Source organism: Mauremys reevesii, linkage group 2 (assembly GCF_016161935.1).
Source record: "Mauremys reevesii isolate NIE-2019 linkage group 2, ASM1616193v1, whole genome shotgun sequence".
Lineage (NCBI taxonomy): Eukaryota > Metazoa > Chordata > Testudines > Geoemydidae > Mauremys > Mauremys reevesii.
Genome location: NC_052624.1, coordinates 157,489,052 through 158,065,767, shown reverse-complemented (window position 1 = coordinate 158,065,767; position 576,716 = coordinate 157,489,052). Strand labels below are relative to the sequence as shown.

The 576,716-nt window shown below is 42.1% G+C and overlaps 1 protein-coding gene across 8 annotated transcripts; it reads right to left on the bottom strand.

Annotated features, from left to right (window-relative positions):
• Positions 1 to 97,211: 97,211 nt before the first annotated feature.
• On the bottom strand, positions 97,212 to 526,087 carry UNC5D (unc-5 netrin receptor D). 8 transcript variants are annotated; one of them, XM_039525941.1, is made up of 18 exons: positions 526,068 to 526,087; positions 433,693 to 433,874; positions 252,288 to 252,506; positions 238,455 to 238,598; positions 231,121 to 231,224; positions 176,891 to 177,071; positions 175,609 to 175,776; positions 173,462 to 173,626; positions 162,784 to 162,816; positions 151,270 to 151,455; positions 143,577 to 143,954; positions 138,486 to 138,570; positions 121,656 to 121,824; positions 117,883 to 118,110; positions 114,711 to 114,860; positions 107,732 to 107,896; positions 102,620 to 102,798; positions 97,213 to 98,163 (listed from the first exon to the last, which is right to left on the bottom strand). In XM_039525941.1, the coding sequence occupies exons 3-18, from the start codon at positions 252,439 to 252,441 to the stop codon at positions 97,959 to 97,961; spliced, it is 2,694 nt and encodes an 897-aa protein (XP_039381875.1). In that variant the 5' UTR covers positions 252,442 to 252,506; positions 433,693 to 433,874; positions 526,068 to 526,087; the 3' UTR covers positions 97,213 to 97,958. The 8 variants fall into 8 exon arrangements, with proteins under 8 accessions (XP_039381871.1, XP_039381877.1, XP_039381872.1 ...); XM_039525940.1 differs by lacking the exon at positions 526,068 to 526,087 and adding an exon at positions 519,559 to 519,575; XM_039525939.1 differs by lacking the exon at positions 526,068 to 526,087 and adding an exon at positions 440,864 to 440,977.
• Between the last annotated feature and the right edge of the window lie 50,629 nt (positions 526,088 to 576,716).

Sequence of the window (576,716 nt, the reverse complement as noted above, 5' to 3'; positions counted from 1 at the left end):
CTGCCAAGGGCTGAAACTTTGGCACTACAGTTGGTATGAACAGGTGAGGACTGACACAGACATGTTCTGTCTCTGTAGAGACATGTCTGACATCTTTGCCTCCCATTTGTTAGAATGCAGTAAAGTATACTGCTCTTTGAACGTCTTTACGCAGAGACACAGGGCAAGTCTACACTCAGCGCTACATCAGCTGTTGTAGCGCATCTGGTGAAGACATGCTATGCCAATAGGAGAGCACTCTCCCGTCGGCATAATTACTCCAGCTCTGCAAAAGATGGAAGTTATGTCAGCAGGAGACGCTCTCCCGCCAACATAGTGCCAGTGTGGATAGTGCTTAGGTCGGTGTAACTTACATCACTCGAGGAGTGTCTTTTTCACACCCCTGAACAACGTGTAAGTTACATCAACTTACGTGGTAGTGTAGACCAGCCCATAGGCTCTTAGGAGGAAAGGAAATGGCAATAAAGCAATTTTCTCTCATTGTTTCTTTAAAACCTTCTAGACAGAGTCCAAAGTTAAATACACTTATTAGCATGGGGAAAAGATGAATCTATTAGCATGGGGTAAAAATATAAGGGGGATGGGGTGGGAACCAGTGAGTAATCTGCCTAGACTTTTATATTAGAAAATAATTTTTGCTTCCCACCTATATGTGGCAGTTTAATTATAAAACATATTGTATAAATCATAGACAATAATGGAGTTTTGTTTTGTTTTTTAATAAATGCTGGAGTGGTTTAAATATTCACTATGCAGGTTTGATACTCAGAAGAATTAATCAAACTGTCAGGCCTGAGACCAGACTCTGCAGAAAACACAGTGGTGTGTCATGGTTACTTAGCAACCATAGCTGAAGAGGTTAAGGTGGAAACGGCTGTCATTTTCTTATATTGGAGATTGTTTTTTTTCTCTCCACCCTCTGTGTATATTTCTTTTTCCAGCAGATGAAGTCTTTTGTATGTTTTAATGATTCTGTGTTATAGCTTCCAAAATAACTTACTATTCTGGAGACTAATTTGAAATAAATGCAGAATGCTGAGGCTTTGAGCATGACATATAACACAAGCAGGAGCTGTTAACCTGTAATGTGTTTGTAGAGTAGCAAGGTGCTTAATTTTACTGTAATTTATTTCTGCTGGGCAAATGTGGTCAACCAGGGCAGGCACAGTTCCCTCTAAGTCAGTACTGAACCAATGCTCCAACATAGTGTGGAGGGATGGGGATGTGCACTGCCCTGCTGGAGATGCTGCCTTTCACTTAAAAGTGAGGTCTTCCCCACTTATAGGCATTAATGATTCCCTTGTGCTTTTGATAAAAGTAGGGATGGTTAGCACTGATGCACTGGCCAAATCCCTGTTTGGGTAGTACTTTCTACATCCTTTGATTTCCCATGTCATTTTACAGGTTGTTTCTTCACATTCACATCTGAAAACCAGAGACAGAATTGGAGATAAAAATAGTGGCATTCTCCCCAGTTCCACCCAGTTCAGACACCAAAATGAGACACCAAATGTACCTCTCAAAATAGACTGCAGAATTTCATGTGTGATTGTCACTTTTATTTCTTCTGTGCTTTGATTAGCAGTAAATAGGGGGAAATGTGGATGTTTAACATTAGCCTCCAGCATTATTAAGATAAACAGGAGCAGCTCACACATCTCAAACCCATTGTTTCAGGATGTCTGCAGACTCAGATACACGATGCTGTGTCAGCTACACTCTGTTCACATTCTGAAGGTTTATTTCACAAGCATAAAGGCTAAAAGTTTAATTTTTTTTCATGAATGCTCAAAATCTGGAACACAAGATGACTTCCTCAGTAACCCCCCTCTGTCTACATGTAGCTGCTCTTCAGCAGTGAGTGAACTGATTCTTCTCTACTTCTACTGACTCCTTGACTAGAGTAGCACTGGAGATGGTTTGAAGGGGTTTCTCACTGGCTTGTAACAACCCCTTATATTTTCACAACTTCACTGTTGTTTGCCCACAAGGCAAACATCTGCCAGATTGACTACTGCTGCTGCTCATTTAATGAACACTCTGATCTCTTCCCACGTCAAAGCTATCCCTTGGAATCTGCATCATGAATCCAGGTTGACTTGGAAGGAAGCACTGGGAGATATTGTCTCTTTCAAGTAAGCTGGCTGACACGCAGTCTATGAAACATTTATGGAAACCACAAGGTTTGCAAGCTATGGATCACCTAGGAATATTCTATTAGGAGTGAGGACTCTGCAGGATGCAAAGGAGGATTATAGCTTCCATTTCTTAAACAAAATGAAATAAAACATGAGGGAGGAATTTGATAGTGAGAAGCAGGGGGTCGCAAAGGAAATGAGGGACTGGGATTTCCACCCCCATAAGAACTCTTTGAGCTAGTTGCTATATTCTTGAAACCGCCAACATAGGCCAAATACTTTGAGTATTTTGGAAATACGCTGTTTCCAGCCACAATTTGGAGACTATTGTTTGAGAAATATTCATAGGAGTGTAGGACCTGTTGTACCATTGGCCCATCCAGTCAGAGATTTACCATATTGCAACTAGAAAACTGTACAATGCTGCACATGGTGTGTGTGTGTGTGTGTGTGTGTGTGGAGAGGGGGGATGGTTCCTTCTTCTGCCCTTATGGTGATCATTTTATGCCTTAACAATTACTCTTGTTTCAGTTAGCATCACTATCCGGTACTAATTTTGCTTATAAATTATCCGGTAATAGAATTTGACTTGATGACATCTACCTTGATGACCTCCACCTCAGGATTTGACTATAGACACTATATGAAGCAAGTTATTTCCTTTTATTTATTCTGAATGTACTGGACATTAATTTAATCACCTTGACCCCTTGTTCTTGGACTAACATATTTAGGGATCTAAAGGCGGAAGACGCCTGGGATTATTTCAGGTTGAAGTTGCAGGAGCTGTCAGAGGCCTGTATCCCGAGAAAGGGAAAATGGTCCTTAGGTAGCAGTTTTAGACCGAGCTGGATGAGCAAGCGTCACAGAGGGGTGATTAAGAAAAAACAGAAAGCGTACAAGGAGTGAAAGATGGGAGGGATCAGCAAAGAAACCTACCTTATTGAGGTCAGAGGGTGTAGGGATGCAGTGAGAAAGGCCAAAAGCCGGGAAGAGATGGACCTTGTGAAGGGAATTAAAACCAATAGTAAAAGGTTTTTTAGCCATATAAATAGGAAGAAAACCAAGAAAGAAGAAGTGGGACCGCTTAAAACTGTAAACGGAGTGGAGATTAAGGATAAGCTAGGCATGGCACAATATCTAAACGAATATTTTGCCTCGGTCTTTAATGAGGCTAATGAAGGGTTTAGGAATAGTGACAGAGTGACTGATGGGAATGAAGGTGCGGGGTTGGAAATTACAGTATCCGAGGTAGAAGCCAAACTTGAACAGCTTAACGGTAGTAAATCAGGCGGCCCGGATAATCTTCATCCTAGAATATTAAAGGAATTGGCGAGTGAAATTGCAAGCCCGTTAGCGATAATTTTTAACGAATCTCTAAACTCGGGGGTTGTACCGTTTGACTGGAGATTAGCTAATATAGTTCCTATTTTCAAGAAGGGGAAAAAAAGTGACCCGGGTAACTACAGGCCTGTTAGTTTAACATCTGTAGTATGTAAAGTCATGGAAAAAATATTAAAGGACAGAGTAGTTACGGACCTTGAGGTCAATGGCAATTGGGACAAATTACAACATGGTTTTACGAAAGGTAGATCGTGCCAAACCAACCTGATCTCCTTCTTTGAGAAAGTAACAGATTTTTTAGACAAGGGAAATGCGGTGGATCTAATATATCTTGATTTCAGTAAGGCGTTTGATACGGTACCGCATGAAGAATTACTGGTTAAATTGGAAAAGATGGGGATTGAAATGAAAATCCAGAGGTGGATAAGGAACTGGTTAAAGGGGAGACTGCAGCGGGTCGTATTGAAAGGTGAGCTGTCGGGTTGGAGGGAGGTTACCAGTGGAGTTCCTCAAGGTTCGGTTTTGGGTCCTGTAGCAGGGTGCTGGTGCACAAGCACCTAATTAGCCCCTGCTCAGCCAGCCTCAATCAGGGGAAATAGATTGGGGCTGGGGAGAAGGCTGGTGCCTGGCCTCAGGAACTGGCTGCACCTGTGGGCCTGCTCAGAGAAGAGCTATAAAGGCTGTCTGGCTGGCAGCCAGTGCAAAGGGGGGATTGGCCAGGGAAGGGGTAGTCTCCAGAGAGAAGGGAGAACTCCTGTAAAGAGGAGATCAAAGCCTTGTAAACTTTGTATATAGTGTTGCTGGTGGTGGGTACTAGATATAAATAAAAACCACGGGTGCTGCAAAAGATAAGCCTGAAGGTGCTTTATTAAAGGAGCCCAGAGCAGCGGGAAGGCAGGCCAGGAAAGGACCCGGTTACACGTGGGGGCTTGCCCGGGATCTTTTATCCGCGCCATAGACACAGAGTGGCAGCCTGAGCATGGAAGGCACCCTGCAATGGCTCGCAGAGCAGCAGACCGAACTAGGGAAGACACTACAGTCTTTCAAGGAGTCCCACCAGGTGGAGTGGCAGGCCCTCCTCGCCTGGCAAACTGAGCAACAGAAAGCCCTCCAGGATTTCATCAAGGAGCAGTCGGCGGTACAGCAGCAGCTCCTCCAGCGTTTGGTGAGTCCTGCTGTGGTGGGGGATGGTGCCTGGACTCCAGGACTTAGCCTGTGTAAGATGGCCCCCGCCGATGACCCCGATGCCTTTTTGGGCACCTTTGAGCGGGTGGCCCTGGGAGCCGGATGGGATCGGACCACCTGGGCCCTACGGCTCGGCCCTTATCTCACCGGGGAGGCACAGGCCGCGTACATGGCCCTGACAGAGACCCAAGCCAGGGATTATGAGGCTGTAAAAGCGGCCATCTTAGATCGCCTCGGGTTGTCGGCCGAGAAGTACCAGCAGAAGCTTCGGGCAGCCCGATGGACAGGGCGTGTATGACCCCGGGCCTTTGCACAAAGACTAATGGACTGGGCAACCCGGTGGTTGAGGCCCGATGCCCAAACTGTGGGCCAGATAGTGGACCAAGTGGTCCTGGAACAGTTCCTTCAGGGCCTCCCTGACAGCATGCGAGTGTGGGTGCGGCGACATCAGCTGGCCACGCTGGAAGCGGCCGTGCAAAGGACCGAAGAGTACGCAGAGGCGGACTTCCTGGTGGGGGAGCACCGAGTCCTGCGAGGCCCAGAAGGGAGCAGGAAACCCCGGGAGCACAGCGGGGGGAAACCGCCGGACCGGCGACGGGAGGAGCCCAAGGGGACCCCTAGCCGCCCGGGGCAGTTCGTGTGCTGGCGATGTGGTCAGCCGGGACACAAAAGTCGGGACTGCCCGGTGATGGAGTGCGGAGCGGCGGACTTTTGTGGATGGACTAGGACTGTGGCAGGGGAAAGGAGGCATGGGTTGGCCACCATCCCGGTGCGGGTAGGGAGAAGGGCCCAGAGGGGTCTGGTGGACACGGCCTCCACCCGCTCCTTTGTACAGCGGTGAGTAGTAAAGCCGCACTGGCTTATCCCTGGGGGACGGATGTGGGTTGACTGCATCCATGGGGATAGAAAATGTTGTCCCGTGGCCCAGGTACCGCTAGAAGTAGATGGGCGGTTTACCTGGAAACGGGTGGGGGTAATTGAAGGGTTAGCGTACCCCGTGGTCCTAGGGCAGGACTGGCGCTTTCCCCTAAAGGGAAAGGCGGCCGGGGGGAAGCAACCCAGGAGGAGGAGAAAAAGAACCCTAGAAAGGGAGAGCAAGGCCCCGGCAGAGGTGAATCAGGAGCAAGGGAAGGCCCCACAACCTCTGGGGGGAAGCGTAGGACAGCCTAGATGACAAAGCCAGGAGAATAAGCAAGAGGGTATGTCTGAAGAGCCCAGGGAGCTCCCCGGGCAGGACCACCTGGGGAAGGGAGCCCTCGGGAATGTAGAGTGCATTCTGCAGGGGGAGGCCCAGCAACAAAGGGACAGAGAGCCTGGACCAGAGGAAGGGGGCCGACTCGGGGCAGTGGGCTCTGAGCTATCCCCCCGCTGGAAAGGGAAGGGCAGCCTCTGGCGTGGCCAGCCCAACCCTGTGAATGGTGTGAGGACCTCTGGGTAAGCGTAGACTGGTGGGGTGCCTCACCCCCGACCGAATGTGCTTTTTGCGGCTGGGGAGTGCAAACACCCCAAGGGATTGTTACAGGGGACCCCTCGGCTGGGAAGGGGGCGCAACAACTGAATAAGATCCTGGGCCCTGGAAGACGAGGCCGAGGGAGGCCGGGCCTGGCACCAGCTTAAGGGGGGAGGTATGTAGCAGGGTGCTGGTGCACAAGCACCTAATTAGCCCCTGCTCAGCCAGCCTCAATCAGGGGAAATAGATTGGGGCTGGGGAGAAGGCTGGTGCCTGGCCTCAGGAACTGGCTGCACCTGTGGGCCTGCTCAGAGGAGAGCTATAACGGCTGGCTGGCAGCCAGTGCAAAGGGGGGATTGGCCAGGGAAGGGGTAGTCTCCAGAGAGAAGGGAGAACTCCTGTAAAGAGGAGACCAAAGCCTTGTAAACTTTGTATATAGTGTTGCTGGTGGCGGGTACTAGATATAAATAAAAACCACGGGTGCTGCAAAAGATAAGCCTGAAGGTGCTTTATTAAAGGAGCCCAGAGCAGTGGGAAGGCAGGCCAGGAAAGGACCTGGTTACAGATCCGATCTTATTCAATCTATTTATCACTGACCTTGGAACCAAAAGTAGGAGTGGGCTGATAAAGTTTGCGGATGACACAAAGTTGGGAGGTATTGCCAATTCGGAGAAGGATCGGGATATCCTCCAGGGAGATTTGGATGACCTCGTAAACTGGAGTATTAGTAATAGGATGAAATTCAATAACGAGAAGTGTAAGGTTATGCATTTAGGGATGACTAACAGGAATTTTAGTTATAAGCTGGGGACGCACCAGTTGGAAGTAACGGAAGAGGAGAAGGACCTCGGAGTCCTAGTTGATCGCAGGATGACTATGAGTCGGCAATGTGATGTGGCCGTTAAAAAAGCTAATGCGGTCTTGGGATGCATTAGGCGAGGTATTTCTAGTAGAGATAAGGAGGTGCTAGTCCCGTTATACAAGGCGTTGGTGAGACCTCATTTGGAGTATTGTGTGCAGTTTTGGCTCCCAAGTTTAAGAAGGATGAATTCAAACTGGAACGGGTACAAAGAAGGGCCACTAGAATGATCCGAGGAATGGAAAGCCTGTCGTATGAAAGGAGACTTGAGGAGCTCGGTTTGTTTTCCTTAACCAAAAGAAGGATGAGAGGAGATATGATTACACTCTTTAAATATATCAGAGGGATAAATACCAGGGAAGGAGAAGAATTATTTCAGCTCAGTGCTAATGTGGACACGAGGACAAACGGATATAAACTGTCAGTCAGGAAATTCAGGCTTGAAATTAGACGAAGGTTTCTAACCATCAGGGGAGTGAAATTCTGGAACAGCCTACCGAGGGAAACAGTGGGGGTGAAGGACCTCTCTGGCTTTAAGATTAAGCTTGATAAGTTTATGGAGGGAATGGTTTGATAGGATAACGTGATTTAGTCAATAGGTCAATAACGTGCGACCACTGGTAATTAGTACTGAGGGTCAATGTTGGGATATTGAAAGTCTTTTTCCTGAGTGTCTGGCTGGAGAGTCTTGCCTGCATGATCGGGGTTCAGCTGATCGCCATATTTGGGGTTGGGAAGGAATTTTCCTCCAGGGTAGATTGGCAGTGGCCCTGGAAGTTTTTCGCCTTCCTCCGCAGCATGGGGCAGAGGTCGCTTGCTGGAGGATTATCTGCTACTTGAAGTCTTTAAATCAGGATTTGGGGACTTCAACAGCTGAGTCAAGGGAGAGAATTATTTCAGGAGTGGGTGGGTCAGCTTTTGTGGCCTGCATCTTGCAGGAGGTCAGACTAGATGATCATAATGGTCCCTTCTGATCTTAAGTTCTATGATTCTATGATTCTTGTATCATGGGACTTGGTAAAAAATAAATTGCCTATTCAGCTTCCATTGTAACCCTTTTAATCTGAAATAGCTTAGTTCAATCCTCTCTCACTGGTCTCTAATACAAGCTCTCCAGTGCTCTCCTGACACCATTATGGAAAGAGGGACCATTTTGCTGAGTGAACCGTCCTGGAGACTGATTACCTCTATTCCTCAACAGGAGTGGGCAAGGTCAGTTTCCATCACGCTGCTCTACCACCGGGCCTCACCCTGAAATGGAGGGTGCTGCATGAGGAAGGGTTCATTCAGTGGGTCATTCAATCCTTGGGCCTTCTGTTCAGAATCCCTGAAGGGGGAGCCCGTTTCACGGAGGATGTCATGATGTAATCATGATGTGAAGAGCTTTTTCTTTAAGGACTGGTAGAGACCCTTCCATCACAGGTCTATAGAATGGAAATGACTTGATCACTACACCAATCAGAGCTGGTATTGAATTGATGACCTGATTATAAAAAGGTCTGGGTCCTACTCCCAGTCCTCAGTCATCCTTTTACCTGGCTCCCTTGTTCATCTCAGACTTGGCTTATACCAGTCTCAGATAAGATTTCCCTCTTTGCCAAGAATTTGTATCTGCCATCAGTCCCATTGAAATCACATTGTCATACAGCCAGTTAGGCACTCCCAAGGCACCCCAAAGTTAGAGGGACTTGTCTTTTTATTAGTATTATTTAATTTAGTCTAGAAAATACATAAAGTTTGCTTGCTTAAGAGGGAATTTCTGGCCTCTCTCAACGCCATTTGCAACATCATCTGCTGGAAGATTTGCCTTTGGCAACGGGTTAAAAATAATAGTGGTTCTGCAAAATTGATGAAAGCTTCAGGGTAAATGTTCCTTTAACATTGGCAGCTATCACACAAACAAGACGTAAACCCTGCAACTTATGAAAAGATAATGAGAAAAGAATTCAAAACTTCCATTGTCTTTATAGTTTTAAAAAAGGCACTTTGGAACCAGGCAAACAAACAAAAGATGCAGAAAACCTTTGACAGGAGCAAACCCTCTAAGCCGAGCCAATATTGAAAGGCTGATATGATTTCCAGAATCCAATTCTTGTGGAAGTTTAATAATAATAATAATATTAATGCTTAGGTCTCCTATTGCTCCATATTGTTATCCATGTTTACTACAGTGGTGCCAAGGTTGGGACCCCGTTTTGCAAGGCGCTGTACAAACATAGTAGACAGTCCATAGAACTCAAGCAATTTACTCAAAGTGGATTGGTATCATTATCACCCCTATAGAGAAGGGGAAAACGAGGCACAAAGTGCCTCAGCCATGTTTCACACAGCATGTTAGTAGTGGAGCCAGGAGTAGAATCCAGGAGTCCTGACTGTCCATTATCTACCACGGGATAAGCAGTAGTGGGGCAAAATGTATTCGTTGCAATGCCATAATGTCACAGTGATGTGTTGTATAAATACCTAGGTAGATTTATTATTTTTGAATTAGTAATGCACTAGGCAATATTTTGGCTAAGTTATATTTAGTTTATCCTAATTTGGAGGAAAGTGCTTCTAGACTAATATAGCTTCTTGGTTACTAGAATGGAACCGGGGTATCCTACTTCTGCTTTGAGAACACAGAGTATATATACATTTATATCCTTCCAGAAGAGAGAGCCCTCTCCCTAGTAGAAGTACACATGAGATTTCATTGACAGATGATATCTGAGATTAGAGGATGGGACTGAGAATTCAGCATTAAAGTCCCAGCTTTGCCAGTGACCTGTCCTGTCATTTTGGACAGGTTGTCTATCTCTGAGCTTCAGCTTGCTCATCTGTAAAATGGGCCTAGTAATATGTCCCCTACCTCACAGGGATGTAAATCACGATATAGACAATATACATGTTAAGCAGGAATTGCTTCCCAGGGGATGTCATGAAGAAGTATTTGGCTGTATGAAGCTTTGAAAATGTAAAGCTCTAAAAGTTCTAGTATCTTTCATTCTTAAGGATTCCCAAAGTACTCTGCAGACTGAAGAGTTTAAATTATAATGCAGGTAAAAACATCGTCATATACACCATGCAATATATTCCATCACTGTCAGGTTACCTGCGTGCAGATTTGAAAATGGGAGAGGTTGGTGGGAGAAGCGTTGATGTAAATATTAATGATGTAAAAGGCATTAGTAATTTAATAGTGAACGTAGCTAACTGGGCAGGCAAAACCATTGAGGCAGTTGTGCAAGTGAACCACCCATTATTGTGGCAAACAGAACGGATTATCACCTTCTAGATGGCATTTATTAAAGCCTGCTCATTTCCCCGCTATTTAGCTAGATGTTGTTAATCATTTTCTGGGCCTCTATTTTTGCTGCAATAACGTGCATGGGGTTTGAGAAAAGTGACTCTGCCACATTTTCTTATGAGTAAATGCAGAGTCCCAAGCATGTTAAATCCAAGTCTCCGAGGACAAGAAGTTGAGGAGAAGCGATAACATCTGCAGTGAAAAGACTTAAATGCTGTCATCCACTTTTCTGCTTGTTTAGAGACCAGAGACAGAGCAGAGAGTGAAAACACCTCAGTAACCTTTAAAAGGAGTCCCAGTCCATTTTGATGCATCCTCCAGTGCTCACCATGTTTTCTCACAGTGATTGCACATCATCATCCAGATGACATTCATGTCACCTCATTACCCCTTGTGAATGTGTATTCTTTCATTGTATTTAGATCCTGCCTATTGCCAATATCAAAAACAGCTAGTGTAAAAAATAAAAAATACTTGTGTGTAAAACAGATTACCCTTGGGATAAAATGTACTGCAGACATAGAACCAGTCACGTGCTTCTATAGCACACATCCACCTGTTCAGGAGATGTGGATCTGTATTGCTTTAATGGCAGTGCACATGGGCTGCAGCATGAGAGAGGCTGAGGTCTCTCCAAAGGTACCGTGGTTGAATCTGCATCCTTATGGGAGTTTTCCCTTTTCATGTAGCAGTATAATTGCATCTTCCCTGCCCTGTGTTAAGAGCTGCAAAAAGGAAGCCCTTTGTAGTGCACAACAAGAAGTTTTATAGGTTCTATAATATCTGTTCTTGAGCCCAATTTACTGGCACTTTATTAACAAGCTATTTACATATCTATGGACAAAGAGCACTCTCGTAATACCCTGTCTCATTTAGGAAGGATGATTTGGTGGGTTAGGAACTGGACAGGGAATATGTCTACCTGGCTGTGTCTGAGATTCCCTTTGAGACCTTACGCAATTTACTTAACCTCTCTGAACTTAATTTTTCTGATCTGTAACTTGGGGATAATACTTATAGTATTGTCGAGTCCAAACATCTAAAAATAATGAGTCAGGCACCTCAAAACCATGAGATCTTGGGGGAAAAAAGTATATTAAATTGTGAATGTTTTTAATTTGTCTTCTGCCCTCTGACCCTTAAGGGAGCACTTGTGTTGAGTTTTCAAGCTATTCTCCACATCCATGTGGGCTATAAACATTTTTTTAAAATGAAAGCTGAAACTCATATTTTCACATGACTCCAGGAGCTGGGGGTTTAAGAAAAAACACAAACTATCATCAGACTGTCAAAAAAATTGTGAGAGTTGGCAAATTTGTACTTACAACAACCCTGGGAGGTAGGTGAGAATAAATTTAATTAAAGAATAACTTCATTTAGTTCCATTGAAGTCAATGGGACTATCGATGTGCTTACAGTTAAACACATAAGAACATAAGAATGGCCATGCTGGATCAGACCAATGGTCCATCTAGCATAGTATCCAGTTTTCTGACAGTGTCCAGTGCAAGATGCTTCAGAAGGAACAAGCACAAGAGGATAATCATTCAGTCCCAGTTTCTGGCTGTCAGAAGTTTAGGACACCCACAACATGAGGTTGCGTCCCTGACCATCTTGGCTAATGCAGTGTTGATGTAGCGATGTTGGTCCCAGAATATTAGTGAGATAAGGTGGGTGAAGTAATATCTTTTATTGGACCAGCTTTTGTTGGTGAGAGATACAAGTCTTTGAGTTACACAGAGCAATGGCATAGCCAGGTGGAGGGAACAGGGAGAGCAATTAAAAAAAAAGGCGCCACCCACCACGGTGCTTTTACTCACCCGGCAGCGCTCCAAGTCTTTGGCGGTGGGCCCTTCACTCGCTCCGGGTGTCTTCAGCGGCACTGATGGACCTGTCGCCAAAATGCCGCCAAAGACCCACGGAGCAACTGAAGGTCCCACCGCTGAAGTACTGACAAAGACCCAGAGTGCCACCAGGTGAGTAAAATAAAAGCGCCGCAGCAGATGGTGCCTTTTTTTTAAAATCCCTCCCCCGGGTGAGTAAAAAGGCGCCAAGGAATTGACAAGGCTCAGTGGGGGAACGGCCGCTGCCCCGCTCCCCTCCCCCAGCTGTGCTACTGACACAAAGCTCTTCAGAAGAAGAAGAGATCTGTGTAAGCTTGAAAGCTTGTCTGTCTTACCAACAGAAGTTGGTCCAATAAAAGATATTATGTCACCCTCCTTATCTCATCTTGGCTAATCGCCAATATCCCTCCAAGAACTTTTCTAATTCTTTTTTTGAACCCTGTTACACTTTTGGCCTTCACAACATCCCCTGGCAACAAGTTCCCCAGGTTGACTGTGAGTTGGGTGAAGTATAGTACTTCTTTACAATTATTTTAAACCTGCTGCCTATTAATTTCATTGGGTGATCCTTGGTTCCCTGGTGTTATGTGAAGGAGTAAATAACGCTTCCTTATTCACTTTCTCTACACCATCCATGATTTTATAGCCCTGAATCGTATCCCCTTTCAGTCATTTCTTTTGTAAAATGAACAGTCCCAGTCTTTTTAATCTCTCCTCATATGGAAGCTGTTCCAGCCCTCTAATCATTTTTGTTGGCCTCCTCTGTACTTTTCCAGTTCTAAAATATCTTTTTTGAGATGGGGCAACCAGAACTGTACACAGTACTCAAAATGTGTGTGTGTGGGGGGGGGGGCATACCATGCATTTATATAGTGGCATAATGACATTTTTCTGGTTTGTTAGTTTTTTGACTGCTACTGCACGTTGAGCAGATGTTGTCAGTGAACTATCCATGATGACCCCAAGACCTTTCTTGAGTGGTAACTGCTAATTTAGAACCCATTATTTTGAATGTGTTGTTGGGATTATTTTTTCCCAGTGTGCATTACTTTGTACTTATCAATGCTTAAATGCTTTGCTAGGGCCACAGTGACTTGGGAGATCGTGATAACCAAAGAAATAAATTGTTACAAATGAATGGGAATGATATAAAGCCAGTGACATATGATGTGATTTCTTTTTCAAGAAACTGTGTGACCAAACAGCATAAATAATGCATTCTGTAAATATAATAAACATTAATTTTACTGCAGTTGGGTTGTTTATGGTGCAGGTCTTGTCTTCCCTCTCCCTTTTTCCTGAAAAACCAATCAGCTACGAAAAGAGGACACAATTTTAAATATAAATGCTGGAGCATTGAGCTTCCCATGTCAGATGTTAGGACTGAGGAGATAGGTCCTTAGCATCAGAGGACCTTACTGCTAGGCATATGCAGTTGGATCAAATCTTAGTCCCAATGGAAACCAATGATAGTTTTGGTAAAATGGTCCTTCCAAGAGAGAGGACGACAACAAGTGAGCTCTGGACAGTTGTATTTCTGACTATTATTTTTGTACAGTCATTCTTTATTTGGTAATGTGCCAGCAATGTGCCTGAGCACTGCACAGGACACGGATCAAGGCAATCCTTAAATATGGTTCTGCTTTATTTATTATTTGCAGGGTTTTGAACATCTTAGTGTTATATCTTAGGGTTCCATTGATTTTTATGGGTTGTATAATTTAGCTACCCATTGATTCATTTGCTTTCTAGAAGTCTACATCTGTTCCTGTAATTTCCCTGCTTTGGGGGAGGGGGGAGGAATGAATATGAAATATATGTTCTGCTTCACCCATTGCTTTTTCACCCATTGATTGCGTCGTTAAGTTCTTTTTTTTTTTTTAGTTATCGATGATCATTCTCACCCCATGAGTTGTTCGTTCGTTACACCAGTCTGAGTGAAATTGATCCAGGGTTCCGGATGTTAGTTACTAAGGAGCTACAGGCATGAGGTTAATTTTGCATCTCTTGTTCAAACCTTGGGTAAAATGTTCTTTGTGCAGGGGACACATGTGCGAGTAGGAATCCACCCCCTGCCTAAAGGCTGGGTGCACAAAGCTGTACATCTGGGCTTCTTGATTCTATTGGGTAGCCCATGTGGGCCATGACTGAACCACTGCACAGCCCACTAAGGGGGTGGGGGTCAGGGTGGGGGGAAGTATTGTACCCAGTGGATCATCCTCTCATTTCCTGGTCCTATTGGCCAGTGCTCCAATCAAGAACTACCCAGGCTCACCCACTGTCCTTCTCGGCATCCCTGTTGCACAGCTAGCCATGGGAGTCACCTGGGCACTGGGAAAAGAGACTCCCAAGGCATAGCCCAATCCTGTAGACCTACTTCATGCTTGTGGCATTGTCGGAATGTGGGGGAAGGGAGAGGGTCTTTTGCTACCAATATTTTTGTCATCCATCCCTAATAGCACAAAGCATTCAAGGAACTTCGGGGATTTTTTATTTAATGTTTTTTTGGGGGGCGGGGGGTTGGATATTAATAATTGCACAGCTCCTTTGCTATATTATAATTCCATAGCACCTCTTCAATGCTTTTTCCTTGTATAACAGATCCAATTAGAGCACATTATATTGTCATAGGCATCAGAGGAAAAGAGAGTTAGTATTAAACCTCCAAACACAGACAGACACAGACACACACACACACACACACACACACACACACACATATACAAGGAAACAAAACAACACTACTTAAAACCCTTCCACCTCTAAAGCTTGGGGCTTCATTCCAACTCTAGTAACTATTGAAAAGTCAGATGCAGAACAGCCTACAGATGCTGAGAAGGAAAAAAAAAAGATGCTCTCAGGGTCAGAGCAGCACCCTCACAAAACACTTGGTGAAGTGATAATTTTATATGCTTCCTTGCTTATACAGATAGAGAGCATGTAGGAAGGGTACGTTTGATAGATGAGACAGCCAATTTGAGCTTGCAGACAATAGCAGGTGATGGAGTTGAATAACAATGACCACGGAGTAGCTTTCATTACTTACAAAGCAGTATTTCTGTGATTGCAACTTAAAACTCCTAGAAATAGTTCATCAAGACTCATGGAGGACCAATAACCAGTGTTCCTTTGGTCTCTTGGAGTGGTTTCCAAAGGGTCACCCGATGCCAATCACCTTCTCCAATAAATGCTCCCACTTCTATATTCATTCAGTGCAAACTTCAAAACCACATTATTATATTACAATATCTCCAAACTCTCCCCTTTGAAGATGTCCTATGTTCTTTGGATAATATACAATTCAATTTAAAGCGATGTTCCTCCATGCTGCATTAGACAAGCAGGTAGAGATTGGAATAACAATGCCTGCTGCAGACTTTATCAGAGGGAAGTTGTTAAAAAGTCATCAGATATTTTCTCCAGAGAGTGAATGCTGAAGGAAATAAAAACCAGTTTTTGTATTTCAAACTTTTCTTACAGCTTAAACATTAAAATAAGAGTAAATGAAGTTACTGTACAATCTGTCTACTGAATCTCCCACTGTAGCTTCCACATGAATGAGTCATTCTTCATATCCTGTCTGATGAACCCTGTGTAGCCTTGCTGGTGAGGAATGGTCCATCCCAGACACAGAAATAGTTGAGTGATAGGCCATGTGACTCTGACCCTTTTATGCACCCATAAAGCATTGTTCAGATGTGTAAATTGGATGCCTTAACTTAATCTTGTTGTCTGTAATGTCTGAGTGGAACTTGATACATCATTGTAAGATATGGTGATGATTCTTCATATTCTGACATGGGGCAACAGCTATGGGACATTAAAATAATCAAATTTAAAACCAACTCTAGACCAATGATGGGTTAATTTATAGTTTTAGTGGATCAGTTCTGACCAGATAGGCAATGATGTTTTTGGGGGCTTATCCAAAATCTCATTGGATTTGAAATCAGTCTGTATATCTAACACTTACTCCTTGGATTTTCAATACTACCAGTTTGGCAGAATCAGAAATTACTCCAGAATAGTCTGTTTCACGGTATTTCCACTTCTTTTCCTAGCATAAGACAGGAAGTGAAAACATCCAAGAAAGGCTTGTGGGTTTTTGTTTGATTTTTGTGTAAAATGATTTTTAAAACAGTGAGGGACACAAGATGGGTGAGGTAATATTTGGACCAACTTCCATTGGTAGAAGGGACAAACTTTCAAGCAACCAGAACTCTCCCTCAGGTCCACTTCAAAAACAGTGTTGTACATTGTAGTGTTATTGACATTATAGTAGCACTCATGACCTCAATCATGATTTGAGACCCCATTATTCTAAGCCAGGATTTCTTATTTCATGTGACCCCCCAGGAATGTCCAAAAAGACAATCAAGGGAGTTGCAAAGTGTTGAAAATTTTCAATACTTCTAAAGCAAAGAAAATCTCACTCCCTGCACACCCTTTCCCTTCAAGACCAAGTATTCAGTGTCAACCTCTCAAAACACACACATTACAGGCTTATCATGAATACATTTTTTACTTTTACGCTAAATGTAAATGGGATTGTGAACATTTTTGACGTTGAGTAAGGGATCACCAGCCTAAAAAGGCTGAGAAACATTGGGCTAAGTAATCTAGGACCCAAAACAAATTCCCAGATCTTGAACACACTTAAACTTCAGGGAAGGCTGGTTGTAAATTGTCTTCTCTGCTAGCCTCACTAATGGCAAAATTGCCTTCTGGAGGCAGAAGTAATACACAAATCTCATATAAGCAGAATCTGGGAAGAACATGACAAACACACCCCTTGCGGGTTTTATACTGTTTGTGTATAGCATTATATAGGCATTTATTTCAGAAGATAAGTGAGAGAGGATTCTAAATCTAGACAGCAGATTAGCATCAGAAGTGAGCCCCGCTGCACATAGATTTAGAACAATGATACAGAACTTTGTCGTTCTTGTTTCTTCTACTCTTGGTTACTCAGCTCATATGCATGACACAATATAACAAAGGACTAGGTGATTCCAACTGGTAGGCACATGGGCAACTGGCAAGAAATATCTGAGGGCATGAGGAGGAAGCTTATACAGGAGGGAAGCAAATAGAAGAAAAAGATGATGTAGAAACAGATTAAATACAAATGTGTAAGGTTAGATATCAGTCTTGGGGAAAGTAGGAGATTCTCTGTCCTCTTCATCATTGTGCAGTAGTCACTCACACATACTTGGTGTGAACTATATCCCTGATTCTATAAAGGATTCCATGCTTGCTTATATATATATATTGACTGCACTATCAGTGTTTAGCTTATTATAGTAAAGCATTCTGGGATACCTTCACTATAAAGGTACCATATAAAAATTAATTCTTTGCATTCCACAGTATCTACAGTCTTCCTTATTTGGGTCCAGAAAGGGGCTTATTGGACTCAAACTGCAGTTTATCAGTGTGTAGGACTGAAACCATTACCTGTTAAATAGCATAAAGTAGAAAAAATAGTTTATATGAATGTGGATAATTTAATGTTTTGACTTTGTCCTTGCAGTTCAATATTAAAGCCAAAAAGGTTAATTTTATGAAAGTGTTAAGTGTATTAGACTAAATTACAAGCAGTACTTCAGGAGACAGTTCAAGATTTGTCAAGCATGCAGTTTAAAGTGTGAAGCAATTCCAGATATAGTCTTGTCTATGTCTTTGATTCATTATTTACTGAATCTAACTATAGCTGGACCACAGATTGATTTTCTGTGGTCAGGTTTCACTCTTGCCTGTCATGGCTTATGCTTCTGGGTGGAGAAGGGGAGAGAATGCTGGATTCTAAAGTGAGGAATGATTTATTGAGTAGGATCCATGCGGATAACTAACCAGCTCTGAAAAGTGAACCCGGGGCTTACCCAGAAACCACCATTGTGCAAGCTATTCACAGGGGGAGAGAACCAAACTGTTGTTTTAGTAGGGGGTAGATCTTACAGCACATTCAAACACAAGTAAACCAAGAGATCCATCATGATCCCCCTTTCAAAAGCTAGCACATAAACCTCAATGGTTCAGTATCCGGCTCCTGTTTGGATGAACTTAATTGAAGTGTCTGAAACGTCTTTGCTCTGATGATTGGAGTGCAGTGGTTCTATATTGACATAACTCCACTGGTTATAGTGGAATTGTTCTTGATTCACACCAGTATACAAGAGAAGAATTGGGCCTCTTGGGTCTAAAATCTGGGTATGAAAACAAATCCCAGAAGAAATGGGCATTTTTCCCCCCCAAGCAGTTCGTGCCAGTTGTGACCTGAAAAAATCTGTGTTTAGTTACTAATTTTTTCATGATCAGTAAACAGAATTGACAATACCAATTATTTTCGTACATAAATGAATAATATAGGGGGTGGCAGATGGAAAATGCATACAAAGTATACTTGTAATACATCTTAATGGAAAAGGAAAAAAAAAAGTCTAATGTCTCCTTTTCGATCCTACTTGCAATTTTCCTGAACTACCTTCCCTCCCATTTACCAATTGCATATCTGTCCCTGTGGCAGCTTACAATATTTTCTGACAAGGAAAGTAATAGTAGGAAAGTATTTAATACAATTTTAACCATCTTTTAACACAATATAGCAGGTGGAAACAAGAAAAGTCAGCTCTTCCCAGGCAATCACATTTTGAACACCACTGGTTTGAAGTATATTCCTTTTTGCTCGGGAATTTCTGGATTTTAGAGGATCTCTCAGCAGTCTGGTGCCCATTCTCTCTCCTAACTGCAGCATAAAATACATGTTGCTTGGCCTAGTTCTATGAACTGCATGCACAAAATTTAACCCCAGTTGTCACTGCATCTTTACAGTCACTGGGAAAAGCATCGGCAAAGCAATGAATGCAAACAGAGATGTAATGAATGAACAAAGCAGTCCATTTAGAACTTGTTCATCCAGATAATCATTTGACAATCTATTTGGAGTAGAAATAGAAAATGGCTTGAAATCTCCTTTTAACAAGAATAAATAAATATGACTTACTGAATAGCTTCCACAAACAAATGACAATACAGACAACAGTGCTTATTAGTTATTGGTAAGGGACTATATATCGGCTTTGACATTCTAAATCACCACCTCAAATCTGATCCTAGAGAGGTAGAGGTTGGGAGTTTTTATCACCTGGTGACTGTTTAAATGGACTTAACATGGGCTCAAGCCATTTGCTAGAAAACCGGTGATAATCCTAGAAAAAATTACAATTGGAACCTTAGTCCCAACCTAGATCCCAGTGGCTTGAATGGACAGGGAGAGCTGAAGCACCTTCGCTTGTCTGTATTGTGACGGACTTAGGCCAGAAGGATATAAGAGGGTAGTCCTTTTGAGTACCGGTACGTGGGCGAGCGCTAGCTCACCCACTGCTGAAAGCCCCTCCTCCAGCCTAGGGAGGGGCCACGAAACCCGGAACCCAACTGAGTTTGGGGGGCAACAAAGGCAACAATAGGAACAGGCGTGTGGGGGTCAAAGGGCCAAAACTAAGGAACTGGAAGGGGACACCGAGCACAGAACCCTGGACAGTGCCCACTGCTCCTCGAAGGACATCGAGAGAGCCGGCGGACGCTGCCCAGAGGAACTCTGCCTGGATATGTGAAAGGATGAAAACGAAAAATGACCCCACAGTTGCAGGGCCCCCCCCCCTCTGCCAACCTCCCCTCCCTGGTGTTACGAATGGCCACCTTGGCCATAACTAGGAGGAGGTTGACGAGGTGGTCCCGCGACTTCGTGAGGCCTCGGATTGGGTGTGCATAGAGAAATAAATGTGGGGAAAAGTGCAGCCAGAACCTCAATAAGAAGTTCTGGGGGAGCCGGAAAAGGGGCTGCAGCCTGGTGCACTGAAGGTACACGTGCACCAGGGTCTCCCTCATACCACAGAAGGGACAGGCGTCAGGGGACAGTGGTAAACCGTGCCAAGTACACGCCCATGCTCACAGCCCCATGCAGGAGCCGCCAGCTGATATCCCCGGCGGGCCGCGGGACTAAGGTGGAATAGAAATTGGCCCACCGGGGTTCCCCACCCACCGCTGCTGGTAGAAGGTCCTGCCGCTTGGTGTCTGGGTGGGACACGAGGGTGGGGTAATGAAGCATGTGTAGCATGAGCGCGTACAGATGGTCCCTTGGCGCAGTTTGGAAACGAACTGGCTGCATGACATGCAGCCGGCTAAAGGTATGCAGGGGTGGGGGAGGCTGGGAAGGCTCACAGGGCAGGGGGCCAATGGAAAGCTCCGGAGGGCCTGGAGTGAGGGGTGGTGGGGCTCACCCTCTCGCAGGAGGAACCGAGCCGTGGGAGGCAGGGCTGCCTCCACCTCCTGGAGTATGCGCCGGGGGTCGTAAGGGTGGAAAGCCCCATGCGCCAACTGAGCGCCTGGGGATCCACCCAGCTCCCAAGGTCGTAGTCCAGGAGATCTCCGATCTTTGTGACTCCCGCCAGGCCCAACCTCTGGCACACCGAAGAGGACTCCGCCACCTGCACACAAAGATGGAGATTGTGTAACAGGGGCTCTGCGAGGAGATCTACCCCTTCGGTGGCCACAAAGAACCTGGTTGCTGAAACCAGCCTCCAGGTCCGGAGGATGTCCTGGTAGAAGACCAGCAGCTCGGAGAGGTCTTGCGGAAGACCTCTTGGATGGAGAAAAAAGAGCTGCCGGTCGTATCGGAGCCCTCGCAGGCGGCGGAGGAAGGCGTGCGCCAATATGCTTCATGCCGAGCCAGCTGCACTATAAAGGAGTCTCTGCAGAGCATGGAGGCAGAAGACATGGACCTGCGTGCGCATGCACGTCAGGCCCTGTCCGCCCTCCTCCAAGGGGAGATGGAGAACCCCTGCAGAGACCCAGTGCAGTCCCGGCCAAAGAAAAACCCAGAACCAACCTCTAGAGATTGGCCAGGAACACCAGGGGTGGGCACAGGGTGTTGAGTCAGTGCCAGAGCATGGACAGGACCAGCTGGTTAAGCACCAGTGTTCTCCCCCGGAGGGAGAGGCACCGGAGCAGTCCCGTCCAGCTCCGCAACTGCCCAGTCACCCTGCTCTCTAAACCGTGCCAGTTCTCCAGCAGAGATAGATGTGTGGCAGAGAAATAAGCACCAAGATAGAGCAGTGGACCCACGCTCCACCAAATGGCTTGAAGCGCGGGTGGGAGGGGGCTCGCCCGCCACCCAGCTCCAACCACCAGGCTAGAGCTCCTGACCCAGTTGACCCAGGTGGAGGAGGCCGCTGAATAAACAGCTTGACAAGCCTCCACCTTCACCAGGTCGTCCGGGTCCTGAACCACAAGGAGCACGTCGTCGGCGTATGCTGCCAGAACCAGCCGCACCTCCGGCTCATGGAGCACCAACCTCATCAACCTCTTGCGAAGGAGACAAAGGAAGGGCTCAATGGCCAGAGTGTACAGCTGACCCGACAGCGGGAAGCCTTGACGCATCCCTCACCCGAAGCTGACAGGTACGGTCAGGGTCCAATTGAGCTTGACCAAACACTCTGCGGAGGCATACAGCACCTGGAGAAACCCCACAAACTGTGGTCCAAAGCCAAAAGCCCGCAGAGTGTCCGGGAGATACCTGTGGTCCATCCGGTCGAAGGCCTTCTCCTGATCCAGGGACAGGAGGGCGAATGACAGACCATCCCTACACCCAAGCTCCAAGAGATCCCGGACTAGATAAAGATTGTCAAAGATGGTACGGCCCAGGATGGTGTAGGTCTGGTCTGGATGGACCACATCTGCCAGCACGGACCGCAGCCACAGCGAGATGGCCTTCACCATGACCTTATAGTCCGTGCTGAGGAGCGAGATGGGATGCCAATTCCAGAGATCGCGGAGGTCCCCCTTCTTCGGCAATAAGGCGAGCACCGCTCTCCAAGGACTCGGCCCAGACGATGGCAAGGTCCGGGCCGAGGACGTCTCAGAACACGTGGTAGAACTCCATGGTCAGCCCGTCCACGCTCAGAGATTTATTAGTGGGCATGAGACAGAGGGCTTCCGAGAACTCGGCCAGAGTGAGAGGCAGTTCCAGCCAGTCTCAGTCGCCCGTGCTGACCGTTGGGAGTTTGTCCCAAAGCGCTCAGCAGGCTTTGTTGGATCCGGGGAGAAAAGGCCAGCGTAGAAGGCCCTGGCCCTCTCGCGCATCTCCACTGGATCCATGAGGGGGGCGCCATCCTCTGCCAAGAGGCAGAGGACGTGCTTTTTTGCCCCCCTCTTCTTCTCCAGGGTGTAGAAGAAGCGGGAGCCATGATCCATCTCCTGCAGGAGATGGATGCAGGATCGTACAAAGGCACCCTGGGCCCGAAGATTGTCAAGGGCCCAGAGCTCCTCCCACTTCTCCCAGTACGCTCCGCAGACGGGTAGATCTCCAGGGCTGGCGGCCAGACACCTCTCCAGCTCCAATACCTCCCGCTCCAGCTGCTCTATCACCACATCCCTCCGCCGGCTGGCACCCCGGGTCTGGCTACGGCAGAAGAGCCAGGTGCGCACCTTCCCCACATCCCACCACTGCCGCGCTGAGGGAAAGGCATGCCTCTGTTCCCGCCAGGCCAGCCAAAACTCCTGGAAGGATGCCACAAATCCCACATCCTCCAGCTGGCTGTTATTGAAATGCCAATAGGCCAGCCCCGGCCTCTCCAAAGAAAGAGAGGCCATCACGGCCACCAAATGGTGGTCCGAGAACGGAGCCGGCCGAACGCTGGAGGAATGGGCCTGCGAGAGATGACACTGGGAGAAATAAATGCGATCCAACCGGGAGTGGCTCGACCATTGTTCCTCCACTCAGACAAAAGTGAACATACAGTCATCGTCCAGGTGGTGGTCACGCCAGACGTCCACTAGGGAGTGATGGACTACAATCTCTGTGAGGACGTCTGCAGCGGCCGGGCTTGGCTTGATCCCCATGTGGTCCCGCTCCTCAAGGGTGCATGTGAAGTCTCCACCCAGGACCAGGCACTCGCAAGGATCCAAAGTACCAAGGAAGGCGGACGCCTGCCGAAAAAAGCATGCTCTCACCGGGCCGGATGCTGGGGCATAGACACTGACAAGATTCAACGTTAGCCCCTCCATCTGAACCTGGAGGTGCAGCAGGCGACCCAGCACGACCTCGGTAAACCCCAGCACCTCAGGCTGTAGGTGCGGGGAGAACAGGGTCGCCACCCCGCCCTGACGGGCTGAAAGGTGGCTAAAGTAGACCCCTTCCCCCCCCACTCCAGCCGCCAGCTCGCTTCAGCAGCTGGGTCTGTGTGGGTCTCCTGCAGGAAAATAACCAAGTACCCCCGCCCCCGAAGGAAGGAGAGCACCTGTGGAGACCCGACCCACAGCCACGAGTGTTCAAAGTAGCAAAGATGGATGGCAACATAAAGAGGGCTGGGGATGATCCTCCTGGTCTGGGGCACTAGCGATGCCCATTGGACCCCGCAGCAAACCATGACCAACCCCGAAAGCCAGCAGGGCATCACGGAAGCCGCAGGCCCGCTGGTAAGCCGCAGCATCTCACTTCCTGGTCCCTTTGCCCTCCCCTATAATGGCCCTGACGGTCTGGAGAACAAGATGGAAATCGCCCCAGCACTGAAGAGTGAGATGCACTCTGTTTGTGGAGCCATGAGTGTCCTCCAAGAAAGAGCGCATCTCGCTCCTCTGCACGACGGGGACCGGGGTCGCGGACCCCGGGGCGTCTCCCGATTGGACCCCCCTGCCAGCCCCATGGCCTATAGAAACGGGCACGCAGGGATTAAAGCCCCGCCAAGGCACCTATCCGTCCGGCACCGCGCCACCTGACACAACACTCAGCCCTAAGGACAATGGCAGAAGGAGAACTGCAGCCCCAGATGAGCCAGAAGAAGGAAAAACAAAAACCGCCTCCCGGTGTCCTTTATAAAAAGAAAAAAAGGCAACCTTGGGGGCGGCAGCAACAGAAGGAGGGAGGGAAGAGAGGTTAAGGACAGGAACAAGGACTGGAACAGGGTCAGGGACAGGGACAAGACACAGATCTAGGATGGGAGCAGGGTCAGGGCAGAGAACAGGGACAAAATCTAGGGCCCGAGCGGCAAAGTCACTGGAGCACGGTGCCTCTTGACGCAACACGGCAATTAAAGGGACAGCAAGGGAATAGGGTGCCTCCACAGCGCTAGGCTCAGGTGCCTCACTAAACAAGGCACCCACAATTACAGTGCTGAGGGGAGGCGAAAACTGCGGTCCCATCTCATGGGGTAGGGCACCCATGGGCTCAGAGCCTGGCCGCTCAGCATCTGCCGCCACCACAATGGGCATGGCGGCATCAGCCAGATTACCATTCGCGGCCAGGCAGGTGGTCAGGGCCTGGGGTATTGCAGAGGCCAAAACAGGGGCAACCACCTGAGACGGAGGGAAGGGAAGAAGTGGGGGCACCAGATAGCAATCACTCATACCGAGGCCCTCCAACAGGGGGGCATCCACTCCCTCGGTGGTTGGGGTCAAGCCCAGGGCCTCGATCTCAGCAAAAATAGAAGCAAAGTCTCCACCCGCCGCTACAGATTCCCCCTTGACAGCAGCCGGGGCAGTAGCCATTGCAGCACCTACAGGGGACACAGATGGCAACAGGGCAGTGGGGGCACCCTCGGGGAGGTATGGGAGGTGGGAAGGTGGAATACTCACAGTCTCTGTTGCTCCTTAGAGCTCCATAGATACTGTTTGGTCTCCTGCCTGGACCAACATCTGTTTTCCCTCTCAAAGGGATCTCTGTAGATCATGCGGGGAGGAAGGGGAGAACCCAGGCCCACCCTCTACTCCGGGTTCCAGCCCAGGGACCCTAATGATAGCAGCTATTAGCAGCTTCCCTCCTCCACTGATGCTGCTTTGATTCTCTGGGCCACTTCCCCATGCTCCCCTTTTCCAAGCTTCACCCTTACCTCAGGGCTCAGTAATGCTTCCTCTCCTCCAGCTTCTTTCACCTGGGCTCCTCTCAAGAAAACTGGCAGAGAGAGCTTTTAAAGCAGTATAACTGGGACCTTAATTGGTTCCAGCTGTCTTCATTAGCCTAACAACCTTAACTGACCCTTTGTCAGTTAATTGAGGTCAGGTGCCGGTATTAGCCTAACGACCTTAACTGGTTAAATTGGCCTCAGGTGTCTTGATTGGCCTGGAGTAGCCCTTGTTTGGCGATCCAGGGAACAGGGACCTGCTCATTCTGAAGCTGATATACCTGCCTTCCACTACCCTCTTATCCTTCTGGCCTGAGTCCGTCACAGTATATATAAGGGAGGAGGGGACAGTGCATGGATTTTGCATTGCTGCTGCATTTGCTTTGTCTAAACAGCGGACTTCGGTCTCCAGGACAATCTGAAATTTTTCAGCCAAACAAAATCCACTTCATCTGATCACTGCAGATTTCTGCTTGATGTTCCTTAGCTGCTAGTGGTAGTGCACAAGTGTAAAAACCAAACAAAAAAAACCTTTGTAACCCGGTGAGGCTTGCTTTGCATGACACCATCAAGCTTTAATTCACCTCTTTGAGTCATTATTTATGCTTTGAGACTAACGTGGTCTTGAAGTATAGAAATTTAATAGCAAAAGTAGGTTAAGTACACTTCTTCAGCACCATAGTAACACAGGCTAAAATCTCATCAGATCTCACATGCCCAATAAGGTCAAGCCTAGCCAGTAACTTGAATAGGAAAACTTCAAAGCAATCCTAGGTTACAGAAGAACGTTGTGTCGATGATTCAGCAGGTGGTACTCTTTCCCCATGGCATCATATTGAATTGTTATCCCAGCCTGGTGCTAGGAAATCATGCATGTGGAGATGCCTAAACAAGCCACGGTCCTTTTTAATAAAGACTAGAAATATTAACTCTATCACTTGAATAATTAAAACCTATACAAATCCCACTTTTAAAGTACTTAATTATATACGGTATTCATTCCCCCCCAACCTCCCTCCCATCCACGCACACACACTTGTTGTGTAGGATAGTGCTACTGAGCACTATAAAATAGTATTTGACACTGGTGCAACCACTGCTGGAACACTGTGTCCAGTTCTGGTTACCACAATCCAAGAAAGATGTTGATAAATTGGAGCGGGTTCAGAGAAGAGCCACGAGAATGATTAAAGGATTTGAAGGCATGCCTTATAGTGATAGATTGAACTTTTTGAGTCTATTTAGTTTAATAAAGGGAAAGTTAAGGGGTGACATGATCAGTCTATAAGTACCTACACGGGCAATCTAGCAGTGGAGCAGAGTAAGGCATAACCTGATCCAAGAACTGGAAGTTGAAGCTAGAGAAATTCAGACTGGAAATAAGATGTAAATTTTTAACATTTAGGATAATTAACTGCTGAGACAATTTGCCAAATTTGTGGTGGATTCTCCATCACTGGCAATTTTTAAATTGACTGGATTTTTTTCTGAAAGATATGGTCAAGAAATTATTTTGCGGAAACTCTATGGCTTGTGTTATATAGGAGGTCAGACCACAGTGATCCCTTCCGGCCTGGGAATCTCTGAATCTAGGATCAGCTGTTATGCATTACCCTACATTTGGGTACATTACAGTGTTTGGTGATATGTTGTAAATACTATGTAGAAATGCTCTGTACTTCTGTAAAGTACTATGAAGCCTGGATGATTACTATGTCTTAATCAATACTTAGAAACACAGGCACCAATTCAGGAAAGGATTGATTTCAATGACACTTAAATATGTGCTTAAAATTAAGCATGTTTAAGTTGTTTTCTAAATCGGGACCTTAGATTCTAAATTCTCTGGGACAGCGGCTGTCTCTTACTATATATTTATACAGCACCTAACACAACGGGTCGCCTATTTCAGTAATATAAACAGTAATACATCATGATTCCACTGGAAGATCTTGTAAAAATAATGAAATGAACACTGGAATATCACTTTATATAGATTTGCCTAACTAGTTTTTTTTTTTAAAACTATTAAGTTACATTAGTGTTCCCATCACCTTCCTTTAAGTAAGATTCACAACAGACCTGTAATGCGATATCATCTGTCATGAACAGTCATTAAGTTAAAATTTTCTCCAGTGGAATAATTAAGAAATATAAGGACATTATGTTCTAAATCTAAAGAAGAAATCATATTAAATCATATAGCTCTTTTCCTTTATTTGAATGTAGTAAATGCACTGTATTTAAAAATATAATTAGGGAATGTTTATATCTCAAGTTTTTCTGACAAGAGAAGGATAAGAATATTAATGGTTAAGGATTTCCTGGTTGTTAAATGGTTTGGAGGTGTTATTATTGATGTGATTTTTATTGGAGCTATTTTCCCAAACAAGTTCTCAGTGGCAGTCCACTAGAGTGCAGTTAATTCATGAGAACAAGAAGAACTTGAGTTAAATGCATTATAGATGAACTGTTCATATGTAATAAGGTCAACTCATGCCCAGCAATTCCTTGCCCAGTTATTCAGCAGTTACTGTAGGTTCCTAGCAACAAATTCCTTTGTTTCTCCTATGCTTGAGACGATTCCTGTACAATTATTTACTAGCTTTGCTTAAATCCCCTTTGCTGCTTACGCAGAGCAATATTTTTAAGTCTAAACATATGATTCTCTACTAAATAAAAATTCAGGGTCCAGCATTGGGTTCAAAGAGTGGGATTCACACCCAAAGTTTGATATTGCAATGCAACACTGTTGGTATAGATGAGATGATGAAATTCTACTTTATCATCCACCACCAGGGGGTTGATTCCATGGATTTTTTTAATAAAACAGAGAATAAAGAAAAAAGAACAGATAGTGTCCTGACTAATATACCTTTGTGAAGGTTGTGATGTCCCAAGATCCAGGATAATATTTGAGTAGCAGTCACTGCATTCCCAGGAATCTGCATCTTTGTTTTTCCAAGCCATGTAGTAGAATATAAAATACATGAAAACTTGATTTTGTACTTGTCTTAATCATCTTGTATATATTCTTAGAAAGATGCATTTGAACTTCAATGGAGATACACTGATTTAGAGGATCTGCCCTATAAAATGTACTGTACAAGTTGCAATTAGGAAGAAGAGTCACATCTCCAGTAACAGGAATATTACCTTTGCTACTGCATCAGCGAGATGCTAGGCTTAATTAGCTGTTTGTAAAGGAGCTGGAAGAAGTAAAGTGTTATATCAATGCTAAAGGTTAGCTGGGTGTATTCTGAGTCTGATCTTTGTGAGAGGACAGGGAGAGGAAAAAATTGGAGTCAAAATATTCTGTGCTGGATACAAGAGGAGAAATTTACTCTTATCAAAGAAGCATGACAGAAACAGCTGTGTATGTGCCTTTCATTGTTCTGTTATTTCACAGTGGAGAAGTCTTTAGCTGGAGCACTGAATAGTAAGGGTCAGCCCCAGCCCAGATATTCATGGTGTTTTCAGTTCCAAATCCAAACTGTTCTTTTTTTTCTCCCCTCCCCCATCAAGCAGAGTGGTATAACTAACTTTGTGAGGCTCTTGCATCTCTTTCCCTCAGTTTTGACACACTAGTATGGACCTCTGCCAGCTGTTGAAATTATCAGCTTTCATGGGAAGACAAGTGAAGGGGAAGGGGAAGGTAGTTTCTTCCCTGACTGAGACTTATTGCCAGCCAGTTTCTCAGAATAGGGTATAAATTCATAACTCCTCCTTTACTTTGGTTCAGGGAACTATTTCTGAAAACACATGGAATTGCTACTTATGACATCATTGGCTATCTCATCAAGTAATCTGTGCCAAGGAATTCCCAGCGCCAGATATTTCATGGGAAGGTGCAATTATGAAAAAGACCTGCTCACCAGGAAAATATCTTCAAATTCTTAGAAGCTGTTTTATGCCTTGAAGCAAGCTTTTAAAAAATGCCCTTTGCTCTTATTGTTGTGGGTGTTCCCATTGTCTATATAAATGTCCAAGGTGTAAAAACTGAGCTGTGATTGGATTATCCAATGGTCCCTTCTGGCATTAAATTCTATGAAACTATTAAAAACTTGTCTGAATCCTGATAAATTCTTGGTATCCCAATGATATATTGCTTGTGGCAATGAGTTCCACAGGTCAGTTGTCCATGGGGTGAGAGAATATTTCCTTTGTTCAGTTTCAAATTTGCTGCCTTTCAGTTCCATTGACTATCCTTTGTCCATGCAAAGTGGGAATGGAAGTGACTGATCTACCTTCACTTATGCCATTAATTTATATACCTCTATCATGTTTCTTCAGTTAAAGCAAACAGTCCCGAGTCTCTTCAACTTTCCTTCCTAGAGATGATCCTAATGTTGTAGATGAATTCACCAACAGGGAGGAGGAAAAATTATAAAGTGGTAGTCATCCCTGAACTTGCAAAAATAAACTGACACCATGGCTTATCCCTACAACAGATTAGCTTTGTCATTTTAAATTGCTTAAGCCATAATGTGATGAAGAACACAAATGCCATTCTCTCAATGTGTCTTCCAGCAGGATGTCTTTGGAATTCCTCAGCAGCACTTTGTGTGTCTTCAGAGACGTCCAGTCATGTATAATGTGCTGTAATCGAGCTATCTGCTAAACGAATCCTGATAAATCCAGGCCCTCAGAGACTGCTTCTGTGCTCATAAGGCATGGACTAACTCCCTATCAGATATGGCTTCCACAAATGCTGTTGAGGTAAAAATCATGCCCAATTACCAGTGTTGTCTAAAGAGTGCAAAATTAGAACAACAACAAACAACAACATAAAAATGATTCTTTTAATTAAAGATAGTTTAGAAAAGATCCAGATGTGTCTAAAGTTTAGGGAGTTTACTTGGTTGAAAGGGTATTTTCCATCAAAAAAGGAGTTTAGATAGAAACATTTTTTTACCAAGCTCTCTCTAAATGCTTAGATGGTATAGCCATTATGGGGAAGGCAACTCAGCACTTGCAAATTCTAGGATTGTTAATCCAGACCTTTTCACCAGATCTAAATTCATTTAATGTTCAGAAAGGGAAGATTCATCCATTATATAGAGAGGCGTTTTTTTAATTCATTAGCTTTAGGGATATTTAAGCTAGTAAACTGTATTTATCTAAAAGACATAAAAGGGACAAAATGAGCCAGGGGCAATGAGGAAACAGTCACGACAATGCTAGTTACTGACCTTGAGTTAAAGTGAACATGGCATTGTGAAAGCTATTGTGTGCATTGTAGACTGCAGACTCTTTAAAGTTTAGCTAGGTACTGTTCCTATGCTAAGTTCATTTCAATGGAAGTTTTAATTAATAGTGGAGTTAGACAGATCCAGGTTTACATCCATTGTTAGTGAAAGGGGCTGGTGAAGGGTACCAAATTATCTCTCCTGGAGCCTTAAACCCTCAACCCTCCACAACAAAAACATGTGCAGAATGATGCAGTGTTGGCACAAGATTTTTGCACATATTATCCCCTATAATGTCTGGCCATATAGACACCACTACAGGAGGGTTTGATCCCTGGTATGATTCAGAGCTTTGCTAAGACTTGCATTTAAAAAATATAACAAAACACGAGTTCATTTTTGTGTATGAAGTAGTGATCATGGGATGCTATCCCCCGGTTTACATGTCCACATGGATTGCATATTTCAGAACTACAATTTTAGGGTACCATGGTTTACAGAGCAATAGATTTCTGCTTTCTCCATAAGTAATATAGGGCAAACTAGGTTTAACGTTACACACATTTAGTATCCCACATCAAAAATCTTTGTGAAGGTGATGTTAAGATGACAGGCATCTATGATTTGGTTTGAATGTGTATTACCTTTCAAAAATGTTAGTTTATAAACTCAAGATATTCAGATTCAAGGTCAAACCTACAAAAAATCTAGCTCATGAAATTATGGAAATTCATAGTTAAAATTAAATTTCTTTTTGGGGAGAGGAAGAGAACTAGAACTAACACATGAGACACATGCTAGACATGTCACTCAATGCACTTCTGGAAGGTGCTCAGAAATTGGTGATGAGAGCCATAAAAATAGACTAAGTAGGCAAACTACCTCTACTGTACTCATTGCTATGGGGTAGGATGCTCTATTAGATAAAAGCACCAACAGATTGTATTTTTCAGTCTTGTTAACTTGACTGGCTTGGAACTAGAGAGCTAGAGGCAAAATGCTTTATCCTATTTTTAATCTCCTGAGTAATGAGAGGTTGGGAGGGTGGCTTATGTTCTACCTAGCATCAGGTCACCATGACACAGTACTGCTCCAGTTGGAATCCCAACATACCTGACTTCTTCACAATTGATGTACATCTAAGAACTTTTCGAATCATGCTCTCTTCCCCTCCACCCCCCGGGACAATTCATTCTGATTCCTTGTTAGTGAAAGATGTTTTGCTAGTTGCCTTTCAACTTTTGACTGTCAGCAGCATACATCAACTAGTTCAAAAGGTAGCATCATGCTGTTTCAGATCAATGCAGACCCCACATTTCTGTCTTACTGTGTGCTGCTCTTTTTTGACCAAAAAAAAAAGAGTTTGAATACTTAAAAACATCTTGTAAATACTTGCTGTAACTTTGTTTCTCTTCTTGGACTGAAATAACCTAGACTACAAGACATTAGAGAAAGTAGGTCGTGGAAGGAAAATTCATAAAAGCATTCTTGTGCTTTGAAGTCCCCTGCCCCTATAAATTCTGGAGGTGGGGGTTCCTTGTTGTTTTTCTTTCTTTTAAGAAATTAGTTTAAGCTCTGAAAAAAAGTCTTGAACTCTGAGAATCCAAAGTGAAGCTGTGGTTCTACAAGTAATTTCTGGTCACAAGATCAAATCTGTAAATTTTTTGCTCTGAGAACATTGTGTCAAAATTCCAAAGCAACTTTAACTCATCCTCTACTGTTAATTGAACTTGTCATTTCTGCACATAGAAAAATATCAAGGAGTCAGATGCAGATGCAGAAATGAGGTTTTTTACCCATGAAAGCTTATGCCCAAATATATCTGATAATCTTTAAGGTGCCACCGGACTCTTTGTTGTTTTTGTGGATACAAACTAACACGGCTACCCCTTGATAATAGAAAAATATGTCTCTCTCTCCCTGTGTCACCCTGCTACAGCCCCTGTAACTTGCTTCCTTCCTGGGTCTGAAATAGTCCGAATTTTGTGACTTTCCAAGTATGCTGCCAAATACCTCTATTTAGAGCGCTTTGGGAGTAATGATAACATTTCTAACATAGCACTTTTTACTTAATAGATCTCAAAGTGTTTTAAAAAAGAGGTTAGTATGATTATCCCCATTTTATAGATGGGGAAACTAAGGCAGAGAGAAAGTGACTTGCCAAGGTCATCCAGCAGGCCAGTTTGAAGAGCCTTATAGAACCCTCCCAATCTAGTGCTGTTCCATTCAGTCACACTGTTTGCTTTCCAGAGCAATGAAATGGGGGAAGGCTGAGTTCCATGAAGTAGTTACTGTAATGCTGCTGGGATTTTTATTGTGGTGTTGATTATGCTAGAGCACCTACATCCTTTGATATGTCTCTTTTCATACTTTTAAAATCTAAATAAATAAATATGCACTTGCAAATACTAATTTGTGTATACAAATGGCAATTAATATATTTGCATGCACAGACTCTGGGTTTAAGGGGGGGTGCTTATTCATTTGCGTGCATAACTGCCAGTAAAACATTCAAGTGCATGAGTATTCAGAGATGATAGCAGGCAACTATGTGCAAGAAAGCTATTCCCCTCATGGATGCCAGTAGCTCCTGTTAGCATAAATGGGAATTCATATGCTTGCACCAAGATGTACCGTACACAATCCCTTTAGTCTAGAGCAATTTTGCATTTGTTCTACATATTTAAAGGATTTTACTACAATGTGGAAAATTTACCTATGTAAATAATGCCCTATACATTTCCCCATAGTAAAAGTAATTAATTACCCACAGTTTATCTATTGTGCACTCCATTCTTTTATGAAAAAAAACTTCTTTAAATATAGTTGCTTTAATTAGCACTTTTTAGATGTGTGTTTCCATGTTCCCAATAGATTAGTTGGTCTTTACATTATTTTAAAGGGGTGGGGGGAAGCTTGTGTATCTATACAATCTGAATTGGTGGTGTTTTTCCATTTGTCCCTATAACATAACCACTACATAATGATCTGCCTACAAACCAGAGGTCCAAAAGTAAAAGAGAAAAGTTTGCTGCAGATCAGAAGAGCAGGAATGCATTTGAAGAGCTCTGGATGAGGAGCTCCAGGACTGGAATAGCTCAGGGATTGTAGACCAGGTTTGAAGAGCAACAGTAGAGTTGTACAGGGAGCCCAGGACTGGAGTAGCAGAAAGTTTTGCAGGTCAAGTAAAGATGGATGAGGAAAGTTTGCACATTACCCATTTGCACTCTGTGTACCAGTTCTTTACTTTCTTTGAAATCACACTGACATCTAAGAAAAGAAAAAATAAATTAAAAAAAAATAGAATGTAATTAGCTTCCATGAATCAATAACTCATGTTATTTAACATGGTTAAATTCTTTGTTGGGCCTCATGTGCATTTGCCCGATTCCTCCTGATGCTGCTTGTATTTCATTGTAAAGGACTGGGGTGGAGCTGTATGGAACATTCTATGAGGACCTCAATGGTTAAAGAATGGGCACAGAAAGTCAAAGCTTTTCAGTTCTATTCCTGGCTATTCTTGTTCTATCCCACTTAGTGGCAGTGGAAAATCATTTTACTATGTTTCCTTGTTTACTCATTTAAAAAAATGTCTTACATTGACCTATTTTTGGAATTGTACAGCACTTTGAGATCTTTGAGTGAGAATTGATAAAGAAAAAGAATTATTGATGCTCTAATTGTACTCGGGAATCCATACTTTGGAACTCTCTAGTTTGAGATCCAAATTTCCTTCCAAGTGTTCGATGGGTGTGAACAGGAAGGATGGACTGTATATTGTAATTATTGATAGGATCAGAGTTCAAGGCCAGCAGGGACCATTAGATCAGCTTGTCTGACCTCTTGTATATCATAGGCCATTAAATTGCACCCATTTACCCCTGTAATAAGCCCAGTAATTTATGTAATCTGAAGGTTTAGGGCTAGGAATAATGGGATGAAAATATTGGTTGAATATTAGAAAACATTTTTCTAAAGGTTGAGATCAATATTTCAGTAGAAAGTTAAATAGGAGCTTATTATTTTAAAGTGCCTCTTTAACAGTATAGCATAATATGTTCAACTCCTGTAATACTATGCGTCTCTCTAAGTATCCATATGGCTGCTGGTCTGGAAAATGCCAGTGTCCTAAGAGTTAACATTGCACATCTTTCAGGGAGTACGCTCACAGTGGGCTCAGGAGCTGTGCTGAAATGGAAAGCCCCCCAGCATCTTCCTTCTCTGCAGGCTATAATGTTCACTAGAGCAGGGTAGGCTAAAAATGGATGTAAAGGGAGCAGAGTGTTTGCAAAGAAGATAAAGTGTAGCTCTTGTGACAGTGGGCTGGTATTTTCTGCCCTGCTTTTTCAACTGCCAGTTTATCATTCATATTCACCACCCCTCATGTAACAATGTTGTATTCTCTGAAGGTTTTGATTTTTGTTATGCTTAAAGCTTCTCCAAAGTTCATGCTGCTCTTCTGGAACTCCCACTTAACCTTTAAGAAACAAGCTGAAGGCTCGGTCTATGACCTTGAAGAATGGGGGCAGAGGAGGTATGAAATATCACTGAATTTTGCTAAAGACACCTTTAGAAATATCTAACAAGGCGTTTAATCTAAACTGGGAGAAAAGGATACTTACTGTAAGTGATACCATCTTTTTTGGGGGAAGAGGGGGCATGCAACAGTGACTAAAAACAGCACCTGACATGAATGGTGCCACAGAAATTAAGTACTGGGATTTTAGTCTGGTGAAGTTGTTGTTTCAGCAAAGGATGCCAAAGAATTGAGGCTAGGAACAACACATACACAGGAGAGAATGAAAGCCAGCTTCTGTGGCAAGATTTTTTTTTTTATGACAGATGTAAGGTTACCAATCCTCATGTTTCCAGGCAATAAAGTAGTTGCAGGCTGTGGCCAGGAAGAAATATTGCTCCTTTCTTTCTCCCCTCCTCCTCTCCCCTGCAACATGGTACTGCACAGTAAGTTCACACCTTCCTTTGAAACATCTGGTATTGAGCATTGCTGGAGCCAGAATACTGAACTGCACGGCTAATGGATCAGTCTGCTATAGCAAATTCATATGGCCTTTATGAGACTTCTGAATTTTTTGCTTTAGTGGTTGATCCTCAGCTGGTGAAGTTATAATACGCAAGGAGAGAAATGAGAGAGTCATAAATCATCAGTCTTCAGCACCATTAGACTGAACAGTGACTTTAAAATAGCTCTCAACACTGCAGCAGCTGGGCACCTACCAGTCATTGGGTTTTTGTTTTTTTGTTTGTTTGTTTTTAATGCTCAAAACAGCTCTCTGAGGTGGGGAAGTACAATCCTCAATTTGCTGATGGGGAACTAAGGCACAAGTGATTTGCTCAAGGTCACACAAAATATGTGGCAGAGCTAGAAACTGAACCCAGTCTGTTATGTCTAAGTCCAGAGACCTATCCAGCTGGCCACACTGCCTATCCTTTCTGTGTCTCCAAAGTTCTCTACTGAGCTAATGAGGTCGTAGTTACAGGCCCACACTTCCTGTGAAGGGTATGGTGCCCCTCTCCAATGCAATTTTTCCCTCTACTAGTTGCATCATCATCCCACCCAGCCATCATTGGCCCAGGAGGGAGTCAACTGAAATCAGCTTTTTTTTTACTCTGTTGGCTTGGCACAAATCTATTGATGATGCCACCCCCCACACACACGCCATTGCATCCTCCCTCAGGAGACTGCAGAGTGGGAGGAATCAGTCAACACTAAACAAAAATCCATGTTATATAGCTGCTAATAATGACCATCAAAATGTTTTAAATTCCTCAGTGTCTGCTCTCCACTTTAGTTTCAGTGCAAGAACTACCTGCTTCACAATCATAAATACACTGCACCTCCTTGTAGATCTATAATTGAGTTAGGAGGGTTTCCATAGCAACTGCTCCGATTAATTAAAATACTTGGGCATGGTAAGTTTTATAGATGCAGAAAATATTTTCATGTTTAAATAGTGCAATCTGTTTATACTCAAAGGATTTCTCTCCCCCTTTCTCACTCCCAGTCTCTGCTGAGAAATTGGGCTATTTTTCCTTTTTGGTGTTGATAAATCATTGTGTTATTCCCCACAAAGTCTATAAATAATTCCCAATGATTAGTGTCCACTGAAGGCCTGGGGATAAATATGGTGAAATACAGAAATCTGTGTGGGGCTTAAAACATTCAACTATTTGCATGAGGAAAGAGTGCAGAATGGGTTTAGTGGACTGGGGCAGCTGCCTACCTATACGTGCACATGTGCCTGCCATGGGCATGCTTCCATATGCCCTTCCTTGGGTGTCCCATCTGCTCCACAACTCTCCTGTTGTTGAAGTAGGCAACATTGTCCAGTGGTTAGGGCACTAGACAGAGTTCGAGTCTATCCCTCACTCTGCCACTGACTCACTGTGTGACCTTGAGCAAGTCAATTAAGGTCAGACTGTGATCCACTCATTTATAGTAGTAAGAAGTTACTTTGAATCATGGCCCAATATCTTTGTTGCCGTTAACCTAGCTGAACTTCTCATCACTGTGGAATGAACAACAACAGAACAGTGAGTCCATCAGTAACCGAATGATTTTCTCCAAAGAAAAAGAGCTGGGTTTTATTTGTTTTGTGTCCTTTATCGGCCTGCTGGCAACAACCTTAATCTCCATTCTCTGAGATTAAAAAAAAAAAAAAAAAGGAAGGAGAAATACTGACGGACAAGGCCTGATTGACAGTCATCTCCTCTAATCTCTGGGGGTGGGTGAATGTTTTCCTCTTGTTTGTTTTTTCCACTGGAAATGATGACCTGTTGTCAGCTGTCAACATCAGACAGAATGCAATTGGTGGACAATATCATGAGTTAGTACAGCAAGAAATATGGGCAAGGTGAAGGTGAGACTTCCAAACAGAGTGACCAGTCAGACATTAGGAGCTAGCGGGTTTCATGTGTGATAAGGAAAGGAAATTGAAAGGTTATAAAATATAAGGCTCTTTTTTTTTCTGGTGCCTGTCAGATTGCTTCCTCTTGTACAAACCTCATTCTCTATTCCTGCTTCCAAGTATATTAACAGGCACTGCTGGCTGGCCTGCTTCACTGGGTGATGTTAATAATGATATTCTGTTACTTCTAGGCTAGGTTAAAAAAGCAACCACCCCCAAAATCTCAGCTGCATACAGAATTGCCATCCTAACGTGGGGCCTCCACTGCCTCACATCTTGTCCAGTCATTGACATCTCTGCAATTTGGATGTATAACTCCATCAAATCAGACCAGGGTGTAGCCTTTCACACTCACTTGGCACAGGTGTCAAGATTGCACAAAGGACAGGGCACTGGAGAATCAACCCCAGTTACTGCAATTTTTAATGCAAATGACCAGTTAATGTCTATTTGCATATGCAAATAATCAAACTTCCCTGCATAATTTTATGCAGCCCTGGGCTTCTGATTAATCTAAAAATCTGGCCAGCAGGCTTTCATCTAGGGATCTCTAAGTGGTTAAATAAACATGGTTTATTTAAACCTCACAAACAACTGCCTGTAACCTTGTTTACGTATTTCTATTGTATCATCTCCACTTTGCAGGTGAGGAAACTGAGACACAGAAATGGGAAGCTGTCACAGTTCTTGAGTTAACTGCACTTCTAACCTACTCCTGGTTTCCTTAGGAGTACCCCACTTGGGTCTTAGGCCTCTAACTGGCACCTTTCTCAAGGGCAGTAACTTACCATTCACTCCCTCCAGAGGGGACTTGCTGGCTGCTGATTCCTGTTATTCACTGTGATCACCACTTAGCAGATCTAACTTCAGTTCAGCACCTAAAGGGCAGGGCAAAGCAATTTCGGGGGCCCCTTCCATAAAAAAGTTGCAATACTATAGAATACCATATTCTCGTGGGGGCCTCTGTGGAGCCCGGGACCTGGGGCAAATTGCCCCAATTCTTCCCCCCCTCCCCCCCGGGGGCAGCCCTGCTCAAGGGCTATGACAGGGTTAGTGACCAGCCAGATCTCATAAAGCAATGTGCTATTTATTCAGAAGAAAAGCATTTCAGAGAAAACATACTTTAAACTCTCCTCCAAAAAGCTCAGATGTATCCCTAGCTTCCCAGGTCATCACTCATCTTCCAAGTAGAGACCCTGGAAGCTCCAAAGTATTTCAGGTCCTCAATAGGGCCATGTTTCTTGGTCATGGTCTCATACCTGTCAGAGTTCTAGGATAGAGTCTGAGTGACCCTCCCTTCTAGTCAGGGCTGATATTTTGAACAGTTTCAAGCTCTTTGTTTTTTGAGGCTTTTTGATCCAGGTCAAACAAGTCTATGCTATTCCCTTGGGGAGGAGAGAGGAGAACTTCAAAAGACTTGTTACCTGCATTGCTTCAGCATTGGAGATTTGCACTAATTAATCCCCATTGACTTCCATGCCCTGCCCATAGGAAACATCCTTCATCTTACCAATTGAACTAGGGATACAATCCCTAGCAAGCCCATAAAGACACATGTCACATTTATAACATTAATACAATAGCCTTTTGAATAGTCCATGTTTTCACAGCACTACATTTATCACAGAAGTGACTTGCTCCATAGTCAGTCAGTGAAAGAGCTGGAAACAGAATCCAGGAGTCCTGGCTCCCAGTCCCCAGCTTGAACCAATAGATCAGACTTTCTCTTTGTTTGCTTTACCTTCAGGATCTGCTAATGTAAGATATACTGTCCTCCTTTACTGGATGGGGCTGGGAAAATACTTTTCACATGAGCATGATACTCTGTTATGGCCGTGTTTGCATAAGCGCTGGACCCTTACAACTCCACCTGTAATCTGGCCCCATTATGGACATTGGGTGCATGGTGGGTGCTCAACTTTTTTCAAGATCTGGCTCCATTTGGGTTTTACCTCTTTGTGGCACCAGCCATTATGAGAGACCTGACACCAGACAAGATGGGACCAATGGTTTGATCCATACTGGTAATTCCCAGCTATGTTCCCATGTGACATGATTGATATAGGGAGCCCCTTAAGGGAGGGTCAATGTAACTGAAAACCCTGAAACTGGATATACTGCATATTAATCAAATCTGCTTATCTGGTAGAAAGGTCTCTACCAACTGTCTGCTAAATCAGAGGGATAACAGCAGAGGGGTATTGAAAAGACTGAGCTTTATGCATTAGGTGCTAACAATATTTTGTTCAAATGAACACACAAAAAGCCCTCCATCAGCTTCCATTTGCTTGCCCTGCTCCTGGAAGTTTATTCAAAAGAGTTATCAAAGCACAGAGCATAAACAAACTACTTAGTAAAATACTTTCAGCATCTAATGCAACAAATTGTTCAATACTGTGTGAACAGATGTCCATGTGCAGGCTGAAAGTTTCCTCAATGAGGATGAGAGGCGAGGCTGCTGCAAGTGGAGATGAAAGGGTGCTAGGAATCCCACGTTGAGTAGCAATCACTGGGTAATCGGGTCACCCACAGCCACCTGGCACATGGAAATTGTGCAGGGTGTATAGTCTCAAAGCCAGGCCCTACAGCAGTGGTTAGATGAAAATGATGATTAGCTGCCATCATACCTGGTAATGAGACATCAGCATTCAGTGCTGCTGCAAGAGACAGAAGCACATGTTAACACACAGCCCTATGGCTGCCCACAAATGCATACAGAATGGACCTGATTCATCTTTACCATGGTGCCCCTTGGTGTGAAAATAGCTCATGCTACAAAACATCTGTTAGTCTATAAGGTGCCACAGGATTCTTTGCTGCTTCTACAGAACCAGACTAACACGGCTACCCCTCTGGTGTGAAAATAGGTCATCAAGGCCCCACCAGGATCTCTATGCTTGGCACAGTTGGGTGTGCTTCCACAGCAGCCTCAGGAGGCATTTCAGGGTCTGGGGGCAGGGAAAGGAGGCTGGTCAGGATATCAGATGAGCTGGATACAGAACTCCTCATCCTTTACCCTCTTCTTAATCCTTCTCCGAAATGTAGGAAAGCTCTAATCTCTACCTGTAGCCAAATCATGCAGCTTAAGGCCTTACTTGACAATGGGCTTGGATCTGAACATCCTTGATCTTGGGGAAAAAAAAGTGTCTATCCAAAGGTTAATGTTGGGCCTTGTGCTTGTCTCAAATCCTGTAATCAAGAAGAACGCAGGGAAGGAGATAACAGATAAGCAGAGAAATAGGAGGAAGGTCTCTTTTGTGATCCACTCTCCTGGAACATTGCTGCCTGGAGGGCTAAGGGATCCAGCATCCTGCTGCCCTGAGGGCTGCTGGACCTTGTCATAAAGTATATCATTCCCCCAAGCATAGAGAGAGATTCTGTCTCCTTCTCTTATGAATACTTTGACCCCAGTATATACCATTCAGAGCCACTGGTGAAGGGTGTTACTGGGGCACATGAATGGACAGGAAAGAGGCAAGAAATCTGCATGTTAAAACACTATTTCGTGAGTGGGTCACTTGTACACCCGGCACCACGCTTCCCATCGGCTCTGAAGATCTGTGAGGACATGGGAAATAGAAATGCCATAGCCAAGCATGACCATCTTCTATTAACAGGCTAAGAAAGGGAAGTTTTCTTTCTGTTACACTTCCCCTTCATGATTCTTAATGGCATTATGTGAGTGTTTCTACAAGTTTCTGTAGCTGTTAAATAATATCTGAGTATGAATTGAACACAGTTCTTGACATTCATTAGCAGACATGGCTCCATCTATCTCTGTCGCTATTCTGCTCTGGGAGCCATCCTTGCATTGCAAAGAAATGTACGCAGAGACTATAAAGACCTGATGATAGAGTGATAGATCTTCTTTAAACACTGGGGCATTACACGGTTTTATGATGCAGTAAAATCTTCTCCAGGCATGACAAGTGCGGACTGACAGAGACCATTTTATCTATAAAGCATTAAAGTATAAGTGCCACATTGGACAAGCATAATAGAGGGGAAAAATAATCTCCAAGAAGACAAGAGCTCCTGCAGCAACAAAACAAATGGACAGGGATGTCACTTAGTGATGGAGCAGGCAACTCAGAGCTGGCTAAATTTCTAAGGACATGGCTGACAGTGAGAGAGGGGCATTTTCTAAGAGTTCCTTCAAATTATTGTATATATTGCTCTTATTTCTTGCTTAGGATTTGATAAAGAAAGAGGAAGTCAACTGTGTCATGAGGGAGTGTATCTCGGTTTACCTCTTCTATATAGGGTTTTTCCAAATCAGATGGGCTTGAGTTGATGAAGATGCTCTTGACTGGAGTTCGAGAGAGACAGACATGTGATGTGATGCATTTTTCTCTGCAGAATCTTCAGATGTGTGTGTCTATACTTTGGGGAAAGTGAAGTTTTATTTTTCTAAGCTCTTCTCCAGTTCTCTCTATCATTTAGCCATTTTATTTATCAGCTTGTAGTCAAATGCACTGGGGATTCCTAAATGGTGTGTAAAGTGAACATCTGTCCACTGGCGAGACGAGCACATCTGGACCCACTAATTTTTCATCATTTCCCAATATTAGAGGTCAGCTGTTCACAATGTAGTAATGTCCTGGAGTCTTTCACTGGTGGTTTTAATGTGTCTGAAGCAGATAATTCTAATTACAAGATGGTGTTAAAAATATTGGAAGCATCAAATACAGTCGTATATCTCATTCATTATAATGCTTCTTATCTGAGGATGTTGGAACACTTAGCCAAATATCCAGTATCAGAGGGGTAGCCATGTTAGTCTGCATCCACAAAAACAATGAGGAGTCCGGTGGCACCTTAAAGACTAACAGATTTATTTGGGCATAAGCTTTTGTGGGTAAAAAAAACCCACTTCAAAAGTGGGGGGTTTACCCACAAAAAAGTGAGGGTTTTACCCATAAAAGCTTATGCCCAAATAAATCTGTTAGTCTTTAAGGTGCCACCAGACTCCTAGCCAAATATCAAATTAACCAAGCTACGCAACCCAAACTATTGCATTTGCTTGCTTTATCTGCCCTCTCTTTAAACAAAGGATTATCAGCTTTCTTATTAATGCAAGCAATTATGTCTAATGTTCCTAAGCACTGCCTGTACCATAGATACGGCTCCTTGCTGTTCCATTCCCAAAGTTAATAACTTTTTTCTCTTTCTTCTGTGATGTCTGCTAAAGAGCCATTAGCTATATTATTATTACCCCTTTCTCTCTTTTCTTCTCTTCCACAGTAGAACTGCAGCACAGGTTCCTACTAGCTGGCTCGCAAACCCTCTCTTCATAAGGAGCTGCTCTGCTTTGCTTCCTTTCAAATGGCCATATTATGTGGTGCACATCTCTCAGAAAGACAGCTGCAGGTGATGAGTTATAAATGTACTAATAAATGTTTACTGTAGGCAGTGGTGGTATTTAAAAGTGGGGGGGGAGAGAATCCCCACCCTAAATATTGCCCTTGTATACTCAGCATAGTAACAATCCTTTCATAGGAACCATGTCATGTTAATTACAAATCTCATGGTGTATTAAATATCTAAAAACAACTATTGATTATTCTTCTACATGGAGAGCAATAAAAGCCCCAGGCTGGGAGAGAATGGAAGCTACTGTACTTAAAAAATAAATAAATAAATAAAAATTTTAAAAAATCAAGACTTGGACATGGTCCCAGCTTTTCACTTTTCAGGAGGGCAAAGGGGGATTAACAGATTTCACAGACAGTAGTGAAGTAAAGAGGGCTTTTTATTTTGCTATGCTTCACAAACCTGTGCTGTCTTTGCAGGATCTGCTCAGGCTCTTCCTCCTGGCTTTGCATCATGCACTGCGAAGAAGAATCTCTTATGTGCTGAGAAGGTACTAAAAGTCTTATTTGCTAATGCTTGACCTCTGTGGGCAAAGTCAAAGTCAACTGGCCCTAACTTTTACTCACATAGGCTCCTCTTTTCCTCCTCCTTTTTTTCTTAGATATGTCTGAAAAATCTCAGACCTACTTCGATAATCTCTAACTCTTTCTTGTTTGGGCTTTGGGGGGGTGGAAATGGGGGGAATGCTTCTGGCACTCTTTATAAATACATTTTTTAAAAGCAGCACTTGCGAGCAGCCGTACAATAACAAACTGGTGTGGATGTGCAGAGTGAATGGAAATTCATTTGGAGATGCAGCTTTTCATTTTGGCCTTGGAGAAAGTTAATAATTAAAAATTAAAACAGTAAGAAAAATGATTTTATAAGTCAGGAAAAAATGACAACCGTGACCTTTGAATGACAGTGCTCTCTCCCTCCTCCATCTGTTCATGAGGCTCTGTGTATGTAACAGGAGCCCAGATTTAGCACAGCTCTTGAGCACATGATCTATCTTTATACGTGTTCTTCAGTCCCAGGGAACCCCAAAGGTGGAGTTTGGGTGGCTGTTGCTTTAGTCTGCTCTGGGACAAGTACAGTGTCCTGGAGACCCCTGCCCCCTCCAGATTGTTCACCAGGTCTTTGAGAGAACAGAAGAGCAGGGACTGTACTCCTGAGAATCTTGCTCAAGTTTGATACTGAACCCAAAGTACGCTGAAGACAGGACTTTAGATTTAGATCTCAGGGCAGGGATGGTTCTTTAGTATATGTATGTACAGCTCCTAACACTAAGGGGGCCCTGATTTCAGCTGAGCTACAATAATCTAAATAACAGTGGGAGTTTAGTCAGTGCTTTGCTGATGCTCCTAAAATGCAGAGACTATACATAAAGCTTGTAGTTATGAATCTCACTAGTGACTCCCAGTGCCTTTATTTAAGGAACCTCCCAAAAATATAACAACTAGCACTTACCTGCGCACTCCCATTTTTTCCCTGCCGCAGAATGTATGTTTTACTATGTAGTAATTAAGGGGTGGAACAGTTTCTCTTGGTGCACGTAGGCAGATAAAATATCGCAAAGGTCACCCAGCAACAAATGTATGTTGAATTTCAACTGTGTACTTGTCTAAAAAAAAAAAAGAAGAAAAAAATAACCCCACACTAATTTACTACTTGTTCAGAATGTTGCCTCAAGGTAGCCCCAGTGCCTGGAGCATGAGTTGGAAGACAAACTCTGGAAAGTTGAACGCCTTCCTGGATTGTTTATTCAGCCAGTAAAAAAAAAAAAGTATCCAGGAAGGGAAAGAATGAAAATAGAAGGGACCAACCTATACTTAGACTTCTGCAAGATATTTGACTCCATATCATGCTACATTTTTATTAAAACACTAGAAAGAAAGAAAGAAAATGAACATTGCACATAGTTAGCTAGCTTTTAATCCATTTAATGATAGGTCTCAAAATCTAATTGTAAATGGTAAATCATTATTGCATGGGTGCATTTCTAGTGGAGTCCGACAGGGACCAGGTCTTGGCCCTATGCTATTTAATACTTTTATTAATGATCTGGAAGAAAATATAAAATCACCACTGATATGGTTTTGCAGTAGTAAAAAATTGGGGGAGAGGTAAATAATGAAAACCAGTAAATAAACTGGTACAGAGTAATCTGGATTGCTTGATAAACTGGGTTCAAGCAAACGGGGTGTTTTTAACATGACTAAATGTAAATGTGAACACATAGGAACAAATAATGTAGGCCATACTTCCAGGATGGAGGACTCTATCCTGGAAAGCAGTGACTCAGAAAATGATTTGGGGATCATGGTGGATAATCAGATGAACTTGAGTTCCCAGAGCAACTCTGTGGCCAAAAGGGTTCCTGAACTCCTTGGAGGCATAAACAGAGGAATCAAGTAGGTGTAGAGAGGTTATTTTATCTCTGTATTTGGCACTGGTGCGACTGCTGCTGGAACGCTGCATCCAGTTCTGGTGCCCACAATTCAAGAAGGATGTTGATAATTGGAGAGGGTTCAGAGACGAGCCATGAGAATGATTACAGGATTTGAACTCCTACCTTATAGTGAGAAGGCGCTCAATCTCTTTAGCTTAATAAAGACAAGGTTAAGGGGTGACTTGATTAGTTATTAAGTACTTACTTGGGGAACAGCATTTAATATCGGGCTCTTTAATCTAGCTGAGAAAGGTATAACACAATCAAATGGCAGGACATAGGGTGTAAATTTTTAACAGTGAGAGTAATTAACGTTTGGAAGCACTTACCACAGTTTGTGGTGAATTATCCTTTACAGGCAATTTTTAAAATCATGATGGCATGTTTTTCTAAAAGATCTGCGCTGGGAATTATTTTGGGGAAGTTCTCTGGCCTGGGTTATGCAGGAGGTCAGACAAGATTGTCATAATGATCCTTTCTGGTCTTGGAATCCTTGAATCTGCTCCTACTAAAGTTGGTGGCAAAATTTTCATCTACTTCAACAAGAGCAGGCTTGGCCCTAGACAAATGCACTCAAATCATGCACACATCCTTCACTCAGATTGTAAGATCTTTGGGAAAGGGGCTGTCTTTGCGTGTATTGAATACTGTATTAAAATTACATGCTATTACTTTAAATGTAAGGTATTTCCTGGTCCTGCTTGCAGGCTGAGGGACTCTATAGGGAAGCATGGGATATGGTTCTTGAGCATCAGTTTTTAATGAATCAGCCTAGAACAAACTGGGCTGAGTTGCACATCTTTGCCTTAGGGAGCAGCCTGCTTTATCCCTCTCTGCTTTTGGTTGTTATGTGTTAAGGTTCTGGATTCTAAGAAACAAAGCAATGTTACATTGCAACCTTCCAGAAAAAGTATGTTGTTTTTTATCCAACGTCTCTGTTTGCATATTGTGAACATAGGTCTTGTTCAGTATCTGTACAGATCCTAGCACAGTGGGGTCCTGGTTCATGAGTGAGGCTCTTGGGTGCTACTGAAATACAAATGAATAATAATAATGAGAGGGGATAGATTTTTCTTGTGGTTACGATATTGAACTTGGCTTCAGAAAATGTGGTTCTGCTATAGGCACAGCTGTGTGACCTTGGAAATGTCACTTAGCCTTCCTGTAAACTGAGGCTAATAATGACCTTCCAAACTTGACAGGGGTGCTATGAAGGTGAATTAAAGTTTTTGAGGCTCAGGCACTAGAATAAGGGTATGTTTGAGAGACATCCTTTCTGTGCCATCACTGAATCTCACCCTGGTTGGAAAGAGAGTTTTCTCTGCATTTCCTGTCATTTGGAGTAGCCTTTATATATCAGTTTTGCCTCATCCGCTCCCTCTCTCCATTGCATTTCAAACGTGAGCTTGAAGGTACCTTTCCTGTACCTGCTACTAGTGATCTCCCTTTCCCTTTGCTATTATCTCCATGAACTCTGGAAAGTACTTTGAGTTACAGTGTATATGAGAGAAGCTTCACAAAATAAGTGTGTGTTTGTGCATACCACACAGTCGTGTTGGTGTCTCAGGATCCAATTAAACAATCTAGGATCACCTTGTAGTTAAGTTAGTGCCTATTGATTTTGGGATTCTTTCGTTTATCATTTTTAAGTATAAAAGGTTGGTCCTGGCAAAATCAGTGGGTTTTGGTTTTGCAGACATTTCAGATCCAGGTCAGGAATGTTTCAGAATCCAGGCCCTATTTTATCCAAAACCTCAAAGTCTACAGGTTGGACCACACAGCTCTAGCTTGTCTCTATCAAAATGCAAACCAATATCTCTCCCTCCATTATCTACAAGCTGTTTTAGGTAACAACAGTGCACAGCTACCTAAGAGTCTAGCCATCAGGCCTGACTCTGATTGAGGGGGCATTTCTGCACTGCCATTTCAAAAGAGAAAATAAAACAGTTTCACCATATTGTGCTAAGAGCCTAGAGGTTAAAACAGGAATTCAGTCCCTTAGTTTCTCTACATCTGTTAATCTAGCACTTGACATTTAATGACACGCTTGGTCCCATGTCAGAGAAATGAATTATCACATCTTCTTGGCAACCTCTCACAAGGCTCTTCTCTGCTCCCTCTTTATCCCAACCTCTCTGCCAGATGTCAGCCTAATGTAGGAATAACAATCCCTGCTGGTGAGACTTGAGGTGATAAATATTTCAAAGCAGAGAAATAGTTCCATCTCATTTTCATTTTCTTTCCTATAATTGTGTGTAAAGAGCAACGTCTTTTCATTTAGCAGGGTCCCAGTGATGTTTTTTCTTGATATTTGGAACATTTAAATAAAGAAGAGCTCCTCCCCCCAGACCTACCCCTCAAAACCACATGTGTTGCTCATCTTAAAGTTATGGGAGTTCTGTATCATGTTTAGGGGTACCTTTCAGAAGGCAGATGCAAAGAAATGAGTGGGGAGGGAGTGCTAGAGTATGAAGCTTCTGATCTTTCTGTAAAGACAAGAAAATGACAGGCACTTGAGGAAAAAAAATGAGGCGGCTTCTCGTTGCTGTCTGTGTCAGGTTTCAGTTCATGAACAGCAGGACGAAGTTTGCTTATCGCAAATGTTCAGTTCACACCAGACTCTGGTGTTATTTCTGCTGGGAAATCTAAGAGGTGAACTGAGCCAGAGTCTCCACAATGTAGCAACGTGATGAGCCTAAATGACAAAACACTTGCACTGCTGAATATTTAAAAGGGTGTCAACTACTCGTTACTTTGGGAAAGGGAAGGCGGGGGGGAAAACAAGCCCAACATGTTTTGTGTTGTGTTTTAGCTGTGAAACAAAATGAGCAATGGGGCCAAAGTGTAAAAATTTACAGAGGGGATGGAACGTGGTTAAGAATGGGATGTGAATCTTTTTGTTTCTGGATCCTCAGCGCCATTCAATGATGTGTGACCCCCTCCGTGACAGTTGATTGGTGGCCTGTGTTAATAAGCTTGTGAGAAGAGAGTCTCAGGCCAAATGCTATTGGACCAGGTGTCCAGATCAGATCTGTCCACTTTGTTGACAACAAGGGAAAAAGCTGAATGAGCCCTTGAAACTGAAATGACCTGGACGCAGTACTCCAGATGTGGCCTCACCAGTGACGAATAGAGGGGAATAATCACTTCCCGTGATCTGCTGGCAATGCTCCTACTAATGTCCTTGTTGAACCTCATCAGATTTCTTTTGGCCCAATCCTCCAATTTATCTAGGTCACTCTGGATGCTATCCCTGCCTTCCAGCATATCTGCCTCTCCCCCCATTAGTGTCATCCGCAAACTTGCCTCAGGAGGAAGCTTACATTTGTAAGTACAGTTCTCCCTTTGGGGACTGGGCAATCTCTCTTGTGTGTGTGTGTGTGAGTCTGTGTGTGTCGCTGCGCTAGAAGAGGATGGGAGCACTACCAAGTTTCACCTCTGCTCACAATCAGTAGAGGTGGACCAAGCCCCTCCGCTTCTCCACACACCTCTGAACTCTGAGGAAGTTCAGATTTGGATGGGAGTCTGAATGCTGCAGTTTGGGCTGTGTTGCTAATCAGCAGCTGCTTGATTAAAGCAGATCAGGAGGAGTAGTCTGTGATCAGCAGGCCCTTCATCACACACATTGAAAACTTCATTCTCAAGTGCTTTTTCTTAATGGGTTATTATTATTTTCATTTGTATTATCCTTCTCGGAAGCTTCAAGAAATACATTTAACTGGAAGAAAGTAGGAGCTCATTCCCTGGCATGTGGGTCTGGCAAAGGCTTCCAGCATGGCAGAGACCCCCTTAGAGATATGGGCACATCAGGACACACTTAAGTCCAACCCCTTATGGCCAACACAGAAACAGCTTTAATAGGCAGAGAACAGAGGATTGCTCTGCTTTGCTCTCCTCTGACAGAAGAGTAGGTTGACCTGCTGTAGGATCTTTCCTAGTGGAGTCAATGAATGGGAAAATCAAGGAGATCCCAAATGGATTCCCTTTATTTTTGCAAAGTAAAATACAGTTTCCTTCTCTTTCCATTTAGAAAACAATAATGTAGCTTTTGGGGTCCTGGTCGATGACTGGGGATCTTCACAAATAATAACCGGAACAGTAGCAGGAACTAAACCACAGGACCTCTGGTTGCAAAGTACAGATTCCTACCACATAAGCTGATGAATTAATGCCATTGGAAAGTAGCTACCCCCTCTGTAGTTGAGCCCCAGAGTTGGGGACACACATGAACGTAGACAGCGTGGTATAATGATTTCTTCCAGCCCCCTTCTGCTCCAGAAGGAAATGAAGCCAATGCAACAGCTCTTGGCCATGTCCTGTCTTGCTTGTATAATCAGAATCATCAGAGCTCAGCAGGAACATTTCATAGCTCTGGGAATGATTTTAATTATTTGTTACTGAACTGTCCTACACACACAGTACATATAGCTAAAATTCTCAGAAACAGACAAAGGAAAATGGAGAGGACTTCAGTTTCCACTATCTGCCTCTGTCTTCACCAGCACTGACTACAGAGAGGGGCTTGAACTGAGCCTGCTTGTGCTTCCCACACCCAGATTTGAAATTAAGTGTGCAGCTCAAAATCCCCTCTGTGGTGGGTCAAACCCAATACCCCAAACTGACAGTCTCCAATTGGAGGCACCTTAAAGGGGCCCTGATTTTCAGAAGATGGGTGCTCAGTAAAATCTCAGGTCAGGCCAGGGGTGAAAGTAAGGCCATACAGGCGGGTATGGCATAACGGTAAAAAGTGGCCACCGGTACTGGCCCGTGCTGAAGGACCCTGCTTCAAGTGTTGCTGTGGCGGGTGATTTAAAAGGGGCCGGGGCTCTGGCCACTGCTGCTGTTACCGCGGCAGCGGCTGGAGCAACAGCAGCAGCAGCTGGAGCCTCGGACCCTTAAAATCAACGCTGGAGCCCCGGGCGGCGCGGGCCAGGCAGCGCAGATGGGCTGGCTGGGGGATACTGACTCCCAGCCCCGCCCCTTCTGCCCAAGGCCCTATCCCTTCCAGGCAGGGGTGGCTCTAGACATTTCGCCACCCCAAGCATGGCGGCATGCCGCAGGGGGTGCTCTGCCGGTCACAGGGAGGGTGGCAGGTGACTCCGGTGGACATCCCACAGGCGTGCCTGCGGAGGGTCCACTGGTTCCGCGGTCTGCTGGTCCCGCGGCTTTGGTGGACCTCCCGCAGGCATGCGTGCGGGAGGTCCACCGGAGCCACCTACCGCCCTCCCGGCGACCAGCAGAGCGCCCCCCGCGGCATGCCGCCCCAAGCTCGCGCTTGGCGGGCTGGGGCCTGGAGCCACCCCTGCTTCCAGGGGAGGTGCGGAGCCAGCCCCCCTACCGGTAAGAGCTCAATTTTACTTTCACCCTGGGTCAGGCATCTACACTTTGGGAAATTTAGGCCACATCCACAATCAAGCACAGACTGACCACATGTCAAGCCCACTTCCTCATGTCATTCTGGGCACATGCAAGCTAGTCTCGCTCATCTTTGAGAATCTACTGTCCTAAAATCTGTTATGGAACCTGTGATCTCACATGACCTTAATTTCTCCAAAGTGGAAGGTTCATTTTCAATATGATGGCCTCACTTAGAGAATTAATTTAATTTTTGTAAATCATTAGACTAAGGACCTTTAGGTGAACTATCAGACATATTTAATTTCATTTTTTTTCTGTAATCAACAGTCCATAATGAATGAGTGACCAAATTTCAGGCTTTGAATGGTTGAAATTAGTTGATAAAGATTTGGTGACCTTTTGGGAGACCTCTGGTGAAAAGGTCAAAGGTTTTAAAAAAAAGGGGTCCCTTCCCTGCTCACCTCCTTGTACCAAGCAGCCTGTACTTGTAACATGAACTGATACAATATGTAATTAAAATGTCAATATATGAATGAGTTGTACCAAATCTCAAGATGCCTCTCTGGCAACATGGAAATGAATTGTCAGTCATTTCCCCATGATGACACTTTGAATAGTAACAGAGAAATTCCACATCCTAGATCAGACAAGAGCTCCATCTAGTCCAGAGGGTCTCTCAACAAAATTTTGGCGGGGCTCAGAGTGCAGCCACCAACTCTTTCTGACAAATTTTCCTAAAATACTTAATTAACTTTAGGAAAAACAAATAAATATGCACATATACATGTCTAAATCTTTGTCATTTATTTATGTAGGTTGTTTGTTTTTTTTGCAGTCTCAATAATAAAAATAATGTACAGTTGTATTAAGGTGCCTTTGGCCCCTGCTGCCTCCCCTGCCCCCCCTCCCCCGGGCTCCACTGCTTCCTCCTCCCCCCATTGCTCCGAGCTCCCTTCTGCAGCCTCGCACCCCAGGCACACCCTGCTCCTTGCCTCTTGACCATGGTGTCCAGTAAGGTGGTCCTGGCTGTAGTCACCACCACCCTGGGGTGAAGCCCAGAGTCAGAGCCAGGGGAGGGGGCTGGAGTCTGGAGCCCTTCAGCTGAAGGGGCGGGGGAAGTATAGAGCCTGCTGCCAGAGCCCCAAGGCTGAAGGGGGGAGGGGGATTAAGCCCACCCCCTTTTCCCCACTGTTTAGCCGGGTGGGAGGAGTACGCTAGAGCCTGCCACTAGTCTCTCCAGCTGAAGCTGGGGGGAGTAGGAGGGTGAAGCCTGCTGCTGGAGCCTCTGGCTGAACCAGCGAAGGGGGGGGATGAAGTGCCCCCCTCCCCCCCAGAGTCCTGCATATGAAGATGGGGGGCCTGAAGCATTTCCCTGGAGCCCCTGGGCACTGCAGGGAGGGGGCCCAGCTTTTCCCCCTTCCCCATCTCTGCCCATGAGGCTGTAGTGGTGGCAGGAAAAAACCCTGGTGGCTGCATTTGATAAACACTGTTCTACTCTCCTATCCTTCCTCTGATCATAGCCAATACCAGATTCTTCACAGGAAGATGCAAGAAAGCCTGCAATAGGCAATTATGAAATAACCTGCCCACAGGGAAAGTTTCTTCCTAACCTCTATTAGTTAGAGGTCAGTGTATGCCCTGAAGCATGACATTGAGTGATTTTTTCCAGTGTTGGGTTTTCAACGAAGTGTGTGTGAGAGAGAAGTGTTTGCGTTCGGCAGAAAACTTGCATTTTTCATTAAAAAAACTGAACATTTGATAACTGATTTTTTTTTTCTTTTTGGTATGTGAATTTCAACTGAAAAATCAACATGTTTTCATTGCAGCTTTCTGCAGCGGGGAAAAAATACTTGTTGACTAGCTGTAGTCTGGATCCAGATTTTTCCTGGATTTGGCCTATCTGAGAGGAAAATTTGAGCTGCACACTTGGTTTCAGATCTGGGTGTATAACCCACACAGGTCCTAAGGGGGTTAACATGAGCCTCAGAGGCCAATTATGGGACCTGGCTGCACCTGGAGGGTAGCCAGGCTTAATTGAACATGAAGCCCAGCTGAGCAGGAGCAGACTGGTTAGTGTGCTGCAGGGAGATAGTGTACAATCGCTCCCTAGAGGGAAACAGAGTTGGCTACTGGTTAGGGGAAGAGTAAGTCCTGGGGTCTTGCCCTGGACTGGGACAGGAGGCTGAGAAGGGTGAAGTAACCACAGGGAGCAGAGGAATTTCTGTATATCCACAGATAGTCAAGAAGATAGAAAGGTGGGGTAGGCAGGAGCCCAGAGAACCAGCAACAGGATCTGAGACTGAGCAGATCTGGACTGCTAGTCATAAGATTCCTGGGCTGGAACCTGGAATAGTGGGTGAGCTGGTTTACCCTACCCGCCCCAGCAAAGGACCAGATGTGGGAACAGAAGACTACCTGAGATGGCATACAGACCGCTTGTCTGGGATTTTGTTATCCTGGAAGGGGGACTCTAAAGTGACCTGGCTGGAGGACCAAGTCATGGAGAGGAACTGCCCTGAGTCATGGAAAGGGAGGGGCCGTAGCATGACCAACCGATGGCAGGGGCACCAGACAGAGCGAGAGCTGATTCCCAGATCTAGCCACAAGCAGGCGCATGTGCGGTGAGTGGAATCCCCTTTACAGGGGAGCACAAGGGGTTTGCTTCAGGGGATTGTATGTAATTAGTGCTAGTGAAGACAGAGGCGGATAAATTATGGTGGAAACTGAAGTCCTTTCCATTTCAAGGGTCTGAAGAAACAAAAAAACCCCAAAAAACTTTTTGCTACCAGTTGTTAACAAGACAAACGAGGAGGGAGACTGGAATAGATCATGCTCTCCATTATGAAATGGAATTACCTGTGATTGCTTGTTTTCTTTTCCTCACCCTGCCCCCACCTCATCTTCTTCCCCCTCCCACTCCCCCCAACCAGAATCTTGGTAGAGTATATTTCAGTTCCTCCAAATTCATCTGCCTCTTCTAATCCTTAGTTGTCAGTTCTGTGCTTTTCTCAGGAAGTAACCTCCTGCTCAGTGACAGATTAACAGTGTATCTTCTTGTCTATCCGTCCGTCCTTCCCTTGTAAGTTGTAGCCTATGAGGGTCCAACTGCAACTCATGTGTTTGAGTGAAGTCAAGTCATTTTACAGTATCTGCCACTCTGGGTGGCAGAAGGGCAGGGTAGCAGACAAATAAATAATCACTGAATCAATTAAAATAAATGAGAAACTTTTAAGACCTGAAGTTACAAACTCAACAAGAAACACATTCAAACCATAAAATCTGCCTGGCATTCCATAGCTTTCTCTATAGGCAACTGGAGGGGCTCCAACTTGATCTATCGTGACATCCATAATACATTTTTATAAAGCCCAAGGTCCTCACAATTACAGCCCCAATCTCAAAGTGTGTGTGTGTGTGTACGTGCACGTGTGTGCATCAGGGAGGAAAGGATTTCAGTTTAAATGGTATCTACTATCGCCTTGGAGACAATAGCAGAAATAAGCAGATGCAATTTGTTACACTTGCACTGCTGACAAGATTACCATGGAATGCTATGGGCAAAGACAACAGTAAAGAGCTTACTACTTCTGCCAACCATTCTGTGTCTTAGGGGAATGTGTTGATTCACTGAGTTGACTGAGCGAAGCTATTTTGCAGAATATATGAATCTTGCCTTAGATCCAGGCTCTTCATAACGAAGTTGGGGGTTGTGTTCTTGGTGTCGCACATGGCCTGTAACCTCGTAACAGCACTTTCTTACACAGGGAAATAACTTTCTGTCTCCAGCCACAGCAATGCCTAAGCACTTGTTTGCTCCTTAGGCTCAGACACCATGTAGTACAGAGATGGAAAAGAGCTCTGAGCAGCAGTTGCATTCTGGGTATGGCTGACAGGCAAATGAGAGAGGTTGGAGCTCTGAAGGATTATATAATTCAAATACAGTTGTTAATTCTTAGGAAATTGTCACACTTGAAGGGAAGGAGCCCTGTTTCTTGGGTTTTAGGGGAGTGCTAATAGGGCACTCAGATGCCAAAGTGGTGAGCACAATCTATACATAGACAGCTAGAGAATACAGATAGCGGATGCTGGTCCAGAGGAGGGATTATAATCTGAAACCTTCCCCTCTGTCCCTTGTTTCCCTTCTGCTGGAATGCCTCTCTGTGCCCTTGTTGCCAAGAAGGCTAACAGCATTTTGGGCTGTATAAGTAGGGGCATTGCCAGCAGATCGAGGGATGTGATCATTGCCCTCTATTTGACATTGGTGAGGCCTCATCTGGAGTACTGTGTCCAGTTTTGGGCCCCACACTACAAGAAGGATGTGGAAAAATTGGAAAGAGTCCAGCGGAGGTCAACAAAAATGATTAGGGGGCTGGAGCACATGAATTATGAGGAGAGGCTGAGGGAACTGGGATTGTTTAGTCTGCAGAAGAGAAGAATGAGGGGGGGATTTGATAGCTGCTTTCAACTACCTGAAAGGGGGTTCCAAAGAGGATGTATCTAGACTGTTCACAGTGGTACCAGATGACGGACCAAGGAGTAATGGGATCAAGTTGCAGCGGGGGAGGTTTAGGTTGGATATTAGGAAAAACTTTTTCACTAGGAGGGTGGTGAAGCACTGGAATGGGTTACCTAGGGAGCTGGTGGAATCTTCTTCCTTAGAGATTTTTAAGGTCAGGCTTTACAAAGCCCTGGCTGGGATGATTTAGTTGTGAATGGGTCCTGCTTTGAGCAGGGGTTGGACTAGATGACCTCCTGAGGTCCCTTCCAACCCTGAGATTCTCTGATTCTTTCCTCCCAGTGTGGCCTGCTCCTCTTGCTGATAGAATGTGCAATAGCCCAGGAAGAGGCATATTCCACCATAGTGAATGGTCCGCATAAGAGGATAGGAATCTACTACTACTGATACTAGTAATGAGAGTTTATTCCTTTAACTCAAGTCTGTGCTTTTGGTGCTGGAGTTCAAACCCTGCTGATGACCCAGTGTAAACAGCAGGAGCAGATACATTGCTAAGCAACAACCTTGTTACTATTGGAGTGTCCCTACCATCATCACTCACAAGTGGTTTGTTTGTTTTTTGTTTTAAAGTGCGCATATACACATACAGATTATATTATCAGAACATTGTCTGTATAAAATGTTCACCTAATTCCCTCATTGCTCTTTTAGAGAGGATATATATGTATAGTATGGTTTTAACAGCCCATTTCATGAAGGTCAGATTCCTTTTTGCTCCTCTATAAAGGGGGGGATAGAATAGTGTATACATGACAGAAGCTATGTTATGTTTGTGTGTGCGCGCGCACGCATGTTTCTGGCTTCCAACCACTGATATGTCTAAGGGTTGCACTATTGATTCTCAGTCAAGAGAATTTTCCGTGTGTCTAGCATGCTATTAAATAATATGTACACTAATTATGGTAGATGTAATAGTGAGAACACACTGACATTGTTAAAGTTAATGATCTGAGACATTACCACTTAACACACCTTTTGAAGTTCACTCAATTGAATTAATTGCATTATTGAAGAATGCTGAGTGCATTGGTTCCAGATGTCCTGTAGCACCATCTTAACCAGGACTTAAATGATAAAGCAGCATCTACTGCTACCTTTTGAAGTTGCTGAGGGGGATTTTACTTTTTTCTGTCTCTTGTAGTTTGCTAGCACTCTTAAGAATAAAAATTAAGAAAGAGACTGTAAAGAATGGTGATGATTTAGTGTGAGGCAGTGCACTGGTTTCCCGGCCCATGAAACAAAAAGAGTCAGGCAGTCCTCAGTTACTTGGGATCCCTTCTTCTCAGGGACACCTTTATGAGAACTTAATAAGGAGTCCAAACAGAGCAAAACCAGCAGGAACAAAACACAAACTTCAACCAGCAGTTTCCGTATATAGATCTCTGAGTGGGGCTCCGCTGTTCCCCCTGTAACTCCCAGGCAGTCTCTAGATTTCCCCTGCTCTCTAGTAGGTCAGGGATAACTGGCTGTTGCTTTAACTCTTTAGGGTCTGGGCTAGGGAATGCCTTGCAATCTGTCACACTTAACTTTTTTTTATTTTTTATTTTTTTTATAAAGATGCTTGACTGGTACTCACAAGACCTGGGTTCAATTCCTAGCCATGACACATACTTCCTGTGTGACCCTGGGCAAATCATCTAATATCTCTCTGGCTCAACTCCCTGAATATAAAATGGGCATTGTACATTCTACATGGCCCCCACTGTCTTAGTATCCAAGTACCTCAAAATCTTTAATTTATCCTTACATGATCCCTGTGAGTTAGGGAAGTGTTGTGGTCTCCATTTCACAGGTGAAGTATTGAGGCAACAAGAGGCTAAGTAAAATTGCTCGAGGTCATATAGGAAGCCTATGGTAGAGCCAGGACTAGAATCTGGGTTTCCTGAGTCCTATGCCAGCATCCTAACCCCTGGACCATCCAGCCTGTGTTTCTTACCTCACCGATAAATGCGGTTGTTAGCTACTACTTATGATGTGCTCAGTTGTTATATTGAGAGCTATAGATGAACAAAAATATAAAAAATGTCTACAACATGGCAGCAACCCAGCAAATGTGCGCAAACCTATGATAATATGGTGTGCCCAGCATACACAAGAGACCCTACAACAATGAACTAATCCATGCATTCAAGCCCTAACGAAGAGCGTGGTACACCAGGCATACACAGATCATTGCAGGCCTGTCTCAGCCTACCAAGATTTAGCCAGAGCAATTAACAATGTTAACATAACTTGGGTCTCATTTTTCTTGTTTGCCTGTTCTAAATTATTTCCCCCTCAATACCTGATGCTCCATGCTCAGGCTCAGAGTGCCAGCTCCCCCACAGCCTCAAGATGTGGAGAGACTCAGATTTATCTTTCTGGCACAATCTTTTCCCCTCAAATGAGATACATGTTAAATTATGTAGGGCTGTGCAATTTATTTATATTCTCTCCATGACATCAGAACTTCACTATAATCAAGACTTTCAAGCGTCAATTTGCTTCTCATTGTAAAAGCTCAGGGCCTCACAACTCCTCTAGAAATGAAATCTTACGCATGAGTAATCAGGAGGTAGAAAGTGCTCCTGGTTGTTTTTTTTTCCTGCCTGAAAAGAAATGTTCTGGTCCAGGGTGAAAAGTTACACTTTGTTTTTTTTTTTTTTAAATAGCAGATTGTAAGGGGAAAAAAAATGAGTTTGTTTGTATTCTGCTCGGTTTCTGCACGTCAGAAATGACAAGCCCTGTGCAATATCTAGCTTAACCCCCTTCTCAGAACAGCGGGCTTCTATTGATGAAATTAGTACACAGCAATCAATCTGTTGAATATAAATTGATTTTTTTTTTAAACTCAAAGTTCAGTAGCAGTATTCCTAGTAAAGCCAGAGCATTATGGGTTCTACATATCATCCGCATTCTTGGTTAATTGCTGGGGGCTTTTTTTCCCCATATTGATTGATCTATTACTTGTATTCCTGCATTTATGACAAACTTTTTTTCCTTTCAAATAAAATAATGTATTGAGCTGTGCAAAACTTGCCCAGTGAAAGTTCTTTTCCACATGTCCCTTAGCTAGATGAGCAGCAGACATGGGAGGAGGAAGGCATAGTCTGTGGTTAAGGCACTCAGAAGATTAAGGTTCAGATTCTGGTTAGGCTAGATTCCCCTGTGTGACCTTGGGCAGATCATTTCATTTCTCTCTGCCTCAGTTCACCATCTGTTAAAAGAGGTGGTTAATTCTGTTGTTTTTTGTAATCCCACTCTTTGTGTCTTCTGTTTAGGCCCAATGAGTCCACATTGGTGGCTTCCCATTGAAATAAAAATTAGGAAAGCAGTGGTCTGCAAGCTTTGGAGCCTGGGATGGGAAGCTATTTGGGGCACGCGTGTGTGTGGCATATAGGACACTGTGATATCTAGAACCTCAAATTACAGTCTCAAAATACCAGTATACGTAATTTTCAACTTGATTGACCTGATCTTTAAAAAAATGACCTGAAATAGGTGAAAAAAGGTGCTATAAATATAACTGAGAGCAAGCCTGAATTTCGACAATGCAAGGACTTTGTGCCTTCCATAGTTCAATTGCTGATAGGAAAACATATGCAATGCTTTGGAAACTTTCCTCCTCTCCCTAACTCCTTGGCCTCCTGTCTTGAGTTGTGTTTGCTACTCAAATGTCTTCAAAGGTGAAAGCAGAAAAAAACATCTCAGTGCTGTTGTCTGTAGCTAGTGCAGGTAAGCACACCAGCATGCAGTGCTTCCCAAATGGCTCTCAAGCCATCTGGCGTATCCTGAGTAGAGAAGACCGAAAACTAGGACAGGTCTGGATTCCTGACAGAACTGCATTAAAAATGTATTCTGCTTTAAGAGAGACATTTAAGAAGGTATTTTCCTCCCCACTTAAACTAGGAGTTGCAGTAACAGGTCGTTGTGTAGAAAGTCCCACTAATAAAACTCTGTATATTAGCAATGGCTCCTATAGAGGTTGAGTATGATGTTTAGAAATTGACCCAGGTCAAGTTAGCTTGAAGTTTACAGCTGCTGCTTTTCTGTTACACTCAGATCATAAATATGACCCCAAATGCTCTTAGTTACCCTTAAGGTGACCAGACAGCAAGTGTGAAAAATCAGGATGGGGTGGGGGATAATAAGTACCTATAGAAGAAAGTGCCCCAAATATCAGGACTGTCCCTATAAAATAGGGATATCTAGTCACCCTAGTTACCTTATTGGGACTGCCAGTATATTTTCTGTGGTGTAAAATAAAAGCTGATAATCATAAATACACAAAAGGGGGAGGATGAGTTCTGATGCTGACAAATGCAACTCCAGTACACCTTTAATTCAGGCCACCTCTGAAGCTTCTTTAGTGGTGTTTACATAGTTCCCGAGGGGCTGGAAGGGATCCTCAGGAAAAGGGAAAATGCACTGGAGAAATGGAATCAAGATACTCTTAAGTGTGAAATACTTTGGCTGTCCTGCTTTTCTTCAGTTAAAGAGGCAACTCCTAACTCTCGGGGTGCTTTCAATCAATGCAATGATGTATTATTTACACAGCATCTCTGGTGCATTAGATGCACACAAAAACAAGGTCTCTGCCCTGAGAACCTTCGACTCCATAGAGTCCATAACCCACCCCCACCCCCAGCAGTAGATTTGCTTCTGCAAATAATTACACCTATACTTCTGGGCAAAAATACAACACTTGAATGCAGGAGACTACAAAAGTGGAAGATGCTTTTGAAAATCAGGCCTTAAAATTATCTACCTCAGCTGTTTCCATCTCACCATTTCCAATTATTGATCAGTTTTCTGTGGCTGAATTGATGGCAAAAATACATTATCCTAGCAGTGCCATTAACCAAGGTACCCAGATAATGTAGCTGGCAGCAGCCAATGATTCAGCCACGTTTCCCAGCTGCCCAAACATCTAATTGGTTGCTGCTCAGCATTCCAGAACCAAATTTTGACAAGAAGCCTCCAAAGCGCTCAACCTGCCTGATTTAATTTGAAGACATCAGTTAGGTTCTGAGTTTGAAAATTAACATATTTAATCTGTGTGGATCGCCTTTAATTTTTACAGTGATGTATCACTTTAAGACAGTGATGCTATTCCTCTCTTTTTTGAGGACACTGTTTCATTCAGCCTATAAGATTAACAATTAATGGTCAGATTTCTAGGATGGGGTTTACTTTAATTTTAATAAAAGGCCTCGAAGGAAGGGTCAGTGAACTGTAAGGAATCAATCATTTATAAGCAGTCTTTGGTTCTCGTTGAAATATTTATGAATGATAAAGCTATCTTGACAAGGCAAAGTTCAGCACAGAGGCCACTTGTGACAACATGACAAGGTTTCATAACAGACAATGTGTATAATTAAAGCAAGAATGTAGAATGAAGGCAGAAGGAGATGTGTCCATTTCATTACATAAATCTTCAAGGAGCAATAATCCAATGCGACTGTGTATAGCAAGAAGCTGTTCTCCAGTTAAATCCAATAAAGGTTCCCCAAAGAACATAACTGGGAACAAGTGAAGAAACCCACCCCCTATCCATTTATACTTGTCTCTAATGCTTTTTAATGATGGCTGAGCAAAGAGGTTTTTAAAACTGCAAATGTGTTTAACCCAATTGAGGTTTTTCATGAAAACGGGAAGGGGGACGGTATTTATTTTTTCTCTTCTATCTTTGGATGGTGTAAAACTATTGGGTGGCCTTAAAAAAAAAAAAAAAACCTCTGAGATAGCACGGTGTTCCCTATTCTAGAATAAAATTGAGTTACCCTAGGTCACTCGATAAGTCTGTGGCAGAGCTGAAATTAGAACACAGATCTCCTGAGTCCCTGGCCTTGTGCCGGTAACTGCAAGACTCTGGTGAACCTGTCAGCTGTGCAAAGGTCTATATATGATAGGACAGGTCACCATTTCGTCCTGTCCCCATTACAGTCACTTAAGCCCTGAAGTATGAAGCTCAATTTCCTTGTCTTGTAAAAAGAATGAAAATAGAGTTAGTGGTTATAAAATATCCCCAACCCTTTAAAAATGTTGTGGCAGTATTTGATTTTGCAAAGTCCTGTGACACTCTGTTCCACAAGCTAAATATAAACCGCATGAAGTATTTTCCTTAAATGCTGGGAAATCGGTGTTAGAAACGTAAATAAGTAAGTCAGCTACTCTAACCCCCCTACGAGCAAAAACATTATTGCCCTGTAGCATGATTATTGTACTAACACCTTTGTGAACATCCCTCTTCATGTTTTAAATTTTGTACAGGACTCTGTGCAAGTCTGTTCAATTGAGAGTCTAATGCTGAGATTCAAAGTAGCCATCTCTCAGCCCTAGAATCTCACCAGCTGGTACCAGTGGCAGGCTTCAAAGTGCCTGTAATTGGCGTGTCACACTGGGCAGCACTAAAGTCAATGGGAAAGAATGAAAGGACGGAGAAAAGGTCTAAATATTTATAGCTACACAATAACCACCTTAAGAGTGTTTACCTGCTGACAAATGCTCAGACTGTGCATCTACTTTTGGTGCATTAACCTTAATTCTCTGTGGGATGAGAGTCTGAATTCACATTTGATTACATTTTTAAGATCCTGGGGTAATTCTTGCATTAAAAGACACATGTCTGAGTAGACAGGTGTGTGCACACAACTGGGCATCCTACTGCTGATGGCCTTTCTTTTTCCTGGATCAGGCTCTCACCTCTGCTACTGCTGCATAATATTTGTATAACTTAAGGTTTTCTATTTCTCTTACAAAAGGAGGAAAAAGTTTTGTGTCAGGATAGAGCAGAAGGTTAAAGGAATTTTGGAAGAACGAGGTAACTGAAGGGACAGATGATATTGAGAGTCTGGCCAAGACTCATTTCATGCTCCCAGGGTCACACCTGTCCCACTTAGCATGGAGTTTCCTTACTCCTTTCCTTTGTGGCATGCTGCAGGAGCCCCCTGTCATTCCACTGAGCTCTGCTTTCCCAGATCGGCTCTACCCTGTCCCACCACACAAGCTTCTCTTCCTGCTTCACCATCTCCCCCTACTCTCGCCTACCCCAGCTCAAACCTACCTTACGATGCTACTGATCTTCTAGGCTTTTCTTCCCCTTCTGAGTGCTACACTCAAACTAACAGATTGCATCTCCCTTAACAGGTATTGTGGGAAGCATGGCTCTGATCCAGTTTTAAATTGTAGTCCTATTGATTAGTGGAATTGTCTAGGCAGCTAAGCAGCCTGTCTACAGTGGGCTGGTTGCCGTTCTGGTGCTTTCATTTCAGTGTTTTGGAAACTGGAATTAAGCAGAGAAACTTCTTTTAAACTAAGTTTGCGTAAGCACACTACCCAGAGCTACTTTCACATTAAGAAATAGTGAGTATGTCTACACAGGGATAAAAACCCCACAGCTGGCCTGGGTCAGCTGGCTTGGGCTCTGGGACTGAAAAATATTGGTGTCAATATTTGGACTCTGACTAGGGCCTGAGCTCTGGGACTCTGCAAGAGGAGATGGTCCCTGGCTTGGGCTGCAGCCCAAGAATGAATGTCTACACAGTGATTTTTAGCCCAGCAGCCTGAGCCCTGCAAGTCTGAGTCAGCTGACCCAGGCCCATCACAGGTGTGCTGCGGGTCTCTTATCTCTTTGTAGACGTACCCAATGAGGTCTAACTAGATTCTGGTTTCATTAACCTTTAAATATGGAGAAAAAGGAGGTGTAAAAGTAATTTGCTGCCAGGGCCAGAAAATATCCATTCTTAGACTGTCCTGTTCATTTTGTGAGGTTTCACCTGTCACTTTGCAAAATACTCACAAAATAAAATGTATGTCTAAAAGCCTGCACAGTTGACATTAAGCATGATATATGGACTGAACAGAGAGGAAATACTTTGAAATCTTTTTTGACATTATAAAAAGTATTTAACATGTACAAAGTTTTCAAATACAATTAACAGATAAGGAGCCTGAGGCTTGATTTCAACTGAAGTTAGGTTGTCATAGCTACTTCAGTTACTGCGGAAGGAGAGGGGGGAAGGGGACCACACCCCTGACCAACATAGATATGCAGCTCTAACCCACAGTATAGAATCAGTTGTGCCAATAGAAGAATGCTTCAGTGGATGAAGATAACACCATCTCCCCAAACAAAGTTACTATACTGATGGGAACCCCCACCCCCCTTCCATTGGTGTGGCTGCATCCCTGCTCTGGGGTTATGACAGATAAGTATGCGGGCTAAGTGATGCTGCTGTAGTGTAGCCACAGCCCACTTTGTTATAGCTGTCATTCCCACTTGTGCACAAGTGGAAGTAAAACACTAGCAAACCAGAATGGTCCCAGTTTACAACCACTGTGCACTGGAGGTAATGACTGCAGAAGAGAAGGATTTGGTGAGAATCAAGCCCACTATTTTGCTTAAGTAACCAAAATGGCAAAGCAAAGAGGGGAGACATGATGACAAATGTTAGTCAGTAGGTAAAAGTGCATGTCTTCATTTGAAAGTTGATTACTCACCTGAATGACATTAGGAACAAAGGATGTTGAAATCAATGCACAAAGGAGGATAGGAGAAAGCCAGCTAAATTACATTATAAAACGCAATCTACATCACAACAGGAATACATTAATTTAGAAGAAAATTAGCAACCTTCCACTAACCGAATAATGAATACTTACAAAGGTTTATCATATTAAATTAAAAAAAGGCCTAATTGTGTTCATTAATTCACAGCCTTACCACTATTGTGGGGGGAAACGAAATGTGAACAAAGCAATAATCTGCCTCATATTCTTGGAAACCAACACTAATTCTGGTTATCCATTACCATTATTTCAGCACATCCCATTTTAATTACAATGAAAAACACAGGGAATGAAAGAGCCATTTCATTTTAGACAAAGCTATTGCCTGCCTGAGCTACAGCTTCTCAAATTCCGTTGTTGCCTCCTTCGTATCAAGACCAATATACTGGCACAGAGAACAAATGGCTGGTTAATTAACAGTACCCAAAGTTTGACCTGCTTTCATATCGTTATAATCTAGTGGGGAATTTTCTCCAGAATTTAAATAGATTTTTCTCTAAACTGCTCTCTATCACCCACATTTTATTTGTATCAAGAATATGCAATTAAAGGGAGTAAGTGGAAAAACATTTTAATTTGTTTTTCAATGAAATTATCACCATTTTCTGACTAGTTCTAATCTGTCTCCCTGATACTGTAATCTAATATTGGCACCCATTGTGTAGCATCTGAGTGCTACCCATATAGTAAGAATAACAACGATATGGTTCTCCACTTCTTGCCAGAGTGGAAGGATAACTTTTAGGGCTTGTAGTTTGCAATCTAGCTTATAACAAAGGTTAGGATTTTGTTGAGGTGTTACAAGGAGAAAGTATGCAGTCTGTCTTTGCGCTTAAAATTTAAACTGACATAGCTGTAGTGCTCAGTGATGCAAAAAAATCCACATCCCTGAGAGAAGTATCTTTGCCAACCTAACTCCTGGTGCAGAGACAGTTAAGGCAAGGGAAGAATCCTCCTGTGGCCCTAGCTACCATCACCCAGGGACATGGTAGTCCCACATCTACTGAAAAACCCTTCCATCAGTGTACGCTGCGCCTACACTACAGTGTTTTGCCAGTTTAATTATGGCATTGTAGCAATGCCAGTATAGTCCCTGTAATGTAGACACACCCTGATGTTTGATTCATTAATTGCTTTTTTGTCGCCCCAAGCAACAAAGCGGGGGGGGGGGGGAAGCTGCAATCGGCGGCACTTCAGCGGCAGCTCAACCGCGCCACTTCATTCTTTGGTGGCAATTCGGTGGTGGGTCCTTCGCTCTGAGAGGGACTGGGGGACCTGCCACCGAATTGCCTCTGAAGACCCAGACATGCCAACCCTTTCCATTGGCCGCCCCAAGCACCTGCTTCCTTCGCTGGAGCCGGCCCTGTTTTGGACCAAAGTCTTTCAACTGGCAATGGAAGCAGATTGTGAGGGCGTGGAGCACAGGCTTTTGGGCCCAGGGTTCTTTAGCATTTTTGTTCTCTTGGTGATTTTTAGGTCTGTTGTGCAAATAATTTTTTTAAAAAAAATTTCTCTCTGCTTGGTGCCCTTCCTTGGCAGCGTGGGGCAGAGGTCACTTGCTGGTTTAAACTAGGGTAATGGTGGATTCTCTGTAACTTGAAGTCTTTAAATGATGATTTGAGGACTTCCGTAACTCAGCCAGAGGTTATGGGTCTCTTACAGGACGGGGTAGGTGAGGTTCTGTGGCCTGCAACGTGCAGGAAGTCAGACTAGAGACAATCATGATGGTTCCTTCTGGCCTTAAAGTCTATGACCAATGATGGGCCATACTGGTTGCAGTTTATATTTCCTGATGCACTGGCATAACTATGCCCCTAGGCACATTGAGGGAGGGGTAGAGTCAGAAGTTTGCCCCCATCCACTAACCTGCATGGGGCAAGTGGGGAAAAAGCAGCTGTATGGAGCCTTCTCTTCCCCTTCTCCTGTCCCATGCTGAAGGGAATAGTATAGCACACAGGTGCAAGGGAGTGGTGATGTCATCGCTACACCCTTGTGCTGATCCATGGGGTGGACCATGATCTGGCCCTTAAGTTTTGTTTCTAATTATTACTGAATGTAGACGAGTGGGATCATTTAGATGAGTGAAGGTACAATTGCAGAAAGGTTTGGGCAGAGTGGTAGGTTTTGTATTTAGCTCTGAACATGGTGAGTTTAATCATTTTCCATCCCTCTGTGGCAGCGAGCTCTGTGGTCTTAATGTGGCTCTTGTGAAAATTCTGTGCCTTGCAGTGTCACTAGATTCACTTCAATTCTGAATCCATCCACTTCTAAAGATCAAAGTCTGACATCAAGCAATGCCAATGTTACCATACCGGATTGTCTAAATAGCTCCTATTTGTCCTAAAAACACAGAGAGAGAGAGAGACGTTCATACTATTTTTTCCTTTTAGTTCTGTTTTCATGGAGACTTCTAGGCCAAACCTCCAGGAAGCACATACACAAAGGATAATAAAGCAGATAATGGATCCATTAGCTGTCCTTGGAAAAGTCTGAACTGATAGCTCTTAAGGTTCTGAAACAATTATATATCCTGTAGAGCTACTAATATATCTATTATTTTGTTTGAAAGCATGTTGCCATGCTTTATAATAAAAATCTTTCTGTGCAGGTCATGAAATTCCCTTGATCCTGACTTAGGTGCAATTTTTATCTCATTCAAATGGCTTGGAAATAGGACATCTAGTCGGCATAACTCAGGCATAGAGCACGCTATGTGACATAAATGGGAGGCTGTGATGAAAGGATGGGGGTGGGGAGGAAGGGGAGAGAGCAAGGACAGCCATTTGGTAGAAATAGTACCAGTAATTTTTAGTCAGACTAGAAAAAATCCTGAATAAGTATACTGAGCCCAATTCTGCTTGTGGTGGGTACTCATTTACATCAGAGCAGTTACTCCTGATTCACACCAGTGTAACTGAGAGTTGAATTTTGTCCACTGGTTCTCATGAGGGCTCTGTGAGAAGAAGCATATGCAGAATACACCAAGAAAGCACCCTGGGCAATTTTGTATGTAGAATTAAAGTTCCCTCACTGACACACACATAGCTTTATTCTGCTTTCACAGTGTTGTGAATCAGGAGATGGTGCAAAATTGGTGTAACAGATAAGAATCAGGCCCACAATACAGAAAACTGGCCCAGTGACTATATAAACGGCACACGTGCAGAGCAGTCTCATTGACCACCTGCTCCAAAATCACATGCCTCTGTCACTCTGTCTAAAGGAAAACTCTCATAATGGTTGGTGGTATTAGCACTTCCCATATTCTCTGTGGGACAGCCCAACTGCTGAAGCACATGCATGCAAAGATGGTACATTGCCACAAGAAAATTCTTACAAGCCAAGAACCAGGAAGAACAGCCACAAAAGTTCCTGTAGCAACATTTGCCAAAAATACCACTTCACAAGTTGGACTTGCTCAATTAGCAGCTCTGACTTAGATGCTACCCATCACAGAAAGATGGTGTTTCTTTGCTCACTGTACCCAATATATCAGAGAGGCACAACCCTAATCTCCACATCACTGGGATGAATGTCAGTAACTTTTTTAAGGAAATGCATTTCTGCTGGCTTGTAAGCACATCACTCTTATAACTTGGTTACTTTTAACCGCTGGGCCAGAAACACCCGTTCAAGCTGTAACTGTTTAAAGGCATCACTCAGGAAAATATAGCCACAAATCATCCCCCAAAATAAGGTCAACCAGTATTAATTTAACTCATTTACAGAACTCATTGGAATTAGCAATGTGTTCTTAAATTGCTTCTTGATTGAGGACATTTGTTTCATTAATCCTAAATAACCTGTGAACACCATTAAAGTCTAATAGAATAATGAGTGAGATTAGAGAGTGCACACACATACTGTACTACAGAAAGGAACAGGCTACTCGGTAGTCTACAAAAATTCTTCTTTACAGAGCCTCCCTTGTTGTGAGCGCAAGAGCTAGACGTGACCTGCTGCTTTGGATGGCCATGCACAGTCAAACATTGGCATGGTGGTTACTTGGGGCAAGTTGTTAAAAATGACTTTTTAACATGAGTTGTCTGCGGCCAATATAGTTATTGGCCCCAGATGATTTGTGTAAAAAAAACCACAGACCTGTAACTTGAGCATGCTGGGACCCACTTTAAAAATCTGGTCCTTTGCCAGACTGAAAGTAGGGGTAAGCAAGAGGCAAAGTTAGGAGAAGAATGTGGTACCATGATGCCACTTCTCTTCACTTACTGAGTCTGATTCGCTATTTTACTGCACCTTGTCTAGCTATTTACATCAGGTGATGTTGCATATAAAGTGCTGCTATTCTGATTTGGTACCATTTTACTCTGACTTTGCACTGGTGTAAATGAATCCAGTCCCCTAAAGCAGAAGCACGCTAGTCTAATATCAGAGAAGGGCTGATCCTATATTTCCAACCTGGTGGGTTCTGACCAGTACAGAAACCTAGGCTGATAATGTTCTTACATACAACTCTGTTCATGCAGAAGGCTCTACAAGCATTTAAAAAGCATGGCTATGCTTCCCTGGTCACTGGAAAGCAGCCACCTCGGAAGCAGAATGCTGGCATCTGTCCAACAGTGCACCTCAATTTTTTAAGAGAAGGAAAATGCCATGCTCTCACCAGACTTTCCTGGGTCATCTTTGTCTCTCTCTCACCACCTCTCCCTTGAACTTGACTGGATAGAAAAGGCATGTACTGGCCCACCAAAAAGATTTTGGAATTAAGGATATCTTCCTCAGTAATTTGCAATAGCAGCCAAACATCCCACTAGCTTATATATATTTAATTCTCATTTATTTCCACCCCCATTCTGAATCGTGGTGTTTTTTCCCCTTGTCTTCCATCTTCAAGCCCTGTACTCCGATTGCCAGCAAATCTGTCCAGGTTTGATAGCACGGAGACTGAGGGGGTTGTGTAAGCAGTGCAGATATCTGCTAGTGTTGGCCATTTCAGAAGCAGTGCCAGCTTAATGGTGCAGTATCATTTAATTTCCTCGTGCCATTTATATATTTATTGCTTCTTTCTTTGGAAGAAATGAGAGAGAGAGAGAGAGAGGTCTTGCAGTTTCTCTGATATCTGATGCTCATGCCAGTTTAGTCAGGCACTCCGTCCAGATGTGCACATACCAACAGTGAATTAACCGCATGTTGTTATGACTCTAACCTTTGTCCTTCCTCACCTCATTTCCCTGACACATTGTGTGTCGCTCTGACCCCATCACCACATCTAAATTAGACTATAATTCTTCAGCACAAGGAGCCAGTCTTTTTAATCTGTTCTCTAAAGCACCTAGGACACTTTTGGGTGCAGTAAGAATAATAATGATGAGAAGGTGCTTCCCTTTCTGTGTGCTACAAAGATGCTGTAAAGGAAGCAATAGGAAGAAATGCTACCTGAGGGGTTGCCACTTTAATTGACCCATGATCAACAAGAGATTTCACTCAGCTTGTCTAACAGCTCAGGAGAGGCAACATCCTTCCACTTTCACTCTCCCACCTCCCACGCCTCTGCAAAATTGACATATTTGAGTTGATTGCCATTTTTTTTAAAGGACCCTACCTGTGGAGGAATATGCAGAGGCAAAAGACATGTTTTCAACCCTGCAGGGGACAGACAGCATTACCATCTGGCCTCATGTTGAGTTATTAATTTAACCAAAAATTTCAATTTCAGATAGCCCGAGGTTAGTCTTCTGCATTGGTAGCACTCTCATCATTCCAAAAGTGTCCCCAGTAATAACCTTTGCCTGCCTCATTACCTTTTTGCATGCATAATAGCACCATGTACTGTAGGATTAAAATAAGCCTGGGTATAAAATGGTGCACAATTGCGCATAATATTTTACTGCGGTTCCCTCACCTGCTTAGAAAATTGTTCAGCACAAATACTTGTTGCTCAAAGATTATCAGTAAAACACACAGTATTGTTTGTTTTTATGGCCACATCCTCTTGCACATCCAAAATCTCTGTAAGACACTATTGTATTTATTTTAATGAGGCTGCTATTTGCAAAGCCTTAGTTCTAGCATATAAGTCTGCAGCAGCATTTGGAAGAAGAGTCATTAGTGAAAGAATAAATCCAAGGAGAAAATCTCAGCACAGTCTTCTTTGTTAATATTTTAATTTTTTTATGCAGCACAAATTTAAGAAGTTTCCATTTTTATTCTTAACTTTGAGATCTAGAAAATATAAGTACAGGAGATTGCATGACTCTGTATTACAACTCCATACTTTGATCAGAGCAGATCCTTTAAAGACCCATGTGGCTTCATGGAAAGCTTTGTAAATCAAGCCATTTATTTTGGTTTCTATACTCCTGTATTTAACACATTTATCTTTCCTGGACTATTAGTATTATTGGCTTTTCCATAAAGACAGGATATTTGTTGCATATTTCCCACCATCTCAATTCCTTGCGTTTTTTAAATAGGTGGCTAGTAGAAGACCGTGGGGATGAAAAATCGTTAGAAACACACAAGCTTCTCAGCAATAAAGAAGGGGGGGGGTATTTAAAAAAATGCAGGGAACGATGCAGGGAATTGAGGGACACTTTCAAAAGAGCTCAGCACCCACAACGGGGGTCAGATTTTTCAAAAGAGCTCAGCTCCTAATTAGGCCCTAAATGAAGGACCAGATTTCCAAAGGTGTCTGGCAACCCTGCAGCTCCCACTGTCCACAAAAACTGTAATAACAGCATTGTTTTCTAAAAACTCTGATGTATGGGTTGGAATCTGGGTGCTGTGCTGCTTGGACTTGGCGGGCACCTCTTGGGATGCTAGTGAGTGCTGTTCTTCCATACGGGTCGGGGGGAATGGAGTCAAATGAAAGATTTTTGTTTTGATTTTTTTTAACCATTGTTAATATTTTGAATTATTCTGAAATAAAATTGAGGGAAACTTTGAAACAAAAATGTGCTTTGAACCGCAGCATCAAAATGTTATGTTTAGAAAAAACATTGAAATGTTTCCTGATTCCCAGACCAGAGCTTTAAACACAAAAACATCCATCCTCCTCCTTCCACTGTAGCTATATATAAAGTGTGTGTGTATTGTGTATTTTGATATATAAACACATGCTTAATTTTTCCATTTATTTATATTATAAACATTTAGGATCCTTTTCTTTTTTCTTTTATATTTGTATCATGTACAGCTAGAATAATCTATTTTTTCCTTTCAGTAATGACTTTTCCAAGTGCTGGCTTTTCCTAAACAACAAAGATCCCATTTTCATGCAAATGTCTCTTAGTAATAACAAAACGGGGTGTCTGTGTGTGGGGGTGGGGGGAGGAATCAACAACTGTGAAATATGCAAAGAAGCAGAAATGTTTTTACACAGAATGGTTTGGTTTTCTTTCAGACCTTTCCATGAGGCACCTGCCGCTCACTTTAAGCATCAGGGGAAGCAAAGGCCTTAGAGGTTAAATCTTCAACATCCACACACTATCAGAGTCAAGCAGTGTAGTGTCATCTCTGTCCATCTATATTGCCAGTCTCTAGAAGCTTGATCTGCTTCTGCAGTGGTGTTGGATCTCTTCCATTGCCTTGGAGAAGAGCAATTCCTCCCCATAGAGTACAGAGAGCGAGAGAGGGTCCTATCCTTTCCAAATCCTTTAAAATCGTAGGTTTAATCTTCAGAGAGCCATATGATTACAGCCCAAAAATGTAAGGGTAAAACAGCAAATCATAGCACAGAGATAATGCCGGCACCATAGTCAGCCTTAGGCTATGTCTACACTATGGACCTTACAACGGCACAGCTGTGTTGCTGCAAGATGTCCTCTGTAGCCACTCTATGAGGGCGGGAGAGCTCATAATTAAACCACACCCAACAAGCAGCAGTAGCTATGTTGGCGGGAGACACTCTTTGTGTAGACAAAGCCTTAGTAGCGTAATGTCTCAATATGATGATTTGCTTGGTGTCCAGGGCAAACCACTATACTACGAGGATAGGAAGCATTGTCAAGCACTGTGGAGCCATGTAAATGGAACTCTCCCATAGTGGCGCACCCTCACCGCTGGCTCTTCTCTTATTTCTTGTGCAAGTAAACTGAACAGTGCCCTTACTGAACCACTCGGTGAGGACCAAAGTGCAAGGGTCAAAAATAGGAGTAACAATAATCTCAAGCAGCAAAGTTCCTCAGTCAAGACCTGAAGGGACTAAAAGGGGGAATGCAGTCTCCATACCTTATTCAGATCTTGGCTTTTTCTCCATAATGACACCACCACTATGTGGGGTCAGTGGGCGATATGTGGATGCTTTCCCACTTGGAAAAGGGCACCAACCGTTCATCAGATTTAAAACTTTGTCATTTACACAGTGGAAGAAAGGACAGGTTGAACTGATGTCCTGGAGGTGAAAGGGTTCTGTAGCTCATTCTTGATTGTCTTGAATAAACATCTACTTCAATTCACATTAACTGAACAACTACATAAAACATACACTATGCTTCCATGTGCCACTCTGGATTACTAATTGATCAGCTAATCACGTTGTTTTACAATCATTCACATCCTTAAGTCACTGCTACAAAAATGGCACTTTTTTATCTCTCTTCAAAGGTTGACAAACTGGCCAGGTCTGCTTTGGCTTAGACATGTCAGACTCGTTCTGGTCGTCAGTGTTCTCAATGACTTTGGCTCCAGATCCAAACTCTGTTGGTGTCATGAGAGCAGATAATCTCAAAATTGTTGTAAAATGATGTATCCCCAGAGAGGTTTTTGCCTTAGGTTTAATAATACTAATAAATGAACCAGAGGCAAGAGGCTTCTATGGATCATGTTTGCAAGAAATAAAAAGATAATATTTCTTTTCAACTGTAATAATAGTTTAATATCTCAGTTATTGTAGCTTTCATCTCCTTAATCCCCAAATGTTTTACATTCCTTGTAATAGATAGTACTTGCCTATGACTGAAATATAGCCATCTCTGCTGCATGGATTCCAGCTGGGATTTTCAAAAGCCTCTAAGGAGGTTAGACACTAAAATTCAATGGGATTTTAGGCATTGTGAGTTCCTTAGGGTGAGCGCTTCAAAGGGGTGTTAACAGCCTGCACAATGGTTTAAGATAGGAAGTGAAGGAAAATACCGTCTAGCTTAAATACTACACTGTTTACTTGCACATTAAATTATTTCTTCAGATCTGCATATTAATCTTCATTGTCCATGATTCTAAAACACTTATTTCCCCATGTTTTCAAAATCTCAATGTGCTTAATTTAATTATTGTAATGTTTAGCTACATGATTCACATCCAATGTCCCAAGCTGCCCAATGCATTATTTCCTTAAATTGTTTGCATCATTTTCATTGCCAGTGTTAATCTGATGCATTAGTCAGGTTTTAAATTTTGTACCTTAGCGATTTGCAAAACCATTCTATTTTGGGGTCTCACTCCACTACCAGAAATAGCAATGAAGCTTCACAGCATCACTCTGAGATGATTGATACAATAATGGCCCATGACTATATTTTCTCCATTCTACAGATTGGTAAACTGACAGGGAAATGTTGAGTGACTTGCCTGAAGTGTCACAACAAGTTGGTGAAAGACACAAGACTGGGAACCCTAGATCTCCATCCCCAGCTGGAAACACTTGTTCACATCCCTTTCCAGACTCTGAACATTAGTTTGTATTAATTGCAGCTAAATTGAGAGAGGCATTGAGGAGACAGCTCAGTTCCAGTGTTTGTGCCTCTGTGTTCCTCATATTCACTTACCAACACATCCTGCTGAAAGAGAATTGAATATCATTTGTAGTATACAGTGAGAGGATACTCGGTTACGGTCACTAAGCAATAAAAGGAAGGTAGGCAGGCAGGCAGCTCTAAGGACCCAGGCTTAATGGAGTGCCAAGTCTGTCTGAATCAAGGGAAAAGTAACTCGAATTATAAAAGTTTTAAGCTGGATATGAATCTACTCTTTGTTAGAATATACCTTGTTATCTTTCCTTCTAGTCTCTTCAGCCTAGCTGCCAAGGCCAGGCTTTTTGTAAGGGGACTTCCAGAAGATTCTACAAGCTTTGTTTATCTGTTAAACCTTCCATGGACGGAGGACCGTGGATCTGAAAGAGATTCTAGTTTTTATATTTTTGTATTTGCTGGTTTTCGTCGATGCCCGCTAGGGAACCAGACCTAGGAAGAAAATTGGCACTTGAGCTTGACAGGATATTGGGAAGATGTTTGTTCAGTTTTTTTAAAAGAGAATCTCTGGGCTGAACTAGGTTTTTGTTTGTTTTTTGTCTCTCTCTCCCTCCCCCCCCCCCCACCTTCTTTAAAGAAATCAAACTGGAAAAAGAAAACTGTGATGCTAACAGGGGAAAAGTAAACATCATTAGTTTGGAAGATAGTAGCAGCCATTGCCAAAAGAAATGAATGGTCCATCTAGTCAATGATCCTTCCTTAAACAGTGGCTTATATAAGATGTTTCAAATAAAGGCCAATACACAATGCACCTCTGCTGACTGTGAAATCCTATATGGTGTAGAAGGGGAGAAACACACTCAAAACACCCACATAGGAACCAGTGTGAATGAAATTCCCCCTTTTAAGGAGAGTCAGCACAAGGTCTAAGCACCACTTAATGTGTTTTTTTTTCCAGAGGTTAAGGGGTGGGTGGGGTGAATATAATCCTTTATGCCCACAAATACATGGATGTGACAACCCATAACTTTTTTTTATCTTTAGTTTCTTTTAAATGTGTATATAAAATACTGCAGTGATAGTGTTTTCACACACAAAAGTTTTTATAATAATCAGTGCAAATATTAGCAAAACGAATTAATTTTACTCAGTCGTAACACTGCTTTCTTTCTTTCCTCTTTCTTCCATATTAAATAGTGCATTTTAACATAAAACTGGAGGAGTCTCTACATTCAGTCAGTGTGTTCCACGTTGCCTTGCTATCTATACATTACCCTCTCATATAAAACTGTTTCAATTAATGTGATCCATTCTTCTGTGCTCACTTTTGGCTGTTGTAATTTTTGTCCTAGCTATCATAGTATAATTGTGTGGATGCTATTCTTATTCACTGTATACATGCATGTTTGTAAAATGCATGCTATCTGCTGTGCAGAATCAATTTAACAATTTCACTCCCTTAACAATTGCTGTGTGTTTGCTGCCTTTTATTATGCCTCTTTTTAAGTAGTTACCTTGTTTTGTACAAGATGTTTTCCTATGGAGTCCCTCATGCTGTGCAACAGACATGGGACTTTGTGGCTATATTTATGTGGCAGTCGCTGATATCTTTCCTAGCTGGTAATCAGCGACACTTCACTTCACTTCACCCCAACATAGCATCTTGACTTTTTTTCCCTTTGCATTGGGCCACTTCTGTAGAGGTGTCTCTGGTTTACTTTTCTTGCCAACCACACAGGCTGTTCAGTGGAGCCTGCAGCACTGTAAGGACATGGACTTATGGTTCTGACCAAGCCTGCGAGGCTATCCATATGTTGCTTTGCTGCTACACCATTTCTGATTGATGAGGGAAGATTGCTGGGGCATTGGGCAAGTGTTTTCATGTGCTTCTATTGGGGGATAATTCAGAAGAGTTGCCTAATGAAGTCAAAAAGTTAATTTGTCACTGCTAGCTGTTGAAAAAGAAGTTATAAAGCACTGGCAGAGTACCAAGCAGAGCAAACACACTGAGGACTTTTTCGTAAGCACAATCAATGTGGCCAGCTGAGAAACTCAGACAGTTGCCAGGTGGCCTCTTGGAAAAGAGATAATGGACATAATAGCTATAGGCAACTCTGGTTTCAGGATGGTTTTCAACTCAGGGGAATACAGGGCTGTTTGTTTTTTCTTCTCTGGCAAAAAGTGTGTAACTCCAGTCTTACAGCCTCCAGAACTGGCTTGTGCCAGGCTTGATCAGCTTCTGTTACTGCACAGGAAACCGATAAAAGTGACAACATGATTCATTTTCATTGGAGTTGGGTTTTGTTGTTCTTGTCTGCCTTGCTGGTGATTTTAGGCCTTGCCCTGCAATGGAGATTTGCCCCAATTTCAGCTACCAGCAACATCCATCAGTACTTTAAACCTGGGCTGCACCAGTGCACCTCATGGCGTACAGGAATTCATCCTCTCCACAGTGAGTGTGTGCACTAGAGCAGAGACATTGGAGATTTGCCTAGATTTCTGCTAGCAGAGGCCAGATACCAGTATAGCCAAGGCCTTAGTCCTTTTATCCATCAACTGGACAACCCTTCACTAGCATTTTCACTTTCTTTTGCATTGGGGGATAGAAGGGCATAGAGAGTAGCAGATGACTATGTATATTCCACAAGAGAATAATCTCAACCAGCCAAAATGCAGAAAAATCAAATACTATTCCACCTTGTAAACCACATTCAGTCTTTGTGGACACTCTGATTACACAGGCTTCATGGACAGTTATTGGTCATCACAACACACCATGGAGTTAGCTAAATTATTGTACACAAGCCCAAGGTCACCAGTAACTGAAACTGCCTTAGAAAACAGCAGTTCCTGATTCCCAGCCCTATGTATGCACCACACACACAAACCTCCTCTCAAAGAGGGAGACACTGTGGTCTAGTGGACTAACTACTGGATTGAGACTCAGGAGACAGGGAATATCCAGTGAAAGGGAGTAAGACTTGAGACCTGGGTTCAATTACCTGCTCTGCCACAGGCTTTCTGGATGACTGTGGGCAAGTCACTTAGCCTCTCTGTGCCTCAGTTCTCCATCTGTAAAATGGGGATAGTAGCGCTGACCTCACTCATCAAAGATTGTGAGGTACTCGGATACTATGGTGATGAGGACCATAAAAGTACCTAAGATAGAGACATGGGTTCCTGTTCTCCAGCTTGGCCACTGACTTGCTTTGTGACCCTAGACAAATCATTTCCCCATTCTGTGACATATACATACATTCATCTGACCCTCCCTTTTTCCCTCGTCTGCCTTACCTGTTTAGGCTGTGAGCTCTTCAAGATAGGGGTTCTCTCTTACAGTGTCTTTGTACAGTGCCTGGCACAATGTCCTCTATCTTGGTTGCAGCCTTTAGGTGCTCCTGACATACACGTGCCCTTCAAACCCTGACAGGGAAAAAAGGCCAAGTATTTAGGCTAGGATTGCATTACAGTAGAACTTTATTCTCCTTGCACAGAAAAAATTATGTCAATGGCTTTGAGACCTGGGCTTCAAGTTGGCATTTAATCATCCACAAACACCATTTATTGCCTCGTATAATCCTCCACCAGGAGCATTATTCCTTAAGGGTACAGTAAATAATTTGGTTTATATTTTCTCACCTGCCTGCATTCTGCTTCTTTGCTGTGTCTTAGATCCTACACTACTCCAGTGTAGCCAAAAAAGTGTGTCCTTGTGATGGGAACATTAGAAATCTTTATTCTGAATAGATCAAAGTCAGATGTCCCATATTCTTATCCTCTTCTTTTCAAAACTTTCTGTAGGTCCAGTCTTTATTTCATACTTGATTGGCACGCAACTGAGCTTCACAGTCTCTGACCAGGTGGGTGATTAGCTATTTTCTTTATGGACCCAATGGCCAATGAAGCACCTTTATGGGCAATGATTCATGTAGGGTTTTAGTCACCTCCATGCAAAAAGACCAGTGCAAGATCTATGAACCACTTATGTCTCCAAAATTACAAGAATGTCCAGAGTTCTAAAATGGTTTTTATTTTTTAGTATTTACTATAAGAAAAGATATAAACTCAATTGTTTTAGGTCTTAAGACATTCTCTAATAGGGATTAGGAGGAAGCAGATTATGGCATAAATGTCTATTGCAAGATTCCTTGCACCGTTCTCTATAGCAGCTGATGATGACCATGGCTGAGACAGGATACTGGGCTAGAGAGACCCAGCCTATTCCAGTAAGGAAAGTCCTATGGTCCTAAAATAGGACTTACATGGTGTATAGGCCTTGTGCTGACCCTCAAGGGGGGATTTCACTTTCAAATCCTAAACCCAATTATATGGACTTGCATTTGTAGAGAGGGTTTTGAGCACTGCTATGACACTGTAAATAATCCAGGACTAGCTGGTGGCATTAGGGAAACCTCTAATTGCCCTGCACTCAGCTCTCTGTTCATACTGTGGGGATGCAAAGGTGCTTGCAGCCCAGCGGCTCATACTGGGATGTTGAAAAATGTTGAATAATCAAATAGGCCATTTCTGCTCAATTGCTCTAATTTATTATCCCACCGAAGCCAGGTATTGTGAATGCTAATGAAAAAATACCTATCACTCCAGCCCATGTCATTCTGTTTTATGACCTTATTAAATTGTACACTTTCTTAGCACACAGTGACAATTACTGGAGTCTAGGACAGGACTCCTTCACTGCACCAAGCATGGTGCGTACACTTTTCCTTGTCACCGCTACAGGCGGAATGATTTAGGCCAAATGAGCAGCTCCGAGTGATATTTTTATACCTTTTGACAGGATTATATAACTGGAGAAAGGCCATTAACAAATACAAAGGAATAAGCAGAAGGGAGAAGGCAGGTGAAAAATGGGAAAGTAAATCTTTAGAACTGTCACTTCATAATAAAATACCTTCATGTTAAGATTTAATGAGCTGGTTATCCCACTAAAGAGAGAGGGAAAATACTGTCGTCCTGCATTTCCCAGGGATTTTCTGCACAATATGCATCCACTTACCAAATAAGATTAGGATATACACACACACACCAGGTGAACAGACTTACTCCCCTTATTAGGGTGGCGTCTGTGTCACAAAAAGAAGCCCCATACCGAAACCTCACTATCTGCAGACAAACAATTAGAACAAAACGTGGGTGCTCTCTATAATGGCACAGCAAGAATAAAAGATTTATGAGCAAATGACCTCATTTTATTTTTCTATATTTCCAGAAAGCTGTTGCTTCCTTTTCCGCATGCGAGTTTGTTTTTTAACTGTTGCACTCATTTCAGTAGCTACGCCTCAGCTTCCCCTCTCATTAATTCTTTGGGAGAAGTGGGCCTAGTGGCGTGTGGGACTGGGAGCTAAAAGTCTTCATTTGCATGTGGCCTATGCACAAGATTTCAGTGAGTTTTCACTAGTAGCAAGTTTTAAGGCATCTGTGATATTCCATTGTTCAGGCCAAAAATCTAAAAAGGTCTGACAGGAGGAGGTAAAAAAAAAAAAATTAAAGGACCTATTTTTTAAAATTGATTTTTTTAAGTTGACTAATTATTACTCTTTGAATACAGAAATGAATTTTAAACACTGCAATTTTGGAGCGCATATGCTGTTTTATTCCACACATAACAAACATGTTGCTTTAAGTGCAAAACTCGGCTTACCTTAAAATATGGAGCAATGACCAAACCTTCATGATATTATTACTTGTAATACAGATAGTGAGGAGGTCCCATTGTGATAGGTGCTTCACAAATAGGACAGTCCATGCGCTCAAGAGTTTTTACAGTCTGAAAGACATATGGTGATAGATTAGAAGGATTACTACCCCCATTTTACAAACACATTAAATGACTTGGCCAAGACCACACAGGAAATGTGTGGCAGAGCTGGGAATTGAACACAGATTCCCTGAGTCACAGTTCATCTAAACCACATGAGAATTCCTTCTGTCTCCTAGTCTAGTTTTGTCAATGGCTTGAGATGTCGTGGGCAGGTCACTTCTCTTCCCTTCCTTTTCCCCACACTATGAAATGTGGATAACATTCTTGGAGGGATTAGCCGTGTTAGTCTGGATCTGTAAAAGCAACAGAGTCCTGTGGCACCTTATAGACTAACATATGTTTTGGAGCATGAGCTTTCGTGGGTGAATACAACGAAGTGGGTATTCACCCACGAAAGCTCATGCTCCAAAACATATGTTAATCTATAAGGTGTCACAGGACTCTTTGTTGCTTTTGGAGGGATTAGGCTTTTTTAGTGTTTGCAACTGCTTTGCGCTTCTTGGATGGAGGATCATGTAGGGATGTTTTACGTGAATTTTTATCTCGGAAAGCACTAAAATGGCTGCATTCTCTGCCACTCCTTTAACAGATCTGGAACTTGACTCATCCTTTGAACTTCCCACATGGTTTCCCCTCTTTTGATATCTGGGACTCTACACAGTGTGCTTTGGTGGTAGAAAGACAATTCCTTTCTTTCAAACAATCAACAGTGTATATCTTGAAGTCAAGAATATGGATTAAATATATGCCCGCAGCCGGAGGATTAGCCTGGTTCACTTCATGTTGAATCCTTACCCTGTCAGGGAAAAGCCTCTCTTCAGCCAAATACTGGCCAGCATTGTGACTAACTTCCAGGAACATGGGTCTGGCTCTTAGGTTTGGTCTACACTAAGAAGGGGGGTCAAACTAGGGTACGCAAATTCAGCTACGTGAATAGTGTAGCTGAATTCGAAGTACCCTAGTTCGACCTACTCACCCGTCCAGACACGGCAGGGTCGAACTCCGCGGCTCCCCCGTCGACTCCGCCATCGCCGTTTGCAGTGGTGGAGTACCGGAGTCGACCGCAGCGCTTCCGGAGTTCGAACTATCGCGTCTAGATCAGACGCAATAGTTCGAACTCCGAGAAGTCGAACTCACCGCGTCGACCCGGAAGGTAAGTGTAAACCTACCCTTAGAGGAGGGATTGAGGAATGGGGGTGGGGCATGGTAGGACTGCTTACATTCTTAAGAGATCTCTTTGCTTGGCTGCCTCTCAGAAAATTTCCCTGCACTGGAACATTAGCTCCCTGGCCAAGTTATCTCAGGGCAGTGTTTTAATAGCATCATTTTAGCCTGTCCTTGTGGATTAGGTGATTGACTTCTTTTTTGCCACTTCCATAATTGGGGTTGTCAACTTTTATAGCCTTTTTCCAAAACTCATGATCACACCCCAGGCTGTCATGCAGATCAGTCTTTCTAAGGTCGTCTGAGATTTGGTCAATTTACTGAGTCTTTGGTCTCACCCTTGGTCATCTTCTGTGTACAATAAGTGCAAGGAGCACCCTAACTTGGTCTTGCCGCAGTTGCCTACTGTCCACAATAATTGCAAGGGCAGTCCTACCAATATAGTTCTCGGGTCTTTGCTGGATATGCCTGTGCCAAAGAAGCTTAGCCTCCCTGAATTTGTCTGCAATTGGACCATCCTGCATTAGGCACCTCACAACCTCATTTCATTTCCTATCATGGAGCGTCCAACCATTTGACCATCTCAACATCATCTTTTCCATGGTGGAGAGCAACTGATTTCCTTTCTTGTGGAAGGCCAATTCTCTGTTGTATCCATTAGGATGGACTGAATTAGTTTTCTACACTGTGCCTTTTCTTTTCTTGACCTCTTTTTGTCAGAGAACTGGGGTCAGCTCCCACCATTCAGGCCAAGTGGTTTTGGTACATCACTCAGGTTGACCCACAGAGCTAGCTTAGCCTTTTATTTTTCTGTGCAGTAATGCAAAGAACTTACTGGCTGGTATCCTATAACACATTGGCTTAAGCAGGTTTGCATAACTGAAGCATAGGCCTATGACCCTTATCATAGATAAAATGGCCCAACACTTAACCTAGATTTTGGGGAACTGGGAATAGTTGGCTTAAAAGGAGAGTTGGTACTATAATCTGACTAGGCAACTGCAAGAACGTTGAAATGATGCTAGGCTTGGATATTTTAGGATAAAAACATTGGCAGATGTTTAACCACAAACTTGCTTTAGCAATAGTTGACATATATGGTCATGTGCTAAAAGGCGTTAATATGTTAATCTATAGGATAAAACCATCCCAATATTATGAGTGTGAGGAAGTTAGATATGGACAAGGGAGACTGGGCATCTGAATGAATATTGATGATCGTCCCCAGGCCCTATAATAGGCCAGACCACCATGTAGCTGGAGCGAGCTTTCCATCATTGACCCTTCAGCTCTTCATTGTCATCATCTACCTTTGGGGATTGGCGTCTGGACCATTGGACTCATTTGGCATGCCAAGTACAGGGCGTGTCCTTTGCCTCTTACCACCGGATCCCCAAGGAAGGGTGTGAATACACAAGTAAAGGAGCCTATGTGAGGAAAGATGTCAAAGATATCTCCAATATTACATTATTGCTATTTTTGTGGTTAGGAGCTTTCTTGTCTTTCCTGATGGTGTTAATAAAAGTAGCTTAGGCTTTACTTTGTCCTCAGTGTGAGCGTCACTGCCCTATACCCAGGCTGCCCTACAAGATACTGAACTTGTTAGTTTTAATTCTAGTGTGTCTGATTCTGGGAGTAAAATCCCATTTCCCCCCAGTTCATTAATTTAGTATCAATTGGCAGCCAATACAATTATTAATCATTAAAGAATCAGGCTAGAGCACCACTGTCATCACCAACTGATGGTATTTCAGTTTTTCACTCTTCTAAGCTCTCTGCCTGTGAGATCCTTTATAGTGAGTCCTGCTCCCTCAGTTATCTAAGGATACATCTAAACTGCAAAAATAACCCCATGCAAGTGAGCTTCAGACCCCAGATCAGCTAACTCAGGCTTGTGGAGCTCATGCTGCAGGTCTAAAAATAGCAGCGTAGACATTCCTGGTCGGGCTAGAGCCTGAGCACTCTGGAACCCGTTGAGTGGGGAGGGTCTCAGAGCCCGGGCTCCAGCCCAAGTGGGGATGTCTACACTGCTATTTTTGGCCCTGTAGTGAGCTCAAGTGGGTTGGGGGACCCTCCCTGAGAAGAGAGCTCTATGGAAAGGTCACACAGCTGCAGGCAGTATTTAAATTTGAGGGATAAGTTCCAAAGTGCTGGGGAGAGTGTAGTGTGCATCATTCCATCCACCAGCTCTGCCCCTCACCTACTTCCCAACACTGGGACCAGAAGAGAAGAGGCCTCCCTGGGTTGGGGAGCAGTGCCATGGAGTCAGTTGAGCCCCTTTCCACACAGGAGCAGGGAATCTGGCTCACAGAGAGGCCCCTGGAATACCCAGGCCTTTAGTAAGAATTCCCACCTTCCAACCCTACACCACCAAATATTACAACAATGCTCATTTGGCTCTAGGTGAATGATTAAGGTTCTACTTTCCTTGGAGGCTACATGCATTGGCCACTACTAGAGGTGTGGACCTAGGCATCACACATGCCATACTGCAATATGTTGTTTAAGCCACCAAAGTAAAAATAAATCTAAACCCAAATAAAGGCGACATGGCCCTGAAACTGAGCACATCCTAGATTCAGCATTAAATAAATAAAAACAAACTAATATTTCCCATTTAAATGAGAAACAAACAAACAAAAATGCACAAAACTTCTTAGCAGAGGACAGACTGGGATTTATTCAGTTTAGCTGAAATTAGTCTGTGGTGTTTGTAACCAAGAGTAGCTCTCTACAGAGCTGCCTCCTGTCACAACAGAAGGGATCGAGGATTTGAGTAAGCAACCAAATGGCCTTAAAACAAACAGACTCATTCTTTCCCTAGTGTCCCCCTTCTCCAACCAAAGCTGCCCCTCTCACCAAACATTCTGCGATAGCTTCGTAAACAGCTGCTTGGAACATATTCTAACAGAGGCTTTGGCTCTCCACCATGGGAACTTGTAGAAATTTTATGTCAATCATGAATCACAGGGGATTCATTCAGTGAACTATGCAAGTGACCATACATGCTATAGTTGTGAAAGCAGCTCATTTTTCCCCATTCATTATTTCACTCAGGCTCCGTGGGGAAGGATGGAAAGACTGAAAACTGCAGATTCTCACATCATTATATGTTTGGTTAAAACTGAGTCTCTGCCTAGCTGTTCCTTACATCAGCTATTCCTCTTCAAATTAACATTCTTTCTGTGTCGTATGCTCAACATTATATTTCCTTTGTAGGGGGACAGAGGAGTTAATATTATCTACATCAAATACAGTATTTCAAAGTTTAGAGTAGTAGCAGAAATCCAGCATAATTTTTACTGGACATAGGCAGTAATCTTCAGACCTGGTTTACTGCCATTATAAAATATTTCACTCAGTGCAGATTTAATTACATAGAGATCTTTCCATATTTATGGGCAAATATTTCAGACTGGACATTTTTTTTATCAGTTTAATTTCAGGACCTGATTTAAAGGACATCTGATACAATACTTAAACATAAAAAAACAACAATATGGTTCAGACTGGATCTTTTAAAGCTTTAAAAAAATTAACAAGATAAAAAAAACTACTGGTTTTTGAAATTTTGACAATATAATTTGAAAATTGGAGGATGTTAAAAAGAGATGGTTGAAAATTTTCATTCAGCTTGAAAATAACCAGATCATTTTTAGTCCTTTCCTAATGTAGCAAATATTAGTTTAGTTTGCTGCATTTTCAGTAGAGCACAAACTAACATGGCTTCTCTTCTGTTAACTTCCTTCATTACTTGTCAACAGAGCACATCTGAGCATAGACTTGGTAAATTAACTGGTGTTCCCCCTAGTGTGTGGCTTTTATCTGCTGTGAATTTTACAGTCACATACTGATGACATTAGTTGAAGATATTCCTGAAATGGATTGTGTCATGTAGTATGTTTTATGGCAACAAAAAGGCAATGAATACAGAAAAGGGACATCTCTTATGAGGCTGCTGATTACAGACCAACCCAATTGTTCCCTTTGGCTCCCAAACTCCTTAGTGTCATCTTTAGTCTTGGACGCTACTATGTGGCCTTAAAAAGGGGACTTATCACTGCATCTGTTTAGGCTCCTCAAAACTTTCCCTTCGCTCCCCACACTGATCTCTACGGAGAGCTACATATCTTCAACACAGTGTCCTAAGAAAGTAATTAACAGAGCACATCTCACTGCAGTGCATCAGTACATCTCCACGTCTCCTACTCCAGCTGTGTCATAAGCTTAGCTTTTAGAGACTGAAATGGATTTGCTAGTCAGTATCGATGAGCCCCTCAACGTATTAAACAAAGGTTATTAGTTCGCATTCCAGTTTATGGCCTCCTACAGTTGTAGGGTACTTATCTACCTCTGGTAGTGCCCAAGGGTCACCCTGTCTCCACTCTTTTCTTAGATGGACCAGTGTTGTATCATACTTGAGCCTGTGCATTAACATTCCATGAGTGCTGGAAACAGGTATCTACTAACATATATTTTAATCAGCCTTAATACTCTAACAATTCCTAAGTACGTACAACGTGGGGGATGAGAATAATTGTGTTTTTAATTGCATCAGTAAAGATTACCTCCTTACTCTGGTGGGGAAAGATACCTATCTAATATTGGGTTACATAAAAGGCTGTTCAAAAGAAAAGAATTTAGCCTTCAAAATGGTAACAGATTTAACCTGTTATGCTGTGATTTTTCTCTCCTGAGTGATGCTGGATATTAAGGGCCTGATTCACTCTTGCCCAGTGGTCATTTGCATCAAATGAGAATGGTATTATTATTTATATATAGCAGATCGGTGCCCTGTTAAGCTAAATGAGGTACAGATACATGGTAAGAGCCAATCCGTTTTTTTAAAGAGTTTACAGATTCAATAAACATGACAGGCAAAGGGAGGGAGGAGAGACAGGGATGCAGAGAAGTGAGGTGACTTGCCCAAGGTCACACAGCAGGTCAGCGGTGGAGCTGGGAATAGAACCCAAGTCAGCATCCCAGTCTGTTATCCTATCCACTGAACCAGGCTGCCTCTCAATGGTATTGTTTTAAACTCACTTCACACTAGTGTAAATGATGACAAGGTGCAGGCCAACACTGCTCTGGACCTTAAGTCTACAGGTATATAGTAGGTTTCTCCTTTGGGATACGGATGGGGATAAAAGTTTGACACGGCTTGTAAATGTTTCAGTGGTCAATGAACTGCCAAGATAAATGGCATAGCCATTATGGTGTCACCTTCAAATATTAAGACATGTACATGGATGAGATGTGAACCTCTAAAGGTCTGGACTTGGATTTGGCCAAACACCTCAAGAGTGACAGAATTGGCGCATTGTAAGTCGCACAAATTGGGGCTGGGATTTTAGGTGATTTTTTTTTCTCCCCAAGATTCCACTGCGTTTGGTTGGGTTAGAAATACTGGGAGAAAATACTGTTGGACTAGGACCCATTGGTTACATTAAACTTGCTGACCAATGTCATCCCCATCCACTTGCCCCGCAGCCTTTAGCATTAATAAACTTTAGTCACTGAAGAAAGAATCTATTTGGAATTGGGTGTGATAACCCTAAAGTTTTACTGTGAGAAATGCCGGGTAAAACTTTCTAATAAATTGTTTTTTTTTATATGGCAACTTTTAATATACTGTAATCTATTGCATGGGTAATACTAAAAGGGAAAATAGGACTAGATATATATTTTTTTAACACTGTGATTGATAATCTGGTTCCCAAACAGTCAGACTTTATGAGGGAAAGAAAAGCCGGTTAATTTATCCCAGAAAGGGCATTGAATTACGACCAGGAGAAAGGAGCCATCTCTTATTACAATGATTTTATAAGCCAAGTGTAAAAAGGCAAGTTAATTTTACTAACACAAAATAACTCTGTATTCTGCCACTGCTCTTTGAGGCTCAGGAGAACTGGGATCAATTTCTGGCTTTGCTGTTGGCCTGCTGAGTGACCTGGGACAAGTTACTGCGCTGTGCCTCAGTTTCTCTATCTGTCAAGGGGGGGATACTGATACTGACCTTTGAGATCTATAGATAAAAACAGCTATATAACAGCTGGGTATGTCTACATAGCAATGTAAGCCCATGGTTCAAACTTGGGCCCAAACCTACCTCCCCCACCCCCAATACACAGAAATTATGCTAACCCAGGGCTCAGACCCAGTATCTCAGGACCCTGCAGGGGCAAGTTTGCAGTATAGAAGCAGCCCTACTGGACTCCAACTCTGGGAGTTGGCCAAAGGTATTCCATAATCCCAATTTTCTTTGTCCGCTGGATAGTCAAGATTTCCCACACTGCAGCATGAAAATAGGGCTAGAGTGGCCACATTTTGGGAGGGCACTAGAAAGTCTGGGTTGGACACAGGCCTGAGTAATGCAGTGTAGATTGGTGGAGCTCCAGGTTGGGACCCAAGCTGTAAGAATTCCTAACCTGGGTTCACAAATGAGTTAGCAGATGCTGGGCATGAGAGTCTACACTCAAGTTCCACTAACTCTGGTCTCACATTGCAACGTGGACATGGTCCCCCACCTGGCTTTCAAGGAGAATCCCCCAATCCTCTTTCTGCGTCCAGTTAGAGTACCTCATTCTTCTATTCCTTTTGAGATGTGACACCTACCTAAACCTACTGCCTCCATTTAAACCCCTCCCACTTAGTATTAGGATGGTAACTAGCTTGAGTCTTTAACAGCTATTTTATGAAAATGTTAATAAGAAATTACTACTACTTTTGCTCCGTTGTTTGACTCATCTGTCTGCTGTTGCACTGTGCAGCTCGGATATTGACCTCTTGAGTGTTAATATACTAAAGTATCAGGGCTAATTAAAGTGGCTAAGTAGTGGAAATTTTTCGCCTATGCCATGATAGGCATTGGAAGCCATACTCTAAAAAGTGCTCATCTCCGAGAGTGTAGGGGGCGGGATCTCCTGAAGCACAGTGAAGGCTCCCTGGTTCTCTTGAAAATCTGGCCATGTATGTCGGTGCTTGAATGGGAGTTCTTTTGAATATCTGACTTTGGTGGATTAAATATGGGCTAATGAGCTGTGTGCACGCACGGAAGGGATGTGGCATGTAAATAATGAGACTGCCACCCCAGTTCTTTGTTCAGCAGAGCCCATCATTCTATTGAGGAATAACCTGACAGCAACCTCCACTTGCAGTATAATTTCTAAGTGGCTGTTCATTAAACCACAATACAATGGTCTTCTTACAATATTAGACATTACCTCCATATAAACATAATTAATCATGATTAATACTACAATGAATATCAAAGGCATTTACAATGATGGCCCCATTTATTATAAAGTGTGGCCATTACATTATATGGCATATGATAGCATGGTTGATAACTTAAATGCATGTAATAAAATATTTGAAGAATATGTCTTGATTTATAGCAGCTTGTTCTAGCATCCTCTGGTAAGTATGCATTAATGATGCATTTTATAATCGCTTACTTAAGCATTGCTGCATCCAGCTATTCATAAATTTGCTGTGCTTATCTATTAAATGAATGACATTTAATTTTACATGTTAATGAAAACATTGGCGATACTTTGGTACAATACTCCTGGAGAAAAGCTTGGTTCTATTAATTTGCTGATAAACAGAGCTGCTGCTCTATGGTGCAGGTCACAGGATAGTAATGGTCTGGTGGGATGCAGCACTGGTTCTGTATTAAAGATATGGAAGTCAGCAATAACAAAACAGTACTTCACTTTCTACTCCAATGTCTCAAGAGGAAAAGGGTGAGATTTCCTTAACTATCAGGCATGATAAAAGACTTTCCATCACAAAGCAGACACACAAAACTGTGCCTGACCCTGAGAGAAAGGAAAGAAGTTTCATTGCACTGTGTGGCAACCAGTCTCCAAATCAGTACTGGACAGCACTGGCAAATTGACCCAGGGGTTCAAACACTGTGTAGCCCTCTCCTGGGTTGGTTTTACCTACCTCTGACTGATAACTGGAGGGATTTGTCCCTTCTTTTTACACTTTGTATATGCTTGTATAGCTCGTTGTGCCAATAAAAATCTTATCAAATCCTGCAGCAGGCACAGCAGTGAGTTAGCATTGCCATGCACAAATGTATCTGTGCTGTTAGGACACTAACAGCCAGGAGAAATATGATGGGAATTTGTGGGAAGAAGAAGTTTGCTTATCATAATGATACAGATTTAGTGTGTAATAGAAAGGGCTATTTCTATAATGGTACTACAATGTGCATCACAGTCACCCAAGGCTTTCTTACCAGGGGGTGTTGTGTGTTGGAAGGGTTTACTGTTTGCTATGGGTTTATTATGGGCTAGATTCTGCCACCCTGACATAAAGCAGTATTGTGCCTTTGAAAACAATAGGGGACTATTAAAATTGAGGGAAACAGGACTGGACCTTATATTTGCTCAGAGGATATTTATCGGTTCTCGGAAGTGGGATAAATGATAACTTAATTTTGTGACTATTAATCTGTGTAATGGGTGGCCATTTCATGGCATGGGCAACTGCTGACAATTTCATAAATGAAAAGGTGTGTGCGTGCAGCAGAGGGGAAAGAATTCATTGCTTTGGCTCCAGCAGTACAGAATTTAAGGTGCAACCACTAACTGCTCAGGAAGTAGAGGAGCACGTTGAACCACCAGAAGGAATCTTCAGTATACACACAGGCAGATATTGCATATTCCAGCTAGCGTAAGACTGACAACAGTGCAGGTGTTTTGTACAGTGCCTAGCACAATCAGATCCTGGTCCATGACAAAGATTCGTAGGTGCTATGAGAATATAAATAATACAAGCAAGTTCATCACACAATGTCTTCAGTTATGCATTCATGTTATGACAGAACCCACTTACTGTGATCTTTTGAGACAGGAACAAAGTCAAAGTCATCAAAGTCTGATGACTTAAGTGGACTTTGGATCAAGCCCACAATGAATCCAGTAGTGAAAAGTAGAACGACACAATCCAAGAATATCAATGTACTTACTATTATGCTGTGTGAACTTCAGTTCCAGTTATGTAAACAGCATGTATCTGAGGGGGAAAATGACTTCTTCATAAGAAGACTCCCACTGTCCTCCATTATCCTGTCTAAACTCTATCAGATTGTCTGAGGCTCACTGTAAAACCACAGAAGCATTAGAGCTCTCATATTGGAACATCTTTCCTTATCTCACAAAATTAATGTGCCACTCGTAAAGTAATCTAAGATGTCAATAAAAGACTCTTTATTCATAAATAACTGATATGCAGTAATTTAGGTCTGTACATTTATCTCAAAAGGCTATAGCCATACAATTTTTGCAAACTCTACATAAAACATCCAAACTGTCCATTATTTTGTTTTTTCAATACAATATAACACAGCTGTTTGGCATTACCAAATATATATATGTATGTATATATATATTTATATTTATGTACATTGATTGAAAAAAGAAGCCAGTGCAGCCTTTTCCAAGGAGTCTTTCCCAAGTATTGACTGTACAACATTCAGAATTTATATTGATAGTACAAGGCACAGAAAGTGTGGTATGAAGCCAAGGCCATGCATTTGTTTGTGGATCTTCTGGCTCATTTCCTTACTCCTTCAGTTTCATATTAAAGAAAGCATTCAAACTTGGGCTCTTTTTTCAGTACCAAACACACTTGAAAAGGTGGGAGCAGAAAGAGAGGGAGGAGACATAACCAGTCGCTAATTTGCAGACCCTGTTCAATGCAGAAACGAAGGGAGTAAGAGAGGAGTACCTTTTAGAATAGCGCTGGTTGAAATTTTTTGAATTTTGATAGCTTATCAAAATTTCAATAAAATTTGGGGAAATATTTAATTACATTTTCATGAAATTCCTCTTTCCCCTCTCCACCCCCTTTTTTGTTAGCTAAAGGACTGGTCAAAGATTTGGAATTTTTTGATAAAATTTCATTGTTCATTCAAGTGGACAGAAGGGAGGGGTGATTTCATGGACTTTTTTTTTTTGCAAATTCCCCCCCCCCCCCAACACTAATTTTTCAGCTTGCTCTACTTTGCACAATACTTCTGATTTAAGTCCATATATGACTGAGTGATATCCAATTTTGGGGATGTAAAGTTTATTAAATGTGTATATTTCACACTTGTGTATTTAGATGTAAACTGAGATGAATTTAACTCAGCAGTTTTTTGCCTTCTCTATCTCCCAAGTGATCAGCCTTTCCCCATCCCAAAATATCTTCTAGGAGCATGCCATCTCCCCAATGTGGCATCCATGCAATTTGGGACAGAGTTAAATTCATCTTCCAGACAAGAACCGGGGTTAGTGGTTAGTGATGCATCAAAGAATTTCATTGTAACACTTGGTTTTGTTTTGATTTGTTTTTTTGAAAGTGGGATAAGTGTGTGTGTGCGCGTGCGTCAGGAAGGGGGGGGGGATAAATCTTGGATGTTTTTCAAATTGCAAAATTTAGACAAATTGAAATTTGGAAGTTCAGTGTACCATTGGTGAAGTCTTGGAAGAAATAGTCATTTTTTTTAAACCACTGTACAGCTAAAATTTCAAACTTTAATGGAGGGAAATAGGAGGGAAAACATTTAAAAAAAAGTTTTCAGTGAAGGTGAGAATTTGTCAGAATAGGTTTTTCTTCTTTGGGGCAGATTTATTTGCATCTGCATCCAAACCCCCCTCCAAATCAAAAACCTAACACCAGCCTTGGTGCACAGCCCCCTAAACTTCAGTTTGTGCTGTACATTTCCCTTTGGGATCAGGTGGTGGGATACACACACTCACTCACTCACTAGGTGAGTGTACAGTCTTGTTTGATTACAGTACACTACGTGACAATTTGGGGGTGGTTTTCTAACCCACCCTATCTATCCCTTAGCTAAATTTTCACAAGTGACATTAGCTCTAATTATCCTGTGACAGCAAGGCATGGAGGCTGCTAACCCTCAGATCCTGGCTCCCATAGACTCCCTTGTAAAGCACAAACCAGCTATTCAATACAACTGAACAGCTTATTTAAAAGCAGCTTTTGCAATAGCTTGAAAAGTACAATACAACGCTACCAACCCCCTACACACAAGAAACACAATCAGAATCTGTAGTATTTACCTCTAATACAAAAAATATACTGTCAAATGTCTAGAATTTATTTTAAAGAACGGTAAATACGGAGACCACATTTTTTTCTTTCCATTGTGGCTCTTGACTACAACATCAGCTATGCTATTATTAATAATATCAAAGGACTCTTGGAGAGTTTGCCATAATCTTAAAAGTAGCATTTTTTTCCTCTTGTTGGAAAGCAGATGTCACTCCTGTTCATATCCGTTTGGATAAGGTGAGAGTAGAGCTGGATTGTATATTAAAAAATAATTCCTGAATAGTTCTGCAAATAGGAGGGTTGAGTCTGGTTTGCCACTACACGTATTAGAGTTGTTATATACCAGCTGGGTTAGGATTACAGTATTTGTTGGGGAATCCCTAAAGATTTTCACAAATTTTAGCATAATCTATGAATATCCATCCAAAAATGTGTGCGTGCACTGTCAGGTTGCTACTTCTCTATAATGAAAAGTTTTTCTCACTCCCTGAGCAATTATGTCACATGACCAAGTCTGCCCAATTACATACCACAAATGCTCTAAGTGAACAACCTACATGGGGAAAATTTTTCAGCAAAAACTAAAACAGGAAAAAAGAGCGAAAATTGTCAATGAATAATGTGATTAGCTCTACTACTGTGGAAAAAGCAGAGAGTAAATTCCTTACAGCTGTGTATATAAAGAGAAATCCATTCAGATTAGTGACATAATGGACTAGAAAGATGTGTTCAGATCTTTCATGGTGGTTGTGGACTTTGAGAGGACTTCCTATTTATATTCAGCTAATTACCATTCACGCCATAACACGGCCCTTTGTTTCTGCACAGGGAGCACAAACAGAAAAGAAAATGGTCAAATTGGCAGCAAAAGCTCATACTTCCCTCTCCCACCCCCATGTTTCAACTCCATTTTATATTGAGGCTATACTTTTAGCAGTGGGAAAGCATTATTTGGAATTAAACAATTACTATGTATTTTAAAATGTTTCCTGTGGCATTGTCTTTCAAAGAGAAAAAGAAAGGAAGGGACTTCATACATCATATAATAAAGCTTTTAATCCCAAGACGGGAACCTCTGCTTTAGTGATCAAGGCTTACTATCGTCTCTCAGAATCTGCTGAAAGAAAACCATGTACAGGCCACATAGAAGGATAACAGCTGTTGTCAGAGAGAAAAATAGTTCCCTGCCTTTAAAGAAAACTGTGTCAATTCCTTTTCATCCCTTAGAAAAAAGTGTGTGTGTGTGTGTGAGACCCTCCTAGTTTTATGGGACTTCTTGCACTGGTAAATGAAGTTTGCATTTAAATCTAGAGGCCTTCCTTTCCTTATGGTTTAAAGGATTTTAATGTAAACTAGTAGGACTGCAAAAGCAATGTTGTAAAAATTGTAAATTAACTTTATGATGCTGCAGTCTGGTGAAGCTGTGAAGTGAACCATTTTGGTCACATAATTGTAAATCATTTTAAAAGCACAACTATTAGTCTTAAATGAGCCACAGTACTGAAAGATCTGGGGGAAAAAGTGTTTAAGGGGAGGAAAACACATAAGGGCAGATACTGTACTCAAGTGGTGTAAATCAGACTTGACTTTTTCACTAGATCAAAATCTAGCCCACTAGAGAGAACTTTAAAGTGCAATACAGGATTATGTCTCCATTTTTTGCTCTGCATAGTTAATTCTTTTCAGAGAAGCCTGAATTTGGGACTCTTGGGTTCTAATCCTGGCTCAGACACTGACTTATATGATTGGTGTCCTTGGTCAAGTCATGAATGGCTAGATTTTCAAAAAGGCTTAGTACCAATCTTGGCATCTAAATAAAGTGCCCAGAATTTAAAAAGTGCTCAGCACCGGAAACTCCCATTGGTCTCAACACATGCTATTTAGATGGTATTTGCGTATGAATTATCTAGATGATGGTTCTATAGGAATACTGTACTTCAATATGTCCTATAGTCTTTCCATAAAAACAAACCAACCTCTAACAAGATCCAACTACTTTATGCTACAGCAAATAGGAGGCTAACATGAATTATTTATGCTATGTAAGTAAACATGCTGTTAATGAGAGCTGCTGGGTACTTCATTTCTGTATCCAAATGAGAGCTGAGCTTTATTATTTTAAAAATCTGCTCCTTAACTTCAGTTTCTCTGTCTGTAAAATGGGGGTAATACATACAAGAAGAGAGGAAACTTGAGGAAATTAGCATGTGTCAGGGCTGCCCAGGGTTTCCCCAGGCCTCTACAAGAATATAGTATTCTATAGTATTGCAACTTTCTTTTTATGGAAGGAACCCCGAATTGCTTTTCCCCAGGCCCCCTGAATCCTCTGGGCAGCCCTGGCATATGTCAGTAAAGCACTTTAAAGATGAAAAGTGTTAAGTATTTGCTTATAGATTCCAAGGTCAGAAGGGATTATTGTGGTGATCTCATCTGACCTCCTGTATCGCTCATACTGTTGAACTTCCCCAAAATAATTCCTGTAGCAGATCTTTCAGAAGAATCCAATCTTCATTTTAAATATTGTTCCACTGGTTAATTACTTATTTTTTAAAAACAAAAACCCATGCCTCATGTCCAGTCTGAATGTGTCTAGCTTCAGCTTCCTGCCATTGTACCTCTCTCTGCCAGATTGAAGAGCCCGTTATTAAATATTTGTTCCCCATGTAGGTACATGTAGATAGTTAAGAGGTGGCTTGATTACATTCTCTTTATTAAGTTAAGTAGATTGAGCTCCTTGAGTCTATATCAATCACCATTAGACATGTTTTCTAATCCTCAATCATTCTCATGGCTCTTTTCTGAGCCATCACCAGTCTATCAACATTTTTCTTGAATTGTGGGCACCAGAACTGGACACGCTATCCCAAAGTGTGTTTACCTCTGTATTTGGCAGTGGTGCAATAACTTCTCTACTCCTCTTGTAATCCTTGGATACATAAACGGGACTTTCATTTGCTCTCTTGGCCACGGTGTCACCCTGGGAGCTCATGTTCGTCTGATTATTCACCATTATCCTCCCCTACTTCAGAAAACTATCTGGTAACATTACCTTACTGTGATTTTTTCTTTGTGATCATTTGTGTTATCAGAAAGTATGTCTTCACTGCAGGGTTATCTGGGGTGATTTGCACACACATCTGAGCGACTGGGTTTAGCCTAGTACAGGTAAGAGCAGGCACACTGCAAAAGTAACACACTATTTACTGTTCCCTCACTGCTGCTGCAAACACCTGTGCTTCTTGCTATGACTCCTGGGGACACATCCCTTGGTGCTGTAGTGCGCTGAGCTGCTTAGATTTTCTTTCCCCATAGTGAATTGTGGAGGAACTAGTGAAACCTGGGCATGTGATAGAATTGTGGGAAGGCACTGGAGGACTCTCAGCACTCTAGGAAGTTAGCCTGAGTCCTTAATGCAAAGTGGGTTACTAGCCCAAGCAAAATCGGCACCTAAGATCTAGTCTATACCCCTAGCTAGGCCAGCTAGCTCGTGTTTAAAGCATCACTAAACTCAAGTGAGAAATGGTTTAGTGTGTGGACATGGAGGGGAAATAGAACAACCAGGTAACAGACTGGCCTAACTCGTCAGAGATGACATGCCTGGACTGTTTTCTGGGGCTGTTCTTGGTTGTGTTCCAGTATTACTGGGTAAACATCAAATGGTTTTAAATTTCAGTCTAGATGAGAGGATTACTGGGACTCTTCTCTAAAACTCTTTGGTCTGGAAATGCTGAGATTTCTGGCACCTTCCTGCTTTTGCGTGATTAAGAAAAATACTGTCAGTGATGGCATATCTATTCCTTGTAATGGACAAAACTAGGAAGCGGAGAGGGGCACAAAAATAAGTGACTATATTTTGCAAATATCAAAAATTGTTTGTTTTTTTGGAGTGGGGTGGGTGAGCTTGTGTATGGAGAAAGGGGGCAGGAGTTATCTTATTTCATCATCCTGCTATGACTCTGACATGCTGCTGGATAGGGTCACATTGGAGGTAAGCTGGCCAGGAATCTGGTTACCACTTTAACCTCAACTCTGAGATCAGCAGTCAACTCCTTTTTGTTCTAATTAAGGTCTCATTCTCTGGCATTTCCAGTTCCAGCTTGCTTGCATGTTACAAGGGTGTCAGAACCACCATGCATTTAGAAAAGGTTGGCATTCTTAATTGTTTGTCTTTGAGTCATTTCAAGGAAATTTGGCAAAAATGAGCAAATAGGGTCAAAACCCAAAGGAAACAGAAAAACAACACTACTGAGCAACACAAGAGAGTCTTTTCACTCGGGCTAGAGCCTGAAGTCTGAGTTTCATGCATCTAAAAGATTGCAAGAAACTAACTTTCAGAGCTGGTCCTCTTTAGGTGCATAATCCAAAGCCCACTGAAATCAATGGTGGTAAAACGATCTTTGACCTCAATGGTCATTGGATCAGGCTGTAGCTTTTGGTTTACAACCCAGCTCCCTTTAGTATGAAGACCTTCTCCAGAGTGCTTGTGAACAACTCAAACAGTGCATGTTCTCTGACTCCTAATAAGGGACCAACTTTTGCTAAACAGACTTCACAGGGCATTCAGTAAGCAGGGTTCAGCTGCTCTGAGTGGCAATTCTTTTAGAAACAGCTACAGTTCTATACAGTAAACACCAATTTTTTCTGAGAAAAGCTTTACACTCCAGATTCCCTGGAGCAGTTCCCTCAACCTCTTATATGCTTTGTGTGCATCAGACATATTTGGAAATCACTAAGGAAACACATTCAGAATGTTTGGAATGACAAACACATTACTGTATATATAGAGAGACTTTAGGAATCTTTAGTTTGATAACTTTTTCAGCACTTTGCTTTTTCAAATGAGCTTGGCTTAGTTACCAAAATAAACTTGTGTATGGGTAGAAGCTGAGAGAAATCTACCTTAGTATGTTTTCAAGAAAACTGCAGCACATTTTAACTACTATTCTTTTCTCTTGGTGTCATGGCCAAAACTTTTTATCCCTGACTTGTTGAATTTTGTGTCTAGTAACTTCAGTTCCTCCTCTTCTGTATTAGACAAAAGGAGAGAGCGCCATGTGCTATGACAACAGTGATAGGTTTGCTACTTTTTTGAGGAATAGGCTCTTAAGCACATTTAAGATTAACAAAATTAAGGTTAACAGCCATCACTGTTTCCCATTGCCAAAAGGAAGGTACTTTTCAAAAACCCCAACAACAAAAAAACCACCTCTCACAATATGTTGCTTGAAATGAAATGCAAGAAATATTCCAAGCCCATGTTTCTCAATGGGGTTGTCTAAATATTTATTCTAGACTGGTGAGCAGGTGAAGCAAGGAAGGTTTATATTGGAGATCAGTGAAAATGAACAGCTACTTGCTAAATCACTGCATGGAAGGGGGTTGTTAATTGTACAACCACGGCTGCAACTTTATTTGAAGAAATAGCTTCAGATAATCATTAGGGTGCATGTTCTGTAAACTACTTTTTGGTTTGTCAGGCTGCTCCCAGCCCTGTTTGTAAAATCTGCCAGAGAAAATTAAAAAATATATATATTTAATTATCTTGAATCTTCTTGACATGGTTACAATAAAATGGGCTCTAATGACAGATGCTCCTGCACTACGCTGACTTGTGCCCACACCACCAATACTGATGATCTGTTTTAAATCAGCCCAAGTGCCAGTTATGGAAAACAGATTTCATGGACAGAAATACTGTTTAGATCTTCTAATGGACATGGTGCAGAACACCACACATGAGACAGCATTTTTTTAAAACTTATTGTAGCTTCTTTTTAAAAGATACTGAGTGGGAGGGGGAAGAGAATGGTGGAAAGCCTATCTCAACTGTTTCGTTGTTGGTGTCAACATCACTAAACCAGATGGAAACATTGCTGGGCTCAGATTAAGATTGTGAAACTCTGCCACAGAGCACAAAACCTTTAGGATGAAAGTGGGCCAATTTCTGGGTGTGCCCTTTTGGTTTGGTTTCTATCAATCAGGAACAATAAATCCAACATTGTAATTTTGATTATTTCCACTTGAAACCAGGCCAAAGTTACACTGCCTTGATTTGACTTTTTAGACTTAGTCCTGAAATTAGGAGCAATGCAAAAAAGTACCAATTTGCTAAAACAGGTGTGGCTATTCCCAGTACTGCAGTTGGTTGTTACAAAAATGCTGCTTTTTACTGCATGAAACTTGGAACAACTTCACATAAGAGTTTGGGGGACTTTTTGCTATTAGAAGGGCCAGGAAAATTCTGCAGCAAATGTGTATGTTAATTACATGATCAAATTTTGAAGCGATTGGCTATATAAATGAAACAGTACAGGTTCTAATTCCCTGGATGGCTGAATACCCTGGGTCTGATTTTCTGTAGCCCTGCAATATATGGAGTTCACTTACGCCAGTATAAAGTGAATGCACAGTGCTACCAAATCATCATGGTCATATTTTGTACCTTCTTAATTGTAAATTGACAAAGTGCAAGGCAATGGAGAATGAAGCCATGTGGTCAAATCTTGAAACCCAGAGAGTCTAATGGCTCTAAATGTTCAATAACTTCTTGATCATAGAGCATCATCACTGCCTTCTTTATTTTTCTCTGGGTTGCATTACTGTTTGTTTAATACAGTGTCACAACATCTACTGTTATCATCTATAGCTTCCCCACCCTCTCACCCCCTGGGAATCATAGAAAAGTAGACTATTTTCATTACTCTCACATGAGTTTTAATTCTGGGAGGATTGTGGAGTCACAGAGATGATTGCATTTTCCTTGTTACTGTGGTGATTTACTCTGGGGTTTCTTCTGCTCCTCCAAATAAAAAACAGGTGGTAAAAATGAAGGTCTGATTCCCTGTATGCAATGTGCATAAAACACTTATTTCCTCCCTGCTTGTAGAAATTCGCTAATGTCAAAGTCAAAGCTGGCCATCAGTTCTTGAATGGAAAAGAGATGACTAAAGTCCATTTTGCCTGCTGTAGCTGAAGTCGGTCTCCTCGATCTGAGTTTCTGTAATATTTGAGATTTTAGAATGTGTCCGTCCTATCTCTTCCAGGGCACAGGCTAGAGAGTCAAGGTCACCATCATGCTGATGTTGGGCTTCCCACAGGTCCAAAATGACAGCAGATGGGCTGCTTTGTGTAGCAAAGTAAGAGAGATTCCTAAAAAAAAACAAGGTAAAATAAAAGGGTTAGAAAGGAATTTATGCTGTTACCTCTGAATGTGAAACTGACCTTCTGTCTGGCTGCAGATACATTTTTAGACAATGAAGTGAACTTCATGGACATTAAAGAATCTGGCAGCTGTCCCTCAGAATGCCAATTTTCTTTACAATATAGCTTTGTTTCTCTAAAATAATTTGAGACACCCTTCCCCTCTCTTCTCCCCCCCCCCCCGAAAGCTTCATAAATACAGGACTTGAATGAGTGGGAGGAAGTAGCAGTGCATGGAAATGCCTAACCTTCAGTTGTCATGGGTTCAGTTTTTCAGAGGAAGCATAAGTGTGTATGTTAAGAATTTGCCATGGCCACTCATGCTACATAATTTAGGCAGCAAAGCAACTCTACAAGATAGTATAGGTAAACTTTATATATGTAATTATGTGTATGCAATTGAGTGTCAAGAAATTGATGTCTTACTGATATCTGTAGTGATGAGTTATGGGTATCATTTGTTTTGCTGGGACTCTTCACTTGTATATTTTGATTTTCTTAAAAGATACATGCTCATGATTTATGGAACTTTTGTTCTGCCAAGTTCCTTGCAAATAATGCTCTGCAAACTGGTTTTTAAGTGCATATTATACTAAGTCTCTGCCATGATACCTCAGTTTGACTCATTCACTTGTATATTTGCTTTTCAGACAATCATCCACATATCTATAGTGCTGACATACATATATGTGTGCCTAATCTTTTTATATTGTGTGTGTGTGTATGTGTAATATACACACACGAGCAAGGAGAGTGATTAAATCACAGAATAGAAAAGAAATGTTAAGGTTTGATAGACCTATTTATTTCTATAATGAAATGTCAAAACTGTAACTGAAATGCTTATTCCAAGTACTACTGGATCATTTCACTAGACTGCAATTTTGTATGCTGCCTTTCCCACTGGATTTTTTCTACTGCAGAATCCATTCAGATGATGAAACCGTCACACATCTCCCTAAAATTTAAAAGGCCCACATCTCAGTTATTACATACCACTGAACTCCCCTCAGCCATTGCGGACAACAAAGGAGCTTTGCCACCAGGAGTCGACCCTCTTAGGTAATTACCCATAGATCTTAATCACATAATTCCTGCCAAAATGTTATGACTAAATCTTCCGGTATTGGAGTGTAAATCAATATTTACTGATGAAAGCCTGCTGAAAAAAATCTAACCTGATAATGAATCAACACACACATCAGGTCATCTTTGCTCAGTACCACCTATGCATGTGAGAAAAGCCCCCTGCTGTGATGATTTCAATGTAAGTAACAGAACAGTTTATCCCAAGGACCCAACCACTTGCAAACTAGAGTGGAGTTAATTTAAACTAGCAAAGTACATCTCCATTTTTTATTTCTCTTCCATTATTACTTTTGAATGTAACTTCCTATAAACCCCCCCCCATCTCCAAACAAAGCATAGTATAGCTGAGCAATTTATTATTTAGGCACAGCTAGAAAAAACGTTGCTTAAATGTTTGCCACCAAACATCTTCTACCTGCTGTTACTCGATGGTAGAAAAAGAACAGATGAAACCCCCTTCTTTTCACAGGTTTTTTTTTCTGAAGTGTGTACAACAGTTAAATGGCAGAATGTTATACAGGAATAGTGAACTGTGTGTTTACATAGCTATGACTCTACTTCACTATAGGGATTTTCAATATTAATCTACACCTGACAACGCACAGAAATCAAGCCGGGTATTACTCTACATGAGTAGTTCCAATGAAATCAATATGCTACTTGCTGAGTAAGATGGTACTCAATGTAGTAAAGTCAGAATCTGACATTATATATATATATATATAAATAAAAATATGAAATTATTTTGTGAGGATTTAAAAAAACACCCTTACCATAATTGGGGTGTGAGAGTGAGTCAGTTTCTCCTGTTCTCTTCTCTGAATGTATTGGTAGCAGTATGGTAGAGACTGTCTCTTACAATGTGTCTGTACAGTGCCTAGCACAATAAGAGATCTCGCTTGGAGCCTCTGGGTGCTAGCCTAATACAATTTGCCTTAGAAACCGGGATCAGGGAAGAAGTCACATGAGCCAGCCACATCAATGTCTTTGGCAGGTATTTCTAAGGAAACTTTTTTTAGAGTTAGAGTGGAGAGTTAACTAGTCTTCTTTTAACTCTACTCTTAAGTTAAAGAAAGAAAGAGTTACCTCCTCTCTGAAGAGAAGAGTTAAGTGAAGTGAAGTGAAAAGTCTTCTATTTACTCTTTTCCACTTCACTTGAGTTAAGGGTTGAGAAGAGTAGACTTAAGAGAAGAAAAGTGGAAGAGAGAAGTCTAACTTCTTTCTTTTCTTCTCTTAAGAAGACTTGAGAAAAGTTAAGTGAAATGAAGAAAAATTAACACAACTCTTCTTCACTCTCCTGTTAAGAGGAAAAGACTTGTGAAGAGAAAGTTTATTCTTCTCTTTTAAGACTTAAGTGAAGGCAAGAAGAGGGTAAAGAGAAGACAGTCTTACTTTCTTCTCTTCACCTCTATTAAGAAGAGAAGACTTAAGTCTACTCTTCAGCGACAAAAAGAACACTTAACTGAAGAAACGAAAATGAGAGTTAAGTGAAGAAAAGTAAAAAGACTCTCTGAAGTAGAGTTTCCTCTTGTCCTCTCAAGTCACTTTGATCGTTTACTCTGATCTTTTCTCTTCACTTAAGTGAAGAAACTTAATTCTTTTCTCTTTGTCTCTTCTTCATTTCAGAGAGGAAACGAGCTAAGTGAAGAGAAGAAGAGGGGAAAAGAGTTAAATGAAGAGAGAAAAGACAAGACAGGAAAAGAGTTAACTTTTTTCACTTAAGTCTCACTCTGCTTCTCTTAACTGTTTTATTCTCGTGAAGAGAAGAAAACATGAGTTAAAACTTAACTCAAGTTGAGTTAACTTTTCTCTTCACTTAACTCTCAATACCATGTACACTCTCTAAATCATCCCTTCGTCACAAAAAGAGGAGCTTATTCCTTATGAGCTTTTACTGAGTACCAACTCTTGCTCTGTAACAAAGGAATATGAGGAACAACCAACAGTTAGAGCAAGGGAAACATCTAAAATGTTAAAAAAACCAATGCACTTCAACTGGAAGCTAAAGACCAGTGGACTGTTAAGAACTATGGAAGTATTTTCAGAGTAAATGAAAACCAGCTCTACACTCTAAGTATTGAAAATGGGAATATGAAAGCACATTTGGAATGTAAACTTCAACTAGACTAAGTGGGAATTATTAGCACAAGGGAGCAAAGGGATTACCCTGAACGCCTAACTTTGCAGCAAAGATTTAGGCTTTATAAAAACAAATTCTGCAAAGACTCTCCACAAAAAAGTCAAAATTTACCAAGAGTTACCATACATTGTGTCAGACTTTATACAGTTATTTCACGTTCCTAACTACAGGGAGGGGATATTTGGGTAGCTGACAGAAAGTAGGTACTGCATTGCAGGGGGACTCAGACAAATACTGATTCCTCACATAGATATAGTGAAGCAAAGAAAATACTCTAAATAAATCAATAATAATATTATCCTCCCATTTTACAAATGAGGACTTGAGGCAGAGAGAGTATTAAGTGACTTACCCAAGAGCATATGTGGCAGAACTAGTAACTGTTCCCACTCCAGTATCTTAACCACTAAACTATCCTGCTTCTCACTAGCTGCCTTAAATTTTGCCTTTATTAGACCACTGTAACATTGAGATGGTCTCATGAAGTTCACCCAACCAATGAAAAAACAATTATTTGGACATATTTAAATATTATTCTGTACTATTTTCATGAGAAGCAGAAAGTCAGACTGTGACTAGTCCTTTTTCATCAAAAGGAAAAAACAAGCAGCATAAATTTGATTTCCCGCTCCCAAGTTCTCTCACGTTTAATAATGCTGTACTATTGGTAGCACAGATGGAAAAAAATTTTAAACATACTTTTTTAACCTGACAAAAATATCAGTTGTATATCATACGTCCCTTAGGGTTTGACACACACTGAAAAAATTATTTGGCCTGTTCTCTCCACAGACTAATGTAATTTTTTCCTCACATTCCAACTATCTGTCTCATACAGCAATGTAGAAATCACCCTGCATTCTGCAATTGCCTATTTTGCTAAGACAGCATGTGTATGTATTGGAGAAGATGTTCCAGAACACAGATAAAGAAGTCTGAACTTTCAAGTTAATACCATGCAGGATTGGCCCAAAACACACATTATCAGGGTAAACTGCAGTTCATACATCTGTTTTTGTGATTAACAATTGAAAACAGCAACCTCTCTCTCCTCCAGATAAAGTATAGTAATTCTTATTCAAATATCTTTTACACAAGCAAACAAAAAAAATCATAGCAGCAGATTATTCCCATTGTGTATGTAAATGTTCACCTTTCAAACTTGCCTTCCATTACCTGTTGATGCTGTTTTTCTGTGCTAACATCTGCCAGTCTTTGCCTTTAGCATTGGGTGTGTCAAATGTCGCACATATTCTCTGTCTAATGGAGTATGGGATTTTGAAGGCTTTTGGACCAGTTTGTGCAGGGAAGTTGCTGTCCTCACGTGCAAACAATGTGATGATTTCTCTCTCATTCTACACATGAGATGAAAAACAAAACGGTTAATACGTCAGCAGGTATCTAAGGTCCTTTCATAGTATATGAATGCTGTACAGCACTCCTCTGAGGTAGGGCACTGCTATTATCCCATTTTATAGATTGGAAACTGAGGCACAGAAAGATTAAGTGAGTTCCCTGAAATTCACTGGAAGTCTGTAATGTGGCTGGGACTTAAGTACAGGTCTCCCGAGTTAGTGTCTTAACTACTGGACCGTTCTCTTTGTCAACACTGATTTATGGTCTGATTAGTAGTAACTTTCCTTTTAGCATTAAGACAGCTGTAATGCCATGAACTGATTGTGACATAGTCAGAAAAGAAACAGTGCATTCAATGTGCCAAATTTGAAAGACTTTAGTTGAAACAGTTAAATAGGTCATCTAGTCAAGTCCTATATTTCTATGATTCTATCAAGGTCCCTTCCACTCCCACTGAGTGTTTAAACCTGTTTACAGAAAATTTGCTGAATTACTTGCATTTCAATTTGTCCTTTAAGTTCATGAGCAGAGAATAAACATTCACACACACTAGGCTGCACTGAGAACAGAGATTTTCAGACCTGTAGTCCCCTCAACCTACCCATTTGTTTGTTTTAGACAACTATCTTCTGCATTTAGGAATTTATATAATCCCCAAAGTAGTTAAGATTCTCTTAATTAAGAAATTAATTTAGTTTCCTGATGCAATGAAATATAACCTTTTATGAAGTACTTCTGGCTGAAAAAAAGTTCATCCAAGGAAGCAGAAATAATAGCTCATGACTGGTGACCAATAATCAAATGAATGCTCATGACAAGTACTTTGCAAATAACCCATCAAATAAAACGTTTACCAAACTGCTTTTATGACCAAATTCATAAAATTGTGCTATGTTTGAGGCCCATTATTCAACCAATTTAGACTTTTTTCCTGTTAATTTGTTTGTCAGGACTATTTTGACCCAGGTATGTGTATTACTTAGGCAAACACCCAAAGAGGTAGTGAATGTAGAAGAAAATAGATACAAAGGGCTGGTCCACACTAAGAAGCGGGGTCGAACTAGGGTACGCAAATTCAGCTACGTGAATAGCGTAGCTGAATTCGAAGTACCCTAGTTCGAACTACTCACCTGTCCAGACGCCGCGGAATCGAAGTCCGCGGCTCCAAGGTCGACTCCGCCACCGCCGTTTGCAGTGGTGGAGTACCGGAGTCGACCGCGGCGCTTCCGGAGTTCGAACTATCGCGTCCAGATTAGACGCGATAGTTCGAACTCCGAGAAGTCGAACTCACCGCGTCGACCCGGCTGGTAAGTGTAGACTAGCCCAAAGTGATGGTGCTGAGTTATATTTGTTTGAGTGTACTGTTTTCACTCATGTTAAACTTTCAAGAGGCAACACAGCTATGGGAGAATGGATAATGATGCCAAAGGTAGAACAGAATCCCACTCAATTTGTTTTGATTTCAGGTTGCCTTATCACTAGTGGTGATATTGGTTTGGAGGCAGACAGAGCCCAGCTTGAATTGGAGAGCCCTGATGCAGGTTTTGCATCTGTTGCACTTTGTAGTGCTGACAACCAGGAGACATCAACTCAATGACGAACCCCTGCCCCCCCATACACCTGCCTATCACAACATGTAATATACCTCATCCAGTGCAGTAATTTCCCTGACACCAATTATGTGGGTGAAATCAGACAATCACTATGCTCTTGAATGAACTTGCACAAGAAAATAAGACAAAACCATCCTATCAGTGAACACTTTTCATAAAGCGATCACTCTCTATATGACCTCATTCTCAAAGGAAACCTGCACCACACTTTCAAAAGATGAACCTGAGGACTTAAATTCATTACTGTGCTAGACACTAAAAATGATAGATTGAGCAGACACTAGATTTATGGCAATTACAACAATCTGTAACCCACTAATCTCCTCTATGCCCTATGACCACAGAGGTGTTAACAGGCCACTCTACCTTGAATAGTCTCTTACAATATAAGCTAACTATTTATGCTACACAATCTGTTCCAACTTGCATTTTCTTGTGATGCTGGGAGTTTCTTTCCCAGAACTAAAGAAGAGCTCTGCGTGGCTCAGAAGTCAGTTCAATAAAAGATATTACCTCACCCACCTTGTCTCTCTAATATCCTGGGACTGACAACTATAAAGTCAATATTTCCACTTGTAAAACAGAGGAAATATGATCTGGAAATAAACACGGATACAGCTATACAAGCTTTTCTGACTTGGACACCATGTTGAAATGTGAATTTTTTCCCCATCTTCATCTCTTTTCAGTTCATGAGACTTTAAGCTATACAGGGCAGGGACTGTCTCTGTGTGTAGATGTGAATTAATAGTGCCTCATTCTGAATTGAGGCCCCCCTGGATGCTACTGAAGTATAAATATTAAATTACAGTGATGTTACCAGTTTCTTCATATAACATTTATGATACATCCTAAAAAGCATGCATGCAAAGTAATAGGAATGCTGTAGATACATCACCTTTTCTGATTGTTTAAATTAAATATGCAGAAGAACAGTAGATTTTCATACCCTGCACTTCTGAGATAAGCCATTGCTATCTGGTTAGCTGTGGGAATTGAAAAGCAATGAGAAGTTCAAGTATTCAGTCCCCCCTTCCTCCCCCCCTTTTTTTGGCAGTCAAATTATCCTCCTCCTTCCATCACCTTTGGAGATAGAATAAGAAAACTTGCCACATTGGTGAATCTGTTTGAAGAGAGCATTCTAACATGCACCTGGGGTTTATGGACAGCTAGTTGTCCTCAAAAAAACACAACCACAACATTTAACTGAGGAAAAATAGATGACAGAAATCTGCAAGAAGTTATGGCAAATAGGTGGGGGACTTGAGCTGGCCATATTCTGAGGGGTTTTTAAATAATTGATATAATTCTCCCTTTTCATGATTTCATAATCGTTGATTATTAAACTGAATGGCCTTCACTACTATTGGACTGAGTCATGCAGAGGGAAACAAAGACAACAAAAACCCCCAATGGCATACAAGAGAGATATGAAAAATCAACAGAGCTAATTGAAAACATTACTCCTATGTATTATCTGTATTACAGTATCAATTTCTTAGGTGCTATACAAATGCAGTGACAGACAGTCCAGTGGCCTGAAGAGCTTACAATGTAAATTGACATGACAGAAAATGCCTCCACTATCCCTATTTTATATGTGGGAAACTGAGGGTACAAAGAGATTAAGTGACTTTCCCATGCAAGGAGTCTGTGCTTGGCAGAGCTAGGAACTGAACTCCAGTCTTTGGCGTCCCAATCCAATGCATTAACCCACAAGGGCCTCATATAATGAACACCACATTTTACACTGTTTTTTTGCAGGGGTGGCTCCAGGCCCCAGCATGCCAAGCGCGTGCTTGGGGCGGCAAGCAGGCAGGTTGCCGCTGGTCCCGCAGCTTCGGCGGACCTCCCGCAGGCAAGCCGCCGAAGGCAGCCTGCCTGCCATGCTTGGGGCAGCAAAATGCCTAGAGCCACCCCTGATTTTTTGAAAGGGCTTCACCACATTGTAAATTGTTGCTCTGTCACCTTTGTATTTGTAAGAAACCGCTGGGACAAAATAAGTGCCGTGTAAAGTTTGTTCTCATATCCTTGGAAAGTTTCAACATTCTCTAATACTGATAACCTCTTCCACAATTCATATTCTTTCTCTGAAATCCAGCACTGAGATAATGTATTATATGTACCACGAGGCTTCATAGGAGAAGCCTGTTTTCACAGATTATTCAGAAGAGGTCCCTTTTTCATGCTGATCACAAACAAACTCTTATTGAATATTAAGGTAACAAATGCAAATTGAGTCATGGCATCTAAGTACTATGCTGCTGTCAGATGTTTTAAAAAACTGTTAGTCCTAAACATGATGATCTGCAAGGTGTTGGATGCCCAAAATAAAAATCCAGCACTGAAACCAGAAATGGAGTTAACATGATAAGGCCACAATCCTGCAATGACCTCTGCAGGGATAGAGGAGTCTGTTTGCAAGGACCTACTGCACAATCAGGATATATCTGAGCGTACCTGCCTACAGATAACCATATTCTAGAGTTGGAGTTAAGGAGGGGGAGGAAAGGATAGCCTTGTGGCTAAAATCTGTCCATGCCTCATTGCACTCATCTGCACGATTCAATGTGCCCTACCTCTTCTCCTTTGTACTTGTGAATACCTACTTGCTTCAGGCCAGTCTGTCATTGCCACAGTAAATTATCTTTGTATGGTATTATTACTTATGGTCCTATCTAGTCCCCCTTCCTCTGCATAATGCCTTTAGTTATGTATCTTTGCACATGCATATTGTGCCTTTTGCCCAGAAATCTCACAATGCTTTTCTCACATTAATAAAGGAGGCCCTAAAGGCATAGATGAGATACCTATTGTTATGACAATCATCGCCAGGTGGTCATGCTATGCACAGCCTTCCAAGTCCTTCTACATGTGAGCGAATGTTCAGGTTTGGTAATACATGCTGAGTGGTGGTGGTAGTTTGGGAGTTGTGTGAGCAGCAGGAGATTTTGTCCTTTCCCTTGTTTTCTGACTAAAGTCAATTCATGAGGCAAAGTTTGCTCATTAGGAATTGAGATTCTTGAATGGCAGGATTTGTCTGCATGTTTTTTGACCACCTCAGTTCAATGACTGGTGTGGGTGTGTAAATAAACCAAGTTACTGTTCTAATATACCCAGACTCTACATCAATTACCTCTCCTCCACTGGGAAGCTGAGCTGAAAAGCTACAGCTCTCCAGTGGAGAAATGCTGGCTACAGCTATAAAGGCAACACTATTTTACATAGGGTAAACTGAGGCAGGGTTGTCAGGTTGTCTCCAATGTTATGCAGCAACTTAGTGACAGAATAGGGAACAGAACCAGATGAAAAAATTTACCTCTAGAATAGATGTCTGGATCTGTAGGATCTGCTCATGGCCCTTGACTTGCCGAACACAGATCTTGCAGGACAGTTGTGTGGTTGCGGGAGTGTAACGCTCCAGTGAAAAGGCACAGTGCAGTGGCTGCTGGTTACTGCACCACACACGAGAGAAAGGAACTTCCTGTGAAAGAAATGCATCCCAGAAAAACAGAAAGGAGAAGGAAGAGAGAAGCTGTGACAACTGTAAAGCAGGAGATAAATAATTATTACAAAAGCAATTCCAGCAAAATCATGTATATAATGTCCCTTTGAATGTTGAGTAGCACAAAACTAATTAATGTCAATTCCAATTGAAAACTGCAATGTTAAAATTACTGCAAACTTTAATTCTCTCTCGTCATCCATGTTACGGAATGAAATTTAAGTTTTAACAAAATAAGAAATGTATTTCACTCAGAGGAGTTTGTTTATTACTCCATCAGACTCCAGAATTCCAAATTCTTGCCCCACTGTGGGGCCCCTCTAGCTTTCACAATAAGCATTACAGAATCCTTGAAACTGGAGATGGAAGAGACCCCTCCCTGAGGTCAACCAGTCTTCCATGAGCCAGTGCAGGATCAATCCATACAACACATTTTCCAGTGCTGCCTTTAGTCCAATTTTAAATCGGAGTGATGGGGCTTCAGCCACTTCTCTTGAGATACTTATATACAGCACACTGCACCTCACAGTTAGGCTAAAGTTAAAAGGAAAACAGGCTGAATACAAGTCACATTTCCCTATCTTTTTCTTTTTTGCTTTTTGGACCATTTCACACTGCTCCTTTTCTGAATTCATACCATCTATGCACAACACAACCCACACTGTAATGTTTCAGTATAAAACTTCAGGCATTCCTGGCTACCCTGATTTCCTATGATGATGAGGGTCTGGAAGTGCACAAGAAAGCATACGCCTAATATGGGCAATTAGTTTTCTTAGAATTTTAATGTTGTGAAAGGGATCCTATTAGCCCTCTCACCCCACTCTGCAAATGTTGAGGGAAAGTCCTGTATCCTTGCCTTGCAATCATCTAAACAGGGAAAGGAATTTAAATATTTTTAATTTAATGGACTTGGTTTGAAGTCACAACCAGGGGTGGCTCTAGGCACCAGCAAAACAAGCTGGTGCCTAGGGCGGCAAAATCTAGGGGGCGGCAAAAGGCTGGGGCCCCAGCTCATCCTGCCGCTGCGAGCCGAGGAGTGGCCCGTCCCCTGCAGCCGGGGGTGGGGGGTGGCAGGCTGGGCCGGCGGACCTGCCGCAGTCATGACTGTGGAGGGGGCGCTCGTCCCGCAGCTCGGCTGCACCTCCTGCAGGCATGACTGCGGCAGCTCAAGCGGAGCCGCCGGACCTGCGAACCGTCTGCAGCTGCGGGAGGTCCAGCCGAGCCGCGCGACCAGCGGACCTTCTGCAGTCATGCCTGCGGGAGGTCCGCTGCTCCCGCGGCTCTGGGGCGCCTCCCGCGCATGACTGCTTGGGGCGGCCAAAAAGGTAGAGCCGCCCCTGGTCACAACAAATTAGAAAGCGTGTTTGGGGGAATAAGCATTAAATGGCTCAGATGAGCCATTATCTTAACATAAAGGAAGAGAATTGGGTTTCAAATGCACATTCAAATATTTTGCACCCATGTTGGTTTCCCTGCTTGTGTTCTCTTTAAATTTTAGTTCTGTAAATATTGAAAGAAAGATGTTATTTGAGAAGTGTTCGGAGCTGGCCACTGAAAGAAAACAGAAATCAGATTTAATCTGGTCATACTTAATTTATTAACCCTTTACAAATGGAACCATAATATTAATTGATGCTAAAGCATATTATAGACATAAGTGTGTTTTAAGTGGCTATACTCACATCAGTAGAAGATGTTATAGCTGACTATAAGCAACCATTTAACTGCTGGACTCTAATCAAGTGTTATAAGAGGGTTAATTATAATTTAATCCTCATTAAATCATGTAAGTTAATTAGAAATTGAACCTTAACATAAAGTGTGACCTTTAATACATTATTTCAGTGGAAAATACATGAGCTCCTCTTCCTTACCTCCCTTCTCTACACCATTTCTATCCAAGGGGAGCCCCTTTTTTTGATTATCTGTATACAAGACTCGGTGCACTCACAGCAATCTATATCCCCTATGAAACTAATTATATGATGATATGATACTTTGTATCTCTACCGCCCGCTTCCATTGGAGACATCAATGCACTTTCCAAACAAAAATATCATTGCACCTTTGTGAAGGCAGGTATGGCTGATACATATTAGAGATCATTTTACTCACCCCTGAAATGCAGCTAACTCTGCATCTTTTCAAGACTGTCAGGGTTTACACAAAATGATGCACTAAGTAGTAATTAGAAGAGCTATATTTAGCTCCTGAGTCCATAGCAGTAGCAAGATACCAATGGTGATAAAGAAAACATTAAAAAAATATTAAAAATGGAGCAACTGTAATTAGATTTTTCCAGAGTAATCATCTTTGCTTTCGTTCGGAGTGGGGAGGGACTCATGTGGGAACTCGCTGAGCTGAGAAGAATTATGTGTAAAGTAATACAAGAGGACAAAGTACTGTGAAGTTCTGAGTGTTTAAAGAATTGTGGAAATGCTTTTAGTTCGATTCCCCATTATAATTAGGCTCCTACCAGATGGAGAGAATGTAAATCATCTCCTATCAGGAGACAGGCTCTGGATCCTCCAAGACACACAAGGTGCTGGGAAAAACAGCTGCTTTTTACTTAAGGAAGGTGGCTGTCTGGCTTCAGACCTTGTTTGTCTGAGCTTTATCCTGATCTGACGCACACCCTCTAGAGGGGTTCCCCTATCATTTGTGAAAGTGGTGGGAGGGAGCCCAAGCTTCAAGTGTCTGCTCCTGTGGGATTCCCAACATGACCAAATGCAGCTGGTATATTACAGGGAAACTCTCCCCCGATACAGTTGGATCTTTTGTGGGATTAACCTCCACCGCTTCTCCTTTTGATTCACAACTTGTAAAAAGCATCTTACCACAGGCTTTGCACCTCCTGCCATTGCAAAGACAAAAAGCAGCACAATCGGCTCACCTCCTTCTCCCTAATCCACAGAGAGGGATCTAACATCAGTGTGCTTGCTGGGCACGACTCTGGGAGTGCACCATAGGGTGACACTTTATTATGACATGTTGCCATGGCATTCGGTTACTTCATAGAAAGTTTTTTCTAAACTGGAAACTCAGATACAGGTTCCTCCTTCCTCTGAATTTCAAGTGGGCAGACCTGAGTGCCCATATCCATACTGCCCTTGCCTCTATATTATCTGCTTCAGGTTCAACATCCTGTTTTCCAGGCAGTTGTGCAGGTGACTGTTGCAAAACAAAAGTCAAAGCTGCCACAGTCTAGGCAAACCTGGTGGTCCTTAGGGCATCACAAAAGCTACCATAAGGGAGACTGGGCACAGCTTTCAGCACTCCCAGACCATGCTGCATTGGGATCTTAGCACCCAGACAGAGCAGCACACAGCTCCTGTCAGGCAAAAAGGGCACCCGATTACTGCCTAATGCTAAGGAGGGCATGGACATGCTCCTTACCTCACTCCCACTTCCATGTCTCTTGCATACTGCCCACTCTGCAAGGAACAAATCCCTGTCTACTTATGAAGCCACCACTGGGTCATCATTCAAATCCCTTCCAACTTTGCCACATGCTCTCCAAGAACTGAATTACTTCTCTCTCACACACACAAAAAATTGAATGGAACAATCAAGATGCACACACCAAACCCAATTATCTGCAAGCTAGGAACATGGGAATTGCTAATCTGGATCTGCCCTAGGTCTGTCTATCCATTGCTACATTTAGCTCCTGAGTCGGTAGCAAGATACCAGTGGTGATAAAGACAACATTAAAAAATTATTAAAAATGGAGCCACTGTAATGAGATTTTTCCAGAGTAATCATCTTTGCTTTCATTTGGAGCGCTAAATGTAGCACTTATAGACTTACTTGTGCGTAAGAACCCACAGGAGGTTATGGGTTAGTCTGCTTCCCACAGTATGTCTCATTCTGGTCTCTGATGTAAGAGATTGGTTTACGGCCTGAAGTATGAGATTTTATAATCTGTATCTGTGTTATCAATAGCACTTATCTTCCCCTTCCACAAAGTCCGTTACAACCTTTGTAAACGTGAGCCAACAAGTGAGAGTAAGTTCTTTGGGACAGGGCCTTTTAATAGCTCTGTAAAATGTCAAGCACACTGAGTGCTGTCAACATGAGCTTCTTTCAGCCCTCCTTGGTTTTGGGGGCAAATGTTGAGGGTGGGACATGAAATAAAAAGGGAGTCAAAATTGGAGAGAAATTTGCAGAGTCCTGGAGAAAGGGACCTTAGGGCTCAGGGTTGGGCTTCTAGAGGACAGAAATTTGTGACATTTATTTGTTCATGCAGGGCCCAAATCTAAGCTGTCAGCTGATCTAAAGATTCATCACAGACCACTGAGCAGAGAATATGACATTAGTGCAAATTGTGCTGCAATTCCTATTAAAAAACAATAATTATTTCTCAGCCATCCAAGTCATTCAAATTACATACAATTATAAAATGCAAATATTTATTCAGCTTCAATATCATCCTGTCAAATCCATTTAGATGACAGAAGTTTTGCAGACACTTTTGTTTGCCGCCAATGCTGCAAGAGTGGGTAATCTGAGCACTGCATGTAAAACTCACGCAGGTTCCTGATCCCATCCATCCCATCCTGCACTCTTCTTAGAGCAGACATAGCACTTATTACTTAAATGCTGCTATTTGGGATATGGCTCCCTCATCTGATATTTTTATCTCTCAGCAATACATTTAATAGTTATTTTGGAGGGTGCCACTTGCATTAGATCCAGCGAAGTGAGGCCCTTACAACCCATAAAGATAAATATGGAGAAATTTGCATGGCTATCAGGACTTGTTTTAACAGCACCCTGCAGCTCAATTTGGCCTGGAAGCGCCAGAATATTGCTTGCCAGCAGAGTACACAGATACCTAGGTTTAACACACCATAAACAATATATTTATTCATAGAAATTGTATGTGGCATTAGAGAAAGTGCTGTACCACACACAAAATGCTTTGAGGTCTCCAAGTAACTCTCACCACTTTGCACATACTGAGGACTCACATCCAGCAAGGAGATAATGCCCTAAAGACATCATTCTGCAGAAATAAACAGCCAGAAATAACTCACTGAAATCTTTAAATACACAGAAACATGGGGAAGAGAGTTGGAAAGATCCCAGTGGATCATCTAGATTATCCTTCCCTGGCAAGACTTTGTCATCCAGTCTAATTTTAAATGGCTGATTCCTACTCTCTTATGTAACTGCAGCCCCCCACTGCAGATGTCCATGCAATAAGCCATGTCAGGCTAAAATGTAGAATTCTAGGAGCACCGAAACTACAAGCATTTCTGCTCACTGGTCAATATAGGAGTCTGAGAACATACATCCTTCTGAACAGTAGCATTATCTACCGGTAAGGTTGTTGAAATTAGTTTTTTGCTGCACTAGTTGTGGCAGAGGGGACTGAATTCTCTCCATTGTAATGTGTTGGCTTTGCTGTAGGCGCCAGGGCATGCAAATTCATTTAAGCCCCACCAGTGTCGCTATGAGATCTGCTCTTGTATATACTGGACATTTAAATGATACTAATTCTTTATAGTGGAACCTGTGAAAGATACTCCACCCTCTCTTACTAAGTCAGTCTGATGAGATCAGCACAAAGTACCCCAAAAGTAATGAGTGCAACTGCATTCCACCTTTATTAGAAGAGTCTTCTGTAAGCAATCTATTTCTAATGGTGCCTTGAATCATTCTTGATTGTACTGCAAGATTTTTACTCTCTGGGATGGGTTAATTAGGAGGTGATGTAGATTTGATATTAACTGAACTCTGTAGTGCCTTTATCTATGGGTAAGCAAACCCTACCTTGTGATTAGTAGAAAAGCTTAGTAATGCACATATAACTACAGATTTTAATATGTGTTTAACACAAGTGGGAGGTGTGCCTATAGATTATGATTGTTTCTTTTATAGTTTACAAAACAAACCTAACATAATAGAACAAGATACTCTGATACTTCTTCAGAGCAGGTTGTGGGAATGACATTCTCTTTCCTCTTCTACTTAAGTTACGTGGCATAAATTAACTTCATGCTCTATGATCTGTATTTCTAGCATAGGGCTTGCATTCTGGCTCAGTGTCACTGATATTTAGGACAATCTGCCTATACATTTAGGGCAAATTTTGCCCAGAGATTACAAGAGACCCTGCTTTCCTCTTCTCTGTCTACTTGCTTGCAGGATATGTGAAATGACATATTAATTAAGCTCTTCTCTTTTATTTTAACACACTTTGTGCCAATGTATTGCTTACAATTTTCAGGGACCAATGCATCTGACAGGCTCTTTCCCTCACTTTGATTTATTCTTCCCATCTTAGACAGCCTCTTTAATTAATGCACTATAGGCGGGAGAACATGCTGTTCTATCATTTCTAAGCCTAAATGTATACATGCCATGGTTTGAACCCACGACATTCAAATGCAAGCAGACATGCACTCCATTTCAGCTGATCATTCACTGTTTGCATTAAGTCCAGGAATGGCAACTCAATTACTGATATTGAAAAACTGCTCTTAACAGGAATGATGATGTTGAGCCCAAATGTAGGGAGTTAGTTGGAGTCGAATGCAATGTGGGGGAAAATAAAAGTATGTTTCTGTAAACAGAGAGATTTACAACCACTGTGCTTTACAGGACATGTTTCATTCCTCATTTCTCACAATCATCGTTGCATTTTTGTTGGCTGCTCAGAGATTAAATCCACGCTTTTCTTAGGAAAACAAAATAAAAGAGGCAGCTACCTTGTCTGCACTCTACCTTTACTGGTAAAAACTCATACTGCCTCTGAATTAAAAAGTATAATATTGACAAGTACCTGACATGCAGTAAATGGTTTAATTCTCCAGAGGAAAGGAGGGATATCAAGAACAGAGATCTGAAGACTAAAGGTATTCCCTTTGAAATGCAGCAACTTAGGTTCCTCCAGCAACTGTCCTCCTTGGTGTCTTTCACCTGAAACTACTTCCTACAGGAGCCGGGAAGAAAAAACAAAACAAAGATGAGGCTTACTGGGTCTTTAATATTGATATTTTCAATAGTAACACACGTGCATGCTCGTTAAAGGTGCCAGACAGCCCTGGAAAATGAATCCATAGTGCTACTACAACAGAACAGGCAGCAGCAATGCAGTCTGTGCTGCATAGCCCTGATAAGGTGAATTGGCACCGATATGTGGGGACCACACAGAGGCACAGGGACCGAACTCCCGCTTCTCCGCCGTCAATCAGTCCTTTCCTCCCTGCTTGGATGGTGGCTCTTGTGCTCAATCCAAATCCTGGGGGACTGGCATCCAGGTCACAGCAACCTATCTCACAGAAATCAATGGAATTCAGGAACACAGTGGCATTTTCAAAAGTACCTAGGTACCTATCTGCATCTTTAGGCACCTAAATACCTTTATAAATCAGGCCCTGGGAGTTTTGCCATTCAGTTGAGTGGGACAAGGATTGCACCCCATGTGTTAAATGCCACATGCATCCATGTTCTACAGAAAAAAATAAGACATGTCAAAGAATAGCAGAGGGGAAAAATCTGATGATTCCTTTGGTTTGGGGCCTGTCAAAGCTGCAGCTTCACACATCTGGACTGGGCTGGCTTGGACCTTTTCCTATACGTCAGTAGCAGTGTACAGGACTATTATTTGTATAGGGCTAAGTTGTGACCCAAGGAGAAGAGTAGGGTGCACCTGTGGAGACTGCCCAGATCACAGATATTGTAGGGCTGCCACTCCTCATCCTGTGGGGGGAGTATTAACGTGTCCCCCACATCCTGGCTAGAGCAGCTGAGGCAGAGTGTAGGGGGAAGTAAGGTGTACATGGAAAAGTGCTGGCACAGTTTACTTCCCTGCTAGAGGAAGGGGGAAATCAGAGATTCAGTCTCGACACAGTCACAGTTTGGTCCCCAGAGTAGTGCAACCTTACTCAGGGCGTGTGGTTACTCCATGATGTCACCTTTAGTGTTGATGATACTCTTGGCACCATCTGAGGTACAAAGAGAGACTACTCCTGCCCCAAGGAGGTATACCTCCCTACTTATACCTCCCCACTGTATGTTCCACTCCATGCATCTAATGAAGTGGGTTTTAGCCCACAAAAGCTTATGCCCAAATAAATGTGTTAGTCTGTAAGGTGCCCCAAGGACTTCTCATTGTTTTTTGCTAACACCTATATTAAGAGCAGAAATATCCCCGTTTCACAAATGGACAAATTGAGGCATGTAAGCTTGTACTGCAAATGAGCAACAGAACCCAGTCCTGACTCAGACTAGTGCTGCTATTTATTTATTGCTGAAAATTTTTTTCTGATAATTACTCAATGTCTATATTTAAAAACAAGCTGGCACTGAACTGACAGGATATTTATAGAGAAAATAGAATTTCATAAATATATAATAGTCTTATATACAGACAACATGTACTGGTTTCTATAAGTGGGAAAAATGGTAATTCTTCTTAAAACAACTTAAAAAAACAAGATCTAAATTATAAATAGACATGTCTTATTTATTTATTATCATTAACATTAAGGGGGAAAAACCCTCTAGTCTCCTTCATTGTTTTTTTCTGAATGCAGCAGCAATTTTTGAACCAAAATGGTCGTATTAAATCAAGCTTTTTTGTTTGTTTTGTTTGTTTTCTTTCAATAAAGTTCAGGCTGGATGAATCATTCAGCAAGAGAATCGCATGCTAAAAGAACGAGTCTGAAAAAAATGATAGTGGATTGCTCTTGCTCTGTATAAGACAAGCTTGTTTCTGGTTTTCCCATATGTGCCATTTTCACAGTTCTTCTATTGCAGAATACTGGTTTCTAGAATTTCTGCTTGCTAAAGTGCTTTGAAGCCCTGTAGTATTACTGTTTTGAACATTCATTATTATGGCATACATGCACACAACAATGGGACAGACTCCGTAGCTGATTAAAATTCTTGTCGCTTCACTGAAGTCAATGGACTACACAGATTTATACCAGCTGAGTTTCTGACCCAGTGCAAGTTAGGGGTGTGTATATGTGCCTTTGTATGCAAGGTCAGAATTGGGGCCTTGGTAAATCTGAATGAAATTCTAAGACAAATATTACCAGACATTAGCTGTACATACCATCCATCTTTTGGCAGTGAGTGCAGAGCTACCATACTTCTCTAGCTACCACTAGCTTTTCTTTGGTGGCTTTTCTTTTATTAAAAACATAGTGATATTAGAGTGTGCTTTGTTAAGAGAACCATGTTTCTGTGATGTAAAATACAGAAATCGGGGGGAAAAAATCAGCTGTCACAATTTTCTTCATCTCTATTCCTGAAAGACAAGTGTTTTATTACAGCTGCAGCCATGGCAAACTCCAGATAATGCATTTTTTACAGAAACACCATGTGAAAAAAAATTATATTAAATTTGATTAACTACCACAGGGTTCCATTTGAGGTTTTTAAAAGATATTATGCACAATTATTGTGCAACTCTTATGGAAAGGGTCAAAAAAACCCTACCAATTCTTGCTGCAATTCAAAAAAAGGGAGAAATGATTAATGAGAATGTAAAGGTTAACGACCCTGGTAAATATTACACATCACGGGGTAAGCGACAAATATTTTAGTATCTGTATCACAGTAACACCCCATTGTACTTGGTGCAGTGAAAATGAATATTGAGAGAGTCTCTCTGGGCAAATCACTTCATGTCTCTGTGCCTCGGCTTCCTCTCCCACATTTTAAGTGGTTTGGAGCAAAGACACACTGCAGGTCAGTGGATGGGCCAGGAGTAGTATCCTGGTCTCCTGAGTTCCAGTCCAGTGACCCCAACAGTGAATTAAATCACATACGACGAGTGGCAGCATAAAGCTACATGGGGCAGGGACCGTCTTTTTGTTCTATGTTAGTACAGGGCCGAGCACAATGGGGTCCTCAGCCATGACAAGGGCTTTAAGGTGCTACAGTAATAGAAATAATACATGGTAACAATTCTGTAGAAAAATTCATGAGTTGAAATAATGTACCTGAAATGCACAAGGGGTGTTGTCCATACAGTACACTCTCAGATTGTAATCCAGCGAATTGCAAGACATGCAGCCAAACACTGCCACTTTCAGCTGTTTAACTGCACAGTCAGAGATGGGCTCCCCAGCGAGAGCGTAAGTTCCAAAGCTGTCTAAGAGAATGTGACAGGCGTAAGGATCCAATAGGCAGTAGCAGGAAGTAGTTTCCTCTTCCATGGACATCACTTCCTATATAATGAAAACCATATTTCAAAATCAGAAGGCTTTTTAGAACAGGTGCCGTGACATTTCTGTTAGTTTCTTTTCATTTTTTCTAATTTGTCTGAAACATAAAATACTTTACGGCCAAGATTGTGAACACTTGAATGAGTAAAGTCTATGCAATCTAGCACCGAGTCAGCAGCAGCGCTTATGGCTATATATTGTGCAGAATCCATTGTGCGCAGAATGTAATAATCATCATGCATAAGCAATTTTAGCATCTTCCTAAGTGGTGTTGGATTCTAGCTAGCTAATTTTTCCTAATGTCAGGTTAAGAAATTACCTTGAAGATGGAAGTCAATAAGCAAACCTTGAACAACAGTCTGCAGCTAACATCCTCTTATAGCATCTATCAAGATAATGTTTATTTTGGTCCAAAAAAATACAACATTTTGTCTTCACATACCCTTTTGCCATGTTGTATTGTCATTAGATAAATGGTTTGGGGAATCTGCACTGCAATATTTCATTCTTCCTCAGTAGTCCTTGAATACTGGCAACCAGTGTGGATGGAACTGACTGCGTACTAATGCAACAGCATCAAGTATAGAAGAACTATCTGAACTTGAAATGAGGCAGAGAAGTGAAACAAATAGGATAAAATCCTTGGGGAGGGGCAGGCAGAGAAGGTTAAGAAAGTCATGCATAGTTTTACTATTGGGCTTTTCCTACCACTTGAGGAAAAATGGGAAAACTCAATTGAGTCGACTGATACTTTGAAAGCTTGAACTGAAAATGGGAACTACTTTATGGAGTATATAATAAACCTGTACACATTTCTGACACAGGGTAATCCATTGAGGTAGTGAATTAAATGGAATACACAATGGCATGAAATATGTAGGTCCAAGAAGAATCTACTCTAGAAATGTTGGGTAAAAATATTAAACTTTATGCTTCAATTCTTAAGGAATTCCTTACCTCTCTTTCCATCATGGTAAAATTTTGCCCAACTGGTCAGGTTTAGCTAAGGGTGGGTATCCAAGGAGAGTTTAGACCAACTTGAATTTCTTAATGGCTTAGGCCTGGTCTACACTACGCGTTTAAACCGATTTTAGGAGCGTTAAACCGATTTAACGCTGCACCCGTCCACACTATGAGGCCCTTTATATCGATATAAAGGGCTCTTTAAACCAGTTTCTGTACTTCTCCCCAACGAGAGGAGTAGCGCTAATATCGGTATTACCGTATTGGATTAGGGTTAGTGTGGCCGCAAATCGACGGTATTGGCCTCCAGGCGGTATCCCACAGTGCAGCACTGTGACCACTCTGGACAGCAATCTGAACTTGGATGCAGTGGCCAGGTAGACAGGAAAAGCCCCGCAAACTTTTGAGTATCATTTCCTGTTTGCCCAGTGTGGCGTTCCGAACAGCACGGGTGGCGATGCAGTCCCAAATCCAAAAAGAGCTCCAGCATGGACCGTACGGATGTGATCGCTGTATGGGCAGACAAATCTGTTCTATGAGAGCTCCGTTACAGAAGACGAAATGCCAAAGCATTTTAAAAAAATCTCCAGACAGAGGCCACAGCAGGGACTCAACACACTGCTGTGTGACAAGCGTAACGGAAAGCCAAAGAATCAAATGGACGCTCATGGAGGGAGGGAGGGGGGGGACTGAGGACTCAAGCTATCCCACAGTCTCCGAAAAGCATTTGCATTCTTGGCTGAGCTCCCAATGCCTGTAGGGTCAAACACATTGTCCGGGGTGGTTCAGGGCATAGCTCGTCAATTTACTCCCCCCACCCACCCCCAGAAGGAAAAGGGAAAAAAATCGTCTCTTGACTTTTTTAAATGTCACCCTATGTCTATTGAATGCTGCTGGTAGACACGATGCTGCGGCAGTGAACTGCAGCATCCTCTCCCCCCCTCCCTGGTGGCAGATGGTACAATATGACTGCTATCCCCATCGTCATCATCAGCCCATGAGTGCTCTTGGCTGGCCTCAGGTGAGGTCAGCCGGGGGCGCCTGGTGGCAGACGGTACAGTGCAGTAGGACTGGTATCCGTCCTCGTCAACAGCCCGTGAGTGCTCCTGGCTGGCCTCAGGTGAGGTCGGCCGGGGGCGCCTGGGTAAAAATAGGAATGACTCCTGGTCATTCCCAGTAGATAGTACAGAATGGCTGGTAACCGTCTTCATCAGAGCAACTGGGGGCTGAGCTCCATCAGCCCCTGCCCTTCATGTGTAAAGAAAAGATTCTGTACTGCCTGGACTATCATAGCAGCGGGATGCTGGGCTCCTCTCCCCCACACTGCTTAATGTCCTGCCTGGACTATCATAGCAGCTGGAGGCTGCCTTCCCCTCATTTTATCTCACTAACAAGTCACTGTTTCTTATTCCTGCATTCTTTATTACTTCATCACACAAATGGGGGGACACTGCAACGGTAGCCCAGGAAGGCTGGGGGAGGAGGGAAACAACAGGTGGGGTTATTGCAGGGGCACCCCCTGTGAATTGCATGCAGCTCATCATTTCTGCAGGATCTGACACGGAGCGGCTGTGCTCTCTGGTTCTCTGATACACTGGTTCTCTAGTACACTAGCCCCATATTCTAGGCAGGACTGATTCTATTTTTAGATGCCATAAAGGAGGGATTGACTCGGGGAGTCATTCCCATTTTTGTCTTTGCGCCCCCGGCCGACCTCAGCCAGGGGCACCCATGACAGCAGCAGACAGTACAGAACGACTGATAACCGTCATCTCATTGCCAATTTACAATGGCAGCAGACGGTACAGAATGACTGATAACTGTCTCTGCTATCATGCAAAAGCAAATGAATGCTCCTGTGTAGCGCTGCAGTATTGCCTCTGTCAGCGGCATCCAGTACACATACGGTGACAGTGACAAAAGGCAAAACAGGCTCCATGGTTGCCATGCTATGGCGTCTGCCAGGGCAATCCAGGGGAAAAGGGCGCAAAATGATTGTCTGACGTTGCTTTCCCAGAGGAAGGAATGACTGACGACATTTACCCAGAACCACCCGCGACAATGATTTTTCCCCCATCAGGCACTGGGATCTCAACCCAGAATTCCAAGGGGCGGGGGAGACTGCGGGAACTATGGAATAGCTACCCACAGTGCAACGCTCCAGAAATCGATGCTAGCCTCGGACCGTGGACGCACACCACCGAATTAATGTGCTTAGTGTGGCCGCGTGCACTCGACTTTATACAATCTGTTTTACTAAACCAGTTTATGTAAAATCGGAATAATCCCATAGTGTAGACGTACCAATTAGAAACAGCAGACACAACAGTCTGCTCCCTGATACTGATCCCTGTCATGTGACCTTTGGGAGGCTAAACCTAAATCACATGACAGGAACAATATCATAAAATGCAGTGAAAATTTTCATCAGTTTTGAATTGCAGTGGGAGGAAAGGATTTTAAAAACATCTGGATTTGTCTCTTCCCACCATCCCCATTTGACTAGCTCTAAGTTCAGCCTGGCTGGTTGTATCTTATATTTTCATCATCAGTAGGGCCTTTGGAGAAGGGCAGTTTAAACCTACCTCCCATTTCCCTTGTTGTGTTCTTCTTTTCAAGTGAATATTCCAATGTTCAGAATTTACTTCTGCGCAATGCGGTATAGTCAAGGCAAAAGGAGTGGTGACAGTCACATCTGGAGGGCCACATGTGACTTCAGGACCAAGAAGAACTTCTGTGCCTTCTGGCTGTAGACTTCATGTGTAAATAAATATGAGAAGAAGAAAAAAATCTCAGTGTTTTTTAAAAGGAGTGAAAACTTTTCTAGCATTTTTTATCAAAATGGAATTAATTTATGTTAACTTTAATACACAAATATCTAAAATATTTGTAGCCAAAATCTGAGTGTCTCGGCCATCTGCTACACAGACAAAACGAAAAACCAAGTACTGTGCTAATTTCAGTATAGTATCTGAAGCTGGATATGAAAAACACTTATTAGGCCACGTATAAGCCATCCTCCACTGGTCAGTTCAGGATTTTGTTTCTTTAAGTACTTTTATATTTGAATAAATCAAATACAATGTTAATATTACTCTATGTAAGTAAGGCCTATTTTATGCACCAGCTGGCAATATCACCATCTAATTCTTTTCTTGTCATCAACAATATTTTCATAGTAGTAAAGATAAAACAAATTATGGTATAAAAATACAGCCTCTCATAAATTTTCCCAGATTGAGTATGATTTCCTGGTTTGAGAACATATTTATATTCTGCCGATAGAACAAAATAGGTAATCGAGAGATAGCAGACATTAAGTTATAAATATACAGTATCTGATATGAATCTCTTTCCCTGCTCATGCATTCAGAACTAAATTTAACTCCATCCCACACAAATCAATTTTCCACTTTCTGTATTGTAAACACATATGCAAAACTATGAAATGGAAGTGATAGAAAGGGTCTGATTCAACTTTTAGACAAAAGTGGCATCATTTAAAATGTTACACCCTGTCTTTATTTAATCTGAGGACTGTATTTTGGGTCCATGTCTCAACCTTGTGGCTTGGGTTTTTATTACTAATGTTATCATAATTGCTGGCCAAAATCTGCCCATAGAATTGAAGACAGTGACGTTGCACAGACATAAGACAGGAAAGAATTGGCATCATGTGCATAACCTTACTCATGATTTTTATTATTTATATCATTGTAGCAGACAGGAGCCCTGGTCATTGACCAGGGCACTGTACAAACACAGAACAAAAATATGGTCCCTGCCCCCCAAGAGTTGACAGGCTAAGTAATGTCAATTAGACTACTCACATGAATAAACTTAGATATGTGCTCAAGTGTTTGAAGGATCGAGGCTTAAATGAAAAAAACTAGGCATACTAATATATTCACAAATAAATAGACTGAATCTGCTATGCTGTTACAGGAGTCAAAATATTAACTGGGGGATTCATGAACGAGTTGAGAAATCGTTACATTTGTTTATCTAAAAACTCAAGTAAGAAGTGCATAATTTGGTATGTCTGCCATTCTCCTCTGTATAAAGTCTGTCATCCAATCAGGGAACATAAACTCACCACCACCACATGGCTTTGATAACCAATAACACAACACAAATAGGCCCAGCTTCAGTAAAGCATTTAAGCACAAGCTTAATGTTCCATATATCGGTAGTCTCACTGAATTTAAAAATAAGCATATGCTTAAGGGTTTTGCTGGATTAAGGTCATAACTAGTATTCCAAATGGATGGTTCAGAAACAACCCAGAGTCTCAAAATGTATTCATCCAAAGTACTTTAATTATGCTTGTCACTACCACATTTTTTCAAGAGTCATGAATGGTTCATAAATAATTCACTACTAGAAAAATAAATGAAATCAACCAGCAAGGAATGCTACCCTTTACCAATCACATCTGATTTAATTTTTCAAATGCTTTCTTTATTGCTTTGAAATATTTGAAAGAAAATAGTTATTTACTTTCAAATATTTCAATTTATTTTAACAGAGATAAATAAATAAACCTAAGAGTACTATGAAGAAACCTCTCTCTACAGCACAAAACGTCATTCTTAAACAACTTTCATAAAAGATGCACTGAGTTTCTTACATATTCATAGAAATAGTCTTGGAATTATTAGAAACCTTCAAGAAAAACTGCTATTTATTTATTTTGGGTAAGTTGTTCAATTATTACTCCCTTCTCTACTGTATCTCAGGAATGACAGGTGCATTTTATCTCCTTATCTCCATTTTGATGCTGCTGCTGGAAGTGATAACAATAGCATATTTCCAGAGAATGAGTTAAACCCTAGTTATTTAACTTGGTAGGTGCATCTCTATCCTATCTCACTCACAACAGGCACACATCCTTCAACTCTTGCCTCCTATGCCAAATGGATGCTGCAGACAAATGCACAAAATACAGGTGGGGGGGGGGAGAGAAAAGAGGGAGTTTGCCAAAGTTACCTCCAGCACAAAGTTGGATAATTCGTCTCCCATAGTGGGAACAAAATATAGGTTAAGCTGCAAATAACACTACATTTACCCTCGGGGCGGTGGATCGAGAGTTTTAGTCATGCTACTGGTGATGATTCCCAATAAGTCAAGTTTTTGAAGTGTCAAGAAGAAAACAAAACACTCTCACAAAAAGAAAGGAAGACGTCTGTCCGGCTGGCTGGAGGATGATGTGAAATGGACTGGGACAATACACCTGTGGCCTAAAACTTCCCACGAAGAAGTAAACTGTGAGCTACAATCACTGAAATAGAATAGCCTCAATAATGGTCACTGGCAGCCTTCCATGGTCACTGTGGCTCAGTGTAAATGCTGACTGAGTAATAGTAGGGATGTGTGTGAATGACCAATGACAAGCTCTTCTGCAACAAGCAATTTAATTGCTTTCAGAGAATCATTCCCCCTGTTGCACATATTGTACAAACATATGGGAATTCTGGGAATTATTTAATGCCAAATGAACTGAAATCAACTAATTAGATGAACTTTCACACTTACTGCAAATAGAAGGAGTCTTTTCTATAACAACTAACAAAGTATTAGGAACCTGATGCAGTTCAGGGCTATTTATTAAGCAAGGCAGGGAAGAGAAACATTATAAGATGCAGGTATTTAAAATACCCTTGGGTACATAATAAACAAATCAGTAACCAGATCTAATCCTGCCAAATCCATCAAAATCAAGAGCTTCACAGGTTTCTAGTAAATAAAAGAAAAATAGGCAATGGAGCTGTGCAGAAATAGGAAATTATTCTCTGTGAAACTACATAAAAAAATGGCTATTTTATTCTACAATATTCTGCCTTTTGCACAGTTCAGAGGAAATGGTGGATTTTTGGTTGTGGGGTTTATTGGGTGTGTGTGTGTGGAAATCTCAATTACATATTTGGAATTTCCATGTTTTAAGATCAATTTGATCATCAAACAAAAATTTCAATATTTGAAAAACATCATTTTCTTTCTAAAATAAAGGAATATTTTTTGCTGAAAATGGAACCATTTTTTAATTTTACAAATCCCCACAAAATAAACCAAGGCTTGCCTCAATTCTGTGAAACTCCAAAAAAAAAATAAAAAATAAAAAAATGCAAGTTTATTTCTTTGCCCTAGTAGTTCCTTTTTAAAATCTATTTCATATTAATATGATGTAATCTTCATATGATAGGTGTCATAAGAAATCAAATACCTTGTGAACATTGAATGACGCTTCACAAAGTCCTTATGAGGCAAATGTTATTCCTTCCCATTTTACAGAAGGCACAGAGAGGTTAAAACTCAAATTGAAACAGGTGGCCTCAGATTTTGGGTGGTTCAGTTTTTGATTTCCCAATATTGACACTTTGGACCTGATTTTCCAGGGGCACTGTGCACCCAGAACTCCAAATAAAGTCATTCAGAGCTCAGCGCCTCTGGAAAACAAGCAAAAAAGTGTTTCAAATTGGGCATCAAAAACAGAGGCATTGGTGTAAATGATGACACTGGATTCCAGGCAATGATTAAAAGTTAGTTCACTGTACTACTATTCTCACCTGGTAGCATCTTACCACCTAATTTGCACAACTATGCATGGTGGAGACAAATGATGAATTGTGGCTTAATTGTCTTGCCCAAAGTCACAGCGCAAGTCTGTGGTAGAGCAAGAGAGAACTTTGGAGTCCACATTCACAATGCCTGGCTCCAACCATTACACTGTACAACATTTCCTGAGTCTTCAAACATTGCACAGTGTGTTTCATTGCTCATATTAATTCATAAACAAAGAAATCTATGGTTCTCTTTCTATGCTGTGGTACATAACTGCAGCATAATATTTTTCTCTTATTCTAACATAGTGGTAGGATAGATTAGTGCTGGCATGATCACCTTTCTAGCCCATCTTTTGGAACACCATGCCTATCAGCAGTATAGAGGTAATTTTAATATGCTACATACTGTCTTGATATGGAACACCATGTTCTAATGGAACAGACACACAAGCAGGTAGATCAGAAGTGAGGCAGAAGTTGTCTCTAAGACATACAGTTGAAGGAAAAGATGACTCCTAGGAGAAGATGGATTCCTAGATTCCACCTACAGAGGAAGCAACCATAGATATCCCAGAGAGAAATTTAACAGTAATTTTTCCCACTGCTTTTCCAGGCCCTGCAATAACTCTACATAAATAAGCCAATGGTGTGTGATTATCACATTCTTAACAACCTGAAAAAGACATTAAGCACAGCTGAGGATCTGGCCTTTAATTTTATTTTACCAGCATGCCTTCCTCAGTGGCTACATTTGGACTTGGCAGACATTCACTTCTATTTTTTTAATCATTTCAATGGGTGTTTATTTTAAGTATATTTTCATTTTTATTGATGTAATTTTCACAGTGGCACCAAATTATATTTTTTTTATCTCTTTAAATTTTCACAATTGCGAGAAATTATGGGGTGGTCAGACAATGTTTTAATAGTAATTGACATTGCATATTTTGGCATGTGATGTTGGCAGTTTGTTTGAACTGTTATAAGGAGATCTACTTTGCGATATGAAAAGTTACTTCTATATCAAACACTATTACAAATTAAAATAACTTGTTTTATTTTGCCTATCTGTACATTTTGATTATTATTGAGGGAAATATTTTTTCGTCAGTGTGTGTGTGATGAAATCAACGTTAACTGACATTTATTGAAAAATCTAATCCTTTCAAGCCTACCTACATTGTACTCACTGGTGTGAATGCTGGGACAATCAGCCAAATCATTCATAGTACTTCTGCCTGCTTGTTTGCGGCCCATCCCTTGTGACTGACACCCTAGTGCTCTCACTGAACCTGATGCTGCCGTGTTTTGAATTATTACCCACAGAGTGGGGGGAACAGTTTTAAGATTTCCTATTACAAAAACTAATACAGTCTGTATTTCAATCTCCAAGCTACAGAGCTGGGAGATCTAGATCCTGACATGGACTTTGGCTTCTAGGCCTGAAGTCAGTGTGAGAACATTATGGAGAGGATCTAGCTTCCAAGAGAAGAATAGGTGCCGATTAAAAGCATTATTTATGTTGGCTGTAGAAGTGGCTCCTCACGTATCTTCTAGAGGGAAGGCAGATCATCATCAGCAGGGGCTACAGGCCAGATGTTCTTCTCCCCTTACATATTGCAAAGGCACTGAAACCAGAAAGATGGGAGTGGTGCTAAAGATGTGCACACACTCAAGCCCTAGCAGGCTCTTTGCTTTAACTCAGTGTGGTTGAATACAAGGTATGTTAGCGGAGGCGGGGAGGAGAGGGATTACGCTTGACGACTACTGTTTTGCTATTTTATTGTTACTGGCTAAAAACAGACCACCAATCAATGTGACATATAAAGGTAACAGAGCTAACAGCATCTTGTCTCTGAATGAACTATAGTGCCTAGAGAAAGGAAGCCAAAGAGCTCTAGCTCTGTACATGGAGGCCCAATATCTGTGCCTTGAATCTGGATTTCCCATGGTAATTCAGTCTCTGGGTGACAGAAATAACTAACTTTCATGTTACTTCAGACTCATAAATGTGCTTTTTTTTTTGGCCTCAAGCTGTTTATATTTAACACCAGAACTGATTTGAGGGAAAAAGGAAGTAAATAAATTATTTTAAAAAATCCATTTAAAAATGAATATTTTGACATTTGCAACAAACAGCAAAATATATGCAATTTGCAGTCATGCACCATCCCCTTTACAACAGAAATGTTATGATTTATTGTTTTGGGGGCAATAAATGTGGTGGGGGTGAGGAATTTTGCCCAATTTTTAGTATCAAGTTCTACATTAACACAAAAGTCAACAGAAATATTGCATAAGTTACATATTATATGTAAACCTGAATTAATCTGTCTTCTCACACATTTGTGAAGAATTGATTGATTTAACAAATTAGACTCTTACAAACTACGTGCAAATCAACTTTTAAATGACCAGTTCACATACACAGTGTAAATCAGTGTCCATACCTAATATGGAGATTAGGAAGTAACAATTCAATGAATATCTGAAATACATTCAGTTTTTCATGCAGTGTGGGTTACTGCATTTGATTATCATGGAATCAACACACTTCTGTTGGAATGCAATCAAATCAGAATGTCAGAGAGAGAAATAGGCAAATAGAACCTTGAATCCTGGAATTTTCCCTCCTCCACTTTTCTTCTTCTAATCTTTTCAATCAGCTCCTTTCCGCCTCTACCTCCATATACTCTGACCTCATTTTAATTCATTCTACTCCAACCTGTGACAGTCTGGGATATCTATAAACATGTATATGGCTGGTGTTTCTAGAAACAGTGCCGCTTTAGCACCAATAGTTAAATACATTTTATGTGTTGGAAAAAGTGTAAATTAAACATTACTACTACTTACGGTAGCACCCACAACTTGCTAATAATCTACCAAACATTTAAGAAACAGTGGCCCCTGCTCTGAGTTCACAAGCTAAGGAGCTGACCTGACCTGTACAGGATATTTTATTTTAAGTGATACAGGCCAGATATACTCAGATAATATGGTAATGGAAACTATACCAGAACCTAACACAGACAGATGCACTTACGTTGGGATATCGAGACCTTACATACATTTTTTTCTCCAAATGTCTTTAGAGTCAGACTGAGCATTGTTCGAGAGAGGCGAGCAATTCAGGTATGGGCCACTAGACTTGTGTACAGACAGCCCTGTGCCTTAGAATTCTATTACTCCTGCCAAACTTTTCCTGCTTTGTTGGGAGAATTCTATGAACACTTAAAACACAATTCCACTGCCCTGCTAGGAAAGGAATGTCTCAAAACTCTAGTACTGTGCAGTGAGTGATCCTATTTCCTCCTTATATTTGTATGTGATACATCCATCTCTAATCTGAGCACACACAATGGTATTCATTTATGTGCCCCGTTTTCAGTGTGCAACCAGTCACCTCATTTGGGGAAATGAGCACCATTTTATATTTGCTACACCTAAGATAATGCAGTAGTTACTGGGTTCCATGTCACTCAGCAGTCTTTTGAAACACAGAGTTCTGGTTCAACAGGTGATAAGTTCTTACATTTACTACTTTAACTATGCTGCAATTAACTGGAGTGGAAATGATGTTTATGATAAATCACCTTAATAGGACTTGCTATTTCTTCCAGAAGAACTGGCAATAAAAGAAAGGACACACACAAATAAGGCATAATTACACTATGTGGAGCCCCTTTTCAAAATGCAATTGGATGCGTGAACCAGTGGTTTCCCCTTAGTGAAGGAAGGTTCATGTTATTCAAACCTCTTAGCGAACACAAGCCATTGTTATCTTTTCAGCTGCATCTTTAATTAAGACTCATTTGGGCTATTCTAATCACTTTCATATTACAAGCAGTGTGGTATTAAAATACACTGTTAAAATTATAGCAATTTGTACTGTGGAGTGTCAGAGGGACAAAAAAAAAAGAGATCTAAGAAAATTGTGACCAGACAAGATTTGAACACTTGAGGGCAGATTCTGCCCATAATAATTGGGTTAGCCCTATTGTTTGTATTTGGCCTATATTCTGTGTTGAATAACTTTCTATTACTCTAATCTGGGTAACTGTAAGCTAACAATATTTTGCATTTTGATAGAACCTTCCCTCTGAGCATCTCATAATACTTTACATGCATTCATTAAGTCATAGAAATGGGGAGGTATAGCAATTTTTCCCCCATGCATGTCAGGTATTGGCCACTTCTGGAGGTAGGATGTTCGTGTTGGTGAATGAGTGGATTGATTTGGCATGGCACGTCACACTCAGTCCCTCAACAGAGCTGAATAGCTGTATTCATTACTTTCAGTTTTTATTCTCTTTCTCCCCACTCCCTTTTAATTGTTTTTACTCACAGCATTGTGGTTCTTCCCCAAGAAACAAAAGCTTGAATGCCAAATTGTCAAGGCTACGCAAAAACCATGAGCGCTTTGAGTGTTTTTATTACAGTAGTCATCCTATTCTTTCTGAACCCCAATAATACATGGTATTGACTATTGAATGTGCAGTGTTGGAGGAGACAGCTGGCAAACTTCTCTCTCCTCCCCTCCCCAACAAACTAATTGAATTCCAACATGCAATTTTTATTTATTTTTCTTTTAAATCTCTCCGGGCTTGCTGTTGGCAGCAGGTTGTTTTGGAGCATTAGTATATGAGAGACAAGAGGACCACACAAAGTCTCCTCTCCCTCCAGCCCCTCTGCATGAACAGCTGTGAAGAGTGTGTGGGGTTCAGGAATCAGCTGCTGTGAATGCGAGCACAATTTCTAGTCAAAATCTTATAGCTGATTAGGGGTTCTTAAATCATTTCTGTGCTCTGATGTGTAGAGCTGCTGTCACTACTAATGAAGTACTGTTTAGCATTTTGTGACCTAACATGCTCATCTTGCTTTTTTTTTTTTTTTTTAAAGAGAGAGAGAGAGAGAGAGAGAGAGAGGGGCCTAACAGTTGTTGTGTAAACCCTTCAGTAAGAGTGAACCTATCACATAAAGTGGTCAAAAAACACTTTGAAATCCTATTCCCCATTGAACACCCCCGCCCTCCAAAAATAAAAACCTGGGTCCTAGATTTCCATCAGTCTCTTGCCAAAATACTCACAGCACTGCCAAATTTCATTGTCTGCTTAGAAATCCTGTTATTCCTTATGCTCCAGACAACCCCACTACATCTGGCTTTCCAGTCTTACAGATTCACTTCCAGTCCTGAAACATCACTGCTGATGAGGACTCTGGCACATCACTGGCTATTCCCAAAAGTAATAGTAAAGGAAATGTATGCTGCTCCTAATAGATCTATTATTTCTCCTTTAAGTGAGTGCAAACCCTTTGTATGGAAAAACAAGCAGCCTATATTGATCAGTCTTTTGCTTCTGAATGCAGTTAATTTATTCTTTGTATTGCAGTAGTACCAAGAGGTGCCACCCGAGACTGGACCTACGGTTGCCAACCCTCCAGGGTTGGCCTGGAGTCTCCCGGAATCAGCATTGATCTCCTGGTGAATATTGAAAGCACTCCAGGAGATTTTAATAGGATATTTTAAGAAAATGATATTACATCATGTTGGAGAAAAAAATATCTCCTAGAATAGCTTCAGTCACAGTTGGCAACCCTAACTGGACTCCTATTCTGTTAGAAGCCCATTAGGAGGCAGTCCCTGCCCCAAAGAGCTTAAAGTCTAAATGGACAAGACAGACAAAGAATAGGAGAAAGGATTAATTATTTCCAAGGGTATGTCTACACAGCACAGTTAAACTGGGCTCTTACCTAGGTTTTAATCATAACTCCCCCTCCTCCCTGCCATCTACACAGCAAAACCTCTGAGCGAGGTTTGGAGGTCCCTTAAGCCCAGGGCGAGGTTTTTTTTTAAAGCCCAGGCTCCACTGTAACTTAGGCTGGAACCCACCTGCAATGTAGTGAAGATGCAGGGAAAAATCACTCAGGTGCTAATAGTCCTCCAGTGCCTTTCCCACAATTGACTGAGAAAGAATCCTAAAGTCTCAGCACAAAATCTCTTTGTCTCAGCACAAAGAACCATTGGCTGTGTCTCAGCCATACTCAGGCGAGAAGCAGTGAGGACATACTTATATGCAGATATGGCTTTGCAATGAGGATGCTCCCCCCCCCCCCCCGCATGCCAGTCACCTAGGTGTAACTGTAGATGTAGCCTATATTACAAATGAGAAACAGAGGCACGGGACAACTAAATGACTTGTCCAAGGCCGTAAAAAAGAATTGGTGACAGAGCTGGAATTGAATCCAGATTTTCTGTGTCATCCCTGTCTCTATGTGCCTATGAATTTATTTCACTAGGGGCTGGTGGAGGCTTTCCAGCGCTGCAATTACACCCTGTCCACACTTGCAGGGCACAACCAGCGCTGCAACTCCCTGGCTGCAGCGCTGGCCGTACACCCAGGTCTGCTTGGGGTATAAGGGTTGCAGCGCTGGTTCTGCAGCACTGGTCATCAAGTGTGGACACTCACCAGCGCTGTTATTGGCCTCCAGGGTATAAGGAGTATCCCAGAATGCTTTTAACTAAATTATTCCCTTTGTTTTGTTATGCAGCCTCTCTTTGTTTTGTTGTCAATTCGGAGCTCTGGGCTCCGTGCATGGCACCGGGAGCTGCTTCAAACATAGCTCCTGTTTGCTGTCATTAATCTGTAACTACTGTCAACAATGAAATGAGATAACCCCTGCAGGGGTTGTTTGCTTTGCTTGAGAGAAACGGGGGGAGGGGGCAGAGGGGGGAAAGAGAGTATGTTGGATGCAGGTTGTTTGCAGTTAACAGTAAGGGGGTGGGAAAATTTTCTGATTTTGCACAGTGTCGGTTCCAAAAATCCACTCTCTCTCTCCCCCCCCCCCGGTCCCTGTCACACTGCCCCACACCCCCCTCTTTTGAAAAGCACGTTGCTGCCACTTGAATGCTGGGATAGCTGCCCATAATTCATCACTCCCAACAGCGCTGCAAATGCTACAAATGTGGCCACACACCAGCGCTGGCCCTGCACAGCTGGACGACCAGCGCTGCAACTACCAGCGCTGCAGATTTGTAAGTGTAGCCATACCCTAGAAGACAACAGTAGTGGGAAGAATCCCCAGCACTGTCAGGCAAATAACATGTTCCTAGCTGCACTAATTCCAACCAGCCACAGTTCCCGGCTGTGTGTGGGTAACTCCAGTGATGTTCAGGGAGCAAGCCACCAGATTGCTGGCTTTTTTTTTTTTTTTTTTTAAAACACAGTATGGCTCCTGCTCAGTGCTAGCAGCTTAAGCAGGTTTAGAGAGAGAATTAAGCAAGGAGGCAAGAGATGTTTCACTCTAATTCTTGTTAGGGTCTGAAACAACAGGATTTTTGTTACTTTCTGAGAAATCAATATCCAATGTATTTTGCCAGCATCAAAGGAAGTATGGTGTTTTGAGAGCAAGCTTGCCTATTTCTTTCCTCTCAGGGAGCCTTTCAATGCATCCGTTATAAAGCCCCAGCAGCCAGCCCCATCCTTGAGGCTCTACGTGACAGACAACATAGTTATGATCATGAGACCTTTTTCTTGGACTCCTCTTAGAGAGATCACTGGTTCCATGGCTGATTTGGCCAGGAGCGCTGTGCTTCAAGACTCTGGAACATTTTAAGACATGGATTTCTTCTTCTTCTAGATTTAGCACAAGACCCACATTCCAGATGATTGGAGGACACCAATTCACAGCCAACACAGATGATTTGTGGTAGGAACTGGTATATTGCACAGATGATGGGACAAAAATTATGCTTTGGTTTTTGAAATGATAGCAATGCAAACAGAGCAGGGGGAAAGACCTGGGCTTAATTCAGAATGTCTTTTGATGTCTGCCTTCTCCTCACAGGGGTTGAAAGAAGGAGGTGATAGTAATGACTAGTCCAATATACTGAACAATCTCCGCCTTAACCAATGCATAAGATGACATGATCCCTGCCCCCGATGGCTTCCTGGAACCATACATTCTAGGCAGGGGCGGCTCTACCTTTTTGGCCGCCCCAAGCAGTCATGCGCGGGAGGTGCCCCAGAGCCGCGGGAGCAGCGGACCTCCTGCAGGTATGACTGCAGCTGCGGACGGTTCGCAGGTCCGGCGGCTCAGCTTGAGCTGCCGCAGTCATGCCTGCGGGAGGTGCAGCCGAGCCGCGGGACGAGCGCCCCCTCCGCAGTCATGACTGCGGCAGGTCCGCCGTCCCAGCCTGTCGCCCCCCCCCCCCCCGGCTGCAGGGGACGGGCCGCTCCTCGGCTCGCAGCGGCAGGATGAGCTGGGGCCCCAGCCTTTTGCCGCCCCCTAGATTTTGCCGCCCTAGGCACCCAGCTTGTTTTGCTGGTGCCTAGAGCCGCCCCTGATTCTAGGGTCAATGCAGCCCTTCATTCTTAAGACATAGGTACATCTGTTCTGGGGGCCATTTAGGAAACTGGGGTAAAAAAATCTGTCTGGGGATTGGTCCTGCTTTGAGCAGGGAGTTGGACTAGATGACCTCCTGAAGTCCCTTCCAACCCTGATATTCTATGATTCTATCCACCTAACGTAGACAACAAATTAGACTGTGATATCTTAAAACCATGGAGGGTGGACATTCTTTTGGATGAAACTTTACTAGAACTGCTATTGAATCATAAATGATTACACAGAGCAGAACTTTTGTAAGGAAAAGGGAACAAACATTCTTCACTTGAACCCTTAATTTAACCTTTCATCCACTGCTGTACAGTGAGCTGTCCACATGGCTGATGCCCTTCACTCGAGAGGTGGCTGCTTAATGAATATGGTCAGTAAAGTGATATAGAACTGTAACTCGGTATCAGCCTGCAGAGATTGCAGCTTCTTCTGCCATGGGAAAAAGAAACCCAGGAGCAACAAAAGGCAACCATGTTTCCTGCATATCAGTACAGGATGCTGCTGCTGCTAAACAAGTCTGTTTTATTCCAGCAAAGCTAAGATGGCTGTATCAATGCTGTCTCCGTTATCTGAAAAGGAAACATTGCCTGTATTATAATGGAAAAATAAATCAGTGTTTGCATTTGTTTCATTTTATAGGATTGCATTAAAAAAAAAAACCTCCCTATAGTAATTTTCTGGTCTGGTTCTCACCACCCCTGTTTCTGCCCACAAAAATAAAACAGCAGGCAAAATTTGCTACTTGTATTTAATTAACCCATTTTAATTCACTTCTGCATAATCCTTGCAGATGAAACAGCTGCTTTTTTTCCTCCTTTCCTTCACATATCTTAATCTTTCATTGAAAATGATCAAAATACTACGGCAGCAGATGGGGATGGAATATAAAAGTTCTCACAAAGGAGTTCAGAAAAAAGCAGAAAAGGGTTTCACAATAAGTTTTGGAAAATATCCCTGGACTTTAAAATCCACAGACTGCTCTTTCTCTTGGTTTTTAAAGAAAAAAACACCTGCAATTATTTAGTTATCTAAGCTACTGTAACCAAATATTTATATGCAATAGTTTTCTTTCTTTACATCGCTTCTTTTTTGAAATATTGTCCACTTTTCCTGTACCTGTATTCAATATAAACTGTCTATCACCGCACACAAAGAGAAGAATGACTTTGTTTAGGAATCTAGGACTAAGTGCTCCTTTCCTTGGACACAAGAGCATCTCCCCCCCTCAATCCACCCTCCCCCCCCAAAAAAAGCTTGAAATTCACCACCAAAATTATTAATGCAACTTGTCTGTTCAGCTCAGTTTGGAATGTAAATTATGAAAGCACAATTGAAGGAAGCTAAAGAAACATGCAATAAGTGGGAGCCTATTTAATTACACTGTAAGAATGTTGTTTGGAATGTCCCACTGCATCTTGTAGCCAGTGGTAGTGATGGAAAGACTAATAAATCCAATCCTCACACCTACTGAGCGAAAGCAGGGACATTTGTTGGAGGCCTCAGGCAAAGATCGAAGGGGAGTTGGGTTTCAGAACAGTTCTTGGTAACAGACTGAAAAAACAGAATTTTTAAGATGCAGAATTTGCACTTAATGGTAATGGAACAGGTGATAAAATATGAAAACAAGTCAGAAAATTACATGATGAAGTATAAACAGCATCAAGCTACTGTATGGAATTAACTGTATGGAATTAACCATATGAAATTAACCAGTTGTGCTCTAGCAACATATCAGGGCGTTGTTTCGACACTAATTCAGAGAGCAAAGTGATGCCTGGGTGACTTGAGCAGGTATAAAAACCTAAACTGCCAACAGTACCTTAGAGATCTCACAGCCGAGTACTAGGCTGACACTGCTTAGCCAGAGATTTGTCAGGATCACAAGATAAAGAATCTCAGTGTAAACAGTAAAAAAAAACAGGCAAGTTGTTCTCAGCAGAAGGGCAAACAAACCTTTAAATGATGCATACTGTGGCTTAGTAGTAGGAACAAAAGGCAAATTTCAGATTTTAAGTGTCCTGGGCTTACTGATTTTTATCTTTAAGCAATCTTGATTTTATCATTAATTAATGTTAAGATTAATTGAAAAAAATACACCTCTAGTATATATTAACCAGAATTCTTGTGACAAACTCTCTTGAGTAAATACATCACTGGGGAAACTAAGTGACAGAGTTGCTCTAGCTTCTTGGGTCAAACTTAAGTCAATATGTACAGTAAAAGGGGAAGAAAACAACCCACTAACATGCCAGTTTCTCATGTGCATATCAAATACACTCAAATGGGAATACGTGGAAAGGAAAATAATTCAGGTGCAATGGTGGTGGCACTAAAGGCAAGAAGTGGCTAGCAGTTAGATAACACTTAGCACTGTTAAAAGTCCAGAAGGCCCTGAGTATTGTCTAATGATTGGAGAGTAACTTAGAGTCAGGGATGGGTGTGGATGTTTTTTAGCTCCGTCTCTCTTCCACCATTATGATTTCAGGCAAGATATTTCGGAACAAGTTTTCAAAAAAGTGCTTTCATTCTGGGTACCCAATCTAAAACACCTCCATCCTGATATTTACAGGTTCTGAGCACCCACATATCCTACATTTCTCAAGTTGGGCACCTCAAATTAGTAGACACACTTGGAAATTTTTGGTCTCATCTTTCCATCATAATTTGCCCATCTGCTGAATGCATGTAAACTCGTCTGCCTTACTAAGAAGCTTTAACTAATTAATGTTTGCATGGTTCATCTCAGGTTCTCAAAGCACCGTGAGACTAGTGCAGTTCCTAAGGGCTGCCAAGCCCCTTCAAGTCACAGATATCCCCACAAGAACTACCCTGATGAGACTCAGCTGAGGGACAAGGACCCAAAAGGAACCACGCAAGAAAAACAATGCAGTAGTAAGATTATTTGACTTAGAATAAATCAGGTCTGTGTCAGGAACTCAGTTTACAGTATTGAGTTTCTAGGTGATGTTTATTCCGTTTCACAATTTTGCATTTGAGGTAAAAGAAATTTGGGCTCTATTGTCACTAATTACAGGACAATCCTTCATTTTTAGAATCTAGTAACTGAAGTGAGCACACTTAGGTCACAAATGTAGCATATTGTCACAATGCTAGTACAAGGATGTGAGAGGAGGCAGGTGTGAAGCGGGTAGGGTGCTAGCCCTACTTCTCAATTAAGTAAAATTTTACTTTGTTCTCAAACACCAGGAGACAGTAGAGTTACAACATTTTCAGACAGAACTTAGCAGAACCTAGAAAATAACTTGTGCCAAACTTAGCATTGCACATCAGCAAAATCCATTGGGCTCTGAAAAACAACTGACTGGTAGAGCACTTTGATTCTTTATAACCCATGTTGTGTGAAAAGTTAAAACCACTGGGAAACAGAAAATCCTTTTATGGGAACAGCTATCAAAAATCTGTTAAAACCATCTGTTTCTCTGGCTGTTTTCCTTCATAACAAAAAGGGGGGAAAAACTAATCTGAGGTAAGAGACTCTTGGTCAAATTCTACTTTCACACTGATGTAGATCTGGAGTAACTCCACTGGTTACAATATAGTTACTCCTGACATAAGTGATAGCAGAATTCAGACCTCCCACCCATGACTAATGGCCACCTCGTTTATGAAAAGGTCCAAAAGAGTAGCTAGGTACATTTTATATGGCAGAGATAATGGCAGCACAAAAAACAGCTGCCTGAACTTACCAAAAGCTTAATAACAACTTTCCTTTTACTTCTGTTTCTAACTCTTTGAAGTGCCTTTGCCCTGCATTATTTCTGTTTTGTGGATAAATAAAGGAGTTCATTCTCCCAGGCTTTCAATCCAGCACCATTGCAATCACTTTAAACACCCTCTTCACCACCCTGCCAAATGCAACGCACAAGGACCACACTTCTAATGGTCAAAGGGCAGTTAAGTTTCCATGGTCCACTCAGTTCTTGCTGGGGCAATGTGACAGTCTGTCATCACAGACAGCCAACAAGAGAACAGACTCTGATAGTGACTTCAGAACAGAGTTATCTATAAGTTAGGAACTAGACTATCTATGCACTAAGAACTTGACTGAGAACCCATTTATTCATTTACCATAGGTCAACTGAATGTCCATAGGATGGTGATAATTATTCACCAGCAATGGGAAGAGTCAGACTGATAACCTAGAAGTGCAAGATTCCTTACTAGAGACCCAGTTCCCCTGAGTTATCCAGTCCTTCAACAGAGTTCTCATATCTGAATGTGTTTTCAGAGTGGCAGCAAACAAAGTGCCTGACTGTGCTATTGCTTACCCTGGTAATTCCTGTGAAGTCAATAGTTATACCAGGGTAAAAGAGGGTGGAATGAGGCCCACATAATCCAATAATTGGTATGATGTCTATCAGAAAAAGTATTTTCTGGGATTATGCTTTTCTGTGGGGTGGTATTGCCATGTGATTTTTATTGGTTTCTCACCTGGACTCCCCTTGACTGATGGTAAGGTAGATTTCCCATGAGCTCTCTTCAGGGATAGCTCCATGTGGTATCAGCAAACTGACTCCTACAACAGAACAAGTTTAGAGGTTATTGTTGGACCTCCCAAATCCAAAGCTTCTGGAAATACTTAGGACGTAAAGGAAAACCTTCTGAATTATAACCCCTTGAAATGTATAATACCCTAGCAAAAAGCCTGTTTGAAAATGGAAGTACAGTGTGGGCCATTATCAAATTAAGGAAATAAACAAACCATTTTAATAAGATGTGTCAGTATGTACTACAGTATTTCCCAAAGGCCCTTATCAGTATCAGATCCTCACTGGGCTGGGCTTTATACAAAAGTGGGGCAGGCATCCTGCCATCATATGAGTTTTTGAGAACCTCTGACCTACATCATTCACTGGTGCAAAAATACCTCAAAGTCTGCTCTTTCAAACTGTGGTCCATGGACCACCAGTGGTCCACGAGCTCCATTCAGGTGGTCCAGGGGTTGTTCCCTCTAAGGTGCGTGCTTGGGCAGCTGCACAAGAGAGAATGAAGGGCCACCTACCTAATTAGTGGAGCCGGGTAGGAGTGGCTCCACTAATTAGGTGCCTGGACTCTGGAGAAGATGCCCATGTAAGATGAGGTGGTGGCCTCGAGGGGAATAGGGATAGGTGGGAGAGGGCAGTGCGGTGAGAAGTGGGGGGTGGATTTGGGACGTGCAGGGCTGTGGTGGCCAGAGAAAGAGGCTCAGGGGCTGCTGCACCAGGGGAGAGAGGGCACATCCCTCGCATTAGAAAGGTATGATTACTGATATTAAAATATTAGTTGTGCGCTTTTATTTGTAGAACAAAAAATGTTTATTATTAAGGTGTTTTTTTTAAATATAGCACTTTTGCCCAAAGAGCTTTACAATAGTTAGTTAACGGTACAAACAACATTTGGATAGATCATTAAGTGGTCCGCCAAGACCCTCAGCAATTTTCAAGTGGTCCATGGGAAAAAAAAAAAGTTTGAGAACCACTGATGTAGGATGTGTAACCTTGATGACTGAACTCTTCTCTTCATCCCTAGGTATAGAAAGACTTCTCACCCACTCTGCCATCGATGCCACCTGCACAGGAGGGACTCCTTTACGGAAACGAGAGGACTGCAGTCTGATGGGCTCATTCAGTCCTTAGCCCCTTTGCTGAGACTGCCAGCAAAGGTTCTGTTTAGTTCCAGTTGTGAGGGTGGTCTCAAACCCATTTCCGAGTGGGGACATAATAAAACCACTAACTTATTTAACGCAGCCATCAGATTCAAACAACTTTCAGTCACTTCTGAACTAGGTCTGAATGCAACTCCAGCCACACAAAGGTGAAAGACTCTGTATCCCATTAAAAGTTCTCAGAGTCATCTAGTCCCCTAGGGAATGTACTTCTGGCATTGACTTTATTCTTATTCTGTATGGTCAGATGATATAGCTATTTAGCTTAAAAAGAAAGAATCCAAATTTAAAATCCTCAGTAGCTTTTTCCTAGGTGTATACAGTCTACCGCAAAGCCAAGGACGTTCAGCCCAACCCAGCCCCACAGTTCATGTGGAGTTCCTGAGCTTTCTTTTCTCTGTAGCAATTGCTTTGAAGTAAATCTTTTACATCAGCTAACAGATAAGAGCCCACAGAGCACAGTTCTTCTCTTTAATGCATCTTCTTGTTTATGATAAGAAATGAACTGGCTACGCATGACAAAAAAGTCCTTTGCAAAAATAAAACCTCAGGGTTTCTTCCTCCCTCTCAAATAATGAAGCTCTCACCCTCTCTTTCATCAGAAGAACCAATGCTAGAGTAGAAAAGCATACAACTTGGTGATTATAATTTCAATGGAGAGATGGCATCCTTCTAATAACATTACCGATGCAGCATGAGCTGTGCTCCTGTAAGCCTGAGAGCTGCTGTACAGTCATGCAGCCCAAGACTCATTATAAAATAAGTTATTTGTGCTTCCAATTTATGAACATTATTCAGTAACATGCTGGTTATCATTAGTCTCTTTCACTTGTGCTAAGAATGAGGCACATTAAAAAACCCTGCTTGGAGCCTCCTGACAATAGATTCATTATTAACTAGGTTTTAATATCAATACTAGAGAGGCATGGCCATCATTACACTGGTTAGACACCGTATTTATGATAATTCCCTAGGTACTGCTCTCCCTGTATTGTTATAGGCACACGCTTTGATAGTTAGGGCTAACTTCAGGGCAACCATTTTCCTCCATTAGAATAGGATAGAGAGAAGTTAGCTCTTTTGAGATGCTGAGAAAATCCACAAATGTTTAAGGGGGTGGATTTTCAAAGGAACAAAAGTACAGTTAAGGCAGCTAATTCCCAGTGAAAGTAGATAGTGGTTAGGTGCCTTCTGGGCTTTGAAATTTCCCAGTTATGAAGCATTTAAAAATGCCTGCCTCTTTTCAGGGTGAACCCCTTTGGACAACAGTGAGTTCTGGTGAAAAACAAACAAGAACACACAAACACACACACACACACACCCTTCCTACAGGATAGGAAGAAATTGAAAGGGCAGGACCGCATTGTTGGATGTGCACAATAGTAGTTTGACATTCACAAACTTGAAGTCAAGCGTCACTCAGACAGAGCTGGAAATTGAGTCTGAGCTTACTCACAGAGCTCAGAGGTGGCCTGAAATTATCACAGCTTCACCTCAGTCAAAGATCCACTACTATCTTTCAAGCCAGAAGAAAAAGCACAGGAATCAGAACACAGTGATTGAATGCAGCTGAATATCTGTGCCATCAAAAAGGGAGCTCCAAGTTATGAAGTAAAAAAAGGTAGATTGTCTAATATCTTGACGCTCTAGCACCTAGAAAAAGTTGCTATTTTTGACATGACTCCAGCAATTGGCATTGATTTGGGGGGGGGGGGGGGAAGAGGGGAACACCTGCTACCTGACAGCCTTTTATTTGATCTGACAACAGAACAACCTGTTCTGAGTTCTCTATTTAGTATTTTTTTGCACAACAAATGCATGCACGACTTTCTTAACCTTTAAAATTAGCTTTGTTAGATCTCAAAAAGCTGTTGGAGTAAACCAATTATTTAAAAATTACATTATCTGTGCATTCTTCTTTGCCCCCATGTTATCCATCTAAATATCTATTAATATTATGAATCTTGTCATCTGTAAAGCTCCTTATAGTTTGCAAAGCTCAATTATTGTTTAAGGTTTCCGTAAGGATCTTTACTCAATGCTACATTGGCAAACGTTTGTCTTTAAATTGAATCTGCTGGTGCTTTTGATCAGGAGAAACTCATAATGGAGAGATCACTTACAAAAACGAACTGGATTTATAAAGATTTTCATTTCTTTTAGTTCATATGCACAACAGCCATTGCAGCGTAGGGTTTGATGCTCCTCTTACAATGGTGTACATTGGAACTTACTCCATTGTGGCCATAATGGAGTTACACTGTTGTAAAGCCAACATAAATGAGGGAGGAAAGAATAGATTCCAGATTCTTTCAATATGTCACCCTTGCATACCTTCAGATAAATCCTGAAATGTCGAGATGTTACTGTGATTTGCAGTTGTCTGCAAGATTTTATTTCAGACTAGTAGCAGAAGGGGAAAAAGTAAATTGCATGGACCAAATACACCTGGAATTTATTTGCTTTGTGGGATGAGCATTATTTAAAGTAATTTGATGCATAAGAATTCCTTTGCCCATCATCACTTTTGATAGCTACACTGCCTTGATAGATTTGTAATGTTCATTCCTGAACATTACAAATCGTCCACGGAGAAACAATTGCCTTGAATACATCATGCATTTCTGTGTGCTAAATATTATCACTTTTAATTACGTATTACTATCAATCTATTCTAAATACAAACTATGTTTTTGATGCTTTTTTTTTTAAAGCGGCAATGAAATATGAAGAGGAAGGCTGGAAATGGCATTTCATTCAAACAAACAGCAAGAGACAGGCCTGGATGCACAGAACAAAAGTTGTCAAGCGAAATCAAACTCTAGTAGAAAGTGTATCTCAACTCTAGGATCACTAGAATTCAAAAGGTGCCCAATTAGCTGGAAATAGTGGCATCAGGCCAGTTCTGACACACATTCCATTTCACAACTCCAAAAGGTGCAGTCAGCACCACATAAATGCACTGGCACAGTGTAATATGCTGCAGCGATGCAATCTTAATATCCTTTATTTGATTCTAATTTGGTTTCACACAGTGGCTGCAAGTTTTAAAAACTCCATTTCCTTTTAGCAATTAGCAAGCAGAGCTATGACGAGAATCTCACGCTAAGTTACAAAGCTCAAAAGGCACAAAGCAAACATCATCCATTAGTGATGCAAATTTAGCTCCTCCAATTCAAGCAAAGTTCTGATGCTCAACCCAGTACTGAGCTGGCAATTATCTCACAAGTGATGCAGTATGGAGATGTCCTTTCAGAACAGAACTAAGTTAGAAGGAAAAAAACAACAACCCTGGAAAATCCCAAACCAACAAACTAATTAGACCAACAGCTGTAGCCACAAACAGTAGTTTTCATTCAGAACAGTGACTCGCCTCAATGGTCTCTCATCATTATGATATCCCACAGATTTTTCTGTAGCATTGTCCTGATATCCAGCAATGTTCATTGGGTCAGTCATTGATATAATTAGACTGTGAGGGACAAATTGGAAAGGGGAGTCTAAGACCCTGATTCACCAATGAACTCCTGAGAGGAGCTCTATGGTGGGATTGAGAACCCGGTAAGAAAAAGGGAGTCTTCTACACTGGCATAAGTTTCATGCTGAGGAGTCAGGAGAAGGTGTTCGATTATAACAGCTCAGACACAATGCCGATTTATCAACATGTAATAAACCCTCATCTCTGAATTTGGCCCTGGTTGTAATCTTACTAAATGATCTGATAGTAACAACTGTCTTCTGGGTGAACAAGATTCCTGTCATTTTCATATTTCCCAATAAGTGAGCTCCTCTCTTCTTTATATCACAAAATGATATCAAACATAAGGGTTTAGGTCACAGCTTTCTTGTGTGCTTTCAGAAGAAAATGATTGACCCACCTGTGTTTGGCATCACTAATCGGCCACCCAGGTGGCCAAAAATGCCAGTCGTTCTCAGCTCACTTCTTGTTGAAAGAGATGACAGATTCTGAATGTATGTAGTTTTGTTCCTGGCATGTATTGTCGTGAAGCCTCTGTTGTTCCCATGGGGAAATGTTCCAGAATGTGCCTTTCCGTGATACTCGGCCCGCTCCGTCACCCCCAGGGAAACCATGAATGAACTCTGAACTTTGACCTTGATGTCTGACAAGGGATTAAAGAGCGAAGATTCTGTCATGAGCTCCTTGTCCATAGGGTCCTGCAGGCAGATGGGTCCGCTGTACGTTCTGCTCACTGTCAAGTCAGGCTGCATGGATGAGTTCAGAAGCAGGGAGTTACCTGATGAAAGGAAATTGATTGAGTACTCAGGTACCATTTTACAAGCAAGGGAAACTGTTATGTGCATAGTGGTTCCTAGAAAAATGTCTACATACCAGAATTTAATCTGAGCAATGGAAAAACAGGGGAAGAATGTGGAGTTCCACACCCACACAGGGAAAAGTCTGTTTACCCACCTTTCCATTTTATGTTGTATCTTACAATTTCAGAGTGTGGCCCAGTGATTAAAGTAGAGGGCTGGGTGTTAGGAGTCCTATATTCTATTCTTGATTTTGCTACTAATTCACTGTATGACCTTGGGCAAGTCACTTTAACTGGAATTTTCAAAAGCACCTTAGTAACTTACAGTTGGGCTTGTGCTCATATGTCAGTGAGGTGCTTTCGAAAATCCCCCTTTTTACTTTTCCATGCCATGGTTTCCCTATCTATAAAAATGGATAGCATTTTCCTACAGAAAGAGGAGACTTGTGAGGCTTAATTAATGTTCGTAGAGTGCTCGGAGATCCTCAGATAAAAGTCGCTGTACTAGAAATGCACAATATACTTTTTGCAAAGTAATTCTTTTGTTATTCACTTTAGCTCAAATTATAGGGTCCTTTAGGGTACTAATTCAGTGGCCAGTCTGGAAATCAATGGTGTCAGTTCTATATTAACTACAAAATTTTGGGCGCCTGACTCTTACGTGGTGTAACTCCTTTGGCTTTAACGGAGCAAAGCTGAGGATCTGGCCCTTGATTTCCATGGGCAACTAATGATCCTTTGTTGCAACATATCCACCTCACATATTGACAATAAAAAAACTGCACTTAGAAGATAATGTGTCTCCCTCTTCTGTTTGCAGTTAAACTTTTAAAAGCAATCCAGGCAATATAACAAATAATAAAATCAGAACAGATGCTGGAAAATTATTCTGTTGGGCTTCACCAATGTTAAAGCAGAATATTTTCTGATCTAGTTCCTGATCTTGCAATGAGCTCCATATAGGTAGATATAGGTAAAAAAAATCCCAAGCCCACATGGAACCTTAGTCAAGTGGATATATGCAGGTGCCTAGGATCTGCTGGTACAAAGTGCATTGAAGGATTTGTGCTTCTTGCCAGATCAAGTTAAAACTTTAAAACAAGCCAGCCTCAGAGGCTAAGAGATGTCTATAAAATGTACCGTTCTCAGAACACTTAGACTCTGAGATGCAAGGTTTTATCCTTGTTTTGATAATTCCTAGAGAAATGTGCATGAATTCATCACACTGGCATCCTTCAGACCTCTTCACTATCACCCATCCAGCTTTCCTCTCATTTTCCAATGCTCTCAGAAATCAGAATCACATGTGGCAATGTCCCAAAGGAGATGAAACAATGCAATAGATCTAAAGGATACTTGAACACTATGTTTTCTATGCTCCAGGCTGTGTCAAGACACATGTAACCAAGGAATCAAGTGTAAACCAAATAAAAACATGTCTGAACACCAACTCTTTTAGTGAGCCTATAGGAAGGTATGGATTCAGGCTTGAAGGAAACTATGTTGACTAGAAATGTGGGACCACAATTATGCAGAAAAGGTTCGCTCCAAATCTAATTCTGGGTGCAAACTGACTCAGAGAACACCAGGTGAAAGAGGAGGAGAATCAATAAATTTAAGGCCTAAATTTTCAAGCAGGACTTGTGATTTTTAGGTTCTCAACTTGAGACATTTAAAAAGCATCTGATTTTTCACAAAGTGCTGAGCCTACCCACCCTTTGAAAATTAGGCCCTTTTAATAGGTCTCAAGTTGGACTGCTAACATCACTTATTCTCAAAAAGTGTAGAATCTGGATCCCTCAAAAGCTCCATTATCACACTCTTGCAGATCCTTTCATTTCAGCTCGGGTCAAAAGATCCATGTCTAATCTGCTACAAAAACTTGAATTGCAGACAAAATGTCCTCTGCAGTTCTAGCATCCACTAAATATTTTCCTTAGCACCACTGATAAATAAGGCAATAGACACTTTAGCTGCTTACTCATTGTGGGTAATGACTGCTCTAATGCATATTTCTAACCAGATGTTGCTGCCTTTGGTATGATTTCTCTTTAGATGAAAATAGGCACAATTTTTAAGCCTTTCTTTGCAGCTTTCAGCATCACAGGTGGGGGGGTGGGAGTCATTCCAAAGACCTGCCTTTTTTGGTTTTTCTTTTTTAAATGATGTTGCTGTCAATATAACACAGCAGCAGAGATTCTTACTATATTTTCTCCAACTCAGATGGTATTAAAGAAACTGAGTGTATTGGATGTTTGCGTACAGCTGATTAGCTTAGAATGTAAAAAGAATTCCCAGCTACACCAACTCTTTCCTACCCAGAAGGCAGCAATTAAGCAAGTTGCACCATTCCTCAATTAAACATGATAGACAGATTAGATAAAAACTTCTAGGCTTCTCTAAGCATAATGTACTTAAAACCCTCCTACTGCTAACCTACTGCTAATGTCAGAAGAACTAGTCTCTTCATCTAAATGGATTAGGGATTACTACAAAAGAGATTATTCTAAACTAGGAAGGTTAAGATTTGGGGATATCACATGAAGCTGTCAACTGAAGAAATCAAATCATGAATAATATTGGATGGATTCTCCTCTGCCCTATTTGGGTCAAAATTATTCTCTGGGCCAATCTGCAACTACCTCAACGTAAAACAGAGTTGCCCAAGAGCTGCTCTAGTTTATGACATTTGGCCATTGTTCCCAAAGACTGTTCAACAGCTAAAAATTGCAGATTAGAGCTGCTCTTTCCCCTCACCTCACATACCTCTGACATGTTCCTTACATCTTGGTATGAGAGCTGAGTAAACTGGCTTTACTCTAGTTAAAGGTCACCTTTCCATACAGACTGATGCCAGGTTATGGCTTCTTTGAGCTACCTGTATCATTCCACAGAGCCAGACTGAGGAGACAGAATCTGGCTCTATATATTTAGGGTTTCCAGTTTTAAAATTTATGCCAATAAACTCCCACCAAAACAATTTGCAAGTGATACACTGGGGTGGGTGGGGGGGACAACAAGCCAGATGTTTTCTGTTTTTTCCGATGTTTGAGAGAGGGTTCTACAGTCCCTAGAGGTCTCATCTGTCTAGATTTTTATATCATGCTCATCACCATGTTATCTGAGTATCTGAATCTCATTCCTAGCTGTGTGGCATTCTGAAGAAACTAAAGCTGTAATTGGCCTAAGAACAAAAAACACAAATCAGAAAATCACATATGTATCTAAGTTCTAAGAGCCAGATCCCAAAGCCAAAGTTAATGCAAAGACTCCCACTAAGATCAATGGAATTTGGATCCAAACCTTAAAACCTGGATCCACCAAAGCATTTAAGCTTGTGGCTAAAATATTTTAAATAGTGACTTATGGGTATGGCTGAGGGGTGGGGGTTAGAATACAAGTGAAATCTCAGACTGTTTGGGGGCTTTTTGTTTGTTTGCAAGTATTCATTTTAAAAATTCCAAAAACATCCAAAGTAGCTTCAACTGAACTAATGCATCCTCAAATATAAGAAACTGTCTGTGTGGACATTTCTATGGTGCCTCTGACTGAGGAGTCTGTGCAACATTAAAACCAAACCAAAATCTCCCACACAAAACCCAAAACAAGATTTTTATAACAAATTAGCTTCTTATTTAATTTGGAAGCTCAATCTCAGATAATGTGGAAAAGATAAAATTGCAAATTATATACCACTCTTCACAGGAAATTTATACTTCCAAATAAATGACTAAAATTCCTCTGCATCCCAAGTTGTTTTTATTTATGCTCTGTGGAGTATGTCTCTCTTGGAAAGCAGAATGTGTGTGTGTGTGCGTGCACGCATGCTCACGCACACACGTGCACCAATTGCAACATTTCACTTTCCTAAAGAGAGAGAGAGAGAGAAAAAAAAAGGGCCACTTTCACACCCACCCACCCACAATAAGGCCAGCATCTAGTTTAGAATAGTGGTACCAAATCAAGAAACACAAGATTTTATAATGATCACCACTTTAGTTCAAAATCTCATTTTTTTGTCCAAGGAAATATTCCAGGAAACCGACTGCTTTTTAGCATGGAGCTTTATTTATGTCTTGGTGGCTCTATCCTGGCTTCCCTGTCTACCTTCCAGCAGATGTGGATCACGAAACAGGAATATGATGAAGCTGGCCCATCCATTGTCCACCGTAAATGCTTCTAAGCATGTTTACATGATCACTATGCTAACCACTCTCAGGATGACACTGTTGTAAGTTGTAGGTTGTTGAATACCTGCAACAGCCATGTAACTTTCTATTTTGTAACAATTTCTGTTACTGTTGCTGCAAACTCCACGTGACACAGAGTGTATGTAAAGTGTACATAAATTAAAAAAAAAAAAAAAAAAAAAAAATCTATCAGTAACTTTCTAAAGTCCTTTAACAAAAAAAAAAGAGCAAATAAATATATTTTCACAACTGTGCATCTTCGACTATTCCATATATATCTTAGGATATAGAAATTTGCATGCAAACAATGTAACATAAAATGCTTGAAAATGAGTTGTTTAAATTAGGACTATAACAAATGAAAATTTAACCACTTTCAGTTGGGAACCAAAAATAGAAGAAATAGGAACTGAGTAGGAATTTACTAAATGCTAATGATTTCTGCATTTTTTAGTTGTCAATGCAGTAGGAGAAGCTAATAATATACTCAACTTCTAACACACATACAGAGGGATAAACTGAGGCAAGCAGAGATTAGTCACTTGTCTGAGTTCACACAGAAATTGGCGGCAGAGACAGGAAAAGACCCCAGAATTCCAACCGCCAGGCCCAACCCTTGCCACTAGACCACACACCTTGCTCTGCACAAGCCAGTTCCACCCTCCTGTGGACAGGGCCGCCCAGAGGGGGGGGGGCAAGTGGGGCAATTTGCCCCAAGCCCCGGGCTCTGCAGGGGCCCCCAAGAGAACGGCTGAAGCTCCTGCCCCAGCCCGACCCAACCCCATCTCCGCCCCTCTCCTGGAGCCTCAGCGCACCCAGGGCTGTCCCTGAACAGCTGCAGCCTGACTCCGGTGGGGCCTGAGCTCCGCCCCGCTCAGAACCGTGTGGTGAGGGGGCAGGGCTGCGAGCTCCGGGCTGAGTGGAGGAAGCTCACAGCCCCGTCTCCTTTACCCTGGGGCTCTGAGCGGGGAGTAGCTCGCAGCCCCGCCCCCTTACTACGCGGCTCTGAGCGGGGCAGAGCTCAGGCCCCGCCAGAGCCACGCTGCACAGCTGTTCAGGGATGGCCATGGATGCGACGCGCTGAGGCTCCGGGTGAGGGGGGAGCCGGGCGTAAGAGGCTGGGGCCGGGGGGGGGTGTTACTAGGGGACAGGGAGTCTCGGAGACACTCAGGGCACAGGGAGGGGGCAGAGGTTGGGGGGGCGGTCAGGGGACAGGGAATGGGGGGTTTGGATTGTGGGTGTTCTGGGGGTCTGTCAGGACTCAGCAGAGGGGGTGGATAGGGGTCGGGGCAGTCAGGGGACAGGGAGCAGGGGTGGGGTCCCGGGGTGGTGGTGGTGGTGTCGTCGTCTCTGGGAGATGATGAGGGGACAAGGAGCAGGATGGGTCGGGGATTCTGAAGGGGGGCAGTCGGGGGGCAGGAAGTGGGTGGGGGTTGGATAGGGGGCACAGCCTTCCCTACGCTGAAGCTCATTCAGCAGTTTGAGGCTTGCAGAAGAGCCAAGCTGTTAGCTTTTCCATTCGGGCTACCATCCCTTTCACTTCTCAAATGCCATGTTATAGTCTATATTTAATTTCAGTGCCATAGGGAGATTCATGTCAGGGGAGGGTAGCTTCATTTAAAATTAGCCACTGGGGGAGGGATTACATGAGATGAGCAATATCCTTCCCAACCCTACAAAGGGAACTGCCCCCCCTACATTCCCTGAGGCTTCAGAGGGGTTAATTCAGTGGTTCTCAAACTTTTGTCCTGCTGACCCCTTTCACATAGCAAACATCTGAGTGCAACCCCCCACCCTTATAAACTGAAAACACTTTTTTATATATTTAACACTATTATAAATGCTGGAGGCAAAGCGGGGTTTGAGGTGGAGGCTAACAGCTCGCGACCTGCAGTAATAACCTCGTGACCCCCTGAGGGGTCCTGACCCCCAGTTTGAGAACCCCTGGGTTAATTTAATTTTAGCACCCTGTGTCCATTCACATGCATGTGCTATTTTGAGCATTTCAGTTTTCACAACATAGGCTCATCCCAGATTCTGGACCAAGCTCAAATGCTCAGTTTGTGGACTGTGTACATAAGCTATACTAAAGACAAACCCAGAGTAACTGTCTCCAGTTTGTTAAGGACCCCATGGAGCCAGTCTCTAGGAAACAGATAAATGCATGGAGGTTAAGTCCATTAATGGCTATTAGCCAGGATGGGTAAGGAACGGTGTCCCTAGCCTCTGTTTGTCAGAGAGTGGAGATGGATGGCAGGAGAGAGATCACTTGACCATTACTCGTTAGGTTCACTCCCTCTGGGGCACTTGGCATTGGCCATTGTCGGTAGACAGGATACTGGGCTGGATGGACCTTTGGTTTGACCCAGTATGGCTGTACTTATGTTCTAACCTAAATGAACCCAAAGTTATGGAGACAGATATGAGTCAAGGAAGCCAGCAGAGTATCAGAAACCTGGAAATATCTCTGACTGGATGGGCTCAGGCGATTAGTCAAGCTGAGGTGGTTCAAAAGTCTTGGATTTTTTTAAGCAGAATTTTTTTATTGTTTCTTTAAACAATCAAACACAGCAAGCAGCAGATATTTGGCCACACACTTCTGAAACCCCAAACCATATTCAGGTTTTGGCAGACTAATTTCAGCTTTTCAATTAAAAAAAAAACACAACAAATTCTGAAGGAAAGCAGACATTGTCCGTGATTTTTTTCTGCTTTTTAAAAACCCCTAGTTTTCAAACCAAAAAAAGTTTTTATGGAAAATATTTGTCCAATCCTTTTAATGAGCTTTAGTGCTTTTTAGCACTAGCTGATGCTGAGAACCAGTGATACCTTGTAAAGAAGTTCTCTCAAAACTAGGTTTGTGCTGAGATGCAGAAGGTTTATTTTTCTCAGGGCCGCCCATAGGGGGGAGCAAGTGGGGCAGTTTGCCCTGGGCCCCTGAAATTGCAATTTTTTTTTTATGGAAGGGGCCCCTGAAATTGCTTTGCCCCAGGCCCCCTGAATCCTCTGGGCAGCCCTGCCTGTGGAGGTCTCATGCTGCCAGAGGCTGCATGCTCTCTCTCAACAGAAGCTGCAAGGGAAGATGATGAAATCACAACACTAACCTTGCCGGACTGTTTTAAAATTAAATGTCTGGAAGCCTCCTGTCAGCGCAGATGAATCAATCACATCCACGCCGTACTCGCTCTGGCTCCGTCTATAGAGTGTAATGCCGACTACCAGCACAGCTACAGCAATGACTGCAGCACCCAGGCCTGAGTACAAGGCAATGTCACTGGCGTTCTCGATATCTGAAAGGAGAAAATGTAGGCACCAGATTAGCGACACACACTCATACTGCCTCTCCCTCTCCCCCAAAACTGCCCACCACAGCAGTGTATTCCACAGGTCTGGGGAGCAGGGTGGGTACAGTGAGATTCCAGCCTAGTGAGATTAAGGGCTGAGTTACATTGTCTTAGTTAGGGTTAGAAGAGACCTCAGGAGGTCATCAAGTCCAACCCCCTACTCAAAGCAGGACCAGTCCAACACCAACTCTTGTCTCTCACTGGTCTCCAGGGACATGTAGGGTTTGGGGTTGAGCTCTGCTGCTCATCCAGGAGAAAGCAAACTTGATGGAATGATTGGTGAAGTAAAGATTTCATATTTCACCCTCTACTGTGGGTTTTACTTTACCACCTCTCAAACACACAAGAAAGCTAAGGAGTCAGCCTACAGGGTTTGATAGTGTCCTACTGAGCTGATGGAATCTGAGCCATCAACAGGAATTCGTGCAAGTGCTCTTCGGTTTCATATCTGTTTTTAATGGCAAACGGTCATAAGCTGCCCAATACATAAGCACTAAGTTTTTTACATTTTAAAACTTTGGTAGCAAACGAGGGAAGCCCAGATGAGACCTGCAATAACAGAGCTGTCTAGGTCCAACTATGCATGATCGGGTGGGAGTTGGGACCAAGAACCGTGAAATTAAATTACTAGGCAAGATACTTTGTGGGCCCTTAGATAATTCCCCTTATGCTGAACTTTGCTTTAGAGAAAGAAATGGTCATGTATTCACTCTGTAAAGCTTTTACTGTCTCACAAATATGGTTGTTGCATTATCAAATGCATATTGGAAGAAAGTGTATTATTTTAAACAAACAAATCATAGTGAAAATAAGGCCTTGTCTACACTACAAGACTATTTCGAATCAACTTAGTTCGAATTTGTGGATTCGACCTTATGAAGTCGAATTTGTGTATCCATACTAAATACACTAATTCGAATTTCTGAGTCCACATTCACGGGGCCAGCGTCGACTTTGGAAGCGGTGCACTGTGGGAAGCTATCCCACAGTTCCCGCTGCCCATTGGAATGCTGGGTAGAGCCCCCAATGCCTGCTGGGGGGAGAAATGTGTCGAGGGTGGTTTTGGGTAAGTGTCATCATTGAACCGTCAATCACAACCTCCCTCCCTCCCTCCTTGAAAGCGCCTGCGGGCAATCTGTTCGTGCACTTTTCTGGTTAGTGACAGCGCGGACGCCACAGCACTGCAAGCATGGAGCCCGCTGCGATCATCGCCGTTTTCTCCTCCTCGCACTTTATCGTCCACCTCTTCCACAGTCAGCTGCTGAGAAATTGGGCTACTTTTCAATGGTGCTGCAAGCACTGGGGGACCATAGGGGACGTTTTACAAACATCAACGTCGGGTGGCCGGGCAAGGTTCATGATGCGTGTGTTTTCAGGAACTGTGGGCTGCTCAGACGCCTGCAGGAAGGTAGTTTCTTCCCGGACCACGAAATAACTGTTGTGGATGTGCAGATGCCTATAGTCATCCTCAGGGACCCAGCCTGCCCGCTAATGCACTTGCTCATGAAGCCCTATACAGGCGCCTGGGACAGCGACAAGGAACTCTTCAAATACCAGCGAGCAGCGTGACCTGTGACTGTTCAGTTTCTTTACAGAGAAGCTGAACCTGCCCCTGTTTCTTTACCCAGTTACTGCTGACTCTCCTCTTCGGTTACATACCCCGTTCACCCCGTTACCCCCACTTCCAGCACATGTGTAAAAATAAAATACATGTCCCATTATTACTTAAAGGTTTCTTTATTCATGACTTTTTGTGAAAGGGTTGAAACTGGGACGCAGGCTGTGCTGGGTAGGGTGTGCGGTGATGTAAAGACCGCCTCTAAACTCAAGGAATGACAGGCTCCTGCTCCTAGAGCGGTCCGCAGTGCCGGAAGGCTTCTTTCAATGGAGCCTGCCATCCCTCTTTATGGAATTCTGTGTGCGGGCGGATATGTGACCTTGTGGTGGAGGAGGACGGATACAGATTCCTCAGCTGCGTGACTCAGCGGTCCAGGACAAGGACCGCTGTATGAGATCTGTAACCGCCCTCCCCCGCTGCAAAGTCACATCTCCCCCGCCCACACAGATCCTGGAAACCACCTCCAAAAACCGACCAGGGTGCCTACTGACTGCACCGTGTGTGTGACCCGCTGCTGATCCTGCCCCCGTGTCTGTACCCTGGGAAAGGTGACTGTCCTATGCAATTAACCACCCCCTTCCCCACGCCCCCCATTCAAACACAGTCTTCTTTGACAAAACATAATGGAAACAGTAATTAACAGCAAAGCATTTTTATTAATTAAGTAGACATGTAGGGGATGGGACTGGGATTGGGACTACTGTGAGTCTGGAAGTGAAGGACTTCAGCAAATGTAGGGTATGAGATCTTTTGGGTACTTGAGCACTGTGCTGTGGTGCAGTGACAGTATTCACGTCCCCGGCCGCCCCTCCTCCTGATTATTTTCGGTGAGGGGGGTATGGGACTTTGTGGCAGGGGAGTGCGGTTGCAGATACATTGCAGGGTGTCTCTGTCCTCCTGCGGTCCTGCAGAACATCCACAAGGCGCCTGAGCGTGTCCGTTTGCTCCCTCACTAGTCCAAGCAGCGTTTCAGTCGCCTGCTTGTCTTCCTCACACCACCTCTCCTCCCGTTCGCTGTGTGAGCGCTGGCACAGAGAGACGGTCTCCCTCCACTGGCTCTGCTGGTCCGCCTCTGCTAGATAGCAGCCCATACGTTCCTCGAACATCTTGTCCCTTGTCTTTTTCTTTTGCCGCCTAATCTTTGCCAGCCTCTGCGAGGGGGATGCTGTGGCAGGTCTGGAGACAGTGGAAGCTGTGAGATGGGAAACAGGGAGTGAATTCCTTGCAAAGATACATTTTGGCGAACAATTAACTGAGTCTAGGCTGTCTCTGTGAATTCTGGGTTGAGACCCCTGTGCCTGCTGGGGCACAAATCATTTTCGTGGTGGATTCTGGGTAAATGTCGCCAGTCATTCCTTCCTCCGGAAAAGCAACGGCAGACAATCATTTCAAGCCCGTTTTCCCAGAATTGCCGTCTGTCCGTAGATTTTTTAAAAATACTTTGGACCAGGCGTAAAATTACAGTAATTACCCTAATTAGATGCAGGAGTCTCCGAGCGAGATCACCCTGAGGAGGGTCACTGAAGGAGATAGAGAGCGCATGCTGCGTGAAAGCTAGCACGAACCAGGGCCCGATGCAGCCGTGCTCGGGGAGGCAGTGCTCCCTGAGTACCTCATGAAAGCCTTGCGCGGAAAACTGTGCTACCACGGAGCACCCAATAAGGCAGCTCTCCCCAGGAACCTCCTGCTGATGCTTTTCGATTAACGCAAGGAGAGCTTCGTGGAGATCTCCAAGGATGATTTCTGTTCTATCCCCATATCTAGAGAGACCTCCTTTTCACACAGTTAAGATTCCTGTTATATTAAGAATAAAAGTTAACATGGTTAAAGCACTTACCGACTGCTCCTTCCCCTGATTCAGGGTCCGGGTTAATGGCCGGGGAGGGTTGTTGGGGGATCTCCGTGACGGTGATGAATAGATCCTGGCTGTCGGGTAAACCAGCGTTGTAAGCGCTCTCGCCTGCCTCGTCCTCCACAAACCCTTCCTCATCTTCCCCGTCCACGAACATCGCCGAGGAACTGGCCGTCGACACTGTCCCATCGTCAGAGTCCACGGTCACTGGTGGGGCCGTGGTGGCAGGCTCCGTAGCGTCCGTTTGCCGCTTTGATTTTTTGGTAGCCTGGTCTGGGGTCCTTGATTTTCACGCGGCGCTGCGTTGCATCCCGCCTGTATCCTCTGTCTCTCATGGCTTTGGAGACCTTCTCGTAGGTCTTTGCATTCCCTGTTTTGGAACGCAGCTCCGAAAGCACAGACTCCTCGCCCCATACACCGATCAGATCGAAGAGTTCCCAGTCAGTCTATGCTGGGTCCCTCTTTCTATTCACAGATAACATGAACTCCTCTGCTGGAGAGCTCTGCATCGTTGCAGGTGCTGCGGAGCTCGCCCCGATGTCCAGCCAGGACGTCAGATTCAAAGTGCCCAGACAGGAAAATGAATTCAAATTTTCCCGGGTCATTTCCTGTGTGGCTGGTCAGAGAATCCAAGCTCGGACTGCTGTCCAGAGCGTCAACAGAGTGGTGCACTGTGGGATAGCTCCTGGAGCTACTAAGTTCGATTTGCATCCACACCTAGCCTAATTCGAGCTAGCCATGTCGAATTTAGCGTTACTCCACCTGCCGGGGTGGAGTACCAAATTCGAACTAAAGAGCCCTCTAGTTTGAATTAAATGGCTTCCTGGTGTGGACGGTTGAGCGGTTAGTTCGAATTAACGCTGCTAAATTCGAATTAAAGTCCTAGTGTAGACCAGGCCTAAGTAGGAATTGGAAATTCAGACCAAACTATTCAATAACTGAGCAGTAAACAGAGAATGCATTGTGAAGCATTGCAACACACAGAGGAAGAATGCAGTATTGTATAGAAGGCCAGTAGATGGCCTTGCACCACTTAATTCTTAGTCTGAGGGTTTATGTAGTGCATTATCTTGTGCCGAGCTCTGCACAGGTGGGAATTTCACCCTCAAACCCTATACTGTATGTAAGAACTAGATGGTCAGACAATTTAAAGAGAAATAGGACAGAAGAATGCTGACGATGTGTGTTGAGAAATTGTGAGCAGGGACCTAATTTGTAAAAGTTGCTTTTTCTGGTTTACCACTTAGTTATGTAAACTAAATGTTGGACACTTAACTTGCCAGGAACGCACATCAGCTATTCTGCCAAATGCATCGGTGGAATACTGACAGCCCCCTAATTTCAAGGGAGCTGTACAATAGGAGCAACCAGCAGCAAAAAAAAAATAAAAAATTAAGATACACTCTGCTTTAAGTAGGCTGAGGCAATGGGCTATTGGTTATCAAGCTGTCCTCTACAGAATCCAAGCCAAGTACTCAGAGATATAAAGCAAACTCTGCTCACAGAATCTCCATTTACCTTAAACCAGTTCTCCTTGGATTGTATTACTTAGTAAAGAGACAGAGACTCTCAGGGCAAATCAGAGTGGCTGTCAGGCTCTTCCCTGGAAAAAAGCCTTATATTTACAGTGGCCATTCCAGAATCAGTGGCAGAAAAATCTCCATAGAGTACATACTCATGTACCCGAGTTTAAAGGGGATATGCCCGTAAAGATTTCTAGCTTGTGGTCCAGGAACATCTGTGAAGAGTTCAGATCTGTTGTATGAAGGGATTTCCCCTACTCTGGCTGGCTAATAGTTTCTGGGACTTTCAACATCCAGCTCCACAAGGGATATTGTAGATGCAAAGTGATGTATTGAGGAAACTTAAACACTATAACACAAATAAAAAAAATAAAATAAAAAAAATCAAGGTCTTTGTAGAATTTAATGTCCTGACATGATCATTAATTTATTGTATTTCTATCAGATGCCACCTTTGTTTGACTTTCATAAACTTAATGCCCCTTGCACAAAACAATTTTCTTTTGGGTCAGAGTGTCCATACGCAAAAGAAGGCAGATTGTGGTGGCAGGGGAGATGTAGGCTAGGACGTAACCTTGAATATATATGAAGTACACTCAGTTATTCATGAAGATAACCATCAACAATCTTACTTGTAGATTATCATTTCTAGCTAATTAAATTGCCTCTGCAGCACAAGTTTGTGGAGGGTGGGTTTTTTCAGTACCTAGTTTCTGTTGGGATAAGGTTTGGGGCAGTATCTTCTTGACTGAGGCTCTTCTGCTGTGGAGGGAGTTCTTCCAGGAAGGGAGTTGCTCCAAAGCCCATTGCTGGTTGCCGTGAGGGGAAGGAACAGTGTGTCTCTTCTGAGTTGAATTCAGAGTTCTAGCTCCTGGAGAGGGCCAGGACACATTGAAGGAACTTAAAGTGAGTGACTTCTGGGTAGGGTTCATTCTCTAGTTCTTTGCCAAAGCCCTTGGAGTTTAGTGTCTCTCGGCTTGGACTGATCTTTTATGCTGGTCATGCCTCTCTCATTAAGCATTAGATTGGATTTTTCAGTGCTGTTTCGAAATTGGCTATATGGTGATGGTGTAAGAATCTGAGCTGCCAATCAGAGCAGCCTCAGGGTACAATATGACCATGTTTAGCCTGTGCTGTCAATGGTTTGACAATATGCCACAAATGGGACTTTTTAAAAAGAACATTTAGAAACAAGACATGGTCAAATTATTCTCGTCTACACTTTTCTTTATTTTGTGTGTGTGTGTGGCGGGGGAGAGGGTGTTAAAATCAGAACTAGATTTTTTTTTTTGCAAAAATTTCTATTTAGTTGAAATCCCATTTTTATTTGTAAAAATACAAATTATATTTATTTTTAAAATTTTAATATTTTTGAGGGGGGAAATAATCCTTTTCCAAGTAGCTCTATTAGAAATAAAGCTCATGTGTTACTGTATACATCATTAGTGCTGGTTGAAGTTTTTAGAATTTCACAATTTTGATACATTTGTATGAGGATTTCAAGTTTCAGTGAAACAATGGCCAGAAAGAGAGAGAGATTTCTAATACCTTTTTTGTCATTTTTTAGCCAGATATAGCTACTGAAAATGTTTCAAGTTTCAAAATTTTGTCATACAAATTTTCATCCCTTTCAAATTTTGCCAACAAAACAGCAAAAACATTTTTGTGAAGGTTTATGATCCCCACCAATTTTTTTTTTTGGACCAACAGTAGAAAGGGAAAGAGACAGATCATATATGTTTTCATATTTAGATGGTGGCAAAGGGGAAAAAGGGATATTTCAAGAGGTCCTGGGTTCTTAAAAAAATGAATGAAGAAAAATATTTCTGGAACTACAGCTCCAGATTGTTAGCAATCTTTGGTCAGCTTCTTCCCTGAGCAATATTTTACTGATGCAGATGGAGAAGAATAGCTCTATGACTAAGAACAGATCAGCTATAGAGATGCTAAAGAACAGATGTGGAAAGGAATATGAAATGATGCAAAACAAGGATGACTTTAGTCATCCTTAAGGTCATGATGTTTAAAAAAATAAAGTTTAAAGAAAAAAAGAGTCAAGTGTCAATTCGGTGATTTGCTTTGTTTTTAATCTTGGGTGAAATCAAACCCAAGCGCACATAAGGTTTTAAAATAGCTCAAAATAATGTTATAATGAGCATATGGTATCTTTATGACATTTCATTCTTTTCTTTCTACTACATTTTTCCTTCCACACAGAAATTGTTGCTCTCTCTCATTATGTTAGGAAATGGATTGGCTTTCTTTCCTAGCATGACTGGAGAAGTTAGCATTTATTGGCAGCTGTCAGACAGAACAGGAAATGGAGGGAAGATTTAATCTGCTATTCAATAGTCAATATTTGCAAGCCACCACTGTAATTATGGCATATTTTCTTAGGCAAGTACCCAGTTTTGACCCATGGTGTGCCCAAACTTTTGCCATAACTACAATGAAAATGTTTCAAAGTCTGCTCAGACCATTTTTTGGAAAGTTTGTCATGCTAGAAAATTTACAGTGGAGTTTTGAGCCCATTTTATTATGAATTATGTTAGTGCTGAGAGACTCCGGTCATTATCAGCACCCTCTCCCCCTCCCCAGTATGGTAGGTGACATACATAGACAGCGTAAAAGACATTTCCTGCCCCAAAAAATCTGACAATCCAAATAGACAAGACCAACAAAGGTGGTATCATTATCCCGTTTTTACAGATGGCACAGAAAGCTCATGAGACTTGCCCAATATCACACAGAGGTAGAACCTAGAATTGTACCCAGATCTCCTGAGTCCCTGCCATTAACCATAAAAGTAACCTTCTTTCCTCAGTTTCAATCTCTAATACCAGGGTACAAGAAAGGAAGTCTACAAATAAACTACATTTCAATTTCTTCTCACTTATGTGTCCCCAAGCAATCTTTTTGTTAGATAATTAACTCCGATACTTTATTCCTGAATTAACTTTTGTGGAAAATTGGTACTTTGGGTAAGCCAGGAGATGTGTTGTTTATTATGAACATCCTGGAGTGGTATATATCCCATGGGGTAGAAGTAATCAGTTAACAAGTGTATGAGCTCCCCACCTCTACATTCCCGTCCTTTTGAGAGCTACATTGACCTATCCAGTAGTTGTCTTAAACATAACCTTTAAAAAGTATCCTTTTCTACAGAAAAAATTGGAAAATCTTAATTTGTTCCCTCCTCCTTTAACTAGGTTAAATTCTGATCTAAAATATGCATACCCCTGCTAATAATAAAAATCCGCTGCTGCCAGAGGTGTAGAGCATAGGTGGCAACAGATGTATAGAACAGGAGTTCAGAAGTTATTCTTCACTGTCAAAACAGGATATGTAAAACTGAGAATATTTTAAAGAGCTGTCACATTTTAAACATTGTTAGGGTAAAAATCATTAAGAAAATCCCTCAGCTATCTTACTAATAGAAATGTATAATTCTTAATTCTTACATTATTCAAACATATTTACTTAGATAATCTATATTCTCGTTTTCACTCATTTTAGACAACAAAATAGATCAGTCAGTTTCATTTTTGGTTTCAGCACAAGATTGCCATGTTTGGATTACAAGTGCTGAGGAGAATATTCAAATACTAATCAAAAAGATTTGGAGAAAATACTAACAGCATTAGAACAACAAAACAATTTACTTTAATGAAAAATATGTGTTTTTAAAAACACAACTGGGACCTAAATTTGATGGTTCTCTTCTTGGTATAAGTTTTTTGTTTTCTAGGATTCCTTATCTTTAACAAGATGTTTTTCGGGGTTTTTTTTGTATTAGATGTGACCTGAAAGTGATACTCAGGTATTCACACAACTACTTCTTAGTCAGGGATGAAAAGACACAACAGCAAAACTACAAACAGTTAAGAATCAGAAGGAAAAAAATAATTCACTAAGTATGACAATTTAAAGAAGCAAAATGGTACTAATTTTGTTCCAAGGGACAATGCTGCTTATAAAAGAAGTGTTTATTCTTTCATTTCTATTCAGAGCACTATTATTTGTTTCCAAACAACAAATGAAAATGAAAAAAGCCCAACACTTTAATCTCTTTTTCCATTCTCGCCTTTTATGCAGAATTTCTTTCCCTTGGGAAAATGGAGATTCAAGAAAAGGAACCGTGGAATTTGTTTTTACTTTGATACTTTGTGTTTTTTTCCAGATGGGATTCAACTGAAAATAACACTTGAAGTCAACCAATTATTATTTAATGAACTGCATTTTCCTGACCCAGAGGAAGCAGTGACTTTCTTAAAGCAATAAGTTTCTATGATTTTGTTACAGGGTATGTGTTTGTGGTAATCATAACCAATATTTCACTCCATCTCCTGACACTGTTACACAACATTTATTGAAAGCATATTTGATGGTAATGAAGTTTCTATTAACTATGATTAAGTTTCATAAAGCACCTGAAGATAATTTAAGATGTGCAGGAGCAGAAAATGAAACATTTGGTTTAGTACATTAGGAAATGTAATTGATTAAATTATCTCATTTACAATAAGTGCTTTCCATGAGCCATGGAGGGCACACATTTCCTCTGGTTTGCCATTACAGTTTGTTAGGAGATATCAAAGATTTCTCTAGCTTTCATTCTCCCTCTTCCTTCATTTTACTCTCTTTTTGTCCTCTCCAGCCTCTGGAAACCTGTCTCTCCATACAATCATTTGTTGAGCATGTTAAAGTCTTAACAGATATGAAACAAGTCAAAGCCAGAGAACCATGTATAAGGCTATTTAGCAGAACAGGTTGTTTCTTAATTATCTTCATAATTGATTGATTTCACATCAATGATGATTCATGTAGTCTTAAACTAAGCCCCTATTTTCACTGAACAGCAACAAGCTGTATTTATATAATGTACTTCTAGCCTCACAGCTTAAAGAAACACCATTTAATTCCACTAGGAGCCTCATGCATTAAAATTGACTCCCATTAAGGTTTTATTTTTAATAAATCTGAAATTAAAGCAGTTTGATGGATTCTCTTAGGATCCAATAATTAAGAAGGAGGTGCACAGATAAAAATGCAGCAATTGCTCAAGATAACTTACAAAATAGATCAATAGTACAGGGCAGAACGAGGATGGTCCCATTAAGCCAAATTTAGAAGGGCATGAAAATGCAAGCCAACCATGGAATGTTTTACAGTTTGCTTTTGATTTTGAATAGCCATAGAAATATTTCATAATTGGAAAATGCTCTTATTCAAGGACTCTGTGCAATACAAGCAATAAAACGTAATAAGGATGGTTATGTAGGACACCACAGAACTCCAATATGTTACAAGATGAGAAACTGAAGGCCAAGTTCCTTCAGCCTGCCAAGAGGTGCAGCTATCTAGGAGGATAATTATTCTTCTTTATTATTACTTTTATTGCATCACATTTGCAACTAAGTTATATATCCTCAATCTGTGTGGATATGAATATCAGTGGATGAGATGCATTATGAAAGAATCATTTTGGTTAGAAATCCCTGTTTTTTAACACAGAAGAATACTCTGAACTGTGTTTACTGAACTTCCCTTTATGAAGCCCCATGGAAATTAACTGTCAATTTGACGTCTAAAGCTTACTTTATGTATTCCTAAGAATATATACCTTGGGCTGGGATTGCCAAAGGTTTGCCAAATAGATGACCAAACCTCAGTAAATTTTAAATGGGATTTAAGTACCTAATTCACTTAGACCCATTATAAAATGTGGCCTTTATATCTGGGAGTTTCAAATAAATAATATGCACTTATAGGGAATCTTTCACCAGAAGAATTAAAAGAAATTTTCACACATTCAGACTCCAAACTAGTGCTTCTCAGAAAACAGATTTTTCCCCACAACATAATTAGGTCAAAAATATAATCAAAATGTCTTCACTGAAATTCTAGACATTTGGGGGTGTTTTGGTAAAAAGGGAAACCTGAAAACTCAAAAATTTCAGCTGGTTGGGCAAAACCTTTTGTTTATATAGACATTTTTTATTTGGTCTAGTTTTAACCATAAAACCACAACAGACCTCAAGAGAGCAATTCTAAGATAAGCATTACTGCAGAAAGGGCCCATGATTTGATTCATAACTGCTGAAGAATAGTCACTTTTTTATATTTAATCTAAAATCTATGATTACTAAGAGGTTTTTGTTAATCCATTTGCCTTTCATACAACTTTGTTTTATTTAGCTTCTAAACAAATAAAGCAGAATGAAAGAGAAAATGAAAAATATAAATATATATATATATTTACAAGACAAAAAACAACTTACTTTGGGGTTTTATTTCATGAAGAGGTTTTTTATCTAAAAGAGAGAGAGAGAAAGTTGCACTTAATAAATTTACATGGAGTGTATCTTTTTCCCATATCACTTTCTGTCTCGCTCTATAAATGAAATGTTTTCTCCTTGTTTGCTGACAATATGAATTTTTTATGTTGTCCATATATTTTCCTTCATCGTTTAAAAGAAGTGTCTTCCAAGTTATTTCTTTCCAGTCATTTCAGTTCGTTGTTTTAGTTTCTTTGTTACCTCTCTTGGTTATTTCACACACACACACACACACACACACACACACCCCCCTGCATTTTAGGACCCACTCCTACTGCCCATATCTCATAGAATTCAGAGAGACTATCTGTGTGAGTAACTTTCATTAAAGTATTTTTTTTACAAGCAGCACATAACTAAATTGTGCAATTCATGGCTGCAAGATATAATTGAGGCCAAGGGCTTAGTAGGATTCTAAAAAGACATACATGACTTGGATGAAATAATAGAGGTATGGATATAAATCTATCTCTAGCTTCCTGGCATTGGGAAAACTCTCTCAATAAGTGAGCTACTCCATAATTTTCCATTGTAGGGTTTCTTCCTCTGAAGCAACTGGTATTAGCCATTGTCAGAGTCAGGTTAACAGTCTAGATCAGTGGTTCTTAACCTGGGGTGCGAGATGCCCTTTCCGGGGGTGCGAGACATGCCAGATTTTTTTTTAGAAGATAAATCATCAAAAACACAAATTAAGCACAGGCATGTAAGTACAACTATTGTGTTTCATGAAACCTATGTATTTATTAACATTATGCTTTTTAATTATTACTGTAATATACAAACAAAATATGTTCTCACACCCCTTAAACCTAGATATATTTTTGAGAACCAAAGGGGTGCAGGCTGCAGTAAAAGTTAAGAATTACTGGTCTAGAAGGACCATTTGAACGCATGACAAAGAAAGGAAATTGGTTGTGAGGTGGTTTCTGTTACTTTTATTGACAATAAAAAGGGTCAGTGCTACAGTGCTAAACAAAACTAGTAAGGGAAGTCCACCATTATTCGTTTTGAAAGTCTCATTTTTATGCCCTGTAATTAAATGCTGACCCCCTATGGTACAGTTTTCCTTTAAAAAGTCTTATGATGGGAAATTGGGTGCATAGATAGTGAATGAACCACAAATCACTGAATTTGAGATGGAAACAAACATTCCCCTCCTGCAAACAAAGATTACAATCTACAGTAGATCCTATTAGAAATGAAATGGAGTTCGGTGTTCTCCTCCTGCTAAATGGCAGAACCAGAAGCCATTTGGCCAAATTTAACATGGCTGGCTGGCTGAGGTATGGAAAAGCAGAATGTTTTGGTGTTTATGATGCACTGGCAAAGGATGCTTGTAGTGCATCTGTTTGTAACCCGGCAAAGTTTTGTGGGCATTGGGGAAAAAAATCAATGTTTTTTTCCCCATGATAAAACATGTAACTTTAAAGCAAATAGATAAAAATAAAACACACACACACACACACACACACACACACACAAAATCAATCCTTCTTGATGGATTCTACATATAAACCCACCAAGGAAACTATACAACCGAGAATAATAGTATGGAATGACCACTGAAATAAGCAACACATGCACAAGAAACTGACAAAAACTTAGGACTGGCTCTAATGAAAGTGATGTCATTTTTGCTTTCACAAGTCAAGCTCTGTTTTTCTCAAGATTAGCGATGCCATGGAAACCTTTTCTAATAAAAACACACACACTCACACACACACACACACACACACAAAAACAAAACAAAACTCCACCCTCATTCTGTTCATGAGGGGAAGGCAATCTGCTATCTAATTTTTAGAGACTGAAAGAAAATGGATTAGTGCAGAACTTCTGCACTTGTAATGCCAGCCAGACATTCCCCACCATGTTGTATCTTTACTAAAAAACGGGTGTCCTTTTAGACAAGAAGATTAGGCACAAATGGAGAAATGAACCTTCATTTAGCTGACACATATTTCATTGATTTGCTGCTCTTGGTCTGAAAGCTTGTTTTAGAGTCACATCCTCACTGGACATTTTTGTACCCCAGACAATTAATTTTTGAACTACAACTGTTCTGGTCTCTCCTAACTACCCTATGAAGTTCTTCACTGTAAACTTCTCCTCCTGACCTATCGTGTATGAATTTTGCATTAATATAGGTCTTCATGTCATGTTCCATGCCAGAGAACAGATGAAATTTTTGCACTTTGGCTATGACTGACTGGTCTGTGAATATTTCCAAAACACACACAAGTATATTACCACACATACTATGGGGCAACTTGATATGGGTACTTGATGAGACTCCCAACACTAAGTATTTAAGAGGAGACTGGACAAAAACTTATGGGTTTAGTATACAGAAAAATTCGGTGCTATTGAAGTAAACAGAATAAATGACCAAGAAATTATTTTCCAACTTTGTCTTCTATAATACTTATTTATGCAAACATTTAACACAAGGTAATTTTAACTTTCCAGATGGCTGAAATGGTTAAGCACAATCTGCAATTCATGTGAATTTGAAAAGCAGAAAAAAATACTGTATTGCTGAAGGCAGGTTGATCAATCATTTGCCAGACATACTGTAGACTCCAGCAAAGACAGAAGGTGTGTATCAAAATGACACCAAGAATTAGGACTTGATAAGTTCATATGCACTTATATTTAGAATTCCTATTAATATGCCAGCCATGCTCATTCTATACTACCCTTTCAATTATCAACATTCATACCAGTCAGCATTGTGTAAACCTAGTATTGTACTTCTAATGGAAAGGGAAAAATGAATTCTGGAATAACATTTACGTCAAGATCCAAAAAATGGGTTTAGTTTGGTAAATGTCAAGGGAATTTGAGGAAAAGGGTTAGTTTTGCTCCCCATTTCCAGCACCTGCATTTCTATTAGGCTGTCTCCCTGACAAAACAACACAAGCAAGCTTCCAAACTTCCTCTGGGAGACCTTTTCTAGTGGTGAGATGGAACAGTGGAATAGTTTCCTGCTAATTCAGCCCCATTTTAACCCTACCCGTTTACTGTAATCATTCAGTCTCCTTCCAGGGTTTTTAGACCCCTTAAATAGCTAATATTTAGCCTTGCTGCTCTTACTTATTTTAAATGAGAGCTGTGTAAGCAACAAGTATAGACATCTTCAGAAAACCATATTCACTACTGTTTGTCCCAAGTTTGTGTGTTAACATGGTTTGGATTCATTTTTGTGGAGGGAAGGTCCTTAGTCTGTTATTTTATTCCTTGTTCTATCTCAAAGATTGCACTTCCTGGAGAACTATTGTTTCAGCTGAGAACTGGACTCTCATGAAATCTACCTAAAGCCAACTGAGAATCAGATGAGGCTGGGGAAGGAGGATGTATTTAAGGATTGAAAGATGCTTCCTCTATATCAGTCCCAGCACCTGCTGTCTGGGACTGATCCAAGAACCTGAGAGTTGACCCCGAACTGGTCACTGAAATTTTCATTTAATGAATGAAAGTTTGAGAATTCTTTCTAAGGATTAGAACTTTTCCTACCTGGAAAGAACTGCTAGGGGCTACATACTATCTGCAATTTAGGTTTCCAACCTTGCCTTTGTAAGAGTCCATACCTGTTAACCACAGAAATGTTTCATTTCTATTTTTGCCTCATGAAAGGAACAAAGTTAACAAGTTGTGCCTGAGATAAATAACCTCCAAGAGATTAGTTTTCTGAAGCACTGCACTGCATTTCCTTCACAATTCCCTGTGGGATGTAAAGCAGAGCTGGAAAGACACATATTGGAACACGAAGGAAAATAAAAACCAGACGGGATAATTGCATCAATTCCTATTAGCTGAGAAAGCAATTATGGCCCTAAAAATAATTTGACATAACTATATACATACAGCATGACCCATAAAGGAGTAATGATATCTCACTCCAAGATGAAAGAAACAAGAGACACTTAATATTTCAGTCTAATTGAACTAACACTTATGAAGATTCAAGTTTGGGAGCAAACACATGCTCCCCGCCACCTGCCATTCGATCAAAACCAGGAGAGCAACCTATTTAAAAAATAAAACACATAATGGGCCAGAGCTGATCTCAGCTCCACTGGTATAAACCTGGAGTAAATTTCTTTTAAAATCAGTGGCCTTCAGTCTCCTCTCTCTTACAACAACTTGGCATCATCAACTTTCAGTACAGTTACTCCTTATATAGGATGATAATACCGAGAACAGACTTTAGCCCAAATTGTTCAATCTCCGATTCAACACCTAGGGACCCGTTTCTGACCCTAATGTTGGGTTAGCAATCACCACCAGTGTGTGCAACAAAAAGAAATGAGCAATTACAGTTTCCTCAGCTCCCTTTTCTCCTTGCAAAAGGAGTAGAAACCATAATCTATACAATGAGAGATTTGCATGTAAATCAACCAACTATAGATATTTTTTCAGGTTAGGCATTAATCAGTGCCAGCCGAGAGTTTAATTCTGATCATTTAAATAATATCACTTTGATTTCAATACATGTGTTCCTAATACTCTTACTTTAAACTCCTTTTAATTTCAGTAATCTAGTTTGCTTTTCACAATTCGTCCCATATATCCTTTTCAAATAGCTAGTTCATTTTCACTGTCCAAGCTGCACCGAACACTATGCTAAATTTCATTTACTTGTGCTCATTCAAATACATGAAATAGAAACAACTCTTATTGTGATTTGCTCCCATCAATGATTTAACAACTCCTCCCCCCAAGCATACCAACAAAGAAACCTCCACTCATTCACATATTTTAAAATGATAAAAAATTACTCACATAAGGTTTTTAACCTTATTCTCCCATCACCACCCAATTTTTCTTTTTAAATAAAGCTTGCATTGAGATCCAAAATTATTTCACAATGCCCCTTTAAGGTTTCTCATTCAAATTCTGTGTATATACTATTTTACAGACATTATAACTCATAGAATCATAGAACCATAAGGCTAAAAAGGGACCACAAGGGTCATCTAGTCAAACCCCCTGCCAAGACGCAGGATTTGTTGCGTCTAAACCATCCAAGGCAGATGGCTATCTAGCCTTTTTTTGAAAACTTCCAGCGAAGGAGGTTTCACTACTTCCCTAGGCAGTTTGTCATTATTCTACTGTTCTTACAGTTAGGAAGTTTTTTCTGAGATTTAATCTCAATCGGCTATATCGTAGTTTGAACCTATTGCGCCTCTGGTCCTGCCATCTTTTTCATGAAAGCCTTTCAAGTATTTGAAAACCACTATCATATCTCCCCTTAATTTCCGCTTTTCCAAACTGAACATACCCCAGTTCCTTCAGCCTTTGCTCCTATGACTTCCATTCCATCCCTTTGATCACCTTTGTTGCTCACCTCTGGATCCTTTCCAGGTTCTCTACATCCTTTCTATATACCGGTGACCAAAATTGGACACAGTAGTCTAGAGGTCTAACCAGTGTCAAGTAGAGTGGTACTATCACCTCCCATGACTTGCAGGCTATGCTGCTGCTAATGCAACCCAAAATTACATTTGCTTTCTTTTTGCAACAGCGTCACACTCTTAATTCATGCAAAGTCCTCTCTGCAAAAAAACCGATCTGCTTCAGAGGGAGAAGATTTTTGCTATGCTACAAATGATTTATTCTCAGGCCCACTCTATTTAGTTAATTACTTGGTAGAAGAGTTTGTGGTGGTGTTTTCAAGTAAAATAATTATACAAACAATTGAGTGTATAGAGTCAATGTCTCTTTAAATGTTAAGCCACATGGAAGTACTAAAATTCTGTGGGAAAAGGCAAGACAGCCTGAAAATAATTACAGTAAAGTTTGGCAATGCATTTTTTTCTGTTTACTGTGATGTAATTAGCCAGATGAGGTAGACATTCTAAAATTATTATTTGTATTGCAGTAGCACCAATGGGGCGCAGGCATGGGCCATGATCCCATTACGTTAGGCACCCTACAAACACAGAACAAGAGGATGGTCCCTGCCCCAGAGAATTTACAAACCAAGTAAAATCAATTAACCAAACACCACACTAAATAAACCAGGTCATTACTGAACAAAGGTTGTTGCCATGTGTCAGCTATTTGGCAACCCATGTGAAAGAGCTGCTGGGTTCCTTTCCAGTTTTTAGTTAAAACCACCATCAATAACATTAACTGATCCTTTTGCCTGGGGACTGAATGGGCCTGGGATATGAACCTCCTTTTATCTCTGAGAATTAGAGTTCCTTCTGGTAAGCACTGGGGGCACATTAACAGGGTAGCAGAGTGAATAAGGCAAAACCAGCTAAAGCTGTACTATATCCATTCTGTGGATAAATAGAGGACTTGTGTCTTGCCCAGGGTTGTCAATATGACACCTTTCACTTGAATGTAATAAGAGAAAAAGTAAATACAGTGGCTGTGCTGTACTCTACCAACATCTGTAATCAGTGGACTTATTTGTGTCTTGGAGCATAAGTCACTTTTTAAAAAATATTATTGTGTCTTTGTTTCCTGACAAGGAAGATGGATTGGTAACAAGTTCTTTACAGTCTGAAGTTTCTTTGCTTTCAATCACAATTGTGCAATTTCTTCAACTCAGATCTCTGTAAAACCAAAGGTGCTGATCCCTTCTAAAGGAAATCTGCTTTATCTTCAGGACCCAAAGCTACTGTGTTTGTAGCTGCTGGAACAAGTGGAAACAGTCAAACTCTCTTTTCTATGAGATTAGGTAAAATGTACCACTCCAAACTGCCCACATCCTAAGAACCTTCTGTTCCTGCTAACAGGACTTACAATCAAGCTCTTCTCTGAAGGTACAGTCCATACAGATTCCAGTATGAATGTCATATTACAGGGTGCAGCAGCAGATGCATATATTACAGCTAAAGGTAGGTCATTAAGTGAAACTGAACTCACAGAGCACGTTTTCAGTCAATTAACTGAGGTGCCTAAGTGTGTGAGATTCACTCTGCAGAATCTTACAGACTTTTGTTCTTTGATATGGAAAATATTCCCACTTGAAGTGTGTCTGGTTTTCAGCTGTTCCTAAATTTGAGAACTGGGACAGTACAGAAGCTAAGCAACAAGTCCAAGTTTATAAGGTGTATCACTGCTAGGTCCAGGATAGAATTCAAATATAATATGAGACAGAGTCCCCCTCCCCTAACCATAGAAATGTGTCTGCGGAAAGTCTCTTGTAGCTGAGATCACTGCTTCTACACAAAGTTCCACCCAGCTGTACCGGTGCATTTTTTGAAGACATATTTTTAAAAACTCATGGCGTCAATATCAAGTATCAGGTGTCATCCTCAGGAGACACTTGGCTGGCACAGACCTAAGTTTCTGTGTTTCTGCAACAGCTAAGAGGCACTTGCACCAATATTAAAGTGATAATTCACTCTAGACAGTCATGATAGGGTTCATCCTAATAAAATCTCTTCTGGCAGGGGCATTCAGAGACAAGGCTACGGATTGCAGCTAGATGGGCTGCTCAGAAAGAACTGGAATGTCTAAGAAGGGGGAAATTAACCCTTTGGAAATGGTTGGAAAAGCCAAACAATAGAGACCTGTCAGATAACACACACTATTAATGATACAACAATCCTCAGATGCCCCGGTCAGGATCTGTGCCCCATTGTGCTCAGCCCTGTACAAACCACAAGGAGATTGTATTCTTGCCCCGTGATTATGAAACTACCACAAAAAATACAGATACATTTATCAAGCACTGGTATCTGTGATATGCTCTTCGGAAAAAATTAACCTCCCCTCCGGCAATTTGCTCCTTTCCACACTGTTAAAATAACTCTAGGAAGCATCTCTGTCCCTCCATCTTTAATGCATACGTATGTCCTGGGACACTTTGGGCAAGGTATTGGTATTATACTGCAGAGTGTAAGTAGAGGGAATTATCATATGCAGCTTCCTGAAGCGAGAGCGGTTCCCTTTACCTTTCTAGTAAAACTTCAGTAAAAACAGCAGCCACTGGGGACACTTTCTGTGAGAAACATCCCGATACTACTACAGTGAGGAGGACCATAGATTAGCTAGCAAGTCACCTTCATGACTGCCATAAACACGGGTACGTGCTGCAGTGCACAGCTACAGCCTTGTGTGCCCCCTTCAGCACATACTCCTGACAGGTCACACCATGTTAACAGCTTGTGATTGATTTTCAATAGATACACTAATATGCATGTTGTAGAAATAAAGAGGAAGGGATGTGGGACATAGCAAGCATCTGTGGGGAAGGGCGTTCATCTCACGCATAGCAGGGGAAAGAACTATGAGCATCTTATATTCACCACAGGTTGATCCTCAAAAGCTGAATGAATTCTGTATCCCACAGATTCTCACTAACTATTCTGCTTATACCCAGGAAAACAAATACATTTTAAATCCTGCCTATGCCATCTTAACCAATTAATGATTGTTAACTTAACGCCCCAGAAGCTGGAGGGACTGTGCTGTAACATTGGAAATCTCAGCTAATGAATGAGAGATAAGATGACTATGTATTTTTTTTTAAAAGCCAGGGCTGGGATCTTTAAAGTCTAGGGGGTCTAGGTGTTAAAATAGAAACTCTTTTGAAAATCCTAGCTTAGATAATTTTGTATCTTAAGCTTAGGGTGACCAGATCGTAACTGTGAAAAAACGGGACAGGGGGTGGGGGGTAATAGGTGCCTATATAAGAAAAAGTCCCCAAAAACGGGACTGTCCCTTTAAAAATGGGACATCTGGTCACCCTACTTAAGCTTCGCTATCTACAGAGGTTACTAATGGCCATAAAATAAAGGATAAACAAATCTCATGCTGAAAAGTGAGCTGTTTCCCAGATGGGATCTATAAAGGTACCACTTTCTTCCCATCCAATGTACACCTTCGTGCAACTGGCTAGGCACAATGTATTTTTTTCTTTAATTCTTACTTTGAATTTCTAAGTAGGGTAGTAAGCATTGCTGGAGGAAAGACACCAGTAGAAGCCATACGGGATCAGAGTATTACTCTCATTCAGCTAGCAGATGTTGGGCCTATATACAGAGGATCCCCTACTAGTTAGAGGCATTTTAGGCATGGTGGTGAGAAGGGGAAGCAGTGCAAGCTAGAGACTTCAGGCCAAACACCACATACGAACTGTGATGTAAATGCCATTGAATTCAACAGAGCTGCACTAGGGAGGGATTTGGCTGCTGAGTGATGAAGCAGCACTGCAAACTTAGAGCGGTCTGCAAGTGCTCAGTGCCACAGGTAGCCACAACAGCTAGTGCCAGTTCTGTGCAAGGCACGTTGACCTACAGGGGATGGAACTACAGGGGAGAAGTTCCCTTTACCATCCAATAAAACCACAGTAAACTACTTATAAACTATAGTGAATAAAAAGTGAGTTCAAACACTGAGTGACTAACACAGGTGTCAGAAACCCTTTAATTTAAAAAAAAAAGCCATAGATCCATAGCTCTCAAAATGCTTTACATAAGGAAGGTCATTATCCCCACTTTACAGATGGGTTACCCAGCAGGTCAGCGGCAGAGCTAGGAATAGACTCTCCTGACTCCCAAACTAGTGCTTTATCCACTACTACACACTGCCACACTAACTGGATTAGACTGGAGCCTGAGCTCTCCACTTGTCTTGCTGTGGCTAAGGGGGGAGGGGAAGACACTGCCCTGGAAACAGAAACAAAGGAAACAATTTAAAAATAAAATTAATTTGGGTTGTTTTTTTTTCCAACTCACTTATTTCAGTCCTGCAGTCCCTGATTGTTTCCAAAGCTGCCATTTTATTGCTATAACGGGAAGAGGTGACAATACTGCTTCATGGATATGGAACCGAATGTAACAGAGGAATAAACTCATTAATTTCTCATTTATTTCAAGAATATGCAGCTGTCCCGGATGTTCTGCACCTCTAGGCTGATATTTCAGCTGCAGCACTGATTTTTCTTGGATCCTTAGTTGTTATTGTATCAATCACAATGTGCTAAATGCTTTCCAAACATTCAAAAAGCATCAGGGTCTTGTTGCAAGGAGTTCACAGTTAACATGCAGAGCCTAAATCAGCCCTTAATTAAGCCTATGAAATCTTACTGGGTTGCAAAGGTGCAAATGAGAACTGAATCTGACCCAAAGTATCTAAGACACCAACAAGACACATGTTGGTGCTTCACCCATTTAATCCCATTGGAAAGCTAAAGGACGTGTTCCAATACTGCAAGATACATTTTCGCTGGGTGACTCACTGGGGCAAAATTTTACACATATGAAGAACTTTTACACCGCTCACCAGAATCACCTGGTGCTGTACAGATGAAGTGAACTTGGCCTGTACAGGCTACACTTCCTAAATCCTGATAAATTATTCACTATGGGCCTAACCCACAGGCCCTTGAAGCCAAAGCGAGCCTTATAATTGACTTCAGGGGGCTTTGCCTCAGGCCATAACAAAGAGCCAACAGCCAAGTGAATTTCAAATTGGCAGATACACAACTCTCTGAAAATGTATTCCAGTGTCTGTAAGGATTTCAGTCATGAGCCTCCTACAGAGTCGACTGAGTTATGATGTGTTGCATTCTACAGCCCCACACTCCAGCATTTCTTTCAGAAGGAAATACCTTCAGATAGCTGCTAATGCGAGGGGTCATTGTCATGTCACCTACCTTGAATGCAAAGCCCTTCAGTGCAATTCTCAGATTCTTGACTAAAGCCCTCACAGAATTTTCCTCCGTTTCTTGGAGGTGGAGCTGTACATTCCCGAATTCTCAGATGCTCACATTCCGGGCTGCAGACTGACCATTCGCTCCACACCTCCCAACTACCGTCCACTAAACAGGAAGAAAAATACACATGATCAGTATGTGTTATCTGACCAACTGGTGTGATCAGACTGTACTGAACTCTGCTTTCTCCACTGGTTATTCAGGGTTACTATTAAAGAAACCTAAGGGCTTGTCTACACTACTCGCCAAATCGGCGGGCAGTGATCAATCCAGCGGGGGTCAATTTATTGCATCTAGTTTAGACGCGATAAATTGACCACTGAGTGCTCTCCCATTGACTCTGGTACTCCACCAGAATGAGAAGTGCAAGCGGAGTCGATGGAAGAGCACTCTATTTACGTAGCTGAAGTTGCATATCTTAGATCGACCCCATGCAGTAGTGTAGACAAGCCCTTAGTCCCCTACTCAGGGGGACTTAGCAACTGGAGCACACACTATCAAACTCAAGAGATGTGAGTACAGATGATAAGCTTTATTTCTGGACAAGACCTATATAATACTGATTTTTAAGATGCAGGCCATGTCTGATGACACATATCTAGCACCTATTATCTAGAAAGCTCCTAAAGGTCTTTAGGATTCTAATTTTCTTCTCTCCCATATTATACACACAGATATCCACCACTGAAACACAGTCACGTCTGGGGTGGAACACAGCATCTTTCTAAGGCTATGTCTACACTAGCACATCTGTCGGTAAAATTTATGTTGCTCAGGGGAGGGAAAAAACCTCCCCTTGACCGACATAAGTTACACCAACAGAAGCATCGGTGTGGACAGCACTACATCGGTGGGAGACGCTCTCCTGCCGAGATAGCTACCACCATTCATCGAGGATGGTTTAATTATGCCTACAGGAGAGCTCTCTCCCATCAGCATAGTGTGGCTACACAAGATCTACAGTGGCATAGCTGTGCCACTGTAAGGTCTCCAGTGTAGACATAGCCTAAACAGAGCACAGCAGCAATATCTAACAGTTTAGGGCAAAAAGTAAAGACCATCACCTACAGCCAATAAAAAAACTGCAAGAGGGAATCTGATAGATATTTCTTTGTAATGCAGCTAGTAGCTCTTAGTGTTCATCCAAAATTCAGCTCTAAGGAGGCTGGCGTGTGGAGGCTTGACACAGCTCTAGAGCAGGAACAGTGCTGACATTTACCAAAAGAGCATAGATGACTTTGGTGGCCTCTCTTTAATGCCCTGAGTGAGATCTAGGATCAGGATGCCTCTGACTTATCTGTAGTTCTCTCCGTCCAGACTCACACTTAAAAGCATTCCACAGTCCCCTGTCTACACTTCTCACACACAAGTCAGGTGAACACAGCACTTAAGATTCTTTTAAATCCCAAATCAGTAAATACTGGGTCCAAAGCCCATAAAAGTTAATGGAGAGACTTGCACCAATTTAAATGAGGCCCAACAAAAATATTCAATCTTAAAATTATACACACACACCAGTTTTGTTTACCCATGTGTTGGACATCCCTCTCTTCCCCCAAATCAGACAAATTGTGTTTCAGGTGAACAAGACAGGCAATACACTGTCTCAAGGGACATAACTATGCTTCAGTTATAACCTGAGCTTGGTATAAAAAGGGAAAATGCATTTTAAAGCACAGCATTTGAAAACCAAATCATCCTTTATTTACTCATTATGTCCTGAGCTCAGGGTTCTGTGTTTCTCCTGCTAAAGTTACCAACATCACTAAGCCCTACATTCAGGAGATAAGGAATGGAGTGCTGTGCCCAGTTTTAAGGGGGACCAATCCTTGAATATATGGAGACCTCTCTTTAAATAACAACAATCACTGTTTAGTGCCTAAGCACCCAGGTGAATTCACTTTTGCTGTTGCACAAAAAGATAAAAAAGCACAGACTACGAACTTCAGTTTAAAGAAATAAACAAATGCCTTCCTAGTTCCCCTTTGATCCCAGTAGCTCTGCATAGCACAGGTAGCCACCGAGCACTTCAGATGGAGAGAATGCTCTCTTGGTGTGACATTTAAAGTTAGACTTGGATATCTCACCAGGGCAAAGTGAAGTGCAGGTAATTTTCTGCACTGACATTCCCTCACAAAATGCACCCCCGTTGAGCGGAGCAGGGTTGGTACAGGTCCGGGATCGCTTCTGCCAGCCTCGGCCACACCGCACATTGCAGTTAGACCACTCAGTCCATGACGACCAGCCTCCATTCACTGCAACACACACGCATGGCATTATGGATGGCATGGTAAGACTTAAGCATCAAGTCTTCATTTCTGACCCTCTTGTTCTCAGATTTTTCTTTTTTTAAATATTCTGCAAGGTAAATTCCAACCCCAAATAGGGGTACCACCACCTAAATAGCACCAGGATGCAATTACATAAAGGACGCGGTGTCAAAGAATTGCTGTGTTTGCCTTCGGTGGGTTTATATGCCAGAAGGTGTAATGACTGACAGTGAGACTCTGAAGGGAGGGAACGTGGAGGCAGGCACCTCAGTACTCTTCAGATATGCTTCACTTAAAGGATAAACAAAATCGTTCTTTAAAAAAGTGATGGTTTAGGCATGCCTTCATCTGACTGACTGACTGACTTCATCAGTAAAATGTCACTCTCCAGTTTAATGAACACTGTAAGCAACAGGGAGTGGTGAAAATAAATATTTCTGCTTCTTCTACCAGTGCCACACAACATTTAAGAGCTTGTCTTCACTCCCGGGGTAAGTCAACCTAAGTTACACTACTCCAGCTACATGAACAAAATAGCTGGAGTCAACGTAGCTTAGGTTGCCTTACCCCAGTGTCTTCACTGCTCTCCGGTAGACTTCCCCCTTACTCTTCTCGGAGAGGTGGAGTACCGGGGTCGACCGGAAAGCGCTCTGCAATTGATCTAGCGGGTCTTCACTAGACCCTCTAAATTGGCCCCTGGTGCATTGATTGCAGCAGCGTCGATCTCCCCGTAGTGAAGACCAGCCCTTATATTCATTAACTAGTGTTTGTATAATGCTACATAGGTCCAATTAAGGTAAGCACTTGAGCATATCGCTATTCAGAATGTATTTAGACATGTGCTTAAGCCTTACACATGGTGATCTTAAGCCCTGATTCAGGAAAGCAATTATTCTTTGGCCAGGCTTATAAGTGGACCTTATTAATAACTGGAAAAAGGATTATTTATACTCTTGGAGTGCCTGGAAGCCCTCATCACAGACAAGGACCCCATTGTGCTAGGCACTGTACAAACAAATATGATCTTTATTTGCAACCCACTGGTTATTACTGATGTAAAGAATCCAGGCAGTAAATATTATTCCACATTTCCACTGACCATACACCACGACTGTTGCAGACATGCTCTTTCTCTTGGCCACTATGTTGGCAGCCATGCAAGTGTAGTTCCCAGAATCAGACAGACGGGCCTGGCGGATGATCAGGTTGTGATCTGCCCTTGTGTCGATGTTCTCATCCTGGTTGGAATCGATGGGCTCCTCATTCTTAAGCCATTCCACCTGGTGGGTAGGGAGACGAGAAGAGAATGAAGCAGGACAGCTGGAGAGAAAGATGCACAGTGAAAATAACCACAACCCAGGGATAGTTATTGTTACTGTAGAAGCTATCTGCAAGGCACTTCTCCACTTGGAATGTTTGACTGACATTAATTTCAGGCATGGTGAATTGGTGTTTTACAGAACTGAGAAGCTAAAAACAGAAGCGGAATCTTTAGACCCTGTTAAGAGGCTGAACAAATGTGTCTCATTTTTATAGACAGGTTTTTCAGACTTAAAGGAGGTAGGGTTGTATCCTGAAGTCAAATACCCTTCCAAGTCTCAGTTCAGATGGATAACCTCAGTTGGGAACTTGTGGAAGGACTTGCAACTTTGAGGTAATGAGCTTATGGATTTGCAGGCTACAGGCATTCATTAGCACACTGTTCTGTGCAGATGGTCTGCAATTTGTAGATTTTCCAGTTTATAAACAAATCTGCAAAAGCAGACCATCAAAGCCAATTAGATTTCATGCCAGACAGCAGGTTCCTCTTCCAGTACCATTAGTCATTTTGGTTAGCTGGGGACAGAAGGTGTGCAACTGACATACTCATAGTTCGTAACATCTCTGCAACATGGCACAGTCAGATGGAAGCCAGCCTTTGAAGGGAGACAGGGTTTATGGCAATGTTTTTCTTATACGATACCCATGGATAGAAGAAATATACTGACTAGTATACAGGTCTGCTAAGCAAGGCACTGGATGCACATTTGAGTCATGTCACATATTTTATAAACACAATATCTGAAAAATTCAAGCTTGGGGTACATTTCCTCCTCTATTTTTAACATATGCTATTAAGCAAAAAAGAAATCACAGTAAGATGAGTTAAAGATACAGCATCATTGTTAAGTTTAGCATTAAGCATTCTAAACACTTCTTTGTATTTAGGTACTCATAATGCTCCCATCACCATAACATTAGTTATGTATTTTGTGTTTCAAATCTTACCATTATTAAGCATTTTTCCTTAACACTCTTTTTCATGGAAACTTAAGGACAGTTTCTGGGACATATACTTGCATGCTGCATGTGAGACCAGACTGAATGTTTAGAGAGAAACTACACAATGGTGGATGAACATCTAAGGTATGTTCTGTCACATCCTAGAAGCCACCTCCTCTATTGCTCAGTCTGGAGAGCAATCACGTAGTTATAGACACCTTAATTCATCAGTCCCACTCCTTGCATTTATTCTCACTGGTGTTTCAGCTGACATCTACCCCTGAACAGAATCACTTCCCTTTTACCAGGCCTAATCAATAAGGACTTGTGTACACGTACCGGGGGATTGACAAGTGGCGATTGATGCATCAGCAGTCAATTTAGCAGGTCTAATGAAGTCCCACTAAATCGACCGCAGATCGCTCTCCCATTGACTCCTGTACTCCACCAGTTCGAGACGAGTAGGGGGAGTCGACGGGAGACACTGTGTAGCGTGGACCCCGTGGTAAGTAGATCAAAGCTATGTCAATTTGAGTTACGCTATTCAGGTAACTCAAATTGCATAGCTTAGATTGAATTTCCCCTGTAGTGTAGACAAGGCCTCAGGCTCAAGTTCTGGCCTATTCATTTTACTGGGATTACATAGGATGTGTAAACAGTATTTGAATGTACCTTTTAAGGTGTCTTCCTCATTTTTAGCTTTAGGGGCTATCCTTTTTTTACCACCTAGAGATTATTTGATTATACTCTTCCTCCGTCAATGATAATTCTTTAGATGTATTTACACAGGCTTATTACAGTTCCCTTTAGTCTGAGTGAGGTAGGAAACTATCCAGTGAATTGAAATTCACATACTATTTCATTTTCCTCCATCCAATTAACTTTAACACTTGCAAGCAGATGACTCCTCATCAAAGAAACTAGGGATCCAAGTTAAACTGTAGACCTACTGCACCAGAACAAGTCAAGTGGCAGAATACCAATGGTCAGAGTCAGAATTACATTCATTTTACGTGCAAGGAAATGACAAACATGTCTAGTAATATTTAAATGAAATGACAAATGTGAATAGTGCTAGTGCAGACTGGAGTTCATGATTTTACAACTATATATATATTACATTACATTATGACTCTCTCATCAGATCAATTTTTTTAGTTCCTGGTTTCTGTTACAGCAGCACATTTGGACCTCATGCTATTTTTCCTCTAGACAACTCAATATTTTCCAGGAGAGAGAGAGAGAGAGAGAGAGAGAGAGCACTGTGATCCATTGTTTACTGAGCCTGAGATTGCGAATGAAAAACGTTTACATTAATGCAAAGCATTTAAAAGAATGATGATCAGTGTGAAGGGAGAACATTAAACAGACGGAACATAAACATGAAAGCATTGAGAGATGTGCAATCAAAAGATGATTTGTAAGTGAGGGCATGCAGTGCCTTTTGCTTTTTATCTGCATGTTTGACAGCACTGTGAATTCTCCTCACTAATCCCAGCCACCACTGCAAGACCCCCTTCTCCTAGAAAACTACTTTCTTTAAACCAGAAAGGTGCCTCTACCACATCTGATTAATACTTCTAAAGCAGCAGGAGTTTAGAAAGCAATTTTTTAAAAGGATGAACTGCTAACTCGGCTTTTTTTTATTTTACCATTTCCAGTGATCTAGGTTCCCTTTAGATAATTTCTCCACAATGGACACAAAAAGCAAAGGTGTGAGATAATTCACCACATTTCCATATCCAAATGAAACACTAACTCTGAATTTTTAACTTGGGATCTCTGAAGAGTTGACTTAAATATTATTAGCATTTAACTTCCCTTGCTTTATCATCAGTGGATGTCATGCAATTGCTTATAATGTGCTGAAAATAGCTGCCTTTTTAAGGATTAGACTGTCTGAAGATCTTTAATGCTTGACTCATAAACTACATTTCAGAATTACTGTCTATAATGCAACTTAAGTTTATATATACAAATGTTTTTTCACCCAGAAATCATGCTTGCTCAGAATTAAAATGTTCCCATAAATTTCCACCAAAGGCTAATCATGTAATGATCTACAAAAGAAATGCAGGGGCAGATATGGATTAACTCAGCTTCTCTACATTGGGTGGCAGAGGATGAATTAGCATAATCATAAATTTGTTCCAATTACAGAAGGCAATTATCAGAAACCAGCTTACAGCACTATCAAAATGAAATCAGTTAAGCACAGCATATCACAGGTAGATTGTAGTGGGAGTTAGTTATATTTAAGACAAAGAGAACACTAACTAAAAAGCTCATCCATTTTTCTGTCTATTGAAAATATACCATAAAAATATTTCAGTGCCAACTTCATAGGCACAAAACAACCATGTGAGATGCTTTAAGTGATGAAGTCTAATAATACCTCGCCTGTGCAAAAAATGTTATCAAATTAATGTATGTATATGATCATATTTAAATATGTACTCGTATAAATATTACGGACACGCATCTTCCAATTTCTCGATTACAAATTCAAAGTGCCTTGGGGACTTGTAAATGTCCATCAGAATATTGATGAAGGCAGCAATACAGATTAGGCAGATATGGTGGAGAAGAGTGAGGAAAGGTAGCATGACTCTTTTTAAACCCTGTCCTTTTCAAAGTTGCTTCTCATGAGTGAGATGGCAAAAAAAACAAACAAAAAAACTTACAGGCCAAAATCCTCAGTGGGTTTTAGAGCCTGATTCAAAAGATCACTGAAGTAATTGGGAGGCGTTCTGCTGGCTTCAAAGGGTGCTGGATTGGGCCCTTAAACAGGCATAAAACTGTTCACTTCAATGAGCTATGCCAATTTACACCTGGTGGGCTCTCTATTCTCTTTAGAGGAATATTTCAAGAGGGTGATACAGACAAAAGTTTTTTGCATACAGCCCTGGGTGGAGACTGAATATTTTTTTTGTCAGTTTAAGTCGCTATGTCATATTGGACGGGTCTTTGTCTGAATAGGATACAGGTTTGGGAAGTGTTACATTCAGAAATCCTATTGAACTATATTATTTAATTCAATACATTGTAAGGTCTTTGGGATAGGGCAGTCTCTCTTACATGCTTGATGGTTAGCACAGTTGGGTCTGGTTCATGATTATGTGCCACTACAGTACACAAATACTACTACTTCCCGTTGAGCTACCTTGTAATTTCAGAAATACTTCAAGCAACTGTCTAATATAAAAATCACAGCCTCAAGATTATTAAAACAAAATTACTAAGTACCTAATTTACATCACATTTTTTTTTTACATTTTATTCAGCTTGGACAATGAAGAATAGAATAATCAGTTTCCCCTTGTTCTTGTTATTTGCACACACTGGTTCCTAAGCACTGTCCCCACCTTGTCATATTCCAGTTTCACAGGATTTCAGGGGACACCATTTTTAAAATTGCCATAGGAAGAAATAATGAAAACATTTTTATTTTAATAGATTTTCTATGTCATGCACCACTGTTGTCTCCCCAAGTTTTAAATTTTAAGCCAAATCTCCATTTTGAATCGTAAATCAGTTAGTGAAGTATCCCTTCCACAGCAATTAGAACAGCTTATTCACCTGCAGGACCGACTAATATGCTTGGATTTTCTGTTCTCTCTCGTGTATCTTTTTTGAGACTATATAGACATTTAATAATCCACAGGAACAATGCAGACTTGAGGTCCTTTGGGCACAAATGATAATTTTATAGGTCAGAATACAAAAGACCTTAGTACCTCTGCATTTAGATTAAACTATCCTGCCCTTTACCTACAGCATCTGACTCTCTCATTTGGTCAATAACCAGAGTACACATATATCAGAGATAATATAGTTAGAATGTCAGCTCCCCTTGAAGAGAGAATCAATTGCCTTCTGGATCCAAGATAAATGCTGTGCGATCTTAAGATGGGAAAGGTCAACATCTGGCTAATAGCTGCAACCATATTTCCTATTACCTTGTTACTTTACAGGTTTTTAAACACTCTCCCTTCTAAGTTGGGAAAATTAGTAAATATTCCCTTAACCTCCTCTTATCAATTAAGCCAACACCATTGCGTTCTCAAGTCCTTATGCAACAAGCCATCATTTGCATCTTCAGAAGTGTATTCAGATTTTTGGATCAGTTTCATGCTTCAAAGAGAAATACATTCTATCAGTGCTTGGACACTATGGTGGATGGCACTTTAGAAAAACACTTAGATATATTGCTGCTTGTGAGGTGACTGCTGCTAATTACACTAATCACAACTCTCTCTCAGTTACCAGGTAGACACAATGGATAAGGCAAGCAAAAGGTATCATTTGTTTTATACTTAGATTGTAAGCTATGTGACATTGCACTCCATATGTTTATGGAAATATGCTTATGAATGTAAATATGTATTATGGAATATGCTTTATGCAGAAGGTCTCTTATAAGGTATCATTACAAAGCTTATAATCTACTGAGTGTGTTCAGCCTATTTGTATGAATGCATCATTCTTGAATCTAAAACTAGAAATATGAAGTATTACTCTGAGGTCCTATTGTAATTATGCAAAGTGTGGGCCATTAATGGTGGCTTGGAATCTTGATGGCTCCCATTAGCTAGGACAACTAGTTGTAAATGGCTCTGTTTACTTGTAAGCCTTCCTGTATACCTGGGTGCCAGCCAGTGAGTAATGAAGTCTCACAGGACATATGAACATGTCACATAATACTGGAATCCATCTTAAACCTGGTCTTTTCCATTTAGAAGGAAGGGTGGGAACCCAAAGAAAGACAAAGGATTCCTGCCTTGTGCCAAAGATATAAAAGGGGGTGGAACAGAACAAGGGGCTGCAGTCTTGAGAAACCCCCTAGTTACCACCTGAGCTGGAACTGACAAGAACTGTACCAGCGGAAAGGATTGGGCCCAGACAAAGGAGGAGTCTAGTCTGTGAAAGAAGCTTATTGGAACATCTCTGAGGGTGAGATTTACCTGTATTCAGTTTCTTAAATGTATTAGCTTTAGACTTCCATGTTTTGTTTTATTTTGTTTGGTAACTTACTTTGTTCTGTCTGTTATTACTTGAAACCACTTAAATCCTACTTTTTTATACTTAATAAAATCACTTTTGTTTATTATTAAACCCAGAGTAAGTGATTAATACCTGAGGGAGCAAACAGCTATGCATCTCTCTCTATCAGTGTTATAGAGGGTGGACAGTTTATGAGTTTACCCTGTATAAGCTTTATACAGAGTAAAAAGGATTTATTTGGGGGTTGGATCCCATTGGGAGATGGGTTTCTGGGTGCTGGAGATAGGAAACCTGCTGAGCAGTTTTGGTTAAAGTCTGCAGCTTTGGGGGGCATGGTTCAGACCCTGGGTCTGTGTTGCAGCAGGCTCGCGTGTCTAGCTCAACAAGACAGGGTTCTGGAGTCCCAAGCTGGCAGTGGAAAACGGGCTCAGAGGTAGTTTTAGCACATCAGGTGAGAGTCCCAAGGGGGTCTCTGTGACCCAACCCGTCACAAGCTCATTGGAGCAGGGTCTGCCTTTTCATTATGTGTGTGTAAACCTAGATAGCACAACTGGCACTAAGACCACACAACAGTTTCACAGAAGACATTGATCAGTGAAAATCCTGCAAATAACATTTGGCCACTCCGGACTAGAGACTAATTTAAAATCACTGACCTATGGATGAAAGGCTCCATACCTCACATCACCTCTCCCCCAGTTCATCTACTCCTCATGCTTTGTTTTGTCCTGATTTACAACTCCCCCTCACCCCAATTTTTGTTTTCACATTACACACACACACTATCAGATGGAATTATAGTTAGAAAGCAACTTTATGTAACTGTGACATTGCCTCTAACTTGGTATTCACTGTAGGAATCAAAACTAAATGTCGGGGAATAAGTGGCACCAAAACACATCAACTTTTCTGTAGGAGAAATTATCTTTAATGCGTCCACTTTAAAAAATCTGCACATGGTAAAAGCTAAATACCACGAATCCTCTGATATTTACTGCATTTTTTGTTGCAATATGATTCAAAATGGGGGAGAGAGGGATAGAAAGACAAAATGCAAAGGCAGAGACCATACAGAGAACAAAACTACAAGAAATAATCATGTATAGCAGGTGTACTTCACACCCATGTTCTTTGTCAATAACAGCTGTTCTATCTACCAATCATCCATTTTTTAAATAACATCCCCACACCAATAACTTTCAAATCGCTGGTATAAAGTTGGCCGATATAATTTTGAGCTAGCACCATAAAACTAGCAGAAGGCTATATAAAAATCAGTAACCAAGGGTCTTGGGAGGCCTGTCTCCTTCAGTTCTTCATTCTACTCACCTTCCTGTAACAACAACCATCATGAAGCGGTTTCAAGTGACACTTTCTCTGCATGGGTATCATGATATAAATAATACAAGAGATATTTAGACCAGAGCTCCATGCATTGCCCCCATCCTTCTTATAATGAAGGGAGATCTGGCTCTAGAGTCCCTGATGACTGCACAGTTACAATGGGTGAGCATAGGCACATCAGGTACTCTAATTACTGAAACCTTTAAGGAGATCCCTCATGCCAGATCCAACCCATTCACATCTACTTTTATGATCACATTGGTATTTCATCAATACAATCCAAAGGCATTAACCTTCATTGCAAATCCCTAGTATAAGATTGAGTCAACTATACCTACTGCATTATCTAAACTATTTCATGAAGGGAATGCTGTTACTAAATCAGTTAATCATGGTGCCATCATACTGTTCTGGTAAGCATATGTTTCTGTCATTAGACTGAATGTATAATCTCATTACAAAAATCTGATGTGCCACCTACTCATAAATCAAACTTGGCTTTTATGTAAACTGCAGGGAGGTGGTGTGGGAACCTAGTTTCTGGAAAGATATTATGTATGGTTTGGTGTAATAGTGAGAATTCTAAAAGGCAAGTGCCTGTGTAGGTATTTTCCTACACTGTCAATTTTCTTTATATTTCCCTTTATCTGGCCCCATCTATTGAATTTTCTAAGAAAAGACAGAGAATGGTGATGCTCAGGCACAACACATGCCATTGCTGCCCACAGCTCCCTATCTCAGATACTGTGTTACACCGGCTTCATAATGACATATTTACCATTACACAGCCAAGGCTCTGAAATCCACCACCAAAAAATGAATTCATTCACAGAATATTCCAGATAAACTGGAATTAGGGAGTTGGGTGGGGGAAATCACAAAAGATAGCCATAAATAATTTCAAACACTGTGACCTATTAGCTCATCTTTAGTTGCAATGTTCAGGGTATGGAGGCTTTCAGTGTTGACTAAATCATAGCATTTAGGACATTGTTCTGTAGGTTCTCAAGATGATCAAATCTGAAAGCAAAGAATCACTTCATAGGCACCTCTCCTTCTGCAGGAGAAAGAATCACATTTGAATTGGAATTCCATGCCTTTCCTTCATGGAAATATGGCACAATGACACAGCACTAATAAAACCAAAAATTATTATGTGGGTTTATATGGTACCTTTTCCAGTAAAGCAATGCTCATGGATCATTTGACTTTAATTATTTTCTGGTGAGCAAGAAATAAATGACCTGGCGGAAGCTGAAACCCCAAGTCCCCTGACTGTAGCTCAGGTGAATAGAGGAGCAAATTAGATGAGGCTCTTTTGGTGCATTTCTTTAGCTAGATAGCCTGCAAACAAAAGATATATAGCAATTCACAGACCTTATTTTAAAAGTGTACAATGTGTACTGAAAGTGTATTTCTTGATACTGTGGATCAGGATTGTTTGAAAGATAGACAAATAACTCAAGGCTCCAGAGATGCTGTCCATGGTGCTACTACTAGTTGGACTTCATCTGATTTTCAATGCACAGGCATTTACAAGGTAATTATAAATGTAGCTGATACAATAACATTTTTAGATAAGAATATTGGGGGGGTGTTCTTTGAAATGTTTTGCAGATGTCATCCCAATATGCAACATCTCATTTTTACCAAGCTCGTGGGGCTAAGAAAATCATCACAGAACACGTACAGTAAGTGAAACCAAAAGCTATAAACAAAGAGATTGCAGTGTCCTTTTGTTTTATATGCTTGCAATCAAACATTAGGATGTGGCATTAAGGAAAACAAAAACAAAAGAATGCAATTCCTCCACCAATTTATTTCTTTCAAGAAGATAAAGACTAAAGGCCCAATCCTTTGAACAATTGCTATCAAGTGTAGTGCTCAAATACTACAGTGATGAGTATGGTGAAAAGAATAGACTTTTGTGTATTCATATTGTTTTTAATAGGAATTCTCATGGTAGTAATTGTCACAGCTCTGGACTAGCTGCACTTTTGACCACTTTCTGGTCTCGCGGAGAACATTCCCTCAGGTGTCAGATCTCACGCCCTTTCCTCTCCTGAGGTGAAATTCCCCAAGTCTCCCACTCTTAGTCTGTACCCTGGGCTATCGCCCAATGTATCAACTGTGCTTACCCAGCAGGCCCAACTGGGTTTGACACCTGCAGTTCTGCCCTTTGGGAGTCTGTGAACAGTGCTATATATAGTGACCAAACAGACTTCTTTAAACCACAGTATTGTTTATTTTGCAGTTGAAACCAAGCATTTAGATTAAAAGGATTTTAAAACAACAATCCACATGCAAGGGGAAGCCTTCTTCAAACATCCCAGTGGGTTCTGTATATCAGGCTGGTTCCCTCAAAGAACTTCCCTCATCTTCAGAGAGTTTTCCTTTTTAAACTATTACTGCCCTTTTGATCTTCTGGTTCCCAGAACCTGTCCATGCTTATCAAATCCAGTTTTGCAAGTTGGCTGGAGCCAGGAGGTCAAATCTTCAAAGGTAATAGTTTAGACATGTCTCTTAACAACTTCTAAGTGTTTGCCAAAGGGTAGATAGTTTTTAGCCAATGTTTGCCTTCCTGTTTGTTTTTTCCTGACAATTATCCCTCTATTAAACTAAACCAACATATCACACTGTAAACAAGCCAGGAACCAGGTCAACATACAGTATTCATAAATTATTACAGAGCAGCTCCGGTATCTACTGAAGCAACCACTATGCATGCCTGTGTTTTCAGGATCACATGCTAATATAATCAGTCTGATACATTTAGGTCCATACGTACTATTCAAGCAGAACAAGGATAATATCACTATTCAATCTATAGTTAGGATATAAAAATGCATCATGAATAGGAACCATTGACCCTATTAAACTTAAGAGGAAGAGGAAACAAAAATCATTAAATGAAGACAGGAGTCTTGTCAACTCAAAATTTTTATCAGAATCATCAACTTGATCATAGGTCATGAACTTTGAATGATTTAGATAGCATGCAGGTTTTCAGCGTCAACACAAAATAAGTACATTTTTCATTTAATTTTTTGTAATTTTGCCAGAAGAGAGAGAGATTAGGTGATAAAGTTTCTATTTTAAAATTCATCCCTTCAGCAGCATAAATACCTGTTGCTTGCGTATCCTAAGCAATATGAAGAAGCATTAAGATAGAAAACAATTGGCATGTATTAAAAAATAAAAGGGTTATGTCATAGTTTCCATTTTGTGGGGGATAGTATTAGATTTGTACAAAGTTCTACTTTTGATTCCCCCTGTCTTGCAGCTAGTGTCATTGTTAGACTTCTGCAAAGAGAGTGTAAGACACTCTAATTAGCATTACACACCCATTTTTCACAAATTTTAAATAGCTACCAAAGGTGCAAGGCAGTGAAGAAGCAAGCCCATTATCAGGATCATCCAATATTGTTAAGAACTGGATGGACTGGGACACAAAACATCTTTTCAGCAATAAGAGGTGGATCAAAATTAACATTTAAAATGTACTCTAACAAAGCAGGGTAAGTAGTGACTGTCTTTACCCTGACATTAAACATAATAGTCATAGGTTTAAGTCTTGAAATTGGGACTTGTTGCTGCACCACAGAAGTCAATTGGCGTTTTAACAATACTACTATTACCTACACAGAGCACTCTGCAAAGCAGGTGAATGACATTATCCCCATGTTGCAGGTGGGGAAACTGAGGCATAGAGCAGTTAAGTGACTTGCCTGGCAGACTAGTGGTAGAGCCCAGAGTAGAACTCAAGTCTCCGGAGTCCAAGTCCTAACCCTTGGGTAACACTGCCTCATTTTGCTATTGTTCTCAGTGGAAGCAGGCTTGCACTCTTGTCAACATTTGTATTTCAATGTATTTGGTTTTCTCAAAGCAAGAGTATGAGAATCTTAAACTATTTAAGTCACATGTTCATTTGATTCTGCTGTTTTTTAAAATCCTAGCAATCTTTCTGAAGTTTTCTTATGAAGCCCACAAGTTCATTAACAAGGAATATTTATTCAGCTGGTTGACCTACATATACCTGCAGTTCAGAAACAGGATTGTTAACTCTAGCACTCTGTAGCATCATGATAAATGTACTGGGACCATAGGCGATAAATTACTTCCTTTTGGTTGTTTGTGTGGGCCCCTATTCTTGATTACAGCAGCAACTTCAATACTTCTGCAGTGAGTAGAACAGCACAAGGGACTATATATGTGTTATTCTCAGAGTTATGGCTTAACTGTTACAATGCCTGATACAATACTTCTTTGGAAAACGGTAATCTTCAAACATTGCCATTTTTGTTTATAGAATACTGCAGGTAAGATATTACTAATGGAAACATCATTAAGAACAACTAACGAATCTTTCTCCTATGCACGCTGGAAATAAGTATTTGAACTCAGGCACTATATATACAGCTGAAGAAATACAATTATTGGTTAACAAATGAGTTACATTTAGGATATGTGTCCAGATGCATACTAAGTGCAACTGAGCATCACATTTGCTGCTAGAATAATGTAGTATTTTCTCCTGCAAAGTTCCCTTTGTAATTTAAATAGGCAGAGATTTATGTTTGGAGGGGGAAAAACCTCTAAACCTGTAATGCTACAATGTTTTAGTTTTGCCTTTATTTTTATTAAGCTTGCTCCCAATTGTTTACTAGCCAAATACAACCATATTACATCTGCAGAAGGAGACCACAGGAAACCCTTCCTATACTGGAGACAAGCATAAGGTGTGTAGTTTAAAAAAAAATGCAGCTAGACCTCACATGACAAATATGTCTGCAGAAGAAAGCAGCTGAGCCCATTAAGGGGAAAGTTTCAATGCACAGAGTTATCTGCCACACTGTCCTTGTTTTGCTTTCCCACACTGGAGAGTTTGAATTATTTTTCAAAGTTTAACAGAAATCCTCCAAACCACTATAATTGTAAAGGGACATCTGTTGAAAGGAGAGAGGTTTCTTCCCTTACAAACCAAGTTATTTATTATTATTACTATTCTCCATCTCTCTGCAGTGAGGCAGAAAATGATGATGGTTCCCACTTCAGAAGTGAGAGACACAAATAGAAAGATGATTTTTGTAAGTTAGGCTGCCTCTTAACCAGTTTTCTGCAGCAGTCTCTCAGCCACAAATGCTACAAAAGTGACACTGCATTTCTGATGAATTTGAAAGTTATGGGTTTCTATACTTGGGACCATTTGGTTGTATTATTATAACACACTTTGTTTTATGGCCAACACTGAGTGAACACACTTAGATTGTTATTACTGAAGGATATGAAAGCCTGTCTGCTCAAAGACCTTCAGAAAACAAGACTCATTGATGATCAGACCATGCTAACTGCCCAATGTCCTGCTGATGTGCTTCAAGTTTTTAGTATTAACATTTACAGACATTAATTACCAGCCCATCCAAGGGACCATCTGGATGCTTTTCCCAAAAGACGGTAAACAGTTCTGTCCTTCCTGATCTCAGTTGCCACTCTCTTTGAAAACCTGTGACTCTGGTGTCTTCTCATCCGTAGCACACACCAAAGCAAACCTAGGACATCCTGTTAGGTGAAGCTCAAGACCGGTTTCCTCCTTTGTTTTGTGCATGGTTTGTTAATGTTGGTTTCTATTGCAATTTAGGAATGTGTTGGACCACGCTGCTTTAACATGCTCACATATGATTTTTGTTATATTTTGTTGAGTGTCTTTCACTCTCCCTTTGTAGAAGATTAGATATCATGGAATATCATTTTATATTGGAAATCCGATGTAGTAATGCAGAACAAAAGCATCAGATTTCCCCTCTGTTGTAGATTCACTAGCTATGACAGAGTGACTGTGGACTGATGGTGTAACTGAAAGCAGAATTTGGCTCAATATCCCTAGTTGTTTCAATGCATTGAAATGTAGAAAATGGGATTCCATTTACAGCAAGAGCTCATTGCATAGTGACAATGTTCATTTTAGAAAGGATTGTATTTTGATTTTCCCTTCAGGATGTTAATATGGGTCAGGATGTTCCTAGTATTCCTTAACTGAACACAATGAATTAAATGATAGATTGATCACCTTGTATAGAGATACGGCTGCTTTAGTTTACTAAAATACATCACATTAATTCTGCTCCTTAAGAGGAAGGTAAATTCCACAGTCTGAACCCATACAAACCTTGATTTTATCAGAAGCAGGGCCGGCTCCAGGCACCAGCGAAGGAAGCAGGTGCTTGGGGCAGCCAATGGAAAGGGGAGGCACGTCCGGGTCTTCGGCAGCAATTCGGCGGCGCATCCCTCAGTCCCTCTCTTCCTCTTTGAGCTGCCACCGAAATGCCGCCAAAAAGGAAGAGAGGGAGCGAAGGACCCACCGCCAAATTGGCGCAGAAGAATGAAGCGGAGCGATTGAACTGCCACCAAAGTGCCACCGATTGGCCTTCCCCCCCCCCCTCCACTTCATCGCTTGGGGCGGCAAAAAAGCTGGAGCTGGCCCTGATCAGAAGCAGGGTTCCCTTTAGAAAAGAGAAGTTCCAGGTCCAATCCAGCAAAGTGCTGAGCACTTTCAAATCCATTTGAATTCAATGGAGGGAGAAAATGCTTGACACATTTTAGGATCAGGCTCTGCAGATGAAATCCTAACTCCATTGAATGGGAGTTTTGCCATTGATCGCAATGGAGCCAAGATTAAACCATAAATAAATAAATTTAAATCCAATGAGTGTTCAAATGACCTACCCAGCTTTAAAATCCTGATCCAAACCAAATGGAACATCTCTGCATTAGTAATGAAGAGCTCTCTAAACAATACACAAGCAATATCCTGAGTTACCCATCTCCTGAGAGGCTACCTGTGAATGCTACGTTTCTATTGTTCAATCTGTCCAGAGCCTTGGAGAAATGCATTACATTACATTACAGTCTGAGTCCCCAACAGGTGATCATTCCTGTGCTCCCACTTCCTGGTAGAGACATCTGCTGACCTCTTGCAACCTCACTGAGTAATGGCAGAGTGCCCCTAATGGAGGAAAAAGTTGCCCTGAATACTTAAAACATCTTTCTTGGAGCTGACAGAAAGTGCTAGAGCAGAAACAAGATTCCACAGAGAAAGACTTGTGTTATTCTTTAAAATTACCTCTTTGTCCTTATCAAATTTTGACCCTACATTTAAAATTTATTGGACTAAATGGGAAAAAAAATAATCACTATTTTCCACTCAGAAACACTGATCAGAATTAAAGCTCTCAGACAGGTAGGAAAGGCCATAATATTTCTGATACAAATAAGTGGATATTTACTGGCAGTATTTGCCAATTCACACCCTTATTGCTCAGTATTCTAATTTGTCCTGTATGGTTCTGACCCATTGGCACACATGCAAAATCAGTGATTCTGTAAAGAGACAGCAGTGTAGAGTACTACATATAAACTAAAAATTATTTTCACCATTAGCTTTGACAGCAAAGGAATGTTCCACTGAGGAGAAGTACTACAGAATTGGCAAGTACTGTTATTATTACATAAACCGATGATGTATTAAGCTCAATACCTCTGGAGGTAAGTATTACAATCCCCATTTTACAGATGGAGAAACTGAAACATACAGAGCAGTTGAGTGACATGTCCAAGACCACAAAGCATATCTATGATGGAGATGGGAACAGAACCCAGGACATTCCAAGCGTTCTTTAAATACTACATAATGTTTCCTGTGTGCATGTTCTCTAGTAAGCCTGATCTGTACTAAGCAGCGGTTTTGTAGCAGACACAAAAATTCCAGCAATTTCCCCTGTACTAGCCCAACAGGAAATTGCAGTATATGCTTGGTTGCTGTGAGATAGTGTTAGGTGCTGGCACAATAAGAATCCTATGCTTTTTCTGCAAAGGAAATTCATGTACAAAAGTGTGTGATGCTATCCCCCCCAAGATAAGCCTGTATCTTAAAAGCCCAATTTTGCAGCTACTCCAGATGGAACACCCAGGGTGTGTCTACACTGCAATTAAAAACCCGCAGCTGGCTTGTGCCAGCTGGCGTGGGCTTAGGCTAAAGAGCTGTTCAATTGCAGTGTAGAAATTCAGGCTGGAGCCTGGGCTCTAGAATCCTGCAAGGTGGGAGGTTCCCAGAGCTCAGGCTGCAGCCCAAGCCCAAACATCTACACCACAATTAAACAGCCCCTTAATCCAAGACCCATGAGCACAAGTCAGTTGGCACAGGCTAGCTGTGGGATTTTAACTGCAGTGTAGACATGCCCTCAGTGACCTCAACAAAAACACAGCTTCAGAAATCTTTAGAGTGCACAGATTTATTTAAGTTCCATTGTGACATGCACATCGGTTATCCCAACTGTATCAGAACCGTAGAGTACTAGGTACACTTGCAGCCCATTGCGTTTGGAATGGTGACAAGAGATTCAGGCAGTGATGTCAGACGCTCTTGGAAATGGGTCATTAAAAGAGAGGTGAACGGATACTAGCAGTAGTAGTTGAAACAAGGGAATGTGATACGGTCACCTAAAGAAAGTGTGTTAAAGGGAGAAGGGGGCGGGAGAATGGGCCACACATTTGTAGCACTGTCAATGAGTATAGGGAGAAAGGGATGGAAGAGACGTTGAAAAAGATTAAGCTGTAAGAGAGCAGCCTCAAGGTAGCACAAGGACCAAGCAGCACAGGAATCACAGAAATCAAGAGACGAAAGGAAGGTAAAGAGCAAACAACAGCAGAGGCATCTAACAGACCAAGAAGCACAAGTGACTAGGAATGTGCAGGTTACACTTTATCAGGGAATCTGCCAGCATCTGACCTTCAAACCTGCAGTAAAATGCCGTGGATATGGAAATGCCCTTCTCCAAGGGCATCTTGCATCTTCACACTCATTCCCCTCCTTCCGAATGACAGGACTAGTCACAACTGTAAGTAAACCAGCTGTTCCTGTTACCACCGTGTGATTTAGCAAAATGGGCAGTAATGGGAGAGGATCAAAAACTGCTAATGTAGCCTGACTTAGTGCATGAAATGTGCGCTCAAATTATGGTATCAGTCCTCTGCCAGAGCCTGCCCTAAGCCTAGAACAGATTCAAAGGAGTTTGTTGCCTTTCTCACTGTCCTTCAGTTATCCATGGACCTCCTTTCTTCCATTGTTCTGACTGAGACAGTATAGTATATTCCTGACACTGAACAAGGAATCTCCAAGTTCTAAGCCCTGCTTGGAGACAGACTCCCTCTGTAGCTTTATCCTCTGACTCAGTTTCCCTAGCCATAAAATAGGAATGTGTGAAATATTATGCGGATGTAAAGCACTATTTGCATGTAAGCAACAGTCCTCCACCTGAACCTCACCCCCATTTGCAACCTTGTTTCTTTCACACAAGGCTTATCTTCCCTGGCTGACATGACACAGGCAAATATTCCCCCAGTCAATGCAACTTCTCTTCTGGTTAATTGGTGACGCTGAAAGAACAGCTGCCCCTCCCAAAAATCATCTCAATAACATTGCTGAACTCCAGCAGCAAGAGAAGCAATCTTGCAGTATTGGCTCCTGAATCCAAGTTGCTCATGTGGCAGTACAACATGTTTGTGCAGGGGGTGTCCCCCTTCAGTGGATGCTCAGAGGATAATAGCCTGCTGCTTCTACCAGCTAATGGATTTAATCCTTTAACTCAAGTGGCAGGGGTCTGTTTATGCTTTCAGTACTGAAGTGCGGGTGTTCAAAGCACACTGAAAAGCCATCCAAAGGGATATTAACATAGTTCCACAGGCAAGAGGGCTAGATGCTCTTCGCAAATTCAGAAACACAGTTAAAGTGTTAAATTTCAGAAGGAAATGTAAAGTTGCCACATGTCCTGAAGCTCTAAACCTCAGGCTTCAGAGATGGAGCCACAGGCATACTGGGGCGGAGGCCTCTAGGTGCTACCACAATATTAATTAACAACTCCCCTGCCTCTACATGTCCCTGAACAGAAGAACAGCTCCAGATAATGTCCTCACCAGTGTTTCCTTGTCAAATGCGCACACAGAAATCTTTCATAAATCCTTATAGGATTACTTCACACAATTTCCTATAGCTTCTTTTTATTTATAACCTTTCATGACTAAATGACATTTTCTTATGCTTAAGTACTCAGAATTTAGAACACTTTATGAAAAGAACAACATCAAACACATACATATAGGCCAATGCAGGACTGGAAAAAATTGAATCCATACAACCATAAAAGGAACTATCTAGGCAGACTGGAACTACAAGGTTCTCTCTCTCTCATTTCAGCAAACCCATTAAGCAGGAATGTGTTTTGCTTCAGCATTTCTATTTTGTGACCTTTACGGCTCCTTTGTGTACTGACTTGCTTAGTGTGAATCAAAACTCAGAAGTAGAAATGTGTTCTCTACTGCAAGGAACCATAGGTGTAATGTTCATTTGCTTGCACGGAATCCAGAATCTATCTAGCTATATCTCAGGAGGGAACATACAAAAATGTTTCAAATGAAGGACATGTTTGTAGAGACTAAGATGTATCCAGTAGCTGCAGTAGTAATATACAAAAGCAGCAAAACAGCCAGTAGGAAATAGCACTGAGGACCCAAGCATAGAAGGGCTGATAAATACCATTGTACCAGATATCTGTGGTGAGGACAGATACCACAATCCCCTGAATTTGACAGAGTAGGGGAACAAAGTGCCATGAATAATCTAGTTCACCCTAGTAGTCTAGTGGCAGCCACAGAAGTGATTCTGAGTTATGGTCTCAGATTCTTCCCACTTCAGGTTGGCAGGGGGCCATAATTACAACATGCTTGTAAAGTAGTTGCTTCCCTCTCTATTGGCCGGCTGACTAAAAAACGGGATCAGTCTTGGCTAACCATTACCACCGATTTGAAGTTGCATCTACTACCACAAACTTGTGCAAAAAGACAGAGCCAAATCAAGTAGTGTAGACAAAAGCTTCTCAGAAAGATCTTGGCAAGGTAAAGACAATCCTGTCAGGCAAGCCTGTTCTGGCTAGTCTGGATTTTGACAAAAACGTTTGAACTGTGTACTGTTGCATCAGACAGGTTTAGGTGTGGTGCTGATGCAAAACAGGGAAAAGTAACCAAAAAGCATCCCATCACTTTAACTAGAACACTGACACCCACCAAACAGAGTTCTGTCAGAGAAAAAGAATGTTATGCTATTGTGTGGGCAATCAAGCTGTTAAGACCCTAACTATTTAACATAAAATTTTGGGTCCTGACAGACCATTTTTCCATTGGTATGGCTGCACCAAATCAAAAGGTACCAACTCCAAACTGCTACACTGGAGCATCCTCCTCCAGGAATATGACTTGGAAATTGTGCATCTTAAAGGAAGAGGTAATATCATGGGACATGCCTTGTCCAGGCAAGAGGGTTGTGACCCAATGCTACGGATCATCTAGTAGCTGACCCTGCTGCATCATTGTACGAGGGGAGGTGTGGCCCAAAACTTCTTGAAGTCGACTGGCAAGGGATTTAAAAGAATCTCCTGATTTTGGTATGTATATTCTGATTTACCAAAGAATGTTGTTTGAGGTCTTAAGTGAAATCCAAGGTCACACTGGTCGTTGATATCATTGCGAAATGTATGTACAGATAGTATGCAAGGAGTTATGTATATAGACTGAAAATATATTCTTAGATTCTGTATCACAGCAGACAAGGAGAAACAGGTTGTCAGATAAAAGATGTTTATTCACCTGTGCCATAAACAGATAGTTAAGGGTTAATGCCTCTTTTACCTGTAAAGGGTTAAGAAGTTCACCTAGCCTAGCTGACATCTGACCAGAGGAACCAATGGGGGATGTTTCAAAAGGAAGGAGGGAAGTTTTCCTTTGTTTAGAGTCTCAGTTTCAGCCGGAGTGAAAAAGATCAAGGAACCAGCCTCTTATCAGAGTAAGAAGTTTTAGAAAGGAATAAATAGGTTTATGTTTATTTCTTTGTAACCTGTCTTGTGCAATTAGAGGTAGAATCAAATTGGGTATTGGGGTATTTTCATTGATGTACTAAGTTTTTGCCCAGGGGAACATCCTCTGTGTTTTGAATCTGTTGTCTGTGAGAGTAGCTGGTATGCTAATCTCTCCCAGAGGTTTTTCTTTTACCTTTCTTTTCTTTAATTAAAAGCCTTTTTTCTTAATACCCGATTGATTTTTTCCTTGTTTTTAGATCTAAGGGGGTTGGATCTGGATCCACCAGGAGTTGGTGGGAGAAAGGAAGGGGGGATGGTTAATTTCTCCTTCTTTTAAGATCCAAGGGGTTTGGATCTGTGTTCACCGGGAAATTGGTGAAGTTTCTCAAGGCTACCCAAAGAAGGGAGTGCTTGTGAATGGTGGCAGCGATACCAGATCTAAGCTGGTAATTGAGCTTAGAGCTTCTCATGCAGGTCCCCCACATCTGTACCCTAAAGCTCAGAGTGGGGAAGAAACCTTGACACCTGTCTCTCTGTTGGATGTAAATCAGGCTTTGTAAGGTAACAACAGATGCCCATGTACATATGAAGTTATAGAAGATATGTGAAAGCAACAGGGAAAAGCAGACAGGAAAACCAAGCAACTAGGGGGTGTTCTGCTGCCTCTGAGTAAAAACAATGAACTCTGGGGGTATAAGTAGAAGACAAAGACAACACCCTCTTATCTTGCACCTAGGAAGTGTTTACATTAATTGAAATGGGATCTCTGTTACCTTGGCTGAAGTCACCTGCAAAAGAATTTGGGTGAGAAACTTCATTAGACAAGAGGTAAACCTAATAGTTTAGAGTCTAGAAAGTACGTTATTATTTTGATTTATATTTAACCTTTTGTTTCAAATGTTTTTACTCACTATCACGTGAATATTGAACCTTTGGTAATAAACATATTCTTGTTTTCACTATAAATATATCTAAATGCTAAGTTGAATCATACAAGCTGTGTACACTGTTCCCTTGGGGACAGTGGACTTGGTAATTCTGAGTAGCCAATGTCAGGGGCTGGATTTCACATGGAATGCTTCAAAGGGAATTGGGGATTGGGGTTCATCTATCCATCCAAGGCAAAGTAAGGGCTGGCATAGCCCAGAGGAGAGTGCTTGGCTGGCTAACAGGCTGATGATATTAGGGAGATGACACCCACTTAAACACAAGCAAGTCTCCCTCATGCTGGAGGTGGGGTGAGAGGAAAAAGGTGAATCACTGTCCTGGGTACCCCAAGAACCATCACACTGGTTCAAATGACAGGTAATAGCCTGCTACTGCTACCAGCTAAACAAGTTACTCCTTCTGCAAAAGTGGCAGAGTTCTGTGCTGCAATGAAGGCTGTCCCCCAACCCTGTAGTGACAGACTTTAGTTGATGTAAAGAGTAGTACCACTAACTCAAAAGACAGGCACACCCATTACTTTCTGCTAGGGGGTAGGTGTCGCACACAGTAGGCCTTTTGATGCAGTGAAGAGAAAGATCTCTCCCAAGACAGAACTTCACTTGCACTCTTGTAGCTTCCATATCCTGAACTGGCCGCTCTCATCATGGCATTTTCTGAAAACGTGGTGCACTGCCAAATGACAGGCAGGTTGGCCAAGTCCCTCCACCTCCCACCAAAAAGAACAGGAGTTTCCACTGGAGCATGATATGCAATAGCCAGGTTCAAGATAGCTTGATTCCCAAGATGGAACATGGAACAACATGCTTTCCTAGAACTTAATTATCTTTATACTAGACTAACAACTTTGCTACATAAGAAGCACATTTCAGAAAAAGAAAGTGCCTCCAAGATATCAGTGCACTTCACATTTCCCCTGACTAGCAAATATGACCAGGATGCTTGATTGGGCCTGCCAGATACTGGAAGGGTTGGGTTCAGCCATAAAAAAAGAATTCAGGTCAGGTGACAAGAGCATTACAGATTCACAACTGGACTTGGTCTAACACAAGCAGATCTCAGAATAAATAGCTTGGATATAGGCTGTTCTTTGTCTTAAGTGCTACGACTCTGATTACATTCCTGGAATGCAACAGATTTTGTGTATGAGGCTGTGGGGAGTGGAAAGACGTTTATGATGAGCTGGAAGGCTGGAGAGCAATGCTGAATGCATGTAAAGTGCAAGGGCCTTCACGAGGCGCCAGTTAGAAATCCATCTTCTGACTCAGATACTCAAAACATGTTTTATCTGGGTAAATCTATTTTCTAGTATTCTTCCAGATTAAATATGATAAACCTGATGTCAAAATGCTATTAACAGGCTGGCTAAAATCCATCAAAAGCAGGGCCGCTTCTAGAGCTGACTAAAAGATGACAATTCCATTTTGCTGCAACTTTTGAGGATTAAAATTGTTTTGTTCCACATGGGAATAAAACCAAAACCTTTCAAATATTTTCACAAAAAGAAAAATGCGTACGTGTCTGTGTTCAGTTTGGGCACATCCCAGGCCTATCACCAAACTACAGAGTGTTTCTCGCTCATGAAAACTTCATCCGTACTTATATGTCTTCACGAAATGTTTTAGGTTGACAAACCACCATATTACAGCCAAATTCCATTAAGCAAAAAATGTTCCAATCAGCTCTTGAAGCTCTCTATAAGGTTACAAATCAACAATACAGGGAAAAAAATACATTTGCCAACATTTTACTACACATGATCATATCTTCCATTCACAGAGAACCTTGAAATGGATTCCTAGAATCAGCACTCCTGTAACGTGAAACGTCCAAAAAGGAGAGAAGAAAATAACTGGAAACTTAGTGAGCCAATTATTCTCCCAATTAAACTGGTGGACACTGCAGTTCAGTGCATAGGGTGCAGAATGTACAGTCAGGAGTCTTGAGTTCTATTATTGGCTTTATCAATGACCTGCTGTTTGACCTTAGACAAGTGCCTTCACCTCTCTGTGTCTAAGTTTCTCATGCTGTACAGCAAGAATAATGATACTTCCTATTTTTTTGGAAAGTGCTTTGAGATTTATGAGTGAAAAAACACTATATAAAAGCTCAATATCATAATGATTATCACAAATTTAAATGTACTATGGATTTATACCAGTGGGTGACTGAGAGCAGAATTTGGCTTAGTGTCTCTTTAAAAGTAAAGAGTTGACATCATCAAACTCAAGCAACCCTACACATGAGTAAATTTGCATATAAACAATAAGTATATTCAGAGCTTTACACACAGAGAAGGAAGGATATGCCCTTGAGCCTAATAAAACAAAACTAGATAGGGAGCCACAAGAAATGGCACAATTATAGGTATACCTGCGAGGGCTGTGGTGTAGATATGGATTAGCTTGTTGTAGTCTGACTCCATGGACATCAATAGAACCACACTAGAAATGAATATAGCTAAGACAGTTTGAATTGTTCTGTACCACAGACTAAATTAGTCATAGAAACAGGTATGAAAGCCAGGAGTTCTTGGCTCCCCATCCCTTTCTTATTAGCCCTATTGCACAGATGGGGAAACTATCTTATTAAAAATAACAGTATGTGGTTGGTGAAGAGTTAAATTGTGAGTAGTTGCTTTTGAGCTTAAATGAAATGCCTCAAAAACAGCACTGGTCTGAAGGCTCCAACCATCATGTGAAGGGAAGATTTTTTTTAAATAACTTATTATGTTGGGGGTGGGGCATGGTATAAAGAGAGAGGAAAAAAAACCATCACTTCTACTGACATCCTATTTGCAAGTCAAGTCATTCAAACTCATCACACAAACCAGACCATTGGAAAAGACTTAGAACCATTCCAAGAGCCGATGCTTCTCTGCTCCAGGAAGAGATCCAAACATTATGCTATTGATTAAAAACCCTACCAGAAAAATCATACCCACAGCCACAACACCTAATAGGGATGCATGGCATTAACCCTTTGTTTAACCCCCTTTTCTGCCCTCTGTATCTTTGGCTCACTATTATTTGAAACAGACACTCACACTAGAGTAGACTACTAGGATTTTAGCCAGATTAAAATTTTGTCTGCCTCAACTGAGAATATCAACAAGAACTGTTACAATGCCAAGCCAACACCATTCAAAACAACAGGGATTTGTGCCTCCAGCGATATACTGAAGATGGAGGCAGAGCATTCATTGGACTTGATGGGATGCTAAAGAACCAATATTCTCCTGGCGTAAAGAGGCATAGCCCCACTGATTTTAATGGAGTTTTAATCTCATTAATATTTTACTACAACCAACAGAAAAAAAAATCAAGAGCCCTACAATCGCTTCCATGTATGAAGAGTTCCTTGCTGACGTGTGTGGGGGATCAAACTCTTGCAGCATATTTGGCTGTGGGGTTATGTTTTACCGAGAACATTTCACTGCAGTTAAATGATTAACAGTCACAACAAAATAATTATAGCATTTTTTGTTTTAATGTTTGTTCTTTTAAATGCTGAGCCCAAAGGATGAGCTTTGTGCCATTTCACAACTGCTGCTGCTCAGTGTGATGGGAACCAGCTCCTCAATAAAACCCTGGAAAACATGGATGAGTCAGGACATCATAACAGAAAAACCATCTGACCATTAACTAAAGCTGCACCATCAGGTGCCAAATAATCTATATCACAGCCAGTAGTGCCCTGACTTATGTATTGCTTAAACAAAACCAAAACCCCAACAAAATGCTCCTTGTAACATTTTAAGAACAAATATCAGTGCTATGCAAAAACCTGTCCTTGCTTCAATCAGTCTCCAATTATACTACATCACTATGAAATCTAACCCTTTTTTATTTTGCGATACTGAGAAATAGTATTAAAAAAGCTTCTACAAGCACTGATGATCCGAGGACTTTTGCCTTTGAAACTTAGCTCTTTGTTTGAACTTCTACAGAGTATTACTCCAGGCTCTTTGCTGTGTCTGCTGTTGTAATACCTAATCCATGATTGAGGTTGACTAAAATATGCTCAGGGTATTAAAGATGAACAGTTTTAGCAAGAAAAAAAAAGAGAAAGAAAGATAGCACTGAAGCAGACATCTCTTTCAAAGGATACAGGTGATGAAGTGCAAGGAATGTAGGTCAGATTTGACTGAAGATGAAACAATATATAAAATAAATAAAAACTCAGTGTTTTATTTTGCCTTGGCCGTCTTCCTGTGAATGCAGCCATCTCTCATTTATAAGGCTTAACCCAATAGTTTTAGTTTAGCAAATGTCTTACAGGTAAAGAGGAGGCCGCGTGTTGGTAAATGAAGACTGCTGTACCCTTAAGTCAACCAGCCCATGACCAATACACTATAAATTATGCACAATGGCTATAAATTGCACACTCTCCACTGTATGTGTAGCCAACTGTAAAAAAATATGACGAAGTAGTTCTTAAAAGTAGCTGAGGATATGCAGTGGCCTCTGTGCGTGGTGAATCAACCAAAATTAGAGCAAGAATTACTAGAATAATTAAATTGAGTGATTACGCTGCTGTACTGATTTGGTAGAGTAGAATCCATTCTTAAAGGTCACTGGGTCTCTTTCAACAGGGTGTATAGAATGTGGATAAAAGGATGTGTGGCTAGAACAAGAGCTAATTTGATGTTTCTAAATACAGTGAGGACTCAAATAGATCTTTGAGTCCTAGATGGTTTCAAAACTGCTTTGGCCATACTTGCAGTCTGTCAGTTTTATTAGTCTAGTAACTTCTGCTGTGATCTACGTGCAGCCTTTACTGCTGTACATATAGTGGTAGGTGGGCTAATAATTTGAATTTCTTAGGATTCTTGGGTGGAAGTACAGTAATTCTTTAAGTGGCAAAGAATTAACTGAATTAATAGTGTCTATTCCTTACAGAAAACCCCTCCCTGACTAAATCAATAGCTGCCACTCAGATTCAAAGCGGTACTCTACTGAAACCGAGACTTCTTTTCGCAATATGATGTTATTTTGTGAGCTATCAAATGGAAAAATAAATAAATAAACCAGCCACCGGCTACTGACAACTCAATCTAGAAAGAATCAGGGGTTCATGTGATACAGATTTACCCACTGGACATGCACCTTGGACACAAGCATGTATGTGTATTTACAAAGCTACATACACATTGTATAACTGTTTATTTCTTTAGATAAAAAATAATCACATCTGGAGTCCTACATGACAACATCCATCCAGTAGATATTTATTTGGCATCAGCTTGCATTTATATAAATAATCACTGAGAGATATTGCACACCCTGAGTTCATACCTGAAAGTACAATGTCTTGGGTGAAAAATGAAACACACTTATTGTATTTTAACTAATGTACCTTAAAAGTAAAACAAATATTGATATTCCAGACACATGAGACCCAAGATCTATAACTAAGTGTATAAAATGCATGCTGTTCACATTTAGTAATCACACTCTGTTTTCTATAACTGGAAACAAAGTTCAATGAAGGCGATAATTCACAATCTTTTTTTCAAGCACCACATTGTTTTATTACAATATGGTTATCCTGCCATAATACATTTTACAGTATGTCTACAGGTCCCATAAATACAGCACTCGGTCTAAAATATGCAGCAAGGACTCTCACTACTTTGGGGATACTTGCAGCTTTTTCATTTTATGTAGATTTCATGTTTTGTTGATGTGTTCGCAATGGAATATGTACTGCCCAGAAGAGAAAATATTTTACATTTCCATTAAAAGCAACAGCAGTAAATAAACCATCAGAGTTTATGCAGACATTCTCTAGAACATCTACAACAGTCCATTAAAATGTCAAAACCTATGTTAAACATTTGAAAAAGTAGCACTTGTAAGGCACATTTAAAACTTTAAAAAAATTAAATGACAAAGATATTTTACAGTACTGTACAAACCACTGCACAGTATTCAAATCAACACAAGTTTATGTTCATCAGTAATACAGCTATACAGCTGAGCACAGCAGATGCCATTTTATAACATCACAACTCAGACCGAGAAGGTGAGGAAAGATTTGCAAGTTATCACTGACGCTCATGGACTATTGTGGGTTTTTCAAAAATTTGTATGCAAGAGATTGGTTATCTATAATAAATGGGATTTAGAATCACATTTAATACATGACAGCCAATTTCTGCCCTGATTTATATCTTGTGCAACCCAAACAACTTCAGTGGTATTACACAAGATGCAATTCAAGTTGGAATTTGACCCCCTGGACTTAATCTTGCAGTCCTTCCTCACATCAATAAGTCTTATACTGGGCTGGGAAACCACAGCAGCACTGCACTAGTAGAGATGTGCAAATTCCATCCAGTCATTTTATACCCAACATGTAGGACTGGCAAGTAAAATATGACTATGAAGTTTGCGAAAGTTAATCACCAAATCTTCATGTTTAATTTGGAGTTTCAACATAAAGAGCCCATAAATCAGGGATGTCTATTGAAGTTAGTGGAGTTAAACCAGTGTTAAATCAGTGCAGGAGTAACTCCACTGATTTCAATGGGAGATAAAATAATAGAAGATGGAAGAGACCTCAGGAGGTCATCTCAGCCAACCTCCTGCTCAAAGCAGGACCAACCCCAACTAAATCATCCCAGCCAGGGCTTTGTCAGGCTGGGCCTTCAAAACCTCTATGGATGGAGATTCCACTTGAGATACAACAGTTATTTCTGTTTCACATAGGTATCAGGCCCAAACTGTTCTTAAATTTAAAGATTCTCCTAGGTTGATATTTTTAACCCAAGGCCTGATTCAACTCCCAAAGAAGTCAATGCAAAGGATTTTGTGGCAGCTAATTTGTGCATAGAAAGTCTGATCCAAAGCCCCCTGATGTCAATGGGAGCTTTCAATTGATTCCAATGGGCTTTGTGATGAGCTCTTTAAACATCAACACCATATGATAGGCTGAGCATTTCAAAGCTACGCTGGGCTTTGAGCCACATAACTTCCACTAAAATTAATGGAAGATGTGTAGCTAAAACACCCTGAACTGCTCTGAAATCTTAATTATTAGACATATGGAGGGAACCAGAAAATGATAACTTGAAACTGAGGGAAATGTGTAGTTTTGGCATTTAAATCATCTTGGAGGAAAAATAAATGATGGAAAGTACATTATATTTATAAATCTTGTTATTTTACATCGATGGTGTTATTAACATACAGGATTGTTCTGTCTTTGGCACCAGGGTTAATCTAGCCTAGGTGTGAGCTTATCCACTGCAAAGTCCTACCTGTGTTACTGTGTCCTGACTGTTTCTACATTCATTTGTGTTTGTCTGGGGGCTTATCCCCTCGTTCTTTATACTGAGATGCTCTCAGACTTCTTCCCAGTAAATTGCAGGATAACCTATCTGTCCTTTAAGGGGCATTTTGGGAAGGTACTGGAGGATTATCAGCTCTCAGTTTATTTAGCCTGCATGATCACTGTAAAGTAAAGTAGACAGGTACCTGCCTGAGTTAAAAATGGTTCTAATCCACACCCTGAGCCGGGTATGATAGCTCAGGTTAAAGCACCTCCACACCCACTTCAGAATTTTCTGAGTGGGCAATAAGGGAGAATTAAGGCTAAAACCTGGTAAGAGGTTGACTGTGCAGTGTAGACATACCCTAAGAATATGAGGAAACCACATGGACACAATTAAGTTCCAAATAACCGTGTTTACAAGCTATATATAAATTTACAAGAATCTAGCTACATATACACACTGTAATAGAAGACTGGGAGGCTTGCTAGGGGGTTCCCAAACTATTTACGTGGATTCTACCCAATTCCTATACATTACAACAAAATAATTTTAAGGCTTAAAATATTTAAAAACATATTAAAAACAGTGGATTACTACAAAAACATGAAACAGGTGTAGCTAATTAAGTATCTATGACAGATAAATAGTGACCAAATGAGTATACTGTCTGCTTACTTGAATGGCCAGACCCGTGTATTGCAGATTTAATATTTATATACATTCTCTGTCACATGCAAAAAAAAATCACTTTGGTCTTGATTAAGTGGTGGTCTAAATATACCTCAATAATACACACAATGCCACCCTGATGAGATTAGCTGAAATAACAGTTGATTATGCATCACAACAGTAAGTCCAAACAATAAAGGGATCCTTCAGGTCAATAAAACTAATGGAACAATACACACTACAATGTTAAACACATTCTTTGCTCCTATGGTCAAAGAAATAAAGATTTTGCTCAATGAAAAAGTAATAAGATGAAACAAACAAACATGAAGATGACCCAAAACTTGATAAACTGGATATTGACCAGGTGTTTTCTAGCTCATGGCTCAATATTGGTTTGACAGCAGCCACAAAACGGAACATCATGGCTATCACAGATCAGACAGTCAGAAGGAATTACCATCAATGAACCAGAAAGGATGTGATAATTTATCCTGTTTGCTGACTCTATCACTAGGAGCCAGAATCCATTAGTCATATTGATTCCGGATGTTCCACCTTAGCTGATACAGAGCTGCAAACAATGACAGAATCAAGCTGTCCACATACTTCATCGTTTTACTTTGAAAGTAAATGAGTTTGTCACTGAAACACAGTTGCTCCAACACTCACTATATCCTTCAGAACCAGAGAGATAAAAGATCCTTTGGCAAAAATATACCAACACAGACTGAGTACTCTGTACAATATTCCCAGTACTGAGGATATTGAAGCCTCACCAAATTGCTTTATGTAGTGAAAATAATAAATATGAACATTATATCATTTAAGGGCAAGACTGCAATGCATTGAGCATTGCAATACACTATGCATTTTGCAAGAAGTTGGGTTGGATATGCATTTAGAAACTAAGGGCCCAGTTCACCATTACTTGTACCTTGAATAGTCATTGAGGCTGAGATTTTCAAAGAAGCCTAAGGTAGTCTGACACCCAGGTGTGCCAAAATCCTAGCTTCATACACTGTTGCAGAGTGGGGGTGAAATATTTCGATATTGATCTGGAAGTATCTAAAACTCACTTTGCACTTGGTGCAAATTAAAAAAAAAAAAAAAGGATGCAGGGGAACAGCAAATCCCAAACTAAGGCCCTAATCCTGAAGTCTGTCCCATGCAGATACTCTCTTGCACCCATAAAGGCTTCTACTGAAGCCAATGGGGCTTTCACAAGCACCTGGATCCAATTGAAGGAATAAGGCTCAAAAGAGCACAATATTCTAAGTGAACGTTATTTATACTTAAGGGGGAAATGTCAAAGAGAACATAGGAGAGATACAAAATGCAAATATTCAGCACACACAAGAGTGAGAGTTGCCAAGTGCAACAGCAACTGAAACAATACAAGGTTTTTGTTTTGTTTTTCTTTTTAAAGAAGAGGTGTTTCAAGAAATGCAACAGCAGAGAGTATGAAGTACATAGAACATCTAGAGAAGGAGCTAAAGTAAAGGGCAACTGAGGAGACTGACTATATCAAGGAAATTCACTTGAGTAGATGTGTGGGAAAGGAAACAAAGGGTTTTATTATATGTTTTACTCTACAGAAACATGACACTTCAGCAAGAATATATGAATTACATGAATTAATAGAAAGATGGATGCAGTGAAAGAGGGTAGATCTCTACTACTTGTCATCTGAACCATATGGCAATTCTGGCTTCAGTGTAATACAATTTAAGAAATATGAACATAAGGTTTTTTTAAATTATTTTTTACACACAGCTACAATACAGATCCTTTAATGAGCTGAAAGTCACTGCATCTCAGCAGAGTTCAAGTTCAGGGGAAAATAAAAATTGCCATGCTGGCAGAAGGGTGTCTACAGACATTCCTTTGCAATGACTCTGGTTACAGTCTTCATGATACTGCATATATTGGAATGTCTGAGCATCAGATAAGTACAGGTTACTAAGAGAGTAGGTGCTACACATAATCACTTTTAAAACAAGTACACTGCAAAAACCTCTGTTGATAGACCATTTCTACCACAAGCGCAATGATTGGGGGGGGGGGGGAAATCCTAGAATTTGGGAAAAGACAAGCAGAAGATTCCAATGAAATACACTGAGAAGCACACCATCTGTTGGACTGGTGCCAAAGTATGATGAATTGCGGTGACTGATATGAATAATTGTGGTAACCATGAGTTTGGTATGGCTTGGTATGCCTGAACTTGCTAGAGAATTCTGGGAGCAGGATTCTCTTAGCGTTGTATAAATGGTGTGGTCTGTGGAAAATTACTAGAAGTGTTAAAACTTCACCTGGATGATTAATCAAGGCTTGATCTGTGTGTATGTTTCAACATCAAACTTTGGAATATATCAGCCAGGGGGATCAGTTCACAAAATAAAGGAAATGTAAAAATATGCGATAAGTGGGCTTGGTACAGGCTGACCTGGGTCAAAATGACCACACTGTGGATGGCATCATGCTACGAGCTTAAGTGAATGATTGGTGAAAGGGTAAATGGTGACTGAGCTTTGGTATGTCTGCTTTGCAGTCCTCCTAAAATATTAGCGAGAACCAGTAATGAGCACCCACAGGCACAGGGCATATTTCTGGGACATGTGACTCCTTTGAGAACAAAAGATAAAATGCTAAGCAAAGTAAATTAGCCAAGTTAGTTCCCCAATTAACATCTGAAGATGCTGGGAGACAGAGGGCTCGGGGTAATCTAGGACCTGCTTCAAGGGACCTTTGCGGGATTCTAGAACCAGAAAGGCTCAGGGTGACCTAGACCCTGCTTTGGGGGGACCCTTGATAGACCAAGTATCTGAGAGGGGAAGAAGAGAAGAGAAGAAGTTTCCATCTAGGATTGGTAGCTATACCTGCTTTGTTTGCCAATCAGGATACTGCGTAAAGCCAACATAGTTACTGAGGGTTTATGCTTGAGGAGCAGGGCTTATTGGAAAAGATGTGTGCTGTGTAACCTTAACTGCTTGCGTGATTCCTTCTCAAATAAATGATTATGCATTAAGCATACTGTACCCGAGTTTTTCACTGGTACTGGTAACAATCCGCCCCACTGTGGGCCATTGAAGATCCATTTTAACACCATCCAGATCTAATGTACCTGTGCAGTGCTAGATACTATGGTTGTAAAGTGTTATGTAAAACCCTAAGATAGATATATGTGGGAACACGCCATTTGTCTACTCATCATGTCTGAAATATTCTCCAGAGCCACTTAGCTGAATATCAGCAAAATCAACTCAGCCCTTTCTCCTTCTGTGATAAATAAAATAATTCTAATATCCATGTTGAGCTGACCAGCTACTGATAAAGATTCTTCTCAAAGCTCTTCAAGAGTAGGCATTTGCTCATGCAATCCTGGCTAAAACATGCTCTTCTCTATACCCTATGCTGTTGTGCAGTGGGCTGTGTTTTCACAGGTACCCAATGTCATTATGTACAATTCTTTTTCTTGAAATTAGCAGGATTTTATTTACAAAAGTATTATTAAATCTTGTGCTCAGATACAGAACATGGATGGAATTCTGGAGACTTGAGTAGACATTTTAGAGTCTCAAAAATGACACTTACAAATAAAATACCTTCTAAATAAAGCCTAGCTATAGCTATACAGTAGAACCTTAGGGTTATGAACACCTCGGGAATGGAGGTTGTTCGTAATTCCAAAATGTTCGTAACGCTGAACAAAACGTTATGGTTGTTCTTTCAAAAGTTTACAACTGAACAATGACTTAATACAGCTTTGGAATTTTATGATGTAGAAGAAAAATGCTGTTTTAACCATCTTTATTAAATGAAACAAGCACAAAAACAGTTTACTTATCTTAAATCTTTTTTTATTAAACTTTCCATTTTTTTTAGTAGTTTACATTTAACACAGTACTGTACTGTACTCCCCCCCCCCGCCCTTCTTCCCCCTTCTTGGTCTGCTGCTGCTGCCTGATTGTGTACTTCTGGTTCCAAATCAGATGTGTGGTTGACTGGTCAGTTTGAAACTCTGGTGTTTGCAACTCTGAGGTTCTGCTGTAATGTCATCTGGAGCATTAATAACATAGTGCCCCTCTGTTTGGGTTGTCAGTGGGGATGGAACCCAGAACTCTCTCAAAGCACAGATCTTTACAACATCCATTAGCTGCGAGCAGTAGCAAGCAAGTAGTCTCTATGAGTCAACTACAGAATGGGAATACAACATTTTGTCTGTCTGTCTGTCTCTCTCTCTCTCTCCTTTAGGCAACTGAATTTGGGTGCATATACTTGAACATGTGAATATACATATTATAGGCATAGTACAGCAAGTGAAGAAAGATGCAACTGATCTGTAAAATGGCACATGCTTATTTATGCCTACAATGATGTTGAATTGTTCAAATACAGGATGGGGGAATAACTGGCTTGGCAGCAGCACTGCTGAGAAGGATCTGGGAGTTGTGGTAGTCACAACTTCAACATGAGTCATCAATGTGATGCTGTTTCAAGAAAAGCAAATGCAATTTTAGGGTGCATTAAGAGAGGCATAGCATGCAAGTCATATGAAGTGATAGTACCACTCTACTCAGCACTGGTTAGGCTTGAGCTACAATACTATGTTCAGTTTTGGTTACTACCATATAGAAAGGATGTAGAGAAACTGAAAAGGATCCAGAGGTGAACGATAAAGATGATCAAAGTGATGGAATACAAATCATAGGAGCAAAGGCTGAAGGAAATGGATATGTTTAATTTGGAAAAGAGGAGACTGAGGGGGGATATGATAGTGGTCTTCAAATACTTGAAAGGCTGCCATTAAAAAGATGCAGAAAAGTTGTTCTCTTTTGCCACAGAGGGCAGGACAAGATGCGATGAGTTCAATCTACAGCACAGCAGATTTAGATTAAATTTCAGGAAAAACTTCGTAACTGTAAGAACAGTAGGACAATGGAACAGACTGACTAGAGAGGTTGTGGAATCTGTTTCACTGGAGGTTTTCAAAAGGAGTTGGATAGCCATTTGTTTTGGATGGTTTAGGCACAACAAACCCTGCATCTTGGCAGAGGATGAGACTAGATGTCAGTTGCTGTCCCTTCTAACCCAGAGTCTCTGATTCTATGAATACATTAAACCTGGATTTTTTTTCCTTCTCACTCTTAATAGTCTACGAGCAAGATTTTAAAAAGGTATCTTATTAATGGAGTTAGGGTAACCAATCAGCAAGAAAAAAAATCTTTGCTTCCATTCATTAGGCATATATCTGGTAGTCATCACCAGCATGAATGTACATGCTTGTAGTGGTGCACTTTTTCTATATCATGTAATGGATAAACATTGTCAGGCATCCAATTTGAAAAAAAAATCATAAAAAAGTCACAAGAAGGGACATAACCCAAAGACAGTCTAATTTTGACCAAAATTGGCAGAAAGTTTCTATATACAATTGATAATGCAACTATGTAATCAAAATGTTTTGGAAAGTTTGAGAAAAATATTTAACCTCAGGTATAATATATTATGCATTCTCCTGTCCATTTTTTAGCTTTGGTTAAAGCAAAAGTTTGTAGTCACATGGCAGTATGAGCTTGTTTGTACCATATATGGTACATCAAAATATTTGTCATTATTTGTAAAATGGACTGATTTGAGAAATGTGTGTCTGCTATTCTATGAACACTGGCTATTGTCCTGCACCAACAACTGACAAATACAGTGTGCACCATGATTAAATATTAAGGATATATTAGACTCTGAGCCAAGACTGGACCTATGTCAGATATGATAAGAATAATCTACTGCAAAGCTGAGTTGATTAAATGGAAGAATCAAAATGAATTGGACAATGACCACTCAGATGGGAGGCATGCATCGGGCAATAAATTTCATGGGTGATATAGGCACTTTGATGCAAGAAAGTGGGCTTCCACAAGGATGTCTTCAAACCAACATCTACATTGCTTCAGTCATCAGCCATGCTATAAGAGGGAAAGCATGAGACTGGGATGTTAGAATCCACAAACTTGTGAATGAGGTAAGTAATGAATTCCTTGAAATGGATGGCACTTGGTGATTCCATGAACAATTATGTTCTCCCAGAAGAAACATCCTGGTGAAAGCTCCAATGTGCACAGAAGCATTTGAAGACATGGAGAAAGTACACAGAGAAAAAGAGTAGAAGCACAGATTGATCTGGTAGACTTAATGAACAGTACCTAATTGCTCTGCCAGCTCAGGGACACTTACATTACCTAAGGGGGAAAAAAACAACTATTCATATACATTTGTGTTCTGAGAAAACTATATAACGATTTCTCCCAACTACTGATGGATTTCAAAGCAGCAAAGAGAGACAACAAGTCGTCCATGGAGCTTTTAACATTTGCAGAGATGATGCCACTTACCTTCTAGTGTCGTCATGTGAATTATACTAGATGGGGTTGTGTAACTATAATAGAATCCAGACTTCTCGAGAAGTCAAATATAGATCACACCCTACTTGATAATTAGGGAGCAGCATATCAGACTGCCAGACCCTTTAAGTGGTGTATGGCATGACCTGACCATTGAGCAATCTCTCATCAAGGACTGCATCAGGATCTGTACATGGGCAGTCTGACCTAATGGGCAAAGCCCAGAGAACAGTCTAGCTGTGACCATGGGTGTGAATCCTGCATGAGTCAGTCAGAGATAGAAACCATGCAAGGGCCACAGCCAGAGTCACAACCAGAAGCTGTGCCAAAGGTCACAGCCAGAGTGAGACGGAGAAGCCATGCCAGGGTCAACCCAGAGTCGGAGCCAGAAGTCATGCCAAGGGTCAAAGCCAGCGTCAATACCTGGATCAGGCTGAAGGAGCAGGAACAAGGCAAGGTAATGGAAACAAGGAGTGGGAACCAGACAAGGAGGTATGAGCTTGATTTTGGGAGTCTAGCCAGAAGCAGACCTCGCAACTAGTTGCTCAGACAAGGGGTGTGGCAGGAAGAGGAAGCTTTATGTTAAAAGGTGACCAATCAGCAGCTGACAGCTAACCCAGCTGAGTCAGAGGGTGTAGCCTCTTTTTGTTGAGTATCCTCTGCAGTCACGGCTGGCTCCAGACCCCAGCGCGCCAAGCGCACGCTTGGGGCGGCATTTTGCCAGCAGGGTGGCAGGCGGCTCCGGTGGACCTCCCGCAGGCATGACTGCGGAAGGTCCGCCGGAGCCGCCTGCCGCCCTCCCAGCACACCCTCCGCAGGCGCGTCTGCAAGAGGTCCCCCGCAGCCGCGGGACCGGCAGCGCGCCCCCTGCGGCATGCCGCCCTGCTTGGGGCAGCCAAATTCTTAGAGCTGCCCCTATCTGCAGTTTCCCTCTCTGGCCTTGTAGCATGGTGGTCCAAGAGTAAAATTTCTGTTCAGCAACTCTGGGATTAAGAGCTCTGGTGCCTGACAGACTGGGAAGCATCCGAATCTTTGCACACAGATAAGGCTGTGACCAAGTACTACATTTTAAGGCAGCTGTAACAGCTCTGACAAATATAATGTCAGCAACAGATCTCCACAAAGAAGCTAACACCAAGCACATGGCTGAAGACAAAACTTCTGTCCAAGATATTATAAAAGTTGTGACTGGGGGAAAAAAAAGCCAAATCCTTTTAGCATTAAACCTGGAACAAGCCCAGACAACAGAGAGCCACTTGTGAACACTGCAACATCAAATCCCGTCTCTGCTCTTGATGAAGGACCTTGAACAGGCATCTCCTGCAGCCAGGGTGTGTGCTCTAGTCTGTGGTGTATAATAAGGGAGGATCTGTGATGTAGGGGATCCTGAAACTGGAGTAAGTTTGTGCATGATAAGACAGAATGGCACACAAGAAATGAAGCAGCTTATAACCAGTAAGCTTCAAAGGGGTGAGGTAGATTCCATAGAAGGCATAATCTCAAATCATTTAGTAATTTTAACAATACTATCGAACAAACAAACAAAAAGAAGCAGACAGCACAAGTAATAACTATTAATTGTCAGATCGTCAGCAAGCTGACAGTTATTACCCAGTCCAGAGACGTTGCTATCCAGAGTTTGATGAAGGATGTGCTGGCACCAGTCCCACTTTCCCTCTTCAACTTGGATGACTCTCTAAGAAAGACCCAAAAGAGCAACACACTGTCTTGGCTGGAGAAAAATCTGTCAATGATTGAGCTACCAGCATCCGATGAGCCAACATTAGCTATTATTGACCTCATGATGCGTCTGCAGATGGCGTGCACTGACATTGCCAAGTGGAAAACTTTTGGGGAGCTGTATGATCAGCTGCTGAACATTATACTTGGACTACAATGTCAATATACTGCTTTTGTTGGTGACAATTATGCAAATGACAAATCAATCAAATCAGTGAGAGAGCTCTCCTGGAAAATGTCCAAATGCAAGAAGTTTGGAACCCCACTGTGTTAACACTATTATCAAAGCAATGTTTGAAGATGATACCAGTTTCCAAAGTTAGATTTAGTCTTTGAATTTTTCTCCTCACTGATTGGATCATAAAGGGTGAACAGAGATTGTCACCTGGTTGAAGTGCACCTTTCATGACATTGCCCTAGCAGTGAAACAAGTGCCTGGCAACTATTCTGCAATACCAGATCACAAGGAAACTGATTTGCACATGTTCTTGTAAGTCGCTCATGCAAAGCAAACACTCAGAGTAAACAGGATGCTAATATGGAACTTGGGCACAAAGATACTACATCTAAGACCAAGATATTGCTCTGTTCTTGGGGTAGATGAATTCTATTTCAAAACTGGAGTTGGCCAAAAGAAGAGATTGATTCCCAGGCATAGAGTGGCTGAGGAGCTGGGAACAGATATGTGCCTTATACTGCCAAACATTCATGCTGTCAATGGACGTGATTGTACTTCAGACATTTCTTTTTTCTCCATGCCACTGAAAGCTGAAGACAGCAGCTAGTGCCCACAGAAATGAGTGGAAAAGGAGTTTAGAGCTCTTCTCCCCACCCCCAAGAAGCAAGAGTGGGGGGAAATGGGAGCTCCAGAATGCTTCTCTCACACACTCATTTAGACCCCCGCCCCCTCCCAAGCCCCCAGTGTCAGACACTGAGACTGCTTGTTCTCAATTTCCCACACTGGTGCTGGGTGCAAGGCTGTGACCGGCACTGAGAGTGTCTGTTCCACATTCCCCACCTGGATCTCAGTGCTTGCGGCATTCACAAAGCATGCCCATTCTCAGCTCCATCGTTTAAGAGACTGCTCACCTAGGTTATGGCAGCTGCGGATTCAAATCCTGCCTCTGCTTTTGATGAAGGACCTTGAAGAGGCATCTCCTGCAGCCAGATGTGTGTGCTCTAGTCTGTGATGTATAATAAGGGAGGGTCTGTGATGTAGGGGACCCTGCTTCAATTTCCCCCTCTGCCTGAGGCAAAGGAATTTGAAGAGGGATCTATCACCCAGTGAGTACCCTAATGATTGGAATATGAGTGATAGCAAGGAGGGGGGCTCCCTCAATCTTGACTGTTAAAGCTGTTCCATTTGAATTAAATATTATTTGGGCCACATCCCAACTGAATACCCTAATCCTGTTATGAAGGAGACCTGCTTCTTCTCTCAGGACACCCATCTGAGAAGTGGCAGAGCCCTGTTCAAATCTCTTTTCCTCAAGAGACAGAGAGGAAACTGACCCATGCGGTCCCATATCCTGGCTGAGTACCCTAACCCTTGAGCTGAACATTATTTCCTCCCTGACTGCTTTGATTGGAGTTAGATGCCCTCTGAGCCTGCCTATCAAATTGAGCCCCACAGGGAAGATGGGCAGAGCAATGCCTCTTTGTCCTCAATTGGAGAATCATGCAGAGGCTTAAGCCATGAGTTCGGCCTCTGGTGCCTAGAATGAGGTCACAGGATGCATGTTCAAGGCAGAAAGAGGAGGTTACTCACCTGTGCAGTAATTGAGGTTCTTCGAGATGAGTGTCCCTTTGGGTGCTCCACTCCAGCTGTTGGTGCATCCCTGCACCTTCAGTGGAGATTTTTACAGCAGTACTCGCACGGGCCACGCATGTGTGGTGCCCACCTCACACACCTCAATAATGCGCACGCATGGCCCGGGCTCCTCAGTTCCTTCTCTACAACAGAGACCGCTCCAAACTCCAAAGTAGAAGGGAGGAAAGTGGGTAGTGGAGCACCCACAGGGACACTCATCTCAAAGAACATCAGTTACTGCACAGGTGAGTAACCTCCTCCTCCCTCTTCTTCTTCGAGAGATGTCCCTGTAGATGCTTCACTCCAGGTGACTGAAAAGAAGTATATCCTTAGAAGGCAGGGACTTCGGTTCTGGTAAGAAAGCTGTAAACAGCATAGCTCAGTCAATTTGAATGTCTGTCAAGGGTCCCTGAGTAAGGGCATAATGTTTAGCAAATGTATGTGCCGAAGCCCAGGTGGCAGCTTTGCAAATATCTGTGAGGGGAATGTTACGTAAGAATGCCACAGACATTGACACAGATCTGGTGGAGTGTGCTCTGACAGAAGTTGGAGGATTCATCTTCTTTAGTTGGGAGCACAGGTGGATGCATTCTGCTATCCAATTGGATATTCTCTGGATAGAGATGGATTTGCCTCTGGATCGTTCTGCGATTGAAATGAAAAGTTTAGGGGAAGCCCTAAAGGGCTTAGTCCTATTCAAATAAAAGGACAACGCTCTGTGCACGTCGAGTGTGTGCACTGCTACTTCGAAAGTGTTCGCATGTGGTTTAGGAAAGAAGGTTTGTAGATGGATAGGTGCATCTCTTAAAACCTGGAGAGCCAGGCATAGTATAAACTGTCTAGCTGACAGAGAAAAACTGGAAAGGATTTTTTTTTCTTTAAAGAGAAGAAGGGGAAATGAAACTTATCTGACTAAAAAAAACTAGATAAACTGTATAAAACAACTAACTAAAGCGAGAAATAATTGAGCAAGACTCCTGAGCTCCGTCTCAGGCCGGGGACAGTAGAGAAGGAACTGAGGAGAACGGGCCACGTGCATGTGTTATTTAGGCGTGTGAGGCAGGCACCACGTGCATGCGGCCTGTGCGAGTACTGCAGGAAAAATCTCCAAGTGAAGGCGCAGGGGCACACCAACAGGGACATCTCTTGAAGAACAACATAAGCAGGTAGGGAACGTTTAGAGCAAAAACGTAGGTGCCAAGTGAGCTTAGGGGGCTAAAGAGGTGGGTGGCAGCTGAGCAGGAGGTTTGCGGATCCCAGTGTTGACTAAATCTGCGACTTAAGCATCTAGGGCCCTTTGTGTGCCTATGCTGTGGACTGAATGTACCTATTCTCAGCTCCCCTGAATTCTGCATTGTGGGCCTGTGGCCCACAGGGAGCACATTCGTTCTCAGCTCAGTGCTGCAGCTCTGCTGTCCGTGCCTCCAACTAAAAATCTGCTGGATTTCCCTGGGTAGTTTGTCCCATTATGAAAACAGGCTAGAGGACAGGGGAGGATCTATTCATCAAATGCCCCTCCCCCCCATTGTACCTCAGCTGGTGTTCTGGGGCTTCAGCTGGCATACCAGTTCTCAAACCATCCTGGCTCTGCCTTTAATTTTTAAGTGCTCTAAAAAGCAAAACACATGTTATTTGCCAGGAGGGGAAGGGAGCGGTATCTCAGGAGCTGCGTGACCATGACCCCAGATTTGCACCACAAATAGTACCCAAGACCTTTGCGCCTCACATACAAATTTCTAAGCCAGTCTGACTCTGTCTAGTGCAGCCTTTGTGTGTCTTTTGTACCTGTGGGCATCCCATGTCTTGCTCCCAACGGCCCCACATTGTAGAACCAAAGTGAAAGTCTTAATCATATTTTGATTGTGGGGTTTTGGAATTGTGGGGTGGTCAGATCAGCTAGTCATACATGTGTGTGCAGACTGCTCATTTCCCCCCCCCAGCTTTGTGCAAAAGAAAAGTGATTTCTTTGTATCCCAAAAGCAAGCGTGAAAGATCAGCTGTGGTGCGTCAGTAACCTAAGTGCATGTTGACATTTATAAGACTGCTCCCATTACCTGCACTGTGAGCAGTATTAGAATCATAGAATATCAGGGTTGGGAGGGACCTCAGGAGGTCATCCAGTCCAACCACCTGCTCAAAGCAGGACCAATCCCCAACTAAATCATCCCAGCCAGGGCTTTGTCAAGCCTGACCTTAAAAACCTTTAAGGAAGGAGATTCCACCAACTCCCTAGGAAACCCATTTCAGTGCTTCACCGCCCTCCTCGTGAGAAAGTTTTTCCTAATATCTGGGGCAAAGAGCAGAAACACTCAGACATGGTCACACATCAAAGATGATCCAACAGTCCAAGAGGTACCTACATCTCTGGCTGTTGATAGCTTTATAAATTAGGACCTTTATTTTGAACTCATGGCACGGACAGACCTGATCTAACCAGAACGTTAATGAAGGACCAAGCAGTAGCTGAATCAAGTTGTCCTTGCTCCGTACCAGTAGCAAGATTTGAAGGTAGGTAACTGCGGTCCAACCCAACTGCAGCTTTTTCTGAGTTAGCAGCCTATTAATATAATTATTTTACTGTGGTAAGAAGCAAGGATCTCTGGATAATGTGTGCTACAATTTGGTTGCTAAGAAGAACAAAACAAGTGAGAAACTGCCACCAACAATAGCCTCCTTCAAGGCAGTCCCTGAAATCTGTAAATGATCTAATTATGCACATGGAATCATGCAACAGTTCAGTATCTTCATGTGTCTTCTTCCTAAATGATCGTGCTAGTACCTGCTCCAGACGCCTTCCCGCCCTGTTTAGTGCAGCTGTGAGAGCACTTGTGCAACAAGGAGATGCAAATGCCACACAGAAGATTTGGTGTGTGCGCTGATGCATGCAACTGTGACAGTGATTAGCCTAGCAACAGAGCATTGAACACATCAGACAGATTCTGAGGGGGAGTAGAAATGTTTCAACAACCTGCAAATGATTATTTTTATGAGTAAATACAGCTTGAAGGGGCATTGCATTAAACTTTTAGTAGCTGATAGTTACATGTAGGAGCAACAAAGAATCCTGTGGCACCTTGCATCCGAAGAAGTGGGTATTCACCCACGAAAGCTCATGCTGCAAAACTTCTGTTAGTCTATAAGGTGCCACAGGATTCTTTGTTGCTTTTACAGATCCAGACTAACACGGCTACCCCTCTGATACTTACATGTAGGAGTTACTCACATAATACAGTCATACAAGACAGTATACAGCCCTTCTACTACTAACTATTATTACTGATATACAAGTAGTTTACAAGTATTGTCATTTTATTCAGAGATAGTAAGATGATAATCACAGTTGAACCATATGTGCATTAGACTTGTGTCACCAGCCAAGGAGAAAACATCAAAAAATATATTTTATAATTTAGGGGTAGGAATCTTATCTGCATAACTTAATAAAAATAGCAGACTGACATCTGTTCTCACATCAGTCCACTCTACAAGTAATGACAAATATCTTGATGTATTCCATAGTACAAACAAGTTCCTACTGCCATGTGACTACATACTTTAGCTTTAACTGCAGGCAAAAAAAGTACAGGAAAATGCATAAAATAGATCACCAGGGCTAAATATTTCTCAAACTTTCCAAAACAGTACTTTTTTGAGCTCATGGCTTCATTTTATCAATTATATTTAGAAGCTTTCTTCCAATTTTTGTCAAAATTAGACTATATTTCAACTAGTTCTGGCTCTTTTTTGTGATTTTATGATTTTTTCAGATTGGATGCCTGATAACGTTTAAACATGATGTTGTATAGAAAAACTACTCCACCTCCAGCATCTACATCCACAATGATGATGACCACCAGATATATTCCTAACGTGTAGTAGCAATGACATTTTTCTAGAGGATGGGTTACCCCTTAGTGCCCAAAATGGGCCTGGGCTGGTAGACTACAAACATGTAAGGTTTCGTGCCTGCATGATGGATGTTTTCAGCTGCAGGGCACCCTTCTATTCCCCCCACTTTTTTTTTCTAGCTGTCCAAATTAGTTATAGATGCTGTCTGACTAATAATAAATGGTCACCTTATTTTGAAGGGTTTTTTTTTTTCTGGGTCCTACTGGCTGTTTATTACTAGCATGGTGGTCTATGTGTCTTCACAGAGGTCTTGGACTTTTCTGTATGGTGCAGTCTTTGGAATACTTTATATCTGCCATCATTGCCTAGCCTCTATAATTTTTCTATATCTTGAATTAGCTGAAAGGATATGGCATGCCAGCTCTGTCCTTACTGAATGCCGGGATATATTTCGCACAACATTTTACAACTGACCTAGAAGTAGCAGGCTCAGCATGAGGGATGCAGCATAAGCTGGCATGGTGCTTCTCAGATAAAGAGTATTGTCAAAAAAAAGAATTCAGAAATAGTCAGTGAGCAGTCAAACTAGATTACAGCCAGAAGACCTGTTTCCAAACAGACATGCACATAATAAACCTGCTTCCCTGTGCATGGGTAGCACAGCATCACTCCAGTAAACTGTTCTTCTGAAAAGAGTGGAAAACTGACAGGGAAATACATTAGGATAGTTATTGCTGACTTCTGTTTTCCAGACAGTGAGCACCTATTTTAGCCTGAACTGTTTCACGTGCCAGAGACAAGTATGAACCCATGGCCACATTTCCCATCTCATGGACTCAGGGCCTTGGCTAATATTGAAAACAGCGGGTGTTTCATGCAAGGTTGTACATTTTTTTTTTAGCTTGCCCCCAATAAATGATGGAAAACATAGCTCAGCCTAGGCAAGGGGCATAATCTAAAGGTCAGCTCAAGTTAAATCAATACAGAATGCAAACGGCGCATAGTGTGTGAACAGTGCATGGACTTGTCCACCAATAATGCAAGAAAGTAATAATTAATAAGCAGCTTATAAAGTGCAACACACACAGCCAAGCACATGCACAATAATACAATACAGTTAAAACCTCTTTAAAAACAAAAAAAGGTATAAAAACATGAATAAGCTCATGACACTGTTTAAACAGACACCAAGGACATTCTTATGCAGGGGCTGGCAGACATGAACACAAGCATATCTGTTACTTTTTAGGGACGGGCTGATAAGGTATCCAGGGGGCGAGTGAGAGAGGTGCACTTCCACTCTCAAGGTGCAACCAGGGTAGAGCTCCTGGATGGGCAACTAGTGTGACTGCAAAGATCTCTCTGCAAGGAAGGACTCAAGCAGGATTCCTTGAATATAGCCAGGGCCTATGCCATTCAGGGCTTCCAAAGCCGAACAGAGCCGGATTAAAATCAATCTGCCACTTCGCTGGCGAGCCCTGTTTTCTTTACACTGATTGACTGTAAATGAAGAAGCGATCCAACTTTGCCTACAGGGTGCTTCAATCTGCTACTTCTGCTCATCCCTTTGAAGCTATCCTTTAAGTTTACTCCATGGCAGGCTCCATTTCAGAAATCACAGGGGCTTCTAGACAAAAAGGGACTGAATTTGTGTTTTAACAATCCATTTGGTGCCTCACAGGATCTCTTAGCAACCTTCTGTGTTAGCAGATCAGGGATGCTTATTTTCACCTTCACCGGGCTCAGGATGCTCATGGTATTGGTTCTAATGCACATCTTGCTATCAGGAAGGTGTCACATGCACACGCTCTCTCTACACCTGAATGTGTGTTCATGCACTGGCGCTGGGGAAGCTTCCCTACTGGTTCGCATAATACATCAGGCCAATAGTAGCAAGGTCAGCTGCGGCAGCAGGACAGAGACTGGTCAGACCATTGGGTAAGACAACTCCATGTCATTTTACTTCTCATGGAGCAGACCAGTGTGCATCACTGTCACAGGGGGTGTTTGAAATGTCACTGGAGCAGAGAGAAGTTCTTCCCCTCTCTGGGTAGCCACAGCCTGCATCGCAAAGACACAGCAGTGGCGAGCCTTCTTCAAGCACTGATGTTAGCTGTGTAGTGAGTGGATAGCTCTGAATGATAAAATACTGGCAAGGATAAAGATGTTGCTCTGGCAAACTAAGCTATCGGTCCTACCGCTCAAGGAAGAGGAGAACTGAGCCTCATTTCCCCCTCACTTGCAGCACACAAGGGTAAATCAGGAGTAGCTCCACTGAAGTCAATGGGGTTTAACAGTATAAGTGAGAGGAGAATCAGGACCAGAGCTAATTGAGCCCGACCTGGCAGCCTAATAGCAGCACCATTATTAGAACGTTGGGATTGCAATATTGTGGCACTCCAACCTAAATGAGGCCCCTATTGCTCACAGTTCCTAAACATCTCTCTGGGGAGAATCTGTTGTGGGGACTGGGAGCCAGAACTGTTTTCTCCCTGGGCCAATTCAGAATCAACAGTAAAAGGAATGGCTCCAGTCCCACCATGCTCATGCCAGCAGAGACTCTGTTATGTTTAAATCAACATTTGCCACAGCAGAGGATTATCAGATGTGCAGACTGACACATAAAAAAATAATATTCCAGCATTCAACTCTCATAAAAACTGCATTGATTTGGGTTGGGTGCTGATGCCTGCAGCGCAGCTGCTCAACAGCTCCATTTTACTTGCTGTGCCAGCACATGAGAAGAGGATTCATTTTATTTTGTTTTAATTCTCCTAATGCAGTGGCAATGCACCAAGAATGCCCACAGAAATCCAGCTACCTCCAAAAGGGGAGAGGCAGAGTTTGCCTCACCTTATCCAGATAATGGGGACACAGCCATATGCCCAACTGGGAAGATGGAATGTGTGCCAAATGCTGAACCTGCTGGAAGCTGAGGACATCTAATTCCTGGAAGCACATGTAACCCCTTTCCAAAGGCAGTACATTCTAGGAACAGAGTTAAGTTGCTCCTGGACAGATGGTGCGTGGGCTTTTCTTGTCACATCTATAGGCAGAGGCATATGGTAATGGTAAACACCCATCTCTACTGCTGAAGAATTTAGAATGTCTTCATATTCTTCTGGGGCCATCTAACCTATCTAAAATGAGAAGGCAATGGGTAATACATAAGTTATTCAGTTTTCTTACCAACTGTTGCTGCATGAGGATTTTAGTACTATTAATAACAGGCACATTCCATCACATCTCATATGCAAAGGACTACTTTCGTTCCATGTAGTTTGCAATTGAGTTCTTGGGAAGAAATCACATATTTAAAGAGATGATCCTTTATATAGTTTTTATTTAAGTCTTAGCTGACACAGGCAACTGAAATTTGCTGCTAAATTAATCAGGACAGGGTAGTATAGTGCATTTTGATGCAACATTAAAATCAGTGCTGCCTCAGCAGGATTTGGAGCTCTTGATTCATCCCTGTGCAATGTTAAACCTGAATTATAGTACTGCAGTTCCTTATTTGCAGGCTTACCTGATTATTTGCTTTTACTAATGTGTAATTCAGCTTAAAGACTATTTACTAAAACTAAACTGTGTGAACACACAGAGCATTGACAATGCTACAGTAGCTTCTTTTATTTGTAAATTAATTTGATACAAGCAAAACACATATTCCAAATCCTTTGACCTATGTTCTCCCAACTCCTCCTCTTGGATATTAACATTTGAAGTATACTGAATCTGGCACCTTTCACCGACAGCCTTGCACACTGCACTCCTGTTTATCCATGGAAAAGGTGCTGCATGAGCAGCAGAAATACACGCTTCCCCCAAACAATTTCAAAGCTGGCCTGAGAGAACTCTCTCTAAAGATGAAAGGGCAGTTTAGTCACGATGCCCACATGTTCTTTGGCCTTTTCATAGCCCCATAATACTTGGCATCTCTGCTAATGCTGCCAATCAGTGCTACTGTAATGTATTTAGTAATGCAGACACCTATCCATTAGGAAATGCATGGAGATCCACCAACTAGTTTTTTCACATAGGCAAACAAATAACTAGCACTAATTATAATCACTTGGTTGCAAGCAGCGTGGGGCAGGGAGAAGGAAGATTGGTGAAAGGGAAAGAACAGCTCCCCATCTCCCGAAGCATCACATGTATCTATCCTGATTTCTCCTACAGAAGCATGACAACTGCTGTCATGGAGAAACCCTGCTTTCCATTTCCTTTGGGGAAGGCGACCACACAAAGTGGTGGTTTGGGTCATTTGTGGCAAGAATGCTTATTTTTAAACACCTCCACACTTAGCTCTAGCTGATCTTCGGCACCTTTACATTGCAGAAGAAATAATCCTAAAGATGAAGATTTATATTGTTAGCAATGGACACGCTCAAATGATTAACTGAATTGGATTTAAATTTCATTCCAGTTGTAAAGCGTTTGCTTTCTATTGATGAGTGTTGCGTGATCACAGGTTTGATTATATCAGTCAGTCACAGTAATAAAGAGATCGATTGATTATCTGGGGACTAGCTCAACCACACAACATGCTGGCTCATCAGAAAAATAATAGTCCTGAATTTTCATCTAGTGGAATAGAATAATCTGAACCTTTTATAGGGGATTTGGCCAAATACTGGCATGAAGATAGGAAATGGGAGTGAAATGTCTTTTCTACATTGTTTTCTATTTGGGTTCAGATCCATAAAGTTTCCTTGGGGGAAAAAAAGGGGGATGTCTGTACCAAAAATAGACAATACTCTTAGAAAAAAAGGTGATATATGCAACTGTGGAATTTCTAATGACATAAAAAGCCTAGGTCTGTCATAGATTATAAAGTCAAAAGGAACCGTTGTGATTAGTCTGACCTGCTACATAAACCAGGGCACAAAACTTCCCTGGATTAATTCCTGATTCAACTAGAGCATCTTTTTTTTTTTTTTTTTTTTTTAGAAAATGACATCCAGTCTTGATTAAAATTGCCAATGATGGAGACTTTACCACAACCCTGAGTAAATTGTTTCAATGGCTAATTACCCTCACTTTTACATGTGTGCCTTGTTTTCCGTTTCAATTTGTGTAGATTCAACTTTAAGCCAGTGGATCTTCTTATACCTTTCTGCTAGGTTGAAGAGTCCTCCATTCTCAAATATCTGTTCCCATAGAGATATTTATGGACCTGGACCAAGTCACCCCTTCACATTCTCTTAGACTCAAGGAGCTCAATTTATTTAGCTCAACTTATCACTCTCAATAAGGCAGGTTTAACAATTGTTTAATCAGTCTCATGGGTCTTCTCTGAATCCTCTCCAACTTTTCCACAGCCTTCTTAAACTGTGGACACCAGAACTGGGCACAGCACTCCAGCAGCAGTCATCCCAGTGCCAAATACTTAAGCAAAATGACCTTCCTCATCCTACTCAATATTTCTGTGTTTGTACGTCCAAGGATGGCATTAGCCCTTTTAGCCACAGTATCACATGGGAAACTCATGTCCAGCTGATTAAAAAAAAAATGAGGGCCATGATTAGAGTCACTGCTTCCCTTTCCATGCTTACTGATTTGTCAAAACTTCGCCTTGTTACACAGGGCCTAATCCAAAGCCCTGGAAAATTACAAAATTGCTATGAAACACACTTTGTTGAAACTTACAGACCAACTTTGCTTAGTTGGGACAGATTTCTTGTGGCTACCTGCTTTCTGAATATCTTAGTAGCCCATTGACTACTCATAGTTACTTTGTGGCAACAGGAATTTCAAAAAAATTACTCGTGAAGATCCTTCCTGTCTCTAACATCCTAGTATATTTATCCAATGCTTCCCTTTCTTCAGAGTCCATTAGGTTTCTGTAACAATGTTAGACATTCTAATAAAATACTAATTATTGAAAAGGTCACCATTGCCAGATCCCTGATGTAAGCTCCATCCTCCATTAGTCCTCCCTGCTATAGCCACCTCAGATTAGAGTAACGTACAATCTTCACATTGCAGTAACATTCTGGAAAGCGCCATCCCATTCAAAGCCCATAAGCCCAAATGAATGAGTTTTCATGCACAATCCGCACGAAAGCTTAAACTGTTTACAAAAGAATTATCAGGTCCTCTGCAGCATGGGATAAAAGGTAACAGGCTCCCCAGGAGGAGCTCAGTCTAACACATAACAGCTTTATAAAACATTCAGTAGTAATACAACCACAGCCTTCCCAGTCTAAAATAATCCCACTGACTCCGACATTGCAGGTTCCACTTAACAAATTACTCTTCTCACGTTCTTTGACTTCAACACACACATCTTCACCTCACTCCCCTTCTGATCTAGTACTAGTCTCTTCTCTGTTCAACTTGTTGGTTCAAGAGCCGTCTCCCCTGCAGCTCCCACTATTTGGAACAACTTTGCCATTTCTCTCACACTCACATTAGATTAGAAATGCATACTTACTTCTCTGCCTTGCCCAAGCCTCTGAATAAATCACCTCTGCTGTGTGTTCTTGGGTACAACATCCTTCTGAAAATCTGCATCCCCCAAATCCTTTGCAGAGTAAGGGAGAGATTTTCAGAAACACCAATGGAAGCCTCTCTTTTACTGGGAGATGTGCACCTTTTTGCCTCTGAAAATCCCCACCTTCTCCCTCACATAAACAGATTTAATAGACAAAAGGCTCAAAATTAGGCCCCTGTTAATGGATAATTCTGCCTTTATATAGGACTCGGCTATTGATTTATTTATTAATCCCATCTGAAATCCCTTCTATTTATTGAACTCTGAGTACTACACATTACCAGTGAGAGTGATGCACAATCCCCAACGGGCTGCAGGGATCAATTTATGAGCCTCTTGCCCCATTCTGCAAGGAGCTCTTTGCAGCTTCAGAGCCATATTTAGCTCTATTAATCACCCCTTATATGTTAAGTTCAGCTAAGATGGCAAAATGAGACTACAAATATTTGAAGGATGTAAACATCAAGGATGGAGTGGAAATATTTAGGGGTGGCAAAAGGGGATTCAAACTGGCAGTAAGAGGATAAAATTAAAGGGGAAAATTAGAATGAATCTTGAAGAGGGATGTGGAGAGGACTTCCTGACAGGGAGAATGCATTTGATCAGGAAATAATCGCAAACACAGCTTCCTCCTTCAAGTCCCTTCTGAAAACTCTTCCTCTATGTTGCCTACAAAATATGCAAAACTGGATGGCATGTAAAGCAGCAGGGACAGCACACCAGCTGCCTAATCATCTTTGTGTTCCCTCTTCCTGTTCTATCCACCTATTGTCTCCTGTTAATACTTCAAATGTAAGTTCTTTGGGGGAAGGGACCATCTCTTTGTTGGGTGTCATTACAGCATTTAAAACTGTGGGGTCCTGGTCTACAACCGGGGACCCTCAGCATCCCTGCAATATAAATAAATAATAGCCTTCCAAGGGAAGCAGTGGATGTGCTGGACCTTGGAAACTGTTCAGTCAAACTTCAGAAACCATATTTCAGGGAATAGTCCTGCATTGGCAGGGAGATAAAAATCACAGGAATTGGAGTCAGAGTTGACTGAATACGTGCTATCGAAATTGGATCTGATAGGTATTTTCCCCTCTCTGAATCCAATTCTCAGTGCTTAAACAGGAAACTGTCATCAAAACATGGTGCAAACGGTATACATGTACTGAATCTCTGACACCATTAAGGAAGCTTTGGCTGCTTCTTAAAAGCTCTAACCCTTCTTAGTGCATGAGAATTAATAAATAATAATAATAATAATAAAATAAATTATTAATAATAAATTAATAAATAGTAATAATCGTTTGTATTTCTGCAGTGCCCAGGAGCCCCAGTCGTGGTCCACAACCACAAATGCTGTAATGAGTTTACAGCCACAAGAGCTATTGCCACAGACTATGATCTGTTCTGGTTTGAATTTGGTACTCAGTTTCCAAAGGCACTGAATTATTTTAAGTAGGCTGTTTACCTTCATGTGAATAGAATTAGCCTTATACAATGAGCCTTTATGTGAAGTTTTATTGTCCAAAGCAAATATGACCTGTTAAGATTTACAGGCTTTATTAACAGCAATAACCATTTTACAACCAACATCAGTAAATCAGGGTTTATTGAGAGCTCTACAGTTTTAATGTGTGGAAAACCATTAAACTGTCAGCTTTTCATCTGACATAATTCCTAACTTTTTATGAAAGAGAGATTTTCCATTTAATTGGGGAGTATAAAGCAGCACAGTTTGGAATAATGAATTGTTCCGAAAACAACAAATAGGTTTTGTCTAAATAATGATGAGTATCAAATGGTGAAATGGTTATCTTTAGTTAGTACCATTCCCATAAGCTTAAGGTAAATAAAAATGATAAACCCAGGCAAATTAGTCATGTAATAGTCAATATTCTGCATGCACTGGCTCTGAACCTATACTGATATTGCCAACTCTTGCAATTTTATTGAGAGTCTCACTATATTTAGAGTTTTCTTATAGCCTCAGCATCCAAAATCATATGAGAGCTTGCATTAGGAAAAAAAAAAGTAAGATTCTCAAGTTAAGTTCCTAACTCTTTATGGTTCACATTTTAAAGTTTTTCTCCATAACCATGAAGCCTCAAAAAGAGGAAGGCAAATAAAAAGAACCCAAATTCTATTTTTTTTTTAAATCTCATGATTTTTGGAGCCTAATTTGTGAGTTTTGAACATCTGGGGGTCATCTGAACACCTAAGTCATTCAGTTAGTCCTGCCTCCACCCTGAACTGCCCCAATAACCTGCCCTGACTTTACATTTTAAGATTTTGATTTAATACTAGGATAGCTAAGCAGTGGAACAAGTTACCTAAGGCAGTTTTGAAACTGCAGTCATTGAAGGTTTTTAAGGCTAGGTTAGACAAACACCAGTCAGGGATGGTCTAGGTATACTTAGTACTGTCTCAGCACAGCGGGATGGGCTAACCATCTTGAAGTCCCTTTCAGCCCTACATTTCTATGATTTAAGGATTCAAGTTGTCAATTTCAATTTAAGGCTGGGGAGGGAGGAGAAATGCCTATACCAAAAACTCTGAGAGTGTCATAATAATAAATAATAATAATAAACTTACAACACTGATAAAGACCAGCAGCATTAAATTCTAATATACAAATAAATGACCTGAACAACTGGAATGACACTATTAAATCCTTCTGCTAAGATTCACTCCAGCATTCCCAGATGGCCCCAATGCAGATTTACTCTCTTCTCTCCATTCTACACTGCTGGGAGGGGCAATAACTTCAATCTCCCAGCATCTAAAGCCTTGTCCCACTCTAAGCCTCATATGATGTACATCCTCAAAAGGCAAGGATTTTTTTTAAATATGCTAATCCAAGCCTTTAAGTGCTACTATAGAAATTTACTATTCTGAGTGATCATTTTATTTAGAGGGGAATTAAATATTGGTAACAGAAGTGTTGCTATGTAGTTGAACAGTCAGAAAAGAACACGCTATTGTATCTAATCTTTAATGCTTTAACAAGAATGACACCACAGTGGGAAAATCCTTTGGGATTACATCAGGGGCATCTTTGGCCCAGTTTGTTTTAAAAGGCAGCAATTGCATAAAAAGAATCACCAATTACTGACCATTATCATACTTTCCAGGGTTTGATATCTATTTTCAAATGGAAAATTGCTGATAATTCTCAAATCCTCAATAAAATTCAAAACATGTTGGCTCTGAATCACCATAATTTCTTATCCCCTTTCTTTCAAATTACTGAACTCCAACAGTGAAAATGGTCTTTGACTGTTTAGCTATCTGCAACGGGAAACAGCCAAATTTATATAATTGTTCAGTTCAGCATACATACTAGCTAGGTTGGATAGCATTTATTTACCTAGTGGGTTAAAATTTGTTTCTTTTGTTTCCAAGGAAAATGCCTGAAATTTGTTTAATTTATCACTTATAAACTTTCTGCTCACCCTGGAGCCTATGTATTTGGAGAATTAATGGCAAAAAAACCAAGTCTTTCAAGGATGATATATAGTAAACTGAGCAATGGGTGAAATTAGATACCATTGAGGTGGATGTAGTAGCAGAAATTCTCTTGATAGAGAAATGAGTGCTAGATGTGTAGATACACCTCCTCCCTACCCTTATTTCTAAACTAGCCTGCAGGATCTTTTAATTTGTATCCCAATTTGCCTCATTTCTTAACTCTTCCTGGGTTTTTGATGGCATCTGCGCAGCATGTTTTCCATCTAACTCAGAGACTGTGTTTTCTTTTTTGCAATTTATTTTTCCTGCTTCTTTTGTCCCTCCAATTAGTAGATACCATAGTGATTTGAGAGACAAATGACTTCTAGTTGATACCAGTTTCTCTGTTTATCAAAGGATGCTAAATAGCAGCATCACAGATGCAGCTCTGGCATTTTGGAGAGTAAATACAGCATAGTATAGCATGGGCAGGCCCAGACTCTTAGCTCCGAGCCCAAAGGTGGATTAGCTAGCTAGCTAGCACTATGACAGGTTTCAGAGTAACAGCCGTGTTAGCCTGTATCCGCAAAAAGAACAGGAGTACTTGTGGCACCTTAGAGACTAACAAATTTATTTGAGCATAAGCTTTCGTGAGCTACAGCCCACTTCATCGAATGCATCAGATCCGATGAAGTGGGCTGTAGCCCATGAAAGCTTATGCTCAAATAAATTTGTTAGTCTGTAAGGTGCCACAAGTACTTCTGTTCTTCTAACTAGTACTGTAACTCCCACAGGAGTTACGTAGCTATGTTTATTGATGCACCATACACTGAGTTGTGGGACTGCTGTCCACTCCTGCTGAACATCCTGCTATTCAGAAAGGGAGGTAGTTCCATCTATAATACAACAGCCCTCCCAATAGCGATGCCAAGCATTTCACTAGGCATCATTTAGTTAGACCACTGCTTTACATGGGCTATTAGACAAGCCCTCCTCTGAACCAGGAAGCAGAAAGAGTAACATCAACAGGGCCAAAATCATCATTAGTTCGACCTCAATGGAGCTACACCCGAGCTTACATATAAAGCATCTACTGTGTCCCCGGCATTTTGAAGACAGATATGAAGACAAGTGCTTAGCCCTAACGGACGATGCACACATGCAAGAGGAGCAGCATAAAAGCAGTGAGATTGAACCGTGCTATTCCATGTGCATCTTGTTAGAGTCACTTTTTCCACCTATATCAGGCATGAATTTTGGCCCCTTGCATATTTTAAAATAAAACAGACTGGGATTAAGAGAAGGGGAGTATGCATGTGGGGTGCTACCTATTTTACCCCAAACTGTGTGTGCTACTCCAAACTGCTATTTTGGAGGTGGGTGGTTAAGTGATGGGGAGGGAAGAGAAATGTTCAAATAAGCACTTGTTTTTGTTAAGTAATTACATCGGGGGGGGGGGGGGAGGCCCAAAAAAAAAACCCCAACAACTTAGAAGCCTCAAAAATCACCTGCCACTTCATTCTGAAGATGGAATCATGAAATAACATCAAGACAAAGGCTTTCAAAACAAAACTCTTCAGAATGGGTAAAAAATGTAAAACGATCAGAAGTACAAAACAGACCATTTTACCCTGCTGCACTACTGGACATAGCGGAGTGTCCAGCCACGTCAGTGTTTGCACCATGCTTTGAACACAGAGGATGCTAGAAGTGCAAAGTATCGTCATTATTATTCCATATGTTCTTTACACTCACCTTTCACCATTTCAAAGCAGAGGCTACCATCTATTTCTCTGCATTTGACAGGTAAGAGCAGATTGGTGCCTTGCTGTCGTGCAGTCTCACATATTTAGTCTCTAAAGCAAATATTTAAAACCAATCATCCTCAAGCTCTCACGGGTGAAAAGGCCAGTTCTACCGATATCTGTGCCTTCACCTCCCCATTACTCTACTCCTTAGGCACAACTTCATTGACAATAAAAAACTGAATTGAAACTGGCTTTAACAACAACAACAACAACATGTCAAGAGGCCCTAGAGTAGAATATTGTAATGGCACTCAATTTTTACAAACACCTGGAACAGGCTTTAGTTGATACTTCCCCACTTCCCCTTCAAATATATCCACTCCAAAAGAGACTAGCTAATAACAGTGATGTCAAAACCAGTGCCTCCTCTCTCACCTCAGCTGCAGGTACTCCCTCTGGTGGCCGACAGTGCAGAACAATCATTCCTTCAATAGGAACCTCCTTTCCTTGTGGGTCTTGTTCAAAGTTTTTCCGCAAATCTGAAAAGAGGTGAATGCAGTTGTTACATCACCAATGCAGTTTATTTGGACTAGTTTCAAGCTCAACTGCTGGGATGTGAGGTTTTCAAAAAAAAATTCTTCATGCAGTTTATTTTATTATATATATATATATATATATATATATATATATATATATATATATATATATATATATATATATATATATATATATATATATATAATGGAAGATATTAACAATAAGGATTAGTAATTTTCTACTATGTATGTTCAAAGCACTTGACAAACATTGACTAATATCCCTCTTTGGAAGGGGTGGGTGTATAAATATTTTTATCCCCATTTTACACATGGGAAAACAGAGACCGAAAGTAGTGACTTGTCCAAGGCCACACAAGTGAATCAGGATTAGAACCCAGAACTTCCTCCCTCCCACTTTGTATGCATCCCCCCTAAACCATTCTGGCTTTCAAAAGGTGAAGAATAATCTCCAGGAATGCTATGTAGTGACACTTCAACACAACTTTAAAACCAGTTTTTTCCAGTGAATACTGATAAGTCAAAGGATATTATTTTAAAATAAAACAAATGAAGCTGATCTTGGCTTGTTTAGTCTAACCAAAAGAAGGCTGAGAGGGGATATGATTGCTCTTTATAAATATATCAGAGGGATAAATATTAGGGAGGGAGAGGAATTATTTAAGCTTAGTACCAATGTAGACACAAGAACAAATGGATATAAACTGGACACTAGGAAGTTTCGACTTGAAGTTAGAGGAAGGTTTCTAACCATTAGAGGAGTGAAGTTCTGGAACAGCCTTCCAAGGGAGTAGTGGGGGCAAAAGACATATCTGGCTTTAAGACTAAGCTTGATAAGTTTATGGAGGGGATGGTATGATGGGATAGCCTAATTTTGGCAATTAATTTGGCAACTGATCTTTGATTATCAGCAGGTAAGTATGCCCAGTGGTCTGTGATGGGATGTTAGATGGGTTGGGATCTGAGTTACTACAGAGAATTCTTTCCTGGGTGCTGGCTGGTGAGTCTTGCCCACATGCTCAGGGTTTAACTGGTCGCCATATTTGGGGTCGGGAAGGAATTTTCCTCCAGGGCAGATTGGCAGAGGCCCTGAAGGTTTTTCGCCTTCCTCTGCAGCATGGGGCACAGGTCACTTGCTGGAGGATTCTCTGCACTTGAGGTCTTCAAACCACAATTTGAGGACTTCAGTAACTCGGGAGTGGATGGGTGAGATTCTGTGGCCTGCATTGTGCAGGAGGTCAGACTAGATGATTATAATGGTCCCTTCTGACCTTAAAGTCTATGAGTCTATGATCTGTATATTGTAGCAATATGACTCATTAAAACTTCCATCATTAACTATCCCCATGTCTGACTGGATTTTCTAATGCAAAAAAAGTTTGCACTTATAAAACATTGTGTCCAAAGGTTCTTTGGACACTTGGCAATAAATACACAATTAAAAAAGGAGGCACAATACCGCAACTAGCAATTTGAAATCTATGCAGACACTGCAGCAAGTTATACAATTTCCCCCAGCACTAGACAACATGCCCATATCTTCCAAGATAGACACCATTACATACTGTCAACAACTTAGTGAGTTAGAACTTTAAACAGTGTTAATAAAAGGCTGAAGGAAGAATAATGGTACTCTATGGGGACTGGCAGGTTTTTAAATACCATTTTAAGCCATTGTGGATTTTTAGATCTGGCTATAGCTATGCTCAAGCATTGGGACCCACCAGGAAAAGAGTGGAGGAGGGTGGGCAGGAAAGAAGGTACACAAGTAACCCATCCAGTAGCAAATGAACAAAGAAACACCCACACAGCCTCCCTCCAACAACCAACCAAATATGAATGACAAGGAAAGAAAAGCAGCTTGAGGCTTGCCCAGAAGGATTCCACCAAAGTGCAAATTAGGAAAGTCATAATGGATGAAATTCACCCCGTACAGTGGGGCCAGCACAAAGGTCTAAGATTCACTTAATTCCCACTTACATCATATTTTGATTACTTAATGGTGCTGTACCTCTGCACTCCATTTTTATATCCCCGTATGTGTGTTTTAATAACCATTTTATTCAATACTCCTTTGGTCTTCCTTGATATTGGGATATAATTCCACAAAGGCAAATCCTGATCTTACTTCTACAAATGCAAAGAGGAACTGCAAAGCTCCACCATGCAAAAGGAAGGTCTGCAGGTGGGACGCATGGAGGGGTGCACACCACTGGCACAGAATCCACATATGTGGGGACTCCTCCGATGGTCATGCTTTAGGCTTGGCTGGAGGAAAGTCAGACGTGGCTAGCGCATTCATTGTTGGAAAAAATTCTCCACTCAAGGCGCATAGTAGTGCTACAGGCTACCCTCTTAGGGTAGAGTTGCCTCTATCACTTCTCCACACCCTTGGGAAAGCTTTCCACCTCTTCCCCAAGGAGATTCCCAGGTGACAGGTAAATCTCCTATTACACAAATCCTCTAGTCCTTCTTACCCACCTCTCCCATGCTAGCACTGCAGAGGATACTTGATGAGACTGGAGCAGCCTCCCCAAGCAGTTCCACCACCGATGTTCAGCCTTGGGAAAGAATCCCTTATACCCATGGGGATCCCTGTGCCAGAGTCTGGATTTGCCCACTAATAGACAGATTTGCCCATTCCTTGCAGCCATGCAAGCACGTGAGAGACTAACCAGAAGGAAGGTTATTTACAGCATGTACTCCAAGTGAGGATGTTTCTGTTAGACAAAGTCGTTTTCTTTAAACAGATTGCTCAAATTCCACAATTTGGATTTATTGATTTAATTTTCTCCAGTGCTTACAACTTCATGAAATACGTCCCCCTTAAGCAGCAGAGGCCCTGAATCAGTTACACTTTTATACATTTTATAAATACATTAAGATTTATTTTTAGCAAGTCAGCCACTCACTGGAAAAAGATGCAAATATCACATTTATGATTCCCTTTTAATGTCCCCCCCCACGTAGGGCACTGTAAATAAATACCGGTTAACTATTTATAGAGATATTCATTAATACTTAGAATACAACTGTGTCCACAAGAGCTTTTTGTTTCTCTGTCTTTCAAATTGCTCTATAAAAATAGCTACCCGCTATTTCAGAAAACTATAAATTGTAATATTGCTTTAAACTTATGATTCAGAATCACAGGTTCTGAGTGAAAGAAGGCCACCTGAACTGGTGTAAAAACAAGTACCGTGATCCAGGTCTGAAATGAAATACTAGTGCTCTCTGCACTATCACAAATTAGATCTGTATGTTCTCATCTGTGGTCCCCTAGGGTATATTCCCTGAGTCAAAAATCCATGCTCCAAATTAAGCAACTGGGTTGTTCATCAGAGACAGTCTGACACAGGTCCATGACAAAGTGAGCTCCTGAAAACACATGGGGGGATATTACAGAATCCTATTCAGAGATTATTCATTTTGCTTGTCTGAACTATGCTCAAGGTCCCACCATCTTTGATGCTCTAATTTCTGGACGTGTTTTTGTGCTGTCCATCCCACCCCCCACAAAAACACTAGTGCAAGAAAAGGCATCAAAGGGAATGGTGAATGAAGCAATACCATTCTCAGGTGCACCGCTCTACTGTGGTCAGTATGTTACAGGACACAGATATGCGGAAGAACATGGTCCATAATGCTTGCCAAATTTGTAAAATATCTGAAATTACTTATGAGAGGTAGGTATGTATTATGCAGATGATCAGATTCCACTGTGATTGGCATGATGTATATAAAAAACCAGACAGCTAAACCAATCCACTTGCTTCAGTTCATTCCTTGTTCTCTTTTCACTCTGACACATTAAGGGGAGAAAAAAAAATCATAGCACAGAGAAAAGTCAATAAAAATTCAATTCAGAATAATAGTCTTTTGCAGCTCAGCAATACGGGGGAATTATCAGCTCATTCAATGTTATGACAGTTAATGCAGTGAAATAAAAATTGAATTTACACATTCAAACTAAATCAGCCAATGAAAATTCAGTCACTTATAAAAATCAGGGGGTTAGTATGTTGTCCTATTAGTTTGCCCAACTGTTTTATTTAAATTGGTCCTGCCAACGAAGCATAATTGTAGAAGCAAACTCCAAAACAATCTTCATCTGGGCCAAAAAGGAAATACACAGATAAGGCAAAATTTCAATGTGTTCATAGTCGTTTGAGTTTATGATGCTTGCTTAATTCTGCGGAGCATTTATGGTCCTTGGATCAGAGTAATATTGTACCCATTTTACAGATGGGTAAGCTGAAAGCGTGAAAAGGAGAACTAGTTTGTCTGAAGTCACCCAGTGAGTCAAAGACTGAGCTGGAAACAGAATCCAGCAGTTCTCACTCCCAGTCCCCTACAAGAATCCTAACATAATAAGTGCAAATCAAAGCTGAGCAATTGTTTCCTTCTTTTACAGACTTTTTTACTTACTTATTAATTAACAATGTAGGGTATTTGCCTAATAACCAGAATTAGTGATTTAAAAGTAAAAGATAAACTGGGACCACAAGAGAGTCAGAGGAAGTATATTCCTGAACCCTCAACTAACAGCAATGCTGCAAAAACACAGCTCAGACCCCTCCATGAGAAAAATGCACCAGATGTAATTGTAAAGTGAAAACCAGATGAAGCTTTGAGTACCTCCAGTCATATAACACTCTGTATTATAAACACTCGTATTCGGGCACTGTCTACTGCCATTGGATTTTAATGTTACTCCTCGCCATAATGCTGTTTATTGTGTTTCCTAGTTTCTCCTGCATCGACATAATGATCTGTTGATTGTGAGTGATAACACTGCAGTGTAGTAATTCTGATATGAGGAGCAGAGATGGACTGAGACAGAAATAGCTCCCCAGCCTGAGGAAAACTACTGCCCCTTCTCCCCAGTATTTTACAAATACTGGCATTATGCAACCTGCCTGGTAGCTATGTTTCTTCTATACTGTTTCGGTGGTTAGGACAATTCATCTCTAATCTACGGTACAGTGGCTGCCATTAAAGGAAATTAACATTTGTCAGACCAGATGAGCTGTATCCGCAAAACCACAGCCTTTCACTATACTTGTTACAAGAAATAATGGGAGTGTGTGCCCTAACTTGGAAAATAGTGATTTTTCAGTGGTGACTACTATAACTACATTATAACTACACTGACTTTAGTGAAGTAACACTAGGAATGAATCTGGGAAGAATTTAACCTTCAATGCAACTTCACCAGCATACCCTGAAAAAAAATATATTCTAAATTCATTCTTTACTTTGCTTCTCTGCACATTGGAGTGCCTTTCAAACCCACCTTTGGGCAAGAAACTGACATATATGGCATGTTTTGGAAATAGTTTGAACAGCAGAGCATAAAATATACAGGCTAATACTGCAGGTCAGAAAACAGTTACAGTTTTTCATGAAAAATACTGGAAGTACAGTAGAACCTCAGAGTTGTGAACACCTCATTACCATTGGTCTTTCAAAAGTTTACAACTGAACACTGCCTTAATACAGCTTTGAAACTTTACTATGTGGAAGAAAAATGCTGCTTTTAACCATCTTAATTTAAATGAAACAAGCACAAAACTGTTTCCTTATCTTGTCAAAATTTTTTTTAAACTTTCCATTTATTTTTTAGTAGTACAGTAGTACTGTATTTGCTTTTTGGTCTGCTGCTGCCTAATTGTGTACTTCCAGTTCCAAATCAGGTGTGTGGTTGACTGGTCAGTTCATAACTCTGGTATTCGTAACTCTGAGGTTCTACTGTATTTAAAATGTTGACAAGCACAGCAAAAATTTTTGACCAGAGCTAATATGTTATACACATCTAGGACACAGAATTCAGTTAGCCTTGGCAAGTTAGCCAGATTCACAACCCTGGCACTAATTTACAGTATAGCTGATGAAGTAGATTACTGTTGGTTATATTATAATACAAAAAGTTTTGATCCTCTCCACAATGTCCTCCAATCTGAGATTGGCAGTGGCCCTGGAGGTTTTTCGCCTTCCTCCGAAGCATGGGGCAGGGGTCGCTTGCTGGTGGATTCTCTGCTACTTGAAGTCTTTAAATCATGATTTGGAGCATTCAACAGCAGAGAGTCAAGGGAGAGAATTAGTTCAGGAGTGGGTGGATCGGCTTATGTGGCCTGCATCTTGCAGGAGGTCAGACTAGATGATCATAATGGTCCCTTCTGATCTTGAATTCTATGATTCTATGAGAAGCATATGTTGCGCTTGTCACTATATTTAAGTGCAGTAGATGGCATGACCTTAGGAGCAACAGCTCCTGGTTTTCCAAGCCAATGTCAAAACATGAAAACAGCAAAATAAGGAACAACTTCCCGTTGCCACATGAAGAAAGACAAAATTATTCTTAAGTCTCTATAAAAGTACCAGGCAGTAGAATATTAGCCCAGTTCACAAGTGAGATGAATAACCTCTTAGTTAGACTTACCTGACCTTTTCTTCAATGTCTCTTTTAATGTCTTAAAAACAAGGGCTCTTTTTATTTTTTTTTTTATTGTAAATGATATGCTTGTTCCCATAAGGAACAATCTCTTCTTTCCAGGGACTCTGAAATGTCTGGCAGGCTGTACCCTAGTCTCAGTTCTAATAGGGATGTTTTTATCACTTTTCTTTGTAGATCTTTCATCTCATTTGTTTTCTGGTGACTGTAATTAAAAAAAAAACACCCCATTTTCCTGTTCTCATCCTGCTTCCCCCACATCAGCCCACACGATCAATGATGTGTTTCAATATTCAAAAGCAGATTTAGAATAGCAGAACACAAAAAGCCTCTACTATATTCTTGCATATTTTTCTGTAAAACGTAGCAGACATACATTGTTAAATGCTTCTGCAGATGTCTTTAAACCCTTGTCATCAGCACAGAGCAATAGGGCACATTCCAGTAGGTTTTCAATTTACATTAACATTTCTTTTTGCATTGCATTGTTACGACACCTGTGTGCATGCAATCCAAGCAGAATCTCTAAAAGAAACAGACTTGCTGAGTACACTTCAAAGAAAATCATCAACCAACATTAAAATAAAAAGGAGCTCCGACAAGGCAGCGTCAGAACAAATATGGTGTGTTTTCTCTGACGCTCCTGTAGTATTTCACAGGGAGCGCTAGCAATGACAACAGTACTTTCCTAGTGCCCGGTTACCTTTAACCTTAGCATAACAGCAAAAGCGTGAATAGCACACACTGATTCCACTTACAGGCTATGCGGACTGATGCCTTCCTGCTTTTTGAGGTCCCTAAATGGCTCCACGCAACACACTGACACCAGTAATCTTCTGGCCCATGAAAATCCTCCACTTGCTGCCTTGTCACGTTGATGAACACCTCTCGAACCTTCAAGCCTGAATAGGAAAGATATAGGAAATTAGCTGATGCAGGACATCTTACTCAGGCATAAAGCTAAGGTTGGCCAAACCTTTTCTCTATAATTAACCAATTCCATTTTTAATCAAGGCAAAGCTTTAATTAGTTTGACAATAACATATTACTGCTAATTAAATCCGAACAGCTGAGTAGGTCAGAATGCACAAGTCAGAAGAATTACTGACCGAGTTTGGGCTTTCGAACAATGTAATATCTGCCTTAAAAACCTTTTCTTTTGTGCCTTTGCTTTCCAAATGTTTTTATTTACTGATTTGATTTGTTTATAAACTACAATAAAAGTGCATCCTCATCCAGCCCTCTTGACAACCTACTGAAAATACACTGACAGGCCAGTCAATTAACGCCTGATCAAATTAAACACTCAGAGACAACGTAAGTATGACAAGAACTGATTGACTGCCCCACTGAATCCCTGCCAAAGTTACAACTCACCCACATTCATGAGGAAGGGAGAAAATGTGAGCCTTGCACTGTGCACTAGGGTGTCTGTCTAAGTCTGGCTGCTGCAGTCCTGGGGAGAAGTGAGTTCCCAAGGTCTGAGGTCCTGATGGAGAATGCCCTGCCTGCTGACCAGTCTTTCTTGTATTGATGGGTTAAGTAAACCAGACACCATTTTAAAGCAGTGTCTTTCTTTACAGTTATCACAGACGATGGTGTTCATACCATTCAGACAAGCATCTTGTTTGTTTTATTCAGTCTCTTTCCACAGGCCCCTATGCATGGTACAACTGCCCTGAGTTCATCTGCGGCCCTACATTTAAGTCCCTCTTAAAGGCCCATTGGTGCTGTGTTAACTAGGGTAAATCTAGCTGATGTATATATTAAAATGAGTCTGAATTTGTTATTCCCCGTTCCCTAACCTATGCCCACTTATCTGTCTGTCCTTAGACAGTTCTTCAGGGATTAGTCCTTCTTGAATCTCCTAGCCCATAATAATTATAATGGGCATTAAATGCACTCATCATCGTATTCTAGAGTTGGTAGAACATATCTTATTGTGGGCGCAAACAGCATAAATTATTTTAAGGCAAACAGGGATCTTCCATATTGTTGTGTGAGCTAATGAAGAGCAAGGTGTACCGGACACAAGTTGTAACCCGGACCATACATTTTACCCAGATGAAAATTCTAGCACTGGTTCTGTTTGGGCATACAATTCCCAGTGATTTTGGGGGTGAATAATCTGAGCTGATAATACTTCAGAGAAAAGTTTACAAATATTTCCTCAAAGTTGCACTAATTCTAGGAGAAGCATGATCAAACAGGTGCATTTTCAACTTTTACAGTATTATAGGAGGCTCACTTTCATTACCAGAAAGATGCAAATAACTCAGAAAGAAGTGAGAAAAGAGTGAGACAGTGACCAGGAGAAAGGATTGCCTAATTAAGAACAAAACAGGAAGAGAGCTAACTGTTCTCTAATTGCTATAGTCTACCATTCATAATCTGCTGGGCATGGGAGATATTCAGCAGTACCTTCCTTTAACCCAGAGGTGCTTGACATCAGGCTTGAGGGCATGTATGGGACATATTTAGTGAGACCTGACATTTCTGATACATGCTGCTGCTACTACAGCTGTTTTACTTAATATAAGAAACACTGTGTGTGAGAGTGGAGATGGTCTCCTTTGAAGACTCAGGAGGTTTTAACTCTGGTTCTAGCAAAATGGGACTGGGAAGAAGAGGAGGCAGTAGTGGAGAGACAATTCATTATGGGGATTCTTCTGAGGGTTTCAGGAGTTCATAGAGTTCCGGGGGATGAACAAGAAAGGTGATATTTCTCATCAGAACCAACACACACACACACACACACACACACACAGTATATAGCAACAGTGGTATCCTCATATTTTCAGTTCCACGAAAGCACAGAAGAGAAAGTTACTCACCTTGCAGTAACTGAAGTTCTTCGAGATGTGTGTCCCTGTGGGTGCTCCACTGTAGGTTATGGTGCATCCCAGCGCCATTGATCGGAGATTTTTGGTAGCAGTGCCTGGTCGGGACACACGCACTCAGTTGGTATCTCCCGTCCCATTGGAATCTTCCTGAGTGTGTGCGTCCCTCACCCTCCTCAGTTCCTTCTCTATCGTGGAGAAATCATACTAGTACTCCAAAGGAGAGGGGAGGTGGGTGGGGAGTGGAGCACCCACAGGGACACACATCTCGAAGAACATCAGTTACTGCAAGGTGAGTAACTTTCTTCGAGTGCTGTCCCTGTGGGTGCTCCACTGTAGATAAATGTGAAGCAGTACCCACTATGGTTGGTGGGATTTTGGAGTTGTGTGAGGAACAAAGGTAGACAGTACCATATGGCCGACTATGGTGTCTGCCGTGGTATCCCATGTGATAGCATAATGTTTGGCAAATGTGTGGTCAAAATGTCCACGACTGCCTTGCATATGTCTGTAACAGGTACGCTGTGGAGGAAGGCAATGGATGTTGACATTGCTCTCGTAAAATGAGTCCTAACACCCTCTGGTGGTTGAACATTCTGGATCTGATAGTAGGATCTGATGCAGGTGGAGATCCGCTTGGAGAGTCTTTGCTTAGAGATAGCATCACACTTTGATCTCTTGGTAGTAGAAACAAAAGCCTAGGGGATTCATGAAATGGTTTAGTTCTGTCAAGATAGACTGCACGGGCCCGTTGGACGTTGAGGGTATGTGATGCAGCTTCCTGTGGTGTCATGTGAGGGCTGGGATGGAATACAGGCAAGTGTATTGACTGGTTAAGGTGGAAGGTAGACACCACCTTGGGGAGGAATTTGGGGTGGGTTTGTATGGTAAGCTTGTGTTTAGAGAAAATGGTGTAGGGAGGGTAGGCCATCAGGGCGCTTATTTCACCAACCCTTGTTAACATTATGGCAACCAATAAAGCCCCTTTCCTGGACACGTGGAGCAGGGATGAGGTGGCCAGGGGCTCAAAAAGGGGTTTCATAAGAGCACAGAGAACTAGGTTGAGACTCCAGGAGGCTACTAGTGAATGAATCTCAGGATAGAGATTTTGCAGGTCCGTGAGGAAGCGTTTCATGATGGGGCGTGCGAAAGAGAATAGCCATCCAGAGTGTCATGGAAGGTGGTAAGGGCCACGAGGCATACTCTGATAAAACTGAGTAAAACCCGTCCTGTTTTAGTTCGAAAAGATGTCAGGGAGGGTTGCAGTCTGGGGTATTAGGCATCTGTGGAAGCACCAGATGGAGAAGCATTTCCACTTTTGCAGGCAAGTCTTAGGAGTGGAGTCCCTTCTCCTGTGCAGGAGACATGTCGGACCTGTTCTGAGCAGGCTAATTCGTGGGATTGAAACCATGAAAGAACAACACTGTCCGATGGAGTTTCCAGAGCTGCAGATGAGGAAGCTGACTGCAGTTCTGGGAGAGGAGATGTGGTCTGTTGGGGAGAGTACGGGGAGGACGGATGGACATGCATAGCAGGTAAGGATACCATGTCTGCTTGGGCCAAGCTGGGGCAATAAGTATGACCCGGGCCTTGTCCTCTGTGATGTTGCGTAGAACCCTGTGTATGAGTGGAATCAGTGGAAAAGCATACATGAGGGAGTTGTTCCAAGGAATGAAGTGCGTTTCCGAGTCCCGCTCTGGAGCAAAATAGATGGCATTTGCAGTTTTGAGGAGTGGCAAACAGGTCTATCGATGGAGTACCCCAGTGAGAGGAGAGCTGTTGGGGTATCAAGGATGTAATTCCCATTCGTGTCTGCTGAGTTTGTCGGCGGTAGTGTTGTGACACATGGGCAAGTAGGAAGCGGTGACTTATGTGATGATGTATGCACCAATTCCATAGTTTAATGGCTGTTGTGCATAGGGAGTGAGATTGTGCTCCTCCCTGCCTGACAGCTTGGAGTTCTAGGAGATTGATGTGCAGACGCATCTCTGATAGGGACCAGCGGTCCTGTGCCTTGTGGTCGCCTAAGTGCGCTCTGCGATCTATCTGGGAAGTGACTGTGGTCAGCATGAGTACTGGGGAGTGTGGATGGAAGGGAACGTCCGTGCATAGGTTCTCTGGTTTTGTCTACCAATGTAGGGAGGCCAATACGTTTGGTGGCAGAGTCAGTGTTATGCAGAAACTATGTCTGCTGGGTTGGATGAATGTATATATGGAAATAGGCATCTTGTAAGGTGAGGGCTGTGAACCAGTTCCCCTGTGCAGTGTGGGTATTATTGTGCCCAATGTGACCATCTTGAATTTTTGTACATGTACAAACTTGTTAAGTTGGCATAGGTCCAATATAGGTCTCCACCCCCCGCCTTTCTTTTGGGAGTAGAATCCTTTTCCCCGATGTTGCGTTAGCACATGTTCAACTGCATCTAGGTGGAGAAGATGAGCCACCTCCACGCAGAGAAGGTGCTCATGAGAGGGGTCCCTAAGAGGGATGAGGAAGGGGAAAGGGTGGGCGAGGAAATAGGAAAGGGATGGAGTAACCTGACAGCTATTTCCAGGACCCAGTGGTCCTGCGTGATATGTTGCCAGACATGGTGGAAAGTCAGGAGGCGGTAGCCAAATGGGCAAATAGGCGGCGGAGTCAAAGGGTGGTTGCATATACCCCCGACCAGTACTTCAAAATTGTTTGTTACCCAATGGTGGGAAGTAGTTGGTTGCACCTGGCTTTGCCTGCATCTAGGAGGTCTGTTGCAGTTTTTCCCAGTATCATACAGGGACTGGGGTCGGTGATATTGTTGTGTGCTGGGCCTTTGGTAAGGTTGATACCTTTGGTAAGGTTGATACCATTGTCTCCTGATGAGGGATGGGTATATGCCCAATGTGCACCAAGTGGCTCTGGAGTCTTTCATAGTGTGAAAGATTTCATCTCTCCCCCACCCCTTTTTTGGGGGGGGGGAAGAGGATATCTTTGTCAAAGGGGAGACTCTCCACTTTGGACTGCAAATCTTTGGGGATACCGGATGCCGAGAGCCAAGAAGACCAGCACATCACCATTGCAGTGGTGCGGGCCGCTGGATCAGTCATGTCCATGGATGGTTGTAGTGCCATCCTAGACACCAACTGACCTTCAACGAGGACTAACTGGAAGTCCGCTCTCCTGTCCTCCGGTATATGGGAGGCAAATCAAAGAACTTGTTGTAGTTGTCATGGTCATAGCTTGCAAGGAGGGTAGAATAAATTCTAAATTGAAAAGTAGAAGAGTATAAACCTTGCGGTCCAGGAGGTCAAGACATTTTGAGCCCCATGAGAACTGCTTGTAAAGTGCAGGGGTGGTCAGACAGCACCAAGGGTAAAGACCCTGCAGGAGATCCTTTACCCTCTTGAGTGTCTCTGAGAGGAGACATTAGGGCTTCCTGCCTCTTCACGTGAGAGGATGAAGCCGGGGTCCCGGTCTGTTCTGACCTGGCAAGGGAGCGGGTTTACTACCCTGCTCCATAGGCAGCTGCAGAGCTTCTTGCATTTGCTCCAGAGAGCAGCGGCGGCTCCAGACACCAGCACGCCAAGTGCATGCCTGGGGCGGCAAGCTATGGGGGGCGCTCTGCTGGTTGCCGCGAGGGCGGCAGGCAGGCTGCCTTTGGCGGCATGCCTGCAGAGGGTCCGCTGGTCCCGCAGCTTCAGTGGACCACCCACAGGTGTGCCACCGAATCCGCGGGACCAGGGACCTCCCGCAGTCAAGCCACCGAAGGTAGCCTGCCTGCCATGCTTGGGGCAGCAAAATACCTAGAGCCGCCCCTGCCAGAGAGGGTGAAGCCATGCTCCCGGTCTGTTCTGCCTTGGCAGGGGAGCGTGAGGGAGCAGGTTTACTGCCCTGCTCCATAGGCAGCTGCAGAGCTTCTTGCCTCTGCTCCAGAGAGGGTGAAGCCATGCTCCCGGTCAGTTCGGACCTGGCCACAGAGCGTGAGGGAGAGGGTTTGCCATTGCCCATCTCCAGAGGCGGCTGCAGGGGTTTCTGCATGAGAAGCAGTTTCAGCCGCAGGTCCCTGTCAGGACGAGTCCTGGTTTTGAGGCTGGTGCAGTGGACACACTTGGCAGGGACACGTGTGTCGCCAAGGCACTTCACACAGCATGAGTGTCCATCGGACATTGGCATGAAGTCCTGACAGGAAGCACATTCCTTGAATCCTGAATCCCCTGGCATTATTGCACTAGTAATGTCAGGGGAGAGTGTCTCAGTGGGAGACAAACTTAAGGGGATTTTTTTTAAACTAAGCCCTGGTCTACACTAAGCTCGGGGGTCGAACTAGGGTACGCGAATTCAGCTACGTGAATAACGTAGCTGAATTCGAACTACCCTAGTTCGACTTACTTACCGTCCAGACGCCGCGGAAGCGAACTCCGCGGCTCCAAGGTCGACTCCGGCAACTCCTCCTGCTGCGGTGGAGTACCGGAGTTTGAACTAGCGCTTCCGGGGTTCGAACTATCGCGTCTAGATCAGACGCGATAGTTCGAACTACGAGCAGTCGAACTCGCCGCGTCGACCGTCCCGGTAAGTGTAAACGTACCCTAAGTAACTATTCTAAAGGAAGGGAAACAACTGGGATGTTACTAACTAACTATTTCTATGTTCTTTGTAATTGTTTCCTTCACAAACCAGGGAAGAGGATCAGCACTGCTCCGAATCCCGTCTTCGGCCGAGGACGGTTGAGAAGGAACTGAGGAGGGTGCGGGACGCACGCACTCAGGAAGATTCCAATGGGACGGGAGATACCAACTGAGTGTGTGCGTCCCAAACAGGCACTGCTACCAAAAATCTCCGATCAACAGCGCCGGGACACACCGTCACCTACAGTGGAGCACCCACAGGGACAGCACTCGAAGAACAACAATTGGACTGAGGATTAAAGCAAATGAAAAGCCATGCAGCCATAATCCACTTTTATTGAGCTACTGCAAGAGAATGGAGAAGGTAGTAAGCAGAGTCGGTTAGAAAACTGAATTTCTGACCTATAGGAAATTATGACATTTTGTAATTCATTTTTGTTCCAATTTGGAATGATGCCAATATTTCAAATTTTTTCACAGAATGGAAATTCTGAACCATTTCAATTTGGAAATATCAAAATATTTGTTTCACTAATATTGAATTAAATTAACATTAATATTGTAATGTATATATTATACTTTTAGTTTAATTTCATTTTGACTTACAATGTAATTAAACTAAATGTTTTTACCTAATCAAAATGAAATAAGACTAAATGATTCATTTCAACACTTTTCCATTAAAAATCTTGTTGAAATCTAAACATTTGCTGTTTTTTTTTAAAAACCAGCTCTAATACCAAGTCCATCAGGAAAACTGTTTTCATGTATAGTTACACTTCACAGAAGTAGATACTGTGGTTGTGTCCACTCCTCTACAAATGCCCTTTAAATATGATTGCTTTCATCTTATTGTCGCTATGGCCAGAGATTGCTTGATCTTGTCTAACATTCTCTTTCAGAACAGAGCACCACAGTCAGTTGCATCCTTTTTTCTGTTTGCAAAGGGCATTTCAGGGGACCCCAGATATTTCCAGCTTGGTTCAAGAAAGACACCATCTCACCTCCAGGGTAAAATGATATGTTAAGGATAGCCACAAATCAGAGAGGGGAAAATAACATTACACTACAAAGTGTGGCCCTGATTCTCCTCTCCTTTACACTAGCAGTGGAACTGGAAGGTTCTTTTTTTCCTAGACAAGACTGAGAGGAGAGTCAGGGTCCATGCATCCTTCCCTCCCTAGACTGATAGGCTGTGGCTGTTAGCCACATCTTTGACACTCACTGTAGGACAATCTGGGGGAGTGGAGATATAATCCAAATCCAGCAAAAAGGCATCACAAATAATTTGAAAGATAGCTGGTCATAAAAGCATTAATTTGAAAATGGAGCACATTCATTCCTGCCACTTTTTTCTCTCTCCCCTCCTGTGCCATCCTGAGATACTTATTTCCCCTTGGCTGGAAATGAATGGAAACTCAATCTCAAAATATTTCATGCCTGTGAAGTTTATAAAGCAGCAAGGAATTTCTAAACCTCAACTCCATAAATTGGCTTCCACTTAATCTCAGGCATCATTAACAGCTGGGTATTTCACTTCTGAAAGGCATTAGGAAGTCAACCTGTTCCTTCAGTAAACAGTAGAGATAAGGCCCACCAGGAATACTAGAGGGGAGGTCAAATCAGCCTTAAATGCTGTAAAGCAAAACAAAAATTGTGCTACTTTGCCAGCAGCTGTTAGAGGACATTTTACTTTTCTTTCGCTTACTCTGTTTGCTTTGTCACACTACTCAATGGGATGGCCAAACTTGTGATCTTTTATAAAGGTATCTCATTAGCCCTATTAGTCACTCAAATGCTCATTCTGTAACAAGCAAGCAAACATCTTTCTGGTTTGTTTTGTTTAAATACGCACACTGATGTTACAATTCTGAAAATAGCTCAGCCATGTATGTAGGTTGATCTATGGTTTAAAGATGAGGGCAGCTGCAATAGGCTTCACTGGGGCAGTCCTGAATCAAGGCAAGTTGCCAATGCAGCTCTTAGCTGGACAAAGTGTGGGCACCCATGCCATATCAGATGACTTTCAGATTATATATCTGCCTAATGCTGCACATGATAAAGCCATACTATATACAGCAGCGACTTGTTAGAGTTGAAGTCTTCCAGAACTGCTTAAAGTGTTTCATAGTCCCTGTACTGTTACCAACGTACAGCGATTCTCCTTCTAACGTGAATAGTAAGGGCCTGGAAATGACTCCTCGTTATTACTATGAAATGTTGAGCCATCATCATTCTGGATTTAGCCAATTATGGCTTAAGTTTTTTTAAGATATGTTATCTCCAACCTAGAGCCTAATTTTTTTCAAAAGCGATTAATATTTTTGATTGCCTAAGTAGAGATACATTAAAAGTTCCTGGTTTTAATAAGGCAGGTGCTCAGCATTTCCTGAACAATCAGAACCCTTTAAGATGTCCCAAGAGAGGCATCCAAAATACTTGGGAAATGCTTAGAAATACTTCTCTCTTCATCAGAGCACCATCCTATTTACAACTATTTTAGAAAAACTTGGGCAAAGTAGTCCTATTTGTGGCAGGAGGAAAGTGCTGCAGTTCCTCATCACTGCAGTTCACTCAATAGTACTGAGAAGGTATATCCATCTACCTCCTACATCTCAAGAGATACCAGCAAAATTGTTCATAGGAAATGTCATAGGTAGAGCCCAAAATCCATGCAAACAAAAGCTAGCATGTCAAACATGAGCAGAATTGTACCTGATAACTTGCATAACTCTAATAAGCACTGAAAGTCCAACCCTTCAAATTATTGTGCAAATTATAACTGTCATCTTTTGTTATACAGTACAGCCTTACAGAATATAAAATTATGATTGTGGTACTGATATGCTAATAAGCTTTCTGTGCTGTTGGATGGTTTAGTTGCAGATAGACTAATGCTGGCAGCAGATGAATAATTGCTCTGTATGCTCTAAACATAACGCAGCAGCACAGAACTTCATCATTTGTCAGTTTTATTTGTTTAAATGAGAAAAACGCTGACAGCAGTTATTGCTGTAATCCTTTTATTTATCAGAAAAGAAAACTCTAGTTACTCTTCACAGGTCTGATCCTGTTGGGAACCCCAAAGATGAAGTATTTTAAAAATAATTTGAGGTATGTTCTGGAATGTTCAAGCGAAAATAAAAAAATCAGAAAGAAGTTATGCCTTAATTTAATGTTTTTATTACAGATGCACCTAGAGGCCCCAACTAAAGCTAAATCTCACACGGTGAGCTAGTTGTCATTCCCCTGCTTGTGTGCACATACTCATCAAGCTAGTGTGAGTATAATTAGCCATGGTAGCACTAGCAGCAGCATACAATCGCAGTGGATATATAATCAGCCATGCCTCCCCGCTACCACTGCTATGCTGCTGTTCATACTCATGCTAATTCAATGAGAGAGGAGGAGTATGAGTACATGAGCAGGGGAATCCCACCCATAGCTCGTAGTGTAGACATGGCCTAAGACTGGGTCTTTATTGTGCTAGACATTGTTTGTACACATAGTACACTCCCTACCTTGTAAATGAGTAAAACAGACTTAGGGTGCGGTAAAGGAAGTTTGACTTTCTCCAGTCTACAAATCAGGAACCAAAGCAGAGAGAGATTATGTGACTTGCCTACAGTCACACAAGGAGGCTATGGCAGAGCTGGGCTGGAATCCGGGTCCTCTTGTGTCTCAGTCTTAACCAAAAGCCCATCCTTCCTTCATACTATTTCTACCCTTCAAATTAATAAAGACCTTTGTCTTATTCTAAGATTATTATTTCTGCTTTGTAATACCCAGATCTAGAAAATCACATTTAATATTCATTGCAGTGCCAAAGTAAGCCCAATGCCTACCACCAGCTGTCCCTCCTACCTTTTTATACAAGTGTAATAATGAGTTGTAGATAAAACCCATCAGTAGCATTGTGCCTTTGCTACCACTGCCAAGTGCTTCTTGTGTACATCTGATCAGGAGTTGCTGGGAGCAATCTGCAGATATATATTCCTTGCTTTGTTATTAAATTTCCTCTTTAGAAATTTAGAGTTTTTGGGAGGGTGTGTGCGTGCGCGCTGCTTTTGGGCATAATCTTTCTGTTTATCCCTTCAGCAATTTTCACACTCACTGCTAACAGAAAGGCAGGGAGCGAAGGATCCACTTCCATTTAACATGATCTGCTTTCACAAGTTCTAGGGACTCTCTCTGAATAGGAGGGTGCACTCTTGGCATAATTCCAAAAAGCACTCTAAAACTGAAGGCTGCCCAGTACCCAAAATGCCATGCCAGCCTGCCAGTAACTGTCTTACTAGTGTCTAAACCTTGGAGGAGTGACGCAGATAAGAACTAGGACAAATTGCTGTAGCAGCCATTATACTATTCAGATTTAAATATCAAGGAATCAGAACAAGCAATCACATTCATGACCTGTCACATGCTTTCAGACATGTGGCATTTTCGCCATATGTCCTGAGAGGTGAATGCTTTGTTAACTCAATTGTTGAAGACTATAGAATGCCTCAGAAACTGTGGACCACATAAGGAGAATTAAAGTCATTTTTCTGTCACTGAGAATCTAGATACAGAAATACAGTTTTATATTTTGTGCATCTCATTAAAATGCAAAGAAACTTTGAGATTAAAAGGGACTTCACAGCTCATATTGCCCAATACCACAGATAGCACAACTGGGCTTCCTGAGCTAAGAGTACATCCATCCATTCTGCAGATTAGTGCCTGCAGGCTGAAATACCTGTAGCAGGAATTTAAACATGGATAATTTAAAAAAGAGATGCCGTATTTCTTACTATCTTTTTTTTTTTAAATATCTAATGATTAAGTGAAGCTAAAATGACTTTTGCATCTTCATCCTAGCAACAAGATTAAAGTGTACTTGTATTATATCAGATTGTATTTATTAGATGGTGACAGTATGCCACAATCTGCAGTCCCTTTAGACAACAATAAATAATACTCCATATACTTCAAAAGTAGTAGAGCTTCCGCTTTGAGCGGAGATACCAAGACCTAAAGTCTTGCACTGAATGCATTCTCCAGTTTAGCATATATTGTAAATTGTATACAAAGGAGATACCAGTACCACCTGATTTAACCCCAAAGGGATGGAACATGCAGGGTTGTAGAGACACATCTGGGCAATTACCCAGTGTTTGTCACACCTATAGACTCCTTTGTAATACACATGTACCCACTATTTCACAAGTATAGTTCCCAGAATTATTGGAATCTTCCTTTCTAGCTTTTGAATTGGCGATTTCACTGGTACCATTTTCTGCTAGAGGTTTAAATGTCAATTCTCAGAACAAAGAGGCACACCTGGAAATCCGCTCTGGTCATCTGCATTATAACTCCCAGCAATAAACAGAGCAGAAGTAAAATTTTTTTTAAAGTCAGCAGGACTTATGTGCTTTTGGAAAGTTTACACTAAGTTACAAAAATGGCAATAAACAAGTAGTTGAAAAAAAAAATTCACCAGGTCTATCCCTCAATTTAAGGCCACTGAGCTTTCCATCCATTCTCCATCACCCCCACCCTCACCCCCATTAAATGTCTCAGAACAAGATGTAAACATACAAAAAGACTAAAATACCCATAAACTATTTTAGGACACTTGAGACAAATGAAAAAATAAATTTTCATTTATGGTTATGGCTCAATGTATGCAGCCTTCACTCGCATTTTGGATTCTGAAAATCCAAACAAAAAGGATTCTAACCATATCCATGTTCAAATAGTAACAATTTTTGGTCAGTTCTAATGCTGGGCTGCATTCAAGCTTGCAATTTTTAGGTTCTATATCCAATTTGTAATTGCCTGAGCCACTAAGTTCAAAAATCTCAATGTTACCTGTGCAATTTTAAAAAAAAAATCTATGTTGCTCTCTCAATCAATTTTGCTATTAGTCCAAGGCTTAGAAAACATAATTGCAGTGTGGACAAGACACATTTTCATTAACCATATGGAAGAAAAACATTTAGGAACGACATTTCTTCTATATTGATTCAGAAATGTCTTTCGAAGTAAAGGTTATGCCTATTAAATGCTTTTCAAAAAGGTAACTGTAAAGATTAAAATTCATCCTGAATAGTATTTACAAAAAGCCTTTAGTGTGTAATCTCTTCAGAACCTGTCACTTACACATGAATGCCTTACACCACCAGCATTTTAGATATGAAACTTTTTTAAATGGTGGCATTTTTCCCCAAAAAAGGAATTTATTGTACCGACAGAGAGGATGTTATATCTACAGCTATTTCCAAGACATGGAGTTGCCCAGCAATCTTGGAATTTAACAGGCGGAGGAAGGTAATAAGGAAAACAGAATTGTGAAATTACAAGAGGGTGCCGCTTTAAATTGGTTTGCAATACTTATCAAGATGTCTGTAAATGAGAGGGACTATAGGATGGTATAGGAGCATGATAAAATCTGCTGATCATTTTTCAGCATTCTTCCTTCTCTTCGCTCTCTATTTTCAGACACATACTTTTACAAGATGCAATGCTCCCACTTAACTTCATTAGCTGCCAAATATCCCACGGGGGGGGGGGGGGGGGAGCATTCAAGCCATACAGTTTAGTAGCACTGCCACAGACTTCCAAGCTCATCCCTGCTGGGTAGGGACAAGGGGTTCCGTAAATGCACAGGTATTCCCTACTTGTAGTTCACGCTACAGGTGTCTTAGTTGCAATACCAGGGACTCTTGCTCCCTCCAAACCCCTCAGTCATTCTCTTTCAAGGCCTAATCCTGCTCTCGTTGATATCAGCAGCAAGAAAAGCAGCAGGATCCAGCCCCTAACCACCTCTTTAAAACTTTGACTGTATTAAACTTCATTCCCCTTTACACTTATTACTTCCTGCAGCCCCACTCACCTTTCCTCTCTCCCTTTCCCTGTGTCTATTCAGCCAGAATAGTTAATTACAGCTATACGTTTCAGGGGTAATCTTTTCCTACACTATCTCCATCCATGGCTCTCCCTTTCTGTCTTTTAAGAGCTGTTGTCCTCAACTTTCTGAAAGAGGTGCCCTTTATTCTTCCCCTCTAAATCTCTCTCTACATCCTATTTCTCCCCTCTGCCTTTTGCATTTTGGCAATAAGTAATGTATTCTAAGATATTTTCGCATGAACACATAAGTCCCATTCTTACCTGTACTTTCATCCATGCTTTCCTCAGAGACATGCTCATTTTGGTGGACCCATTCACCATTACACTTGAAGAAAATCTGCATAGCGGGCATGGCTTTGCATCGCAAGGCAATGGGGTTGCTTTTAATGATGTAAGCATCATCTGGTTCCTGCATAAAATGAGGCAATGTTCCAGGAGCGGATGGGATAGACTCAGGAAGGGCTTCACTGTTGTCATTTCCTGGCAGGAGAGAAGAAAAGAAATTTTTGCATATTGGAACCCAGAAGAGGTGACAATGACTTACATGTTAGCCTATAATTCAATAGGAATACTTCTGGTTTGGGTTCAGTTAATACTCGATTTTCTACCATTTCTGCCATGTTATTTTGCTGCCTAAATAATACCTGGAAACTTCTTATCTAGTTGTATTATGGTAGCACCTATGGGCCTCACTTGTGATTGGAATGGTAGGCATTGTACAGACCAATAGTAAGAAAGAGACCCTTGCCCAAAGAATTTGCCATCTAAATATAGTCAAGACAGACAAAGGAAGTATCATTATCATTATCCCCAATTCACAGATGGGGAACCAAAGCACAGAGAAATTGAGTTGCTCAAGCTCAAACAGGATGTTTGATTTCCTGAGTCTCAGTCCAGTGTCTTAACCACAAGAACACCCTCCTCTCAAATATTGCATTTAATTTCCTTTAGGCAGTTGTTGCAGATTTAAAAGGGATCAGCACATTAACCATACAGAAGTCTATTGATATGACCAGTGTTATTTTAGCATCCTGGCAGTGGAATAAACAAACAGCCACCTCTAACAGGGTTTGAAGAAACTTCAACACACTTTGATATTGATTCAATTTATTATTGTCCTTTTAAAGATAACCAAGGAAGGGAAAGATCTCACCTAGCAGCTTTCATAGAGCCAGAACCTGCAAGATGCTGAATTTGTCCAGAGAAGTACTGAGCGCCCTCTGCTCCTGTTACAATCAGTAGGACCTGAGGGCACTCAACTCCTTGTAGGACAAGGCCATTTACACTCTGTACTCCCAGACTTAGTCAACCAGATGCTCAAGACTGTGAAGGGCAAGAGAGAAGTACTGCAATACAAGCCTGTTATTTGTTACAACTCTGTTTTAACAGAGGCAAATCCTGGTCCCACTCGAGTCAATGGTAAAACTCCCATTGATTTCAATGGAAGGGGGATTTGGTCCCTGTATATTTACTTCAATGGCTTGGCAGCTTTGTGAAGGAACTCGGAGAATGGCAACAAAAATAAATCAGTAGGGCCTGATTTGTGAAGAAAGATTAAAAAGGACTGAATATGTACAGCATGGCCAATTGATAACAGAGAACAGAGTCCATAGGCAGATAAAGAGAGCACACTGTGAAAGAGAAAGGAATAGCTGACGGCAGTGTATGTGATTTAAATAAGAATAATGAGATGAAATTAGATGAAAGGTAAATTACAATGAAATAGCATGACAATTTTTTAAAGAAGACAGATCTATTATATTATGGAATAGTGAGAATACGGTGGTTACTTTTAATAATAATACATACCTCATCATTTTTCAACTGTGTGTGTGTGTTTATATAAACATCATTTTTCATCTGTAAGCGTGCACATGCTCACAACACACGGACAATAAATGCTATTTAACATTATACCCATAATTATGATATAATATATTTACACTATTATAATTATGAATATATGTTTATATATAGTTTTATAATTAATATAGTAATGATATATTATTTTATATGTAATGTATTATTTTATATAAATATAAGTAAAGATATCTTACACACACACAGTCTTTATATGTAGTGTAAAGACATCTCAATCAGAAAAACAAAAATGTTTTTTGGATGGGCCAGAGAAGATCTTTGGTATGTTTTAAGTTACATTCACAATGCACTTCATAAAATAGATCATAATTCTTAGCATTTTATTACTGACCATTTTTGTCAATTTCCATTATGTCAATCTTCAATAAATACCATATCCCTGCAGGCTTTATTGAATCCAAGCATTGGAAGAAATAACAAAAAGGTATAAGATTTGATATGGGCATCAAACCTTCATCAATATCTTGAAAGCCTTACAAAGTAGCATACCCTTGCTTATCCTCAAATAATCTATTAGACAGTGAGTGGATGGAAAAGAACAGTGAACAATTTGTTAATTATTCACATGTAGAGTTAGTCAAATAATGAGAACATACACTGTACTTTAGTAGTTACATTGCCTAGCCTTCATTTTGCTTAGTTAGGACTTGTCTATACAGAGACTTTGTGCATGGCAAGTTGGGGTATAAATCAATAGCACACTAGTCTGCCACATGCTAATTTGCTATGTGGACCCTGATGCTGTACATTAAAAGTCTCATAGTGCACACTGACCTACAACTAAAAGAGAAACAGCAGTAGGTCAAAGCACACTACAGAACTTTTTGTGCAACATAGCAGGCTCCATGCACTGACTTAGTGCACTACAGATTCATACCCTAGCTTGTCCACACAGAGACCTAACATCTGCCAAGCACTTACTATGTTCACCATTTGGGGCAAAGGACTGATACTGTGAAAACCTGGCCCTATTGACATCAGTGGAGGACATAATTTCCTCCTAGGTCCTCAGATGCTTAGTTGCTTGCTACCAATGAAAAGTCACTTAAAAATGATTGCTAATTACCCACTGAGGCAAGAACCAGGGCAATTTTTCTCCTTGTGGCCCAGGAAGATCTTGTGTTACTAACCACTACACTTTTAACATACATACAATGTATCATGTCAAATTACAACACCATCTCTTTTTAATATTGCTATCAGTCTATCCTCCAACCAACCTCATCAGTGGCTAAATTTAATGGACATAAAAATGGCCATACTTGATCAGACCAATCGACCATCTAGCTCAGTATCATGTCTCTGGCAGCGACCAGTGCTAGATGCTTCAGAGAGAGTGAACAGTGCAGGGCAATTTATCAACGGGTCCATCCCATTATCCAGTCCCAGCTTGTGGGGCACCCAGAGCATGGGGTTGCTTCCTGACCATTTTGGCTAACAGCCATTGATGGACCTATCCTCTATGAACTTAGTTAATTCTTTTTTGAACCCAGTTATAGTTTTGGTTTCCACAACATCCTATGGCAATGAACTCCACAGGTTGATTGTGTGTTGGGTCAAGTACTTCCTTAGGTTTGTTTGCCTGTTAATTTCATTGGGTAACCTCTGGTTCATGTGTTATATGATGGGATAAACAGCACTTTCTCATCCTTTTTCTCCAAACCATTGATGATTTTATAGACCTCTACCATATCCCCCAGTCATATCTTTTCCAAGCTGAACAGTCCTAGTCTTTTTGCTCTCTCCTTATATGGAAGCTGTTCCATACCCCTAATCACTTTTGTTGCCTTGTCTGTACTTTTTTCCAATTCTGATGTATCTTTTCTGAGATGAAGCAACCAGAACTGCATGCAGTATTCAAGGTGTGTGCGTACCATGGATTTATATAGTGGCATTATGATATTTTCTATCCTCTTATCTATTCCTTTCCAAATGGTTCCTAACATTGTTTTTTGTTTTTGTTTTGTCTGCCGCTGCACATTGAGCAGATGTTTTCAGAGACCCATCCAATGACTTCAATATTTCTTGGTAATGGCTAATTTACACCCCATCATTTTGTATGTATAGTTGGAATTATATTTTCCAATGTGCACTAAATTGCTTTGATCAGCACTGAATTTAATCCGACATCCTGCCCAGACACCCAGTTGTGTGATGTCCTTTTGTAACTCTTTGCAGTCAGCTTTGGACTTAACTATCTTGACTAATTTTGTATCATCTCCAAAAATTTGCCACCTCACTGTTTACCCCCTTTTCCACATTTATGAATATGTTGAACAGCACTGGTCCCAGTTCAGAACCTTGGGGGACCCTGCTATTTACTGCTCTCCACTGTGAAACTAACCATGTATTCCTATCCTTTGTTTCTTATCTTTTAAACAAGTTACTGATCCATGAGAGAACCTTCCCTCTTATCCCATGACTCCTTACTTTGCTTAAGAGCCTTTGGTGAGGGACTTTTGAGAAAGTCTTTGACAAGGTCAAAGTACACTATATCCACTGGATCACCCTTGTCCACATGTTTGTTGATCCCCTCTATGAATTCTAATAGACTGGCGAGGCATGATTTCCCTTTACAAAAGCCATGTTGACTCTTCCCCAACAAATCGTGTTCATCTATGTGTCTAATGATCCTATTCTTTACTATAGTTTTAACCAATTTGCCTAGTACTGAAGTTAGACTTATCAGCCTGTAATTGCCAGGACCGCCTCTGGAATTTTTTTTTTTTTTTTAAATCGGCATCACACTAACTATCCACCAGTCATCCTTTGAACACTGATCTTGCCTTCCATGGTTTTCATTTGTGGTGCAAGAAGATAACTCCTAAAGAAACCATTTAGTGTATGAATTAATGCCAATTCAAGCCAAGCTGTGTCTGTCTCTCAACTTAAATTGGCTTTAGATTACAAGTCAATGGAAAGTCAAGATGACACTTTCCAATGACTGTAATAGAATGCCAATATAAATCAATAAGAAGACTCATCTTGGCTTGAATTGGCATTAGATTGCATGTACTTAAAAGGAGAATGAAACAAATATACTGAGGAGGAGGAGGTAACAATCCTGTGTATCTTGCCCCAAATCGCTCACTTGTAGATCTTGGAATATTTTTACACTGTAGCTGCTTGAAATCATTTCCACACCACATGTTATAGTGTAGGGCCTCATGTTCCAAATCTGCACCTGAAAAATCTAGTCCCACTGACTTCAGTGAATAAGGACTTCCATTATCCTTAGTGTATGTAAGCAAGATAGCTTATTATACAACAGTATGAACGGTTGGGCTGGAAAGCAAATCTGTGCCTCTGAAGTTACCTAATCTCAAGGAAAGCCACTAAGGAATTGCATTCCTTGGTTTTTGTTTATGGAGATGTTACTTGTCTCCATATGGTTACCTAATTAGATGAGAACTGCAGGCACACCCATTTGAATGTGCTACAATAACCAGACTTTTATATATGAAATATTTAATGTGATTTATGATACATGGGACTTTCTCTGTGGTCCCCATTACCATGCTCAAACAGAAAAATTGTTCTGCAGTACTCCTGATCTGTGTTAGACTAGAAATATTTTATATCCCACCTATTAGCATTGCCCTTCCTCTCATCCCCTCCCCACACACATTGCACTTCACACTCTAACCCTAATTAAGATGACATTTCCTGGCAAGCACAGTGCAAAATCTTTGATGAATACATGAAATACCCTGGTGACAGCTCCCAGGGACTGGAACAGGTACAGCAGCATGCTGAACAAATATTCCTGTCTCCTCCAGCACGTAATTTAGCAATGATTTTGGGATGTGTGCTCCTCCTAATGTACAGTTTTAACAGTTCCTGATGCTAAAAGGGAGTTAACATCAAGGACTGAGAAATATACTGCTTTGTTCACTTTCAAAGTCAGCACCCCCTTCTCTTACTCTTTTTATCTTGGCTCTCATCCTTACTATATCTTCTCATGCTTCCATCAGCACCAACCCCCAAATACTCCTTCCCCTTGTTGCTTTCTTCTGTCTCCGGTTCTCAGCATATCCCTTTTGCATCTCAGCCTGTAGTTCTTGACTGCCTCCGTACTAAAAACACATATTTAAAATGATTTATGTGCTATAATAGGATGAACTTATACAATTGTCAAAAAAGAATCTCAAAGCACTTCAGAAAACATTAAGAATCACAGTGCAGCTCAGGGTAAATAGAAGACCATGCTTTGGTAGGCATCAGGGCTGATATTATGAGATTTCACACTCCTTTGAAGAATCTATACCAGAGGTGGGCAAACTATGGCCCGCAGGCCACATCCGCCCCGCGGGACCCTCCTGCCTGGCCCCCGAGCTCCTGGCCCAGGAGGCTCGCCCCTGGCCCCTCCCCCACTGACCCCCCTTCCCCACAGCCTCAGCTCACTGCGCCGCTAGCGCAATGCTCTGGGCGGCGGGGCTGTGAGCTCCTGGGGCAGGGGACAGGGAACGGGGGCGTGGATGGGGCAGGAGTCTTGGGGGGGGGCGCGCTGTCAGGGCACAAGAAGCGGGGTGGGTTGGGGGTTTCGACAGGGAGCGGGGCCAAGCCACGTCTGGCTGTTTGGGGAGGCACAGGCTCGCCTAACCAGCCCTCCATACAATTTCCAAAACCCGATGTGGTCCTCGATCCAAAAAGTTTGCCCGTCCCTGATCTATACAGTAAATGAATGTGTCCAAAGAGAACAATGGGTATCGGTTTAAATCACTGAACACACTGTTTTATGACACTAGCAACTACCTTCTGCCAATTTATAAAAATGAAGAGCTCTCCATGGTCAAATGTTCATTCCTTACAGCCTCAGTCATCTGTAAAGGGCCATTGGGATTATCCAGTACATCCCTCCATTCCCTATGGAAGTTCAGGTATGTTAGAATATCACACGCACTGCTTCTTCAAGTGACCTGCCATTACACGCACCTAGGCATGCATGGGTTTACAACCTCTTCTTTTCCTGTAAAAACAGGTACTGGGCCAGATTCTGTCGCCTTCTAGACTGCTGTCAATCTGGATGAAGTTCATTCAGTGCACCGTTTATAGTAGCTGATCTCTAGAGTCACAGCAGTGTCAATGAAATCAGAAAATAGCCCACTGATTCTGGTACCCTACAGAAATACTGCACAAAATACCACTTGTTCAAGTTGATGGGCCATTTCCTAGAGACCTCGGAAATATCTGGTCTTTTGATTTCAAATTGAATCCCTCAGTCCACTACTCATTTTGAGGCTGTGCTTAGCAGATGCTATGCCACAGAGTCATACACGCTTCAGTGGAAGGTAAAATTATGGGAGCAGTGTGATTAAGGCAAATGGGATTTGGCCTAAAATGTTACTTCACATCGAAGTCCTAAAGGGTTCAGCTACTGTAATCAATAGCAAAACAAGACTAGACAGAGTATTATGAGACATTTCAACTCTCCTTAAAAACAATTTAAAAGGACTTAGTCGAAACAGGAAAAATGTATTGAACCTGCAAAATCTATCACACAATTCTCACCTCCCTTTCTGATAGTCTGAATTGAGTGCAGTTCATTGTTTTCAGAGGTATACTTGCTGCAGATATACTGTAAGGTCCCTGCTGCTAGATAGGGATGATCTGAATAAATTTAGAGTAGAGTAAAGAAAATATATTGGATGTGTGACTTTGTATGTCTACACACATGGACATGTATCTTTTTATCTAGCTATATCAATATATAATAGTAGCTCTCAGAGACCCCAATCAGAATCAGTGACCCGTTGTATTAGCAGTGAATGGGCATATAGTAAGATACAACCTTATACTCTTGAAAGACCCAGATTCTGCTACTCCCAGCCACCATGCAGGATAAGGACCTAAGAAATAAATCAGTTTACAAGATTATTCCTTATGCCATGTGAAATATAAATACACACACACACACACACACACACGTATCTCAAGATAAATAAAACAATGTTCTGGCTGTGGTCACTAGAGCAGCTTTTGGCCAAATCAAAGCCTCTTCTAAATGTTATTCATTTATTTAATTTCCGCCTCTTTTTCCCCCCTGCAACATCTTTTTTGTGCATCGACTTGTTTTCAAATTCATCTGAAGCCTGGTGGAACTTCTGAAGGGTTTTGCTTTCAAATTATTATTGCTTTTCATTTATAACTGTCAGTTTTCAAGATTAAGGCCATTCATAGTTATAGAAAAATGGTTGTTTTAATGCAACTGTGAATGACAGAAGACCAAACAATCAAACACGATTCTTGTATTTTTCATTCTTGGAAAATTACCTTTCAGGAAGCGCTTTGTGTTTTATGTTCTGCACACTAATACAATGGGGACTTTAAATCTTTTTATGACAATAACAGAAACAAAAAAAAGTTAGGAGCAAACACTAAATTCTTTATAGAACAAATATGCTGCTGTTAGTTGTCAGGTCATGTTTTAAAACCTTGATAGCAGCATCAGCAGAGGTAAATCTGTTAAAATTTAAAATCTTAGAAGACATAATTCAGAGGTTACTCTGAAAGCTTGGAATGAAACATTTTAAACAGGAAGCAAAGTCTGATTGTTGTAAATGTTTTTGTAAATTAAGGAAGTGGTGTTGTTTTAAAATTAAATGTTAGGGAATGTTTTGGACATAGGGGAAGATAGGACACAGAGCCCCCAAACAAGGGAAACTTCTCAGAATTAAACAAATATGCATGTTAACCTCATTATAGTCAATGCTAGATACCTATCAGAAAACTATATCCTGCATTTGTCAGTTTTATGGACCATGATATGGTATTTTTTCCCATTTAATATAATCCTACAAAACCAAGTACTGCATTATTGCAGTGAATATGCTTAGTAAACGACATATGAGATACCAATGAAATGCCTTTTGTTCGCTATAACAAACAAAGTCATAAAAAAAAATTTTCAGCGCACTGAGTGCGTTTCCCAAGAGAAAAACAGACAGGTAGATACTGTTGATGCCATAAGCAGCAAACAAAACTTTCTCTGCATTCAGAGTGAGGTATCTAAGCAACAAAGAGTTATGTGGGTCCACCACAAAGTGTAATCATTGTAAATCTTCTGGATTTTCTCCCTACTCTGCCCTCAGATTATATAAAATTTATCCTCCCATCTTTCTTTCCTTTGAAAAAGCTATGTGGAAGGGACAAGTTCTGCATCTTGTCCTGAAAGCAAATGGAGGGAATTCCAAAGCCATGGAGAAAGTTCTGCACTATAAATATTGCCCTTGTTGACGACAAATCCAGAGTAGTCAACTATAGAATGTCAATCACAGATAACAGAATAATCTGGGTTTAGTCAATGAATAGCTTTAAAGTTAAGGACCAGAACCTTACTTTCAGACTGAATGTTGAATGTATTGACCACAGTGTTCTATCTCGAGCAATTCTGAATATTTTTATATGTATTTATATCTATGTTAAAAGCAACAAAGAGTCCTGTGGCACCTTATAGATTAACAGATGTATTGGAGTATAAGCTTTCGTGGGTGAATACCCACTTTGTTAGACACATGCTTACGTTCCAATACATCTGTTAGTTTATGAAGTGCCACAGGACTCTCTGTTGCTTTTTACAGATCCAGACTAACACAGCTACCCCTCTGATATATCTTTGTTGTACAAGTTGTATCCCTAGGTTTTCTCCTTTATATTACCCTCCCTATTATCCTCTTCTGCTCCCCATTACCTTCCAAGACTTTTGCATTCTTTCTTTTTATCCATGGTCTTCTCACTTCAGTTCTCTGTTCCTCAACCAATCTTTTCCCTTCTCTTTGCTTCCAAGGCACTAAGTTTTTCTGTCTCCCTCTTATGATCCTTTCAGATGCCAGAAAACCCCATTGCTTAGCCACCTCATTTGTCCAATATGCTTTTCCAATAAACTAGTCTATCTTCTCTCCATTATCACATCCCTTATTATGGCCTATCACATGTATTGATCTTTAGTTCCAGACTCTAGGTTTTCTTCTCTTAACTGTTATTCAAACCCCTCTAGACAATACTCGGCTTTACTGTTAGTTTCTTTTGATTCTATTTGTACCTTACAGTCTCTCTTCCACCCACCTATGCTCCATCACTTACTGCAAAACTAAAGGCACCAGCTGCCTTCTGACTTCCAATTCATTTCTATGGCAAGATGATGGAAGATAGCAGCACAGAAAGGGTGTAGGGGAAAAAAAACAGGATTAGAAAGATTCACATATGTTATAGGATATGTAAATTGCTCATGCAAGGAATGGTATTAGTAATGAAACCAGAATCATTATTCAGTCAGAAAAGCAACTGGAGTGGGATTTGTCTACATGCTCTTAATCAGGTGACCCTGCCCCCTATGCAATGATGTGGTTTTCTTGGAAGTCACTCAAGAAATTGATGGCAATATGAGGTTTTGATGCCCATAGAAAATCCTTTAATACCTTTGTTATTTCCTCTAATACATGGATTTACTAAAGCCTACAGGGACATGGTATTTAGTAAAGATTGACAATACAGAAAAGAGCAAGAGTGGCCAGCAATAGAACATGCATGCTGATGTGTTTCATGGCATATTTTTAAACCCTATATGCTGAAGGAGAACACACTTACTACTTACCTTGTTAAATGACACACAACTGCTTCATTGGAATGGAGAATCAGTCTATCTAAATGGATCACCAGGCGTTGTACCTATCTATGGTGAATCATAGAACTGGAAGGGACCTCGAGAGGTCATCTAGTCCAGTCCCCTGCACTCAAGGCTGGACTAAGTATTATCTAGACCATCCCTGACAGGTGTTTGTCCAACCTGCTCTTTAAAATCCCCAATGATGAAGATTCCACCACTTCCCTAAACAATTTATTCCAGTGCTTAACCACTCTGACAGTTAGGAAGTTTTTCCTCATGTCCAACCTAACTGCCCTTGCTGCAATTTAAGCCCATTGCGTCTTGTCCTATCCTCAGAGGTTGAGGAGAACAACTTTTCTCCCTCCTCCGTGTAACAACGGGTTACAAAAAAGTAAAATGGCACTAGTTGGGTCAAGCCTCCAACTCTGCAGCCATTTCCTCAATGCTTGCTGCTTTTCTGGTTCCATAAGGTTTGTGATGCAGATTTAATCTTACAAACACTTTTTAATGCTTTGTACATTGTTAAAAGCAATTCATGGAGTAAGTGAGTGTCTCCCAGCTCAGTGTCCCAATCTAAGAACTGAGCTCTTGCTTCACTGGCACATTTCTGCACCCACCAGCATCTGTGGCAATGTTGAAATTTCTACTATCTATCTATATATAATGACAGTGCTTGCATTGCATCTGTTGCATACAGAATATGGCTTCTGTAGATAAAACTTCATGTATGTGCTGCCTAAAATGCAATTGCACTTATGCACTTGCACTTAAGATGCTATTGCACAAGCTGTCAGTCCTCCTTCCTCACCTTCCTCCCCAGCTCCATAAACACAAGAGCAGCTTCCTAGAATGTGATAAAAGCAAAGAACTGAACAGTGAATGAATTCTACAATGAACCTCGCTGCGTATCTCAGGATGCTATAGATCAAATTCACTGATGCCCTGCACTTTGTATAGTCATGTACACCAGTGTATAACATGAATAAAAATCCTACCATCATTCTTATTAGACAGCATTTCACACCCACTTTGCACTGATGTAAATGACGACCTAAGGTGGCAACAGTGAGTTGCGCCCTATGATGATACATGGAACAAAACAAAACAAAACAAAAAAAAAGATTTTTAACTAAATTTATCATGAGAAAAACTTAACCTGTTTTTTTTTCCTTCTTGTTAGCAAATTTCATGGAGTCTCTGGCACTATTTGTCGACAATGAAATTTTGTGCAGGCACGCTCATTGATTTTAAATGCAGTTGAGTCTGCCTATAAAAACACTGATGTGAATTTAAGATACTGGCTGTTGGTAACATGGCACATCATAAGATTCTGGGAGAACATTACATGGAAACTCAAAATGGGTATGAAAAAGCACAGAGAAAAGTGCATAACTGTGACTGAAGTCAGGGTTCCCACCCGTCAAGGTGTCCCCACTATTGTCCTTTTTTTTTTTTAACATAGCTGTCCTCAGAAATCTGTAAGGTGCTCAGTACACACTGCCAGATATTCAGTTTTTTAGATTCAGGATCATCCTATATGTCTTGGTTTTTTGTCCCTTAGAGGTAGCCACTCAAACTGAGGTGTTTCACAAAAGGTTGTGAGATGGCTAAACCATTTTGATGGGGAAAGAATGTGTAATTCGTTCTGAAGTATTTACATTATTTACTCAATTTTTCTTCCCCCAACATGTTAGTATATTTCTAATTTCAGTGGGGGTTGGAATCATAATTAGGTGGCCAAGACAATACCCCTACAAGTGTAATATGGTAATATAATGTCAAAATGGAAAACCATAAAGATGTCACTGCTGTTGAACAACAATAACTTTCTAATATCAAGACACAAGAAAATAAATGTCCATGCACGGCTGTGGAGACAATAGGACAATGTCAAGGCATTAAAAAGAAAAAAATATCAGTGCTAACGTAAGTCTGCAGATCTGACCATATAATGTACAGATAGTGGCACAACGTCAGTGGAGTCAACATAAATGACATTACAACATCTAAATGCAAGAATGTGGTTAGAAACTACTCTCCTGTTTAATTTCCCATCTAATTTGTAAGGATAAAAGGGGTTAACAATCTGCCGTGCATTTGAGGATTCACATCTCCTCCTTTCCTCCAACAGAAGGCTCAGTATGGATTCACAGCACCTACAAAACACATCTTAGAACAGGGGAGAGAAACCACAAGACTGGCACTCGGAGCCTAGAATTTGAATTCAGCTCTCCTATAACAGTCTTCCTATAAGACCTGGGGCAAGATGCTTCATCTCTCTGGGCCTTTGTTCCTCCTCTGTAAAATAGGGGTAATAATCCTCCTTTCCCTATCTTTTGTCTGCCTTGCCTTTTTAGACAGTAAGGTATTTGGGGCAGAGACCATCTCTTACTATGTTTATACAACAGCAGTTAGTACAATGGGGCCCTGATTGGCTTCTCTAGGCACTATCATACTACTAATAGTGATAAATTAATTCATACAGGGCTGCAGTGCACTGCATGTAATTATTATTAATTTAAGGAATGAAACTATTTTAAATGCCACTTGCAATCAGGGTACTGTACAACTATATGTTGTACTATACATAGTGCTGGAGAAATAATTTCGCCACAGTCTCAACAGTAACACATACAATAGTAATACTGCCTTATACACAGGATGTTTACAGATTTAAAGAATACTAAACACATCAGCTTAGAGATTCCCCCATGAGACAACTTGCCAGTCCCCTCCCCCCCCTTTCCCCTCCGTTGTCTATACACTTGAGGAGCAACTTTCTGAAATAACAGTGGTATCTATAGTGATACTATGCTTATGTAATGCCATGCCCGCAGGTCGGTTGTCAGCAGTGGTTACTGAACTGAAGACCTCTGGATCTAAAAGCCAAGGATGTGCTTATCAATGTATATGTTGACCAGTCACCATTAAAAGGGAATAAGCTGCCACACACAACGGGTGTGGGTTATACTTAAGATGGGAAGGGAAATCTTTGGATTAACTGGCAATTGTTGATTTAATAGTAGTGCAGTTTCCTCTCTCCAGAAAAAAGAACTAAGGATACAAGAAAATTATACACCTACAATTCCGTAATGTTTCAATGCACTACGGAGACTTCTTTTCATTTCAATGTGACAATTGTCCAGCAGTGATTCACTAAAAAATAACATTTAATGAGCCAAATACAAAAGATAATTATGCCAGTTATTCTTGGAATACACATGAAATAACAATATTTCTGGACTGTTTATGTGAATTATACTGACTACAGGGCAGAGAATTGTTAAATGGAGAAACATGCTTTTGAATAAGTTAATAACTTTTTGCAGTAGCTTGTCTCCTTTCCAACCAGGAAAAAAAAAGAAAAAGAAAAAAAATCCACTGTGCTTCTCTCTGTTTTTATATATTCTACCTCTGACATTAGATGTTGTGAAGCACAAATAAAATATTATTCATCTTAAGTACTCTAAATCAAACAACTTCAAACCCCAGAATCATCTTTAGCGATCACTTTCACTTCACTGGAAAAGCCCAACTAAGATGGTGGCGAAGATTTTAGGATAGTGTAATTATATTGCACCCAAATTGTTTCCATTCTATTTACAAGGTTCATTACCTCATATTGCAAAAGAAGCTCCTCCAAATCATTCAAAGCATCAGGTCTTTTACTAGGAACATGTCTTATCAAAAGGAATCCACTGAAATGAATGTTCAGGTGCCATATAATTCAGCTGGCCTAGTTGCAAGTAACTACGCTTATGAAGGAAAATTATCTTATTGAGACTCTCTGTACCCCCTGTGATAAGAAATCTTGGGAGCAGTTACAATGTGTTTTCAATTAAAGGACATTCTATAAACACAGCTAAACCTAGAAGCTTCCTGCTTCCATAGCTCCTCTGGCTGCAGTTAGGAAATATGTCAATCCAACTAGATTCCGGATCTAGCTAGCATGTGGAAGTCCTCTAGTGGAAATCTAGGTGCTGCAGTAGTTCATTTAAGAGGGCAAGTATTCCTCTGAAGAAAGAAACTGTTGGGCAATATAAGGTTGCTGGGGAGGTGGGGGACAACAAAAAAACCCTTTACCAAAACGCACGTGTGCACGTCATGTCTTTGCAGCCAAGGTCTCTCAAATTGTCAGTGCATATTGAAAGTCATAAGTGCTGTATATACATCTCAGCAAGTCAGCCTCTAATATCAGGATATTAGTTTCATCAGACCCTCTTGCTTCCTATGGATATAAAGTATAAACTCTCGGTGGCTGTACCATAATCCTGCTCATCAAATATTTGGGCGACAGGTGGAAAATTGTTCTGCCAGCTGAGGAAGACAAAATCCATTCCCCCTGGCAATTTTCTGCAATGAAAACTCGAAAAAATGAATGTGCAATAAGTTGTGGAAATAAATCTAAAATATTATCTCACAAAACCGGTGTGCTCAAAATCTCTAGCTGCAAACTAAATCCTGTTTATCTGACTTTTAAAACCTTGATTTCTATTTATATGTGCACTGCACCGGTCCATAGGTATTAAAACTAGCTACTTCTCTTTGAAACTATTAGTTACGCACCTGTTAAAAAAAACAATTGCACTATGTCGTCTTTCATCACAGCTCCGAGAGCATATTACTTGCATCAAATAAGACTGACAACAAATCTGGGTAACTCAGTATTATCAAATTAATATTAGAGATGGGTAACCCGTCACTATGAAAAAGAATTGTGTGACTCAGATCAAGCCACAAAGTCAGGAACAAAATGCCAGAGTCCTGATTTCCAGTGCCTCTTTTAATGACTAAACCACAGTATGTGGTGTACAAAATTCCCTTGTTATTTATAAGGGCTTGGGTTGCATGAAGTACCCAGCTTATTGGCATGGAAGGAGTTGCAGAGATTCAGGATACGAGTAATATGAATGAAAGTGTCTGAATAGGATTCACAATCAAGACAAGTGTGAAATACATTTGTAGATGTGTGTGCATGCACACACATTTTATAAAATGGACATTTTTCTGGCCACTTTACCAAATTCTCGTGTGTCCTGTACACTGGGATTTTAAGGGGCTCAGTGCTAACTATGTCAACAGAGATTCTAGAACTGAGGGAGAGAGAGTGATATGGGGGCGCTACAAGAGAATCAGAATAGTCCCAGTGTGCTCAAGAGGGCACGCAGAAAGCTCACGAGCTGGTGAGCAGAACTGTTCAGAGGACAACAATTCCATTTCATGGCAACTTCAAGGTTTGTTTTCATTCTGCACTGGAACAAAAATAAAACCTTTGACACATTTTCACAAACATGGAATATAGGAAAGAAACAAACCCAAGTGATAAGAGGAACTGACCTCTGGGATGTGGGCGACCCAAGTTCAAGACCCTGCTCTGGCTGACCGTGAACAGTGTTTTTCTATCCCAAACCACTCCCAATTTGCATCCCAGATCTCTCTCAAACCCTTCCTGGCAATACATCCTCAAAACAGAAAATTTCAACCAAAATAAATCCAATCAGCTCTACTGGTGAACTGCTCTCCTCCCCAGATATAAAAGTTGTTGTTGGGGGCTCTTCTATTTTTCACCCTGCCTTATTCCATGCTGCCTCACTACCCGCATCATCTGAACTTAAAAAGGAAGCAAGGGGGAGTTGTATTTCTTTTCCCCACCTTTCCCAAGGTCTAGAGCTCCAATGAGCACCTGCACTATTTTGGACACTCATACCACACAGGCTCACAGACAGGACTTCATGCTGTAGTTTATCCTCACCGTGAAAGGGGTGGGATCAATCCCTTGTCCATCTACTAACAGCACCAAACTCCTTTGACGAGACGGACGTCAGATATGATCTTGCGTAACCAGTGTGAAAGGATACATAAGAGGAATGAAAAACAACTGCTAGTGAGGAAGATAGATAGCTGTTAGCATCCTGAGTGCTACTTGGGCCCAGTACTGCAAAAGATTATTTCAATAATCTAACCAAGTTGGAAACATAACGATGAATAGAAGAGCAACAGTTCACCTGCAATGCAATCAGGTACAGCTTGGGTGGTTTAAAGCTTTCCATGAGTGCAGATGAATAGGAAGGGAACATAATTGACTTGCCACATTATTTTTCCCCTGTCCAAATTCATTAAATGGCACTTGGCCAGACTAAACAAAAGAATTTCATTTATCTTTCTTCTCTTGGAAGTTTGAAGAGAGAGAGAGAGGTTTGTTTTTAAGTCTAATTATTTTTTTATGAATAACTATTGTCTTTTTGGAGAAGCACGTGGTCCAGTAAGTAACAAAACAACTGCATTGCAATCACTCTTTTCCTCTGTAGCCTCTGCAGAAAAGGGTGCTAAAGAAAAGATAAGATCAGACTAGAAGGATTAACAAGAACAGACCAAATGTTTCCTTAATTGTTTGAAACCACCAATACAAATGCAACATAATAGTTAAAAAAAATCTATTTGTAATGCTGAAGATTTAGTATTACAGTAGTGCCTAGAGGCTTAACTAGATCAGCATCCCATTGTGCCAGATGCTGTAGGGACAAATAGTAAGAGACAGTCCCTGCCCCAAATAGCTTACACTCCCAGAGTAGAGTCAAAGAAGGTAACCTTGAAGCATGTTTGAGTTATTTAAACTGTGTGTGTATGCAATTTACAGCTGTATTAAGATGTAATCTCATTTCCCTAAATGTGACGGGGCACTCAAACACACCCCAATGACATTTGTGTGTGTACCCTTCATTCCCTCCTCCATCTGAAATGTATTTAAACCATTTAGATTTGTGACCAAGGTGACAGTATTGTGCTCCATGCACCTCTGACAAAGTACAATCAAATCAGAGTGTTACTTACAGACACACCCATCCCTCTACCTTCCTTTTGATTGAAAAACAACCTCACCAGAATCAAAGCCAAAAAGTATTCCACCTCTTTATCTTGCCCTGCTCTTCACCACACAGCCCGAGTAAAGAGGTGAGCCAGGGAGGGAGTCTTGAAGGTCAATGGAGTCAGGCTTTTTTTGAATCTAGGAACAGGGATTAAATTCCATAGCTGAAGGTACTTCACAGACAAGCACGCTGCTGGCAGCTACTTCTCTTTACAGAGAGGAAGTTCCAGTTCAAGTGACTGTGACTGCAACCACAGCACTATGGAATGAGGAGAGAAGGCAGTCCTGCCAATGAGCAGGTCCCAAGCAACGTCGGAATTTTTAAGTCAAAACATACATCAGCTTCTCACTTTCAGTCACCAGACCAAACATTACCTAGGTGGATGAAGAGCAAAAGCAGTGACTCTTCACTATTGCGTGGTCTTTGTACACTACCAGGCTGGCCTGGAACTAACAGGACCACTTCACACAGCCTAACCAGAGGCCCAAGTTCCAGTGGGAATAGTTAGGAGCCTCAGCAAAAAGACCAAGGGCTGAATGGAAACTTCTCTTTTTACCTCTAAAGAGGGCTCCCCCTATTCAGGGAAGAGAGGCACATCAGCTGGGAAAACAGCCTGGGGGCACATTTGCACCATTCTTCCTTTGTACAGAGGGGTTATCAATTCAGCACCTTTCACCAGCACTATTCTCCTTCTCAAATTTAATACTTGACGTTTTGGGTATCTTCCTTTCAGCAGTTTCCATGTGAAACTTACACATTGGGGAAATTAGGAAGATCAACTTTGCATAAGACACATTTATAATTGGTTGCAGCAGGGTAGGGCATTTATCTCCACCAATGAGGATTAATATGTTCATAAAACACTAGTGGCCTTTCTCTTGCCAGCAGAGATGAATGTGTTATCCTGTTGTAATCCCGTATGTATTCTAAATCTATCTATATCTTAGTTATACATATTTATAAAAAATGATATATTGCATTTATTAAATATTAAGTGGATTACAAACTTGAAGAATCGTTCATGCATTTATTTAATGTCTAGGGTTTTTTTTTTTCCTTTAAGTAGTATGCAAGGAATATAAATCTTTAAAAAGAAAAAAAAAAGGTTTTTTAATTGGCATTCTAAATACGCAAATCTGTATCAAACAGGCTTCCAGCATACAATGTGCAAAGAATATCAAACCAGAAAATAAAAAGATTTTGACTCTTACGGCATAACAGGGAATATGTGGTAATGCCAAAGGTATCCATGTGTTGAGAGAATCTTATGGATGGAGACTGGGGTCCCATGCTTAGAGCAGGAGCAGGCCACCAGGAGACCTACACTCTCACCAACTTGCTGTATGACCTTGGAACAGCCTCTCTGGTGCTCAAATAATACCCCCACCTAAGTCTTACAAAGCACTTTTCATAAATGAAGGTTAACCCAGCATCACAACAGCCTTGCGAAGTTGGTAATGCTTGTAAGTTCTTTGAGATCCCCAAAGGACATAGTAGCTATTTTGTTATAGACTTCCAGTGGTGCAGTAAGACTTCCACACACATCCCCATCATGTAATAAAAAAAAAAAAAGAGTATATCATAATGTGTATGCACAAGGGGGCTGAATTAAGGATTCAAAGACGACCTGGATTCTGGCATTTACTAACTTTGGAATGATTGACTTCAAACTTACTAATGTTCTTTTAACAGTGTGCACATGTGGATATGTGTGTGTGTGCGCGTGTGTATGTGTAATTTCCAAGGTGTTTAAAAAGCAAACTGGAAAAAAGCCCCAGTAATTTCATCATGTGGCACCACCCTGACACCCACATGGGCCCATCAGTAGAGTTGGAATCCTTAGATTCTCCCCACAGACCTCTGATCACTTGACCTAATGAAGTAAATGATCGCAACATTAGGTTGGCATCCTGAGTGTGAGTCTAGCACTACAGGAGAATGGGACACTTTGCCAGTGGGTTTCACAGATATTTGCTGACAGCAGAGGAATGGTGTGACTCTAGTCCAAGCTCTGGAGGGAAGTGTGCAGAGACTCTTCTGCTCATGTCCCCTAAGCTTGACCTCTTTTACCTCACGCCCTCCAACCTGTCCATGTCCCAGTCCCATCACTTCCTTATCTCTAGCTCTTTATCCCAGTCCCATTATCCACTCCTCAGGTTTCCCATACCCCCAGTCTCCTTGTCCAGCCAATTCTAGTCTCCTGCTCTGGGCTTGCTATCTGAGTTCCAATCTTCCCCTGACTTCCAGTCTCTCCTCTTCTCCATACTCAGTGCCAATCTTTTTGCTGTTGCTGAGTTTGGTGGATGAATCAGTTTAGGAAACCTAGCCTGAACCCCCACAGGATCTTATTACTCTCTTCATCAGTAAAAAAATATTGTCTTCAGGGCAAATCCTGCTTCCTCTCCACAGCTCTATCACAACTGGTAATAGAATAAGTCCATATGGCACAGAATTTCAAGGCTGCAGACTGCCACCAACTCCATATTATATTTATCTATTGGCCATTTGCTCCCACAGATGCTGTGGTGACTACTGCACTCCTGCTTTGCGAACAGGGGCTGCTAACAGGGAGTTTCGCAAGGGAGTTTGGAAGGGGAGTGGGAAGGGAGTGGGAACCCCCGCCGGCCATAACCCCTTCCCTGTAGCCCCCCTAAAATCCTAAAACCTATAAACCAAACTACATTCCAAAACTACTTTCTGTAAACCAGCCTTTCACTAACTAGGAGACAATGCAGGCAGAAGCCCAGCAGCAGAGTGGGGGCTATCCAGTTTATTGCACTGAGTGTAGCATGTATGATTACCTGCCCTGTGGGCGGGTTGCGTATGTGTGCAGTCGGTGCAAGGAGCTCCTGGCCCTCAGAGACCATGTACGGATTTTGGAGGCCAGGGTGGCAGAACTGGAGGAGCTGAGAGAGGCAGAGAGGTATGTTGATGAGGCCTTCCGGGACACTGTAGAATTGTCCCGCCTCCGCTTAGACAGCACCTGTGCTGTTGAGGAGGAAGAAGGGCCCAGGGAAGTAGAGCAGTCAATGGGAGCAGAGGGAAACCTTCCCGTAGTTGGGACCCTCCTTCCAGATGGTGCTGGGGTTGCCTCTCGCACTGAGGTTGCCTCTCCGGGGAGGAACTCCAGTTTCTAGGAAAAGGCTGGTGTTAGTAATGGGAGATTCGATTATTAGAAATGTAGATAGCTGGGTCTGTGATGACCGGGAGAACCGTATGGTGACTTGCCTGCCTGGTGTGAAGGTTGCGGATCTCTCGAGGCATCTAGATAGACTTATGTGTAGTGCTGGGGAGGAGCCGGTGGTCGTGGTACATGTAGGTACCAATGACATAGGGAAGGGTAGGAGAGATGTCCTGGAAGCCAAATTTAGGCTGCTAGGGAAGAGACTGAAATCCAGGACCTCTATGGTGGCATTTTCAGAAATGCTCCCAGTTCCACGCGCAGGGCCAGGTAGGCAGGCAGAGCTTCAGAGTCTCAATGCGTGGATGAGACGATGGTGTAGAGAGGAGGCGTTCACGTTCATTAGGAACTGGGGAAACTTCTGGGATGGGAGGAGCCTATACAGGAGAGATGGGCTCCACCTAAACCAAAGTGGAACCAGACTGCTGGCGCTAAACATTAAAAAGGTTGTAGAGCAGTTTTTAAACTAGGTGATGGGGGAAAGCCGACTGCTGCAGAGAAGCGTGTGGATCGGACACAGACTTCTCTTAGGGGAGAGTCTGATGATAGAGAATCTCCAGGTTATAGTCAGGAGCAGAGGAATGAGAAATATAATGTAAGGGCTGGATCAGATGATGAACAGTCACATAAAAAAGAATCTGGCACATCAGAAAAAGGCAGGCTAATAAACAGGGACAAGTTTTTAAAGTGCTTGTACACAAATGCCAGAAGTCTAAATAATAAGATGGGTGAACTAGAGTGCCTTGTGATAAAGGAGGATATTGATATAATAGGCATCACAGAAACCTGGTGGACTGAGAGCAATCAATGGGACACAATCATTCCGGGGTACAAAATATATCGGAAGGACAGAACAGGCCGTGCAGGGGGAGGAGTGGCACTATATGTTAAAGAAAGTGTAGATTCAAATGAAGTAAAAATCTTAAGCGAATCCACAGGTTCCATAGAGTCTCTATGGATAGAAATTTCATGCTCTAGTAAAAATATAACATTAGGGATCTATTATCGACCACCTGACCAGGACAGTAATAGTGATGATGAAATGCTAAGGGAAATTAGAGAGGCTATCAAAATTAAGAACCCAATAATAGTGGGGGATTTCAATTATCCCCATATTGACTGGGAACATTTCACTTCAGGACGAAATGCAGAGATAAAATTTCTCGATACTTTAAATCACTGCTTCATGGAGCAGCTGGTACGAGGAACCCACAAGGGCGAGGCGACTCTAGATTTAATCCTGAGTGGAGTGCAGGAGCTGGTCCAAGAGGTAACTATAGCAGGACCGCTTGGAAATAGTGACCATAATACAATAGCATTCAACATCCCTGTGGTGGGAAGAACATCCCAACTGCCCAACACTGTGGCCTTTAATTTCAAAAAGGGGGAACTATACAAAAATGAGGGGGTTAGTTAGACAAAAGTTAAAAGGTACATTGACTAAAGTGAAATCCCTGCAAGTTGCGTGGGCGCTTTAAAGACACCATAATAGAGGCCCAACTTCAATGTATACCCCAAATTAAGAAAAACTGTAAAAGAACTAAAGAGCCACCATGGCTTAACCACCATGTAAAAGAAGCAGTGAAAGATAAAAGACTTCCTTTAAAAAGTGGAAGTCAAATCCTAGTGAGGCAAATAGAAAGGAGCACAAACGCTGCCAACTTAAGTGCAAGAGTGTAATAAGAAAAGCCAAAGAGGAGTTTGAAGAACGGCTAGCCAAAAACTCCAAAGGTAATAACAAAATGTTTTTTAAGTACATCAGAAGCAGGAAGCCTGCTAAACAACCAGTGGGGCCCCTTGACGATGAAAATACAAAAGGAGCGCTTAAAGATGATAAAGTCATTGGAGAAACTAAATGGATTCTTTGCCTCAGTCTTCACGGCTGAGGATGTTAGGAGATTCCCAAACCTGAGCTGGCTTTTGTAGGTGACAAATCTGAGGAACTGTCACAGATTGAAGTGTCAGTAGAGGAGGTTTTGGAATTAATTGATAAACTCAACATTAACAAGTCACCGGGACCAGATGGCATTCACCCAAGAGTTCTGAAAGAACTCAAATGTGAAGTTATGGAACTATTAACTAAGGTTTGTAACCTGTCCTTTAAATCGGCTTCGTACCCAATGACTGGAAGTTAGCTAATGTAACGCCAATATTTAAAAAGGGCTCTAGGGGTGATCCGGCAATTACAGACCGGTAAGTCTAACGTCGGTACCGGGCAAATTAGTTGAAACAATAGTAAAGAATAAAATTGTCAGACACATAGAAAAACAAACTCTTGAGCAATAGTCAACATGGTTTCTGTAAAGGGAAATCGTGTCTTACTAATCTATTAGAGTTCTTTGAAGGGGTCAACAAACATGTGGACAAGGGGAATCCGGTGGACATAGTGTACTTAGATTTCCAGAAAGCCTTTGACAAGGTCCTCACCAAAGGCTCTTACGTAAATTAAGCTGTCATGGGATAAAAGGAAAGGTCCTTTCATGGATTGAGAACTGGTTAAAGGACAGGGAACAAAGGGTAGGAATTAATGGTAAATTCTCAGAATGGAGAGGGGTAACTAGTGGTGTTCCCCAAGGGTCAGTCCTAGGACCAATCCTATTCAATTTATTCATAAATGATCTGGAGAAAGGGGTAAACAGTGAGGTGGCAAAGTTTGCAGATGATACTAAACTACTCAAGATAGTTAAGACCAAAGCAGATTGTGAAGAACTTCAAAAAGATCTCACAAAACTAAGTGATTGGGCAACAAAATGGCAAATGAAATTTAATGTGGATAAATGTAAAGTAATGCACATTGGAAAAAATAACCCCAACTATACATACAACATGATGGGGGCTAATTTAGCTACAACGAGTCAGGAAAAAGATCTTGGAGTTATCGTGGATAGTTCTCTGAAGATGTCCACGCAGTGTGCAGAGGCGGTCAAAAAAGCAAACAGGATGTTAGGAATCATTAAAAAGGGGATAGAGATTAAGACTGAGAATATATTATTGCCCTTATATAAATCCATGGTACGCCCGCATCTCGAATACTGTGTACAGATGTGGTCTCCTCACCTCAAAAAAGATATTCTAGCACTAGAAAAGGTTCAGAAAAGAGCAACTAAAATGATTAGGGGTTTAGAGAAGGTCCCATATGAGGAAAGATTAAAGAGGCTAGGACTCTTCAGTTTGGAAAAGAGAAGACTAAGGGGGGACATGATAGAGGTATATAAAATCATGAGTGATGTTGAGAAAGTGGATAAGGAAAAGGTATTTACTTATTCACATAATACAAGAACTAGGGGTCACCAAATGAAATTAATAGGCAGCAGGTTTAAAACAAATAAAAGGAAGTTCTTCTTCACGCAGTGCACAGTCAACTTGTGGAACTCCTTACCTGAGGAGGTTGTGAAGGCTAGGACTATAACAATGTTTAAAAGGGGACTGGATAAATTCATGGTGGCTAAGTCCATAAATGGCTATTAGCCAGGATGGGTAAGAATGGTGTCCCTAGCCTCTGTTCGTCAGAGGATGGAGATGGATGGCAGGAGAGAGATCATTTGATCATTGCCTGTTAGGTTCACTCCCTCAGGGGCACCTGGCATTGGCCACTGTCGGTAGACAGATACTGGGCTAGATGGACCTTTGGTCTGACCCGGTACGGCCTTTCTTATGTTCTTATGAGCATGCATTGATAGCCATGGAGAGGCTCCACTAGTGTTGCAGAGCCTGGGGAAAAAAAGATAACCAGATTTCAAGGCCAGAAGGGACCATTGTGATCATCTAATCTGACCTCCTTTATTGCACAGGTGACAGAACTTCCCCAAAATAATTTCTAGCGCATAGAGGATTCTATTGCTCTCAGAGAAAAGAAAAACAAACATTCATGCCTGACTGTGCTATTAGCAACTGGCAGACTGGTATTTCTTCTTTAAAATGCTAATTTATGTCTACATTTATGTTTAACTTGGCATTTTTCATCAACCTTGAAATGTGTATATATTTGTATGAGGCAATGTTGTAAACACACTCTATTAGGGACGAGCTCTGCAATATGATGTTTACTTGTTACCAATTTGATATTTTCCTCTTTCACAAAATCCAGTTAGACTATCAGATGGGTTCCACCCTCCCCCCTTCGTTTTCTGACATATGCCTTCCAGGAGGGGGAAAAAATAGAAATTGAGATGTTTGACTCAGTGAGATTCACCAGTATATTTCAATACATGGTGCAGGATTCTAATGAGGACTAACTGAGAAATGTGAAGTACTATTTCATATTTTTAATACAATGCTTGGGAATTAAAAAGCCTGATCTAAAGCCTTCTGAAGTCAACAGACTTTGGATCAAGCCTTGAGGGAGGCATATTGGGCAGCTTCTGGTATACTTCAAACCCACAGCTGGAACACAGGTCAGAAATAGGCTGGCCCAATAGTGCACAGAATGGGTATTCGGTAAGTCTGTTCCAAAAACAGCCATGGAGATGTTTTCCAAGCTGGGGTATAAAGGTCGTGTTCCACATATGGGAGAACTCAAGTTATATCAGACCAAAGACCCCAGGTGAAAGGATTTCTAGCTGCTGTTATTCTCACACTCCTACTTCCCCCATATAATACATGTTGTAATGCAGTAATATCTTGCTTCCATTTAGTAGGGGTTCAATTCAAATCAGTTATGCACAAAATTACCTGTAATGGTTTAAAGGGAAACTATGGTATCAATCCCCAAATTCAGAGTCTTGTAGAAACAAGCAATGAATGTTTTGCTAAATTTCCAAACAGTATGTTTCTAGAAGAACAAAACTGATCTTTCAAGCATCTGTGACCAAAAAACGTGCTAACAAGATAGATCCATTAAGCAGACAGGTTAGAAATCAATGAGGAATAAAAATTAATGGCTCTTTTGCTCATTTCACTCTTTTCTGGACAACAAACAGAATAAAAACAGTAGAAACTATGTTTTTTAAGCTGAAAGGGTATTTAAAACCCAGTATTACCTTTACTGACATCACTAATGACATAACACATGAGATTAACTGAACAGGATTTATTTTATGGACAATTAACAATTGACTGTAACATTATAAGCGATGTTATCAAATTAATGACTTTTAAAATGAAAATAAAATTAAACACACAAGTGATAGTGGTGGTAACAGTTTAATTAAATATCTATATCAGAACAGTTTGCTACAGAAAGTGATAAGCCTACTAATATATATGGGCCTGATTCTTATCTCATTTACATCTGTGTAACTATTGACTTCAATGGAGTTATTTCTGATTTACAACAGGACACCAAAGTGCAGTCCCCTCATTTTTTAGAGTAGAAATTGACTAAAACCTGCACTATATGTTTCTCTGGCTACTGGTGCTGCTTGAGAGAGACTCAAAATCTAGCTACTCTTGCTTCATTGGCAAGAATGTAACTGCCATTACCTGTGCTACAATGTATCAAAGAGAGAAACTTCCATGGGGGAAACTAACCTGCAGTAAACCAAGACTCCAATTTGCCCATCAATGATGAGTGTAAATTACATTTCCTCCTAAGTACAATTATTGACTTAATATAGCTGCTTATCATACCTTGGACGAAAATGGTTTTGCTCATGCAACAGGGCAATAATAAATATAATAGATTCATACCCTGTTCATAATTGCACCTGCGGTACAGTGCTTTTTCTTAGCTAAACTAGCACTTTATTTACTGAGCCCATCAGTTTGAATGAACTGAAGAACTGGTTCCCCCAACTAAATTCACAGATCAATTGTCATCATTAAGGTTGAAGGCTTTGATGTGGCCAACTGCTGATTCAACCGCTGGAGGAGATGCTTACTGCTGAGTTATTCACATTCTACTTCAGACTGGACTAGAGAGATATTTCTTGGTTGCAAACAAAACAGAAACTAAGCATGCTGTACAATTGCTGATAGTGCTTTTGGGAACGGTGTTAAAAACCCAACACACACACACACACTTCAGCTACATGGGGCTGTTAAATTTCAGTATGTTTAATTTATTTTGCAATTTTTGAAAACATTGGGTAAACCGCTACCATAGGAAAAGCGCACACACAACTACTGCCAACATTAACAGAAGTCTTACACACAAATTCTTCCATCAGATACCAGCAAAGAAAAGGTACGCAGAACATTTTACCATCATGCTTATGAACATAAGAAAGGCCATACTGCATCAGACCAAAGGACCATTGACCCCAGTATCCTGTCTTCTGACAGTAACCAGTGTCAGGTGCCCCAGAGAGAATGAACAGAACAGGTAATCATCAAGTGATCCATCCCGTCACTCATTCCCAGCTTCTGGCAAACAGAAGCTAGGGACACTATCCCTGCCCATCCTGGCTAATAGCCATTGATAGGCCTATCCTCCATGAATCTATCTAGTTCATTTTTTAACCGTGTTATAGTCTTGGCCTTCACAACATCCTCTGGCAAGGAGTTCCACAGGTTGACTGGGCGTTGTGTGAAAAAAAATACTTCCTTTTGTTTGTTTTAAACCTGCTGCCTATTAATTTCATTTGGTGATCCCTAGTTCTTGTGTTATGAGAAGTAGTAAACAACACTTCCTTATTTACTTTCCCCACGCCAGCCATGATTTTGTAGACCTCTATCATATCCCCCCCTTAGTTGTCTCTTTTCCAAGCTGAGAAGTCCCAGTCTCATTAATCTCTCCTCATATGGCAGCCATTCCATATCCTTAATCATTTTTGTTGCCCTTTTCGGAATCTTTTTCAATTCCAGTATATCTTTTCTGAGATGGGGTGACCACACCTGCACACATTATTCAAGATATGGGTGTAGCATGGATCTATACAGAAGCAATATAATATTATGTCATATTATCTATCCCATTCTTATTGATTCCCAAACATTCTGTTGGCTTTTTTGACTGCTGCTGCACATTGAGTGGATGTTTTCAGAGAACTATCCACAATGACTCCAAGATCTCTTCCTTGAGTGGCAACAGCAAATTTAGACCCCACCGTTTTATATGTATAGTTGGGATTATGTTTTCCAATGTGCATTACTTTGCATTTATCAACACTGAATTTAATCTGCCATTTTGTTGCTAAGTCACCCAGTTTTGAGAGATCCTTTTGTAGCTCTTCACAGTCTGCTTGGGACTTAACTATCTTGAATAGTTTTGTATCATCTGCAAATTTTGTCATCTCACTGTTTACCCCTTTTTCCAGATCATTTATGAATATGTTGAATAGGACTGGTCTCAGTACAGATCCCTGGGGAACACTACTATTTACCTCTCTGTGTGTAGCATGACAACTTGTCTCTATCACCACCAGAAGTTTGTCCAATAAAAGATATTACCTCCCCCCCACACACACTTTTGTCTCTATAATATCCTGGGATTGACATGGCTGTGACAACATTGCCTATATTTATGCTACAGGCATGTTAGCATTCCCTCAAATTTGGGGAGAAAATCCTTCTAAGACCAAGTTTATCTATGGAAATCCAAGTTGAGATTTCCTAAGGTAGTCTAGGGGAGATTTAGACACATATCTTCCAATAGAAGTGTCTGAATTGGATACACTACTCAGTTGAATCCCTATTTTATCTCTATATTATCTAATCTAGAGAACTGATAAGGACCTAATTCAGTAAAACACAAGTCCTTGTACTTAAGTGCTCTTTTGAATCAAGGTCTAAATGCAGATTTCTTCCCTTTGTATTATGTATAAGAGAAAACACTAGAGTTGTAGAAAAAAATTCAATTAAACTTGAAGTTGTAAAATCTTCCACTGAAACTAACTCAAAACTCAAACCTGGCTAAGTCAAAAGGTTCATTCTGAGATTCAATAAGTTAATGAAGATTTTATTTTACAATCTTTGATATAAACCCATATGTTACTCCAAGTCCCACAAATTTACTGGTTTCATCTGACACGACATGAAGCAGCGATCCAACCCCTCCCACCCAACACAGGGTGCAATGAATAAGTGCTGCATAGGGTGACCAGGTGTCTGGCTTTCGACCGGAACACCCAGTCGAAAAGGGACCTTGGCTGCTCCAGTCGGCGGTGCTGAAGAGCCAATGCAGGCTAGTCTTTACTTGCCTGGGGGCACCGTGCTGCACCCTGGAAGCAGCCAGCAGGTCCGGCTCCTAGGCAGCCGGCGGGGGGGGGGGAGGGTGGACATGGGGCTCTGCATGCTGCCCTCAGCCCAAGCACTGGCTCCGAACTCCCATTGGCTGGTTCCTGGCCAATGGGAGCTGGGGGGGGGGGGTGTCTGAAGGTGAGAGTAGCGTGTACCAAGGAGCCTCCTGCTCTCCCCAAGGGATGGAGAATGTAGTGAGCGGGTGGCGGGGCCTTGGGGAAGGAGCAGGGCTAGGGTGTTTGGTTTTGTGCCAATAAAAAGTTGGCAACCCTAGTGCTGCAGGAAGTGGGAACAGGAAAAGCTAGACCTCACTCCCCAGGTGTATGCAGAACATTATTAAATACAGTCTTCATTGTGCACAGAAATAGCTCTTATGCCCCCACATGCTAATTGTGATATTATCTAAAATATTGCACCTATTTAAAAAGTTGGCATTTCACATTTATTTTCTTTACATGCCTTATGTAATAACTTTGCTGTGAATCAAACTTGAACATCAATCTGTCACTGTCAAAAGTAAATTACAGTACAGAAAAAAGTGTATATGGCATTTCAATCATTAGTATCTGGATATTTGGTAGTACAACTCCAAAAGCACAAAAGACAAGCTTTTTTGAGAAGTATCAAGCTATGCAGAGAGAGAGAGAGAGAGAGAGAAAGAAAGAGTGTGCAGGCACACATGAGCAAGCATGCAAGGGTGGAATAATATTGCATTTATGTTTAGCTTTTTAAAGGTGTACATGCAAGAGATAAAACAGAAAGTTACAATATCTTAATAAACAATCCAAGAGGTTATTGTTAGACCATCAGATGACTATATCTCTGTCAAGGTTCCTCCCCAACTCTGAACTTTAGGGTACAGATGTGGGGACCTGCATGGACACTTCTAAGCTTAATTACTAGCTTAGATCTGGTAACACTGCCACCATCCAGAAATTTCAGTGTCTGGATCACTTTCTGTCCCCACAAAACCTTCCCCTCCCTGGGCAGCCTTGAGAGGCTTTTTCACCAAGTTCCTGGTGAACACCGATCCAACCCCTTGGATCTTAACACAAGGAGAATTAAACCACCCCCCCTCTCTTCCCCCACCAATTCCTGGTGAGTCCACATCCAATCCCCTTGGATCTTAACACAAGGAAAAAAAATCAATCAGGTTCTTAAAAAGAAGGCTTTTAATTAAAGAAAGAAAGGTAAAAATTATCTCTGTAAAATCAGGATGGAAAATACTTTACAGGGTAATCAGATTTATATAGCCCAGAGGAACCCCTTCTAGCCTTAGGTTCAAAGTTACAGCAAACAGAGGTAAAATCCTCTCAGCAAAAAGGAACATTTACAAGTTGAGAAAACAAAAATAAGACTAACACGCCTTGCCTGGCTATTACTTACAAATTTGAAACATGATAGACTGATACAGAAAGATTTGGAGAGCCTGGATTGATGTCTGGTCCCTCTTACTCCCAAGAGCGAACAACCCCCAAACAAAGAGCACAAATAAAAGACTTCCCTCCACCAAGATTTGAAAGTATCTTGTCCCCTTATTGGTCCTCTGGTCAGGTGTCAGCCAGGTTTACTGAGCTTCTTAACCCTTTACAGGTAAAAGAGACATTAACCCTTAACTATCTGTTTATGACAATCTCCATTACTGAATTCAATTTTTTTCAGTTCACTACATACCTAGATCAAGAAACTCAATCCACTTAAATTATTATCCATATATGATTATGCTATAAATTGAAGTCAGGGCTCTCAATGCAACACACTGACACTAGTCCACAGCAATGTCTCACTTACAGACTATTAGAATACAAAACAACTGGCACCTCTCTCTAACTGGAGATTTATTCTCAGGAATATAGAAAATTAAATTAATCCTTTCAGGTAGTTTGACTGATAAAAGAGATATAGCCACATGCTTACAAATAATTCACACACATTCTTTCCCAACCTCCCATTATATTGTGATACAAAACTAAAAAAGATGCAATTCCTTTGGGCGATTCCTTGCTATAAAGGAACAGTTGCATGGATTTTTTTTCCAGTGCAGGAAGTAGTAGTACATACTATATCATGATTTAATATCCCATACATAAGAGAAAGCTTACATGACCCCTGTTTGGTGAGCAGGATAGTGGTTTAAGTGAGACATGTTTAATAGTGGAATTTTTCTCTTAATTTGGTATGTACAGACAGTCCCCGGGTAACGCAAGACCCAACTTATGCAAATTCGCACTTACGGAAAAAGTTCCATAAGCCAGAAATAGGATTTTTGAGTTGCGGAAATTTTTGAGTAATGTATGGGTATACATTTCCGACTTACACAAAATTCAAGTTATGCAAGGCTTTCCAGAATGGATCGATTGTGTAAGTCGGGGGCGTCTGTAAAGGCCAAGCTTGTGTAAATGGACATAGCTTCACTAAGTTCAATGGAACAGCACTGATTTACACCAGCTGAGGATCTGGCCCTTGATCTTTCAATGACAAAACCTGTTTTTTTTCCTCAACAGGTGGGTTGAGTAGGCATGTGGTAGGGATCAAGGAGGGTTTTGGCTTTACAATACTTGAGTGCTAGTTGATATTTTGGTAATTTTGTTAAATATAAGTAAATTAAAAATAGTGCTTGAGTTGTGGAGACGAATCAATGCATAGCTGAAATGGGATGGGCTATAATCAAGGGTTAAAGTAAAGGGGAACTGGGAAGGAGGGAAAGCATAGTTCCCATTCCTCTACTAAACGCAGATGGAAGCTCCCCATTCCTACCCCTGGCTTAGGTAAACAGTATTCACCCACTCCTCCTTAGCAAGGGTGGGGAGAGAACCCTCTTCCTGTTTCAACTGAGCTTATCCATTGGCTCTATTTATACTATACATTTCCATTGTACTCCCCCAGCTTTGTGGGGGGTTAGATTCCTGAGCACAATTTATTAACTGGAAATGCTGCTCTGTTGTACCTTTTGCTCCATCCTGGAAAATATACAGTTTTACATGTCAGAAATCACATAAAGTCACTAGGCATTTGCCGAGAGGCACCTCATCAAGAGATTAAGCAGAAAGAGTCTTCTACAGATAGACTCTGCACTAGTTATTTTCGGGGGCGGGGGTTCCCCTCTCCTCTCCTCAGGTCACACTGGCATTGACTGGCAACTATTTACCTATCCGATCCTGACAAATGCAACCTCTAGAAGAAATAGATAAAGAGTCTCCCTTAAATTAATCAATTCATTACAGAAAACTTTCATCTTCATATAACAAAAGGCAGGAGGCCAGATTCATTCCTGGCGTAAGTCCACTGAAGCCAATATTGTGATGCCAAGAATTAATTGGGCCCCAACTAATCTTTTGCAACCAGGGAGCTTTGCGAACAGGGAGTTTCGCAAGGGAGTTCTCCAGGTGAAGGAGGAGCAAATACAGCATCTGTGGGGTAAGTGACTGTCTGTAGTGTGTGTTTGTTTGTGTTTGGGGTTACTTGCTGTGTGCTGAGCTTGTGTTTGTCAGTCTGTTTGTTTGTTTGAAGGACCGTGTGCTCTGGCTGGCAGTTGGAGGCAGGTTTGAAAGCTCAAAGCCCCTGGTAATTGGCTGAGCCTTAATCAGTGGGCGGGGCATTCACTCAGGCCAGGGCTTTATAAAGCCGCGCACAAGCGAACAGGGGCTGCTAACAGGGAGTTTCGCAAGGGAGTTTAGAAGGGGAGTGGGAGTCCCCCGCCAGCCCTAACCCCTTCCCTGTAGTCCCCCTAAAATCTATAAACCGAACCACATACAAAACCCCTTTCTGTAAGCCACCCTTCATTTAACTAGGAGACAATGCAGGCAGAAGCCCAGCAGCAGAGTGGGGGCTATCCAGTTTATTGCGCTGAGTGTTGCATGTATGATTACCTGCCCTGTGGGCGGGTGGCATATGTGTGCAGTCGGTGCAAGGAGCTCCTGGCCCTCAGAGACCATGTACGGACTTTGGAGGCCAGGGTGGCGGAACTGGAGGAGCTAAGAGAGGCAGAGAGGTATGTTGATGAGGCTTTCCGGGACACTGTAGAATTGTCCCACCTCTGCTCAGACAGCCCGTGCTGTTGAGGAGGAAGAACGGCCCAGGGAAGCAGAGCAGTCAATGGGAGCAGAAGGAAACCTTCCCATAGTTGGGACCCTCCTTCCAGATGGTGCTGGGGTTGCCTCTCGCACTGAGGTTGCCTCTCCGGGGGAGGGAACTCCAGTTTCTAAGAAAAGGCAGGTGTTAGTAATGGGAGATTCGATTATTAGAAACGTAGATAGCTGGGTCTGTGATGACCAGGAGAACCGTATGGTGACTTGCCTGCCTGGTGCGAAGGTTGCGGATCTCTCGAGGCATCTAGACAGACTTAGGTGTAGTGCTGGGGAGGAGCCGGTGGTCGTGGTACATGTAGGTACCAATGACATAGGGAAGGGTAGGAGAGATGCCCTGGAAGCCAAATTTAGGCTGCTAGGGAAGAGACTGAAATCCAGGACCTCTATGGTGGCAGTCTCAGAAATGCTCCCAGTTCCACGCGCAGGACCAGGTAGGCAGGCAGAGCTTCAGAGTCTCAATGCGTGGATGAGACGATGGTGTAGAGAGGAGGGGTTCACGTTCATTAGGAACTGGGGAAACTTCTGGGATGGGAGGAGCCTATACAGGAGAGATGGGCTCCACCTAAACCAAAGTGGAACCAGACTGCTGGCGCTAAATATTAAAAAGGTTGTAGAGCAGTTTTTAAACTAGGAGATGGGGGAAAGCCGACTGCTGCAGAGGAGCGTGTGGATCGGACGCAGACTTTTCTTAGGGGAGAGTCTGATGATAGAGAATCTCCAGGTTATAGTCAGGAGCAGAGGACTGAAGAGTATAATGTAAGGCCGGATCAGATGATAAACAGTCACATAAAAACGAATCTGGCACATCAGAAAAAGGCAGGCTAACAAACAGGGACAAGTTTTTAAAGTGCTTGTACACAAATGCCAGAAGTCTAAATAACAAGATGGGTGAACTAGAGTGCCTTGTGATAAAGGAGGATATTGATATAATAGGCATCACGGAAACCTGGTGGACTGAGAGCAATCAATGGGACACAATCATTCCAGGGTACAAAATATATAGGAAGGACAGAACAGGTCGTGCAGGGGGAGGAGTGGCACTATATGTGAAAGAAAGTGTAGATTCAAATGAAGTAAAAATCTTAAGCGAATCCACATGTTCCATAGAATCTCTATGGATAGAAATGTCATGGTCTAGTAAAAATATAACATTAGGGATCTATTATCGACCACCTGACCAGGACAGTAATAGCGATGATGAAATGCTAAGGGAAATTAGAGAGGCTATCAAAATTAAGAATCCAATAATAGTGGGGGATTTCAATTATCCCCATATTGACTGGGAACATTTCACTTCAGGACGAAATGCAGAGATAAAATTTCTCGATACTTTAAATCACTGCTTCATGGAGCAGCTGGTACGGGAACCCACAAGGGGAGAGGCAATTCTAGATTTAATCCTGAGTGGAGCACAGGAGCTGGTCCAAGAGGTAACTATAGCAGGACCGCTTGGAAATAGTGACCATAATACAATAGCATTCAACATCCCTGTGCTGGGAAGAACACCTCAACTGCCCAACACTGTGGCATTTAATTTCAAAAGGGGGAACTATACAAAAATGAGGGGGTTAGTTAGACAAAAGTTAAAAGGTACAGTGACTAAAGTGAAATCCCTGCAAGATGCATGGGCCCTTTTTAAAGACACCATAATAGAGGCCCAACTTCAATGTATACCCCAAATTAAGAAAAACAGTAAAAGAACTAAAAAAGAGCCACCGTGGCTTAACAACCATGTAAAAGAAGCAGTGAGGGATAAAAAGACTTCCTTTAAAAAGTGGAAGTCAAATCCTAGTGAGGCAAATAGAAAGGAGCACAAACACTGCCAACTTAAGTGCAAGAGTGTAATAAGAAAAGCCAAAGAGGAGTTTGAAGAACAGCTAGCCAAAAACTTCAAAGGTAATAACAAAATGTTTAAGTACATCAGAAGCAGGAAGCCTGCTAAACAACCAGTGGGGCCCCTTGACGATCAAAATACAAAAGGAGCGCTTAAAGACGATAAAGTCATTGCGGAGAAACTATATGGATTCTTTGCTTCAGTCTTCACGGCTGAGGATGTTAGGGAGATTCCCAAACCTGAGCTGGCTTTTGTAGGTGACAAATCTGAGGAACTGTCACAGATTGAAGTGTCAGTAGAGGAGGTTTTGGAATTAATTGATAAACTCAACATTAACAAGTCACCGGGACCAGATGGCATTCACCCAAGAGTTCTGAAAGAACTCAAACGTGAAGTTGCGGAACTATTAACTAAGGTTTGTAACCTGTCCTTTAAATCGGCTTCGGTACCCATTGACTGGAAGTTAGCTAATGTAACGCCAATATTTAAAAAGGGCTCTAGGGGTGATCCCGGCAATTACAGACCGGTAAGTCTAACGTCGGTACCGGGCAAATTAGTCAAAACAATAGTTAAGAATAAAATTGTCAGACACATAGAAAAACAAACTGTTGAGCAATAGTCAACATGGTTTCTGTAAAGGGAAATCATGTCTTACTAATCTATTAGAATTCTTTGAAGGGGTCAACAAACATGAGGACAAGGGGGATCCGGTAGACATAGTGTACTTAGATTTCCAGAAAGCCTTTAACAAGGTCCCTCACCAAAGGCTCTTACGTAAATTAAGCTGTCATGGGATAAAAGGGAAGGTCCTTTCATGGATTGAGAACTGGTTAAAGGACAGGGAACAAAGGGTAGGAATTAATGGTAAATTCTCAGAATGGAGAGAAGTAACTAGTGGTGTTCCCCAAGGGTCAGTCCTAGGACCAATCCTATTCAATTTACTCATAAATGATCTGGAGAAAGGGGTAAACAGTGAGGTGGCAAAGTTTGCAGATGATACTAAACTACTCAAGATAGTAAAGACCAAAGCAGATTGTGAAGAACTTCAAAAAGATCTCACAAAACTAAGTGATTGGGCAACAAAATGGCAAATGAAATTTAATGTGGATAAATGTAAAGTAATGCACATTGGAAAAAATAACCCCAACTATACATACAACATGATGGGGGCTAATTTAGCTACAACGAGTCAGGAAAAAGATCTTGGAGTCATTGTGGATAGTTCTCTGAAGATGTCCACGCAGTGTGCAGAGGCGGTCAAAAAAGCAAACAGGATGTTAGGAATCATTAAAAAGGGGATAGAGAATAAGACTGAGAATATATTATTGCCCTTATATAAATCCATGGTACGCCCACATCTCAAATACTGTGTACAGATGTGGTCTCCTCACCTCAAAAAAGATATTCTAGCACTAGAAAAGGTTCAGAAAAGGGCAACTAAAATGATTAGGGGGTTAGAGAGGGTCCCATATGAGGAAAGATTAAAGAGGCTAGGACTCTTCAGCCCTTTAAAAGAGAAGACTAAGGGGGGATATGATAGAGGTATATAAAATCATGAGTGATGTTGAGAAAGTGGATAAGGAAAAGTTATTTACTTATTCCCATAATACAAGAACTAGGGGTCACCAAATGAAATTAATAGGCAGCAGGTTTAAAACAAATAAAAGGAAGTTCTTCTTCACGCAGCACACAGTCAACGTGTGGAACTCCTTACCTGAGGAGGTTGTGAAGGCTAGGACTATAACATTGTTTAAAAGGGGACTGGATAAATTCATGGTGGCTAAGTCCATAAATGGCTATTAGCTAGGATGGGTAAGAATGGTGTCCCTAGCCTCTGTTCGTCAGAGGATGGAGATGGATGACAAGAGAGAGATCACTTGATCATTGCCTGTTAGGTTCACTCCCTCTGGGGCACCTGGCATTGGCCACTGTCGGTAGACAGATACTGGGCTAGATGGACCTTTGGTCTGACCCGGTACGGCCGTTCTTATGTTCTTAAGTGACCAACATTATGAGACCCAGTGGTTCCCATTTGAAAGGAGGAAAACGTGTTTACAAAATGCACAAGAGTTTTAGAAGGACAATGGACTCAGTATTGTACATATACATAGGCTGACAGTCTAGTTCCAGCACAGGCAATAGAGTGATGATATCAGTTCAAAGTGCTAAAGAAATTTTGCATAGATCATTAGTGATTAGGCAGAAAATATTTGTTTTACAATTTAAAAGGCATGATGATAAACATTACACTACGTAATTCTAGAGAGTTGAATAGCTAATGTGACATTTCACAGCACATTTTTCTGTAAATGGAAATATTTAAACATATAAGTTTAACTTTGTCACTAGTCTTTCAACATTTTACCATAAAAATTTACTTGTTATCCATAGTAGGACCTATAAAGTCTTACATGAAAACTAACTGCCTCATTTGCAAAGGTGCTAAGCACCCATAGCTTCACTAAAAACCAGACCCTGGATCACCAAATGCCTTTAAAAGTTAACTATTCTTTGCTTTTATTAATTTGTCTTTCTAATCATAGATATCAAAAGATAGCAACTCATAAAATGAATAATGGATTATACAGTTCAAACTCCACCTGAGTGTCCTTGCATAGGATATAGCCAATTCTGATAAACGTGCAAGGTATTGTATAGGATTTTCCTCAATATTAAGGGCAATGGATAATTCACTGCTACATAAATCTAGTTCTCAGAGATGCTATGCAAATCAGTGTCAGATTCCCTCAGCCTAAAATGAGACAAAGCTCTCCAAATATATGCCCTTTATTTTCATGCCGGTAGTTTCCTTAAAACCTCTGCTGTAAAGCATAGCTTGAAATGCAATTTAAATAAACTCAATAGCCAAGAGTGAGGTGCCAAAGTGTAATTTGAGCAACAGAGCTTTAAATCCCTAACGATCTAATTAAAACTGAGTTAAAGAATGCTGCAGTAGACTTTTGCTTCCTCAGGTATCTCAAACTTAAAAAAAAATACAAAAAAGATTCAGTGTTAACACATTCCAGTGAAATACATTCAAACCACACTATATGGCATGCAATTGAGACTGAAATAAATTAGGAAGAGGGCAATGCAAGATTTCTAAATTCCTATAAAGTACAGTACAGCAGCAGGCATTTATCATTCTGATCCAACTTTATATGTAGTAAATAGAGCTGTGAGGAAAAAGGTAATTTTGTTTCACTGAGGATTTAAATATTTTAAAATTTGGTTTCAAATTCAGAACTAAGAACAAAAATTTTGAAATTATCCATGAAAGAAGATGGAGCCCTGGCTTGCTCCAGGAAAATCTGTCTGGTGGGCTGTCCCAGAGATGCAGACCCCGGAAGACCTGGGGTGCCCAAGCAGCCCAGCTGTTGGACTGTTGAGGTACCAGGCAGGCAAGGTGGCAGGAAAGATCCAACAGATCTTTGTCAAAATTGAACAGTCTTTCACAAAATGTTTCAATTTTGACAAATCAGCGAATTCTGATGCTCAATAGATGTTACAGACAGTACTAGTATATATGGTTAAAGGCATACCAGTAGAAAGTGTTACAGATTATTAAAAAACATGGATATAAGCAATCTATTGACTTGGTCTCCATAACAACAGATTAACCATTTATTAACCCTTTATAGACTGTTTATAATCTGAACCCTAGTCGAAATCGTAATCACAATTTGGGTCAAACTTAAAAAAAAATCCCATAGAAATATGACACACAGGCCAAAACTTTCAAAGCTGGTCTAAGAAATGTTGATAACCAATTTGTGTTAATTTTCACAAGAATTGGGCATCTGACTCAGGGTGTCAACAATGAACAGAAACAAATTAGCTCTCCATCTATTATTCTCCCCCTCCCCGCCCCCCAATCTCCTGAGGGTGTTACATTTTCTAAGAATGCAATTTAGTAGAGGTAGAGAACGTGACAATTTCATAAAAGGAAGCTTCAGTTACTAAAAGTGCATTACTTTTATGTAATTGTATTCACTAATCACCGAAGAGGGATAAAGTTGCTTCAGCATTGATTGAATGGCACTGATGGGGTTTTAGATACTGATTCTCATTTACAGTATGACCCCTTTACACTGCCAGACTTATGTAAAAGGGCCTCAGTGTAAATGTAAATCAGGCCTTGTCTCTTTAAGAAAGCCAGATACTTGGAAGTCATTCAAAGAAAGCACCTAGTTACCGCCTCTCTATTGTGAAAGATCTACTAAAATGAAACTTCTATTTAAACAAATCCTTAACACCTACTTCTCAAAGATGCAGATACCATTTTCTGAGTTGAACGAATCTTCATCCCATGAATTCCACTTATTGCTGTTTTTTAACTACAGCACATGACCTCTCTGTAACCAGGGGCGGCTCCAGGCACCAGCACGCCAAGCACGTGCCTGGGGCGGCAAGCCACGGAGGGCGCTCTGCCAGTCGCCGCGAGGGCAGCAGGCAGGTTGCCTTCGGCGGCATGCCTGCGGAGGGTCCGCTAGTCCCGCGGCTTCGGCGGACCTCCTGCAGGTGTGCCGCCGAATCCGCGGGACCGGGGACCTCCCGCAGGCAAGCCGCCGAAGTCAGTCTGCCTGCTGTGCTTGGGGTGGCAAAATACCTAGAGCCGCCCCCTCTGTAACTTAATGATGCAGTTTTGGATGCAAGGAAAATTTACAAAATATAAACTTTCACTTTTCTTTTTTTTAAATGTTGCTTTCCTGCCTGATATATATCTTAGGTTTTTGTGATCCTGTGCATGTATATGCTAAAAGTTTCTAAAGGACATAAGTAATCTCTTTGTGATTATCTCTATACGTGTGTGATTTAAATCATCAAATGATATATTTGCATTTTATATTATTTATTGGTATTTGTAGAAAGGTCAATAATCAGGATCCCAGTGTCCAAGCACTGGATAAGCACATAGCTGAAAAGAAGAGAACCACCCCCACCCTCAAAGACTTCATAAACTAAGATTATGATAAAATGCAGCAGGTGGATGAAAAATGCAAATGGAGGAAGGAGGGACTAGATAACCATGAAGCAGGCATAATTTTGTATAACAAGCTGTGGTCTCTCTGGTTCTGTAATGTATTTGTACTGTGTTAACATTACCTCTCACTCACTGTTGCAATGGCATTGTAGACTGGGGAGCTCTTCCTTAACCCACATGCCATGTACTGGTCATTATTTATCTGCAGCAGCATTGCCCTTAGTATTATTCATGCACCTAGATCCCACTCCATAGATGAGAATCATTCTAATTCTGAAACAGCATCCTAGCTGAAAACCCCAAAGAGCAATAGCTTATAAAAATTGCTTATATATTCCCCCATTTCCTCCAGAGTTAACAAATGAATTCACACAGTCAAACACAACATGGAAGGAAAACTTAGGCAACAGAGTAAAACAAAATGAGTTAAAATGCTCTAGAAGGACCACCCAACACAATTATGAGTAATGTTACAAATTAGTATGTCAAGTTACGTGCATCAAAATGTACTTGTGAAACATGCTGCAGGTACAAATCTTACGATACACTCTCCAAAACAGATTGACTTGCCAGACCCATCCTCGTAATACAATCAGGTCTCAGCAACATCTGGTAGTTTCTTACTTAATGTCCCAAAGGACACAGAACCTAATTATTATCCTTGTGGTCTCCACTATTAATTATAATTACAAATATAATAAGGAGTTGATCCATTGCATGTCCTTTTCTGACTTTGAGCCATAATGGAATCATTTCCCCACTGACAGACCCCTCCATCCAGTTTAGATAGAAGCTTTGAAGGAATTGTGGATTCTTGCTAACAGTGGATGACCAATTGAGAGAGGGAAGATTGGAGGCCTAAAACACTATGAGACTCATCACAGTATTTACTTACCCTATTATCAGTATTTGCCAACGATAATATTAAATCAATCTGTTTATTACTATTATTTCTGTTCAACGTATCCTGTAGCTTTATTGACCTGTTCTGATTAATCCAAATATATTTGTAATTTACTAGGATATAAGAAGTAGGTGTATTTTGCAGATACATGATTAAGTGAAATAAATATTTTCAACTTTAATATCTTTACTGAAATTGAAAGACAACTTCACGGGGCTGCTTCTGCTTTAATATAAATCCCCAAATTTATAATGGATAGCCGTAAAAGGATGTTCCAGCCTCCATCCAATATGTGCTTATCTGAATGTAGGTGCAATTAATAAGAAAAACATAGAAAGCATGGCTGTGGTCTGTTGCATCATGATAACATTATTGGATCCTGGAGCATTAATTAAGTCTTAAATATGAAGAGAGGAAAGAATGCACACACAGAAAATCGGAACGGCATCATTGATAGAAAGGCAGAAAAGGGTGGGGGAGAAGAGAGAGAAAGGTGCATTTAAAAAGAAGCAATGTGTTAACTTTTCACTCCCTCTTTGTGAATTAATTCATAATGCTACCCTCCATGCAATTAAAATTAAAATAGTGAAATATTCTAGCACACTGTACTAGTAGAGAGAGACCTGCAAGGCATTTTAATTCATTTATGTTATTATAGTCTTCATACACTGTTTTCTGCACCAAAACATGATTAGCTTTCTGTAGTGCCCTCTAGTTAATTGGCTGAGCAAATAAAAAATTTCCTTTGCAATCCTTCCCCCACCTTTCTTCTCAATACCTGACAGCTGTTACAAAACCCTGAAAAAAAAAAAAAGGAAATCCTTCAAAGATTAAAAGCCCAGCAGGAATGATCCATTACTTCAGTTTTTCCAATGGGCAAATATATTTTTAAATCCTGTAAACACAAGTGGCTAAGAAGTAATTTATCAACAAGCAGCATGACCAAAGTCACATATGGACAAGAAATACCCAGAAAGGTCCCAACTCAGCTACGGCTGGGAGAAGGGGGAGGGTTAGGGAAGGGTAGGTGATGCATCTCTAATGGAGCTGCACCACCACCAGGGCCAACCCTGGTGCAGAACATGTAGTCGCAATGTGGATGGCCCTGGTCTCTCAGCAATCTGCCTGGTCTGGAGGTGACAGGACTGCAAACCCTTAGTTGTGGCAAGGTGACCTGCTCCCTGCCCCCTCCTAGATGCAATGATGTTGGAAGAATGTTTCATTTCACAGGCTTTAACATGGGAGGGGACAATATGGTCCTTTAGACTATTTTAACAGAGGTGGATATCTAGCATAATTCCTACAGAGCCCTATTCAACACCTACAGAAGGTAACCCGTTTCATCGTCTATTACACCCTGTGGAGATTTTCCATAACAGGCAAAAAGCAAAGGGATGGAGGTCCCAAACTATAGCACTCTAGGTGATTATTTCAGGACCCCCGCCCCTACCAAAAATGGGATTCTATTGCTGCTTGGTGCATGGATCATTTCTTGACGTCCTTGTTCAAACTAGACTCCTTCAGCTTTGGCCTTCTGACAGTCACACATTTACACTGGGTGAAATCTGTTATAAATGATTACAGTTTTAAACTCACATTTGCCCCAAAAGAGAGACAGTTCTGCTTAACAATTTGGAGACAACAATGGCCACATGAAATCATGTCTAATCTAGGACTAGACGTTTAGTTCACGTCAGTCGTCTTTGACTTTTGCTAGATGGTAACACCTGTACCAGTTATGAACTAAAGTAGGTTACTAATATTTCTTCTATAATCAAATAAGGCCTCACCTGTTGACATATCTGTCAAAAACCTCCAACCTCCTCTCCTCCCTTATAGGGCATCTTTCCCATACAGCAGAGACAAAGGAAAGGAGATGGTTAATTTTAACCACCTGACATATGGCCCATCTGAATATCACATTTTTGCCACTATATGTCACTATTCAAGTAGTATGGTAGCATATGAGTTTGATTGGTTTTGTAACCCTAAGGAGCAAAAGTAAAGTTGTAGGGTGGTATAACTAGTTCATTGCCACACCCACCCACCCAGCCAAAACAACAATTACAAAAATAATTTGTGTTATGGTCTAGCCAGTCATCAACTGCATTTCATTTTTTTAAACCCTATCTACCCTAGGGATTACAAGTAAATTGACTAAGCACTGTGCACTTTGGTCTTCCATAGAACAGACAGTTTTACAGAGAAGACAAGTTAACAAAAGACCACTTTGCAAGATTTGAGATCAAGAACATTTCCCCATGTGAAAATTGGTTCTTTTGAGTAAAGAAACATGAATCATCCTACTCCAGCATTTCTCAAAATGTCAGGCCAACATCCCAAGGGAAGATCTAACCTCTCCCCTAAGCAAGCTTGGAGACAGATTGATAAAAAAAGGATATTTCTCTTTTCCTATTTTTTGCATAGGACTCAGCTAAAATAGAACTTCCTGCTGAACTGCCCAATTAACATCCTCTATTTCTTTTTCCTCCATGAGGAAATGCTGCTTGATAAGTTAGTCTGACAGTTGTGTTTTTGCTCTGAGTGACAGAGAAAAAAATAAATAAATAAAAGTTTTCAGGCATCCAAGGAGGACACACTGACTCATAAGGATGTAAATGAGATTGGATGTTGACATTCTCTCACACCACACTTTCACATTGTTCAGGGGAAGGAGAAAAGGCTTTACCTTGTCTGATGAAATGTTCTTTTTCTAGTTGTTCTTGTCAAAAGAACACAATGGAAATAAGAAATATCTAGTGGGCAGCTTTAATGCAAATGTTTGTCAGTTACAGGCAAATTGTCCACTACCATCAAAATCAAGCTACAAATATTCTTAACATGAACTATCAAAACAGGAGCCTCATTAGCACAACAGGAAGGTCCAGATTTGAAACAAGATGCTCCCAGTTTGACAGTGTAGTAAGGATGTTTGGCAAGAAATGAATTCCCTTCCCATAATTTGATGAATAATACATACCAATGATTGTGACAGATTTAGTCAGAAGTTTGTTCTCAATACAGAGAAGACTTCATATCTCCTTTATATCTTCCCTCTTCGATACGTGCCATGACCTTCAAGTTTTGTGATTTGAATATCTGGCCTCAAATGTCAAAAGGTTTGTACAGTCAAGCCCTGCAAATTTGACGGCGGCAAGACTGGATTCACTATGAATTTCAGAATTAATGCAAGTTCAGTAAGGAGTTTGTACATCAATAACATTTCAGCATACAGAAGTATTGGTCAGGGAATTAAGTAACCAAAATATTCTTAAGCAGACCTGAAAGGAGTGCCAAGTGAAAGTTGCAAGAGGATTTAGGTGTTCCAGTGAATTTTCTCCTGCTTATGTTTTCTATCTGGACACCCAAGTAAATAGGGGATTGAGGGATTTAAAAATAAAACTTGAGAGAAGTAGATAGAATAATACCACAATAGCTTACTGAAGTTATGATACATATAAAATTGCCATTCTCCCCATCTTTCCTTCCCCACCCACATTCCAATAGTTAGCTATTTTCTTATTGAGTCATTGTTGTAACAACATGTGGCAAAACATTCCAAGCCAACACTGTTTTGCATCTGTGGTCCCTGTATTGCTATTAATTAAGTCTTTTACATTGCAGTGGGCAGGGACCAATTCCCAGAGCTGCAGGGTCAGGGAGGACTATTTCAGTAAACACTAATATATTTCCATATTTGAAGCCTCTAGTCAAGTCCTTGGAGGGAAGAAAACTGAAGAGGTCAATAACCACCATTAACAGGGCTCCTCTGTGTTTTTTTTTTTGTTTGGGATCATTCACAGATTATAGAAATGACCATTACTTTCTTTAAAAGTTACAGAAATTGCTGTTGAACATCTTTAGTACCAGAAAGCAAGTGGCTTTAAGACAAGATTACAGTCAAGGAACCCACTGTTCTGCTGACATATTGGATTCTAGACATAAGGGATTCTATTGTTTTGAAGACATTAGAAAATCTTAAAGAGGATTTAAATATGTAATTATAATTATCATGTTGACATCATAACAGGTCATGTGCAAAACTCCCATTGACTTCAATGGGGACAGAATTTCACTCTTGAAATTTAGATCCTGATTGCTCATGTTTTTGTTTGTTTGTTTTTAAAAAAAACAATATTTATTACTTCTCGTTGGTTGAATTAAGGTGGTAGTACATAAAATAGGATCGGAGTCCAATGTGCTAGTGCTGTACAAATACATAGGAAGAAACAGAATCTGACCCAAGCTGCTTACAGTCAAAACAGACAAGACAAGCAAGAGCTGGGAATCATGCCTCTCACAATTCTGTCCCTAAATTCATCTTCTGTGGCCACATACCTTGGGCAGACTGATATGAGACATTCGAGTCAACAATGATTGATGGTATCTGTGCGGTTGCTGTTCCAAGTAGCATCATGTAGCACTACAGCAAGCAACTGATGGGAACCATACTTGATATGCAATATAATTCCTGTTTTCCCACTATTTAAAATGAGAGGATTGGGTTTGGTAAAAAGGTTTCTGGACTAGTAAGTTTGATCATGTGTCTTATGAGCCTCTGCACTTCCACTGCAAAGAAGAGCAATGCACTTCAAGTACCCTTCTATTTTTATAAAATTTCCCCCAAAGCATGTCAAAGAAAATTACTGAAGATGGCATGCTGATCCATCGTCTCCAAACTCCACAAGCATGATGTTTAAGTTCAACTCCTCTGCTATTAAGAGATATGGTGCTTTATTAGCTGTAACAAACACCAACTTTCAGCTAGTACTTTGATGGATAAGGTGCCAATTATATTGACAGCTCTTCCAGCTGATGCCCAGCTGGGGTTTTGTCCTGCCTCACCTGCCACGCTTTTCATTAGCAGGTAAAGTGATGTCATGGGGAGTAACACAATGAAAATCCCAAAGCTGACCCAGAGACATTCCCCTAATTCATGTATCTATCATTTAAAGAATCAGCACATATTCCTGCCCTGGATGTTTTGTCTACAATTTTATTTCTATTAATGTACTATCTGATGACCTCTAATTCTGTCTGCCAAGGTACAAAACATGGGACAAATCTCCAGGAAAAAAATATCAGTGGAAGAATCTTAAAGTAAGGCAGGATTAGTTTCTATATCATAATAAACGCCCTACAAAGTGTCTAGAACCTTATTTTCCTAGCTCAGTATAAATAAATCTAATGCAATAATAGTGAGATGGCACCAAGACTCGAATTCAGCAAACACTAGGACCTAAGTGTGGGTGGGATGAGAGTCTATTTTGGCCTAAGAGAAAGGATAGCTGCACTGCCCACTGGTGACTACTGGTCCTCTGGTGACCCTGCTCGTTGGCTGGAAGCAGCTGCTCCTTTCAATTTAAGAAGGAAGAGCTGAAGGGAGTGAAAAGAAGGCATACACTAATCAGACAAAGAAAGGGCATCTGTTGTTAAAGGGACAGTGTATAATGAAGGACAAACTGAACATACAGTATGGAAGAACAGATTACAATGTGGGACTGTTCACCAGACTTTAGCATCGGATCCTGCAGGAAGATAATGAGAACTTTGCAGATTAACTCAATGGACATTGGATCAGGCCCTTAATGCAAAAATATATGACACAAATATGGAAACAGCCATAAAGACAAGTATCATATTTTAATACTTATACAGCCAGGTTTGCAGAAGAGCTTTACACCCAGCAAATGAACAACAGAAAATCTGGCCCATATTTTTAGGTACCAAAAAAGCAGCTGAGCTCTTTTGAAATATGGACCATGTGGCCCACATCACAACATTATTATTATTTGCATTATGGTAGCACCCAGGATCCCCTGGCTTGGACCAGTACCCCATTGTGCTAGGTGCTATAAAAACACAGAATAAAAAACCTGACTCTACTCCAATGAGAGTTCAATCTACATTTTCAGCTGTAAGTATAAGATGGTTGAATTTTCAAGATGAGAGAGGCTGGAAAATATACAATTTAAACCAATTCACTTAGACTCCCCAAAAACTTACACTCTGCTTCTGAATTTTCCCCGGTATACTGAACTACAATGTTAATACTGTGCACATGGTATCTGATTGTCCAGAATATATAAAAGATTTTGAAACATAAGCTTCTATATGAACACAGTTCTGGAACGTGGCCCTTTTATAGGACACTAAGATACTGGTGCCTACTAGAAGTGCTGGACTTTATATTTTGTTCATGTGCTTCATGGGTAAACACCATTTGGAGGGGAATTACTAATCTTTAATTTGCATTTTTTAGGTGGTTCTTTTACTGGTCATAAAATTGAGATATTAGCCATTAAGAATAAATCAATAAATGCCAAAATTTTCCACTTACTCACATTGAGTAGTACCTATTTTGCAGATAGTCCCATTGATTTCAGTGGCACTACTTGTGAAGTAAGGTACTATTTGATGTGAACAACCATAGCAGAATCTGTCTCCAAGCATAGAGCAGAGGTAAAATGTGCATTTAAAACTAGGTGTCCCAAAATAACTCCTAAAAATATCTATTTCCCATATTACCAGGACAGGGAAAAGCAGCAAAAATAGATGAGACTCCCTATTACTCGCAAGCTTCAGTTAAGTAGATCAGCTAACCCAAGTGTTCCCCGCAGACCTTTTCATAAGCTCTGTTTTAAAATAATAGGTGTTTCTGTGCTCAGTAGACAAAAGTTAAAGCTAATTACCATCATTTGGAAGCCTGGCATTTACTATATGTTCTTTCATCAATTAAAATTGTCACTTGGAAAATATTCTCTCTTACCACCATCCCACCCAAAAGGAAGAGAAAACAGTCAAAAACAGAAGTAAAGGAAGAACTGGAACCTCTCCAGAAACAGCCACTCCATGAACACTTCAAGCATGACACCTAGACTTCAATCTACCTCCTAATTTATTTCCACTGATTTCCATAACAGAAAAACTTAATAAAGTTCCATCTTTAGCTCAATTTTCTCTGTATTACTTTGTATAGATGGACAGTCATTGATTATTGCAGAAGAGATGGACTGGATTTGTGATGTAGGTTATCAGCACTCAAGGGAGTTAGGGGCTGATCCAAAGTCCAGTGAACTCAACTGAAAGTCAGTGGGAGTTTTTTCAGTTGGCTTCAATGGGCTTTGGATCAACTCTAAAATAGGAGACCAAACCAGAATGAGGCTTGTGTTCAGAGAGCGTAAAAAAGAAAGTAGCATCAGTTTTCACAGTCATAGAACTCTGGAAACACCTGATGAGCTCAGGAGATCTGTTACACATTTTTTGACCAATGTAGCCCAGTGGGCCATCTGACCTCTCTTATAGTCACTGCTTTGCATTACATTATGCTTTATTATAGTCAGAGGAAATGCAAGGAACCAACAGACTTGTATCCTGTAAGACATTGGCTTCAACAGTTAGCATTAGGTTTGAGGCCTATGAACTTGGCATAGATAAACGTAGGTAACCCATACCTTTTGGGGAACTGGAAGTAGAGTGTAGGGGGCGGATTTTGTCCATAATGACATCAGCCAACCACAGAACATGAACTAACACATCAGCTTCTGGAAGGTTCTGGATGGATCATCCAACTGTAAGAGTGCCATGACAATGAATTGAACCTATAGAATACGCTAACCTATAGAAGAAGGGCACCTTAACATTGATAAGGGGAGGAAATACAAATAAGGAAGAGGGGAGAAACACCTATTGAATATGCACTAGAGATGGTAACATCGGCGTAACATATTATAAAAGGGGCATCCCAACCTGGGGTAGTAGGAGAGAGAGATGTAGCACTTGGGAGAGCCCAGAATGACAGCCACTGGTGAGGATGAGGAAGGTGACAGTGATGAGGAAGATAATGGCTAACATTTCAGGTTGTTCTGCAAGGGATGGTGAGAGTATGGATGTTCAGATGTACTTTCTGTATTCTCTCTACCCACCTTACTGAATTAGAGTGTGAGTGACTTTGCTAAATGTATTAATAAATTATATAGTTGTCAATATAAAAGAGTTCCTATAGTTTGAGTGTTGCACCTGTGCACATCGGCGTTCTCAACTATAGAATAATTTTAACAATATTCAAGTATCAGAGGGGTAGCCGTGTTAGTCTGGTTCTGTAAAAGCAGCAAAGAATCCTGTGGCACCTTATAGACTAACAGACGTTTTGCAGCAATACCCACTTGCATCCGAAGAAGTGGGTATTCACCCACGAAAGCTCATGCTGCAAAACGTCTGTTAGTCTATAAGGTGCCACAGGATTCTTTGCTGCTTTAACAATATTGAGCCTGATCTGAGGACAAGAACCCGCCTACCCTTAAAGTGATAACTGGAAATTCTTATTCATAATTTATAGATCAGGCTACACCAGGAAAGGACTTCAAGGGAGTTGCTTGCCCACCTCTCATTTTAAATGGAATTGAGCCACTAACTCCTATAGGCTCCTTTGAAATGCCCAGCCAACAAGCATTGCTCCAAAACAAGGAATAATAAAACCTGGTTCTGGTAGCAAGGGGTCTTTCCGTACAGTTGCAGTATTAAGATTTCTGAGTACGGCACTAGGGTCACTATAACGTGGAAAACAAGGAAGACCTGAGAGAAAGTACAAAGGCACTTAAAAAGGGAATACATTAGATTTAACTAAATCCAGGCAGTAGCCTATTTGCTGCCCTTCTTCATTAGTGCTTTGTAGTTTCAGGTGTGAAAAGAAGCTAAGCCTTTATTGTGATAAGACTTCCTTTTGAAATTCATGTCCTCTGCCATCATTAAAAATAATAGACAATCTTACTGTCTTAAGGATTTAATAGGTAGCTCTCTGCTCAGGATTAGAAGCATCTGGGTCTCTTGTTCTGCAGACTGAGAGAGACTCTGACATTTATGGGGTGACATACATTTTCTAGATAAGGGGTTTCAAATGTGTCCTGCTGCCAAGCATAGCCATTTGGTGGGCTGTACGCTTGGCAGCTCTAGGAGCCTGCTCCAAAACCCACTGAAGTCAATGGGAGCATTTTATTTGATTTCAATGGACTTTGGATAAGCCTCTAGAAGTTTATGGTTAGTCCTTGCGATATTCTGACACTGTGCATCATACCAATGGCAGATTGGGAGAGAAAAGTATCACATGAAAGAGAGGAGCAAGAAGAGGGGGAAGGCAATAGAAACGAGGCTTTTGACACAGTGTAACATGACATCTTCCTAAGCACACTAGGAAAATGCGGTGATGAAATTACTATAACGTGGTTTGAAAGTCTGTACTCAAAAAGCAGCTATCAATGGTTCACTGACACATGGAGGAAGGGGAAGTGGGGGAAGGAATGTATCTAATGAGGCTCTGGATACTATTCAGTATTTTCATCATTTGGATAATGGAGTGGAGAGTATGCTTATAAAATTTGCAGATGACGCCACGCTGTGAGGGGGTGCAAGCACTTTGGAGGATAGGATTAGAATTCAAAATAACTGACAAATTGGAGAACTGGTCTGAATTCAACAAGATTAAATTTAATATAGATAAGTGCAAAATACTTCACTTAGGAAGAAAAAAATCAAATGCACAACTACAAAACTGGGAATAAGTGGCTTGGTGGTAGTACTGCTGAAAAGGATCTGGGAGTTATAGTGAATTACAAATTGAACACGAGACAATGTGACACAGTTGAGAAAAAAGCCAATATCATTCTGGGGTGTATTAACTGGAGTAAGACAAGGGAAGTAATTGTCCTGCTCTACTCATTCCCTTCCAACCCTACATTCCTGTGATTCTATAAACAGAAGTAAAGGAGCGCACAAGAATCACCACTCAGACCAACCCACCTGGCAAACTACTGCTCACTGGGGCTGTGTTTAGAACCCAGCTAGTTTCTGAATCAAATCCCTGTGAATCCCTGATTTAAAACAAACAAAAAAAAAACTAGTAAGAAATCAGGGAAATCTGAAGCATATCGAGAAGTCAGCAAATAAAAAGTATAACTTGTTCCAGTTCAAAACAGCAGCATACAGACACCCTGCCCAAAAGAAGAGTGACATTTACTTTCTTAATTCCAGAATACTGTACATTTAAAATACACTCTCGCAAAAGCTAAATTAGGATCTTACTGTGATATAGCAAACAGGACTGCACCCGGAGTTCCAACTCAGAACCTTAGACCACACATCAGGAAATTGAGGAATTGCTGCAACAACAGCAGGGAGACTATCCCAACACTTAAGTGCTCTTAGCAATGTTGTGTATGTCTGGTGTTTAGTTATGCTAAGCCTATATCAACTCACACATTTCACAGTAGGAGTTGACAGCAGCAAAATAAATAAATAAATTATGCTGATCACCATAGTCTCATTAATAATTTACAAAGCCTTTGCTCTGGATCTATACTCCGCTTGAGCCAAAGGCATTTTCACTCAAAAAAAAGAGTGCATAGGACTTTTCCCTCTTATAAATGCAAGCTGATCCTAAAAAGAACTTTTAGAAAACTCTCGAAGATACTTTTTTTGGCTTACTTTTAATAAGCAGATGCTGTTAATCAAAAATCTATTGCAATGGACATCTGACTCACCAAGACAGAGACAGATGGCTAACCCCTGATGTACTATTTATCTGTCTATTTACCTATTTATTTGGTCTCAACTGTTGTAGTACCTCCCAAAAGAATGAACAATAATGCAATCTCTCTTTTTCTCTTCACTCTGCCAGGAAGAGGGAAGCTTGATGATTTTTAAAAACACACTTTCAAACAATGGCAAGATTTGCATGATATAATCATGGAACCACAGAAAAAAAATTAAATAAATTATCTATTCTATATTTTTTAAAAAAAAAAATCCCACTGGTGGTCTTGATCTGATTTTTTTTTTTTGGTGCATAACACCAGATTAAGGTTGCTAAACTTGTGACAGAAACAAAACTTTTAGCATCTCAAAGTTTGCATCCATATTTAATATGATTTTCCTGTTTAATGGCAGGAATATTTGCTTCCGAAATTTCCCCACTGTCAGAACTTCCTAAAACCAACAGCATTTTTAATTATTTCAGGAGAAAGGAGAATACTTTCAGACAGGGATGGTCGTGTGGTTAAGGGACTCAGATCTCTGTTTAATCCATAGCTGTGTCACAAACTGTGTGTGACCTTGGGCAAGTCACTCAATATTTTGAGCCTCGGGCTCCTCATCTGTAAGATGGGCATAATACTATTTCTCTCCTCTCGCTCTTTGAGTTTATATTGTTAAGTCTTTGAGTTAGGAACTTTCTCTTGGTACATCTATGTACATCCCCTAGCACAATGGGGCCCTGATTTTGGTTGGTGTCTCCAACTGGAATACAAATAAATAATAAACAAAATATAAAGATATAGATAGAGAGAAAAATACTACTTTAGAGCAAGCAGATAACAGATACAGCTCAAAACAAGTGAACCTTTTCAATAAGAATTTTTTAAGGCTATGAACATGCAGCCACCCATTTTAAATGATCAATTATGATTTTTTAAAATTAATCAATCAATCTACAGATGATGGAACCATTTTAGCACAGGATCATCAATACTCTCAATTTCATCCATATGTTTCTGGAAGTGTCCCAAGTTCTTAGGACTTACAAGATGGAAAGTGTCATAAAAATACTTTGATTCTTTTCACCGAGGCAAAGTAATTGACATTTTAAAAATACGTGTTTACATAAGTCTTAAGAAATATTGCTTTAATAGTAAAATTTGTGCACCTAGTACAATTCAAAAATATGAATTGTTTTTCTGCATGGAAAAACTTGAAATCATGAGCAATATGAAAGATGCACATGCTGCACCCCAGAGCTGCTTCAGTGAGTTTAACTCCACTTTACGTATTATCTTCACCATGAACTAACTGAGAAACAAATTGAGGGAAAGCAAGCTGATATGCATTGCACATAACCCTGGGCTAAACATTATGGCCCTTACAAAGAAGTCATAAGGCTAAGGTTTTTGCACAGAGAGGGGAACAACTTGTAAACACTTGACCAACTAGGTGAAATCATGCCCTCACAACAACTGGCTGACGCATTGAGCCTATTCACCCGCAAGGCCCATTTAAAAGAAATAACAAATGCTCTTGGATTCAGTCAACCTGCAACATACCTTTATATATCTCAATACATACATGCACACATACTGAGGTCAATTCCTTGGGCTAGGAAATGAAAGCAAGCTGGTTTCTTGACTGAGCTTATACCTACCAAATGTGTACAAACAAGTTCTCCATCTCATAGACTTTAAGGTCAGAAGGGACCATTATGATCATCTAGTCTGACCTCCTGCACAATGCAGGTCACAGAATCTCACCGCCTCCCCCACTCCTGTAACAAACCCCTAACCTATGTTTGAGTTATTGAAGTCCTCAAATCGTGGTTTAAAGACCTAAGGTGCAGAGAATGTCTCTTTTAAGACAAGCAATGAGGATGACAGGGCATTACTCAGACATGATGTGAAAACATCCTATGAACAATAGTGGCTTTTCATATTTGCAAGATGCTAAAAATGGTCTGTTATCTAGCTGCAATTTGACTCAATTTCAACCTCCTCGCCTATGAAAAGCAATATTATTAATCTAATATGTTTATCACTCACTCTGTGATTGAAAGAACTTCTGTTCTAAGATTTGAAGACTTATTTGTCAAGTCAGAACGCTCTATTTTAGCTTTTCAGCTAGCAACAGTGTCTGAAAAGGCATATATAACATGATGAACCCTAGAAAAAGACCGAGTTCATGACACAAGAGATTTTGGGGATAGGGAGGGATGTGGAACAAATGACTTAATAAAAATTAAAGATGAAGAGGACCTACTGGAGGTGGAGAAGTTTTATGGGATTAGCTATATTATAAACATCTATATGAAACAGACATGTCTCAAACACCCAGGCCACACCACTATCAAGACTATTTATCTCATTCTCTTTTTTGCCAAGACTTTTCACAGGCACATCTAAAGCAGATATGGAAGATCAATGGCCAGATATGGAAGAGATGAAGTCTTAAGTCTTGTCTACATAGAAAAATGGGACAGATTTAACTAAATTGTTTTAGTTGGTGCAAGCTCCTCGTGTGGCTACTCTTATTTCAGGAGTGCCATGTATCAATTTAACTGAAGTCAGTTTCTTAATCAGCGGTGTGGATCCATACTGTATTGTGGGAGATTTACTCCTTCAGTTGTGTCTACAATGGCTTAACTAAATCGGCTTCTAGCCATCAGAGGGATGTAAACCGCCACCCCATTGATTATCAACAAGAGTTATATGCATGCACCCAGTATCACACCATCCACCTCATCAACAAATAACACCTTTCATTCCTGAGGCACTTCATTCCTCAGTCAATAGCTGTGAAATACACACTGGGACGGGATCGTTTCATCTGCCGCTGAAATGCAGCCACATCTGGGAAAAAACCTGTTCGCTGTTTTTCAGTGCACAGCAACTCTGCATGACTGTAGGATAGAAACTGCAGAATACCATCATATCTAATAGAAACTGCAAAAGGAATCATGAAAATGGCTCTACCAGAAAGTTGTTTTAATAGAGACTAAAACCAGAAAGTTCCTGACAATATGGAGGGCTACCCAAGCACATTCAACTCCCATTGCAGGTATTGGGAGCTCAGCACAGATTTGAGTTCTTGGTGCTTACTTTACTTCTATTTATCATATTCTCTAGTTCATTTTTCCTCTTTAAATGTAATTTATTAACCACTGAAAAACTATTAGAATATATATTTAATACAAATATTCAATTACCATATATAATACAATGGAAACACTTCATGCACCATGTGATATACAACTCGTGTGCATATACATACACACACTATCTCTAGGCCACATCCGCACCTGGCATAAGTTAGCATAGCATAGTGAAAATATCCTTGGCTGGTGAAAATCTGCTACCTTGACTTCAGTGAAACTACTTTGCACTAGGTGACTATGTGGCAGGGGAGGAAAGGGGGAGGAGAGAGAGCGAGAATGCATATAACCACATATACACAACTCATATTATGTGTATTTAGATGTAATATTGGCACTGATGTCGAACCTGACACTGAATCTGAAACCAGCCAGAATCTCCATTATGTGGTTTAAACCTGTTTGAGTATAATAAAGACGTGAGAGAATCTGCCTGAATTCTACAAATCTAGCTGTAGTTGGATAGTCTCCAATTACACCAAAAGCTGTTTTGTCAATGTGAGAGGAATAAATCAGAGAAGATGCATTTCACCTTTAGGAAAGCCAAGCAATCAGCTCATTCATCATCTTCCATCAGTGAAAAATTTAGTAAATAGCAACAGAATAGGAGTCGATAAAATGTGCTTAAATACAACGCAGGCTTTTACTTGCTGTGCTTTTAATTTGGTAAATAAATGCCTTCCGTTGGGCGCACACCCCAGAGTCTCTCCAGTGACGTGGATTAAGTGCTCTGTTAGCACTGAAGTGCTGAATGGATCTCTGAGGTATAGCTAACTATAATGGCCTTGAAACATTCAGCCTAAATCTCCCTGCTGTTTAATTTCAAACATTAAAAGGTGCATGTGGGGGTAACAAAACTCTGGAGTTAAAAATATTACCCTTTTTATGGTTTTATTTAGTCTGTTAACTGTACAAATAAGAAGAGTGTGTCTTGCAGGCAAGAAATACAAGTGTAATAATATCTGAGAGTCTGGCAGAATATATTGTTAATTAAATTGAGTTTAGCCCCGAAAGGCACACACTTTTTTGTTTTTAAGAAAAGACTTAATTAAGAATAAAGAAATAGGTGCACACACATTAAATAGAATGGGTGGGAAGAGGAGGGGGGTTATAACTGCAGTCAATGGAGACCATTCTTAGATGAAGTAGGGGTTTCTCATCTAGTGGGCTTTTTCACTGACTAGTTTTGTAAGTAATGTGTATTGTACGGTGCATACTTATTGAGTTTTTATCCTGCTGATATAAAATCTAATTCCTTTCCCCCCTAGGAAGAGAATGAAGCAGCAAAAAGCCTGTGCGTTAACGACTGGATTTCCAAAATGCTCAGCGCCCAGGATTGCTGCCAGACTTTTGAAAGTAGCTCAGGGCCAGATTTGCAGGCAAGCTTGATGGGTGGGTCGGTAGCCTTTTTGAACATCTGACTCCAACGGTCACAATGGGAAGTGCTAGGTACCGAGCATTTTGGAAAACTGGGTTCCTATTTAGGTTCCTAATTGGGAGTTGGGCTCTTGAAAATGTGACACCAAGTCCCTGCTCTTGCAAAAACTGATGCACATGTACCAATTTCAATACAAGTAATTCTCTTGAGTTGGATAGGACTACTCATGCACCAAAAGTTAAGCACATGCATAATCTTTGCAAAATAGGAGACTGAAATAACTAGCAATCACTCCTTTAGGGCCAGAATGTGTGTAGTACTGAAATCCCTTCATTCCCCATTGAGATAGAGAGTAGCTGAAGGTGCTTGGCACCTTCTAAATGTCACTAGAAGCCTGCAGTTATGCTGAGGGGCAATAGGGTGGTGAGAAAAGGAGAAAGGGAGGGTTCAAGAAGTTGCAGTATGTTGGAAGAAGAAGACTGTCAACCCTGCATGCCCAGATAGAATAGCACTGACTGACTGCAAAAAAACCAAACAGTCACAGAGGGAGGTAGGAAAGGAAGCAGTCTTGGATGAGAAAAACATTATTTAAAAGCATTTTAGTTTTTTTTTAAATGGTAAGCAAAAATAAGGGAAGATGCTGCTGAGTACAGGTGGCTCCTTGAGTGAATACATGCAATTGTTTTAAGTGTGATGTTGAGCTTTTGCAAGAGATATATGACCCACTGTGCATGAGACACACCACTTGTAGACAATACATACACAGCTGATAAGTAGTTTTATTAGCACAATGAGAGATTGTGATGGTCATCTTGTGTGCATTTAACACCAATTTATTTTGAGACAGGGTTGGCAAAGCTGCTAGACATATGCTATCTGCAGATTTCTGCTTTCTGGCATGAAATGACCTGTACTAATTTTACTAACGTTATGCATCTAAGGTCACTGCTTCCTCTCCAGCCTTCTCCCTGAAGTGTTAGTCGCAGTGCCCAAAGTCTACACAAAGGCAATCAAGTACCAACATGCCACAAGTTATGCTAGAGAGGGGAATAAAACCAACTGCTGCAGCATATTCTCACTTTGGAAAATTAAACTGTGATGGATTTGTTTCACGCGACAGATTTGCATTTCCTCTTTGCATTCTATACTAGACTAGAGCAAGAGCAGAGAGAGCATGATTGACCCTACAGGTGAGAGGCTCTCTCCTGGCTTAGTAAACATACAGCTGCATGTACAAATTAAAACAAACAAAACCCTACACCACACACACAAGATGAGGAGAAAGAAGGCATTACAAGTGACAGATATCAGTTAGTCAATTATTGCAGTACTGGTAGGTGCTCATATACAATGGTGATGGAGTGTATACGAATCTATGCAGAGTAGAGTAGAATAGATTACAGCTTTGCCTTCAGATAGCACGGTTGGGCAATCAGTTAACCATACTACTTCTCTAAAGTTAGGTACATTAAGGAATGGGAAGGTGGTTTACCTTGTCCCTGCTTTCTCCAAAGGACAATACAATATGCCTGATATCCTCTCCTGCTATACTAAATCTTAAATAGTACTATTCCTACAGAACCCATCACCTGGTGCACGAAGTCTAGTAGATACAGCACTATTTCAAACTAATTTATCTGGGAGCTGCTCAGACCCTAAGATGATGGGTAGATTCCCAGTCCCTACCAGGAATATGGCTGTATGAGGTCTTGGCTCTTTGCTACAAGATCTTTATGAAGACGTGTGGCCCAGCCTCTTACCAGGCCTGATCTAAAGCCACTGGGAATCTTTTCATTGACTTCAGGACTCTGAAGATAAGGCACATTTGAACACATTGTGGACATTATGACACGTTTTCCCTAGTCTTACAACTTGCTGCAAATTAACTATTCTACAGTTACACTGATTTCTACATAAAATACTGTGAACAGCTACCTTTCTTGATCTTGCTGTTACCACAGAGCCCAGTTTATGACAGTAGAATTGTTACAATGATGACAAACTCCCCCCTCCCCAGAAATTGCATTTGTGTCTGAATTAATGTCAGTGAAACTGGTACTATAAAATAAAAATAGCCCATGGAAATGAGGCCTGGTCTACACTACGCGTTTAAACCAGTTTTAGGAGCGTTAAACCGATTTAACGCCACACCCGTCCACACTAAGAGGCCCCTTATATCGATTTTAATGGCTCTTTAAATCGGTTTCTGTACTCCTCCACGACGAGAGGAGTAGCGCTAATATCGGGATTAACATATCGGAATAGGGTTAGTGTGGCCGCAAATCGACGGTATTGGCCTTGGGGTGGTATCCCACAGTGCACCACTGTGACCGCTCTGGACAGCATTCTGAACTCTGATGCACTGGCCAGATAAACAGGAAAAGCCCCGCGAACTTTTGAAATTCATTTCCTGCTTCCCCAGCGTGGAGAGCTCACCAGCACAGGTGACCACGCACAGCTCATCTGCACAGGTAACAATGCAGTCTCCTGAGAATTGAAAAAGAGCCCCAGCATGGACTGCACGGGAGGTACTGGATCTGATCGCTATATGGGGAGAGGATTCAGTGCTAACAGAACTGCATTCCAAAAGACGAAATGAAAAAGTATTTGAAAGAATTTCAAGGTCTATGATGGATAAAGGCCACAGCAGGGACTCACTGCAGTGCAGAGTGAAAGTTAAGGAGCTCAGACAAGCCTACCAGAAAACCAAAGAAGCAAACGGAAGGTCCGGTGCAGGGCCAAAACCATGCCGTTTCTACACTGAACTGCATGCAATTTTAGAGGGCTGCGCCACAAGTACCCCACACCTGTCCGTGGATTCTGAGGTGGGGGTTGTAATCTCTGCCATGGCTGAGGATTATGCAGATGGGGAAGATGACGATGAAGAAGAGGAGGACGAGCTAGCAGAGAGCACACAGCACTCCGTGGGCCCCAACAGCCAGGAGCTTTTTCTCACCCTGACGGAATTACCCTCCCAAGCCAGTACCCCAGACAATGAAGCCATGGAAGGGACCTCTGGTGAGTGTACCTTTGCAAATATCAAACATTGTTTTTTAAGCAAGCGTTTTTTAATGATTGATTTGCCCTGAGGACTTGGGATGCATTCGCAGACAGTATAGTTACTTAGAAAAGTTTGTTAACATGTCTGGGGATTGAGCGGAAATCCTCCAGGGACATCTCGATGAAGCGCTCCTGGAGGTACTCCAGAAGCCTTTGCAGAAGGTTTCTGGGCAAGGCAGCCTTGTTCCATCCACCATGGTAGGACACTTCACCACGCCATGCATGTAGCAAGTAATCAGGTATCATTGCATGGCAAAGCACAGCTGCGTATGGTCCCCGTGATTGCTGGCATTCAAGAAGCATCCGTTCTTTATCTCGCTGTGTTATCCTCAGCAAAGTGATGTCGTTCAGCGTAACCTGGTTGAAAATCAGGAATTTAAGTAAGGGGTATGGCCATTTTCCTACTGGGTTTGTGGACTGCAGCAGCTTAAAAAAAAATCCTTTCCTGCACGTAGCCAAGCGGGGGGAGGGGAGGAGTGAAATGCCGATGATCTTTTTCGCGTTTGGTCAGCGGGGATCTTCCCAGCTACCAGCCACACAGTGGGGGGTGGGGGGAAGGGTGGTGATTAGCAGGGAGCTAGCATGGTATTAGCCATGCCTTGGGGGGAGGGGTAAATCACTGCAGAAGCCGAAAGACAGTGGCTTACCATGGCCGCATGCAAGCTGAATTCTGATGCCCGGACCTGTGTCTGTGAGATCTGTAACCCCAGAGCTGCAGGCACTCAGTATTAAGATGAAAAATGCGACCTTGTAGGGAAATCACATGTGCTATGTAAGGTGAATAGTGCTGTTCACTGTGACAGAGTATAACCATTGTTCTGTAAAATGTATCTTTTTAAATACTTCTCTCCCTCATGCAGCTGCAAATTTTTCAAGCCTCCCTACTCCATCCCAAAGGCTAGCCCAGATAAGGAGGAGGAAAAAGGAGACACGAGATGAAATGTTCTCAGATATTATGGAAGTTACACGCCAGGAAAGAGCTCATCTGAATGAGTGGAAGGAGGTGGTATCAAATTACAGGAAAGATGCCAGTGAACGTCAGGACAGGAGGGACACCCGAGATGAGAGGTGGCGGCAGGAAGATCGGCAGGAAAATCAGAGGTGGCGGCAGGAAGATCAGCGGTGGCGGGATGCAACTCTGGGGCTGCTGCGTGATCAAACTGACATGCTCCGGCATCTGGTGGAGCTTCAGGAATGGCAGCAGGATCACAGAGTGCCGCTGCAGCTCCTGTATAACCACCCTCACCCCTCACCATGTTCCACATCCTCCTCACCCAGACGTGTAAGAACGCATGGGGGGAGGCTCCGTGCACCCGCCCACTCCACCCCCGTGGACAGCCCAACCAGAAGGCTGTCATTAATGTGAAATTTTTTAGTGGCCTTCTCCATCCCTCCTATCCTCCTCCCAAACCACACCCTTACTTCTCTCCCTCTTTTTATAATGAATTAATAAAGAATTCATGATTTTTAAACTATAGTGACTTTATTTGCATAAGTAAGCTGTACTCAAAGGGGGAGGGTGAGTTGCTTACAGGGAATGAGTCAATCAAGGGGGTGGGTGTTCATCAACACACACAGCAGTCACACTGTACCCTGGCCATTGATGAAGCTCATTTTCAAAGCTTCTCTGATGCGCTCCGCTTCCTGGTGTGCTCTTCTAATCTCCCTGGTGTCTGGCTGCGCGTAATCAGTGGCCAGGTGATTTGCCTCAGCCTCCCACCCCGCCATAAAGGTCTCCCCCTTACTCTCAGAGAGATTGTGGAGAACACAGCAAGCACCAATAACATAGGGGACACTGGTTTGGCTGAGGTCTGAGCGAGTCAGTAATGTGCGCCAGCGCGCCTTTAAACGGCCAAATGCACATTCCACCACCATTCTGCACTTGCTCAGCCTGTAATTGAACAGCTCCAGACCACTGTACAGGCTGCCTGTGTATGGCTTCATGAGCCATGGCATCAAGAGGTAGGCTGGGTCCCCCAGGATAACGACAGGCATTTCAACATCCCCAACTGTTATTTTCTGGTCTGGGAAGTAATTCCCTTGCTGCAGCCGTTTAAACAGAGTAGTGCTTTTGAATATGCGAGCGTCATGAACCCTCCCTGGCCATCCCACGTCGATGTTGGTGAAACGTCCCTTGTGATCCACCAGTGCTTGCAGCACCATTGAAAAGTACCCCTTCCGGTTTATGTACTGGGTGCCCTGGCTCTCCGGTGCCAAGATAGGGATATGGGTTCCATCTATCGCCCCACCACAGTTAGGGAATCCCAGTGCAGCAAAGCCATCCACTATGGCCTGCATGTTTCCCAGAGTCACAACCTTTCGTAGCAGCAGCTTAGTGATTGCTTTGGCTACTTGCATCACAGCAGCCCCCACAGTAGATTTTCCAACTCCAAATTGATTCCCGACTGACCAGTAGCTGTCTGGCGTTGCAAGCTTCCACAGGGCTATCGCCACTCGCTTCTCTACTGTGAGGGCTGCTCTCATCTTGGTATTATGACGTTTCAGGGCAGGGGCAAGCAAGTCAAAGTTCCATGAAAGTGCCCTTATGCATGCGAAAGTTTCGCAGCCACTGGGAATCATCCCACACCTGCAACACAATGTGGTCCCACCAGTCAGTGCTTGTTTCCCGGGCCCAAAATCGGCGTTCAATGGATAGAATCTGCCCCATTACCATCAGGATCTCCAAAGCGCAGGGGCCCGCGGTTTGAGAGAATTCTGTGTCTACGTCCTCATCACTGTCATCGCCGCGCTGCCGTATCCGCCTCCTCCTCGCCTCGGTTTGAAGGTCCTGGTTCACCATATACTGCACGAGAGTGCGCGAGGTGTTTAAAACATGCACAATTGCAGTATTGAGCTGAGCAGGGTCCATGCTTGCTGTGTTATGGCGTCTGCACAGTTCACAAAGCAAAAAAGGCGCGAAACGGTTGTCTGCTGCTTTCAGGGAGGGAGGGGTGAGGCTGTACCCAGAACCACCCGTGACAATGATTTTTGCCCCATCAGGCACTGGGAACTCAACCCAGAATTCCAAGGGGCGGGGGAGACCGCGGGAACTATGGGATAGCTACGGAATAGCTACCCACAGTGCAACGCTCCAGAAATCGACACTAGCCTCGGACCGTGGACGCACACCACCGATTTAACGTGTTTAGTGTGGCCGCGCACCCTCGATTTTATACAATCTGTTTTGCTAAACCCGTTTATGTAAATTCAGAATAATCCCGTAGTGTAGACGTACCCTGACAGAGCTGTTCAAAATGTAAAGATGTCAAAATTCAACACACACAAATCAGGAAAAAAATAGTTGAAATGTTTGCATTTTCCCCTTTCAACCTGCTCTCTCACACTCGCACTTTTTTGCTTAAAAGAAAAAAAAATAAATTATTTTAAAACTATTTCAGTTCAGTTAAAATACTTCAGGGTTAGTTTAGTTCTAAAGTCAGTAAACACACAAATGGAGAAAATCTTGAGTTCTGTGACCCCTCCCTCTATATCCTGAAATGCTTCTCTCATACGTACATGTAGGTACAACATCATGACTAGCATTTCTATAGAAAGTCAGCCTATGGTGATTCTACCTCATTTCTCTCTCTGCCTAAAGCTACGTGTACACCGGAGCTTGAAGGTGTCGCTTTCAGCTCAAGGACATATACTTGTGCTAGCTCTGATTGAGCTAGTGCGCTAAATATACAAGTATAGCTGTGGCAGCACAAGCAGCAAGAGGGGCTAGCAGACTCCAGTACAATCTCATCTGAGATTTTAGGTACCTACCTGAGAAAGTGAGCCACTTGTGCTGCCGTGACTACCCAGCTATTTTTACTGCACTAGCTCTATCTGAGTTTCATTGGTCATTTTATGAAGCCCACTTCTAGAGTTCAGATGAAACAAGCTACAATTTCTCTACAAATTCAGTATTTTGAGCTACAAACCCAAACAGATAATCTCCATAGATAACGTATACCATCTTATGAGACTGTCAATATTTCGTTCTGGAATTACACTTCCACACTGGGGGAAAAATTATCTTAAAAAAAAAAATCTGCTTTTGCATTTTCTTGTAGTGCTTGCAGATTCCACACTCATCACTCACAAATGAGCTGGAATTATGGACACTTCGAGCCGACTTTCATTTTTTTCACATGCTCTACAGTTATGCTTACCAATGCAATATATGAAACATACACACAGTCAAGCACCGTTGGGAAAAGCCATAAAAGCATCAGTGGGGAGGGGAGAGGAGAGGGAAAAAATTGCTTTAGCGAACTCTAATGAGATCTTTCTAGCCCCTCACCTAAACTTCTAAGAGTATCAAAGAGATTTTTAAATGGTTTAAAAAAAAATCAATCTCCCAAAAGTGTGAACTGGAACTCAGCTAAATATAACAATAACCCTACAGTATTAGAACAATTAACATTATTCCATGTCATTTTACTGTGGAAGCTTTATTCCTATCAGATACCATCTCTCCCTCTGTTATATCTAATTATCAAACAAATCTTGCTTCCTTTACTGATTTTGCCTTAATTTGAGGCACCAGATTTCAATATCTAGCTAAGGTACATCTCTTCCCCGATATAACGCGACCCGATATAACACAAATTCGGATATAACGCGGTAAAGCAGTGCTCCGGGGGGAGCGGGGCTGCGCACTCCGGTGGATCAAAGCAAGTTCGATATAATGCGGTTTCACCTATAACACGGTAAGATTTTTTGGCTCCAGAGGACAGCGTAATATCGGTGTAGAGATGTATTTATACGCTCCCTACTACCTAGGATCTGAGCACATCTCAATCTTTAATGTATTGTTCTCACACTGTTCCTGTGAGGGTGGGCAATGCTATTATCCTCATTTTACAGATGGAAAACTGAGGCAAGAAATGACTATTTGACTCGGCCAAGGTCATGCAGGAAATCTGTAGTGGAACAGGGAACAGACCCCAATTCTCTCCAAGTCCCAGGCTAGCATCCTAATCCCTGTGTCATCCTTCCTCCTAATAAGGCAGGTGCTCAGCCCTTTCTGAAAATCAGGCCCCTTTCCAGGACGCAAAATCATTAGTCACTTTTGAAAATCTTGGCCTACTTAAATAATAGAAAACCACCCAGTAAGTTTCTAATTTAAAAAGTATAGAGAAATAGGTCAGTAGCTGGTTATTAATTAGATTTAAAATTTAAACATTTCCTCAGCTAAGAAATTTTATGAGCAGTTTAACTGGCATGACTTAGGATGCTGAAGAGCTGATTGTGAATCATCCTTTTCACCGTACGTGAACGTTGCATCTCACAGAATGTGGCAATTAGAAAGTAAATACTGGTGAGTTTATTTGTTGCCGCAGTGTGTGTTATATTTGGTAGGGAGCATGGGGTGGAGGGAGGATTTTTCTGTTAATATTGGTTGCTGCAATCATTCCATCCCATCTACTTTATCTAAAAATTTGCTCAGTTACTTATGATCTTTGCATGACTTCCCACACAGAGTAACTAACAGTCACATGAGCACACTTTTCTTTTTCTTTCCTCTTACTTCCAATTCAACCATTTGGTGTAAATTGATCTGCAGAGATACAGGATTTATTTATTTTTGTCTATGAGATTTTCCTGGGAAATGCCAGAGCTCAAAAGTAGAAGACACTTGATGGCTGCAGAGAAGTTTCAGGTCACAAGAAAAGCCTGTTTCAATACATTACTGATTGGTTTCATTAGCAGAGTTTTTCAGAATTGTGAAGAGCGTGGTTTTGTGGGGACCCAGAAGCCCTGAGTTTAGTTTACAGCCATGCTAGAGATTTTCTGTATGACCTTGGCCAAGTCACTTAATCTCTCTGTGCCTAAATCCTACATCTGTGAAACCGGGATAACAACTTCCTTTGTCTGACCCTGGCCTATATAGATTACAAGAGAGTCCTTGCCACAAAGCACATTTACCTATCTGTGCAGTGCCTAACACAACAGGAACACAATTTCAGATGGGGCAGCTAGTGACTATATGTTATTAATTATTAATATTATTATTATATGTTAATGATTAGTTCAGGCCTAACACAAGGGAAGAGGCACTGCAGTTAACTTACTGGTGCATCCTTTATGTATTTCTTACGCTTAAACAGGATTCATAGCTTCCTATTCCACAGAGTAGCACACCACTGGAAAAATATGCATGTTTGACTTCCCAATATGGGCTCAGCATCTGCACATTAAATTTAAATTTTTTCCCCCTAAAATAAGGAAAGATTCTTTCCCTCCCTCAAAACCTCCTCTCCTGCTGCTCCACACAACCACCCCTCTTTGCTTTGTGCATTAGGAAAGGGATAGATAACAAGACAGTACATATCATAATGCCACTATATAAATCCACAGTGTACCTACATCTTGAATACTGTGTGCAGTTCTGGTCACCCCATCTCATAAAAGATATACTAGAAATGGAAAAGGTACAGAGAAAGGCAACAAAAATGATTAAGGGTATGGAACAGCTTCCACGTGAGCAAAGATTAAAAAGACTGGGACTGTTCAGCTTGGAAAAGAAACAACTAAGGGGGGATTTGATAGAGACCTATAAAATTAAGAATGATGTGAAGAAAGTGTTATTTACTCCTTAATGTAACACAAGAACCAGGAGTCAATTAAATTAATAGGTAGCAGGTTTTAAAACAAAAGGAAGTACTTCTTCATACAAAGCACAGCCAACCCAAGGAACTCATCGCCAGGGAAACTATAACTGGGTTCAAAAAATAATTAGATAATGTCAATGTCTACCAGCCAAGATGGTCAGGGATGCGACCTCATGCTCTGTGTCTCTAAGCCTCTGACTGCCAGATGCTGGGATTAGAGGACAGGGGATGGATCACTTGATTAATTCCCATGTTCTGTTCATCCACTTTGAATCATCTGGTATTGGCCACTGTCAGAAGAAAGGATACTGGTCTAGATGGACCATTAGTCTGGCCAAGTATGGCCAATATGTTCTTTCCCCTCAGTGACCTACTCATTTGTTATTCTCCCTACTCCCTGCCCCTCCCAACAAGAAATCACATACTCAGTATGTCAGCAGGTTTTTTGGAAAGGAAATACACTTAATCACTGCCCACCTAATTATTTAAATAGGGACAGCTAAACATGGACGCTACTAACAGAATCATCAGGGCTACTCCAGTTTGTTTCTTAAACGTCACATTTTAAGGCAATGATACTATAGCTGTGAAATATTACCTCGTGGCAATGACACAGTGGGTAATAAAACCCCTCCTATCCCCAGGATAACAGTTAAGGAAAGGGGGGAAATACAGAAAGCGTGAGTGTGGAAGAGAGAAAGCATGCAAGAGTTATTGCCTTTTATTAATATTCACTAGTACAAATTGGGGCATGCAAAGGCATTTTTCAAGCATCATAAATGCTCCTGGCATCCCATGATGGGACTGGAATGAAATACGAGCAGTGGTTTCACATATCTGCAGAGTCTCCAGTAGAAACTGCTTCCCTTGGGGCAGCGAGGTCTGTAAGTAAACAGCAAATGTGCAGGGGTCGCCATAATAAAATCTTGAGATTATTTCTGAATTCACTGTTATGGACACTGAGCACAGGCAATGAGCCAGGAATAACAGAAGGAAAATAAAAGCAATACATACATTAAAAAGAAAGTATGCTTGGACAACAGGATATCTTGCGCTAGCCTGCTTCTCTTATTTTCCCCTTTGCCTGGAACTCCCTTCCCAACAGCCTGAGGCCACAATACCTCCCTTAGGACCCTGCTAAAAGCCAACTTCAAGGACTCTTATAAAACAGTTATCTATACATTGTTATTCTCAAGCATCCTGACTGTCAGAGCAGCTGAGCAACCTCAACTTCAAGTCAACAGGTGCTTGGTACCTCTGAAAGTCAGCAGCAGCAGCTTCTCAAGAGACCACATGAACATAGTTCTATGTTTGTACAGTGCCTAGCACTGTGAGGTCCTGGTCCATGACTGGGGCTCCTAGGCATCACCACAATTCAGTTAACATATCTGTGCCTCAGTTTCCCCATCCATAAAGTGGAGATAATCATACATACCTTCTTTGTAAAGCACTTGGAAATCTGCTGAAGAGCACTCTGAGGCCTTGTCTACACTACAAGACTATTTCGAATCTACTTAAGTCGAATTTGTGGATTCGACCTTATGAAGTCGAATTTGTGTATCCACACTAAGGACACTAATTCGAATTTCTGAATCCACATTAACAGGGCTGGCATCGACTTTCGAAGCGGTGCACTGTGGGAAGCTATCCCACAGTTCCCGCAGTCCCCACTCCCCATTGGAATGCTGGGTAGAGCTCCCAATGCCTGCTGGGGGAAAAAATGTGTCGAGGGTGGTTTTGGGTAACTGTCGTCATCGAACCGTCAATCACGCCCTCCCTCCCTGAAAGCGCCAGCGGGAAATCTGTTCGCGCACTTTTCTGGTCGGTTACAGCGCGGACGCCACAGCACTGCGAGCATGGAGCCCGCTGCGATCATCGCTGCACTTATGGCCGTTGTCAACTCCTCGCACCTTATCGTCCACCTCTTCCACGGTCAGCTGCTGAGAAATCGGGCGAGGAGGCTCCAGCAGCGCGGTGAGGAGAGTGGCGCAGACCTCTCAGAAAGCAGGGTACGCCGGGCAGTGGAGATCATGGTGGCAATGGGTCAAGTTCATGGTGTGGAACGGCGATTCTGGGCCCGGGAAACAAGCACGGACTGGTGGGACCGCATAGTGCTGCAGGTCTGGGATGAAACAGAGTGGCTGCGAAACTTCAGGATGCGTAAGGGCACTTTCCTTGAACTCTGTGACTTGCTGGCCCCTGCCCTGAAGCGCCAGGACACACGGATGGGAGCAGCCCTGAGTGTGCAGAAGCGAGTGGCCATAGCCCTCTGGAAACTTGCCACGCCAGACAGCTACCGGTCAGTAGCGAACCACTTTGGCGTGGGCAAATCTACCGTGGGGGTTGCTGTGATTCAAGTAGCCCACGCAATCGTTGAGCAACTGCTCTCAAAGGTAGTGACTCTCGGAAACGTCCAGGTCGTCATAGATGGCTTCGCCGCGATGGGATTCCCAAACTGTGGTGGGGCTATAGATGGGACTCACATCCCTATCCTGGCACCAGCCCACCAGGCCAGCCAGTATATTAACCGAAAGGGCTACTTTTCAATGGTGCTGCAAGCACTGGTGGACCATAGGGGACGTTTTACCAACATCTTCGTCGGGTGGGCGGGCAAGGTTCATGACGCGCGTGTGTTCAGGAACTCTGGTCTGTTTAGACGCCTCCAGGCAGGAACTTTCTTCCCGGACCACAAAATAACGGTTGGGGATGTGCAGATGCCTACAGTGATCCTCGGGGACCCAGCCTACCCGCTAATGCCCTGGCTCATGAAGCCCTATACAGGCGCCTTGGACAGTGAGAAGGAACTCTTCAACTACCGGCTGAGCAAGTGCAGAATGGTGGTGGAGTGTGCTTTCAGACGTCTAAAGGGGAGGTGGCGGAGCTGACTGACTCGCTCGGACATCAGCGAAAAGAATATCCCCGTAGTTATTGCTGCTTGCTGTGTGCTCCACAATGTCTGTGAGAGCAAGGGTGAGACCTTTTTGGCCGGATGGGAGGTTGAGGCAAATCGCCTGGCTGCTGTTTACGCTCAGCCAGACACCCGTGCCGAAAGAATATCCCAGCGGGAAGCGCTGTGTATCCGGGAGGCTTTGAAAGCAAGTTTCCTCGGAGAGCAGGCTAACCTATGACTCTCCACTTGATTTTAAGAGACGCTGATCCTGGGCCTGTGTCTCTATGTGTTGAGTGAGATCTGCAGTTACATACCCCGTTCTCCAAGTTTCCCCCACTTCCCAAACACGTTTTAAAACAAATTAAACGAAACAGTTATTGTTAATAAATCTCTCTTTTACTTTGCATTTCTGTTCAGGGGTTGAAACATGGACGCATACTGTGCTGGGTACGGTGTGCACTGATGTACAGACCGCTTGTACAATACAGGACGGACAGCCTCCTGCTCCTACATAGGTCTCTGGGGTGGGGGACGGTTTCAAGTGGTTGTGCATGTAGGGGTGGGTTTGCTGGAAGGGGCGAGTGGGGCCGTCTTTGGATAGGGATTTGGATGCAGGCTCTGGGCTGTGGGTTTGGGCGTAGGAAGGGGTGATGGGTGTGGGGGAAGGGTGAGTATCTGTCCGTGGATGAGGGCTCTAGTTGGGGCTCAGTGCAGCGGAGAGGATCGCGCCTACGGTGGAAGTGCATGGTAAGGGCAGCATGCCTTAACATTAGGGGGTGGCAGGCGCTAGGACCGTGGACAAGCGTACACATCACAGAATGACCCGGGGCAGCATACACCACACAGAGTGACCCTGGTGACTACTGACTGCAGTCTGTGTGTGCCCTTCAGTTGATCCTGCCCCCGATACTCTGTACCCTGCTAATGTAGGCTATCCCGTGCAACTATAAATCCCCTGCCCCCCCCCCCACATACACACAGTCTTCTGACACGAAAGACGTGACGGAAAGAGTGAACAACAGCAAACAGCTTTTATTAATCTACTACATAGTGGGGTGATGAAACTTGGATTTTGGACTGGGTGATCCTGTAAGAGAAGCGCTTCTACACAGTTATAGCGTCAGAGGTGTGTGGTACATTAGCACTCAGCTGTGGTGCAGTGACAGGTCTCATGGCCCCTACCGCCCCTCCGTCTTGTAATTTTTGGTGAGGGGGGGACAGGACTTCTTGGCGTTGGAGGGTGGTTGCAGATACAGTGCAGGGGGGCTCTCTCCTCCTGCCTGCGGTCCTGCAGAACATCAACAAGGCGCCGGAGCGTGTCCGTTTGCTCCCTCATTAGCCCAAGCAGTGTTTGAGTCGCCTGCTGGTCTTCCTGCCGCCACCTGTCCTCCCGTTCGCTGTGTGAGCGCTGCTGCTGAGAGAGGGTCTCCCTCCAGTGGCTCTGCTGGGCCGCCTCGGCTCTGGAGCAGGCCATCAGTTCCGCGAACATCTCGTCCCGAGTCTTTTTCTTTCGCCGCCTAATCTGAGCCAGCCTCTGCGAGGGGGATGCCGGGGCAGTCCGGGAAAGAGCAGAAGCTGTGTGATGGGAAACAGTAAGTGATTTCCTTGAACAGATACATGTTTGCGAACAGTGAACACAGTGTAGTCAGTTTCTCTGAACAAGACCATACAGGGCACCAAGTTCCACGAGATCTCAGGACAAGTTCGAGATTTCGGAATACGCTCTCATTGGCGGCGCCATTGCACAGGAGAGCGGACAAGCGGGGAGAGACAGCTGAATCCGTCTTGCAGACAGTCCTGGTAAGCCTTAAAGTAGATAATGCTTATCATTTAGTGGATAGCTGTGCTCTCCTGCTAAAGGCAATCTGTAAAGCAGAAAGGCTGAGCCTTTTCCAGCCCCTCCCGCCAGTGCACGGGAAAGATCAATGTATGCTTGTTCTCTGTGGCCTCCAGCACGTGGCTGTTAAGCGAGGGTCGTTGTTATGCAACCTAATTTAAAACCATTAACAGTAGTAACAATACACTAATTGCCCTACTTAGATGCAGCCTGTACAGAATGACATCACCCTGAGGCGGGTCACTCGGAGTCAGAGAGAGCGGATGCTAAGGGAAGCCCTGCACAGACCAGGACCATATGCAGCAATGCTGGTGGAGGCGATGATTCCTCTGTACATTAGGATGTCCTGGCGCGGAAGAGTGTGCTTCCACGGAGCACCCAACAAGGCACCTCTCCCCAGGAACCTCCTGCGGAGGCTTTTCGAGCTGCTCTCTGAGAGCTTTTTTGAACTGTCCCAAGAGGATTATTGCTCTATTCCTATATGTGTGGACCTACTTTTTGTATAGTTTGAGATTTAAAATTTTTTATATAGTATTTCTATTTTTATATACTTGTTTTTTTAAAAAATAAATGTTTCCCTATTTGTAGCACTTACCGCCTGATCCTTCCCCTGATTCTGAGTCCGGGTTAACGGGCGGGGAGGGTTGGTAGGGGATCTCTGTGAGGGTGATGAAGAGATCCTGGCTGTCAGGGCAAGCGGTATTGTCTTCGCTGTCGCCTGCACCGTCCTCCACAAACCCTTCCTCATCTTCCCCATCGGCGAACATCGCCGAGGAACTGTCCAGATACACTATGCCATCGTCAGAGTCCACGGTCACTGGTGGGGCAGTGGTGGCAGACCCACCGAGAATGGCATGCAGTGCCTCGTAGAAGCGGCATGTCTGGGGCTGTGCTCCGGAGCGTCCATTTGCCGCTCTGACTTTTTGGTAACCTTGTCTCAGGTCCTTGACTTTCACGCGGCACTGCATCGCATCCCGGCTGTATCCTTTGTCTATCATGGCTTTGGAGACCTTCTCGAAGGTCTTTGCATTCCGCTTGTTGGAGCGCAGCTCCGAGAGCACAGACTCATCGCCCCACACAGCGATCAGATCCATGACTTCCCGGTTAGTCCATGCTGGGGACCTCTTTCTATTCTTGGATTGTCCGGACTCCTCTGCTGGAGAGCTCTGCATCGTTGCAGGTGCTGCGGAGCTCGCCCCAATGTCCAACCAGGACGTCAGATTCAAACTGCCCAGACAGGAAAAGGAATTCAAATTTTCCCGGGTCGTTTCCTGTGTGGCTGGTCAGAGCATCCAAGCTCGGACTGCTGTCCAGAGCGTCAACAGACTGGTGCAGTGTGGGATAGCTCCCGGAGCCACTAAGTTCGATTAGCATCCACACCTAGCCTAATTCGAACTAGCCATGTCGAATTTAGCGCTACTCCACCTGTCGGGGTGGAGTACCAAATTCGAACTAAAGAGCCCTCTAGTTCGAATTAAATGGCTTCCTGGTGTGGATGGTTGACCGGTTAGTTCGAATTAACGCTGCTAAATTCGACTTAAAGTCCTAGTGTAGACCAGGCCTGAGAGAGCTAGGTATTCATTATTAATTATTATCAATTAATAATAGTAAGACCCCCCTCTACCTTGTTCTTTTACTTCTCCTACCTTCCCTGTAAAGTCATATGCTCCTCTTCTCATATTAATAAAAGACCAAACTGGCACTAATTCAGCATGAGTAAGGAAGGCACAAATTCCTCAAGCAGTGTCACTGATTTCATTAGAACTGTGAGGGACAAGGCCTTAGTACATTAACAACAAGAGATTCTTATTCATGATGGGCAAACACTAACTTTTTAAGTCAATGAGAGCTTTTTTGACTGACTGTTTTAAAGACTTCAGAATTTTGCACTCAGTCCTACAAGGAGCTGACACCCTGGTCTTTATCCATTAGAACACATCAGTACATGCATGGGACTACTTGTATGATTAAAATTAACCATGTGCTGAAGTACATATGTGGATCGGGACCGAAGTGCTCAGCATCTGGTAGGAGTAAGCCTTTCGCCACACATTGGACCTCCAATGTTGAATTAAGAAATTGAGCTTATGGAAAACGTTAAACTCCCATTGGTTTAAATGGTCTGTGCTATGTTTCTGGTACCCTTTGTTCTCAGACTTTGCCCTCCATTTGGTCCTTATTATATGTAGAGGCTGGCCCATTCTCTTCTGCACCAACAATCTCATTGCCAACAAAACCATTGGTTACTTCTTGTAGTTTGTGCTACAGTAAAGTTGAAATATAACATTCTGGTTTGACCCTTAAACTGTTCTTTAAAAAAAAAATCTTCTGTACTGTTCAATCTTAGGGTACCCTTGACATGGGCAGATACTGCAGGACACAAATACAGAAAAGAACATTAATAAGGTAAAACAAAGGAATTTTTAGCATGGGGGAGACTTATGTATATATTATATTGACCCCTTGCTTCAAGCTAAATAAGACCAGAAACTAAAATCAATCTTGCAGGCAGAGGTTCTTCTCCACATCAATCCTACTTAAAAAGAATACCAAATCCTCAATATAAAGTGACCTGAGTAAGCCCTTCTAAGACAACTGATATTTAAAATAAATAAATAAATACAAAAATCTATGGCACAGGACTCCCTAACCTCGCTTAAGTAAAATGGAGTTCTACATTTTTTTTTTAAAGAAGAAAAAAAAACACAACCTATAAACATGCATCAGTCAGGAAAGAGTGACCTTGTTATCCAACACTAGAACAATTCACACTACTTACATCCACACATATCACAAAAGTCTTCCCCCTCCCCCGCCATTTTCCAACCAGCTAACAATGTTTGATTGTTTAGTGTTTCCAAGTGGAGTGTGAAATAGCGCACTATGCAGCTACTAATTGAAACTAAGTAGCAAATGAGAGCATTTACTTAGGGCATGTCTTCATGTGCAGCGCTACAGCAGCACAGTTACACCACTGTAGCACTTTAGCGAAGATGCTATGCCTATGGGAGATCTTCTCCCATCAGCGTTGTTAATCCACTCCCCCATGAGACAGGAGCTATGTTAATGGGAAAAGCTCTCCTGTTAACTTAGTGCTGTCTCCAGGGGGGCAGGGAGGTAGGCTGGTCTAACTACGTTGCGCAGGGATGTGGATTTTTCACACCCCTGAGCAATGTAGTTATAGTGATATAGGTCTGTAGTGTAGACCAGGACTCACTGTTGATAGGCTTTGTTAAAATTTTATTAAAACACCACACATAAATGCTTAGTGAAGATATGACAACTATTCAAAGGAGAGATTGAGGTTACCAGCAGTAACTAAAACCTCTCACGAGATAAGAACATTAATTGACTTTCTGTGGATGGTACAAATGTTTTCAAGTTGGCATGTCCTTGTTTGAACAAACAAGTTCACCAGAGGCCTAATTTTCCAAAGTGGGGGCTAAGCACCTGGAACTGCGATTGAAGTCAGCGGGAACTGCTGTAGCTCAGTATATCTCAAAATCAGGCTACAAGTATTTAAGAATGATGTAAGCAGAACCTGCAAGGGTGTGGACACCAACATCTCTGCAAATTCAGGGCCTATTGGATCCCAAAGCCCAAACCATGACCCAAGATTTGCTCAGAGACAGCCCCATTTTCTTCAGTGAGCAGGGGACTGGTTTTGAAGATAAGTTCCTTCAGGGAGAAGATTCATGCTGGAACCACTCTGAGTTAAGCATGAAGTAAGATTAACAACAGTAGATTCAGAACAGATTTTAATTTTAAAACCAGGTCCACTATTTCCTTAATCAAACCTGCTTTCCTGTTTTTTTGCTAATGTTTGTCTTCATTTTAAAACACAACTCCACTTTTCAGTACCCCTAGAATGTGACTATTTTCCTTTGACTGTTTCAACTTGCTTTTGAGCCATTGCATGTTGAATTTTAAAAGGGTTTTTGAACAGCTTCTGATGGCTGCTTCTTAAATATTAAGAAGGTTTCTCACCATTTGACATAGCTTTCCTTTCTGACAACAGAGCAATTTATTCTGCTACATGCACGCAGAAGTTGGTTCTAGCCAGTTTCTGCCCTGATTTTGTCCAACCCTCCACCCCCTCTGTACATCAATATGTTATCTACTCCTTTTGAGTCCTCCTTTGCCATCTCCCATCTTTGTGCCATTTTGCCACCCATTCAGAGTTTAGAATCCTCCCAACTAATGTTTGCCAAGGGCTGCTCCTCTTCCCTTCCAACTATGGTCTAAGAGTACAGCTACACTGCAAAACAAAAACAAAAACAACCCCACAGCACTGAGTCTCATAGCCTGGTCAAATGACTCAGTTCTTGTGGGGCTTGTGCTCTGGGACTAAAAATAGCAGTGTAGATGTTCACGCTCAAGCAGGAACCCAGGCTCTAAAACCTGCTGAGGTGCGGGGGGAGGAAGGGCTCAGAACACAAGCTCCAAGCCTGAGAATGAATGTCGATACTGCTATTTTTAGCTCTTTAGCGCAAGCCCTGCAAGCCCAAAACAGTTGACTCAGACTCATTGCCATGGTTTCCCCTCCCCGCGCACTGTAGATTTACCCTAAAAGCCAAACTAGTAGGAGGCGAAAATGAGCACATCTCATATACCTATTCTATACCCAGGATGTTGTTTCTATTGTTTTGTCTGCCATCCAGATTGTAAATTCTGTGGGGCAGAGACTGTGTCTGCTGAATCGTGTAATAGCACAGAGCACTGTGTCGACAATTAATTATAGTGTATTTAGACTGTAATCAAAGTAGTGCTTTGCCAAGTTCTCCAGGGTAAGGATCTGTTATTTGCTTGGCATACTCTTCCCTTATTTTATATTGCCATATTATTTACTGAGGGGTAAACATGTTGTGATGGTCTGCAAACAAGCGTAAAATTCTTGAAAAGATAGAAGTCACCAGCTAGTTTAAAGAACTAGGAATGCCAAATTCTGCTCTGGAAAGCTTTCAGTCTGCTGTGTGTACATGTTACTCTCTGGTCAGCATTGGCTGCATTATGATGACCTGACTTCCCAAAGAACACTGAAATGAAACAAACCAATTCCTTACAATATCAACAGCAACAGATCTTATGTGCAGCACTTACTGTGAGCTCATTTAAATTCCACTCTGTTTATGTTTGAAGAAAAATTAGCATTTTCGCCTACAAAAGTCCAACAAACACTCTATACCATGAAGACTTTCTATCACTCAGCACTTTACCCAGCCTCAAATAAAATCACCAAAGTCTTTATGGATTAAACACATTGATCTTTTGCTATCAAAAGTTTCTTCAGACAAAAAAAAATGTTCCACTTTTATCATTTATCATCAATCTGGTATTCATGGGATAATATATCTGAAGACAGTGAAGACTAAGACTTTTCATGTGCCATATCTAGTGTAAATAGCAGGCTTCTGAATGCAACACACTCCAGCCACTCTAGCATTTGGTTTACTTTCTCCAGTTCAGAATGTAGCAATCAACTATATATTTTGTTTTGTGACAGAAGTACTAAAAAGCTGGTCAGAGTTTTGCCATGAAAATGGGTCTCAGGAGAATAATAAGATTAAGCAACTATTTAAAATGTGACTTTATGCCATTTAAGATCATGGAGACTTGAGAAAATTATGAATAGAGAATGCATTCAATGTTAAATCTTGAGACTAATCTAATATAATGTGGACCAGAACCTCAGCTGGTATAGCTATATGTACTTGAATGGAGGTGGTCCAGTATATTACAAAAAAACTCAACGCTATGCATGAATAGATCATTTTAGCACATGTCCATTTGCTGAGACATCCATCCGAACTCTGTCTCTGTCTGTCTGTGTGAGAGAGCGAGAGAGAGAGAGAACAGCTTGTGTGAAAACGTGTTTTACTACAAGCATAATGTTAAAAGATTTATTTAAAACTGAATTTGTAATGACTTATTCCTCAGAAAACAGAGGAGTAGTATAACATTTCAAAATAATCTTAGCAAACAAAAAACATTTATAAAGTGCTTTGAGATCTATTAAGGAAAATGCTATAAAAGAGCTAGGTGGTGGTATTTTGTTTACACCGTTGATCAATGTTTTCCATTTAAAATGTCCACTATTTTTTGACCAGAGCTACATTACTTACCTTGTTACTTAATGCTGACTTTAAAACAAACTACCACCCCCATCACATTCCCTCAACAGTTTTCTCCTGCGAAGACCCTCTCCACCTTTTCTATTATTAAAAACAAAACAATTAGAACCACTGATTTACATCTCAGTTACAAACTATATACTCTTTCCTAAGGTTCTGGTTTTCATATCTACTATTTAAACACATCATGTGAATAATTTCTTTATCCAGTGATTATTAATGTATGCAACACCTTTAAGCGTTAGGGAGGATACTTACTTGAAATGTGATCATGTCAAGCTGGAAAATTGAACATCACTGAGAAGCACAAAATGAGCTGAATGCACATGCTTTAATCAACCGTGCAACAGTTTGAAACCTACTGAAATATGGACACTGGAGACAAGAATTATAGAAAATCTGAGATGGAAGAGACCTATCAAGTAGAGATGGGTGAAATTTTTCAGCCATTTTTTCCAGTGAAAAAAAAAATGTAGATTCAGCACTACTGTAATGTTTTGCAAGTTCATGTTAAATTTGGCAAATTTTGCATTTTGGAAAAAAATCTAAATGTTTTGTTTTGATATTTTCCAAACACCACATTTTGATTTTTTGGTTTGATTTTTTTCCCCCCAATATCAGAGAGGTAGCCGAGTTAGTCTGTATCCACAAAAACAACGAGGAGTCCGGTGGCACCTTAAAGACTAACAGATTTATTTGTATCTGTTTCTGTAATTTTCACTCCGTGCACCTGAAGAAGTGGGGGTTTTACCCATGAAAGCTTATGCCCAAATAAATCTGTTAGTCTTTAAAGCACCACAGGACTCTTTTTTTTTCCCCCTCCTTCAAAATTTCATTTAATTTTATTTTTTTTAATGGTCATCATTGAAACTCTTCAATTTTATCAAAATGAAAAGCTTAGTTTGGCCTGAAACTATTTTTTCAACTTTTCAAAATTGCCAACAAATCTTGGAAAAAAAAAAAGTTTTGTCACACTTTACTCTTAAGTCACCTTGTCCATCCCACCTCTGTATGGGTGAAATCCACCCAAGTGTAGTCCTATTACAAGCTTCTCTACGCATCTCTTAATATAGGGCCTTGGATAGGTCCTCTGCTCTGGGATGAACTTATTCCTTAACACATAACTGTTTACTAGAGTATATTCAAGCATTTTGCTCAGTTCCATTTATAGATTAAAGACCGTCGACCACTCCCCTGGGAGACTATTTCCTATTCTAATAATTCTTCCTTTCAAGAAACTATTCCTTTATTCTAGTGCCCTGCTTCTATTTACGTCAAAGAATCTGTTTCATGTTCTGCATCTGTAGGCTGGACATAAAACGCTGAAAATTTTTCCGAGTAGGTAGCGAAGGTTTTTATGAACAGCCTGAACTTTGCTTAAAGAAAAACAAGAAAGAGAAGCAGCACTCTTATTCACTCGTTTATGCTGAATAAGAAAGCGTTCACTTCCCCTGAATCATACTACAATATGGTGTCAGCTTTAGTGACTGATTCTGTGCAAAGACTTCATTAACAGAGTTGTAAACATACGCAATAGGTCATTCCTCAAGATGTTGATTATTCATGACTTGCTTCCTCCTACAATGCCACAGCACATATAAATTTTGTACTAAAAAAGAAAAGCAAAACAGAAAAGCAGACCCACAACCACTCAATCTAACATGTATCCTACGGGGGTGGGGCGGGGTGGAATCTTCTATTTCAAGCAAATAAAAGGCTATAAAAATTTACAGGCTCAAACTGGAAACATTGAGTATTTTTCCTTTTATCAGTTTTTCCATTTAATTATAATCTCACTCACACTCTCTTGTGAAGGGGAATCATAAAATTCATTTTAAGTGCAGTTTTGAAAGTTGCCAGAATGACACAGCCTAGAGGCTAGGTTCTATTTATGATACAGAGGGACAAATGATTCTACTATCCTTATCCCTGTTGAATAGTTCCCTAAATGAATGGGGCTCCTTGCCAGGGCCGGCTCCAGGCCCCAGCACGCCAAGCGCGTGCTTGGGGCGGCATGCCGCGGGGGGCGCTCTGCCGGTCGCCGGGAGGGCGGCAGGCGGCTCTGGTGGACCTCCCACAGGCATGCCTGCAGATGCTGCACCGGAGCCGCGGGACCAGCTGACCCTCCGCAGGCAAGAGGTCCCCCGGAGCCGCGGGACCGGCAACCGCCAGAGCGCCCCCCGTGCTTGAGGCGGCGAAATTGCTAGAGCCACCCCTGCTCCTTGCAGAGTAAGCTGCTAACCCCCATGAGTAGGGATAAGCACAGTCTGCTCCTACGCAAAGTGTGGCAGCAATGCTAACTCTCCCTAAACAGCATTCCACCCATATACCTCCACCTTGACCTGCAGAGACCTCCTATAGGAATAAAATGGAAGTTCTTTCACATGGCCCATTCAATCTTTCACCTCCTTCCTGGGTCAGCCAACAAGGAAGGTAATGCTAACGTATGTATTTCTGAGACGAGGACACCAGTCTACTAGCTTCCAGAGACCCATCAACCATTCTACATAGGCCACTGAACAGCCATTAAAAGAGGTAATGACTATGAGCTAGCATTTTACATTGTGAAAAGTAATTATGCTTAGGGATAGCCTCCCTGAATGGCCTCAACTAATGGCACTGTAATTTACTGTAACTAACATGTAATACATGACTCCAAATTTGCCATTTTATTTTGTTTGTTTGTTTCCAAATTACACCAGGTTTGTGTTGTTTGCACTTTTAATCTTGTAAAAAAACACTGGCAGCAGCGTCCATGCCATAGGAGAGCATCTCTAATTTATGTAAAGTATTACACAAAATGATCTATATGACAGTTTGGTATAAAATGCTAAATGCAAGTCATTACTCACTGAAGATAATTTGAAACAGTATTGCGTCAAGGGAGACATTAGATTACAGAGGATAAAAAGTGGGAATAGGTATTCAGATACTTAGTCATATTTGCATAATCATTTGAAGGAGATAGCGGATTCTCTCCTGGGCCCAACTAGCATACAATGAACAGAACAGCAATTTGGAAACTTTGCATTATTTTCACACCACCCACCACCACAATGCAGATTGTTGGGTTTTTTTGTTTTTTTTTTAAAGGTTTGCTAGAGGGACCCTCTTCTTACTCCAGAAACAAGGCTGCCTAATTCTTGTTTGCAAGTAGCACAAGGGATGCCATGACTGGCTGCTGACCAAGGAGCTGCAACTAGTTCAAGGTCACTTTGGCAGTCAGATGCTGCAAGATTACAAAGTTCTCCTTATTGCTGGGATTGTGGGATCCATTGTCTATTCTCTGGCATTGAGGGTTACACAGCTCTCCCCATGTTTTCGATTAAGGCTACTGAAAAATGGTAGCAGCTTGCAATAACTCTGCCAGTAAGAGAAAAAAGGGTAAAACATGGTTGGCTCATGGCCATTTAGAAACTTCAAGGTTATTGAAATGCTGTTCTCCACAGCCATGCAGAATTTCACAGTGACAGGTGAGAGAGCACACAGATCCTCCAGGCCCATCTCATTAATATTATTTTGTAATATTACAGCAGCACCCAAGAGGTTCCACAGGTGATAGTGTAGCATCTGGCACAATGAGGCCCCCTAAGAGACATAGTCTCCGCTCCAAACTGTTTACAACCTAAACAGACAAGACAAAGGGAGGGAAAACAGGGGCATATAGAGGAGAATTAACTTTCCTCAAGGTCACAAAGCACGTGAGATACAAATACCCACCAACACATGCATACAAGATCAGGGTTGTGCATACACACCCAAATGTTCACTGACCAATGGGGTTCCACGTTAGTATGAGGGTCTACACATCTGGGGCCTAGGTTGTTGACTTAGTGTATTAAGTCGTATTAGCAGTGGATAAATCTTGCTGGAAAACTAATGTAACTGTGCGCTCTTCATCTCAAACCTTTCCTTTAGTGATTTTATATTATAGGATGTAGCTGATCTGTCTAATGAACCTTAAGGGGTTCATGTCCTGATCTGAAGTCAAGTGAAATCAAGAAAAAGGCACAGGGTTGTTTTTTCAAACATGGTGAGCTCCTACAGGGCCCACCAACTTCAATTAAAGCTGAAGGTGCTCAGAATCTCCCAAAATTAGGCCCTAAAGGCAGGATGTTACATCTTTCAAGATTTCTCTCTTTCTGGTGGGACTCAATTTCATAACAATTCAGAATGAGAGAAGAGAGCAGTCTGATGCAATTTTTTTTTTGGCGAGATTAGAATAGCCGCTAAAATCCATTATAGCCCAATTACATCCATCAGCGGTAGCCATGGGTTTTCACTAGTGAACATCAGTGTTTAATCCATGGAGCAACTAATGAGATATTTGAAAATGGAATCCACGCATCAGAAACTTTAGAAAGATTTCACTGGGATTAATGAACTGCCAGATCATCAACACATTGGAAAGCTATTCCCTCTAGGTTTGTTTACTGGCCAAAAGGAACTACTTGACTTTCCCCCCCCCTTATTCTTATTATGTTTAATTTGGCTTCCACACCTTGAAGGTTTTGTTTTCCTTGTGGGGTTTGTGTGCTCAGAACTCTTTTTGTTGTTGTGTTTTAATGATTCTCTCCTGGTTTGCTCTCTGCTGCAGCCATTGCTTACTCTTCAAAAAAAAATAATAATAAAAAAAATAAAAACCATCAGCTATACCAACTCTCCTTTTCCAGAAAAGACCCATTTTAATCTTTCTTAGTTCCTTCTGTTTCCGATTATCCTAGATACAACACTAACATGGTCTCAGACAGATAAAAAGCTCAATAAACTTCCAGCATGCCATTACAGAGTTTAACTGTGGTTGCAGTGTTGCTGATATGGTGCATTACTGTTCCCTACCTCTGCAGTTTTCACCTAAATCGCTATTTAAATTTAGATGACTGCATTTGTCAATATATAAATGAAGAAGAAAAAAAAGAGAGTCCCCCAGCCTGAAGCCATGAGTTCTTTTTTCTGTTTTCATGCCAGCAAGATCTCCTCTCCAGTGTATTCAGAAAGATTAAATGGTAGAGATTAAGTCCCCTATATATTTGTAATCATGCTACAGGACAGGTAGCTATACAGCAAGCTTGTCAAATATACATTTCTCACTGTGTGAAAGGCCCTTAAGGATCGTCACACACAGCACTAAAGAGATACTAGTTCCACCAATGTGCCTCTGCCAAGGCAAATCAACCATTTAATAATATAGTGCACTTTGTCAGCTCAGTATCAATTGTACATTTCATGAAAGATGATGCATTTTACCTTGTAGATTTCAGGTTCTCATTTCCTCAGCAGCAGAACTGAGCTGAAATTACTAAGCAGTTCAAGTTGGAGTCGGACTCCATGCACCATAAAAGGAGTATTTATTTCCCCTTTACTGATGATTGCTATCCCAAATTTAAACATGGATTTAAGATCCATTATTTAAATAGCAACAAGAAAATACTAAAGGAATATTTTTCACCCTCAGGAAGTCATGAATGCTCTGGAGAAAACATTCTATATTGGACAGAATGCAATTTTCTCTCTGACATATTAGAACTCTGGCAGAAACCTGCCTGCATGTGTATTGAAGCTACAGTAACAACAAAAGAGCGTGTGTTTGCCAAACCCTCCCTCTCATACCCAGGAATCTTAACAAATGGTCCCTCGTCCCACCTGTCCTGGAAATCACATAAGTGCAAAAGTGAGATGTTCCTTTTACTATGTGGAATTTTGTGCATCACAGCAGATTTAACCATCATATCTCTTGATCTAAGCTTATATTGGACCTTCACAATCATTTTCTTTGTTTGAGATGAAGGCTATTTCTACTCTCTGTAGAATGTACCATCATTTCTAATTCACCCATGTAGCGGATACAGAACTATTCTCGGGGCCAGGTTATACAGCCCTTACTTTTCCTGGTGAGCATTTACCCACATGAGTAGTCCCACTGAAGTCATTGGGGCTACTCACCTAGTGCTTACCAGATAAAGTATGTACGTCTCTTGTGTCTTCGTTCTTTATATAATATTAAGCATGTAGTGTACAGGAATTGGGTAATATCCCTTTAAACGGTTTGAGCAGCAAAGAGTCTTGTGGCACCTTATAGACTAACAGATGTTTTGGAGCATGAGCTTTCGTGGGTGAATACCCACTTCGCAGGATGCATGTAGTGGAAATTTCCAGGGGCAGGTACATATAAGCAAGCAAGAAGCAAGCTAGAGATAACAAGGTTAGTTCAATCAGGGAGGATGAGGCCCTGTTCTAGCAGCTGAGGTGTGAAAACCAAGAGAGGAGAAACTGCTTTTGTAGTTGGCAAGCCATTCACAGTCTTTGTTTAATCCTGAGCTGATGGTGTCAAATTTATGCAGATGAACTGAAGCTCAGCAGTTTCTCTTTGAAGCCTGGTCCTGAAGTTTTTTTGCTGCAGGATGGCCACAGGAAAGCTCATGCTTCCAAACGTCCGTTAGTCTATAAGGTGCCACAAGACTCTTTGCTGCTTTTACAGATCCAGACTAACACGTCTACCCCTCTGATACTTTAAATGGTTTGTAAGCCATCTAATAAGCCTTCTATTTTGGAAGATTGGGGGCCAGCCCACTAAACGCCTTACCAGCTATTTAAAGAGATACTACCCAATTCCTATACTCTACAGCTTCACAGTTGGCTCTTAATTAGCCTATTAATGGAGCACTAATATTACGTTACACTAAAATCCTAGAAAAACAGTATTGAGAAAAGGAGAAAATGCCTTTTCAAATGTTATGTTGGAGGCCTACATTTCCAAGGGATTGAGACATACTGGGTCTGATTCTCTTGCCTGCTACATCAGTTTTCCATCATTGCAATTTCACTGAAATCAATGCAGTTTCACTGGCACAAGATGGTAAAAATATAATGGTGAAGCAGACCCACGATTCTCATTGAAGTTGGTGGGAGATGCATGGCTTAAATTCCCATAAAACTGTTTCTAAAATGTAGGGCCAGAATTGGATTCCCTTATTTCACAAGCTGCCACAATGGGACTTTGTATAGAGTTCAATTTCTTTTAAGGTAACATCCTCACCCACACACTCTTTTAAATCGGTTGATAGAGAACAAAATTCAAACTGTATTTCAAGATGTAAAAACACAGACCTGTTAGCCAGGGATTACTCCAATTGCACAAGCCTTCCTAGTATTCACATTATCCCCATACAATTTTTCAATCTATTCATTTCATAGCAGCAAGTACCAGGTTTGCTGCACTTTCTTACATTTGAGGTTGTCCTAGAATACTTGAGGAGAAAGGCTTAGTAGGCACTTCTGAGATCTCTCACTCTCTCTCTCTCTATTGGTGGTATGTTTCTGATTGGAACTGTCTTTGTCTCTTTTCTTTTCAATCCCACTGGTTTCATTCAGTTGCTGATTTAAAAAAAAAAATGCAAAAACAGCCCCACCCTCTTTGACGAAGTACAAACCGGAATCCTTTTCAACACAATACTCTCTATTTCTTTTCTACTCAAACAAAATAAATCAAGGGAACCCCAAATAAAATTCTAAATAGGTCACAATTCCAGAACTCTAGTGATGCTGGATTTTTGTCAGCAATAGGTCGATATTTATTTTGAAATTTTAATCTCCTCTCTTCATCTTAAAAAATTATATATATTTCATCAGGACAATTGACTGAGGAGATAGATATCTATAGATAGATATCTCTCTATCTATAGATATCTATCTCCTCAGTCAATTGTCCTGATGAAAGTATTTTGGTTGCTAAATAATTAACTGAGTAGATCGCTCCTCAGTCTGGCTATTAAGCACGCACAGGAAGTAATTTTTAAAGGCAGCCAGTGGATTTACACTCTTTGTTAAAGTAGAGTTTTACGCCTTACAACAACATTTGCACATAAATAGGTTCTCCTCTGTAGAATATGGGACTTTGTGCTTTCCTAGGAAATGTGCCTCTATGAACATTGCTGAGCCAACCTGTTTTCTATCACAGAACTAGTAACTGCACTTGGTGTTTCTTGCCAAAGTATCACTTTTATAGTTAAAACATACGGTATTCATAACAGTAACTGGAATTTACAGTGCATATTTATTTTTAAACAATTACCTCCATATTTCTGAGTTCTAATGTACGGAGGCTGCTATTTATTTTATTTTTTTTTACTTGGTTTATATTTCATATTAGTTTGTGGATAATGCATCCCTGAATTATGAAGCATGCTTGTGCCCGGTGAAATGCTTTAAATTATTGTGAAATTTGTTGCCATCGAGACCATTAGAATTCATGAAAACTGAGAGAATCAGAAGTATCTCCTGTTAATGGGAATTCAGGACCTGATCCAAAGCCTATTGAGTCAAAGAAGAGATTTCTATTAACTTCAATGGGCTATGGATCAGTTCCATGTAGGACAATTAGTATTTTTACTGTAATTTTCTTATTGACACTGATTGATTTGGGCTTGGTTTAGAGTTTTTTGTATGTAAAATGGTATGAGCACTTGAGAGTCCATTACACCATTAGTGTCCATTAGCACACTTTGCTCCAACCACCTGAGAACTATTTGGCTGAGAACGGACATAGGGAACATGACTCAGCTGGAGATCTAAATACATTTTTTAAATGGAAGCCCTGGCAAATTTCACAGCCTTAATCTCACAGTCAGATCCATGCAAGTGGCCTCCAGGAATATTATTGTAGATTCCAGGCCTATATTTTTTCCCACCAGTGTATTCTGGTGAGGGTTTCGGGTCTCCTATCTCTGAAGCAACAGAGAGACACAGCCAGAGATGGATCACTGGGCAGGGTGGGCTGATATTCTGAGAAAGCCCTGAGCATTCTCTCTTTCACATGCTTAACTGGCTGGTTCTTGCTCATGTGCTCAGGGCCTAACAGATCGCCATATGTGAGTTGGGAAGGAATTTGTCCCTAAGTCAGACTTGCAATGACCGGCGAGGGGGAGGGAGGGGGTGTTTGCCTTCCTCTGCAGCATGAAGTGTGGGTCACTTGCTGGAATAATCTGGGTCTCTCTCACTTAAACATTTCCCTACCATTGCAGGGGCCTTGGGCACTGGTGCACCTCGGTCCATCCTACTCTCTGCCTGTGACACATAATAGTTTAGTCTCCTAAGGGCTGTAATACTTTGGTCTAATTTTGGTCCTTGGGTTTAGTGTGAAGATGCTGGCTCATGTTATATACAGGAGGTCAGACTAGATGGTCTGGTGGTCCCTTCTGGCCTTCAACTCTATGAATCTCTCATTTTAACTATGTAAGGCAAAAAGAGCATAATCCCCTATGAGGAATTCACTCTGCTTTATTCTGCAGCATGGCGAGGTAGAAAAACACAGCAGCCAAAGCAACCATCTCATCACTTCCTTCTTGATTCTGCTTTACCCTTCCAAAACAGGAAGATTCAAGTGGTCAAGCAATATCAAACGAAAAGACACAATGAGCCTGTGAGCACTATGAAAGCAGAAGCAAATCAAAAGAAATTTAGCATGAAGAAAAATCAATAGCCTATTGCTAGAGTAATTTCAAGCAGAATTGGACAAAGTGCTGGGAACAGTCCTGCCCTGCCTTGGGAGGAGGAAAGGCCTGGCACTGACTTCTCCATCTCTAAATTCTACTGTTCTGTCTTTTACTCTTTTTTTTTTCCCCCTGTAGAGACACAAGGGTGAAGTAATAGCTTTTATTGGACCAACATCTGTTGGTGAGAGAGAAGCTTTCAAGATTGTCTATTTTTCTTTGTCACTGTTTGATTTAATGAGACTCACTTTTTAGTAACGGGGGACATTTGAGCCCTGATCCTGTACCCATTGAAACCAATTGCAAAACTTCTATCAAAATGCAAATAAAAACAATTACAGCCTCTTTAGTAAGAACCAAAAACCACCGCCGTGGTCAGATCTCAGCAGCCTACTGGGGATTCAGAAACACACCTCTTTTGAGTAGACAGGCCCTAGGGCATGTCACTCATTCTCTCCTCTCATGTCCCAGTCCATGGCTAGGTTTTCATTTAAAAAAACAAAACCGGTCTGTTTTTACCCTGAAGACAGCTATCTCAATGTAAAAATCTTAGTGGTGAAAAGGCACTATAGGTTCTCCTCCCACCCCCAACGTTGCTGGGCAAGGTAAACTCCAGGTTAAGCTCAACTAGCTATACTGAAGTACAAACTACCTGTGCTTTGTCTCTACTAGGGTTTTACATCTGGATAGCTATATCTGTGTAAAAACACATACTTTTTTTCCTGCAGTGAAGACACAGACTTCTATCTTCACCCCCTTTTTAAGTAGGGCACTAAACACCTTTTTCTTTCATTACAACAGGGCATTTTCACAAGTGTCACTGTCCAGAGCAACTGTACCCATATTTCCCCTCAGTGGTCCAGCAAGAGCACCCACTCTCAGACTTCCACCTCCCTGGGGCGCCACCTCTCTTGGGCGGAGACCCGGGTACCTCTTCCTCCTGCCTGAGGTATTTCCAAGATGAACAGTTCCCTGCCTTCACTGTGTTATTCTCAGCAAAAGGCAGTCTGCGGGAGCAGACCTGCTTCTCTTCTTTCCTCAGAGATGGTACAGAGTGTAATTGCTACAGTTATAAGGTGTGACATAGCTCTTTCTAAGCAAGCATATGTTATTCTTAAAGTAAAAGCACTACAGAGAAAGCATATTACAACCTTAAAAGAACCTATATGCATGCATATAAACTTAACAAATATCTCTCACACTCACAGACACAGACACTTCCACAAGGGCTCCTTCCAACCCTTGTCTAAGGACTGGAGCATGCTCCTTGGCCAGAACAAGGAGCTGTCCCTTGGCTGGATCAGAATGAAGGCACTGAGTCATTAAACTCAGGCAGTTATCCTAAAGTCCTTTGTTTGTCTGCTGGTCTTTAGGGAATCGAGTCTGAACCTTTGAAGAGACTGAATAGGTAATCAGCCAGACAATTGGTCCCTTCCCCAGGGTGAAGTTTCAAATGGCTGATAAGAGGAATTACATTGTATGTAACTTCTCTAGGAGGAGGGGGCATACTAATCTCATAACACATAAATAATTACATTTTTAATACAATGAACCCCAAAGGTATTAAACTTAATTCAATAAAGTTTAACTAGGACATTGCAGGATATTGTTATATCTGGCACAATAAGATCATTAGTGTCCCTATCTCATGACGCAAGAACAAGAGAACATCCCACAAAGTTCAGCAGGTGAATTTAAAACTGATAAAAGGAAATTCTTCCTCCCTTCACCCCCTACAAATACACATTTAGCCTGTGGAACTCATTGCCGTAAGATATTACTGAGGCCAAGAGCTTAGCAGGATTTTAAAAAATGGTTGGGTATTTCTATGGATAATATGACAATCCAGTGGATACTATGACAACCCAGAATTATAATAATAAACAAAAGAGGAGGAAAAAAGAGGAAAGTAAAGAACGACCAAAAGAGTTCTGGAAAGACTACCAACTCTCTGCTTCCATGTATGCACCAGCTTCTAACAGGAGTTAGGAGGAAACTTTCCCCATGGCTGCCTGTTCCAGGTTGGACTCCATGAGGTCCACTGGGGACTTCACTAATGCTACCGATTTTATCTGAAAAGTGCTCAGATACTGTAGTGATGGGCAGCAGCATAAAACCTTTCTTGCACTTCCCTGTCAACTAGCTGGTACTGGCCACTGTCAAAGACGGGATACTGGATTTGATAGATCACTGGTCTGATTAAGTAGGACAGTTCCGATATTCCTGGGTCCTCATTTTATACTTCCCATTTGGTCCCCACTTCCTCTTTATTTGCCTTTCACATTGTGTGTGTTGAAATTTTGGAGAGTGGAGGGAGCAGGGGATTCCCTGTGATTTTTTTTAAAGTATATTTTACTTTAAAAGATATTTAAATAGCATGCTAGTGGGTGGGAGGGAGAATATTTTATAAAGTTGTTACTTAACAAAAATCACAGGTGGAGGGCAAGAATGCACTTAAAAATGGTTGTCGTTTTTTTTATTTTTAAGTCATGGTGCAGTAGAAGGTTAAGAGCACCAGTAAGTTGTCAGCAGCTAAAGATATGTGCATCTGTGCAGAGTAATGGGGTGTTTGTTGGGCAGGAGGTTGAGTCTAGTTAGGAAACACAGCTGGTATATGGTGGATGAAGGTACAGTGTTAATTCTGAGCTCTGTGAACCAGAATAAAGATAACCTGAATTTTGTGCCACAGAACACCTGGCTTTTGAAAAAAAAAATCATCTTGGGCTTTTTGTCAAAACCAAATAGCATATTTTTTCTTCTTTCCAGCAACTGTAAAAAATATTTTACTTTGATTTTGTTTTCTGATGAAAAACAAACAGTTTCATTCACAAAAAACAAGCTGATGGACATTTCTTTTTTTGACCAGCTGTAATAAAATCTGACCTAATCTACAAATGAAAAATGAATCCAGTGGTCTCAGTCAAGACCACAGAGAGGTGCAGTTAACACTGCATTCAGGAAATGCATAGCACTGGATTGCCAGCTCTAAAGAGAAGGATATTGACAGACTAATCTGAGTGCTGTAGAAGAAACAGAAAGAAGCCAGCTACCCTAAGTCTTAAACTATATTAAGGCCATCTGTATACAGATATAGTTATACTGGGTTAATTAGTATTTAAGGTTTTTCGTAATGCTACTTACATTTCAACTTCATTCTTCGTGAAGAATGATTTCAATGTGCCATCTAATTAAAGATTATTCTTAAACACACACAATAATCCTGCTAAACACCCTACTAAAATCACAAAAGTGTATATGTCAAGATGCAATAGAGAAGCTGGCAAATTACTGTTCCAGAACCTTTGCAAGCTTCATTTGTCAGGGAGAGTCTAATCTTTTTTGAAGCTATAAATATGCCCCTCGTTTATATCAGATATATATAGTCCTCAGTGTAAACTTTGCTTATTACAGATAGGACATCAGAAAAGCTAGACACACTGATGCCACTTCAGAGTTAATCCCTTGCTGCTATACGTTGTAATCGAATGGTGTATACTACTATGCATATAGCATTAGCTAGTTAGAAAACAAACAAAAAAAGGTCTTGTTTTGACCTAACTTCTGAAGAAGACAGACCACAAAATAGAGCTTGTACAGAACCAAATTACAGCAGAATTTTACTGACACATTACTAATTTCCCAGTAAGTGAATACATGCAAAAGAACAGCCATGATGTATCACAAGACAGACTGATTGCTACCATCAATGGTAGTTTGAGTTTACTAGTATTTTTTTTTTATTTACGTGATCTATTTTTTCTCTCTGTGTATATATGAGGGATTTGTACTCTCAAGCAATCATAATATCCAGGTGCCTTCCACTTCACCAGCTTGACCACAGCAAGGCCCCTGGCGGACTGATGGAGTGTTTGCTCTTTAGTAGTAGTTTAATTGTTTTTTTGTTTTGTTTGTTGGAAGGGGGGCAGAAATGGAAAGAGAATTTAGCACTTCAGGGTATTTTACATTATTTCTGCAGAACAGGAGGTCTGCTAAGCCAGTAAACACAAGGCCTCACTGCTACATCTACTAATAAATCACAGAAAGGTGGAGGATGTCACCAACATGCTGTATGGATTATAAATTTGCAGTGCAGGATAGTGTGGGTTAGAGAGATTCTCCTGTACTTCTGCTATAACACTAGAGTGGAATGTAGGCCTGACATTAGCAAGAGAAACACCATCTCACTAAGGCCCTTAATAAGGCTTCCCATTTACACTTGCATTAGTGAGAAGGTGCTTTTCTGATTGTCTGGTAGATACTTTGCACACACCCACACACACTCTCTCTAAAGCCTTATCATTCCAATTCTACCTGTGCGGTAGGGAGAGTGGTATTTTTTGTTTAAAGCTGCCATGACAACAAGAGCAGGAACTTTTCTAATTCACCCTACAGATCAGGCAGCATTTTGAGCTCCAGGACCATAATTCTACAGTGCTCACTGCTGGCCCTGGTAGTAAGCATCCCTGACCATGTCACTTCTCAGTCCTACAGCAGCTGCCTTAGGATCTGTATGTGTTTGAGTCTTATCCAACATCACACCATAGCCGCATTGAGGTCTGGGAGGGAAGGAGGCAGAGAATACCTTGTCATTGTTATTCCCATATAGGGGGACACAGTATTTTCTGAAGGGGTTTTCTCCCAGTAGAACCAGATTATTCAACCTTCTTTTCAACTGTGGGTGCCTTGTATACTGAAATGTATGAATCTCCACAGTACTACTGCAATGCAACTGCCTACAGGACGGGTCAGGGATGTGCATGATATCCCAGCTATAATGCGTGGCAGAAAGCAAACAGCGTAGCCAATTGAAATCATATGGGAAATTTAGAGGCCAGAATGAGAGTACCTGAGTTGGAATTTACCTAAGACATCAGGAATAGAGTTCTTAGCCAGTCACCAAAGTCCACAGGTCCATGGATGTGCACATATGGTCAGGGCTTCAGCTTTATCTCTCATCTGAAAGGCAATATATTTGTTATATTGTGTAGCTTAGGTCAGAGGGTTTGAACCTTTGCCATACCAGGACTTCCCTAGTATTTCCCTGCCATGTGGCCAAGATCTATTTGGGACACCCTCTCTTTTCCATTTAGCCATATGAGAAGGGCAGGGTGGCCACAAATCCTGGGTTGTCTAGGAGAACTGATGGTCTAAGAGAGTTCCTTTTTCAAAGCTAATTTAATATAAAGTGGTTTCAATCCTTTTAAAATTCAAGATTGCTTATTTGTAGCAATGCAGAAACAGCTGGACAAAGCAGCTTTGAGGGATGCAAGAAGAAGCCTGTGGCTGTCGTTGATTTTACATTCTGGTTTGCTAACTCTATCCCTGCCACCACCTCATACAGGTGGAAAGTTGCGAGAATCACTGCATGCTGCGAATTTTCCCTTTGTATCACAATTACAGAAACACCTGTGCTAAACAGTGCTATGCCAGAAGCATGCTGTTAACAAAGAAGTCAATGTTTAAATACCTTGACATTCCTCAAGCATCACCTGCGGGGTGGGAGGCAGAATACTGGCATGAACAATAATAGAGCTTTGGGGAATTGATTTAAATACCTCTTAAAATGGAGGACGTTTTCTTAAAAACCATCCACCGCCTGCAGGGTACACCTGTTTTTTGTTTCTGGAGCTGCAGCAAATGGCTTGATCTGCTGGCAAACTGAAGTGAAATGGTTCCCAAATTACTAACTGTTCACCTGCTTGGCTCCTCCCTCGCTCTTATCCTAGGTGGCTCTTTTCACCTCATCTTGTTCCTGACCTTTTCCATGCCTCTCATTTTATACTATCAATTCTGGGCCTCTTCACTCCCCATAGGCTCAGAATGGAATCATTTTTAAAACCACTGAAATCAGCTGAGTTGTTATGGCAGCAGAGAATTTGGCCCCCGCGAGCAACCAAATGCAATCCCAACTAGTAAAACTAGACTGTCAAAAGAATAAGATTTTTTTTTAAAAAGAACTGTACAATAAGGAAAAAGTGTAAATGTTACTTTAAAAGAAAAAAGAGACACATGGTGGGTGAGGTGATATCTTTTTTTGGACCAGCTTCCTCTAGTGAAAGAGACTCTTCTTCAGACCTGTCAAACACTTGTCTTCTTCATCAACAGAAGTTGGTCCAATAACAGATATCACCTCACCAACCTAGCCCCTCTAATATCCTGCGATTAACATGGCCACAACACCACTGCAAACAACTTGTTTAAAAAACGCCACCACCACCACCACCATTCTAAAACAAAAATTTCAGACAACTCCCAAACTCCAGGGACATAAATCTGATGGTACTGTTTCCTTTATATCCCATGCAATATAGAAAAGATCAGATAGCTGACTGAATTAACTGCATCTGCTTCTCTCTACATTCTAACCATCAGGCAGCGCAGCATGGCTCCTTGTACGTATCTTTTTTGTGCTTGCAAAGCTTTGGTTTATACCTTATATTCCAATGCCTTACTCCTTTACAAAACAGTCATTTTTTTCTAATATAACTGTACCTCCTCCCTGCTGTCCTCCCTCCTACACACACAAGTGACACATTTCATTTTGAACATGCAGCACCTGCACTGTGACTCACACATGGGAGAAGGTGGAAGAGCATTAATCTGAGAGTTTGTGAATCAAACAAGCATCACTTATTTTTCATTTTTTTAAACTCTAAAGTGACAGCTCAAGAGCCAACTGCATCACCATTTTGTTTTATGATTATATATTATTTTAACCTGAGTCGTACTGTTATTTTCCAGAAACTGAATGATGTTGTCTTAACTGAAGAGCCATAATAATAATTAGCTAAGGGACCCAGATATAGTAATCTGGATTCTGGAATACCTCTGTTCGAAAGCTCCATAGGTCTCCTTAGACAAAGACTTTAATGCATGGAAAAATCTGAACTTGGATTTACAAAATACATCTTTCAAAATATTTGCTACCTATCAAGCTAGATTCAGTGCAAAAAAACAAAACAAAAAAAACCCTACATCATTGTAGAGGTTTGGGTGAAAGTATAACCTACAGAATTCTGGCATTCTGAAGCTACCATTCTCATGTGTTGACTCTATTCCATGTTGTATGTCGTATTACTCTGATTTTCAGAGAAGCTGTGCTTCCACAGCTACTATTGATTTCAAACTGAGTTGTTGATGCTCCTCAGCTCCAAAAAATCAGGTCCGAAGTCTCTCAGTTGGGCCCCTAAAATCAGAAGCATCCAAAATCAGTAGCCACTTTTGACAACAGGGGCCAAGATTAATAGCATCTGAACTTTGTGTCTTTTGTATGTTTTTTATGTTTCTTACAGGAGTGCCTAAGGACCAACCAAGTTCAGACCCCCATTGGGCTCAGTGCAGCACACATAGTAAGAGACAGTACCTGCCTCAAAGAGTTTGCAGTCTAATAAGATAAGACAAAGGCAGGGAAGAGAAAGAATGCAACAGAAGCAAAGTGAGCCACGTGAGGGCCTGCAGACATCATATTAGTGCCACAATTTGTTTTTGTCTTTATTTTTTTGGTTGGGGTTTAGTTAGAAGGGGATTAGCTAACTGGAAAGACAAAGGCACAGAAAGGAGAACAGGGAAGCTGTGGAGTGGAAGAGGAGGGGAAGTGTATGAAGGACAAGTGGAGCAGGGGAGAATTGGAGCAAACAGTCAATCAGGACTGGAATTCACGTTTTATGAAACACTTTGCACAGAAGTGCAAAATGAATTAGCAAACCATACTGCAGGGTAGGGAATGCAGGGATATATTAAGAACATAAGAATGGCCATACTGGGTTAGATCAATGGTCCATCTCGCCCAGTACCCTGTCTCCAACAGTGGCCACTACCAGAGTTTCATGGGTGGTGTACAGAACAGGGAAGCTGGAGTGACCACGCTGTCTTCCCTTCCTGGCTTCTGGCAGTCAGAGGTTTAGAGTCACCATCGGCATGGAGTTGCATCCCTGACCTTCTTGGTTAATAGCTACTGATGGACCATCATGAACTTATCTAGATTCTTTTTTGAATCCGGTGATATTTTTGCCCATCTCAACATTTCACAGCAATGAGTTCTACAAATTAATTGTTCTTTGTGCTCACTTTAAGTTTGCAACTTAAAAGTAAAACTCCACATAATAGCATTTAGAATCTCTCCACCTAAGTAAATTTGTTTTGTTTTGATTTGATTTTTAAAAAGGCTTTAAATCACTCAGTCACTTCCTTGCTTGCTTTTTCCTTAAGAAAAATCTAAAGAAAATAAAATATGCCAAAGTGTGAAGCCAGCCTTGGATCCTGGTAACCCTAGTGCTTAGCTGAGATAAGGAAGTGTCTGTGTTGATGGATTCATCTTTATATTTTTCATAGTGATAACACAAAAGGGAGGAAAGGTTTAGACTCAACACAAGGAGATAACTAGGATTTAAACATTCAAGTGGTGAACAACTACAGTTGTTTAAATCTACCTATCTCCTCTCTCCATTCCCTGGCTCCTGGGCCTGTCCAGAAACTCAAAATGCATCTCCGGTTTACTGTATAAAAAGCAGAAACTAAGATAAAAAGCTCAGAGGTGTGTCCCTCTTCTACCTAAATTTGTTGTCTTAATACACTAGATATATTAGTTAAAATTTCCACGGGGGCTTGCTGACACCAAAAAAACCTGCAGATCAGGCCCCTATTCTGCAAATTGCTCCACACTGGAAGAACCCTGCGCCTGTGCAGAGAAGACTACAGGGACATGGCCCAAGACTGCTTGTTACACAGGAAAAAAAAAATCTGTGTTAAAAATAAAGCTGACATAAAAAGAAGCACAACTCAGAGCCGCCACATTGCTTCTTAAAGAAAGAACCACTCATTTTTACTAAACAGAAGGCAATGTTCCCAGCATGTCAGTGCATTCAGTGCAGCACCAACAAGCGTACTCTTCCTTCACTGGGCATAGCTGCTGCCTATGAATCAGAAGGATCCTGGACTGAATTTGAGAAGGGATGACTTGTAGGACACCCAACAAGTCCAGCCACCATATGGAGGATTATAGTAATTGGTCAAGTCAATCTCTTAGTGTTTGGTTGGTAGACACTGTATTAGACACAGTGATTTTATGTGGTTCAGTTTATGATGATGAAAGACATTTTTTCTCTTAATTTAATTATTTGATACTGCAAATGGTTCATTTTTTTTAAGTTAAACAGTGGGCAGCTCTAAAATGATTAATTTGCTTCAGCCCTTGAATTTTAAAAGCGTATCATTCTGCTTTTTAAAAAAAATGTCATTTTTACTTCCTTCCTCCTTACCCATAATGTGTCATTTCATGGCTTCAGAAATACATTTGACAAGCTTTTCCACTCCAGTTGCAGCAGCTGAGATACACACAAAGGCCCCAATATGGCAAATACTTATGGATGTGCTGAATTTTACATGTGATTAGACCCACTGAAGTCAATGGGGAGGTAGTGCAGTCTGGTGCACAGGGCGCTGTACTAGGGGTATGTCTACACTGAAAGTGCTACAGTGGCACTGTTGCTGCTGTAGCACAGACACTTAGGGTTTTTTCCTTCACTGTAGTAAATCCATCCCCTCGAGAGGCATCAACTAGGTCAATTGAAGTATTCTTCATCTACCTAGTGGTGTCTATGTTGAAGCTTAAATCGGCTTACCTACATTTCTCAGGGAGGGGAGTTTTTCACACGCCCTGAGAGGTGTAGCTAAGTCAAACTAAGTTTCAGGTGTAGACCAGGCCTGGGATTTACCACACTTTGGTTCTATTCCCATCTCTACCACTGACCTGATGTGTGACCTTGAACAAATCACTTCTCCCTCTCTATCCTTGTTTTCCCCCCTCACATCCTTTGTCTGTTTTGTGTATTTAGATGGTCAGCACTAAAGGGTATAGACTATCTTTTATTTTGTGTTTATATAGTGTTTAGCACAATTTTGCTTGTGGCTTCTATACATACTAATACCTGTAAGTGACCGTATATACTTGAATTCTGAAAACCGTTAGATTTCTTCCAGGACAATACTTTCCTCCAGCGAAAAACACGATGGGCAGGTTCCTCATCTAGCAGCCACTTGACACTTGGGGAGCTTCCTACGTTATCTAAATTATCCAGCAAGTCTTATCTGAGTCAAGGTAAGAATGTGCAGAAGTGCTTGCACGTAATTTTCTAAACAACTTATTCTCAAATGTTAGCGCCAATCTCCCCTAAGCAAGGTTAGAAAACTACTGAAGCCTTCTTTAAATAGGGCATTTTCAGGAATTATCCCATTGCACTCGCATTGGTGGGAGCACTGTCATAGACTGGCCACTCAGAGTTTTACTCCCATGATGTCTGGACTTGCAACTAAGTAACACACTAGTATGAACACCTGTAGTTGGCCTAAACTCATCCTCTTTTATTTCTCCATTCTAACTTGATTAATTCATCACCTCCCTTGTGACATTTAAAGAAGTCCCCTACCCTGTTTATCTAAGAATGTTTTGTCATTTTAAATTAAAACAAAATTAAATTGCTTAATAAATTCCTCAAAATGTAAACACCTTTGCTCTTATTTGGGTCTAGACAGGTCAAGGACATTGGTACCTGCAACCCAATATTTCCTGTACTGGCCTTCACTGCTTCTTTGAGATATATATCGAATAGAACAGTGAATGCAGAGTTTAATAAGCAGAGGCCTGCCTATAACAGGTACTATAGCTTTATTTTTTCTCTCTCTTACAGCATTAATGGGCCCCAGGTGTTACAATCATGATTAAGATGTATAAATCCACTGGCAAAGCAGTGTGGGGTATAAATCAGAAAACTGCATAATTGCCACATTCACACTCTCACTCTCTCTCGCTCTTTCCTTTTTTAATAGTCTTTTGAAATTAAAAATAAACTTTGTATGAAATGTTTTAATAAGTGTAGTGCAGGTAATTCTGTGGAAATTACACAGTCATTACAGACACGACTGACAATGGTGATTTAATGCTTGATAACTGACTTCTTCGCAAAATATATATACGTACATGACAGCTACTACTGACTGAGTCATCTTACAATGTTTGATAAATATTGTTGGACTTCAGTGCTAAGAAACAAAAATGTTTCAGTACCATAATTGCTTCATGTGCTTTGCATTGTCACTAGTGTTGTTTCTATTCACTCATTGTTTTCTGGCATGCAGAATGGAAAGACAATAAAACCTATTTTCTTTTAAATTCAAGATTCCAAACTGCACAAGTATATGAATCATAAAATTTCAGTGAAATTACTTTTTTTTTCATATCCCAATAACTGTTTAATTTTAACCATTCAATATTCATATGAAATCTCCTAGACAATTATTTTGAAAAGGCATCATACATTTAAAGAGAACATGACAGAACACTTAGTTAAATGATATATTAAAGATTCATTGTAAATTAAATATTAAAAAAAACATTCCACAGATCCAAGTATAGTTCCAATCCATCTGTTACTATAAACTACATTTTTTCTTTATCTTAATGTAGCCATATGCCATGGAGTAGTAACCAATATTTAAGTGTTCAGTTCAAATCTCTGTTTAGGATTAAATGTCCATATTTAACATATAACTTTGAGAATAATTAAACATACATTTTTTATTTTGCTAGAGGGCCTATGACAGAGAAGCGGCAAAATCGTTTAATGAGAAGAATATGGTTAAGAAGCAGCTCTTTACTGCGCCACAGAGGACACAAGTGGACAGAGAAACTCAATCCTCAAACCACCAGAAGCTTGCAGGGGGGTGTTGTAAGGAGAAAATATCAATCATTAGGAAAAACTCCCATTGACTTTGATTACCCTAATGCTTAAGCCTTCCGAGGCAGCTGTCTGGAACAGGGCTTTGTGAGGTAGTTGTCTGCCTGTTGGGCTTATCTGAAGATCCTCACGTCAAAGCAGAGGTGAATTCAGGCAAATCAAGGAAAAATACGAGTAGACTAAAGACTCATGATCATCTTGTTCTCAGCAATTTACTCATCCAGTCAAGGGCTACTGGATGGTGAAAACCCTATGGATGTGTGCCTATGTAAAATTTGACCAGGAGAGAGAATTCTCTTCTACCTGGATGAATGGGGCTCATGCCAAAGCACAGGGGGCGGGGGGGAGGGAAATGCAAAACCCATGCAGAAATTACACTTGGCGACAGTCAGAAACTCCAAGGCAGGGTAGCACTACAGCATGAAAGTACTCTTGTGTTTAAAAACTGAAGCATATGCTTAAACGCTTTGCAGGATGAGGACCTTACTAAGCAGTAACTTTACATTTAAAAATTACCCATTACAGAGCAGGATTTTCTGTTCAGTACAAAATTAAAAAGGTCTTATATGAGTTTTATACCACCAAAAAGTACTGGATTAACTTTCACTAGTTAATGAAAGTTGGTGATAAAATGCAACAACAAAAATACCATGAGCATCCTGGTTTACCAAGTTTTGTTTTATCCTTCTGGTGCCAGTGTGGCTGAGATAATACAGACCTTCACCAAAAAACAACAAGAAGAAAATACCACAAATCCAATCTAATCCTACATACCTATTTCCTCTAACATTGCTCCAAAGAACTGTTAACAAAACAATACCTTTTTATTACCCGGAAAGCCACTGATGGAAAACCAGCATTTTCTTAACATTGTATTACAGCGCAAGTATTTTGTACAGACACTGTCACTACAGCATAGAGCAGACACCTTAATATCTTACATTATTTTGTTAAAGTTATCATCCTAGGAGTTTGATAAAGAAAGAATGCATGATTGGTGATGCTCTCTGTTATGACATGAGCTGAGAACATAATTTCCATTAATCTGAAGTGATTAGAGAGTTCATCTTGCTTCTGTCTACTACACACCATAGAAGAATGCATAATGTGTTTGAAGTTGCTATAACATCCATTAATAAATCTGTTTTCAGCTCACATTGTTTTAAAAATTACCATAAAGGTTCATATATACCCTCACTATATTTTCCTAAAGAACTGAAATTAATTGATAAAAATCCCCTGTGAACTTATATGGTAGAGTACGTACTTGACTTATCAGGCAGATGCAGTTAAAATGCAGATACATAGACAGATAAGACAATTTTCTTTCCTCATAATGACTGGTAACCTATAGACACTGCATTAAATAAAACAGATTACAGAACACTGGCACACTCAGCATTCCAGAAGATATTGCTGTACATATTATCAAGCCAATCAGTAGCTCTAGCAAAGCATAAGATCACAGGCCACATCTTCCATAAGCCGATTTAATGAAGTCGGAAAAGCATGATTTGCTTTTTAAGAAAAAAGAAAAATGTTTTGACAAGGTTCCTATTATGTTGATTTTCTAATTAAAATATTAAAAATGTGTGAAAATTCCTAAATGGGAAGGATACGAATGCAATGATGCAACATAGAAATGGAGACAAATTGATTCCTCAGTTGATTTCAACATTTATTTCATTGAGTTTCACCAGGAATGAGTTTGGTCCAATGTGATTTAACACTGGTGGGTGAAGGTTGGGGGAGGAAGTGTGTGTAATTTTTCAAACTTTTAATAGAAGTATTTTATAAATATAAATGTCCAGCTCAAGTTTAGGCTTGGTAAGTGTTATGAAGATGAATACTTCATGTTTGGGAGCAGCAAAAGAAGAGACACACAAAATACCACCAAACTCTACATTCCTCTGTCTGCAGTTACAGAAACTATACAATATTGCAGAGTAAATCAACCGCAACTCCCAAAAAGAGTCATTCTTTTCTCTTTGAAGCACAAATCACTGGCAACAAGGCTGAATACTCTCAAAAGTGGCCACTGATACGGAGTGTCCAACTTGGGCCTGGGTTTTCAGAAATGCCAAGCAGCCAAAATTTCCATCTAGGTTACTGGAAGCTCTGGGTGCTCATGTCCTCTCAAAATCTAGTTCTAAGTGTTTCAAGTTGGGCACCCTGTCATGGAAGCACCCAAAATTAAAGGCCATTTTTGAAAATCGGACTGTGTGTCACAGCACTTTTTTCCATATTGGTCATATTTTGGACAATCCTTTTTATACCACCCCAGTGCCGTCACTATAGGGTGACCAGATGTCCCTATTTTATAGGGGCAGTCCTGATATTCGGGGCTTTTTCTTATATGGGCACCTATTACCCCCCACACTCTGTCCCGATTTTTCATACTTGCTGTCTGGTCACCCTAAGTCAATATTGGGAAACACACGGCAGTGCTATGGTGCTGGCATCTGTGGAGGTGAGCAGAAATGTGAGATAGTCTTGCAAATCTAGTAAGTTTCCAAATAGATGTCCTCCAAAGACAGGACTGCAGCCCTCCCCTAAGTGAACTGCAGAATAATCCAAATAAGCTCAGAGCACTAATTAACCTGCTCAGCCAGCAGAAGAGATTCACAGTCAAGTACAAGAAGCCAGATTAATACTCATTCCAAAATATTTTTGCTATGGACAAAAGTGACACCGATTGACAGTCACCATGGCTAGTGGAAAAAATATGGTAGCATTTTTCCTTCTATTGCAGTAACTTGCACTATGCACATCAAGCTCTAGTGGCAGTAGCAGACTAAATGAAATTATGGTTATGAAGAACTCTTAGCAGAAAGCCTGTGCTGTAGCATGGGTGGGGCAGATGGGCCCAGTAATCCGCCATCTGTGCAATCTCTCTCATACAACCAACGAAATTGTTGAATGCAAATTTCTGCAGAGTAAGGGGGGCGGGGGTGATTGGTTGAGTCACTTCTTATATCGCAATGGTCTAGGACCTCTTGGCATGGCAAGGAGACATACCTTACAGTAGCTGTACAAATTATACTAGTGCACTGCAAAGTCAAAATGGTGGAAGATTTAAAAAAAAAAAAAGACAATAACAGACCGCAAAGCCAAATCATGATTGAACCTGGTGAACTTTCAACTATGCTTGCATCAGTTTCCAACACTTTTCACTGACTCAGACTTTCTAAACTTGCGAGTGACACACAAAGTGATGATCCACACATTTTCAAAAGTCTCTGCATGACTTAGTCACTTTTGAAAATGGGACTGAGAAGATTAAGTCAATGGAACTTAGGCTCCAGCCTGTCTCACTCAATTCTGAAAATGGGACTTAGACCTTTTAAGACACTTTAGAAAATTCTGCCTCATGTCTGGAAGTGCCAACAGTAAGGACGTTCAGTTTCCAGGAGTGACCTCAGTGCCAGAAACATTAAGCAGCTGCAGAAATAAAACACACTATGTCTGAGCATGTCCACTGTGAGGCAGCTTTAGTTAAAGAAATGACCGTTAGTGAGCCATTTGGACACAGCATCACTACCACCAGGAAAGTGGTGGGATTCTTACTTTGACCATCTTACCTGAATCTTCATAAGATTCAGACTTCTTCATACAATGAACAGTCACCTGTGGAACTCATCACCAGAGTATGTTGTGAAGGCCAAAATTATAACTGGGTTCAAAAAAAAATTAGATAAGTTCCTCAATGGCTATTAGCCAAGATAGCCTGGGATGCAACCCCATGTTCTGGGTGTCCTCAAATCTGTGCCATAAGCTGTGACCGGATGACAGGAGATGGATCACAGAAAATCACATGTTCTGCTGATTCCCTCTGAAGCATCTGGCACTGGTCATTATCAGAGACAGGATACTCAGCTCTGATGGACCATAGGTCTGATCCAGTATGGAAGCTCTTAAGTTATGTTCTTATATAAAATGTTCCTGAATATCCTGAGTTATAATTAGAACAACAAAAATTCTTTCTCCCCTAAATTTATTATATCTCTTAAATTCTTGCAGTGTGCTTCTGTGTTCTGTGAAGTGCTTTATACGCCAGTAAATCTCCAAGTCATTCTGTTGACCAGCACTCCAAGGTGTTGGGTGTCTTTCCACTTCTTCAAGTCTAGATAACGACTTATCTGAGTAAAGAATACAGATTCCAGCCCTAATATTATGTAGATTGTAGGATCTAGTCCTATTTTCTTATGCCATTTTATGTAGATAAAATTACATAAGAAATTTCTTATAAAATTACATAAGAAAAAAAATGTTCCTCCACTCCCATCAACATTCTGAGACTTGGACACATTTATCACCTCAGTGTTGAGATATAAGTGATAGAGCTGTATGTCATAATCATTTAAAACCCTCTACATCTTACTCAGCAGGATGAGTGAAAACCAACACAAGGTCATCTCCATGGAGTTTTCCTATCCGTTCTCATTAGCGTAAGCAACAATACAATACCTTTTACTGGTGGCTTTTTTTCTATAAATACTAAATTAAGATTTACTGCCTCTTGCCAGTGGAAATAGTGTACATAGAACTAAAGAGAAAGTGGTTTAGACACTTGGCCACCGAGTCAGCTGGAAAGCTCCTTTTTCAAGAGAGATAAAGTTTATGGTAATTGCTTGAGAGCACATCAGAGAATGCAAGCACAATTATTTGGAAAAAGAAATGGATTGTACACAAACATTTACATTTAAAAAAACTGAAATTAAATGTACAAATCTAACTTCTACTTATGCATGCCGGTTCTCACCAACACTTGAATGTGCATTTATATATTTTATTTTTAAAGTGTTAAGAGACTTGAATTAGAGGCATACATCTCCACTCCCAAGTGTTGATGTATTACTTTTATTAGACACTTCTGCATAGATGGAGATAACTCTAATACATATTTCATATTCCCTAAATTTTTGTGAGTGCTAGGGAGAATATTTAACTAAAAGTTTATAGGGCAGACCAGAGACTATAAAAGAACATACTATGTTGCTAGATGTCTAGCCTAGGTTTAAAATGGATTTACTGTACTTTTCATGCCACAAATGACAGACAACAAAAAAAGACATAGGCAAAGTAATCTGTAACCTTTTGGAAGAAAATAAGTCAGTTTCCTTTAAAAGCAAGATTTAGTTTGAGTGAAAGGGGAAGCCTTCTTGACAGTGAGAGCTGTTAGACTGTGGAAGAGTTTGTCTGGGGAAAAAGGGTAGAAACATCACTTGAGATGTTTAGAACTAGTCTAGACACAACATTAGAGAATGTCCTGCAGGGAACAATCCTGCATTGGCTGACAGTACGAATTAAGGTGACCAATTAGTGCTAGCTGGGAACTAAAACTTTTCCTTTCCTGTCCAAAAGTATAAAAGAGAATGTTATAGGGGAGTGTGTGCACACTCACATACGCATGTGCCTATATACTGGAAGTGAATTTTAAAAATACAGGCCGATAGGAATAAAAACATTGGCTTTATGGAATTCAGATAACATATACTCCAATTAATATAATTAGACTACTTGGCATTCATTTAAAAAAATGTTCTTTTAGGGAATGCCTAAGACATAGCAACTACTAAAGTTAACATGCAGATTGAACTTTGCTATTAGTACGACATTAAGAGTAATAGAGATACAATGTAAATGCTTTTTTGTACCCACTCTCTCATCCACATAATTTTGCACTGTGGAAAACTGCAAAGATTAGCATTATTTTTTAAAAAACATATTACTATTAACATCTCACTTGTACTCAGAGAATTAATGCCTTGGGGGGGGAGGGGGAAAGTGTAATTTCGCTGCCTTTAATATAGAGCTTCAAAAATAAAATCTGCATCTGTTAATGATGATCTCATTTCTGCATAAAAGATACCAGAAAAAAGTATAAAATTTCAAAGATAAAATATTCAAATGGTTTGAAGCTAATGCCATTGCATCAAAGTGCTAGATAACCACTCACAGAAGCTAAAGATTCAGTGCTGTAAACCCCTTTATGAGACTGTAGTAGTTAGAGATGAAATTGTAAATGGGGAAGTGTAGATTGCTTTGATTTAGAAAATTGTTGCCATTAAACAGTTTACAAAGAGCCTAGTTGTTTCTGCATCATTATCCCCAATGTATCAAAGTCAGCGGTTTCACAATATTTAAAGCACTCCCAGCTTCCTCATAAATATCATTTATATTCCTAGTCTGCTATTCAACGTATCAAGAAACATCATTTACATTCCTCTATAGTTATGCAGCGTGATTACCTGAACCAATATATGCTAACCTGACATAAATAAAGAAAGCACAGAGGGCATGGCTTGTTTACAAGGTGTAACATATAATATAGCACATTGTGCGAGGGATGTATGTGGTTTGTTTGAAAATTGTTTGTTCTGCATCTATAAAAACAAAACAAATATACGGGACATGTCAGGACTTTTAAGCGTGCAGGTCATTGTACATATTCCTAACTGCCATTTAAGTGCAGTTGGCCATCTACATGCAGCATAACAGATGGCCAGTGTATACTTTTTATTTTCCTTTTAAAATTTCCAGGTAAATTTTATTCAGTGAGAACTAAATTCATACCCCTGGCCACAAGCAAGCATAATGAAATCAAGTTCTGTTCACTCGCAGTCCTGAAGTAGACAGATCCTTCCTGCAGTAAAGCTTTTAGTATCTGACCACAGGGCAAACCACCACCACCTTCACATTCCTGGAGATAGATAGATAGATATATCTAGAGAGAGAGAGAGAGAGAGACAGACAGACAATCCCTTCTCTCCCCCTCCCACCCCGAATCCTCCCCAGTCCTTCACATCTTAAGGATCACATCAACTTTCAATGGAAGCTTGGCACATGCACTGGAATGAAAATTCAATCCCAATCATCTAGAAGAGGAATATATATCTATATATATATAATTTTTTTTACTATCATAAGAAAAACTTTCCTTTCTGGACCACGTATCTCCTGACCTAAGCCACCTCTTAGCTCCATTCCGAACTCTAATGGGAGGGGAAAATGTTGGTACCAGCTCAGCTTCCTCAAATAGGGGCCTGATCTAGCAAAGCACTTAAGCCCAATAACTTGGGTTAGACTAGACAAAGCATTTCAGTCCTCAGGAGACTGAACTGCTGTGTGCACAGGCAGAGAACAGGAAAGATTGAAGTGACACCAAAGGGTCTTTGAATGCATCTAAAGGCTTTCTGTACAGAGCAGCAGATCTCAAAGAACTTGGTTTTTTAAAGTTCTCACAACACCCACTGACTTCAACTGAAGTTTTGGGCACTCAGAACCTATGAAAATCAGACCTAGGGGCTTTATAAAATGAAGGTCAGTATGTGCCACGCCATCTCAAATACAAAGTCAAAACTATCCTCCAATCAACTGTCCCATCACAATTTTTTCTCTCTCCCCCGCTGACTTTGTTTATACTGAATTTGCTCAAATTTCAACCATTGTTGTAGCTGCACTAGTGCAAACCTTGAGGGTAGACAAACAAATCCATGATTTTCACCTGTGGGGCTAGCCCCTGCTTGATCACTGATTAAAAAAAAGATCATATCTTAGCCCATCTTCAGTAGGAGTTTGAACCAGTCCAGTGCAGCTACTTCTGACTTTCTATCAGCTGGAGACGGCTCCCAGCATAGACACAACCTACATTATGAAACCAAAAGTTTATCAGGCAATCAGAAAGATAAAACTGCTTTTCACAAGGGCTATTGTTTTGGTAGCTCAATACTTTTCACTCTAAGGAAATAAAAAAAAAAAAGAAGCCTTGCCAGTATCCACCAGATGATCCACAGCAGATAGGAAAGCAGAGCAGTGGACACCCTGTGCAGAATTCACAGATTCAATAGTTACCTGAAGTAGGCAGTTCTCTGTTAGGCAACTAGCTGAAGAATTCAAAACCATATTTCTAGTGAGGATTGCCAGTGATAGAGGAAGTAATGCACATGCACAAGGAACAGGAGATGAAACTCTTGAGTAATAGTTAGCTGGTATGGGAGAGATGGGTAAATGTATCACTCTAGGAATAAGGCAACAGCAACCAGAATCTGCACAAATACAAGTCATCCAGTGTGGAAGAAACTGAAATCCTTATGCAAAAGTGATCAGGTGGTTATTGCAACTTCAGACTGACCTCATAATGCAGGTGGAAATTGGCTGATTTAGAACCTCGGATCAGCAATAATCAAATAAGTTCTCTATAGCTACAAGGCATCAGCGAGGCACAATTTACAAAATGACCGGGCAGGCCATGTCAAATGTGTACAAGTTAGGCTGTTTAAACTGTCAGTACACAGCATGGCTATCCAACCATACAGAACTTCAAGTGAGACAGCAGGCTAATGTGAAAGGCATAGAGTGATGGATGCTGACACACCAAACTACTGTAGATTAGGATGCTGGTGCAGGGTATACCTTTCCTTTATTGCTCCATTGTCAATCACAGGTTGCACATTGCTAACAGCTAGTAACTAACTTGCTAGCATGTCAAAGCAAGGCACTTTGCTCAGTCAGCATATTTGTACAAAAAAAAATGACCTTACGATCAGCTTCAAAAAGTAATAAATTATTGTCCTCAGCTAATGAAGAGATTTAATAGGAAAATTACAAGTGTCTTTTTGCAGGTGCTGCTCCCTCCTCCCCTCCCCCCCCCATTTGAAGAATCTTTGGTATTCAGTGGGAGGAACGGCTGGGACTAGAAAGACAAAGAGAAGGAAAAGCAGTGTACATTGAAGCAAGCCACATACTGAAAGACACCCAATGACAGGGCAATATCTCTGCTATTTATGGCAACAGCTACTACCAGATAGCAAGAAACATGTTTTTTTTAAAAAGCTGATAGAGCTGAGAAAAGGCTGTTTGCCGAGAGGATCTTGACAGAGATATAACAAATCTCACCAAAATATATCGGGGGAACTAAATGCATCAAATAATGATTCTGTATCTAACGTGCTTTACATCCCATTTGTCAGAGACAGTATTGCTGACCTACTAATTTACTTTCAATTGGGGGTGAAGGGAGAAAAAGGGACCTGTATAGCTGCAATAGGCAAGGTGTGGTTGAAAGGCAAAAATATTTAAGAGTGCACCCTCCTGGGTATGATTATGCTAATACTAATGTAAAAAAAGCTTCTTACGATCACTCTCAGATAAAATGCTCTGGAGACTCAAAGCCTCTGTTCACCAAGAAGGTAGAATAGTGGCAGATTCCTCGGCATGTTCGTAGGTAGGTAAAGAATTTAATAAGATCAAATGGCCAAGAGTCATACCTCAGTTAGCTATATTCTGATAGTCCCATAAGATGCAGCAATTTCACTTTGTGTGCATCAAGGTGTAAAAGGTCACAGCAAGACTATCTTGATGGGTATAAATTGTATGTTCTTCCAATCAAGTTAACCTAATCAAGATTGCTTAACAAGATTGGAAAGGCCCATTAAGGTGCGGGATTGACATGTAGGCAAGAGTGTTAGTTGGCCATGCTGTAGGCTAGGCTCTTCCTAGTCTTTCTTAATGGGGCTTTTCAATCAAATCAGCTAACAGTTTAAAAAGAAAATGCCCATCCGGCAAGGCCTAAGAGAAAAAGGAAAACATTAACTCATGCGAGTACTCAGTTGCATAAATCCAGCATAAAAAGCAAGTCATTTTGAACATCAGATTCCCATTCTAAAATCCTTGGTTTCAATCATTTCCATATAACACAGACAACTAATTGTGCCAAGCCAACTTACTCAAATCTTTAGGCATAATTACTGTCCCCGTATATCAAAGATATTTATCAACATCACAAGTGCCACTCAGGATGGTTATAAATACCGTTTTCAAAACAAAGTTTGAATGCCAGAAAAGGAGGACTTAAGGGAATCCAATACTTTTATACAAGGACATTTCGTCTAAGATGCTATAAGATAGTGGAAAAACTGATATCAGCATAATGCAACAGAAGTGGAAGAACTCCAGTGTGAAAAAACAACAACTCCTCTGGAACAAGTTTTTCATTTTCTGCTAGTTGTAATGGATTGTCTCAAACACCCATTTAAAAATTATGGCTCATTTGGATTACCCCAATTCCAAGTCATGAGAGAACAGCTGCAATGAAAAGCCAACAGAATTCCTTCCTTGGAAGACAAGTATTTAACTTGTCTTAATAATGGGGATCTAGATATGTGACTGGGAAATAGTTTTACAATAGACTGTTACAACCTGTTAATTTACAATGAGCTTAGTTTGAACGCTGGTCATTTAAAATGGGAAATATCACTGGAATCATCGATATCAATAAAAAAGTGGCAAGTATCAGAGGGGTAACCGTGTTAGTCCGGACCTGTAAAAAGCGACAACGAGTCCTGCGGCACCTTACAGACTAACAGACGTATTGGAGATTAAGCTTTCGTGGGTGAATACCCACTTTGTCAGACGCATGAAGTGAATTTTTAAGGTGTAAAGAATATCACACTGACTTGAAGAATATTTCAAAAGTGAATGAATTTAAGTGTGACCACTGTAGTGCCTAAGATCTCTCTCACTCAGTTTTCCATACATAAAGCAGGAATTCAAAAGTGTGATTATGGCAGGGGTGGGCAAACTACGGCCCGAGCTGTTTTAAGCTGGCCCGTGAGCTCCCGCTGGAGAGCCAGGTTGGGGGCTGCACCAGTGCTCTGGGGGCTGCACCATGCGGTTCCCGGAAGCTGCAGCATGGCCCCACTCTGAGGGTCAGGGGCCACTCCATGAGTAGGATCCAGAGAAGGGACATGCCAGTGCTTCCAGGAGCCGCTTGAGGTAAGCACCGCTCAAAGCCTGCACCCTGAGACTCTCCCCACGCCCCGACCCCTGCCCCAGCCCTGATCTCCCTCCGGCTCTTTAAACCCCTCAGTCCCAGCCCAGAGCACCCTCCTGTACCCCAAACCTCTCATCCCCAGCCCCACCCCAGAGCCCGCACCCCCAACCAGAGCCCGCACCCCCTCCTGCACCCAAACCCCAATTTTGTGAGCATTCATGGCCCACCATACAATGTCTATTCCCCGATGTGGCCCTCAGGCCAAAAAGTTTGCCCACCCCTGGATTAAGGGCAAAACAATTAAATCAACTTTAACTATGGAGCCCCAAACAGTGTCTCCATAAATATCCATGTGTAATATGCTTGTGTGAATATATTTATGTGCACACATATTCATACACTTTATAGTATTTACATAACACATTTATCTACATTAATAGAAATTGACGTTTACATTAATCTATACCGATATAAATATGTCTCTGATATAATTATGTCAAAGCTCATACATCAACAATATGCAATGGTACTGCATACCAGGCTGGTGGCACAGCATACTTCTCTCAAGTTGTGTTCTTGTTCTCCAGGATCTCAGCTTTCATTAAAACATATAAATGTCTAACCAACATGGTTACAAAGAAAACCATGTAAATGAACTGAGAGCAAACCAATGCATTGACTTCAGCCAAAGTTTGTAAAGAACATGAAACAAAATAGCTCTGAGATGTGTGAACTGTCCCATTCATTTAATTAACTCATATGCCACATTATGATATAGTTTAGTATGCCCACATTGTGCAGTTCTTCATAGTATGATACTTCCTCTCCTTCCATGCAATGAAATAGTTGATAATCGACTGAGTGACCACTAGTTTTGGTGCTACTAGTAGGCGAGTGGGTTTGGCAGAGAACCCCCAATTATTTCCTGCACCCCAAAATCAGGTACCAAGTCTAAGAAGCCCCCCAAAGCATCTGAATTTCCCCAAGGTGAAGCCAAGCCCAGCAGACTTCACAGGTGTATATGAACCCAAATGAAGTGGAAAAAAGCCCAAGGAACCCAGTGGAGCCCTAAGAGTATGGCATGATCATATGTTGAATATCTGCACAATCTATTGAGAGTGGGATTCATTCTGACATTTTGATGAGGTGGAGATTAATTTGTAAGTTAGGTTTAGAAGAACATCATTCCCCCTGCCACACATTTGATGCCTATATAAAATATGCACGCATGCATACACACAGTTTCCTTGCACCCCAGTTTTCCACCCTGAATGACACGGATCTTATACTTCCTATATAAAATGCTCACCCTTGAAGTGCTCCAAAGTGATTTTCAGACTAGACACAGATAACTTTCCACCTCTGTGGCGGATGAAATGAAGTAGCTGTTCAACAATACACAAAAGTTTGGGACAGGAAGAGAAGAGTTGTTTACCCAAGTCCTAGGGTTTCCAGGTGGAATTTAGGCAGGCACAACTGGAAGTGGAATTTGGTCTAACACTTTCACTCTTCTATGGGCAAGGGCTCAAGTCCATTGAATTCAATGAGAGTCTTTCCACTGATTTCACTAGGCTTTGGATCAGACTCTATATCATCATCTTTAATGTTAATGGTCAGGATTTTGGTTTTACATCTTATCCAGAGAGACAGATGGCACTAAGCTGCTCGAGTTCCCAACACTGGGACCGGGAATTGTTTAATAAGAACTCAGAGAAATGTACCACCTAATACAACACCAGCACCACTTTTGGAAGCACATTTGGAGGCCTCACCTCCTATATTGATCCAGTTTAGCTTGAGGGATTTGACAGAAACATGGCAAAAGGCAATAACACCCTGCGTAGCTTTTGCTTTATAATGTCAATAAACAAGCTATAGTTGAAAATTGATTTGCATAGTCCATTTATGGGACTGCCCTTGGCCATGTAATTCACAAGTGAAAGCCATCTTATAGCACCAATCAGAACCAGAAGGTAAAAATCATCATAGGAAACCTTTGCCTCCCCAATTAAGTGCTTTGTTGCCAACAATGGCCCAACAGTATCCTCCAAACAAGAGCCATACTGAATAGTTGAGAGTATAAGTAAATCATGTGTTTCCTCATCCATTACACTGCAAAAGGTTGATCTTCTTCCATTGTTTGATGTCTTGCTGCAAGACCACTGCATGTGCAGCTGTTTCTAGAGAGTCTTATTTGCAGAGCTCTGTATTTCTAAGCTCCTCTGGAGTCAGAGATTGCCATGAATGGGTTTGTACATATGGCAAAACAGTTTGTGTGTGGCTCAAGGTGCCAACTATGCATTCATTTTAAATGGATTCTGTAGCAATGACTGTAGCAATGGGGTACACCATAAATAAACAAAGGTTGGACAGTTTGCCATGTAATACTTTGTTGGGACTACATACATACACACACCATTGATTTTTGGCATTAGACACAATTATATTTCTGATGCACCTGTTTATTACTTATGTGTAGCAACAGAGGTCTAGTATTCCGTTTATGGGGAGAAAGAGGCATGGGTCTGGTAACAAGGATAGGAGTGGATCTAATTAAAATTTCTTTTTGGTGAAAAAAAAATCTTGAAATCATTTTAATTCCACAAGTTTAGAAGAGAAACATTTTGTATTAAAATTTATTTGTGAAAAATTGTTTTGAAAAATGTTTAATTTTTCGTTTTTTCTCCCATTTCCTCTCCGTCCCACTTTTTCCCCCATTTTGCCGCAGAAAAAGGAGGGGGAAAAGGAAAAACAAACTTTTTTTTTCTTTTCAAGTGTCAGCTATAAAAACAGAAAATTATGAAATGAGGGGATATTTTAAAGATCTTTTTCAACAACAAAAAATATTTAAACTATCTCTAGGTAGCATGAATTCAGCTCAGAGTATATTTAAATACCCAGTCCAAGTATCCTCCAAAGTATGGAGGATTGATGCCCTTGTTTAAATTTAAAATAAATTAGATGGTTCATAAACTTTCATAAAGCACACCAAAACATTCACTACACTTTATCATCTCCCCACTAGGTATGAGTAAAAATCTTTTGAACCACAGTTACAACCAGTCCTCTTACCTTAATCCCAAAAGGCAAATCTCCTCTACTTAGTCTCCCATCCAAACAACATTTCTTAGGAGCTTGGCTTTTATCCCTTCTGTCCTGGAGCTGATGAGGTCTGTGTTGCAATAATCCCCAGCTCTACCTCAGAGCACTCATCTATATAAATCGGAACTTACAGCAACCCACACATCCTCAAGTATGTCACACCCCAAACACTAGCCCAGCCACAAGCAATGGGAGGCTGTTTGAGGTAAGCAAAGGGCCTGGGTGTGTTCCATCTTCTCCCTGAATTGGTTTATAAATTCAATATTCATACAGACCCCATCTTATTGCAAGCAAATGTGGCCATTGTGGTAGCCTCTGTTTTTACTGAGCAGCCCATGGTATCTGTTCTACATGCATTTTCTTTTTCCTTCCACCACTTCATTGCAAAAATCTCTCGAGTTTCCCTGAGGGCTAGTCTACACTAGGGTGACCAGGTGTCCTGATTTTATAGAGACAGTCCCAATATTTGGGGCTTTGTCTTACATAGGCACCTATTACCCACCACCTCCGGTCCCGATTTTTCACACTTGCTGTCTGGTCACCCTAGTCTACCCAGTCTTCGTATTGTTATAACTACACCTCTACTCCAATATAATGTGACCCAATATAACAAGAATTCGAATATAATGCAGTAAAGCAGCGCTCCGGGAGGGGGGGGGCAGGGCTGCGCACTCCAGCAGATCAAAGCAAGTTCAATATAACATGGTTTCACCTATAACGCAGTAAGATTTTTTGGCTCCTGAGGACAGCCCTCTAATGTGGACACTGTTGCCTGAGCTATAGATTATCTATTAATTATATTGAATACTTAAGAATTCCTAGTTATCTCTTTGAGGGTTGACAGGTTCTCATCCCAGGATCACACCTAGTGTTATTCAAATAATTATATAGTTGTGAGTGTTGCAACTGTGAACATCAGGGTTCCCACTATTGGAACTCTTCTATATTAACAAATAGTTTATTAATACATTTAGCATAGTCACATGCACTCCAACTCAGAAGGTAGACAGAAATACTACAGACGGTACATCTGCATATCCATATACCCACACCACCCCTTGCAGAACAACCTGAAATGTGAGCCATCATCTTCCTCATCACCATCACCATCCCCCTCATCACCAGTGACCATAATTCTGGCACCTCACAAGGGCTATATCTTTCTCTTACTGCCCATAGGCTGGGATGCAACTTTTCTAACGTGTTACGCTGACACCACAATATCTGATGCATAATCAGTAGGCATTTTCTCCCCTCTTCCTTATTTGTGTTTCCTCATCCTTCTCCTATAGCTTAGTATATCAATGATCTCAACTTATTATCATATATATCAATTCATTGCCAAGGCCCTCTTGTGGTTAGGTATCTGCAGATGTAGTTCACGGACCTGTTATTATATACATTAGTTCATCGCCATGACACTCCTGTGGTTGGACTCATTCCTGTGGTCAGAAATTCCCCTTAAACACACTATTTTCAGCTCCCCAATATGTGGAGTTTTCTGTTGGGCTGTTTATCTGTGCCAAAGTTCATAGGCCTCAAGCCTGATGCTAATTGCTGAAGCTAACATCTTACAGGATGCAAGCCTGTAGGTTCCTTGCATTACTGCTGAATATAATGGAATATAATAAAGGCAAGCTAGCCCTATGGGCTGGCTACAGCAGTCGTACTCATGTAAATGTGTTTACATTGGTATAGCTCATTGCTGTAACTGCAACCACAATAGAGGATTGTGCCGTTTTAACTATATCAATTCATAAACCAACAGTACAAAAACTGCGTATGGACTCGCCCAAAGGCCCCTATTGCCATGGTATTGCTGGTCTACAGCTCACCATAATCAGTTCTATATTTTATATACCTATTGCATGGAAAGAGGCAGATTGTGCCAAACACGGATGTAAGGAGCTTCTCCTCTGAGATTTGAAGGGGAAATAGTAACAACGCAGGTGCAAACTCATACATTTTTTTTAAAAGCCTGTAGAGATTCCTTCTCCACACTCTCCCTGTTGAGACGGATGATCACATGGAAAAGGCTCATTTTATGAAAATGAGCAATTCTTTCCTTCTTCTCTGTTTCTTTGCTACCATATGGCTTGCTGGTGCCAAGAGGAAAGCCATTTTGATAAGAAACTACAGTGGCACAAGGAGATCTTCCTTATTTGTGAAGCCAGCAAAAAACCCTCAACCATCACCTCAACCAGTTTTGTTTATGTGTATGTGTAACGTGAGAGAACTGTGCTGCTCCTGTCACTCAGCAGAGCTGCAGCCATTCCAACCTTATGAATCTGCAGCGAGGCCCAATTACAATGATGTTCCAGGGCAATTTCAATTTACAATTAAGCTACTATGATACACAGGTTTTATTTCATTGCAGCACTAATGCAAATTGCCTTTGTACTGCTTATCTTTTGGGGCAAGCCTTTTCGGGTAGCTCCTCCTGCCCATACCCTTCTGTCCCCTCTCCCACCACCCTAGTTCCCCCACCTGCACCAGTCCCCAAAGCGCACACATTAGCTATCCATCCTTCCAATACGATGAAGGATTGGGAATACTTCTTTGAGCCCCTATTAATGCTATCTGGCGTTACATGAAGAAAGATGCTTACTTGGAGAGACACATTGAGACATTGTTATAAAATCAAGAAGAGTCCATCTAAAACAATTTGAATTACTTTATTCTCGCATTATATCTAGATCCAGGGAGGAACCAGATTTTCCATTTCACAGGAAATTCTATAATTTTGAAATTGTTTCAAACAAACAAATTAATAAATAAAAAATTCTCATAAAAAGAAGAAATGTAGAAAAATATTTTGGATCAATTGAAACATTTTGATCAAACAAACATTCTGTTCCAATTTCAGCCTTTAACTTTTAAAACAAAATATATAAAAACTAGCATGTTATTTCAAAAGTCTTTTCAAAATGAAAAATCAAAACAATCCATTCTGAAAATGTCAAAACAAGATGTTTCATTTTTTTGTAATGGAAATTCAAATGTGTTTTTCTAAATGGTTTTGATTTTGATAAAACAATTTTTTTAATTGTGATAAACATTTTCAACCAACTCTATTAACATAACACTAATTAAACCAGAACACACACTCAGCTGCAGCACACAACTCTGTCTTCTCAGCATTCACTGAGCCTTTCATTCTAATGTGAAGAGTGACCCCCTGAATACCCCATCCACCTTCCTCATATTTATAGAGCAGTGTGTACTAATAGATAGAGCACTGATTGGCACTCAAGAGACCAGGGTTCTTTTCTACATTAAGCCACTAGCCTGGCTAGAAACCTTGGACAAGTCACTTTTCCTCCCTGTACCTCAGGTTTCCCAGCTGTAAAATTGGAATAATAATGCTTACCTCCTTTGTAAAGAGTTATGTATCATTTTTATTCACATAATGCACTGCCGCCAAAGTGCTCTCATCCCTTGCCATCACAGAATAGGATTTTACCTTGACTCTCTTCTCTGGCAATATAGTAGACAAGTGGCAATATTTTCAAAAGTGACTAATGATATTTGAGATCCCTACTTGAAACAATTGTGAGGGACTGGATTTTAAGAGGGTGAGAGTGTTCAAAGCGTGTCTGAAAATCAGGGTTTTTTTTGAGGGGTCACCGGGAAATTAGGGCACCCAGAATTACTAGCCAGCCTTTGAAAATCTTGGCCAATGTTCCCATGATAAGTTGCTTTATATTTGATGGTTTGTCAACTGGTCAGCTTTATGACTGGCATTTTAGAAACATGGCTAAGGTAACATGGAACTTATAACTGGCAGGCTTATGATTTATCCACTCTTATATCACGCTCCACTTGTTTTTAAATTATAATATTAGCAATCTGTTTAAAATGTTGCATAAACAGAATTGAAGAGCGAGAGAGTTTGATCATTAACATAAAAGTGGTGTGGGTGGTGACTGATGTGTAGGAGTTCAAAAAGCTAAATAATGAAGTGTAATACTGCAGTAATTGAGGAATCAGAGTTTGATGTGCCTGCGAGCATTTTACACTGTTTTAGTAGAGTCATGTAGGAAAGAGGCCTAACCCTGCAAGATATCTTTAGGTTTGCCTTAGGGTTGGTCTTCCGAGACAAATAAAAGGGGTGTGTTGACCACAGGGTAACTATTGTGCATCCTATGTAAAGAAACATAATAGACAAGGCACAAGTTTTACTGAGAGGTAAACTAGGTGAGGCCAATCATGGGCAGGAGATATGGCGCTGCCCTTGCAGTAAATACTACAAGTGCCTTGTCTCCACTATGTTATCTTTCTGTAAAATCCCACTGGGCATTTGTTTTCCTGTAAACAAAACAAAACCCAAAAAAACTTTGTATCACTGAAGACAAAGCCTTAGCTATGCAGCATAATTCTATGTATGAGAAATGACCCATTGTATACGGTCCAGAGTTCCGGAAATGTTCAGCACCACAATGGGACCCGGATTTTAAGATAAGCTCAGCTACCATTTAGGCATCTCAATTAATATTAAGTTTGGCCAGATTTTCAAACAAACATTCTCTGAAGATCCTGTTATCCACAGGAGTTGCTGAGCACTCTTGGAAATCTTGTCCCCAGTGTCTTCACTTTTCATTCTTATTTATGGCTAGCTGCTTTACATGTATATGTCACCTCTCATCTATTTCACTAGTAGGGTGGTGAAGCACTGGAATGGGTTACCTAGGGAGGTGGTGGAATCTCCATACTTAGAGGTTTTTAAGGCCCAGCTTGACAAAGCCCCGGCTGGGATGATTTAATTGGTGTTGGTCCTGCTTTGAGCAGAGGGTTGGACTAAATGACCTCCTGAGGTCTCTTCCAACCCTGATCTTCTATGATCTTCACCTTTCAATGTATTTGACTGACCTAGGATGATAGCTCCCTACCTCACAGGAACGTTGTGAAGCTTAAATATATCAACAAGTATTCTCATTGTCGCATTTAAGCACCAAAGTCAGTCATCTCAAGGAGAAGAGAATAAAGAGAAATAGAGGTAAAGATTCTAGAATATACCTTGCCAAGTCAGGTCTTTACTATTCCGATTGTTGTCAGATTCAATGTCATTGTTCAGTCTTCCAGTAATTGCTTCACACTGCAGATAATATTAAATGAAAGGTACGTGCAAGTGCCCAATTTCTAAATACTCAGCCCACCTTTTACACTTCTATCAGGACAATGAGCATTTCTATATTCAGGGCTGTATTTATCTTCCTCTTTCCAGCTCACACATACCACCATTTTGAATAGCAAGTTGTGCGGGGGAGGGGGGGGATTAGAGACTTCAAGAAAATGGCAGCTGTACAAAAGAACCTAACAGGCACTTTTAAGGGAGGAATTGATATCAAGTTACATTCTGTTGCCCCAGGGTAAAATGCTTTACTATATGACAATGCACTCAACTTATACAATCATTTTTAAACTCACTTATCACTTTATCCACATTTTGTATAATACAGTAAAAGAATACACTTGAAAGCTGAAGCATCAGCACATTAAGAAGGCCCGTCACGGTTCATATCAAGTTTGATTTCATAGGTTTTTATATTATAGCCCCCAGCTATATCACTCTATGGTAATCAAAGCCAGAATGATAGCCTCCTATGTATATTTCAGAGCTTCCAAACCACAGAAGGTTAGAAACCCTCCTTGTATTTTGTTCCCCCCCTACACTGCACAAAACATTCCCCCACCCCCCCAACAACAACAGGATCTGCAAAAACATTTCTAGATTAGATCTTAATGGAATCATATCACTTTGGTTACTGCTGAATCAAGAACTGTGCTAGAGCTATGCAGCATATAGTCACTCAGTGGCTGCTGTGCAAATGACTGGGTTGTGAGTTGCACATAGTCTGCGTTAAGGCTTCATGGCCCCACCATCTATTCACATAGTTGCTGTGCACCTCTGGTCTAAGCAATTTGAGTAGCACTCCCTTAAAACTCAGAGCTCCACTGCACTGTTTTTATTGCCCAATAGCACCTAGTAAAGGACTCGCAACAGGCCCTGGATGGGTCCAAGAATAACACTTGGCTTTTTGGCTCTTCTCTTTTCCCCACAAGTCTTGACTCAGTGGTAAGATAACGTACCCTTCCTCTCCAAGAAGTGTCCAGGAGTTCTCCACCATCCTTAGAAAGCATTTTGGGGGAACTGTGAAATATAACCTGAGCAGAAGCTCAGTGCAACTACAGGTTTGGAAAGCCCTATTGAGGGCTACAATGACATCAATGGGACTTAAGTTAAGCATGTGTTTCAGTGCTACCCTGAACTGGGATGAATTTAAACACATGCTTAAATACTGCACTGAATGGGAGTCAGACTGGGAATGCAAGGCTAGATTAGATCTAGTTAAAAGATGAAGTCAATACATTTTCACTGGTGTAAAATCAATGTAAATGAAATCAGATTTAGTTCCGCCATATCAAAAGCCTCGATGAAGCCTCTACAGAATCCTAACAACGAGTTGCAAAGGCTACTATACGGACTTTTTGAAGTCTTAATGCCAATTATAATGAAGCTGCATAACTACAATTAAGCAGGAGGCAGGGCTCCATTTTCTTGAGCAGCAAGCATATGGAAAAAATATACTTCTATATCAGGTAGCTGGAGAAATTAATCATATATAGAATAATAGTGGGAGCTGATATAACTTAATATAGAAACAGAAAGGAAAAAAACTTTTGTTTGATGCTACTTCAAATACCTTTTTGTGTGTGTGTGTTTTTTTATTGGTGTCATAAATAATAGCCAGTGCAGAATTTTTAACCTGCCACCCTATCAATCACATGAATAAGACCATTGGACAGGGAGAGCCCTATTTATGGATGTTTTATGCACACATCAGGCCATCAATAATGGAAGATTTTTATGGTGCGTTTGTACATAAATCAAGACTTTGGCACAAGTTCTATTCATAACTACCAAATAAATACAAGATCCGTCTTTAGCTACCACTATGTAAAATAGAAATGACAAATACCCAAGAAGAAGGAGAAGATTGTCATTGTCACAAATTACAGAATTGTCAGATATTTAGAAGGTCTTGTTGCAAGTCTCCCCTGAAGCTGAACGTGGACAGTTCTGCAAGATGCATTCTATGGTAATGATAGGGCTTAAGCCTAAGCAATAGAGAGTATGGGAATCTTACAGCTACAAAGCAACTAAAATGTAACCAATATCAGAGTCAGTAAAACCATAACATTTACCATTATTTAAATCTATTTTTATACAAACCCTGATGTAGCAACTGAAGCATATCCAGACCAGAATAAAACAATGCTTGTCAGTTACCGTTCATAATTCTAAAAGATGCATTAATTTAAAATAAGAGAGGCAAAAAAAAGGCTTGACAAAGCCCTAGCTTGGATGATTTAGTTGGGGATTGGTCCTGCTTTGATCAGGGGGTTGGACTAGATGACCTCCTGAGGTCCCTTCCAACCCTGATATTCTATGATTATATGAATATATGAGGAGAATCAAGGGGTGACATATACTGAACCAAAAAATGTTGATCATAACACCACCACCCATTTTAAAGATGGGGAAGTGAGGCACAGAAAGGGGAATGATTTGCCCAAGCAGTGGCAGAACTGGGATTTGAAACCAGAGCTCTTAAGTCCTGATCCAGTACTTTCATCACAAGACCATCCTTTGTCACCCCAGATAATTTCATCTATAACTAAGTCACCCAAGATAAGGTTTCTAAGTGGTCTGTATATAAAATCAATATTTTAGTCAGTCTGATAATGACCGTTACACAACAGAAACCAAAGGAAAAAAATTAGAAATTTATGTAAGATGGATTCATTTTGTTCATTAAAGGGGAAAATGAAACATTTTTAATAGCATCTTCTATCTTTGGATCTCAAAGTGCTGTACAAACACAGAATCGCAGCACCATGTGTGGTAGGTATAAGTATACCACAAGTCTAATATTTAAAACAAATTTAGCTGGCAATTTCTGAAGTCAAACAGTTTGCAGAGTGACAACATACCTCAGAAAGAACGAAATGTAGAATATCAAAGATTCTCTCAATTCTTACCCAGTGGGTTCAGTTTCTATGTTGGACGCAGTGCCTCAGGCGCCATGAAAACCTAACTTACTCAGTTTTAGACCAGCACCAAATTACTGCAGACATTTAATGGAAAAGGATACATGGATAGCACTGAGGGCTGGCACAGCCAGAATCTCACACTTTCGTTCAAGCTGCCCATGTCAATTAGGGTCCAAATACCAAGCTCCACCGACTTCAGAGCTAGGCAACTTTTACAGCGGCTGAGGATCTAGCCCTATAAAAACTAATGTAACTACTGTTCACATTTCATAACTCAATCTAAGGCTACTTAGTATGAGTAGACATACTCATACTTGCTCTGATCGAGCCAGCACGCTAAAAATAGCAGTTTCGCAAGGAGGAGCAGAGGCAGCAGCAAGCAGTGGCATGAGATAGCTGCGCTGAGTACAAATCGCCCTGGATCCCATGGATACATACACGGAGCGATTAGCCTGTGCTGCCGCTCACCACTGCCCATGCTACACAGCTACATTACTATTTTTAGCACACTAGCTCCATGAGAACTAGTGCCGGTATGCCTATTTGAGCTGGGAGCCACACCTTCAGCTCCCAGTGCAGCCGGAGCCTAAATACAGATGGTAAAAGTGTCAGGATAGAGGTGGAACCCTCAGCCTTGCACACAATTGTTTTCCATCTTTTGCAGAATCTCCTCCTTTGTTGGGATGGAAGGTGTTTTATTCATACAACAATAGCTATAAGGAGGATCTGCCGGGACACACAAAGCCCCTTGCTGCAAGTATCCAGTGTCCATACTTCAACTTGCTTCAATAAAAGAGAACAGTAACGCCAGCAGAGCCTAGCTATTTGCATAATCCGTTCAAAGGCAACCTAAGGACGCTGTCAATGCCCAAACAAGAGGCAGACACAGAGTTAGCGGCTTCTTACTATGCTCTTTAGAACTCTTCTGTCTCACCTCAATGTTTTTCTTGTCAAAAATACATAGTGATATGCAGGGAAGTGATATGCAGGGAAGTGATATGCATGTTTGTGGGAAGCAGAGCTGAATGGCACAATTGTCAGAAGTCCCAGGGTTCGCAAACCTGGCCTTGGAATTTAGTCCTGGACAGCATCCCAGGGGATATGGCATATGAAACCTGAGGAGGTTTGCTAGCCACCACTAGGGGGTGCTGTGCAGACAGGAAGGCAACTGGGCACTGCCCCTTCCAAGGAAATAGGAATGAAATGGCAGCATAACTCTACCATCTCTGGCCCTTCCAAGGTCTTGTAAGGATGAGATAGGAGGAAAAGTGGTAACAGCATTTTAAGTAGGGCTAGGTGGGGAAAGAGCATAAAAACATAAGTGACAAAGAGTCCTGTGGCTAGACTAACAGACGTATTGGAGCATAAGCTTTTGTGGGTGAATACAGATCCAGACTAACACGGCTACCCCTCTGATACTTAAAAACATAAGAGCACCTGCAGGGCAAATAGCAGCAGGAAAGATGGCCACAGAATTTATCAGTGAGGAAGACAGTAGGCTGTGGCTACTTGTCCAAAATGCCAAACCTTGGGGAGGCTCTTGCTGTCACAGATTTAGCTGGGCTGCCTTTACTGGTGGCTCTCCAGATTGCTCCAGCAGAGGGGGAGAGGGGACCAGAGACTGAATCCCTCCCCTGTGTGCTTGAAGTCTAACACACTATTGCTGTTTAATCAATTTTATAAAGATCTATGTATTTCTTGTACAAGTAATCCCAACATGCACTTCCCTGCCTCAGTTTCCTCACAATTCTGGGGGCACCTCAGACCTGTCCAGAGTCCTTCTGCTCCAATGCACAGCCTGTGTTCTGAAACATGGAGCCTTCTCATTAGGTCAGCATGGTTCCTCTGACCTTGACCAGTCCTTACCCTTCCTTCTTCCTGCCCAAACCTCCTCTGTGGCTCTGAGAGTCTATTTACATATCCCCACTCCCAACACCTTGGCTTTTTTGTTCTGTCTTGGTAACTTCCCACTGTCCTACTTTTGCACTCTCTTCTGAATGGAGATGGAAGTACCGTTTCCCCAGGCAAAGCACTGCCCCAAAGTACTTAATCCTGAATGGACAGTCATTGATTTCTAATCACCCACTATTGTCCCTGATCTGGTAGAGAGGGGACACAACCCGACCAGCTCATGGTGGATACACGTATAGAGGGGCATTCATAAATATAGCAGTTTTTCAAAGTAAAAAAATTCATATTCTAATACAGAGCTCATAACATGGACAGGTTTCCCACCGGTTACACTAGCCATTATTAATTTATATAGGCTTGTTATTAGAAAAAGCACAATAGTTTTGAGTTTGAGTTTTGAGTCTCATTAAAAAAGAAACCTAAAATTAATCCAAACACAATCTTGGCATACTTAAAAACAAATCCCTGCAGGGTGGGGGTGGGAGTTGAAAGGGAGAAGGAATTAAAATGCTGGCAACCATGAAGCTGGGAGTCTGAGGGAGTAGCTGAGAGGAACTCTACTTCACTCCCCATTAGTTCTTGACCTGCATTTCAGTGGTGTATACACTGGGCCCATAGCGTGTCTGTCATCTGAAATAGATGGGGGAGTTATTTTACAAGCGTGGCAGGGTGTGAAATGTGGATGCAAATATATTCAGACACTAAACAGTTAGTTTATAAGGACATATGCTATAGGGATTTATTTTTTTTCCAAAAACTGAGGTAAGAACAACCCAAGCTCTTTTCTGAGTGGCGTTCACCACTTACATTTCTTGTGTTCATATGTTAAAGCCAACATCTATGCAGTCCCTTGGCTTGAAGTGAAGCACCAAAAAAAATCCTAGCATCTTCTTCCTCACATCAACACATGGATTTGAGGAAAGGTAGCAATTGCCAAACAAGGCCAAACCACAAGTTGAAGTGGAGAAATAGAAGAAAACTTCTTCTCAGCATAGCTGGTGATCAGCGTTTGCCCTAAACAACAAGAAACTCTTAACATTTTAAGCTTCTCCATATTTAACCTTAACTCCAAAGACACCTTTCAGCAGATTGGTGATTTAGAAGTAGTGCAACTCTCAAGCAAGGTACTGAGCACCGCACAGATAAGGGTCTTATGACTCTCAGAAATAAATGTATTTTAAGTGGGAAAGTATCACTTTCTGTGAAAGCATGTGTCACCTCTGAAGGATACAGGTTAATCCTTCCTTTCATCCACAGTGCACATTACCTCCAGGTCTCAGACTCTCACTCTTACTTTGTGATAAAAGATTCCTGGCTGAGGCCTATGGAGCAGAAAGGGTGATTATAAAACTTACTTCACTGACACAGAGCAGGACAAGTTAAATGCATAATTAAAAGCTAATTTATTAATGAACAGGTTCAAGGCTACAGAAGACTAGCATGCTCAGGGGTTGCACAAGATATAATGGCTGCAACCTCGACTACAGTGGAACCAAATACTGGCTATTCTAAAACAAATATTCTGACTTAAGGTGAGACTGATGGTGACCGTATAGCTAAAAATTCAAAAATGCATATCTTTAATTTACCCAAATGGTCCTGTCATGCATGTATAACTTTATTCATGTCCAAGTCTAAGATGACTATCCATGTAAATTTGTCATGTGCATAGGTGTTTATAGGAACCAGCTCTAAAGTTATACCACAACAAAAACTCAGTTGAGATGGAAATACAAAGGAATACCTTTATGCTGCAGGAAAAAAGCTAGTTTTCGTGTTGACAACTCAGTACCGAACCAATTCCTGACATGGAATTAGGAGTGTTATCTTGCTCTGGAGGTATAGGCTCTCTCAGGCAAGATGCTGTCATTAAAGAACGTATGGCTATTTTAATGAAAATTATCACAGAAAAAATAACCACCATTTCTATTTCCTGCTTTCTGCATTAAGTGGAACACAACACGGCACAATTGTGTCACAGGAGAGGAAACATGTTGTCATTTCAAAGACATATGCATGCAATCTATGGACCTCCTCTTAGTTAAGGATTTCTGCCAGCGACCACAATCGAAGCAGGAACAAGCTTTCTATATAGTCATACAATACAGCAGCATAACCCATCATATTGCTGAAGCAATGTAACTACAGAAGACGCCACTGTTTTTCTGAACCTTAACTTTAGCTAATATGAAACAAATCCCCCAGCATTATGAATAACCCACTAGTGGGTTTACTACTCCCCTCTACAGGATAGAATTAAAATTACTTAACCGTACTATAGTCCCTATACTGCTAACAGATTTTTCTACAGTTCACCAACAAAGCACTTGTCTATTTGCAGCAGGAGGAATTTAGTTCTATCTTTACCATCCCCAGTTCAGAGTAGCAACATCGTGTTGCCTAGTAACAACTGTGAAATGCTCTAGTACCAAAGGCCGTTGCAATATGTAGTTTCATTTAGTTAGGGTGTCCAGATGTCCCGTTTTTATAAGGGCAGTCCCATTTTGGGGGGGGACTTTTTCTTATATAGGCACTTATTACCCCCCACTCCTGTCCCGTTTTTTCACAGTTGCCATCTGGTCACCCTACGTTTAACAATAGTTTGAAAAGCATAGGCACCAAGGTTTGAGAATGAATGATTTGACCTTAGCACAAAAGCTTACTCCATCATGTTGGTTAGCAATGATGGTAGCTGGAAGGACCCCAATATCAAAGTATCATGATGTCCTACAAGGTATTTCCATTGAGTACATTGGCATTGGAATCGGAATTTAACTTGTCCTCATGATTCATACACGAGGCGATACTAATCAATTACTCCAATTTTATAGCATCTGACTTTTTTTTTAAATATTACATATTATGACATATCCTATCCTGAGTTCTTTTTAAGGCTTCCAAATCCATTTTCCACACACAATGATTCCGAGCTGAATAGTCTGATTCGGAGATACTATAGATGCTTCAGAAACTTAAAAAGCATCACAAGTCGATAGAAAGCAATCACCAGTACAGAAGACATTAAAATTTAATATCACCAAGGAAAATTGATGCTTTTTGATCACAACATAGGACATATATTGGACAGATATTTAACTGATTGCATAGCCTAGAGTAGTATTTTCTGAAATTTTAAAGCAACAGTGAATGCTACAGGCTGTCAAAGCACAATTATGTATTTGACAATTATGTCATCATGGTTAAGTGGTTTGGAGGTTCCTGCAAGCTATCAGGAAGGCTTGAAAAGCAGAGGCCTTGGTTTCTGAGACTCATCGAGGGCAGAAATCCATCTCAAGGACTTATTGCACATGAGGTTATATACAATTAAATCATTCTTAAAATGGAAACAACAAAACAATGTTATATTCAGCAATGTTACTATACCTCTCAGGATGTAATAATGATTCAAGCAGCCAAAGGGAAGCACCAGTACCCATTGTAAAGAGAATTTAATTCAAATGCACAGGTGAGATCCTGACCCCATTGAAATCAATGGCAAAGCTCCCATTGACTCTGGTGGGGCCAAGGTTTCATCCTGGATGCATACAGATTTGTTTCTGCAATTAACCTGTGTGAATCTGTCTATCACTGATACAGTTCACAGCCAGTAGAATGCATCCTTCCACTTACAGATACATTATGCCATACAATATCTAGTGAGGCTGCTTTATACCTTAGGTGATCTATTCCCATCTCAAGATATGAACAAGTTACATGTGTTAAACCTATATAGAGCAGGCCAAAATATCTGTCCCATTCACCAATCAGAGCTATACATGTCAAAGAACAGAATCTGATCTCAAGAATTAAAGGGTATCACTTCGTTACTGTTACTAAAAGTAACACAGGTAAGTCAATGTGTATTTCTAACTGACTGTTTGGGGGAGGATACGTTATTTATTTCTTTTATATGAAAATACTGCCACACAAAAATCAAAAGAGGAATAAAATTCATGAGAAATAGCAGAATTATACTACATAAATATAAAAACCATACTTAGCTAGAACTAATAAATTCCGGACCTGAGAGCCCTGCAGACTGAAGTTTGTCTCTCCAAAGAACAGTTATAGCACAAACAGCAGTGCCAGGCTGGAAGGATTCACCCAAAGTGAGTGAAGCCTGAACTGGAGTGACCACCTTTAACAATAAGATGGGAGTTCAGGTTTTGATGACTCACTCAGTTCCAGGCCTCTGCTAAAACTGCTAAAGGTGCATTTTGAAGTTTTGACAATTGTTTCCCCTCTGAACTGGAATGAAACCAAGACCTTTTCCACGCACAAGAGAAATCCACCCAAGAACAGGCAACTGCATGGTGGTTAAGGCACTTGTCTGGGACATGGGAGATCCAGATGCGAGTGCCTGGTCCAAATGAGGCAGAGAGGGGTACCCAGCCACTGAACTATTGGCTATTCTGGCTGGTCTTGGTCTCTCTCTTTCTGGTCCTGAGAAACCCTCCCAACAGAAGTTTTGTGGTACATAAGAACAGACATACTGGGTAAGACCAAAAGGTCCATCTAGCCCAGTATCCTGTCTTCTGACAATGTCCAATGCCAGGTGTCCCAGAGGGAATGAACAGAACAGTTAATCATCAAGTGATCCATCCCCCATGGCCCATTCCCAGCTTCTGGCAAACAGAGGCTAGGGACACCATCCCTGCCCATCCTGGCTAATAGCCATTGATGGACCTATCCTCCATGAACTTATCTAGTTCTTTTTTGAACCTTGTTATAGTCTTGGCCTTCAGAACATCCTTTGGCAAGGAGTTCCACAGGTTGACTATGTGTTGTGTGAAAAAAATATTTCCGTTTGTTTTAAACCTGCTGCCTATTAATTTCATTTGGTGACACCCCTCTAGTTCTTGTGTTATGAGATGGAGTAAATAACACCTCATTATTTACTTTCTCCACACCAATCATGATTTTATAGACCTCAGTCATATCCCCCCTTAGTTGTCTCTTTTCCACAAAAAGTTTTGACGTAGAAGAATCAACATTTTCCAGACAAAAAAGCATTTAGTTGAAAAGTTCCCAGCCAGCTCTATCCGTGTCGATATAGTGTACTTGTATTTTCAGAAAGCCTTTGCCAAAGTCCATCACCAAAGGCTCTAAAGGAAACTAAATAGTCCTGGGCTAAGAGGGAAGGTCCTATCATGGGTCAATAACTGGGTAAAAGACAGGAAACAGAGGGTAGGAATAAATGGCCAGTTTTCACAGAGAAGAAAGGTAAATGGCACTGACCCCTAAGAATATGTACAGGAACCTGTGCTGTTCGACATTTTCATTAATGATGTGGAAAAGGAAGTGAATGGTGAAATGGCAAAGTCTGTGGCAAACAAAAATTATTCAAGATAATCAAGTCCAAAATTGACTGCAAAGAGTTATAGATGTGTCACAAAACTCGGTGACTGGACAAAATGGCAGATGAACATCAGTGTTCATTTGTGCAAAGTAATGCACATTGGAAAAAATCTCAACTACACATATATATCAATGGGTTCTGAATTAGCTGTTTCCACTCAAGAAAGAGATTTTTGAGTTATAGAGGGCATTTATCTGAAAACTTCAGCTCAGTGCTCAGCAGCAGTCAAAGAAGCTACCATGATGTTAGGAACTATTAGGAAAGGAATAGAAAAGACGACAGAAAATATCATAATGCCACTATATAAATCCCCGGTGAACCCACAACTTGAATACTATGTCCAGTTCTGCTTGCCTCTTCTCAAAAAGGATATAAGGGAACTGGAAACGTTTCAAAGAAGGGGAACAAAGATGATCACGGATATGGAATGGCTTTCTTAAGAGGAGAGATTAAAATTATTACTGCTGTTTAATTTAGACAAGAGACAATTGAGGGGGGATACGATAGAGGTCTATAAAATCATGATTGGCAGGAAAAAGTGAAAACAGAAGTGTTATTTACCCTTTCCCATAATACAAAAACCAGGGGTCACCTAGTGAAAGTAATAGGTAGCAGGGTTAATACAAACAAGAGGAAGTACTTTTTCATATAACACACAATTAAATGCAGAACTCATTGACATGGGATGCTGTGATGGCCAGAAATATAACAGCGTTCAAAAAAAGAATTAGATAAATTCATAGAGGATAGGTTCATCAATAGTTATTAGCCAAGATGCTAGTCCAACCTAGTATTGCAGTTCTTATGTTCATTCCCTTAGCTCTGTTGGATAGTGTAAGAGTATAGTTTCTCCCCTGCCCTGAAGCAAGTAAGAAATTCCTGTTTTTATTGGGTTTCAAAATGTCTTCTGGAAACAAGTACACCAGTCAGGAGGTATGCTTTGAAATGCTCCAAATAAAAAATTCTGGAGTTTTTCCCCCCTTGCAATCAATGTTTTACCTTAGACAGTAAATCAATACTGGTTGAAAAGTCACAGCATGGCATTTATGTGTTCTTGCATGTTTATGTAGCAAACCAAGGTCAATATTTATTCAAAAGCCATTCCGTTTTTACAAAGAACATGAAACTGAATTTGCAAGGTTAATTAAGCATACGACAGCTAGGTTTTTGTCCTTTAACCCTCACAGTATTCTAACCTAGGTACTGCCACATGCCTTAGAATTCAAATCTATTTAGAGCTTAACTTGTGAAGAAATTAGTATGAAATAAAATTTACTCTTTCCATTTGTTTATAACAAAGACGATCAATTTGGTCATCTCCAGTGAAAGTAGCACCATTGATCTGAAGTCCAATTATGTAAGTTATAATCATCTTGACATAATTACAACCTTGGCAGAGCAGTTGACATGAAATCTGTCAGAAGTCTCATGCAACTGCTTACAAAACATCATTTCAAACCTTCTCAAGTAAAGATAGATTATACAACTCCACATTCTCTCTCTCAACATCCTCTGTAGGAATTTGGAGACAATAGAGGTCCACGGTATAATCTCTGTAAATTCAATAATTTCCTTGCAAATTAGGAGTAAAATGAAAAATATTAATAGCTGAACTATTAATTGTATTAATTTGCAAACCTACAAACATCTATGCTGGATAACCTATTGCCAAAATTATTTTGATACAGAATATCATGCACTTTCATTGGTTAATACAAAGTCCAGTTATGGCATATTATGTGTATGTAACAATACTATAATTGATCATACACACATTCTGCTGCAAGCACATCAGTTTTTACTAACTAAATTAGTTTCAAGTCAGTACTTGGTGTTCCTTGTGGGTCCTAAAGTGCTGTAAATATAGATTTGGGGCATCAGTAGGTGATGTTCAATCATCATTAAACGAAAGTCTCATGTTGCTAGGCAGGGGGTGGTTGCTATAATGGAGATGTAGTCTTAAGTGGGGATTTAAAATGTAGTAATTAAGTTCCCAGGATGTGTATTTTTATTTATTTAAACAGATTATATACGTTTGTGTGTGTGTGCGCGCTTGCAAGAGTAAAGATACTATTCTTATTTTCATACATACTACTCACCCTTCTATTTTTTTAAGCAAAACATTTACCACTTTTCTAGCTGTGCCCTTTCTCTGAAATCTCTTTTACTCCTGGGTATTTCAATGGCATTATAAATTTGTCTCTACTTACAGTCTTCATTGAAGTTCAGCCAGGAAACCATACTTACCAACTGTGGTTACTACTTTGCCAGCTAAATTTCCCCAGCAATTTTCACTTGGGACATAGTATTTTTCACATTCTGGCGCTGTTTTGTTAGAGCTGCTGAGTTCTACCTCCAGCAGCAAATGAAGAAGAGACCCTCCCTGTACATAGCTTGTTTCTATTCCTTTGCAGCACACTCAGGAATTTAAAAGGTTCTATACAGAAAGTAAGACAGCTAATATCAAAAGGTGTTTTGTTTAGCTCAATGATAGCTACAGAATCTTGGGAACTTACAGAGATTCTATTTTTTGCAATTCTTACTCATGATTACTAGTTATTTCTACCCACTTTGGATTTTAGGAGCTCAAATAGGGATTACGGTTTCATTGTACTAGGTACTGTACAAACATGCACAGTCCCTGACACGGCAGAGCTCACAACTTAAGATATAGATAAACAGTAGACAAGACAAAACAAATGAGGAAAGATAGATAACTTTACAGTAAACAATTGTGTTCCCTATGTTAAGATAAACATTTGTCTGAGTCTCAAGTGGTTGTCAACAACACACTTGCTATTCTCAGACATCAGTAGAGCCACTCAGACGAACAAGGGTCTTCGAATAGGGTACTAAGAAGTTTATTCATTATAAAGGCATGATGAACCAAACATTAAGTTCAGAATTTATGCAACATCAAGGTCCAGGAAATGTAAGCAATAGTTTCAGTATTAATGAACTATTTCCCCAATGGGAAAATCCCTATTAATTTTTTGCTTGCTTGCCCTCTGCAACTGCAGTAAGTTTTGTTTTTTGGAGAGAGAGAGAGAGAGATTTATAGTTATTTCATTTCCCCTACTACCTTTCATTCTTTAATTATAACGTGTGAACTTGCCTTTTTATCTCCATTCAACCCTTCTTAACATGTACTGCCTATCCCCTCCTCTGCCTTTGGCTTCTGCTGCATGTTCCTTCACTTTTGATAAGGGTTGTTTCCTTCAGAAGTGCTTGTGGTGGTCTAACTCTATTCAACCTGACACAAATGATTTACTTACATATGAAAGTTTTTAAGTTCTCCAGTCTCATGACGATGACCTACAGGGCATGCTTTGTTGTTTCTCCAGGGGGAGGGGAGGGGAGGGAAACACAGCACTGAAGCTTCTCAGCGTCTCCAACTTAAATTAGTTGAATACATTTCTATGGCTTCCAGACTAACCTACTGTAAATGAGTCTAATAATTTCTTTTGTTCATAACTGATTACATTACATCAGCAAGGCTTCTACAGCCAGCACCGCAAGACTAATTGGTTTTCGCCACGTATATAATGGAACAGTTTATATCATTCTCAGTCATAACTTTGGCAAGATAAAAGTAAATAGGTCTGAGAAGTCACAGGCTGGAAGTGTGATTTAGGGGAGGCTATTTTTATACCTCAGTTTTAATACAATTTAATATATTAAACTAAAAATAGGCTTCTTTGAGATGCACTACGACATTCTAACTTTAATAGCCTCACTAGTCTGAACAGTAATGCATCACCGCCTCGCTATGCGACACTACTTTGTTATTAAAAAGTCATTCTCATTTAGGTTTTGATCCATTTTATTTTTCCTGACACAGATTAAGTTGTTACAAAATTAACTAAAATTGCCTATGTGGCAGCAGGTTTATTTATCAGAAATATAATTATCTACCAGCAGAAGAGAAGGCAAAGTGAAGAAAGGGTCTTCTGTTACTGAGAAATATTGCCATACATTTTTAACACAAGGAAAAGAAACGTGTTGTCAAACATGCAGATCATTTACAAGGAAGTATTTTCCCCTGGGACCTTGTTTACAACAGATAAGCTAGTAATTGGGAATATAGTAAGTTTTGTTTTTATATTAGCCAGAAACAAAGCAGCATCAAAACGATTCTCTGGTGAGGCTACAGCAAGGGAAGTCAGATCCATGGTAATATTCCCTGCCAATCAAAGGATTTCCTCTGGATTTCACTAGCGTTGTAAGCCAGACCTCCTCATGAGCAGATCAATGCTCCTCCCTCAAGAAAAGCCGCCTAATAACCTTTGTTTTTAACATGAAAAAGACAATCAGATCCATGAAAAGTTAAACTCCCCTCACTGTTAATGAAGTACAGTAGGACATTGCTAGAAACACACACACACACTTTAGCTGACTATTTGGCTTTCTTCTAGTTTTGTCAGCATTATGTCTCACCTAAAAGGTTACCAATGTTGCCAACCCTGAGCGATCAAGTATCATCATGACTCAGGATATTCAACCCCCCCCCACCCCTCTCAAAAAATGTGGTTCACTTAAAAATCATGAACATCTTATATGGGTTTTTATTTGCTTTCTGGGTTTTTTAGTCTAAGTTATACTTGCTTTGTTTTCAAACTTTTATCTGCAACCACAAGGATAGAAATTTACTTGTTAAAAAATGAAAGCTGAGATTTCCCCATAATCACAAGACTCCATAAGATGGAGCTTTAGGAAAGAAAATCCAAGTAAATCACAAGAGCTGGAAATACTGGGTCACAATATCAAGTTTTCACAGAGAAACAAGTGTTTTGGGGGTAACTCCTCTCAGAGTCCATTTCTCAAAACAATGTGCTCTTTTGGCATATGCCAAGGTCTGGAGGCTCACAGCTGATTTTAATTCTTCTTTATAAGCAATGAGAAAAATATACAAAGGAGGAGCAGGAAGAAGCTAGAACAGGCACAGCATGGCTGAGAATTTTAAGGGTGGTCGGTTGATGCTTCCTTCTGTAACCAATTGGCACCATTTGTGATGGCCAGAAAGGATGGCTGTGTAGAAACACATTTCTTCCTCCGGCCCCACCAAATAATCAAACTCAGATTTCCCTTCTTCTCCAACACAGCACTATATTTCATTACTGCTATTAATATTGACATTGTCTCGTCCTACACCCACTTCAATAACAAAGTTAGGTTTAGACACATGTAGGGAATGAATTGTCACAGTGCACAGAGACATAACATAGCCTTTTGTCCCAGTCACGGTCTGCTAGGATTACAAAGAAGAATTGAAGCAACCTTCATTGCTGAGCACAATCAGAGGGACACTGCAAATTTTCTAAATGCTCGAGAGGGGACTCTAGCAAGCCTGAAATCACTGCTCTACAGCCAAAATGCTTCTGAAATAAATGTAGTCAAACTTTACTAATTCTGGGTCACTGAGAACGAAAATGATGCTTAAAATTGTTGATTGGCTCTAGTTTTCAAGTTATGCTATTGGGTCAGTATGTACGACCCTTGACTTGGGAACGGTGGAGGATAAGTGAGTTATAAAGGGAAGGGATTTAAACCAGAAATGACTAAAATACATCTTTGACTGGATCTATGAATAAATCTATGACTGGGTTTGGACAGTACTTGCTTTTTAGGCAAAACAATGAATGATGCAATCTGAAGCTGGTATTGCGTCATACATGATATGAATTGCATCATGTTATTCCTAGAAGTCATGGATGATGCAATCATAACAAAGCTTACATCACTCTGCTGAACAAATTGCCCTATATCAGCTCTACAAATCATACAGTGTCGTGCTCTCTTATTTGTCAGTGTTTGATTTTGCAAAGGGACACATTTCTGTTTAACCAAAGTGAGCAGAGATGCCTCGTACTTGTGTGAAAAGTGCAGATAACTTCTGCTATGTTTGTGGTGAAGTGACTTTTGCATCACAAAAGTGCAGTATAACCACTATGGTTAAGAAAGCGCATCACCTTTCTTTTGGCTGCAAAATTGGAGATCAGGACAAGAGGTGGGCCCCACACATATGCTGCAACACTTGTGCAACAAATCTTTGCCAGTGGTTGAACAGGAAAAGGAAATCTATGCCTTTTGCAGTGCCAATGATTTGGAGAGAGCCAACAGATCATACCAGCAATTGTTACTTCTGCATGGTGCCTCCAGTTGGGAAAGGTGTGTCAAAGAAGAAAAAGTGGACTGTGCATTATCCAAACATTCCATCAGCTATACGCCCAGTACCCCACGGAGAAGGACTGCCGGTTCCTGATGCACCAGAATCACTCTCACTTGAGTCAGACGAGGAAGAGGAAGAGGATGAAACTTCTGGTCCTGAACCATCAATGTCACAGGACCCACATTTTCTCCCATCCTCCTCCTCTGAACCACACCTCATAACACAAGATGAACTGAATGACCTTGTCAGGGATTTGGAACGACCCAAGAGTAAGGCAGAGCTGTTGGGCTCCAGACTACAGCAGTGGAATCTCCTGGCAGATGATGTTAGGGTTTCCACGTTCCATGACCGTCAAAAGGATCTGTTCTCATTCTTCTTCATGGAAGGTGATCTTGTAGCCTGCAACAACATCGATGGTGTGATGGCAGCCCTCAACATCGTTCACGATCCAGATGAGTGGAGACTGTTCACTGATTCATCGAAGACGAGTCTTAAAGCTGTTTTACTGCATAATGGCAATGTTTTGCCATCAATTCCAGTTGGACATGCAGCCCATATGAAGGAAACTTATGACAACATGAAACAACTTTTGAGGTGCAGAAACTATGACCAACATCAGTGGCAGCTTTGTGGCGATTTGAAGGTTGTTGCTCTCTTACTTGGTCTGCAGACTGGATCCACAAAGTACTGCTGTTTTCTCCGCGAATGGGATAGTCGTGCAAGAGATTCCCGCTACATCAAGAAAGATTGGCCACTCCGACAGTCATTGGAGCCTGGGAGGAAAAGTGTTCAGCATCCACCACTTGTTGAATCAAGGAAGATTTTGTTACCACCCTTACACATCAAGCTGGGTCTGATGAAGAACTTTGTCAAGGCCATTGACAAAACACAAGCAGCTTTCAAGTACCTCCGTGGAAAATTTCCAAGGTTAAGTGAAGCTAAGATAAAGGAAGGTATCTTTGTTGGTCCTCAGATTCGTGAACTTCTTCGAGATGATGCATTTGACCATGCACTGCGTGGAAAAGGAAAAGATGGCACGGAAAGCCTTCCAGTTAGTGGCAATAAATTTTCTCGGAAACAACAAGGCAGACAACTACAGGTTGTTGGTGGAAAACCTCCTCAAGGCATACAAAAGCATTGGTTGCAACATGTCACTAAAGATACATTTTTTGCACTCTCATCTAGATTTTTTTTCCACCGAACTGCGGAGCAGTGAGCGACGAGCACGGCGAGAGATTTCACCAGGACATTGCAACAATGGAGAAACGCTATCAGCCCATCAATGCTTGTAGACTATTGCTGGACAGTGACAAGAGATGCTCCATTTAATGAATACAAGAGACAAGCCAAGAAGCGCCGAGTAGACACTGAATAGGACTAAACTATGTACATAATAGTTTTTTGCCTTTTGTTTCATAATACATTTTAGTTATATACCCCTTTTGCTGATTTTTAAAGTGTTACATAAACAGGACAGGTGAAATATCATCATGTAAAGCAACAACACACACATGAAAAGACCTAGGTTTACAATTTATGATTAAAACTCTACTATCTACATAATATACATAGACATAAAATGTAAAAACTTAAATACCTTAGAATCAGTAGCCAGTTGTTTTAATTGTCATACTTGAATTCAGCACAACAAAATACATAATAAATAGCACATTTTATCTCTGAAGCAGACGACTTCTCAAAAATTGTAGAACAGTGTAACAGCTGCTCAGTTTCATGTCAATTTTTTTCCAGCTTTTATTTCTCAATGTATCAAGTATTCAGGTTTGTATGACCTCTATTAACTTTCAGCACAATTTCCCTCTCACAATTTTTGCTTTTTGTGTGACAAACAGAATAAACCATGTAATTCTCTACTTTCTTAGCTTCTTAATGGTCATTCTAATTATACAGGGAAGACTTCTGTAGCTTCTCTGCCTTTCTTTTTTAGGGCAAAGGTTGCAGACACTAATATAATGTTTCTTTCAGGACAAGACAACTTTCTTTGATGTGGTACTAAATTCCATTAGCCCACCAGCATGCAAAAAAAGATTGTGTCTATCAAGAGGTAATTGGGCATAAATAGATTTTTGTAAAGTTGGAAAAGGTCAGTCAGTACAGGTACTCTTGACCTCATACCAAAGATCAGTGGAAAATCCCCTGCTTATTAATTAAAAAGTTAAGATGGTTTGCACCATGCATTGATACCAAATGCTTTGACATCCGAGATTAAGAAATGGCAACAGGCTATAAGAGGGAGTGAGTTCCACAGAAAAAGTCCTTCACCAAGGATGACCATCTTCCAAGGATGCACAGCTACGAGCATAACAATATATAGAGAATTCTGAACAGAGCTTTTAGATTTCAGATGCTACACCCAGAGCTTGAAGAGGTAAGCAGGCAAGACTTTTGAAGTTGCTCGGTTTGAAAAGGGAGAACACCAAATTTTCTAGAAGATAATAAACATTCACAATGCCAAGTAAGTGTGAGGGGGGAAGGGAAAGAGAGAAATACCACTTTGCACTCAGTCTCTCATATTTGCAATTAAGAAGGTTGAATGGACACTGTTCTGGCTCTCAACTCTATTCCTATGTCTGCATCTCAATACTGTGTGTGTCACTATCTTTACTTTGTAGCTTAGATTTTCCTGGTTCTTTTATTTATTTTATTTTAAAGTTTTGTATTTACTAAATGTAATGCTTGTGAAGAATTCTAGCCCTAGATGTCTTATTTATAGAATAAATACAGCCCAGAAGCAGCAATACAAAACTTGCCACGTACTATCCCTACCAACATACTTCAACCTGGAGGATCACCTTTAGAATGAAGCTACTTCAGAAGACACCTGTGTGACCTTAGGACTCTCTGCTAACACTACAAACAAGGAAAATAATGCCAGAGATGGTGGTGGTGGTAGTCATGTAGACACCCATTCCTTGTCCAGTCCCTAATGATCATGTGCGCGTGCACACACTGTCAGTCACGTCAGAGTCAGTCATTATTGATCCCAGGGTAGAGTTGAATCGGGTGTTCTCTAGAGCCAATACATAAAATAAAAATACAGAGTTCAAGCGAAGTCACTGAATGACTTCAGGGAATCTAGAATCCTAAAGTTACATCTTGTTTGCATTATCCCCAAAACAACTTTGATGTCCTGTCCAAAAATACTGTGTGTTGAAGCAGCAGGTGAAGACCTTAAAGTGGGGCATACAGGAGTTCCTCTCCAAGTATACATCTAACCTGATCTTCAAAGGTGTTGAGCATCCCTAATTCCTAGTGGCATTAACAGGAGCTTAGCATGTTATAGACCCATCATTTCCAGGAAATGTGCTCGCTTCAGACAAAAAGGCAATTATAACGGTACTGGGTGGCCCTTGGGAATAAGAGTAAACATCTCCATCTGGAGTACTGCCAACTGTCCTAACTGGTAGTGGAGAACTACAGCTCTGCTTAGTCAGTGTAGGCTGGAGAAGAAGAATAGGGTCCTCAGAATACCTGCTGCTCCATACAGCTGTGTTTAGAGACTGTAACATGATTAATGTGGCATGCAAAGAGGCACCAAACTGATCAAGAAAAGTAAGCACAAGTAGTGTACAGGAGTCATCTTTTTAATCCCTCTGCCTTGCATAATAGTTTAAAGCACCAATATGGGCACTAATCAACTTGCAGGTCTCAAATGCTAATGTTGCCAAAAAAACAAACAGTGTTTATTGATCTAAGGTCTTCATCAGCGTAGTACCGGAGCATCTCTCAGTTTTTAATGCATTTATCCTCATAACATCCCACTGAGGGAGAGCAGTGCTATTATCTGCATTGTACAGATGGGAAACTGAGGCACAAAGCAACTAAGTGACTTGCCCAAGGTCACACAAGGAAATCTGTGGTGTATCAGGGAACCAAACCCAGATTTACAGAGGCCCACTCCAATGACATTCTTCCTCTTGTTCTATCATCAATGCTGATTTTTCTTTCCCTTTCAAAAGCCCCCAATATTTGGCCTAAAGTTCTACCAGTCATCCCATTATCCTAAAGTTGGATATAGTGTTCCTCTCATCAGCAATTCCAAAGCTCCCATGGCAGGCAAGACTAATTAGCCGTTACACATTGGATCTAGCTACTTCCTAAGCACCAAGCCTATATGAACCCTGATGTCATTTAAAATTGCTCGTATTTCTCCAATATTGGTGAAGTTAAATGGAAGTCCACTTGTGATGATAATACCATTTAACAGTTGTCAAGACAGATTTGAAAGAAGAGAGTAGTTTAAAGTTCCAGAAAGTGTTCATCCTTTTTATAAAAACCTAGGCAATCTATAAGACCAAGATATTCTTTTGAAGTTTCCTTTAAAAACCCAGACACTGAGACGTGACACTCATTTTTCTGATAAATAATGTTATTTGTGCACAGCACTTCTAAGAATTCCCTATGAAATAGTTGGTAGGGTTCTTTGGGTTCTTGCATAACCAGATTGATGCAAACAACCATGTGATGTGGGTGCTTGGAGGTGAAAGACATCTGTTTAAGTCATCTGGTTTGCTCACCTGTTAGTGTAGGATTATTCTCTAAAGTTATATTATTTATTGTTTGTATTACCACAGCTTCTAGGCTCCCTAATCAATTACCAGAACAGCAGTGTGTTAGGTGCTATACAAATACAAAACAAAAAGCTTGTAAGCTATTTGAGACAGGGACCAAGTATAAAACAAGAAACAACAGCTGGAGGGAGACAGACAGATGGGGGAGTACAATGAAATAATGAGAGAATATGGTCATCATGACAAGCTGTGGTCTCAACACCCCTGCAGCCTAACAACTGTTTTTTTTAAGCAACATGGAAAAGGACAGTCTTAAGGAGGGTTCTGGAGGTGGCTAAGGAGGTGGCTTTGCAGATGTTTATGCTCCTTCCAAGAATGATGGGCAGCAAGAGAGAAAGCCCAAAAGTGGTTTTAAAAATTTGCAAATGAGCAGGCAATGGTGGTTGGCATCACAGGTTGACCCAAGGTAGTAGTAGATAACAGAATAGCTAATGAGAGATGACAGAGTGGAGATAGCTTGTGAAGGGCCTTACAAGTGAAGACAAGCAGCTTATGTTTGATGTGACACAGAACAAGGAGCCAGTGAAGGGATGCATAGAGAGGGATGACACAATCATAGTGTGGCGCTATGAAAATGATGTTTGCAGCTGCATTCTGAATGGATACAAGCAAGCCAAGACGGCACCGGTCAAGGCCAGAGAAAAAAGATATTTCAGTAGTCAAGATTTGATATGGTGAGAGCCTGGACGAGAGTTTTAGTTGTGTGGATGGACAGGAGAGGTTGTTCCACAAAGATTCTGCAAAATTTAGATATAGCTTAAATTTGAAGACCTACAGAGAGGTCTGAGTTGAAAACAACACTCAAGTTACAGCATGAGTGACAGGGAAAGTGATGGTGGTGTTGTGTACAGCGACTGAGAAAGGAGGTAGTAGGGAGGATTTGAGGGGACAGGAAAATAAAGAGCTCTGTTTTAGCCTCATTGAACTTGAGCTGATGGCTAGACATCCATGAGGAGATGTCAGAGAGAGACACGCCTAGATTTTAGTTTGGAGTGGAGCAGATAGGTCTGGAGTAGAAAGGTAGATCTGTGAGTTGTCAGTATAGAGTATGATGCCTTTGTGTTTGTGGATGAGACTACCCAGAGACAAGACGTGGAAGGAGAAGAGAAGGAGACCTAGGACAGAATCCTGTGGAACCTCCAAAGAAAGCTGGAAGGGGTGAGAGGAGGATGCTCTGAAGGACTGGTGGAAGGAGAGGTTAGAAGAAAGAAGAAAACCAGGAAAGGACAAAGTCACAGAAGCTGAAGGACAAGATTTCAAGAAGAGCATAGTTGATTGCATTGAATGTGGCTGTCAGGTCCAGGAGGATGAGGATAGAGTACCAGGCCCGAGTTTTGGCTTGGAAAAGATGATTAGAAGTGGATATTGGGGATGAGCCAGAGCTGGGGGCTGGCAGGGTGGACCTGGCAGTGGGAGAGAATCAACAACCATATTGATGGAGGAGAGGTCTGAGAGCAGACATGAAGCTGTCAATGCTGATGGATGACAGGGTCAGAGGTAAGGGCTAAGGGACAATGCTGAAAGAGACCAGGTGATGGTCAGAGAGGTGGAATACTGCAACACAGAGCAGTGCTTGGTAATAACCATGTCAAGTAAACTGTCCTTTTGAGGAGTGGGAGAGTTGAACCAAGGCTTCGGGTCGAATGAAGAGGCAAAGACAAAGATATGTGCACATAAGGGCTCAGATGGGTCATCAACATGGAAGACAAAGTCACCGAGGATGAATGTGACAGATTCTGCAAAGAGGAAGTGAGAGAACCAGGAGTTGAGATCAGAGAGGAAGACTGATGAGGAAGTGTTGGGTGGATGGTAGAGGAGAGCAACATGGAGGGGGAGAAGAGTCAGATACAGTGCTGTTCAAAAGAGGAGAAAAAGTGGAAAGGGGGATGAGGCTGGGGTTGGAAATAGCAGGAATAGGAGAGAAGAGCAGCACTCCCACCAGGGTCTGAGATAAAGGGAGGACCAGGGTTGTGGCAAAATGTAACCAGAAGTATTGTCCAGTCTAGTTTTAGACAACAGTGTCACTTTTAGCACTTCCCTTGCAATACTTGTATGGTCAAACTGATCTCACCATTCATTACACCAACCTTGCACTGTGTTCTTATGCTCTTGATTAGGTTAAATACCTTATTTGAAAGCAATTGTAAACAGAATTGGTGATTTGATAGTCAACTTTTAGTTCAAACAGGAAATTATTTAGGACACTTAAAGCTAACAATGATGCTGTACAACTGCAAAATCTAGAGAGTTACAACACATCATGCTTGTACAGCTCCTTCAAAAATAATGTTAACTTACCCATTAATTTGTTTTTTTTCAATCAAAGTAGCAGGTCAAGACAACAGCAGATGTGTTGATTTCACCACATCAGCATGAGCCCAGCTGAAATATCTTGTAGTTACTGGAGAACTTCAGAATAATAATTTTAAAAAAATCACTAACCTAAAATTTTATTCTACCCCATTCACTCTAAAGAAACCCGAGTGATATTTATAATACTCTTGAATTCATACTGCCTAAGAACAGCAGGCTACATAACTGTCCTAACAAATGAAACAGATCAGAGAATATACATACATCAAACCTACAAGCACTTTATAAATCATATGTAGAGAAAACCAATTGGGTTCCTACTGAATTACAGAAGAAAATCTCTCTGTGTTCGGGATGTTGATACATTAAAAGAAGTGATTAAGACATTATGTAACCTTCCTTAGAGAAAATACGTTTGAAAAAATGCCATTAAGAAGAAAAACAAAGTTCTCTGAAAATGGTGAAATCAAGGCAAACTGCATTGCTGGAAAGAAAAAGCATATATAAATAACCAAATCAAAGTTGACCATGATGGACTGTAGTGAAGTTGAATGTACTGCATCTGCCTGAAATAATCCAAAGCGTGAAAACAATGAAAGAAACTAATGTTGTAAACCTAAAAGAAAAATGAAATTCAGGAACCTTGACCAATATTGCAATATGCAGTACTGTGAGTCAGAGCAAGACTTCAGTGCTCCTTCATCTTGCTTTGGCGACCTGCAGAGAACTCCACAGTCCCTCCCTATGGATGTAAGCAAGTATTCCTGTTGCCCCCAAAATGTTGGTTTAAAAGACAGAAAACTGAAACAAGAGATGTTGTGAATTACCCAATGGCTCTCAGCAATTCACTGGCAAACCTGGCATTATAACTGAGGATTGTCCTGTCTCCCACTCTAACACTGAACACCCACGCCCAACCATCACACCCTGGGGATCTTCCACATCATCTCACGGAATGTCTCCTCTCTGTTCCATAGCCTTGCTCATTTATAGACTCCCTTAATGCCCCTCCAACAATGACGGCAGGAGATGGCTGCAGCTCTTATGAACATCCCACTCTCCTTCCCTACTTCAGTATCCATTTTCAAATGATGCACAAGGTGCAAATATATCTTTCTTTCCTTGTACCCTCTTCTTCATTTTACTCTGTCTTTGTCTAAACAAACTATTTAGCTTAAGAGTTTTCAACCAATCTGTATTTTAAAAAGTTTGCATAACAATTGTTCAAGTGCCATCCACATACCTGGATATTCATAAAGCCCTACATCATGAGAAGCCAGAAGTCCAGTTGATTATCTCATTGGTATTTTAAGGCAGTAATACATTTGCCAAAAGCACTAAGACGACCTAGAAACTCTCTGCAGTTTTCTGATCCTAATCAATGAAGACTCTGTTTAGCAAGTTCCATTAAGATTGGGTGAAGTGTCCACATTTGTGAAAATTCATTTAGAACAGGAGTCCATCTCTGACAGCTGAAGAATGAAATGGTGACAGTGAAGAAATTAAATGTCTCGAACTTAAGTGTGTGTCATGTGAAATTTTAACAGCATGGCACTTGGCGTTTTGTGTGATTTATCAGACTCTTATAATAGAAAAACAATGAACATTACTCCAACACCATTCCATATGGCAAGTTTACCCAAAGTATATAGTACAGCTCAGCAAACAGTACCTACTATACAAGTGCACTGTAAACACCTGTCAGGAAAAAAAAATTCTTAGAATGCAGAAAAACCTTAACAGCTTGACAAAATTGATAAAACAAAGTTTTTGGCTTGTTCAGTGGGCAGAGCTACAAACAGAACCCAAGAGTCTTAATTCACCATTAATCTTCAGCTAAATTACCAGATAATATTTGGGTTTCATATGTATCTACACAAGGAGGATGGTCTTGAATGTTGGCCAAAATCGTGATCCGGGACATGTGAAAAATCAGCTAGAAAGTGTGTTTTTACTTCATGCATTTCAATGGTATCTGTTGTCTACTGAATATAAAAACTTCAAACTGCTGTTGCTGACTGCCTCCCCCCCCCCAAGGTATGTTCTGGGGTGTCTTTATGTCTTGATTATATAAGTTTGAACACATGAATTCCATCTCCTGTTTCTTTGTCAGCTAGATTTCTTCTGCAGCTAATTGGAAGCCAGGGAACTCTGCCTATGGAAAAGCCAGCAGCAATTGCAGCATGCCTCTACCAGAATTTGTCGTTATGAAGTATAGCAAGGTCATTTTAAAGAGATGCACATAAACAAGGAGAGAGAGAGACAGACAGACATACCAACACATAATGAGGCAGTACTGGTGATTAATTAGTATAAGATGACTAAAAAGGAGGTGGTACTATGCCAGCTTTGCACCAAATACTTCAGCTCATTAGTCATTGCTTTGACATACAAGTAAAATACAATTCAGGCACCTGTTCTTTATTCGACAAAGAATGATGCAGGGTAGGAACAATTTACAGGCTATAAGAAATCGATTTTTTTATGCTCTTGTGTTTGTAGTACAAGTACAGACCTACAAATACCAAGTGGTGTTTATTCTTGTTTCCTTTTCTAACCATAGGTGAGCAATTCTCAGAAATTTTCCGACCACTATAAATAAGTCCTTATTGCTTTTTTCTTGGCACCTGCTTTTTCCCCCCTCTCAGTGTTACCCTGGGAACAGATAACCAAGTCCTTTCCCGGAATGCTGTGTGGAGTGATGCCACATCGTTTTCAGAACCCTTCGCTTGAAAAACTAATAAAAATTAAGCTAAGATGCGAGTAACTGGTTATTAAAATAAAACATTCCCCCCTCTCCCTTTCCTTTCTGCTGTACCAAGTGAATGCTTACTATAGTAACTGTGGTAGATAAAACCAAGGAGGGCTTAAAATGCCCCAAATGGATTTTGCTAATACTGTAAATTCAGCAGCTTCCTAACTGGTTCTGGTGGGAAATAGGAAGCAGGTTATCTATTCACCAGTGTATGAACTTGCTTACCATTATTTTAGGACACTATACCATTGGTCTATCTTAGGTACTTATCTGCTCCCCATCACTATAATATTTGAGCACCTCAATCTTTAATGTATTTATCCTCCTTACACCCCTGTGATGAAGGGCAGTGTTATCTCCATTTTACAGATGGGGACCAGAGGCGCAGACGGATTAAGAGATCTGCCCTAATTCACACAGAAAATCTATAGCACAGCAGGGACTTAAATCATAGACTTTAAGGTCAGAAGGGACCATTATGATCATCTAGTCTGACCTCCTGCACAATGCAGGCCACAGAATCTCACCCACCCACTCCTGTAACAAACCCCTAACCTATGTCTGAGCCACTGAAGTCCTCAAATCGTGGTTTAAAGACTTCAAGGTGCAGAGAATCCTCCAGCAAGTGACCCATGCCCCACACTGCAGAGAAAGGTGAAAAACTCCCAGGGCCTCTGCCAATCTGCCCTGGAGAAAAATTCCTTCCCGACCCCAAATATGGTGATCAGCTAAACCCTGAGCACGTGGGCAAGACTTACCAGCCAGACACCTAGGAAAGAATTCTCTGTAGAAACTCAGGGTATGTTTACACCGGATCGGCAGGTAGTGATTGATCTATCAGGGATCGATTTACAGGCATCCCAAGTCTCAGATTAGTGTCATCCATCCTCTCTGGGATTGATAGCTGTATTGGGGCCAGTGACAATTCCCCAAGAGATACCCTTCTATTTTTGAGAATTTTTAAATTAAGAGAAAAATGTGACTACTCTCAGATTTGGAAATTCAGAGACAAGGTGCCATTTTAGAACAGAGTGAGGAAAGCTCTCTTTGTTACTCTGTAAGTCGTACCTTTTCTGAGGCCAGAATATTTCAGTCTCCTGGCGTGTCACATTTGCACTTTTAGCATGCAGAAATATACTCAATACAGCCCAATAATCACGTAATAACCAACTAAGGATTTTTCCCAACAACAACAAATTATATCAATCTCCAAACAAAACCCCATTTTATGCTACTTTCATTTTACTCCTTAAAGTTCAACCTAGACCATTCCCATTTATCAAGGGCAATAGTGACCCTAAAAACAGATGCCCAAGAGCTGCTGGTAACTTACCAAAGCAAGGCTAAAGCACTGTACACTGAAGGATCATGCCCATAAAAGAATCCAGACTAGATCCAGGTGTACTAAATATTCAAGTTCTAGATTTCAAGAGGGTAAATCGCTAAATGCAGCATAAATGGGATTCTAGCTTAAATGATGATTTCATTATTGAGTAAGGAGATGGTATTCTCAAGGTAACAGCTCAGGTATTTCTCTGTTAAGTACAGAGTATAGACTTTGAGAACTACACAAGGATAACTGCTTATAAACCCTTACCTGAGTTTCCTGCTGTGGCAGGCACACAAAACTGAATTCCCACCCTCTGAATGAGCCACCAGTGAGAAGAAATATTTTACAGTATGTAATTCTAGTTATGAATTTACTGACTCATTTCAATAAACCTTGAAATTTTATATAGACACCCCTTTTTATATGTGCAGGGTAATAAACAGCTAAAGAGTGTTGGTCATTTTACTGCACCTCTCAGCCCTTAAAAGTTTACACTTGACTTTGGTCTAGTGGGTCTATGTGGCTAAAGCATGAGTCTGGGGACCCCTAGGTTCTATTGCAGGCACTGAGTCACTGTCTGAACTGGGCAAGCCATTTCATGTCACCATACTCCACCTAATCCATCTACGAAATGGGTATACAGTACCGTCTCAATTATTTAATATCATGGAGGATACTGAATAATTTTAGAGAACTTGAAAAAAATATCAATTTAATATATTGGGGAGCACAATTGTCTTTTGGATAACTGAAGTTCAGATAAGCAACACTGTTATTTATCTAAGGCCAGGATTGAGAACCAAAGTTTACGGAATCTTTTGAGACAAATGTCACCATGTCTGGATGAAGAATTAAGAGCCTCATTTTCAAAAGTGGTGTCTAATTGTGGATGCCCACCTCTAGCTCCCATGCATTTGAACAAGAAGTGACAGAGACAATAGATTAAACAGAAGCTATGAGTGCTCAGTAGTTCTGAATGTCAGGCCCTAGGTGTCTCAGGTGTTATTTCAAAGTTAGACACCACTTCTGGAAATTTGGGCCTGACTCCAACATAGCTGCCTAAGCAGCTAATCATCCTTTTGGACTCTTAATAGCAATTTCAGCTTCGGAGCTGTCCTCATCTAGGGGTGCTGAAGTAGACAACTGTGATTCATGTGAGTTTTTGGTTCTATTTTTAGTTGTTTAAAACAAAAACCTGCACATAGCTGATGGGTGTCAGAAGGGGCACTACAGAGGTCACCTGAGTTCCTTGCAAGTCAAGACCACCTAAATGAAAAATGGCAAATAGTTTGAACCTCTTAAAGAAAGGTGCTGAAACGGAACTGTCCTACGTGCATTAAAGGGAGATCGCCATAGCCATCTTGTCATTGTCTTTTCCTTAGTGAGTCAATCTAGCTTGTGATGACGCTAACATACTTGTCATGCCATATCGATGGAATAGGTTACTTGGACAGAATCCACAGGAGATTTGCTGATCTCCAGCCCAAATAATGTAATGACAAGATGAAGTCAACATCGGTTTTCACTGCCCCAGCACCTCTCCCTCTCACTGCTCTGGACAAGAGCTTCTTCATGGATTAACCTACAGCTCACATTGCTAAAACTGAAATTACAGTGGTGATGCTGTCTTACTGAAAAGCTACTCAGCCATCATATAAATTTTGCACAGACAGTATTGCACTTCAAGTTACAGGTAACTCATGCCACACCTTGCCATGACCAACACCATTAGTTCTTCAGTCTTGAGCATGTTCTTTCATGCAACACCTAAAGCAAATTATCCTCTTGTTTTTAAGTGTATTTTTAGATATCAAGAGGTCATGTACGGCCTATAGACTATGTAATAGATTAGCTGCCTTGAATTAACATACACAGAAAAAAATGGTTGCAAGTATTTTTTTTCTTTATCATGGTTGCTGTAACAAAGCCAATGTGTGCAATAAAGCTAGAAATGGCAGTAAACTTAAACTAGCAATAGGATGGTCAGTTGTCCTGGCCAGATTCCAACTTGGACATATTTGCATTATGCCAGGTAGTTGTTCACTTCCCCTACTTAAATAAATCAAATAATACTTGTGTAGTGTCACAGCCATTCTGTCCCCAGCATTTCAGATTTAACTGAAGGAATGATTCAAACACTCAGAGAGCATTCAGAGTTCCTTTAGGAATGAAAGGTGTTATTACAAAGTAATGGCCATTCCCACATCTAGATTGTCCAGTAAGTCCTGTTCTTGGGACTATATTTTAGATGGTGGGCTTTTCTGAGTTGGGGGAAGCCTTTAGTTTTCTATGCCATTATAGCGCTAAATATCACCTATGTCTTCACCAAACCATTTTAGATGTTTTCAGTTTTATCTTAAGATCTTAACTTTCATCTAAGGGGTGGTTTGGGATCCTTTCCCTAAATTTTGTGACTAGATTATGGAGGAATGACTTCAAAGATATAAATGTCACTAATCCAATACAATCAACAGGGTCTGACAAATGACTGACCCAAATGGATAAATCTTGAAAATGAGGAATGGCAATAGGCTATTTTTCAGCAATATACAACAATACATTTATAACCAGAGCTGGGTAGAATTTTTCAGATGAAAATTTTTTCCTCTCTTGAAAAATCCAAATTCAGATGGACCAAAACACGTCACAAATTTGTGTTAAATTTTCCACATTTTTACCCTAAAACAAACACCATTTCTTTTCAACATTTTTAAAATAAAACTGACTTTATGACTCAAATGAATTTTTATTTTGAATTTTACTTCAATTTTATATTAAAATACATTGCTAAAAAGGTAAAAAAAACCCTCAAAAAATTCAAAATAAAAATATTTTAGAGTCAAACAGCCGGTTTCAACTTTTTCAGTTTGGTCACCAAATTGAAAAATAGGTTATTCACACAGCTCTATTTGAAACATTGTTTGGGGGTACATTTCACTAGTAAGAGTAAAAGGAATAAAAAAGTGTTTTATGACTGCTGACACAAGTACCTTGCCAGAAGCTTGAATAAATGTGTACAAATTCATTGTAAGCTCTGGGACACTGTTTTAAATGGCCACGAAGCAGATGTTTTAAGTCTTTAACAGTGCTAAGAGATTAATACATAAATAAAATTTAAAAGAACCACACAGACCTTATAACAGATTTTATTTATGTCCCCAAACATAGGAGTCTTTTTTATTTAAAGTATGTTGGGGGACTAAACAATTGCTATACATACTCAAACACCTTAGCTATCCAACTTAATCCCACATAAGCAAGAAAATCTAAGGTTAAAACAAAGAGGAAATAAAAGCGAAGGTCATTAGGCTATGACATGGGACTACCTAAATTCAGCCCCTCTGGAAGTTCTGTCAACTGCAAATGTTTTTGCTGGGAGTGGAAGGATTTGGCAAGTGCTCTGTGTCATGGAGGAAAATTCAATTTTCTCTGATTCTCTGTGAACAATGCAACATGTGTGCGCGTGTGGGGGGGGGGGGGAGGGGGGGACACCTTGGTTATGATGGAGTAAACTACTCCAAAGCACTAAGGGGAAAGGAAACTTTCTTGTTAACGTGTGAACTCACACATTATGGACTGGTCGGTCCAATTTAAATTTTTCAAGAATGAACTTTTTAAGTCTAAATTCAAGCTTGATTAAAGTCCTATAAATGGAAACACTGAACTCCCCTCAACTGTAACAGCCCCCGATGTTTACCTTGTGGATGCCATATATTCCAAATGTACTTGGTTCATCCTTATTAATTTATCCTTTTTCCTACCACATCTTCTTACGAGAGTTACTTATTTTAAAAAGGTGACAATTTGCCTTGATAAGTAGCAAGACATTTGTTTATCAGAATGCTTCCGTGGCATAAAATAAGAGGCTTTTTACTAATATTATGTAAGGTTCTGAACAGTTCATTGGGAATAAAAAAAGATACTGGCAATAAATTATAATACTGTTGCCTTCTTTATGTGTTTCAGGTATTTCTTCACCGTTGCTACTATAAATGAATTTTAAACAGCTGCTTAGATGAGAACTCATGAGAAGCATTACGACACATTACCATGTATTACAATCAGCTAAGCCTCTGTAGTAGGATGTCACTATATTGCCTCGTCTATACCATAGGGATAAGTTGACCTAAGTTACGCAACTCCAGCTACGTGAATAATGTAGCTGGCGTCAATGTAGCTTTGGTCGTCTTACTGCAATGTCTCTTTTTACTTTTGTTCCTCATGCCTTGGTTGCTTGCTCTACCCTATTCTGGCCTCCCATCGACTCCCCTTCCCACCATAAGTCCATACGTTCCCAAATGCGGAAGCCCATTGGTGGTTCCACAGAGTTGGGCAGCATTTGATTTTTCAGTTGAGCCAAGTTTCACTATAGGAGAAGAGGGAATCTTGGGACAGTGGACTACTGCATAAAGTCTGCAGTCCACCAAGAACTGCTACTTTGGCCAGCTGCATTAGGTGCCACTATTGGTGTGTGGGTCTCAAAGCATTACCTACTGGCTTACTTGCAGCTTTTTAGAGAAAATTTACCATGGGAAATGAGGCAGCTTCAAGGTCATGATATTCTCCATCACTTCACTCACGCTTGCCTCTGCTCCACAACCTCTGCTGGATTTATCAACACATCCCTCCCTCCCCAGTCGGGAAGCTTAATCCCTCACAGAGCAAGTTTTGATGCTCTTAATTTAATGATTTAATATTGCACAAAGATTGAAGCAAACCTCTTAAAAACTGCCATTTAGATTCTTCAAAAGGGTGTTTTATTTATTTATAGCACTTGCACACACACACACACAAACCCATCAACTAAGGGGGGGAAATATCAAGCAGGCAAAGTCCTCTTTTCCAGGAGAGGCTCAGTTTCTCCTGTTAAGCTGCTTTGGAGGTTAAGTATGACGGGCCTAGATGATGGAACTTTGTAAGTTGCATGATAGTGCAGCAAGTGCAACACAGGCACAATATAATGTGAGCATCGGTTGGCTGTTATTTGTTTCCATCCTGACAGGTGCACCTTTTCTCTCCACAGGATCAAGGAGACTATAACTATAACTGACATTCCGAAGGCAAAAATTTACTCAAGAATAGCTCTGCTGACTTACTGATGGTTATGATTTCATTCACAGGGGTTATAGGTTGGCAAATCACTGCCGAAATGGCTTGCAGCAGTGTTCTGAATTCAGCTCCCACGCATTCACTTTGGGTGTGTGTGGATGAGGTGGGTCTCTAGGAGGAAGGGGAGGAAAAGAAGAGGCAGAGAGATTTCACAATACATTTTTTGGGACAAGAATGATTTTCAGCTTTCAGAAAGAAGCTCCTTTACCTCTCCACCATCTCTGCAAAAGAAGCTACAGAATATTTATTGAACATGTTTTCTTGACAGCACTTTCAGAAAGTATAAAAGAGAGAGCAGTCAGTTTTCTGCACTCTCCTCTTTCACTAAAGTTGCTACTGCCCTTTGAATATATGAAAGCACTCAAGAGCTTTCATATTTTCAAAGGGTAAAAGTGCTAAAGAGCACTCCTGTATTTCAAACACACAGAGAAATCAGTTCACATCTGCTGAAATTGTCCATTCGGAAAAGGTAAAAACAGCTAGAAATGTCACTTAGTTACAGAGTCTACCTTATTTTGAAGGGATGAGGGACAAGAACTGAGAGCACAGTGGTCACCATTTACCACATTTTACGAGGCCCTTCTGTATACCACAGCTGCAGAATCCATCAGGAAATCTACCTCTATACAGCATTCATTACCTTTTCACATTTAAAGCTTTCATCTCAAAAAGTAGTGATTAGAAATAACAGCGCTCGTGAAAGGTGCTGGATGAAATAATACTGGAGACTGAAGACTTCCAGTTAACCACAGAACAGAAACAGCACCTAGAACATTGTTGGCTTTCAATAGTCACGAAATACAAGTCATACATATGGACAGTGGTACTGCAATGCTTTGTCACAACTGACCGGAGGGAGGTTCATTCCCTATTCACATTCAATCTTTGGCCTCTTGGCTGAAAGGACTAGAGAGTTGATCAGTGCTAAATGCAATGGTAACACCAGCCCACTAGGACATGGGCTGAAACCATCATCTCATTTCAGAAACTACCAAATAGGCATCAAATGGTAACGAAGTTCAGTCATTACCCAGGACTCAAACTTGCCTCAAATCTTCTTCTAAAATGGCCTGACCTTTCAAGCATGCCGCAGAAGGCATGACATGGTTTTGGGGGGAGGTTAAAGGTATGTTTGGGCAGGTGAGGTCAGAGAGGGGAATAAAGGAACTTACTTTGTTGTTTTTTATTTGTTAGCTGGCTTAGTGGATTCATTATTAGATGTTAGGTGATCACCATTCACAATTGTAGATGTAATTGTTAGGCCATTGGGAGCTTGGTAATGGCATTTTGTGTGTGTTATTTAAATCTAAAGAACTAATACAATAAAAAATACTGAGTTAGACTCTGTCTGAAGTCAGAAAGTTTCTCTACCCATTACATTTCCACCTCCTTCCTTCCCATAGAACCATTCAATCTCATCTAGACAGAGAATGTGCAGTGCGGATTTTCTAGGAGATAACTGGATGTTTAAAACTATTTCAGTCCCCATTATAGTCCTCAGAAAGAGATCCATTGACTTCAGTGAGTATCAAAGAATTCTGCCACTGATTTCAATGGGAGCAGGATCAGACCTGTAATGAGCAGAATATCAGTTTTGTTCTATTCCTGCTCTTTCAATCCCATCACATTTCCTGAAAAGGGGGAGGCAGGAATTGGCTGGTGCTTAATTTGTGGGATGTGAAACTCTAGTAATTAGCTTGAGCTGTTAAAAGGTCACATTTCCCTACAGCTCAAAAATAAATAGATAAATAAATAAATAAATAAATAAAGCTCTCCACAATTGTTATGAAGTGTTATAGAAGCAAAGAATGGAACTAGCATTCAGACAATTAAAGCAAAGTTATCGATCGTAACAAAAGTCAAGGTAGCCCATTAACAAGCCCCAGATTCAATCGAAATATAGCAGGAATATTTAAATTGTAGTATAAATTAGATCTGTAACAATCTTTATAGGAATGGGCAAGTCAAGTAGCAAAGTTATCTTTGGAAAAAATCTATTAGCACTAATGGAGCGATAATCCTTTTAGATTCATTGATGCTGACAGATTAAATACTTTCAATTCATTTTTTATTTGGTTAGCTCATTTGACATTGGTTAAGTCCTAGATTCTATATTACAGTGTGAACAGAAGGAGCTTTTCCGTTACTGTGACAAAACCATGTATTACTGGCATGTTTTCTGGGGGGTATCAAGTAGTATCCTGTAGGTATGCTCCCAGAAGGCAACTGGAGTAGCTACATTTGTTTTAATCTTGAAAATAGAAACACCGTGGCTCAAAGGTTAGACTAAAATTACTGACTTTGCTTCTTATATTAGAGAGGCTGCAAAAGGAGAAATAAGAAAAATTATAAAAGAATGTGTGAAGGTGTTTAAACACATACAAACACTCCCTGTAATAAGGGGTTGATATGAGTGGTCAGCCTCACTTTAGGACAGTGGTTCTCAACCAGTGATAGGCATACCCCAGGGGCATGCAGAGGTCTTCCAGGTGGCATGTCAACTCATCGAGATACAGTATTTGCCTAGTTTTACAACAGGCTTCAGGAATAGACTCAATGTGGAAAAAAAAGTTAATTGTTGCTGTTGCTTCACTGCCTCCCAGAATGACAAGTGAAAAACAGGCTCAAGTATCACACTGAAATGGAAGTATAATATGTATGTTCCAATCAATTTATTTTATACATTATATGGCAAAAAGGAGAAAGAAAGCAATATTTCAGTCACCTTTTAGGTGAAGTAAAACTTGGGGTACGCAAGACAAATCAGACTCCTGAAAGGGGTACAAGTAGTCTGGAAAGGTTGAGAACCACTGTTTCAGGAGATGAGGAAGTCACTGTCTCTGTCTCCAATAGCAGAGCTAATTGGAAAAAAAAAATTGATGAAATGTTTGTCTCTGTTGAAAAATGCTGTTTCAGCAAAAACAGAACGTTTTGCAGAAACATTTCTAGAGAAAGAAACTCACTCCAGAATAGCCTGGTGGTTAAAGCATCTCTGCTCCAGAATAGCCAGTAGCCTGGCACTCACCTAGGATGTGGGAAACCAAGGTTCCAGTGCCAGTCCCTAATCAGACAGTGCAGGGACTCAAACTTCAAAGTGTTTTGCAAAACCGAGTTGTTTTCTGCCCAGCCCTATCCAATAGAATTCAGGGTTCACTTAACATAGAACTAACCCTTGTTAAATGGAGCTGTGCTGACTTCACCAAGGGAGGGTCTAGTCCATTGGGTCTAACAGGATTCCACTGCTTCCCAACAACACAATACACAGTAAATTATAGCATGAAGACCAATTTTCCGAACAAATCCAATTTATGACAGCTACACAAGCCATCTCTTATAAAAGACAATTTCTGTGTATACCATATATGGGAGCTATCCAGCCTTAAATAATATGTAATACACTGGGTAAAACAATTCAATTTCAGAATTAGGATATTTTAATGTACCTATACAAATGTACTCAACTCTCAGAACTACATGATATGCACAGCAGTATCTGGAGCATTATCTGGAAGCTTTCAGTTAGAACACAGTGCTAAATAGGCAAGGCATGCATTAAATATATGCACCACCTAGCGTCTTCAGAATGTCCACTGCATTCATTATTCAATTCCAGTACAGCACTCTGACAGGCAAAGTGTTGCTAAATGCTATCTAGAATTAAAGTTTAAACTCTAAGCAAACAGTTTAGATTGTATATATTTATGCTAAAAGGAACAGTCACGTGTGTGTGTGTGTGCGCGCATGTGTGTGTGTGTGTGTGTGTGTGTCTCTGTCTGTCTCTCTCACACACACACACACACATACATTCTGACAAAATATGCACGCAGTAAATATCTCCTAAATTAGTAATTTCATAAGTAATATTTCAAGGGTAATGCCTATCCTCAGATTTACAGCAGTCTTAGTTTTGGCCTACTCCCAAGAAGTCATGAGGCATCTATCACCATAACACGTGTCCATGACTTTATGATTGTGTAGACTGGACAAGATTTTATACAAAAACTTGAATTCAATTTAGTAGAGCAAATTCATTTCTATAATACAATTTATTACTAAGGAGTGTGGTAGAAGAAGCGGCTCTGAGTAGTTGGTTCACAGTTAAAAACAATTCTCTCACTTAAGCTGTGTGTGCCTATTTTATGTTTATTCTCTGAAAGCATTAAAACAATTGACTTTTGCTGGCACAAATGCTCAGAAAAAAATGTTAGTTTCACAAAGGCACTTTTACCAGATAAAAAAAAGTTATACTTATCCAACTAGGGAACACAGTAATAGCATATGACTTGCAACCAATCACAAATAGGCAATTCAGCTCAGATTTTAAATTGTTTGAATAGCAAGCCAAATAAGTGAAATTCTCTCTCTCACTGACCCACACCCACAAACATGAACCAAGGGAAACCAAAAGATCTCATTCTTTCTGGGCATTCTCCAAACAGAAAGGCAAAATTCAAATAAAATATTCACTCAGAGTAAGATTTTCAGAATTGAAAAATTCATTGCGAGTTCGGCTAATTCCCTTAGGCTCTTCTAAAACTCCCACCCCTAACTTGCTTTGTCGCTCTTCTGAAAATCTCACCTTCAACCCTTTACAATGATACACATACACACTCCTCAGGTGGAGGAGATGCAATGATGGATACAGTAACCCACTCCCCCAAATGCTTTCCCCCACAAAGAAAAAGAAAACACAGTCAACTGAAACAGTGACTTTACATTTCAGCTAATAGCAAGTTTGATACTGCCTCCTTAAATCAGATATCTGTACCTCACAGTGTGGCACTGTTCCAGGTCACTTGGAATTAAAAGAAGACTACAAAACTTCATTTTAAACTCAGATCAAATACCTGCTGTCTTTTGTTTGTCATTCTTTTCCTCCTCCATAATTCTAATGAACAGCAATCAGGAGAAAGATTTTTGGAAGCTAACCTGCCCTTATCCTAAATTACCAAGATGATGAACATTTCGCTGAAGTGAGGGAACATAGCCAGCCATTTTTATATAAGCTACAAGAAGAGCAACATTAGTCTGTTGATCCAAGAATGAAAAATGTGCACATAGTTTGAAGTGATGCCTTTTATGAAATGAAATAAGACGACTGATCCCTGCACATCTCTCAGAGACAATGAGGCAGAATCCCATATTTACTAGCTGGGTATTCTTTCAGACCTAGCGAACACTGGTCTTAATTTGTACCTCCCAAACTAGAGAAAAGATGGAACATGTCAGCCTTATTCTGAGCACAGCACAAATGCATGCTTCTAGAGACTACATAGTAGGCTAGGGGTCCAGAATTCTTTGCCCATATTGCATCTTTGCACGTGCATTGCCTGTTTTGATGTGGAAGTCCATATTCTGTATTGCAGACTAGAACATATGCATGCATGGAAAGCGTAGACATTAAGTTCTGAAGTTCTAGCCTTATATAATGCAAATATTTTTTTGTTCATACCAAGGACACACCTCAGCAAACACTTGTTAATATTTTCTACCCCCTCCCCCCGAGGAGAAAACTTTATTCAAATTTGGTTTCTGAGTTATCCCTTCTTTTAATCAAATCCTGTGTGTCCATATGACCACTTGACTCCTTACACACCAGTCTGAGGAGGTAGTGTTAGATGCAAGATTTTGATACAACTCTTTGATACCCCATTGGACTCCAGTTGTGGTACCCCTCAGAGCTGGAACTCTTTGCTTGAGCACAGAGGCAGACATTTTCCATTCCCACAACTTGCTTTTAAGGTTTCTTTTATACATTTTATCCAGTTCAATAGGAGTTTTGCTTTGAGTGTTTTATGGATTGTAAAGTGCCTTAGGATACGCAGCATGATAAGCATTTGAGAATGGGCAGATTGTGCTGTATCGCTGAAGTTCTTGTCAAGCACAATTTGAGAGACTTTAATCTCTTGTTATGATAATATCAAATTGTGGCTTCTTTTAGGGTAACAACAACAACAAGTTGGATTGGGAGAAAGACAAAAGCTCGCTAAGGAAAATTCTTATAAAAACATTTTTCTCTCTGTAAAGCTTTAGATCTTACAGCATGTTTAAAGAAACAATGAATGCTTTGATTTTTCATTTGAAAGATTGGTCATCCTAAACTTGAGGGAAAAATAAGCAGCATTTAAAAAGAAAAAAACTAGCTGTGTTAAAAAACAAAAACTAAACAATACTTTTTCTTCTCATTATTAATTTAAATAGAAATTTTCTGGATCCAGTATAACTATTGTGTTACTGTAACATTTAGATTCCAGCTGAGACCAAGGTCCCTTTTTGCTACATAAACTATGAGATCATCTTATTGTGTATAAGTAGACAAAGGAAAGGTGGGGAAACAGGCACAGAGAGCCAAAGTCATTTGCCCAAGGTCATACAGAAAGTAAGTGAGAGCTGAGAATAGATTCAGGTCCCTATGAGTTCCAGCCCAGTGCCCTATTCACTAGAACACACTGCCTCCCTCACCTTTGTCTGGGAAGATTTCCTAGTTGTGATATTGTTAGCGTATGTTTTGCTTTCTCTCTAGAATTAGAGGTTAGGAAAGCTGTGCATTCATGAAAGGAACCAGACAGAAACCCTCTTTGTACACAGAAAGGATAGAGCCCAGGTAGCAGTAGTGAAAGTTGCCATCCTTGGTACTAAGAGGGACTACTTTCCATGCCTGGCTGTTTGTAGGCTTGTTCGATGAGGCCTCTGCTAAAAGATTTTTTTCCAGCGATGGGTTTGTGTGACACAGACATTTGCCCACCAGGAACTCAATTGAGCTGCCAACTCATTTCTTACAAGCCAGCCAGCCAGGCATTAGTTGGTAACTATGTTTGGTTACTACCAACCTTGGCAGGATGCAAAGAGATAGAATGCCCTAACACCAGTTCATCTTCCCTTACCAATCCCCAAAGTCTTCCCACTCCAGGCTTGCTATTCTATCACCTGCAAATAATTCCTTTTTCGGGAAGGCTTTCAAAGGCACAAACGGGCAGTTAGGCAGCAAATTCCCATTGAAAGTCAACTGGGTTTCAGCACCTAATTCCCATTTGTGCATTTTAAAATCACTTTCTTTATTGTTAAAGAACTTCTCCTGAAACAAACAGTAGTAGTCAGCAAATTATTAGTACCACACTAGCTCCTAGACACTCAAAGAAAGATAGGAGCACCATTGTCCTGGATGTTGCACAAAACGCATGGTAAGACAGGACCTGTCCCAAAGAGCTTGCCATCTGAATGAACCAGACAGACAGACAAAGGGAAGCCTTATTATTCCCATTTTACTGATGGGGTCAAGAGCCACACACATAGATTAAGTAAAATGCCCAAGGTCACAGAGGGAGTTTGTGGCAGAGCTCGGAATTGAACTCAACTTCTGAAGGCACTGCCATAACCACAAGATTATCATTCTTCTCTAAAAGTAAGGCCCGCTAATAATTCATAAGTGACTAAGTTACATTTTGTTTCTCTAATCATATTTCTATATATTGCTTTCTTTATTGTTACTAAAAAAGTCGTCTCATTAGAACAATTCCACAATTTATAACCTGGGTTGTAGAGACAGTAGAAGCAGCTAATGGACCCTTAAAGGCAGCCATGAGGACAATATTGCCCAGCAGGTTTTTTCCCCCTCTGGTCTGATTCAAGAGAGCATTAGACATTTATGTAGATAACGAGACATCCACAGCAATTCTAGGTAGAATTTTTTGTGGGGGGGAAGGATAAGGGCATATTTGTTTACTTGTTTTGGAAAGCAGTTTTCCACATGGGGAAGTTCTTCCATAGCTGACTACTGCTGGATTTCTCCCAACCATCTAGTACTGTTAGACAGGTCCCTCAGCTGATTGTGGCAATTCCTGTTCTCCTACATCACCAACATTACTGGATAGTTGGATGTCATTGAGATGGTTAGGAGGACAAAACCATCAATTGAAGATAGATAAGTAAGTTTCAAAAGGTGAAATAATAAGTTTAGACTTGCTTATATTGTTAGCTATTTTCATAAGCTACTTGCAATGTGCATTACAACGTAGTTTATTGTCTTCTAATGATCTGTAACAGATTATAAAAACAGCATCCTTGCAAATATCCATGCTATATGGTAGGCCAAATGATACACTGTGGCACAAAACAAGTTCTTTAAAAGGAGAAATGGAAAATGAAACAAGTTTCTACTTTCTATAAATGAATCCGACCATCTGCTCCATTACAGCAGCAGCAACATCCAAAACAACAGAAACAGCAGCCTCTGGTGTTAAATTTCTGCTCTCAGTCTCAGACTCCACATTTCCTCAGAAAGCAGGACTAAAAATACCGAAACGATATGTCAAGTTGCACTGTGGGATCCCTTGTACCGCAAGTAATTTTCCATCTTGGTATATATCATATCATACTATTTGTATTTGCCATCTGTAATTCACTGTGAAAGTAGCATTATCTTAGCAATGTTCATTCTGCATTAGTGAAAGTCCATATAGGTCTGAAATTCAGTTATGGTATCAAGGAGAACACTTGTTTTCATAGCATGGTAAGCTCATTTCACCTCTTTAGAGCTATTCTTTGCATATGAAGAGACAGAAATTATATATCCCCCTAGCACCTGTGAATAAATTAGGCACCAAGTAGCACATGCATTAAAAAAAAAAAAAAAGAGAGACTAACCATAAAATCACAGAAATAGGTTAGCACAAAGAAAGTGTTACGCTAGTTCTAATTACATTAATGGAACATGTCCACAGAAGGATGTCATCTAGTAATCAAGTAGATGGAGTTTATTTGCAGATCTGTTTGTCATGACAGTATTATATGTAACACTTTGATCTGATGTTTGGCCACAGAGGAGGGAAGTTACTGTGCAGAGTTACATTGACCTGCACTAAGTTAGAGGTAGTGCACTGTATTTTCTTTGCAAAGTAGTAATGTGCAAAAGTTCTTTGCTATGCAATGAGTGTGCCGTTAAAAAACACAAAAACAATGGGTTGCATCTATCTACTGCATCTAGATGTTGAAGTGACCGCTGCCCTCTGATGTAAAGAATTAGAGCCCATTCATGCTGGAGGAAATTCTGGCATTCTACATGTGTAATCACACCACACCCCTAAAATTTCATGCACAATTTGTGGCAACATTATCAGGAGGATAATGAATTGGGAAAGTTATCAAAGAGGGCAACAAGGATGTGAGACGATGTCAGGAGTTGACCTGTAAGAATTATTAGAAAAATCTAGATTTGCATTCATAAAGAGAAAGAAGAAGGAGAGGTCCAAATACAGAACTGGGACCAGGAACCTCTGCATTCTAGGCTCAGCTTTGAGACAGAATCCTCTCTGTGGCCTCAGGCAAGTCACTTTACCTCTCTGAACCTTAGTTTCCCAATCTGTGAAATAGAGCTAACATGTTACTATGAAAGCAGCAAAGAGTCCTGTGGCACCTTATAGACTAACAGACGTTTTGGAGCATGAGCTTTCGTGGGTGAATACCCACTTCGTCGGATGCATGTAGTGGAAATCAGATGCATCCGACGAAGTGGGTGTTCACCCACGAAAGCTCATGCTCCAAAACGTCTGTTAGTCTATAAGGTGCCACAGGAATCTTTACTGCTTTTACAGATCCAGACTAACACGGCTACCCCTCTGATACATGTTACTATGAGTATACCAAGTGTGCATCATTCTGAAGGATATAGCAAAGGCAGATATCAACTACTAAGTAAATATGGTGACATGAACAGAAACGGTTCCTGAGCTAACACCTGCAATCTCTCTACTCAGAAGGTAATTTGTGTGAGCAACTGAATGAAGAGCGATAGCCACACTCTTGAAAGGTATTACACACTGAAGTACCAAACAGATGGATGGACCATATGATCTTCTTTCCAACCTTAAGTCCATAAGCAAAAAGCCCATGCAGAGGACTCCTTACATGACATTCAGAACCAAATCACACAAATGGACCATAAATATTATCCATGATTTTTTTCCTTACATTTTGTATATTCCCTACATCAAATGATTAGAAATTTCATGTACATCTAGACAACACATTCACCACATATGGACTTTAAAAAGATCAAACAAATCAGTATGTTGACACTTTGTGGATTCAATTAGCACTTGGCAGGTCAGAATATCCCCCCACACACACACACACACTTTCAAGTAGTAAACTGTTCAATGTATTTTTAATAACCAAGACGCTTCATTCTCAGCAGGGTACCAGGTACAAAGAAATGAACCTCAGTGAGACTCTCCAGAAAACAACATACAAATAATATATTCCTTTCAAATGTGGAATCAAACCGTTTTTTGTTGTTGTTTTTTAAAACACCCACTCTACTTACTCTACCTATTCAAAGAAGTGGAACTAGCCACAGCAAGACAATAAGAAGCCTCAAATGAAATGACAGAGAGAACTGTTAGAGCTACAATCCAGTGACTTAAAATACTTAGCAAATACTAAAGAGTTCAGATGAACAATACCCCTATAAAACATGAGTCCCATTTACAAATGAGAGAAACTGAAGGAGACAGGTAAAATTAATTTGCCTAAGGTCACAGGAAATCAGTGGCATGGATGGGATTAGAACCCAGGTCTCCTGATCACCAGTCTTCTACCCTTAACTATAAGACTATTACAAATGGAATTCAGTATTTGTGCCTTTTCCCACAAGCATTTCCTCTGGTTCCATCTCCAAGAGTGATATCTTCCAGTAATTGTATTGCATTGCCCCACTGGTCCATAGAATCCTGGACAGTGTCTCAGCTATGCAACTATCTAGACTGCTTTTGTCCTCAGTTTTTACACACATTACCAGACATTTTAGACTGAAAACAGATATTGTTCCAATACCTTGTTGGCCGCAGACCCACCCTTATTCCATTACATGGGTTAATGGTGCTCTTTATCTTCATAAAATCAGTAGCAATATGCAGTGGCTGTCATGCAGTACTGTAAAAGCAAAGGCACCACTTGAAGAAGGAAAACACTTAATTATTCTTATTTAGAACAAAATGTGCTTAGATCTAGCAATACCACCCAATGCATAGCCACGGGCTTTATAAACAAGACATTGAGAGAAGGATGTTTAATGTTTATATTTTGCAGGCATCTTTATATCAAATATGGGGATGGACAGAAAGTACAGTTTTCCATGCATCAATGAGTTAATTACCAGGGAAATATTAGCGATTTTATGTCCCATTTTTCAAATTACCATTATCTCTCTGTACAATGTTTATTGTAAAATAAAAGCCTGCAGCTATGCACACATTCATTCTAATAGACTTAAAATGCAATGCGAAGATTATCTGCAATCATTCCTTTTTGCTTTTAAGCCCTACTCAGAGTGAAACTCCAGAATACAATTTCTCTTAGAGATGGCTTTAAGACAACTTCATAAACCGTAATCTTATAGCTCAATGGGTCAGTAACTGGGGTTAACTGCTCCAGCTAAAGCTACAAGTAAACACTATGCAGCATCAAAAAATGAGAGAGACTCTGCAGCCACTGAAGTGATTCTAAAAATACCTTGCTATCCCTCATAATAATGTCTAAAAACAATTGCACATTAGCCTGGTACCTAAAACATCCTGTATGGTACATTTTAATTAAGTAGCTGAAGCTCGTTTCTAACAAGAGAGGATAGAAGAGTTGGCCTGCTGCACATGACCTGTAGTGTGAAATTTCAAATGCTTAAAGGGACCTGATCCTGTTACTACTGAAGACAATGGCAAAAACTCCCAGTGTTCAAAATGTGCAAGAGAAAGTCCTTAAGCCTCCCTTCACCCCATGCTTTCTAATATTTCAAATTTAAATACACACATTTTCCCCAGGAATCATATATAAATTACTATATTTTACAGTCACATAGGAGGTGAAAAAGTAGCTAAACTGCACTTTGTTGCCCTGTCATATTAAATCCTGAAAACAAAGTTCACTTTTTATGTATAGGAACTTTTGTCCCACGGCTCCTAAATACTACACTTCACCCAATCACACCAAAATCTTCCCACATGTCCCCTCTGCAGACACCCTTATTTATTCCAACAAATCATTTGGTTTTATTGTGGAATACCAGATGAGGCTGGACAGCTAAACAAACAGGAACTATAATGAGATGTTATCAGCTATCTGCTAATGACTTATTTTATAAAGACTAAAACAACACAGTACATGGAAAAGAAAATGGAATGACGAACATAATACACATGGCAAGGATGGAGACCTACACAGACATCATTACTCCTGTGTAATAGACAGTCTCAAGAGATTCCTTCAGGATCTAGTCAGACAGCATCAGATTTTGATTAATCTGGAAAAGAAGCCAAACAACTACTGATGGATCAATCTCAAATTCCAAACGGTCAATGACAACAACAACAAAAGCCCCACCAAAAAACACTAGCTTCCAACACAAATATTTTCCTTGAGAAGGATAGCAAACATGAACCCTCCCCTCCCACCCCCACCCCCAAACACACTTGTGAGAAGTCCAGATATAACAGCAAAGGTGTCAAGGATTCCAGATGCTGAGCAGTTGACATTCTTTGGCTAGTTGCTCGGCAGATTTTCTAATTGAAGTATTTTAGCAGGCGGACGTTAAATAAAAATGTGGGAACCAGTGTGTACCAAAAATAAACATATCCCAGACAGGGGCATTAGTTGACAAATAATTAAGTTCTCATTGCTACAGGAGGTTGTAAAGTAAGGCAGGAGGCTTAGGAATTTTGTCCAATGGGTACATTTTCACACACTGGAGTCCAATGGACACTTGTGCTATATCTTTCTCACCCCTTTAACAGGCTGGAGTTCTATCTCCCTATAAAACAAGCAGTCTTGTGGTAAAACACCTCTGTTCTCATTAAGGATTCAAACTACTGGCCACAATTTCCACTGCAATTCTCTCTCCCCCCGCCCCGCAAAATGAACTCCTGGACACGATGCCCTGCAGCAGAACATGGGGGTTTTTTTCGGATCCCCCCCCGCCCGGGGTCTTTTTTTTCAAAACAATCCATCCATTAAAGGTGCCACATAAAAACAAAAACGGTGATCCCCGTTCAGCGCATGCAAAGAACTCCAGGCAGCAGACAGATATAAAGGTGCCACTGAGTGGCAAGAGGAAGGGAGTAACCTCACCCTACCCTCTTTATTTTTGGAAGCTGGCTGAGTAAATTTTCCTCGCATGCATCAAACGTACACACACAAGGAACAAAACAAAAAAAAAGAGGGGTTTCCTTGCGGTGCAACCTGTGAGAATTAACTAAAGCCAGGGCTGCCTAAGCAAACTTTGCATCCCCAGCTAGCCGGGGATGCAGTCAGCACTTGAGTGGGAAGAGCACTGAGCTGGGAGCTGCTCCTCAACTCCGCAGCACCTCCCTGGGTCTGACGGGGCTCCCTTGCACAGTGTCTTGCTGTCTCGTCCCCCGCTTACCTCTGAGGGCAGCAGCCCAGCTGCAGAGCCCCAGCAGCAAGAGCAGCCGCCTCCTCAGGCGTGCGGGCCCCCCTCCTCCTGCAGCCCGTATCCCCATGCTCTCTCCACACCTCCTTTTCCTCTTCTTCACTCCTGCTTTCCTTCCCCCGCCAAGGGGGATAATTTCCCGTCAGGCTCTCAGGGCTCGAGTGCCAGCCTGGGACTCGCCTCCCTTTTATTACTGAGCGCTGTCCTGGGAGGGGCTTTGAGGCGCCGGGGATTGAGGGGGGGGCAGTGGGTGCCGGGCGCCCCCAGCTCCTGCCTCTCGCCGCTCTCTTTCCGCACCTCGCTGCTGCCAGGCGCCCGGCTCCAGACTAACCGGAGCAGCTGCGAGCCAGCATCCCTAATGAGCCCCCCTCCGCCGACAGCCAATTAGGCCAGGGCTGGGCGGGGCCTGGAGGCAGGAGGTGGAGGACGTGGTTCCCGGACCCAGGCACCAGTGAAGGGATGGAGCAGGTGCGCCCTGGGAGACAAGCGGGAGCAGGGACAAGCTGCTGCCGCAGCAGAATCGGGTGATCTCCCCCTGCTCCTTTCCTCCCCTCTTCCACATCTTTCTTCCCGTCCCCGTCCCTACTTGTCTCGCTTTTCCCGTCCCCCTCCTCCAGAACTGCTGCCCAGCCTGCTGGGAGAGGGGAGACGCGGCAGCTTCATCCTGCTCCCCAGAAACGTGAGATCGCTTCCCCTTCGATCCTCTCTCCCTCTCCCCGCCTTGATTGCCTTCCCAGCTATCCTCCTGCAAACCTCCTCCTCCCCCTTATTTTCCAGTGATCGCTCCTCAAGATAAACCTTTCCCCAGACATACAGCTGTGGGGAAGCTGTTACACTGCTGGGGGCAGCCTTCCATCTCCATTAGAGGAGTCTGGAATCCTTCTAATTTCCTTTCTGGGTTGTTGTTGGTGTTTTTTAAGCCCTAGAGAACCTACTATTAACTCATGGTTGGGTGTGTGAGCGGGACAGTGATATCCTAAGTCATCTTACAGCCAGACTCTGTTGACTTTACACTGGTGTAAATCAGAAGCAGCTCCACCAAAGTCCAGAGTGCAAAACTGTAGAAGTGCATCAAGATCTGGTCTTTAGTTTAGTTTTAAAACATAGTGGGGGAGTCCCAACTCCAAGTGCAAATCTCAGCTCATCATTAACTATGGAGTCCTGACTAGCACCACCACAATAATGTGTTAAAAAACACTACAACCCCACCAGTCAATAAAAATACAAAGACCATCCCTGCCACCTCCATCCCTTCCACAGAGTAGGTAGGTTCTGTGCCATACTTGATTTACATTACATCTTGCTAAATGTATTTTTAAATACTTATCCTTGCCGGCCTATAACCTCCCACCCACCTTTATTTTTTTCCTCTAATCCTTCATTGTTTCCATCATATTTTTGATGAGGGGGAAAAAATAAACAGGTGCACTGAAGTAGCTGAAACATGAAATCAACTGAGGTATAGTAGATAGATTTGGCTGATAAAGTCAACCTGCAAAATTGAAATATCAGTATATGCTCTGTCGAAGAACATTATTCATCAGCTACTGATGGAGAAACTTTCAGATATGAAGAATAACAGCAAAACATGACCCCAGATTCTAAACAAACCAACATTTTCAAATGTAGCCTACTCACAAGATTTCAGTGGGTATTAACTATACAGAAAGTTTGAACAGTCCAAGTTATTTGTTACTGACACCATTCGGGACAAAAATGGCCTAACACTTGATGCTAAATTTCTTAAAGTAATTTTAACCCAAAGTAATAGATTGACTTGTAGAATCTCAGGAAACTCATTTTCTACTCAAGGAGTAAGTGCTATAATTTGCGGGGAGGGTATTCTTCATACATGACAAAGCAGTTGAATCCCTACTTTAAGAACAACCTCAATTCATCCTAAACTAGGAGCCATGATCAGCCCTTCCCTAATAATACACAAACAAGAAATGTCTATCCGAGGGTGTGAGAAAAAGGAGACCAAGACCAGTGCAGGAGGCTGGACTTGATGACTTCTTGAAGTCCCTTCCAGCCCTACCTTTCTATGATTCCATGAAATGGGGACACAGGAAAGGTGAATCAATTTTAGGGAGTAAGATAATTTAGTCAGGGCTGACAATGATTTTAGGGGATCCAGAAATTGTGGCAATGCAACAAATAGGCTTGTTTCAATGGGAATAGAAAGAGAGAAAGGAACGTAAGGCTTAGTACTAATAGAGCACATGTCACCTGATTCCTCAACTACCATTGATAAGAGTGAGTGGATCATATTTATATTGTCCCTGCTATATAAGAACTATTTACTGGGGCTTAGCATTTAGTGTTTCTAGACAATTCATTCCAATGCTGCCTAACTGTGTAGAAACATCTCTCCTGCTGGGACTCTGCCTTCCATTTTTGGTACAAAATAGCCCAGTATGGTGTAGTGGACAATATACAAGACAGAGTCAGGACTACTGGACTCTATGCTCATCTCTGAAACTGACGCACTGTGGGACCTTGTTTAATCTCTGTGTCTCAGTTTCCTGATCTGTAAAATATGGAAAATATCTATCTCATGGGGGTAAAAAGACTTAATTGATCTGCAATTCCCTGCTCGTGAAACTTCACTGGTGCCCAATGAAGAGCAGATGTTGCAAAGGCAGAGATCAAAACCATAAAATGTACATTTTCTCCAGTAGCCTTAGGAGTCACCTCCATACCAAGTGGGTTCCCAAAAACATGGAGCAATAAGCTGGGAAGGAGCCAAAACTTTGCCGGCTATACTGTATATTTCGGAGCTAGTCTGAGAAAAGCCCACCCAAAGCAGTTGCTATAACAGATGTGGGCACATCACCACCACCACCAGCCCAATTGTAATTATGTAGAGTCTACCTTGCTGCAACACTTTCTGGGTCAGTGAAGAGAAATGGTGCCTAAAATACTGCCTGTAGTGCCTTAGGGTCTCAACACTAAAGCACTCCTTCTCCTGGTCTACCCACCCACGCAGATTTACTCCAAGCCCAACTAATTATCTATTCCTGCCCATGCCACTGAGTGAATGATTGATGCTTTGGATAAAAGTTCCAAGTTTCCTGCTTGTAATGCAATTATGACAGGGGCAGGCAAGAAGCACAAGTTTGGAAAAAGGGCAACATCTGGTAACTTCAATCAATACTCATGGAAGTACAATTAAATGGAATATTCAACAAGAAATATATCTGGGGGGAATGCTGCAATTTTGAAGGGAAATCCTACTTCAGTCAGAACTTTGCATAATTTAGACATCTGTGCATGCAGATATTGTACATCCATATATAGATACAGGAGGCCCATGGTATGATATATGCAAGACCTTACTGTATGACTGTCCATGTCTTAGCAATGCAGTTGGGACAGCCTTCTGCCGTAAGGCAACGCACAGTGTTTAATAAGGGAGATACTCTCATAATGACTACAGGCTGCTTTTTGATGTTAGGATCTAAGCAGGAGTAGAGAGGCAGTCAGGGCTTCTGCCAGTGGGGATGGAGGGGAGAAAGGAGATAAACTAGTCAAGAGAGAGAATGGAGCAAAGGTTACAAAGGAAAACTCTACTCTTCCCTAGCGGTCTACAGGTTAAGGCTCACAAAAAGTAATATTTGTTTTCTGACAGTGCATATTCCCCATCTGGGACTCTCCTCCGAGAATCTGGCAGCCTGAAGTTCAGATGCAGCTGCTGACACAGAGAAACAAAGAAGGAGGCAACAAAATGTTTTTCAGCATCACCATCTTTGAACACGTAAAGTGCTACAGAGATGCTGAGTGAGTTTGCCTACAACAAGAGATATTAGGCTGTTGAAGAAAGGTGCCCAAGTTTGAACACAGGGCTCTGTATCTTCCTTACAAGACAATAAACAACGCTTGACACTCAGTGGAATCTACCAGCTGAGTTTGCAAAGGAGCTTTCAGACACTATTTCTCTTCAAGTGAAACAGATAAAGTTTGCAGTTGTGTGATTAATTTTTGTTTCTGATTTGAAATAAAAACGTAAAGGACCCAATAGTGATTTGTAATAAATCAGTACACACACCATCTCCATGTCAGATAACTGGGGCATCCCAAGACACATTTTCAGTGGCGGATAGGGTACTGCTTTTTTTTTTTTTTATTCACTTAGTGGTGCCTGCAACTAAAACGTACATGGGATGTCACTGGGATCTGATAAGATGTAGCACAGCTATGCATAATGTATCTAATAATGCAAAAGACAGTGAGTGTATAGCCAGGCCACCAGTCTGTACGACAGTGAGTACTAGGTACTTACCATTTGACACTAATGCAATTATTCCTATCTTGGTAATGGGGAATGCTGCTAGAGTATACATCAGGTCATCTGCTGTTTTACTTTTAGCTTGAGTGGAACTACAAATATGTAATTAAATAATGCAAAAGCACTTGGGAGGGCTCAATTACTGGAACATAGAATACAATTAAAAAGCTAGTTGTCTTTAGTAGGTTTCGGATATTTTGTCATCGTCCCCCCAATGTTCATAAATGTTCCTAAATAAAATGTGAGCTGAAAAATATTCCTAATCTTCTGACATCACAGGCAGATGAGCTAAATGCTGAGCCATCAGATTGCACTGAATACTATAATTAAAACAATATTGTTATTTCTACTACAGTAGAACCCACGGGTATGTCTACCCTGCAATTAAACATCCATGGCTGGCCATGTCAGCTGACTCGGGCTTGCAGGAATTGAACTATGGGACTGTTTAATTGTAGTATAGACGTTCAGGCTTGGAACGGAGCCCAGGGCTACTCATGGTATAGACGTACCATAGGAGTCCCAGTCATACACCAGGATCCCATTGTGCTAGGAGCTGCACAGAATAAACAGAACTAAAAGGACAGTCCCCACCCCAAAGACCTTATAATTATAAAAATGACCTGTAGAGGAATGGGACCAGACTGTTTCAAATGGAGGAAGAAAACCCCATCTGGAACGGTTGTAGCTATGACAAAGTTAATCATTACAGTGACATCCAAAAGTCCCAGTCGAGATCGGACCCTGCTGTACAATGACAGATGAAGAAGAGGTACTAGTTCTCCCCAGGACAGGTGCTAAGTCAGTTTACAGCACCCGAACAGGGAAATGGCCAGCTGTCTATTAACATACTTGGAATATGGAGGAAAGGATTTCTGGCCTCACGTGATTAGACACACAGAAAGGGAGGAGGTAGATCAAATTCTCTTCTGCAGTAGCACTCACCCCTTCCCTCAGGTACTATGGAGGACTCTCTGTAGGTCTGAAAATCCAGATGTGCCTAGTATTGGGACACGATGGACTTCATGTCCCTTCATGCACACCAGGTCTAGCAAAATGCACAAGCAGTACGTTAATACAGCCAGTGGCTGTTCTAAGATCCTAGCTGAGGCCCCTCCAGACTGCAGAATAGCCTTAGCAGGTGTTACTAGCCCAAGCTACAGAGAAGTGGTGCGACAGGATTAGCCCTTTAGGAGTGCCAACTGCTCATTGCCAAGGCTCAAACCACTACTGGACGACACCTCTCTATGTAAGGCCTGATCCTGAAAGACAGCAGCAGTTGCAAATGCTGAGCACTTTTCAGTGTCAGGGGGCCTGATTCGTCTCTTGCTTAGAAGCATCTGAAGCCAAAGGAGCCATTACCCTAGTATGTGTGATTGGGTCATTAGGCTCAAATTTCTACTGGGGATTGCTTTCAGCTAGCCATATTGCTGAGTATGAAATAGGTTTTCATCCCAGTCCCACTTCACTAGGCGATCCCACTGGAATAAGCAGAACACCAAGATGTAACAGTTGTGTTTCGCACCCCACTAGGTACAGTTTCACATACATGGACATTCAGCAAGAACTCAGCAGAACCTTTTAATTTGCCCTAAAGTTTATAGCAGTCTGTAGCTGCAGCTGTATGGTTTTATAGTTTTTTCTAATGATTTTTTTAATTGTTGTTTAACTCTTCTTTGGTCTGGGATGGATGTGTTATTGAAAGAACTATGGATTGTCTGACAGTAAAAGGATATACTTTATTTTTTTTAAAACGCCTGGATATTTTCCATGTCCTCATCCTCTGATGCTATGTCAGCAATAAACGAACACTGCAGCTGTTTGACTTTCAAAAGGAACAGCCCTATGCCATCTGTGTCTACCCATTTCACAAACACTCATGCAAAGGTCTCTGCATCCATGTTGTCCCTTAAGCATGAAACACCTGGCTCCCTGCACTGAGCTATCCTCAGCATTCTCCTCTACCACATCATCTATACAAAGACTCAGCAAATTAATGATGGCTAAGCCCCCTGTCTTGTAACTGATTCCATGCAGGTGACTCCCTTTGCCCATGGGGCACCACACTGAAATCAGTGGGGCCCTTTGTGGGCACAAGGGTCCAGCTGCATGGACTCACCGGCAAAAATCAGGGGTAGAACTTGATCCATTTATAATTTTTCTTCAAAATTGCTCTAATGTAAATATTTGATTGCATCTCTCTCCTCCTACCCTTCACACTCCACTTCTCTTCTAACACCCCAATCCTAACACCCAGGCACCTTCTTAATTTTACATACTTGTAGCTCTTTGCAGGATTGAGGCGTTAGATTGTAACTGCTTTAGGACATATTCTCATGCATGTCTGTACAGCCCCACAGCACAACGGGGCTGTACCTTGAATGCTACCTTAATATAATAATCAACAACTACAAATGATCATATTGGGCCATCAAATGAATGGGAAATTCTGCTTAATCCATGACCTGATATCATAAATTACAAGAGCCTCCCATCACCAAGGCACTTCAGACACTTCAACAATCAATCATAGCAACACATTAAGATGCTAATAATAATATATGATGTTATATCATCATATAAAATGACCTACCAAAAGAGAAACTTTCAAAACACCTATTCATACCTTTAAGAAATCAAATAATTATGATCCTGAACATGCAATCAGATCTGCATAATGCACCCTTGTACCCTCTCATGACACAAAATCTCAGTTTTGAAGAGGAGGCATGAATTTAAAAAAATTAAACTACAGAGTCAAGTTTTCTACACAGTTTGAGTCCCAGCTTTCTATTTCATGTTTACCAGGAACCACACCATCTAGTGGTAGAATATACTGCATATAAATATATTATTAAATACCCACATAATTCTGATTACCAGATTGTGGTTTACATCTATTTTCCAAAGCTCAGCAAAAACGGCTGGTGAGCATCTTATGACATATGCCTATTTGCATGCCCTGCATTACAATGCATAACTAATTGCTTGGTAAAGTGCTTTGAAGTACTCGGAGTATGAAAAGAATGACAGGTATCTAAAACCAATTTCTACTGTATCTGTCATCAAGATACCAGGGTAGAATGTTTACCTCTGATCTGTACTACACTCCTACTCCTTACAATGTACATAACACATTTTAGCTTGGGAAAAGTCTAAATAGATTTTTCTTTATTCTAAATTTTTAATATCTTACAAAGATGAAACGCTGCTCTTTGATTTTATGCTATTTTGCTTTCATATGCATCAAAAATCATGCAAAACCTTTTATTCAAAAGGTACAGATCTAACATTGTCAATGATAGTAAAATATCCCCCCCTCCTTTTTTTTTTTAACATCTCAAAAAGATTCCACATCCCTCACTGGAAAGCAAAGTAGCCATATGGGCAGTCATAAGCCATCACTTTTGATGAGATAAAATCTATATCATTTTAAAGATGATTAACCCAAGATGAAACATGATACAACTGTTTGCATTTTTCCTGTGTGTTTACATTTTCTACAATTGACAAACACCATAAGGCAAAGTTAATTTGATAAAAAGAAAAATGCTAAAGTGGTTGGATTTGCACCAGAAAGGGAATCTGTGGTTTAGAGTGCCAATTGGATGATCAAAATTTGAAATCTGCTAATGTATTTTAAATCATAACATTTGGGCATTTAGAGAAGAGCATAATCTTTAACACCTAATTCATTCCTTGAACAATAAACTTGGGGAAATCAGATCCACTTGAAAATTCACCTAGAGCATTGCCAGGAAAATACTGTATTTCTCCTCCAGTGGGGCAGATGAGGTTTCCTGGGTATTTGTTTATTATTATTTTCATGCCCTTGTTTGCTTTCGTTGCACAAATGAACACTCTGCTCCCACCACATTCATTTGTCACAGATCCAGGCCTTTTGTTTTTGTTGCTGCTGCTGAATTAAGGGTAAAAGGGCAAACCATCCAATGTGCTGAAACCACCGAACGAACAGCTCAATAGACAGATGCAAAATGTCCGTTAGTGGTACTTTGTTCCCCTCCCCCTTTAAAGTCACCCCCTAAGTGTCTATTATTAGTGGAGCTTATTCTCTTGGTTCTTGCTGTCAGAGCTTACTTGGCGGGAGAGAGATATTGACAGAAGCAGAGAATACAACAGTGGCGAGTGTGTGCATGCGTTTGTGTTTATTATATGTATATTATATACATACACAGAAAGAAAGAGAGAGAGAATGTGCTTTCAGAGAACACAAAGGAAACCAAAAGCAGCAGGAACCTAGACAAGCAATTCAGCAGCTCTGCTATTTGTAATTTGTGGTTAAAAAAGAAAAAAAGGGTTTCACATTCAACCAATAAGGGAATTCACTTGGGAGCTTCTTTGGAACATCATATACATTGCTGTGCAGTGTGGCTCAGAGCTGGCAGGGTGCTGCTGTCTGCAAGGAGGAGTATAGTTAGAGGGCAAAGGACAAGAAACACCAGGTGAGTCTGTTTCTGTTCTGCCTGCACAGAGGAAAGTGAGTGACATACCTACCCATTTTAGTCCCAGCCAGGGGTACTGTTGTTCTCAAAGGGCTATTGCTGAATGAGTTCAGATCCTTCTTGTCCAGTGGGAAGTTGGGGCATCTTTGCTGACATCCAAAGTTATCCAGCACTGGATGGGGAATTCAGTTAAAGACTTCCTCTGACAATTAACTAGTGGAGGCCAAGAGGAATTCCTGGACTCTGACTGAATGCATTTGTGAGTTGTGAGATGCCGATGAATGGGATCTCAGATCACAAGACACTGGGAAATATGTACAGAAAGAAGAAAAAAATATTTTTCCCTTTCCTTCTTGAGTCCAAATGCCCAAAATATGTACATACAGTACATTGAAGATAAGTGCCAATTAACAGCAGAGGAAGCCGGGGTCTCAAGAACTGGTGAATAAGTAGATCTGGGTTTTAACCTAGACTCTGTCACTCACCTCCATTGGAGCTTTGGACAAGTCAACCTCTCTGGACTGGAGTCACACACTGCTAGTGTGAAGGAGCCATACAGAAACCCTAAATGCCCAAAGGAAATTCCCCTAATATAGTGAGTGTCCCCAAGAGGTGCAGAGTAGGCATAGCTGGCTCCACACCACTTCTCGCTGGTTCCCGGATTCAAAACACACGTTGGGGGCACAGCAGCAGAGGAAGGGAGGGATCATGGTCAGGGAATTCCTAACCCTGGCTATTACCAGCTGCCAGCAAAGCCCCATACGGGCCATTGGAAGCTGGACACACAGGTAAGGCAGTCCTCAAGGCTGTTCTGACCTGTGCTGGGGGCTGAATTGACCCCCTATGAGTCCCTGGTCAGGTGAGATGTAAAGTTGAGTTTGGGACAGAGATTAAATACAGCCAGGTGTGTCTCAGATTCCCTATCTGCAACAACGAGCGTAGGCTTCCCCTGTCCCGTAGGATTGCTGTACAACTTAGTTCAATAAAGGTTCTGAGCACTGTAGAAATACCAGGCACCACTGTGATGTGGGGTCTTAGCACAGGTGATAAACCGGTTTCAGTGCTCTTTATCCTTTAATGTAGCCCAATCTACAAGGTGCTCAGCTCCCACAAAGGATGCACTGCACCTCACACGTTTGGGCCCTGATTCAGTAGCATCTGCAGTCACTAACCTAGCCTTACTAATTTCAGCTGCTCTCACCACCTGGCTTTGTTGTCAGGCTTCTGCCGACTGAGCAGAATCTTAGCTCTGAGAGGAGGGGAAGGAGCTGAAACAGGCTCCTGGCACCAATCATTTACATTGTAAATGTGCTTGGCATGATTAAAGATAATTTGTCCTGCTTTGATTTGCTCAGCACATTGGACTGATCGTACACAATTTCTGTCCCCTCGCCCAGCTCACTAGAGCACTGAGAAGCTAACCAGTGAGTCATGAAAAATGGGAGATTATTTCCATCCCAATTTACATACAATGTTGATGGGACTGGAAATATGCAAACCCTGTATTATCAAATTAGGCAATCATGCCTTTGCAATGACCACATAATAATTGCATCTCACTAACAAGAGGGAAGGATGGAGGGATGGGGAGAATCCTTTGCTTTATTATTTTTTGTCATAATCTCCTGAACAAAAGCAGAGTGCAGCCTCTTGGTAACTAAGCCCCTAAATTATTCATGGTTAGTAGGACATTGTGAAATACAACTGTCTGCTGAAATTGGGGTAGGGTGGGGAGGAAGGGCAGTAGTCACCAGATGGCTTCCTTCAGAAGTAGAGTCAATTTCAGAATCAAGGATGAGAAAGGGTGGAAATTCAACTTAGCGTGAGGTACACCGACTGCTGTCTGAAGAGAAAAGCATCAGCCAGCACACCTGACCCTAGTCCCAAGCAGCTAGCAAAGTCCCTTCCTCTGTTAATGAAGTTAGAAGACAAAAAGAACTGGATTCCTGACAGCCATGCCCCTTGTACTCAACATTCACATGGAAATGCACTTTAGCTATCCACTTGCTACTCCCTGTATATTGCACTGGTGTCTGCTACGGAGCACAGGACTTGTTTCCTGGGCTACAGAAAGGCTGGCAAACGTGCTCACACTGTCTGTCCATTTCCCTGTGGACTGCAGTAAGAGTCAAATCCAATGAATCGTTACCAGGTGGAAATCATTGAGGGGAAGGAATTATGGTCTTTGGCTGCTCAGGGAATATTCTGCCACCAAACTGATCTACTATGGTACACAGTTCATAATACTTTGTGTTGCTCCAGACCAACAATTTCATATTCTGAGGCTTAGAGGCCAATTTGTTTGAATGTAGCCTTATTCCATCTGTGTCTGGGAGGTCAGGCAGACTTTGGCTAGTCATCCACTCATCTCCACAACTGCCTGAGGTTTCTGTGGCAGCGTCTCCTATAAAAGACTCAAAGAAGCTAATTCAAGAAAAAGCTCCAACAGTCCTAAACTGGAGCTACCAAAATGTCCACACTGTTTCACAGACTAATACGTGTGTGCTCTGTGGCAGGGTTGAAGTGCTAATATGACCCTTTATCTTTTAAAATCTTATTGTAATTGAGCGAGTGATGTCATGATGGAGGGAGGGGACAGCTGTTTGAACACTATTCAGTTCCTGAATAAAGAGGAGAGTCATGTGGGGCAGGCAGATGAAGTCAGCAGACTCAGCTGAGCCAGTCCAGGATAAACAAGAAGCTCCCTACACCACATAGGGACACCCACACCTGTACTGTCACCTATTTCGGTCACAATTCTGAAATATTCTCACACCTTCCTTTTGCTTCCAATTTCCAGTGAAGGCCAACCAGAACTCCCCCACCTGCACTGCAAATCCAACTAAAGTTGTTGCTTGCACCTTGAAGGCCAATCCAGCTTTTTAGTCACTTTCAAAAAGAAAAACACATATCTCTGCATGAGCATCTATAATGCAAAGGTGATAGGAAAGAACCTTAGTGCAGTGTCTTGCAGACAGGTAATGCACTAATGCCATCTATTGTAATGGAGAGTGAGCTGATATGCTGCAAGGAATGCATAGCTGCATAGGAAAACTTCTACACTATATGCAGTAGGTGACGAGAGTGGGGGTCAGCTGGTCCTGAATTACAAGAGATCCCCAGGTCAGCAGGGGTACCATATAATAGATTATCATTGGAAATTCTCATGATAATGCAGTCTTTGGGGTACATGTTCTCGGGATAGGATACTAATTCAGCTTTTCTTTTATGGAAAATTCTGACAGCATTTCATTGAAAATGAACCTGTAAAATGGTAATATTTAAACCATCCTATAGAATTCTATAGAACTGTAGACAGGTGACCATCCTCTGTTAAAGTCTATAAGTTTTTCTACAGAAACCCAATTAAAATAAGTATCTAGAGAACCCTATTGGTTTCACCCCTATTAAATTCTATAGAACTTTCCTTGTAGAGGTAACTATGGGTATCCCATAATATATAAACAAAAAGACACATTGCCCTGTTACACACACACACACACACACCATTGACATACTGGTAATAATGCCTGTGGCAATTTTTTCAACAGTTTTCAGTGGGTCCAGTCTGACTCTACATAATCCTTTGTATCCCATCAGGTTCAGAAGAAAAAAGATATTGCAGCCTAGGGCATGTAGCAATAAGATGACACTGCTCATATATTTTTCTGTGTCATGGGATATCCTCCCTCCTGACCATACCATGCCAATGACCACAACACTAGCCCCTTTTAAAAGCAGACTTAGTCTTTTTTTCCCTCGGTGCCTTCAGCATACTAGTCACATTGGGAGATCACACAAAAATGGATTTAATGTACCCAAGTTGGTAAATTAAAAAAAATGTCTATTTACTGTAAATAAGGAATGACAGCAAAGGGTTTTTCAAGTTAACCCTGTACTCCATGTCTCCTCTATACAATGTTATCAACAGCATTAAGAACACCACAGAGCTCTCTGACGTTACAGCTAACAAACCTATCACATGGCTTCACAGTCTAATTTGCCATGGGTCCACTTTACTCGATTTGGGCAATTTAGCTAGAGTGAAGATGAATCCTGCTGTATATCCCATAACAGCTTGCACTGTTTGGAAGCTGCTGCTAGAATGAACCCTTGCTATTGCTTTCACCAGGGGTGGACAAGTGGGGAACATAATCCAGTACAAATATCAGAACAGTAAGTGGTGCAGTCTTAATACAGTATGTGGTGTCTCTTTTGTAGTATCGAAGATCCAGTCTATAGGTATCAGCTGAGAAAAGAATCAGTCAGTTCAGCCTTTTGATAATCCCTTTACCCATCAAGCAAAATATCACTGCCTGTTCATATGAATTAACCTATTCAGCTTGTCAGACATCAGTTGGAACGAACCCTCTTCTGAGATTCAACAGACACAATACACTGAAAATTGGTAACATAAGTTGGCTGTATAACATAAATATTCTCTGCTGGGTTTTTGTTTTTAATTTCCTCCAGATCAGTAACAGTCTTCTTATTTGTGTTACAGTCACACCTAGATGCCGCAATCAAAATCATGGCCCCAGTGCACCATGTGCTATACATAAACATAGAAAAAGACAGTCCCTGCCTTGAAGAGCTTACAGTCTAAATACGCAAGCCAGACAAAGGGGAGGGGAAAAATGAGGCTCAGAGAGGGGAAATACCTTGTCCATGGTCACACACAAGGTCTGTGGCACTTAATACCCAGATCTCCCTTGCCCCAGTCCAGTGACCCATCTATTAAGCCATTCTACTTCCAAATTCTTCCAAAAACAAGTGGATGCCTAGGAATACGATGCTAGACACCATGCTATACCCCATCGCCACCTGGGTCAGAGCCTCAGCTGGTATGAATGGTCATAGGTCCATTGACTTCAATTGGATTTCCCTCCTGGAATTTCACAGTGGAGTAGAAGTCAGATCCACTGAAGGGGAATCTCTCTTTGCAGTACACAGTTTCTGGCAGACATCTGAGTAGTTCTGACTGTATCCTGCAGAGGGAAGTGCTGTGCACACAAACACACACAAGCCAGTCTATTATTTTGTGCTGAAAAATTAATTATGTTCTTAAAATACAATGGACTGTTTTAAACAATCACTCAAGGGACCATTAAGTCAGTTGCTTAGTTGTAGTGGCCTTCTATTAAAGGTGGAATCAAATTTTACTCAGTGCCTACAGGAAAACATGATAATTTCTTAAAAACAAGAAAGTGATGTCCAATGCAGTTGAAAATGGAGTTCCTTTTTTCCTTTACCTGCCAATACTTGAATTTGCAAGCTGGTGTTTGACCTACAACCAACACCCAAAACAGAACAATTTCCTCTAGTCTCAGAGATGTCTTAGGGATTTATGATTACATCTGCTTCAGTAGGAGAAATGCAGACTCATGAACTCAAGTCTCGGAAGGTAAGCCAATGAGGAAATACTTTGCTTGAAAAGGTATTTTTAGGCTTGGACATATATTATGTTCTGTTTGGTGCAAATCACCTCTCCACAGGGCCTAGGCCAGGGGTCAGCAACCTTTCAGAAGTGATGTGCCGAGTCTTCATTCATTCACTCTAATTTAAGGTTTCGCGTGCCAGTCATACATTTTAACGTTCTTAGAAGGTCTCTTTCTATAAGTCTATAATCTATAACTAAACTATTGTTGTATGTAAAGTAAATAAGGTTTTAAAATGTTTAAGAAGCTTCATTTAAAATTAATTAAAATGCAGAGCCCCCCAGACCGGTGGCCAGGACCTGGACAGTGTGAGTGCCACTGAAAATCAGCTTGCCTGCCGCTTTTGGCACACGTGCCATAGGTTGCCTACCCCTGCTCTAAAGGGAAAAACAAAAAAAAACCCCAAACACCTCAGTCCCCTGCTGCCTGCACTCCCCCTACCCTTCAAGGTGTCAGAAATCCCACTGTCCTGATGTGTGACCTTGGGCAACTCACTTTACCTTCTGGGGACCCTGTTTCCCCTCTTGCTCTTTGTCTTTGACTATTTCAGTTGTGAGCTATATGGGGCTGGAACTGTGTGATGGTGTAGCACCTAGCAAAATGAGATCCCCAATTATGTTTGGGGCCCCTAGGTGCTACTGCAATATAAATAATAATGAGAATGATATTAGACAACACCCATTCATTTCACAATACAATTTTATCTTTACAAACAAGAGCGCACAACAGAACAAAAGAGTGCATTCTAACCAGCATAAAATCCACCTTCAGCCTACTGTGAGTTTGCACCTATCTAATCCTCACCTAGCAGTGTTAGAATTATACTCCCCACCTCACAAATTCCTGGAGCAGCCAACTCATTGATCCTGCAGCAAAGAGGATTTTCCAGCAATGGAGGAGGTGTAGACTAGGGAAATATACCAGTTAAAACTAAGTACAAATAGTCAGACCAGGTCACAAGGGGTTCAGGCCATATGAGAAAACCTTTGAGAGCAAATTGCTTTCAGTGTGCAGAAAACACAGACTTTTCTGACTTTCCACGACACTAAAGATAAAATATCGAATAATTGCTGTCTCCTAAGATAGAACTAAAGGTTAGAGGAGGGTAATTACTGATTATTTAAAGGGTAATTGTAATGAACTAAGATAAAAAAGACATGTCACATTTCTAATCCTGATACTGTATTTTTAACTAGGAAAATGATCCCACAGACTAGCATTACCCATAGGCAGTGCTCAAGTTAGAAGCAATGCTGCCACTTTCAAAAGAATTTTTACAATTAAACAAAAATTCTACAATGCTTGAATTTCTAGCTCCCTGAATCAGGATGCAGAGGTATTCTAATGAGGAGACACTGGAGTTTGTATTTCATATGCAGTTAAATAAGAAGGGCTGGGGAGGGTTATTAAGAGAGGCAACAATGAAAAAAATGATTTTATAAAAGGTGAAATTTGCACTTCAAGTGACCTGATCTTGACATGGAAAATTCTACAGAACAGCTATCAAATAAAAAGGAAAAAAAAAAACACCCTTGGAGCAGCACACCCTACCAGGCATAAAATGGAGTTGGGGAACAAAAGCTACAGATTCAAACAAAAATCCACACAAAGCAGTGTTGTGGGTTTGTTTGTTTCTAAATCAGTTTCAAGCTGGGGAAGGGTACAAAACAAAAAAAAATTCAAAATGAAATTCAAGTGTGTCGAGAGAATATGAAAAATAAAGAAGGCAAGAAAAGCACCAGAGTTAATTGACTGGCATTCTTGTTCCTAAGCACTCGCTGTCAGAGAGCTCGAGAATCCAGAAGCATCAACTTCAGCCTGGCTGACGAGTCATAATTTTTTGTCTTCCGGTCAGCTGATTTCTCTTCCCTTTTTATCCTATTGTCATCCATCATTATTTAGGACATCCTGTAACCAGCCATGATTGCGTTGTGGAATTCAGAGATTAAAATTCTAATCCAACAAGATACTAAGCACATATCCAACGTTAAGCAAATGAATAGTTCCACTGATGTGCTTAAAGTTAGGCACATGCTTAAATACCTTGGTGAATCATGGCTCAAGTCAGTTGGTCTGATTTTCACAGGTGCTGAACACCCTTGAATCCCAGAGAAGTCAGAAAGAGCACAGATACTTAGCTCTTTTGAAATTCAGGCCAAACATTAATGCAGAGACACTAGCTCTTCCTGGCCCCCCACTCCTTATCCAATCAGACACAATATTGGATTTCAGGCCTGGAAAATCTCCCCAATAACAAAGCATTTGCCGCCTCAGAAACTTTCGCCAGCTATCAACATCATTGGCATCTTAGTGAAAGTTCTCTAACTACCAGTGCAGCAGGGAGTTCTAATGACCATTTTCAGAGAGAGAGAGAGCACGTGCACACGATTTGTTGTCAATATGAAACTGAATAGGTAAACAGGAGCAGAAACTACTGTGACTTCTGGAGGTGGCAGCTGGGAACAGAAGGTGAGGCCTGGGCTCTGCATGCTCTGGATATTGATTAGCGACCCTTTGCCATGCAGGAGCCAGAGTGCAGCACTCCTGCCTTGAATTTCACTAGCTGTGAGGTATGAGCAGCATGAGGATCAGAGCTTCTGCACTGGCATGGCTCCTTGTTTGATTCACGAAATCTGCGTGGTGACCATTTAGAAAGAAACAGGATTTAAAATAAATCTCTCGATCCTGCATGGGACAAAAGGATGTGTGTTTCGCCTTCTATTAGCAGCACTCCAATCAGCCTGTTGTAGAGCTACTCACCCTCCTCGGAGAGGAGCACAGGAGCATAGCAGCGCAGAGTTGTGCTCATTCATATTGTGCTTAGCATTCAGAGCTCCCAAATGTGCTAGGTGCTGTACATATACATAAAAAGGCATTCTCTGAACTGAGGAGCTTACAATTTAGACTAAGATTTTTGGGGATAGCGCTGCCTTTCTGTTCTGTGTTTGTACAGCACCTAGCACAATGGGGTTCTGGTCAATGATTAGGGCTCCTCTCTGCCACTGTAATACACCAGATAACAACAACAATCTAAGAATGAGACAACAAACAACAATGGGTGGATATAGACAGGAGCACAAGGAAACAATGAGAGGAGATATTAGTCCGCATGACTGGTAGTGGTCTCACCACTGGCAAGTTTTTTGGGGAGAGCTTTTAGGCCGGATTTGAAAGAGGACAATGGGGTGGTTTTGTGGCTATTTACAGGGAACACCTCTCACATATCGGAGGCAGCATGAGACAAAGCACAAAGGTGCTTGCTTGAAAATGAAGGCTCCTACAAAATTATTCTACATATATTTTGCAGAAGCATACAGAGGCCCCAATCAGGAGCAGGGCCCACATTATGCTGTACAAACACAGAAGATGGCACAGTCCCTGCACCAAGGGTACAATCTACAGGTATCAAACAATAATCATAGGTTTTAAGTCTAGCAGGGACCATTGTACTACTCAGTATTTTCATTAATGGACTTGGATAATGGAGCAGAGAGCAAAATTTGTGGATGACACCACGCTGGGAGGGATTGCAAGCGCTTTGGAGGACAGGAGTATAAGTCAAAAAGAGCTTGATGTATTAGAGAGTTGGTCTGAAGTCAACAATAAAGACAAGTGCAAAGTACTTCACCAGGGGCTGGGGTAGGGAGAATCAAATGCACAGCTACAATATGTGAAAACACCGGCTAGGTGGTATTAAGCTGAAAAGAATCTGAGTGTTATAGGGGGTCATAAGTTGAATATGAGTCAAGAATGTGATGCAGTTGCATAAAAAAAACCACACCTAATAACATTCTTATGAGGTGTCCCCTCAGTCCTTTATTTTTTTTCCCCCTTCAAGACCAGTTTTTGTAACCTTTCCTCACAGCTCAGGTTTTCTAAACCTTTTTTTTTTTTTCATTTTTGTTGCTCTCCTCTGGACTATCTTCTGTTTATCCACATCTTTCCTAAAGGGTGGCACCAGAATTGGCCTCAGTAGTCCAGCTAAGGCCTCACCAGTGCAGAGTAGAGCAGGTCAATTACCTCCCATGTCTTACATACAACACTCCTGTTAATACACCCCACAGTCTTCAAATATGTTAAAGGACTGTTACAGAAAGGACTGTGCTTAATTGTTCTCCATGTCCACTCAGGGTAAGACAAATATTAATGGGGTTAATCTATAGCAAGGGGAGATTTAGGTTAGATATTAGGGGAAATGTTCTAACTATACGGGCAATTAAGTCCTGGAATAAGGTTCCAGGGGAGATTGTGGAATCCCAGCATTGGAGGTTTTCAGAACAGGTTGGACAAACACCTGTCAGGGATGGTCTAAATTTACTTGGTTCTGCCTTCACACAGGAGGCTGGACTTGAAGACCTCTCGAGCTCCCTTCCAGTCCTACATTTCTATACCTCTATGAATGTGATCATCTAGTCTGACCTCCTATATCAGACAGGCCAGAGAATTTCACCAGTGATTCCTGCCTCAAGCCCAATGACCAAATAAATAGGCATAACTATAGAACAAACAGTTTTCTATTTCAGTTTGTAACAGGTTTTGGATCCTCTGGTATGAAGTCAGTCTCTGTTAACGATAAGATACCCTATGATTATTATAGACCTTCAAAGACGGATCACCTTAGAGGTTTCAGATGTACAAAGTCCAGAACATAGATGATTACTATATCAGTACAATACTTCTCTTTACCTTTTCTCTCTTGTACCACATGAAAGACATTTTATTACCCTGTCCCTTTCCAGCCTGATGCTACAGAGAAGTGAGACTGGGGACGTTAACCTCAAGTGTTCCATGTTGTCAATTTAATTAAAGCCATATCCTGTTAAAAAGCTATATGCTGCGAACTCCTGATAAGATCCTATTATCAGGAAAGAGCAAATTTGAGATGTTATCTGGGCCAGCCCATGATTATCTGCCAGAACAAAAGGAATGTTATTAAAGCAAACTCTGTTAGATAACAGGGGGAGGACAGAATGAAAACCATGCTCCAGTGAAATCCCTTATCTCTCTGGGGTCACACCTGCAGTGTGCAGTGGCAGCTTGTGCTGAAAGTGAGGTAGAGAACAGCTTCCTGGCTCCTGTTGTGTAGTGGAAAGTTTTGTTTTTTTCCTGCAATTTGTTATGGGGAGAGATACTGACTGTAACATCAATTAATTCCTAGGGAGATTATGGTTTCCTGAGCACATTTTCACACATCTCATTATCAGGCAGAGTGGCTGGATTTGCCTTTCTAAATACAGGCATTAATTTTTAGGACTGATTTCTCAGTGACAAAAGAAAGAGAGCATGGTAACAAATCTCTCTTACCTTTAAGGCTTAATGATCTGCCACAAAACAAAACCAGGGGGAGGGAATTGGCACAAAGTAGTTTCTCTTCCTTAACTTCATCTTTTAAGTTCTCTGCCTCAGCTGAGTAACATGTCAGCCCTCTCGAGGTGGATTCTGGTATTTTTCTTCATGCAGCCTCAGCAAACTGGAACTGCTACAGACTAAGGAGAAAAACAAAGAGGGAGCTGTCTCGTGTCTCTGGAAATTTTCATGATCTTTCTGCTACTGCAGCTGAAACAGATGCAACCTTGTATATTTCAGATAGTTTCTTTGCTAAAGGTTAATGCTACTGCATCAGTGCCTGGTTTTTGCTCCTAGCAGGTACAGGGCTAATGAAACATAGGGCAAATTGGGTTGTCCACTCAATTCCAGAAAAGTGATCTGTTCCTATAAATCTTACCTGGCAGTTATTGATGGACAACTACTGAAACAGAGGGGAAATGGTCGCCTTTGCATCTTCCTGATCTTGAATTACCCCCTAGGCCTACACCTTCACATCACTGGATAGGCTACATCTACCATGCCACCCCGTACTTAGCTTTCCTTTTTCCATGGTCATTTAGGTGCCAGTCCTTACTTGCTGAAATCTCTCAAACAAGAAAGATAAAATATCTAATCTAATAGCAGTACTTGTCACAAAACTCTGTCTCCATTCACATGTCTCCTAGTAATAAAATTGTGGGAATAATAAGTAATAATAGCAGTGGCAGGGTTTAAATCATCAAGGCTGGTCAAACTATGGGTGCAAAACATTGACAGTACCTGTAAAACATGTACATTTATATGTAAGATGTATAGAAAAAGGAGGATTAAAGTGTAGCTAGCAGCAGGTAAGAAAGATAATCAGCACAAATTAAAGTGGTGTAGGAGGCGTAAAATGCAAATGAATTGGGATTGGTTTTCTTAGAAATACCCTTTTCTTCCTGTAATTTGTATATTATCTGTATTATTGCAAGACAACAAATACAGATATGTCAGTTTTATCCAACATGTGCATAATTCTGATCACAGCCAGAGTGATGCCATTGCAGTGGCCGTCTCTGAGTGCATCCCTTCATAATCAACTCGCTCTTGATCTGCTTTGCAACAGCTCCACCTATCGGTGGCAAGGTGGGAGGGGAAGGAGATAGGAAAAAAGAGTGGAACTTCAAGGTTGCCTTCAAATGACAGAACTTTGTGCATTGTATGTCTGGGAGCAGAAAAGCCACAGGACCTTGTGTGACCCATTGGATTGTCCTATTCATCCTGTAAAAAGACTGGATTTAATAGACAGTGCAGGCTGTCTTTGCAATTACCATGCATATGTGGAAAATGGGAATCCTTACTTCCCAAGTTTCCGATTACCTGAACTAGGCATTAAAAACTACTGGCAACAAGTTTCTCTATCTCTGTCTGTCTACCAGATCTCTGCTGGAGCCTCCATTATTGCCCTGATGCCCTTCACTCTGTTTCTTCATTGTGTGCATGTTTGTGGGGAAGGGAACCACCTCCAGATTAATGGGCTTGGAACATTATATTTGCACTATCTTGCAGCAATATCTGCCATCCCTCATGGATGAGGCAGCAAGAGGCTAGAGTAATGAAATTTGCATAATCAAATTCACAGGAACCAGGGCCGGCTCCAGACCCCAGCGCGCCAAGCGCGCGCTTGGGGCGGCATTTTGCCGGCAGGGCGGCAGCCGGCTCCGGCGGACCTCCCGCAGGCATGACTGCGGAGGGTTCGCTGGTTCCGCGCTCAGGTGGACCTCCTGCAGGCATGCCAGCGGATGCTCCACCGGAGCCGCGAGACCAGCAGAACCTCCGCAGGCATGTCTGCAAGAGGTCCCCCGGAGCCGCGGGACCGGCGATCGCCAGAGCGTGCCCTGCGGCGCGCCACCCTGCTTGGGGCAGCGGGATTCCTAGAGCCGCCCCTGACAGGAACTAAAGCTTCCACCCACAAGCTTCTTGGCAACAGCTCTGCAAGTGACTTCCCCAAGTAGGGATGGCAAGGACAGAACTATAGATGGTAAGTGTTGGGAAGGAGGTCAGGAACCTACAGTCATTTACTTGCTCACTAGCTGTGGGCCTGGCCTGGAATGCTGGATCCAAACCTCTGGTCCTTATGCACTAGATGCCAGACCCAAGCTTCACCTCTTGGATTTATGGTTACTGCCTACAAAAACCACAGCAGCATCCTGATGATCCAACAGTATTAGTCCCAAAACATTGAAGTACCACTGCAGTGAGATAGCACTTGGGAGGATAACACAGAAACTACCACATCAGAGATCAGGGAGAGAGGGAAGAAACCCAGCTGGGGTAACCCCTTTCCATGGTACCCCCACACTAGAACAAGAACTGTGCAAGGGAGACACCCCACTTCTGGGGGCCTCCGGGCTAATGTGGCCCTCCCATTTCCCCCCCAGCCACGTGGGTTTTGAGAAGAGAGAAACTGCTGGGAGGAACCAATCGGAGAGACAACCTGCAACAAAAAAAATGGAAGCAGCTGCAACAGGGGATCTCTGGCACTGATGTCATCATCAGCTTCTCTGCCCTGTTTGTATTCTGGACAGGTCTCCCCTGTGTTGACTGGCTGTATCCTCCCACACAGCCATTTCAACCTCAGCCTCAATCCATTCATCCTCCATCTTTGCCATCATGTCTCATCTCTCTTTCTTTCTGTTCATCTAATGCCCACTCCAATCCCATTGACACCCCCCAAATAAAAATAAATAAGCAAGCCAGAAACACCAAACCACCACCACCTCCAAGGCACTAATGTTGCAATTGCAAGCCATCCTATTGTTCTTTACTTGTATGTTGTATCTCCACCTACTCTCAGGCCTACCACTTGTCTGACTTGTTTATTTAGATCTTTGGGGCAGGGACTGCTTCACACTCTTATTCATACATTCATAGATTGTAGGGCTGGAAGGGGCCTCGAGAGGTCATTGAGTCCAGTCCCCTGCCCTCATGGCAGGACCAAATACTGTCTAGATCATACCTGATAGCCATTTATCTAACCTACTCTTAAATAACTCCAGAGATGGAGATTCCACAACCTCCATAGGCAGTTTATTCCAGTGTTTAACCACCCTGCCAGTTAGGAACTTTTTCCTAATGTCCAACCTAAACCTCCCTTGCTGCAGTTTAAGCCCATTGCTTCTTGTTCTATCCTTAGAGGCTAAGGTGAACAAGTTTTCTCCCTTTTCCTTATGACACCCTTTTAGATACCTGAAAACTGCTATCATGTCCCCTCTCAGTCTTCTCTTTTCCAAACTAAACAAACCCAATTCTTTCAGCCTTCCTTCATAGGTCAGGTTCTCTAGACCTTTAATCATTCTTGTTGCTCTTCTCTGGACCCTCTCCAATTTCTCCACATCTTTCTTGAAATGCGGTGCCCAGAACTGGACACAATACTCCAGTTGAGGCCTAACCAGTGCAGAGTAGAGCAGAAGAATGATTTATCGTGTCTTGCTCACAACACACCTGTTAATGCATCCCAGAATCATGTTTGCTTTTTTTGCAACAGCATCACACTGTTGACTCATATTTAGCTTGTGGTCCACTATAACCCCTAGATCCCTTTCTGCCGTACTCCTTCCTAGACAATCTCTTCCCATTCTGTATGTGTGAAATTGACTGTTCCTTCCTGAGTGGAACACTTTGCATTTGTCTTTATTAAACTTCATCCTGTTTACCTCAGACCATTTCTCCAATTTGTCCAGATCATTTAGAATTATGACCCTGTCCTCCAAAGCAGTTGCAATCTCTCCCAGTTTGGTATCATCTGCAAACTTAATAAGCATACTTTGTATGCCAATATCTAAGTTGATGAAGATATTGAACAGAGCCGGTCCCAAAACAGACCCCTGCGGAACCCCATTTGTTATACCTTTCCAGCAAGATTGGGAACCATTAATAACTACTCTCTGAGTATGGTTATCCAGCCAGTTATGCACCCACCTTATAGTAGCCCCATCTAAGTTGTATTTGCCTAGTTTATCGATAAGAATATCATGCGAGACCGTATCAAATGCCTTACTAAAGTCTAGGTATACCACATCCACCGCTTCTCCCTTATCCACGAGACTCGTTATCCTATCAAAGAAAGCTATCAGATTGGTTTGACATGATTTGTTCTTTACAAATCCATGCTGGCTATTCCTATTGTTATAGGACTCCTTTTTATTTTTTAGCTCATGCAAGATCTCGTGGTTAAGCCAAGCTGGTCTTTTGCCACATTTTCTATCTTTCCTACCCAGAGAATAGCTTGCTTTTGGGCCCTTAATAGTGTTCCTTTGAAATACTGCCAACTCTCCTCAGTTGTTTTTCCCCTCAGTCTTGATTCCCATGGGACTTTACCTATCAGCTCTCTGAGCTTGCCAAAATCCACCTTCCTGAAATCCATTGTCTCTATTTTGCTGTACTCCCTTCTACCCTTCCTTAGAATTGCAAACTCTATGATTTCATGATCACATTCACCCAAGCTGCCTTCCACTTTCAAATTCTCTACAAGTTCCTCCCTATTTGTTAAAATCAAATTTAGAACAGCTTCCCCCCAGTAGCTTTTTCAACCTGTGTATGCTTTCACTGCAAGAAAAGGTGTGTTCTTATCTTAACTCAGAGTAGCTAACTGGGATGAAGACAGTAGTGAAGACACAGCAACTCTGCTTTTTACTTGAGTTACCAGCTCAAGTTCAACTACCAGGATGCACTATAAGCTTGAACTCAAGCTTCTAACCTGAGTTAAAAGACAAGGTGGTGTGTCTTCATTGTATTTCACCTGAGTCAGCTAATGTGAGTTAAAAACAGCCCCCCCTTTTTTTTTTTGGCAGTGTAGACCTACCCAGTGCTGTTTTCACCCAACATTTATTATGATTATTATTTGTGAATCTTGTGGTTTCATGATTACTAAGTCAATATTTTGGAGAGAGAGATTTGGCTCATAGTTTCTGAATGTTTGGGCTCAACAAGACTGATTACTGAAGCACCTAGAAGCTCAATGAAATCAGGGTCCCACAGTGCTGTACAGATACATAGACGAGAGTGTCCTCTCCCCAAAGCAGCTACATTTCTAAATAGTCAAGATGGGAGAGAGGAAGGATTATTATTCTAAATTTTGCAAAATTAGAAATAAGTCACACAGAGTAAATGACTTGCCCAAGTTCACGCTATTGGTCTATGGAAAAATGAACCAGATCTCCCAAGTCCTAGTCCAAATGCCGTAACCATCTGTCCTTCCTAGTATTCTATTCTATTATTGTAAGGTTCTGTAACATTTTTGTATAAGGTGCCAGGACTACACTTATGAATGCATTAAAATGATAAGACTGTTGCTTTTTGGATCCTATCCTTATGAATGTGTGTCTCATACTAATAGTGCATGAATTTAGTATCTGATAGTCAAAGATTCTACAAAATTTTACAAGTCTTGTAACCTACCACCCAAAGAAATATGAAATATTTTCCATTTTACAGATGGGGAAAGTGAGGCATAAGGAAGATATACGCTTGATTTTGAGAGGTGCCATGCTAAGTTCCTTGTAAGCCATGCGGCCACGCAACAGCCCATTAAGCGCCTTGCAGGCACTCAGAGAACCCAACCAAGCCCCAGACCTGCTGGGGGAGGGGTGTCTATCCTGCGGCCCCCACCCCGGTGCTGCTGTGGGAAGAGAGAGCTGGAGGAGTCCTCTCTCTCCACGGTAGCCCCGGGGCAGCCTGCACCCAAACCTCTCATCCCTGGCACCACCCCAGAGCCCGCACCCCCCAGCTGAAGTCCTCACCCCAACTCTCTGCCCCAGCCCTGAGCCCCCTCCCACACTCCAAACCCCTCACCCCCACCCCCACCACATGAATTTTGTTATGTGCACCCATAGGGAGGTGATGACACATAATAAAATTCATTCCGCACATGTGTGGGAAAAATTAGAGGGAACACTGGTGCCATGTACACATAACTCCCATTAATGTCAACAAGAGTTGTGGGTGCTCATGATTTCTGGAATCAAGCTTTAAGTGACATGCCCAAGGTCACAGGCATAGAGCACAGACATAGAGCCAAGAATAGAAGCCTGGAGTCCTGATTCCCAGTTGCCTAATCTGTCTACTAGTCCACACTGTCTCTCCCAGTTTCAATAATCTGGGTCCATCAGTATATACAAGAAACAACATTTATTTGAATCCTTTGATCAGATAATGAACTACAATTTTATACAATGCAAAAATAAAATCACTATAAAACACAAATCAATAGCATCATTAACTGATCATAAGTAGTATGTTATGAACAATTTCACTACTGCTTTGAGGAACCAAAAAATGCTACAGAGAGCTCTTTGTGTCTACTTTCTGTTGATGGGCAAGTCTGATGCTGTTCTAGCACCAGCTGAGATTTGACAATAGGCTTAATTAGCAACAAGATGCTACTGTTTGTGTGTGAAAAATACATGTCCTGCCTATTTTTCTAATCACAACGCAAGCCTCTACTCAAGAGAGTTTTTCACTCATTCCCCATTTTCCTCCTTCCTTCAACTTCCAAATCACTTCCTCTTACCCCACATTTCCCAATCAAGAAGCATTAACAGAACCAGATGAAGAGACAGACTAGGGCATCGATTATCTATATATCCAATTCCAAAGGGTGGGGGGGAATCATTGTTTATCTAAATCCAGACTTTCAGTGCATTTCAGCTCGGAGGGCATTGATTCTGCTCTGCTAATCCATTCTGTTCAGAGATTTAGAATATGGCTTTGTGTCTCCTAGGAACGGGAGCAGCTATATCTCAAGGAAGAATGAGTAAGAATTGTAGAGAGGAGGGGGGAGGGGGGAGTCTTTTGATAATTATCCCTTGTGCACTGAAAGAATTACAGGATGCAGTAAATTTATGGGGAAACACACTTTCAAGTTAGGACACTGGAGTAGTCAGACCACCATGTAGAAACTTCGGAATTGCCAGGGCAAGTCAAAGCAGCAGTATCCTGTTTCCAACAGTGACCAGTGCCAGCTGCAATAGACAAAGGTTCAAAAAATCCTGTACCAGTCAGTTACAGAATAATCTACCTACAAGGAAAGTTTCTTCCTAGTTAGAGGTTAGTTTATGCCCTGTAGCAAAAGGGTTTATAGCCCTTCCAAAACTCTTGGTTATTTATTTAATCCTTAGTGTTATACCTCCAGATGTTCTTGGTATCCATATAAATGTCCAATCGTTTTCTGTACCCCAAAAAGTTCTTAGTTTTACCACAAGAAATCACTGGAACATTCTCTCTCTTTTTTCATATTTTCCTGATGAAGAAAAAAGTAAATAAGTGATTATTCTGATTTTCATCTTGTTCTTTTCTTATTTTTCCAGTGGAAAAAAGTGAGGTGGAAGGAAAGGAATGGAAAGATTTATTTTTTGTTTCTAAATGCAGAGAAGGTGGAACTTTTTACAATAATTTTGAAATGGACAGTTTCAAAAATATTGGGGAAAAACATTCCCTCCCCCAATATTTTCATTTCATTTAATTTTTGAATATTAAAAAAGTTAAAAGGTTAAGTTTAGTCAAGAAACATTTCATTTTCAATTAAACCCTGTTTTTAATGAAAAAAATTGTCAAATTTTTTCACTATGCTCTACTAAGTAGCTTCTGGTAATGGATTTTTACCTGAAATACTTCCCAACTACTGATTAGGATCCCTAGCACCCAAAAGCCGGGATTTGAATAGTGGGCTTTCCTATGTATATAACTTTATCTACTACTGAACCACAGCTTCTGTTGGGAGGATGGTACTTAGACGATACTGTGCACTAGAAACAGTAAACAACAGCACCAGTGAAGGAAAAGGTGTGACAATGCATAATTTCTCCAAATGAAACTGCAGGGAAAATGTAGATAAACAAAATGTAATTTTCTGCATTATAATTTAGCCAGAACACCCAGGATAAAACCCCATGCAAAAAAGCACCAGTGGATCTTAGCAACTTAATAACATATGTCGTTGCTACTGCAGTTGGCATGTGCACACCTGGGTTGAAAAACTAAATATCATAAGGATTAATCTGGGCAGTCATGCCATCTATAAACATTTTTTTAAAAAAAGGATAGCAATGAAGAGTTAATGCAGAGATCAGGGAAACAGGAGCTTCTTCCCATGCCAGCCATGCCAACTCTTTAGCCAGTAGAATCAATGTAGGCCTATATACTGAAGGGGAAAGATTCACCTTCAGGCTGATATTTGCATCAGCCAGGGTCTTGATAAGAAATGAGAAGCTCATTGGATGGTTCATCCAAGAATGTGACATTTTCTAACCTTGGAACATTGTGTCACTAGCACAAGGCAGAGAAAACTGAGAAGCTCAGAAATAATGACAACCTGCCAGCTCCACTCTAAAAATGGGGAGACTCTCCTCTTCCCCTATTTACCCCTCCCCCCCAGCTAGTGAAGATGTGATCAGTTCTTTTCCCTAGGTGAAATACAGATGCACAGAGCCTTACATAAACCAGAGCTAGCCTGAGAAAACATAATTATCCACTGCAAGGAGCAGAAGCAGCCCAGATAATTCAAAACTACTTGCCCATTTCACTACCAAAAATAAGAAAATAAATTGCAACCTGCTGCAATTCATTATTGTTCATTCACCCTCCACGTGTGCAGCAGACAGACAGTTGTTACTTGAGCAAGAAATCTGCTTCTTCCATGCAATTAATAGTTTCCAAATTTTCAGACATCGTGGGCTGCTCCGGCAACTTGCCATGATTCCCCCCACACCCTACCCCACCCCCCAAAGCCAAGCCTCTGCTGCATAAGAGAACATAGGAATCGCTACCTTGGATCAGACTAGAGATTCATCTAATCCATTATTCCATCTACAACACTGGCTTATACCAGATGCTTCAAATGAAGCTGCAAGAGATCTCCAAGTGGGCAATTATGTAGTAATCTGTTGAGAGGAAATCTTCTTTCTTAAAGCCATCATTTAGAGTTTGGGTTACGCCAAGAAGCATGAGAGTTTATAGCCCTTCTTTTAATCCTCATTAGTATAGCCCCAGATGTTCTTGTTTACATGGTGATTTTATTGATACTACAAATGAGCATTATAATGTTTTTAATAATCAGCATTAGGTATGTCGTCACTATGAGCCTGGTCACAAGGAGGTGGCATTATTTGGTACCTCTAGCTATGACATCTGGCTGTCATATAAACTGTTAAAACAAAACAAACAAACAAACAAACAGGCTGTACATATAGAACTTAAGTATCAGAAAAGCCAAGAAGAATCAAGACAATGCCTGACCAGAAAGATATGCCTTGCATTGTATTTTCTATACCCAGGCAAGATGGAATGAGTTCTATAGCGGTTGATGCTCCAATGAAGAAGTCATGCTGAGAGGACTGATAACAAAAATGCTCAACCAGTCACGTCTCAGCTGTTGCACTGGGATGTTTGGGGAGAAGTGGTTTCTACAGGCCAGATCCTGCTACCCTTACTCACAATGAGTTTGATCTTACTTTGCAAGTAGTCCCCTTGATTTCTTGTCCCTCCATTCCTAGGGCCAGTACATGGTGTGTCTACAACAATCCCAGCTTAAGGAGAAAAGCTATATGAAAACTAAAGGAAACAAAATCATCACAAAGCGATCACTCTATATCTGACCTATTAGTCCTCATCCTCAAAGGAAACTGCAACACTTTCAAAAGATGAGCGTTGGAGCTTAAATTCGTAACTGTTAGACACTAAAAATCATGGACTTATGGCTTACTACAACCATCTACAACCCACTAACACCGCCTCCTCCAGCTGCCTTCCCTTCTCCCCTATAACTGGAGGGGTGTTAACCAGCCACTTCATTTTGAATGGTCCCTTGAAATATGTATTAACTACTTATGCTAAACAATCTGTTCCACCTTGTATTGAGCTGTGACACTGAAGAAGAGCTCAGTGTAGTTTGAAACTTCTCTCTCTCTCTCTCTCTCTCTCTCCCCAACAGAAGTTGGCACAATAAAAGATACTACTTCACCCACCTTCTTTCACAAAATATCCTGGGACCAAATCAATGACAACACCACTGCATAAAGGAAACAAATGCATTTGCAACACTGCTCAGATTCCGACAACCCTGAAGTGCAGAAAATTCACCCAAAGGACTCAACTCTTCAAGGCACTGATGATCACTGTAGCCTCAATCCAGCAAAGCATTTAAGCATGTACTTCACTAAGTATGTGAGCAGTCCCATTTAAGTCAATGGGACAACTCACATGCTTAAAGTTAAGCACATACTTACGTGCTTGAATGGACCGAGGTCACAATACTCAGCACAACAGAGACTTGAGCCTCAAATCAGTACCCATAAGAGAGAATAGAATAATTTAAGCAGTGGCTCTTTGAAATAACATTTAGACAATTAAGAGATGTTTGTGCCAGAGTAGCTTTTGTTTGATCAATGATGTAGTCAACCCTGAAAGGTTTAATTTAACGATTTTTAGGCTGAATTTTATTAAAGATTAAATATTTCTCATGGTCCATATTTGTCTGAAATATATACATGAAACCAGTATTTTGAGAACATCTATATGAAAATCATTTTAGATGTGATTTACATGTGTCCATGTAACTGAACTTAGGTAACATTTTATTTTTTCAATTTGTGTGATGGGCACATCACATTAAAAGAAAGCACAGAATATTACCAATGAAAGTTTAACAGAAACAAAAAGTGACACAAAGAATTCCTCCCATACAAAGTGAAGAAAACAGACATTCCCAAATCAATGCATCTTCTCAGAAAGAGCCTGAACAAAGCCCTGAATGGGATGATTTAGTTAGGGTTGGTCTTGCTTTGAGCAGGGGTTTGGACTAGATAACCTCCTCAGGTGTCTTCCAACCCTGATATTCTATGATTCTATGAACAAACAGGTAGGCATTGCAACATGCCTAGAAGATCCACAGAGTAGGGCACTGTGGGACACAGAGGGGTAAGCAAATTTCAGAGTACAGAGTTAGTGAAAGCCCTAAAACAAGTCAGAGATTGTTGGCTCAAAACTCTAGGTTAATCTCCACTGCTAGTGAGCAGCACAAAGAGAGAAGCAACATGCTAAATGCCCACTTCTGCCTCACATTGTATAGATAGATCTCTATTAGATTTTAAGCTTTTTCCAGCAGGGACCATCTTTTTATTTCTATTCCTACAAAACCTATCATAATTGGGTCCTGGTCCATGACCAGGGCTCTTAGGCACTAAGGTAATACAAATAAGAAATGAATAAATAATAATAAACGATGGTCTTGTGGTTCAGGAACTGGACTGGGATTCAGGAGTTCTGCTACAGATTGTGAGAGCACTTGGGCAAGTAACTTGATCTCTCTGTGTCTCAGTTTCTCCATCTGTAAGATGAGGAGTGATAACACTTCTTTTCTCCGCCCTGTCTCTGTCTTGCCAATCTCTACTGTAAGCTCTTTCGGGATGGGAAATGTGTGTACAGTGTGTAGCATAATGAGGCTCCTATCTCAAGTGGAGAACCTTGGCATTACCATCATACAAATAATTAAAATAATAATAATAGACTGCGACCACCAGTGATGTTGGAATACAAGTAATAGAAAGTTAAAAATGAAGAGCATCATCATGAATTTAACTCCACTGTAAACACTAAAGAAAATCCATCTTTGCCAAACTGAAGAGGGGGAAGACCTAAAAAAGGACAATTTCATTTCATAACACTTCTGAGAAGATATTCCAGTCAAGGGAAGGTGATTTTAAATCAACCCACAATTAGAACTCTGGAGTAATATCAGGAAATATCTCTTTAAGAAACTGTATACCCAGATGATACTTCAGTTCTTATATCAACTTTTGGGACACAGGTGGAAAAATTGGGGGGGGGGGGTTCAAAAATAAACTTACAAGTCATAACACTTCAGAAGCTTTATGATTAAAAAAAAACAATTTCCTGAGGGAACCACATGGCCACAATTACCAGGATTGCTCTGTCAGAGAATGCTAATGTGCTACCTGACTGGGAAAACAATGTTAATTCTTGAGACACACATGTCTAAGGAGGAAAACTAACCCTTACAGCGACACAATGTTTCAAAATCAGAGGCAGCCACTTTCCTAGCTGTCCTGTTCCCATGTATGGAGCTCAGGGGGTGCTGAGGGGGAGGAGACCCTCTATATGCAAATGTCCCTTTACCATGGGGCAGCATGCCCTGTCTGCAGCACCATTTCCTCCCACTCAGTACCATGAAGAGGCCTCTCTCTATAGGCCCATGCTGGAATTGTGGTGGAGAAAATGGGAAGGGAAGGGGAGATGGAGTAGTGGATCAGACGCACTTCACTCACCCTCCCACACACACCCCCCGATAATGCAGCCTGGGGCTACCTTATTACTTCCCTTTGGTAATCCTAGGGTTTGCACTGCCAGAGAGGGGTAGAAGAGTCCCTGCACAGGCACGGAGCCTCCATGTGGATAGCCTTAGTCTCCTGTGAATCACCCATGATCTGCCAGGATTAAAGGTGGAACCTGCAGACTTCTCCATGAGTCACCCTCTCCAATTCCCCCACTCCTGAAGGGTATGACGTGGGAGGAACTTCATAATAGGATTCTTGTGAAGATTCTTTGCCATGGTTCCCTCTCATGGGGATAGATGATCTAGCTAAAGGACCTTAAAAAGATACTTTCTTAGCTTCCTTAAAAGGGCCCAACTTTTAGAAATGATGGACCAAATACTCCACTAGCATAAATCAGCATTGAAGCCTATTTAGCTATGTCACTTCACACGAGATCTTGCCCTACATGCTAGGGGCAGGGTGGAGAAGAGAGGGATTTACCAAACCTGAAAAGAAATTTATTTTGTTCTTTTTGTTTTAAATAATAAAAACTTCAAATTCAAACTAGGGTTGGACTCAAATGGCAAAATTCAGACTGAGATCTAGGTTTTATACACCCCAAATCTGGCAGGTGTTCAGATCTGGGGTTGTGGCTGGACTCACTTATAAAGATTGGGGGTGTTGCAAAACTCAGATCCAGACTGGAGTTTGAATTTCAAAGCCCATCCCCATCCTGTTTCAGAACTGTTTAGGTCCAGGATTTCTGTTCAAACCCATCTCTTAAACACTCCCTGACAGTGTTATGAACCCCCAAAGCACTGTGCTCACGCAGAGGAACCAGAACATTAGGCCCTGCCTACAAGTTTTCTAAGAGTATTTACTTACACACACACATACACACACCCCTACTTCTTAAATATATGGGCCAAAAATTTTAAGAATGACTAAAGATTGTGGCTGCCCAATTTGAGACATTTTTAAAGGGGTCTTATTTTCAGCTTCCCTCTGAAAATCAGACACTTTAAGGTGTCTAAATTTGGGCACCCAAAAATCACATCTTGGATGTGAGTTTTATGTTGATAGTTTCCCTTTCATTGCATGTTTCAGAAAGCTGGCTCCCACTATTAAATCTTTTATCACTTTTTGGTGACTTTATAAGACCCCGATTTGAAGAAACAATGCCAGCCTGAAGAAACAATGTTTAAATATTAATTCAGCTGACACATTGAGTTGGGATGTATCAAGATGGATGGTACAGTCACATTTCAGTATATTACGTGACCTCTATCAACCTAATATGATGTATCAACTAAAAAATTGCAAAAGGAAGAGAAAAAAAACAGAACAAAACGGCTTTTTAAAACTCAATTGTGATTGAGTGTCCAAACATAACATCTTAAATACTCCTTTGGAGTTCTTTTAAATATAAAAATCAGTAAACAAATGCCTCACAAGAGGCTATTAAGGACACTAAGTAGTCAATGTGTGAAAGGCAAATTACTGTCATGGATTAAAAGATGGCTACGAAGCAGAAGGCAAAGAGTAGGAATAAAAGGTCAATTTTCATCATGACAAAAGGTTAACATTATTATTTATCATCATGGCATTTAGGAACCCCAGTTAACAGTGGGATGCCGCAAGGTTTGTGTGTTGTTTAAGGTGTGCATAAATGATCTGGAAACGGGAGAGCAGTAAAGTGGCAAAATACAGATAACATGAAATTATGAAGGTGAGTCAAGATAGTAATACCTAGTTCTTATCACCAGTAAATCTCAAAGTGTTTTACAAAGGAGGTCAGTATCATTATCCCCATTTTAAAGATGGGGAAACTGAGGCACAGACCAATGAAGTAACTTGCCCAAGCTCATCCAGAAGGCCCAAGACAGATCCAGGAATAAAACCCAAGGCTCCCGAGTCCCAGCCCAATGCACTATCCACATACAGTGGATCCAATGAAGTGGGTATTCACTCACAAAAGCTCATGCTCCAATACGTCTATTAGTCTATAAGGTGCCATAGGACTCTCTGCTGCTTTCACGTACAGTGTTGCATCTTGGAATGGGCAATTTGAATATATTTGTGTGTACAATCAAGAATATATGTACTTATGTATAAATATATATAGTGTTGCACAGATATAGTATTAATAATTTTAGTAGACATTACATGGAGAATAGACAGACACTTTTTTGTGCTATTAGAGAATCTGAAATATCTGCCCTGACTCAACCAACTTCCAGAAACACAAAATGACAAGTAGCAGTAAAAGCAATACATTTTTCGTTGGCAGTGATTCAGCAAAAAAAAAAAAAAAAGCTGCATAGCAGTCACTGAAGGGCTCTTATCATATGTAGCGTTTAGCAAGACATGGCTGTGGGTTAGTTTTTAATTGCCTTTTATACCTCTTTTGCTTTTGTGCGTGATCTAGGAGTTTAATGAATGTTAAAACTACTTCACAACACAGTCTTGAGCGTATTGTAACGACTGACACAGCTGCTTACAAAATATTTGCATAAGCAAAAGCCTAATTATGTCTAAAAAAGAGAGGCTATAAAGAAAAGAAGCAAGGAGACGAATTAACAATTCTAAGTAATATCGATAGCCAAGATTTTGGAAAATGTGGGTGAAAGGAAAATAAGAGATAGTTACACTTGATATTATCACCACCACAATCACCACAGTCTAGAAAGCAGGAACAGATGTTCCAAAAAAGTATCACATCTATCCACTAATTTAAATGCAACTCTCTCGGGAGAGAGATTCACTAACTCACTTAGGCACCCTGCACCAGTTGGTTATTTAGTGAAGAAGATTATATCCAATTTTCATCCATCTTGTGACTATTAAAGCAGCCTTTAATATGAATGGTTTAGAAGGGTATGACAACTTTAAACACACACACACAACAAATACCTTTTCCTCATTCCCTAGAATAAATATCAGATCCCTGGGTAGATTTCTGTTAAAGATCATATTAATTCTTTCTGCTACCTCATCCCAAAATAGCCTAATGTTTTGGCATTCTCACTACACAGGAGATAAAGTGCTCCTTGCTCATTCGCACTCCCAGCAAATACCATGTGTTTTGTTTACGACTCTTAAATGAAATAAGCCTTTCACTAAATGTAGTTATTCTTGTACATTAAGAGAATACTGCAAATATGAAGGAAGGTTAAATATGGCCAAATAATAAACATCACTTATGCCAGTGTAATTCAGGAGCGACTATTGACTTCACTGCAATGAAACCCACTCGCTTTTTTTTCTTTTTTAAATAGCATCCAAAGAAGAAAAAAAAAATAGTGAAAATCTGGCATCCATTTGGCAGCAAGAGTTATGCCAGTGTAAATCATGAGTAACTCCATGGAAATCAATCAATGTGATTTTCTGCTGCTCTACAACTTTTGTACAATTAGCAGTATTTTACATTTATTTTGCACACCATCCAAACGACAGCAGAAGGTGCAAGGCACTAGCTGAACTGGACTTCAAAGTTATATATGGAAAACCTTTGTGAAAGGATACTCAGGCCCACAGATTGTGTCCTTCTTGGCTCAAAATATATATGGAAAAATATTGCTCCATCTTCTGTTGGAACCATTATAGGTTGCTTATCTTTGCAGGATATGTGCAAAGACATTATCTAAGCTTGAATCCTAAAATATTTTTAGCCCTTATAGACCATCCCAGTAAAATTGGCATGAGGCAGTTGCAGATTCTTCTGGTGCTGATGCTGTAGCAGGAAGGCAGGTGGGTTTTATTCTTTATATGTTTCCCTAAGATATTATTCTTTCCTATTACATCTCAAAAGAAAGGACTGAACACAAGAGTCACTGGCACTCCAGACTGAATCTCAGGGGAGTCCCATGGTATTAGTCAGCATCATTAGCAGACAGCTCTTTCATTGCTCTCAACTTTTCATTGTATTAAAGAACATGTATCAGGTTATAATCACAAGAGAGATTGAATGCTACTTTTTCACCTTCAGTAGAATGCAAGATCACCTCGACCAAACTAGATATTGCCTCAGAGCTTATTAGAGAGAAAAAGCACTGAGAAAAGAAATATTCCAATAATCTCAAAATCATGAGCCCCAATAAAACTGAAGATTGAGAGTTCAGTATTAAATTTTGTCCGAGTTGAGGGATGTAACAATGTACAAATAACTGAATGTTATTAAAGAGCCATAGGGGAAGGGTAGAGTGGTTAGACTAGAGAACTGGATGCCATCTCAGGTTCCATTTCTAGTTCTGCCACTCACCTGCCCTTTGATCTCAGTCCGTTCACACAAACGTCTGTTTGTAAAATTTGTCTGAGAAATACCAACCTCTCTGCTGAGAGACTTACTTGTCTGATGTTTAAAAGCAGCCTCTAATTTGGGGTCTGCAATTTTGTTGATGTAAATAATTGTAGATGCAATTTGATGTTATTTGGACATTTAACCAACCATGCCCGCAATTATTTGAGCTTGAAAAAATGAAGTGTGAAAAATGGGAGGCCATGTTGAGGACTATTCCTAAATCAGGCTGAGTAATTTAATGGCTGCCACATAGTTTGTGCTTGTATACACCCCTTTCAAAGTATTAGTACTATCATTATGTATGAAAGGTATCAACTGAGGCATAAGGAACTGAAAAATGCACGGGGTGAAGTTAGACATGGCACATTTTAGCCGTCAGGGGAATGAGGTGAATATCCAATGTTATAGATGTAAAGAAACTGAAAAACTCCTGGCAAAATTAATATAGTGAAAGATCTTGCTACATACTGCATGACCTAACTAGATGGTCTTTTCCAGGCTGATAATTCTAGGTGTATCCTGATTCTGATTGAATTAGCTGAGTTGCTACATTTTTTTTTAAATTAAGTTAATGGGGTAAATTTAAAAAATGATTTAGGAACTTGACAGCCTAAGTCCCATTGACTTTCGATACACACTTAGAAGTTGTATGCTCCTAAATGCCCAAGTCATTTTTAATATGGTATTTAGACTTGTATGTCACTTGGTTAAAATTTTCAAAAGTGCCTAAAACCTGTAGTTGTAGAAAAATCCCTCTTTACATGTTAACTGATGTTTCCATACCTATTTTTTTGGTAACAGAATATGAAAACATTCGTGTACAATTCCCTCTCTTTCTTACAGAGCCCGTGATGTCTATTGATGTCCAGACTGCATGTCCTCCAAAAAATTATATAAAGGGAAGGGAAAGTATTGAGTTTCACTATCACTGAAACAAATGACACTCACAGAAGCACATTCTGTGATCATTATATATTTTTACTGGTGACTGTTTAAAGCTGCCAGATCCATCACAGCCATTGTGTGTGTGTGTGTGCGCGCACGCATGCACGCGCGCGCGCACACACACACACACACACCCCTACAATGTCAGTTTCCATACTCTCCAGATTTGGCAAGGAGTAAATTACACTGGGGCTGGAGAGAATTCAGAAAGAGGAAATGAACCCTGGATTAAGAGGGTTCAGTATTATTACTTTCATACACGTTTACCCTGCTTTATGGTTGCTGGGCAGCATAACAAACATGTTACAAAACAAATATAAAGCAAAACCAAATAGTGGCTTGCTGATGAAAAGGCTGGTGTTTTCAGAGCATGAGTGAAATGCAGAGCCAAGTCAAGATTGACTATAACAGCGTTTAAAAGAGAACTGGATAAATTCATGGTGGTTAAGTCCATAAATGGCTATTAGCCAGGATGGGTAAGGAATGGTGTCTCTAGCCTCTGTTTGTCAGAGGATGGAGATGGATGGCAGGAGAGTGATCACTTGATCATTGCCTGTTAGGTTCACTCCCTCTGGGGCACTTGGCATTGGCCACTGTCGGTAGACAGATATTGGGCTAGATGGACCTTTGGTCTGACCCGGTACAGCCGTTCTTATGTCAAAGTGAACCCATTGATTGTCCATCCCTTGCATGCTCCCCAAGACCTTTCTTGGCAGTTTTACTGAGGAGCTGCTGCTGGCCAGACACAATTCCATTCTGTTTATTGGAATATCTCAGTATAATTCTACATGCTGTGAGAGGATTCCAAGTCCAGAATATTTGGTATATTAAGAAAAGGGCTTTAATTTTCCATTGAACACCATTATGTGGTTACAATAATTGTTTGGAAGGAACGTTAAAAATACAAAGCAAACCAAAGGATTTATTAAATATGCTGGTTGTGTGGTTACACACAGTACTCCTGAAAATCAGTGATAGGAACTTCAGCTCGGGTTTGTGAACAAAATGGCCCTGACCATGTGGTATTTGCTAGTTAGTACCCATCTTTGTTCAAAGCGATGTCTCTAGGAATATTCAGTGTAACAAATTTACTGGCATAGCCAAGTTTAGCATAGGTGAGTGGATATTAGTCACAAGAGGAAGGAATCATGGGAATTTTTAATACAAGGATTGTCTGCACAGAAAACATCATCTATATACTGCTGTTGGAGGCAGCTAGCTTTTCCCCACCGGCAGTCACACATGGGAGATTAAGGGGCTACACAGGGCCCGGAGCTGTGCCCTCCCCATAGAGTATTGTACAGCAGTTTTCCCAAAGCCCTGTAATAACTATTGCAAACTCTTAAGATAGAATTTTTAAAGTTGCCTAAGGGAATTAAGACTCCAAGATCCCAAAGAAAATCCTAACCTTAGCATTTGAGACAGGGGCGGCTCTAGGAATTCCGCCACCCCACGCAGGGTGGCGGGGTGCGCTCTGGCGGTCGCCGGTCCCGCGGCTCCGGGGGACCTCTTTCAGACGTGCCTGCGGATGCTCCAATGGAGCCGCGGGACCAGCAGACCCTCCGCAGGCATTTCTGCGGGAGGTCCACCGGAGCTGTGGGACCAGCAGACCCTCCGCAATCATGCCTGCGGGAAGTCCGCCGGAGCCGCCTGCCGCCCTCCCGGCAAAATGCCGCCCCAAGCGCGCGCTTGGCGTGCTGGGGTCTGGAGCCAGCCCTGATTTGAGATCACTAATACAGAAAATGCTAGTGGTTTTATTTTTGCTGCCTGTTTGTTTTGTTTTGTAACAGCAAAGCACTTACTAAACTTTCCCTCTTCAACAAAGCACAAGCACATGCCTAACTGTAAGCATCTGTCTAAGTCCCATTTAAATACATGCTTAAGTGTAGTACTGAACAGATGGGTTAAGCACATGCTCAAGTACTTTGCTGAATCAGGAGCTCGATAAGGCTGCTCCATTCTCATACCTTTTTCATTTTGTCTTGATGTAACAATTCTTGGATCACATCTGCAGCAACCACTGCACACTGACCACAAAAAGAAAAACAAAACAAATCACTGGTGGAGTTTGTTAAGAAAATTTAGGCATACAGTAATGGTATCATGCACTGGGAAATTAATAGGATATGCAGCTGACTTCAATGACTATATTTCTCTCTCTGTGGAGGAGGATCGACTGTACTGTATAAATCTGCTCCTTCCTCTTTTTTGGTCCTGATCTAAAGCCAACTGAATCAATGGAAAGACTACCACTGATTTCACTGGGCTCTAAATTTAGTCCTTTAGTATTAGACCCAAAAAATGAAATATATCATGTACAATAATGAACAAGATCACTTAACTCTGTGCACTTGTCCTGATCTCCCCCCGATCTCTCCCTCATTTACTCTCATAAGGGATTTAACGTTTATATATTCCAAACCACTGAATTTTTTAAAAAAGAAGTATTCCATATACAAGCACATAACGTTGTAGAAATAATTCAATTAAACTTTGATAATGACAAATTGTTGACATGGTTAACCATATGGAAGATTGAGGATTGTGCTTTGAAATGTAGGCATGTATTTAGGGCCATCCTTACTATGGCAAGGAACATTTTTTTCACTCATGAATGCATAAAGCCCTTTGGTGAATATTAAACCCTGGTCAAACAAAGGTGCACGGGATTTGCAAAAAGCATAGCAAGACAGAGGCTTTATAGTAAGACAAGGCTATGTTCCAAATGAGAATCAGATAGGAAGATGTCAACCCTCCATTACAAAAGATTTCTATTGGTGAGGCAGGGTGGAGTCATGCAATTAGTGGGGTTTTTAATATATATTTACTTCAATCTTGTATACAAGAAAACCTATACTTGGCTCTAGGCATGCCCTGATATCAGTTAAGCTCACAATCTACAATAGGATCATCGCCCAGCAGCATAACGTGGAAGCAGAAGTCAACATAACAGCCTGGCATTATAGCAACAAAACATAACCCATCCTACTCTACCCAAAAGCATTTTTATCTGCCCATTCTTTCCTTCCTCTCTTCATTCTATTTTTTTCCCCCGTGTCAGTTTCATTTGGTCTCTTTTCTGTGATCTCTTTAAGAACGGTGAATGAACCTCTCTTCAACTTTAAGTAGTAATTAGTTGCACTTATCTAAGCATCCTTATTCTTCACATCTGTCCCAGTGTCCATTTTATGGCAAACCCAGCCTAACAATATACATTAATATCCTTTGCTCCTATGTATCTACGGCAGCTTGATCTGGAGGAACAAGCACACAGTTGGGAGTCTGGAACTCCCTGTTAATAGCCAAATGTCATTATTCAAGTAAGAGGCTATGACAACTTGCCTAAGACTCAAATTCTCACCCAACCGCATAGAACAAGTACACAGGTGGTGAGCTGGAGAGTTTGATGAGGGGAAAAGTGAGGAAAGCAGGAGGAGGAAGATGGCTTTTCAGCTGTTCTATTCAAGTGTGGCTAGTCCAGCTTCTGTTCCAGCTGAACGCTGCTCCCAGGGAGGGATTTGGGTGAATAAATATATAGTGGCTGGAGATTCCCCCCTGCCTGCCCCTATGCAGGTCACATACAACCCTCCCCCCAAACTGTGCATAATGGGATCCTTGGAATCCTTCCCCAATGCTCCTCAGGCAGCCCATCTCCTGCATCCAGGACCATCCATGCTCCCAGAAGGGATGGGGGCAAAGGACCCTAACTGAAAACAGAATCCCTCCATATTCCAATTAGCATCTTTCCTTACTGCTTTGAGGTCCATGTGGCAAGAAGAATGCATTATAGATCATACCCTCAAATCCTGCAGAGATACTAAGAAGTTGCTTGTCCCCAAGCCCCAAACGGAGACACCACAGCCTGTAAAACAAGGGTGCATGTTCTTTCGCGGCCCAAGTGAGGGCTTAGTCCCTTGCTTTCAGTGAGCAGGATCTGGGAGTGCAATGGGTGGGGTGTCAGTGCGATCCACCACAGGGAACTGAGTGAGTGAGGGCAAAGGAAAGAGAAACTGAAGTCATGTGCATTTTTTTTTAGTATTGATTGTGGCAGTAGGGATGAAATGCACTCCTGAACACAGAGACCCACACAATCTATGCACTACTTAAGAAGCTCTGCAAACAGGGCTTATGTAGGCTATAAGCCATTTGCACACCTAGTGCCTTATTAAATGCTAAACGCTACTATACCAAGAGGCATTGATTAGAGAAAGGAAATCAAGAAGGGGTGCTTTTCATGGCTACTCAGAAACAGACGCCTTCCCTCCCCTACTCACATCTCAGGTACCTCTACGTGGAAGCTGGGAGCATGCCTCCTAGCCCAGGTAGACAGACTTGCATGGGCTCTATTCGAGCAAGCCCTCTAAAAATACGAGCATGTTGGACCTCGCGGCTTGGGCTGCAGCTGTCAAGTCCACCCGACGCCCTAGTCTTGAGCTGCTGCCCCAACCGTAGCATCCACTCTCCTATTTTTAGGGTGCTAGCTTAAGCTCCACTACTGTAAATTGGTCTACCCAAGCTAGGAGGCTCACTCCCAGCTGCAGTGTAGACATACCCCACATAGCCGCCGTGGTACAGGCAGTGGCTCGGATAGCCATCTGAGTATATACCCTGGGGCTGAGCAGGTTTGTACTCAGGGGGCTAACCCAAGCCGCCACAGCCAGCAGCTATTTTTAGCACACTAGCTCGAGCAGAGCTAGCGCACCTCTGTCTACCCAAGCTAGGAAGCACCCTTGAAGCTACAGTGTAGACATGCCCTTAAAGGAGGAGGTAACACAATGTAAGACTATGGAAACTGGAGACGATCCAGGAGCATGCTCCTCACCCCATTAATCCCACAGACTTTTCCTTTGCTGTCTGCACTTCCTACTCCAGCTATTTTAACTGTGATTTTTTTTTTGTGCACTGCCTCCCACACAGCTTGGTAAAACAATCACCAACAAGTACCAACCATGCTACTGAATTTTCCCCACTAAAAACAACACAATATGATCAAGATTGTTCAAAGGTGCTTTTGTTTAATGTCCTGGATTTAAACAAAACAACAACAAAAATCAGAGACTTCAGACAACACACGTAGGAATCTTTCATCAGCAAACTGAAACCAACTCCTGGCAAGCACCTCCCTTGAAAACCTGCTGTGGCAGCGGAGTGCTTTATGCAAGGTGGTCTGCTTAATGAAGTGCTACTGGGTAATTTATTTGTCAGAGTCAGTTGATTTTAAAACTACTAGGTTCCTTTCCCCTGCCTTGTTAGTTGGGTACTTTGCTTCCCATTTCTAAGTAATATGGTGAAAGCAAATCTTCTGCCCTGTTACTCTGAGAACAGCAACGTTCTGCTGAAGCATGGCTAGAGCTGCTTTAACAACTGGCCTCATCGCTAGCTTGCTATTTGAGGCATCAGTGTAAATACTGTGATAGTGCTTATTTTCACAAGGTTCAGCCCTATATCACTGGGTGTATATGGTGCAAACAGACATAACAATAATGGGAGGGGAGGGTTGATGTCTCTGCTACCCCTGAATAAGCATAGAAGGCACCATTTGGGCAGGCACCCCTGGATCTATAATTAGGTAGAAGGCATGAATTTTGGCAAAGGAGGCACAGCAGCCATACAGGGACGGGAGTATGTAGGAAGGGTGAAATCCATCCCAATGCAGGAGACGAACATGAGGCCAATGCACCACTTAGCCCCTATGTGGAGCCTTAATTGATCCATGGGCTTTGTACAGGATCTTCTGCCCAAGGGCAAATTTCACTTATATCCCATTTTCTTGGGCTTTGTTGGGAGTCAGTTTCATCCTTAGTGTTCATCGACTGCATGGCTCAGGGTGGTTTGTCATAGGATATTATTGCATCTTTTCTTACTATTGCCACTAGGCTGCCGGTGAAAGCTAATGCCAACAGCTGCGGAACTTTAGTATACAAGCTGGGGATAAACTGCCCCGGTGCTATAAACACTGGCCTTGGCCCTGGTGTATTCAGTTGCAGAGCACTGGTGTGATTAAGCAGCTGCCATACCCAATTTGTTGATAGGCAGCTGACTCAGACCCTGGGAATCATCACAGGGACTTCAAAAACCAATACCTCTACCATGGTTTTCTCTATTATCAAACATCAAACCTTCAGGTATCTGTCAAGATATAGCCACAGCACGAGAACTTAGATGTACCAAAGACTACCCAGAACTTCCCATCCAGCAGGTTATGAATAACATACCCCAGCCATAGCTGACATCACAAAAACACTTATGGACCACACGTGATCATCTCATGTCTCTGGACCCAGCTAGGGAATGGCAAAATGTCTGGAGCTCATCTATTCCAAATAGGCACATTATTACTGACCCAATAAGCTGCTCTCTTGGTTTCAACCTGCCATGCAGACTTTGGACTACACTGACCCGCACCTGAATAAACCATGGAAGATGCAGCTACTTGACTCTCAAATGGAAAGTTAAAGACTCCACTTCATGAAACATCCAAAACACCGAACACCTCTTAACGCAGTGCTCCAAATATGGTTTTCAAGGTAAATTGGATTATATCCCCAACATCACAGAGAAGGCCTTGACACGGCTTATGGACCTGCAACTGTACCTATAGAATGTTGCTTTGCAGATGCCACATGCAAGAAAGAGATTGGACCTTTCATCTTCAGGCCTGCCCATCAACTAGTGAGAACTGAAAGTTGTTACATTCTGATGCTTTTCAGCATCCCTTGCACCTGTGAAGTGAGCTGGGGGGGGGGGGGGTTCAGCCAAGTTTTTAGTATGCAAATGTTCAAAAAACTAAAAAATGTGATCATAACAAGCACTAATTAGTGTTCTCATTAGTCACCTTGACTGACAGGCCAAGAACTGAGTGGCAGTACAGACTGAATGCTATTTGGGGTAGAGACTGCATCTTCCTCTGTGTTTGGAAAGACCAGATCACATTCTGGATGCTACCTCAATGTAAACAACTCTATACTCAACCCTAGAAGCATTCCCTAAAGCTCAGAACTGAGGCATGTTTTGGCAAAGTTTGTTAGGAATTGGGGGAGGGTCAATCTGTGGCACTGCTGGCTGGTGGACCCATTTTTGGGGATAAACACAAGCCTACAATCTCTAGGACTGCCCTTCCAGCACGATTAACCAGGGCTGACTTCAGGAAAACACATTTTCACAAAAACAAAACAAAAATGGTATATACTTCCATATACTTCTCATTCCTGATGGAATGAGTTTCCAAACCAGTACATAAAGTTTTCATGAGGTAGCTTTCAGCAGCAGATAAGATTATACATACATTTACAGTGGTTACCATCAGAAATAAAACTAGTATAATGTCTGGTCTGCACTTAAAACTTGACATAGCTACAGTGCTCAGAGCTGTGAAGAAAGCACACCCCTTGAGTGTCATAGTAACTTAACTCCTGGTGTTGATATGAACATAAGAATGTCCATACTGGATCAGACCAAAGTTCCATCCAGCCCAGTGTCCTGTCTTCCGACAGTGGCCAATGTCAGGTGCCCCAGAGGGAGTGAACAGAACAAGTAATCATCAAGTGATCCATCCCATCGCTCATTCCCAGCTTCTGGCAAACAGGCTAGGGACACCATCCCTGACAATAGCTACTGATGGGCCTATCCTCCATGAACGTATCTAGTTATTTTTTGAACCCTGTTATAGTCTTGGCCTTCACAACATTCTCTGGCAAGGAGTTCCACAGGTTGACTATGCTTTGGGTGAAGAAATACTTCCTTTTGTTTGTTTTAAACCTGCAGCTAGGTCAATGGAAGAATGCTTTTGTCCACATAGCTGAGGGAGATGTTGTTCTGACAGTGACAGAAAAAGCCTTTCCTTTGCTGTAGACTGGCTCTACAGTGCAGGGTTATTCCTGCATAGCTATGGTGCTGTAGTTCCCATAGTGTACACATCACCTAGGAGATGCTTCCCACAGAATAATTTCACAGAGATGTGAGAGTTTCTGGATTTTTAGTTATTTATTTTTTTGTTATCAAAGCACCACTCCCACAGGGAATCCCTCAGAACATCACCATAGCAGGCATTTAAATATGAGTGTCTGTGGTGTATTAAAAATAGTATATGAGCGCATTCAAGCCTAAGAGCCTGCAAGAAATAGTTTTCCCTGGATTTTATAAAAATTGAGTTATAAATTAGACTAGCATAAGAGTTAACATGTAGTAAACCTATGGAGACATTTATAGATCTTACTGAATGAGCGATGCAGCCTTGGATTCACTTTTCTGATGTCATGAACCACTATACTCATCAGAAGAAAAAAATCCTCCCAGAAAAGAAATTAGAAGCCAGTTTCTTTCTAGAAAGTTCAGCATGTTTCAAGATATTGTTTATTAGCTCTAAAGGGTGGGTAAGCTGTTGACAAAGGGGTTGCCATAATATATGGAATCGTGGTCCTTATATAGAAGGCTTTATTAAAGAAAACAGATACAACTATGACTCAAAACAGGCTTCCACCCAGCTTGAGTTCTGTCTTTGTCTCCCCTGTTTACCAGGGACTACACCCTATCAGAGAAAAATCCAAAGACATCTAGTAGCTGAATAAGGTACTACAAGTCACCATATAATTACAGGTTTCAGAGTGGTAGCTGTGTTAGTCTATATCAGCAAAAACAACGAGGAGTCCTTGTGGCACCTTAGAGACTAACAAATTTATTTGGGCATAAGCTTTTGTGGGCTAAAACCCACTTCATCAGATGCATGGAGTGGAAAATACAGTAGGAAGATATATATACACAAAGTACATGAAAAGATGGGGGTTGCCTTACCAATTCTAACAAGACAACTGGAATTAATTTGCAAACTGGGAGTGGATGGGTCATTACAAAAACTAATTTTCCCCATGCTAATTTCCCCCTACTGTTACTCACACCTTCTTGTCAACTGTTTGAAATGGGCTACCCTGACTACCATTACAAAACGAATTTTTCCTCCTGTTGATAATAGCCCACTTTAATTGTATTGTTATAATTGGTAATGCAACACCCATCTTTTCATGTACTATGTATATATATCTTCCTACTCTATTTTCCACTGCATGCATCTGATTAAGTGGGTTTTAGCCCACAAAAGCTTATCTCCATATAATTGCAGAGTTATTAATGTAGCTGGCTTGCGAATTGGGGATGGTGATGGGGTGAGTGATTGAAGAAACTTCCATCTCCATTGCTGGGGGATGTGGGGTGGTTCCTGTTCTTTTCCGGCAACAGTGCTAATTGAAATGCTGTGGTAGTGCATATGCTCAGTGCAAGGGCCTGTGGGAACTTCAGATGAAAGCCAATCTCAGGGTCAACCTGACTGGTCTTCTCCTGATTCTGGCAATGCTGCTATGTGCCCACCAAGGAATACCATATCCCTGACTGGTGTCTCAGCAACTGATGTAGTCATGCAGCACTCCCTCAGTTTAGACCATTTTGCCTTGATGTCCCTTCTGCCACACTCATTTCAATTTAGGAATCATATACATAAGCTACATACCGTTGAACAGAGCAGTTCCCAAGCAAACGGCTGGTTTGGAAAGGTATTCCCTCTATTAAAGATGTCATCCTTTCTATGGATGAAATTTACCCCTCTTCAGATAGCAGCACAGGTCCTATACACACTTAAATCCCACTGACACCATCAAAACAAGGCTTAAGTGGTACATAGGTTTTGTACTATGTCTCTGCAATCCTATCAGTGAATTCAGTGGAACTGAAAATGTTTACACCAGTGTGGAAATGTTATTTGTATTATGGTAGCATCTAATGGCCCCAACCAAGATCAGAACCCTTCGTCCAAGAAGCTGTTATGAAAAGATGTCACCTGCAATGACAAATCCTGCCCCAGAGAGCTCTCAGTCATAAGAACGGCCACATAGGGTCAGACCAAAGATCCATCTAGACTAGTATCCTGTTTTCCGACAGTGGCCAATGCCTGGTACCCCCGAGGGGATGAACATAACAGGTAATCATCAAGTGATCCATCCCCTGGTGCCCATTCCCAGTCTAAAGTTAATGAATGACAAGACCAACAAGAGAAACAATCAGGAGTATATAGGAAGGATAAGGTAACAGGAATATGGGGAACATGTGTTACCGCCTGATCCACTGTGGATATGAATTGTTACAGGCCCAGGTTACAGAGCTTTAGCTTAAGCTGTATCAGCTAACACTAAGCTCGGGTGGTCCATAGTTCCATCCCCAGTGTGCTGGCCAGGAGGCTGGCCAACAAATCTTCATAAAAGCAGTCCCAGCTTGCTGCTGTCAGATGTCAGCACTACATTTGCATCACAGCAGAGGCATGCTTTATGGAGGATTACTCCTTATAAGTGGACCTTAGCATTGCTGGCTTATTGGTGCTTTTGAGAGACAGATGATGAATCTTATTTGCTTAAATCATAATACCTAAACACAAAAAGAAATGTAATAAAAGGATCAAGTATTAAAAAACCCTCTAACAAATGAAGTGATTTAAAAAAAAATACTAGCATGCAAAAGAATATACCTAGCAGAGAACATACTTCAGGTAGGACATTCTGTCTATTACCGATCACAGGAATCTTACAATTAAATTCCCTTTAGCTTGTGCAGCTTTGCTTCCATAGCTTTTAAATCTCCAAAAAGAACATAAAGTTAAAATTTTAATGGCATTTCTGCAGAGCCTTTTTGAATTTTGTATTAGATCTCAACTTAGCCTTGGGTAAAGCTGTTAGAAAAAAATTCTGATGCTTAAAAAAAAATGTAATAATCTTACAGGAACCTTCCAAAGTCAGAATCAAATAGAATAAAATATATTTTATTAATTATACAATTCACAAAATTACCAGTCCTGCCACTCTCTGTCCATAAGAGACACCACCTCCTCTGCTGCACTTTAATACATACACATCAGCCACTGGTGTTTGTTCTGTCTGATTTAACCTCCTGATTGCTTTGAATGCTTAATGAACTAGGGTACTTTCACTAATGATTCGACAGACACTGGCCATTATAACACTATTCTAATCAGAAGCCCCTGCTGTGATCTCAGTAAGGGAGATAGATGTCTTTTTCTTAACAAAGCTTTAGCCCCGACAACTGAACAGACTAAAGGCCTAACCCTAGGAATTGCGGAACATTTGCAGTTCCCTTTAATTTTACCGGGACTTGTACATGCTCAAACCTCTCAAGATCAGGTCCCAATACTATGTGTAGAATGTCAGCTATTCCACACTATTCATTTAGGCCAGATCTTGCAAACTCTTCATTGTGAAATTAGTTCCCACTTACACGAGTATTTCCGTAGGGTTCAGTGTGACTACTCATGTGAGTAAGTGTTTGCAGGATCAGGTACTTAATCTGCAGCTGGTCTTTCACTCTTGCACAATAACTATACTAGCATTCATGCTGTTCAGTGCTTGACCTCCCTGAAGTGCTTTGCACACATTAAGAGATCTGCTCAGCAACTCTATGCAGTGGGTCAGTATCACGACGTCAGTTTCACGTAGGAGAAAGCTGAATACTAGAGATGTGAAGTGATTTGTCCAAAATCACTCAAAAGCCAACAGTTCTGGATTGGAAACTCAAGAATTCCTAACTTCCAATTCCACTAAGCTGGGCTGTCCCTCAGTTCAGACTAAAATACTCGTATTCTGCAAAATATTACTACTTCAGGGATTAGTATGAAAATCCATGAAGCTTGGGGAAGTTTGAATCTCAGTCCAAGCTTTGTGGTTCAGCACCAACTCCTAATTCCACTGTTAACACCATTATATTCTTGCTTCAAAATTGGTGCAGTAAATGTAAGACAATGACAACACACAGGTGAGTGATACAAATGCTTAGCTAGATAGATAAACATGTTATCTCTTAGACCTGTTTGAAACAACCCTGTGGCAAGGCACAGAAGACCATTGTGGTAGTTTTCTTCCATCCCAAGGAGTCATGTCAGCAAGACACCAGGACTACACCAAATGGCAGAACAGCCAGCTGAGCTGTGTGACCCAAACAAAACCTTGTTGTTCTGTCCTGAACCACAAGGTGGAGAGATTACCTTTTTACAGCAGCATTCAGTGTCTTCACTATTCCCATTTTAAATATGCATATGGTGTTGCTACTTACAGTTAAACAGCTGCTACATCCCACCTCAGAAGTGGACGCATTTCAGTAATACATACTGCGGTCACTATAAATCTATCATCTAATTTGGGGGCAGAGGAAAGCTTACAAAATGTTCTACAGGAGCACTGTCGCATCAAACATGACTTCTTTTTTAAAGCAGATTTTATAAAAGCTACAAAAAATGCCTATAAAAATTAAAAAAATATTCCAGTGGAAATAGTTTTCTTTTAAAAACCAACAAACATTGTCCTGGAAGAGTTTACAACCAAAATATTGCGGGTGCCCAAAAATCTTAATGAGAAGTTCACTAGAAAATGATCATCAAACAAAATAAATTGACTAGTCTAATTTCTTTTTCAGGCCATGAAAATAGCAAAAAAGTAAACAAAGAAAAAAGAGACAGTTACTTACCTTTGTAACTGTTGTTCTTCGAGATGTGTTGTTCATATCCATTCCAGTTAGGTGTGCGTGCGCTGCGTGGACGTTCGTCAGAAGACTTTTACCCTAGCAACACTCAGTGGGTCGGCTGGGCGCCCCCTGGAGTGGCGCCACTATGGCACCAGATATATACCCCAGCTGACCTACCCGCCCCTCAGTTCCTTCTTGCCGGGGAAGGAGGGCGGGTTTGGAATGGATATGAGCAACACATCTCGAAGAACAACAGTTACGAAGGTAAGTAACCGTCTTTTCTTCTTCGAGTGCTTGCTCATATCCATTCCATTTAGGTGATTCCCAAGCCTTACCTAGGCGGTGGGGTCGGAGTGAGATGTGGCGGAGTGCAGAACCGCCGAGCCAAAGGCTGCATCATCTCTAGATTGTTGGACCAGAGCATAGTGCGAAGCAAAGGTGTGGACCGATGACCAGGTAGCTGCACGACATATTTCCTGGATTGGTACATGGGCCAGGAAGGCGGCTGAAGAAGCCTGAGCTCTGGTGGAATGGGCGGTGAGATGGCCTGAGGGAACATGAGCCAAGTCATAGCACGTGCGTATGCACGCCGTCAGCCACGAGGAGATCCTCTGAGAGGAGATGGGAAGACCTTTCATCCGGTTGGCCACTGCAACAAATAGTTGGGGGGACTTCCGGAACGGCTTCGTCCAATCAATATAAAAAGCGAGCGCCCTACGGACATCTAGGGAGTGTAGCTGTTGCTCACGTGGGGATGCATGCGGCTTCGGAAAGAAGACCGGGAGGAAGATGTCCTGATTGGTATCGAAAGCCGATACCACCTTCGGGAGGAAAGCCGGGTGTGGTCGCAACTGCACCTTGTCCTTGTGAAAAACAGTATATGGCGGGTCCACCGTAAGCGCTCGCAGTTCGGAAACCCGCCTGGCCGATGTAATGGCTACTAAGAATACTGTCTTCCAGGACAGGTATAGCAGTGAGCAAGTGGCCAATGGTTCAAAGGGCGGACTCATGAGCCTGTTGAGGACTAGGTTGAGGTCCCAGGTAGGGGTAGGGTGGAGCACCTGAGGGTACAGGCGCTCGAGGCCCTTACAAAATCTGGCAACTAATGGGTGTGAAAACATTGTGCGGCCACTTTCCCCTGGGTGGAATGCGGAGATGGCCGCTAAGTGTACCCGCAAAGAAGACAACGCCAGGCCCTGCTGCTTGAGGGACCAGAGGTAGTCTAGGATAGCAGGAATAGAGACCTCTGAAGGACAAGCATTCCGCACCTCAGCCCAGCAAGAGAAGCGCTTCCACTTGGCCAGATATGTGGAGCGGGTCGAAGGCTTTCTGCTGCTCAAAAGGATATGTTATACTGGAGCAGAGCAGCATAATTCCGATTCGTCTAGCCACGCAGGAGCCACGCCTTGAGGTGGAGGGCCGGCAGGTCCGGGTGACGGAGATTGCCATGATCTTGGGTTATGAAGTCCGGGTGGAGTGGCAGAGAAATTGGGCTGGCTACGGAAAGGTCGAGCAGTGTGGTGTACCAGTGCTGTCTGGGCCACGCTGGTGCGATCATGATGAGAAGTGCTTTGTCATGGCGGAGTTTTATCAGGACTCTGTGAACCAGGGGAAACGGGGGGAAGGCATAGAGCAGATGTCACCTCCACGACAGGAGGAATGCGTCCAAGATGGATCCCGGTGACAGACCCTGGAAGGAGCAGAACTCTTGGCATTTCCTGTTCGCACGAGATGCAAACAGGTCTATCCGGGGAAAACCCCACTTCTGGAAAATTGCATGAATAACGTCTGGTCTCAGCGACCATTCGTGGCACAGGAAGGATCTGCTCAGGCGATCCGCTAAGGTGTTCCTCACCCCTGGGAGAAAGGACGCCACCAGGTCTATCGAGTGGGCTATGCAGAATTCCCAAAGTTGGATGGTTTCCTGACAGAGGGGGGAAGAGCGAGTCCCTCCCTGCTTGTTTATATAAATACATGGACGTTGTGTTGTCTGTAAACACTGAGACACAACAGCCGTTGAGTTGGTTCTGGAATGCCTGGTACGCCAGGTGTACTGCTCGGAGCTCTCGGACATTGATGTGAGGCTCTAACTCCTGTGACGACCAGAGGCCCTGGGTGCGAAGGTGACCGAGGTGAGCCCCCCATCTGAGGGATGACGCATCTGTCGTCAGGGATAGTGAGGGTTGGGGTGGATGGAATGGCAGCCCTGCACACACTTGAGATGGGGTTAGCCACCAGTCCAGGGAGCGTAGGGCACTCAGTGGAATGGTGAGTAATGTGTCCAGTGGGTCCCTGCCCAGACGATACACGGAATTCAGCCACGTTTGAAGGGGACGAAGGCGGAGTCTGGCATATTTGGTCACATAAGTGCAGGCCACCATGTGACCTAGAAGGCTGAGGCAGGTATGAACCGAGGTCATGGGGGAGTTCTGCAGTCCTCGTATGATTGCCGTGAGTGCCTGGAATCGAGGCCGAGGCAGGTAGGCCTTGGCCAGAGTGGAGTCTAGGGTAGCTCCTATAAAATCTAGCCTCTGAGTGGGGACCAGAGTGGACTTCTCCACATTGAGCATCAGGCCTAACCGTGTAAATAGCTTACATGCTGCTGTACTTGCGCCTCAGAGGTCCCCCGGATGAGCCAGTCGTCCAGATACGGGAATACGTGAATCCCCCGTCAGCGGAGGTGTGCGGCGACGATGGCCATACATTTCGTGAAAACCCTCGGGGCCGTGGAGAGGCCAAAGGGGAGGACCGCAAACTGGAAATGTCGATGACTGACCGTAAAACGGAGAAACCTCCTGTGCGGAGGAAGATGGCGATGTGAAAATATGCGTCCTTCATATCGAGGGCAGCATACCAGTCTCCAGGATCCAAGGACGGGATAATGGTCCCCAGGGAGACCATGCGGAACTTCAACTTTACCATGAATTTGTTGAGGCCTCGCAGGTCTAGGATAGGTCTGAGGCCCCCTTTTGACTTGGGGATCAAGAAGTAGTGGGAATAAAACCCCTTGTCCCTTTCCTCTTTTGGTACCTCCTCTATCGCTCCGATGGCGAGGCGCGTCTGCACCTCCTGTAAGAGGAATTGCTCGTGAGAGGGGTCCCTGAAGAGGGACCGGGATGGGGGGTGGAAAGGTGGGGGTGAAACGAACTGGAGGTGGTATCCATGTTCCACTGTGCGTAGGACCCAGACGTCTGAGGTCAGTTGGGACCACGCCGGGAGGAAGTAGGAAAGGCGGTTGGAAAAAGGAGGAAAAGGATCCTGTGTAGAAACTGGCACGCCGTCCTCGGGCGAACCTTCAAAAAGGTAGATTTCGGCCCCGCCGGTGGCTTGGAGGGACCGCGGTTCTGGCCTGCCTGGGGTCCTGACTGTCGTCTACGCCCACCTCGACCACGTTGCCTACCGGAGTCTTGCCTGTGCCTGGGCATAAAGTACGGGCGGTAAGGTTGGGGGCGGAAAGGTCTGAGTTGGGTCACCGGTGTGTGCATTCCCAAGGTACGCATGATGACCCTATTGTCTTTCAAGCTTTGAAGCCTGGGGTCTGTTTTCTCTGATAACAGGCCCTTGCAGTCAAAGGGCAAGTCCTGGATCGTGTATTGTAGTTCCGGCGGGAGAGTGGAGACCTGCAGCCAGGAGATGCGCCGCATGGTGATGCCGGAAGCCAGAGTCCTGGCTGCAGAATCGGCCACATCCAAGGAGGCCTGCAGGGAGTTTCGAGCCACCTTCTTCCCTTCCTCCAGGAAAACATCAAATTCCTGGTGTGAGTTCTGCGGGAGCAGCTCTTGAAACTTGCCAACCTCCGTCCAGGTGTTGTGGCTGTAACGGCTCAGCAGTGCCTGCTGGTTTGCTACCCGGAGTTGTAGGGCGCCCGCAGAGTATACCTTGCGACCGAGCAGGTCCATCCGCCTAGCCTCCTTAGACTTTGGGGCTGGCGCTTGTTGGCCGTGACGTTCCCTTTTGTTGACCGATTGGACAACCAGGGAGGAGGGGGGAGGGTGGACGTATAGGTATTCGTATCCCCGAGAGGGCACCATGTATTTACGTTCCACTCCCTTCGCCGTAGGGGGGATGGAGGTGGGTGACTGCCATAGAGTGTCAGCATTAGCCTGTATTGTTCTGATGAATGGCAGAGCTACTCTGGTGGGAGTGTCTGCAGACAAGATGCTGACTACCGGGTACTTACTCTACCTGCAGGTTCATATTTAATGCCACCCTCCTGAGGAGGTCCTGATGGGCCTTTAGATCTATTGGCGGTGGACCCGAGGAGGAGGTCCCTGCCACCGCCTCATCCGGTGAGGAAGAAGATGAAACGCCGGGGACGAGCGTGTCCTGTCCAGCCTCTGGGTCCTGAGCAGGCTCGTGCTCGAGAGGTGCCAGTGAGGTTGGAAGATGGGTCGGCGGGTCCTCCGTCGCAGTTGGAGGGGGACGGCTAACTGTGGCCTCTGGCGCACGTGGCTCCGACGACACAGTGCGAGCAGGAGGCAGCGGAGCACCTTGGGCCTGGTGGTATGCCCAAGGCGTCCAAAAACCCCATTGCCGAGGGTCCTGGTCTGGGTACTGGGCTTCTTGGAAGACTCCCGCGGGTACCTCCGAATCATGCTCCTCAGCGTAGGAACTGTCCACTTGGAACGACACAGACGCGTGTCTGGAGGGCCACGGAGGAGCAGAGAAGCCTTGCACAGACGTGCCCACCAATCTTGTTCCCCTATGCACCGGGGATCGGTGCCGTGAAACATCGCGGTAGCCACTAAAGTCAGGGAAAGTTTTTGCCATGGACTTCAAGGGAATCAAAATGTAGCCCAGTCTAGTGAAAAATAAGTTAAATTTATAGAAACTCTTATTTCCATTACAGCAGCCATTAGAAGTCCTAATCAGGGAGCAAGATTCCATTGTGTTAGGCACAGTACATATAACAAGCACTCCATGCCCTAAAGCACTTACAATCAAAATCTAAAATCTTTCATTTTTATTCATTTAACTTCTCAATTCCAAGATAGGCAAGGAAATTTTTTAAAACATATATTATTAAGAAGTTCTCAGCATATTTTTATGTTTGAGAGGTGCTTAGATATCCCCTGAAAGGTGCTTTATGTGAATGAGAATTATCCCCCCTGAATAGCAAGTCAGCAGGAATAATGGTAATAAAGCCCACAGGTCTGATTCTCAGCTGCGTTATACTTGATACTGTTGTAGAAACCCACACAAGGTGAGTGTAAAATATTACCATTCAGAGTGTGAATCGCCTTAGAAATAATACAGGAACTGAAGACATTCACCAGCTGGAAGTGAGGGTGGCTCTAGGGTGACCAGACAGCAAATGTGAAAAATCGATATAGGGAGTGGGGGATAATAGGATCCTATATAAAAAAAAAGACCCAAAAATCGTGACTGTTCCTATAAAATAGGGACATCTGCTCACCCTAGGTGGCTCAGCACACACCACCCAATTCCAAAATGGCCACTTCAGAAGTACAGCTGCCTCTCTGTCCCAGATTTAAAGACCCATCCCCAGAATGACAAAATTTAGGTATAAAAAGCACAACACAGCATTGGTGAGTGTTAGTAGGGACTGGGCAGTCCACAATGGAGGTGCTGTTTCTGTGCACTAGCAACCACCACTCCATTATACTCTATTTACGCAAATTATTTAGTACTGAAGTAGAGACCAGCAGCTCCAAGATCCTCAGTCTCTCATGCAAATACATTCTCCCATTTCTATTATACTGAGGGGCTCTTCTGAATTTGTTATATTAGAACAGTCACCTTATTTTTCCCCTTTATTGGTCAGATAGGCATACTTTTCTCAATGGTTTGTATTAAGTGGCCGATGCTATGGAGCATCTGTGCCTCCTTAAAACAAGCATAATTAGTAGGCATTTTCTTATTGTCTTATGCCATGGATAGGATTAGTCATATTTTGTTATTTATTATATATGAGATGCTGCTCTAAAGTAATACAAATAGGAAATAATAGATTCTCTCCCTGGAGAAGAGAGTTGGTAATTCAATAATTAAAAACACCTTGGGGATGATATGACTGAACATCTTAGAACTTGTTCCTTCAGCTACTGGAGATGCGGTAGCTACTTTTCACTGACCATCTTAGGCTAGCAGTCACCTGCTAGGAGGCAGTGTTGTCTAGTGGATACAGCACTGGACTGGGGACTCTGGAAACTTGGGTTCTGTTCTTGGCTTTACTATTAGCCTGCTAGGTGACCGTGGGCAAGTCACTTCACTTCTCTATGCCTCAGTTTCTTTGTCTGTAAAATGGGGAAAATGATAACTGAACTTCTTCGTAAAGTGCTCTGAAATTTACTCATGAAAAATACTATACAAGCTCTAGGTATTATTATTATTATATCTCTGCTCCATAATGATTTTAATTCTTGAAAGCACCATTATTATTATTATTATTTATTTGTATTGCAAAAGTGCCTAGCAGCTCTAATCATAGATCAGGACTCCATTGTGCTAGATGCTGTACAAGAGCATGAGCACTAACGCTTTTGGTTGGTGTTTTCTTATTTTAATTAAAATATTTTACCAGGAAAAACTCACTGACATACCAGTATATGTAGTTTGTTGTCAAATGTTATGTCTTGGAGATAGCTGATCGAAATATTTCCATCAAAAGCTTTTTTTTTTTTTTTTTACCAAAACTAATTAAAATATTTTTTTCCAACAGGTATTTTAAATTGTTCTGGGTTTTTGACAAAAAAAGCCACAACCACCAATTTTACTTGCCCAAAACTGAATTTATTCTCTTTAAATCAAAAACTGGTTTGAAAAACTAAACAAACAAAGAACATGCGTTGTTTTTACATTTCCCACAGAAAAGCATTAGCGTGTTTTGACCAGGTCAAGACCTGGATATACAAGTATAAAACACACACATCAGCAACATCCCCCACAACCAAAGACTTTGGATGGCTGAAATCTCAACTTGAACTCAGATCAAAATTTTCAGCTCTAAACTCTGATACTTTAAAACAGAGAAATAAACTTCCTAGAAATGTTTCAACCTTCAACCCTTCAGCAAAGGAGAGAGAGAGAGAGAGATTCCAAAGTGTCCGGTTTTGAGAAGAACAAGGGCAGGGTTTCAGTTAAGTAATGAAATGTTACTGTAAATACATCTCCAAGACTTTTTTTCTGTAATTAGGGAAGTAATGTGTCCAGTGCTAGAGCACAAAAATGGGAACTAGAACTTTTGGGGACTGATTCTCCACTGCTTTACCCCTTGATTAGTCCTTTATACCTGTGCACAGACCATGTAAAAATGCTACCAACTCTGAATGTTAGGCTATGTCCACACTGGCAACTGAACAACAAAACATTTGCCTTTCAGAGGTGTTAAAAAAACCAAACCACCCTGAAAGACACCCACTTTGCAAAAGTGTAAACAACTAAACAAGGGAGGAAAGCAGTGGCCAATCAGTCTCCAAGAGTTCTTTATTGCCCTTTTCCACTACTGCATCTCTGGTGAGTTCAATCCTTGAGGAGGCCACTTAGGGATCTGGGGCAAAAATTGGTCCTGCTAGTGAAGGCAGGGGGCTGGACTCGATGACCTTTTGAGGTCCCTTCCAGTTCTAGGAGATTGGTATATCTCCAATTATTACCTTATTACCTAATGAGATGGATAAATCACTTTAGCTTCTTGTGCCTCGGTTTACCACCTGTAAAATAGGGGAAAATACCACCATAAAGGGGCTTGTTATAAGACAATAAAATTCTTTACAAAGATTAAATATCTTTACACCAAAAGTCCTATGCAAGTGCAAAATATCACCACTGCCTGATGAAAGTGTAGCCAATCCGTTAAGGTACTTGCTGAGATTAAATATTACTTATTTTTTAATCAGGTCTTGGGATTATTTTTTTTTACACCTCCCTCACCCCCCCACACCACCCGCCTTTTTTTTCTTTTGGTATTTCCAGCACTGTGGTCCAGCAGGTAGGGTACTGATCAGAGACTCAGAAGACCTGGGTTCTCATCCCAGCTTTTCTATTAACCTTGCTTCAAGATCTCAGCAGTCTCCTTTCCTCTCTGTGCCTCTGTTTCCCCATCCACCATTTTTATGTCTTGTTTATTTAGATTGTAAGCTCTTGGGGGCAGGGATGGTCTGTTGATATAGGTACGTACAGCATCTAGCACAATATATAAAATAAATAAATAGTAGTAATACCTCCTCACCAGTCTACATATTATTCTTTTCAATTTTCTCAACAATAGCATATTGCAAACAAACAACAATAAACAGGCCCCCTCAGCCTGTGAGTATACCCTTTAGAGTTGACACCTACATGAAAATGTAAAGTGCTGTAGCAGCCATCCTCTATTTCAAGAAAATTACATATAGGCAGAGCGTGGATGATACACTACAAGAAACGAAGGGCTTCTTTATTATTGATTCTTCAATGACAACTACTTGTTGAATAGCCTCTGACATGAGAATATAGTCCTCCAAAGCTGGATCATTTTCCTAGGTAAATGTATCTTATGTCCTATTCCACTTCAACAGAACTGACACAGTCTATATTGGATGCTGTCCACACCAAGATTTATCATTTAATTATAACTAAGAACATTGACTCAATCCCAGCTGCTTGGGGAAATTACTTAACAGAAATGCTGGATTCTCAATAAAACACTTGGAGCTTATTGCTGAGACACAAACCACAAGGTGGTTCCCTCCCAACCACCCTTCCCCCCCATCTTTAACACTGACAAACCTTTCAGGTTTTCCAGCAAAGAGACACCAATTATAAGGCACATAATACATTACAGATTAAACCAGAGCAAACATATTGGCCACACACAAAGCATATGGCAAGGCATCGTAATGCTTTCGGACAACTCTAGAGATTACCGCAGGGGCTATTATTTCCCATGGCATGCCAGGTATTAGTTCTGCATTTGCCATTTTATTTATTTATTTACAGGAGATGGGCAAAAAAAATCAGCCATTCTGAAACAGGCCCGCCTGAAATACGGGCCCCAATTTGCTGAGACATTTGGGATCTGATTCACCGTTACCATTCACCTTGTGCGGTTGTCTATACTAGGTCAAAGAGACTGCACAGGACAGCTGGGAATAGTGGATTTTTTATTTTTATTTTTTTTGTTTGTTAGTTTGCTGGTAATTCCAAAACATTGAAACTGAAAATTATTTTTTGGAAAAAGGTTAAGCAAATAGGACAAAAAAGTCAGGAAAAAAAAAAGCATTTTGGGTGGAATAAAATATTTGTTCCCTTTTGAGTCAGATTACTGTTGTTATAGAGCTTTTAAAAACATTTTTGAATTGTCCTTTCATAAGATTGAAATTCCTAAATGTAAAGTCATTTCAAACAAAAAACTCAAAACATTTTGAAAATATCAAGACAATGTTTAGATTTTGGGGGAAGTTTTTAAGGTGAAACCAACATGAATTTGCAAAAGAGTGTAACTGAATCTGCTAAGTTTCAGCCAAAAACTTTCAGCCAGCTTTACCGAATTCTGATCTGGTAGCACATTATGTTCCCTTTGCACTGCTGTAAATGACCACACTGAGTGGAGAACAATGTAAATCAGTTACACACCAACCACCACCATGCCTTTTGGGAGGATAAGCAGGGGGGGGACTTACCAGTAATTTAACTGAGCCCATCTGCCCTGAAAATCTCAATATTCAAAGCAGGCAGTTGTGGTTTTTCCCACACTCAGGAGGACTTGGTAAAAGCTCCCTTGGCAACCTCTGGACAGGAACTATTAGCCCTGTTAGCCCAGATCAGGTGCCAGCAAGGGTGTCATACATTAGAGTATCTAAAAGGCGGATTTGAGGCATATGTGCATTTTCTCTTTGGAAAAATTGTAATTGAGAGTCTTGAGATCCATTTGTTTTTCAAACGGGTTTAGAAATAGGTGCTGAACTACACATGATGGTGAAAAAGTGCTGAGCTTCCCCCCTAAACGCCACCCTCTTTCACGTGTCCTGCAAAATATCACATGATACACAGCCAATGAAAGACCAAGTTAGAATAAAGACATTGTCAGTACAAGCTTTCATTGGCTGATCATTTAGGGCAGGACATATTTTTTAGTAGCTTCTGAAAGTTGCCATTTCCAAATTAACCCTTTCGTAGGTAGGATGGACACCACAATCTGTAACTGCTCAGACTAGGGGACTATATATCACTGTACATAAAAGTGAGATTCAAAAACATGTAGCCTTTTCCTATCAAGTTTGGAAGGATAAAGGAGCTTTTTCTTTCCCCATGAATACTAAGAAAGCAGCAATTAAATGCAATTACAGTTCATAATATCCCTTTCTACTGTCTAACTGTTTAGGTGCCATATCCTGTGGGTTTGCAAACAGTATTACGGAAACATTTTGAAAGAGCTGTAAAAACTTTAGAACATGACTTATTTTGGCACTATGAGAGAGCATAATTAAGGGTATTTGTTGTTGATTTAAATCAGGGATGTTGCCATGCTGATTCAAGAGGGTTGCCAATGATAGCAGGGGACTGGACTCCATGATCCAGGAAACTCCTTCAGTCCTATGTTCCTAACGTACTTTTGTTTATACATTGCTCTTGCTTTTCTCCACCTCTCAGTTGCAAAATCCAAGGACCTAATTCTGTCCCTCCACCCTCTTACCATCATGAAGGATACAAATTATTCACATTGACATTACTGAGAATTGTGCCCCTTGTCCTGTTCTCCATTCTGGACTCAAGTTTTAACAGAGAAATTATCTCCTCTCTGCTCTAACCCCTTCCAGTTATAGTATATATATATATATATATGAAGAGGCAGGTTTTTGCAGCCTAATAAATACCAGTTTAAAATAACCAATGCTGGCACAGATAATACAGTACCACTAATAATAAATAATAATAGGCTGATGCACAATAGATCCCTGATAAAAATAAGAGAATGAGATGTGACTTATCTCTAAGAATAATAGTGCATCGATACTAATGCTTCACCAATAATCAGTACATTTATAATAATCATTCTGTCAGATCCCATTGTTGTTTCAGGCTGAGTTGTGAATTAATGTGTTCCAAAATACTCTCTGTAACGGATACATTTTTTTAGCCCATCCTACGTTCAGTCTTGTTCCTTGCTGTCTCCTCTTTTGCAACAACTTACTTTGTCTCCTCCTTCCACTCACTGCTGCATGCCATTCCTTGTTCCTGCAAAACCCTCCCTGCTTTCTAAGAATAAGGCACCTTCTTTCTTCTCCTCAATATGCTATTGTTATTTGTACACCCAAGCAAGGACCGATTGTGATAGGAACTACACCGCCACATAGTAACAAATAGTTCCTGTCCTAAAAACTGTATAGTGTAATTGGACAAGACAAAGGATGGGTGAGGAAAGAGAGGAACAGACAATGTAAACTGACTTAACCTAGGTCACACACAAGCTCGGCGCCAGCAATAGAACCCCGGTCCTCAGGCTCCCAGCACAGAGCCCTAGCCATTCTACAATTGGGATGATGGGAGAAGGAGCCTTCTGCTCTCACTACAAGGACAATCACGTCCCTGATTTTTGAGAGACTGCAGGGCGTGTGGAGGTGAAAGTGACCTCCAAAGTGATAGAGCCATGACTGTGATCCTCACCTCCTGAACCACCAGCAAAGCTAGCCAGAGCTTTAGAGAGTGAGGAGCAGGTTGTATCATTCTCAAGGATGGTAGAGCTTAAGGTTTCCCCCTGCACAAAAAAGGATGTGGTGGAGTTATTGTTTTTCCTGCTAATCCCTCCTGGGAGGTGCAGTTCCACAATGACCCAGATGGGGAGCACTGCTTACATAATACTTTACATTCCTGTTTCATTTTTTAAATCACAATTAACTGGTTTTACATGTTCCTGACAGAAGGCTCAAAATGTCATCTTCAGATGACCATCCTCTGCTTAGACTTCCTTCTGAAACAGCTACTACTGGCCACTATCAGAAACAGGATACTGTGAGAGAGGGACCTCTGGTCTGCTCCTGGATTGCAATTCCTATTTTCTTATTTTTTTCTCCTTCATTTCAAACCAAATGGCACCCAAACTGGATCCTTTTGTCTTGCTACCCTCCCCTCCTAGGGACCATCTCTCACTCTCGGTGCTGGGCCTTGAAATGCCCAATGACGTTCTTTGCATGTACATTGTTTAGTTGATTAAATATAACATGGCAGAAAAAGCAAAACACTAAACCACATAGAAGATCAATTAATCAAAGTCATTTTGTAAATGTAGTTTTGCCAGCTTAGCATTATAGCATCAGCCACTGTGGAGCAGGGGATGCCTGGCGGTTTCTGAAAAGTGTTGAAAATGTTTGTGGCACTTCAGTAATAATCCTTTACACACCCCAATAGACATCCTAATGAAAAGTAAGTCCCCTGCCTATGTGCACACACACACACACACACACACACCTGATTTGTAAGCTGCATGACAAATTTCCTATATAAAAAGTCCTAAAACCCACCATTCTAAGCAGTTGGTGATGCTTAAAGATCCCCCGGCTTTCTTCACACCAGAGGGGATGTTAGCGCTACTGACCTAGTTACATCTCCACTAATTACATTCAGGTACCTAAGCTACCTTTACAGTTTCAACTGCAGAATTTCCTACATGGGAAATATAATGACCCCAATACACAGAGGGCCAAATTCCTCTATGATGACTATGGATTTACACCAGGATGAACTTATAAAATTCTTTGCAACCCTTTGGGTGAAGTTGGTCCTGGTATTGAGGGAACCCAGGCTGATGAAAGATTTATAATTTCAGGTGGTAACCATATGAAAAAAAGTGATTCTGAATGATTCACTGGTCTACAATTTTTGAGAAGTCGTCTGCTTCAGAGATAAAATGTGCTATTTATTATGTATTTTGATGTGCTGAATTCAAATATGACAATTAAAACAACTGATTGGCTACGGTTTTTAAGATATTTAAGTTTTTACATTTTATGTCTATGTATATTGTGTAGATAGTAGAGTTTTAATCATAAATTGTAAACCTAGGTCTTTTCATGTGTTTATGGTTGCTTTACATGATAATATTTCACCTGTCCCGTTTATGTAACACTTTAAAAATCAGCAAAAGGTTTATATAACTAAAATGTATTATGAAACAAAAGGCAAAAAACTATTATGTACATAGTTTAGTCCTATTCAGTGTCTACTCGGCGCTTCTTGGCTTGTCTCTTGTATACATTAAATGGAGCATCTCTTGTCACTGTCCAGCAATAGTCTGCAAGCATTGATAGGCTATCAGGGCAAATGGAGCCCTTCTCCATTGTTGCAATGTCCTGGTGAAATCGCTCGCCGTGCTCGTCGCTCACTGCTCCGCAGTTCGGTGGAAAAAAATCTAGATGAGAGTGCAAAAAAATGTATTTTTAGTGACATGTTGCAACCAAGGCTTTTGTATGCCTTGAGGAGGTTTTCCACCAACAACCTGTAGTTGTCTGCCTTGTTGTTTCCGAGAAAATTTATTGCCACTAACTGGAAGGCTTTCCATGCCATCTTTTCCTTGCCACGCAGTGCATGGTCAAATGCATCATCTCGAAGAAGTTCACGAATCTGAGGACCAACAAAGACACCTTCCTTTATCTTAGCTTCACTTAACCTTGGAAATTTTCCACGGAGGTACTTGAAAGCTGCTTGTGTTTTGTCAATGGCCTTGACAAAGTTCTTCATCAGACCCAGCTTGATGTGTAAGGGTGGTAACAAAATCTTCCTTGATTCAACAAGTGGTGGATGCTGAACACTTTTCCTCCCAGGCTCCAATGACTGTCGGAGTGGCCAATCTTTCTTGATGTAGTGGGAATCTCTTGCACGACTATCCCATTCGCAGAGAAAACAGCAGTACTTTGTGTATCCAGTCTGCAGACCAAGCAAGAGAGCAACAACCTTCAAATCGCCACAAAGCTGCCACAGATGCTGGTCATAGTTTATGCACCTCAAAAGTTGTTTCATGTTGTCATAGGTTTCCTTCATATGGACTGCATGACCAACTGGAATTGATGGCAAAACATTGCCATTATGCAGTAAAACAGCTTTAAGACTCGTCTTCGATGAATCAATGAACAGTCTCCACTCATCTGGATCGTGAACGATGTTGAGGGCTGCTATCACACCATCGATGTTGTTGCAGGCTACAAGTTCACCTTCCATGAAGAAGAATGGGACAAGATCCTTTTGACGGTCATGGAACGTGGAAACCCTAACATCACCTGCCAGGAGATTTCACTGCTGTAGTCTGGAGCCCAACAGCTCTGCCTTTCTCTTGGGTTGTTCCAAATCCCTGACAAGGTCATTCAGTTCACCTTGTGTTATGAGGTGTGGTTCAGAGGAGGAGGATGGGAGAAAATGTGGGTCCTGTGACATTGATGGTTCAGGACCAGAAGTTTCATCCTCTTCCTCTTCCTCGTCTGACTCAAGTGAGAATGATTCTGGTGCATCAGGAACCGGCAGTCCTTCTCCGTGGGGTACTGGGCATATAGCTGATGGAATGTTTGGATAATGCACAGTCCACTTTTTCTTCTTTGACACACCTTTCCCAACTGGAGGCACCATGCAGAAGTAACAATTGCTGGTATGATCTGTTGGCTCTCTCCAAATCATTGGCACTGCAAAAGGCATAGATTTCCTTTTCCTGTTCAACCACTGGCGAAGATTTGTTGCACAAGTGTTGCAGCATATGTGTGGGGCCCACCTCTTGTCCTGATCTCCAATTTTGCAGCCAAAATAAAGGTGATAGGCTTTCTTAACCATAGTGGTTATACTGTGCTTTTGTGATGCAAAAGTCACTTCACCATAAACATAGCAGAAGTTATCTGCACTTTTCACACAAGTACGAGGCATCTCTGCTCACTTTGGCTAAACAGAAATGTGTCCCTTTGCAAAATCAAACACTGACAAATAAGAGAGCACGACACTGTATGATTTCTAGAGCTGATATAGGGCAATTTGTTCAGCAGAGTGATGTAAGCTTCATTATGATTGCATCATCCATGACTTCTAGGAATAACATGATGCAATTCATATCATGTATGATGCAATACCACCTTCAGATTGCATCATTCATTGTTTTGCCTAAAAAGCAAGTACTGTCCAAACCCAGTCATAGATTTATTCATAGATCCAGTCAAAGATGTATTTTAGTCATTTCTGGTTTAAATTGAGATCCCTTCCCTTTATAACTCACTTATCCTCCGCTAATCCCAAGTCAAGGGTCGTATATACTGATCCAATAGCATATCTTGAAAACTAGAGCCAATCAACAATTTTATGCATCATTTTCATTCTCAGTGACCCAGAATTAGTAAAGTTGGACTACATTTATTTCAGAAGCATTTTGGCTGTAAAGCAGTGTTATTGACCATCTCAAACTGGGCAAGACAGTAAACTGGGCTGAGTTTCACTTCAAGATTTTTTTTTCAGACTCTAAATTTAAAGTAAGGCTGTTGATTAATCACAGTTAACTCACACACTTAACTCAAATTAATCACAATTTAAAAAAATAATCGTGATTAAGTGCATTGTTAAACAATAGAATACCAATTGGAATTTATTAAATATTTTTGGATGTTTTTCTACATTTTCAAATATATTGAATTCAGTTACAACACAGAATACAAAGTGTACAGTGCTCACTTTATATTTCTGTATTGCAAATATTTGCACCTGTAAAAATTATAAACAAAAGAAATAGTATTTTTCATTTCACCTCATACAAGTACCGCCCCCATCCACTCCCTCCCACTTCCCACCCCGATTGCCTCCGTCAGAACCCCCAACCCCGCCCACTCCTTGTCCCCTGACTGCTCCCTCCTGGGACCCCCCCTTATCCTCACCCCCACCCCCAGACAGATCCCCGGGACTCCCGCACCCCATCCAACCACTCCCCACCCCCTGACAGGATCCCCAGAACTCCCGACCAATCCAACCCTCCCCCTGCTCCCTGCCTGCCCACTCGGGACTCCCCTTACCATGTCAGTCAGACGCTGGCTCCATGTGGAGGCAAAACACGCTGCCGGGTGCAGAGTGCTGAGGCAGTGGGATGGGGGGAGCTCCAGGAGAGGCTCACACTTCCGGGAGCCGCAGAACCCAAGCACGGTGAGGGGCGAGCCGGGAGGCATGCCTGCCCAGGGGGAGGCCTGGTGCCCCCCGCCCAGGGGACTCCTGCAGCACATGCATGCAGGCGGCGGTCCCTGTGCGCCCCCCGGCTCTCCTCTCACCGCGCTTGGGCTCTATGGCTCCCGGGAGTGTGAGCCGCCGCCACCCCCCACAGCAGGCTCAGGGCCCCGTGCCCCAGCAGCTCACACTCCCAGGAGCTGCAGAACCCGAGCGTGGTGAAGGGGGAGGCAGGAGGCACACCTGCCGCCAGTCTGGGGTCCCGGACGCCAGCCCCGCTCAGCATCCTGCCGGCCTGGGGTTCCATTCACTCAGCCGGCAGTGGGCTGAGTGGGGCCGGCAGCCGGGACCCTGGCTGCCAGCCGCGTGCCAGGCAAAATCGGCTCGCGTACCACCTTTGGCATGCGTGCCGTAGTTTGCCAACCCCTGCTCTAAAGTTTTACATTGTTTTACTTTTGAATGCAGTTTTTGTTTTGTACATAATTCTACATTTGTAAGTTCAACTTTCATGATAAAGAGATTGCACTACAGTACTTGTATTAGGTGAATTGAAAAATACTATTTCTTTTGTTTTTTACAGGTGCAAATATTTGTAATAAAAAAATTATAAAGTGAGCACTGTATACTTTGTATTCAGTGTTGTAACTGAATTCAATATTTGAAATTGTAGAAAACATCCAAAATATTTAAATTGTATTTTATTATTGTTTAATAGCACAATTAATTACAATTAATTTTTAATCAATTGACAGCCCTAATTCAAAGCTGAAATCAGGGACTCTCATTCCCAAACACAGAGGTTTTCCTGAGTCTCTAGTTAATTGCAGCCACTAACTTTGTGCAAGAAACACTGTGATTGCCCATTCCTTGATTGGGGCAAGACTGGCATGAGGGCAGGGAAATTTAAAGTGAAGTAAACTGTGCTCTTCATACTCTGGGCCCTGCCTGATCCCCAGTGTAATAAGAGCAACCTCAGAGCTCCTGTAACTTACCTCATTACCCATGGGCCTCACCATTCAGCAAATAGCCATAGCGTAGTGTGTATCATCCACGTCCACTTCCTGCTCACCTGCTCTTGATACCCCTCTATCCTAGAGACTGACAGCAGGGCTGGTATAGAGACCTTACACCAGCCAGGTAGGCCTCCTGCACGAGGGGCATTATCAGGAAGCTGTTTCCAGCTCGTTTGGGCAGTTTTATGCAGCCCGAGCAAGGTAAAAGGGCCTTAATGTAACTGAGAATCAGCCCCATTGTGATCAGTAGTGATATGGAAAGACCAAGCAGACCTGATGATAGGTCTAATAGGACTTTATTAAGTGGGGGCTGGAGTACTTGATAAATAAATTGGTTTGCCTGAAAAACGTGAAGTAAATAGGAGGCAAGTCATAAATATAATCCATTTACCACCAGATGTAGGGTTCCAGCGGGTAAGTCGCTGCTTGTTTGGAGTTCAGGTTAGTGAGAAATGGTCCCTGCTGTCTCTACAGGTCTACTTGCTTAGGTAATCTTTAGATAATGAAACATACAATGTGCTTGCCCTTCGGTGAGAGTGAAGAATTAAAAAACAAAACAAAACAAAACAAACAGCCCAGCCATTGAACCAAGATGCACTTAACTTGCTACTTCAGTTGGTCAAGAACTGACAAAGACAAGCTAGATGTAGGAGGGGGGGAGAAAATCCCTGTTTCATTTTTTTAATGCTCTTGAAGCTAAAGCTTCACTTCTTTTTTATACAATACCAACTCAGATTTACACAATGACTTTCATCCCTTGGGCTCACACACTACTTTGCTGCTTATGGCCCCAATCCTGGAAAGCATTCCTGAATCAGGAAAGTACTTACGTGGGTGCTTAAAACCCACTGACGTTGATGGGACTTAAGCAGACGATTACATGCTTTCCTGATGAGGAAAAATAGATTTAAGCACATGCGTAGTGCTTTCCTGAATCAGAGTCCTGTTCCTTCAAGATGCCCCAGGAGACCAGATCCTTACAGTCTTAAAGAGCCTCTTTTGAGCTTAATAATGCTCCATGCTGGTGCAAGGACCCATCAGCCAATTAGATCAACTATCAAGACTGGGGAGAAAGGACTGAATTCAGGGGTCATTAATGAGGTCTTATCTGGGCAAAATTCCCACCGATTCCAATTGCATGCGTCCTGCATTCTTAGGCCTTGATCCCATAAGCTGCTCTGTGTGGGCACACCCCTAACCCTTAAGTCAATTGGGTCAACAGTGGGAATTTTTCTTGGGCAGATGCAGTTATAAAATCAGGGCCTCAGGGAACATAATCCAGTAGCAGGTGGCACAGCATAGAGCCCATGCAAGATGAAGGGTGCTAACAATATATAAATGCTTATTACTATCCTGGTAAGCACATATGTAGATCTTTGGAGGATCTGGGCCATAATTTGTAAAGCACTTTGGGATCCTGTGGGCTGAAAAGCCCAATATATAACTATGAAATAATATTACTGAAAGGAAAGGAATCTGGGTAGCTGTGAAAGAATGCAAAAGAAAATGTTCCTCCTCCATGTAGGTCATTTAATAACAAAATGAGGGAAGGGGGTTTGCAGGAGAAAGTTAGCTTATGGAGGTAAATTCAAATTAATTTCCATCCCACTTCTCGAATCTGATGACCTATGTAGCATGCCATCGAGAGCTAGCCCCTGCATGCTAAGTGTCATATTTTTCAGTCAGCCATCTCTCAGAAATGAGCTTTACAACTTCCTTTTATTTCCTAAATTCTATTCAAATTTCCACATGATTTATTGCTCAGTAAGTCTACTAGAAAATGATTACACACACACACACACACACACTGTGCTGTTACTTAAGAGAAAACCTAGATGTGGCATGTAAAAAATTGACTATTCACTAGCTGACATAATCCACTATTAGTAAAATGTTACTTTAATTGAGTGACTTTTTTTCCCTCTTACAGAGAGAGAGAGAGAGAGAGAGATCCCAATTTGAATGGACTGAAGCAATTCTAGTCTGCAAGAATAACCCACTTAAATGTACATGCAGTTCAGGAATTATAAGTGGAAAGTGGAAACCTTACATAAGTCTTCCCAGTGTACAGGCACAGTCTGGGTTAAACAGGGGTTTGGAGACATGGTCCTTGCCATTTCTCAGATCTCTTGAAGAGAGAAAGGAAATTGAGAATGGGGCTTTGGAATTTTTCCTGGAATTTAAAAGAAAGTCAGCTTTGGATCATTTCTGGTTTGGATATTTTCATCCTTAACAAAAACAGTAACATAATATCTTATATAGCAGGTTTCAACCACAAGAATCATGAATTCCTTATGAACTGGTAGACTAAAAATATATAGGGATTCATTCATTAATAAAATTCAGCCTCCTCGAGGTTGAAATCACAGCAGCTGTTTAAAGGCCTCATCCAAAGCCCACTGAAGGCAATGGGAATCTTTCAACAGACTTTGGAAGAGGTCTTGATGTCATGAGTCTGGACAGCACATAAACACATGCTTAAATCCTATTTATTTAACTGGGACTTAAGCATGTGCTTACGTGCTTTCCTGAATAAAGGTGATTCCTGAACTGAGCATGAAAGAGCAAAGCAGTATAGGACGATGGATGAGGAAGACGAGGGCCTTGTTAACACTGGGGACTGGTACTGATTTCAGTCATTGGTGGTCAGTACTGTGTAGCTATACTGATGCAAACTCCTAGTTTAGAAAGGAAAAGCTGTGATTTGCTTTGGTTCAAGCAGGTGTTTGCTCAAACTGAGGTTAGCTCACACCAATCTTTGAGCTTTTCCCTGTCTTTGGCAGAGGCTTCCAAGCTACACTGATTGCTGAAGCTATGCAATAGCAGAAAGCAGGAATAATCTGAAAGGCACTAGGCATCCAACTGAAGATTCAGGATGAATTTTAGGGAGTCAGAACACAATTGACTGTGCTGGGGTTGTTTAGAATATCACTGTTACTCTCAGGAAAACTTTAATTACAGCTGGACACATTATTTGAAATTTCAAGATTTCTATGATAACTTTTCAGGGGAAAAATTTCATTTTTTTAAAAGCAGTTCTGTCTTTAAAACAATCATAAGCAGTGAGGACCATTGTTTTATATCTCATGCACCAGACAGCACTTTCAAAGGCATTGAACTCCCTGACACCATCCTGGGGAATTGATTCAGCATAGACTCAGTGGGAAGAGTGCCTTCTACTGAACTGCCCACAGCAGGACCCGCAGCACCTTGGCCTTCCATGGAAATCTTTCTTGGACTGACATTGATTAGTTGAAAAATCTGAAAGGATCACAGCACAAAGCAGCATGGATTCAGACCATTTTGATTTGTTCCATCCTTGCTAGAATAACTGAGTAGCAAATACAGAACCAGGGGCCTTAGTTTTATTTTCACAAAAAGTGTCCCTGGTGGGGTGTATGTGTATATATTAGACAATGGGAATTCCTTTCCTCCAGCATAACCCCATATTAAATTTATTTTCAGATAAATACATAAGCTTAACCAATGGAAAAAATCTTTCAAGCTGAGAGCAAGCTCGTTTGTTCTGAATATTTTTGAATATCTACCGCTAAGCATTTGAAGAGCTGGTAAAAATTCAGCTGCTTCTCAGATGATCTAGTGAGCCTTGCACTTCTCAGCACAGCATCCCATTAAATATTGATTATTAAACAGTACTGAAAATCATCAGACAAGGTTTGCACCCAGCTGAGAGACAAATCTCCCCAGCTGATCCACTCCCTTAATTAAACCACCAATTTCTGTACCTGCAGGACTAGAGTAAAGAAGATGAAAAACAACAAAGGGTTCTGGTTAGGCAAGGCTGTGTCCCCAGTGCCATTAAAAAATAAAGTGTATAAGCAATGATCATTATGGTATTTTCCCCTTTCATAGTTTCCTTATTTCAAAACACACACACCCCACATTGGTAACCTAGGCTCCAAGCAGAATTGGCAAAGTAACTGGTTAAAATGACTAGTTGCGTTGATTCATATGGACTATTGGTAGTAATTGATTGCAGGGAGGAGATTGTTCTTAAAAGCAGACAGATGGGGGCGGGGGGCAGTAGATTTTTAAAATACAACATGAGAGACAGGCATATAAAGAGTTACAGGGTAAACTGCTGGATGAGTGCATGTTTACACACATATACAAATGTTTATTAAATCAATCTCTTCTACAGCCCTTTTCTCCTGTAAAAAGTGTTGCAAAAAGGAAGTTAGGTCTTATTATCCCCATTTTACAGCTCTAAGTTATCGTCAGTATTTGTGTGGCCTCCATTACTGTAGGATCTGAGCACCTCGGTCTTCTAAATACTCATCCTCACAACATCCCCGTGAGACAGGAAGTGCTCTTCTCCCTATTTCTGAGATGGAGAAGTGAGGCAAAGATTAAAATGAGTTGCCAAAGGTCAGAGGGAATCTGTGGGTATGTCTATGCTGGAGTTAGGTGTACAATTTCCAGCTTGAGGCGACATACCTGCTTTAGCTCTCATCAAAATAGAGCACAGCATCAAAATAGCATCTTGAGTGGGGATGGCTCAACTCTATTTTTAGTGGTAAGTGTGTACTCAAGGCAGCTAGCCCATCCCACCACCACAGGTATACTATTTTTTTTAAGCAGGCTTGCTCGGGTATCTCCCCTACACACTCACAGAGGAATTTATTAACTCCTGCTAAAAGCAGAGACATACTTTGTGGCAGCCCAGGGAATTAAACGTGCGTCTTTGAAGTCCCAGGCTAGTACCTTAACCACCAGGCCATCCTCCTTTTTGGAGTGGAAAAAAATATATACCTGAGGCACAGAGAAATGAAGGACCAGTGTCACTCAGTATGTCAGTGACAGAGCCAGAAATGGAACCCAAGTCTTTTGATTCAGTTCTATGTCTATATCCACTAGATTGCACTACCTCAGATTCAATAAAATGATAAAACCCAACAGGCATAACTCATTATAGGCTGTCTGATGGTCAGCCATTCCATACAACCTTCAAAAACCAAATGGATAGTGGAAAACCTTTCTCCCAAATCATCCACGTTAACATCATTTTCCAATCCTCCCCCTTTTTATTTACTGGGAATATTCTGAGAATTGCAGGGGGGTTAAGGATACATCTTTGGTTGGTTGACTAGCTCAGAAGTGAGTGATTAAGGAGAGAGATTTCATATAGTTGCTTTTTTCCCATATCTTGTGAAGGTCAGTGACTATAGTCTCTTATTCTCAGATAAATTCGGAGTGTATTTATATATATATATATATTTACATACACACACACACACACACACACACACGCTCATCCTCTTGAGCGAGTTTGCTGCTAGAGTGAGAATAAAATTTGAATTTATACTGCACCTTTCATATTCAAGGTACTCCTGCAAACTTTATCATAATGAAACTGGATGCCAGCAGCAAATGGAATGTACAAGCAAACAGGACAAGCATTGTGTGCTCATAAATAGACCTGTACCAAGCCTTGGATATTAGAACCTGGTTTTAGTTAGAGACTGAATAGCGGGCAGGACACTATACTCTTCACGAGCTAACCAACGTTATTTAACTTCCACTTGGGTGGTCCCATGATGGCTCATTGAAAGAAAAGTACCTTTAGCCCTGTAGTTCTTTCTAGAGCTGGACTGCATGCCTGTTCTTGTGGTTAAGGCACTGGTTTAATATTTAAGAGAACTGGGTTTAATTTCTGACTCTGCCCACAGACACCTGGTGTGAACTTGGACAAGTCATTGAGGTGCTTAAATACCTTTCAAAATCTGGGCCTGATTTCAATGAGAATTAGACTCCTAAGTACCATTCAAAGTCTGGGCCTTACTCTCTGGATATATCTACACTGCAATTAGACACCCACAGCTGACTTGGGCTCATGGGGCAGTTTAATTGTCTAGACTTCATGGCTTAGGCTGGTGCCTGAGTTTTAGGACCCTATGAGGTGGGAGGGTCCCAGAGTCTGGGCTGCAGCCTGAGCCTGCAATTCTACACTGCAGTTAAACAGCCCTGCAGCCTGAGCCCCATGAGCCCAAGTCAGCTGGCACAGACCAAGTAGGGGTTTGTAACTGCATTGCAGACATACCCTCTATGTGCCTCAGTTCTTCATTTTAATGCTATTTCCCGACTGCAGAGAGGTGTTTTGAGGGTGAACTTACCAATATGTGATAAAGATAACTTAAGAATAAGAAAAAAAAACCCTCCTTTGAATCCCTTCTTAAAACGCTCCTTCCCCCTGCTCCCCAAGTCTCCCCCGCCCCCTCAAGTTAGATAGCTGGTACATGGAACACAGATTGTGCTGGGGGGCTGGGGCACATGATTTATGAGGAAAGGCTGAGAGAACTGGGCTTATTTAGTTTGCAGAAGAGAAGAGTGTGTGTGTGTGGGAGGGGGGAGGAATTTGATAGCAGCCTTCAACTACCTGAAGGGGGGTTCCAAAGAGGATGGAGCTTGGCTCGGTGGTGGCAGATGACAGAATAAGGAGCAATGGTCTCAAGTTGCAGTGGGGGAGGTCTAGGTTGGATATTAGGAAACACTATTTCATTAGGAGGGTGGTGAAGCACAGCACTGGAATGGGTTACCTAGGGAGGTGGTGGAATCTCCATCCTTAGAGGTTTTTAAGGCCTGGCTTGACAAAGCCCTGGCTGAGATGATTTAGTTGGCATTGGTCCTGCTTTGAGCAGGGGGTTGGACTAGATGACCTCCTGAGGTCTCTTCCACCTTAATCTTCTATGATTCTATGACTAGTATTGTCTCATTGGTTACTTGCACCGCCCTATGTATCTGTACCCGTACCCATCCATGTCTCGCCCTTTGATTTCTTTGGGGGCAGGGACCATCTTTTTGTTTGTTTGTACAGCACCTAGAAAAATGGAATACTGCTCCATAACTGGGGCTCCTAAGCACAACCACCACCACACAACCCTTGGTGAAAGTCTTAAGGCAACAACTTTCTGATTTAGAACTGAGCTAGAGTACTGTATTATTGACACATGTAATGCTATGAATACACATACAGTGCTGTGAACACACACAACTAAACCCTTCTCCTTGCCCTCTAAATAGGAATTTCTCCATCCTCCCTCCCCCTTCATATGGTCTATGCCTTGAGAACTACTGCAGTAGTTCAAGTTAAAGCAGAGATGGCATGCTGATAATATGGCCAAAGCTGAACACAGTATCAACTGCTATGCCTGCAACTGAACTTCTGATAAAGAACAAAAGCTTTTTAGCTATTTATTTTCATTTCTGAGATATAAAATAAAGCCTCTTTTGTTGCTTGGCTAATCCTTACACTGTCTTGGAGAAGAGGTATGTTTTTTGTCAGTTCCTCTTGCTGATAAGACTTGTATCAAGGTTGTGAAAGAAGGAATTGTAATTTTTCAATTTAAGTGACTGCTCATATCAACTGGAGTCTTGGTTAAACAAATCCCCAGTGAAACAAGAGATAAGGAACAATCTATTAGTATAGTAAATCAAAAATTTGTTTCCCATACTGTGTGCCCCTAAAAAAGAATTTCTCCTGGTGTGCTCTGATAATTACTTATCAGTAGTGCAATTAATACATTTTCTAGCCAATTAGCTGGAAACAAATATTTACAGTGGCTTACAATTATCATTTTGATGATGAGTTGACAAAGACGTTTCTAACGTCATATTTCCAATGTATTTACCTGATCCTCAGACCCTAAGATGTTGCTGTCTGCAGCTGCAAGTCTTAGGCCCTGCCTATATTAATAGAGAAATATCTAGTTGTGTAATTAAAAACCTATAACGTAGACACGAAAATAGTTTAAAATGGCCTTGCACCACTGTGGCTTACTCCATGAATTTACCAGATTAAACTGCGATGCTGTGAAATTTGCTTTACACTGGTGCAGCACATCAGCATAAAGGATTTGTCTGCACTGGTACAAACTCATCCAATGTAGATAGGAGGCCAATTGTATTTTATTTGATATAATGTGTAGAGGTCAAAGGCCTCTGGTCCTGGAGAGTTTAAGAAAGGCTTTGTCAAATAGGTTCGGTTTTCCCCGGTTGGTGTCAACATTAGTGGAAGTTTGCACTTGTAAGCTGGAGGAGAGGTAAGAGCTCTTTAGGGAGGGAGTGCAGTCTATGGTTCAGAACAATAGACAGAGCCAGGAATCTATTCCCAGATCTGCTATGTATTCTCTGAGCAACTACGGGCATGTCTCTGTGCCTCAGCTTCCCCATCTTTAAAATTAGACTACTACTAATCTCCCTCACAAGATTAATCAACGCTTTTAAGCACATCATTTAACAGAGTGCTATAGAACTAAAAAAAATTATAATAATTAATCATGCTTCAGACTATTGCCAGCTGGGGTCAGGAAGGAGTGTCGCTTTCATGGCAGAAAATAGCACAAGGTGCATTATGGGGGGAGTGAGGAGAGAAGAATGATTACTCCTTTTTTTGAAGCATCCAGCATTGGCTGCTGTCAGCGGCTATGTCTACACAGAGCATGTGCAGCCAAACACAAGCTAGCTAGCTTGAATAAGAGCAGTAAGGCAGCAGCATGGGCTGTATAATCTCACCTGGGACAGTGGGTATGTACTAGGGTGGCCAGCCAGTGCTGCCACTGCATCAGTGCTCTTGTTATTTGAGCTAGTTAGAGCAAAGCTAGCTTGCATACATCTACACATACTGCAATCACACCTCTGATGGCAACGTAGAAATACCTTGGGCACTGGGCTAGATAGACCATTGTTTTATTTCATTCTTACATCTTCCCATAATATGTGATTTCTCCATAATATGATATTCTGACTCTCCCTCTTCAGACTGGCATCTCCAAAGCAGTGACTGTTGTTAGATAGTGGTTGGAAGGGGATGGGGAAGAGACAAAAATAAGGATGAATACAATAAGAACCTCATTATGGATTTCTCGGGGTGGGGAGGAGATATAAAGGAAGAACATATGAGATTTCAGGTAGAATCTTGCCTTGAAAAGTGAGACCAATCAACCAAAGTGTCTCTATACGTAAATGATTTATGCGGAGTCCATGCAAGATGCTCAATTCCTATTGGCTAGAAGACTTGGGGGAGGGGGAAGAAATAAAAGGTTAGATATTGTTTCAACTAGGCTTCTACATGGCACGTGTTGAATTAATGGGCTAAACTTATCTCTGGTGTGACTCCAATGAAGTAATAGAGTTATTCCAGGGATGGATGAATTCAGCCCACTTAGTTTACAGGCAGAGAACTATTCTGAGCTGTTGGAGACTTCAGCTTCAGGAAATTGGTTAGACTGCTTTTTCAAGCTTTAGCTACTTGTAAATTTTTCTTTTTGTTCTTAAAACAAACAAAAACCCCTTAGGAAATCCCAAGGGGGCTGCACTGTCATCTTCTGCTATACAACAAATTCCCTGTGTTCAGTAAGGCAGTGTTAATGCCTTTATGATCATTTTAACTCATTTTTCAGAATACTAAGCAGATCTCGTTATCCTGTTATTTTGGATATTCTGGAGGGCTGCATTGTGACATTTCAGTCTCTAGTTATGAGCTAGCTGGTCCTTCGATCTGGGTTTGCCACATGACCTTGTGCACTCATCTGAGCAAAAGGACTTTGATGATCCTTATGGAATGGGAAATCAAAGGCATTCAATTTCACACTTGTGAAACCAAACACAGAAGAGCAGCAACAGCCAAGCTCCTATCTTCCCTTGGAAATTGGATGGTTAAGTGTTTCAACTGGCAGTTTTTAGAGAGGAACAAGAGATAAAGAGAAAATGTTGCAACGATAGCATTAATACCTCCTCTGATCAGTTTGTACAGCTGCTGAAAAATTGTTAGTTATGAGGGGCTGAGATTTCACTGGACATTTATAGAGCAGCAGCCAACAACTGTTACATACAAGGGTAAAATTCACCCATTGTGCAGAGATCTAGCACCACTAGCCCTGTACACCACTTATCTCCCAATTAAGCCTTCAAAATAGGGCCTAAGAAGTCATATAAGCCTGTTGCTGGCCCTCCTCACAGGGCTGAATTCTGGGCTTTTGACCCAAAACTCCCACAATTCCAGCAGGTGTGCCGCAATACACAGCAAAAAAGTTCCCATAACACAGTGAGCCTGCAGCTGATGTGGAGGACACTGTGTTACTGATCCGCTATGCTTTCAGTAATACAGCATGCGGTTGTGCAGACACAAACATTGAGAAATGCACTGGCACAAGCGGTACAGTGTGAACGCTCCCCACTGAATTTTTTTTTTTTATTGCATCAACAAATCTTATACCAGTACAACTTCCATGTGGACAAGCTCTTTGGCCCCACTGCAGCAAAGCATTTGAACAAGGTCTTGAGTCCATCTCCCTTCAGCAAAAGCGCTTAAACATGTGCATAACTATAAGCCTAAAGTTAAGCATGTACTTAAATGTTTTGCTTAACAGGGAGAGGAGAGAAAATGCTAGGAAGATAACTGGGTAGAGAAGGTTGAGATTACAGTATGTAGCATTTGTTCTTCATGCAAATTTAACCCAACATATCCAGGTTAAGGGGTTTGTTTTTTTTAAATGATAGAAAGCTTTTACTTGAATTTTAGATCTGGGGAATAATGCTTGGTTGTTCCTTGGAAATCCAGGTAGCAGGTATAACGTGAGACTTCGTACTGTGAACTTCTCTTCTGCCCCCTACCACTGCTGCCAGCCTCACCTGATGCAGACATGCCAAACTCACAGGAAAAAAAAATGCAGAAATTGGGCTTGTTTTTGGCTTAATTGGCTTGTGAGTTGCTTGTTGACTAGTGTTTGGCTTGTAGCTTTTTTTGTATTGGTTCCCAACAAGCAGGGGCAAGGGCGGGGAAGAGTGTCAGAGGTGCACAGCGGTCCCACCACAGTCCCAAATTGCATGCCAGGGGGATCTAGTGTTGGGGTTTTTAGGGATGGGCTTGTTTTGAAGTGAGATTAGCTTGATTTTTGGCTTACTGTGAAAGTCAGGGTGCTTATTTACCATGTGAAAGTTGGCAACTGTGAGAGGCCAGAAATTGAATAATAGTGGAAGCATGGAAACTGAAATTAATATTGTGAAACCTGGATGCCTAAAGTAAGGGCACTAAATCCATTTTTAGACACAAATATATATTTTTAACCCTGCTTTTCAGAAGAGTTGAGCACCCATAAAGCCCACCAAAAGTCAGTGGGAGCTGGAGGCTGCTCAGAACCTTTAAACAAATAATAATAATCAGGCTGCTTAAATATGGATTCAGTAGCCCAGTGTCAAGCACCCAGGTTTGAAAATTTCAGCTTGAACTCCCCCCTCATCCACAGGGATTGTTCCTTCAAGGCATGTTTGAGGCACAGTGATAGAAGGTTGTATTCCACTTTGGTCCCATTGTATTTTGTCTTATAGATAAGGAGGGGACTTCAGCCTCTAGGACTGTTTCTCTTGCATCACTGTGAAATTCACTAAAGAAAGGAGTGGGGTGAAAGTCTATCCCTGGCACCTGTCCGGACTCAGTGGGTTTAAACTTGCATAACCCTCTACTCTTAATGTAATTGAACTGGTTTAGCCTTATTACCACCTTCTAGCCGCTCTCCAACCCACTCCCATGCTACCTTTAACAGGATGATAACTCATGTGGATAGAGGGCTATCTCCAATCCATTGCATGCTGATCTAGCCAATGGGAACAGGCAGCAGCTACTTGTAGCCTGAACACTTTTGTGCATCAGACACCACTAGTCTTATCTGTTACTAAAAAACCAACAACAAGGAGCAGACAGAGCTATCAAGCCGGCTAAATATGCAGGAAACGTTATCACTACCTAGCTGCTCCTCATGTGTGCCCAATAGTTTTGGCTGGGATAATGATTTTGCAGAATAAATCAATGCTGTCTAGACTGACACTGGAGCAAAAATTCTTCTCGTCTGCATTTAGATGAATGTTCAGACCTAATCACAACAATGGGTGACATTCACCACTGCGAACAGGACCCGTCCAAGAGCTTTGAACTACTTAAGCCCCTAACATGTAGCCCATATCTGGGTAGGACTTAGGTGGCATCTAGCAAGCTGACTACACGGGGACACGTTTCACCTTTTTGAAAAGGGATGGGTCAGTGAAACAAAACAGAATTAATCTCCTCACAGGACAGCAGGCTGGGAACTTGCTGCTTTATATAATTGCATCACAACAGTGTGGAAACACCCACTGATTAAATGGGGAGGTGGAGAGAAATAGCTGCACAAGAATGGCCATATTGGGTCAGTCCAAAGGTCCATCTAGCCCAGTATCCTGTTTTCCAGTAGTGGCTAATGCCAGCTGCCCCAGAGGGAATGAACAGACAAGTTATCATCAAGTGATTCATCCCCTGTCACTCATTCCAGCTCCTGGCAAACAGAGGCAAGGGACACCATCCCTGCCCATCCTGGGTAATAGCAATTGAGGGACCCATCCTCCATAAATTTATCTAGTTCTTTTTTGAACCCTGTTATGGTCTTGGCCTTCGCAACATCCTCGGGCAAAGAAGTCCACAGTTGACTTTACATTGTGTGAAAAAATTCTTCCTTTTCTTTGTTTTAAACCTGCTGCCTATGAATTTTGGTTGGTGACCCCTAGTTCTTGTGTTATGAGAAGGAGTTAAGGAAGTGTTTTTTTACTTTCTCCACACCAGTCATGATTTTATAGACCTCTATCATATCCCCCTTAGTTGTCTCTTTTTCAAGCTGAAAAGTCCTAGTGTTATTAATCTCTCCTCATATGGAAGCCATTCCATACCCCTAATCATTTTTGTTGCCCTTTTCTGAACTGGTTCCAATTCCAATAATTTTTTTGAGTTGGGGTGACCACATCTGCACACAGTATTCAAGAGTTGGGCACACCACAGATTAATATGGAAGCATTATTTTCTGTTTTATCTATTCCTTTCTTAAAGATTCCCAACATTGTTTGCTTTTTTGACTGCCGCTGCAGATTGAGCAGATGTTTTCCAAGAACTATCCACCATGACTCCAAGATCTTTCTTGAGTGGCAACAGCTAATTTAGACCCCATCATTTTATATGTATAGTTGGAATTACGTTTTCCCATGTGCATGATTTTGCATTTAGCAACACTGAATTTCAACAGCTATTTTGTTGCCCAGTCACCCAGTTTTGTGAGATCCCTTTGTCACTCTTTGCAGCGTGCTCTACTATCTAGAGTAGTTTTGCATCATCTGCAAATGTTGCCACCCCACTGTTCGCCCCTTTTTCCAGATCATTTATGAAAATATTAAATACTACTGGTCCCAGTACAGAGCCCTGGGGGACACCACTATTTACCTCTCTCCATTCTGAAAACTGACCATTTATTTCTACCCTTTGTTTCCTATCTTTTAACCAGTTACTGATCCACGAGAGCACCTTCTCTCTTATCACATGACAGTTTGCTTTGCTTAAGAGCCTTTGGTGAGCCTTGTCAAAGGCTTTCTAAAAATCTAAGTACACTATATCTACTGAATCACCCTTGTCCACATGCTTGTTGACCCCTCAATTTTTTTTTAAACAGATTAGAGAGCATGGGCAGCAGGTGGAGCCCCCCCTTAGGGAGGTTAGCCCCCAGTTCTTCCCCTTCCACCCCCACTCCCTGCAACTGAAGCCCTGAGACCCCCATACCTGAAGGAGCTCCGAGGGCCTCCCCTCTCTCAGCTGGAGGAGCCCTAGGCTGGCCTAAGCCTCAAACCTCCTCTCCTCCAACTGCCTGGAGGAGCCCAGGCCAGCCGCAGCCATGCCTCCCCTCCCCAGACCCCAAGCTGCTGCAGGGAAAAGCCTCTCATTCTCCTCTGAAGAAACTTTTGATATGCCCCATACAGATTCTGGGGAGGTGGTATGTACTATTCAGCTTCCTGGGTTCATCAGTAATCTCCCTGGAGTCCCTGATGAACCCAGGAAGCTGATTAGCAAATACCACCTCCTTAGCTGCCCTGGAAACTACATGGGGCCTAATAAAACAAAAAACTCCTCCCCCAGAACTCCACAACCAGGGGTTCTGGTGGCAGCACCAGCAGAGCCTCCCCCGGACTATTATACCCACCACCCATGTTGGAGAGGCATGATTTCCCTTTACAAAAACCATGTTGACTCTTCCCCAACAAATTACATTCATCTCTGTGTCAGACAATTCTTTTCTTTACTATAGTTTCAAGCAGTTTGCCCGGTGCTGAAGTTAGGCATTACCAGCCTGTAATTGTCAGGATCACTTCTGGAGCTTTTTTTTAAAAAAATGGCATCACATTAGCTATCCTCCAGTCATCTAGTACAAAAGCTAGTTTAAATGTCAGGTTACATACCACAGTTAGTAGTTCTGCATCCCATAATAGTCCATGTAACTCAGCTAACTAGGTTCACTATACACTTCACTATACACCCACTGGTAGCACTACCTTATGCAACTCCATTTATTGTAGTGTGGGTATACCAAGCATGCATCAATCAATTCTTTTGTAAGCTTATCCTATAACTCATTGTGAGCAGCCCCTTAAACGTTGTTGCTCTTCTTTGCTTTCGTTCCTGCCATTCTGGTACTGAGTTGTTCAGAACTGAACGCAAAACTTTCAATGTCCGCTCATGAGGGCAGGGACTATCCCCATATTGGTTCAAGAACAGCATATATATATATATATATATATACACACACACACACACACACACACACACACACACACGCTGATGTCGCTAGATTTGTTTCTTTGGACGACAGCCATACATTCTCAAAGGTCTGTTTTCTTTATGGAGACTTGAAATGTTTTCCATATTTTATTCTTTTCAAACAAAGCCTCTCACAAGTGCCTTATTGCTGTTATTTTTTTATTTCTCCTCTCCTGGCTGGTTAAAACAGGCAACTGTTTTCCTCAGTCCCAAGAGAAAATCCTCCAAAGCTAATGACTCTGCCAGAGGTTCATTTGTTGCTGTAAAATGTCAAACAAGGTACATTAAGGCAGTGGAATTGGCTGGAGAATGTGGCTCTACATTATTATTTAGAAAAAGAATTAAAGGTAGGTCTGTCAATTTCATGCATTTAAATGTCATTCTTGTCTGTTTCTGGGAGTTTTATGTCAGGTTGAATATAACAGGGACTCCAATAGTAGGAGCTAATGGAACTGATTCTGCAGCTAAGTACCATTTTCCAGGGATGATGTGGGAATGCAGACAGGTTTGCTGAAAAAGCCACAAGATTAATTGTATTATTTTTATATTATGTTGGGGTATGGGGGGGATCTCAACCAGCTCCAGTGCAATTGCAGTGTGGCCAACTAATGACTTGATTGAGACAGAAACACAAAACATCCACCCAAATACTCATACATCTCACAAGCAGATCTCCTGTATGCACATGCTCATCCATACCTGCCTCCAAGAATATATGCGTACACATATTGCTGTCTTTAGGATGAGGTTTCAAATCCAGGGTTAAATATCTCATGGCACTTTCTGCAAGTGTAGGAGTGTTAACCCCAGTGACGTAAGTTATACATTTGTTTAATTGCTAAAGTCAGTCTGTGTCCTGTTTGTGTCTTTATTCATTAGGTGCTAGATACACCCCTAAGTATCAGCATGTCGCAGCACTGCCTCAGACAGCCACAATTCCTCCACTGCAACCCTATCTGGTGAGCTATGCCAGCAAGTTAGAGGTGGAGCTAAGACTCTGCCCATTCTCCATCCCATCTCCATGCACTTGCTTCAAAGGGAATGCATCTGAAAAAGCAGGGACTGTCCCAGACACAAGACCATGGTAGGTCTTAGTTACCCTTACTTTCCTACAACAAGACCACAGTCTACAAAATCATCCTTCCCCAACCCCTCCCATTTCTATTGTAGGCACAAACAGGAAGAATTATGCCAAAGGGCTGGAATTTTTGAAAGAGCATAAAAGGAAATTTGGCTCCCTACTGAATTTCAATGGGATTTGAGCTCCTAACCCCATTATGTTCCTTTGAAAAGCCCAACCAAAACCAGAACCTTTGTGAGAATTTGTTGCCCTTATCTTGAGCTCCCTAAATGCACTTTTCAGTCCAGCATGATGGTAATTTTTAGGACCACGTTGGCCTGTCCCATCTCACTTATCATGAAAAGGAATATGAAGACTATCCAGAAGAAATGAATTCATCTCCTGCTTGTTCCACCTTTATGATGCTGCATATATTTTCAATGACCCCAATTATCTTTAGAAAAACTCAGTTTGGAGCTGTAATGGCCATGGTTCAATATACATACAATTCTCCCTCTATCTCACAGGCCCTGTTTGGGATGGGAAGGGTGACCAGTTGTATCATTGTATGTAAGCAAAACCACATCAGGAGCCAGTGTAGTCAGAGGAGAGATTATGCTTTCATTAGCGGTTTGAAAAGGAAGCAATTATACTTGAGCTCCATCAAAGGGAGATTTTTATATATAAAAAATTAGAAAAGAAAAATGCTGGAACCCAACTCTTTCCCTGGTGAAACTCAATCGCCTTCAGCAGAGCTACAGGAAGGATTAATTTTCCATAAATTGTCACTTTCTCAGTGGCATTTACTCACTAGGGGCCTGATCCAAAGCCCTTTGAAATCAATAGAAAGTCACCTATTGACTTAAGTGGGCTTTGCATCAAGTCCTGGGTTTATTCGCCTGTTCAGGTTCCTCACAAGTCAAAAAACTTGGGCAAGTGTTGCTGATGCTCACACACCTTGCAGAGATCCTGCACCCAGTTTTGAGTGCAGGCCACATGGATGTTCCTCTGTAGATTTGGCTGAGGTTTTTGGGTGTCTGGGTTTATCTTTTAATCCCCCACCCCCCAAATGCAGCTAGAACAAAATGGTTCACAAGAATCTCTGAGAACTGAAACCAATGTATTTTGTAAGACTGTGTTAAATGACCCATGTTCAATATGCGGCTGCATTACCTAGCAAAGGACCATTATTGGGAGGAAAGGAGTTGCACACTTTTCTCAGACATTAATTTTAGGGCTGTGACTCTACACAGGACAAAACTAAAGAAAATAAGATTAATTGTACTATTTGCAGCACCACCTTTGATATGAAGTTAGTTTCACTTTGGAATTTGAAAAAAGTCTAGGGTTAGACTGATCCAATCCAGACTTCCTGTTGTCTGGATCTAGGGAACTTGTTCACTAGGATTTGCAGGTATTCGGATCTGGGATTTTACTTTGCGACAATCTCTAGAACAAGCCCAAACATTGAACGCAAAACTCAAAAATACCAAACTCCACCCAGTTTCATGTTGATACCACATATGGCCTGTTGTAGACTAAGGAAATTTGCACCAGTTAAACTACAGTGCCGCAATTACATTGGAACAAAACGTCGTGGAGATGCACTGTGTCAGTGCAAGGACAGGTTTGCACCACTGTAGTTTATCCTGCTAACTCATTAAGGAGATTTGCAAGAGTGCAAACCTCTTATTTTACTAGAGCAGCACTGAAGGCTTCCAATGGTGCAACCCTTTCCTCCCTTACCCCCATATAGACAGAGCCTAAGATGCAAGACGACAAATTCTACCTGGTTCGGATATAAGAGCATCAACATGGGGTTTTGGATTGCTCAAACATCATCATCAGGGAACCTGGTGAGAGGTGTGCGTTCGTCATGGAACCTCAGAACAAGTCAGTCCCTACAATGAACATGTAGCCAAGCGCATTCGGCTTGATTTTGGATTTTGTTGCTTTTCTTTTAAAAACAGTTATTGTGCAGCCAAATGTTGGTGAAAGGATTTGAGGTACTGCTAATATAAAAAAAATGCATGTATGTGAGTAAAGCAGAGATGGAGGAGAACTAAAACACCACTCATTACGTTTCAGGGGTATTCTAAGGCTGCACCAGGAGCCAGTACAAAAATTATGCACATGCTGCCTATATTCAATACTTGCAGGAAGAGATGGAAGTTGTGGAGGAGCGCTATTCACTCAAGCCAGAGTAATAAGGGGGAGGCTCCCCTCCCCTATCTATACAATGGGCAGAATTCTGGATCTAGATGCCCCTGAACTTGGCAGTTCTTCTAAATCCATATCTGAATTTTGCTACTCATGTTATGTCCGGAGTGAAGTAACATAACAGAAGTAAGGTAGTAATTAATTTCTGGGCATTGCATTGCATGCAAGTCTAATGTTTTACTAAAAAAGTAATTGCACCTTCATTGTTTCAACAGGTTTGGCTTAATTACATTAAGTTGTATTTCTCTCCGCACTTATTCACTCTCAGCAAGAGCTCGCCTTACCATCTGCTGATATTTAATTAAATATACACTAAATGTCCTACTATATTATTAAATCTCATTTAGAAACTTTGTTGGTATCCCGATCCAGGGGAGTTGAAAAAGGACCCCCTTTTAGTGTTAAATTATTTAGATAAAAAAAGGGGGGGGGTTGTTAATTAAGAAGAGGGAATGAGCGGGCTGGGGGTAGGGTGGGGGGACGACGACAGTTTCTTCAAGAATAGGAGAGAAGGGAAGGAGAATTCCTAGAGCTCTGTGTGTGGATGTGAGTTATCCAAGTCCCGTCCTGAATTCTTGAAAGATTTTACAAAGCTGCCATGAAGACAACTGAATGAATGAATTTCACAGTGGTGTCTTGCTGGGTAAACTGGCACGGATATAGTTATACCTGACAAAAAACTATAGCTATCTCAGTCTCAATGCACTCACAGTACCACGTACAGTGATCATTACAGACCATCACCAAGGATTGAACCCAGGATGACTTCCAGCACTAAAAGCACAAGTCTCTGCCATACATAAAGAAGTAACTCCCCTCTAGCTGTAGCAGACCCACATTCTCTAGATGGAGCCACAAAGTTATACCTGTGCTGCAAGACCCAAGAACTGAAGTGAAAGGTTGTCAGGATAAAGGGTTTCACTCTTCCTCTGACACAACTTTAAACAGTCTAATTTCCCCTCTCCAAAAATATCACCCGTGAGACGTGTTAATTTCATTATAATAGCATCACAGCTAAAATATGCCACTCCTCTATAAAAAGGGAGATCAAATGCAGATGTGTGTCAGGTTTGCCCAAACTAGGATGAAAACCTCATGCCTTAGGGAATAAACATGACTGAGATTTTCAACGCTGCCTCAGATTTGGGGGATCCAAAATTACTTGGGCAGCTTTGAAAAACTCACAATCATCTCCAGTTTCCTGAAGTGTAAAAAGTAAAAGGATTAAAACTCATGCCCACCTACCTAGGCACCACCTCCCTAAACACCATACACACAAAGCAATGATGCACACTACTCATTAGGTTTGGTGTATCAGAGACTTAATAGATCTCTCCCATCCCTAATACTTCTATTAATTTTTTTAAAAGGTACCTTAAATTCTCATTGCCCACTTCACAACTTTTGCCATTTCAGGTGTAAACCAAAATGTTTGCTGTGCCTTGTAACCAGCTACATGCTTCTCAAAAAGCAGAACAGGGAAAGGGCAGTGAGCCAGGGTTTAACATGGGAATAGGGTGCTGGGCCAAGAGCAAAGTTCAAATGTCAAAAAGTAGATGTTGGTCATTGCCAGTGGAGGATATAGAGGACTAATGCTTTGCTGAAGTATAACTAAGGATATCATCTTGGAAGAGCAGCCTTTAACCCAATACTCCTCAAGCCAATAGTTCACTCTACTACTTATGTTGATTAAAGTTAAATCGCTCAGGGGTGTGGAAAAAAACACCCCTCTGAGCAACATAATTTACATCGACTTAAAGCAGTGTCTACACCGTGCTATGTCATCAGGAGAGCATCTCCTGACAACATGCTTCTGCCTCTCATTGAGGTGGAGTAATTAGGTCAATGGGAAAACGCTCTACACCTCACCGTGGTGCTGCTGCCCATTGGCATGTTCTTCACTGCCTGGTTCTTCGTCTATGAAGTGACTTCCACTAAGTACACACGGGATATCGACTTAATGAGTCTTCACCAGATGTGCTGCAGTGGGACCGACTTAGTGTGGTAGTGAAGACAAGCCCTTACTATCCTCACCAAGTTCTTCAAATGGAAAGAGCTCCACCAGTCATTTCTTTCCATCCATTTCCCCATCCAACACTGACTTACCTCTTTGCATCCCTGATACAGGTTAAATGCTGTCAGACCCAGGTCATTAATATGTCCTGTCTCCAGTTGAGAGAATAGATTAAGTCAGCAAACATGTGTGACTGAAGAAATGTGATTCTGGATTTGAGAGTTTATCCTTCTCTCTCATTGAAATTAATAAAAAATATAAAAGGATGATTCACAGCATGCTATCCAAGGCCTGCTTTTTCCACTCCCCCAAATTCAAGTTACTCTTCATTTCTCCAAATCACTTGCATCTGGGAATCACTGTGTTGCAAATCCAAAGGAATTATCTAATACTGTTTCATTTCTTTCCTCATTAGCAAAAAGAGCAAGTTTATCAAGTTCAGTCTAATTTATATTTAAAAAATAGATTGGTAGATGTTTTTACTTTGTAAAGATCAAAGTGTCTCTTTTTTCCAGTTGCCTGCAGCTAATGATTCCCATTAAGGACTGAAGCTGACAGAGATGTTTTCTGTTGTTATTCAGCCTAACATTAAATCTGCTGAATGAATTTTTTTCCCCAATATATACAGATTACTACAAATGGTGCAGCTGCTGTCAAGGGCAGACTGTATGCACTGAACAAACTGCCCAACACACATAGATTTAAATAAAAAAACCCTAATATCTTTTTAATGTAACTTTTAAATAGTTTGAAATATATTTGCAAAATTAGGTAGTGGAAACTGAAAAGCTCAGTGCAAAAAAAAAAACCCCAAAAAACAAAAAACCCAACCCACAACAAAATTAAGGACATATTTTTAAATATGTCAACCCAACAAGCTCCCATGGCAGTGAGACAACGGATGGGAATTTGTCCTAATGGGGAACTGAAACTTCTTACAGACTTCTGGACTAGCAGGCATCAATTCTATCATGCTTGGTGCCCTCAGTAACAACTTTGACACACCTGGGGTGAAATCCTGACCTGCAATCAATGGCAAAACTCCAATTGACTTCAATGGGACCAGGATAGCACCCATTGTCAACCTAGAACAGGGGTTGGCAACCTTTCAGAAGTGGTGTGCCGAGTCTTCATTTATTCACTCTAATTTAAGGTTTCACATGCCAGTCATATATTTTAACGTTTTTAGAAGGCCTCTTTCTATAAATCAATAATATATAACTAAACTATTGTTGTATGTAAAGTAAATAAGGTTTTAAAAATGTTTAAGAAGCTTCATTTAAAATTAAATTAAAATACAGAGCCCCCCGGACGGTATCCAGGACCCAGGCAGTGAGAGTGCTGCCTTCAGCACGCGTGCCATAGGTTGCCTACCCCTGACCTAGAACATGTTTAAGTCTCTGCAGCATGAGACTCATCCCTTCCTCATCCAAACAAATAGATAAATGGAATATTATTTGCAGCTTGCTCTTTGGGGGAAGCCTTTCATACGAGACTATAAAAACTGGAAACTTAGAAGCATAAGCATGTCTGATTTTCAATAGGACTTTTACTCCTATATCACTTAGACCTTCAAAAAAAATCCTGCTGTGAAGTAACATTAAATATCCCATGGCCATTTTTGTAAGAGGGATTTTTCCTGCACTGTCTTTAGTCAAAATTCCTCTCCTCATCAGCATTGTGCAGCTTCCTGTGCAGCCACTGACTGCCAACTTCCACGTGGCTGAATCTTGGTAGGAAACGAAATTTTTTTTGGAATTATATAGGCTTTGATCCTGCAATCACATCTGCATAGGCAGACCCTTCCAGTTCCATGAAGCATCTTGCAGGCACAAGGGTCTAATCCACACAGATCTTAAAGCTGAAGAAGGGCCATAGTTTGCAACATGTGTTGGGGTGAAATTGCTAAAACAACGTAAGGTATGTTTTTATAGGCAAAGTATTCTACTGAATAGAGCAGCAGGAGCACTGACATGATGCCTATCCATCAATTATCCCACGCATACGAACTGGGACAATTGCAGGGATTATAATTTTCAATATTTGTACTTCACAGGTCTGATCCCAAACCCATTAAAATCAGTAGAAAGACTTCTGATCAGCCCCTCTATGCATTCTCCTCTGCTTCTTTTACCATTGCCTCTTATAAACTTTTAATAAAAATAACATTTAAAAAAGGAGGAATTTTGTAATTAGAATTATTCAGTGCATTTTACAATGACTATATTGTAGTTAGATACACCTGTTAAAAGCTAAACTACCAAGAGGAAGCTTTGATGCAAAACTTAATAGCCTCTCAGACCATGATAATCACTACCAATTCCAGGTTGATACACTCCAGGCAATTACTGGACTTCAAAAATGATCATACTGGAAGAGCATTGCCTTGTGTTTGCAGCTTTGGCCAATCAGCAGCAGCTGCAACAGCTCATCCAAGTGAAAGCTGCTTAACCTTAGAGGGATATTTTACAGTCTTACCTGTGCAAGATTGTCTCTATCTAAACTGACTCTGAACCGCTTCTGCACTCCTGAGGCAAATTAAAAATGAAATCCATGAAGAATTGACAGACTACTTCCTAGAACTTCGAACAACTCTAATTATGTTACAATACCTTTCATGACTTACACAAAATAATCTCTCTGAGATTTGTGGACTCCAGGCTTGGTAGAATTTCCCTAAAGAGCTTCACTTGATATGCTCTGGAAGTCTCCTACATTGCACATTAATGCAGGAAACAGTTGTCAGGTTTTGTACTGCTTAATTCATTACTTTGTTTTACTTATGCACCTTCCCGTCCCCAGTAATATGGAAATGTTTCATTTACAAATTTAAAGCCTGAATATTATTCTGTGTTCAAGTCAGTAAGTGTGCATTAATGCTAGAGAAAGAAAAATCTTAGTATACAAAAATACTGGGATACTAATTAAGAGTGAACCCCTGCTGATATCACCGAGTTCTGTGAAGAAATTGAAACAAATAGAGAAAGGCTGGTGCAATATTTAGGACACTGGGCTGGGACTCAGGAGATGTTGCTTCAATTCCTGAAACTGCTACTGATTAACTAGGTGACCTTGGGCAAGTCACTTAGGATAACATTTTCAAAAGCACGTAAATTACCTTTCCAAGTGATTCAGACATTGAATGTCAATGGGACATAGGCTCCTCAATGAGGCTTCAGCTCTTAGGGGTTGGATTCCCAAAGGTACTTGCACCCATGCCTCCTATGGATTTCAAATACCTCTGCGAGTCTCAGCCTGTGTGCTTGAGTAGCTTTTGAAAATGGGACTTTGGCGCTTAAATCTCTAAAGATATGTCTACATTGCAATCAGGAGGCAAGATTGCAGCATGCGTAGGTACACCTGAGCTACCTTTGAACTAGATCACTAAAAATAGCAGTGTAGCTGCAGTTGCATGGGCAGTGGCAGGATTTATCTGCCCGAGTATAATCCTGCTCAGGACCCAGGGTACATACTCTGGTGGCTACATTGCTATTTTCAGTGAGCTCTCTCCAAAGAGAACTCACGTATGCCTTTACATGCTCAATCCTGCCTCCCAATTGCTGTGTAAACATACCCCCAGGAACTTTTGAAAATGCTACCCTTAATCTCTCTGGACCTCAGTTAACCATCTGTAAATTGGGAGAAAATAAATATTTCCACTCAGGCCTGGTCTACACTACGAGTTTAAACCGAATTTAGCAGCGTTAAACTGATTTAACCCTGCACCCGTCCACACAACGAAGCCCTTTATATCGATATAAAGGGCTCTTTAAACCAGTTTCTGTACTCCTCCCCAACGAGAGGAGTAGTGCTGAAATTGGTATTACCATATCGGATTAGGGTTACTGTGGCTGCAAATCGACGGTATTGGCCTCTGGGTGGTATCCCACAGTGCACCATTGTGACCGCTCTGGACAGCAATCTGAACTCGGATGCACTGGCCAGGTAGACAGGAAAAGCCCCGCGAACTTTTGAATTTCATTTCCTGTTTGCCCAGCGTGGAGCTCTGATCAGCACAGGTGGCGATGCAGTCCCAAATCCAAAAAGAGCTCCAGCATGGACCGTACGGGAGATACTGGATCTGATCGCTGTATGGGGAGACAAATCTGTTCTATCTGAGCTCCGTTACAGAAGACGAAATGACAAAGCATTTGAAAAAATCTCCAGGCTACGATAGACAGAGTCCACAGCAGGGACTCAGCACAGTGCTGCGTGACAAGCGTAACGGAAAGCCAAAGAATCAAATGGATGCTCATGGAGGGAGGCAGGGGGTACTGAGGACTCCAGTTATCCCACAGTCCCCGCAGTCTCTGAAAAGCATTTGCATTCTTGGCTGAGCTCCCAATGCCTAAAGGGTCAAAAACATTTTCCGGGGTGTTTCAGGGTGTATGTATTCAATTTACACCTTTCCCCCCCCCCAAAAGAAAAGGGGAAAAAATCGTTTCTCGCCTTTTTTCAATGTCACCCTATGTCTACTGCATGCTGCTGGTAGACGGGGTGCTGCAGCACTGAACACCAGCATCCCCTTCCCGATGGCAGACGGTGCAAAATGACTGGTATCCATCGTCATCATCAGCCAGTGAGTGCTCCTGGCTGGCCTTGGTGAGGTTGGCCAGGGGCGCCTGAGTAAAAATGGGAATGACTCCCAGTCATTCCCGGCAGACAGTACAGAAGCTTGGTAACCGTCCTCATCATAACAGCTGGAGGCTGAGCTCCATCAGCCCCTCCCCCTTTCATGTCTAAAGAAGATTCTGTACTCCCTGGACTATCAAAGCAGCTGGAGGCTGCGCTCCTCTACCCCCCACCCTTTAATGTCCTGCCTGAACTATCATAGCAGCTGGAGGCTGCCTCCCCCTCATTTTATCTCGCTAAAAACTCAGTGTTTCTTATTCCTGCATTCTTTATTACTTCATCACACAAATGGGGGGACATTGCCATGGTAGCCCAGGAGGGTTGGAGGAGGAGGGAAGCAACAGGTGGGGTTGTTGCAGGGGCACCCCCTAGAATGGCATGCAGCTCATCATTTCAGCGGGATCTCTGGGGCTCTGACCCGGAGCAGCTGTGCTCTCTGGTTCTGTAGTACACTTGCCCCATATTCTAGGCAGGACTGACTCTATTTTTAGACAAAACATAAAGAAGGGAATGACCCGGGGAGTCATTCCCATTTTTGTCCATGCGCCCCCGGCCAACCTCAGTGAGGCCAGCCAGGAGCACCCATGACAGCAGCAGACGGTACAAACGGATTGATAACTATCATCGCCAATTTCCAAATGCAAACGGTGCAAAATGACTGATAACCATAATCTCATCGCCAATTTACAATGGCAGACGGTGCAATAGGGATGGTAAACGTCTCTGCTACCTTGCAAAGGCAAATGAATGCTGCTGTGTAGCACTGCAGTACCGTGTCTGTCAGCAGCATCCAGTACACATATGGTGACAGTGACAAAAGGCAAAACAGGCTCCATGGTTGCCATGCTATGGCATCTGCCAGGGCAATCCAGGGAAAAAGGGCGCGAAATGATTGTCTGGCGTTGCTTTCACAGAGGAAGGATTGAGTGACGACATTTACCCAGAATCACCCGCGACACTGTTTTTGCCCCATCAGGCATTGGGATCTCAACCCAGAATTCCAATGGGCAGGGGAGACTGTGGGAACTATGGGATAGCTACGAGATAGCTACCCACAGTGCAACGCTCCAGAAATCGACGCTCGCCTCGGTACATGGATACACACCACCGAATTAATATGCTTAGTATGGCCGCGTGCACTCGACTTTATACAATCTGTTTTAAAAAACAGGTTTCTGTAAAATCGGAATAATCCCGTAGTGTATACATACCCTCAGTCTTCTCTATTTAAGTTTCAGGTGAATTAGGGAAGGGACTGTCTTACTGTCTATTTGTAATGTTTAGTGCAATCTTGGTTGGGACCTCTAGGAGTCTCCAATAATAATTCTGCTTCCAAATAGCATTTGGGGGCTTCTATTCCCACCCTCGTTTCTTTTTCATAAACAGAGACATATGCATGAAAAACATAAGCAAACAAATTCTACTCTCAGGCCTGATCTACAGAAAGAAGTTAGATTGATCCACCTACATTTCCCAGAGGGGTGAAAAACCCACACCCCTAAGCACTGTAGTTAAGCTGACCTAACCTAGTGCTATATACACAGGCGGTTAATGGAAGAATTTCCATCGACCTTAGCTACAGCCTCTTGGGGAGTACCTACCCCACAAGAGTAACCTTTCCATATTCATAGGTAGCATTTCCACTGATGCACTACGTCAGCCCAGTCCCACTAGTGTAACTTCACTGAAGTGGGGAAAACTGATGTACAGAGAGATCAAGTGATTTGTCAAAGGTCACATATGGAGTTGGCAGCAGGACTCCTGAGGTCCAACCCACTGCCTGATCCACAAGCCCATCCTCAATGAGAATTGGGTACCAAAGTTCATCTACATTATCTGTTCATTCTTCCGCCTGACATTAGGGGATTCTATCCACTGGTCCTTGGGCATCCACTGCTGCTGTCAATGGGAGTTTGAGGGTGTGCAAGGACTGCAGGATAGTGTCCAGGATCTTTGCTGTTAAGATAGCACAAGCATCACCATGGCAAACAGTTGTGATGTCATAAAGGCCTCTTTGTGACAATAGGAGTTGCAAAGAGAGAAGTTACACAGCAACAAGGATCCTGTTCTCATGGTATTGTCTCTAGGGAACCTGAGGGAAGGGCGGGGGAGGTGAGGGGGAAGAGAGAGGGAGGGAAAAAAGCACTATATAAGCAGAACTGTGTTTAACGAGGCTGTTTTTCAAAAAGAGGTCTATGGGGAGTCAGTGCATATTTAATACTAGTTACATAATTTTTTTTTTATTGTGATATTTTCCACAGCCATTTTCATTTATCAACAATCTAGTTAAAAGCTGCTGGGTTGATCTACTTCTAATCTCAACGCCATTAAATTGATTATTCTTATTTCTTTTCTTAGTATTAAATAAATACCTAAAATTATAATAGGTGAAGTTAACCCTCAGGAACCTGGCATTTTCCATTCAGCCTGCCAAATACATTGCCCTTCCAGATCATCTCAGCCCTGGTGAGTAACCCTCCTCCTCTTTATTCCCGTGCTGGGCCATCAACTCTGTCAGTGCACCTCAGTCCTGTCCTCTAGCCTGTGAATCATTCAGCTCAGGCCAACTCAGTCCAAATAGCTGTGCCATTATCACATTTAATGCTGTGCCAAAACTTGCCTATGCCAAAAAAGCCAGGGTGTTTAATAACTGTAACCTTTCATGATGCCGCAGAGGTAAAACAAAAATAAAAATTCTTGCTATATTTCACAAGCTTCCTTATTCGCTTTCAGAAGGATCACTAGCTCCCACTGATTACTTTAAAAAAAATCTTGATTTAATTATCTAATGTGAAGGAAGGGATGAGGATTAGCTGCTGATTAAAATGCTTACAGAAAATAGATATGATTAAGTGGAATAATCCTCTGGAAACCAAAAGGCTCCATCAGATAAATTTTACCATGTGGATTGCACCCAAATAATCAGCAAAGCTTCCTACATAATTTTGCCAAGAGTCCAGAGTTATTGGGGAATTCAATGAGATTTGACCTGCACTCCTGTAATAGGTTAGTCTAGAGTGAAAAACAAAATCTTCTTTGTAATGTTCTCTCCTACTTTTTAATGAGGCAGAATAAACACTCAAGGATTTATGCAGCTGGATTTATGATGCAGAACTTTTCATGAGGTATTTTATTCATTAATCTTATTTACCAACCCAGTGAACAGCTGCCCTCTAGGTTGCTCTGTTCCCATTTTAATAGTAGACTCACTTTTAAGATAAAGAAAGTGTGTAATTTCTGTTGTTTCTGTATTTCCATCATTATTCTGTACTAGCAGAATGGTACCTTGGCACATGCTCTGTGGCAAAAATGCAGCCCCTTGGCCCAGAAAGTCTCTCAGTTTAGATACTTTTTTCATAAAACCAAAGAATGAAAGCCCAGAATTTTAAATAAAATGGGATGGCTCAGTTGCTGTACTGACCTTTACTCTGGTTCAATCCAGCCCATGTACAGAGTGACCGAAAGTTGTTACCATTGGACATAGGCGGCAGGTTTGTATAATTTTTGGTGGTGCCCAAAATGGTGGTGCCCCCCTGCTCTCGCCCTGTAAGCCGATAAAAAATGAAGCTACAATGCGTTGGCACCACAAGATTACAAGGGTCAATTAAAAGTGGAAAGTCAGAAGCAGCACTTGCCTGCTTCAATATACAGTATTATATTTTGTTGCACCTGTTGTGACAAAGTGGGAATGTTCTTAATGTTTTCTCTGAATACTGTGTGGGTGCCTCAGTTTCCCCTGCAAGGTGCCAACTGAAGGTGTTGGGGACAAAGAGATCAGGTGGCCTCCTTGTCCAGAAGAGACACAAAGGCCAGAGGAGGGAGTGTCAGTTTGGAGCTGGTTGGGGAAATGGGGAGAGGCCCAGAACTTGGGTCTGGGCTCCTCCCCCCCCCCCCCAAGATGGACCTGACTGAGGGGTCCTGTTTTCTGTACCTACAAGCTCTGTTTTGGACTGTGTTCCTGTCATCTAATAAACCTTCTGTTTTACCAGCTGGCTGAGAGTCATGTTTGACTGCAGAGTTGGGGTGCAGGGACCTCTGGTTGCCCCAGGACCTGCCTGGGCAGACTCGCTGCGGAAAGCGCACAGTGTGGAAGGGCAAGATGAATGCTCTGAGGTCAGACCCAGGAAGGTGTAAGCTTCTTGCCCTGGAGACAGTCTGCTCAGAGAGAGAGGAGGCTCCCCCAGAGTCCTGACTGGCTTTGTGGGGAGTAGTTCCAAAGCATCCCAGCATCCCCTTCCACACCGTGCACTTCCCGGAAGTCTGCACAGGCACTGACACTCCCTCCTCTGGCCTTTATCTCTTTTCCAGGCATTAGGAGGCCACCTGATCTCTTTGTTCTCCAACACCTTCAGTTGGCACCTTGCAGGAGACAGGCCCAGGCCATCAGTTGCCTGGAAACAGGGTTTCAGCCATTCTCTGTGCAGACAGCATCACACTGGCCCTCTAGGGCTCTACAACAATCACACTCCCTTATCCCACCATCTAGATCCTTGAGAAATGCATAGGGGAAACTGAGGCACCCACACAGTATTCAGAGAAAACATTAAGAACATTCCCACTTCGTAACACCTGTATACGACTAGTTATATACTTTAAAGGGTGTAAAATAATCAAGTATTGTGCTAAACACAATGATACTCCAAACTGACCACCAAATTTAACATGCATCCGACGAAGTGGGTATTCACCCATGAAAGCTCATGCTCCAATACGTCTGTTAGTCTATAAGGTGCCACAGGACTCTTTGCTGCTTTTACAGATCCGGACTAACATGGCTACCCCTCTGATACTTGACACCAAATTTAAGTTGCACGGTTTTCCCCTCAGGTGATGGCTCTGGGGTGGGGCTGGGGATGAGGGGTTAACAGTGCAGGAGGGTGCTCAGGGTTGTGGTGCTGTGGGCGCAGGCTCTGGAGTGGTGCAGGGCTGGGGATAAGGAACTTGGGTTGCAGACAGGCTGCCCCCAGGCTAGGGCCAGAGAGGACTCCCCCCAACACACTGACAGCAGCAAGCTCCAGGGGAGGAACCCCTCCTCTCCTCCCCACCCCTGCAGCACACTCACTCTGCACCACGGTCACTGCACATGCTCCTAGGGTCTCTCTCAGGTCCAGAAAGCCCACTCGCCTCCCCTATGGTGGGTACCAGGGGGGCGGGTTGCCATCACATGTGGCCTCCCCTGCTGCTGCCCCTCACTGGGGATGGGGCTACCCCTTGCCCAGCGTGGGGCAGGAGTGGGGACTGCAGGGTGGTGGCTGGGGGCGGGGGGGAAGAGTGTCACAAAATTCGCCCAAGCCCCAGCTGCTCAGATCTAGGAAGCCCCCCTTCCCCCATCTCCCCTGTGGTGTGTGTGTGGGGGGGGCTGCCATCACGTGGCTTCCTTCCTCCCCTGCTGCAGCCTGCTGCCCCTCACTCTAGCCTCACTGGGGATGGGGCTGCCCCTTGCCCAGCATGGGACAGGAGTAGGGGTTGCAGGGGGAGGAGGTGGATCACAGGGTCAAACCTCACCGAAGCCCCAGCAGCTGCCCAGAAGCTGAGTGAGGTCCACTCCAGATGTCCATCTCCCGGCCGGAAGTCCCCTTGGCATCTCCTCCAGGTGGGTGCTGGGGGATGGGAGAGAGGGCTCCCAAGCATGTGCGTGCCTCCTCCCCTCATCCTCTCTCACTCCCCCCCTCCCCCTCCCGAGGTGCTCCAACAGTCTCTATAGCCTTAGGCAGAAGCAGCGACAGGCAGCCGGCAGCACAAGCAAGGGAGAGAGGCACGGGCTGGTTTTTTACAGGCAGGGAAGCTCCGAGGTTGGGGGGTGGGGGGAGACGACGCTCCAGGATGGGAGGGGCCAGGGCCCACTCCAGGCAGGGCCAGGGGAGAAACCCAGCTCCAAATATTGGTGGAGCACAGCCCCCAGCCTTGAATATTCCTGGTGCTCGGGCACCACGAGCCCATATAACTTGCTGCCCCTGCCATTGGATGACTGTTTGGTGCTGTGTGTGAAACTGGTATTCTCATTTCAGTTCCCAGAGAACAAAATGCCCCTAACACCAAACTCACTAGCACATTATTAATTGTATTACTGGAGCAGCTTGTGATGAGTTACCTCTGAGCCTGCTTAAACTGGAGTCATCCCTGAACCAGAGCACAAAATGAGTCAGAGGCAGTTACATGCAGGTCTTGTGATTAGCTGAGCCCTAGTTGAATGGCATGGGGCCTATCTACAGGGGAAGATCCACCCAGGTGAACACAAGGCAGGTATAGAGGCTCCTAAGGGAAGCAGTCTCTCCAGTCTTTTCAACATTAATGCTTGTCTGGGAACACTCCCATTGCCCATAGTTTCAAACTGCTTCTGCCCCAGCCCATACCCATTTCCATGCCAGCCACCCAGCAATCTTGACAGATCTAGAGGCCCCAGTCAAGATCTGGACCACTTTGTGCTAGGCACAACACAAACGCATGGTAAGAGAGAGTCCCTGCCCTGAAGAATTTACAGTCTAAATAGGCAAGATAAAGACATGGTGGCAGACAAAAATCATTATCCTCTTTTTACACATGAGGAACTGAGCCTTAGAAAGATTAAGTGAATTGCCCAAGGACAGCTAGGAAGTTTGGCGGGCAAGACACTTGGGTTGAGTTTAGTCTAGTTCCTTAAAAAGATTGTCCTTCTTTGTGTGATACAGAGAGGCCTTGGACTGAATGGGATTTAGGAGCCAAAAACCCATTGACAATCAATGGAACTTAGATTCTTAAGAGCTTAAATCACTTTTGAAAATAGTTAGGTTCCTAAATTAGGCAAGTATCAGAGGGGTAGCCATGTTAGTCTGGATCTGTAAAAAGCGACAAAGAGTCCTGTGGCATCTTATAGAGTAACAGATGTATTGGAGCATGAGCTTTCGTGTCTGAAAGTGGGTATTCACCCACGAAAGCTTATGCTCCAATATGTCTGTTAGCCTATAAGGTCCCACAGGACTCTTTGTTACTAAATTAGGCAAGCATTTCAACACTGAGTGCAGCAATGCCTAAATACCTTTAAAAATGTGGGCCCCTCTGTCTGAAGGATCAGCCTTGCTGCATAAAGATGCCAGTTCAAATCCATCAGGTTTTATTAATCCTGGGCAAGGCCTTAAAGAGCTTGTAAGAGCACCAATGGGTCCCGCGAGAAATGGGGCGATGTTATTTGAATATAATTCAGAGAGTCAGACAACCAGCCTCTCTGTCACTGTGCAAGCACTCTAGCTGTGAGGGATGCTCATGAAGAGCCATAGTTCAGTTGCAGGCCAGAATCCCTGGATTCAGCATTCCATTCCCACTGCTGTAATTATGAACCAGGGTTGGAGGCTGTTAGACCCAGTGTGGGTCTGAATATCAGAGTGGCTAAAGGCTACTGACTGGGTACTGCTCAGGATCAGAAGTTCAATCAAAATAAGAGCCCTAATAATTCCAGGAGCCTCTAGTAACTCTCACACCAGGGGGGTCAGATTAAATTAAGGCTCCCACTCTGGATTCAGGATGAGGACCTTTAGGAAAAAAAAATAAAGGAGAGACTCCTGCTACAGTGGAATCCCTGCTAGCTTTTACACTGACCCCAGTAGTTGCTGGAACAGAACTGGCAGTTTAGAAAGTTCTTTAGGACCCAATTCACCTTCTGTCTCAGAATGGAAGCTTCATACATTAAAATTTCACTCACTTGGCACTGGTATAGAACAGTGGTTCTCAACCAAGGGAGCACGTACCCCTGGGGGTATGCAGAGGTCTTCCAGGGGGCATACCAACTCATCTGATATTTGCCTAGTTTTACCACAGGCTATATGGAAAGCACTAGTGAAGTCAGTACAAACTAAACTTTCATACAGACAATGACTTGTTTATACTGCTCTATAGGCACAACACATTGGAATATAAGTACAATATTTATATTCCAATTGATTTATTTTATAATTGTATGGTAAAAATAAGAAAGCAAGCATTTTTTTCCAGTAACAGTGTGCTGTAACACTTGTATTTTTAGGTCTGATTTTGTAATCAAGTAGTTTAAGTGAGGTGAAATTTGTGGAAAGACAAAAAATCAGACTGCTGAAAGGGGTACAGTAGGCTGGAAAGGTTGAGAGCCACTGGTATAGAGTACTGTGCAAGGCACAAGGCAACGGTGAATCAGACACATGGAGCATTTACATGATCAGTAAAGTTCATTTGAGACCATGTTCTTGTGTAAGCCAGAGGTTCTGAAACTTTTTCATAGTGAGGACCACACCTCAGAGAGATTGCATCATGGGCCCTGTTGTAGAGTTGGCCACCACACAAGCACTCTATTGTGGTCAGGGAGGCTTCTGCAGCGCCCTGCCCCTAGTCCTTAAATCACAAAATAATCCAACATAAAATCCAAAAATCAAACTCTACTTGAAACTGCCAGTTTCCAGCCACCTCTGGCTTGATCCAGTGGCGTAGTCAGGTTTTCAGTGTAGGGGGAGCAAACAAAAAAGGTGCCCTCCCTTGGCTCCTCCTCTGGCCATGCCCCCCTTGGCTCCTCCTCTGGTGACGCCCCCCAACCAGGACACACACACACACCCTGCTCACCTTCCGTCCTGCGCCGCCGCCTGTCCCCGGCCTGCTCCCAGTGCTGGGCGCACTCCATGTGGGGCTCGCCAGCCAGGCGGTCTTAAAGGCACAGGGGCCCTTTCGCCTCCCCCCACCCGCCGCATTAGCAAGGGGCAAGCGGGGGGAGGGGGGCGAGGAGCGCTTGGCCACTGAGCCCTGAGCCGAGGAGCCAGCCCCCTCGCTCCTCCGGCCGCGTCTGCTGCCCCCGCATGGCTCCTCCGGCCGTGCTGTTGTGAGAGCCGACCGGCAGGCGCCGCTTCCATGCCAGCCTGCCGCTCCCGCCTCACGGCTCCTCCAGCTGTGCTGCTGGCAGCGCCGGCCGGCAGGCGCCACTTCCGTGCCTGCCGCCCTGAGGGGAAGTGGCTGCTTCCACTGAACCCCGCTAGCTACGCTACTGGCTTGATCTCAACCTGCTAGCCCTACTTCCAAGGTAGTCCCACTTCCAAACTCATCATCAGTCACACCCCTGCAGTCCTTTATACTAAGCCACCCGATTCCCCTCACATGAGGCTCCTGCTCTAAGCAGGGCTGTTTTAGCACCAGGCTCTCCAGCACACAGGCAAGCCACCCTGTGTCTAGACTAGACAAGTAGATTGTGTTTGAAAACAAGCTAACACATTTTTACACACAAGCTATTTTCGGAGCCTAAGACACCTCTCTCCTGCCATTTATGACCATCGGACTTCCTCCCCGCTTGTTCTTGAGAGGAAACATCCTCTTAGCAGTTGCAGAAAATGTACACCTAGAAAAAAAATAACTTAAGAAAGCATATCTGATTTACAACTCTCACTAGTTTAATTGGTGGTTTGTCCTGTCTGGAGGGGGGGGGGGGAATAAGCAAAGTCTTCTTTTGTTTTTCATTTTTGTTACCCCCTTCCATCTGTTCTATTCTTTCTTTTTCTCCCTGAACATGTTCCTCTTCCTCCCGCTATCCTTTCTTCTCTTCCCATCACCTGCTTCTTTGTTCCTCTTGCCGGTTCTGCCATTTACATCCTGGATCATCCAAACCACACACAGTCTACACCCCTATAAAACAGGCTTTTCTTTCCTCATAGACTTTAAGGTCAGAAGGGACCACCATGATCATCTAGTCTAACCTCCTGCATATTGCAGGCCACATAACCTCTGGCTGAGTTACTGAAGTCCTCAAATCTTGGTTTAAAGACTTCAAGTTAGAGAGAGTCCACCATTTATACTAATTTAAACCTGCAAGTGACCTGTACTCCTATGCTGCAGAGGAAGGTGAAAAAACCCCAGGGTGTCTGCCAATCTGACCTGGAGGAAAAATTCCTTCCCAGCGCGAATATGGTGATCAGTTAGACTCTGAGCATGTGGGCAAGACCCACTAGGCAGATACCTGGGAAAGAATTCTCTGTAGTAACTCAGAGTCCTTCCAATCTAGTGTCCTGTCTCTGGCCATTGGGGATTTTTGCCAGTGGGCCACATACCATTCTAGGCAGTCCCATCATACCGTCTCCTCCATAAACTTATCAAGCTCAGTCTTGAAGCCAGTTAGGTTTTTTGCCCTCACTGATTCCCTTGGAAGGCTGTTCCAGAACTTCACATCTTTGATGGTTAAAACCCTTCACCTAATTTCCAACCTAAACTTGTTGATGGCCAGTTTATAGCCATTTGTTCTTGTGTCCAAACTGGCACTTAACTCCTCTCCCTCCCTGGTACCAATGTATGCCTTTCCTGACTGCCTATACAAAACAAAACAAAACAAAACAAATAAAACGGGTCTAGTAACATTTACCTCTTGGGGCAGTGTGAGGCTTAATTATAATGGTGGTGAAAGGAGCTATGAGAACACAAAGCATTGTTATAGGAAAGAAAGATTTTTAAAAGATTCCTGGGATGATTCTACAGTTGGAAGAGAACATAGTACATCTATCCGTGTAGGTTCTTATATTGTGCCCATCACTGCGGTATCTGAGCACTAGAAGAGTACACCCCTTTCTTTCTGAGGCAATGTTGCATTATCTGTTTACACAGAGAGGTAGTATTGTGGGTCTCAATTTCATAGCTGTTCCAATACTACTTGTGGAAAAACAAGCAAAGTGCTTCTCAGCAGGAAGGTGCAAGCTTTTCCAGAAAATTCATTATCTGTAATAACAGTACAGAACTACCAAATATCCCAAATGCTGGAGGTTGATGCCAAATATTTTTCTTTAAAGTATTTTCCCCAGCACAGTTGCTACACTGCCTGCAAAGACTTCAAATGCCGATGGCCCAGGAATAAAGCAGCATAAAAAGACATGCGTCTGCTAGAAAAGCCTTTTATCAGTGACAAAACCTCCTAAGACATTATCTTTTTAAGTGTCATTTCCAAATAAAATTGTAAACCAAAAATAAATACAGCAACATTTCCCCCACATTTGTCTTGAAAAAGAGTGAAGTGGAACTGCTTTTCTGAACTACCTAAGCTGCTATTTCAGACCATTCACAACCATCTCTAAGTGCTTTTATCTACTTAATGGTAATCACTTGTTTTGCTGGCACTTTTAAGCTTGGAGTGGGCTGTAGGTGAGATTCCTATATAAACTGAAAATGACATCCTATCAACGAGCAAAGTTATTCTCTTCTCAGGCAGTCTAGGGATATATGGGAGGAAGGATCTCTCTGTCTCTAGTATCACTCACTATAGTATCCAAGTCAAATAACTATGACACAAGAATGGGTGTCATGGCAACTCAATTCTATTCCTCTCTCTACCACAGATTTCTTGGGCAAGACATTTAGAACCCAATGCAAGATGCACTAAGGTCATTGGAAGTCTTTCCATTGACTGTGATGGGCACCATGAGGCGTGATTAACCTCTATGCCTCATTCTCCTCATCTATTGTCAATACTTTGTCAGCTAAAAGGAATGTTGAGAGGATAAACTATGGAGGTACAGTGTGCAGCTCCACACTTAAGTTTGCATTCAGATAGGTCAGGGGTCGGCAACCTTTCAGAAGTGGTGTGCCGAGTCTTCATTTATTCACTCTAATTTAATGTTTCGTGTGCCAGTCATACATTTTAATGTTTTTAGAAGGTCTCTTTCTATGTCTATAATATATAACTAAACTATTGTTGTATGTAAAGTAAATAATGTTTTTAAAATGTTTAAGAAGCTTCATTTAAAATTAAATTAAAATGCAGAGCCCCCCAGACCGGGGCCAGGACCTGGACAGTGTGAGTGTCACTGAAAATCAGCTCACATGCTGCCTTTGGCACACATGCCATAGGTTGCCTACCCCAGAGATAGGTCATTAAAGCAGGACTAAAACTTTATCTTGCAGTTTTATAGATTAGTCTTGATGTTTGTAAAGATCCTTTGAGATCCTTGGATGGAAGGAGCTATATATGAATGAAGTGTAACTATTTATCATAGAATCCAAGGATCAGGGAAGAATTCTCTTGGCCAATTGTGCAATGTTACACATTTTTATCCAAATGCGTTACTGTATTAGGACATTTTGTATTCCTCTGAGCTATGGGCCATTGAAGGAGTCAGGGACACCCTACTGGATGGTCTAATTGTCTGGTACAGTGTGTGTAATCCTATGCAACTAGAGAAACTTCCCTGATTTCCTTATCTAAGCAAAGAAAATATAAAGGAATAAAATAAAAGGCCTAAAGTAATCACATATACTGGCCTCTGCAGAGCAGTTAACACTTGCACTTTAGATGGAACGTAGTCTGGGGAGTTAACCTGTATGCTGTCATGGGCTAGATGCTTTGAAGTTACACCAAAATGTCAACATCAAGGAAAATTTAAAATAAAAGGAGGAATTTATCTCCATGCTTTCATTTCCTCTTGCTGTTCCCTGAATATCTTCTCACTTTGTGGAAAGAATTTGGCCCCTCGGTCATTTCTCATTTGTTTCATGTTTGATTGCCTCCTCTTTCCCTCCCCCATTTAGTTTCTTGAAGATTTTAAAGGGAAAAATAAAAATATTTTGGTCAACATTACACCATAGTTGTTGTGCCTTGCAGTGCCATTTTGTGATAGGCCACAACACAACAAGTATCATGGGCCTGATCCAAAGCTCATTTAAGCCAATGGAAAGACTCCAATTGACTTCAACAGGCTTTAGATCAGGCCCCAATGCCTATAACAAAATGACACCATGGAAGAATGTCCCAGTGGCTTGTTCAGAAGATGGAGATGTGGTCAGGACTGCATGGGTCTGACCTTGGCTTTTATGAAAGATCTCATAGTTCCATTGTTTTCAAGTGTGGATTTTCTTAACAGGACAGTCATATCCTACATTTTGGACTCCCAATTTTTGACTTAGGTACACAAATGCCCTTTCTATATACCTAAAGGACAATCTGAGTAGCCCAATCCTGGATTTCATAATCTTATTTATTGTTTATATTGCAGAAGTTCCTAGACCGAAATCCCATTGTGCTAGGCACGATACACACTAGAAATGAAAAAGACAACATCATACTTGTTACAAAGATGATGATCTAAGCATATGACAAGAGAGAACAGGTGGAGTAAAACATGAAGTTTAGCTCCCTAGAGTTGGGCTCCATCTTTTAGGCCTGAGGTTTTCTACAGTGCTACTCAATTAACTGTAGACAATTTGTGTAGTAGATAAGGAGGCCAAGATTTAGCACAAGCAGTGCCCAATCAGTTGTTCTTTCTGAATGGAAGTAGAGATAGCACCAAGTAAATTTAACTCATGTGTTGTGCCAAATATGACATGATGAAAAAATATCCTGCAAGACTCCCTGTCTATAGTGTTGAACACATGGGACGTGGGGACAGTCTCTGATCTCAGTGGAGATCAGAATCTGGCCCACATCCTTTAAGATAGTGTTTCAAAGCCCTTTGTCTTAATTATCAACACAGCCCTGGAGACTGCAGAGTTCTATTTATCCATGTAGCAGGTCCAGGATGAGCAGCTCTAGTGTTTATACTAGCATACCCATTTTGCTTGCTGGAAGAACCGTCTCTTGAAGATAAAGAGGGGTTCGCCTCTCCAATAACAATGTCAAAAAAAAAAAGGTTGAGAAACTCTCTTGCACCTCTCTGCTATCAGTTGCTTTTTCTTGAGGCTTTAATGCAGCAGATCAACTGCCAAGGTGGAGGTGGCATTTAGATGCCTGCTTCTATTACTCATGTGGATCTAATTAATTGGGTTCATTTGATGAAGGACGCATGAGCCAAGCTGGCAGAAATACACTTATCTTTTATTCCACCACCTCTGTTTGGCATTGGCACAAATACCCACTATGCCTCAGGGGGAGAAAGATGACAAAGGGAGAGTTATAGGCTGTGAAAATGCTAGGAAGGTTTTCCTTCCATGAGTTATCTAGAGAGCAAAATGCATGTATTTGCGCGCAACAGAACTGGCATTGGGCACTATAATTGGTAAGGCTCCTGAATGGCTGAACTTGGAAGGAACATGGAACAGCTGTGTCCTGAGATGGCCCATATCAGAAGTTATTAGGGTGAAGGGAGACTCAGACCTGGTCTACTTGCTTATCTGAGTCAGACAGCTAGAGGAAAATGCAGTTTAAAAAAAAATGTTAACTGACCTTCCCTACCAGCTCAGGAGGTGGTTAAGTTGTTTAGCTTGCCAAAACCTGGGTAAGAGGAGACAAAGCGACATAGAGAGATCATTAGGTCTCGTTATAACAGGGATGCATAGTGCAAGCTAAATACTGGAGCCTACTACATCTCAGCTGAATGCCCTAAGAATGTAGATATAAAGGAGGTCATGGGAGGCAGGGTTGTTTTTGCCTCCTTCTTGCTTGTGTGAATATAGCCCTTCATTTTTTTTTTTTGGACATTTTTAATCAAAGGAAAAAAAAAGTGTTGGATTTTGAACAAAACCAAAAAAAAACCCACACCATTTAATTCAACCCAGATTTTTTTTAAACTTTGATTTGCTGAACATTCCAAAAAACAATTAGTCTTGATTCAAACCAAACTGATTCCCCCACCCCCCCTCAGAACTTCCAGAAAAAAAACCCAAACACACACCAGTTCTTCATACAACTGTACATGCAAATTAAGACTGAAAGACTGTTCAGCATTAAAAAAGGTGGGGTTATTCAACAGTTATGGCAGGGGGGAATCTAATGAAAGCCCCCCCAACTCCCATCTCATGCATTATTTCAGAAGACAAAGGAATACAAGACGACTGTCAATTTATCATCAGGCTTGGCAGTAACATGCCTGTCAATGGGGATGTCCAGAAATGTCATAAATTGGAAAGTTGGCAGCTATGTTTATCAGTTTAAACAAGATTTGGTCATTGAAAGTGTACAATGATGTCCAAACTACAAATCTTCACCTTAAAATGTTATTTCCACTTTAACACACGGATGTGAAAGCTGGAAACCTACCAAAAGATACAGATGGAGGTCTAAATTCCTTTGAAAAATACTAGGTAGTAAAAGGAATTAATTTATAACAAATGCTGAGATTAGTCAGAGTTCAACCACCTTTTTCTCTGAAGTTATTGATAAAAAAAGATGGAAATATTTGCAACATGTTGAGAATGAAGCCAGAGCATCTGCCACAGTAGGTGTGCCATTAGGAAGCCGGAGGAACACGTGAAAGAGGCCAACCAAAATAATCTGTCCATCAAAAACTACTCAGAGAAGAGGAACTTAGGGGACCCAACAAAGAGGGTATGCAAAAAGCAGCCCAGGAAAGACAAATGGCAGAGCCTCACTTGGGCCCTAAGTGACATCTGAATGCAGATTCAGATCGTGCTTCTCATGATGCAGTCCTATGGGGGTGAGATTTTCAGGAGCATTCAGTGCTGACCTGACTCTACCCCTGCTGAAGTAAATGGTTAAAATCTCCCACTGACTTCAACAGGAGGAGAGTTAGGCCAACACTGAGCACTTCTCATAACCCCAAGCTTACAATCCTTCCTCAGGCCAGTGTCTTCCTGTGGACTGCAAGATTTATGATCAATCCCACTTGGTAAAAATCTTCCCTAGTTCTATCCATGCTTCATCATAATTCTCATTGGATCCCACAATATGTATTGTCCTTTCGGGGTATCCAAAGGAATAGACAATGTATTCTTGTCTCAAAAATTCAACAAGTTTCAATGCACCCAGAACCCTTGCACAGCAACATCTATCTTCTCTAAAGGGTGCAACCTTCAGTCCCACCAACCACAAGAACATTGGGTTTCAGTCCTGTCAAGGTTTCCTCCCCACTCTGAACTTTAGCGTCCAAATGTGGGGACCTGCATGTACCCTTCTAAGCTTAATTTCTAGTTTAGATCTGATAGCGCTGCCACCAACCAGAAGTAGTGCCTGGTACACTCCCTGTCCCCCCAAAACCTTCCCTGGGGAACACAGACTCAAATCCCTTAGATCTTAACACAAGGAGAAATTAACCATTCCCCCCTCTTTTTCCCCCCAGACTTTCCCCTCCCTACGTTGCCTTGAGAGGCTTTACACAGATCCAAACTTCTTGGATCTTAAAAGAAAGAGGAATTAACCATCCCCCCTCCTTTTTTCCCCCAACCAACTTCTGGTGAGTTCAGACCCAATTTCCTGGATCTTAAAACAAAGAAAAATCAATCAGGTTCTTAAAAAGAAAGTTTTTAATTAAAGAAAAAGAAAAGGTAAAAATTATCTCTGTAAAATCAGGATGAAAAATGCTTACAGGTTATTTAAACTATATAGCCAGAGAAATCCCCCCTAGCCTCAGGTTCAAAGTTACAGCAAACAGAGGTAAAAATCCTTCCAGCAAAAGAAACATTTACAGGTTGAGAAAACAAACAGAAGACTAACACGCCTTCCTGACTAGATACTTACAAATTTGAAACATGAGACTGATTTAGAAAGATTTGGAGAGCCTGGATGGACGTTTGGTCCCTCTCATGTCCCGAGAGCAAACAACCCCCAAACAAAGAACACAAACAAAGACTTCCCTCCAACAAGATTTGAAAGTATCTTGTCCCTTCATTGGTCCTCTAGTCAGGTGTCAGCCAGGTTTACTGAGCTTCTTAACCCTTTACAGGTAAAAGAGACATTAACCCTTAACTATCTGTTTATGACAAGTCCCCATTCCCCCAGCCTCTTTATCAAACCATACCCACCTGCACCCTGGCCACTGGGAAAAGGAAAGTCCATTATGAAACTATTGTGCACATTGTGTGAATTCACCCCCATGACAAGGGCACAAGTACCACTGAAGTTTCACTACAATGCTATTTTGAGGACTTACTTGGGATTTAAGTGCTAACTTCTTTTATCTATGCCTTGGACAAGAAAGAAGTGAAGTGGGTGGGAACCTGATCCTACAATAAAACTGTTCCTATGCAATTACCAAATTATTGCTGTTTAGTGGCAAGAGTGAGGCCAAAGAGGGAAGTGTACAAGTGCTTTATCATTCCAAGCATCATGCTTTTGTCCTTACTGTGCTTCCAAGCAAAGGGAGGGGGACACAGGAATGTTGAGACTTACTACTGCCCAATGCTGAGAACTCATTAGGACTTGATCCAAAGTCTGTTGAAGTTAACAGGAGTTCCCTCCCCGCCATTGACTTCAGTGGGCTTTGTCTAATGCCTTTAGCATTAAACTTGGACTCATACTTAGCCTCCTCACTTGCACTGGAAGGCAGCAATACTGCTCATTCTGCTAAACATTGCAGGATTAAGGCCCAAATTTGTATGTTACTATCAGCCCTTGCCATATATAGAGCACCAGCCTCATTCACAAAGCTGGCATGGCACTTTAGTTTAATTTGCAACATAAAAACTTGACATGCTTCACTGCCATAGCTTAGAAAATTGAAGCGAAAAAATTCATCCTTCAATGTGCAAATCAATTTTCTTTTATATTTGCTCCTGGACACAGGGCTATGACATTGGCAAGCACAATGTTGCCTGACAAGAATCTTTGAGAACAGGCGAAGACAAAAATACAGGGGTGAGGAGAGGTGGGGGGGGAGGTTAAAAAGCACATGCGACTCCTTTGTGATGTTATTTACAAGCTGTTTACTAAAAGACATCTAGTGTCTCTAACATGCTCTGCTGATTGGCATAATCTGCAATGTGTGAGCAGCAGAGCTGGGGAAAGATGGTGCTTTAATTCCATCTCTCCTCCCCTAACCTCCCTTTTCTATTTTCCTTTAGATGGCAACTAACTGTCTTCCCTTTCAAAGAGCATTAAAAGTTGGAAATTTGAGGTAACAGAACTTTGCAGGGTAGCCATTCATTCCCTATGAATCATCTTGCAATTTCTTAGTCTTTCAAAACAGATACTAAAATATATTAATTGCAATTGTAAGAAGAAAGTGAATCGGTTCATTCCTTCACAGCTCCCTGCAATTTCAGCTCACTCTTATGTATGAAGCTGACTTGGGTGGAGAAGGTTAGAAGAAGATGAATTTTAAATTTCAGAATTCCTATCCTCCACCTTTCTAGGAAAGACCAATAAAATGTGCAAAAATCTTAACATTTGGGTTTCACATAGCTGAGAGCACTTTTGATATTCACAGATGCACTATGTTGAACTATGGCCCTAACTTGGCATTCCCTAGAATCCTTTGCCTCTGGCAATCTGAGTCCTTTCTGAATGGATCACAAAAATTGCTATTAAAAAAAAGAAAGAAGAAGAAGAAGAAAATAGCTGCCAACAGGAGAAAAAGAATTAGGGAGACAGTGGAGATATGGAGATCCTCCTTCCTGCAGGCACCCAGTCAACCTCCACAACAGCCCAAAGATATGGACAGAATGGACCATCTCTCAGCTCCCTGCCTATACCAGCTGTGCCTTTGAACTCGATGTAGAATTTTCTTCACACTGAAAGGGATCCCTAATAAGTCAGATGAAAAATCAGCAGCATTAGATGCCATGCCCCGAGTTAAATGAATTGAGCTGCTCGCAATACGGCTCAAGGCAGTTCTCAATCAAGACATGTTTGTATCTACCCAGCCTACCCCTTGATGCCATGGATCATGAAGCCACACACAGAGGCAGCTGACAGTGGTCAGGATCTCAATTACAGGCTGAGCTTTGAAACCCTATGTTAGAATCCATGGTCACTCTACCCCATCTTCTGTATCTGTACATTAGATGCCACAGTTGGCTGCATTAAAGACAGCCAGATAATGCACCTATCATTATTGCATGCAAACGTGGATATAGTAAGACCCTGTCATCGGGCTGCAGCCAAAGTTGCCAACTCATGATTTTATTGAGTCTCATGGTATGTGGTGTTTTTCTGATAGCCTCAGCTCCTGGATGGAATGATACTCAGTTTTTTTTTTTTTGTTTTTTTTTTTTATAAATGAACCTTTTTAGTCCTCATGGCTGCAGAAGAAAGCTTGAAAACATGATCTGAGAGAAACCTCACCTCTCAGAAACTAGAAAGCAAAACAACCCCAAATTTATCATTTTTAAAACTTCTTTTTGAGAGGCACATCTCGTGATCTTTCAATGCATGGGGCTGGCAACACTGCTGCTGTTCTCTTATTTTTACCCTGGTGAATCAGATGCTACTCAGTTCAAGTCAGTGGACTTACAGTGGTATGAAACAGATGCAAGTGACCACAGAACAGCCTCAATCTTCAACAGGTTCCCATATTCCCTACAAAATGTTATTTTCTCCCTGCTCTTTGTTTTATAAAGCTAAGCTTGCATGCAAAAGCATGTTGTGGTTTGAGTTATAATTAGGAGAGCAAGTCATATGGTTCATGGCCTGCCTGGAAAGGTCACTCATTCTGAGTGTTGGGGCAGTTAATTAAACCCTCACCTAATCAATTTAAATCTTCCTATAGACAATTACAACTTTGATCATTTACCTTTTTAAAAAAATAGTTATTTTCAAACAGATTATAGTGAGCATGAATAGCTGGTAATTGGGGTTAAAGAGTGTGTGGGTAATTCATTACCTGCCCTTTATGCGGAGATTATTATGTGTGGGGGCATTATGGAAGACTCCCTCCCACCTCTATCTATTCCATCTCTCTCATCATGCTGCCACACCTTTATTTTGGTTCCATAGAGGAAAGCTTCCCCATCTTTCCTCTTGCTATTTGGAAACCCACTTATCATTGTGACCCTTTAGTCCCAGTTAAATAGGAGGCTTATGATGCTTTCTACAGCCCAGTCCATAAAAGCCAAGGGTGGAGGGGGATTTAGGTTTACTCCAGATAGCCACCCCCCCCCAAAAAAAAAAGTATCAACAGCCAGGGCTTTGGAGTGGAGCCCAAAGCTGGAGTGCAGAGCAGCTCCGGAGCAGGGGAGCTGCAGGTTTTTGCCTGGAGCTGGAGCGGAGCTGGAGCACAGCTCCAAAGCCCTGTCAACAGATCAATTTACCTTAATTAAGATCCACATATATGTGGTGTCCCTTAACTTGGATATCTTAAGAACTTCCTGTTCAGCCTCAGCACTTTGGGAACCAGCCCATTAACAGCAGGTTTGTAATTGTGCCCAGCTGGGCCCCTCCCTGCCTGTATTAACCTCTTCTCTGAGCTCAGAATTAATTAGGTTTATACATCCCCAAAATTCTGTCCTTAACTATAGTCATGAACATGTTAAAAATTTTTTTTAAATATTATATCTATATCGATATAGATATATAGATAGTCCCAAGCAATAAGGGACTGCTTGCCAGCTAGACAAATGCTTTCTGTGTGTCATTTTGATGTAAGGCACTCCTATATCTGCTGTTATGAGATGCAAAATATTGTTTAAAAAAACTGATGGTGAACTGAACTGAAATTTCATTACAGCTGGGGTCTGGGTTTTCAGAATATTGTTTTTTTTCCCCCCGGAAACTGTCGTGTTTTCCTTATTTCATTTCCAAAAAGACATGCAGACAACAAAGCAAACCACCCACATTACACACACATACAAAACCCAGTCACAACCCATTGTGTGTGTGCACAGATTCAAATACTAATCCCACTCTACACACAAATAAAAACCCTATCGCACACCAACAAGCAAAACAGTTCTTACTGCACGCATAAAGCCCCTAATACATGAGCATGTGTGCACAGACACCCCACCACCTATTAGAGAGAAAGAAAGCACCTATGCAATGAGTTTGTTAAAGTTACTTACCAAACCCCAGACCAGATTCTGATATCAGCTATACCAGTGCAAAGCTGCAGTAGCCATATTGGATAAACCTCTTCCCAGCTTTCACTGCCATTGAGCCAGATTCTGATCCTTTATGCCAAAGCCAATGTGGCTACTACAGTTTTGCACCAGAGTAACAGAGATCAGAATCTGTCTCAGTGATCATAAAGCCTGGGAAGAGATTAATCCAATGTTCTGACTAATTTAGAAGCTTTTCAAAGTGTATATTGCACAGTATATCACCCACATATTCACTCACACACAGGTATATTCAGGATGAAAAATCCATGTTACTGTTTCTTTCTTTAAAATGTTGGGACAAATCTCTACTTGCTGTAAATGGGTGTAGATAATTTAGCCCTTGATCTCCCTCCACCCCAAACCAAGTCCATGTTCACGTGTCAAATATTCAGTATGTCCTTTGGGGGAGTTTTTAAGTGATGCCTCTTCCTCTACCTTCATCTCCATTGAACAAGAGGAGATCACACATACATCCCCTTCATTTCCACATAGTTGTTTAATAGTCTGTTTAATGCAGACTAGCAAGGTGGATCTATATTAATACTTCAAACTACAGCCCATGGGTTTAAATCCCTTCAACAAAAGCAGCTTTTAGACCTTCACGTCTATCCTGACTCAGTTGGATAAAGCACTGTGCTGCTTTCTCATTAAAGCCAGCAATGATATCCCCTGCTCCCCATCCCTCCACCTTCTGCATGCCCCCTTATTACTTGAACATAGTTGCAGTCTCGCTATCCTGATTAGTGGGGAAAAAATTGTTCAGGTAAGATGCTTCATTAGGAACTGCTGCCTTCCCACCTTTCAAGCTAGCGCCTACATTTTAATTTACTAGCCAGCACTAATGAACTCAATACAGGACCTAATGCTTTTCCTTGGGGTGTAGAGATAATTTAGGCAAGTGCAGACTGAGGTTAGTAGGAGGAGAGGATGTATTAGAGTATTAGGATAGCACAATTTAAGTTCAAAGCTTGAATTCACGTCCCTTTCTAGTTTTGCAAAAACTTTCCTAAATTTCTTCCCGCCCCCATGGTCTGCAATGCAGAAGAGCTGAGCGAAGGTGTAGCTAGTGATTTAAACTAGGCAGAATCAGTAATCAATTTATTGCCCCAAGAGTGCAGTCTACACCTGCCCTTACTACACATGCGATGGGTGAAATTCACCCCTGGAGTAGACAGCTGGTGCACCACTGGAGCCCCTTCCCTGCCCACATGAGGGTTTGAAGCATCATTGAGAGATTGGAAGGTGATTTCCATCCTCTTCAACTCTAAAACAAATCCCACCCAACACAAAGCACAAGTAACTTGAATTTGTACAGAGTGTGTGGGTTGGCTACACTTGCAGGTGTGCAGTGCTGGGAGTTACAGCTGTCTTTGCACAGCTGTGTAGGGAAAGCGCTGGAGTGTGGCCACACTGACAGCTACCAGTGCTGCAGTGTGACCACATTTGCAGTATTTGCAGCGGTGTTGGGAGTGGTGCATTATGGGCAGCTATCCCACAGAGCACCTCGTCCCATTTTGGTGCCATTTTGGCGCCGTGGGTTGTGGGAAGGGGGCGGAGGGGGCGGGTCATTCCACTTCCTGTCCCAATGCCCGTGATGCATCACTTCACATCCCAGCAATTCTTGTTTTTCTGTCCATGTTTGTCGCCATCTTTACTCTCTCAACGGTTTCTGCGCGATTTCTGTGGGAAATGGAGCCCGAACTGCTGAGGAGTATGCTGACAAGACTTGCCAGCACATCACATTTGGCAGTTGAGCGATTCCTTAAGATCCAAAGCGATTAGGAGTCCGACGATGATAGCGAGTCGCCTGACGCGTATAACACTAAATTGCTTCTGGCATTCATGGAAATTCAGAGAAAAGCCACTTTCATGGGACTGTGTGAGGAGCTCGCCCCCACCCTGCGGCGCAAGTACACGAGACTGAGAGCTTCCCTGCCGGTGGAGAAGCGGGTGGCTATTGCAATCTGGAAGCTGGCAACTCCAGACAGCTACCGAGCGGTTGGGAACCAGTTTGGAGTGGGAAAGTCGACTGTTGGAATCGTGTTGATGCAAGTTTGCAGGGCCATTAATCACATCCTGCTAAGAAGAACCGTGACTCTGGGGAACGTGCAGGACATTGTGGATGGCTTTGCACAAATGGGTTTCCCTAACTGTGGAGGGGCGATAGATGGAACACATATTCCTATTCTGGCACCATCCGAGTACGTTAATCGGAAGGGGTATTTCTCTATGGTTCTCCAGGCGCTTGTGGATCACCGTGGGCGTTTCATTGACATTAACACAGGCTGGCCTGGAAAGGTGCATGATGCATGCATCTTTCGGAACACTGGCCTGTTCAGGAAGCTGTAGGCAGGGACTTTTTTCCCAGACTGGAAGATCACAGTAGGGGACGTCGAAATGCCCATTGTGAGCCTTGGAGACCCCGCTTACCCGTTAATGCCTTGGCTCATGAAACCATATACAGGGAACTTGACAGGAGCAAGGACTGGTTCAACTACAGGCTGAGCCGGTGCCGAATGACTGTGGAGTGTGCTTTTGGCCGTTTAAAGGGGCGCTGGCGATCTCTGTATGGGAAGCTAGACTTGGGGGAAAGCAGCATCCCTGCGGTTATATCCGCGTGCTGTACCCTCCATAATATTTGTGAAGGGAAGGGTGAAAGATTCAGTCAGGCACAGACCTCTGAGGTTCAATGCCTGGTGGCTGAATTTGCACAGCCAGAGAGCAGGGCTACTAGAGAGGCCCAGCACAGGGCTTCAAGGATTAGGGATGCCTTGAGGGAGGAATTTGAGGCTGAAAACCAACAGTAATGTTTGCTGCCTTGCATGGGAGTGAAGTGCAGTGGTTACACTGTTAGAAGGAATCTGTGTTTCCTAAGCTGATTTGCAATGCCTGTTTCTTTCCTGGGCTAAGGTATCTTTGACTTTTTCAAAGCCAAAAATTCATTTATTGAAAAGAAAATAACTTTATTGACAGACACACAACATTTAGGGAACCTAAAAGGGCAGGGGGGTGGTCTGGGAACTGTTCAGTCACAGGTTTGAATATGTCCTGACTGGAGTGCTGTGCAATGACTGCTGCACTTCAGGATGCCTATACTGCATGGTGATGGGGGTTGAGTGTAGAGGGTAAGGGTCATAGTTCTCAGGGCTGGTTGGTGAACGTACAGGTGTTGGAGGCAGCTGGTGGTGGTAAGAACCTGGATGCTGGGGAAGGGGGTTTTGAGCTGACATTGGGGCACAAGGGAAAGAGCTTTGGGACGGAGTGGGGGACGGCGCGGTAGTGCTCTGCCTGCATGGCTACAAGCTCCTGGATAGAGTCCGCTTGGAGCGCCAGGATGCTTATCAGCTGCTTTGTGCTTTTCTTCCTGGCCACTGCGTTTTTCTAGCAGATCCTGCTTTCCCTTTCCCTCCAGTCCTGCACTTTTTGATTCTCTGTGACAGAGTGATCCATAACTGCTTGCAGCAGGTCGTCTTTGCTTTTTCGCGGCTTCTTCCAGAGGTTTTGGAGTCTTTGAGCTGTTGATAACATGGGCAGCCGAGATCTCAAGGTTGCTTGTGGAAAGGCAAAAAAGGCAGCACTTAACAGAGGCAGCATTGTTTATATCAGACAGTTATTCCCACACAGTGAAGGAGTTTACAGTCTTCACAATAGCATAATTTTCCCAGACCAAAGAGAGCGCACATAACCCACAGGAGCCCCAAAATGGTGAGTAAGGGGGACTGATTGCTTCAGGGCTGTACTATCCTCGGGGTTTCTGTGCATTGGGGAAAGCAAACAGCTGCAGGGGGCACCTACGCTGAACACTCTCCCAACATTTTCCACAGGAGTTGATCCTGGAAGATATCTCGCTGCTGCGGGTCACCTGGGAAGAGCGGGAGGATCTTCTACAGCAATGCGGATTCCGCCCTGGCCCCTATGCAGCTTGCCTGTGTGCAGCAATGGTCCCCCCACCCCTCGCAGCACGCGTTAGCCTGACTGAGACAAGGATCACAGTGGCTCTCCCAATAAACTTGTGCAAGCGCATTGCCCACGCTCTGGCTGAAACTTTTGAAGAGATTACCGAGGCCGATTACCGTGACATGATAGACCACATCAATGCGCTATTCCACATCTAGGCATGCATGCATGCAGCCCTAACCCTCCCTCCTCTCCCGAAAAATTTCCATCCTGAAAATAAAAGCTGCTTACCGGGAACCCGTTCCTCTGTTTGTCCTCCACCAAGTACTGGCTGCTGCGACTGGCTACCTTCCTCCTGGCTTGAGAAGAGCTCCTGGCTGCATGCCTCCAGGGACTCCGGGGTGTCTCCCCCCACCCCAGTACCCTCACTCTCAGTTTCCTCCTCCTCCCCCCCTTCCTCCTCCCCTGCCCCCCACTCTGAAGTGTCCATCGTGGTCCTCGGATTGGTGGTGGGGTCACCCCCAAGTATCGCGTCCAGCTCTTTGTAAAAACGGCAGGTCGTGGGGGCAGCGCCGGAGCGGTGGCTTCCCTCACGGGCTTTGCAATAGGCACTCCGCAGCTCCTTCACTTTAACTCTGCACTGCAGCGCGTCCCGGTCATGGCCCCTTTCCAGCATGGCTCTTGATACCTGCCCAAAGGTATCGTAATTCCTACGGCTGGAGCGCAGCTGGGACTGCACAGCTTCCTCCCCCCAAACACTGATGAGGTCCAGCAACTCGCCATTGCTCCATGCTGGGGCTCGTTTGGCGCGTGAAGGCATGGTCACCTGGAAAGATTCACTGATTGCACTCCACACCTGAGCAAACAGGAAGGGGATTTTTAAAATTCCTGGGGCATTTAAAGGGCGGGTCATCTGAGGCCAGGGCAGAAGAGTTCGAACTGATGAGCAGAGTGGCTGAACAGGCATTCTGGGATACCTCCAAATACCTCTGGAGGCCAATAACAGCACTTTTGGTGGCCACACTGGCGGAGCAGCGCTGCATCACCAGTGCTGCAGTCGTTATTCCCCAGGCCGAGGTGGAGTACAGCCAGCGCTGTAGCCAGGGAGATACAGTGCTGTATGTGCCTTGCAAGTGTGGACGGTGAGTGAGTTGCAGTGCTGTAAAGCCACCACCAACGCTGCAACTCTCCAGTGTAGCCAAGCCCTGTGGGTGGGGTGGGGGGGGGCATATTTTATTCTAAGGATCTCAAGCATGTTGCAAACATCCTGTTAAACTAAGACTCAAAACAGTGAGGAAAATTGTAAAACATTATCCAGATATGAAGGGAGGGGAACCTATCAACCCAGAACAGGTAAGCTCTGACATACCATTTTTCATCCATAGAACTCAACGTTCTTTAGCAAAGGTGAGCCACTGACTTTACAGAAGGGGAATTGAGGCACAGGGAGATAATTTAACTGAGATCACACAGATGTTGGAACAGAACCAAGGTCTCCTGACTCCTTGTTTGGGGCCCTCTTCACTGGGCCACCACGCCTATTAACCTGCTAAAGCTGTGGATTTGACCTACTATGCAGGTTTAAATCAAGACTTGCATTTTCATTTTATCCTCTCCGCCCCCCCCCCCCCCCACACACACACACGCTGCATTGAACATGAAGGTACAGTTTCCTGTGTATTTGGCAGCGCTCCTTGTCCCCAGCAATGATAGCATCTAGTGTCAGGCATGAATACTGATGCAAAAGCAGTGTCCCTGCCTGGAATATTGTTGGGACGCTACATCTGGCCTGTTTGAATGGCCTTCATTATAACTGGTCCACCAAGATAATGATACGCTGCAGCCATTTATGCCATTCATTTGCTCTCTAGCAAATTAGTTCTCCCTGCCCCTCTTTAGATGGTGACAGTGTAGCCTGAAACAAATATTGAGCTGAACAATGTCATTAACCTTTAAGAATACAGACTGGAGCGTCAGTCAATACAGACCCAGGCAGCATAATTGTCCATCTTCCAGAGACTAACTTGAGTTTGGAAAGTTCAAGCTGCGATGTTATCTTATCTAAATAGAGATCTTCCTATGAAGGGATGGATTCACATTTACACTACAGGTGACTTTATACTACTCTGGCAGTATAAAGGGGCTTTAATGTGGGCATAAATTGCCTTTACACTCACTTAAGGCCCATCAAATGTGAATTGTCATAGCTCCATTAAAGCAACAAAGAGTCCTGCAGCACCTTACAGACTAACAGACATATTGAAGCATAAGCTTTCATGGGTGAATACCCACTTTGTCAGACACATGTAGTGGAAATTTCCAGAGGCAGGTATAAATATGCAGGCAAGATTCAGTCTAGAGATAACAAGGTTAGTTCAATCAGGGAGGATGAGGCCCTCTTCTAGCAGTTGAGGTGTGAACACCAAGGGAGGAGAAACTGCTTTTGTAGTTGGCAAGCCATTCACAGTCTTTGTTTAATCCTGAGCTGATGGTGTCAAATTTGCAAAGGAACAAAGAGAAACCTCCGAACTTCAGGAGTCTGGTCCTGAAGTTTTTTTGCTGCAGGATGGCTACCTTTAAATCTGCTAGTGTGTGTCCAGAGAGGTTGAAGTGTTCTCCTACAGGTTTTTGTATATTGCCATTCCTAATATCTGACTTGTGTCCATTTATCCTTTTAGCCAGGAAGTTGCAGGTCAGCAGGGGGCAGGGCCTGCCCTGGGGTGCACAGAGGCGTGTGTCCCAAAGGTGGAAGTTGGGGTCCTGGTGACCGCTGTGGTGGAAACAGATCCCAAGATATCTGTAGGTGAAAGCAAACCCAACCTGAGTGAAATTTTGCTGGCCAGTGAAGAGTCTGCCATAGCTGGTAGCTGTGAGCCCATAGCTGGACCAGAGTCACCTTCCCTTTCGGGGGACACAAGAATGTCTGACCCAAAGGGAAGCCCAGAGAGGGAAGCCTAGATGGAAGGTTTGGGGGTGGGGGTGCAGAGAGTCCACCCACCTTTTTTAGGAAGAGACTTGCCCAGGAGGAGGGTGAAAAGTCTGCATTTAAAATGCCAGCCCCCTCTCCTGTGGATCAGGCTTTAAGGGAAACCTGGGGATCAGGTCTCCTGGAGGGGAGAGTCCATCCAGATGACCTGTTAGGAACAGAAATTGGGGTGCCCAAAGGGGTCCAGAGCACCCCATTAAAAGATGATGTTCTTGCTACACTTGTAAGCAATAAAACTCTCTCTCCAAGACGGGGGGAGAGAAATCTCTGCATGAGTGGAACTTCACAAGGGAGTAGGGTCCAGCCTGGAGAAATTCCAGAGGGAGGGGCCGAGGGCAGGCATGGTTGCAGTACACCCTTTCCTGGCCAAAGATCCAAACACATGCCTGAATTAGAAGCCTTCCCCAAAGAGGCAGAAGAATTTGCATCAGAGTGTCTACCAGAGGGCACAAAGAACTGGGAAAATGCAATAGATGCTAAACAAGTCAAATTGAATGAACGAAGCCTGTCCACCATAGATTTTCTGTTAGCAAAAGACACAAGTTAATTCACCTATGGGATAAAACAAAGGAATTCATACAAGTGGTAAACCTTTAAAGATGTGGGACATACCTGATTTGTGGAAGAAACTGTTGTACATGCTAGGGATGGTGACAAGACAGCCCCACAAGCATGTTATTTTTCAGCCTATACCTGTAAACAGACTGGAAGCTTGGCACAGCAGCAAAATCATAACAGGCCATGCTGCTGTGTAGAAGGGGAAACTGAGGCACGCTGCCTCATGGCATTGGTGGCTAGATGCCAAGACACCTCCACTTTAACAAATATTGCTGTCTGCATTCTGTTAGCAATACTACACCCCACCCCGTTTTTAGGCATCTGGGGACCAGGAACCCCAAAACTGGCTAGGACCCTTAGGAATGACATCATACGCTTTAAAGGTACTGAAAAGGAGTGTGACCAAAGACAAACAGGGATTTTACATGTACTGTCTCTGCCACGGACAGCGTCCAAGTCTCTGGCAGTAAGCTTAGGGGGAGGGTATGACGGTACCTCCCATAAGGCTTTATGGAAATATGCTTAGAATGTGTTTTATGGAAATATGCCATGTAACATATCTCCGTAAAGGTTATGATCTACTGAATGTATTAATCCTATCTGTATGCATGTATCATTTTTGTATTTGAAGTTATGAATGTTGGCTGTGTACTGGCTTGATTTCTAAATAACCGTAGTAGAGCATTTGGTCTGTTCCTGGAGAAAGGAATGTTGAAATTAAGTACCTAATCAAGAAACACTTAAAGGACAATGGATCTTGGAATGCTGCAATCCACATAAGAAGTCTAGTTGAGGACTTTCAAGGTAGCATGCAGACAATGGATGCTACCTGTAAAAACTGTGAATCATGCATTGACATGTGACTTGCCCAGGTGACTCCAAAACTCCATCTTGGAGCTGGACTTTGCATAGGAAGGAGGAGGGGGTCTCCACCCACAAGAGAAAGTCTATTTAAACCCCTGGGAGGCCCCTCCATTTTGTCTTCAGATGGCTAAAGAGGGAGCCTCTCCACCCCCCAGGATACTTGAAAGAAACTGGAACAGAGGACAGTGTGCAAGGGGCGTGAGTGATTGTGGACTCAGGCTAAAAGGAGATTAGCCTGTAAAAGGGAGCATTCTGGAACTGGTGAGTCTCTTATCTGTATTCAGTTTGATTAGACATAGATTTGCGCGTTTTATTTTATTTTGCTTGGTGACTTACTTTGATCTGTCTGTTACTACTTGGAACCACTTAAATCCTACTTTCTGTATTTAATAAAATCACTTTTTACTTAATACATACTCTGAGTTAATTAATACCTGGGGGAGCAAACAACTGTGCTTATCTCTCTATCAGTGTTATAGAGGACAAACAATTTTTATGCGTTTACCCTGTATATTTTATATATATAAAAAAAATTATTTTTTTTTAGACCCCACACTGGAGGGGGGGTTGAGCATCTGAAGACAGGAACACTTGGTGTTAGCTGCTTTAAGGTAATTCAGACCCTGGGTCTGTGTTGGAGCAGACAGGAGTGTCTGGCTCAGCAAGACAGGGTGCTGGGGTCCTGAGCTAGCAGGGAAAGCAAGAGCAGAAATCAATAGAACTATGACTGACTAGACCAGCTGAGGATCTGTTCTCCAGGGTGGTGTAAAGTGGCCTTCGACTAAATGAGAACTCAGGCCATAGTGTCATTACACACAATATACACTCTTAGTGCCATCTTCAAGGCACAGACTCACACTCCCTTTATAGCTAATATACATACGGCATCAATTTAGATACACCTACACTTTGCACAATATGGGAAGAGAACTATGCTGTAATGCACCACATATGTAGAGAGGTATATTGGTATACTGGGAAACTTAGAGACCATTATAGCTGTGTAAGATGCGCTAATATTGCAAGAGTAATTATGAAGCAGATCTGATTAACTGATCAATGGCAGGGGTTCAAAGAGTCCTACTTGCTTGTGTCTTCCTCCATGCAACCATGCATAGCTGACTTGATAGAGAAGAAGGCTAGTCTTGCTATTAGAACATTAGATAGGGAAGTAAGCACATTTTAAGGTAAGCAAATGCTTCTATGCTTTTGTCATAACTATAAAGGGAAGGGAACAGCCCTCCTGTGTACAATACTATAAAATCCCTCCTGGCCAGAGACACTAAAATCCTTTTACCTGTAAAGGGTTAAGAAGCTCAGGTGAGTTGGCTGACTCCTGACCCAAAGGACCAATAAGGGGACAAGATACTTTCAAATCTTGGTGGTGGGAAGGCTTTTGTTTGTGCTCTTTGTTTTGGGGGTGGTTTGCTCTTGGGACTAAGAGGCACAGGACATCAATCCAGGCTCTCCAAATCTTTCTGAACAAGTCTCTCATATTTCAAACTTGTAAGTAACAGCCAGGCAAGGCATGTTAGGTTTAACTTTGTTTTCTCAACTTGTAAGTGTTCCTTTTTGCTAAGAGGATTTACCTCTGTTTGCTGTAACTTTGAACCTAAGGCTAGAGGGGGTTCCTCTGGGCTCTATGAATCTGATTACCCTGTAAAGTTATTTTCCATCCTGATTTTACAGAGATGATTTTTACCTTTCTTTCTTTAATTAAAAGCCTTCTTTTTAAGAACATGATTGATTTTTCCTTGTTTTAAGATCCAAGGAGATTGGATCTGGACTCACCAGGAATTGGTGGGAGAATGGTTAAATTCTCCTTGTGTTAAGATCCAATGGGTTGGATTGGTGTTCACCAGGGACTTGGTGAAGAAGTCTCTCAAGACTGTCCAGAGAAGTGAGTTAGTATTTGGGAGTGGTGGCTGCAAGACCAGATCTAAGCTGGTAGTTAAGCTTAGAGGTGTTCATGCAGGTCCCCACATCTGTACCCTAAAGTTCAGAGTGGGGAAGGAACCTTGACAGCTTTCTTGAATAGGGATGGACTTATAGATGGGTTTAAGTACTTCCCTGAATTGAGGCCACATGTCATCTGTAAAATGGAAATACCTCTTCTCTCCTCCTCTTAGACTGTGAATTCTTCAGGGCAGAGACCATCTTGTACTGTATGGTGGGCACTGTACACACAGTGAGGTTGTAGGCACTACTGGAATTCAAATAATAAAGTTGTTATGGGGCAGGTTGAGGTTTCATTCTTCCTTTGATACCATTGGTCCACACAACACTCTTAGAAACCATGTGGACCAATGGTATCAACTCAATCACTAGAGAGAGAGAGAGAGAGAGAGAGAGAGAGTGATTGAGTTGATACCGTTGGTCCACATGGTTTCTATATATATAGCAGAAAACACCCCACTGCTGTAGACATAATCTAAGGGTTTAGCTGTGGTCAAACAATTTCCAGATCAATGAGCCTAATGTAATATTTATGAAGGCTCCCTGCTTTAATTATGTCAAGATTGTAAGACTAATTTGATATTATTTCTGCTGCTGATGTTCAGAGGTAGGCAGTTAAAGAATGCATGTCCCTTTCAATCATAGCTTTAAAAAACAAGCTATAATTTAATAGGTTCACAGCACAGGGATTTGTATATAGGACAGTGTTGCCTAGATTCTGAACGGCTAAGCAAAATTGCAACTTCAGGCCACTGCCAAGGAGTAATTCTGATGCAGTATGTATAAATAAATATAAATAAATCCAACTTTGTTTCTAGTATACTTGTTTTATCTTTTACCTCCTTCCCATGGAAAAAAGCCATAACGATATAGGGAAAAAATTTTTAAAAAAAATACAAAACCAAACCAAAGCACCATGAGCAAATTATATCGTGCCTATTGGCTCAACAGGAGCTATGCATACTAGATGAAATTTATCCCGGCTCATAAATCCTGCACCAGACTATGCAGCACTTAGTCAATCCAATAGTACTTAAATGATGCACAGGGACATTTCACAGGCAAGAACCCACCAAATCTGGACATACATATGGGAGGGAAGAATATGGGACTGATAGGTGTCCCTACGCCTATTCTCCTCAAGTCTCCTGGCACTCACACCTACATCAGCCTTCCCACCCCTCCACTCCACCTAATCCCTAGCCTGTCTTCCCTCACCTACCATTTATCCCCTTCCCCAAAACACCCCTCCCTTCACTGCAGCCCCCAAACCCTCTCCCCCTAATTGCCCCTCCTAGGAAGTACTTATGTCTAGTTCTCCCCCTAGAAAACAAAGTTTTAGGGAACTACAAGAGGTTGGGGTCCACAGGCAGAGCTGGGGGTGCTATGTTTCCTTCACCCGAGCCCCCAACTTTTCTCTTTTCCCATCCATCCCCCTAACCCCTCTCTCACTGTTCCTCCTTTTCTCTGCCCTCTAATATCCCTTCTCTCCAGGAAGTATTTACATGTCTATTTTTCCCCCCCTCCGTATACTTGGATTACATATATTCCATCCAAAATGAAATTGCCAGCCATGACTCAAATTGTAGTGACCTCCAGCCAAGCAATACAAAACTCCTTTTGGCTTAAGTGGGGGCTTGTGATTAATGTATCTTTAGTTATGTTAATTGAAGGGTGCCTTCACAGCCATCAATAGATCTTTAGTGCCTCTCAAACTAACAATACAAGGCAGCAGAAAGACTTCTTTTTCATATGGAGGGAGTCTGTGGCCTGGTCTACACTACGAGTTTATACCAAATTTAGCAGCGTTAAACCGATTTAATCCTGCACCCATCCACACAACGAAGCCCTTTATATCGATATAAAGGACTCTTACAAATGATTTCTGTACTCCTCCCCGACGAGGGGAGTAGCGCTGAAATTAGTATTGCCATGTCGGATTAGGGTTAGTGTGCCCGCAATTCGACGGTATTGGCCTCCGGGCAGTATCCCACAGTGCACCATTGTGACCGCTCTGGAAAGCCATCTGAACTCGGATGCACTGGCCAGGTAGACAGGAAAAGCCCTGCGAACTTTTGAATTTCATTTCCTGTTTGGCCAGAGTGGAGAGCTCACCAGCACAGGTGACCACGCAGAGCTCATCAGCACAGGTAACAATGCAGTCACCTGAGAATCGAAAAAGAGCTCCAGCATGGACTGCATGGGAGGTACTGGATCTGATCGCTGTATGGGGAGAGGATTCCGTGCTAACAGAACTCCGTTCCAAAAGACAAAATGAAAAAACATTTGAAAAAATTTCCAAGGCCATGATGCAGAAAAGCCACACCAGGGACTCAGTACAATGCCGTGTGAAAGTTAAGGAGCTCAGACAAGCCTACCAGAAAACCAAAGAAGCAAACGGAAGGTCCAGGGCAGGGCCGAAAACATGCCGCTTCTACGCTGAGCTGCATGCAATTCTAGGGGGGTCCGCCACCACTACCCCACCCTGTCCATGGATTCCGAGGTGGGGGTGGTAATCACAGCCATTCCTGAGGATTCTGTGGATGGGGAACATGAGGAGGAGGAGGAAGAGGAGGACGAGATTGCAGAGATCACACAGCACTCCGTTCTCCCCAACAACCAGGAGCTTTTTCTCCCAGCCCTCCCAAGCCACTATCCCAGACAATGAAGCCATGGAAGGGACCTCTGGTGAATGTACCTTTGTAAATATAAAACATGGTTTAAAAACAAGCGTTTTTTAATGATTCATTTGCCCTGAGGACTTGGGATGCATTCGCGGCCAGTAAAGTTACTGGAAAAGTCTGTTAACATGTCTTGGGGATGGAGCGGAAATCCTCCAGGGACATCTCCATGAAGCTCTCCTGGAGGTACTCCAAAAGCCTTTGCAGAGGGTTTCTGGGCAGGGCAGCCTTATTCCGTCCTCCATGGTAGGACACTTGACCACGCCATGCATGTAGCAAGTAATCTGGTATCATTGCATGACAAAGCCTAGCTGCGTATGGTCCTGGTGTTTGCTGGCATTCAAGCAACATCCGTTCTTTATCCCGCTGTGTTATCCTCAGGAGAGTGATATTGTTCATGGTAACCTGGTTGAAATTCAGGAATTTAATTAAGGGGACAGAGATGGTTGGGCTGTTTGCCTGTGGCTTAAAAGAAATCCTTCCCTGCATTTAGCCAAGCGGGGGGTGGGGGAGGGGAAGGGAGTGACTGGCGCTGAGCTTTTTCGCGTTTGGCTAGCAGGGATCTTCCCTGCTACCACCCACGCAGTTGGGGGGGGGGAGGGGTGTTTAGCAGTGATCTTCCATGATACCAGCCACACGGTGGGGGGAGGGGTAAAGCGATCATCCCAGAGAATTTGATGGGGGCATGTGAAGGCGTGTGATCGGGGCTCGACCCTCTCCGAGGGGCGGAGGTGAGCCACACCGGCTCGCTACATGACGTCTGGTACCCCGGTGGTCCTGGGTGACAAACACAAAGCCCCAAGGCGCGGGCACTCTGGCACGGGCTTGAGCAGCAAGGTAGAGTCTAAGGAGCTCAGGCCCCCTCGGCAGGGCTGAGCAACCGCAGAGTCAAAGGGGGCCCAGGCCCTCTGCTTCAGGGCTGGGCAATGATACAGAGTCAAAAGGGGCTCAGGTCCTCTGCTTCGGGGCTGAGCAACAATACAGAGGTTCAAGGAGCTCAGGCCCTCTGGTTCAGGGCTGAGCAGCAGTACAGTCTAGAGGGGCCCAGCCCTAGGTTCAGGCGGGGCACCAAACACAGAGTCACAAGGCTCAGACCCTTTTGGCTCAGGGCTAAGCAAAGAATCAATCCTGTACCTAAGCTCGGGCTCTTACGCCTGAGCGTTGGGTGAGGGGGAGTCTGCCACCCGTGAGTGGGGTGGCAGGGGGGACGCAGGCCCACCCACTCCACTGCGTCCCAGCCTGGGGCCCTAGCAGCGGCTATCGCCGCTGACCGGTCAGTGGGGATCCTGGCTGAAACGCACTGACATAGGTTCGATTATGTCTCCAGCCTGACTGGGGTCAGCTGGCCCCGGGCTACTTCCGGTCTCCCCCTCAGGGCCTACCTGGTCCGTGGCGTTGGTCCCCGGCCAGTCCACCAGCATGGGCTCCTCGCGGCCAGGGCTGGGAGGCAGGTCCAGCAGTTCCTCAGGGAAGTCCGGCCAGGTGTACTCCGGCGGCTCCTCCAGGTAGCAGCAGGGACGGGGAAGCTCCGGAGGCTCCCCCGGGTAGAGGGCACGGGGAAGCTCCGGAGGCTCCTCCAGGTAACGGGCGCGGGGAAGCTCCGGACAGTCTGGGTGGCTGAGCTGGGTCCCTGAGGTTTCCCAGTCGCGACCTTCCTGCAGCACGTCTGCTCCCTGCGGCGGCTGGCCCCCTACTGAGCTCTGCCGGCCGGCCTTTAAACTTCCGGGTCGCCGCCTGACCCTTGGAGGGGCGGGCTCGACGCTCCTTAGCCCCGCCCCCTCAGGCTTCTGGCTAGGCACTCCCTCCGCTGGGCAGGAGGGGAGCCACACCGGCTCGCTACAGGGCAGTTCTGGTGCTGCACGTTAACAGGAAAGAAGCAGCACTCAACGGGCTTTGCTTGCTATTTGGGAAAGGAGGGCGCTGGATATATGAAGGCTGCAGAAGACGAAAGACAATGACTTACCATGGCCTCATGCAAGCCAAATTCTGATGCCCGGACCTGCGTCTGTGATCTGTAACACCAAAGCTGCAGGCACTCAATATTAAGATGCAAAATGCGACCTTGTAGTGAGATCATATGTGCTATGTAAGGTGAATAGTGTTGTTCACCGTGAAAGATATAACTATTGTTCTGTAAAATGTATATTTTTAAATACTTCTCTCCCTTTTTTCCCTCCCTCCTGCAGCTGCAAATTTTTCAAGTCTCCCTCCTCCATCCCGAAGGCTATCTCAGATAAGGTGGCGGGGAAAAAAAAGATGTGAGATGACATATTCTCAGAAATCATGGAAGTGACCCGCAATGAAAGAGCTCATCTGAATGAGTGGAAGGACGTGGTATCAAAATACAGGAAAGATGCCAGTGACAGTGAGGACAGGCGGGACGACAGTGAGGACAGGAGGGATGAACGTGAGGAGAGGAGAGACGCTCAAGATGAGAGGTGGTGGCAGGAAGATCTGAGGTGTAGGGATGCAACTCTGGGGCTGCTGCATGATCAAATGGACATGCTCTGGCATCTGGTGGAGCTTCAGGAATGGCAGCAGGATCACAGAGTGCCGCTGCAGCCCCTGTATAACTGCCCTCCCCCCTCACCATGTTCCTTAGCCTCCTCACCCACCAGACGACTAAGAACGCATGGAGGGAGGCTCCGTGCACCAGCCCATTCCCCCCTCTTGGACGGCCCAACCAAAAGGCTGTCATTACTTTGAAATTTTTTTAGTGGCCTTTTCCTTCCCTCCTATCCTCCTCCCAAACCCCATCCAGGCTACCTTGTCATTTCTTGCCCTCTTTTTATAATTAATTAATAAAGAATACATGATTTTTAAATGAGAGTGATTTTATTTCCTTAGGAAGCAAGCGGTAATCGAAGGGGGAGGGTGGGTGGCTTACAGGGAATGAGTCAATCAAGGGGGAGGGAGGTTTCATCAAGGAGAAACAAACACAACAGTCACACTGTACCCTGGCCCGTGATGAAACTCGTTTTCAAAGCTTCTCTGATGCGCACTGCTTCCTGGTGTGCTCTTCTAATCGCCCTGGTGTCTGGCTGTGCGTAATCAGCGGCCAGGTGATTTGCCTCAGCCTCCCACCCCTCCATAAAGGTCTCCCCCTTACTCTCACAGAGATTGTGGAGCACACAGCTAGCAGCAATAACAAAGGGGACATTGGTTTGGCTGAGGTCTAAGCGAGTCAGTAATGTGCGCCAGCGCGCCTTTAAACGGCCAAATGCACATTCTACCACCATTCTGCACTTGCTCAGCCTGTAGTTGAACAACTCCTGACTACTGTCCAGGCTGCCTGTGTATGGCTTCATGAGCCATGGCATCAAGGGGTAGGCTGGGTCGCCCAGGATAACTACAGGCATTTCAACATCCCCAACTGTTATTTTCTGGTCTGGGAAGTAATTCCCTTGCTGCAGCCGTTTAAACAGAGTAGTGTTCCTGAAGACGCGAGCGTCATGAACCCTCCCCGGCCATCCCACGTGGATGTTGGTGAAACGTCCCTTGTGATCCACCAGTGCTTGCAGCACCATGGAAAAGTACCCCTTGCGGTTTATGTACTGGGTGCCCTGGTGCTCCGGTGCCAAGATAGGGATATGGGTTCCATCTATCGCCCCACCACAGTTAGGGAATCCCATTGCAGCAAAGCCATCCACTATGACATGCACATTTCCCAGAGTCACAACCTTTCATAGCAGCAGCTTAATGATTGCTTTGGCTACTTGCATCACAGCAGCCCCCACAGTAGATTTGCCCACTCCAAATTGATTCCCGACTGACTGGTAGCTGTCTGGCGTTGCAAGTTTCCAGAGGGCTATCGCCACTCACTTCTCAACTGTGAGGGCTGCTGTCATCTTGGTATTCTGGCATTTCAGGGCAGGGGAAAGCAAGTCACAAAGTTCCATGAAAGTGCCCTTATGCATGCGAAAGTTTCGCAGCCACTGGGAATCGTCCCACACCTGCAACACTATGCGGTCCCACCAGTCTGTGCTTGTTTCCCGGGCCCAAAATTGGCGTTCAATGGCTAGAACCTGCTCCATTACCAGCATGATCTCCAAAGCGCAGGGGCCCGCGGTTTGAGAGACTTCTGTGTCCATGTCCTCACAACTCTCGTCGCCGCGCTGCCGTAGCCGCCAACTCCTCGACTGGTTTTGCAGGTCCTGGTTCAGCATTGACTGCACGAGAATGTGTGAGGCATTTACAACGTCCATGATTGCTGTCTTGAGCTGAGCAGGGTCCATGCTTGCCGTGCTATGGCGTCTGCACAGTTCACCCAGGGAAAAAGGCGCGAAACGGTTGTCTGCTACTTGCACGGAGGGAGGGGTGAGGCTGTACCCAGAACCACCCACAACAATGTTTTTTGCCCCATCAGGCACTGGGATCTCAACCCAGCATTCCAATGGGCGGGGGAGACTGCGGGAACTATGGGATAGCTATGCGATAGCTACCCACAATGCAACGCTCCGGAAATCAACACTAGCCTCGATACATGGACGCACACCGCCAAATTAATGTGCTTAGTGTGGCCGCGTGCACTCGACTTTATACAATCTGTTTTAAAAAACCGGTTTCTGTAAAATTGGAATAATCCCGTAGTGTAGACATACCCTGTAACTTGGGAACCCCTTGGTCCAGTGACCCAAATTTGGATCACTAACACTACTGCACATCCCAATGAGTAACACCACATTTAAAAAGTAATCTGATTAACTGTTCTGATTTTAGAGCACATTACAGTCAAACGTTAAAGCATATGAAGTGGTGGGAATGGAGACCTTCCAGACATTTTTCTGTATTATCTCATGCCCAGTGCAATTTTTTTTTTTTAAATACTGATCTCTGGCTGCGTCCCCCAAAGACTTAGTGCATACCATGCACTACCTTGGGTAAAACTCAACAGATTGAGACCACTTTGACTTGCATCACATCAATAATTTGATCTTTAGCCACACACACACCACCTAGAAACTTACTTTAAAAATGGCTATATTTTCAGGTATCCGAGGGGTAGTCATGTTAGTCTGGCTCTGTAAAAAGTGACAAAGAGTGAATACCCACTGCGTCAGACGTATTCACCCATGAAAGCTTATGCTCCAATATGTCTGTTAGTCTAAGGTGCCACAGGACTCCGTCGCTTTTTATATTTTCAGGGGGGTTAAATCTCTAGAACCCACAGGGCTGCCCAGAGGATTCAGGGGGCCTGCGGCAAAGCAATTTCAGGGGCCCCTTCCATAAAAAAAAGTTACAAAACTATAGATTATATTATATTCTTGTGGGGGCCCCTGTGGGGCCCGGGGCAAATTGCCCCACTTGCTCCCCCTCTGGGCAGCTTTGGGGACCCATGGCTCAAATGACAACATTTGGTTCTCTAAGCCTTAGCCTGCACCCTCCAGAGGCATGTCAGATTTCAAAAAAAAAATCTGACTAAGCATGTCCATTTTAGAGGACTTGGAAAGGTCTACTTTTAAACAGATAAGGTTGTGTCACATCAACTATAGTGGAGCTATAATATAAATTCCATGGACTGAAAGTGAGGCCAGAGGTGTGTGTGTGTGTGTGTGTGTGTGTGGTGTTTTTTTTGGCGGGGAGGGGGGAGAAGAGAGAAAGATGTAATCAAGAGGGGAAAAAAGGGATCTGAAGAAAGTAGAGGCTGCAGTCTAAATGGGCACAGTTCAAAAAAGATGGATGTTCACCTCTTTGCAGTATTTACCTTTATCTCAATACATTCAGTAGTCCCTAGACTAGGAAGGGTAAATAATGTGGTAGGTATTGTAAGTGTCCAGGGTCCAATGGACCTACTTCACTGCAGTACTTTGTTTTCTATTTTATAGAAAGTCTGAAACTTACAGAAAAAGAGTAGCGATTTCAGCCACCTTTTATAATACTGAGCAATCAGTTTACATCGTCTCTCCTGAATCAGCTCTCTCTAACATAGTCAAGTTAGATTTCTTTTCTTTATGGCTTCTCTGTCTCAACTTCACATGCACATCATGCAGCTTCAGCTAATGTCTTAGCACTTCCTCAGATACCAAAGCTCCTGATTGGCGGTTCTTACAAGAACCACCTTCCCTATTCATAGCCTTAACCTCAGCAACAGCCTGGTGCATCCACTTACTCAGCTCCCACAGCTGTTGGGGGAGGAAGAAGGGAGGAGACAAAAACAACTTACTTAAAGCAGCAATACCCAGTGAGGCAACTTCATAATGCAGCTTTTGTACTATAACAGATGAGACAGTAATAGCCATGTATTGGGGGGTGGGGGGAGAGAAGAGATGAATAATACTGGATGATGGAAAATTACAGGAAGATTGTTCTTGCTCATCATTTCTGTCAGTAATGCAGACAAATACTTTAGGGCAGTGGGATAACAGAGGTGGCTACTTTAGCTGTCACTGTTATCTTCAACAGGATGTTGCTACCGGTCTTAAAAGAAGCCAACAACAAAAACCTTCAGCATTTGAAAAGCATGGGTAATATGTCTTTTTAAACTAATCAAAGCAGCACTGCTCTGGCAATGTGTTAAGCCATTTAAAGTCTGCCCAGAGTCAATAGTAATTACAGAAATGTAATCACAGTTGCCAGTCATGCTGCTCTAAACTGGGATAGGGATGAATGGTGTAGAGAAAGTGACGTAGGTTGTGTCTACACTACCACTTTACAGCACTGAAACTTTCTTGCTCAGGGGGGTGAAAAATACACCCCTCTACCCCCAGTAATGCAAGTTTCAGCACTGTAAAGTGGCAAGGTAGACAGCTCCCAGCACTTGGGAGCTACTCCCCTCACGGGGTGGATTTTTTTTTAAAAAGCAGTGCTGCGAGAGCTCTCTCCTAGAACTGGTGCCACAACTACACAGCCACGTTAAACCGCTGCCGTGGCAGCACTTTAACGTTGGTAAAGACAACACTGCCTTATGGTATGTTATGTGAAGGGGTAAACACCACAAGAACTCAGGGACACCCAATGAAATTAATAGGCAGTAGCTTTTAAAAAAAAAGTTAGCAAAGTACTTCACACACAATCAACTAATTAGCCAATACTATTAGTCAATCACGAAGCCCTGTGGAAGGTGCTGGCCAGATTTGGCTGCCCTCCAAAATTTATTAAGGTCCTAAGGCTTCTCCATGATCATATATAGATTAAAGAGCCACCCATCCATTCTCCGATGTCTCCACTTGAAGTCTGAAGTCTTCAGGATGTCCATTGCTGATCTTCAGTATGCTGATAATTGTGTCATCCTCACACAGGCTGAGAATGACCTTCAGTCCATACAGGATTTTCTTACACAAGATTACCAAAGCCTAGGACTCTCACTCATATTGAGAAGAATAAAGTGCTCTATCAACTGCTTCAGGCCTTGCACATGACCCACCAAAGGTCACCATTGAGGGTCAGACTTTAGAGACAGTTGAGCACTTTTGCTACCTTGGTAGCCAACTTTCTCAACATGCAAAACAACCGCCAGTGAGATCCAGCAAAAGATTCAGCACACAAGTGCTTCCTTTGGGAAATTGCTCCAACATGCTTTCACAGACCATGACATACAGGACACCAAGATCCAGGTCTAAGACAATTGTTGCTCCTACGCTCCTCTATGGATGCAAAATCAGGGTAACCTATCGACAGCACCTCAAGCGTTTGGAGAGGTACCACCAATGATGCCTCCCGAAGATCCTTCACGTCAAGTGGGAAGATTGCCACTCCGATGCCAGCATCCTCGCTGAAGCCAGTGTCACCAGCATGGAAGCAATAATCCTCATGCACCAACTTCACTGGGCTGGATTGTGTGTGGATGCCAGACTCTCGCCTCCCAAAACAAGTCCTCTACTCTCAGGCTACGTCTATACTACCCGCCCGGGTCGGCGGATAGCGCTCGACTTCTTGGAGTTCGATATATCGCGTCTCATCTAGACGCGATATATCGAACTCCGAACGCGCCCCCGTCGACTCCGGAACTCCACCACCGCGAACGGCAGTGGCGGAGTTGATGGGGGAGGCGTGGACTTCAATCCCACAGCGTCTGGACGGGTGAGTAGTTCGAACTAAGGTAGTTCGAGTTCAGCTACACTATTCGCGTAGCTGAACTTGCGTACCTTAGTTCGACACCCCCTCTCCCCCCCAGTGTAGACCAGGCCTCAGCTGACCCAGGGTCAGAGATCCCGGGGTGGTCAGAGGAATCGCTACAAAGACACACTGAAAACGTATCTTAAGAAAACTGATGTGGACCTCACAAGCTGGGAAGAGCAAGCCACCAACTGATCCCAACGGTGCCATATTCTCCATCAGGCATTGGCCCACTTCGAGGAGAAGCGCCTTGCCCTTGAAGTTGAAAAAGAGAGAGAGGGAAAGAAGGAAAGAGAAATAACTTTCTCCCAGCTGGCCACTGGCCTGCCACAAAGTGTCTGTACCTACTGCAGGCGGATTTGTAGTTCCAAGATCAGACTCCTGAGTCATCTCAGGACTCATATGTAAATCCGTGGTAGAGATTTCCCTTGATTAATTTTGATTGGCAATCCCTCCAATCATTAGCCAGGATGGTCAGGATGTAATCCCATCATTTGGGTATCCCTAAACCTCTGATTGCTAGAAGCTGGGAGTAAACAAGGGGTGGATCACTTGATCAATTGCCCTGTTCTGTTTACTCCTTCTGAAGCATCTGGCCCCAGCCACTGTTGGAAGACATGCTACTATGATAGAAAGACCATAGGTCTGACACACTATGACCGTTCTTACGAGGTGTGTTTTTTCCCTGCTAAGCCAGGATTTGTCAGAGACATGACTTATTTTTCTGGGGAACAATCCCCTTGACAGGTTGAACTGGAGCTGCTATACGATTGGGCTGTACGTGGTTCTTATGTGCTACTGTTTTCCTTTGATGGTCCCCCCCCCCCCGATAGGCATTGGAAATACAATGATTTTCAGAAACGGATTTTACTGTTTCCAGGGGTTGAGAGTGGATGGGGGGGAGAGGGGGGGGAGAGGAGGCAAGGAGAATGCTAAAGGGTTCTTTTAACCAAATAGAGTACACATCATAACCTTCAGTGCATCTTTGCTTCAAAACAGATGTTAAACAAATGCCTCAAGTTACAGGAATTTCATTAAATGTGAGAATCACACCTCTCTTCTGAAGATGAACCCTGCCAAAAGAGAAGCAAGTATCCCCAAGGGAAAATTCAGCCTCAACTGGGCTGGTACCTCATTCCTTTCCCGATTCTCCCTCAAGCCTTCAGACCAAATACAGCAAGACAACAGACACAAATGTCTGAACTCCCATAAGAACAGGAAGGTAGAAGGAAATAGGCAAGCCCACTTAAATACATTAGGACATTTTTATAGCAGTTCCTCTTCCATATTTCACATGACTGTGACCTTGAGCTTATGTTCTGTAGCACTTCAATTTCAGAAGCATCTCCAAGCGTTCAGTAATCGGGGGAGTGGGAAGAGACACAACAAGAACAATGGAAACTGCAGGGTGCTGAACACTTTTGAAAAGCTGGCCAATACCATGTGGCAGACTGGATGGTTAAGGCAATTCATGAGGGGTTATTAAAATGTTTTGACTTATGTCAGTAGTTGGAATGGAATGTAAGATGTTTAAGCAGGGATCCTGCATATTTTACCCACATGACTAGTCCCACTGAAGCAAAGTGACCATGACTAAGATTTACAGGATGGGATCTTTAGTATAACTGGCTGAATTTTCTTCATCTAAACATTTTGTGGTGAAAATGGCTTTTTGACCAAAAAACCAAACATTTGCACATATCTTCATTTTGGTCAAAATCTGATTTTAATGAACACTGGAAAAAATGAAATTGGAGTTAAAAATTTGAGAATTTCAGATTTTTTAAAAAAACCAAAAGTTTTTTTTGTTGTTTTTTAAAAAAGCAGCAGCTTTTAATTAAAACAATGAAGATACACGTCTGAATTAAAGCTTAGTCAAGTTTTAGCACCAATGCAAAATGCAGACTCAAAAATTCTTAGTATATTCACAGTCTTGATGAGGGAACAGTTAATACTATCTAACCCCTGTCAAAAAAAGAAAGATTTTCTGAAGAACAGAAGTTAGCTTATAATTGTGAAGATCTGATGCACTCAAATGCTGGTCTTTAGTTCCTGTGTCTGCTACTGTTCAGACTGAGAGATCCAAAGATTATGGCCAGAAGAGACCATTATGATCATTTAGTCTGACCTCTAGCACAACAGAGCATAAGATCCTCACCCGTAATTTCTGCATTAAGACATAACTTTTGTTTGAGCTATAGGATCTCTTTAAAGGAGAGACATCTCAGTTATATATATATTAAAAAAAGGAGGGGGGAGAAAAAGCTTAGCCTTACTATCACAACAGAAGCCAGGGAGGATGCCTGGCTTCATGTGAAAGCTATTTCAAAGTTCTTTATTCTTGCGATTCTTCCAGGACAAGGTATTAAACAGGTACTACTGGACTCCAGAACATTTGTTTAATATTAGATTGGCAATACACAGTGAATGCTGGAGATGCCAACAGCCACATGCAAACCTTTCACATATCCTCTATACCAGCAGTTCTCAACCTGGGGTCCAGGGTCCCCTGGGGGCCACAAGCATGTTTCAGGGGGTCTGCCCAAGCAGGGCCAGCATTAGACTCACTGGGGCCCAGGGCAGAAAGCCAAAGTCCTGCCACATAGGGCTGAAGTCTGGGGCCCCCGCCACCCAGGTGGGAAGCTAAAGCCTGAGCAACTTAGCATTGTGGGGCCTCCTGTGGCATGGGGCCCTGGCCAATTGCCCTCCTTTCTGCCCCACCCCCACCCCAAAGTGTCGGCTTTGGCTTTTATATGCAGAAAAGCTGTTATTAGGGCACACATGCGCCATGGAGATTTTTTTTATCGCATGGGGGGGGGGCAGGGGGAGAGGAGATCAGAAAGAAAGATTGAGAAAGCCTGCTCTATCCCTGTCAAAAAATTGCACATGTTCTGGAACACAATACTCAATTCTCTCTCAAAAACTCTGGGAGTTTCTATCTTTCCTTCTCCAAGTTTGTGTATTTTAGGCATGCTGATGAGTTGGTATTACAGTTAACATTAAGAAATACATTGCAGTAGCTATTTTAGTGGCCAAAAGTTACTTTGAAAAAAAAGTGGAAGTCTGCAATTCCTCCTTCATATATAATCTGGTATAGTGAGCTCTCTACTACTGCATTAATTGGATGGCGGGGGGGGGGGGGAGAGAGAAATGACTGTGTAATAGAAACACATAGAAAAATATGAGAATGTCTCATATTTGGAGAGGAAAAAACTATTGCTTGCTTTGTTTAGTATATATTAGTCCCGAATACTCAAATAAGGGAGAACATAACTTTAGTCACTTTAATAATTGGTGCACTGCATTACTCTATGGGTTCAGGGGTTGGTAGTGGTGGGTTTTGATTTCCAAGTTTTACAAATAACGAATGGTGAATTGTTAGTTCTATGCTATTTCCATCCTCTGCACTTATGTTTTGTTGTGTGTTTACATTTTATATAAAACAATAAAAATAAAGTTCAAAAAGACACCCAGATAGGATTTAAAGACCAAGTGATGGGCACCTCTCACATCCCTAGGTAAAACCACAACCCTCGGATGCTAGCTTCCTCTCTGATAGATGCTTTTTTATTTAAAAAAAAAAAGTGCTTAAAACTTACCCTTCTCTAATTAGATAAATGGATTAGAGTATTACCTTTTTTGGATATAATAACGTTCAAGGAAATCTCTCCCCTTCCCCTCCTCCAGCTTGTGTGTTTACAAGGGACCTTTCATCTGCCTCTATTCTAGTTAAGAGCTGTTGGCCTTCTACAGTCCTGCTGCAATTAGCTGTGAATAAGGCACGGTAAGGAACATGCATAATGACTAGCCTTCCATAGGTTCATAAAATACTCAGCAGCAGGGTATTACTTCTGTTAGGGCTTGGCTACACTTACAAGTTGCAGCGCTGGTGGAGGCTTTCCAGCGCTGCAATTACACCCCGTCCACACTTGCAGGGCACAACCAGCGCTGCAACTCCCTGGTTGCAGCGCTGGCTGAAAACCCATCCCGGCAGGGGTATAAGGAGTGCAGCGCTGGTGATCCAGCGCTGCTCAGCAGGTGTGGACACTCACCAGCGCTTTACCTGTCCTCCAGGGAATAAGGAGCTATCCCAGAATTCCTGTTCAGCCACTCTGCTCATCAGTTTGCACTCTACTGCTCTTGCCTCAGGTGACCAGCCCTTTAAATGCCCTGGGAATTTTAAAAATCTCCTTCCTGTTTGCTGCAGCCAGGTGTGGAGTGCAATCAGTTAATCTTTCCAGGTGACCATGCCTCCACGTGGCAAACGAGCCCCAGCATGGAGCAATGGCGAGCTGATGGACCTCATCAGTGTTTGGGGGGAGGAATCAGTGCAGGCACAGCTGCGCTCCGGCCGTAGGAATTACGATATCTTTGAGCAGATATCAAGGTCCATGCTGGATAGGGGCCATGATCGGGACGCACTGCAATGCAGGGTGAAAGTTAAGGAGCTGCGGAGTGCCTATTACAAAGCCCGCGAGGGTAATCGCCGATCCGGAGCTGCCCCCACGACCTGCCGTTTTTACAGGGAGATGGACGAGATACTTGGGGGTGACCCCACTGCCAATCCCAGGATAACGATGGACACTTCTGAGCAGGCTGGGGGACAGGAGGAGGAGGCGGAGGCGGCGGCGGCGGAGGCGGAGCCGGGGGGGGGAGGAAACCACGAGTGAAGCTACTGGGATGGGGGAAGACACCCCAGAGTGGGCATGCAGCCAGGAGCTCTTCTCAAGCCAGGAGGAAAGTACCCAATCGCAGCAGCCAGCAGTTGCAGAAGGACAAGCAGAGGAGCGGGTTAACGGTAAGCGGCTTTTATTTTCTGGGTGGAAATGTTTCTGGAGAGGAAGGGGGGTTATGGCTGCATGCATGCCAGCCTCTAGATGTGGAATAGCCCGTTGATGTGGTCTATCACGTCGCGGTAATCTGCTTCAGTTATCTCAGCAAAAGTTTCAGCCAGAGCGTGGGCAATATGCCTGTGCAGGTTTATAGGGAGAGCCACTGTGTTTCTTGTCCCAGTCACGCTGACGCGTCCGCGCCACTGTTCCGCGAGTGGGGGGGGTATCATTTCTGAACACAGGGAAGCCGCGTAGGGTCCCGGGCGGAATCCACATTGCTGTAAAAGAGCCTCCCGCTGTCCCCTAGTGACTCGCAGCAGGGAGATATCTTGCAGGATTAACTCCTGTGAAAAATGTTGGGAGACTCTTTAGTGAAGAGATAGGTAGATAGTGAAGATCACCCTGCAGCTGCATCTTCACTCAACCTCTATCACTCCAGATTACCCGAAGCAACCAGCCCCCCTCTATCAATCAAGCCCCACTTCTCCTTCTATAAGCACCCCTCACTCACCATTTCGTGGCTTCTGTCGTGTTATGCGTGTGGGAAAAGAATGTTAAAGTGCGAACTCCCTCAGTGTAACAATTCATGTCTGGAGATAGTGGATACAATGCTGCCCCTGTTAAATGTTTCATTTCTACAGTGACCTTGACTCCTGGAGTGGGCAGATGTTCCACAGCACAGAGGCTACAAAATTTGAGAAGAAATCCCCGAAAGAGCAAAGAGGACATGCTGAAGACTGTTCTTCATCACTCTGCTGCAGAGAGAAAGGAACTGAAGGAGTGGCGAGAGAAGGAAAGCATGATCCGCCAGAGACATTGGCGTAGAAACGCTGTGGCAAAGAAGAGAAGCACAAACCAGCTGCTAGAGATCCTGTCGAGCCAAGCGGACTCTCTCAAGGCAATCGTAGCCATGCAGGCAGAGCAGTCCCGTGCTGCCCCACAGCCCCCCCCGTCCCAAAGCTTTTGTCCTTGTGCCCCAATGTCAGCTCAAACCGCCTTTCCCCAGCATTCAGCTTCTTACCACCACCAGCTGCCTCCAACACCTGTACGTTCACCAACCAGCCCTGATACCTACCACCCTTACCCTCTGCACTCAACCCCCATAACCATGCAGTATATGCACCCTGAAGTGCAGGAATCGTTAAACAGCACTCCAGACAGGACATATGCAAACTTGTGACTGTACAGTTCACCAACCCACACCCCTTCCCTCTTGTGTTCATGAAATGTTGTGTGTCTGTCTGTCTGTCAAGGAATTTTTTTTCTTTACAATAAAACAATTCTTGGCTTTGAAAACAGTCTTTATTATAGCAGATAGTGAAAGATACCTTAGCCCAGTAAAGAAAGAGGCACTGCAAATCATTTTAGGGATAATAGAATAACAGTGTAAACAGTGCAATTCACTCCCATGCAAGTCAGCAAACATTACTGTTGGCTTTCAGCCTCAAATTCTTCCCTCAAGGCATCCCTAATCCTTGAAGCCCTGTGCTGGGCCTCTCTATTAGCCCTGCTCTCTGGCTGTGCATATTCAGCCTCCAGGACTTGAACCTCGGTGGTCCATGCCTCACTGAATGTTTCACCCTTCCCTTCACAAATATTATGGAGGGTACAGCAAGCGGATATAACCGCGGGATGCTGCTTCCCCCAAGTCTAGCTTCCCATACAAGCAACGCCAGCGTGCCTTTAAACGGCCAAAAGCAAACTCCACAGTCATTCGGCACCGGCTCAGCCTGTAGTTGAACCGGTCCTTGCTCCTGTCAAGCTTCCCTGTATAGGGTTTCATGAGCCAAGGCAGTAACGGGTAAGCGGGGTCTCCAAGGATCACAATGGGCATTTCAACGTCCCCTACTGTGATCTTCCTGTCTGGGAAAAAAGTCCCTGCCTGCATCTTCCTGAACAGGCCACTGTTCCGAAAGATGCGTGCATCATGCACCTTTCCAGGCCAGCCTGTGTAAATGTCAATGAAACGCCCGCGGTGATCCACAAGCGCCTGGAGAACCATAGAGAAATACCCCTTTCGATTAACGTCCTCTGATGCCAGGTGGGGGGGGGCCAGAATAGGAATATGCGTCCCATCTATTGCCCCTCCACAGTTAGGGAAACCCATTTGTGCAAAGCCATCCACCATGTCCTGCACGCTCCCCAGAGTCACGGTCTTTCTTAGCAGGATGCGATTAATTGCCTTGCAAACTTGCATCAAAACGATTCCAACGGTCGACTTTCCCACTCCAAACTGGTTCCCGACCGACCGGTAGCTGTCTGGATTTGCCAGCTTCCAGATTGCAATAGCCACCCGCTTTTCCACCGTCAGGGCAGCTCTCAATCTTGTGTCCTTGCGCCGCAGAGTGGGGGCGAGCTCAGCACACAGTCCCATGAAAGTGGCTTTTCTCATACGAAAGTTCTGCAGCCACTGCTCGTCATCCCAGACTTCCATGACGATGTGATCCCACCACTCAGTGCTTGTTTCCCGAGCCCAAAAGCGGCGTTCAACGGTGCTGAGCATTTCTGTGAATGCCACAAGCACTTTGGTGTCACACGCGGCAGGAGAATCGATATCGATATCATCGTCAGACTCCTCGCTGTCACTTTGGAGCTGAAGGAATAGCTCGACTGCCAAACGTGTTGTGCTGGCGACACTCATCAGCACAGTCCTCAGCAGCTCGGGCTCCATTTCCCACAGAAATCGCGATTCACACACAGAGTAAAACAGAAAGACACTCACAATGGCGCCAAACGTTGCCGGAAAGACAGAATGCTGGGATGTGAAGCGATGCACCACGGGGCGTTGGAACAGGAAGCGGAATGACCCACACACTTCCTTCCCCTTCCCACAATACTCAGCGCCAAAACGGCGCCAAAACGGGATGAGGTGTTCTGTGGGATAGCTGCCCACAATGCACCTCTCAATACAGCGATGGAAAGTGCTGCAAGTGTGGCCACACTGCAGCGCTGGTAGCTGTCAGTGTGGCCACACTCCAGCGCTGGCCCCTACACAGCTGCATGACCAGCGCTGTAACTCCCAGCGCTGCAACTTGTAAGTGTAGCCATACCCTTAGTTATCCTAATCTAAGTTGGTTGGTGGGGTAAGAAGGAGAATGGGACACTAAGCCTTTTTTCCCTTAACCCTAACCCTAACCATTTCCTTCCACCCTTTAAAAAAACATCCTGGAAGAGACTAGGATGTGAGGATGGAAGGGAGGGGTGATCAGTGCTTTGTTTAGAGCATCTTAAAATAAATGCTGCCCTACAGCTTGTAGAGGCCTAAGTGTGTTCTGCAATTGAAGGAGGTAAAGCAAGGTTGGGTCTGAGGCAGCCTGTGGGAAAATGCAGAGTCATTTTTAATCCTTGGAAGATTTCTATGTAGTGAATTCCTCCCTCCCCCCACTTTGTCTTAAGTGAGGACTGCCATAGGCAATTTGCCTCGAAGGGCTATAGCCAATTTATATATGATGGTGCAAATTGCAGACTGCTTTTCCTTTTATACACAAGCACAACACAGAAAAGCCACATCTTCTATGAAGATTTTCACATCGCCCTCATTGTACTATCTGAGCACTTTCCGGTCATGCATTAGATAATAAATAAAGCAACATGACTAACATGTATCATGTAGGTTTATTTCCTCTCCCCTCAGAAGGAAAGATGTTTGCAGTGTGGTATAGTTGTGGTGATATATACAGGTGTGCACATGCACACATGCATATGCAGTATGCTTATATCAGCAGAGGCAAGGTCAAAGTGCCCCTGCATGTGAAACAAGAGGCAGGGAGGTTTGTGGTGGTTCTTAGTTCTGTGGAAGTTAGTGCCACAGTCCTGATGTGGCTTTTAAAGAGGGAAGTTGTTTGGTGTGCAGAAAGAGAGTTCCTAGCAGGGGCGGTTCTAGGAATTTGGCCACCCCAAGCACGGCGGCACGCTGCAGGGGGCGCGCTGCCGGTCGCCGGTCCCGCGGCTCCGGGGGACCTCTTGCAGACGTGCCTGCAGAGGGTGCGCTGGTCCCGCGGCTCCGGCGGACCTTCCGCAGTCATGCCTGCGGGAGGTCCACCCAAGCCGCGGGACCAGCGCACCCTCCGCAGTCATGCCTGCGGGAGGTCCGCTGGTCCCGCAGCTCCGGTGGACCTCCCGCAGGCATGACTGCGGAAGGTCCGCCGGAGCCGCCTGCCGCCCTGCCGGCAAAATGCCACCCCAAGCGCGCGCTTGGCGCGCTGGGCTCTGGAGCCGGCCCTGGTTCCTAGAATCAGGCCAGCATAGAAGAAGTTGCAAAGACCATGATGGGGAATGGCACAAAGAGCAATTAGAAAAGAAAGTCTGGAGGAGCCAATGGTGGGGGGAGGGAAAGAGTGAAATCCAAGATGGAGGCAGGGTTGAGCTATGCAGAGCCGTGAGGGGGAGCAATATACACCACTGATTACATCAAATCTATATACACTAGACTATAAAAAAATTACATATTTTAAATTAATTGATCAGTGATAAACGAGCATGAATACAAGAGGGACCAATTAGTTAATTGGGAGTGTTACTGCCTGAATTTGGGATACTGATTTAATCCCAAATCATCTCTCAGTAAACTTCTTCCAGCAAGGCATTGCTCTTGTTCTGATTTGGTCCCTGTCTCTTCTATAGAGCAGATCGGCATGGTTAATCCAAACACTAGGGATTAATTAGGCAACTTTCTGTGCCATATGAGCATCTCAGGGAATTGGCAAACTCTTTGTCTGCTCAGATCCTTTATTTCATCACATGAATCACCCTCCCTTGCACAACTGTATCTATGAAGTGAAAGTGGAGTGGATGCAAAAATGTTGTACTTGTGTGCACTACTTAAAATATGTATTATTTTTCCTCCTTCCAATTATAGTCCACGTTCTCACAACTGATTTTTTTGTCTTTGTAATTTACTTATTTTTAAAGTGGTATTGAGTAGAGGGCTGCCTGAGTTGTGCAGAAAGGAAATATTTTAAGAACAGCTGAGCTACATCTCTCTACACCTCTAGAATCTCTTTTCAGGAAAAGGAGTTGTACTTAGGGCTTGGCTACACTGGAGAGTTGCAGCGCTGGTGGAGGCTTTACAGCGCTGCAACTTAGTAACTGTCCACACCTGCATGGCACATCCAGCGCTGCAACTCCCTGGCTGCAGCGCTGGCTGTACACCTGGTCTGCTTGGGGTATAACGAGTGCAGCGCTGGTGGTGCAGCGCTGCTCGTCAAGTGTGGCCACACACCAGCGCTGTTATTGGCCTCCAGGATATTAGGAGATATCCCAGAATGCTTTTAACTAAATTACTCTCTTTGTTTTGTTATGATGCCTCTCTTTGTTTTGTTGTGAACTCGGGGCCGGGAGCTGCTTATCTAAAAAACAAACACAGCTCTTGTTTGCTGTGATCAATCTGTAACTGACTGTGAACAATCAATTGAGATAACCCACTACCTTGCTGTGAATGAGGCAGGCAGGGGGATGAGTGTTTGCTTGAGGAGAGAAACAGCGGGGGGAGGGGGAGAAAGGGAGTCCGTTGGAGCAGCTGCTTATCTGTTCTGCAGGCTATTTGCAGTTAAGAGTGAATGAGGGGTCGAGGAAATGTTCAGATTTTGCAAGGCAGGGAGCTGACACAGAATTTGCAAGGCAGGGAGCTGACACACAGTGTCGGCTCCAAAAATCCACTCTCTCTCTCTCCCCCACTCCCTGTCACACTCCACCCCACCCCCCCTCTTTTGAAAAGCACGTTGCTGCCACTTGAACGCTGGGATAGCTGCCCATAATGCACCACTCCCAACAGCGCTGCAAATGTGGCCACACTGCAGCGCTGGTAGCTGTGAGTGTGGCCACACACCAGCATTTTCCCTACACAGCTGTAACTCCCAGCGCTGCATATCTGCAAGTGTAGCCAAGCCCTTAGAGTGATGGGGGGATGCCTTGGAATTTCTAGTAGAAAGGCAATTGACATTGACTGGAAGTACAGTTTCTGACCTCTATGATGAAGCGGGAGTATTCAATTCTGATCTCTATTACAGGAGTGTAAATCTGGCATGACTCCAACACCAATAGACAATATAAAACCCTGACAAATAGTGTTACTCACTCCTTTGACACTAGAGGATAGCCACCTGTTATTGCCAGCAAATTGAGTGAGTTCTTTAGCTCAATTGGTGGTAGTCTGTGCTGCAGTGACAAGGGTTCTGTTTTCAAACTCTATTGATGACCCATAGAGGAGAGTTATAGTATTCCAGCTTTACACCAGTGTAACTGAACATGAATCTGGTGTTTATTACTCTTGTACTACTTGATCATTGGGCCAGCCTACAAATGCCACCTTCACACATGAGGATTTGAGAACTAGTCCTCAGTTGAAGTAACTGGGTATTTTACCTTTACTTGTATGTCACCAGGAACAGGCCCTTGATGTTTGGTGATGATAGCATGACACATCTGACTGGTCTTGTGATCTCACAAGCAGCAAAACAGGCAGGAGACTTTCCAAAACAGAACCTGGGATTTTGGGCAATTCTTTTAATGACTCAGCAGGTGGCACTCTTTCCTGAGTCAAGGCTGGACCAAATGCCTCAGCAAGGTAGTAAGGGGATCTGTGCTGCTGGTGATGTCATCTTTAATATGAGAAATTAAAAAAAAAAATCAAAGTCTTGGCAAGGTCTGGTTATGAACCAAGACCCAGAATGAAGGCTGAAATCAATAAAAGAAAATGCTGCAGGAAGCCAGAAATGACATCTCTTTAGTCTAAAGTTTTCCATCATTTAGTATCAACATAACCAGCAGACAAATGAAAATATTCAAAGAGTGCTACATTTGAGACACTTTAAAGTCTACAATAATTTTACTTTTATATATTGCTTTCAATCCAGAGATCTCAACACATTTGAGTGTTAAGTGTAGACAGAACCTTAGTTAACATACTACAGTGGCACAGCTGCAGCATTTCAACCTACCCAAATGGGAGAGGTTGATAGAAGAATGTTTCTGTTGATCTAGCACAGTCTACATCAGCGGATAGGTCATCTTAAGCATGTCGCTCAGGAAGTGTGGATTCTTTGGACTCCTGTGCAACACAGACAAGCCAGCTTAATCTTCTAGTTTAGACCAGGCCTAAAAAGTGTCACAGTCCAGACAGTGGGTTAATTTTGTATTACAGCTGCTTTACAGATGGGGAAACTGAGGCACAAAGAGCACAAGTAACATCACCAAGAACAGCAACTAGGGTTTCTGGGGGCTGGTCTACACTAGGGGGGGGATTGATCTAAGATACGCAACTTCAGTTACGTGAATAGCGTAGCTGAAGTCGAAGTATCTTAGATCGATTTACTTCTTGTCCTCACGGCACAGGATCGACGTCCGCGGCTCCCCCTGTCGACTCCGCTTCCGCCATTCACACTGGTGGAGTTCCGGAGTCGACGGGAGCGCTTTCGGGGATCGATATATCGCGTCTAGATGAGATGCGATATATCGATCCCCGAGAAATCGATCGCTACCCGCCGATACGGCGGGTAGTCTAGACGTACCCTGACTCCCTGTCCCCTAAGGGTATGTCTACACAGCAAAGACAAGCCTGTGGGCTTGCCTGTGCCAGCCAAATCAGGCTGCGGGGCTGTTTCATTGCTGTGTAGACTTCCGGACTTGGGCAGGAGCCTGAGCTCTGGGACCCTCCCATCCCAGCACAAGGTCCAAGAGCCCAGGCTTCAGCCAGAGCCCAGAAATCTACACAGCAATAAAATAGCCCCGCAGCCTAAGCCTCATGAGCTTGAGTCCACTAGCACAGGCCAGCCACAGGTGTCTAGTTGCTATGTAGATACCATCAAAGTTAGTAGAATGGTTCCAATTGATCGTGATGGATATTGGATCAGAACTTTAGGGTATTGGATGTGGCTGTAAAGCATACCCACTCTGGTCACTAGAAATCCAATTTACCCTCCTGGAGTCCTTTTCCTGACTAGAGGAAGGTACAATCAACAGCATTAGCTAAAAAGTACCTGTTGTATACATTTGCACATTGGTTCTTGGTTTAAATGGTCAATTGCTTTGGAGAAGTCAAGAGATAAAGGACACCCCAGGCACAATTTGTTGTATCATCAGGGCTATGCTATTGATTGCAGGGGATTTTCTGTAACTATGTTGAAAAAGATACGGAGCAGGAGGCAAGAGTCCATTATTGACAAAAGAAAAGGCCTGTCAGAAAACCCCAGGCAGCAAGGATGTAGCTAAGATCAGTACAGGAGAGTTTCAGCAATCCATCAAGAGAGCTGTGTGCAAGTGACCCACGAATCACCTCACACCATTGTACTTTGCAGCAGGCAGTCCTTGTTGGAATTTCCCCTCTGGGCGATGAAAGCACTCTATGTGACACCTGTGAATTTGCCCTTTACTGCTGCAAACCCAAGCTGTTAAATATCATGCTCTTTTGGCTTTGATTTACTCCATTTATGGACCTTCCTCCCCCCCAACCTCTCTCCCTCACAAGGGATCAATTCCAGACAACAAAAGGCAACAGTGGCTTTAATAAAAAACAGAAGGAGGACAGGAAAGATTGATTTAGCCAACAAAGACAGGCTGTAGCAGTGGAGAGATGGAGGGAAAGGAAGCAAGCAGACAAGCAAGAACAACAATAATAAAAGCCACATTGGTAGCTACACAGACCCAAAGGGACACTTACAGCTGATGAAACTGGTGTTTTCTTTTTCCTTCCCTCTGTAATGGGCTCTTCTAGCTGGAAGATGGGGACCTGAAAGTGTTCTTGGGGTTCCTTCTCCGTGACCAGAAACCACTCCAAAAAAAAGCATGGTTCAACAGTTACAGCATTGGCATAGGATTCAGGTGATCTGGACTATTCTAGGTTCTGCCATAGACTTCTCATGAGACCTTGGGCAAGTCTCTTAACTTACCCTGTGCCTCATTCCTCCCCAGGTAAAATGAGGACAATCACTTCCTTGCCTCATAGGGTACAAACTATTCATAGTTGTGAAGTGTTCAGATCATAGCAATGGAGGATCATGTGTGTGCAGATAGGGAGGTATGATTTTCACTAAAAACTGAACAAGCTCAGATATCAAATACTTGCAATATGCTCCTCATGTACAGTGTGCATACATCATGCACAGAAACTACTCTATTTTCAAATTACAAACTGTTGTCTCCTTGTGCACATGAGCAGAAAAAGTAGTTGATTTTGCTAAATTATTTTTTTTTTGCCTACTTCTAAAGTAGACATATAGTCTACACACAGTGTGTCTTCAGTAAGAAAAATAAAGGCAGGTTCTTAACTCAAGTTGGCCAACACATAGTAACTAGCATGAGGTAAAAGTCTAGTGAGAACTACAAGCTGCCTTGTCTTCACATGTTAGCTAGTAGGGTTAAAGTCTGTGGAGAACCCTATTGTTTACCTTGACCTGGTAACTCATGAGAAAACTACATAATGCCTTATCTTCACTGGGATTTTACCTCATGCTAGTTGCTATAGGTTAGCTAACAAGTTAAAGACACCTTTTTTCCTAGCGAAGAAGAAAAAAATTTTATTGGTTTAGCTAAAGGTGCTATTTTAAATCCATTTAGTTAAAATGGTGCAAGAAGCTATGTGAATACTCTTTATTTTGGTTGAACCAGGCCTATTTTGGTTGAGCTAAAGTCTCTTCTACAGCGCAAACCTGCCACAAAGTTCAGCATGACTGGCCTTCCCTGCTCAGAGGACTGGATCACTGGTATGTGACAGGTCAGCACTGAAAGGCATTGGGAGAACAGTTAGGAGCCAAGCATAATGCACAGCCTCCTCCCTGCATTATTTGGTCTTCCACTTGATCAAGCAGAGGAATTAATAACCTTTTGGAAAAAAAGGATAGTTATTAGTTTGCCTCAATATATATCATCTCTTAAAATTGTTTGTAAATTAACATCTGGGAGCTGGTTAAAATTATCTTACATCTGTCGGCAATTTGCTCTGTGAACATAGACAAGTGACTTCAGTGCATATCAAATTCACCAAATTTAAAATGGGAATAATACCAACCTCACTAGGATTTTGTGATGGTTAATTAGTGTCTGTAAAATACTTTTATATACAGCATTTTGTCTGAGTAGTCATAGTTTAAGTGAAATGATACTATTACTAAGGCCTGGTCTACACTAGGACTTTAATTCGAATTTAGCAGCGTTAATTCGAACTAACCGCTCAACCGTCCACACCAGGAAGCCATTTAATTCGAACTAGAGGGCTCTTTAGTTCGAATTTGGTACTCCACCCCGACAGGTGGAGTAACGCTAAATTCGACATGGCTAGCTCGAATTAGGCTTGGTGTGGATGCTAATCGAACTTAGTAGCTCCGGGAGCTATCCCACAGTGCACCACTCTGGACAGCAGTCCGAGCTTGGATTCTCTGGCCAGCCACACAGGAAATGACCTGGGAAAATTTGAATTCATTTTCCTGTCTGGGCACTTTGAATCTGACGTCCTGGTTGGACATCGGGGCGAGCTCCGCAGCACCTGCAACGATGCAGAGCTCTCCAGCAGAGGAGTCCGGGCAATCCCAGAATAGAAAGAGGTCCCCAGCATGGACAGACCGGGAAGTCATGGATCTGATCGCTGTGTGGGGCGAGGAGTCTGTGCTCTCGGAGCTGCGCTCCAGCAAGCGGAATGCAAAGACCTACGAGAAGGTCTCGAAAGCCATGAAAGACAAAGGATACAGCCGGGATGCGATGCAGTGCCGCGTGAAAGTCAAGGACCTAAGACAAGGGTATCAAAAAGTCAGAGCGGCAAACGGACGCTCCGGAGCCAAGCCCCAGACATGCCGCTTCTACGAGGCACTGCATGCCATTCTAGGTGGGTCTGCCACCACTGCCCCACCAGTGACGGTGGACTCCGAGGACGGAACAGTGTACCGGGACAGTTCCTCCTCGATGTTCGCCGATGGGGAAGATGAGGAATGGTCTTTGGAGGACGGCGCAGGCGACAGCGAACCCACTCCCGCTTTCCCTGACAGCCAGGATCTCTTCATCACCCTCACAGAGATCCCCTACCAACCGTCCCCGCCCGTTAACCCGGACTCAGAATCAGGGGAAGGAGCAGGCGGTAAGTGCTATAAACATGGAAACATTTATTTTTTTAAAAACAGGTATATGAAAAATAGAACTACTATATAAAAAATTTTAAATCTCAAACTATACAAAAAGTAGGTCCACACATATAGGGATAGAACAATAATCCTCTTGGGACAGTTCAAAAAAGCTCTCAGAGAGCAGCTCGAAAAGCCTCAGCAGGAGGTTCCTGGGGAGAGGTGCCTTATTGGGTGCTCCGTGGAAGCACACTCTTCCGTGCCAGGCCATCCTAATGTAAAGGGGGATCATAGCCTCGACAAGCCTGGCAGCATATGGTCCTGGTCTGTGCAGGGCTTCTCTTAGCATCCGCTCTCTCTGACTCCGAGTGACACGCCTCAGGGTAATGTCGTTCTGGAAGTGCTGCATCTAATTAGGGCAATTAGTGTACTGTTACTATTGTGCATGGTAGACTTTTACTTTGCATAAGAATGACCCTCGCTTAACAGCCACATGTTGGAGGCCACAGAGGAAAAGCATACAGTGATCTTTCCCGTGCACTGCCGGGAGGGGCTGGAAAAGGCTCAGACTTTATGCTTTCCAGATTGCCTTTAGCGGGAGGGCACAGCTATCCATTAACTGTTAAGCAGACTCTACTGTAAGGCTTACCAGGACTGGCTGCTAGACGGATTCAGCTGTCCCTCCCGCAGCGTCTCTCCTGTGCAAGACCGCAAGCACTGAAAGCGTATTCCGAAATCTCGAACTTGGCCTGAGATCTCGTGAGACTAGGTGCCCTGTATGGTCTTCTTCACAGAAACTGACTAGACTGTGTTCACTGTTCGCAAACATGTATCTGTTCAAGGAAATCACTTACTTTTTCCCATCACACAGCTTCGGCTCTTTCCCGGACTGCCCCGTCATCCACCTCGCAGAGGCTGGCTAACATTAGGCGGCGAAAGAAAAAGACTAGGGACGAGATGTTCCAGGAACTGATGGCCTGCTCCACAGCCGAGGCGGCAGAGCAGAGACAGTGGAGGGAGACCCTGTGTCAGCAGCATCGCACACACATCGAACGGGAGGATAGGTGGCGGCAGGAAGACCAGCAGGCGACTCAAACGCTGCTTGGTCTAATGAGGGAGCAAACGGACACGCTCCGGCACCTTGTAGATGTTATGCAGGACTGCAGGCAGGAGGAGAGAGCCCCCCTGCACTGCATCTGCAACCGCCCTCCAACGCCAAGAAGTCCTGTCCCCCCCTCACCCAAAGTTACAAGAAGGAGGGGCGGTAGGGGCCGTGAGAACTGTCACTGCACCGCAGCAGAGCGCTAACGTACAAGACACCTCTCACGCTCTAAATTTGTACAAGTTCTTCCCTTACAGGATCACCCAGTCCCAAATCCAAGTTTCAACCCCCCACTGTGTATAACATTATTAAAAGCGGTTTGCTGTTACTCTCTGTTTCAGTCACGTTTCTCGTGTCAGACGACTTTGTGTGTGGGGGGGGGATTTTTAATTGCAGTGCATAGCCCACATTACCAGGGTACAGACTTGGGGGCAGGGTCAACTGCAGGGCACACACAGACTGCAGTCACTAGGCACCAGGGTCAGTCTGTGTGGTGTATGCTGCCCCGGGTCATTCGTTGATGTGTATGCTTGTCCGGGGTACTGGAGCCTGCCATCCCCGAATGTAAAGGCAGGCTTCCCTTACCATGCACTTCGACCGTAGCCACGAGCCTTTCCGCTGCCCTGAGCCCCAAAAAGAGCCCTCATCCAGGGACAGATACTCACCCGTCCCCCACACCCCTCACCCTTTCCAACGCCCAAACCCACAGCCCACAGCCATCATGCAAACCCCTATCCAAAGATGGCACCCCTCGCCCCTTCCTGCAAACTCACCCATTCCTGCAAACCCACCCCTACATGCACAATCACTGTAAACCGTCCCCCACCCCACAGACCTATGTAGGAGCAGGAGGCTGTCCGTCCTGTATTGGACAAGCGGTCTGTACATCAGTGCACACCGAACCCAGCACAGTATGCTTCCATGTTTCAACCCAGGAACAGAAATGCAAAGTCAACGAAAGATTTATTATTAATTACTGTTACATGTCATTAGTTTTAAAACGTGCTTTGGAAGTGGGGGAAACTTGGAGAACCGTGTTTGTGAGCTCAGATCTAACTCGACACATACAGACACAGGCCCATGATCAGGCTCTCTTAAAATCAAGTGGACAGTCACAGGTTACCCTGCTCTGCGAGGAAACTAGCTTTCAAAGCCTCCCGGATGCACAGTGCTTCCCGCTGGGATATTCTCTTGGCACGGGTGTCTCGCTGATCGTAAACAGCAGCCAGGCGATTTGCCTCAACCTCCCATCCGGCCAAAAAGGTCTCGCCCTTGCTCTCACACAGATTGTGGAGCACACAGCAAGCAGCAATAACTACGGGGATATTCTTTTCGCTGATGTCCGAGCGAGTGAGTAAGCTCCGCCATCTCCCCTTGAGACGTCCGAAAGCACACTCCACCACCATTCTGCACTTGCTCAGCCGGTAGTTGAAGAGTTCCTTCTCACTGTCCAAGGCGCCTGTATAGGGCTTCATGAGCCAGGGCATTAGCGGGTAGGCCAGGTCCCCGAGGATCACTGTAGGCATCTGCACATCACCAACCGTTATTTTGTGGTCCGGGAAGAAAGTACCTGCCTGGAGGCGTCTGAAGAGACCAGAGTTCCTGAACACACGCGCGTCATGAACCTTGCCCGCCCACCCGACGAAGATGTTGGTAAAACGTCCCCTATGGTCCACCAGTGCTTGCAGCACCATTGAAAAGTAGCCCTTTCGGTTAATGTACTCGCTGGCCTGGTGGGCTGGTGCCAGGATAGGGATGTGAGTCCCATCTATAGCCCACCGCAGTTTGGGAATCCCATCGCGGCGAAGCCATCTATGACGACCTGGACGTTTCCGAGAGTCACTACCTTTGAGAGCAGTTGCTCAACGATTGCGTGGGCTACTTGAATCACAGCAACCCCCACGGTAGATTTGCCCACGCCAAAGTGGTTCGCTACTGACCGGTAGCTGTCTGGCGTGGCAAGTTTCCAGAGGGCTATGGCCACTCGCTTCTGCACACTCAGGGCTGCTCGCATCCGTGTGTCCTGGCGCTTCAGGGCAGGGGACAGCAAGTCACAGAGTTCAAGGAAAGTGCCCTTACGCATCCTGAAGTTTCGCAGCCACTCTGTTTCATCCCAGACCTGCAGCACTATGCGGTCCCACCAGTCCGTGCTTGTTTCCCGGGCCCAGAATCGCCGTTCCACACCATGAACTTGACCCATTGCCACCATGATCTCCACGGCGCGGCGTACCCTGCTTTCTGAGAGGTCTGCGCCACTCTCCTCACCATGCTGCCGGAGCCTCCTCGCCTGATTTCTCAGCATCTGACTGTGGAAGAGGTGGACGATAAGGTGCGAGGAGTTGACAACGGCCATAAGTGCAGCGATGATCGCAGCGGGCTCCATGCTCGCAGTGCTGTGGCGTCCGCGCTGTAACCGACCAGAGAAGGGCGCGATCAGATTTCCCGCCGGCGCTTTCAGGGAGGGAGGGCGTGATTGACAGTTCAATGACGATAGTATCCCAAAACCGCCCTCGACACATTTTTTCCCTCAGCAGGCATTGCGAGCTCTACCCAGCATTCCAATGGGCAGCGGGGACTGTGGGAACTGTGGGATAGCTTCCCACAGTGCACCGCTTTGAAAGTCGACGCCGGCCCCGTTAATGTGGACTCAGAAGTTCGAATTAGTGTATTTAGTGTGGATACACAAATTCGACTTCATAAGGTCGAATCCACAAATTCGACTTAAGTAGATTCGAAATAGTCTTGTAGTGTAGACAAGGCCTGAGAGGCCCAAACCAAGATCACGGTTCTGTCCTCAAAAAGTTTATAATCTAAATAGACCTAGAAAAGATAAGCGGGAGAAGGGCATAGCAATACTTCCTATTTTACTGATGGGGAACAGGCACAGAGAGATCAAGTAACTTGCCCAAGGTCACAAAGCCTGTGGCAGAGTCACAAGTTGGACATAGACCTCCTGAGTCCCATTTCAATGCCTTAGCCATAAGACTAGCTTTCCTCCAGCTAAGCCCCCATGAGAATGTTTTGAAAAATATAGCAGTTGAAGTCTTCAACCACAGGTGAAAAAAAAAAAAGATGAATCTGACATTATGGTCATTACCACTGCATATTAGTTTAAATATTTAAAAGTAATCTCTCATGGAGTTTAAGGATCCAATTTTCATAATGATTCAATAGATATAAAGTGAAAAATAAAAAAAACCCACCAGAAGCCCAGTGACAGAAACAATACATGCCAATATAGTATGTAGGAAGCCACATTAATCCAGCTCATACATAACTGTCTACCGGAAGCTAATTTGACTTTCATTGTTCTGCTAAACAAAATTATTACATGATCTATAGATTGAGACCTGTGGCCATCTGAATGTCAAAGCATTGTACTGTACATATTCTGCCTTGAGGCTAAGGTTTATAACACTTCTCACATTAGGCATAAAGAAGCATCAGTGGCAGGAAGCATACAAAACTCATCATCAAGGTATGTTTCTAAGGCCTGTTCTACACAACGTGTTTAAACCGATTTTAGGAGCGTTAAACCGATTTAATGCCGCACCCATCCACACTAAGAGGCCCTTTATATCGCTATAAAGGGCTCTTTAAACCGGTTTCTGTACTCCTCCCCAACGAGAGGAGTAGCGCTAATATCGGTATTACCATATCGGATTAGGGTTAGTGTGGCCGCAAATCGACGGTATTGGCCTCCGGGCGGTATCCCACAGTGCACCACTGACCGCTCTGGACAGCAATCTGAACTCAGATGCAGTGGCCAGGTAGACAGGAAAAGCCCCGCGAACTTTTGAATATCATTTCCTGTTTGCCCAGCGTGAAGCTCCGATCAGCACGGGTGGCGATGCAGTCCAAAATCCAAATCCAAAAAGAGCTCCAGCATGGACCGTACGGATGTGATCGCTGTATGGGCAGACAAATCTGTTCTATCAGAGCTCCGTTACAGAAGACGAAATTCCAAAGCATTTTTAAAAAATCTCCAGACAGAGGCCACAGCAGGGACTCAGCACACTGCTGCGTGACAAGCGTAACGGAAAGCCAAAGACTCAAATGGACGCTCATGGAGGGAGGGAGGGGGTACTGAGGACTCAAGCTATCCCACAGTTCCTGCAGTCTCCGAAAAGCATTTGCATTCTTGGCTGAGCTCCCAATGCCTGTAGGGTCAAACACATTGTCCGGGGTGGTTCAGGGCATAGCTCATCAATTTATCCCCCCCCACCCCCCCCCAGAAGGAAAAGGGGAAAAAAATAATCGCTTGACTCTTTTAAATGTCACCCTATGTCTACTGAATGCTGCTGGTAGACGCGATGCTGCGGCAGTGAACTGCAGCATCCTCCCCCCCCCTTCTTGGTGGCTGATGGTACAATATGAGTGATATCCATCGTCATCATCAGCATTGTGGCAGATGGTACAGTGCAGAAGGACTGGTATCCGTCCTCATCATCAGCCCATGAGGGCTACTGCTTCCTAGTAGATGGTACAGAACGGCTGGTAACCGTCTTCATCATAGCAACAGGGGGCTGAGCTCCATCAGCCCCCGCCCTTCATGTGTAAAGAAAAGATTCTGTACTGCCTGGACTATCATAGCAGCAGGATGCTGGGCTCCTCTCCCCCACACTGCTTAATGTCCTGTCTGGACTATCATAGCAGCTGGAGGCTGCCTTCCCCTCATTTTATCTCACTAACAAGTCACTGTTTCTTATTCCTGCATTCTTTATTACTTCATCACACAAATGGGGGGACACTGCAACGGTAGCCCAGGAAGGCTGGGGGAGGAGGGAAGCAACAGGTGGGGTTGTTGCAGGGGCACCCCCCGTGAATGGCATGCAGCTCATCATTTCAGCAGGATCTGACACGGAGCGGCTGTGCTCTCTGGTTCTCTGATACAGTGGTTCTCTAGTACACTTGCCCCACATTCTAGGCAGGACTGATTCTATTTTTAGATACCATAAAGGAGGGATTGACTCAGGGAGTCATTCCCATTTTTGTCTTTTGCGCCCCCGGCCAACCTCAGCCAGGGGCACCCATGACAGCAGCAGACAGTACAGTACAGAAGGACTGGTAACCGTCATCTCATTGCCAATTTACAATGGCAACAGACGGTACAGAACGGCTGATAACCGTCTCTGCTAACATGCAAAAGCAAATGAATGCTGCAGTGTAGTGCTGCTGAATCGCCTCTGTCAGCGGTATCTAGTACACATACGGTGACAGTGACAAAAGGCAAAACAGGCTCCATGGTTGCCATGCTATGGCGTCTGCCAGGGCAATCCAGGGAAAAGGGGCGTGAAATGATTGTCTGCCATTGCTTTCCCAGAGGAAGGAGTGACTGACAACATTTACCCAGAACCACCCGCGACAATGATTTTTGCCCCATCAGGCACTGGGATCTCAACCCAGAATTCCAAGGGGCAGGGGAGACTGTGGGAACTATGAGATAGCTACGGAATAGCTACCCACAGTGCAACGCTCCAGAAATCAATGCTAGCCTCGGACCGTGGACGCACACCACCGAATTAATGTGCTTAGTGTGGCCGCGTGCACTTGACTTTATACAATCTGTTTTACAAAACCGGTTTATGTAAAATCGGAATAATCCCGTAGTGTAGACATACCCTAACAGACAAAAGGCCCTGCTTCTTTTCCAACAGCAAAGGACCAGGTATAGTGATCAGCTCCACCCACTTCCTCCTCTCTGTTACACCAGGGGTTGGGTGGGCATCAAATGTGGGAGGCAACTACACCATTGTGCCAACTTTACAGCAGTGGAGAAGCCCCCCTGCAGAAATCCTGGCTGACAAATTCACTTTCCCACTACACAGCTGGTATAAAATGTAACTTGGAGGATTGGAGAATCCAGCCCAAACAGTTGGAGAAATCCACATCTCCAGAATGATTTTAATAAACCCATAATTAATCCCCTTTTCATTCTGCAGCTACCCACCCCAATCCCACTAACCCTATAGGGTGAAATTCATCCCTGTGCATAGGGCCACTGCAAGGTATTTGCACTAAAGCAATTAAAATAGGTATTATGACGTGGTGAATAGGCCTATTAACAGCCCTCTGAACAAAGGATGAATTTCACCCAGAATAGTCTTGGGTCTTTCATTCCCACTCCTGCATGCTCTCTCAGAACTGGGAAATGGAACCCAGTAGTCCTGACCCCCAGCCCCTTGCCGAACATTTCTTCAGCTTTCGTCAGGAAAGTCATTAGGACTCTACTTTCCTGGTTAAGCTAAGTGAAATGCAAAAGTCCTGCTTGACTTGTCTGTCTGAACTGGTTGTCATGATGCTGTGTATTAGGAATTGAGTGAATCCCCAGCTAATGATTTATAATGATACAAGACTAGTTAGGGGATAAGAGCAACCTGAAGCCTGCCCTAGTTTCAGGAACAGGTAGGCATACCCTGAGCCCTGTGGCACTATAAAACAGTTAGGTGTTACAAGTACAATGCAGCCTAGTTTCAATCTTGCTTCAACTGACTAGTTGTTCAGAAGGCTTGCAATAACATGTAAGTGGAAACCAGGGTTGCTTTCATTTTGTCACGCCTATCAGGTAGCTCATCAGGCTCACACTGTACAATCTCTCATGCCAGCACTCAGCCTCCTTGCCATTTGTAATCATTTGCAAAACCCAAACATGTTCTCAAGCCAAATGAATCTTTAATAGGTGGAGTCGGTGGTGTCATTTCAACGTGCATTTAAATTTATCAGGCCCTCCCTGAAACCCAGTGCTAGAATTGCACAGAAGGGGATAAGTCAGGCTTGGATTTTGCCAGCATTCATGTGAAACAAATGCATTGCTCTGAAACCTCAACAGCAATGTACTTTTCAAAATAGCCCAGGGCAAGATTTTCAAGAAAAATTAAACCTACTGCTACACAAAGCCACATTCAGCAGTCAGATTTTTGATTTCATGTCTCTGGAACCATATTATATACTGCATGGAAGAGAAATATACGAGACCCTCCAAAAGAAACTAACACTCCCTCTTCCCCACACATACATATAATTCATCAATTGACATTTCTGACTAACACAACTGTAGGTCTTTGGGACACACTCCGAATAAGTGAAAAGGGTTATTTTTGCAGAGATTCAACAAGCTGTGGACTGCATATTCTCTCAAGCTTTGACGTATCTCCAAAAAAAGAGAGGTGGAGCATCATTATGTCAGGTATCACAGGTGGCATTCACTCCTATGCAGATGGTCAGTACAAGCAAGGCTTATGCGGCACATAAGTCCCACTTGTGAGTGCTAAAGTGAAACTGAAGCAGTGCACAGACTTCATGTTGACTCTTTCCACAGGGATGGATTTCATCTTATTTTGACTTATCAACTCTCCAGAGCCAGGATATAGTCTGGATATAAACATCCGCATTACACTCCAGGCTCTGTATAAGTAGTTATTGGTATAAGACTTAGGATGGCCAGGATTGAAAGCAGAGATATTTCAGTGGATCCACACTGATTTACACCAGCGATGATTGGCTCATGGTTTTCATATGTTAAACCAATGTTCTATCCTAAAATAGATGCTGTCCTAGAAGGCTATGTTTCTTTGAGTGCCAAGATAAAACATCCTGTAACTCAGCTGAGTAACAGTACCAACCAAAAAATTAGCTGGCTGTGGTTCTTTTTAAAAGAACCATCAGAACATTCAAAATGATAAATAGTGACATGTTGTTTTGTTATACACCTCTCTCTGCAAAAGTTTTATGATGGGTCAAATCCTGCTCTTACTTCCATTGGTATAAAGAGTACAGTGATTCCACTGAGGTCAGCAGAATCATTCCAGATTTCTGCTGTTCCATATGGGAGAGTAATGTGGCCCCACCTTGTCCGAGATGACAAATCTAACTGAGAAGTAAATATTCAATGAAAAAAAAGTATATGGCAATGCAGGATGTTGCCTAAAGTAATATATACAATTTCCAGAGCAAGAACATAATTAACAATTGAAATGGACAGTTAACAAAACTAACCGGGGAAAGTAAATAAATTATAGTTTAGTGCCTAGGGTATTTTGGTGCTCAGTTACCAAGCACAGATTTTGAAGGACTTAAAGCCTTTTTAGAAGGCCAATTTGTGTAAAGCAAAGTGGAAAAAGCTGAAGAAAACTTGCTATTCAAAGCATGAATGCCCCTTCAACCTAATATTTCCACTGAATTTATAGACTGTTCTTATGAATACATGTCAGGCACTCTGGCACAGTGCTAGGTTAAGGGTTCTCTCCTCTATTGATCTCAGCACAATAAAGAGTAAGCAGAGCCACTGAAAATTTGATTTTTACGTGCCGGAAATGTGCCGAGTCATAGATTGTTATACCCATGTGTTTCAGGAACATTTATAAAGTAAGGGGGCTAAATCAAATCAGACTCAATGCATGTAGGATAAGTGTCTGCAGAAGGCATCGGAGGGTCATCAAAATAGATCTAGCATTTAAAAAGAAAAAAAACCACCCACACACCACACAACTCTAAAATAAAAGAAAAAGCCAGTGACTGTTACAGAGAGACACAACGGGGAATCAAAAATAAAAGCATAAATTCTGTTAAAATAATGTAATTTAGAATATGTATAAAGTTATATTGAACAGCAGACATTTATGTTATCAGGCACAACCTTCTGGGCTCTAATAGACTGAAACTGCTTACACCAGGTTGTACTGCTATGGATCTAGGGCTTCAAAGGCTCCCAGGTTCCTCAGCTGTGGGGCAGCCCACCAGGCTGTGTTAGAGCTCGGAGGAAATCAGTAATTCCGTTTCACAGAGAATTTCAAAATGTTTGGTTATCATTCCAAACCAGAATGAAATCTGATTTTGAAATAGTAAAATCCCCTGTAAAATTACTGTTCTTCACTCAGCTCTATACATTAGCTTAATTAGTTGTCATGTTTCACCCCAGAAGTAAATGTATTTCAGGAACTGCTAACAAAAAATACTAATTAATGCCAAATTCAATGACAGCCTCTGTCATCTGGACACCTGTCCATGAGGAACTGGACTAGGACCTTCTAACTCATTTCACAAAGGTCAACTGTCATTTTGATTTTTTATCATCCAAGGGAGAAAAACAAAATGTATTTGAGCCTGGTTGCAATACAAATGTAAATGGCTGTTATTTACCTTGAACCAAAAAATATCTTTGAAGTCTTAACATGGCTTAGATTGTGCAACATGCAGTATGCACTGTGATAAGTGTCTATTTCCTTCTCCTTGTCAGGCTGTTACCTTGATCACCCACAAAAGCTTATGCTCCAATACATCTGTTAGTCTTAAAGGTGCCACAGGACTCTCTGTTGCTTTTTACAGATCCAGACTAACATGGCTACCCCTCTGATACTTGATACCCAGGAAAGGTGCAAAAGTAAATCAGGGCTGTGGAAGTGATCCCTTGGGTTAGGTTGGAAGGGAACAGAAGGGAATACAGAGGACTGCCGTTTGGACAGGAATAAGAAAACAGGTCCTTCTAATATCATGCAATAGTGAATGATATTAGAGCCTTTAATAGTGAAGGCTCGCATAATAAGTCATTCCATAAATCCATTAACTACCAGCAGGACAAATAAATTACACTATCAGCCCATTATCTATAGTTTAAGCTGAATTCAGCTTGGTAATATAACTGCAGAGTAGGTGACCTAAACATGACAGGCATTCTGAGATAAGTTGAAGGCATTCAAAGCAGCACCTGTGGATGTGTATTCAGCTGCATTTTCTAACCCTATTTTCCACTACACTTCAGGCAGGGCTACTACTTGAAATAGGAAGGTCAAAGTTTGCAAACCATCTTGAATGTGATTTTTTTAAAACAAAACTACATATGTCCTCTGTAAACACTTATTCCCTGCTATCTATTGGGATTATTATAATAGCACTTTGTGTTATCACTAAAGACAGACAGACAGACAGACAGACACTCTCTCTCCTCTATTCTTAAGGGGGAATAAAGAACAGAATTTCCATGTAAGTCTAGTATGGTTTAAAATTAAAGGTACTGGATTATGACATTTTGTCTCTTGTAGATATAATTGTAAAACTGTAAATTGTTTATTTTTGTGTGGTATAAAACACATCCATACAATTAAATCAAGGTTGAAAGTCTTTTGCCTAGAAGATTCATTTAAGCCTCTACGGATAAAAAGAATAACCTTGAGAACACACTACACTGATGTGTTGACAGCACCTCAGCACATTTCAGTGAGCAGGTAATTCCCTTTCTGATGCCCATGCAGGGGATATCTATTTACACTAGAAACTTTTACTGTATCTTTTGGCCATACTGGCCCAGATCCTCAAAGGTATTTAACCATCATGGGAGTGAAGGGCCTAAAAGCCTTGGAGGATCTGGGCTGCTGTCTCTTGGCCTCTCTTTCCCATCAGTGGAGTCCAGCTCTCTAAATGGGAAATCGCTGCCTAAGGCTGGGAGAGGCCCAACTCCTCCCTGGGCAGGTGATGGGCTTTGCCAAAGTGCCTGGCATAGCACCGTGGAGCTGGGGATGAGGGAAGCCAGGGTGGGCTTGGTACCAGAGCCTAGGCAGCAGGGATGGGGCCAGACTTGGCGCTGTGGGGAAGCAGGTGCAGACAGGCTCTGTGAGCTGCTGAGGGAAAGCGGGGGATGGTTTGGTCCCCACCTCCCCATAGAAAGAGGCCAGGGTGGGTGCAGTGTAGGGGCTGCAGTGAGAAATGGCCTGAGAGGTGAGCTCTGCCCCTTGCACCTCCGAGGCCAGCTCTGCTCAGCACTGACCCCACTGCCACCAAGGCACCAGGTGCCAAAACAGCCCTGAGCACAAGGGCTGGACGGAGCCCACACGGGGCCACTAGGGGGCGGGGCTCAGACCAGGCGGGAATGGGTTCGAGAGGGAGAGCATTCGGTGTGAGAGAGGCTGAGTCAGCTCAAGCCTAGGCCGGGGCTTAGTGTTAGAGGATGGTGGGTGCCAACTATGAGGCTGCACTGAGAGAGAACCTCTGAGGCAGCATGAAGCCAGGATGGGGCACAGGGGCAGAGGGCCACATGCCCAGGTGAGCCCCTGGTCTTCGAAGCACTGATGCTGCTCCAGGCCCTCAGGAAAGGGGGAGCCCAATGGGGAGAAGCAGCAGAGGGAGGCCGCCCCAGCACTCAGAGCCTCCCGCAGCCGGCAGAACCGTGCAGGAACCCCCCAATCCGGAGCATCAGGAAGGTTGGCGCCAGATGGAACAAGCACCGCAGACGGGGCAGGGGAGCTCGGACCAGGCTCCCACATGGGGGCAAAGCTACAGGGCTGCGACTGAGGCAGGAAGGGGTGGAAGTGCCGTGAGAAGGGGCGTAGGAAGCAGCAAGAGGTGCCGCCTGAGAAAGAGGAGTGGGTGGCCGGGTTGTGAGGTGACAGGAGGGGCAAAGGCGAGGCTGGAGCGAGATGGCGGGAAGCAGCTGGGCTCTGGCAGGAAGCTCTGAGGTGGCGGGAGCCAGAGCGTGGGTTGGTAAAGAGCGATGCAGGGCACTGAGGCAGGAGATGCTGAGGTTGCTGCAGAGCGGGAAGGGACGATGCTGAGGGGGTAGGAGGAGGCTGGGGGCAAACCCAGAGAGGGGGTACGAGTGGAGGGATCAGGTCTCTGCACTCTTACTGTTTTGCATCATGCCCTGCTGGCAATCTAGTCAGTGTAACCACCTGTAATTGGGGCGCATGTCACACCACTCTGTAGTATGGGAAGTACTGAGCCCTTTGATACCATGCGGAGCGTAACCTCCCTGTAATTCAGGGACAGGTCCCTGCCCTTTGCTCCTTGGCTTTATGCACCTTTATCTTTCTAATCAGGGTGACCACCCTGTAATCAGGGTGCAGGTCGCATCCCTCACATTCATCAGGGATGAGGGTTATTTTACGGCCCTTGGGAGTGTGACTGCCCTGTAATCAGGGTTCAGGTCTAAAGTTGTCTTCTGTGATTATGCTCCTTCATTCAGCTAGTCAGAGTGACCATCTTGTAATCAGGGTGAGAGTCACTTCCCCCCATCTTATGGGAGCTACTGATGTCTTTCTTACTTGAGCCGTGTGACCTCCCTGTAACTAGGGTTCAGGTCTCTGTCCTTTGCTCTTCTGGGATTGGGTCTTGTTCTCAGCCTGGTCAGTATGACTGCCCTGTAATTAGGGTGCAGGTCATGTGCCTCTTATTTAGGGAAAACTAAATTCCCCTTAGTGCTTTGGGCTGAGTGACCACCCTGTAAGAAAGGTTCAGGTCCTTTCCCCTTTGGCTCCTTTGGGTTGTTGGGCTAGTCACATGGACCCCACCCTGTAATCAGGGTGCAGGTCTTGTCCCTTTTCCCTTTGTTTTTTTTTGAGGGGAGGAAGATTGGTCGTGTTTAACATTGAGGGTCGAGTGACCCGTTGCGATGAGCTCTCTTTCTGTTCTGGGAAGTCCCCCTTTGTTTTGTATGGATGTGTTTTTGAGAGCACGTGATACATGTGGGTGTGCAAGCTTTTTAATTTTTAGGGTTTTTTAAAAAAAAATTTTTAAGTTAAATCGCTGCAGTGCTTTTTCTTTACTCTTCTCAGAATCGGAAAAAGAGCTCAAAGTGTATTTATCATCCTCCTCCCCACAAAAGGGAAGAGTAAGAGCTCAGATGTCATCATTTAGCGCCTTTGAC

What these genes read in the sequence shown, in the direction of transcription:
- UNC5D (XM_039525937.1), bottom strand. Translation starts at nt 414,269, where the DNA reads ATGGGGATACGGGCTGCAGGAGGAGGGGGGCCCGCACGCCTGAGGAGG. An exon ending in ATCAGTCAAGGGGAGTCCAG is followed by an intron (nt 121,825 to 138,485) that starts GTGAGAAACCAA and finishes TTACACATGAAG; the next exon opens with TCTACAGCCAGAAGGCACAG. An exon ending in CAGAAAAACAGCATCAACAG is followed by an intron (nt 98,164 to 102,619) that starts GTAATGGAAGGC and finishes GTTTTTTTTTAG; the next exon opens with GAATCTCTCTTACTTTGCTA.